The sequence below is a fragment of the Thermobia domestica genome, chromosome 11 (assembly GCF_964235325.1).
Source record: "Thermobia domestica chromosome 11, izTheDome1.hap1.1, whole genome shotgun sequence".
Classification (NCBI taxonomy): Eukaryota; Metazoa; Arthropoda; class Insecta; order Zygentoma; family Lepismatidae; genus Thermobia; species Thermobia domestica.
In genome coordinates, this window is record NC_137464.1 from 154,754,709 (window position 1) to 155,328,258 (window position 573,550).

The window sequence follows — 573,550 nt, forward strand, 5'->3', positions numbered from 1 at the left end:
ACGTAAATATCATAGGGCATATTGAATGGTGTGGTCCCTGTGATCCCAGTGGCCTCCCTGAAGGGGTCTTGGGGGTTAACTTCAAGATTTCAAATAGTAACATGAGTCGAGTGGTACCTCGTTCGATAAATCTTGCAAAATCAAACATCTTGCAGGAGAAAACGATTGAGGTGAAATGGCAGTGTTCTCAAATGGCCGCCGAAACATAGTATCAGTGTCAGAGAAAAGGTTTAGTATCCGTAGTATGAAAGCGATTGGAGATAAATCAACAGAAGAAAAACTGGAGTAGGTAACTGACGTAAGGCACATCGAGAGGTCTTGTCGGGGTGACTCCACTGAAAGGTATCCGGGGCCAACTTGAAAATTTCAAATAGCAACTTGAAGCGAGTAACATCATGTTACATAGACAAATGAATATCAAACAGCTTCTGTAAGAATATTTTCGACATGAGACACCGTTTTCAAAATGATCGCCAAGACATGGTGAATGTGTCTAAGAAAACGTCTAGTGCCCATAGTATGAATACGGGTAGAGATAAATGAAAATAACGAAAATTAAATAGGAAAACCACGGAGGCGAGAATGATACAACAGAGATAAAAATGTTAGAGTAAAATTGCCATAATGTATAGAGAGATATCCAAGTCCTGCAAAATAATCTTTACCTGTGCTCTGTATGTGAGTGGGGTGGAGAGTAACAGTGAAAGTTCAAATTCCCAAATTAAGGCTACCTTACAAATAGGTATGGTATGGTTGAAACATTTGTTTGTAAGGATGACGCTGCAGTGACTAAAAAAAGGTGAAATTTTATTTGAATGGTAACGCATATCTGTATGGCTAAGTATGATTTGATGCGAAAACAGAAGGAACGTTATACGAAAGAAGTTGTCGAATAATGCAGTTGCTGGAACTTACAAACGTGTGAATTTGCTAATCTCCGTCGCCACAGAAACTTTTATGCAATGCGTGCTGGTTATTCGGAAAGCATTTCAGGGATATACGTACACACTGTTTCGTCCCTCAAGCTCACAATATGACATGAGAGTGCTAATAGTTAATCAAAATGTAACTGTGGACAAGGGCGCCCATGTTGTGGTTTCCAAGGGAGGCAAGAAAAAGCGACATTTCAAATATAGTTTCAAATTTTGCTGTAGCTATTCTAAAAATTCTATTGAGTTTTCGATATTCTGAAGCACAATTTCCTCTAGGGGGGCGAGAGCCCCCCTTGCCCCCTTTATGGGCGCCCTTGACTGTGGCCATCCACATTAACTGAGTGCACTAATTCTCTATCCATGAAGTCTGCCTTCCAAACAGCATTGGGTAGGTCAAGCGCACGCCCGAACCGTTGTCCGGTCGGACATTGAAATTTTTAAGTTAGCTCACAAGATCCCTTCAGGGAAGCCGCTGGGATCGCAGGGGTCACATCATTCGATATGCCCTATGATATTTACGTATTTCAATTTTGTTCCATTCATTTACCTCCCATGGTTTTCATACTACGGCTACTGGAGTTTCCGAACTATATCATGGCGGCCATTTTGAAACTGGTGCTCCGTATGAAACAAATTTTGGTACAGCGTTACTTAGTTTTCCAAGACCTTTCGAACGAGGTATTACTCGACCCATGTTCCCATTTGACATTTCAAAGTTACCCCCATTTCCGGGGGGTGGGGAGGGGTACTTTTGGCGGAAATGGTTTTCCCCCTTAGCAATATATAACGTGTACTTCAAACATTTCTTCTATGTTTTATCATTTTTCAGATATTTCCGTGGATTAATTAAAATGGCCCACCCTGTATATATATATATATATATATATATATATATATATATATATATATATATATATATATATATATATATATATATATATATATGTGTGTGTGTGTGTGTGTGTGTGTGTGTGTGTGTTGTGTGTCACATAACTCTGTAACACTTGTTTGCGTGAAAAATGCTGAACTACGAAAACATGACGTATGCCTTGTCGCAGCAGACGAGTTTCTCCACTTAAGCCTACGAGTAACGAAATCACCTACAGCAAAACAGCTGCAATTCATTCATTAGTCATGGCTAATCGTGGTCAGAATGTTCGCGAGCAGCTTACTGCTCTTGTTGAATACGGTAGTATGAGTGTGAGACAAGCTAGCGAACGTCTTGGTGTTCCCTGTTCTACAGAATATACTTGGTAAAGAAAAATTACTCAAAAACAGGTCACGTGTCTAGAAACCCTGGCACTGGCCTTCAAAGGGTTTCAACCCCACAACAAGATCGGGCCCTAGTTGTTGTAAGCTGTCGCAATCCTTCCATGTCATCCTGGCAGTTAGTGATAGCGTCTCGTTTTCCTGGCTCCTTCCTCACCGCTCGGCGACGCCTTAAAGATGCAGCGCTTCACGCATATCGAGCCGCGTGTAAGGAGCAATTGACGGATAGTCATAAAGTTGATCGACTAGCATTTGCTGAGGCAAATATTGGTCGTAACTGGGATCATGTAATCTTCACAGACGAAAAGATATTCTCTTCAGCAAATGATGGTCCTCGACTTGTGTATAGACCTACAGGAAAACGTTACGATCCACAGTACAAGCACAGAACGCATCCAATGGGGCATGTTACTACTCACTGCTGGGGATGGCTGTGTAAGGATACAGTTGGTGAATTACACCGTATAGAAGGCCGATTGAACAGCCAGACGTATCTGGATATTGTGCAGTATGGCTTGCTCCCCGCTGCGAGAAATTTATTTGAAGACGGCATTGTAGAAGTTCAACAAGATCATAGCTCAATACATGATTCCCATCTAATTCAAGCCTAGTTTCAAGAGGAACCCAATGTTGAGTTAGTCGACTGGGTTCGAAGAGGATCTGACTTGAACCCAATGGAAAATCTATGGGCGGAAGTTACAAGAACTCTACAAGAAAATTGGCCTGATCCCCCACCAAGGACAGCAGACGCACTTTGGGAGCTAGTTTCTGACGCGTGGGAAGAAATAGCACAGGGACATCAATATGTCGCTAGCTTGGTTAACTCATTACCAAGAAGATTAAGATGTGTCATCGAAGCTAACGGCGATTATACGAGATATTAATACCTGAATAAAGATTTGTCTTCATATAGATAGATTTGTCTTCATATAGATTTGTCTAGATTTGCCTCACTCTATAGGCAGCCACTTGCTCACAAAGGGAAGTTGCCCCCGTGTGCGGTTTCTTTTCATACTGTCCTGTTTGGTTTTCCTCTCTCTTGAAAACCGACTGACGGGCAATAAACTGAACCCAAACTATTGCCAAATTTTTGTTAATGATCCTTTTTCTTTCATTCTTTCTGTTAAAAGGTAAACAGTTTGAGATACGCTCTCGAGTTAAATGCTTTCATTTTGAAAGGGAATAGCAATAGATTTGTGTAATCGACATCTTCAATTGCTAAATATAGGAAGTGAGAATAAATAGTTCGTTAGTGTGTAGTCTTACTGGCAGTCGTAATAATTAGTGTTAGTTATTTTGGATGTTACTGAGTTTATTTGTGACCTTTTGAGTGTGGTTTATAAACATGTGGAGACCTTGGCAAGACGAGAAATCCAGTGCAGAAAGAAACAATGAGTTCCGTGAGGAACCAGCTCTTCAAATGAATAACGAACCGTGGGGACAAGCGAGTCCTAATATTAATAAAGAAAATAGCGATGATAGTTGTGCGACACCTAGCACCAGTGGCAATTTCTCTCCTGTTAGTTTTACAAGAGCACTTTGCAAGCAGTGTCAAACATTAATATGCAATGCTCATGACTATAATGCTCATGCCTGTCGTTAAATATAAATTAGGTAAGGGATCAATTACCGAGACGGCGCGAGTTCTAAAACTAAATAGACAAACTGTACGTAAAATTGTCCAAAGAGGCCCTCCTACACCAAAGAAAAAGGGAAACAAGAAAGTTCATTTCGAAAAACTTGACCAGTTTCAATGCGAGTTAATCAGGAGAGAAATATATGTTTTCTATGAAAAAATTCAACCCCCAACTATTCGCGAGTTGCTTCCACGCTTACAAACGACTGCAGACTTTACATATCGAGAAACAAGGCTGAGACATATCGTAAAGTCTCTTGGATTTCGTTTCCGTACACTCAATAAAAGGCGAGTGATAATGGAATCTTCGAGGATCGTCCGAACAACGACTGTGTACATTCACAGATTTAACCAACTGCCGTAGAGTATTTATTATAACAATCACTCTACGCCAACTGCGAGCTGCTGGCTATGGTTTGGTATATTTGGACGAAACATGGTTTGACACGCATGATACAGTGAAGAAGGGATGGGACTATGGAACTTGCGGTTGTAGGTTTAATACACCAGTGTTACGTGGGAAAAGAATAATGGTTTTTCACGGCAGGTGGAGAGGAGGGGTGGGTGCCAAATTGTCTTTATCTTTCAGCAAAGAACATAGCGGATGCGAAAGCAGACTGTCATGATAAAATGAATTCAATTACTTTTGAAAATTGGTTCCAACATTCCCTCCTGAATAATCTCAGAAGTGATAGAAAATACGCTACAATTCTCGATAATGCTAGTTACCATTCCAGACAAGTTATTAAAATTCCTACACGAGCAACACCCAATCATAAAATCATAGAATTTATGAATGAATTTAATATCCCTATCCCCATCCAGTTCCAATCAAAATTGTCTTACTGGAACTTATTAAAGCAGCCAATATTAATAAACAGTTTGCAATCAATAAATTGGCTAAAGCTGCTGGGCATGAAGTATTAAGGCTCCCCCCTTATTATTGCGTATTAAACCCCATTGAAATGGTGTGGGCTCAATTAAAACACAAAGTGAGGAAAAGTAATATTATCCTTTCCCTTAGTTTGTGACGCTTTGCGGAAGTGTTCAGAAGAAATTAATAAAGAATTTTGAAGCAAGTGTGTGCGGAAAACAACGGAAGTAGAGGCGACGTATTATGCAGCATTAACAGATAATAAGGAGAGATTTGTCATTCATGTAGCGGACAACGACGACGACGATGATGATGATGATGACGATGATGGTGACAATTATGAACTCAGTAACGAAATCCAATAATGGTAAGTCATTACTAGTGTTGCCACGAGACGAGACAGGCTACTTGTCCCGTCTCGAAAACGAGACGAGACGGGATGTCTCTTGAAATGTCTCGTCTCGTGTCTCGAAAATGAAAACGCTGGCGGAAATGGCCAAGATTGAAATTGCCAATAGTCATATAGATTGCAAAAGGAGAAGACATGTTTGTGTGAAAACATGTTGAAAGCCTTCATAGAAAAGTGTCCTCTGTCTATTGAATGAAACAATCGTGATACATGAGCTTCCAGGAATATTATCCTTAATGTCTTGTCCCCAATTCCCCTTGCTGTAAACTGAGGAATTCTCATTTTTTTCATTTCTGGCTGGAATGATGACAAACAAAATCAAAGACAGGGAAGATTTTTACAAGGTCAAGAAACCGAACTACCACGACCATCTATTCAATTTGAAAACTGGATAAGGTCTACACTCATTACAGGCTGTAGTTGAAAGTTCTGGCTGAGGAAGAGAACAGAACACACTACACTTGTCTTTATTCTCTGGTGGCGGTATTCTTTTTGCTATATGAACCGAAAACGGCAATTGAAGTATGTCATCTTGCAACTAAAATTTTGTCTTCTCTCTCTCTCTCTCTCTCTCTCACACACACACACACACATACACATAAAAACACACTTTTACCATTTTACCAATCGCTCGCTTATTATACAGCAGTCATGTTGTAAAATTCACCTCTTTGGTTGCAAGGCGGTCGAAGGACAAAAAAAAAAAAAAAAAAAGCAAAGATATTATCGACGAACCCTTCAAATTGGTTCCTTTCGGCAAATTTATGATACTAACAATAACACTTTAAGTGAAGAGGTTTTACAGGGGGACCTTCGTTTTGTTACGCGGAAATGTTTCATCTGACCTCTGCGAAATTGTCCTCTGCTTCCATGTTCAGAGGAGGGGAATACTTCCCTTTCCTAGTGAATAATATTCATTAGGACCTAAACTATCTTCAGAAATGGTTTCTTACAGAGTGTAAAGAACATTTGGTATAATATTCATGGGACTCCGTTGAAAGCAGAAAATATCATGAGAATGATCAAAATTCGAACATTGAAGAACATAATTAACAGAAAAGAAATAGGATACCCATAATTTTAAACCTGCTATAAAATGTATTTTAATATATCCTATATTTTTACTAATTTCTTACTCCCATGAAAGTATTCTGGGGAGGATATTCTCTCCAATTTTTTCAGACTGAAATCCTTTTATCCCGTACGATTTCGCCCCCTGACACAATACGAAAAAACAAATGCTGTTAAAATCCATACTCATGACCCTTCCGGGACTCAACCCGGGGCCTTCAAGCCGATGGTCTATCGCCGCAGACCGCTCGGCTTGGTATGAAGATGTACGTTGTATGATTGCGAATAGATCATGACAATATAAGAAACTTTAATCCAAAATGCCCCCCCAAAAATCAACTACTTTTTTAGACCACTAGCTAATCTGGGTGTACTGTCATGACTTTGTTACACAAACGGGGCAACCACCATATAGTGGCACACACCCCGCGGTTATGGGAACAGATTTGTACCATGGAGGTGAAGACTGGCCCCAAGCATTCTTTGGCCCGATGTGTCTTTCAGCTACCATTACTATGGCACTTTAAGTAGAGCTTACTGTGCAGTAACATATAACATTTCAATCAAATACTTTCCATTACTCAATAAAATTATTTGGTTCCGAGCTTTTTTTTTTTTAAAAAAAAAAGAATAATTGCAACAAATCTAAATATGCTAAAATGGAAAGTAGTTTTTGGATTGGTATGGAAATCTAAAGGCTGGAATATATGAAATCAAAGTGTACACATATATCTATCTCTCTATTTATCTATGTATCTTTCCATCTCTCTCTCTCTCTCTCTCTCTCTCTCTCTCTCTCTATATATATATATATATATATATATATATATATATATATATATATATATATATATATATATATATATATATATATATATATACAGACACTATAAAGCAAGTGGGCTGCACTATACGATAATGTCGGGGATGGTGACACCTTTACATCGAACTTTGCTTGTCGTGTAAACATTATTTGACATTAGTGTCTTCATCTTCGACGTACCTATGAGCAATTTACTGTATTCGTGTATTGAAACTGGTGAAACAAATTACAATGTTTCAGAATGTTAAAAAAAAAGCCAGGGTCGAGAAGCCTCAGACAACTAACAGCAGAGATATATTATCTTGTAAACTATTTTTCCTTGCCTCGTGAGCTTATTTGAATTTATTTTTAGGACCTTTAGGCAACTTTGGCCCACCCCGAATGGATGTTGATGGGAAAATTAGTGGAATGAAGAAAGTGGTAGGATACTACAGAACTTCGAGAACACACACACATACGAAAAATGAAATGAAATGAAATGAAATTTTTGAGTTTTACGTCCCATGGTTATGCCGGTTAGGCTAAAGCAGACGGTGATGATGAATAATGAATGAAATGGTGGAATGAAGAAAGTGGGAGGAAACGGGAGAACCCCGAGAAAACCCACGCACACGGTGTTTGTCCACCACAAAGTTCACTTGGCGGGGGCTGGGATCGAACCCGAGACTCCAAGCACCAGAGGTGAACGCTCTACCACTGACCTACCGCGGCCCCCACACACATTCGACGTTTGTCCATCACAAAGCTCACATGGCACTAACCGAGATCGAACCGACTACCACATACACCAGAGCCAGGCTTCACGGTGTAGCTACCGTGACATTTCTTGTCTTGTGTGTTCTGGATAATACTTGTAACTTAGTTGTATCTTGATTAGCATGGTGCAGTCTGCTACATTTTACTTTCGTTCCCATGGTATGCTGCTATATTTTTTACGAGACCAGACGAGACAAAACGAGACGAGACGGGACAGAACCTCTCGAGACGAGACACGAGACGGGACGAGCACATTTTTTCGAGACGAGACACGCTTTACACGAGACGAGACGAGACAGCCCAAAGTCTCGTCTCGTCTCGTCTCGTGTCAACACTAGTCATTACTCAAATTTTATTATGATTAAACAAATTATTTCTTTATTATTTTTTGTTGTTTTATATTATTTTAGCCCTTGGCTAGCTGGGAGCCCCGCCCGCAGACCCCGTGTTTGCTTGGCCTACGTTCTCGCTTCTCTTATGTATCAACCTTTGCATGAACAGTAAATTTCGTGCATTTGCTGTTCATATTTCCTGAACTTGACCAGCTGGGAGCTTCGCCCCCACGGCTCGCCTTTAATCGGCCTACGGCCTCGCACCTCTTAAACCCACAATTCTACCGAATTTCAGGTTTCTTTTCCTATTTCGACTACATAAAAGATAAGATTTTGTATCACCCCCCAAAAACGCCTATTTAAATAACATGGGGATTTCTTCATCGCTCCTTTACACCCCTTAAAAATTAAAACTATTCGCTTTTGGCAATTTTCCTGTGAGTCAGTCCCGGAAAACTACAATCATGCCAAATTTAATCATTCTAATCCTGCAGGAAGTGCCTAAACATTTTGAGGTGTAGATGATGTCCCATATAAATAAAATGGGAAAGATTTTCCAATTGCCCAGAAAACCACTCTAAAGTTTGAAATTTTTATTATTGGTGATTCACTTAGACACTAACGAAAACGTACAAACATACCGAATTTCAAGTTTTTGTTCTAATTCCAAGTACCTGAAATATGACATTATAGGTTACAAAAAACGCCCATTTAAATAATATGGGGAAATCCCGACTAATATCCCCGCTTTAGGCCACCTAAAACTTAAAAGTATTAACTTTTGGCAATTTTCCTTTCGGTTAGTCCCGAAAAGCTAGATCATGTGAAATTTCAACTTTCCACGTCAACCGGAAGTACCCCTTTAATTTGTCAGTATATTAGTTTTATATACAGTTAAAATAGGATAGAGAAAGGCAGGCACACAAACACACGCTTCACACTGGATGGAAAGAGTGAAGAGAGAAAAGAGGGCAAGGGAAAGGAAGGCACTAGGTATGGCAACGTTTAGCTTTTTCTTCTTTCAAAGGGACCACAAACTTTATGACGGCTTCTTTGTGCTAAAATCAAAGTCTCCCGACTGGCTATCGACTGAGCACGCTTTTTATACCCAGGTGATCTTCGAGCTCTTTCAAGAGCTCACTAAGTTTTTCCATTTTTCCTTTAATATTGCTTTCATTGGGACGTTTGCGAATCGTCGGAATGTAAAATATATATTCATTTCTGCTCCTTTCTTTAACCTAAACAGATAGTTCAGTGGTTAGCACGTGTGCCTTTGATGTACGTGGTACCGGGTTCTATTCCCGCTGGGAGAGGCTTGTGTTTTTACCTATCTGTGATAATTCTGTGTTCGTGCCCCTCGGTACTGCTAAAACTATAAAACCGAGTAAAACAATAACAAATAAAAAAATCAGTTACTGAGGAACGTTCGGTAAGTTAGTTTTGTTTTAATATCTAATGCCTAGCGCGTTCGTTGTTGGGTCTTATAGTCGCGGGTTCAATTCCCGTTAAGGGTCCATTAAAATTTTACTTGAACTAGAATTTATTTGAATGAATCACCCGTCTTCTTTAGCATAAAGAACTTAAACGCAGAGAAAACTATATGGTAAAAATGAAATAAATAATAAGACAGTAATAATGCTATTAATTTGTATCTATCTACATAGGATATAAATGAAAAAGACGTCGTCTATCAGAACAAAAAATGGCTTAACCGTTTGAAATGATTTTTATTAGTTAACACTTTCACCTACCTCTGACTCATGGGCACCCGAAGGGGACAGAGTGGGCCGCCCTCTGACTCACGAAAAGTATACAAACAGAAATACCAAACATAATATATAGCAACCATGAAGATAGCCCCTCCTAGAACATTTTAGGGTGCCATGCGCGGACTGGCTTGTTGTCACGCCAGTTTTATTAAGATGCGTATCCTAACAGAGGAGAGGAGTTAAAAATTATGCCAAAAATAGAATATCTCACATCTCTGAGATGAAACTTGACCCCATGACGTTAACGTCGCCAATAGCTAGTGGCCCACTTGCCGGTAAATGTCGATCGTCGATATAGCGACGCATCGAAAGATTGCCGCTAGTGTGTCCCTGGCGGCAGGGTTTCGTCGAGTCGAAACAGACATCTAGAGTAGGGGTGTTGCAGTTACCACCACGTAGCGGCGATGACTTCTTTTTGGTCCGTCTTTCGATTCGTCGCGGAGAATCGGCGAAGGGACCGAAGGAAAAACGACTTATCCCCAGTCATGTGCATGCGTTTATTATTATATATTTGTTTTTCCTAACGAATGTTCCTAAAGTGAGCTCCGGAGTCAAGAGTAACCCATGCTTCTACATCACAAGGTTGCTGTTTCGCGCCATTCCGGGAGAACTTTATATATATATTGTAAGTACTTTTTAGACTCATCTCAATGTAAATAAATCATGCATATAGGCTATTTAACATATTTTGGTGGAGTAATTTTGTAATTCATTGGCATTTCGTCGCGTCTCTGCAACCGGTGGCCCACTGGTGGTATAATTTTTAAAACGGAAGTGGGGCCACCGCGGATCGTTGCAGTGGGGACATCAATTTTTGGCGAGAGGTCGCTAGTTACCTATCGATGGTCTACCGACGCTTACGGCACGGGGTAATTCTAAATTTAATTTAATTAGGAAATCACTATAGTTGCTATAAGAACTAGTTTTTGAACTTGGACTGTGTCATATTGGTCTTTTGAGGCAAACATTTCCTAAGTTCAACTTCGAGTATCTTCGGGAAACAGTAAACCTAAGATGATAGGTTTGAACCACAATCCAACGTTCACAATCGAAAACATTCTGTAAATCTGTATTTTCCTCTTTTAAGTGTAATAAGATATGTTGATCCGTTATTAACTGTACTGTAGAAACAATTCATCATTGTAATACTTAAGGATAAAGTATTTCGAAATTATGTATACATGGGAGCACATGGTAGTTGCCTCAATCCAACTATAATCAATGCCCTCAATTTCCTTCGTGCAGTTCAAACCGATTTTCCTGCAAGCTGTTACACAATGACAATTAGTCTAGTTGTCTACGTGTCGAACTGCTGAGCCAAAGGACGAGGGATCGAATCTCGGAGATGGACATGAAAATTCTTATTACTAGCAGAATTATACATTTCGCCCATAATAAAATGAGCATTAAAACAGTTTGTGTTTCCGTGGAAACGTAAGAATTTATTTCAAATTAAACTTGTGAGCAGTGAAGCAAAACGAATTGGGCTCATGGTTGTCCGAATACCTGACGATTTGAATAAATCATACGACACGCCTTTAGTATGGAGTTAAAGAGCTTTTTGATATGTATAAAGAAATCTCACGGACCTAAAATCCATTACGAAATAAGATCTACCAGAAGCTTCAACACCACGTCTGCGTCACTTCGGTGAACGCTGTATCGAAACTTCCTATATAAATTTCACTCACTTGACGTCTAGTCAGTCGACCGTACTTGGTTTGTTAGCTAACTATATTGAATGGGTATAGACGAACAATATGCAAAATCCATTTTTCAATTTTGTCAGGAAACGAAGAAAATGCGACGCTCTTATGTTTCAGAATGGTTGAACTTTTTTTTTTTTGGGGGGGGAGGGTAGATTTCACTCATCTGCTGTAAGTAGTGACTACTGCTGTTAACCATTGCTTCCTTTCATTTTTCATTTACGCATCCTATCCTCTTTCAAGTTCGGTTCCACATGCCATTCTAGTTAGTTTCATATATTCTGTTCGATTAAATACACATTCCTCAATCTCTTATAATATGTCCAAATTAACAAAACGGTTCTCTTGCTTTCTTTCTAATAATGATGATTTAGATTTCAAGAGAGTTAATTTTAAATAAACTTGCAACCAATTTGTTAATTACTACGACTGTCATTGTGTCATAATATATATTGTGTGTTAATATATATTCTTCAGTGTTTACATTCTAATAATAAATATTTATGCCACAATTAGATATAATTGCAGTATACGAAGGTTAAGTGAGTAATAAAGCAGTTCAAGCCAATATCCTACTTCAATCTGTATCGTAGATTACAATTATTGTTAAAAGAAATTGAATATTCGCATCCAAAATTGATTTTATCTAGGTAGGATGGATAGGGATGTGCACGAAACAAGATTTGAGGCCGTCTCGTCTCGACAATATGCTGTAAACGTGATGTCTCAACTCGACAAATGTATGTTTTTCTATTGGAAGAGCCGTGTCTCGACTCGAATTTTGTCAGGAAAATTCTGTCTCGACTCGACTCTGCGCATCCCTAATGGGGCGTTTACACTTAGTCGATTTGCGTTCGATTCAGTTGAATTGACGTCACTTTCAACTTAATCGACCGTGTAAGCAGGACTTCAACTTAATCGCTTGTTGATCGAAAGCGAATAATCGACTAGCAACTGAATTGAAAGACGTTCTATTTTCTGTGGTCGATTCTATTTTCTTCTGCTATAACACCGTAAATTGCAGTGGCGGCTGGTACTATATGTTGCATGGTTGTGCAACCGGATATTTTTTTAAATACTAAAAATATTTTTAAGTGTTAAAGTAGTGTATCAGTAAAAAATAAACCTTTGCTCTTGAGCGCAAAACAGTATTGATGCATTTCTGAAAAAAGTCAATTAAAAAACAAAAAGAAAGAGAGAGATTTACCTTTCCAGTGGCAGCGAACGTTGCCACTGGAAGCAGTAACATTGAGCATATGGCAGCGAGCTCCTATCTCTTAACATGGGGAAGGGGATTTATTCTTGCAACGCTCCTATCTTCCCGTATTGGTCCCTTACAGTTGCATTTTTTCCGCAACTGGTCAGCTTCTGTAATAGTTACGAATTCCTCCGCTTAGCAGCGCTTGACTCAGTTGATAGGGTGAGGAAGATACAGACGCGTGGAAGAAAGAAGTTATTCACAAAACATAAACTCGCAAAGAACAAATATAAGTCTGGTGGTAGCAGGGACGGATCCAGGCTGAAAGTTTGGGGGGCGGTCGTTCGAAGTCAATAGATTTTATTTAACATTTATAATACAAAGGTGAAAATTCTTGGGATAAGATTTATTTTTTAAAAAAATCCTATTCTGGGGGGGGTAGGGGGGTCAATCGAGTCTCCAAGAAGAAAATGTCTTACTACGGGTCTAATTCCTAGCTCTGTGTCCTTCGTGCACATGATTCCGTGTTCGATTTCCGGCGGAGAGCATAAATTAATATAAAATCATTCACTTCCAATACTCATCTGTCTTCTTTAGCCTAATTTGCTGGAATGTTAAACTATTTTTTTTTTTTAAATTTTCAAAGGAAAACATCTTAGATTTCATGCTTCTTTACAAACAAAAAAAAAAATACGTGGTTCCTGAAAATGGACTTTTTGTTCCGTATATTTATACAAAGAAATGCTAACAAAATGCGTATTGTCGGAGGAGAGAGGTGTTTCTGGACCCCAAAGAAAATAAAGCGGAAAATATTTGCGGTAGCGATGCTTTCTATTCAGAGAAACTTGGCGAGCAGCATTTCAGATTTCAATAAAGTCATAGAAAAATTTGAAGCCCGAAAATCGAAGAAAGACCTTCCATTCTAAAATAATGCATAGTTTATATAATTAAATAATTTTGTTTAACTGCGTGCATGCAATTTTCTTGCTTTTTTTCTTCTTTTCGGATTAACGCCATCATTCATGGCTTACAGCACATACTATATATTCGATTTATCTCGTGTCCAATAACATGAGTGTAGAGGTTTTGTATATAAATAGTGTATAAACGTACATTGATAGTGGTTGTTTGAAAAAAAGGAAATAGCTTATATATTAAATTAATATTCGAGAAATAATTTAATCAATAATATACAATTAGAGCTTAAAAGACTTTCCTCTTCATATTTCCTGAATATTTCTTGGATAGGACTCAAGAATGCTGGGGGAGGGGAACACTTGCGCGTACCTACATACCTTTGATATTGCAACATTGCAACCGGTGCTTGTACAGACTACGACCCGCTACTGGTAAATTGTACGAATTACTTTTTGCTTGGACATCTTTAAAATTGCCAGTCGATTTCGAATCGACCAGAGGAGAGCGAGGCGGCAAGCAGCATTCAATTTCGGTTGAAACAATTGAACACATCCATCGATCTGATTCGGCCTAGTTGCTTCGATTTAGTCGCAAATGCAGCGAGTCGATTTAGCCATGCGACTAAATCGACCAAGTGTAAACACCCCATAAGGATGGACAGTTTGAAGAGCCCAGTATTCCAAAGCTGGCGGGGTGACCAATTACACCATTACGCAACATCTATTTCAGATACAACCATTATTATACACTTCATTTTCACAAGCTTCTTCTTACAATAACTATATCGATTTCCTACTTAAATTCAATTATAGATAATTGTTTCTTATATAGCAGCTAATATTCATGCTATACAGTATAAAACACGTACACATTCAATTCAAATAAATACAAATGTAAGATATTACAGATTACTGGCATTGCGATTTAATCTGATTTTAAGCAGTACATATTTTCTAAATAATTGTTCAAATTGCTTTATAAGAATCCAGATTATGAGGTACCCTAAGTTTTTGTAATGCAAATAATAATAATAAAATACAAGTATATATATATATATATATATATATATATATATATATATATATATATATATATATATATATATATATACTGTATATGGAGAGAGAGACAGAGAGAGAGGTGTATTTTAGGGGACTTCCGGGCTTGATCCCACTCCCCCGAAATTTTATGTTTATTCAAATACAATATTGTAAAGTGAATGAAATATCTTGTAGAATGTTAACATTTCCAAGAATGAAGTTAGCAAAGCCACCCGAAATATATATATATATATATATATATAAACAATTTTCATGTTGGACGTGTGGTTTTAGGTATTAAACTGTGTTCACATTTCTCATTTTAGCGTTTTCGTGCATGACTTATGGACATGGCGGGCTAGTAAATGTGACAGGGATTTGAAAAGTGACAGTTCGTCGGATAATGTGTTTCCAATCACTTCACAGTAGAAATTTATATTTATAAAAAAGTTCTCATATATTTAAAAAAAAAGGGAGAAAAACTTTAACTTTCCCCACGGAGGCTCGAACCGTCGTCCTTCGTTTCAGAAATATCAGTAGCAGTACTAAACCCGCTTGACCACAGACGCAACTTTCAAGAGATTGTGTTATAATATTGATAATAGAATCGCTCCAAGCACATAGGTTCCTACTTGGAGGTTTAAATATCCATTTTCTGTCCTTTTCAGCAATTTCTACTTAATGGTTGATTTTGCATATTAGAACTGTGCATGAGGTGTGCAATCAATATTAATCTCAGAAATAAGTAGTTTGATTTTGTTTTTACATTTTCACATCGCTCGGATGACAGTACGGTTTGCAGCTATTGTCTATATAAAGAACGGCGGGAACATGTAATTCCCTGTGTATAGATCTGCGGGAACTGTGACAGATCTAGGCTCACTTTTTTGGACTTAATTTCTGAACGAGTTTCCAGCTTTTTGTGAACAGATGTGTACCTGTCGGTTGTGCACTGTACTGTAGCCAATAAATCTCTGTAAAGAAGATACTTATTCTCGTATATACCACATACCGACATGTACAGTCAGTAACTGAGTTGTATCAACTTGATATATACAAATTCATAGTTACGTAAAAAGTTTCCAATATATGTAAGTACAACTTACAAATTGTACCTATAGCACAAGTATGAAAATTCTCTTCTGAGACATCTAGTGAGTGAGACAGGAACAACTGCTAATTTAGCGTTTCGATATTTTCATACTTGTTTACGAAAATGGTTATGGTAAAAAAAAAATCGATTTACGTAAATTTCGAATAGAGCAAAGCTTTTGAACGATCTATTTAAATTAAATGAGGGCTATATGCCAAAACCTTTGTCCGTCATTCGTCATTAAAACATTTAATCAAATTCTACTGACATCTTGTTAACATTGTAAACAAAGATTGAAACGAAATATTTCAGTGTTACTTCCCACGGGTATGCTGGCTAGGAGACAATGATGAAGAGAAATAAAGGAAATGATGGAATGAAGAAAGTGGGAGGAAACGGGAGAAACCCGAGAAAACCCAAGCACACGGTGTTTGTCCACCACAAAGTCCACTTGACGCGAGCTGGAAAAGAACAAAGGACCATGCACCGGTTGGGAACCACTGTTATACAATTGATTGGTAAAGTATTTGCCCCTTGTTTTTGTAATTTCACAAGCATCATGAATAATAAGTGAAGTTATATAGTCTTCGCGTTCGTGAAGCTATTCCGATACCAGTCCTGAATCGTAACATAGTCTATCTGATATGTTCGGCCGTCTAATGGAAATTTCCATGTATATCTTCTTCTCTTGATTGAACTAAGTGTTCCCAATTACTAGTGAATTCTGTCTACAGAAATTCACCAGCCCCTCTCCCCTTTCATTTCTTTCGCCTAAACCATATTTGGCTACGATTTACCTTCCTGTTTTCCTCCCACAACTGCATTGAAATCTCCTATCACAATTACGCGTGTACTCCTCTTCACCCTGTCTATAATTTCTTCTATTTTCTCATAATTTCAGTTGGATGCGAAGTCGTCGGTGCGTATGTCTGTATTACCACTAGATCCTTCGTTTTCCCTTTAAGCCTTAACATCATAACTCTATCATCAATACATTCTTGTTTCACTACCTTCTCCTTTAAGCACTTTCCAAGAATTATTCCTACGCCATTATGGCCACCCTTTTTACTACCTGAGTAAAACATTCTATATCCTTCGCTGTTCAACACCCATTACCTTCCCACCTAACATCTCAAACTTCTACCAAATCTAGATTATTTTGTTTCATTTCTTCTATAATATTTTCTAATTTTCCTCCATGTAATAGTTAGGGTTGCCATATTTCAAAAATGAAAATCCGGGACGCTACTAAGTTACAAGAATCTTTGAAATGCTTAAAATGAAAAGAAGTGTTATCGACTATACTAGTTAACTTTCTTCCATTAGATACTGCTGTTCAAGTATTATGTAATTACACCTTAGTCATTTTAGTAGACCTTCTCCATAGTTAAGCAAACGTAAGCAGATGATTTATTTCCTCTCCTTTCGAATGTCCCTACCTGATAAGCTTCTATTTTTAAAAAAAATCTCCATCATTTTCCCATTATTGTCTGTTCAGCTTTATTAAATAAAACAATATATTTTTCTTCTTGAATGGTCAGCGGAAAATTACCAAAAATATCGGTCAGGTATTGATTAAAATATTTCAGAAGCAAGATGCAGATTGAAACAGAGTACTAAAAGTAACAATAAGATTGAGCAGTAAAACGTTTCGTCCCTAGCTCAACGAAACAAATGTTTCGTATCCTGTACCCCCCCCCCCCCCAAAAAAAAACTATAATATTCTCTTCTTTTCTTCGCTGACAGGGATATTTATTTAAGAGTCCCGAGAAATTTATTCGGGACGCCGATCTTGATTCCGTGATGGTCCCGGATTTTCCGGGACGAATGGCAACCCTTGTCCCTATCCTAAACCTTTGGTTCTCGCTTGTATTTCTTTTTGAGTCTGTCTTCCCCTCATTATTTTTTCGTCCAATAGTCCTTCCCAAGCCATCCCCTTCCCGGAGATCCGAATGGGTGGGATATTTTACCTCTGGAATTATATTTTCACCCGCGAAAGACCATTATATATATATATGTTTTCTTTTTGCTGCCAGCAAACTAGGGAAAAAGAGAGTGATGGTTTTCCGTTGTCTTTCACTTCGCAGTATTCCAGCCGTTAAAGTCACTCTGAACACGCCTGGGACTAATGTCCAAGTTGCCGTACCAATCACTATCATTTCCGCCAACTTGGCTACTGGAGAACTGCTGCCTTCTCCCAAAACACTCTTCGTGTGGCTACTCCATTTACTCCAACTCGCCCTTTTGGTAGTGAACTACCATCGACATAGCTCTAAATTTCATTGTAGCACCCAATCCTCCCCACCCGATACATAAGTGTCTTCGTAAAGGTGGTGTTTATCGGAGTGGATTGCATGCTAAAATCATGTCAGTATATATATCAATAAACCTCTCCTTTGATATGTAGTTTAAAATTACGTATTCTATGTCATAGGATTATGAATTATATTTCTTGGCTTTTCATATCTAGGGCCATTTTATCTCATCACGTACGAGGGATGATGTTTCTCGGTGAAAACATTATCCAGGGAATGTGGGAAGGTAGGAAGCTTCCTAGGCTGTCGTGTATGATGAAAATCCAAAAGAAGCCTCACTCAGGTTAGCTTGCATGAAAAAACTTTTGGTGTCGAAATTTAGATATGGGACCCATGTTTTATCAGTTGTTATTCGTTGCCCCAAGTTCACGTAACGATCTAACAGCTCTTGAGTCCTCTCTACTTACCTAGTGGCTAGCGCGTGCGTCTTTGGTCGACTACATACCTCTTCGATTCTCGCTGGAGGAGAATTACACGCCTTATGGAGTTCAGGTTTCAATTTAAAGTTTAAGTCCATGTCTCATATAACTTCACTGCCGAAAAGATGCGCTAAACTTCAACACACAAAAGAACGGCTCTCGTAAATGTCGGATCTGTGCAGTGTCTATTCCAGTACCAACAGACGGATATCTATAAACTGATTTTTTACTCGCAAATAATCTTGAGTCATACCATTGCTCATATTCGCACTAATTTCTCGAAAAATTATTTGTCTGCATTCCTGCAAGATGTTCTCCATAGCCAGTGGTGTATTTACGATTTTGTTTCGGGAGGGGCTTTGCTAACTTTCGGGGGGGGCTTTGCCTGGAAATGTGAAAATTCTGCAAGATATTTCATTTACTTTACTGTACTAAGTAAGATTTCGGGGGGGGCTTAAGCCCGGAAGCCACCCCCCTAAATACGCCACTGTCCATAGCAATAATTTAGCATTGTTTATAGCTGTGTTCGGACGTACACTACTATATATATCGTCTTTCCGAAATAGTTTGTCAGCTTTAAATCAGTCAGCTAATGATAAACCGTATCTTGATTACTACAGACTCGCCAAACACTTCTTGTAATCATTACATGATTTTAGATGGTTTAATACCCTCCTTCCACTGATCAACCATGTTTCTTATATTTTTAAAATTGACTCTTAAAAGATATACTCGACGAGAGACTAAATCATAGTTATAAAGTTGACTGATATTGTTTGATAAACAAGTCAATGTTTGTTGGTTCACTTATGTATTAGCTATCAGCCTGTATTATTTAATAATACAACAATTCTCACAACTCTGGAAACTTTCCACGGATTAAATTAGTGTACAAATAGTTATTATGAAACAAGCGCTCAACTCTTTTAGTTATAGAGCTTTGTATACTTTATATGTATAGAACTAAAAATGAAATGAAATGAAATCTTTGAGTTTTACGTCTCACGCTTATGTCGGTTAGGCTAAAGGAGACGGTGATGATGAGTAATGAATGAAATGGTGGAATGAAGAAAGTGGGAGGAAACGGGAGAACACCGAGAAAACCCACGCACACGGATGTATAGAACTAAATTTTAAGGATAATCAGGCTTTCATTGCTAGAGAAAATGTTTCACTCACATTAACATTATTAAAAACAAATCAGTAGAAACAATTTCATTTGTATTTCTGGATGTTTTGCTTAAAAAACGAAAGATATTTTTCTGGTTGGTAGTGATTCTGGATGATGCTGATCATTTAAGGTGGATCACTAGGTGTTCCCAGTGCTCTGCTAAACACTGCTTAAATAATATGGCGTTGCCAGATAGTGGCGAGTGTTTACTGATGCCAGATAATGAAAGAATTAATCATGGAATTCTGCTTGGATACTTACTAGAGGAATTAGTTCTAGACCCTTACCAGAATACCGCTTCTCGAACTGCAACGCTAGAATACAGGAATTTTCTTATTGTGACCTCTACAGTAAACGTACAAATTTGGCAACAACGCGTTATGGCGTTCTGCGCAAGCTTCGTCTCAAAAACCTATTTCCTTAAATGTAAATTAATATTTAAATAAAATATGAAACATAACACAAAAAAACGTTCAAACAACATATCTATTTCGTAATAAGATCGTTACTTTAAAATACTTTACACATACAAATAAACATTTCGTAAAACTGAACACTTCTAGTAAGATCTTACAACAAGTGCCATCTTGTGTGCTCATTGTAAAACGAATCAAATATTTTCTTTTATTTGTTCCATTTTTCGATATCAGGAGACACAACCAAATGAATCAGTGTCTTGTGCTGTAGCTGAAACATTACTCTATCTTATAGTGCAATATTTATAATATGTAACGTTTCATTGCGCAGTAGCTAAGGCAATGATCTAAAATATATACTGACTTCCGGGTGGTGATCCACCTTAATGAATTATTCGTTATCTTGGATACTCTATCACTCGTTGATCAATATCTTTTACGCTGAGTTTTCCTCAAACAGCGAATGGCTTACTGTGACAACGAAAAGTGTAAAATATAGAATAAGAGTACACGAGAACAGGGACAGAGGTTGTTAATATAGAGCATTTCTAAAGTCCATGAACTCTGACTTAAAAATTCATTGTTGAGCAAGGGTGCAATGTTTGTAGAAACTGTTGCTTGTGATTGTTTGTCGGCGTTGTTGGAACCTATAAATTAACACTAGGCGGCAATAAACAACGATGCATGTGCAATAAGCAGCAAGAATCAAAGCCAGACATCCAGTCGAAAACGCGCATGAATTCAGTTTACCGCAAGTCTTACACGGAAATAGTGGGTTGGTATTTTGGAAGCTTAATTTGAAGTTAAATCATACGAACACTGTTAAGAGATGTTTCATAGGATATATTATAAAGCTTCTTCACCTGGGAAAACAACAGTGTATAATTTAGTAAAAAGGTTTCACGAAACAGGAAATGTTGCAGGTAAGCCAAGGAGCGGACGGCTATAAATATTCACACAAGACAATATTCTTGTGGGTGTTGATCAAAAACTGAACTCCCTACGAAGTTTCTGAAGTAGCTTTCACAAAAGGTAGAGCAATCTTTGTCATTTTATCATAAAGCTGCAACACATCTGAAGTTCCAAACATTTAGGGTGCGGGTAGTTCAAGAGCTGCGCCTCCTGGATTTCCAGAAACGTTTAATTATTTTCTGGTTCAACAAATTCATGCGGAACAATGTGGTCAACAAACTGAAAAGATGTTTCAGTGATGAGAAGTCAGAATACTCGGATATGGGTTATGGAAAATTCTCATGCAATATATGAAGTTCCACTTCATGCTGAGAAAGTGGGAGTATGGTGCACCATTTCAAGGAGAATTGTAGTTCCATTTTTTTTTTATAAAGATGACTGTTGATTTAAAAGTATATAGTGACATTATCATTCAATTTATAGCTTTGTTTGAGGAAAACGAGCGTTACTGTTAGTTCCAACAGAATGGAGCAACGAGTCATACATCAAATGCTCAACAGAGAAGCTCAGATATTTCTTCATGCATCGATTGACGTCTAAAAGACTTGTGGCCGCCTCGCTTGCCAGACTTCAGCCCTTCACACTTTTATTTGTGGGCTATCTTAAAGACATAATGTACAAAAACAATCCAAAGGAAATCTAGGAGTTGCAGAATATAACCAGAGCAGTGAGAGACACCTCAGTCACAACACTGTACAAAAGGGCCTCCAATGTGTCGTCGCGTTAACTTGTGCACAGCAGCTGATGGTAAAATTTTCAACATTTTCTCTAAATGTTATACAGGGTGCCTTTTTTAAAACTCGCAGATTTCATTTGGGTCTAGAATTTCTAACTGAAATCTGATTTTTATGCGGTTTGTAGCAAATGATCAAGGAAGGATTGGAGATTTATGGGACTATGTTTACCTGTTTAAATTCATCCGGGATAATATCGATCACGCCTCGCAGTGTACCTTGCAGTTAGAATGAGGTTTTGTATTTTTGAAGCGAAATTACAGAAAGCAAATTAAGTGCTAGTGAGAATACAAATTAAGTGTTAGTGGTAACGCCCATAAAGCGCATGTTGAATAGCTATAGCCTGTTTCTTGCAACAAATGACGGAGAGATTTCTTGGGTGACCAAAGGAGTCGATAACTAAAATCTCTCACAACACCCGCCTGCGGGATCTGATGCTTCCCTGTCTCACTCAGAACCGATTCTGTTTCTTCCACTTTATTCACTAGCGACCACATTATGTTCCTGTCTAAGGAAGAATGTGAGGTAAATTTGTTTCTGAATGCCCTTTGTCTAGAAACAACGGATTCCTTCTCCACAGTTTTAAAGATAAATTTATGTTGTTCCAAAGAGTACACTATTCTCACTGTGCGCTGATCATTCTCACACAGTAGCACAGAATTGTACTGAACAATTCCCAATACACCCGGCCCAGTTTCGTGTTTCTTATTGAGCTTGACAAGGTTGACATCTAACGAAGAAAACTCAAATCTCCATACCACACCGCACTTCATTCCAATTGTAAGGTACACTGGCGAAAATTTTTAGCTTTTCTAGAGGCGTAATCGATATTATCCCGGGTGAATTTAAACCAGTAAACATAGTCCCATAAATCCCCCATCCTTTCTTAATCATTTGCCACAAACCGCATGAAAATCGGACTTCAGTTAGAAATTCTAGACCCAAATGAAATCCGGAGTTTTAAAAGAATCACCCGTACTTTGTCGGTCATCCTTATGTAAGAACAAACTGTTACATGTAGTCACAAGTTAATGTTTCCATGTTATAATAATTGAAATATGAAGCATTTACAATTGTTTATATATATATATATATATATATATATATATATATATATACCGGGTGCACCATTTATAATGTCCCACCTTTATAACAGAGGAACTAAGAGAGTGAGAGAAGCGAAAAGCAACTACAGGAAGGGGGACATCTATCCATGTATTGGCTAACATCACTAGGTGAACAGTGTTGCCAACCCAATATAAAGTTATGATTTTTTAAATGGAATGACCTAAATTTAATATCATAATTCGAATCAGCAATGAAAACAAAGACGAAAGAGATGACACTCGCAGATCGGTGTTGCATACTTTTTGAGAAATATTGTAAAATATATGTCAAATTTAAACGCCTTTTAACACACACAAGGAATGAAGTAGTAACTATTTGTGCACATTAAATGAAATACTGGGAAGAACTCTTTAAAATGACTTCAAGTTTAGAAGGATCAGTTAAACAGTGTTGCCACAACAGAAGAGAGAAAAATTGAGTTTGGAAATAGTGCAATAACTTGGAAAAGGTCCCTAGTACAGTATAGGTTTAAATGCATAGAGGAAATCAGTATGTCATAAGGATCATTGTCACGTTTATTTGAGATCGATAAGTCAAGTACTTACTAAGATATTCGGTACTCTGTAAAAGCTGAGAATTTTGTGCTGTACAAGATGGTAACGCTGTTTCAAAATTCCCTTTTTTCCCTCTGCCTTGGAGAAATATTAAAGTACTAATCTGTGACACAAGTTATATTCTGTGACATGCTGAATTAAAGCAAAATATTTAAAATAAGGAAACAGAATATTTTTTCTGTTTCATGAATTTTGTAATGTATGTTACAAATAATTGTTTCTTGATCATCATAAACATATATTTCTTTAATTTAATTTCTTTCTCCTGAATATAAGTTGGAAAAGATAATAAAACGTAGATATTAATAGTTGTAAAATTTGAATTGAAAATGCATAGGCTAAGTTCTGTTAAATGGTAGCGAAATTTTTCAGATCATCCAATATTTATAAGTACTGGCCAATTTTAGGGGACCATACACAAGTTATTTTGTATTTCATTCACCACGAAATTAACTACAAATAATGTATAAATTGCTTTTAAGAAGTGAGTTGCATTTATGGATTCATAGGTGCCGATTCCCTTATGAGGACCCAAACATTACCAGTAAAAGTAGAGCACGTAGAAATATGCCATAAAAGCTATAATGGAACAAACACCAAACAACCCCTGTTAGATGTCCATTAAAAACAGGAAATGTATCTGATCGGAAACGGAGAACCTGGTGGGTCCATGAACGGTTGGATCCGTAGTGAGTTGACGAGTAAACGAATAGAGTGTAAAAAAAAATCAAATCTATGCTGGATGGCCACAAAAAACAAGGTAGTAGTTAACCAAGTCAGAGCTGGGCCAAAGTAGTGGAAAATCAAGGTGTCTATAGTGGCCAGGCGCGTTAGCAAAGGTGGGTATGCTTGTAACCAAAATAGTGTAAACATACTGTGTAAAGAATATTCCATAGTTCTTCTGCAAATTATATACGACATCGTATTACTTAGCGCAGCGTAACTTTCTGTATAACGTCCCACGTTTATGCCATTTAGGCTAAGGGAGACAATGATTAAGGCAAATGACTGATGATAGAAGAATTAATGGGATGAGAATGTGAGAGAAAGCGAGAGACCCGACAACCTTATGGACATGATGTTATCCACCGGAAACTTACTGGATCGGAAATCGTATCAGGGACCCCACGCACCAGAGGTAAGTGCTGTACCACTGAGCAACAGTGCCCTCGCAGTTTAACTTTAAGAAGGCTTAACCACAGTATTTTCCTATTATAATTCAATGAAAATCTTTTGTTTTTTGTACAATGGTTCTCAATAATTGAATACAGAATTATGATATACTGCAAAATGATATGTCTGAAAACCAATTATTCTCGGAAAAATACGTACAAACCCATGCATGGTGGTCACTAGAAACTATCATTTCATCTATTTGAACTGAACGAAGTTGCAAACTCACACGGGCTTTTGTCCGTATGGAAAAGGCATTTCAGCGACAGTGTATATGCGCGTAAAGGAAGACAAGGGAGAGAGACAAGCACCATCCTGTGCCACGTGGTCATTATGATGTAACCTATTTTGGAGTTCAGGATAAGCAAACGTGGAACTGTGTCCGTAGAAAACAAACACGTCACCACGTGAAAGTAAAACCGAAATGCTTATTTTCGCTTTGTGTTGACGCAAACCGTTAGGTAATGAGAGGGTCCAGGTATAAGTACGAGGGTCATTTCAAAAGTCTTGCACACAGCCTATGCACGACCGTTTGAGTCACTTTTAGGTTTGTTGTGGGTCAGAGTTTGGGCTTTGATGATTGTTTCTGTGTTTTCTGGTTTGCTTAGCTGTGTTGTGAGAAATTCAGTGGTGAACCTGACTGAGGTTGGATTACACATGATGATAAGCGTTCCTATATCAACATCGAAACTCTATGTGGAAAGAATTCAACTGAAATTTACAATGTTTTGCGGGAGGTTTGTCAAAATAGTGTAGTGGATCATAGCACTGTATTTCGGTGCTCAGTTCGTTTCCGTGAAGGTCGTGTAATCATTGCGGACACCTCAAGATGTAAAAGACCATCAACTGCAACAGACTACACTCCTGAGATTATTGTGAATGACATTTTGAGAGAGGATCGACGAAAATATGTAAGAAAATTGCATATGACACCAAAATATCTGTCACTTCACTTTACAGAATTATTACTGAAAAGCTGAAAATGAAGACGAGATGGGTTCCGCATGATCTGAGTAAAGAGAGGAAAGCATGTTGCAAAAGAATCGCAGAAAAATTGCTTCAACGTTATCAAACAGAAGGAGATCAGCTTTTCAAACGACTGTTGCAATTGATGAAACCTGGATACGAGAGTTTGAACCAGAACTGAAGTTTCAGTCGTCACATTAAAACAGTTCAGACTCTTCACGCCCGAAGAAATTCTGCTAGCAACAATCAAACGTTTTACTCACGATGATCTCCGCGTATGATACGAATGGAGAGATGGCTACAATAGAGTGACATAGGGGACGTCTATACCAGGCGTATATTACAAGCTGTTTCTGCAAAATGTTTTGCGTCCGAAAAGTATTGAAAGAAATCCCGACATTCTTGCAGCTGGTGTATTCTGAACGATAATGCAAGGCCGCATACTGCTCTACAAGTAAGAGTGACACTTAACAAGTATGGATGGGAAATACTTTCTTTCCCAATATAGTCCTGATTTGAGCCCACCAGACTTTGAATTGTTTCCCAAATTAAAAGAACCACTCTGTGGAAAACGTTTTGATTCGATTGATGAAGCTTTCAGTGAGGTGACCCGAGTATTCAGACACCTCAACAATGAAGGTGCCCTATCCAGAATACAGAATTTGCCAAATGTTGGGAAGTTGTCATAAACAAGTATGAAGATTGTATTGAACGCCCGTAAAGGCATTTTGTACAATAAATTATTAGCTTGCATAACATCTTTCAGTGTGCAGAACTTTCGAAGTGACTGTCGTACAATATATTGCAAAAAATTTTCCGAACAGTTGCTAGGACATAATGTTGTACGTAGCGGTACATTTAAATACTAATTGCAAACATTAGAAGCTATTGGTACCATAACAAATAACAGTCTATGTGCCACGCTAAAGAACAGTATATGAGTCTAATTTCATAACAATGTTCGCAGAATTTGCGAATTGCAAACGAACGCAGAAACGATGCAATAATTATTATTATTGCATACCAATAATCGAGAAAAAGCCATATTTTAAATTTCGTTAACACAATTCACTGCAGAATGATGCCGTATAAAATATTGTAAGACATTCAGTAATTACGACCTAGCAATTGTGTATGTAAGAGAAAACTTGAACCAATGATTTTTGTGATATTAATGCAAAATTCACAAATTTTTACGTTTGCTGCAGTATAGAAGGAGTTTACTAAATGTATACTAAACTAAGCTAACCAAAGCCAACCTACGTATCCTAACTCATATTTTATGTTCAAGGACAAAAAGAAAAAAAAAAAAAAACCACCTAAGTAAAATTTTAGTGAATCCCATCAGCACTATATTACAAACATATCAAGCATTGTTGTGCGTGAGCCAGTGTATAGTACATTACGTCAGTCTTACTACTTGCTAGTACTTGCATTTTGGTCAATTTATTTACCTTTGAATTTATAGTAAATATGGTGCTTTTTTACTTTTGGCGCAACAAATTTTGAAAGATTTACAGGTAAAAGTCCGTATTTTGCATGAAAAGACATAAAGAACAATTTTCTGCAAGCGATAGAGTTAAATACAAAGTAATACACCTGTATTTTATGTTTACAAGTGTAGATTACTATAGTTCGCGTCCCTCGAATTGGCGTGTGGCATCAGCCAACAAGATCGCAGTGCGCTGTTACTATACCTTCAAGGAGGAACCTATTCATTCATAATTGTCCACAAATACGAACAAAATTAATTATGAATGATTTGATTCCTCCCTGAAGGTTTAGTAACAGTGCACTGTGAGTTTATTGGTTGATGCCACACGCCAATTCGGGTGGCGCGGAGTATAGTGTAAAATTCTTACGAGTACTTTACAAGGGATAAAATAAGTGAGTGCATACTTATAGTTGTATTAGAAACTATTTTCCACCGGTGCTGTATTTGTGCACAGTGTACATGAGTTGTATTTTATGTTTACAAGTGGAACGCTACAAGTATGAAACCGTGACAAGTATTATTGAAACGTATATCATTACCAAAATCCACTCATTTCACTATCCTTATTTTTGCATATAGCAACCTTCGCTCACGCACCTGCTCCCTTCGGACTCACCCCCTCTCTAGAGATGCCCTTCATTTTTGCCCTGCCGTGACTCGGTTAGATAGCATTCGTGCTTTTTAGTGGCCTATTAGCACAGGTTGTTTCTTGTTTTTTGCATTGCAGTTTTTATGCATACATCCGGACGCCGTATTTAAACGCAAATCCTAGAAGAATTTTAATTTTTCAACAATTGATTATGATGGTCCCCTTGAAATTTAACTATTCCATTTGACATGTTTCCATGTCGGCCAGCGCAAATCATTTAGTAAACAATAAGAAGGAATTTGTAAAGAATTGTAATTTTTGAACAATTATTTCGAGTTGTACGGCAAAAGTAAAGCTGCACGAGAAATCTTCCTAAAAATGTACTTAAAATATTATGTCGAGCTTCACATGAAAGGCAGTAGCGCGTTTCAAATTTATTCGATGTTTTGTAACTAAACATTCAATAATGAGCTGACAAATACAAAAGATAACGTGCAGTTTGAAAAGTTGGCGGCAAAGTAGAAATTTAAAAAATACACGAATTTTACGGTCATATAATTAGGTATTTCCAGAAAAAAAAAATGGCTTTTTCATTGGTGCATATAGGCTACAACTCATACAGCTAACCTTTGTAGCGATTTAAATATGGTAGAAAAATAATAATAAATAAAAAAATACTCAGTTAGGGCCAATTACTTTAGTGAGAGTTCATCTGTACAAAGTATACTACACAAAGAAATTTGGAAATTTGTTTCGTGACCTGATGGCTAATGCCAAAGACTTGGGGAACTATTCCGATATGGGTTACGTCAACGCAAAGCAATATTTAACATTTTGTTAGTGATCATCGGCATAGCAGTTATAATGACTTCTTGCATTTCTTGTATGAACAATTTCTTAAACAATGCTTCCGAATGATCCTCTTAGACGTACAAACGAAGAAAGTGAATAATTATCTTGATTACACCACTTGGCTACACCCAACAGCTACAATAGAGCCAAAGAAATTGTGCTCGCAAATCATCCTTTGTATTGCTTCGATTGGAACACTCTTACTTATTTCATTCATTCGTGTTTAAAAAATAAATAATAACAAGTCTGTAATATTTACAGATAATATTGAATTGTTTCGATATTACTCCCCTAAAGTTGCACGAGAATAAGTATATTCACTGCACGAAATAGCTATTAGGTAGGTCTCGTAAACGTATTTCTACCATCCTGTTAAAATTTGAATTGGTATTACTAACTCACGAACAATTTATATTCACATTACGTTTAATTAGTCCCTTCAAGGACTCAAATGGGTTTCATTTCATTGTATGTCCATTGATTAATGTTTTATTTCATTTTAATCATTTCTTCACGATTTCTCCAACGCTGAGGGAAAAAAGGGAATTTTGAAACAGCGTTACCATCTTGTACAGCACAAAATTCTCAGCTTTTACAGAGTACCGAATATCTTAGTAAGTACTTGACTTATCGATCTCAAATAAACGTGACAATGATCCTTATGACATACTGATTTCCTCTATGCATTTAAACCTATACTGTACTAGGGACCTTTTCCAAGTTATTGCACTATTTCCAAACTCAATTTTTCTCTCTTCTGTTGTAGCAACACTGTTTAACTGATCCTTCTAAACTTGAAGTCATTTTAAAGAGTTCTTCCCAGTATTTCATTTAATGTGCACAAATAGTTGCTACTTCATTCCTTGTGTGTGTTAAAAGGCGTTTAAATTTGACATATATTTTACAATATTTCTCAAAAAGTATGCAACACCGATCTGCGAGTGTCATCTCTTTCGTCTTTGTTTTCATTGCTGATTCGAATTATGATATTAAATTTAGGTCATTCCATTTAAAAAATCATAACTTTATATTGGGTTGGCAACACTGTTCACCTAGTGATGTTAGCCAATACATGGATAGATGTCCCCCTTCCTGTAGTTGCTTTTCGCTTCTCTCACTCTCTTAGTTCCTCTGTTATAAAGGTGGGACATTATAAATGGTGCACCCGGTATATATATATATATATATATATATATATATATATATATATATATATATATATTGTATTAGGGTGTCCCTTATTTTGGATAATTTCGTGTTGCGATACGCACACCCCCCAATTGTATTCTATGCGAACATAAACATTCATTAGTGAAATAACAGCTCTCTACGAGAAGGTTAACCCGTGCCGACTTGACGACAAAGTCATGAAATGGCGTTTCCATATTATAATATAATTTAGAATTTCCAACCGTGATAATGGAGAAACTAAAAGAGACAGAGAAACGAAACTTTGCACGAAGCAACTAGACAAAAGACGACATCTGGTCGTGTATTGACAAACAGCACCGGATGAACAGTGTTGCCAACCCAAGACAAAGTTGTGTTTTTGTAAATGGAATGACCTAAATTGAATATCATCATTGGAAGCAGCAATGAAAATAAAGATAAAAGAGATGATAAAGGCAGATCAGTGTTGCAAACTTTTTCGAGAAATAACGTGTAATATGTGTTGCCGCACACAGGGAGTGAGGTACTAACGTTTTGTACACTTTAAATCAGATATTGACAAGTATTGTTTGCGTTGACTCTAAGTCTAGAAGCATCCGCTGAACAGTGTAGCCATCAACAGAAGGGAGAAATTGAGTTTGAAAGGGATACAATAACTCGGAAAAGGTCACTAGTTCTGTATGCTTTAAAACCTATAATGCAAGGCGATAGAGCATGAGGAGTAGGGTTATGGTTATGGTATGGTTATGTGAGATCGATAACTGACCGTGCTATACGATATCTTGTAAAAGCTGATAAGTAAGGTTTGTGAAAGGTGGTAAAGCTGCACAGCGAGTTAGAATCCCAACAATCTGGTTAAAATATGAAAACAGCGTTTGATTTGCATGGGTTTATGTACTCGTGGGCTTTTGAGGACGCTGGTAACCATGATGAAATCAAGAGTAAAAAACCCGCTGCTGTGCAGTGCTGCCATCTTTTACAAACCTTAGTTCTCTACTTTAACAAGATACCGGATATATCTGTCAGTACGTGAGTTATCAATCTTACATAACCACGGCGTTACTCCTCATGCTCTTCTGCCTTGCATTATAGGTTTTAAATCATACAGCACTATTCTGATTTTCACGAAGCTTTTCACCCTTTGTAAACAATGCAGACTGCAGTGCAGAAATGTTGCAAACTAATTAAACAAAAACTGTTATATCTAATTTTGTGCTAAGAAATGAACAAACAAACTGAAGGGGAGGGGGGAACAATGACATTAAAAATAAAATGGCATGGGCTTGCGATAGGAGAATCAGGAACCATTTTGTCTCGTTTGCAGTGGCGTACGCACTGCTCTCTTGAATCTTCGAACTACTATGTAAACGCAAACACGCACCAGGAGGAAGAAGAGCAGAACGTTAAATTCCTTCTACCAGTGTAAATTACAACTAAAACTTACTATCCCCACTCCTAACGTTTCATCTAGCTGCGAATCTATCTAAGATGTTAGAATTCAGAGCCACTATTACACGATGACTTAGTGACCCTACTAACAAATCTATGGTTGGATGGATGGATTAAAGTTTATCGTCCCCTTCAACAACAAGGCTCTATGAGATGTGGACTTACAACCCAAACGAGCGATCCGAACTACATGAACTCCCTCCGGAAATCGAACGCGGGTCTCCCACCCGATGACGAGTACGCGAATCATATAGCCACAAATTAGTTAATTATCGGATCTAGAAGGATGTGCAGTTGTACTCACCACTTTTATTCAAAATTGGAGGTTTTATCCTCTTTAACTTCTCTCTATCCCCCCTCACTCTCTTTCTCTCTTTCTTTTTTTTAATTGACTACTTCCTTATCTATTATGAAAGATCAAACAATGATCTGAAATACTATAAGGAACTTAATATCTTCAATAAGAACAGCGAGTACACTTGGTTTCTTTTTCTTTTTCTTAGCTCATTTTCACGAACTGACAACTGTTTGACAAGGATTCTTTGTGAAAAACTGAAAAATAACGATGAGTTAGCAACACTGAAATTGAGACTAATAACAATTGATTCTTCCATAAGCAAATAGTACACAACAAATGCAATATATTATGGTAATTAATGTATTGTTAAGGCATAGTAAGAAAATTTAGGATCCAACTCAAAGCGTGGGATCGAAATCTTGAACCAAAATCGAATTTGTAAGAGAAAACTGTTACAACAAATGACAAAACACGCGAAGTGCGCACCACAATTTAAAGATGTTGCCCAAGGAAGCCAGCAGGTTACCTGCTGCTCCGAGTTATTCTGTTAAACATAAACAAGGCAAACCGGTAAGTGCAGAAGAAAAGCAAATAGTTTATCAAACGTTATCAACGTTGTTCAATTCACTGGAAGAAAATTATGACCTTAAGTAGCTAATTTTCATGTTCTCATAGAATAGTATATATAGATTCTTTATTTACTTATTTTGTAGTACTGAACATACTTATTTGTATGTTCGCATGCTATACAATGTAGGAATGCACATCAATAAATTGAACTTAAGAGGGAAAAGTACCATTTGTTTTCATGGATATGCGTAATGATTTAGGTAATAGATGAAAAACAAATAACCTCCAATAATGATAAATATGCTTGCAGTTACATATCACCCCATCTCTTTATCGTTCAGTTGATAATTTGACATAACGCATTGTAGTTTCATCTGTAATTACAATTTGGACAAAAATATCAATGTTCAGTTGCTCTTAAAGGAGAGGGGGATTATATAGTACTGGATATTTTGCCCCATATCACAGCGATGGTGTGAGAGTGAGACGAGTAATGCACATCGCAGTGGCAGAAATACATGCACGTGTTGCAGCAGAAATATTGCGGGAAACACACGAAACAATTTCCTCTTCACCAATCAGCAAATAGTCGTGTGCGCAGTAATACAACATCGAGTTACGCGGTTTGTTTTTGAAGGGTGCAAAGGACTGTGAAAAACGCTTTAGTGGCCTTTTCCGAGTTATTGTATCTCTTTCAAACTCAATTTCTCCCTTCTGTTGATGGCAACACTGTTCAGCGGATACTTCTAGGCTTAGAGTCAACGAAAAAAATTCTTGTCAATATCTGATTTTAAGTGTGTACAAAACGTTAGTACCTCACTCCCTGTGTGCGCTAACACATATTACACGTTATTTCTCGAAACGTTTGCAACATTGATCTGCCTTTACTATCTCTTTTATCTTTATTTTCATTGCTGCTTCCAATGATGATATTCAATTTAGGTCATTCCATTTACAAAAACACAACTTTGTCTTGGGTTGGCAACACTGTTCATCCGGTGCTGTTTGTCAATACACGACCAGATGTCGTCCTTTGTCTAGTTGCTTCGTGCAAAGTTTCGTTTCTCTGTCTCTTTTAGTTTCTCCGTTATCACGGTTGGAAATTCTAAATTATAATGTGGAAACGCCATTTCATGACTTCGTCGTCAAGTCGGCACGGGTTAACGTTCTCGTAGAGAGCTGTTATTTCACTAATGAATGTTTGTGGTCACATAGAATACGATTGGGGGGTGTGCGTATCGCAACACGAAATTATCCAAAATAAGGGACACCCTAATATATATATATCTATATCTATATATATATATCTATATCTATATCTATATCTATATATATATATATATATATATATATATATATATATATATATATATATATATATATATATATATATTTGTCTCCTGACATAGGCTAACTCTGTTATTAACGGAGTTACAACAAAATGCAAGAGGATAAACAGTCTCCAAATATGATGTTTTCAATCTAAAGTGAAGATTTTTTTTTAATCGGACGAGCCGTTTGGGCTGTACACTCTTTATGCGCCCAATGATAAATGAAAATTCAACGTTGTCATTTATCTGGACCCACAACATAAGAGAACGAAGTTACTATCTTTTACGTTAACGTGTCGATGGCCAGCCCCTATTTCAAATAGTAACTTCACTTACTTATGTTGTGGGCCCAGGTAAATGGCAAGGTTGCATTTTCATTTAACATTGGACTCATAAAAAGTGTACAGCCAAAACGGCTCGTTCGATTTTAAAAAAAATCATTCACTTTAGATTGAAAACATACTTAGAGACGGTTTCCCCTCTTACATTTTGTTGTAGCTCTGATAATAATAGAGTTAGCCTATGTCAGGGGACTTTTAAGCAGTTACTTTAGAAATGTACGGTACAACTAAAATATCTAAAATTCACCATGGATAGCAGTGTCAATATACAGGTTGAACTAAAGCATTTTCATATATTGGCCTTCTATTTGTACTTTCAGGAGCGATGGTAAATGTTCAGCTCTCGTCAAGGGTTACATCTCTGCATTCGGTTGTTTATTCAATGTAATAGAAAAGATTCATGAACTTGATTGACTTTCAATTTCAGAAGATAACTAGTAACCTGAGCTTTATCTGCTCTAACAGCAAACGGAAGGAAGTACGTAAAACAAACAAATAAAAAGAATGTAAAATAAAAGTAATTTATTCTTTCAGAAATAAAAAGTACAACAAATAACACAAATAATTTTTAAAAAATATCTAAATAACAAACAGTAGAAATAAATAAATAAATAAATAACAATGCACAGAGATCATGAAAAACACAATAAGGAAACATTTATTACAAAAGTTGAACTAATTATACAAATATTTAGTTTGATTTGATATTAAAATGGAAGCATGTCAGATGAGTCGTGGATGGACTGCCTATAGCAAATATCTTATTCTACTGGATATGCTATATGCTTCCATTTTTGAACTATTTCAAATAAAAATAAAGTACTTAACGTTGCTGTTAGTGCTTTTAATACTTGTGTGTTCTTTCTTCAAAGATTTATTTTTAGTGATCCCTAATCTCAACCCTCGAAAATCACTTTCTATCCGAAAATTGAGGATCGCGATAAACGAGTATTTTGTCAACCTCTAAAGATCGATGCTATACCATAATTACGCCACTTATTAAGTTGAAATTGGTAACGTAGTATATATCCTCAAGATTATTATTATGGCATTAGCAAAATGACCGTACACAGTATGGTTACTGATATAAGCCTAAAATTACCGTTAACTCGTAACTTTAAATTTTGTTTCCCTATAATATTGTTCAAAGATGAGACATACGCTTATTCATCGATAGGTTACACCAAGCTGAACAAAATCAAATGTTTGAGGGTAAATTCTCATGTTTAGCTTTGGAGAAAAAAATATATGGCACTAAAAAAATTGTCGTTCATTGCCAATAATACTTTGTTTATTCTGGTGGAAGAGATTATTAATTTACGTGCTGTATACGTAAAATACACTGTTAAGTAGTATAGTGTACCTACAAGCTTTTTCACGAAACTTTGCAGCCCTTGTAAATAATGCAGACTGCAGTGTGTAAATGTTGCCAACTAATAGACTAAAAAGTTTATAGAAAACCTCGAGCTAACAAATTAAGAAACACTAAAGAGCAGGAGATCGAAAATAAAATGGCATGGGCTTCCGATAGATTACCAAGATGCATTTTCTCTCTCCTGAATCTTTGAAATAGCATATAAACACGGACACAGAACATGAGGAAGCAAGACCACCCGCAGCGAGAGGAGGAGGAAAGGGGAATGTTGCCTCTCTGGGTTTTAAAAGGTTTCTTGAAGGGCATGTCAAGACATACTAATTTGCTTACTTAAATGTTATAACACATATTCATATTAAATACTATAGTATTATAGATTGTATACTGTAGTTAATACGGATACGCGCGTAAATAACTGTTGTTGTACATGATGTAGTATGTCCACTCGTGCATCAAAATGTTGTGAATTCGCGATTGAGTTTGTGTGTCGGTCTTTTGTCCCTCCTTGGAATCAGTCTTTTGCCCCCTTAGAAAAAATTCTATGGACGTCCATGCCTGGAAGCCGGGCACAATAATCTCTTAAATTTTCCCTGTCCCTGCAAATCATGACTAATCGTGGTTGACCATAAATCTTCGTCCTCTGTATATCAGAGAGTTTGCATTAATGGTTCAAAATATTTAGTCTACCACTACTAAAGTTTATTTAGCCTGTCCATAGCGTCAAGGGATAACATAGAAAATTAGAATCAGAGCTATTGGATCTTACTATGTTCCTCTAGTCTCTGCTGTCTTACTATGTTTATTAGCTTGACCAGCAGATCTACTAAAAACAAATGCTCTTTTACTCTCGTCCCCTTCAAGACTGTGTTTTGGATCACTACATGACTCTAATAGAGGTGAGAGAACGTATGGTTCAAACAATTGTTCATTAAAAAAAAAAAAGTTTATTTACTGAATAGATTAAATTCTATCCCTTGAAGATTTTTTCAGATATTTTGATAATCCTTAGACCAGACAATCATTCTTGCGACCCTTAAAATGTTCATTTAAAGCTGATCGTTTCTTTTAATCGATATGCGAATTATAACATACAGAATTCACATCAGACATTACGCTACTTCGAATCGGCGAAATAGCTTTTATATTTTTTTCTAACTTATTTTTAAAATAATACAACTTTTTAAATTTAATGAAAGGCCCTCCAATGATATAACGCATTTAATGTATTAAATAGAAATATAGTACAAGTGCTCAGTTTTTCTTTTGGGTGACGAAATGAACACTGCAGCCCAGTTCTTTGAAACTGATTAAACAATCGAACTACGATTCTTGAAAAAAACATAATCAGAAGTGAGCAACACTTACAATGAGCCGAACGACCATTATTCTTCCATAAGAAAATAGTCCACAATAGATTCCACTTGTTCTACCTAGGTAGCAATTATTGTATTTTTAAAATACACTAAGAACATTTTAGATTCAATTAAAAGCACATCTCTATATGTCGATTGACATCTTAAATAAAAATATTAAATTTAACAGAAAACAGTTACACCCACTGACAAATACGCATAGCGCGCGCTATATTTGAAGATGGCCATTCATGCAGGCAGGTTACCAGTGTCTTCAAGTTGTTAAAGAAAACATGAACAAGTTAAACCCTTAAGTGCAGGGGAAAAACAAATAGTTAAATGTATTTAGTAGTTTTTTGTGAGTGGTATCCAGACAAATCTGTGAAAGAAATAATAAATTTGGTTTCGAATGTTTCTGGTGTATCTAAAAGTGTCTTCAATATTATGAAAGAAAAGTGTGTTAGTGGTAATTTCATCTGTAATTATAGTATAACAATATTAACAATCTGTGCTTCGTCGCCTTTGGAAGAAGGCAGAACTAGTATCGGCTATTTTGCCTAATGTGAGGGTGTTGTGTGTTTGGGTGGAAAATAAAAAAGATTGTTCACGTTTTAACAGTGAAAGAGAACATGCACATGCAGAAGCAGAAATATTGCGGGAAACAGACGAAGCATTTTCTCCTGCACCAATCGCTGAATACTCGTGCGCGTAGTGATACAAATCGAGTTATGCGGTTTGAATTTGAAGGGTGCAAAGGTATATGAAAAAGCTTTTAGTGTTACTTGTCTTCTCCAAATGGCAACACAGATACTACTAACAGTGATGCACATAATTCCAACACTGATGTCTATGCGACTTATAATTGCCTCTACATAAAATATTATCAATAAAAACAGGGTGTTTCCGTGTCCTGGGTAAGATTTTGGGAGATAATAGATAAAGACGAAAGAAGCACTTTGAGATACGGAATTACTGACCGGAAATGCGTCGGTTCTTGATATAGCACACCAAAACTTGAGAAAAAAATACAAAAATGGCCATAACTGAAGAACAAATTGTCAAATCAAGATTTGGTTAAAGGAATTATTATATTACTAGAGCTGTAGGTTCCGTTAATGTAAAAGTGGATGGAAAGGACGGGTGGAACAAGGGCAGCCTCACAGGAAAGTAAGATATTCTGGTTGTCTTATACAAAAGTATGATGGGAAGGCATGCACCATAACCACTGTAATTCTTTCAAGTAGAAGCATGTACAATATCGTGAAAAAAAAAAAAAAAAAAAAGATAGAAAATATGGAGCTGAAACAGAATAAAAGTACTGAAGGCACAGTGACCTTGGGTAGGACATTCGTGGATCACGGACAATGACAGAAAAAGTTTACATTCGAAACTTTTAGTATGATCTCATTTAAGCACCACATCATGCAAATTGTGAAAAAAGTTATAAAGAATGTACAAATGGTAATGTGAATATATATTTGCTTAAGAACTCTTTTCAACACCACAAATTTAAGGACTCAAAAGTTATTGTTGCCACACTGCAGCGTTGTTTATCATCTACAGCCATACTTACTTAAAAATAAATGAATAACGATACGTACATTAAGTGGACAGAAATCTATCACACGAACATATGACGCAACAATTTCTAGATAATATATGATTGGCTAAAAGCGTGAGTGGTGCAACACTGTGATTATATTCATTGTTTACAACTTTTCTCTCCTTGATTTGTAAAGAGTTCAAATTTCAAGAAACTTAATACAAAATTTAAAATTACAAACCTCTTGTAAATTAAATAGTAGTTAGAATAGTAAAGGAAAATTAAAAATGCTGGATTTTGGGTACAATTTAAGTGGAAAAAATAAAGAATAAAACTCCACTCTTCAATCTTTCATTGGTTGTTTCTCGGTATAGTCCGCTTCATCTGAAGTGGCTACACACTAAAGAAAGAATAAAAATTCTGCCAGTTTATAATGTATGAGATCTTATTTGCAGATGTTCTTTTGATATGAATTTCAGTGCGTAGTTTGTTTAAATACGTTTTAGAATCAAGTTATTGAAATTTTGAAGTGACGATTACTTAAGTCAAAATCTTAAGTTCGCAGATTCAGGCAGATAGTAGTAACACCACGAAATGTACAATTATCCATGGCGTGTAGTAGCTTCTGTTATTAAGTTAAATGGAGTTTGTGCTTAATGAAAAACGAGTATATACATTTTCCCCAAAATCTTCCCCTCGGTTACGCTACATGTTTAACGTATATGTATTTAACATAATAATTTTGATATATTTATCAGTATATATAATCCTTTCATAAACATCTGGTAATGGTCATCTCTTGAATACTCATTTTCATAAAAAGAAGAGAACGGAAAATAAAATTACTTTCTATCTCCTTTTTGTTGTTTCTGATACATCACGCTTTGTCTCAGAGTGGTAGGCGGTCTATTTTTTATATACATATGGATTCACTTATATTCTTATTGTTGCCTGTCTATGAATTATTGCGGAAACCATTTTTAATATCTTTACTTTAATGTATGTTAATTTTGAACATAATAACTTCATTTGTATGTTATATTAGAATGCTAGTATCAAATTGCACTGGTCGGCAAAATGAAACATTTTTTGCTCCCACGAACGAAGATAGGTGATTCCTATAGGTTTCGAGCTCCTGAGTTCGAATCCGTAACCCGTTTTTCTTCAGGATGTACTAGTTTTCAGGGAGGAGGAGGGGTGTTTCAATATCCTCCCAAAAATGCTATTCTCCACCCATAATAATTTGCACGTCATAATTTAAATATCAATATAAATTATGCAGATAAAATTGCATAAAAAATCAAAGTTTAACCCTTACGTGTCACTTGGTTTTCTTACTCCTCTTGTAATTACTACAGAGTGTCTCGCGTGTCACATTCCAACAGAAGTCTGCCAACATATTCACACTCCATTTACCACTGTAGCGCCTCTCCATGGTAGCTATTTGCTGGTGAAACCTTTCCCCGTGTTCGTCAGAGACCTCCCCCAAGCTGTACATTTCAGGGAAGAAAAGCAGGTGTGTAGGAAGTGTAGCTTTAGGGACATATTACATCCCATGTTACGAAATGAAGTAATTAACCTGCCCACAATGTCTGGTGACTTATGATACCTTAGAAAGTTACTGCACACTTCTCAAAAGGCCTCCCAAGCCTCACTTTCCACTTCATTAAGCTTAGAGAAAAATGTAGTATCCTTAAAAACGTCTCTGATTTGAGGTCCTGTAAAAACACCTTCTTTCACCTTGGCCTCGCTGAGTCTTGGGATAGTTTTTTTCTGAGATGATTAAATGCTTCACCATCCCGGTTCAGGGCCTTGACGAAGACCTTCATGAGCCCTAATTTGATATGAAGGGGTATTGACTGCATTACATACATAGTGAGCCTATTCCATTAAAATACTTAAAGCAGGCCTTCTACTGTAGTTATGCAATAAGTGTGAATGTCAAACTTAGGAAGGAGAAAGGGAAGGAAGGAAGCAGCCTGGACCTATAAATTAGGTACCACCCCGGCATTTGCCTGGAGTGAAAGAGGGAAACCTCATTCAGGGTGGCTGGCCAGAAAGAGCGTGTTACACTATTTCGACCGAGTGCCCCCACAGGGAATCGAACCTGGGACCGCTCGCACCGAAGGCGAGAGTGTTAGCGACTACGCTGAAAACTTTTATTGGTAGTTCTTTATTGGACTTAAGGAAGAGAAGAGTTTGGCAAACGTAATACGAAAGATAACACATTATAATATTCATAAATATGTAATTATTAACTTTTTTTAAAAAATACAAAAATTAATATGTTTTAATTAACATTAAGAAAATTATTAACAATTCGTCTGATTCCTTCATTTCCTAGCTTTCTTATATAATACAAAAATTAGATCAACATTAGATCAGAAGTACAAGAATCGTGAACAAGCGAAAAATCAATCCATGACGAGGTTAGGCAACAAATGCCACAAACGCATTAAACTATTTAATTTAAATGAATAAATAAGATAGAGATAGAAAATATACAGATAAATGAGGTGAGATAAAGATAGAAGTAGGAAATGTATGTATATATATATATATATATATATATATCTTGATTCGCGCTTAGTTTTCAGTGCCTAGCTTACTTTATATGTCGTAGATTGTGATTTTTACTAAGTACCTCGCGCCCAAACGTTCTGTCCCGCTTCAGGAACGGTGACAATGGCCTACTTTGTCCCTTGAAAATCACTTCCCCACATATGTAGCAGAATTAATCTGTCGAATTGTTGCAAGTTCTCGGCATGTTCGTTTAACGCAAACGTCAATATTTCACGCAGAAATATTTTTCACCTACGGTATACACAGACACAGCGTAACACCACCTTCTAACACGAAGATCAACTCGAAACTGAAATATTTGTTTCACGCGACAACGTGGTGTATGTCTTGGCGCTTTTTTTTTCAACAATCTGTCTGTCGTCTAGACAAAAGGGAGCCGACGAATGATCGCAAGTTGATTACGAAACCTTTCTCCGTCAATAATGCCTAGGTTTTAGTGTATGCAGTGTGGAACGACAATAAATCTTTGCAACCCAAGGGGAGGGGGTACGTTTCCGGGGGGTCGTGAGGTAGAGAAAAGAATGTTCCTGGGATATAGCCTAGTAACAGTTCTTGGATTAAGATAAAAATTCAGAATTATGTACTCAAAACACGGAAAACACATATTAAATACGAAAATAAGATTTTTCTTTTAATTATGGAAACAGCACTCCGCAGAAAAAAAAAACTTACGTGCTGGAACTTTCTCGATGAGATATTCGTAATTAGCTTCTCGAAATCTATCCGGTACACCCTTTCACCCTCGTGGGAGGATTTTCATGCCGACCAGTGTTGTTCGAAGAAAAAATCTTTTCAGTTTTACGTCCCACGGTTATACCGGTTAGGCTAAAGGAGACGGTGATTATGAGAAATGAATGAAATGGTGGAATGAAGAAAGTGGGAGGAAACGGGAGAACTCCGAGAAAACCCACGAGCACGGTGTTTGTCCACCACAAAGTCCACACGGCGCAAGCTGGGATCGAACCAGGGACCCCACGCACCGGACGTGAACGCTCTACCACTGAGCCACCGCGCCCCCTTGTTCGAAGAATGGTGAATTAGGCGTAATATAATATCGAATTTCTGTTCGTGTATTGAAACTCATAATGAGAACATAGCAACCACCTGTAACCCAGCTTCCGATTTCTTTTTCTTCTACTAAACCTTCTTTCCAGTTAGCTGGAGTCGGCGTTTCGAATCGCTGTTCTCCACCTGTTTCTATCGTGCGTCTTATCCACTGTGACACCACACTATACTACTGTATATCTTCTTCACATAATCTCTCAACTTTTTTTTTCTCGGCCTCGCGCTTGTTTCTCATTTAGTTCTATAGCATCCACTTGATGAGCTACGTATTCCGAAGATCTTTTTCTTACATGCCCACCCCATCTCATTCTACTTTCTTGTAGCTTTTCCACTACTGGTCTCACCCTTACTGTCCCTCAGATCACTTCATTCTTAATTCTGTCCTTCCGCGTCACTCCACACATCCACCGCAGCATTCTCTCTCTTCCTCGTCGTCCAACATTTTGCTCCGTATAATATGGCACGTGTCACTACTGTTTTGTATACTCTTCCTTTAAGACGTACTGGTACCCCACGGTCACACAATACTCCTGCTGCTTCTCTCCATTTTGTCCATCCGCTGCTAATTTTGTTTGCATCGTCTTCTATTCCTCATTTTCCGGCACTATTGATCCCAAGTACTTGAATTCCTTCCTCATTACCACCTCTTCTTCGTCAAGTCGTATTCTTGTGTTGTCGATTAAATTTTTCCTGAAAGGACAATGCAAATATTCTGTTTTACTAATTCTAAGCCCTTTGTCCTTCAATGCTCCTCTCCAGGTACCTAATTTCTCTTGTAGAGTTGCCTTGGTCTCACTCACCAACACCATGTCGTCTGTAAAGGGCATATTCCAAGGTGCTAACTCTTGGATATCTTTTGAAAGTCGTCCATCACAACCGCAAAAAGGTATAGGCTAAGACTAAATTCCTGTTAAAGTCCAAGTTTAATCGTGAACTCTTCTGTTATTCCACACACGCTTTTCATTTCTGTCCTACATCCATCATACGTATCTTGAATTATACAGATGTATGAGTTCGGAAGACACTTATTTTTCAATGTCCACCAAATAAGATCTCGTGGCATTCTATCATATGCTTTCTCTATGTCGATGAAAGCCATATGAAGGTCCTTCTGGTATTCTCTGTATTTTTCCATTAGCATCCTAAATGCAAATATTGCATTTGTTGTCGACCGTATTGGGATGAAACCAAATTGGTTCTCTGTTATTTCGGTCTCTTCCTTCAATCTTGCTACCATCACTCTCTCTCAGAACTTCACTGCATGGATCATAAGTTTTATTCCCATGTAGTTGCCCCATTCTTGTATATCTCCTTTGGTTTTAAAAATCGGTACAACGCATCTGCTTCTCCTTTAGAAATATATTCCCTGTTTCCAATAACCTGTTAAAAAAGTCGAGTAAACCACTGCACGCCTTCCTTACCTAAACTCTTCCATGCTTTGATAGGAATATTATCCACTCCTGGAACTTTACTACTTTTCATCTTTTTCATGGTATATTCTACATCTATCATGGTCACATACCGAACCGTCTCTGATTCATGGTAGACTTTCGCAAGTTTTTCTTGGGTCTTCTTCATTGAGAAGTTTCTAGAAATACTCCTTCCAACTCTTCATTATCTTCTCTTCACCTGTCAGAACCTCGTTATTTCAATCCTTGAAGCAGCCATTATGCGAAATATTTTCCTTTTGCCCCTCTCTTACCTTCGAGAGCTTGTAAATATTTTTTCTTCAGGTTGTTGTACAACTCATCATAGGCTTTGACTTTTGCTGCACTAGCTGCCCTTTTGGTGTTCTTCTTCGTTTCCTTGCAACCCTTGAGGTCTTGCTGATTGCCAGAGTTCTGCCATTTTTTGCGTCGTTCCTTCTCTTTCACAACTGCTCGAACATTTTTATTTCACCACCACGTTTCCTTATCAATGAGAGCTCTTCCATTTGTTTATTACACAGCTTTTCTTGTTGTTTCCCTGAGTGCTACTGATACTCTGGTCCACTCCTTTTCCACGTGCATCTCTTCTCCCTTTATTTGCAGTACCTGTGATGGGTAATTTCCTTCCGAATTCTTTCAGCACTTGCCCCATCTAGTTTCCATCACTTCGTTCGAACAGGAATATTTTGTCGTTTCCTTTCTAGTTTTTCCTTCGTGCAGATATCGACTACTACGATGCGGTGTAGCTCCATTAGATTCTCATCTGGTATTACTTTGCAGTCCTTAAATATTCATGTATGTTATGGAAAATAACGAAAATATTAAAAAACGCTACAGTGCATAGAAAATTGAAATTTTAGATAAAAAAAAATGTCACATAAATGCGCACTGAAAATTAAAAATCACTATAAAAATGGACAATTATGAAAATAAAGACTTCGTAGGGAAGGGATACAGTAACCTAATTAATCTTCAGTCCTATGCTGGTACTATATTCTGTAAGTTAATTTCGTTCTACATGTTCATCTTGTAAATGTCATGAAGTTCACCGGCTACATTGTTTCAGATATAAGAAGCTAGGGCTCCTCCTTGAAGACATCATCCCGGTATTTACCTGTGTGACTACGGAAATCTGTAAGTGACCCTCGTCAAGATGGTCCTTCTATCTATAGCTTAGAACTTTCAAGAGATCACGTGATTTAATGGTAGATGCTCAATAGGTCTGTCTGGTACTCACAACGGAGTGGATTTGTCTTTCATATTAATTTATGAGATCAACAGTATCTGGACGCTGGTTCATATAAGTGAACTGAATGATGATGACGTAGTTGTCTCTTTAATCAATACAAAAGCAAACAGGAAGGAATTTGCTATTCATTGAGAACAAATAACTAAATACGCCAGCAGAAAAGTGCTTTTTAACGGGGTGTTGCAAGTGTGAAAAACTAGTACGGAAAATATTACTTTTTTTTAAAGTCTAGTTTGAACACTTTCAAATTTAATGTACATAACTATGAAGGGGCTCAATAAAGAGAACTGAAAATACAAGTTACCTAGTTGGTCTTTGCAATAATATAGACTAAAATTGTCAGTATAAAAATGTGATGTGTCCATACAATAAGATAACTATCGCAACTGTAATCAGTAAGCTTGAAAAGTTTGCCGGAAATACACGCAATATCATAAATGTCCGTAAAGAAATGTACGGAATGGTTTTTCATCTTTGATTACCAATTCGCGAAAAGCAAATGCATGTCTTTTAAGAAATCCGTTCAGCAGTAGACAGTTTAACAATAGATACTGTATGTTTGATAATTTTGATTAACTGAGTTAGAGAAATAAAAACTTTATCTGAAATACGTAACTTTTTCCAAATTGACAAACTACATAATACTGAACAAGTTTAGTTAATAAACTCTCGAGCGAGTTTCATTAAATATAAATAAAATGAAATTAAATATACCGTCCTCCTTGAAGCAGGCCCTCCTGAAGAAGGTGAGTTTTGAAGAAATAAAACATCCCATTCTCAACCAATTCTCCATTCCAATCTTGGCGTCTAGGCCTTTTAGCAGGTGAAAAGTTGAGAGGCAGTATTTCATTATCTGGAAGAAAAAAGTAGAATGTATAAATACTTTGCTGTGCAAGTGGTTAGAAAAAGAAAAGAAAAACTACACTTCGACAGATTAATAACGTTCTCCCAAGTTTTATTATAATGATGAATTAAACGACAGATTCTTTTGATAGTTCCTGCAAACATAGGGTTGCCAGACATTCCGGTTTTCAATGAAAGAATTGTCCCGAAAAAGGCTTTCGGGACGCCTGTTTGTCCCGGTTTTCGTTCTTCAGACTGAAAAAAATCAACTTGCAAGAATATGTCTCACTAAAAATGGAAGGTTTTTGGAAGATTTCTGTAGCTAAATAATTTTACTAAACAAACAAGGAGTTTGAAAATTACATCTATTCTTTCGTCGTATGGGGTTGTTTTGCTTTCAGAGAGAGAGAAAAAAAAAGATATTTTTAAAAATATTCAAGAAGAGCATATCTTATGGCAACAATTTCTCGAATATCACTTTCAATATAAATGAACGTCTTTTTCTCGGTAACGGGCTTTAACTACTAGTTATTTTATACTTTTTTTTTTTTTTTGCTAAATGCTAACATTATAGCATTATGGTAGTGTTTCTGACGCAGGTGCTGACGTAACAAAGAAAACAATATCTCTTTAATCATAAATGGTAGGGTGTGTTGTAACTGGCGCAATATTTAGGATCCGTTAAAAACAACAATTCGGAATAAGGAATGCCTACGTTATTTTTTCACATTCTTTATACATCTCTTGTGAGGCTTCATTTATGTTAACTGTGTATAAAATAAACTGGAAAATTGTCAGTAATAATGTGGAAAAGACGGGCACTTAATTAATTCTGACCAAATATGTAGGAACCCTCACCTTATATAAAGCCTGAGATTGGTGTTCCGGTTTTTCGTTTACAAAATCTGACAACCCTATGCAGCAGGGATATGACTTTTTAACTTTTTACAAAATTTTAATTTTCCTGATGTTGTATTTAATGAACTTTTGCCTATACGTTACTTCTCTGGTGTTATTTTCGTTCGGGGTTGGAAAAACGTCCCGCACCTAATTTATTGTCATATGCGAGGTAAGTGAAAAAAACGATATATGATAAGAATTTTTGATTCGCAAAACATGATAATAAAAAGAAGTCTGGCATCTAGGAAATGTTTAACAGACATTGGTATAATATAAATTGTGGTAATGTAATCTATTTATCGTATATTTACAACCAAAAGGGGCAGATCTTGGTCTGCACATCAACCCATCAGGCACGCAGAAATTCAAAGATTCCTATGTAAATAACACATTGTGTTTTGTTGTAAGTTATAAGTAAGCAACATAGATACAAGTTAACTAACTAACTAACTAACTCTATGGCCTATGGAACCCGGAGGTTCAGTGCTGCGTTCACAAAAGCTCTCCACTGACTTCTATCCTTAGCTAATTCCTTCCAGTTTCTACTTTGTATTCCTATCTCTGCGAGATCCATCTTAATATTGTCCTCCCATCTGCGCCTAGGTCTTCCTAATGGTCGTTTTCCTATGGGTCTACCAGTCAAGACTTTGAAAGCGTTTCTATTTTCTTCCATTCTAGCTACATGACCTGCCCACCTAAGCCTCCTAGACTTGACGACCCTAACAATGTTGGGTAAACCGTATAAACTATGTAGTTCCTCGTTATGAAGCTTCCACCATTCCCCATTCTCGTTCCTCTTGGGTCCGAATATTCTTCTCAGGATCCTGTTCTCAAATACTTTCAGTCTATGTTCTTCCCTCAGAGTAAGCGACCATGTTTCACAACCATACAGAACAACAGGCATGATTATCGTTTTATATATTTTAAGCTTCAAATTCCTCGACAGAATTCGCGACGACAAGAGATTTTGAACCGAATAGTAACACGAATTCCCTGCTTTTAGTCGACATTTAATTTCTTCGTGAATATGATTTTCATCTGTTAATATTGATCCTAAATATTTGAAAGTATCCACTTTATCAAAAGTATTATTTAATATTTTAACGCCTCCACAATTTGCCGTATTACGGTCCCGACGCACTTCCATGTATTTAGTTTTCTCTGCATTTACTTCTAAACCCATGTCCCTGCAAGCGTTTAATAAGATCTCTGCATTTATTTCTACTGTTCTCCTATCATCCCCTATTAAATTTACATCATCAGCATATGCCATAACCTGGTGAATGCCGTTCAACTCTAGGCCCTGGTTGCTATCTTTGATTTTCCTTATGGCGTATTCCAGCACAAAGTTAAATAATAATGGCGACAACGCATCTCCTTGTTTCAGGCCATTTTCGACGTGGAAGCTCGTGGACAAAAATTTTCCTACCCGGACTTTACTTTGGGATTCATTTAAACATATCTTAATTAATCTAATTAGCTTTCTCGGTATTCCAAGTTCTGTAAGAACGTTGTATAATGTTTCTCTCCTAACCGAGTCGTAAGCCTTTCTAAAATCAATAAATAGTTGATGTACCGGGGTATTGTATTCCCACTTCTTTTCGAGTATTTGGCGAATGGTAAATATTTGGTCGATAGTTGATCGATTTCGTCTAAATCCGCACTGATAATCTCCAATAATTTCATCTGCGTATGGGGTCAATCTTGCTAACAGAATATTTGAAAGGATTTTATAGGATGTTGACAGAAGAGAAATGCCTCGATAATTATTACAGTCAGTTTTGTCGCCTTTCTTGTGAATTGGAACAATGATTGATTCTTTCCACTCTTGTGGCAATTCTTCCTTGTTCCAGATAAGGAGAATGAGTTTGTGTATCTCGTTCCACAATTTTTCGCCTCCAGCTAAAATTAACTCAGCCGGAATTTCATCTACACCCGGAGATTTGTGTTTCTTCAATTTCTTTATAGCGGCTTCCACTTCTATTCGATTGGGGTCTGGAATATACGGTTCTGCGGTGTGTATCTCCCTTTCTCCACGCACATTAGTTTTTGGCTGCGTGTTCAGCAAATCGTCAAAGAAATCTTTCCATCTATTTAAGAGGCTATCCGTATCGGTGAGAACTGTTCCGTCAGATTTCTTTAATATATAAGCACGAGGTTGATAGCCTTTCTTAAATTCGCTGATCCCCTTATACATGTCCCGAGTGTTTTTATTTTTACTATTATCTTCAAGTTCCTTAATTTTAGCTTTCAAAAAATCCCGTTTCTTTGTTCTAAAAGTTTTGAAGGTTTCCCGCCTGATATCTGCGAAATTTTGTGTAGTTGTTTCATTCGGATTTTGTAGCCACCGTAATTTTGCCTGTTTTCTCTTCTCTGCTAGTTTAATGCATTCTTGGTCGAACCATGGTTTGTTCCTACGTATTTCCGCGTGTCCCAATTTTTCTATTGCTGAACTTTTAATGCTATCTCTAATTTCAATCCAAGTATCCTCAACACTAGTGCACTCCGAGTCTTCTAAAACCGCGAATCTATTCGAAACTTCAATCTGGTATTCCTCTCTTACCTGGCTCTCTTTTAATTTCTTTAAATTAAATCTCTCCGTTTTCGGACATTGAATATTACCTTTATTCAACGATAATCTCTCACGTATTATCGCTACTACCAGGTAGTGATCAGTGTCACAATCAGCCCCTCTAAACGACCGGACGTCAATTATGCTAGATTGTCTTCTTCTATCTGCTAAAACGTGATCTATTTGATTATGTGTTTTTCCGTCTGGTGATGTCCAAGTGTATTTATGAACGTCGCGATGTGGGAATTTTGTACTCTTCACGATTAGGTTTTTGGATGTTGCAAAGTTCACGAGTCTAACACCATTGTCATTACTTTTCTTATGCAAACTTTCGTTCCCTATAATCGGTTTGAAAATATCCTCTCGTCCTACCTTCGCATTGAAATCCCCTAATAGAATCTTCATATGGTATCGCGGGAGTTGGTCAAATATCTGTTCCACTTCTTTATAAAAACTATCTTTTATATCGTCACCCTTATCTTCAGTTGGAGCATGTACATTTAAAACAATAATATTACACCACCGTCCCTTAAGAGTAATAAAAGAAAGTCTGTCAGTAACAAATTCAACCCGTTTAATTGCTGGTAATATTCGTTTGTGAACGAAAAACCCTGTTCCTAACTGGTGATTTTTATTTCCTTCCCCGTAAAAGAACGTAAAATTTCCGGAATTCTCAGATCCATTTCCTTCCCACCTAACTTCCTGAACTCCTACTAAGTCCATCCTGTATTTCTCTAACTCACTCGTTACAGATTTTAACGCGCCTGCCCTATAAAGACTTCTAATATTCCATGTTCCAAATCTCATGTCCATTTTCTTTTGCTGATGTCGTGCCAAGTTATCAGTCCTTGTCCGAGGCTTTTGTGAATGTTTCTGAACAAGTACCTTTTTTTACAGGATGAGGGTGTTAGCCTTACCCAAACCCCCAAGCTGGAGGACCACTCCTAGTCGTCTGTCCGCGACTGCTTATTCAGTATATTCGCAGCTAACCTCTATATCTAGAGGCCTTCTCCTCGATCCGCAACCTGAGGACGCGCCATGCCGTGGTGACAGGAACCCACGTTACACGGACATAGATACAAGTTATTTTCCAAATTTTAATTTATACTATGCACATTAAACACTTTTGCAAATCAGTTTTATTGGTGTTACGATAATAGTAGGGTGATTTGCCGGTGATAAAACTTTAGTATTTTTTGCTTTTATACTTATTTGCAACAGTGCTTCCCTCAATTGTCTTTCTAATTGCGATCTCTTCTATTTTTAGATTAAAAATGTCATTCAAAACCAAAAGATCAAAATCAGCTGGAAAAAAAGTGGACACAGAACTTAGCGACATGTAGAAAACGCCGACCCAGCATACCAGAAATTAAAACGGACATAAGTGAAATGTGTAAAATACCTACAAACAGAGACATAGTTGGTAGATATTTGGGGTTGTGCGATGAACTGAAAGGGCAGTCGGATAGAATAAAGATAATCTCTTAAGAACTGTGTAGACTTTGGGGGAAGCTGAATTTTCCTTTGCTTACTATGCAGCAAATTTCAGCAAAAGTTGCCAAGCTGATACAGTTGTTCGTAAAATATAGAAAAAGGAGGAATGAGGTATTTGAAAAATCTCTCACTAGTGTCTTCGATATTACAAAAGAAAAAGGAAACTGGCTTTGCAGCGAAGACAAAGAATTGTATAGAAAACAACTTGAATCTGGTGGCACTACAGAGAAAGTTGCCTCTATATCAACGATCCATCCTTCAAAAAGGCGAAGCAGCTCAATTGATCCGTGTACAAGCCAAGTGGAACGTGTGAGTATCAGTGATACAGTGATGCTAAAGAAGGTAAGGTCAGCAGTGACTGAATTTTCAGAAGAACCTCCCCCTATGAAACGTAAGTATCAAGCAACAAAATCTACAGCCAAACTCGTGTCAAAACTGTCTCTGCCTACAAGAAAACCAGCGAAAGTTCTTCAGAACTTGGCTAAGAAGAAATAAATGTACCCACACCTTCACAATCGGGGATTTTGCATCGAGTGATCAAGGAAGCTGAAACAATGAAGAACCGGCTTAAAGAAATTTTCGGTGAACAGATATTCTGCTTGCATTTTGATGGGACGAGAATAGGAAGAAAAGATTATCAAGTGCAGAATTGTGAAAGAAGTCTCCGCCTTGGAGTTTTGGTTTGTGAAAGCAGATTCGCCGAGAACATCTATATCTTACTGCAAGCCTTGTTGGATGAGTATAATGCATGCAGGAGTATTAAAATGATCATTTCTGACATCACAGCATTGAATATAGGGCACAAAAGTGGTGTTGTTGTTAACTCCAGAGACATTTTAAACAAATGGGTTTCGATGAGACTCATTTTATAGGATGTCAGCACCATATTCTTGACCTGGTTCTGCGACACTGGATGGATTCAGAATTCCCAACAAAATCACGGTCATCCAGCTTCAACTATCAATTCATTGAAGATGTTTTGGTTCGGTATGAGGACTTACAAGAAAACTATTCTGGCACAGGAAAGGTACCACCACGTGAAAACCCAGGGTGGAGAAATGATTTCCGGTTTTTATTTGAACTTTGTGAAGGATATAATTTCTACCGGAAGGAGAACAATTGGCCTCAGTTGAACTGGCAGAAGCTACCTTCCCTCAACAATGGTAGGTGGAATTCACGTGCAATCTATGCATGGTTGCCTTTTTTCTCCTTCCAAAATGGAGAGATCAGCTGCAATGTACTTGCGACTTCATCCCAACTAGATGGACAGAGGTTTAATTTTCAATTTAGCACTATACAGAGGACACATACAATGAATTGCATCTGCTATCTCCGACCTAAAGTGTCCTAAAGCTTTAAAGTGTTTTTCCGCTCACTGGGTAAAAGAACGTTCTATGCTGGATGTGCCTCAAATATGGTGGCCGAGCGAGCTGGGAAAGTGATGCAAGAGCATCACAACACTTGCAAAAGTGACAAATATCTCAACAGCAAGTTCATTAACAGTAATTCACAAATATAAAACCATTTTACTAATGTACTGTATATAATATTCAGTGCCAAATGCAGACTGTGTAAGTAGACGAAGTTTCTTTTAATGCTAAAACAGCATCAATGTAGGTGCGGGAGCTTTTTTTACAATTAAACAAAATCAAAGACATTTTTGAGGTTTGCAGCCAAATGTTCACTGTTTGCCACCCCAGGCTTTTCAATTTGAAAAAAGTCATATACCTACTATGCAGTAGGGTGGTCCTTAGGTATATGGGAAAAAATAAATTTTCGAATTTCTTCCGCCGCACCCCCTATTTCTTTTCCTTTGGTAATAGAAACATCATACACAAAATTTCACAAAAATCCATCAACGTTAACCCGTGCCGCAAAGCAGTTGTTTTCTGTAAAAAGAAATCCATTTGAATTTCAATGGCACTTGATTTACTATTTGTCAATAAACGTATAATAATTATCACAAATGTAAATAGGACAATATAAAGCTTTCCTCTGTAATTCAGAATTGACTGAGTTTCAAATACAGTCGGTTGGTTATCAGGCAACAAGCTACAAGCATCATGATCATCGTCCATATATACAGTACTTATTTATGGTAATGCACAGTGTTATGAACCACTGTGGAAAAGATATTTGGATCTGTTTCTCATGTCACTTGCTTCGTTAGCAAAATTTACATGTGAGAAATCAATCAGCTAATAAATACAAGTAAAAAATTAATTGATAATGGCTGATATTCCAAAAAAAATGGAAAAAATATATATATTTGAATTGTAGATCGACTTAATGATAATTTAGTTTTTACGCAAGGTAGATTTTCCACATCCTGGAAACAAGTTTCTATAGTCTTTCACCACTTACAAAAGGAATTGTTTCTGTTCTTCATTTTTAGTTAGAACTGCATTGTGATTTTCCATTAACTTTACGCTCTTTCCGCAGTGTGATTTGTAACATGCAGCTTGTCAACTACTTTTTTCCCGAAAAGAAATTCATCATTTGTCGACCAACAAACCGGATCAAGATCTAGAAAACCTGTAGAAATCCGAAACCTTTCGAAGAACTTCTTGGTGTTTCCTATCACAAAATCAGCAATTTCTTTTTCTTCAATATCATCTATTTCATTAGCGCGCAGTTCAAATCGCTTCATCGTTTCATATGAACTGTCACTATGTTAAAATTTTTCTGCTATTTTGTGTTTTGTTCATTATTGATATTCTCGTCAAAAAATAAAAGTGCTCACACTCCTCTAAGAGGTACCAAAGATGTTAGGAAAACTTCAATAAAGCCACTCTCGAGACATCAGAGTTTATGAGTTTGTACGTTTGAAGGCTCTTCAAAAATTGTAAATCTTGATGTAGTGAACGAGATGCACTGGGACAAGAAAACCAAGTAAACCAAGCTTTTTAGAACAGGAAAAGTGCACACTTGACGCAGTCCTTCTTCTTCCCGCTCATTTAATTTAAACTGACTACTAAAGAAATATTTTTAAACATCATAAGGTTTTTCCCATCCACCTTGCCTGATGTACAGCTCCAGGGAAATGGAAAGAAATACATCCAGGAGGCTTACTTCTTAGAAAAATTACTGTAAGCTCCAAAAGTTCTCTGTAATCTCTGCATTTCCAAATTTTGAACAGTAAAAATTAGCTTATCTTTCTTCATATTGCAAAGAACTGAATTAACACTTCGATTAGAAATTCATGTAACAAAATTGTTGTGTTGAAATCTCGGCCACTCTTTCTGGAAACTTTTAAAAATTGTCACGTCTGGACCGGAAGAAACTAAAACACATTCTTCAAATACACACTTTAATATCAATTCAAAAATGTGATGCCTACACAGAAGATATAAAAGATCTTTTTCCAATTTTTGTTCAAGAAGAATACAAGGCCCATTGATACGTCCAGTATTAGAAGAAGTTATGTCCCAATGCCTCTGCTGTTGCGATTAATATGCGCATGGAGCTCTATCAGTCAATTTATAGTGATCAAAAGCCGCAACGAGTCATGGAGTAATTAAACGTACTTTCCCTCTTCTCGAAGATCCTGTTACTATCTCATCAGAATCTACTCCTTCCATTGGAATTGTATTTTCTGTGCTGTGGTGAATATCCTTGAACGGTATTCTTGCTTTAGACCAAAACACTTCTGTTTCACGAATTAGTAACCGAGCATTCTCTCTTAAAGGTAATTTCACATTCGTATCTTATAAAAGAATGTACCAAGTACTTGTCTGTTGGACAGTAACTTACAACCCAATATCTGTTCACTCATATTACCAACGAGGTAAATACCACTACGATAACTGATTTCACTAGACACCGAACATAATGATCACTTTGTTCATTTAATCACATGTAATGATACAAGACCCACAATGAAACTTCAATTCGCTAAAAATAACAATCATATCAAAAGATTTTAAACGCAAAACAGAAGAATTCAAATACATGTTACAAGTAGTCTAAAATTATTTTATTTGCAATAACAGTTGTAATTAAGAACAAAGGGGAGAACGATTTAGTTGTAAACGGTCATAAAAAGTAATTGTTTGACATTTATTTATTATTTCCAATTTAATTTTGTTCATAAATCTGCTCCAAATTACTTAAGAAATGGGATTAAATAGAATAATCTAAGTCTGTGCTTGTATTGCCATCTATTGAGCAACATAGGAAACTACTGTTTTCTAAATCTTATTCCTATAAAGATTAAAATGTCTTTGCGGCACCATTTATCGTTGTCACAACGAACTGAAATTTACAGATAACACTTTTCTCATTAAAAGGAAAAAGATTAAGGGGTGCGGTCTCAGATATACACAACTTGAGAAATAAGGACCACCCTACTATGCAGTCTATTCGGAAAGAATGCGTACAATACTAGATTAACTATTTCGCACTTAAGCCTCCGAAGGCTTAACAGTTTGGCCAAATTCGTATATGATAAACAAAATATAGCACTTTCCTTTGTATCATAAATGCAAGAATTTCAGTGCAGGATCATTAAAGGACATTAATCAGCAGTTGAAAAACCGCACAAATAAACTGAATTATTGCCTAATTTACAGAAAACTCAATGTACAGTGACAATCATTGGGAACTAGAAACTCCAACTTTTCATAACTATAAGCATGAATTAATCGTATTTATTAATTTGAGAAATACTAATACTCAAAAGACTTTCATGCATGGGATTCTGGGTTCGAGATTTAGTGGGAGAGTCTCGAAAAATTGTAACGGATTATATGGTTCGGATTCTACCTTAAAGTGTAGGTCCATGTCTCATAGCCTTGGTGCTGAAAGGGAAGCTAAACTCCAATCCAAACTCTCATACTTAAAAAGCTCATGTTAGACATACACTTAGAAGGTAATATCACAGTTTTTGTTAAAAATAGGAACCATTAGGTATGACTTATGGAACATTTTCTCACTTACGGCGTAATAAAATGGCTTTTCATCTCCTGGTCACAAATAATATTAATGGAAAACTATTGAAAACATTGGCTTCTGATGGCACAAAATCGTTAACGTTACCGCAGTTGCAGAACTCCTCCACCTCAAAGTGGTACAAAAACGATCTCTCCCAATGCAATCGCTACATTAAATTCTCTTCAATTTCTTCGCCCTTCAAGACTAGAAGTTACTAAACTTAGGCAAGTGAGTGAGTATGCATGTATTTTATTTACTAAATAGATATGCCGAATTTCTCAACTTTATGTCCAATGATTCAAAAGAAATAGATAAATGTAGCAACCTGCTATTATTCGAGACAACCGGCGTTGCCGTTTGTTTGTCTATTCCACGATAACTCTCGATCTCTGTTGGGTTTGATCTCCAGTGCAGACAGGATTTATCCTCCCGCTCTTCCCTCGTCCAAATGGGGCTCAGGAATTTGCTCAGCCTCTGTCAAGTAAGAGAAATCTGTGGTAAATAGGCAGGAGTGTAGTGTTAACATTTCCTCTAAGTGCTGAAGTTATGGAAGAGTCGAGAGATATCTTTACTTTTTTAAAGCTCAAAAGATACATATAATAATAATTCTCCCTTCTCTTACTCTTTTCAGATAGAATTTCCCAAAATTCGGGAAAATAAATCAATATTCCTATTTTTTAGTTAGAAAAACTCCCGTATAGTATTATCATATTTTAATATCTATAAGGTGTTCTTTACCTGCTGCGTCCAATATAGCGAATACATATCCATCTCTTTGATATTAGATTTCGAACGTTCGTGCAAGTTCAAGAATATGATATTCATATTCTGTGCAGCAAGGAATCTCCAAGTATCAAATTAGTTCGTTCATAGTCAACGATTCGGGAAAAATAAGTAATAGTGATTAAATCTCCCCTTCTCCGCCCTTCACAATAGAAGTGATAAAGCTTTTCAAACCATTAAACATCTGTGGCCAACTCTGGAGCTCATTCTCCATCCTCGCTAAATAACTGAGTGTTGAACGGCATGAGGAATAGTAAGCGTTCCTTTAGAATATATCAGTGGCAATTTCTCGATGTTGCCGCGTTCATAGGCGATAAATAAATAATTACAACAAAACTTACTGTGATAAGTTTCACTCTCTCAAAGTGATAAATTTCAATTTTAGATTTGGGCCTGGAAATGTTTCTTCCACGCTTCTCGACCTTCAGCTTCCTCTTTTAACTCCCAATATTTTCTTCTATTTCTCAAATCATCGATCAGCTGTCTTCTTCTTCTTCCTATTCCTCGCTTCGCTTCCATCTTTCCTTCTATGGTGGTGTGAAGAGGAGAATTTCTTCGCAAGATGTGTCCAATCAATTGGCCATCCTACGAAGGATACTTGCCAGAAGTGTCCTCTTTCCTCATATCCGGTTTAAAGTATCTTGGTTTGTTGCTCTCTCTGTCCATTTTATTTTCTCCATTTTCCTCCAACACCACATTTCGAAGCTCTCCAAATAAAGTCCAATATTGAGCCTGCTAGTTAAGAGTGATCTTTTCTTGTTCAATGCTTTTTTAGCTATGACAATTCTTGACCTGATTTCTTTGGTGCAGAAAGCGTCTATCGTCAAAATACTTCCCAGATACTTGAAATTATCGACTTTGCTGATACGGTAGTTTAATTTCGAAGGGAAGATGAGAACAAGTCGAAGTAATTGCTCTACGAAGTTCCATATCTCTCCATGGAAGAAACTTGCAGCAGGTTCAAAGAGACAGGGAAGGCTATGATTCAACACTTGCTAAGCGGGAAGAGAAGTGAAGCGATTTGAAAGCTCTGCGCGATATTGTGAAATACGAAGACCATGATTCTCAAAAGGAAATGTACTACGTAAATCGACTATCATTGGAGCAACTCTCAGAACAAACTGGAAAATACAGCGAGGCTTTTCCGGGCTAAAGGTGCTTACGGAAACTGATTTAATTATTCCGTTTTCCACAGCCACAGACAAAGCCACTTTTCGTCTATGATGGTATTCTTTTACCCTCAACGACACTCCATGAGATACCAACGTCAATTGGGTCTCGTTCCCTTGCCTTACAATAAAAACATTCTGCGTGCACTAGATCTATACCAGCTTGCAAATTGCTCAAGTAAACTCCTGTATGTTATGTAAGGAGTGCCTGGCAAATTGTGTGTTTCATCGTGAGTGATTTCTCAATTTTTTTTTTTTTTTTTTTTTTTATACGAATATCTCAAAATTTTCTTGTGATAACCGTCCTGTAAATCCCAAATATTTTAAATAAGAGTGTTACCAATTTTCTTTACAAAAATTACTTCTTCTTCTTATTCACATCAACCATAGGTTGGTGGGCAACATGAAAAATTTAAAACTTTTCTCTCGCTTGGTAGAGCTGTTTTATACTTTGATAAGGCCTCTTCTTCGTAAATGAACAAAAATTAATATTTCGTATATTTCTGTACTAACACACAGGAAAATATGCAACTGAATTGAGTTGTGTATATCTTTTTCTAATATTTGAATGTTAATGATTACCCTTCGTTGTTTTGGATTTGTGTACCGTAATATTTGTCATTATAGTATATCCTTTGTAAAAGGAGCTACAGATATGTTTCAAACTCCATAAATAATAAATAAATGAACAGTTTTGTCATGTTTCTTGACACTTTTGTCATTGTCCCCTCGAATTTCTGCTCCCTCTAAGAAGGAGCTATGAACCTGCAGGCATCCTACGAAATTCACAAATTTACGTAGGATAAAGTATCATTTCAAGCTAGTTTGAAATTTCTCTAATATGCCACATTTTTTATTGACAAATCCTCCTCTGAATTATTTTTCTGGATGCGGCACAATTTCAACCAACTTGTAAGATGCATTATCTATCTATTGAGTGTATCAGTAATTAACTCATTTTATGTATTTAATAAATATTGCAATGATAGTATTCATGTACGGATTATGAAATACCAAAATACAGAAATACCTTTCATAACGCGGTTTTGAACAACGGTTATTGTCTTAACGCAATTCTATTACTACATGTAAAGTGAAACCTCTCTAAAGCGGACAGCCGTGGGGAATCAAAAATTGTCCGCTATAGAGAGGTGTCCGCCTTAGAGAGGTTTCAATATTTTCTTACGTAAAGTAATAAACAAGGTAATATGGAATTGAAAAAAAAATATTTTTGCATGAATTACGTGTTTATGAATATTACCAAAATGTTACTGTACCTGCATTATCTTGCGCCATCCAATTCGAGGCACAACATGGGGATAAGATGTTATAGTTTTTGGTGTGTTGCTTTAATTTGTGAGTTAATTGCAGTCCAGCAATGACTTTTTTTAAAAGACAATATGCGTACCCGTGGTCAAAAATACCAAACTTGTATTCTGCTTGGTTAGAGATTCCAGCGGGACAATAGAATGATGTGTCATTCCAAACAGTGGGCAACTGGTCAATCACTTTTGTTTCTGAAGCAGGTTGGGTGGGAGTGGAATGCAAGCAAAGGATATGAGGGTGTTGTGAAACAGAGACCCTTCCTCTGGGTTGCTGAACGGACAGTTGACGAGGCAAAATGTTGTCACACCCACATTTTCTTCCTTGGTGACATACGTATGGATTACTAAAAGTGTATTTTTAGTGCACTTTCCAACTTGTTTCTAGAGAAAGTGTCCGTAATACGGAGGTAAATAATACCTATAAAAGACAAGAAAGACTGTCCGTGTCCGTACTAGAGAGTGTCCGCTTTAGAGAGGTTTGCCAATATGTTTTTTCCTATTACAGTGTTTGGGGATTACAAAATATGTCCGTTATGGGAGGTGTCCGCTTTATAGAGGTGTCCGTTAGTAGAGGTTTCACTGTATTTACAAATTGACAAAAAGTGTGCCAGTTCGAATTTTTAAACAATAAGCATATATATTTTTTATTGTTTATGATTCTAAACTTTTATGATAAATGAATTCAAATATAAACCATTGTAACTGGACCTTGAAAAACGTGGTTTTGCACAACGGAACCAGTTAGTGGCGTTATGCACGGTTTTAGAGTAGTGCTCTTGCACTCTATTAAAAAAATAAAAACAAAATAATTTCGATCAAAAAGGTGTGTAATGAACACACTCCAAACTGCTCTCAGATTTTCATGTCTTTTTCTCCCCTTGTTACTTCCCTTTATTTCTCTTTTTTTCTTTCTTTTCTGTTCACCAAATTCTTCACAATATATTGGCATAAAACAACACAGGCTGGTCTTATGATTGACATAAAGCAAAATTTCTGATTGAAGACAACTATAGAAATATACAGCGTAAGTGTCAGATATGGAAAATAATTCAGTCAGGTATTAAATTTACATACACCACAATATGGTTGATTTGATTTACCCTTACTCAGTAATCATAAATAGGACTTACGTGAAGTTTCTTTCCACCGCAGCTTATGTTCCCTGGTAACAGAAAACACAGAATCGTACCCTTTTTGGATCATATTGTAGGCAGTTTCTAAAAACTTCGGCTCAATAAATGGTGATGTACACTGAATCAAGGCAATAGCTAAAGCATCTGAAGTTAGAAGAGAAGAAAGCATAACTTTAATAAACGAACAGCTATTCGTTTACTTACACAATAATGGTCAGGAATAATAGCTTTTACATGCTTTGTTTCTGTTTGATCTGGTATGACTGCGTGTATTTAAAAAGCATTTTATAAATAATTTCATTTTTACGCATCAGGAAAATTTTAAAATATGAGAAAAAAAACAACAAAAAAAAACTGATCGCTAGACTGACGGGTACTCAAACTTCAACCTCTTGCCTGAAAGGCAAATCCCTGCCACTTTAGCTACCAACATGATCAATTAGTTTAAATGTATTTGTTGATTGTTTCTTACTTAATATAAACATTAAAAAACAAGAAGAAAAATCTTAGAGGAGCGGATTGACTCTACAAAACAATATTATAAACAGCAATTTGGTTGTGGAGATACTACAATCAGTGACATAGGCTAAAGTATGTTATTGACAGTTTTCATCAATTAGAATATCAACACAGGGTAAATAATGATTTGAAGCTTAAACTTTAACAGATTATGAAGAAAAAAGAAGTTTTTAAGCAACTAAATATTTGCAGTTTAAAACGTAGAATAGTAAATGCTTGTTAAGACTGCAGTATGTTCAATTAGCCACAGAATCATTACTGTGTCTCATTTTCTTCCTAGACAACATCACAGAACCTTACGAATATCCAACAGAACAGCAAAGAAGCCTGGCTGACATAAGAAAACTACGAAAGTGATATTTAGTAACTGCATAAAAAAAAAGTCAATGTTAGAAGTTTAAAATATGAAATAAGAAGAAACAACTACCAGCAGTTACTTAGAACGAAGTTTTCCATGGACAGGAATAACCAGGAGTAATATGGACAGGAAATCTTAACTTTTATTCCCTGATACTACACAACGATGGAGCACACTTCAATTGTAACGGTATCGTTAACTTCCACAATTAACATCAACAGGTCAATGGAAATCCATACCATAACACATCATCAACGGCAATTTAGTGACACATTTATGCGATACTATGAACTTCCTCTTCCTAACAGTCTTACGCGAAATGTACACATACTTTGTAGAACAATACACGCATCAGTTCTTCGATGATATGCCATCGAACAATCATTTGAAAGGAAACTTTATGCATCATGTGCTGTCACTAATTTTAATCGACTTGCCGATCGAATTGAGTTGGTAGATGTGAACCTAACCTGGTCGTCACGCTCATCAGATCTCAACTCCATGGCTCTATCTGCGGAACAACTTAAACTGATTGTTTTATGCGTCTCTGATACCTTATCTGGAAACTCCCTACAATGGAATGGTCGAAGATTGTAATACAATCCGGAAAAAAGCCAGAATTCGGCACAGTGTAAAGCTGTAACTGTCATATGTCGATATCCCTTTTTGTCTCAGAAACGAAGCTTTTCTCGGCGAATCTTCATACGGACTTTTCTGCTAGTCAACTTTAGACGACTGTACTCATGAATTTATATCTCATATTTTTTTGGTATATATATATATATTATACAGGGTGCACCATTTACTTTGAAATTCTATTGTAACTTTTAAACTAAACTAATAGATAAAACATGCTGAAATTTTGGGCAATGCAAATATTGACAGGGAGAAATTGTTTAAAATATCCCGTAGTATCATCAAATTAACGATGTTGCCAACCTAACATAGTTCTGTATCAGATTATTAAGTGTTTCAAACTTACACGTTAAGCGAAAAGTTACAATACCACATTTACTATTTAGTGTTACACAGTAAAGACGCTACAGTATAACAAACATCCAAATATTGGGACTCTCTACAACAGTGGTAACGCAAATACGTGACAGTGCACATCGAAAATACTTTAGTGATGAATACTATAATCTCATATGACGTATTTCGTATAAATAAAACAAAGTTACAAGGGACTGAAATTTGACTTTTTTGAAAAACCAGCTTAGATGAATATCATACTCAATCACGTAGATGGTTTTCAACAGATGTCAAGATCATAAAGCTGTTTACAGCATTGTATATTTCAAATCGTTTCGAAGATACGATAAAGATGTCCTATAACTATTCTATCAGGCCTTGTTTCCATATTGCCAAACTAAACACAACAATACATTGAGCACGGCTATGTGATAAAAATATGTATAAAAACACAAACACGTAATAGTTTCAACACACTAACTGACTTCCAGTTCTTTTTTGCTACTTCACGGAAGTCGGATGAAGACACAGTTGGTGTGTTGAAACTGTTATGTGTTTGTGTTTTTATATATATTTTTTATCACATACCCTTGTTCAGTGTATTGTTGTGTTTAGTATGATAAAAGATTCTTGAAGTTTGCAATACTGCTTGAAATTATGAATTGCTACAATTAAAACTATCAAAACTATTGCTGTGATGTTATAGAAGCAAAGGAAAGCAACAATATTTTTTTAAAAAAATTTCCACATATACATCATATTACGCAGAATAGCAATCTCTAACCTATTTTTTAAAATCTTATATCAATGCAAGGATAATTTTGTAGTAGAATGTTTAATGCATCTATACAATTTTGAGTATTATAACACAAACACAGAAAAAATTAATCCTAAAGACTTGTCACAGCTGTTGTTTCTACCATGGCGAAGTTGCACACCGAATTAAAAAAAAAAAAAAGTCACTGAAGTGAAGCAGGACAGATGTTAGAGCGGGTTTCACACAATAAAACGGGGAGGTGATAATAGCACAGCCCTGATGTGGAATATGTAATCAGCTGGTATAATCCTATTTGAAAAATAAACTTTATGTTAGGTTGACAGCATCATTTACACAGTAGTTCTACTTAATACTCTTCTTCGCTTTTTTCCCTCTCATATCATATACCACAGTAGTTCAGCATACAATACCTGAGTGTTTGGAGAAAAATTCTTGAACAGCAGCAAGAGAGGAAGCTGTGTCCGTAGCACTCTCTGCTGACCTTCGATGCACCAACGCACCGAAAGTAGTCGCCTCAGTCGCTATAAGATCACTGTCAGTGGAAACCCACACCTGAGAAAATTCTTTAAGGAAAAAAAAAATCAGTGTATAGTCAGATTCCATTGATTTTTGTCCTTCCATGTAATTTTAATCTGATAGCTGCATTCTGAAATAATAATAATAATAATAATAAAAACTTCATTTCTGGCCACTTCTAAATTTTTATTCGCAGCTAACGCGATATACATATTCTCTTCCCCTATTTTAACTGTCGCCTAGATTAACTATTTTATTGTACCTACAGTTGTCGCTTGCAATCGTATCCTCACTCTTCAGTTTATTTGGGATTGGAGGTGAATTTGGATAAATTACTGTATGGGTTTGCCAACGTCTTACACTCCACACGTACAAGTGAGATTCTCTCAATTCTATACTCGAAAACATTTTATATCTCACGGGGAATATAATTTAGTTATTGTTGCGCAGTTTTTTATTGATTTAATAAATTCCTGTCTATTATTAATATCAGTTAATGATATTTGTGTGTGTTGGATGAGACGGGGGAGAGGACGCTATTGTCGCAAATTGAATTACTGCGCCTTCAGACCACTGTGTTCTGTGAGCCTAATTTCACCCCTCCCAACATGAAAACCTGATTCACACACTAGCCCTCTCCGCTAGTGTACGCAGTGTGAATTGTAGTAAGTTGTTTATGATTAGAAAAGAGGAAGAGGTTGAAGAAGGAACAGAAGTGAATTACTTTAAATTGTAAAAAGCATGTCCTAGATTGTTTGTATTTATGTATATTGGGATATTGGGATCGTCAAATGGTGAGTGTGTTTAGGTGATAACCAATATTTTAAAAAGTTATTCCTCATTTCAGTGTTTTCTTTAGAGAGAAAGAGTTAAATAACATGGAAAAATCTTTATGAAGCTGAAGTTTTTCACTTAGTGTATAGCAGTCAAGGGCAACAGGATTGGTTTTCGAAATCATATCAGGAAATTAATAATCCGATTTGGATCCCCATAGAAGGAAACTTATCTATGCTGGCCACCATCAGTTCCACTGCAAAGTGACCCACTGACAGAAAACATAGTATTTTGTAACAAAAACTATTATACAGAAGGTCGGTCCACATTTATGGAAACGAAGTGGAACGTCCGCCAGAGGCGCTAGAATCGCACAAACAGTAAGCACAGCAGCAATCAGAAACCAGTTGTGTGGAGAATTCGGTAGCAGGAAGAGAAGTGCTCCGAGTGTAAAATGCCTCCAAAAGTAACCCCATTCTGGGAGGGGTACATCACTGCTCTTTCCGACATTTGATACACCTATGGTGTAATTGTGAAACAGTGTTCGTCCAAGGGTTTCACCGTTTCCAAGAAGGGTATTACCAATGTATTGAAACGCAACAAGAATGGACAGCCAGAGGAAGCGGGTGTGCGCACAGTGGCACGAAAACAACACCTCCGTCCCAAACATACAATGGACGTGGTTCGACAAGTGCAGAAGTTGGTGACCCAGGAGAATTCGCCGCCACAAAGAGACATTGCCAAAAGTGTTAGAAGATCCAAATCAACTGTGCAGAGGATAATCAGCCAGGATTTACGCCTGCAAGTGAAGCATAAGCCACGTGTTCACATACTCATAGCCAAACTCATCCGGGAACGCATGGTCCATTGCAAACGGCTCTATGAACGGTATTTAATGGGCGACAAATGGAAATATGTGGTCGCGTTAGACGAGGCCTGGATCTATTTGTCAAACTCCAAGTGGGTTCGAGCCATTTACTATCATCCAAAGGATGCCAGGGAAAATGCTAATTGGGTCCACACGTGCCGCGAAAGTTTTCCTCGTGGCTTCATGGTGGTTGCAGGTTTTTGCCATAAAGGAAATCTTCCCCTGCATAAAGTTACACGAAATGTGCAAATTAAAACAGCATACTATCAACAACACGTTTTGGAGCTATTATACCGGCAGCATATTTCGTCGTTGTATGGTGCTGAGGTGTCGAAAGTCTTCATTCATCAAGACAAACCAGCCAGCAACACGGCTCGAACAACAATTGTGGCACACATGGCCCCCAAAGCACGTGAAACTGGAATCCATGCTATCCCATATTCAGACATCCCTATCAAGTCTCCCGACGCTGCACCAATGGACTTTTGTTCTTTCGGGTGTTTGAAGCGAGCGATTTCCTTACGTCGCCCACGCACATTGACTATCTTGTGGAAAGTTTGCAAGGAGGAGTGGTCCAAACTTGATTAGATTTCTCTAAACAGAAGCCTACTCTAATGGAAACTTCGGTGGGTTTATAGTCAGGGTCGTTATATCGAGCACAACGGAAATCGAGCTGGTGGAAATACGGCTTTACACCCTTGCGTAGGGGACACAAAATAGCTTCCATAAATGTGAACCAACCTTCTGTAGATGGTAATAAGCTCTCTTCTCTCTACACTCAACCAAACAACACTTCTACCTGACCCCAGATATCAATATGACAGCCAACTGAAATTTCCTGTTATCATTCTCCCCTTTCATTTTTCTTTTATTGATACTGTTTTTCTTCCTGTTTGAAGCGCTGACAGTAGTGTTTTGGAAAACAAAGTATCGAAAATAGCCAAAACGAAAATGAATTCGAAAGTTGTTGCTAAATGCTTCATCAAGCAGGGAGGGAAAGAAGTACGAAGAAAAGGTACGAACTTCAGAAAAATTGTAATTTCAATTACAGTTTCATTTGTTACTTTCAAGTTGGGATGCATGGAGTTTAAGTAAATATATAAAGTCTAACTCAGCACAGAGCCGTAGCTACGGGGGGGGGGGGGGAGCGGGGCGGTTGACCCGGGCGCTGGTAGGAAGGGGGCGCCGAACGAGCAAGAAGAAAGAAAAGGTGTCAGAAAAAGTAAACGACGCGGCGCCCCGTAAAAGAATTGGCGCCCTATTAAATCAATATTTCTGTCAATTTACAAAGAAATACATTTGTTTAAAATTTTTTTGCTCGCACCGCTCGCAACCCAAAATTTTCAATGACAGTCACAAGTTTTTACTTATTACTTAAAGAAAGTTATTATATACGATTTGTTAATGACTATGTGATACACAAGGTATTGAGTAATGACAGTGTGCGCAAAAGCGGTTTCAAAATCGGAAGCAATCAAAGTCTGAAATACGTGTTCAGCGTTGTGATGGTGATGAGTAGAGACCGGATGTTAGGCAAAATGCCTATTCTTTAATATTAAAGATATGATCAAAAATAACGTTTTAAAGTTTATATAAGGGGTTATAGTTTCGATTTAAGCCAATTTTATTTTGCCTATTTTGCCTATTTCGACCTTTACTGCCTAAATAATTGCTTTAGTGCCTAATGTTGCCTATTCTATGCATTTTCTTCAAAATAAGCCTTCATTGGGAAATATATAATTTATATAACATAAATAATACATACATATATACGTATATTAGGTGTTTGTAAACACAAGCACGTGGTACGTTACAATATATACACAGGGTGAACTTCAAAGAGGTGCACATACTTCCTAGGTGATTAATGATATCAAAAGAAGACAAAAAGTTCTCTTGTAGTTTGTCGAATTCAGTGTCGTGTGCGAGTGATAATGATGCCAACTTGGAATCGAAAATCGAATATTGACAATTGGACTAGAAAAGATAGATGTGCACATACGTTCGGAGGTGATTCGTGACATGAAAAGAAGACAAAAAATCCTGTTGAATGTGGAATTCCGCGTCGTGTACGATTGACAGGGATGCAAACTTGGAATCGAAAATCGAATCCTGACCATTGGAACGGAACAGATAGATGTGCACATACGTTGGAAGGTGGTTCGTGACATGAAAAGAAGACAAAAAGTCCTCTTGAATTCACGAATCACCTCCCAAAGTATGTACACACTTTTATGTCTCGCTCCAATTGTCAGGATTCGATTTTCGATTCCAAGTTGGCCCCCCTGTCACTCGTATACGACACGGAATTCCACAACATGCAAGAGGACTTTTTGTATTCTTTTGATGTCACGAATCACCTCCCGAAGTATGTGCACATCTTCCAGGTTCACCCAGTATATATGGAATGCATAGCAAGCTTCGTTTTTATATGCAATAAAAGAAGACATTGACAAAGAAGTATGTTTCTATATTCTTTGAGCATTATTTATGACTTGAATCTATTTTTTAATGGTATTGAGTATTTAACTTCATTATTTCGAGCTACATTTTAGTGCCTATTTTACTGCCTATTTTTTAAATTTTTAATGCCTATTTTCTAGGTTTTTAGTGCCTAAACATCCGGTCTCTAGTGATGAGTTTGCTTAGTTAATCACACTTTTCTACCCAATCGAACTAATCACGATGGTGAGAATGAAGGTTTAAGAATGAGAGGAGTGAAGAAACACACGCAAGCTGCTGTTTGCGCTGAACTATTAAAAATGAAGGTAAACAATCGGAATAATAGCATATTCGAAATCTTAGAGTAGGGGCTAAAAGGGTCAAAGCTTAACCCAACGAATTTCGTCTTTCTCAAAGACTAATTACTAGCAGTGATTTTTTAAATTCCATTGATATGAAATGCTTCTAATTTAAAGGAATTTATTGGGATCATTTCTCCATGAACTAGTTGAAGCGCCAGGATATGTTTTCTGTGCATACGTATCAGTTGTTTTCTGTTTTATCTATCTACATACAGACATAATATAGACCTTCTGAATTTCCGTTATACATCACAAAATATTTTTTACCGTAAAAGAACTAACTCAGAGGTTCTATAGCCCCCTCTTGGATCCGCCACTGTATATATATCGAGTGTATCAAAAATCCGGGGCCATAGACCAACTTTGTTATACGTTATTAGTAAAGATATGAAAAATGGAAAATTGTTCAAATAGGAAATTTTTAATCTAAAATGCCGGATTTTTTTTTTTTTTTTTTTTTTCAATTGCACCAGTCGTTTGGGCTCCATACTGGAGAGGCGCTCTACGTTAAATAAAAACGCAACGTGTACAGTTGCAGTTCGAATGAAACGTACGAGCACGGAAAAATGACACGGGGAATGAGCACATTGCTGTGTTAGGGAAACTACAACACCTTGAACTCGTTTTCAAAGAATTTTGTATTGTTGATATGGTGAAGGTCTGAGAGAATAGTCTGCTGAATTGGCAATATTATTTTTCCATTCAATATTAGACGTCTTACCCAGTGTGGAGCTCAAATGGCTGATACGATTGGAAAAGTTTAACCATTCCAGATTCAAAAACAGCTATTTTCAACAACTTTCCTCTCTTCCCATTTTTTTTTTCTTATCTTTAGTCAACGAAGTTGGCCTATGGCACCGGACTTTTGACACATTCAGTATATATATATATATATATATATATATATATATATATATATATATATATACCAAGTTCGTGCGCTTTTTAACCATTCCCGCGTCCATTTGGCTGCTGCGGCGACACCTGTCGCCGTACCATTAAAGTTTTGACTGTTTGGGAAAGCTTATTCATTGACGCATCAGCCACGGTGAATACAACAACGCATTTGTTAGTGTGGTGTGTAAAAATCGCTCGTGATCATGTCAGTGTCAAATGAAGTTTTTAGAGCTTGTTTGCTTTACGAGTTTAAATTAGGGACAAATGGTGCAGAAGCAGCTAGAAAAATATGTGTTGCTTTCGGAGAGAGTGTAATAAGTAAACGTACAGCACAAAAAAGTTCCAGACCTTTTCAACTGGTGACGAGACCCTGCAAGATAGGCCTCGCTTTGGAAGGCTTAAATCAGTGGATATGGACCACATGAAGGCCGCTATTGAAGATGATTCCAGTCAAACATGTGAGGAACCTGCTCATCGATTCGAGGTAAGCAGGGAAACCATTCGGGTAAGTCTGCATCAGTTGGGGAAGACCTGGAAACTGAGTCAGTGGGTCCCTCACCAGCTGGCCGCTACGAGCCAAGTTCTAAGACTGAATATTTGTTCATCTTTGTTGACGAGACACAAAATCTGTCCAATTTTAGACCGTATATTAACTTGTGACGAGAAGTGGGTCATCTATGATAATAAAAAACGGTCATACCATTGGCTATCACCGAATGATCCGAAGCCTTTGACTGCAAAACCGAACATCCATCAACGCAAGGTTTTGCTCTGTGTTTGGTGGACTACAAACGGTATCGTGCACTACGAATTCTTGGAACTGGTAAGACAATTACCAAAGATGTGTACTCATCACAACTGAGAACGGTAGCCAACAAACTGACCCAGAAACAGCCAGCACTAGTGAACAGAAGAGGTGTGCTCTATCACCAGGACAACGCGCGCCCTCATACCGCAAAACAGACGCTGGAGGTAATCTTAGAACTTGGTTGGGAGCTTCTACCTCATCCTCCCTACTCCCCAGATGTCGCCCCCTTCGGATTACCATTTATTCTTGGCCATGGACAACTTTATGCGTGGCAGGCAGTTCAAGACTGAACAAGACGTCAAAAATGCAGTTGCTGAGTTTTTCGAGTCTCGGGAACAAATATTCTATAAAACTGGCATTTACAAGCTTGTTGAGCGCTGGGAGAAGGTTGTAGAAGCAAATGGAGGCTATTTTGCCGAATAAATAAACCGTTAAAACCCTGTAATTGAAAGTTTTCTTTCACAGTATAAAAGCGCACGAACTTTCTTGCTTCCCTGGTGTATATATATATATATATATATATATATATATATATATATATATATATATATATATATATATATATATATATTAGGGTGGAGCGAAAAGTTCAAATTTTCGAATATCGATTTCTAATCGGGGCTCAAAAGTTGCGTATTTGCATGCTCATCAACGAAATGATAACGAAAAATATCACACTTTGGATCTTCAGTTCGCGCAAACGGCCTAAAGTTTGAAAAAAAATGACACCCCCCCCCCCCAAAAAAAAAGAAAAAACACCAAATTTACCTTTACGCGAAAGAATTAGATTTTTAAGTATCGAATTCTAATAGGGCTCAAAAGTTGCGTATTTGTATGCTAATCAATGGAAAAATACATTGATAACAAAGAAAATCACACTTCGGATCCTTAGTTCGCGCATACAGCCTAAAGTTAGAAAAAAAATGACAGAAAAAACCAAAATTTACCTTTATGAAAAAAAATCACATTTTTGAGTATTGAATAGTAAAAGAGCTCAAAAGTTGCGTATTTATGTGCTAATCAATGGAAAAATAACGAAAATAATCACACACAGATCTTTATTTCGCGCAAACGGCCTAATTTGAAGAGAAAAAAAAAAAAAAACGAAAATTTACCTTTTCGCAAGGAATATACAGATTACTTTTTTTTTTCATTTCTTTATCGTCTAAGTACTTTATTTTAATTGTGTGAGGACATTTTTGTTAATAATTCGTTAATGTAAGTGATTTTATATATTTTATTTTCATAATGATTTTGCAGCTCTTCGCCCATTTGTCATCGTTTTCTTTCTTTCTTTTTTTCTTTTCTTTTTTTTTTTTTCATGAAATGGCCTAGAACTCATCACGAGGAGGTGGCTGCAATTCGAGTTCCACCCACATCCTGCTTAACTTTCCTACAAATGAGGGTGTGCTAAATTATGTTGATTTAGTCAAGATTGTTGTCTTAAATTCAGATTTTTTAATCAAATTTTGGCATTGTAAGTCTTGAGAACAAAGTTGCTCTAATGTAGCCATCTCTGTTTTCTTGTCCACACAATTTTCCTGCAAACTCCGTAACAAGTTTGAGACCTTTCGACTTCCTGAGGTCCTTAACTAAATCAACATAATTTAGCACACCCTCATTGGTAGGAGAGTTGAGTGGGTGGAACTCGAATTGCAGCCACCACCTCGTGATGAGTTCTGGGCCATTTCATGAAAAGAAAGAAAAAAACGTTGACAAATGGGCGAAGAGCTGCAAAATCATCATGTATAAAATGTATAAAATCACTCACAATAATGAATTATTAACAAACATGCCCTCACACAACTGAAATAAAGTACTTAGACGCTATAGAAATGAAAAAAAAAAAAAAAAGTCATCTGTATATTCCTTGCGTAAGGGTAAATTTTCAGTTTTTTTTTTTGGGTCATTTTTTAAAAAGCTTTAGACCGTTTGCGCGAACTGAAGATCTAAGTGTGATTATTTTCGTTATTTTTCCATTGATTAGCAAGCAAATACGCAACTTTTGAGCCCTTTTAGAATTTGATACTCAAAAATTTGATTTTTTCGCGTAAAGATAAATTTTGGTGTTTTCTGTCATTTTTTCAAACTTTTGGGCCGTTTGCGCGAACTGAAGGTCCGATGCGTGATTTTTTTTCGTTATTTTTCCATTGATTAGCATGCGAATACGCAACCTTTGAGCCCTATTAGAATTCGATACTCGAAAATTTGATTTTTTCGTTCCACCCTAAGTGCGTTTGCACATGGCAACGATAATATCGGTGGAAGCGCCGATAATGTCGGCGGTGGAATCGACTTCAATGTACTCAAATCGTAGCTTGCACACGCCACTGATATTATCGGCCGATTCTCCGACACGTAGATGCTGTCGGCCAAGCCCCCGATATTGTCGGCGACATCACCGTCACCGGTTTTGTCGGGGGCAATGTTTTCTTATGATTGGATGCACATGCGGCCGATAATGTCGGCCGGCTAGTGGTTTAGGTGAAGAGTGAGTGACAAAGCGCTGTGTATTCTTGTTTCTTTTCTTGTCTTTGGAATTTTGTTGTTTCCATTTTTTCTATTACAATTGTATATTATTATTATTATTGTTATTATTATTATTATTGTTATTATTATTATTATTTACAGTCTCTGTTTTGGAGTAGATAATTCCTTGTATTAAATAAAGTATAAAATATGGGAAGTGTGAAGAGTACTGGTTTCCCTCTAAATAGCTATTCTCAAATAGCATATAGGAAATTTAGAATTTAGATAACCAATTTCCCTTGATTATTCTACTCCCTTTTTATTTTTGTTCTCTCTCTCTGACACACTCTTTGATTGCATCTTTTTTAATGTAGTAATGCATTTAAATTTTATTACATTCTGGAAATTAATTTAAGCGTAATTTTCAAAGTTTGATACACTGTGAACATAAGCATATGGAAAAAATACTGATTATTACTACTTCCTTTTATTTTCATCAGAATTGTGTGCAGATCACTTTTCCCGGTCCCACTCAATAAGCAATGATTGAATAGAATATTTGTTGACAAGTTAAAGTAGAATTATTACTATTTTGAAACGAAACCAGCAAATCAAACACTTTTTGAAAAGCTCCGAAGGACAGGTGACTCAATTGGCATTTAATTCATTGTGATCTCAACAGGGATGTGACTCCATGCTTCACTTGTTGGAGATATTTTCTCTCACTTCCAAAAGTATCCCCTCCCTCCACTTTTTAAAAGAATTTGTGGCATGGCAATTGAAAACAAAGACCAAAGCTATCGGGGGATTTAGGAATTAGATTTATGAGCTGTCGGCAACTAAGGCCATTTAGCCCGTCACGTTTGAGGGATGACGTCCTTCGGCGAGCACACTATCCGGGGAAAGGAAAGGAAGAAAGGATTGGGAAAGGAAGGAAGCGGCCTGAGACCTGTAAGTTAGATACCACCCCGGCATTTGCCTGGTGTGAATGAGGAAAACCCAGAAAACCTCATTCAGGGTGGCTGGAATGAGTGGTGGCTGAGTTTTACACTTTTTCGACGAGTGCCCCCACCAGGAACTGAACCCAGGACCGCTCGGACTAAAGCTATGTATGCAAGTTTTCCGTCTCCCCTTTGTACCGGGATCGACCTCCTGATAAAGAGTTCTGCAGTTTAGCTACGGTGACTGGATGAAAAGGTTGTGTATTCATGCATTCTTACATTTCTAATAGTTTTGCTTAGAATTTTAGAGATGGCAAGAATGTTTCCATACGATATATTAACACTTATTGAACTTGTGGAATGTAGACCTTGCATATGGGATAAGATAACAGACTCTTTCAAGGACAAAATTGAAAAGCGAAAAGCATGGCGAGAAGTTTATGCAGCTCGGCCGACGATTTTGAGTTCATGGACAACAAGAAACGAGAAACGACAGGTATGTATGGAGCAATGTAAAACAAAATTACTAATTCGAATCTTATCATTTAATCTACTATGACATTAGTGTTAATTGCATGGAAAACAATATAATATACATACATACATACGATATGTAACAGTGTTTCAACAAAAATTAAAACTAATATAGTTTGCAATGTACCGCAGCATCAATTATCATCGAAACGAAAATAATATGTTTACGAAATCTATTTAAAACGCTCTGTTAAATCTAAACATGCTTAGGCATATTTTTTCTAAGTTTTGTACCGTCCTCCACACCTCTTCAGAGCAGTTTTTGTAATCCTTGTTTTAAAAAATAATTTTCCCGATTATTATTACTTTTATTTGTTTTCATATATGGAGAAGATTTTTAGAAACACAGTGATAATATATTGTGTGTATCGATTACTTGGCCCATCACCGGCAACGTATTGGCGACGTGTGCAAAGTACGCCGATACCGACATTATCGTGTGCAAACACGCTATTATATATATATATATATATATATATATATATATATATATATATATATATCCTGTCAATCCATATTTTATACTTACTTCCAAATTGAAGCATAGCTTTGAGAGCACGACCTAGTAATGTAACACCTCCAACTTCAGCAAGATTTTTATTCGGGATCCCTTTGCTGCCACCCCTTGCTAAAACTAAGCCTACTACTGGCATTTCATTTCTGGGGCATGCATAATCTAATTTACACTCTCCATAATGTTCATCTTCAGTTCCCCTGAGAAAGAAAAAGAGAAGAAAAATTACATTTGTTGGCATTATTATAATTCTCTTTTGTATTAATTTTTATTCATTTTTAAAATGTATTTGATTCTCTGGAGATTGTAGAATTAAGGTATTTTACAATATGTTCAACAGCTGCGCACTTACAAATCTTTTCACATTATAAGAATATAAAAGCTGTGAGTTGGTGAAAGAACCCCAGTTTTAGAGTTTTAGTAGTACAAAAATTGTGTTGACAGGACTATTTATTTTGAATACAATTAACAGTATAAATCATCCTTCGATAACAGAAATTTTATATTTGTTTTAAAAAAATCATCTTGGTCATATATAATCTGAAGTTATAACCACTTTCCGGGGTCTGTCGCCGTTGTCCCGCCAATGAGTATTTTCAGGAGACCTGGACTTACCTGGGTAAGACATTGAAGGACATCTTCAAAAAGGGACTACATAGGTCTAATTGTACTGTGCTTCACATACTCCAGCAGATATGCAAGAAGAATTAGGGAGTTCCACGATCTGATTGCTGTTAGTGTTGAGAAGATAGAGGTCTATCTTTAATAATTACCTTTTTCAAGTGAAGCATTCTCGATTTGTAATTAACTGACACATTGAGAAAGATATTTTACCTGTTTATATTAACACGCAACTATGTAACAAAAACAAAGTAAATGTAGCCGCATTACGTTTGATTCCATACTAGCTGAAGTGCCTGTTCTTTGCACGGGTTGAATTAGGTTCAAGGAAAATGTCTGAGCCTTCTCTTCCCTTAGGACACGCACATCAATGAAAGTGTAATAAGACATTCTATTTCTGAAATGAATTTTTAACCCCCTTCTATCTTAGGATACGCCCTTTAAAGAAAGTTATATGATATTATTCCAGCTTCAGGTAGGTACTATGTTCTAAAGCTCGTTTTAAATTGTTCAACCATTTTGGATGATGCGATTACAAACAGGCGTCGTCGATTTCAATGCGAAGAAAGAAATTACACGAAACACCATCTTTCTTACCTTAAAATTGAAATTTTTAAAAAACAGGAAGTGACGTGTCTCTTCGTTTTTAGTGAGGTGTTTATACACCGTATTTCATCGTTTTAACTTGACGTGCTCACGAGATACTGTAATTTTGGCTGAAATTTTGAAACCCCTTTACCTGCATTACGATGTGCCCTTTAATCAAAGTAACCAATAAATAAATAAATAAATAAATAACAATAATGAACTATGTTCCAAAATTCATTTCGAACTGTTCAACCGTTTCCCTGTAATGCGATCACAAACACCAAGCAACTTCGATTTCAATGGAAACAAAAAGAATTATGGAAAATCACCCCCTTCTTTTAAAAGGAAAATTTTCAAAAACGTTGCAACACATGCTAACTTTAACGAGTTTATATACCGGGCTTGTTGTTTCAGCTTTCTAACTTGGCGGCTTCATGACATACTGTATTTTATTTTACATGAATTTTGAACATCGCCTACTCTTTCTCCTAGGATGCGCCCTTGAATCAAAGTAATATAAAAATCCCAGTTCAGGATAATTTATACGATAATTTATCGTGATATACGTTAATTTTAGCCTTAATACGATATATGATAATGCCCTTGCGATAATAGGTGAATATACGATAATTTTAGAACGCACACTTTTTTGCAATTTTTGAATGTGGAAATAAATTGAAGGTTTGCATTACAGAATTATAAAACAGACTGAGGTTTCTAAATCGCTAAAATAAATCAATAAGATGAAAATACTGCAGAAAAATCAAAAATAACATATTTCTACTGCAAGGTGCAGCAGTTCCTTAAAGTTTGTTACTGTGAAATAAAAAAAAAAAAAAAAAAAACGGTAATACAGTGAAACCTCCCTAAAGCGGACAGCCGTGGGGAATCGAAAATTGTCCGCTATAGAGAGGTGTCCGCCTTAGAGAGGTTTCAATATTTCCTTACGTAAATTAATAAACAAGGTAATATGCAATTAGAAATTTTTTTATGAATCACGTATTTATGAATATTACCAAAATGCTACTGTACCTGCATTATCTTGCGCCATCCAATTCGAGGCACAATATGGGAATAAGATGTTATAGTTCTCTGCACTTTACAGTTATCGCTACTTACTACGTTTTCGGTGTGTTGCTTTAATTTGTGAGTTAATTGCAGTCCAGCAATGACTTTTTTAAAAGACAATATGCATACCCGTGGTCAAAAATACCAAGCTTGTCTTCTGTTTGGTTATATATTTCAGCGGGACAGTAGAATGATGTGTCATTCCAAACAGTGGGCAACTGTCAATCATTTTCGTTTGCAGCAGGTTGGGTGGGAGTGGAATGCAAGCAAAGGATATAAGGGTGTTCTGAAACAGAGACGCTTCCTCTGGGTTGTTGAACAGACAGTTGAGGAGGCAAAATGTTGTCACAACCACATGTTCTTCCTTGATGACATACGTATGAATTACTAAAAGTGTAATTTTACTGCACTTTCCAACTTGTTTCTAGAGAGAGTGTCCGTAATATGGAGATAAATAATACCTATAAAAGACCAGAAAGACTGTCCGTGTCCGTACTAGAGAGTGTCCGCTTTAGAGAGGTTTGCCAATATGTTTTTTCCTATTACAGTGTTTGGGGATTACAAAATATGTCCGTTATGGGAGGTGTCCGTTAGTAGAGGTTTCACTGTACTAGTAATTTTGGTAAGTTTACATTGGCTAACACCTGAAGTAGCATTATCAAGAAGTGCTGCAAGGTCATCAACATTTGTTCCGCAAATGAGAGCTGTACAGAGAGTTACCTCGAGAAACAATCATGATATGCAAGTGATAGACGATCAGTGAAGAGCACTAACTTACGCGGTGCTTCCGGAAAATCTGCGATCTAAGCAAGTGGACGATTTTTTTAATTTTTATATCAAAAATGCTAGTTTCTCATGGAAATCACGAATTTTTAGAATTGGGAAGGGTTGTATTAGATACGTTAGCTTTGCCACATACTAGTGCTAATTGTGAGCGTGTATTTTCTTAATAAAAACATCGTTAAGAAACAAATTTCAGTCAAGTACACTTAGTGATATAATGCCCGCTGCCCAGTGTATACAGAATTATGTCGAATTTGAAACCAATGAATTAATGATCGGGTCAATGAATAAGTCAAATATATAGGCGGTGCAAATAAGGATTAAAAAGGTGATAAAGATAGTGACACCGATTTGGCGTTCAAAACTGAAAATTACTAGGTAAGTTTATTATATTTTATTGCTTTATTAATTAGTATTATATTTGTTTCTACAATTATCACGTTCACACCGAACATACAATAATTTTGTGTAATACACGATAATTTTAAAGACAAAAATCGATAATTTTGTTCTCTGAGGTTGGCAACAGTGATCACTACGTACAATCGTTCAAATTCTACACCAGGAAATGTGCAGTCTAAGAAATAGTAACATGTATGCCAGTGGTACAGTTCAATTTCAGAACAACACGCCACATCAAGCTGAGCCCAGATGGAGTGACGTTGTGGAAGTAACCAGCCTACTATAGCTCGTCCAGAGTTAAGTCTGTTAAGTGATTGCTTATGGGCTTTTACTCCTGCGTACTTACCCCCTTAAACAGAACAGATTTCACTATTGTAGTTTATCTTAAAGAATGTTAAATATTTACCGACGATACAAAAATAATTTTCGTAACTTCTCTTTTCCTTATAAAGTATTTAATTAGCTTTTAATGGCTAGTTTTTGTTTTTTAAACTCGAAGGAGGAAGACACGATAAGCCTAACGGCTGCTAAAACGTTGCCGGTGCATTTTCACATGACTAAAACTGTCTGCTCAAAGATATCGTTGCCAACTGACGAGAAATTTTACCGTAGTGTCAACCTACATTCGTGCGCTCATTAGTACCTAGGTATTGTCACTTCCACTGATTTCAAGTACGGAAAAAGATAGCTAAAAAGGAATAAAAGTACGGCCAGAAAAAATTGAATGAAATCTTTCTGATTTTAAGAAAAAGTAAAATTTTACTTCCATCTCCTTTTTTTCTTTCTTTTTTCTATCTCAACCAAAGAAAAATATTTTAATCAAAAAAGGAAAGAGAGCGGAAATATTGCAGCTTAACGCGAGATTCGAACAACTTGTGTCCCCACCGGGAATCGAACCCAGGAACCTTTGATTACAAGGCGGCGAGCGTAACCACTCATCCTCGGGGCACTCTGAATAAAAAGGCAGTAATAGTTTCAGGGGATGGTCTGCGGGATGTTTTTTCAAGTACTTCAGTTTTATTAGGTCTATTATTATTATTATTATTCAACCAAGCTACAGCCATAATCCATATCTTTTCATAACTATTAACTTATTTGTATTAAATATAAACGCTAAGTGTAAAACTTCTTAGGCCAAACACTGATTCATGAAGTTTTTCTCGGAACATCTGAGTTCGATTATTAATTATATATAGGCCTATGTATTCCTCGTCGGGAAGGAAATTTCAGCGAGAATTGCTGCAGGACGCATTTCATATTTCTTTTGTCTTTCGTGCATTGAAATTTCTTTGGGAGTTCATAACTGACTGTGATTTCTGTTGGGTTTCATAATAGCATTGGTTTCAGAAACTACACCAGGAAATAAGGAGAGAGTTTGGTGCGGTGGGTGGGGCCAATAGTTTACCTACTGTATCGTCTATTGTCGCGCTAGATGACTCGTGTCAGATTCCAGACGAAATTCTTCTCTGTTGTGTCTTTGCTATTGTGAGTGTGTGGTCTCTGAACATTCGGCATTTTCTTGATTGTGTTCATTTACTTACTGTGGTGTTCTGGGAACAAAATCGCGCCGTCTGTGTGTGCATAGGTGCGTGAGTGTGTGTTAATATATCAAATTGGAAGAAATTACAGCCAGCACCTGTTTTAAGCGTAAGAGTGGTCAAGTGTTGAAGAGCAAAGAAAGGGCTATTGTTATGAACGTTTAATTATTTAAAGCAGAAAAACCCGGGTAAAAGCATAAGTTGGGTTGGGATGATGATGATGATATGGAAGGAATTGATTCTTTGGAGTGCGATTGATTCAATGTGGTAAGTTTATTATTATTATTATTTATTAATCGTTGTGGTGTGGATTTCTTTTTTTACTACGTGAGTTGGCAACATCAGTCGGCAGTATAATAGAAGCACGATTTGTTCTGCATTTGTTTTTAATGCTCAACTTGGCATCGCTGTTCCCATAAGACCAACAGTCCACTTTTAAGTCTGGATAAGCTATAACAGTGGTGTACAGAATGTGAAAACCATGCTCAAAACAAGTGTACGTAAATGCAAATCAAGAGAAATCAACTGTAAAAAATAATAATAGTTTTCCTGTTCATAACACAAAAGTGCAAGGGCCATTACCTTCTAAAATAAATAATAGGACAAAACGTGAAAATCATCCAGTGTGGTACTCAAATAGTGTGTCAACAGCGTATGAACAATTTCAGGTGAAAAAACCCAAAGAAACTGGAGCTCGGTGTAATTAGTATAAGTCAGTCAATAGAAAAGAACAAGACTAGAATGAAGTATGAGGCAACTTCAAAATCTACTCAATTATATTAACAAAGGAATATACGCGTGTCGGAATCAACACCAGAGCGAAACATTGAGTATAATAAGGTCAAAGAAAGGGCAGAAATTAACAAAATGGAAATTAAAAGTCAATGCGTGGCAGCGAGAAGAAAAAGAGTTATAGTCCTGGGGGACAGTTACAGTAGGGAATGTGCTGTATTGTTAGATAACTTGCTTAGTGAGAAATATCTAGTGTGGGGTTGTGTGAAACCAGGAGCAAAAACGAAAGAAATTTTGGAGACAAACATGGCAGAAATAAGGAAACTAGGTCCCGAAGAATATTTGGTAATTTGGTCGGGAGCAAATGATATTGCTAAGAATGAGGCAAGCAATGCTCAGCTCAATACTGGAAAGATACAAATGTAATAATAATGTCAGTACCAAAGAGACATGACCTTTTTGACATTTCACGTGTTAACAATAAAATTTTGTCAACAAATAGGAAACTTAGAAAAGTAGCTAGAATTCATAATATCACTGTCATAGATGTAGAGGAGAAAAGAGAGGGATTCACAAAACATGGTATGCACTTAAACAAAGTAGGGAAAAGGAAAATGGCTAGAGAAATAATGCAAATAGTTTTGAACAAAACAGAAGATTATTCCTCTTAGTTGGGTAGAGTATACAGTAAACGAGAAGGTTACTGATCAGCAAAATTGGATTCGTTCCGGCGGGGAATTCTGTGTAACAGAAACATCTACGAAAATTCCAATCACCGGAACAAACGAAAGTGATGTAAACAAAAGCGAAAATGAGGGCACTCAAGCAACACAGAACATTCGGAAATCGACCCGGTGTAAAAAACCGAATCACTTTAGTGAAGATTTTTTATGCTAAACGAACCTAGCACGGAGCTAGGTAAACTTCAACATAATGCTAAACAAAGGTGCATGAAAAACAATAGAAATTTGTTTACAGAGTCATACAATGATACAGCAAAAGAAATTGAGCTAATAGATAATAAATGAAGTTGGTCGAATTAAACAATCTAACTTAACTAGACTTCTTAATGTTAGAAACATAAATGATATAATTCTAGCACAAAGTAATTCTGGTCTGTTTTCAAACATGACAGGTGTTATAAATTGTGACTTTGAAAATACCTTGGAGTTCCACATTAACATACAATCAATAAGAAACAAATGAATAGAAATTGAAATTTTTCTTGACTCATGTCCGTGCCATATTCTTTGCGTTAATACACACTGGCTTAGAAATGAAGAAATACTTCTATACGTACCTAAAAATTATATCATGGCAGCAAGCTATTATAGAAGTAGAATTACCCATGGAGGAGTAGCAATTTATTTAAGAGATGGCTTCACCACTGACTATATTGTTATTAACGTAGATAAATTCTGCTATGAGGGGAAATTTGCAATTTTATTTCCTAGCGCGAAAACAATGAAGGGTAAGGGGGAAAAATAAGTAATGTCACAAAACTGAATTTTCGGGAAAACGGCGTTTTAATATTGAAAATCACATAAAAAGAATAGGGTTAGTTAAATCTTTTTCCCCTTTTTACAAAGACATTTTTACACCTACGCATATATGGCACATACAGTCAAATAGTACCAAGGGTCACCAACATATAGACAAAACACCCGAAAATGCACATACATGGACATGTTTTTTCCCTTTACCCTTCAATTGTGGTATCAATTTATCGAACACCAGATTCGGATGTCAATGTCTTTCTTGCACGCTGGGAAGACCTTACTAACTACTTAAGTAAGCATGATAAATATAAAATATAGTACGCGAGAAAACATAACCAATTTGTTCCTCGAAGATCAAGATCTAAGGGTTTACTTGTCCCTACTATAAATCCTTCATTGTAACTAGATTCCGGCGTTGCCTCTCCAACTCAGGTAGAACTGTATAAAGCTCTCAGTATGGCTAACCCCATTACGGTTATCATAGTAGCCCGAGCCCGTGCAGACCTCTAAACACATTACCCCACAGAAATGAGTGCCATAAGTCCAGGCCTTCTAAAGGCTGTTGCGCCAGGAATTTAGTTATCATTATAATTATTGCTAATAATAATATGTAATATTAGTAATAGGCTTAATAAAGATTCTGCCTGTTTATCTGCTCTGCTTGTAAGTATATTATTTCTAACTTTAAGATATAGTTATACAGGTCAATATATAATTGATCAGTTTCTTTCTAATGCCATTCGTCACGTGTATAAAAACTGGAGAAACTACAAATTAGGATACTATACACAGGAAATTAATAATGAAGGGGGAAAGGAGTAGGGAGTAGTGAAGAGGAAAAATGAAAAATGAGGGAGTAGGAACTAGTAGGGAATAGGAAAAATGAAGGGAGTAGTGCATTATTACTCAGATATTAACCTGCACACATATGAGGATTTAGGTACTTAATAGAATGCTTTTTAATCATTTCTTTTTTTTTTAAAGAAAATGTTTTAAATTGTTATTATAGACAGATGGCCTGTCGAATAATAATACTAATAATAACAATGTTTTCCCAAGACATTGAACAAAGTTATCGTGTCTTGCAAAATATTTTTGATGGAGACAAAGATCATGTTGTCATCGAGATAGATCAATCGTCCTCAGAAACTGAGGAAAACGAGAACGAGGACATGTTTTGAACTCTTGAAGTGTTAAGTTCCAATTGTTTATTTTATCTATTTATGTGAGAATTTTCAAAATAATGTTCAATCAGGTCTGATACAGTGCTTTATGAGATTGATTCTAAGTTGCATGAAGGGCATAAACAAATAATAATAATAACATTTATAAAAGACTAACATTAGTGCATCACGCTAAGTCCTAATAGTAAATCACGTTGATGCTCATTGCAATAATATAATGCAATAATTTAGATTTGAGCATTTATATTTATGTATCCGCAAGTTCGTTGGTCGACTAACTAAAAAAAAAAAAAAAAGAAAGAAAAAAGTGAATGCACACAATTAGAGCTCTTAAGCATTGACTTTAACCTATAATTAGTGCTTGAACTTTTCGGGTAAACTGTACCCGCCCGATACCCATTGCGTTTGGTTTACTCGATCCTTAGACCTGATAAACCCGTTTGGCCTGTTTGACCCGATAGACTCGTTATGAGTTCGCACATGATAATTAGAACAATTTGTTAGGATAAAGTGAAACAACACATCATTTACAATAATGACAGACTAAGCTTGTTTTCATAAAAACGGGATTATCAGGTCATCCCTATTCATACGGTTCAATCGGGCAAACCCGATTCATACGAGTAAAAATACAACATCGGTCCAACGGGCGGTCCAGGACCTATTCTATTTTCCGAGCATTACCGAAAATGCACAGTAGCCCGAAACGGCTCGGACGTAAAAACTATCATATTATTATTATTATATTAATAGGAGAGAAAATTACTTGTTGAATGGCCTGTACGTATTTTATCTCTATTTTAAATGTTTATTCTGGTTTTATGTATCTGCTTATTGGTTTGCACCACTCAGAAAGAATAGTTCGAGACTTCATTGTTTACTGTTTACCCAGCTTTTGTAATACTGGCAACATCCAACTGGTTGACAAACCGCACGTGGTCGCTACGAACCATATGACAGTTTTACTTGTGTAAGGCACATATAGCTAGGTTATTTGCATATCAATATTTAAATTAGTATATCATATTATATGTTTTGCATATCAAGGGATTAGTGGTGTGTTAAGTTTTTCGATTTATTTTTCAATTTATATCCTTTTTTTATTAACATAAGGAGATGACTGTTCAAAATTAGGTAGTATTTTAATTAGGTATGTGAATATATTGTGTTTGTTTGGATTCAATAATATTCTTGCATCGAAATAATGAAATACAGAGGAAATATCTACAACGCAGAAGAAGCAGAATCTAGCTTTAAAAAAAAAAAAAAAAAAGTTTCTGCACTCAAGTCGAGTGAGCGCAGATGTTTGTGCAGCAGTATTGCCACCCGAAAGACATTGGCATCTGGTGGAAAAGGAAAACTTTTTCTTATTTCTTCTTGAGAAACAACGAAGAAAATGAAAATAAGAATAAATTTTCAAGTTGACAACGATGTCATCTGACTCTGTACTGACGACAACCAGACTAGAGTTTCTTTGTAGTAAAAGCAATATAATTTTTCATACCTCCGTGCAAAAATATCAGTAACAATAGGTGTGAACCACGAAGGGTCAGTCCATGTCAATTCATCCAGGTCATGAAACCCATAGTCTCAGAATGGCATGAGGATTTTTTTGTTTACTCTACTTGCCACCCTTATTGATCACACCAAATTTTAATTTGATATCTTATATACTTTTTTAGTTAAATTTTTTTTTAGTTTGGTAAAATATACGTTTTTGTTGTTACCGAGGGTTAAAGAGATTACGACATTGATATACTAAAAAGATCATAACTTTGTTAATTCTCACCATATCACAATGATTTTTTCACTAAAATGATCACAATAAGATACAGAATAAGGTAAAAGTACATTCAGTTACTTGTACTTGAATTGTTGTAGTAAATATTAGCTCAAACCTGGATATTACGATTTTTTTAAAGAAAAAAACATAAAATTTTAAAATACAGTAAAAACTTAAAGGCACTACATAAACCAAAGTATTTTATATGCATTTATAAGCCTAAAGGCATGAGCTAATGTGTTCTGAAAGAAAAACTGTGGGTTTTTAACTGCAAATATTTTAAAACCATTTATCTTTAGAGTACGGCCAGGTATTTCAAGAAAATCGTAGACCTTCACGTTGGCAGCCCTGGCGTTGTCCCTAATTGTCACAGGGACATGAACCATATCTCGTTACAAAGCTTATGGAACACAAATTCCAACAAGGTAACTTGTGTGCGCCCTTGTTTCCAACCCACAGAAGAAGAAGAAGAAAAATTGCTTTTTTCAAAAAAAATATTTTGTCGGACTCTGGCAACACTGTTCATTGTCATACGCAGGGAAAAAAATATCGCATACACACCAGACATTGGGTGGAATCATAAAAATTTGATACCTCGTATATACTATGGTCAACCTGTATATATTTTACGAAGGAACTGTGGTCTACCCTCAGGTTGGCAACCCTGGCGACTTCCCTAATTGCCACAGAGACGCGAATGATACCTCGTTGCAAAGCTTACGGAATACTGGTTCCAATTAGGTAACTTTTGTGCCCCCCTTCCCCCGGTTCCCAACCCACAAAAGAAGAAGAAAATAGCTATTCACTATGAGTTTAATGAATTATACATATTCATCACATACAACAGATTGAATATAATCAGTGAACGAAAAAAGAATTTACCAAATCATCTTAAAGTCCTGAAGTGATTCATTTACTATTTACACCATAGAGGTCCTGAAGTGGAATTACAGAAAATGTTTAAATAAAACACTAGCAACATTTTATTTCTGGGCTTGCATTTGTTTCAACATCTTGTTGCACTGAAGATTGATTGAACCAATTTCCTTTTCGGAAAAATAATACATTCTTCCGGATGCTTTTGTGACTGGGGGGGGGGGGGGGGTTACACATGAAATTATGTTACTCATAGGAATCCAGCAAACATCATCTTTTGGGGGCCAGTGAAAAGATGGAGCAGGCCCATGGGGATGCTTAAATTTAACTTTGCCACCTTCATCTTCATGTTTTGACAAAACTAATCCATAATACCACCGATCATCATAAAGGCATGCAATGTAATTGTGCACACCCACAACAGGCATTTTCACCGAATAATTTTCTCCAGAAAAGTTGAATATTGTGCAGAAGTTGTCATCTAAACTTACTCGTTTTATTCCAGTGGAGTCTTCAGATTTGGGCTCAAAGTGATGAAGACTACGTGCTCCAGGTACTGTCCTGGCTTGAGTGAAACGCCCTTCTAAGTTTTTTCGTGCCTCTATCAAGGTTTCTTTTCTAATCATTGTGAACTTTATATTTTCCTTGCAAAAAAAAAAAAAAAAAAAAAAAAAAAAAAAAAAAAAAATCGGAATTATCAATAGCATTACCAGGACTACGTTGCAGACTTGCTTTTGTCACGATGCGCTTGACAGTGCCACCTATACCGTCACAAGGAGACTTCCCATGGCTGGTGGCAAAAAAAACACCATGTAGCTTTTAATCCAAAGTCTTTTTCATGAACTCATGTGGTTCGGATTCCACGTTAATCAATAGGTCCACGTCTCATATAGCCTCGCTGTTGAAAGGAACGCTAAGCTGAAATCAACTCAACTCAACTCTTTTTCATGAACCTGAGGGCTGTAGGATTCGCACTCCTCAAGATACCGAACGAAATTGCTACCTAAACTGATATAAGATTCCAACGAACTCTTTTGATTTGTGAAATACTTTGTGAAACAATCTTACTTTCTAAATACATTAAATATATTTTTAATATATTAAAAACTAAGACAGTTATCGCTTATGGTAAAAATAATAAAATTATATTTTGGTTATTTGATTTTAAAGTTTACTGTAAAAGCTTATGCGCAGTTGTATTAGTTCTAGAACATTGATAAATTTACTGCGGCTTAAATAATTTAACATCTTCAGCTTGATTAAAATGTCATAATTTCATTACGCCTTACATGTAAATCATTCAATGAGTTTTTCAGAAAGTAAAATGTGCACAAGTTTAACCCTTAGAAGATGCCTGGCTCATCCCTTTCTCTTAGTACCAGTACTTCAAACCTCTGTTGCTCGGCTCCTAATGAACCTAGACTGTGCCTCCTCATGCCGAATCCGTAGGAGAAAGTGATTTTTCTTTTATGACAAAGAACAGTGTTGCCAAAGTCCCACAAAAGTCAAAGATAAATTTCATCTTCTTTTGTGGGTTGGGAACCGAAGGGGGGGGGGGGGCACAAAAGTTACCTCATTGGAACCAGTGTTCCGTAAGCTTTGCAACGAGGTATCATTCGCGTCTCTGTGACAATTAGGGAAGTCGCCAGGGTTGCCAATCTGAAGGTAGACCACAGTTCCTTCGTAAAATATATACAGGTTGACCATAGTATATACGAGGTATCGAATTTTTATCTCGCAAGCTATTGCACCTAGGCCCTGTATTTTTTATATGATTCCACCCAATGTCTGGTGTGTATGCGATATTTTTTTCCCTGCGTATGACAATGAACAGTGTTGCCAGAGTCCGACAAAATATTTTTTTTGAAAAAAGCAATTTTTCTTCTTCTTCTTCCTCTGTGGGTTGGAAACAAGGGCGCACACAAGTTACCTTGTTGGAATTTGTGTTCCATAAGCTTTGTAACGAGATATGGTTCATGTCCCTGTGACAATTAGGGACAACGCCAGGGCTGCCAACGTGAAGGTCTACGATTTTCTTGAAATACCTGGCCGTACTCTAAAGATAAATGGTTTTAAAATATTTGCAGTTAAAAACCCACAGTTTTTCTTTCAGAACACATTAGCTCATGCCTTTAGGCTTATAAATGCATATAACATACTTTGGTTTATGTAGTGCCTTTAAGTTTTTACTGTATTTTAAAATTTTATGTTTTTTCTTTAAAAAAATCGTAATATCCAGGTTTGAGCTAATATTTACTACAACAATTCAAGTACAAGTAACTGAATGTACTTTTACCTTATTCTGTATCTTATTGTGATCATTTTAGTGAAAAAATCATTGTGATATGATGAGAATTAACAAAGTTATGATCCTTTTAGTATATCAATGTCGTAATCTCTTTAACCCTCGGCAACAACAAAAACGTATATTTTACCAAACTAAAAAAATTTTAACTAAAAAAGTATATAAGATATTTGGTGTGATTAATTAGGATGGCAAGTAGAGTAGACAGAAAATTTTTCATGCCATTCTGAGACTATGGGTTTCATTTGATATTTTAGCTGGATGATTTGAAATGGACTGACCCCGAAGTTTCTGGCCAGATTTAATGATATCTGCTGAGAGCGCGTCCAAAACATCTCAAGTAAAAACGAGCCTATAATTTTTCATTCAACTTCCTTGTATTTTCAAAATGCTGGAGCTAAGGACATTCCCTCCACCGACCTTCACCCCTTGTAAATAAACTAAAGAAAACAGTCATCTTCTTCTTAAGTTATTATGCATTCTTGAATGAGTAGAATATTCTAGTATTCCTTAGCCTTGCTTTTCCGTGTCTCAGTTTATTTACAAAACATAAATACAAAGCTTGTTTTGGTTTTATTTGTATCCTCACGTGATGTTGTGAAGGGGGGAACATGGTATGTAACAGCAGCAGCCAGGTGATTCCTCTCAAGCAGTAGAAAACAGGAAAAGTGTGTTTGTGTATAAATATTGATATGACATGCAATGACAATCACATATATATGCTTCAAATCAATAAGAAAGATGTATTTTAAGTGATATCAGTTCTAAATATAATTATTTGTGTTGTTATTTGTAAAAATTTCACAGCTAGCACGGACACAGGCTGAGTAGTGTTTTGAGAGTGGTTTGGATGTTCCGCCACCAGAGGTCAGTGACTCTCAGACCACTATGCGCCCTGTAAACATGTCTGCTAGAAAGTATATCTGTAAATAGTTAGAATGTTCAAATTAAAATTTAACATAGATCGAAGTAAGGAAACTCAGTATGATAGGTATCAATTTGAGGGTACAAGTTTACCATATTAGGTTACAATGTTAAAACAGAACATTAATCAAAAGTAAATTATTTATTAGCAAAAGAATAGGACAAGGTGTAGTCACTAGACTTGATGGCACCAAGATGTTTCCACCCTTCCGCACCATCCCCTTCATAAGAAAGAAGTGTGTTTAGAAGCGAGTCTCAGGGAAATAAAGAAATGGATAGTTTTATATATACGAAAAAGGGTGGAAGAGAGTTAGTTGAGTTTAGTTCGTTGATCGTGCGGATGAAATTTCGTTTAGAGTTCAGTTCGTGAAAGTTGACTCTCTTTACAAGAGAGTAGATAGAATATCACAATATATAGTAAAAGTGATTCTCCGGATCGGAGATGAACTTGTTTTGAATTGTACTCGTAATAGTTACTCGAGTGATTTTTTTTTTTTTTTTTTTTTTTTCGTTTCAACTGATAGTTGAAAAATGCTGATACTGGCTATATAGTTTTATACAAATTATGAATATCAACATACTTCCTTGAAGCTAGTGAAGGTCCAGCATATTGACATAAGCTTTCAGAACTGTGCTACGTGAAAGACTTCCATTGTAAATAATGCGTCGTGTCATCTTGTATGTATATAAACAGTGTTAGATTCGTGTGCATGAAGTTAATTTTATGCTAAAATCTAATCAGATCGTGGTAGACATGATCTACAGACGGTGCGACTGAAATACTTATACATCGTTCAGATAGTTGTAAATACAGTGAAATCGAGACACGATTCAAATTTCTCGAAGTACACCTAGTCATTCTCTACGAGAAGGACTTGTACATAGTAGGGATGACATACTAAGGTGTTTTGGGATCATCCACATGGACATAAGAAGAGCTCCAGCAAGTATTGCCGGAACGGAAGAGGCGATACCATCGGTGAAGGAGTAACAAGACAGTCCCGTAAACGGAAGAACGGGATCAGCGCCGAATTGGAAGGAACAATAACGCGTGTGCACAAACTGATAATTATCACAAATCTAATCAATATTACTCGGATACGTATTATCTACTCATTCAGTGTTCATTGGTGATTGTGATTTTTTTTTATTATTATTAAAAGTTTGTCATCTGAAAACGTATGGAATTTCTCTTCTACCTACACCTTGGGAGACATCACAGGTATGTGTTGGATTATTTGTTTTATGTTCTTTTCTTTACAGCATTACCAGAGGAGCAGATAATCAGCGAATTATAGCTTCTATCTGTCAGTGTATGATAGTTATATGTGACATTATTGGTATTTGCTTCAATGAAGTTAAAACCAAGGAAACACCCTGAGAAAAGCACTTCATTTTGTTTAGAATAATGAGATTTATCACTCGTAAATTCGGAGTATCCTTCTTTCAAAATTTAAATGTTCTCATTTTTCTTTAATTAAATAATAATTTGTTATTTATGCTCTACCGACATTTCCAGATTCATTTAGATTATTGCATATTAACTAACTTTAATTATTAAAATTAGTATGATCTTTCCCTCCACCTTACCCATTTTAATGTTTAGGGCAGTTCACTCCATGTCCTACATATACTGCTGATCAGGGTGGAAAAAAATCATGATTTTTTTTAAAAAAATCATTTTTGTTGATTTTTTTGATTTAAATCGATTTTTTTGATTTAAATCAAATCTTTCTCCTCGTAAATTACAAGTCGCGAACTGAAGAAAAAGCATTAGGAATTAGTATTAAATGCTAATTATGCCATTTAAGTGAAAGTATTGGGGTTGAATTTTGAATTAATCCCCAATTGTTAACCTCTGTTAATCCCAAACAATGTTTCTTAACCCTTTTAAATTATGGCTTTTTTAAAAAGGAAAATTATGAACTTTCAGTCAAGCAGCTATATCATCATCCCTATTTATCCTAGGATCACGGTTCATACCTCATTCTCTTCAGAATAGAAGAGCCTTTGAAATGGTAACATTTCCATTTCCCTATCATGTCCCTGAAGCGGGAAGTTTTGAGAGAAAATGCAATTTTTCTTATTTTTTTTTTCAAATTTTGATCCCCTCTGGACTCCCTTGTGTTAACGCACATATCTCAAAATCAACTGAGAAATATTAAGAGGTGTACTAAATGTGTGTATAAAATTTCAAGCTATCTTGAATAGTAAGGGCGGGGAAATATTTAACAATGAGCTAAGAACATCCCCACAATGTCCCAGATAACCCGCATGTAATATAAAAATTTCCTCAGATATCTCTATTTATCCTAGGGTCGTCATTTGTATATTATTCTCTTCAGAATAAAAAAAAAAGATTTTCAAATAGTATCATTCAAATGTCTCCATCGTGTATCTGGGGCGGAAAAATCATGAAAAAAGGTATTTTCTTTTAAAAATACCCTTTTTTACTTTCTACCCCTCTGGACCAACCCCGTGTTTTAAGGTAGAGATCTGAAATACTGAAAAATACTAAGGGGTACATTAAATAAATCTGCAAAATTTCAATCTTCTAGGTGCAAAAGTATGCCTGCGAAAATTAATATCCCCCCAAATACCCCAGATTCCCTTATAAAACAGTATCTCAGGTAACAGTTTCCTGAAACATACCTATTTATCCAAGGATCATGGTTCGTACGTCATTCTCTTCAGAATAGAACAGCCTTTCAAACGGTACCATTCATATGTCTCCATCTGAATCGTGGAAAAAGCTATTTTGTTAAAAATATATATATATATTTTTTTTACATTTTCTCTTCTGGATCCCCGTTTTCACGCAGATATCTGAAAACATCTAAAAAAAAAAAAAAAATACTAAGGGATGCACTGAACGAGTGTGCAAAATTTCAGTCTTTTGAATGTAAAATGTAAGCCTGCCAAAATGATGATGATTATAATAATAATAATAATAATAATAATAATAATAATAATAATAATAATAATAATAATAATAATAATAGGCATAACAAAAAATATCTTTTTAAATTTATGTCGTCATCACACACTATGTCTCGACGTAGAAAGGCGTGAAAGCATATGTAACATGTTCTACAATGCCTTAAGTCTTGGGGAAAAAAACGAAGTAACGAGGTTTATTGCTACTTTTTTTAATCGAATAATGAAGATTCGATTTTTAATAGAATAAAAACAGGTAATATAATTTAAAAGGTTAAGCATTAAGGAAAAAGTATAGCAACGTTTATCAAAATGTCACTTTTTTCACAAAAGTTACTGATATTTGGTAGGGGCATATTTTTAAAAAATTGGAACTACCTTGAGGCAGGAAATACATAAATTTCGCCTAAAGTTATAAATCTTTAAAAAAAAAAAATCTGAGAGGGGATAGGACCCCTCTATATATGCCCTATTATCCGGGAAAAAACAAGCAGACGCGCACGCGAATTCCCCGTTGGAATAGTTAACGATTTGAAAACCCAAACCCATTGTTACGAAGAGAAGAAAGCAGCATTGCTTCGTTACCCGTTCAAAACGGGATTTTCCCTAATCATCCAGTGCATGACACTTGTTTTCATACTATGCTGTACATACTGTACATTTGAGCCTCATTGTATTATGATTATTAACTTCCGTAACCGAAATAACAGAACAGAAACGGGATTTTACTTATTTTCACTTTAAATTATTTTATTTCGGAATTTTGATTTAAATCAGCGATTTTTATTAAAAAAATCAAGTGATTTAAATCGTGATTTAAATCAGACTGATTTAAATCAATCCACCCTGCTGCTGATAAGAAACTTGCTTTAGCTTTGAAAACCACTATATTATATCTGGGGGATGTAAATATCAATGTTTTAGTTGATACTCCTACCAAGTTATTTTTCTGATATACTTAGATCATATAACTTTTACTTTTTTAAATTATCAGCCAACAAGAAAGGAAGCTTGTTTAGATAACATTATTACAAATGTATTTAGAAATGATTTATCGTGTGGCGTAGAACATTGCTTATTGTCAGATCATGATGGCTTATGGGTGTTATACCTCTTTGTCAAACACAATAATACTACGGTGGTGACAAAGAGTTTTCGAGTACTTAGCTTAGATAATATCTGTAGTTTATTACAACATCATGTTGTTTAAGGACAATAAATAAATAATTCTTATTCTTATTCAAAAAATCATTTCAAAATTCACATTTCGTTTCCCCGTGTGATGTGATCAGAAACAACAGACAACATCGCTTTCAAATTATAGAAAATGCTCCTCTACCCCACATAAAATGGAAACTCAAAAACACTGGAACACGATTTCCCTTAGTTTTAATGGGAAGTTTGCATAAAAAATATTATATTCCTAACTTGCCAGAATCGTGAGATACTAAGATTTTCGCATGGATTTTGACCTTCTGCTCTCCCCATAACGCATTTTATTTAAAGTAACTCGATTAAAAACCTAGTTTCAGGTATGTGATAACTGCATCCAAAATTCATTCCCAACGGTTTAACCGTTTTTCCGTGTTGCGCGCACAAACAAGATTCGGTGCAGTTTTCCTATACGAATCCATAGATTGTAAAATGCAGGGGAAAATGTGGGGAAGTCTTTAATTTGCCATTTTATATCGAGAGCAGAACCCAGCGAACCCCTGCGGGGCTTCTAACCCGTTCCTACTCCTACTCCTACCTCTACTATTACTTATACGGTACTATGGATCCGTATAGTAAAACTGCACGCAAGATTCTTTTCAGTTTTACATAATAGATTACAGGTGAACAGTGTTACAGCGAATTTGATCTAGCGCAACAAAATCCATTATGAATGATTCCCAAACCTTTTTTGATTTCAAAGGTATTCTGTTCTGGTATAAATACATATTGTAAGCCGATTTTAATTATAATCATATTATTATTTCAATCCAAGTTTTTAAGTATATTTTTGAGGTAGGCTTTTTGGGTTTTATCCCAATAAAACCCACTAGGGAATTTTGGGCTGGGGAAAATTCCAACACCCTGGTTTCCAGAGAGCGGGTGGGTAAGCGACAGTAATGTGGATAAATGAGGATACTGCAAAAACACTGTATATGGCATAAAAACAGTAACTTTGCAAGTTGGATTGGCTAATGTTTACCAGTAGGAGTCCAGCAATTGTTTCTAAAGAGGTTACAATTTAGGTAATTTCTGTTCAATTTTAAGCTTAGGTAAGTTCACGTTACATTATGTTAGTGTAGGGGTACAGCATAATTTCCCAAAAAAATGATAGAATTTCGCGTATTTCTAATAATATTAGATTAGCTTAGGTTAGTTGAGCTTAGTTTAGGTTAGGTTACGTTAGTTTAGATTAGATTTGGTTACGTTATGTTAGGTCTAAGTACTTGCATTTTTCATTTTTTTCTGTAAATTTTACATTGTTTACGTGCTTCTGGACCCCTTCTGCTAAACATAACCCGTTGGATTATTTATTTGTACATGATTATGGACATTAGAGGTATAATCCAGATGTTTTCATTGCTTACAGATTGTTGTTATAAAAGAACATAAAACAATACCTACGTAAACTTCACAAATGGTGAATGTGGATTTCTTAACCCGTTTCGGTGCAGTTCTTCTATAAGAATCCACTGATTATAAAATGCATGGAAAGATTCGGGAAAGTCTTTAATTCGCTCATTTTATGTCGAGAACAGAATCCAACGAGTCCCTGCGGGACTTTTAACCCGCTGCTACTGCTACTCCTACCAGGGGCGGATCCACGGGGGGCGATCGCCCCCCCCCCCCCAGAAAAGGAAACTTTCTAATTTTATATATATAAATAAAACCCATCTCAAAGTCTGGAGCCCTTAAAAGTAGCAGTATGACAACCCACCGCCCCCCCCCCAGAAGTCGGTCCTGGATCCGCCCCTGACTCCTACTCTTACTACTATTCCGTCTCGTAAAACTGCACGGCCGTTCGTCCTCCTCCTTCTTCTTCTTCTAATGCTATGGACCCATATAGTAAAACTGCACGCAAATCTCTTTGGTAAATTTACAAATATGTGGATCCGGATTCTCAATTGGTACCTTATGGTTAACGTGTATCAACCGCAATTAGGGAAACACTGTTTAACACAGTTTTATGTTCCTCCGATCACAAGGGAGGGACTATCAGCAGAACCTTAGCCTTATACCCTTGTAAAGAGGCTGTACTTCTCGATGCCGAGCAGGAGCGTGTATCGTAAAGTGCACCCACAAAATTCCTCCACATTCTTACTCTAAACAAGATTTCCATTACTTTGTAATAGAACGTTACCGTAAGTGCACTTCTTCAATATTATACGTACATTCTTTCCCTCATTTCATTTTCAGAACAAAATGAGAAATATGCTCCAAAAACTAGATAAAACGTAAGCAACAGTTCTAATTTAAAAGCTATAACCGATGAAATAACCATGATAACTAATATTCTTGTTCTTGTTCACTTTCTTGCCCCGGCTTCTACCTATGGACAGTTTATAGAACTGATGAGTTTAAAGGTATAACTAATATTTCGAACTGAAAACACTAGAATACAGGCTGTTAACATTGACAGCTCACGCGCTTGCGCATTGTCGTGTTTTCGTTCGTCAAGTGTTTTATTAGCTAAGGAATATTTCATTTTTCCGTAACGTTCCTCTGACTTGTCCCACAATCCCCTGGTATAATGGCTACGATGCCGAAAGGTGGATGTGAAGTTGTAGAAGTTTGTAGTGTAAGTTAGTAGTTTTCAGTGTTGTAAATGTGTGTGTTGTTTGTTGAATTGTTATGATGTCGGAGAGGACCTCAGGAAAAATCATAAAGTCCTCATCAGAAGGTGAACTTCTCGATCGAGAAGAAACCAGATTAATAAACAACGATTGTAACTGCTTCGACCAAAGGCAATTTAACGGCTATGCAGAGAACAAACTAAAACGCACTTTCACATTGCCTCGTAATCCATTTGTCTCCAATAGAACGAATAAGAGGAAAGGAAAACATAAAGAAGGCAGAGATGGTGTTGTCAAGCATTCAAGTATACAAACAATATCGGATGTGCAATGTGATAACTTCAAGGCAAAAAAGAAGTTATTTCGAAGACCCTCCTTAAAAAAGTTTTTCAATAAAATGGTGCAGCATATGTCGTCTGTTAGTGTGCATAATAATAAGAACATTCATACGTTCGAGAGGAGGAAGGCAGATTTTTCATTATCAACAAACGACATTAGAGTTCCTCCTACTCGTCCAAATCATTTAAACTTCAGTGACAAAGTGCCCGGTGTTACTGGATTAAGAAATCATGGTAATACGTGTTTTATTAATGCAGTGTTACAGTGTTTGAGTCATACGGACATATTAGCAGAATATTTCGTACTGGATCAATATAAAGTAGATTTGTCTCGTAGGAATAAGTTAAATTCAAAAAAGTACGGTACCAAGGGCGAGGTTACGGAACAATTGGCTTTGCTACTTAAGTCTATTTGGTCATGTCAATATGATCCGGAAATTTCAAATCAATTTAAAAACATCGTTGACAAGTACTCGACGCAGTTTACAGGAAGCAATCAGCATGATGCGCAGGAATTCCTTATATGGCTTTTGGATAAAGTGCATGAGGATTTAAATACTGCTACGAAAAGGAAATACAAGACTATTAAGGTAAGATTTTTATACAGTTAATTACAATCATATTCTTACTAGATGAGATTTTGTTCTTTCTGTTCAGTTTACTCTTCTTCCGACTCATACGTTAAATGGCAAAGTGTAGACCGAGGTCGTTTTATGTCAAGTTAATAACGCTATTGTGTTAGTGTTTTCTGAGTATTGATATATTTTTTTAATGGTCAGTCGTTTCTTTGAGTAACTCTTTATATAATTGGCCGTTGTACCACAGAGTAGGTCCAGTATTTTCAGGTTTTGAAATCGTTAAAATTTTTTATTTATCAAGAAATTCACTGTCACTACCTTCGAAAGAGTTTCTCAAGAACTCCTCGGTGCACATTTATTGTGAGAGTATTGCACAGTTTTGTGTGTAAATACTGCCTCAGTAAATGCCCCGTAATAACTAGTGTAAAGACAACAAACCAACCTATGCTAGACGACCATCAAAAACGTGAATGTTATCTGACCAAGTGAGAGCAGGAGCGCAGCAGGTGAACCCGAGCGTAGCAAGAGATGCCTCCGCAGGGAGCAGGGTGTGCACATCAACGAAGATGTCGCAAAAACACTAGATTACGGTAGGTTAATTCACTTGTTAACACATTCACTGGCATTTGTTCCGAAGTTGGACATCCGCTTGCGCCACGGTTTTTCGCTGTCATCTCCTTTCCACATTTTCTGCAATTTGTTATTAGGTTCATTAATTCGTGCTCTTCGCAAACTTTTTAAAGATTTCGCTCGTTATCGACGTATTGCTTCATAAATGTTAAAACTATTAGTTCACAGCCCTTGTACATCCGCCATGTTGATAACATAAATGCTCGTTACTTTCCCACAATGCAACTGTTGGGTTACCTTGCAAACTTTTTTTTTTTTTTGTCAAAATAATTTGCTCTATGTATCTATATTGCGTATGGACAGAAATAAGTTTCTTTCGCCTTGGTGTTATTACGCAAAGGAGTTACGGTAGAAGGGATCACATAGGCTTAAAGCGGAAGTAAAACCGCTTCTCGGCTTACATCCGAGAAAAAATTGTTCTCCATTTCGACTCGAAACCGGGACTAACTGACCACAAATGCAATGAGTCTGACGACTCACACACGAAGGACTCCTGATAAATATATGTTGTACCGATCTTAACATACTTGTTAATATAATTGTCAAGAGTCATTTGAGAAGGACAAAAAGATACAGTTGCACAAGTGAAACCATTATGCAGAGTTACATATAAATCGGGGAACTCCCGCCTTAGCCATTGGGAAAATCCTGTTATTACTTTAAATGGAAAGCAAATCCCGTTAAGGTCAACGTATCATAATCAGTACGCTAAAACAGATATTAAATTACAAATTTGTTATATAGATATCATTCAATAAAATTAAAACAAAGTCCAATCCAAGCTGATGTTGGAAGTTACGTAGGCAATTTCTATCTATATACGTAGCATTTAAGCAATCTTGGCCTCTTTATAAAACAACAGGCATTCATGCAACAGAAATATACAATTTGGTTTCGTTTCGTATGTTTAAGCTTAATATCCTTATGTAATACCGAGGTTATCAAGTTGCTTAAAATGACATCCAAACCGCTATTTTGTTTATACGTGAAAGGAGGGTTGTGGTTCAATCGAGAATTGAACATGGGACGCCTTGATTGAAAGATGAAAAGGAGATCAAACAAATGCAGACTGTTTGATATGTGGAAACGTCACCATGAAGTTAATAAGATTTAAGGCATGTTTTCATTCTTTATCTTTTTTGGTTTAAGCATTCTTTTTTTTTCTTTCTTTTTTTTTAACCAGCTGGTTTATACCACCTTGATTTCAGGGTTGGCTGATTTAATCCAAGGTGGTTTAAACCATCTGTTTTTTTTTCAAAAAAACCAACTGGTTTAAACCAAAAAATGAAAAATGTTCGTAAAGGTGTAACTATTCGTAAAATCTTGATGAACACATATTTGTGGGTTATCACGTTTCACTCCCATATATTATTCGTACTAAATTCAGACATAAATTTCCCATTCTTTACTCAAAGAGATTATATTACAAAAGCAACTTTTTTTAAATGTAACTTTATGGATGTTTCTTTTGTGATTTTTTTATAGTTTGTTATTATTGTTATGCAACAAAAGGAAAATTCTAAACATTGTTTCGTTTTAATAATGTTTACAATTGATAAAATACATCGAAATGCTGTACTTTTTTGGGGAGGGGGGTCATACAAAACCCACTGGAGGCAGATATTGAAATAATAAGAATCTTTGGTAACTATTTATGTATAAATGGGTCAGAGCCAAAGTGGACTCAAATAATCCGTATCTTTAATCACTTTTCTTACTGATATGGAAAGTAAGTCGATATATTTCTTTAACTTGGACTAATAAAAGTCGTAGTGAACTGACTTGGACAAAATTAGTTCTTCTGTACTCTGTAGTACTTTGAAACTGTCCATATGTAATTCTGTATAATGGTTCTACTTGTGCAATTGTTTATCTTTGTGTCCTTCTGTCCTAATGGCTATTGACGATTATATTAACAAATATGTAAAGATCAGTCAACGTATCTATCAATATGTGATATAAATACATAGATCAAATTATTTAAACCAAAAAAACCTGGCTTTTTGTTTTTTTTCAATAAAAAACATGGTTTTTGCCAACCCTGCTCGATTTAAACCACCCAACCCTAATACTTACTTTCACGGTTTGTAGAGATCGGCCACGGCTTTTAAAAAGTTGTGCACTATATTTTCTTGATTTACTGAGCGTCTGAATAAATATTCGGCTAAATGTCCCTCCATTTTTTTTTCTTCTTTCTTTTTCTTTTCTTTTTTTTTCTTTCTTACTTCAAATACAGGAACAGAGTACTTTACCCAACGCCAGTTATGTTAGGGTGGTTTGGATTCCATAGGTTCGGATTTGGGGACACAGAATTCTTTGCTTAAAGTTCATACGTTCTTGCTCCGTTATTTATGGTTTAGGTTTATTCAGGTTAGGATAGGTTAGATTAGATTAGATTAGATTAGATTAGTACTTACCTTCACGGTTTGTAGGGGTCGGCCACGCCTTTTAAAAAGTTGTGCACTATATTTTCTTGTTTTACTGGACATCTGAATAGATATTCGGCCAAATATCCTTCCATGTGTTTATTCCTTTTTCCGAATACAGGAACAGAGTGCTTTGCCCAACGTCCCTCAATAGTTTGCGTGTGAACTACCGGTGATACTTTGTCATTTTTCATTAACTTTTTTCAAACAGCTGATCACTTTGTTCCGTACACACAAATTCATTCGAATGATTTACTTGAAGGTGTCTATAACTTCGTCATTTAGGCAGTTAGGGAAAGTAAGGTATGTTTGTGATAATTCACTATAAAGTTGATATTTCTACTAAAAGTTAAAATCTAAGCAAAAGGTAAGGCTGGATATAGATAGTGCGTATATTGCTTTATGCTATTTCACTGTAATGTTCACTCTACATACAATCTGTACTGTGTATGAAGTTAGTTTATAAAATAAAAATACATGCTCAGGTAATTTCGTAATAGGTAAGGAAAGTTCGTGATAGTAGGTTGGTATATTCGTGATGACGCTGTAATTGGTACAATGTGATAATGCTGATTAAACATATGAGCGAAATATCAACAGGAATGAAGCACCTTGCAGTTATAAAATCGTTTGGTGCACAAAATAAGCCAACTGTAGTTTACAGAACTACCTAGGCCCTATCCACTGTAACATGGAGGTTCTCGCCAATTCTTAATACCAAATCACACATAGAGAGTAGGTTCATCACAAACAAAAACGATGTTCTTTTGAACAAGTTCGTGGTGCCTTCAATTTCAATTCAAGCAAAAAAAAATTAAAAAAAATATAAATAAAAAAAGTAAATAAATAATAAATTTATACCATCACCAGGGTTTGCCCAAGTGGGCCCAGCCCAAAAAAAACGGGTTTTTTCGGGTTGGATCCACTTGAAAAAACCCACCTGGGTTTTTGAGCTTTTTATTAACCTTTTCATCACGGGCAAAGATTTCAAGAAAATCGTAGACCTTTACTTTGGCGGTCCTAGCACTCCTCCTAATTCTTCCATGGGTATGAATTATACCTTGTTGGAAAGCTTATGAAACAAAGATTCTAGTAAGATAACCTTTGAGGCTACTGTACCCAACCCGTAGAAGAAGAAGAAGAGAAAAAGTGAAAAATTTATTTTTTTCCTAAATTTGTGAGTCTGGCAACACTGTTTCTAGTCGTACGCTACAAAAAATATTCTGACCTGTAGGCCAGACATTGATAATAATTATACCAAAAAATGAAGGGCAAAGGTACAATAGCTAGGTAAAAACAAAAAAATCGGAAGATAGAATCTAGGTGAATCATCCTGTTCCTATTTTCCCGAGAAATTTTCGTCTACCCTTACGTTGGCAGGCTTGGCGACGCCCCTAAATGTCACACAAACAAACCATACCACGTTGGAAACCTTAAAGAACAGACATTTCAGCAAAGTAACTTTCGTGTCTCTCGGACCAAACTAGTAAAAGAAGAAGAAGACTAAAATCATTTTTTTAAAAATACATTTCTTCAGATTTTGTCAGACTGTGGAAACGCTGTTATATACCGTAGGCAAGCAAAGAAAAAAAACCTCAGATTTACGCCATACACTGGGGACAATGATATCAAGAAATGAAGGGTTTAGATTCAATAGGAATGGAGGGAAAAATTCTAAACACCGAACCTACGTGAATCATCCTGTATTTTTTCGATAGATTGTGGTATACGCTAACATTGGCAAGTCTGGTGATACCCCTAATTGTCACAAACAAATCAGTTATACCTCGTTGGAAACCTTATGAGACACCCATTTCAACAGGGTAACTTTCGTGTCTCTCGGGCCAAACTAGTAAAAGAAGACGACGAAAGTCAAAATTTTTGCGAAAAAATCTATTTTTTCCAAATTTGTCCGACTATGGCAACACTGGTATTTGTCGTACGCAAGGAAAGAAATTCTCGCATTTACGCCAGACATTGGGAACAGTGATATTAAAAAAAAAAAAAAGACGGGTTCAGGTACAGTAGGAATGGAGAAAAAAATTCGGAACATCCAACCTACGTGAATCATCCTGTATTTTGCTCGAGAGATTGTGGTATACGCTAACATTGGCAGGCTTGGCCACGCTCCTAATTGTCACAAACATATCAGTTATACCTCGTTGGAAAGCTTATGGAACAAACATTCCAACAAGGTAACTTTCGTGTCTGTCGGGCCAAACTAGTAAAAGAAAAAGAAGACGAAAATGAAAATTTTGGGGGGAAATCAAGTTTTTCGAAATTTGTCGGACTATGGCAACCTGTTGTTTGTCGTATGCAAGAAAAATAATTCTCACATTTATCCTCGTTATTGTGAACAATTGTGCAAAAAATAAACCGTGTAAGTGCAGTAGGAATGCAGAAAAATTCTGTCTTACTAACGGCAGAGAATAAACTCGCATTGGTTCACCTAACATTGTTCGTCGAAAGATCATTGCTTTTCTTTCCCTTTGCTTCGGCAGGAAGATTTTGGAGTTGAAAGAAATGTATTGCATATTTACGACCCTTAGGTTCAACTGATAACTATAGCTGACCTTGACCAGGCTAAAAATAGAACGGTGCGTTCTGAGGTGATAACTGTTTTCCTTTCGCTCTCTCTCTGTGTGTGTGTGTGTATGCTTGTTAGTTCAATAAGTTACCTTGTTGGAATATCTGTTCTATAAGCTTTCCAACGAGGTATAGCTGATATGTTTTTGACAATTAGGAGCGTGTCCATGTCTGCCAATGTTAGCTTATACCACAATCTCTCGAAAACATACAGGATAATTCACGTAGGGTCGGCGTTCCGAATATTTTTCTTCACTCCTATTCCACCTAAACCCTTCATTTTTCTACATAGTTGTTTCCAATGTCTGGCGCAGATGTGAGAATTATTTTCCTTGCGTACGACAAATAGCAGCGTCGCCATAGTCCGACAAATTTCGAAAGATTTCAATTTCCCCCCAAAATTTTCATTTTCGTCTTCTTTTTCTTTTACTAGTTTGGCCCGACAGACACGAAAGTTACCTTGTTGGAATGTCTGTTCCATAAGCTTTCCAACGAGGTATAGCTGATATGTTTGTGACAATTAGGAGCGTGGCCAAGCCTGCCAATGTTAGCGTATACCACAATCTCTCGAGCAAAATACAGGATGATTCACGTAGGTTGGATGTTCCGAATTTTTTCTCCATTCCTATTGTACCTAAACCCGTCATTTTTTTCCTTGCGTACGACAAATACCAGTGTTGCCATAGTCGGACAAATTTGGAAAAATTTGATTTTCCACCCAAAATTTTGACTTTCGTCTTCTTTTTCTTTTACTGGTTTGGCCCGAGACACACAAAAGTTACATTGTTAGAATGGCTGGTCTATAAGGTTTTCAACGAGGTATGGTTTGTGAGTCTGTGATAATTAGGAATGTCGCTAGGGCTGTCAACGTTAGAGTACATTACAGTGGATATTGAATAATATACAAGATGGGTCACGTAGGTGTGGGGTTCCGAATTTCTTTTTCCATTCGTATTGAACCGACGGGTTTGGCTTCTGTGTATCATTGTCCCAAATATCTGTCGTAAATGTGAGATTTTTTTTTCTTGCGTACGATGAATAACAATGTTGTCAGAGTTCCTCAGATTTGAAATTTTTTTTTTGTCTTGATAAAAAAATATACAATAAGAAAAAGGGTAAATTCAATACTCCTCCTATTCACCCCTCTCAAGCCCAAAAGTCATGGACTGGGTATGGCTAGTATGTTCATTTGTCTCTATGGATGCCATTTTTTATCCTTGTAGCTCCATCAGGGATGGTACCTCCCCCTTCACGGCGGGACCCACTACATGAATGATATACACAGGATTAGAAAGTTCCATCCTTTCTGAAGAGATACATACCAAAATCATATTTCTAGGTTAATTAGGAGCTGAGCTAGAGAGGTTTGAATTGCTGGCTCAAGGGTTGAGCCGTTCGTCCTGAAAAGGTTAATATATTATTGATACAACCAAGGTGATTACATTGAAAGTGATTTTTGTCAGATTTTGGACTTTCCTTGGGCGAATTGAATGCTTTCCCGTATACAACATTCAACATAAGACCTTTATAAGGTTCTGAATGAGTAAAAAACCTTACCTTAGCTTGAGATAATTAAGTAACAAATTAATGTATGGATTATGCTTATAGCCTATTTGAAGGGGAAAAAAATGCAATTTTATATTTTAGAAAATACTTTCTGTGAATGGTGTGCTCGCCAACTTGGCGACGTTGTCCCTCATACGTTTGACGCGTTTAAAGCCATAGATGCCGGTACTACCAGTAAACATGTAGTGCATTAGTAAAACTATTAGTATTATTTCTTACCTTTGATGGTAACATAAGTATTCTTCATTAAAATTTAGTTTTCCAACAACAACAGTTTAGTGCAGTTATTTGTAGGTACTCTTCAAATAAGCATTCTGTAGAATCAACACCAACAAAAGCGTAAATATTCGTCAAATTTAAGAAACTCGATGCTCAGAGTTCCGAAAACTACGTACCGCTTACTATTTCGAGTGCTGAATTCGAACTTTCGTACTAGTGGAAGTTTCGATGTACAGTAAAGGGAGCTGCGTTTTCGAGGGAGGGGAAAAAGAAAGTCCCGAAAGAAATTGAAACTGAATACTTCAACAATAAAACTATTTATTTTATGCTGGAAAATTTAATTTCATTTAAGACATTCTGAAACATCCTAACTATATACAAAACTACATGAGCTGACATAAATTATTGAGCACTTCCTGTAGGGTTACAATGATTAAATTTGGCATGATAGTAGCTTTCCGGGACTAACCGACACGAAAATTGCCAAAAGTTAATATTTTTAATTTTTAGGGGGTCTAAAGAGGGGATGAAAAATTTCCCAATGTTATTTAAATGGGCCTTTTTTTGGACCTATAATCTGATGTTTTAGGTACTTAGAATTGGAATAAAAACTTGAAGTTCGGTATCCTTGTACTTTTTCTTAGCAGTACCTAAGTGAATCAGTAAAAATTTAAAAATCCAACTTTAGAGTGGTTTTATAGGGAACTGAAATATCTTTCCCATGTTATTTATATGGAACACCTTTTACCAGGGTGGAAAAAAAATCATGATTTTTTTTAAAAAAAATCATTTTTTTTATTTAAATCGATTTCTTTGATTTAAATCAAATCTTTCTCCTCGTAAATTACAAGTCGCGAATTGAAGAAAAAGCATTAGGAATTAGTATTAAATGCTAATTATGCCATTTAAGTGAAAGTATTAGGGTTGAATTTTAAATTAATCCCCAATTGTTAACCTCTGTTAATCCCAAACAATGTTTCTTAACCCTTTTAAATTATGGCTTTTTTAAAAAGGAAAATTATGGACTTTCAGTCAAGCAGCTATATCATCATCCCTATTTATCCTAGGATTACGGTTCATACCTCATTCTCTTCAGAATAGAACAGCCTTTGAAACGGTAACATTCACATTTCCCTATCATGTCCCTGAAGCGGGAAGTTTTGAGAGAAAATGGAATTTTTCTGATTTTTTTTTTTTTTTTTTTAATTTTGATCCCCTCTGGACTCCCTTGTGTTAACGCACATATCTCAAAATCAACTGAGAAATACTAAGGAGTGTACTAAATGTGTGTATAAAATTTCAAGCTATCTTGAATAGTAAGGGCGGATAACCCGCATGTAATATAAAAATTTCCTCAGATATCTCTATTTATCCTAGGGTCGTCATTTGTATATTATTCTCTTCAGAATAAAAGAAGATTTTCAAATCGTATCATTCAAATGTCTCCATCGTGTATCTGGGGCGGAAAAATCACGAAAAAAGGGATTTTCTGTTAAAAATACCCTTTTTTACTTTCTACCCCTCTGGACCAACCCCGTGTTTTAAGGTAGAGATCTGAAACACTGAAAAATACTAAGGGGTACATTAAATAAATCTGCAAAATTTCAATCTTCTAGGTGCAAAAGTAAGCCCGCGAAAAATAATATCCCCCAAATACCCCAGATTCCCTTATAAAACAGTATCTCAGGTAACAGTTTCCTGAAACATCCCTATTTATCCTAGGATCATGGTTCGTACGTCATTCTCTTCAGAATAGAACAGCCTTTCAAACGGTACCATTCATATGTCTCCATCTGAATCGTGGAAAAAGCTATTTTGTTAAAAATATCTTTTTTTTACATTTTCCCTTCTGGACCCCCGTTTTCACGCAGAGATCTGAAAACATCTTTTAAAAATACTAAGAGATGCACTGAACGAGTGTGCAAAATTTCAGTCTTTTGAATGCAAAATGTAAGCCTGCCAAAATAATAATAATAATAATAGGCATAACAAAAAAAATCTTTTTAAATTTATGATATCATCACACACTATATCTCGACGCAGAAAGGCGTGAAAGCATATGTAACATGTTCTACAATGCCTTCAGTCTTAAAAAAAAAAAAAAAAAAAAAAAAAAAAAAAAAAAAAAAAAAAACGAAGTAAAGATGTTTATTGGTACTTTTTTAATCGAATAATGAAGATTCGATTTTTAATAGAATAAAAACAGGTAATATAATTTAAAAGGTTAAGCATTAAGGAAAAAGTATAGCAACGTTTATCAAAATATCACTTTTTTCACAAAAGTTACTGATATTTGGTAGGGGCATATTTAAAAAAAAAAAATGGAACTAACTTGAGGCAGGAAATACATAGATTTCGCTTAGTTATAAATCTTTAAAAAAAAAAAAAAAAAAAAAAAAAAAAAAATCTGAGAGGGGATAGGACCCCTCTATATATGCCCTATTATCCGGGAACAAACAAGCACGCGAAAGAATTTTCGTCTTAAATGTCGATGGTGATTTCCCCGTTGGAATAGTTAACGATTTGAAAACCCAAACCCATTGTTACGAAGAGAAGAAAGTAGCATTGCTTCGTTACCCGTTCAAAACGGGATTTTCTCTAATCATCCAGTGCATGACACTTGTTTTCATACTATGCTGTACATACTGTACATTTGATTATGATCATTGTATTATCATAATCATTGTATTATGATTATTAACTTCCGTAACCGAAATAACAGAACAGAAACGGGATTTTACTTATTTTTACTTTAAATTATTTTATTTCGGAATTTTGATTTAAATCAGCGATTTTTATTAAAAAAATCAAGTGATTTAAATCTTGATTTAAATCAGACTGATTTAAATCAATCCACCCTGCCTTTTACACACCCAAATTATTGAGCACTTCCTGTAGGGCTACAATGGTTAAATTTGACATCATTGTAGCTTTTCGGGACAAACCCACAGGAAAATTGCCAAAAGGGAATATTTTTAATTTTGAGGTGGTCTAAAGATTGGATGAAGAATTTCCTCATGTTATTTAAATGGGTCAAAAAAAAAAAAAACACTTATAATCTCATGTTTTAGGTACTTAGAATTGGGATAGTCTTGAAATTCAGTATGCTTGTACTTTACGTGAGCGTTACCTAAGTGAATCATCAGAAATAAAAATTTCCAATCGTAAAGTGTTTTTTTATGGGGAACTGAAAAATTTTTCCCGTGTTATTTATATGAGACGTCTTCTACACCCCAAAGTGTTTAGGCATGATTAGAATGATGAACTTTGGCATGATTATAGCATTCCAGAACTAACCGACAGGAAAATAGTCAAAAGTGAATATTTTAAATATTTTTAGGGGTCTGAAGGGTGATGAAGAAATTCCCTTGTTATTTAAATGGGCGTTTTCTTGGGATACAAAATCTTATCTTTTAAATAGTTGAAATACGAAAAGAAATTCCTCACATCGAAACTGCGATATAATCAAGACGATGTTGACAGATGCTCCGAATAAACAAAACACAACAACAGATAGTAACAATTACTTTTGTAAAATAAAAACATTATGTGTAATAAATATCTGAGTTAGCCGTTCTCTCTCCATGATTTCAATGTTGTATTCCTGCTAATGACATTTTTTTTTTTTTAAAATCTTCCACTTGCACCAATAGATACAGATAAACTCGACAGTCCCAAAAGAACATCATGCTGTTTTATCCCTGTTGCGTATTAGTTCTGGATACTTATATCATTTGCCATACCATACACACACACACTACTCTTCGTCATCTGTGTCGTGTGCCAAAATAAATATAGGCCCATGTAAATTATCCAAAGTTGAGGGCCTAGCTTTATCACAAATAGGACCCAAAGTAGGTCAGGCCTTTTTTTGTTGATGCTTCCTTTAAGTTCAAATTTCAGTCCCCTTTATTGCTTAACTCCATTTGTTCATCGCTCCAAAAATAAATGCCTGTAAAGAAATATTCCCAGGCCTATCTGACCCAGATCGATAATTCCTACTTACTAGGCCGCTGTGCCCTCGAAATTGTATTGCCTTTTGCTTTAGAGATTTAAAAAAAAATGTAAAATTGTGTATGTTACATGTACTTTTGCAAGTTGTTTCAGGGGAAAGGACACTGCTTTGGGATTCTAAACAATAAAGTTCGTATAAACATGGGTCCTATTTTGTATAATCCGTGCGAGGTACTTCTAAATTTCTAAGAACGCCTTATATACAGTATATATATATATATATATATATATGCAATCCACACCACTATGTTCTGCGGGTGTATATAACGGCACAGGATAAATACCCGTGCCAATCGAATAGGCATTCGCCGTCCTCTCCTTTTATTCAGAAATGAAATTAAATCTTTCAGTTTAACGTCTCACGATTATGCCCTTTAGGCTAAGGGAGACGGATGATTATGGTAAGTGATTCATGATGGAATAATTGATGAAGTGAGAATGGGGGAAATGGGTGCATCTCGACAAAACCCATGGACACGTTGTTTTGTCCACTCTGCCGGGGATTGAACCAAGGACCCCACATAACAGAGGTAACTTCTCTACCAGTGAGCCACCGTGTTTCCCTCCTTTTATCCAAGTTCTTAATTATTCAGGTCCAGTGATCGGCCAACCTTGGGTGCTTACACTACGTCAAATATAAATACAAAATCCATACATGGTTGGTTCTTTAATTATTTCAACTAGGTGAGATTTTTAGTTCATTGAATGTCTATAGAATTTCCGTATAGTCTTAGAATATATAAGTAGGCCTATTATTAAATATCGAATAACATATCTTAACCCTTTCAGCCCTGATTGTTTTGTTTACTCACCGATTTTATTTTTTATTTTATTTTATTTATTTATTTATTTATTTATTTATTTTTTTTTTTTTTTTTTTTTTTTTTGACCAAACAAATGAAATAGAACTGTCATTTTGTTTGCGGGTGTCATATTTAGAGAATTACGGACGTAAAAGTTCCGTCCGTAAAATTGAAAATACGTATGTAAAATACAAAAATGGCATTAATCGAAAACATCATTATGATCTTCATAGTTTAGAAACTCAAAACACATCACTAAAGCAGAAGGAGGATTTATTGCAAATAGTTTGTTTCTCCAAGAATAAAACTGCCTAAGTAGCTGAGCTTCGTCTCTCGTGATAGCCCTTGCAAGTACTCTACAAGAAATAAGCGTAGCTTCCTGATAACAGATGGAAGCACCAGGGAAATAGCAGAAAGTGATTAAGAAAGATTCAAAGAATACTGACACGAAACCCCAGCCATTTTGAATCCTCCAGAGTAATTATATTAATCTTAAAATATGATGTACACATATGTTACCGCCAGGGCCGAAAGGGTTAATTCGAAAAAATGTCTAATTCGCCTAAGTCCAAGATAATCTTTTAGAAAAAGTAAGATGAATCAGTTTGGTTAAACCAATAGTATACCCAATACTAAGAAAAAGCTCAAAGACCCAGATGGATTTTAAAGTATGTTTTTTCAAATGGCTCCGGGTTTCCTCGGGTTGGATCCACTTTGGCAGACTTTTTTTAAAAAAATTATTTATTTATTTATTGGTATAAAAACAGTGAATTGACGAGAAATACAGAGGCAGTTATTAAGGACAATCAAAAATCATAATTAAGTCACTGAAAAGATACTTTGCATTAATTGTTCTTTAAAGAAAGCAAAACACAATAGATTGTAGAAGTAAGGATTCAGTGATGCAGTAATAAAAATTGTGTTGATGACGTTCGCAGATAGGAAAGAAATATTCAGTTAAAAGTAGGGGCCGCGGTGGCTCAGTGGTAGAGCATTCACCTGTGGTGTATGGGGTCCCGGGTTCGATCCCAGCTCCCGCTAAGTGAACTTTGTGGTGGACAAACACCGTGTGCGTGGGTTTTCTCGGGGTTCTCCCGTTTCCTCCCACTTTCTTCATTCCACCATTTCATTCATTACTCATCATCACCGTCTCCTTTAGCCTAACCGGCATATACGTGGGACGTAAAACTCAAAAATTTCATTTCAGTTAAAAGTAATAAACACGGAGACGCAAACTGAGCCACTTCTCTTACGAATATGTGCCTGATAGCTTCTGCAAGGAGATGGAGTACGGTTACCTCAAGTTACGTTATATTGGTTGGCATACATACTATTCGCGTAGATTTATCCGAAATATGTGGCACGGATCAGATCAATTTATTCATGCAAAGAAATAAATCTTACCTTGATAGCCTCAGATGTTGTTGAATTTAACAGATATTAAAATTCAATACAAAGTAAGAGACCCATAATTTTTTTGTTTTGTTTTGCCCCCTCCCCCCCCCAAAAAAAAAACCTTGCCCAAGATAAAAACCCCGAAATGCCTATTCGATTGCAGTTTTTCATGCGCGATTTTCGGCAGAATATTAAAATGCTCTATTTCTGTGATATTCTGATATATTTTGTTACCTTTTGTTTTATTTGTAAGCTAATAATTTATTGATTCAAGTGATATCTTCTGTTTGGAAATATGTATCAAAGTTTCGTGCTTTAGCATTCTGAATTTTTTTTTAATTTAAAAGATATATCAATCCCAAAAATTTTTATTTTTTGTCTTACTCTTGATCAGTATATGTTTTTTCTTTCTTTCTGTTTAAACTTCGTGCAATTAAAGTTCACCAATTACTGTAAGTCCAGACAAGTGACATCTGAATTCCTTTCATACTGGTAGTTTGGTTGGACTCTCTTCTAATTTCTGCTGTTGAAGAATTTTTAGCATATTACCAAAAATGCATGTGCTGAATTATGTCCTGTGTCATCGGAACTGCAACAGTTGTGAGCAATATTAGAGGGAAGTATTAAACGTCACTGTTCAGCCTCTACACATATCTTCACTTCCATAATGCGTTGTTGTTGCAATTTCTTCAGATGTTGTTATATTACAGCTTTCTTCCTCGGTTTCCCAAATTCGTCAATGAAGATATCAGTCCCATGTTGCATATATACCCTCAGAAGATCATGTGTCTGAATCCGAGACCTCCTTTTCTAGGACAGTCACCACATTCCTGAAACAAATAATTCTCTCATTGTAAGATATGATTTGATTCATATTTGTATAATTAAAAAAAAAGAAAAAAAAATACACCAACTTACTGTGTCCAAATGTATTTAATTGCAGTGAAGCATTGTGTGTCTCCAGTAAATCTAGTAAACTCACATGAAACTTCCTTCGCTTCGTAGAATGTCATTTTGCACTTTTTTCGTGTGTTCAATTAAGAAATGATGAAATTTAGGCTCTTGATAATATATGAAGGTAACCAAGAAAGTTATGTCGCCTTTTGTGGAGGTCTGTTTTCAATTGACCCTCACACCGTGAGTTAAATGCGAATGGAGATCAGGCGAAAATCAGTTGTTGGTGTGGGTATATCCAACATACTACCTGGTTGTGGCAGTTCAGTTACACCGTGAAACTTACGTAAGGACAGTGAACATGGGACCTCCGCGGAGCATCATAAGGGCGTGTATGCGGTATTAGTTCAAACTGGGGTCAAAGACCACTGCAGCGGGCGAAATATCTGCCAGGTCTTTGGTAAGGATGTCGTGACTACTTGGACAGCGCAGCGGTGGTTTATTTAACAAGTTTAAGAACCGTGACTCGAAGACGCACTACGTGCCGGTAGACCAACACATGTACAAAATGATCTTTGAGGCGAACGTTGCCAGACATGGAGGAACTGGGCCTACAATTCAGTGAGAGTGGAGAAACCATTCGGCAGCACCTCCACCAACTTGGGAAGAAGCATTACAAGTTGGGTCGATGGGTCCCACATGATTTGACTCCGGAACAGAAGGGAACGCGAGTAGACACCTTTGTTTCCTTGCTGTCTCGTCTGAGGAAGGAGCCATTTCTGAACAGGGTATTGACATGTGATGAGAAGTGGGTCCTATACGAAGTTCCACGGCGCCGTCATCATTGGTTGGCATCCCATGAACCGGTTTCAAAACAGCTGAAACAAGCACTGCACCAGAAGAAGGTCCTCCTATGTCTTTGGTGGACTGCTCACGGCATCGTGCATCGGGGTGTTCAGGAAAAACTCAAAACTCTGGAGCCAACACTTCTGTATTACAAAAAGGTCCCCCTTTTACAGGACAACGCTAAGTCCCACGTGGCGATGGCGATCCGGGACACCATTCTCCGCCTTGGATGGGAAACACTATTGCATCTTCCATACTCCCCGGACATTGCACTCCCCGATTATCACCTGTTCCAATAACTTGGACAATCACCTTCGAGGACGCCAGTTCAAATCCCTAGTAGAGGTGCAAAATGCACTTGATACCTTGTTCGCTTCACGACCTACCAAGTTTTACCGTGATGGAATTCATGGCCTTCCAGAACGTTGGCAGAAGGTCGTCGATGCTGTTGGGGACTATTTTTAATTTTTCAGGTGCGTCTTAGGTGACATAGTGATGTTCAAAGGTGGTTTGTGATAAAGCAACAGTACTTTCTTGGTTACCTATAAATTCCTTGTACCCGAATAATTGTTCTGTAGAATGGTCCGCTTCTAGAAACACTTTGCTCTTACATTCAAAAACTTCGTAACGATATGTAGCTGTTGCTTAAGAGTTATTTCCAGTAGTTGAGAGATACGTTAAAAGAACATATGACCTTACGAGTTTATAATAACAAAAGCTTCTCACAAAGAAATGAATAAACTTTTCATGCGAGTTCCCCAGAGCTACTGAAGAAAGTGACGGATATACTGAAGTATATTTTGACGCTGTAAGATCTTGTATTTTTTGAGAATTAAGTTTTAGGTTCATAAAATTGGCGCATTCCCAGTTTGTCACAGTCCCAAAATTCGGAATATACTTTAGAAGCCTAAATGATTATTTTTCCCTTCTGTCTCGAAAAACACTTAACAAACTTTACACAAGCTGTTAACTGGTTGACTAAAGATGTTAGGTCATTTAGCGTAAGTTTCAGAATTTTCACACTTCTCCCACCCGAGATATTCAAGTGCAAACATTGGCAAAATTCCGGTTATGGCCATATTTGATGCCTTATGAAATCATCACTATTCATTCCTATTATCTGCTATTTCGCTGAGCTGTGCATTGTGTGGAGACAAATACAAAGTCCATATATGACATCTTTTTGCTGAACTCTACAGAATTTTCGGGTCTTAAAAATGGTAATTTAGTTTATGCTTATGACTTTGTGCCATTATTTGAAACGGTTAAAAGTGTTTGCAACTGAAATGGTAAAAAGTGTTTATCCCTTCACCGTATTGTCTCATATTGTACCCTTTTTCATTTCTGAGATATTGTATTTTGTGTGCATTCTGATTTTCTCATGATATGGGAAATATGGCCGCCGTGGACATACGGAGTGAAATCCGATATTTCTAATCACGAAACATGTAGGAATACGTGTGCAAATTATCAGAATTTTCAAAGGCATTCGTGCAACCATAATCGTGGTGAAGTGACCCAATGAAAGTATGGGAGACACGATGGATCAGTAAGTAGTAAAGCGCTCAGCTCTTTTGTAAAGGGTTTGTAGTTAGATTCCAGGCAAGTGAGTTTGTGGTGGACAATATGGTATCAGTGGGTTTTCTCGGTGTATTCCCGTTTTCTCTCCATTTTCATTCTACCAATCATTTAATAATCGGTCATTCGTCATCCGTCTCTTTGAGCCTAAAGAACATGTCCGTGGGATGTTAAACTAGAATTTCCATTTCATGTTCGCAACAAAAGCTTGACACGTCAGTATTTAGTGGTAACTCTAAGTAACATGTTGTAATTGCTTACTCTAAACGTATGTAAAGTATACGTATGGTAGTATATAACTTTAAACCAGTGCACATTCCTAGTTATTGTTTCATGTTTGACTTTATTCATATGAGCGTCATTGGTGTGGGTAACAATCCCCATCAGTAGTCTGCAAGCATATTTAGTTTCTATCGATAGTGGTGATGTTTCTCCATTGCTGATATTGTTTGATGAAACTGTTCACCGTGTTCATTACTTACACTTCCGACAATTGCCGGTCGAACTTACACTTCAACCATCCTGATTGGGGTTTTCCAGGGTTTCCCTCAATCCTACCAGGCAAATGCCGGGATGGTACCTACTAAAACAGCCCCTGGCCGATACCTTCCCAAATCTCCTCCATTCTTGTTGTTATTGTTATTGTTATATATCCAGTATAAAATGGTCTCAGAGCTGTATCTGGTAATTGTTAGATAGCTGTGAAGGAAATTCAGTTTTATGGAATTTTACCTCCATGCTTGTAATAATTATTCAGTAAATTGTTTGCCTAATCCAGTGTTTTGTAACTTTCAGCCTTTGCCTAATAAATCAGAGCATAGACTTTTGAATGAAGTAAATAAATAATCGAAATTGAATTTGTTGACCAGTGTAAACGGTCAGGGATAAATGATTGATTGTTGTATTTTAAAAGCAAAAATATTTTGAATACACAATTCAGTAAGTGGATTATAACTTTTCAAATTTCCGAAATTGAAGTTAAGAAATGTAGCGCAAATTAGTTTTATTTTTATACGACATGAAAAAGAAAGGGAGGGGAGTATGTACATTTCACACGGATCTTGTTTCTTTCTGCATAATAACTTAAGTTCTGCACATGAGAAAAAAAAAAAAATCGAAATAAGAGTTTTAGTAACAGAGCAGATCATTGGTCTAACATATTGACAGTACCGACTCAGCTTGTTGAAATAACACAAAAGGGATAGTATTTTCCCTTGGGATGGGAGCGAGTGCCCCATTCTATATCCGCCACGGGCCTAGCATAAGAAGGTGTACAATAATTCGAATCGTCATTCAATAGTAGACTCCTTTCTTCCAAGCTTCACAATTTTACAAAAGTAAAGCTTAATCAAATAGTATGCAGTCTCCCTGTACGAGAAAATCGGTGAGTGTGTACTCGTGTGGGAAGAAATGATGTGGGAACAAAATTGCTGTGGTGTTGCTTAATAAGACTAACATTGTTTGTGTTCATAAATTTCTGCTGATAATTTAAACTTGGCAGTGATTCTTCTGCAGCTGTACTGTTTCTCTATAGCATTTTTTTTTTTTCATTTTATTTTAAAAGATATAGAAGGTGGAAAGACTGCTCTATGAATGGGTGATGACTGCATATTGCTCCCAAGGAAGTTCTGTTCGTTCGGGCCTTTCCTACGTGATCAGTTGGTAAAATTTAAGTCGATAACTTTCTGCTTTGTAGGCAGTGTGCTGTCTTCAATAATTTACTATTTTGATCCAACTTCGCTTGCAAGGAAACTGCAGCCAAGCATTTTGCAGTACGGTCTCCCGTTTTTAGTTCATCTCCTGTCCCAACAGTTCTAAGTATTAGTTTCATCACTTAAAGTACTGTTAGAGTACTTAGTTAGAAACAGGCCTGTGCATAGCTTGATTTGTTTGAGGGGGATCGTGTGGGAGAGAAATAAATACTGAGAGGATAATGACAAAACATCAAGGAGCACCATAAAATTGTTATTGAATCTTTAACAGAGCTGTAGGTATTTGTATAAAGAATATATTATATTTACAAATATTATGGTACACAACTCAGAAACTATGAAGGTTCATCGTTAACGTACAAATATTTTTTAAAAAAAAAAAAAAAAAAGTACATGATTGTAGACTATTCGAATTCCGCTTTTGTGCGGATGTTGTCTTTAAGTTCAGTGCAATGTAGAAAGTTAACACTGAGAATAAATTCCTGAGTTAATTGTTCCAGCCCCAAACGTCTAGCGATAACGCGAAAGTAAATGTGAGAAGCTAATTTTCGTAGAACTTTGTACATATATTATTTTTGTTTCTACTTTCATTCTTGTATATGAATTGTTCTGATTCTGCGACTTATTTTAGATGAATTTTTAGTTGCATATACTCCCTTGCAACTTATTTTTGGATGAATTTGTATTTGCATATACTCACTTCTATGTCAATTGTTGCTTATTGAATCCCTTTTAAAATCATTGAATCAGCGTCTGATTTGTAACCAAATTGTCTTTTAACTTTTTTTTTTTTTTTTTTTTTGTCTTTTAGTTGAATTATAAGTGCTTTTCCGTCATCAGTTTTACTCATTAGGTCTCGTACTGCTGTTACGTGTGAAAAAATGACCTATCACCTTCCCTCTCTCCAAGTTACAGGTATGTTAGGTTCAAAAATTGTACTTGGTGTGAAAATTGTTCGTATCCTCATTCCAATTAACCGAACTTCACAGAGCTTTAGTCTATAACTTTTTGGGCGGAGATACTTTCGTGCAGTTATACCTAAACCTGGGCGCCCAAATTTAAGAGTTCAGAAAATGTTCCGAATTTATTGTTCGTGACTAAGAGCTTAAGTGATTTTTCAAAATGTCTCAGTATGGTTAAAAATGTTACTTCTTCATACCGACTAACCGTATATCAATGAGTTTCGGCAGATAGTCTAGGGAATGTATTTTTTTTTTTCTTCGCACAGGGAGCTAATTGTGGATCTTCGATAGTGGTGACTATACGTTAAGAAGGTCTTTTTGGGGAAAACTCCCGGGAATATTTTGCGTATTTTCTCCCGGATTTATGAATCCATGGTGTGCGTAGTATCATTCGAAAGACTGCTTTATGGTAATACAGTGACTTATCAACCATAAATCTAACGTAATAAGGGTACGAGTAATAGCCTTGTAAGTAATTTTCCAAAATGTGACATAGTCCAGAAATTTTAGGTCAGAATTAGGGGTTTTAAAAAATCATACACGCAAGAAACCTTGCACAGTTGTAGTACTTGACCTCCTTATCAACATATTGGAAGTCCCCTAAGATTGATCGTAAGCTTCGGCCGCCATATTGGAAAATGGCTGTCGATTTTCAATTTTTCGCCGAGAATTCCAGAATGAGCAGAGATAGCGTAAACTATAAAGAGTAATCATATGTAGAGAATGAAAAACCGCACATTTTGGTGTATAATACGTCTCTCTAGCTTTATTCGTTCAGGAGATATGAAGTTCTAAGTTACGGGAACTTTTATTTTGTGCAGATACTACGGTTTCTCTGGCAGAATTCGATCACTATAGATTGCATACTTACGCAAATTGTGCATTGAAATGAAGAGGATACAAATACAGATTTTGATGTATAATATGTTTCTTAGTAGCTTGTAAATCACACAATAATAATACTTGTAAATCAAGTGGCGATCCCTAAAATTTGCAATAAATGTAATTACTTTGTAGTAGGCATAAACATCTATTGAGCATAGTTTACTTGTCTTAACAAATCTTTGACCTATATTTCTGCAGTGTTTATATTATTTACAAAGACGTCACTACATTCTGATAAATATAAGAAATGTGTCCAAAACTAATGGTATTGGCAGTATCGGCATCTCCGGTATCGGTGAAAAAGTGGTAACGATACATCCTAAAAATAACTAATGCATTGATTGGTGTTTGAATTACAGAATGCCTTCTCCCATTCCTGTGTCAAAAGTAAAACCATAAAAGTGTCTGCTTCTTGAGGCGTGGTGTACACAGTGGAATGAAGACTTTTCTGAACAAAACTTCCAAAAGACGTCAATATACTAAAATTGAAACTTGCTGAGAATATCTCTGCTTTCATAAAGGTGTTAGATGTGGCTTTTAATGCGATATCAAATGTATCTTGAAACGCATTACTGTCCGTATAAAGTGTATGGACGCAAAATAAAGTTGTTTTTCTTGTTTACATCGATTCTTCTTCTGCTTCTTTATTCATCCAAACGTCACACCTGTGAAATACTTCACTATTTGGACATTTAAGAATGTACTGCGTAACATTTCTGGGCATTGTTCACTTTGTTATTTGAACATTCAACATTCCTTACTATGAGAAGACACTTTGTTATGTAGCTTGTTCAAAACTTACATATACATGATACTTTTATTTATGTAACAATGTATCAAAGTTATTTTAACTTAATACAGTATTATTTGCTTCATGGTGATATTTAATATCTCGCATAAGTATGAACTTGCTTCTGCTCTTTCACAATGTTTTCATTTTCGAATAAAATCAAACGTAAAATAATAATAAGTTGGTAAGATTCGAATTCTAGTGTAACACTTGGAAATTCAGTTCGCTAACACTAGACCACGGCGAGAACCGGTAAACACTGTTCATTTTAGGGATTTTCAAGTCTCTCTCTTCTGAATCTTTGGTTATTATTTTGTTGTTATTCAATATGATGTTTTGCGTCTTTACGCTTAGAAATATTTTGACATGAGAAATGTGTCACATTAGTTTGGAAACTGTTCCGCTCGGAATATTCTTTACAAAAGTGTTTTTTTATTTATTTATTTATTTATTTATTTATTTATTTATTTTTTTTTTAATATTTTGACAACACTCTTATTAAACAGTGTACATGTTTTAGAACTTGAAAGTGAAATACCGTCCTTTTTTTGTGGGGGTCATACAAATTCCACGAGAGGCATTTATTGAAGTCAGAAGTATCTTTGGTATGTATTTATGTATAAATGGGTCAGATCCAAACTAGACTCAGTTCTTATCTTTATTCACTTTTCTTACTGATATGCAAATTAAGTCGTTGTATTTCTTCAATTTGGACTAATAAAAGTCGTAGTGAACTAACTTGGACTTAATTAGTTCATCTGTACTCAGCAGTATTTTGAAATTGTCCATATGTAATTCTGTATAATGGTTTCACTTGTGCAACTGTTTATCTTTTTGTCCTTCTGAAATGATTCTTGACAATTATATTAACAAATATGTAAAGATCAGTACAACGTATTTTTATCAGAAGTCCTTCGTTAGTGAGTCGGTAGACATATCTCATTTGTGGCCAATTAGTTCCGGTTTCGAGTTCAAATGGAGGGCAGTTTGTTTGGGATGTAAGTTGAGCAACGGTTTGGACTCCGCTTTTAAGTTTTTATGTGACCCCTTCCAGCACAACCCGGTTGTTGCATAATAACACTAAGGTGAAACAAACTTATTTCTGTCCATATGTGATATAAATACATAGAGCAAATTATTTAAACCAAAAAAGCCTGGTTTAAACAAAAAAAAGTTTGTTTTTGTTTTTTCAATAAAAACCATAGTTTTTGCCAACCCCGGGGAAAAATAAATCCAGACATTTTTTTAAACAGCTGGTTTAAACCAAGGTTTAAACAATGGCTTAAACCACCATGGTTTAAACCATCCAACCCTGTTTTTCCCCAAATCTTCCTTGTGCCATATCATCTTTATTTATGCCCACTAACAGCTAAATGTGGGAAGCATTCTTGATCAGCATTTACAGTCCTTCGATCTTCTAAGGCTATGGTTACCAAATGTTCAGTGTAACCTAAGAAACAATCATTTGCTTGATAGCCTCGAACGAAAAGCGACAAACACCGTCTGCGTGGGTTTCCTCGGAGGTCTCCCGTTTACTCCCACTCTTCATTCCACCATTTCCTTCATTTCTCATCATCACCGTCTCCTTTAGCCTAACCGGCATAACCGTGGGACGTAAAATTCAAAGATTTCATTTCGAACAAAAAGCTTTTGATGGTTTTGACTTACTTTGAAAACCCAGAACAGTGAATTGCAGTTTAGTTTTGAGTTCATATGAATAGATCCAAATTTTGTCTCTTCTAACGATGTAATGTGACAAATTTGATTTACTTTGGGTGAATTATTTGAACATTTCTTTACACCAATTGACAAAACCTTGTTTTTGAGCTTTGGCCAAGTTGTGTGCGACAATGACTTGAAAGTCTTCATGCGTTCAGGTGACCATGGAAAATTGTATATATTGCTTTCATGTCAATGTTCAAGGATGTTTAAATCTCACGATATGTCACATATCTATCTCTCTCAATTATTTCATGCACAAAATTAACGTCACTGCCGGTAATAGAGGTGGATGGATGACCTTCACGAAATTCATTATGAAAAATATACGACCACGCTAGGATTTGGAAAATCAATTGTACGCGTCCTATTCGATGGAGCTTCATCCATATTATTATTATTATTATTATTATTATTATTATTATTATTATTATTATTATTATTATTATTATTATTATTATTATTACTTTACGGAGAACAAAGATAAAGAAGAAAAATCCATGATAGACCCTGGAGATAAAGTAAAGAAATATTGAGAAAGGCTCTATGGAAGCGACAAGCAATTAGAAAAATTAGAAAACACGAAGATAGTAGAAGGGGCAAGAGGAAACTTCATACTCGAATCAGAGTACGACAAAGCATTAGAAAATCTATAATGTGGAAAAGCTCCATGTGTAGATATTGATTAATTAACAACATTCATGAAGAAGGGCAGGTGCTTACAGACTTTCAGACCAGCAAAATAATGGCAATACCGAAAATAGTAGGTGCTAATACGTGCGAAAATCACAGAACGATAACCTTGCTCACGCATGCTTCAAAAATCTTGATACGGATACGGATATCATAGAAGATGGAATCCAAGATAGAAGTACTAGCAGATGACCTGTTCAGAATCTTTATTAAAAAAAAAAAAAAAAAAAAAGCAGGAAAGGGGAAGCAATACTTGCATTAAGAGAATTACTTGAAGAAAGAATTCAAGTGGAAAGAGCAACTTAAGTAGCATTTGTAAACTTGGAAAAAGCGTTAGATAATGTAGAATGGAACAAGTATTCAAAATTTTGAATGAAGCAGGAATAAACTATATGGAGCAAAGAATAATATATAACCTGTAAAAAAAAAAAAAAAAAAAAGTAACAATTGAAGTACGAGGAGAGAGAGAGAGAGGAGAAGGAGCTATTCAGAAAGAAGTTGACAAGTATGCTAATTGTCACCAAATTTGTTTGACCTCTGCTTTAAGAAGCATTACAATAAATCAAGGACATTCCTCGCGTAGAATTAACTGTTCATGAACAGAAAATATATACGGTGCCTTCCATTTCAATTCAGGCAGAGCATGTATGATCTGTCAGGAAAGTAAATGTACACCTATTTTTCGAGTCTGGCATTCCTGCGCTCCATCCGTGGAGAGTATGAGAATTAAATCAATCAAATGTTTACTGAGGGGCAAAAAGAAAAGCTTAATCTGAATAAGACATTGCAGAGGGGCACAAGCTGTGAATACGAATAGTGCATTGCGTAAATAAAGGACGACCCGAAAGAGAAAGCCAGAAACAGCTGTTAAACTTACAAAAAAAGAGTAAAAATTGTCGAAGTGGGAACATAAAACACAAATACAACAAATACGCCGACAACTAAACGATCACCATGCCATGTTCTTGGTGTAGTGGTTAAGGTGCTGGCTTACAAATGCAAAGGACGCAAGTTCGAATCCTCGACAAGGACAGTTTTAAAAATTTTTGTTAATAATACATACAACTCATGAGAGATGGTAAAAGAGGTCGTATTTAGTTTTTCGTAGCAATTATTATTGGTAATGTTTAGTACTGATAATACTTTTTGTCTTTGCGTATTGCTTTTGTTCTTGTCTTCATTTCGAAAGAGAAGAATATCCGAACAAATGCCACCAAAATTCCTCATATTTTGAATGTAAACGCCATTTGCAATTAGTAGAGAATAAAAATTGAACGTTCCTAAGTAGCTGCAAAAAGTAAAAGGAAAAACATGGAAGTCGACCATACTCATGGTTATTAAAAATACAATTTCTACATGCCTTACACCTCCCGACCACGTTTCTACGTTAGCAAGTAAGAGGTTTGTGTTTAGGTTAGGCTCGTCAATACGTTTTGCAAAGGGGCCCGGTTTAGCTCTGACGCACCACAGGTGCGAGAAGGGAGAAAAACACTTTTTCTCTCTCCCTCTGTGTGTCTATTTATCTATCTATTTGTGTATATATATATAACGCTATTTGTGAATGCCATAACCACCCTAATTTTCAGCGGATTGAGACGAAACTTGGCACAAACATTAATTGTTGAAATATCTTGATGAGTTCGTTAACCAGAATAATCAGATGAAAATGTTCAAAATGGTGGCCCTTCAAACTCTTAAAAAGTTCCAAGGGAACCAAATTTCGCCCATAAATAGGTATTCAGAAAATTTGAATAAATTTTCCTCTTTTACTGAAATATTTGTGTGGAGAAACTTAATGAAATATTGGACCAGATTAATCGCCTAAAGAAGGTTCACGCCCTTTCGCTACGGTCAGGGTTTTTTTTTTTTTTTTTTTTTTTTTTTTTTTTGCAGGAGGGGGTTATCTTCCTATTGGAACAAGATGATTGTTACTGATGATATGAAATTACACATTGAAAGTGAAGTAACTTGTGTAACGTGTTATTTGAAAGAATAATATAATAAATGTGCATTCCTCTAACACAGAGAACTCATGTATTTCGAGTTCGGGAGCCTGAATGGCGAGGAGTGTTATTTGATTTGCTTTTTAGTAACACATTGCATTGCAAATAAAGGTAGGCAACATTAGTGGTAAATAAAATAATAATAATAATAATAATAATAATAATAATAATAGGTGTTGTTTGTGGCAAGGCAATATCTTCCTCAGTTCTTCTTCAAACGTAATGATTGTAACGCCATATCTCCCTTACAAACAAAATATTAGCAATTTATATCGAGAGAACGGGAAACTGTAGAGCGATGGGACCAACGTTGGACAGTATGCACCCATAGTACTCAGAAAAATAAGCGATTTCAATGCAAAATGAACGAAGAGTCATTGTCATGGGTACTCATGGGGCCACGGCAGAGCCCTCTTTAGGCAAAATGTCGATAGCTTATATCGAGAAAACAGGAGGTGATACTGGGATGGGACCAACGTTGGACACCGTGGACCCATAAGGCGCATCGAAAAAATTAGGGAGGCGGGCGCCAGCCAGCCTTACTTATTTCCACATAATAATATAAAATTATATTGTCGAAATACACACACGAGTTAGCTACTAATATTTCATATTATTATTATTATTATTATTATTATTATTATTATTATTATTATTATTATTATTATTATTATTATTATCATCATCATCTACAGCGTCTTTTCATTACGTGAGCATGTTTGACATGAAACCAAAGAGAAAATCCATCCTGTAGCGAAAAGAAACAATACTTTCTCTCAAATGGATAAAATATCAAGCCGAGATTGATTCGAACTCGCATGAACGGCGCGAAAAGCCAGTGCTTTGTCCACTATTTTTTAACTGACTCACCGAACGCGTTTCAGTAACTTACTTATTGCTAATTTTACTTGCTTCACTCGTTTAACTTGCTTTTTCTAATAACTTATAACGACAGGGACACGAACACTGAAACATCGAGAACAGTTAAAAATGATAGATGCTCTCCCGCCGAGAATCGAACCCGAGACTCCATACACCCAAGGCTCACGTGCTAGCCTCTAGACCAGCGGCGATGGTAACGCTCACTTCCTGTGTCGTTAGGGATTACGACCACTGTATTGCCAGCTATCACTTCTGTGGGTTGTATACTATGATCACATGTTTCTTCTTTGGTGGAAGAGTAAAACCTACATTATATGTAATACATGAGGTATTTAGACCTACATGCTCTTCATATAATGTAATAAAAGGGTCATGGTGTCGGATTTTAATACATGACGTATTGCAGTATACAACATGGTTTGCATTACTTGTTTGTTTGTAGACAGCTACTAGCTTAGTGTTCTGAAAGGTTGTGTATAAACTAGGGATAGCCCGTTCCGGAATTATTAGTTTTCGGACTCCCGAAAGTAAAGCCGGACAAATTCCGGAATTCGGAAAATTCCAATTTTGTAATAATTTCGGAATTCGGAAAAATCCGGAATTTAGAAATTTCTGATTTCGTTAACATTCCGGAATTCGAAAAAACCGGATTTTTTCGGAAAGTCGGAGTTTTTCACAATTCCGGAATTTTCTAAATCCCGGATTCTTTCCGAGTTCCGAAATTCTTCTGAATTCCGGAGTATAACTGAATTCCATAATTTTGCGAAATCCGGAAAGTGAAAGTTCCGCTTCCGAAAAATGAATTTATTTTGGTTAATATGAATCGTGGCGGAAATAAGTCTTTGACCAGGTAATGGCGACTGCTTTGAAAGAAATGGGGAGTATGAGAATTCAATCTGTCATATTTGTAGTTTCGTGTGGAGAAAGAACGAACTTGTGAACCAGTGGTTTAAGAAAAACTCAAGTTATTAATATAAACTTTGCCGACTTCATACAAGAAATACGAAAGACATTTTGAATCGAAAAATATAACATACAAGTTTGCAAGCGGAGACAAAGAAACCTAACGTAACCAGACTAAAGACGGATCGTTTACCGCGTAGCGATCGCGGTTCAGTGGTCAAGGTGCTTCTGCGAATGCACGTTGCAATTTTTTTCTTACTTTAGAATTTTTGATGGCGATTGATCAGCGATAACATACGTTTTATTATATTCAGATATTTGAATACTCGGATGTTTCAATACTTGAACTATCAAATCTTCAGGATTAATAATAGTAATAATAATTATTATTATTATCTCGTAGAAGATTAAAATCTAGAAGCTAAATTATCGCTCAGGTCATACCGTTACAAGGAGAAACGTGACATTTGGAAAGAATATTTCGGTTTGGTTTAATGTTGCTCACGAGAAGAGGAGTTTGTCATCTCGTTTCTAAAACAAATAAAATAACATGAGAATTAACATTTTACATTCGAGACGGGTCAGGGCTAAATCAAAATTTTCGTCTCTCTTTGGAGATGAGAATCGAGACGAGACGAAAAGTATCGTAAACATTTCCCGTCTTGTCTCGATTCTCGAAATAGTGTATGTCCATTCTTTAAGTAACAATTGCTCTGTAGACTGAATCTCATAGGCTATTTCGTTACATTGTATTTCAGAGCTCATTGAATTATGCTCTGTGTAGGTATTTTTGTAGCAAAGCTTTTATATTTACCTCTGCATATTCTAAAAATTAGTTTATTATATGCCTTACTGTCGCGTGATATTCAGTTATATTTATTACAGTTATTTTCCTCAAAACATACTTTCTACATGCAACTTCAATAAAAGGTTCTAGTTTAAAATGTTGGTAGTTGCAGAGGTGTGTCTTGAAGGTACGGAACCCTTTCCCCGAAATCTCTAATTTTAAGTAAGTTTTGCCAAATTTCAGGGCAAGTTTAAAACTATTATTATTATTATTATTATTATTATTATTATTATTATTATTATTATTATTATTATTATTATTATTATTATTATTATTATTATTATTATATCAACTCCATGTATAATCTTTAAAAGATATACGGTTTGTATCTGAATAGTAAAAGCTAATTGACTGTCGATCTCGGTCGTCTGGAAGTCTTAAGGAGGCAAGGACATCGGTCACGTTCTGGGTTTGAGTTCCGAAGGGGCAAGTATTCGGGCTCGAGCAAAAAATTGTTAAAAGTTATAGGCTTCATCCAAACATATTCAAAACAGCTGGGACCGGGTTTGGGCTTCTCAACGGCTCGAGCGGCTCGGCTTACAGCTCATTCAATATCGAACCGAATCGAGAAGTGAGCCGAGCCAACAGCTCACCACACCGAGCCGATTTGAGCCATCGGCTTAGTTGAGCTGAGTCGAAACGTGCTGATGAACTAGTTTCAACTTAGCTGGCTCGAACCGGTTCACATGAGCCGAGTAGGTGACCCATCCCAACCGAGAAAGCTCGAGCCATCGGCTCAATTGAGCTGAGTCGATGGCTTGTTCCAACTAAGCGGGCTCGGGTCATCGGCTCATCCCAACCGAGCCGACTCGAGCTGTTCGCTCAGTTGATACGAGCCGAGCCGGTTGATATCACTACCCGAGTTGGTCTTCTGCTTGGGCTCAAGAATTCGACCGTGCAGATCTCAGCCTTGATTTTAAGAACTACAGTATATAATTATATTGGTGATTACGAGATTTGAGGCTGTCTCGTAATAAAAAAAACTCTTGTCTTCTCGTTATCTAGACGAGACGAGATACACTAAAATTGCCCCACGAGATGCACTAAAATTACGAGATGAGACGCACCTCTGTCGTGAGCAACACTAAAAGTATTCCACATTACTGCTTACATTTCTCATGGCTTTTGCTTTCCAGTCTGATCAGGCCAATATTTCAAAACGAGTTAAAACGAGCTGAACGAGTGAGAGAGCCATTATCAAACTCAACTCAACTCGAAACTAGACCTCGAAAACAGCGACTTGGCTCGGAACTCAATTCAAGAAAATTACCTTTGACTCGACTCAAATTGTACTCGAGTTGAATTGAATTTTGGCTCGACTTGTGCTCATCCCTATTCGTGTTTGTATTTTATGTTTCCACTTCAACAATGTCTACTCTTTTTTCTCCTTTTACCTGCTGTTTCTGGATTTCTCTTTCGGTGTCGTCCTTTATTTACACCGTGCACTATTCTTATTCCCAGCTTGTGACCCGCTTCAATGTCTTATTCAGTTTAGGCTTTTCTTCTTACATTGACTTGACATGTGATTGATTTAATTCTCACTTTCCGCGCACGACCGATGAAAATGTTTTATTATTATTATTATTATTATTATTATTATTATTATTATTATTATTATTATACTATTGAACTTGCACGGCGAAATTACTGTATAATACGATATCATTTCAGTAATTTTATTCCATTGTATGTTATTTAATTTATTAATGGGCACTAAATTGTCTCCAGATCAACGAATAAATTAACTACGGCATGCACTTTGGTGGAAATATCATTGCAATAAGATTATTGGTTCGTTCCAAACATGTTCATGTAATGATATAATATTTCCACCAAAGTGCATGCCGTAGTTAATTTATTCGTTGATCTGGAGACAATTTAGTGCCCATTAATAAATTAAATAACATACAATGGAATAAAATTACTGAAATGATATCGTATTATACAGTAATTTCGCCGTGCAAGTTCAATAGTATAATAATAATAATAATAATAATAATAATAATAATAATAATAATAATAATAATAATAATAATAATAATAATAATAAAACATTTTCATCGGTCGTGCGCGGAAAGTGAGAATTAAATCAATCACATGTCAAGTCAATGTAAGGAGAAAAGCCTAAACTGAATAAGACATTGAAGCGGGTTACAAGCTGGGAATAAGAATAGTGCATGGTGTTAATAAAGGACGACACCGACAGAGAAATCCAGAAACAATAGGTAAACGAAAAAAAAAGAGTAGAAGTTGTTGAAGTGGAAACAAAATACAAATACGAATAGGGATGAGCAGGAGTCGAGCCAAAATTCGACTCGACTCGAGTTCAATCCGAGTCGAGTCAAAGGTATTTTTCTTGTAGTACTTAAAATTATACTGTAGTTCTTAAAATTAAGGCTGAGACCTGCACGGTCGAATTCTTGAGCTCAAGCAGAAGACCAACTCGGGTAGTGATATCAACCGGCTCGGCTCGTATCAACTGAGCGAAGTTGTTGTATTACTATACATCTGCTTCCGCCCCTGTCAAATCTGGTCGATCTCGTTGACGCGACATATTTGCTTTTTTATACCCCTTTCTTCGTTTACTGAACAAAACAGTAACTATCAGTAGCGGCTCGTAGTCTGTACAAGCACCGGTTGCAATGTTGCAATATAAAGGTATGTAGGTACGCGCAAGTGTTCCCCTCCCCCAGCATTCTTGATTCTTATCCAAAAAATATTCAGGAAATATGAAGAGGAAAGTCTTTTAAGCTCTATTTGTATGTTATTGATTAAATTATTTCTCTAATATTGATTTAATATATAAGCTATTTCCTTTTTTTCAAACAACCACTATCAAAGTACGTTTATACACTATTTATATATAAAACCTCTATACTCATGTTATTTAACACGAGATAAATCGAATATATAGTATGTGCTATAAACCATGAATGATGGCGTTAATCCGAAAAAAAAAAAGCAAGAAAATTGCATGCACGCAGTTAAACAAAAGTATTTAATTATATAAACTATGCATTATTTTAGAATGAAAGGTCTTTCTTCCATCTTGTAGGCTTCAAATTTTTCTATGACTTTATTGAAATCTGAAATTCTGCTCGCCAAGTTTCTCTGAATAGAAAGCATCGCTACCGCAAATATTTTCCGCTTTATTTTCTTTAGGGTCCAGAAACAGCTCTCTCCTCCGACAATATGCATTTTGTTAGCATTTCTTTGTATAAATATACGGTACAAAAAGTCCATTTTCAGAAACCACGTATTTTTGTCTGTAAAGAAGCATGAAATCTAAGATGTTTTCCTTCGAAAATGCAATAATAATAATAATAATAATAATAATAATAATAATAATAATAAAGTAGTTTAACATTCCAGCAAATTAGGCTAAAGAAGACAGATGAGTATTGGAAGTGAATGATTTGATATTAATTTATGCTCTCCGCCGGAAATCGAACACAGAATCATGTGCACGAAAGACACAGAGCTAGGAATTAGACCAGTAGTAAGACATTTTCTTCTTCGAGACTCGATCGACCCCCCAGAATAGGATTTTTTTAAAAATAAATCTTATCCCAAGAATGTTCACCTTTGTATTATAAATGTTAAATAAAATCTATTGACTTCGAACGACCGCCCACCAAACTTTCAGCCTGGATCCGTCCCTGCTACCACCAGACTTATATTTGTTCTCTGCGAGTTTATGTTTTGTGAATGACTTCTTTCTTCCAGGCGTCTGTATCTCGCTCACCCTATCAATTGAGTCAAGCGCTGCTAGGCGGAGGAATTCGTAACTATTACAGAAGCTGACCAGTTGCGGAAAAAAGGCAACCGCATGAGACCAATACGGGAAGATAGGAGCGATGCAAGAATAAATCCACTTCCCCATGTTAAGAGATAGGAGCTCGCTGCCATATGCTCAATGTTACTGCTTCCAGTGGCAACGTTCGCTGCCACCGGAAATGTAAATCTCTCTCTTTCTTTCCGTTTTTTTAATTGACTTTTTTCAGAAATGCGTCAATACTGTTTTGCGCTCAAGAGCAGAGGTTTATTTTTTACTGATACACTACTTTAATACTTAAAAATAGTTTTAGTATTAAAAAATATCCGGTTGCACAACCATGCAACATATAGTACCAGCCGCCGCTGGTAACTATTCTGAAATATACTACTGCGCATGCCTCGTAGATAAATATTTCTGATACCAATAGTTTCCGTTTTGTCCAAGGAATGTTCTTTTTCTTATTCCCAGCATGACCCTTTTATTACATTATATGAAGAGCATGTAGGTCTAAATACCTCATGTATTACATATAATGTAGGTTTTACTCTTGCAGCAGAGAAGAAACATGTGATCATAGTATACAACCCACAGAAGTGATAGCTGGCAAGACAGTGGTCGTAATCCCTAACGACACAGGGAGAGAGTGGTGCCCTTCCCGCTGGTCTAGTTGCTAGCACGTGCGCCTTTGGTGTATGGAGTTCCGGGTTCGATTCCCGGCGGGAGAGCATCTATGATTTTTAACTGTTCTCGATGTTTCTGTGTTCGTGTCTCTGTCGTTATAAGTTATTAGAAAAAGCAAGTTAAACGAGTGAAGCAAGTAAAATTAGCAATAAGTAAGTTACTGAAACACGTTCAGTGAGTAAGTTAAAAAAAAAAGTGGACAAAGCACTTGCTTTTCGCGCCGTCCATGCGAGTTCGAATTAATCTCGGCTTGATTTTTTATCCATTTGAGAGAAAGTATTGTTTGTTTTCGCTACAGGTAGTCCACTCTTTTCGTATTTTTTGCTGTCGTTCACAGTTAAAATAACTGACTATTCTTTCTAGGAATGATGGATCTTCTCTTTGGCTTCATGTCAAACACGCACATGTAATGAAAAGACGCTGTCGATAATAATAATAATAATAATATGAAATATTAGTAGCTAACTCGTGTGTGTATTTCGACAACATAATTTTATATTATTATGTGGAAATAAGTAAGGCTGGCTGGCGCCCCCCCCCCTATTTTTTTCGATGCGCTTTATGGGTCCACGGTGTCCAAAGTTGGTCCCATCCCAGTATCACCTCTCGATATAAGTTATTGACACTTTGCCTAAAGAGGGCTCTGCCGTGGCCCCATGACTACCCATGACAATGACTCTTCGTTCCTTTTGCATTGAAATCGCTTACTTTTCTGAGTACTATGAGTGCATACTGTCCAACGTTGCTCCCATCGCTCTACAGTTTCTCGTTCTCTCGATATAAATTGCTAATATTTTGTTTGTAAGGGAGATATGGCGTTACAATCATTACGTTTGAAGAAGAATTGATTAAGATATCACCTTGCCACAAACAACACCTATTATTATTATTATTATTATTATTATTATTATTATTATTATTATTATTATTTTATTTACCACTAATGTTGCCTACCTTTATTTGCAATGCAATGTGTTACTAAAAAGCAAATCAAATAACACTCCTCGCCATTCAGGCTCCCGAACTCGAAATACATGAGTTATCTGTGTTAGAGGAATGCACATTTATTATATTATTCTTTCAAATAACACGTTACACAAGTTACTTCACTTTCAATGTGTAATTTCATATCATCACTAACAATCATCTTGTTCCGATAGGAAAATAACCCCCTTCTGAAAAAAAAAAAACCTGACCGTAGCGAAAGGGCGTGAACCTTCTTTAGGCGATTAATCGGGTCCAATATTTCAATAAGTTTCTGCACACAAATATTTCAGTAAAAGAGGAAAATTTATTCAAACTTTCTGAATACCTATTTATGGGCGAAATTTGGTTCCCTTGGAACTTTTTAAGAGTTTGAAGGGCCACCATTTTGAACATTTTCATCTGATTATTCTGGTTAACGAACTCATCAAGATATTTCAACAATTAATGTTTGTGCCAAGTTTCGTCTCAATTCGCTGAAAATTAGGGTGGTTATGGCATTCACAAATAGCGTTATACAGGGTTTTCATAAAGTCTGGACGGATTTAATTCGCTTATAATTTACATAAAAATGCTCATATTGAAATCAAATAAAGTGCAAACGGTAGCGGAAGGATTAAATGTTTACCTGTAATCTGCACCAGCTCAGTTCATTCACCGCCACACCTCCAACTGGGCGCCATTTACGTCTACACATTCGCGTAGGCGGCGCTGGAATCCACTCACAGCGTTACGCCGTGTTTGATCCGAAATGCCAGCCAAATCTTCATCATGCAGATGTTGGACTATGTTGATTTTGTAACCTTTGGTCTTGATCGTCTTCTTGGCTATCTTAAACACGGTTGTCTGTGGAATTCCGAGTTCCATGGACCGTCTAGGAATCGACTTCTGTGGGCTGTTGATGATGCTTTCCCTTACCCTGCTCACTGTTGCAGGCGATGTTGGCGGCTTCCCACTTCGAGGACGGTCCAGGACGCTTCCTGTCTTCAAGAACTTAGCATGCCACTTTCGGATTGCACTCTCAGTCGGTGCCGGCTTTTTGAACTCTTTGGTGAACTTTCGACACACCAGAATTGGTGATTTTAGCTCTGCGTACCACAGAACACATTGCGCTTTCTCTTTCACCGACGCCATCTTTGATACGGTAAAAAAAATAGTCTTCTCAGAGGAGTTTTTCATTTATTTATTTCTTTAAAAGACACACACACCAAGACAGCTTACAACTTACTTTTAACAGTCAACATTGAAACAACAACGAAAACAACAATGGATGGAATTTGGTAAGAAACTGACCCTTGCCCTCCCTCTCCCTCTCTCAACGTGTTCAGAGTTGCCACTTTTCTAACAGTGTTGCCAAGTAAAAATTTAATCCTTCCGCTACCGTTTGCACTTTATTTGATTTCATTATGAGCATTTTTATGAAAATTATAAACAAATTAAATCCGTCCAGACTTTATGAAAACCCTGTATATATATATACAAATAGATAGATAAGTAGCCACACAGAGGGAGAGAGAAAAAGTGTTTTTCTCCCTTCTCGCACCTGTGGTGCGTCAGAGCTAAACCGGGCCCCTTTGCAAAACGTATTGACGAACCTAACCTAAACACAAACCTCTTACTTGCTAACGTAGAAACGTGATCGGGAGGTGTAAGGCATGTAGAAATTGTATTTTTAATAAGCATGAGTATGGTCCACTTCCATGTTTTTCTTTTTACTTTTTGCAGCTACATCGGAACGTTCAATTTTTATTCTTCACTAATTGCAAATGGCGTTTACATTCAAAATATGAGGAATTTTGGTGGCATTTGTTCGGATATTCTTCTCTTTGGAAATGAAGAAAAGAATAAAAGCAATACGCAAAGACAAAAAGTATTATCAGTACTAAACATTACCAATAATAATTGCTACGAAAAACTAAATACGACCTCTTTTACCATCTCTCATGAGTTGTATGTATTATTAACAAAAATTTTTAAAAATGTCCTTGTCGAGGATTCGAACTTGCGTCCTTTGCATTTGTAAGCCAGCACCTTAACCACTACACCAAGATCATGGCATGGTGATAGTTTAGTTGTCGGTGTATTTGTTGTATTTGTGTTTTATGTTCCCACTTCGACAATTTTTACTCTTTTTTTTGTAAGTTTAACAGCTGTTTCTGGCTTTCTCTTTTGGTGTCGTCCTTTATTTACACAATGCACTATTCGTATTCACAGCTTGTGCCCCTCTGCAATGTCTTATTCAGATTAAGCTTTTCTTTTTGCCCCTCAGTAAACATTTGATTGATTTAATTCTCATACTCTCCATGGATGGAGCGCAGGAATGCCAGACTCGAAAAATAGGTGTACATTTACTTTCCTGACAGATCATACCATCACCATCTCAGATATTGTTGAAACTTTTTTTTATATAGCAACTATACATGTTTTTAAGAGACCCATATTTTTTTGTCTTGTCGAGAAAAATTTTCCCGCCAAGTAATGGGCCATCAAAGACGGGGAGTACAATTTATGAATTGTAGAAGACATGGAAATTATTCAACTTCGGAGCCTCACCATTCGGCTATGGAGACAGGTAGAGTTATAATTCTTGTTGTGGTATGTACATAGGGATATAAATAAACTATATTTTATTATAGTTTGGTTTGCGCATGTGTATCTTTTTGTACATAAATTAACAAATGAACGTCAATTTGTCTGAAAAGTCGAAGTTTGCGAATTTTTTTCGAGCACTTCCGGTTCGAATTTTAAAATTCTGTTTCCGCGGTTGGTAAGACCTAGCTACCCGCTTTCCGAAAATTTTTTTGTATCGCTTCTGTGTGCAACCGTTTTGTCGCAAAAAATTCGAGAAATTGTAAAATTTTCAAAAATCGCCATTTTTGGGCGCCATTTTCTCGAAAACACCATCTTTCAAAATTCTGAAATTTTGTCAGACGGTTCAACTTTACATGAATAATAAACACACCAAATACCATTCTCTGCTTCATGAATTAACTGCAGCCTTTTAAAGTTATCGAAGTTTCGTTAATTTTGATGTCACAGTTAGCAACACTGGGAACAATAAAAGTGCAATGATTTGATGATGTTTGTGGTTCACATTCATTAAATGAAGAATAAAAGGTTTTCTTCACTGTTTTTTTTTTTTTTTCATTATTTTGATCAAGAAGGCTCTCTGAAATAGTAAAATGAGCCTCCCGCTACTCCTCCGTTTTCTTAAACCGAAATAATCTGAGGTGGAAATTACGATTACGAAACATACAAATTTTAAGTTTACTTGAAATGACCATCCAATACATTCTGATGATCTACAAAAAGCCTGAACTATTACCTCAGTGATGATTTGGAATGCTCCTGACAAAGTCTTAATTAAGTGCGATGTCATTACAGTGATCGAAAAAGGACAAAAAGTTAATAAAATCGAAACGTTTTCTTACGCGTTCCAAGGAAATATACTGACTTTTTAAACAGAACAATCCAAACATAAGAATGGGTCACCCGGAATTTTACAGTATTCGACTAAAGTGGGTCAGTCCGCAACCTGCGAGGGACGTGTGTATGTGTATTGTGCAAATTTTAGCCGCTACTGCGTTGCTACAAATCAAAGGTGCAGCCTGTATTGAAGCTGTCATGAGTGACCTATTTCCTTTAGTAGTATGATCCGTAGAAAATGACTACTGTCTTCTTCAAGAATATGGTGAATGTCCTGGAGTGGAAGGAATAAGTGTGGAGTCTTTAATTATTGATCCTGATGAAAATGAAAGTGTTACGTATGCCATATGGAAAAACAATAATCTCGTTAAAAAACTGTGCCGCTTTCTGTTTTCGTATCGTACATTGCTGGTTTAACTGTAAGAATTGTAATTCATGACTACATCAAGAAAGTCCAAAGAGAATTAATTGCTACCGAAAAGCACACGTATAAAATTTCAAGATACAAGTTCTATTTTACTTCATGTGGACTTCGCTGAAAACTGGACTGTTATTCTGCAAAGTGAAATTCAGAGATGAAACAACTGACAGTTTTGTTGTAATAAACGACGATAAAACACACGGTTCGGCTCATGTACTCATAGCCATAGACAAAATTCTAAAAATACTCGAAGAAAAGCGAAAATATATTTTATAGAAAAAGGTTTGAATACGAGAAAATAAGTGTCTACAATTTCCCAAACCGTGTCAGTGATTTCTGATGGTGCTGCATCCCACTTTAAAAGTCGCTTTCAGATAATCGAGATGTAGACAGGTCCGATAAAGCAGTGGTTTTGCAGTGAAACCGGCCATGCAAGGGTCTCTGCGACGGTATTGAGGGGGGGGGGAGGTGTAAAGAATGTGGCAACGCGGCATAACATTAGGCAAAAACAGATACACAATATTAAAACCGCAGAAGAAGAAAAAATGAAATGAAATATTTCAGTTTTACGTCCCACGATTATGCCGGTCAGGCTAAAGGAGACGGTGATTATGAGAAATGGATGAAATGGTGGAATGCAGAAAGTGGGATGAAACGGGATAACCCCGAGAAAACCTACGAGCACGGTGTTTGTCCACCACAAAGCCCACACGGCGCGATCTGGAATCGAACCAGGGACTCCAAGCACCGGAGGTGAACGCTCTACCACTGAGCCACCGCGCCCCCACTAAAACCGCAGAAGAATTCGTGACTATAGTGCAAGTACAAACTCCGGGTATTACTCTCGTTTTGTTGCCTGGAACTGAATTCGACGACTTCCGGAAGAAAAAAAGGGAAAGTATGCGACCGGTAACTGGTATTCAACGAAGTCATCTTTGGCTTTCGGAAAATGGCGAAGTTTTTATGGCATGCTTCCCCCAAAATCGAATTTCTGCAATTCAAAGTGTAGATTTAAGAAATCTGCAAAAAGGAACTTTTGTTATATTGGTGCGTAGCAGAAATATTATGAATAGATCATGAATTACGTGAAGTTGAAGTGCTGTTTATGCTTCCACATGGACCTTCAGCATTTGTGACTATCGACAATGTGCTACGTAGGGGCGGATCCAGGACGGACTTCTGGAAAGGGGGGTGTAATACTGCTACTTAGAGCTACTTTTAAGAGCTCCAAACTCTGAGATCGGTTTTATTTATATATAAAATAAAAAAAGTTTCTTCCCCCTAGATCCACTCCTGGACGAGTTGTGAGTGAGACAACACCTATTGGAGCACCTGCACGGTTACATGCTATTAGCGAAGAAGACACCAACGAAGCAAATGATTGGTCCATGTAAATAAATAAATAAAAATAAATCAGTGAAATTTTGTTTCCGAAGACCATTTTAAGTAAGTGAACTTGAAATTTGTGCGTTTCGTAATCGTAATTTCCACTTCAGATTATTTCGGTTTAAGTAAACGGAGGAGTAGAGGAAGCTCATTTTACTATTTCAGAGAGCCTTCTTGATCAAGATAATGGAAAAAAAAAAAAAAACAGTGAAGAAAACCTTTTATTCTTCATTTAATGAATGTGAACCACAAACATCATCAAATCATTGCACTTTTATTGTTCCCAGTGTTGCTAACTGTGACATCAAAATTAACGAAACTTCGATAACTTTAAAAGGCTGCAGTTAATTCATGAAGCAGAGAATGGTATTTGGTGTGTTTATTATTCATGTAAAGTTGAACCGTCTGACAAAATTTCAGAATTTTGAAAGATGGTGTTTTCAAGAAAATGGCGCCCAAAAATGGCGATTTTTGAAAATTTTACAATTTCTCGAATTTTTTGCGACAAAACGGTTGCACACAGAAGCGATACAAAAAATTTTTCGGAAAGCGGGTAGCTAGGTCTTACCAACCGCGGAAACAGAATTTTAAAATTCGAACCGGAAGTGCTCGAAAAAAATTCGCAAACTTCGACTTTTCAGACAAATTGACGTTCATTTGTTAATTTATGTACAAAAAGATACACATGCGCAAACCAAACTATAATAAAATATAGTTTATTTATATCCCTATGTACATACCACAACAAGAATTATAACTCTACCTGTCTCCATAGCCGAATGGTGAGGCTCCGAAGTTGAATAATTTCCATGTCTTCTACAATTCGTAAATTGTACTCCCCGTCTTTGATGGCCCATTTCTTGGCGGAATTTTTTTTTTTTCGACAAAACAAAAAAATATGGGTCTCTTAAAAACATGTCTAGTTGCTATAAAAAAAAGTTTCAACAATATCTGAGATGGTGATGGTACAATTTTAAATTTTTTTGCCTGAGTTGAAATGGAAGGAAAAATACGCTTAGATGTCGTAATGTTGGCAAATAATAATAATAATAATAATAATAATAATAATAATAATAATAATAATAATAAAAAGATAGATTTAAACGGTATGACCAACAGGTACTTAGCAACAAATTTAACATGAAGATTAACAAGAATGAAACAAAAGTTATGAAATGCACTAGAAAACAAACAAACAGGAAAAATTATCAAAATACATCTCTTGATGGAAGAGATTCAGTTTCTACATTCTAGCTTTCTTGTTCTTTTGGAACTGTCAAACAGCGCCTTGTGGCGGAAGGCAGAAGCTCCACGTATATGGAATATGTCTTGGCTGCTTCTCCCCGCCCCTTCTTGAACGCAGCAGGGGTGCCCTTACAGGAGGAGTATCTACTAACCTTTGTTTCGGGGGTGAGCCATGACCCTCAAAAGAGAGAGAAGGCCGTGGGTGACCAGGAAGCTTCTTACACTGCGATGATGCGGAAAAAAACTTACTTGGGCTCGCTTTGGAAAGATGGCATATATTTTTTTTTTCCTGCTTTCGATTTGAACACAGAAGAGAATACGTATTTGTTTCGTTTTGCCAATTTCATGTTAGAAAATGAAAATAATAATAATTTTGAAATCCAATATCTCATTAATGGATTTCGCAATCAATTTATCTCGTTATCTTCAGGCATGTAAAAGCACATTACATTACATTTGAAAAGAAATGTCGCATGTCAATTATATGCCTCACTGACCAATTTGTTGACAGCTCGTGGAAAGCAAAAGTAATAAATCGTCAATTTCAAAGAGTTCCGCGTCAGTATTTCATATTTCTTATGTTCAGTACGTCACATCCAAACCAAAGAATAAACTACGTGCATTTATCCTTTTTTTCACTCATGTACAAAAGAGTAGCGAGAGCTCCTTCGTGGCTAAGAAGTTAGCATACGCGCATTTGGCGTGTGAGACTCGGGTTCGATTCCCGGTGGGAGCTCATGTGGTTCGGATTCCACGTTAATCAGTAGGTCCACGTCTCATATAGCCTCGCTGCTAAAGAGGATGTTAAGTTCAAAATCAACTCAAAAGAATGGCGATCCGTATTATTTCTACATATTTTAAGATTGAATTCATTCTCGTTGCCAGAATTTTTTCTTTTCGTTCATGTTGGTGCAACTATTTTTCTTTCAACAAATGCTGCTTCTCGTTTGAGATTGAACAGCAATTGAAAGACGTGATTCTTTCTTTTTCGAAACCATATATAGTTTTGGAATCCATTTTCGGAAGCCATATATAGTATGTTTGCACATTTATGAAGCTCTTATAACAGAAAATAGTCATTAAATTCATTTTTAATATGAGTTACCTTCATTTTTCTACATCTTTGCACTTCTAGAGGCGTTTTCACCTCCTACCCTTGTACGATTCTCTTCCCCAACAAACTTGACTTATACTTTGAACCATAATAAGCAATGTGTGAAAGTTTAATTCGAATCGGTACTCGTGTGCGGCAGTTATCGTAAGAACAAAAACGCAATTGCTGTGCAAGTCGACTATTTCGCTATACTCAGTGAAAAATAAATACTTAGTATTTTAATATTTTTTGTTCACTTGTACTAACGAAATGTAACTAAAACCAGGCTCTATGATTCTCACAACGAGCTACTCTGTAAGATCAAACTAAGGACTTCCAAGCACAAGCCGCGCGGGAAAATAAACAGCGTCTCAGCACTATATTTGATCATTACCTCGACGTTATATCCACGGATTGAGTCCGGAAACTCTCGCCTCCTTTCGACGTGTGTGGTCGCAGGTTTAAACCCTGCTGGAAGTTTAACGCTTCGGATGAATACCCAAGTAGTGGTTCGGTTCCACTTCAAACTGTAGGTCTCGTCTCTGTATAGCCTCGGATCAGGAGACCTATAAGCGCAAACGGCCGGGATTCTGATGCTTGCAAATCGTCACGGAAAGCCTGTTCTACTAAGCTGTTGTGTCAGGAAAAAACGTCAAGACCTAACCCAAAATTACATTATACCTAAGTATGTACACTCATGTCCAAAATATTGTCGCATATCTATAAATTTGTTGTTGATTGTTGAAGGAATATAGTTTGATAACGAATTCGCCCGGTATTTCTTATAATGTTAGTATGTATATAATCGGCAAAGACATGTATGTGGCGAATTTCATGTCACAAAAACAATAAAACAAAAATAAAACTTTCTTGTTCATTTAGCAACATTTTGTTTTACTCATTCTAATTATCGTATTTGTAATTCTTTTCCTATGAAATTTACCACAAATATACATTTCCCTCATACGCATAGCATCAGTATTAAAAGTAGCCTCCAAAATCATTATCAAATTTTATTCTTACAAGAAGACAGTTATAGATATGCGACAATCATTTTAGACATGAGTGTACCTAGCTTGAGGGTCCTGAATCTGAATTTTCCATTTTGGATATCTTGTTTTTCATCAATTTCATATACGTTTTTACATTCTTGTTGGAATCTCCCCCCCCCAAAAAAAAACATAATTCGGTAGCCATATTGATAAAATATTCCAGAAACATTATCATCACTTTTACAGGCGCCATCTTGAATTACTGAAAATGCTCAAGGTATACATTTGTATAACAAGCAAATTCCGATTCAGCACCCGCAATTTAGGAACTCAAGAAACATTGACACAGCAGCGCAAATCTGTCTTCAACATTCAGGGGGGAGGGTAAGACCGTTCCCATAACCTTTTTTGTTTGTTTGTTCTTTTAAGCGATTTTGAGGCTTATTGTGGGGGGACATCAGTTTCATCTCACTTTCCTTTGTGACGATCGGACACAAATTATCACATTTCTCCTCCAAAACCACATTTCAAATCGGATTATTGAGGCGACAGTCCCCCCCAGTTCCAAGATTGGAGGGGACATGCCCCCGGGATTTGCGCCAGTGATCTGACGTACTGATTTTTTTTTGTTTCGATGAATTTCCTCCAGACTATATATAACAACAAAGGGTTGGTAGAAGTGAAGTAGTATTCTGGCTTCGCAACGCGATGTTACTAAAATAAAGAAACACGTTCAAAGTTATTAAAATAACTTTTTGAATATGCTTTGAATTTCTGGACCGCGACCAAGATCGAACCGTTCCAGACTCCGAAACTAAAATCAGCACCTTGTTTCGTAACTCAAATTCGAACCTGTGCATCCTTACTTCAAATCCTGATCCATGTGGCTATCCTAATGTGCACGTTTTGTGTAATCACATATTATTTGCAAATCAATAGTAAGAGTAAACTGAAAATCACCCTTTGTTTTCTTCTCTTTATAGATCTGTTCCTCCATGTAAATGGATCACGAAACTAAATCGTAGGACTAAGGCGAATGTCAGACAAAACGAGAAAGCGCGTGATTGACAAAGACAAAGTGACAACTATGCCACTCTGGAGGTCTGGGACGTGCAACAGAGCGACAAATCATTTTAAAGATATGATTTCAGCCTGAAAAACAATATATATATATATATATATATATATATATATATATATATATATATATCATTACATATTTCCTTTTATGCCATTACAGATAAAACATTTAAAAAAAACACGGATTACTGAAGGTAGTTTGTGTATGTGTTCTTCTCAGTAACAAAATTTGAAGCTTGAAAAATAGCAACCAATCTACAACATCGCTCGCTCACTTTTTGTCTGACATGGACCTAAGAATGAGCTTAAAAGATGTTACAATTTACTTATTATCGTTTTCAAAATCTTTATTCTTGTGCTCCTTTTTACAAATTTTCACGTGATAATAAACTTATATATGAATTCGATTTACAGAATTGGTCCTCCATTATTACAAAGATTTAGATTTCATTAAATAGTTTAACTATTTTTTTCTCGTGCAAGTTCCAATTTAATGAGAGTATACAGTTATCATATTATTTACAACATGATATGAGTAATAAAAGCAAGATTACGGTGTCAACTACATTATATCAACCTTCATAACTTGAAATATTTCAACCACAAAACATTATGTTTTCTTACATAGAAACCCTATGTAGATAGTGAATTGAGAAAATACATTTAAAACATTTCTGTCTTGAACGGGTTTCGAACGACGTACCTTCTGATTATCGGTAATCAGGAGGTGGTGGGTCCAATCCCGCCCAATTTTCCTATGCATTTTCTCAATTCACAAAAGATTAGTTGGGAGGATCTACTTCTTTTTCTTTCTTTCCTTTTTCTTTCAGAAGAAAGTTATCTTCATTTTCATTCACCATCTAAAGTAACACAATAAAATATTCACATCTACAGCTAAAAATCTTTATGATACTGAAATCATCACATAAACCTTACTGAATGAAATGAGCAGCATCTTTTTTTTTAAGCAGCAAAGCCAATAAATTCCCTATTATTTGTATACATCACAATATTAACAGAACGAATAATTGGTAATCATACCGCATCTGTGAAATGACCATTTTCATTAAAAATTCATGTTATAAATAAGTATCCAAAGGCTTTTTTGTATAACCTATCCCAATATTGAATTTGGTATCTACTCTTATTTCGGATTTAATTTGTTAGTAATTTTGAGGTATTGCACACGTTAGCAAAACATGTAATATATAATGTTTAATGCAAAAAGGCAAACAAAATAGACTAAAAAATGCATCAAACGAACTTGTAAAGCAAGCAGCTTTTACTGTGTCAAATCTCACCACGTTATCTAAGAAAGCTCGTACCACCCAGCACTTATAGAAAATCAATATATAAATTACGAAAAACTCATTTCTGTTCCAAATAAATACAGTTACACAAAAGGAAATAATTAATACATGGCTACATTGTACAGTGGTGATCAAAAAATCTCATTTCTTATGCATAGTCCATAAGACAAGCGACATATTTTTGAATACCATGGTACATGCTGAGTGATAACACATGGTTTCAAAAAATACAGTACATATTTTTTAAAAAAATGAAGTATCTGAGAAACTGCAACAATAGAGAAAATACTGTATAGATCATCATCATCTGTATACTGTATAGTGCAATATATAAATAAAACATGCTTTATACAGGATTTTTTTTTTCAAATGTACAATTAAGGGATTGCCGGCAAAAACCCAAAACCTGAAGAAAAAAAAAACGCACGTAATTAGACTAGCGATTCTGTGAAAAAGCACCACAGGTCATGATGTATAAGCCTCTGAAAATACGGCGATCATTTTTAAACATCGTCGCCATTTTGAAACTACATCGGCTCGCCGCAGAAATTACACAGTAAATTTAGAGTACCTTGTGCTTCTGCCATCAAAATTTCATGTTAGAACACTGAATATTTTGTCCTGTATAGGCAAAAACCACACAATTCTAAAATGCTTTTTCTCATTTCCGCACACTTGTGTAGTTCCTAGTTTTGGAGGTTTTGCTGGCAACTCCTGAATTGTAATTGTAAAATGCTAAATAACATAAGCTTAGCGTTTGTATAGAGCAGGTTATACTTTACATCCTGCGGTAAATATTTATCCGTGTGTCAACACCTTACTTATAAAAGAAGGGAACTTTTTTTTTTTTTTTTTTTTTTTTTAATGATTTCTTGCAAGAAATTTACAAATGGAAGTTACTGTGCAACATAAAGTGCGGAATTTTAAGATGTAAAGTATAAGATGCTCTATATCTCAATTAGAAAATAAAATTTAAGAATTCCCTGGGAATTGAGAAATTAGACAAAATCATCACAAAGAGATAAAATTCTCATCCTAATAAAATGCCATATAAGAATGTGAATAGCTACTACCTTGCTACATAAATTTACAATTCACAAACCACAGATTTTCCACCGTCTTGAAATCAGTCTTGAGACGTTGATGTCTCTGTTTCTGATGATCTCTTACGACCCAACTGTTTTCTTTCCTGGGCTTCTAATATGTAAGAAGGGTCCCTAATTGGCATGGATCTACTATGGCGAGGATCTACTAATTCTGGAAGAAGGCAGTTCATATAAAAGCGCTCAAGATTAGGAAGCGTTTTCTTTCCAGAATGTGTTGTCTCGCTCAATAGTTTCATTTTTCAACCCGAGAGGGGTTCACATTATGTAGATGCAATAATCTCTTTGGGTAATATGCAATTGACCCTGAATTTGATAATAATGATTATGACTTTTTTTAATGCCACAAATTTGGCCATCTTTCGATACATTCCACATTGTACATTTTTTTGCACGAGTAGCTTCATCGGGTGTCAAGGAAGCTGCTGTTGAAGGGCTCTTGACTTCGACGATACTATTTTCTCCAATAAGGCCATCAGGGGTTGCACCAAGGAAAGGTACTGCAGCATCGATGAAGAGTCCACATTCAGCAATACTAACGTCCAACCTTCTTTCTAAATCCTTTTTCGCTCTTTCTTCATTTATTCTTCCATACGCCATAGCGTCACAGTCAAAATTAGAGTAGAGAATTTCTTTAACTAAAGACTTGCAACTCGTTGTGGGTAACATCTTACATACCCGACCGAAGTACGAAGCTGTAAGAAGTTTCCTACGTTGCTCCAGCCATTCGCCACTTTGATATTGAGCTACTGTTATCCTCTCTATTCTTTTCCGTTCATCATCTGACTTCCTAAGATTATCTAAGAATTTCCTGCATTCTCTCTCGAAATCTGCAGAAGGCAAATCAGGTTTTTGAGCTTGCGCACCATAATGTTCATCATGATCCTGTTTCTTTTCATGAAATAGAGACTTCGGACACTTTTTTTTCCACTGAATCAATCCTGGCTTCTATCTTCCTCTTTCTAGTGGTCTCGCACTTCTTTGAGGTTTCACTGGGGCTACTGTTATACATTTTCTTGTGAAGCTTAAGGCAAATCCAGTATTATGACGTACTACTGCACCAGCACATCTACCAGCATCCGAACGACCAGCAGAGTAATTAATTCGTTTTCCTCCAAGGAACTTTGCCACTGCAGAGTAGTAGTGCTCTACTGGGTTACTGTCGACATCTTGAATAAGGCTTCTGCTGTGTAAACTCAGCTGCCTTACTACATTATTAGTTTTTTCAAGTAGCCCACATTCTTTCAACTCAGGAACAATGCACTTTTCATTTGGGCATTGTTTTCTTGTGTAGAAGTAATCTGCACATTTCTCATGGCTGCCAAAAATATGCATTGGCGAATTGATAGTATCTTTCCTCAGATTTTTTTCTTTCATCTATGCTCTCTTGTTTTCGATGCTGTATTGCTATCTATCTATCTATCTGTCTATCTATATATCTATATCTATCTATCTATCTATCTATATAGATATATAGATCTAATATGAACTCAGGAACAGGTTCTTTCTTTGGTACTATTCCTCTATTACAACCAGTTGTAGATGTAACCGACTACTTCGAAGTTTGAGTATTGTATTCAGATGGTTTGGGAGTCTTCCGTAGTTTTAAAATTCACTTGTATTAATTTCATCTAGAAGTTATCAGAGTCCTTCAGCACAACGAGAGGTTCATGAAGGGAGTGATATAACATTCAAACCATATTTAACATTGAAGTATATGGTTTAATGGCTTGCGTATCTTTTTTTAAAAATGATAAATGTTCTACATTGTGTTAGTACAATCATTTGATCAATTTATGATTTTTATACTATGATTCATGTATCAATAAACAAAATTTGAGAACTAAGACTGGGATAAACTAGAGTTGCCTGCCAGACTCGTGAAATTTATTTCTCGTCTCGATTCTAGTGTCGAAAATGAGACGAGAATTGTCATTTTTCTAATCTCATCTCGAATTTACAAAATACTTACCACCTCGGAGGTAACCCTAATTTAATACTATACATACTAACGATAAATTACGCTTAATTTGCCCAAGTATAAATTAGAAATGAATATCTGCGTGAATTTGTTATTGTGTTTTTGTCATAATCATGATTTTTTGAGCTGCACAATTCCAATTGCTTGTTTCTTTAAATCATTACGGATTCAGTAGTTAATTTTTTAAAAAAAATCAAATATGCTCATTTAAAACATACTTAGGCAGTCTGTAGGACAAACGTAATACGTAAATAATGATAATAATTATTATTATCCCTTACTGATCACTTTTTTTCATATATTAGCAATTTTGCAATCGTTTCCTCGTATACAAAATTCTTAGGTATTATGTTTTAATACAGCGCTTTAAAAAAAAAAAGAACTTTAGAAATAACACAAAAAGAAAAATGTGGCAACTACAGATCTGTCACTCTCACCCACTTTCCTTCGACCAGCAATAAATAACCGCTCATACTGTGTTTGGTGACATCCTCCACCACCCGCAGTGTGTCGGCATCGGACAGCAATTGTAAATACCCGGTCACGGAAGACGAACGCAAGCCTGCTTCCTCCGGCTGCATTTTTGAACAGAGGCATCTAACGGGAAAATGCCGAACTTTTTAAACATTAATTACTAAGAGAATGTGCACTCTTTAATTTAATTAGCATTTTCTCTGTAGATAATAATTAATAAGAAATAAGAAAATTTTAGGTTTAATAAAGACGAATCAAAGATTATGAAGGTATGCATCTCAATTGCTAATTCTCATTACTTTCTCTAAAAAGCGGTATCGGGTTTAGTGGTAAATCTTGATTTCCTTATGGGGAATTAAAAAATGATATTAATAATTTTGAGCAAATTACACACACATACTTTATGAATACTTCATAAATTTGCATAATATTGTTAAATGTATAAACCTGCTTTACGATTTTCTCCAAATGAGCAGTGTAGGTCGTGATATCATGCAAAATTGAAAAAATCCTATGTTAAATGTATCCCATTTTTCACGGCATCCTCGCAAAGCTCCAGTCCACTCTTAAGAGTGTAAAATAACGATCGATAACAAGGGCAAACGAGATGTAAGATCCGGAATACCTCATACGAAAAAGATATTTCAAGAAAAACAGAAGCTTCTAATCGGAAGGATCTGTATCGAACTGAAGAAAATGCCGGTGAACGCGTGTGTGTTGAGTGTGGCATTCATTGTGTGTGGGTGTGAGACAAGTACACTAGAAGAAGAAAACCGGAGAATCTAAGCCATTGCAATGTGGAGCTATAAAAGAATGATGAAAATCAGATTGCCGGACAAGGTATCAAAAAGGAGTATAAGAAATGGTAGGAGAAACAGGAGTATATTGAAGAAATTCGAAAAGACGAAATAGGATGATTGGACACATTATGAGACATGCGGGGTTCACGTTAGTAGCTATGGAGGAAATTGCAAAAGGAAAAGTACCTAGAGGAAGGCCGCGATTGAAATATACGTACCATATAATACAAGATATAAGGAAGAAAAGCTACAAAGAAATGAAAAAGTCAGGCACAGGATAGGAAAGGGTGGAAATCTTCGTCAAACTAATCGAGAGATTGTTGACCTGAAATGATGCTGAGACTGAATCATACCGGGTTATTCCGGCCAGATCTGAGCCGTACCGTTCAGTGCGCAAACACCGTATAATGCAAGCAGTGGCATATATTGTAGGCTTCCTGGGATTTGATGTAGCTCTTCAATACTATAAGTGAATATTAATATAACACGTATAAGCCAATTTACATTATTAAGTTTATAAGTTATCTTAATTGTACAAATTCCTCTAAATTTTTCCCAAACGAGAATACGTACTACGATATAAACGTTATCAGGTTTGAATGTGATCTGCCTCACTTTCTTAACGAGATTCGATACGTTGCACCAGCTTGCGCCGTGTGGACTTTGTGGTGGACAAACACCGTGCTCGTGGGTTTTCTCGGGGTTCTCCCGTTTCCTCCCACATTATTCATTCTACCATTTCACTCATCTCTCATAATCACCGTCTCCTTTAGCCTAACCGGCATAACCATGGGACGTAAAACTTAAAAAAAGATTTTTCGATACGTTGCAACAATGTTGAAACCGATGGCACACGTCCGTTGCGAGAGTAGTATCACTTGTACGTATGAACTATTGCTCCTCGGTCGTCACAGTGTGCGTGCTGGCTGATAGGTCTAGTTCCTCCGAGCTAATCGGTTTTCATGGGTGTGGATTAACCTTTCCAGGACGAACGGCTCAACCCTTGAGCCAGCAATTCAAACCTCTCTAGCTCAGCTCCTAATTAACCTAGAAATATGATTTTGGTATGTATCTATTCAGAAAGGATGGAACTTTCTAATCCTGTGTATATCATTCATGTAATGGGTCCCGCCGCGAAGGGGGAGGGGGGCAAAGTTGGGTGTTTATAGCTTTCCCTCTCTCCCTTCAGAATTTGGGGGAGGTACCCCCCTGATGGAGCTACAAGGATAAAAAATGGCATTTATAGAGACAAATGAACATACTAGCCATACCCAGTCCATGACTTTTGGGCTTGAGAGGGGTGAATAGGAGGGGTATTAAATTTACCCTTTTTCTTATTGTATATTTTCTTATAAAGACAAAAAAAAAAAAAAATATCTCACATTGACGACAGATATTTGGGACAATGATACACAAAAGTCAAACCCGTCGGTTCAATACGAATGGAAAAAGAAATTCGGAACCCCACACCTACGTGACCCATCCTGTATATTATTCAATATCCACTGTAATGTACTCTCACGTTGACAGCCCTAGCGACATTCCTAATTATCACAGACTCACAAACCATACCTCGTTGAAAACTTTATAGATCAGCCATTCCAACAATGTAACTTTCGTATGTCTCGGGCCAAACCAGTAAAAGAAGAAGACGAAAGTCAAAATTTTGGGTGGAAAATCAAATTTTTCGAAATTTATCGGAGTATGGCAACGCTGTTATTTGTCGTATGCAAGGAAAAAAAAATCTCACATTTACGCCAGACATTGGGAACAACGATATAAATGAATGGTGTGGGTGCAATAGGAGTGAAGAATAAAATTCGGAACGCCGACCCTACGTGAATCATCCTGTATGTTTTCGAGAGATTGTGGTATAAGCTAACATTGGCAGACTTGGACACGCTCCTAATTGTCAAAAACATATCAGCTATACCTCGTTGGAAAGCTTATAGAACAGATATTCCAACAAGGTAACTTACTGAACAAACACACACACACACACACACACACAGAGAGAGAGAGAGAGAGAGAGAAAGAAAGAAAGAAAGAAAGAAAGAGAGAGCGAAAGGAAAACACTTATCATCTCAGAACGCACCGTTCTATTTTTAGCCTGGTCAAGGTCAGCTATAGTTATCAGTTGAACCTAAGGGTCGTAAATATGCAATACATTTCTTTCAACTCCAAAATCTTCCTGCCGAAGCAAAAGGAAAGAAAAGCAATGATCTTTCGACGAACAATGTTAGGTGAACCAATGCGAGTTTATTCTCTGCCGTTAGTAAGACAGAATTTTTCTGCATTCCTACTGCACTTACACGGTTTATTTTTTGCACAATTGTTCACAATAACGGGGATAAATGTGAGAATTATTTTTCTTGCATACGACAAACAACAGGTTGCCATAGTCCGACAAATTTCGAAAAACTTGATTTCCCCCCCCCCAAATTTTCATTTTCTTCTTTTTCTTTTACTAGTTTGGCCCGACAGACACGAAAGTTACCTTGTTGGAATGTTTGTTCCATAAGCTTTCCAACGAGGTATAGCTGATATGTTTGTGACAATTAGGGGCGTGGCCAAGCTGCCAATGTTAGCGTGTACCACAATGTCTCGAGCAAAATACAGGATGATTCACGTAGGTTGGATGTTCCGAATTTTTTTCTCCATTCCTATTGTACCTAAACCCATCATTTTTTTTATATCACTGTTCCCAATGTCTGGCGTAAATGTGAGAATTTTTTTCCTTGCGTACGACAAATACCAGTGTTGCCATAGTCGGACAAATTTGGAAAAAATAGATTTTCTCGCAAAAATTTTGACTTTCGTCTTCTTCTTCTTTTACTAGTTTGGCCCGAGAGACACGAAAGTTACCCTGTTGAAATGGGTGTCTCATAAGGTTTCCAACGAGGCATAACTGATATGTTTGTGACAATTAGGGGCATCACCAGACTTGCCAATGTTAGCGTATACCACAATCTATCGAAAAAATACAGGATGATTCACGTAGGTTCGGTGCTCAGAATTTTTCCCTCCATTCCTATTGAATCTAAACCCTTCATTTTTTGATATCATTGTCCGCAGTGTATGACGTAAATCTGAGTGTTTTTTTTTTTTTTTTTGCTTGCGTACGGTATATAACAGCGTTGCCACAGTCTGACAAAATCTGAAGAAATGTATTTAAAAAAATGATTTTCGTCTTCTTCTTCTTTTACTAGTTTGGTCCGAGAAGCACGAAAGCTACTTTGCTGAAATGTCTGTTCTTTAAAGTTTCCAACGAGGTATGGTTTGTTTATGTGTGACATTTAGGGGCGTCGCCAAGCCTGCCAACGTAAGGGTAGACGAAAATTTCTCGGGAAAATAGGAACAGGATGATTCACCTAGATCAGCGTTTTCCAACCGGTGTGCCGCGAGTGGGCCGTTGGTGTGCCGCGAGGAAATTGAAACAAAATGATTAATCCTATAGCAATCAAATTGCAAACATAGGGAAAATGTATATTTGTATTTCATATTACTATGAACCTCTACTATGAATCTACAATTTTAAGTATCATACTTGAATCACTTTTCTGTACATTTTTAACTTTGAAAAAAGTATTTGTTATCATTGTTATGATCATTATTGCTTCTTTATTGTTGCAGACAATTTCGTAACTTGAAATTTTAAAATATTCAATCCTTTCGACAAAGCAAACGTGTATAGAAATTACCTACATTTGTGTTTTAAAAGTAAGAGATTTGTTTGTTCGTTCATTATTTAGTGATCTTCCTTCTTTGTAAAAGGTTGGATACAGTTTTCGAAAAAGGAATTGTATTTTTAGAAACGTGAGTCCTGTATTTCATTGCAATTGTTGTCAAGTTTTAAATTAGAATGGAAAATATGCATAATGATTTATCACGGTGGAAAACCAGTGATCGAGGTTTCTTCTCTGTGAGGAGATCAATAATCACAGAGAAAAAAAATACCACTGTATTTTATATTTACAAATAATAATAATAATAATAATAATAATAATAATAATAATATCTATATGAGTGTGCCGCAAGAATTCAAGTTACACCTGTAGTGTGCCGCAAGTTGAAAAAGGTTGGGAAACGCTGACGTAGATTCTATCTTCCGATTTTTTTGTTTTTAACTAGCTATTGTACCTTTGCCCTTCATTTTTTGGTATAATTATTATCAATGTCTGGCCTACAGGTCAGAATATTTTTTTTTTAGCGTACGACTAGAAACAGTGTTGCCAGACTCACAATTTTCCGAAAAAATAAATTTTTCACTTTTTCTCTTCTTCTACGGGTTGGGTACAGTAGCGTCAGAGGTTATCTTACTAGAATCTTTGTTTCATAAGCTTTCCAACAAGGTATAATTCATACCCATGGAAGAATTAGGAGGGGTGCTAGGACCGCCAAAGTAAAGGTCTACGATTTTCTTGAAATCCCTGCCTGTCCTGAAAAGGTTAGGGTATTTCTCTTCTTTACTCGTCGGAAGTGGGTGTGAATGACAGTGTGCGTCTGATGTGGAATATTGTCTAGCGGGAGGGGAGTGATACTACGAAGAAGAGTGCCTTTTTATGTTTATTTTTGCGAGTATTTTTGTTATAGAATAAACTGATTATAGGTTTGTATGTAAGCCTAAAAGACAGGACAGTAAGTGTGAAAAAACAAAGGGTCTCATTCCGTATCAACCTTCTCACCGCAGCGTGGATCTTCAGCTTGACTTGGGATCTGAATATGTTCTTCCGTGGGTTTGATTCTTCCACCGAGAATCAAACCTAGGTCTCTTGCGCCAAAGATGCACACACCAACTGTATATCCATGAGGGAGCTTTTCTCTATATGGTTATGGTCTTGAGTGTGTGAAAGAAGTTGCAGAAGTTACAGCAAAACGTAAAATGTCCGGTACGGATATCATATCGCAAAATCATTGTGTGATACCAATGACTACAAGCTAAAACTTAAATTTTGCCTTGCGGTGCATATTATTACTGAATGAGGTCCAAAATCTGATGATTTTTAATTTTTTGTTTTCAGTATTACAATGTGATTAACGAAAAACTGCTGGTTTGTTTAACACGAGGAAGCCTTGCATGGTACGTCAACATAAAAGTAGCTCTAGAGGGAAGTAACGTTGGTTATATATCTTCACAAGTTAACTGCATAGAAGTATGATGGCGCTTCAGTTACGGCAATAAATATTAATTGTCTGCTCAGGGCCGTATTGACTTAGTGGTAGAGCGCTCACGTGTGTCGCGTAAGGTCCCTGGTCCGATTCCAGTCTCGCCAAATGAACTTTGTCGTAAATATACGCCGTGTGCGTACCATTTCCTCCAAGTTTCGTCATTCCACCATTATTATCCATATCATCATCACTGTCTGCCTTACCCGCAGTGTATAATTGTGGAGTGTTAAACTAAATAATAATATTGGTCTGAAAACGAAAGTTCAAGGAAAACTATTCCAACCACTAATTTTTCACTGTTACATATATTTTGTGTATTATTATTACTCTGCTATTAGTATTACTGCTGCTGCTGCTACTCCTCGTCCTACTTCTCCTCCTCCTCCTCCTACTACTAATAATATCAAAGTCCGTGGTAGCCCAAACTCTTAAACTAATATCCACCACTGCCTGTATGGTAAGCAACTAAACCTGTTTCCATTTTAATCCAATATAACTGGGTGGTAAGCTCGGACATAATTGTTGAATTGATGAAACTTTGCAAACGGAGTCCCTGAAATGTGTAACAATATATGTGTACTTTGATGTTTCTGCATTTTTTCTTGCTTGTTACATTTACAGAAAAAGTAATTATTGAGTTTCTATCCATTTTTGGTATAAAAGCAAATGTGAATTTCTTCCTGATCGAATCACGCGATAAGTACTGAACCAAATAAAATGGTACCTGGCATGATTATGAACTTCACGCCTGCCTAGGATTTTATGATATGAAATTAATTAAAACCCAGTCGTAAGGTGGAAGCAGGGGTCATAATTTATGGGGGGAAATGGAGTTCTGTCACGTAAAGAAATCGAAAACTCTTGATATTAGTAACCAGTTCAAAGATTTCGAGTTCGCTAAGATGGTCAGTGACACACCCAATGCTATTTTAATTCAAGTTCATCCCCTATCGTCGTGGAAATAAAGGACAGTTATAGAAATGGGGTAATATTAAAATAATCGAAAACTGCATATATTAGTGCCTAATCCATAGTTTTCACAGTCGCTGAGATGAATAATGACACTGAATGCTTTTAGGTGCAAATTCATCCTCGATCGTCGTGAAGAATGAGAGGTGGAAATACAACGTGGTGATACTCTGCATGTAAAAAATAATCGAAACCTACTGATTAGCGTCCGATCCATAGTTTTTCGGATGTTGAGATGAGTACAGACACTTCCAACATCGTTTAAATCCAAATGCATCCCCCATTGCCCTGGAAGTAAGGGGTATTAGTGGAAGGAAATGTAAATTTCTTTTTCATTTAGTTTTCCTTTTTAATGAAATTTTTAGAGGTGCATTAATATAGTTTCACGCAGAAATGCAAAGATTTATTGTTACTGAAACTCCACTTTAATACTTAAAAACATTATTTTCTGTTGAAAATATACCTGGTATCCCGGTATGTTCGGTTGAACAACCATGCAACCTATAGTACCAGCCGCCGCTGCGCAGAGGCATAGCCTAGTAAAGTAATATATGTTCATCCTCCTGTAAATAACTTTGATATTACTTACTTCTGGCATGCTTGTGAGATGTTGAAAATGATGTCATATATGTAATGTATGTCATATCGTCCCTTTGTTTGCAAAGTGTCGTATCTCAGTTTTTCTCATTTTTCAGGAGAGCGATTTTAAGTTTTGCACCTATTTCACTTTCCTCTTACCTCGTGTTTACCAACAAATATCTACCAATTTTTGACACAATGTAGGCAAAAAAATATTCGTTAATACCACATGTTCAAATTATATAATATTGTTATATTTAGCCATAAAAATATGTTATTTGAGATACGTCACTTAAAAAAAATGTTTTATGAATGAGTTACGTCACTGTGCATAGTTCTTAGGATATAAGAATAATACAAATTGAAGTGGGAAAATTGTAAATTTGTCCATTTGTGTACATCTAAGTTGCTGTATTCATCTTTAATATGGATAAGTTATGAAAGATATAAACAAACGATAGAACCAAAAGTCTTGTTTCTTTCATTAAAGCATGTTTATGAAATTAATAGTAAAAGAACAAACTAATAAGGCTGATGAAGTTTCACCAAAAAAGGAAACAATGTGGTATGAAATTAATACTACAAGTTAACACTATGAAGTGAATATAGGACAGGTCTAAATAATGAAATTAAAAATAAGCTATCGTAACTAAACTAGAGTATAACTTAAATGACTACAGTTAATAGCACTTCAATACAATACTAAAAATTACTGAACTATATCCATAAAGTATTTGTCAAAAAACAGTCCTGCTCTTAACAAAATTACAAAAAGAAAGAAACACGTTTTTGTTTGAAACCGCCCTAATGGTCGAGGTGCAAGTAAAATTGCTGGTGCTCAGACATTTGTATAACAGGGGTAGGTCCGTTGATCAAAGATATTGTGTCTCCGTATTTGTCTTGAGCGACTTTCAGCTTTCCGAAGTTAAACTTTCCGACCTTAAAATCGTTTACGTTCTTCTTGAGGCGCTTAACTTGAAGTTCCCTGTAGTCTAATTGTAGATTGCTGGTTTCGTAGAAAATAGTTGTCGGCAGTGATGTAACTAAGGGGGAGGGGAAAACGAGGCTTATGCCACGGCTGTCGGACTGGGGGGCCCAAAACTGGGCAAATATTTTATTTTCATTATAAGGCAAGGGAAGGAAATTTAGCAAACTAAAGTTTATTAAAAAAAAAAAAAAAAATCTCAGAAACTTAACAGGACAACAACGACTCTCCAAACTTAGGATCAAATCTATAGAGCGTAAATTAGCTTCAAAGCTATCTTTTAAGGACATTGTAAAACCTTCTGCATCCAAAAGAGTCCTTAAAGTTAAATTTTAGTTCCAGCATTTTGTGTTTCCATTTAACTTACATCGACTTAAGACATTTGCAAAATGTCCGAGCATAATACTTGATACAGCAGCTTGACTGTCATAATTAAATATTATGTTCTAAATCAACAGACTGCTGGTTCATTCTACACATATGCACATCCGGATATAATTCCAGAAACATTGTGCTTTGCAGTGATTATGATAAGACTAAGAATGTGTCAAGCATGCTACTCTTACATTATTTGCCAATCAACTACTAATTAGTTTGGTGTTTTATCTTGTACTAAAAATTAAATTGCAATTTTGAAATTAAGTTTTACCACTTGAAGAAAAAATGGAATAGGAGAATTACTGTGTGATGCCAATATCATGTGTAGTAGAGGAGTGTTTTAGTTTGGTTGGTCAGAGGGGGGGGGGGTACTAAGGCGAGTTCTTGTCCCTGGCGATAATTAGACTAGCTGCGCCGCTGGTTGTCGGTGACCTCTTCAAAACTCTTATTTCCATCATGTTCTTCCAGTTTATGTTTTTTGCATTACTTCCCTTTGATTCTGGAACTTGTAGAATTCTAAGTTCTTTGGAGAGCTGCTTGAAGTTGAGGTAGTCACTATGCTGTAGCTCCACTACCTCAGAAGGTTGCTTTCTACGAACTAGCTTGATCACAGGGACCAATTGTGAAGGCACATAAATATTTCCTGCTTGCTTAAACAATATATTAAAACATAATTACACATTAAAATTAGGGCAGTTCGAGAGAAATTTAATTCTCTACAATTGAGATACGAGGAACATCAAAGTGCTTATTCCACAGTTACATTTAGGAATCTAGATATGGCTATTAAAGAGAATTATAGAGCTCCTAAAGGGGAATTCGGGGCTGGTCTTAACTCAAAAATCGATTTTTTTTTAGATACGACACTTTGCAACAACAAAAAAAAAAAAAAAAAAGCGATATGTATAATGTGTTTATAAACTTCGTGGTTATTTGATTTTTCTATTAAGTATACGTACTAGGAAATGATTAATTTTACCTTGTTCGTAACATGATCTTTAATTGGTCATAGTACCAGGTACTTTCATTCGTTCATGTTTACGTATTTTTTTTCGCTCTGTTGCACGTGTGTGACTGCTTTTTGTTTCATTATTTGCAAAAAGACCTTGAAATTAAATTGGGGTATTTCCTCATTTACAAACACTTCTAGTGCACCAGCTACATTAGCGGACATTTACATTTTACGTTATAGTAGGCTTCCTCACAAACGACAAACCGTAAGATGGATTATCTCGGCATCGTATACTCGAAATGATTAGCACTGTACTCTTCTTTCTGTGTGTGTGTGTGTGTGTGTGTGTATGTATGTGTATGTGTGTGTAAATGAATATATAGCAGTTAGAATACTACAAATTCCAAGAAAAATGTTTAAACGACATGAAGGAAGTTGTATTTTGAATTGTATTTTGAAATCATTGCTACGCAATGTTGGCTTTATAGCATCGATTCGAAAGTGATAGGTGTTCTCCTCAGGTGGGTCCTGAGGGTCGGAATCCCACCCCGAAATTCCGACTTGTATATATCATATTTGAAGGCAAAGAAAAGAAACTAATTTGAGCACTTCAATAAAAAAAAATAAATAAATAAATAAAATAAAAAAATAATAAATAAAAAAAATAGGTGCAGCACCTAAGATAGAATAATTTGGGAAGTAGCTATTAACATCAGATAACCAATTATGGATATTTGATAATTGCATTAGTTTTCAAACAGTCGGTGTTAGTATTGATCATTTAATTGTTTTTGGCTGATAATGCTGCATCTGTTGTTAGGTTTTCTGAAGCGATGCCAGTCGCTGTTAGATGGTACACGTCGGTTTATGATGCTCTAGCATTGTGAAGCAAAATCTGTTTTTTGGCATTCGTCCGCTCCATGCAAGGCACGAAACTAAATTCGAAGCCAGTATTATGAGAGTGTAGATCGATTTGCCAAGAGCTAAACTATGAAGGGGGAAGAAACTAAAATATTGGCAACAGTCCATGTCGGTTTGTGCTGGAATATTTTTATTCAAAAACTCTGTGTGAACTTAATTATTTTTCATCGTACAATTCCGTTTCCACGTAGCTCTGTCACTTGTCTGTTTACAATATAAGATGCGAAAGTTTTATTTCGAAATTAAGATATGCAGAGAAGATACATATTTTAGGGAAATGAAAGAAGCAATCTTTTGCAGCAGTATACTCTGTCTAAACAAAAATAAATTATATGTATAACTCGACAATTTTCACTAGCCATGCACTTTTTGAATCGAAAATAAAACATATCCATCGAAAAGTAACTAACACACCCATATTAGTTCAGTTCATCTGCTGCTACGCCATGCAAAAATTCATCTATCGGACACTCGAGGCTCACTGGTAGAGGGATCTCATTTAGTGTTAATATACCAGGATCGATCCCAGACTATGCAAATTTATGGTGGACAATACTATATTAATACAACACTCCCGAAGTTTGTTCAAATAGTTTCTTACCACTCCCCCCCCCCTCTCTCTCTCTCTCTCTCTCTCTCTCTCTCTATATATATATATATATATATATATATATATATATATGATGATTATATTTAGTCTTAATAACTAAAATTTAGTAATTCTGCGCATTGTCGAAGTAAAGACGATGGGGAACTTCTGTAAAAGTCATTTAAAAATAATAGTGTATGTATGTACTGGGAGGGGGACAGTTAATGCACATAATTTACTGACCTTCAACTGCAAACATCGGAAATTGTGAGAGCCTTAAGAAAGATAGATATCATATATCGTATCAACATGAAATAACTATTACATAGGAAATTGCCATACTCACTTTTGACATCTGGTAAAGGTAGGCGAGAGGAGAAAAGTTGACCTCCGTTGTCGATTAAATCCAAATAGTGAATATGATTGTGAAGCCTCACAAAATATGCGCTATATTGCATTAAAACCTATTTTTCTGATAGTTATCGTGGAATTCATTTTTTTTACCGGAGAGGGTATTTACCCTACATCAGGGATGATTTACTAATTTCTAAAAAAAATTAATCCCAAACACCGAGGACTTAGGAAAGCCTCAAAGCAAATATTCACATATCTTAACAAATCGATTTTTTATATACAAAATTACAGTAATTTTTGCTAAATAAATCAAAGGAAGGGCTAATCCACACTTTGCTCTTCCATGATCTAATCTATCCAGAGAGGATAATTCGGAAGCCTGGATGAAAATATTCGACATATTGCATCAAAATCAAATACCTTTACAAAATAAAATTTACATGAATGTATTTCTTAAACTTTGAGAGAAGGGGAATTCACTCTTTCGTTACTGGCAGATTTTAATCCCAAGCTGTTGAGCCAATCAGAATTCCTTAAAAGCACCGAACAATACGTTTTATCGAAATCAAATATTTTTGGCGCAGATTATCCAGCAAAACTGTTTTGAATACAAATGATGACTTCCAATTGGGTTCATTTAATTCCCTTTGACCTTATTCTTCGTGTACAATCGCAAAATAAGAAGGTTATTTCTACGTGTTAAAGGAAAGCACATACAAAGTTTCACTAAAATAAAATATGTTTTACAAGAGTTCACGTGGATCAAACAGATGAAGAAATGAATATACATAAATGCCTACCGTGAAGGCTCAACAGCTTCGCCCTCTGGAACGGAATATCTAGAAATCATGCTCGTAGTGAACCCTAACTCAGGTTGGTAAGAGTTTTTCGAACGAATAATCTCTTTCAGGTTCTGCTTGTAACGTAAATAAATGAATAAATAAATAAATAATAAAAAAAAATAAGCCCCATCTCTTCGTTAGGATATTCAATTCCCAAAACTTCGCCTGAAGTGAAGGAGAATATTTCTACAAAATTTCAAGACATGCTCGGTAGTTTCGAAGAACTGCTAAATGATTCAGTCACTGGATTTACTCTTAAATATCTATTGAAGATTGCACTATTGAGAGTACACCAACACCATTTGTCACTGTTAATAATGAATGATCAAATGGTTTGATCGAGACTTTTGAAAGATATTACATATCTCATTTTCTCTGGTTTCGCTGAGTAACTTGCCTATCTGAGAATCCATAGGAGAGCATTTCCCGAACTTTCTGGTATCATACATTTCTTGTAGCAAACCTTCGCGGCTCTCACGAAATAAAATAAATAATATGTTTTACATATCATTAAAAGAGGGGATACGAAGGGTTAAGAGGCCTGATTCGTACCTCTGGTGCATAGAAATCTTAGTTCGATTCCTGGCCAAGTATGTTGTGGACACTATTGCGTCCGTGCATTTTTCAGAGTAATCCAATTTTCTCCCACATTATTATTCCACATATTTCATCATTTGCTTGCCTTAATCATCTGTGTTCCTTAGCCTAAATAGCATAATTGTGGATTCTTAAAGTTTCCATTTCACTAAGGTTCACATCAATGCACGCTTAGTTATAAGCTTTAATGCACACCCTGAAAGGACGGGGTAGACTATCCATGATCTGAAGTATAAAATCTCTCTTCACTTCCGTATTCTGACATCTCCCCCGTTGACTATCATATCTTTCAATATTCCAATCACTTCTTACCAGGAAAAAAGTTCCCTGATGACCGGACGGTGCAATGTGTGGTTCACTACTTCTTCGCATAGCAGACTCGACTTCTTTCGTTATGGAATCCAGTCATTGGTAATGACATGACAAAAATGTCTAGTCTTAAAACGAACCAAACCAAATTAATCGAACAAACGAAAACAGTGTTACGAAGATACACTTCGAAAATAGTGATGGTTCGAAAGAAGTGTATCACTTTCAAAAGTGAAAAAAAAAACAACCTTAAAACTACAGTACTGCGTTAGTTAATAGTATTAGACTAAATTAGTATTAGTCTAATACTATTAACTAACGTAGTACTGTAGTTTTAAGTTTTTTTTACTTTTGAAAGTGATACACTTCTTTCGAACCATCACTATTTTCAAAGTGTATCTTCGTAACAGTTTTCGTTTGTTCGATTGATTTTTCTTTTTTGCCCCGATGTGATATCTACATCTCTTCCACCATAAATCGAACCCTGGACCATGTGCTTTAGCCTCTTGGCCACAAAGAGGCACATGGGACTTTTCGTTTTAATTTGGTTAGTTATATTATGCATAATCATAAAATTTAAAAATATGTTTAAAGAAAGAATACACACCGACACATAAGTTTATAATCTGTAACCCATGAACTTGTATGAAATATGAATATGTTCTCACGCTGCAAAAGACAGGTTGCTGAGGCCTTTTCGTCATAAGTCTTTTAACTTCAGTATTTCACTCTCCTGTCTGTTTTAGAGTGCTATGTTTTTGGTTCATACTTATACTATGGTTTCGATCTTCTTGTATTTTACACACCTGAAGTTATAGAATTTATTTATTTAAAAAATCATCATTCACTCCAAAGCCAAACTTGTGGTTATGATCGCATTTCTTGCTTAGTGATTATGATCGCATGCATTAATTGCTAAAATGTTTGGAAGTTCATCTACAATAATCTGTCATCAGCTGGTTTGATAAGAAAAGCCTTTTCAATTCCATTCATGGTAGTAAGAATGCATGCTGTGAACGAAGAGGAAGGGCTTGGGGGGAGGGGGACAAGTATACAAGTAATATGCTTCTGAGTAGATATTGCAGATAAAAGAAAAACAAAAGTTACTTTCTTATGATATTGTTTGTTCTTAAAAATGTGAACATTTTAAAAGCGTCTCACTATTCTAAAATAAAGAAAAGAGTAATAATAAACTGAACAACTGAATAATAAACAACTGAAAAGTTCTTCCTTCAAAAGAATATTTTACAAGAAAATGAAGAAAGTGATGAAGTGAGAGAATTATGTCAGTAATAAAAAAAAAAATGACAAATGCAAGGGGATAGGCCTACTGGGGATACCATTTAAGAAGAAAAAAAAAAGACGGACAACACAGCAGGTTGTCGGATAACTTGTCTATATAAGTTCGATTATTGAAATACTTGATTTCTCCTACCTTTCATTCTATGTGCATTTTTAGGAAATAAAATATATTCCGATGCCGGAATAAAATTTCAGTGATATAATAGACGTCTAAATTAGAAATAGCAAATAGACATCTTAAAGTCACGGCAGCAAGCAGACAACAGCGCGACACCTATCCCGAGCGTGTGTCGAAGGTGACGTCGTTGCGCGAGTAGGACGCAAACGCGTTCGCTGATGAACTTGTCTTATTTCTACCATGGATTTAATAAGGATGAGTATAACTTAAAGTCTCGAGTTACGAGTGTCTAAGATGTTAAAATGCCTTCAAATAAGGACGAAACGAGAACCACATGTCTTTAAATTGTATATTAATTCAAATTAGGATTAATGAGAAGCAGTCTTTAAGGCTTAAAAAAAAAAAAAAAATATATTCCGAGACAGCCAGCCATTTTCTGGGGGTAGTAGTAAGTATTCCTGATCACTTAGTTTTTTTATGAAGAGCAGAAAATAACAAGTTGTTGAGAAGAGAGGACTGTCCTCAATAAAACTGACATTTTTACTGCCTCGTCAAGATCGGTGTTCAACTTGGACAACATACGGCGTGAATCTAGTCTAATTTATTAATACAGCGAATGAGTAGGCTGGATCAGGTACTACTTGCGAATTAATAACTTAAGTTCTTTACTTTGAGATGTGTTTTATATATACATACTATCTTTCAATCTTTGTTGGTAATTTTGTTATTTCTTCTTGTATCCTATTCTTCTCAATTGGTTAGAATATACATTACAAATATCTCATGTGTGAGAAAAGATAAGAGAAAGTTTGATTTTTTAAAAAATGTTCCGTGGACCTTTTTTAAATCTCTGTGGACCCCACAGGTCCGCGGACCACATATTGGGAAACACTGCGATAGGGTGTACTTTTAGTTTCATTTTGGCTCTATACTTCTGATTCATCCTGTAGATATATATGTGTGTTGGTGTATATCTGCTGTTGATCATGTTATCATATTTTACCCCCAAAAAAGTAAAAAGAAAGGACAGCAAAGTTAGCGTATGCATTATCAACTCAAGATATATACATTCGTCTTTCTAATGGAACAATGTGTCCAAAAATTCAGACAGACAAGCAGTAAGTTTTCGTTCAATAATGTAAAGATTTGTATTTTCGTATCTCCTTCTATAAATTTCCAGAGAACAATGTTTTTCTTCAGTATTCCGCATTCTTCAGAAGAAATGGATGTTTCCATTAAAAAAATTACGCGCATTTTTCCCCCATTCCTCTAAATATCTGGACCGAGACGATATAGAAAACATTTGTACGAACAATTGACCTTGGCGAATGTGCTTTTAAAGGACATAATAAACGACATGAAATGCTGCAATTTATTGATACAAATACTGCAAACCTGAGAAATGCTAGTACATTATTAAAGGCTGAAAACTGTGAGAGATTACTGTAGAATCGTGGTTCCCTAATTGTGCTTCTCAACAAGTCAGGAGCCAACAGCAAACGCAAAGGAAGCAACAGGCGGGCACCCAAAAATTTTTGTTGAGAGGGTGCACGCTTTTTTTGGGGGGAGGGGGTGACAATAGTACAAGCCACTGCATTTATGTACATTATTGAATGGGTATTATTCTGCACTCAAAAAGAAGATAAGTAATTGTAAAATACTTCCACGATATATATAATAAGCACCCCGGACAAAAAAATTAGTCACCCCCTAGGTACTAACGTTAATACCGTGTAGCTCCGCCTGGATGAGGTCGGGAAAGGAGTCCACAAGAGTCTGCAAGGCCGTCACATCCAGTTGAACCCACTCACGGAGGATAAGGTCACGCAATTCCACCAAACGTCGGGATGCTGATGACGTTTTACCCGCTGTTCCAACTGGTCCCACAGATGCTCAATTGGGCTGAGGTCCGGCGATTTTGTGGGCCATTCGAGGTGTGTTAGGTTACCTGAGTGTTCCTCAAACCAGTCACATATGGGTCCAGCTTTGTGAACCTGCTGTTGTTGTCTTGAAAAATGAGGGTGTGTATAGCAAAGTCATCGCGAAGAAAGTGACTGAAGGGCAACACCTGCTCGTCCAGGATGTTTAAATAAACGTGCTGGTTTATGTTCGTGGACACCTCAATGAGTGGGCCCATCCACTACCCTCGGAAGAGAGAAGGCCTTCGTCGTAGCGAGTGACGTCACACAAAGTAGGGACAGGCAGGCGCAGTGTGTCGGGCAGAGTTGGGCAACTCTACACGTGAGCTAAAAACAAGTTGTATTACAAAAATGATTTTTAAAGTATATATATATAGGGAGAGAGAGAGAGAGAGAGATAAAGTAATTTTAAGCGATACTCATTCAGTGCTAAGAAGAAATCCGAAGAGACAGAAAGACATAGAACTTCGATCATATTCAAATTAAGACTGTTATTATTGAGAGGATAATGGTAATAAGAAACTTATTATCAAGAAAATTATTCTTAAATATTATACTTCTGATATCGAAATTTTAACAGAATAATAGGTTAGAAACATTTAAAACTACAAATTTTTCCAAAATCTTTGTGTCATGTTAGAGCGCATAGAGGAAATGTCCATGAAAATCTTTCGAGAGCATATTTGGTAATTAGAAACACATTTAAATGTATTAGTGGCGTGCACGCATATGTTGTTTTGTTTTACTTTTTAGGTGTGGTTTGTGCTTGCTAGGGATTAGTTGCATTTGTTTTTAACTAACAATTATGAGCCTAGTCTAATGGAGGAGGTGATGATGATAATGAACGAAATGGTGGAGTAAAGAAAATGGGAGAACCCCAAGACACTCACCCATGCGATATTTGTTCACTATAAAGGTCACTTCGAGAGAGCTGGGATCGAACCAGAGACTCCATACCCCAGAGGTGAATGCTCTACCACTGGGGCACCATGAACCTGTTGCAAATTAATGTTGTTATACCAAGGAAATAAAACTCGCACTACTACTGCGACTAACTCTTCTTCCTCTTTATTATTATTATTATTATTATTATTATTATTATTATTATTATTATTATTCCCCGCTTTCCACGTCACCCAGGAGATACGGTGATCAAACGCGTTTACTACTTCAGCTTGTTATTATTAGCTATTTGCATTTAAGAAAATGTTTTTGGCGTATTGCAAGATACAGTCCTCGCGTTTGCGAGACGAAACAAAAAAAAAAAAAAAAAAAAAAAAGTTGATTAGGAAGAAATTATATTTAAAAGATAAGCTGAATTTAAGAAGTGACACGAAATGTGACTGAGAAATTCAGTAGTTGAAGAAGCTCAAGAGTAATGCCTCGATACAGAAATTTCTAGGAAACGAGACGAGAAGTGTATGTTCAAATTGGAGACGAGCCTACAAAAATGACAATTCTCGTCTCATCTTCGAGACAAAATATTTGGTCAAGTCTCGTGGGCAACACTGGTTTACTCAAGTCTTAGATCTCAGTGTTTTAGTATTACACGATTCATAGTAAAATTTCATAAATTATTACAGTGATTGTACGAACATACTGAAGAGCGTTCATCAACATTTGAAGATACGTAAGTGATTACATAATATACTTCAATAACCAATATGATTTGAATGTTGTTATATTACACTCTTCGTGGACCACGAGAGTAGAAAATCTTTCTCCATTTCTGTAGGATTCTCGTCTCGTCTCGATTTACGAAGAACTATTTCTCGTCTTGTCTAAATTCTTTAAAAAGATTTTCTCGTCTCGTCTCGTAAAGTAATTTCTGGTCTTGATACAGAAATAATCTGCTAAATTTTGTTGCTTAATGGTAATGGTTGAGAGATCTTCAAATCTGTTTTGAGAAAGCCTTCTGTAATTGATTATGTAACTGGGAGAGACACGAAACCAAATCAAACAAAACCATACTTTTTCAGCACCGAGTCTGTATGAGACGAGGACGGTAGATCTACAGTTGAGGGTGGAATTTAAATCCGAGACCTTATGCACAAAAGATTCACGCACTAGCCACTGAACCAACAGCTAGGGCGGAGATAATAACTGAAATCGGAGAAGTCAATAAAATTATATTCTGTAACCAATACTTAACAATTAACACGGACAATGCCAAATCATCAGAATCGAATTTGTGTGTAGGACTGAAAAATAAAAACTTTCCATTGGAATGCTTTGACAAAGATCACATATATGAACATTCGTAATTATTACATAATGTGGAATTATGTACACAAAGTTGACAGATCATAATAACCCTGGTTGCTTTTTGTCTTTCTTTAATGTTTGAGCCATTTTCTTCGTGAAATTTTGCGTACACCACTGACTTCCCATATCACTAGTTCACCCGTTAATTACATATAAATTACTGTAATTAATTTTCATACTACTGACAATTGTGTAATTTTATTCATTCCCCTACCCAGCCCCAATAACTTGCTAATGGGGTTAAACTAAAACTATTAAGTGAAGGTAAATTTCTTTCGTTCTCCCATCAGGATTTCGCATCCTGAATTTGTTCTACAAATGAAGTAGACCTATCGAAATAATCACATTCCACTCACTGACCCTCTTAACCATATAGGCTAAATTACTGAAGCTTGTTTCGAAGAAGATACAGGCTCCTTATTCATATTTGATGCTGTTACTTATTTTTATAATTAATGTATGATAAACAAATATTACTGCTGTCTGTCAATTGTGAATGCCCAAACATGAATATAAAATAAATTACCATTCTTTTTAAAAATACTTTTTTTTTTTAACAACCATAGGCATTGTTGATACTCGCAGATACATGTTTGGCGTTTTTGCCATTGATACAGTAAACAAATTCTATAATTAAACTATAATTACGTATGGTACTGATTTATTGATCTGGCACTTAAATATAATTATTATCATTGAATCTGAGGAATATGTCAATATATCGTACTGTTGCCTACTTCCAGAGAAGACTATATGATATTACTATATATATAGGTAGTTCCTGAATTATTGAATTTGCTCAAATTCTATCTATTTTAAGCACACAAAAAATCTGAGAGATCTTGTTTTTATGTAAATAATGCTGCAAAGAAGTAAGTTAATATCGTACTTAAAAACTAACTAAACAAATAAATAAAAATACAATTCTTTTAGATTATATCTTAAGAATCATTCTTATGAACTATCCTGAGAAAAAAATACAGCCTTACCCTGCTGGATTGGGTGACTTGAAGTCTTTTTGTACATTTTACGGAGCCATTTTTCTCGTAGATTGTCTTCAACTGGAAACATAGAAACTTTTGGACCGTTTCCGTAATTCCTTTACAATTCGGGACACAACAAGTAAAATGCACTTTTGCCTTCAAATTATAAACACTTAAAACAGTTAAATTAAATACAAATAAACACTTAAAATAAGAATTCACTTAACACCACCACATACACTTTCAAAAGACGCGCTCACTGTTTAACTAACCACGCAAGTGTCGTTCACCCTCGCAGAAATCTGTCGCCTTTGTTTGTACCTACTCGTTGTGACGTCACGGCTGAACCTAAATGTAGCCCCATGGCCTTGTGATTGAGAAGGTCGTGGCCCATCCCATAGTACGAAAAACACCCCCAGAACATGATAGACCCACTTCCGGCCTGCACCTGACCTTCCACACACTGCGGATGAAATGCTTCATGTGGCCGTCGGTGGACATGACGCCGGGCGTCATTCGAATACAGACAAAATCGTGATTTGTCAGACCATATGACACGGCGCCAGTCTGCTACTGTTCATGTTTGATGATGGCCCACAGCAGACGAGCGACTTTATGTGCATGTGTGAGCAGTGGCCTTTTGCGAGGTACCCGACTCCATATGTTCATTGCATGCAGTTCCCGTCGCAATGTTCTCTCGCTGACAGGTTGGACTGGGCCTGCATTCACGGACTGCAGTAATTCCTGGCGAGTTTGGAAGCGATTTCGATTGACAAGCCTGGCAACCCGTCTTCGGGCCCAATCTGTGAGCATCTTTTTCCGACCACAGTTCTGGCGTCGTGTTTCATGGCCACGTGTGTTACACCACTGCTTGTAGACACGTTGAATAGTCCGCCGCGAAACACCAACAAATCGGGCAACTTCCATCACTGTGTGGCCATGGGCACGGCCAAACACGATTACCGCTTTTTGCCACTCCGTTACGTCCGCGCTCTTCCCCATCTTGCCGCACACACACTGCTTCGATCGGTTCTGTGTCACTCCACAGTAATGCTCTCTGATCTCCTCGAGGCAGTGTAGGCACGTTTGGCCATGTGATTCGACCAATACGCCATTTGTACCTATTTGCCGACACAGCCTTGCTCTCGCGCGGGGGTGACTATTTTTCTCCGGGGTGCTTATATATATATATATATATATATATATATATATATATATATATATATATATATATATATATATATATGTTACACACGAGGGTCACTACGAAAGTTTTGAGATGTGAAATAACTTACATACTTAAAATCAATTTAACACTTACATTTTCTCAAAGTATTCACCATTACACTGTACACACTTTTGCGTCTTCGAAAACCACTTTTGGAAGCAGTGTTGCCTGTCTTTTTCTTCAAGTGTTGAAAGTTCATTCTCGTAAGCCACTACAGCTTCTTCAGGGTTGCAAAATCTCTTCCCACGTATGCGATCTTTGATCCTGGGGAACAGAAAAAAATCACACGGGGTCAGTTTAGGGCTATACGGCGGATGAGTCATAAATTTGACCTCCGCAGATTCTAAAAACTGAATTGTGATGTTGGTCGTGTGTGCGACGCGTTGTCATGATGAAGCAGAATCCCACGCAATCCAGTTCTTGGACGCCGTTCCGGAAGCTTCTGGAATACTTTTGTTAGGCAAACAGTGGTGTACCACTGAGCAGTAACAGTCCTTTGTTGTTCAAGTGGAACAGTTGCAACATGGCCAGATTTAGAGAAGGTTGCGACAATCTTCTTTCCCACACTTCGCGGTCGCTTCACTTTCGTGGGTGAATTTTCGTCTGGAAAGATCCAAACTGTAGACTGGCGTTTATTTTCAGGGTCAGATTGGTAGATGCAAGTGTCATTACCAGTAACATTGTCAGAGACGCGTCGAGAATTGCCTCCATCAAATCTTGCAAGCATTTCTTCACACCATTCCACATGCATGCGCTTCTGCTTTTCAGTCAAAGTGTGAGGCATCCAACGAGATGAAACCTTCGTGAGCCGAAGATGATTATGAAGAATTTTTGTTACTGTTGGCGATCCAATGTTCACTGTAGATTCAATGTCCTTGAAAGTTGTTCGAGGATTTTCTCGAATCATTTGTTCCACAGCGGCAATGTTTTCATCTGACACAGCTGTTGCGGGACGTCCAGCTATTTCATCTTTTTAGCGATGTCCGGCCTCAGAAGAGAATTCACTAAACCACCGAAAAATTGGAGCACGGGAAGGAGCAAGGTCCCCAAGTGCCCCCTGCAAACGGTCAGGGCTTTGTGTCTCGTTCAAACCACTTTTTCGGGCAATGATCCTTTACGATTTCAAATGTTCCATTTCGAGCTCCATTCTAGACAGCTGAATACCGCTCACATCAACAAACAAATGAAATATTGAATGAAATCGTGCACAGATATTGAAGACGTAAATTGAGGTAATTGGGTTTCGTATTTTCCTGGAAAAAAGCGGTTGAGTGGGGCACGGACCTTTTAAGCTGGTGATTACGAAATACCAAAAGTGCAAATAAGTATACGTCAGAAGTTCCTAAAGAGTATGGAGAATTGCAACGGAACTTCGTATAGGGACAATTTGCAAAACAGTGAATGAAACGTGTTTTAATTTGTGTGGAAAAACAGTGTTGGGGCCTAGGGCCCCTCCGAAAAAGAAGTAAATATTACCCTAAATGTGCAGGAAGAAGTGAACCGAAGCAAATGAAATTGCGTGTAGATATTGTATAGACTCTATGTAAGATAAGGACTTTCGTGTTTTTAATATGTTCCTATCCATTTTGGCACATCAGCAGCAAACAGGAAATTAATCGGCACATGTTTTTGTTTATGCGGAAAAACATTGTAAAGGTTAAAGGTGCCTCGTGAAATACTATAAAATACGCTATGCTCTTTGTGCTTGTTGATCTGCCAAATTTGAAGAAATCAGATGGAGACACTTGTGAAACACGAAAGGGCTTATTTTTCATATCCAATATCTACAGACAATTTCATTCGCTTCGGTTCACCCCTTCCGCCACTCAACGACTCGGTTCACTCAAGTTTTTTTTTTTTTTCCTCAGGAAAATACGAAACACGTATCCCCCCATCTTATCTGCAATATTTGTGAACAATTTCGTTCAGATCGGTCCATCTCTTCTTGCCTTTCGGGCGTCAAATCCCAAAATTCTGGGTGAAAGGTTTTGCCCCCCCTAAAACCATTTTTTTCGCAGGAAATAAAAAAAAAAAAAACGTATTTGTTTATTTTTTGCTTATTGCCCTTACACAAAGTTTTGTTCCAATTCTTTATGTAAATTTAGGCAGCTCTGACAGTGTTATTAGCACTTTTGATATTTCACGATCAAAGGTTTGGAGGAGTCCGTGCCCCACGTAACCGTTTTTTCCAGGAAAATGCGAAACCCTGATCCCCTCATTTTATGTCTACAATATCTGTGCACAATTTCATTCACTTTGGTTCATTTCTTGCCCTTCAGGCGTCAACTTTCAAAATTTTAGGTTGGGATTTTGCCCCTAGAATCGTTTTTCCGCAGAAAATTAAAAAAAAAGTATTAGTTTATTTTTTTGCTGATGGAAAGACTTTTTGTGTATTGTTCATACAAAAGTGTCGTTGCAATTCTTCATGTCCTTTACACACATCTGCCATATTGTTACTAGCACTTTTGATATTATATGATCAAAGGTTTGGAGGGGTCTGTGCCCCACCTAACCGTTTTTTCCAGGAAAATACAAAACACGTATTCCCTGATTTTACGTCTGCAATATCTGCACAGTTTCGTTCACTTTGGTCCACTTGTTTTTGCCTTTCGGGCGTCAACTTTCAAAATTTTGGGTGGGAGGTTTTGCCCCCCTAAAACCGTTTTTTCGCAACAGAATAAAATATTCGTTTATTTTATGTGTCCTGCCAAATTTTATCAAAATCGGAGTGTTACACTTCGGAAGTGTTACTTGTTAGAATTATAACAACAACGCATTACCCACAGTTCGGACACTGACTCAAAGTAATCTGATATAAAAGAACCTCAAAAGGGAAAAAGCAGGTTTATTAAAAAATACTTGAGAGTTTTGGAAAGGGACAGCTTCCAGGACCTCACGCTGGATACGTCTCTGATTCAATGCATTATATTTATTTCTTTCAAAACATGATTATTAGATGCGTAATATGTAAAATTATTAGCCCAGTCAATGAAGGTCGAAAACCATCAAAGTTCGGAAAAAAATTGGGTAAAGCTGATTTTCTCTCAAGTGATAGACCACTATGAGGGGAACATTTTCCCAAAAGTCCCCGCTCCTCCCCCTGGAGCTTCTTCCCCCACGCCCCCTCAAAGTTAAAAAATGGGCGTTTTAGAAACTAAATGAACATATTGACATGCTCCTTTTTTTCTCGTAATCTGTAAAATATGCTCTACAATTTCGTATTCCTTAAAGTTTTTCATAAGCCTAATGGTTTCTTGGCAATTTTAACCTAAAGAGTAAAAAATGAAAAAAATCGCCCGCGCCATTTTGTTTTTCCTCTTGTATTTCCTTAGTGAGTTGTGATATGGAAAAATGTTTCAAAGAAATCTTAAAGAGCATAAAATTATCTTTCCAACGGTGTATATATTGTGGGGGTTACTTTTAAAATTAGCCATGTAGCGAGGTAAGTTTGAAGACGAGCGGGCTCAAATTTTCGCCTCAAATATCAGTCACTATGTTTCATTTCGAAAAAAAAAAAAAAAAAGACAAAGCTTTTTGTTTTTCAAATAATAAACCACTGCATTGTTAGAAAAGCATTTTCGTGATATCTCTTCTCTCCTCTGGATCTCCCACCTTACCCCCTTCCCACCATCAAAAGAAGTTTTGTAGTTGTGTCATATGATTTTGGTATTAATAAGAAAATATTTAAAAAATGTGGTTTTAATGTGGTTAAATGACTAAAAGCATGACTAAATGAGCAGAAGTGGAGGTGAAGCGAACTCCGTTGGGAACATTTAATCCTGAAACTATTCGTATTCTTTCGTATGCCAAAAAAGTCACCGTAGTGGGCTCTCCAATATTTTTGTGGAAGATTTTAATGACTTGAAAGTTACCAGAGGAATTGAACGTCGAACGGTACACCCCATATTTCAATGAATGTTTTGTGGATTGCAGGAGCAGATATGCAGCCTGGGTGGAATGGATTCATGACCTCCGTAATGAGTAGAAGAGAAGATTGTGAGGATACATATATATTAGGAATTCCCTTTATAAACATGGATCCTAGCAATCCATCAACAATTTTCTCTGCTCTCAGTTATGCTGCAGAACAATGTCAGAAGCAATGCCGTGCCTGTATTGTTACGTTCGATCAACCATTGTTTTTAAAGGCGGCTGAAATTGTAGCGTCAGCAAATCCCAACAGTGAAGTGTCAAAAATTATTCTGAGGGTAGGAGGATTCCATCTACTAATGTCTTTTATGGGTGCTATTGGAAAGATAATGGAGGGGAGTGGTTTGGAAGACCTATGGGCTACAGTTTATGGTAAACTGACTGTCAACCACATGTTGAATGGTCACGCATACGTAAGAGCTGTCCGAGCATATAGCCTTACTGCTTGTGCGATTGTTAAAGTGATGAAGAGCAGTTTTCCTGAAATAAATGGCTCTCTTGCATATTTGGAAAATATTTCTAAAGATCTTCTTGAAAAGGGTTTTAATGAACAAGATGTTCTAGAAGAACCAGCTGTTAAAGAAGCTTTGAGCAAATTTAACGATTTCTTGCAGGAAATTAGAACTTTAAGCAGAACAATTAAGCTGTGGGTTAATCTCCTTAGGTGCATTGACCTTATAATGCTGTTTATCTTTGCAGAAAGATCAGGAAACTGGGATTTACATCTGAATACAACAATTCAAATGCTCCCATATTTTCATGCTGCCGGACATCTCCCCTATGCTAAATCCGCCCACTTGTATGCACAAGAGATGTGCAAACTTGAATCAAAACTCACAAATCAAGAACTAGTTCTTTTTAAGGAGAAAGGATTCTTCACTATTAAGCGGAAAGGCAAGTACTGGTCAGGAACGTGGTCTGATATGTACATAGAACAAGATTTGATGCGACCCATGAAATCTGTTGGAGGACTGACACATGGCCGTGGCATTACCGACTCTTTCAAAATGGGTACTTGGAACGCCATTCTTTCTCAAAGTCCATGAGGCTGTAGAAGATTTTTTTCGGAACAGCAATGCAGTTTAGCGAACAGCACGTTGAACTGCGAGAATCCAGAAAGAAGAAAGACTTGTCAGACTTACAGAACTTTACAGCTTGGTTACAAGAACACAATCCTTTTACAAAGTTGTCTGGTGAACTGGTCTCTTTGGCCACTGGGTTTGTTTGTGATGATTCAATAAACTGTGATCAAGCATACGATGTCGGTTTGTCTACCATAAACAAAATTAAAGGTAAAAATTTCCAAGAACTCAAACTGCACAGAAAAGATATGGTGAAGACACAGGCAGCACAGAAGTCAGCAAGAGTAAGATCAAAAGAGGTCAATATCAATTCTCAACAGCTTTTTAATCGGATATTGTGTGTCTGTGATAGCGCCAGCAAATTAAAGACATATTTCGAATATGAATTGGCAGTACGCCCACCAGCTCTGTTTGTCGAAGTTTCTCTTCGAGAAGGTACAAAATCATCCTTGATGAAAGTTTTTGAAGAAGGAATCATCGAAGAACTAGATGTAAAGGATGCAACATATATTGTAGACGGAGAGTTTCTTCTTCACCATCTGCCATGGCCAAAAAATTGTACCTTTGGAGCTGTCTTAGAGAACTATTGTACACATGTTCTTAATAAATATGGTCAAAAATCTATCGTTGTTTTTGATGGTTACCCTAGTGAGCCTACCACGAAAAATGAAGAACAAAACAGGAGAGCGGTGAAAAAATCTTCACAAGACATAATTTTTTTGTCAAAACACAGTCTGTGCCACAGGAAAAGATGAGTTCTTAGGTAATAGAAACAATAAGAAGAGATTATTGTTGGCTCTGGGGTCTGAACTCGTGAAACGAGATTGACTGTAATTACAGCAGAGGAAGACACAGGTGTTGACATTGTAATGACGGCCATTCAACAGTTGAAAACTACTACAAAAGTTATCGTTGTAGGATCTGATACTGACCTGGTAGTCTTACTTACTACTTTGTCTTATGAGAAAGAAAGTGCTTCTGTTTACTTCTGTAAAGAGAAAGGTGGTGTGACTCCGAACGTACTGTACTTCAGGATCGAAACATTGATTGAAAAGTTTGGAGATTGCCGGCAACTACTTTTGTTCTGTCATGCGTTTACAGGATGTGATACGACATCGTGTTTTTATGATATGGGCAAATTAAAAGTAATAGATATGCTCAAATCACCGAAATTTCAAAACTGGGCTAGTGTTTTTTTTTTTTTTTTTTTTTTTTGATATTTCAAAATCTAAAGGAGAAATATTATCTAAGGTGAAAAATTAGTTTTGGCTTTGTATGGTTTGGGAAAATACTCAAATTTGAATGAAGCCCGATACCACAGATTTTTGTCTTTGACAAAGAAAAGTTCACTAAGATCTAACTTTGACCTGGCCAAACTACCTCCAGCTTCTGAAGCGTGTAATGAACATTCGCTCAGAGTATTTTTGCAAGTACAGAAATGGTTAGGAAATAAACTTCCTGGCACAGAATGGGGTTGGAGGATAGAATTAATTAAAGAAAACGGACGCTCCAAAAAGACATTGAAACCTATTCCTACATCCAAGCCATTTGAACCAGACGAGCTTCTGTACATAATATCATGTTCGTGTAGGCAAGGATGTGGCCAATACTGTAAATGTAAAATAACTAAATAGATTGCTCTGCAATGTGTGAGCACTGTAGTGGGCTGTCTTGCCTAAATTCGCATTTCTATTCCGAGGAAGAAATTGTAGAATCATCATCCGAAAATTAAATAGTATACTGTATAGCTACGGAAGATTAAGTTGAAAATACTGCAGTAAGCATAGGGGTCATGTTCAAAATTAAGATGTAAACATAATAAAAAATGTTATAGATATAATTTCATATCCTAATTGACTGAGGAGATCCAAGGCAAAAAATAGGGAAAGGAAGAGCAAACAAAATATTTCAAATTTTTATAGTTTATTTGTTTATCTAGAAATTATTACATTTATAAAAAAACTAGCAGCGTTCACCCCGCTTCGCTGCGGTCACCCCGGAACGCAATAAACTTTGTTACTTAGATAATTTTTACTTTTTCGCTTTCAAATTGCAGTAAATTTTAAAATTATAGCGCCTGTCATTTATGTTAACCCGCCGAGTCACATGGTCATGCGGGTTGCATATAAATACGTTTATTTTTACCTATGATGAACTAATAACAAAGGATTTGTACGTATGGACACTTGAATGGTCAATTATCTCAAGACACTGGTAATTAAAAATTAAAGTGATATGATAAAAACCATCTAGGGTCCAAATCCTAATAACCCCCCAAAAATGAAAGAAATTGGTTCAGCCGTATTAGCGTGATGAGTTCACAAAGGATTTGTGCGTTCTCTTTTATATATATAGATAGAAAATAAAATAAAATAATTTTATCACTTTTTAAGAATAAAACAGAATGTGAAAATTATCAGTGTGTTGAATAGTTTTGTAGATAATACCTTTTGTCAGAAACTCTTATTTTTAAATTTGCAATGGTAATGGGGATAGAGTAAGGGTTAAAGCTTCACAGGGGAGGCAGGACTAAACAAAAATGCTTTTCTAACAATGCAGTGGTTTATTATCTGAAAAAAACTTGTAAACATAAAAAAGTAAAGAAACTACTGCAGCATTAAATTCAGAAAATATTTCCTTATGCCCGGAAAGTTAATACATTCATTTAATTGATAGAGAGAGGTCATACCGCCTTTGTGGAGTCCATGGATATAACTGTCTTGCAATATGTTGTGTGTATTTGATAACCGAGAATAGCAGAGCCATCTAAACGGCACCTAGCCTTCTGTTCAGGGGCCCCGCGAGCAGAATGGCATGTATTATTAGGAGCAAAATTTACTCATAGGGACCTCAACACACTTGTTTGCTCTGGGGCCTAATATGCTGTTAAAACGGCACTGGAGAGTAGATTAGACTTGAGAGTGGAGTAGACGGCACTAGCGTGCCCCCCTTTACGCGCGGGGCCCGATTGGGAGCAATCGGTCCAATCGGCTTAAGGCCGGCCCTGCGCAAGAGAGGAGAGAGGACAGCGGGACAAACCAGGTTGGACCTTTTTTCATCTTTCATAAGATCTCTGATGGGTTGAGCGTTGAGGTAGGAAATTGAAATTTTGCTTAAGCGTTGTTCTCACACTCTAGGCCAGCGTTTCCCAATTTTTTCAACTCGTGGCACACTACGGATGTAATTTCAATTCTTGCGGCACACTCATTTGTAAATATAAAATACCGTTTTTTTTTTCCTCCTGTGATTACTGATCTCCTTCTCACAAAAAGAAAGCTCGATCACTGGTTTTCCCCGTGGTAAATCATTATGCTTATTATTTCATTATAATTTAAAAATAGAAAATAATTAATAGGATTCAGGTTTTCAAAAATACACTTTATTTTTCGAAAACTAGATCCAACCTTCCACTAAGAAGGAAGATCACTAAATAACGAACGAACAAACAAATCTCTTGTACTTTTAAAGTATAAATGTAGGTAATTTGTATGCAATGTTTAGGCCTACTTTGTCGAAAGGATTGAATGATAGGCCCTATTTTAAAATTTCAAGATACGAAATAGTTTGAAACAGTAAAGAAGCAATAATGGTTATAACAATGATAAGTACATTTTTCGACATTAAAAATGTACATAAAAGTAACACAGTATGAAACTTATAATTTATTAACACGGTTAGTGTACGTTACAATTTTTAAATATTACACAAAGGTTAGAATTGTTCATTAATATTTTCTAATATATGAAGATTACAATTTTTCAAAAATAAGGAAAACAGGTTGGTACACGAAGCAAAATTAATGTGCAACTTGAGTACAATATTCTTTCATAATCTTCTTCAATTGTGTATGGATAAACACATCCTCATATCGTGTTCCGGAGTTAACAGTTGTGACCTGTTCTTACACTTGATTGTGTTCATTACAGAAAATCCTGCTTCACTGAAGTAGGATGTAGAAAAGGGGATGACAACTTTCACAGCCATTGTAGAAATAGCTGTAGAAATGTGTAAGATGCTGCGGCAAATAAAATTCTGTTTTCGAAATACTACCTGCTACAGAGTAATGTATGCACAATAATATATTACAATTCAGTATTTTTTTCATTGTAGATGATCATAGTAATGTGAAATACAAATATATATTTTCCTATTTCTTGCAATTTGGTTGCTATAGAATTCATAATTTTGTTTCGATTTCCTCGCGGCACACCAGCGGCCCGTTTGCGGCACACCGGTTGGGAAACGCTGCTCTAGGGTATGAATAAGACGGGATAATGTGATATACGTATAGTGCGTTAACTTAAATCTTGACCTTGTGTGTTACATCTTACTTAACGGTAATATTTTTATTATAAATATTTGTTATAATTTAATTACAGAAAATGTCTAATCGAAAATGTGCTAGTAGAAAATTTATAAAAGCGAAACTGATATGAATGAGGTAGACACCATATGAATTTCTGTATTCTTTAGTCTGGATGTAAAGAAAGCATACGTTGCATGCTTGTGTGAGACAATAAGTGTATTGTGTTGTATGCCATCAGTTTCTCTTCTGATCATAGTCCTTGCAATGCTTTCTTTTTCCAGCCATAGGCTCAGCCAACTTTCTCCCAGCCTCCCTTTTCTTGGCTTATTTCCCACGGTCTTTTGTAAGCCTTTGAGGATTTGTGAATATGTATGTACGTGTTACGCAGTCATTCTCCCTCGTGTTGATTGTTACATTCTTCACTAACACGCAACACTTCTTACAGTTTGACCTGTGTTGTAATGAGAAACGCATTAAGAGGATAGGCAACGTATGTTGAGGTATTATGATATCAGGGCGGCTCTTAAGGGAAATCAGTCATGTCGGTAAAAACAAGTAGCAGTACAACGTGTACATCACGCGAATGAGTTGATTTGTATGTCATAATATTTTTTCAATTAACATTGAAGCCGTTCTTCCACTTCTGGTTTCAGTAGAGATAGAGTAAAAATGGAATGCACTCTTAGAACGCTTAATTGATTGCAGAAAACAGCTTCTTTGTATCTGTTGGCGTTTTTACTCTATAACAATCTCTGTTAAAAGTGGAAATGGTTGATTTATGCCACTTTAAAGTTTAGTAGAGTTATGGATGGGGATGAAATGTATTCTTGGAACGGGTAATCGGTTGTAGAAAATCACTTCTCGCTATTTGTCACTATTTTTGCTCTTTAGTGGTCAACGTAAAAATCGCAAGTGATTTAATTCTACCAAATCCGGATTGGATATCGCCTTCATCAACGAGCTCGATTCTTTACTTTTGACCCTCTACATCAGCGTTTCCCAACCGGTGTGCCGTGAATGGGCCACTGGTGTGCCGCGAGGAATCGAACCAAAATTATTAATTTTATAGCAATCAAATTGCAAAATGTATTGAAAATTGTATATTTGTATATGAATCTACTATTTTAAGTTTCACACCGTGTTACTGTTCTGTACATTTCTAATGTGAAAAAAAAAGTATTTGTTATCATTGTTATGACCATTATTGCTTCTTTATTGTTGCAGACTATTTCGTAACTTGAAAATTTAAAATATCATTCAATCCTTTCGACAAATTACCCATATTTGTTTTAAAAGTAAAAGAGATTTGTTTGTTTGTTCGTTCGTTATTTAGTGATCTTCCTTCTTAGTAAAAGGTTGGATACAGTTTTTAAAAAGAAAGCGTATTTTTAAAAACCTGAGTCCAATATTTCATTGCAATTGTTTTCTATTTTTAAATTAGAATAAAAAATAAGCATAAAAACAGTGATCGAGCTTTTCCTCTGTGAGAAGATGAATAATCACAGAAAAAATACCACTGTGTTTAAATTTTTTCAAAAAAATTATATCTATAAGTGTGCCGCGAGAATCCAAGTAACATCCGTAGTGGGCCGCAAGTTGAAAAAGGTTGGGAAACGCTGCCGTAGACACTAAGCATTGTTAGCTAACCATGTTGCAGATAGAGATGTATCTTGAAAACTGTTTAGTTAAAAAATGTCATTTGCTTCTTGTAGGCTAGTCACTGCTCTTTTCTATGAGTTGTATTGTATTTGTCAGAGTATTTCTTCTAGCTTATGATCTGAGAACTGTTTATTATTATGGAAATGATAGTGACCAAAAAATACTGAAATTGTGAATTTTACAAAGTTTTGAATTTGTGAATTTGGATCTTAGAATAGTGTATAGTGTGTTTAACCTCAGTTATTCTTGGAAATTAAGAAATGTTCAAATACTTCACTTGAATTTCTGTTGGTTTAGTTATACGCACATTGATGTACAGAATTTCGTTCAGTAATTGCTGTTATAATAAGAATATATCTAACTCTGCTTGTAATTTACTTCATGCACAAATCCTGCGGAGAATGGGTTGTTTGTTAGAAAATTAAATTAGCTTCTTCAATCTGATATTTTAGTTGTTTTAAACATATCCAACTACCATTAAACAAAAACACGTTTAAAACAATTTGTTTAAAACGTTTAAAACAAACTGAATAAAACAACAGCCCTCGTTTAAAACATGTTTTAAGCACTTGTTTTAAACATTTTGTTTTAAACATATCAACCCTGGCTATCGCAGTGGCAATAACACTAGCGCTCACTTCAGCGGGTAACCGCCAGGCTAACTTTAGCGGGTATCGGCCGTCTGTTAGATCTGCCACCAGTGGCGGCGTCTTCTACTTCATTTTTGGTTTGGCGCGCAATCGCATGTAGCTGTGCAGTATTATTCTGTTCTTCGACGTTCAGTTATTTTTTACATACAATTCATCATGTGTTGAATATCCGGAGGGGGACTCCAACACCGATTGTTCCTTCCTGATTCTTTCTTTAGAAATGTTGGCAACCCTGATTAATCCTTTCTGCGTGGAAATTATTGCGCTCATTTTTTTTTTTTTTTTTTCAGATGTCATATCGTTCTTCGGAACTTTCTTTCTTTTTGGTCCATGTGCACATAGTGCTCAGAAACAAATTTCTTGATTTTGTGATAAAACTTCTTTACTACTATTGATTAATTTAATTAGTGTAAGACTAAATCATAGCCTTCTTCTTCTGTACTAAAACCAAAGTAAATCGGTGAATTATTTTGTAAGTTATTGGGAAATGATAATGGGGAATATATTTTTAAACGTATTCTTCTGAATAAACCGTTGCTTGTGGTTCTTTTGTATGAATTATGTAGTTGTTGAAATACTATTTAGCGATATTTAACACTTCTTGTTCACTGGGCAAATATATGCTTTTTATGTTGTCTGTTTACAGCCTTTATTTCATTTGCACAACTTCCGCATTTTGGTGAGGTGATTTTATGCTTTTGTTTATATGTTCAACGTATATGTGTGGGAAAGAGAGTGTATATATTCAATATATTTACCTGTGGAAAAAGAGACGTACAGACAAAAAAAAAAAAAAAAAAAAGTGGAATGTATAAATCATGTGAATATTTTAACGTTAAAAACTTGCATGACAAGAGGGATTTACAGTTTATTTTCTTCTGTTTGTTTCTTCTGCAGAAATTTACTATAATTGGAAAGACACGCACATATTATTTTCTGATCCTGCTTAAAAAAAAAGGAAAATTACTTGCATGTGTATAGGAGCCGCGGTGGCTCAGTGGTAGAGCGTTCGCCTCTGGTGCATGGGGTCCCGGCTTCAAACCCTGTTCCCGCCAAGTAAACTTTGTGGTGGACAAACACCGTGTGTGTGGTTTTCTTCGGGGTTCTCACGTTTCCTCCCACTTTCTTCATTGCAACATTCATTCGTTTCTCATCATCACCGTCTCCTTTAGCCTAGCCAGCATAACCGTGGGACGTAAAACTCAAAAATTTCATTTCAGATAAACCTTGTTTCTCACACAGCTGTTTTCTTGCTGAAATGTGTCATTACAGATAAAATTTCATAGACACCCACGAATCACTTCAAATATTTGCATAGTGCTATGCATTGTTTTTTTTTTTTTTTTTTTGAATGGTTAATTACTGTAGCACAGTTGCATTAAGAAAATTACTTTAACTAGCGTGCAGTATTCAGAGATATTGGAAGTTCATTTGAGACTAAGATTATCAGAATGTATGAAATGTCTTTAGTTGTGCAACGAGGAAGCTAAAATTTGAATCGGGTGTGCTTTTCCAAATTCAGTAGTCATTTTGTATGTATGTATTAATGTGTATGTGAAAACAGAGAGAGACTCTACTAAGATATTCGAAAAATGTATATGAGCTTCGCAGTAAATTATTTTTATATGGTGTGCCCTTTCAATTTATATTCTCTGTAGTAGTATATGTAGGCGCTAGACTTTGGTACTGTAAATAGGCGCTACATTCTGACAAATAACACTATGTGACAGCCATTTTGTAACTGCGGTACCAATATATGTTCTTTACTAATTCCGATGCGCTGAATCCAAATTCGTAACGCAAAATTTTCCAACACGTACCATTTTCGAGTTACGCGTGATGTCACTTCCGGTGCTACGTTGCGGCCGAAAAATATATATTGCTGGCAACACTGCTGAACTAAAGAAAAACATGTGACGTATATCGGGTGTTGCAAAATAAGTGTTACAACTCTTGGGAGGTGAATCCTACCACTGAGACAAGAAAAAAAGTTCTCTTGAACTTTCGGCTATCGGACATAGTTTCAGATCTACAAGGTGCCGAAAGCGTGGGAAAATGACTTTCGGACGCCAATAGTTCGAAAACTATCCAACATAAAGAGGGCGGGTAAAAAATTCACTGAAGAAGTCATACGTGCTCTATTGAATTTTGCATGTTTCACAATCCTACCATGCACGCGCAAGGGATTCCCCAAAGGAACGTAGTGAATCCAGAATAATCTGCACAATGAAAATTGGTCTAAATCGATATGAATTGATAGGCTTTCTACCAGGTAATAATTATTCGTTTGTATTAAGTCGATATCTGGAACAAATACAAAATGGTGGACACCTTCATGCCCGTTGTGTGTGGTTGCATAATCGCCAGGTACGAATGCTGGCCAACAGTGAAGTTCTGAGTATTAAGTGTAGCGAATTTGTACTCAAATGCTCTACAAAGACATCTGGAGTGTCGATAGAGCATAACAGATGATGCAGGGTGATTCACGTGTGTGGTAACACTTAACGAAAAATGCCCAGAAATGCACTCATACTCAGTAAACGGGAGTTCAAAGCGTCGGAAATGTAAGGATTAGCATCAAGAACATGAAAGCCATTGCCAATTCACCAATAATATTCCTTCAAATCGATGCAATATGACGTGCACGGTTGCGTACCAATAAGGATGCAACAACTGAGACCAAGTTGAAATTGTTCAATTGGACTCACTAAGAAACTGGGTAAACTAAAGGAATGTCACTAGTGGGATCGCATGATCGATATTGAAATGTGGCCAATGCGTGTGTTGATATCAACATATAGCTAATGGACAAATGTCAACATGTCACACTACTGCTGGGACACCGTCCCACGTGCGAAAAATAGGAAAATAACTACTCGGGTATTGAATCTGAGGCCGTGGTTTCCCGGTAGGATTGGAAACTGCGACCACGCGAGCAAAAGCAAGTGCTCTAGCAGTGAGGTTCGAAGGAGCCTCACTTTCTCTGTATTCATTTCTTTGAGGAGTACCCACTTTGTTTGGCAAGCGCCCTTGTACAGCCTCCCGGCATGCTCGTGTGTTTCATTTTGTTACTCTACTGCACAGTTGTAAACAATCACAGCTTTAAGACGTTTCTTCCTGTTTCTCATGTCGTTTTATTTTCCATATGTATGGTGTTCCAGCTGTAGTGTTACATCTGCCAAAATGGTTCATTTTCGTCTTTGTGTTGGCATGTGCACTGTGTGTAAGATACGATTTTCTGCAGGTATTTTCCTATATTTCGAGTACGTCATATGTCCCAGAAGACGTGGGACATGATACAAGTTTGTTATTTTCACGCTCTAACAGAATTTGAACCATGCATTAAGAGATTTCTTTTCATACGTGTTGACTGTGGGACAATGTCCCAAACAAAGAGGGACATTGATACAATCGTGTTCTATTTACGTTCTACCAAAAGGTGCACCAGATAAAATAGCAGAATATACAACGTTAATTTCCTAGTTTTCGCACGTGAGACGGTATCCCAGCAGTAGTGTGACATGTTGACATTTGTCCATTAGCTACATGTTGATATCAACACACACATTGGCCACATTTCAATATCGATCATGCGATCCCACTAGTGACATTCCTTTAGTTTACCCAGTTTCTTAGTGAGTCCAATTGCATAATTTCAACTTGGTCTCAGTTGTTGCATCCTTATTGGTATGCAACTGTGCACATCATATTGCATCGATTTGAAGGAATATTATTGGTGAATTGGCAATGGCTTTCATGTTCTTGATGCTAATCCTTACATTTCCGACGCTTTGAATTCCCGTTTACTGAGTATGAGTGCATTTCTGGGCATTTTTCGTTACGTGTTTCCACACATGTGAATCACCCTGCTTCATCTGTTGTGCTCTACCGACACTCCAGATGTCTTTCTAGAGGATTTGAATACAAATTCCCCTACACTTAATACTCAGAGCGTCACTGTTGGCCAGCATCCGTACCTGGCGATTATGCAACCACACACAACGGGCATGAAGGTGTCCGCCATTTTGTATTTGGTGTAGATATCGACTTAATACAAACGAATTATTGTTACCTGGTAGAAAGCCTATCAATTCATATCCATTTAGACCAATTTTCATTGTGCAGATTATTCTGGATTCACTACGTTCCTTTGGGGAATCCCTTGCGCGTGCATGGTAGGATTGTGAAACATGCAAAATTCAATAGAGCACGTATGACTTCTTCAGTGAATTTTTTACCCGCCCTCTTTATGTTGGATAGTTTTCGAACTATTGGCGTCCGAAAGTCATTTTCCCACGCTTTCGGCACCTTGTAGATCTGAAACTATGTCCGATAGCCGAAAGTTCAAGAGAACTTTTTTTCTTGTCTCAGTGGCAGGATTCACCTCCCAAGAGTTGTAACACTTATTTTGCAACACCCGATATCTGTCGGCTAGATCTTTACCCGTGATAAATAAACCGGTGGGAGTTTCTCCTGATTGTTGGGTTATTTGTCTTTTATAGAGATGCAAGGGCTCGGAAAAAACCGGCTTTTTTGAAAAAAAAAAACTCGTTTTTTTTCTGCTTCGCTTTTTTGCTTGGGAAATTTTAGGCTTTTTTCAAAATTCTGCTTGAAATTGATAAACGAGATTTTGTTTCGCTTCTGTATAACACAAAAAGTCATTTAATTAGTGATTGATGTCCATAATAATATAAAACCTCGAAAATAAACCATGAATTTCGAAAAGATATTTCAAACAGTGTTACTTCTCAACATATTTACATTATGAATTTCAAAGGATTAACCAATGTATATAATAAGATGTTTTTTAACTTCCTACATACAAACGTAAGCTGGGTTGGCAAGAACCGTGGTTGTTTTTGAAAATGGTAAAACCCCGTTTTGCTTGGGAGTTTAAACTAGGTTTTTTTGGTTTAAACCAGGCTTTTTTGGGTTTAGATATTTTGCTTTATGTATTTATATTACATATTGACAGAAATAAGTTTGTTTCAACTTGGTGTTATTATGCAACAATGGGGTTGTGCTGGAAGAGGTCACATAAGCTTAAATAAGTCCGGTCAGTAAATTTCTTAAATTGGGAAACTCCCGCCCTAGCCATCGGGAAAATCCCGTCATGTCTAAATGTAAAACAATAACGAAAAAATCCTGTTATTGCTTTGCATGTAAAATTTAAAGATCAACATATCATAATCAGTACGCTAAAACTGAGGTATTAAATTACAAATTTAGTACGTACATATCATTGAAAGTCCAATCTAAGCTAATGTTGGAAGCTACATAGGCAATCAATAAATTTTGCCAATTTCTATCAATATATTTAAGTAACCTTGGCTTCTTTATAAAACAACAGGAATTCAGGCATGCAGAAATATACAATTTGGTTTCGTTTCATATGTTCAGGCTTAACATCCTTACGTAATACCGAAGTTATCAAGAAGAAGACTTTCGCTTAAAGTGACATCCGAACCGCTACTTTGTTTACGCATGAAAGAAAGGTTGTGGTTCGACCGAGAATTGAACATGGAACACCTTGATTAAAAGGTGAAAAGGAAATAAAACTAATGCAGATGGTTTGATATGTGGAAACGTCACCATGAACTTCACACGATTCGCATTTTTCGTTCTTTTTATTTTTTTGGTTTAAACCAGTTGTTTATTTAAAAAAGAAAAAAACAGCTGGTGTAAACCAGCCAACCCTAAAAGTAAATACTTATTTTTTAAAAAATACGCAAATAACTAGCAAAATTCTATGTAGTATTTTTACTTCAAAATATTCCATACTCTCTTTATGGAACAAAATAAAATTAAAATAAAACATAAGAAAAATACTTAGATTTATATGATACACTTAAAGGGTGCACATCTAGAGCTTTTGGTTTTGTATATTTTTGAAATTCTACACTTTTATGTAACCACCATCACGGTTTACTCAGTCCTCAAGTTTTCTGAATTTTTAACAAGAGGGATTCAACATATGAAGGGTATGAGACAAGAACATGGTAACCCACAATTTTACTATTTTAAGAAATTAGAAATTTTCTGCTGCACAATCCATTTTGAAAGTCGGAAAGCTAATTTTTCACATAAAACTATACATGAAGGATTAAACGAAGCGGTATGCGTTGCTGTCTGTCTGGTGCTGCATAACACAGCAATTGAAAATTTGTTAGCTATCATGTTATTGGCTCACATCCTTCATATCAGATCATTATGGAACTCTCCTCACCCCACCACCACCCCAAAAAAAAAGGACTACGAAATATATTTAACTTAAGATAAATACAACTGCACAACAAACATGACTGAGTGGAACTTTTGCGCTTCTATCGGGAAGCCCGGGATTTAACTCAGCATTCGATCATTCTGACAAAGCTTTTCTTCATTCCATCTGTGAAGTAGAAATGGTGCGTGTACTGTGAGTTGGGCAAGTTGGCCGACTTCCTTTCTTATTGTTTTTAAATTGTCATTATTACTAATTACCAGCAGTGACAGTTTTGCGAAGGTTAGAGGGGCGGTCTTTTGGACTGAAGCCTGTTCTCCAAAGTTGCAGAATGTCTAAAACAAACGAAATATCTATTAGTCATGCCTTTACTCAAACTTTAACCTGCCGTCAAATAAAAATTACGAATGTTTAGAAAAACTAAACATAGTAAGAAAAAAACCTCCCAAAATACTTTTCTAAATCCGCCACTGATTCTCAGTATAAAATATCTTCAATGAGGTTGTATCCGGAAGATTATCGCTAAATATATAAACGAAACGAAATATTAGTTATGCCTGTACTCATAAACTTCATGTTGCTCCCAAATAAAATTAGGACATTTTAGAAAACGAAACAATCAGAGAAATCCCCCCGAAAGTACTTTTCTAAATCCGCTACTGATTATTTGTATAAATTAGTATTCAAGGTTGTACCCGGAAAATTATTGCTAAATCGTTGCACAGCTACAGTATAACAAATTTGGAAGTACGGTTTGACGGATATATTGAAAAACATACGCTTTGACGGATATATAGAAAAACGTAAGTTTAACTTTTGCGCTAGAAGCTAGAGTACTAAGCTCTTAGAAATGAAATACGGATGACAAACTGAAATGATCCCGAGAAGAAAAAAATGTCGATAACTCAAAAGTTAAAATAAAGTTAAATAGCCTCTAAAATTGCCCTCAAATACTACATTCTTCACGTTAGCTTTAATTCGTAAAACATGTGCTCCATCCATCTTGCTGGTGAATTTTAGAGCGAAATATGGCATTTAGGTCATGGAATTCTTATCTAACTATAGAATATACTATAAGAAAGCTATTCAGATAGAAAAATCATGAAAATGAAAAAAGCCAAAATTTCCAAAATTCTCGTTTTTTTCCCCAAAAAAGCCGCCTTTTTATGTGAAAAAAAAACCATCGATTCAAAAAAGCCGGCTTTTTTGCATCTCTAGTCTTTTATCGTGGTGGAAGCAAGGATCTTATAAAATGGGTGGAAGTATAGTTGCTGCAGTTCATCCGCTTTACGTAGTTGTATTGAACAGCGTGTTGTGAATAGAATATTTAATGAGTACATTTGTGAAGGCTCTGGACAAGGAGAGCGTAACTTTCAAGTACTTAAGGAGAAAATTTCCCAACTTAAGTGAAGCAAAGGTTGCATCAGGGATTTTTACCGGCCCTCAGATAAGGAAATTATTTCATGACCCAGGTTTTGGAATGCATTTGCTGCGTTATGTGACGGTTACCTAGGGAAATACAGGAGTCCTCACTATGTACAGTTGGTCGATGATTGGATAGCAACCTATCAAGTTCTAGGCTGTCGCATGTCATTGAAGCTACATTTCCTTGATTCTCGCTTGGACTTTTTCCCTCCAAACTTGTGTGACATGAGTGATGAACACGAAGAGCGATTCCACCAAGAAATTTCCCAAATGGAACGCCGGTACCAAGGCAGATGGGATGCTTGAATGATGGGCGACTTCTGTTTGTTTTTTTACAGGGAGTCCGACATTAAATCATACAAAAGATCATCAGGGATTTATTTCCAGCAGTAACAAGTAAGTGCCTCGTAAAACTAATTTCTCTAGTGTGTCTTCGCAGTTTCGGTGCAGAAAAGAATGATTTACTACTTTACTATCCCAATACATAATGCGCTGTATACAGTGAGCCTATATGGGATATGGAAACTGGCTATATTCTGTAACTCAGAAATGTGACATGATAGAAAATTTCTAAATACACCATTGAATTCAGCGACCCCAAATTAGTAAAGAACACGTACTTTCATTCCTGTTACAAAAAAAAAAAGTTTCAATTTGTTGCCTAGTGTAATAGGCAAGGGCGCTGATCCTGGGGGGCCCGGGTCCCCCAAAGCTCATGTGGGCATCCATGTATTTTTATTGTTGTTGTATGTATTTTTTAATGAATGCCTCGCGGCACCGTTGATAATAGGCATATAAGGTTGTCTAAAAGTATTGAGCCTTTAAAGACCAAAATTGAGAATACATTTATTGTGATTAGAAAACGACATTATGAAATCACGTATTCACCGTTTTGTTTGATGACCTGCCATTTTTCAGGCAACATAATAATCCTGTTGCTACATAACTTTTATTGTTTCAAGTAAAAAAAAAAGTAAATAAATAAAAAAAAATGACATGTGATTTTCACAGGCCTTATTTGAAACTCTCAACGCCATCCAGAGAGTTCTGCAGAGACCGAAACAAATGAGTGTAACGACACTAAGGCCGAGCTATACAGCAAATGCATTAGAACTTCCCAAGTTCTGTCAATTTGTGACGGATCGCTGAAAATGTATGGTGATCTCGAGTTGTCAGTATGGTATACGACACTGTTTCTGTTGACCGGTTTTGACTGTTTGTTTTGAAGTGCTAGGTGCACTCACGCTAATTGTCGACAGAACAGGTCCGAGTCAATTGTTGTGCCCGGCTTCAGTAACTCGTGATGCCTTTCCAGTCTCACCAGATGCACAGCATAACCTTCGTAAGTGTCAGTGTGAACTTTGCCATATACTATAGAGTTCCTCTTTGCTTTGAACATGATCTTTGTCGCATATTATAGTTATAGGTTATCCACTTTTTATCACTCGGGATCAGTCGCTTCAGAAATGGCACACGTTCCTTACATTGCAGAAGATTTTCGCAGATAAAAATACAATTGAATAAATATTTTTGAGCCAGATCTTACGGCATCCAAACGTCGAGGTTTTTGCAGATAGTTAACACGTTTGGTGATGTTTAGATCATTGTCGATGTCGTGACTACTTACATGGTGGTCTTGCTCGGTTTTTGCGAGAATATCATCCTCTTTTGCTGTGATTGGTCGCCCACTGCAAGGACCATATTGGACATGGGGATTTCCAGTACGAAACCAAGTAAATCATCTTTTGCCTAATGGTTTCGATAACACATCTTGTCCATAAACAGCTCAAATTGCTTTACTGGCCCGCTTATCATTTGCATCTTTATCGAAATACGAGGTGCATTCAAGTTATAACACCCATTTCTTTTTCTCTTCTCAGGACTGGTAACTTAAAAACGTACTGTTTCTTTTAAAATACACAAACACTCATTGTCAATGCGTGATCAGTGTTGCCAACCGTAGCGGAATTCCGCTACGCGTAGCGACTTTTCGTTACCCTGGTGACAAAGCGGCGACGGACGAAAAATACGGAAAATGTAGCGACTTTTAAAAACCTGTCTTGAAAGAAGTGAAAAATTAGGTACAAACATTTATTTCTTTCCATCTGCTTAATATAGTTTTGGAAACGGAAAATACACAATTTAAATAAACGGAATTGTCGCGTTTTCGAGAACGCTGTATGTAGGAGGAGGGGAGAATTGCACAAGTGTTCATGTCTTCTCCTGATGCTGTTGACTTGATTCAAAATAGGAATTGCAATTGTGTCATAAGATGCACCTTTTGTTACTGTAACTGGCAGCCAGCATCTACAAGAAGGGGTAAACTAAAGTTCTTTATAGTTTGCTAATTTAAACCATAAGTTATTTAAGTAAAATGTCATAATTTTGAAGTATCGGAAAGCACTGTACAAACAGGTACGTACGAAGGGGTGAGAGTATGAAGACGAGAGATGACCTGGAATTCCTACTTCTATGTAAATTTGAAATAGCTTCATGAGTATTTTACAGAGTTAATATACAATTCATATTCAGGCTGAATTTAGACTCTGAAAAAACTTAGGGATCACTCCCAATAAAATTCCAGGATACGTGCCTGTACGGGAATGACGATATTTCGCAACCTATATTATTTACATTTAAATCCATAAAATAGTTTTCCAAAAGTGTACATGTATTTGAGGAAAAAGTACTAACATTTGTTTCCAAGAAATGTGCTTCTTAAAATAAAATTATATGTTGAGAAGTGTATTGATAACAGGTTCGTAGCCATGCTTTTAAGAGTTGTCTTTAGGTTAACTGCATTTATGAGATATCTCTAATAATTATCAAAGATTCTACTTAGATTAAATCCAATAAACATTTCTCGTCATGGAAAATGTTAGGACTAATCATAAAATTTCACCATATCTCATTGATTACTAAGGGCTAATCCTAAAATGCCCTCATATCTCTCTGATTCCTGAAGACTAGTCTTATAATGTCCTGATATGCTGGTCGCCTTTAAACCAAGGGATCCCGTGTTCCCGGTGTGGGCACAGGAAGTATTTTGCAGTCTTGTTAACAACGTTTTTTGTACCATTTAACTTTAATTTTATAATGTAGCGGAAAATGGCGGAATTTCAGTAAGGGTAGCGGAATATGGAGGCATTTTGACGGCACAGTAGCGACTTTTCGAGCTGGGGACCTGGCAACACTGTGCGTGATAGAGATATCAACACCGTACGGCACACAGAACTCTAGCGGCAGCGGTGAGAATGATGATTGTTTTTGATACTTAACGATACTCGTAAAATGGCGACGTTTTCATTACAGGAAAAGCGTGTAATCATTCGTTTTCTCCATTTGCGTAGTGTGATACCGCTTGAAATTCATCTTCAGTTGAGTGAGACATGTGATGATGATATCATGGATGTGTGTAATGTGGGTTCGTTGGTGCGACAGTTCAAAGAAGGCATAACGTCGTGTTATAACAAACCAAAGACAATCTCGGCCTCACACAAACCGATCTGACGACAGTGTGCTCAGACCCCACTGAAATACGAACTTTGCAGATGTGTTCCACACTCATTCGGCGATCCCCAAAAATAACTTTCTCCACTCGTTCTATCATGTCGTCAGACCGGCTTGTGCGAGGCCGTGATTGTCTTGGTTTGTTGTCACGCGACTTCCTGCCTTCTTTGAACTGTCTCACCTATGAACTCACATTAGACACATCGATGATACCATCATCACATGCCTCTCTGAACTGAAGATGAATTTCAAGTGGTGTTAACATCAAGAGAAAACGATGAGTTTCGTAAGTATCAAAAAACGACATCACTCTCACCGCCATCGATAGTTCTGTGTGCCATACGGAGTTGTCATCTCCATCCTACATTGACGAGTGCTCGTATATTTTAAAACAAACAGTACATTTCTATCCGTTACCAGTGCTGAGAAATATTGGATGTGTTACAACGTGAATGCATTTCATAAAATTGTAAAATGTAATGCAGTGTCACTGATCTTGATTACTCACCTTACGTTATAAGAATTCCACTACTTTCTGCACATCTACAAACTTCAACTGTCAGATGTCAAAGGACGTTAATCCTGGCCCGCTACGACTTGAGGTTTGGGAGAGTAACGCCATTACGTGCGGAATAGGATCAATAAATTTAAGGAAATTTGATGTTACTAGTTTTGGTTTGTACTGTGGCTTGCAGTTTAATGGGAACTATTTGTCCCTTGTACTGTTATGTTGGTGTCGTTATGTTCTATAGACTTAAGCTTGAAAACGTGCGATTGTTTGAATAAACTTTCTATGGGGGAAAAATAATGTTAAGAAAACTTTCTTTTTTATATAATATAAGAATTGATTGCTAAAAAAGTTTCTTAGAATAGTCACATTATTATTATTATTAATTATTCTAAACAAGAATGTAATTTTAGTCTTGATCTTTGTTCAAAACATTGCACATACGTAGATATTAATAGCAGTTGCAGTAATTACCAGCCATTTGTTCAACAGCATCGTCTTTGTGCATGTATTTATATATGTATATTTGTGGGGAGAAGAGGGAACATAGCGTGAGCTGCGAGCAGTCTCGTGATATCCCAGGGATCTCAAACACGCAGAAACGCGACTCCAGGTGATTGAACTGCTTGTGACAGGCCATGCTGTATCAACGTCACTTGCAACTAACTACCTATGGCGAAAGGTTAAGTAGAAAGTTGGCGGCATAAAGTTTCTTTTTCTTTTTGTTATAAGTAGCATCCACATTTGAACAGTTCTCATGTTGCACATTTGGAAGAAACAACAGTATACTAGAGCAAAATTGTATGAACTGTGTGAATATGACTGTTATCTGCTAATGAACATGCCACAATGTTTTAAAACTCAGTGTGTGTATTCATGTGTATATCAGCGTTTTTTATTTCCTTTTTTGCATAGCAATTTGTTAAACAGATTAAAAAAAAATGAAATCTTTGAGTTTTACGTCCCACGGTAAACAGATTTAAATTTGCATCGCAATTTATAAATTTTATACCGCATTTTTGGCCAGTGGAATGAAAATTATTAATTTTACTGATTTTACGTGAAAATGAAATACAAACACGTGAAAATGAAAAGCAAAATAGAAAAATGAAATGAAATGTTTGAGTTTTACGTCCCACGGTTATGCTGATTAGGCTAAAGGAGACGGTGATGATGAATAATGAATGAAATGGTGGAATGAAGAAAGTGGGAGGAAACGGGAGAACTCCGAGAAAACCCAACCCACGCACACGGTGTTTGTCCACCACAAAGTTCACTTGGCGGGGGCTGGGATCGAACCCGGGACCCCAAGCACCAGAGGTGAACGCTTTACCACTGAGCCACCGCGGCCCCCAAAAGCAAAATAGTGTGTGTATATATACATATATATACAGGGTGGGTCATAAGTCCCTTACCACCCCTTGTAAAATCCGTGTTCGTGGAAAATAGTGAACATTAACCATGTAGTAACATAGTAGGCCGGGGGGAAGTCGGATTGTGATGGTGACCAAGATGGCGGCCATCTTGAAAACCGCCATCTTCAATTCACAAGATTTTTAAATGGGAACATGGTCATGCGGCACGTCATTTTAGGCTAGAATTTAAAGACAAACACAATGGTGAAATCGGTTCGTTGATATCTTAATTTGTTCAAACGTTACAGGCATTTCAAATTGCTAATTTTACCTGTCACGCATGGCGGAGCACGTGCTTTACGTGGCCTCCATCCCGAGTTATACTCAAGGTAAGTTGTTCAACTCAATTGTCCATGACCCTCAAAAGAGTTTCTGGTAAAATATCGGCACAGGCTGCAAATATGCGTCCTTCCAGGTGTTCAAGATTCCGGATCTTTTCGGCGTATACCTTTGCCTTCAGATGACCCCACAGATAAAAATCCAAGGGCGTCAGATCTGGTGATCGTGATGGCCATTCAATGGGACCACGGCGCCCAATCCAACGTCCAGGAAATTGTTCATCCAGATAGGTACGGACCTGTAATCCGAAATGCGGAGGGGCACCATCCTGCTGGAAAAAGAGTGGAAATGTGCCGTCTTCGGACAATATGGAAACGAGGATGAGATCCCGCAACATATCCAAATACCGTTCAGCAATGGGGGTACCAGGAATGGTGAATGGAACAATTAATTTGGTGCCCCATAGACCACACCACACCATTAATTTGCCTGGACCTACCATTTTGCAAGGGTCAACTCACTGAGGATTTGTCGGGGACCAATAGCGACAGTTTTGCTTATTCGCTTTCCCAGTGACACAAAAATTGGCCTCATCGAAAAATAAAATTTGTGTGGGGAATGTGGGATCCGTTTGCAACTGTGCAAGGGCCCAGTCGCAAAATTCCACACGATCAGGGTCATCTTCAGATAGATTGATGTTGAAGTTGTAATTTGTACGGATGCCACTTGCTTTTCTGTAAGATACGTCTGATGAATGTACGGCTGACCACATTCCATGGACAGACGACGAGTACTGCGGTATGATGATGTAACAAATGATGCCAGCACTGCTACTGATGTGGCTTCATCTGTTTCGGTCGTGGGTCTTCCAAACCTGGGTTCATCTGCCATGGAACCAGTATCCATGAACTTCTGGAAGAGTTGGGCAACACTAACATGGGACACAGGATGTCGATCTGGGTGCCTGGCATTGAATTCAGTTGCTACAGCCCTTGCACTCCTTCCTCCCCATGCCCTGATCAACTCCTTCCCCTCTGCTGTCGTTAGCGGTATAATTATTCACCTGCAACAACAGAAACAGTACGGTAAAATTAGCAATTTGAAATGCCTGTAACTTTTGAACAAATTAAGATATCAACAAACCGATTTCACCATTGAGTTTGTCTTTAAATTCTATCCTAAAATGATGTGCCGCATGACAATGTTCCCATTTAAAAATCTTGACGTGAATTCAAGATGGCGGCTTTCAAGATGACCGCCATCTTGGTCACATCACAATCCGACTTCTCCCCCCGGCCTACTATGTTACTACATGGGTGTATTCACTATTTTCCACGAACACGGATTTTACAAGGGGTGGTAAGGGACTTATGGGCCACCCTGTAAAATCATATTGAGGGTGAATTATAATAGATACTTATCATGATACGCCTTGTAACGTATAAACTAATAGAAAAAAAAACTGAAATTTTGTACCATTCAAATAGCCTATCGAGACGGAGGAGGATATTCTTTGACATAATCTGCAATGCAACGAGATCAACAGTGTTGCGAACCCAATATGAAGTTTTTTTTTCAAAGGGTACTACGTCAGGCTATTACATATTTCAGATCTGTATTTAAAATGAAAACTTCAAGTACCACACTTATGCAGTGTTGCAAAGTAAGAATGCTCCAGTATCACAGAGAAAGAGAAAAAGAAAGAATTTCGAAGTATTCTGGAACAGTATAAAGCAAGTGAGACGTACGGGATGATGCACGTTTGATATATTTCAGTGTCAGATACTACGATTATAATATGGCTTATTTCGAGCACGTAGGGAGAAAGTTTCAAGAAATAGAAACTTTGTAACATTTTTCAAAGAACTTTATTTCTAGAAAGTGTTTAGATAAGTATCACATCCAATTCCGTAGATGATTTTCGAAGGACATAAAGATCATAATACTGTTTGTAGCAATTTGATATCTCAACCATTCCGGATATATATAATATAGTTAAATTTTGGTTAAATTTGATATATTGCTTAAAATGATACGTTAGCTGAAACTTTTTAAAAACCTTTTTTAGTTTAGTGTGCTGTTATAACATTACAACAAACTTGTTTGGTAAGTATAACTACAAACTCAATGAACTACGTAATTCTAAGCAGTGTTGCGATCTTTACCAATTGCTGTAAACGCCATTACGATATTAACATGTATTGAAGGCTGTCTATGGAATTAAATGAAGTCATATCTTAGTAGTTGAAATAGAGACTTTAAAAAATCAATCCCTTGTATCTTTGTTTCTTTTCATTGAAAATCCGTGATTCTGGTGCGTGGGATTCGTGGTTCGAGCCCAGCTCAAGCCAATTGGGCTCTGTGGTGAACAGATACCGAGTGCGTGAGTTTTCTAGGGTTCTTTCGTTTCTTCCCACTTCCTTCACTCCACCATTCAATTTATTTCTCATCACTGTCTCCTTTAGCCTACATAGCATAACCGGGACGTAAAACTGAAAGCTTTCATTTTTGAGATGGGCATGAGCGAGTTTTCTTTGAAACTCGACTCAAAACAGATATCGACTCAAGAACTCGACTCGAAAAGTCTCCAACTCGATTCAAGTCAAAACGAGCCAAATCGAGCTAAATCCTGTGTGTAATTTGAAGTATTCTCTTCAAGTATCCTACATAGACAATATAGTACAATTATTATCAGTGATACTACTACTACAACAATTTATTATTATTTTATTATAACAACACCGTATATAAACATGAAAGATAGGCGATTTGTATTTGAATACTAAAAAGTAGTTGGTTGTCGACCTCAGTAGTCATGAAATCTAGTAGGCAAATGATATCGTTCACGAGGTTCCAGGCTTGAGTTCCGGAGGAGGAAGTATTCAGGGTCGTGCCAAAAATTGTTAAAAGTTATAGGACGCGGCCAAACGTGTTCAAAACTGGTCTGCTCAGGTTTAGGACTGTCAATGACTCGAGCGGCTCGGCTCACAGCTCACTCACTGGCGAGTCGAATCGAGAAGTGAGCGTAGCCAACAGCTCAACCAATCGAGCTGGCTCAAGGCGGTGCCTCACCTGAGCCGTGTCGAACCGAGTCGGTGGCTCATCCCAACCGAGCCGAGCCGATTGACCACTATCCGGGTTGGACTTCTATTTGGGCTCATAAATTCGACCGTGCAGGTCTCAGCCTTGATGGTAAGAACTACTATCTATATATATATATATATATATATATATATATATATATATATATATATACACTAATATAGTCTAATTATTACTCTGGTCGGCATGAAAATCCTCCCACGAGGGTGAAAGGGTGTACCGGATAGATTTCGAGACGCTGATTACGAATATCTCATCGAGAAAGTTCGAGCACGTGAGGTTTTTTTTTGGGGGGGGGGGTGCTGTTTCCATAAATGACAGAAAAATCGTATTTAATATGTATTTTCCGTGTTTGGAGTGCATAATTCTGAATTTTTACGAGGGTGAAAGTGTATACCGGATAGATATCGAGAAGCTGATTACGAATATCTCATCGAGAAAGCTCCAGCACGTAAGGCTTTTTTTTTTTTTTTTTTTTTTTTGCGGGGCACTGTTTCCATAATTGACAGAAAAATCGTGTTTTTCGTATTTAATATGTGTTTTCCGTGTTTGGAGTGCATAATTCTGAATTTTTATCTTAATCCAAGAACTGTTACTAGGCTATATTCCAGGAACATTCTTTTCTCTAGCTCACGACCCTTCGGAAACGTACCCCCTCCCCTTGGGTTGCAAAGATTTTTTTGTCGTTCCACACTGCATACACTAAAGCCTAGGCGTTATTGACGGAGAAAGGTTTCGTAATCAACTTGCGATCATTCGTCGGCTCCCTTTTGTCTAGACGACAGACAGATTTTTGAAAAAAAGGCGCCAAGACATACACCACGTTGTCGCGTGAAACAAATATTTCAGTTTCGAGTTGATCTTCGTGTTAGCAGGTGGTGTTACGCTGTGTCTGTGTATACCGTAGGTGAAAAATATTTCTGCGTGAAATATTGACGTTTGTGTTAAACGAACATGCCGAGAACTTGCAGCAATTCGACAGATTCATTCTGCTACATATGTGGGGAAGTGATTTTCAAGGGACAAAGTAGGCCATTGTCACCGTTCCTTAAGACAGCCTATTATCTGTACTTCGGGTGTAAAATCGGCGACCAGGATCGCGTTTGGGCTCCGAAACAAAGTTGTAACTCGTGTGCTCGTACTCTCACAGGATGGTTGAAAGGTACACGTAAATCGATGCCGTTCACCGTACCTATGGTTTGGCTCGAACTCCGTGATCAAGTTTCAGACTGTTACTTCTGCCTGACTAATATAAAAGGTTTCCCAAAAAACATGAAGCATAAAATACAGTATCCTAACTTGGATTCCGCGAGGAGACCTGTGAAACATGATGTTTGTCTGTCTGTACCCGTACCACCAGACTCATACACCCTGTGCAGTGTTTCATCCGATGAAGAACCTGCTGCTTGTGAGAAAGAATGTTGCACAATCTTCGAGTACACAGTCAGATCCCAATTACGCTACGTGTGGAGACACTAATAAACCACATGTGATAAGTCAGGAAGAGCTGAATGATCTGATCAGAGACTTAAACCTTCCCAACTCTAAGGTCCTGTTGTTTGACTCACGACTTCAACAATGGAATCTACTAAACCAAGATGTGAATATATCGATGTATAGGAAAAGAGAAGTGAGCCTAGTTCCTAATTTTATAAAGGATGGTGATTTGGTGTATTGCAGTGATATTCCATCGCTTATGGGACAACTGAAGTTGAACTACAACACTGAAGATTGGTGGCTATTCGTAGATTCCTCTAGGATAAGCCTCAAGGCAGTGTTACTACGCAATGGCAATGAAAAGCCAGCCACCCCTATTGCTCATGCTGTACATATGAAAGAAACATACGAGAACATGCGAAACCTATTGCAGAAAATAAAGTACGAACAGTTCCAGTGGTCTGTATGCGCTGACCTTAAGGTTATTGCCATCCTTACCGGCTTACAAGGAGGTCACACAAAGCACTGCTGCGTCTTGTGTCATTGGGATAGTCGAGCCAAAGATCAGTACATCATCACAAAATGGCCGCCAAGGAAGCTACTGGTCCCAGGGGAGATGAACGTGGCTAATGAACGTCTTGTGGATCCGGAGAAAATATTCTTACCACCCCTTCAAATCAAATTAGAGCTCATGAAGGTCTTGGTCAAGGCCCTGAACCGGGATGATGAAGCATTTAATCATCTCAGGAAACTATACCCAAGACTCAGCGAGGCCAAGGTGAAAGAAGGTGTTTTTACGGGACCTCAAATGAGAGACGTTTTTAAGGATACTACATTTTCCTCTAAGCTTAATGAAGTGGAAAGTGAGACTTGGGAGGTTTTTCGAGAAGTGTGCAGCAACTTTCTAGGGAATCAAAAGTCACCTGATTACAAAGACATTGTGGGCAGGTTAATTACTTCATTTCGAAACATGGGATGTAATATGTCCCTAAAGTTACACTTCCTGCATTGCCACCTGGACTTCTTCCCTGAAATGTACAGCTTGGGGGAGGTATCTGACGAACACGGGAAAGGTTTCACCAGCAAATAGCTACCACGGAGCGGCGGTATAGTGGTAAATGCAGTGTGAATATGTTGGCAGACTTCTGTTGGAATGTGACACGCGAGACAACCTGTAGTAATTACAAGAGGTGTAGGGAAACCAAGTGACACGGAAGTGTTAAACTTTATGCAATTTTATCTGCATAATTTACATTGATATTTAAATTTTAACGTGCAAATTATTATGGGTGGAGAATAGCATCTTTGGGCGGATATTGAAACACCCCCTCCTCCCTGAAAACTGGTATGCCCTAGAGAAAAACGGGTTACGGATTCGAACACAAGAGCTCGAAATCTATAGGAATCACCTATTTTCGTTCGTGGGAACGAAAAAAAGTTTCATTTTGCCGACCAGTGTTACCAGTGATACTACTTCAACTTATTATTTTATTATAACAACACCATATATAAACAAGAAAGATAGGCGATTGTTCTTTGAATACTAAAAACCGGCTGCAGACATCAGTAGTCATGAAATCTAGGAATATATATTGGTGCTCACGACATTTGAGTTTGTCTCGTTATCGAGACGAGACGAGATGCGAACATGATCCCCTCTCGTGAACAACACTAAAAGCATTCCATATTATTGGTTACATTTCTCTTGGCTTTCGCTTTCCAGTGTAATCAGGCTATGATTTCAAAACGAGCTGAATGAGCGATCCATTTTTCAAACTCGACTCGACTCGAAACTCGACATCAAAAACAGTGAATCGACTCGAGAAAATTACCTTTGACTCGACTGGAAACTCGAATGAATTCGAGTCGAGTTTTAGCTCGATTCGTGCCCATCCCTATTCATTTTTTTCATTCATTTCGATGTCCGTGATATCATGACTATAGGTAGTACGTTCGTTTCACTTGCGTTATTACTGCTGTAGATGGTGTATTGTGGCATCTTTAGTTTGTAATACTGAATAACAAATAATGTAAGTTTTCGTTTGGTATGTATGTTTGAAATATGTAAGAAGCTGATGTCATGATTGGGGATGGCGATTTTTTCGTTTCTCCCTGCTCGTCGGCTTCTGTTCTCGATCGGTGAATATTGAAATTTGAACACATTATGGTAATTGGAATTCCACCTCAAACTGTAGGCTGACGTCTCATACAGCTACAATGCTAAAAAGAGACGCTAAACTTATATAAATAAATTAAAAAACACTTTCTCTTCTAAATTCACTTTTTAGTTCCGTCACCTTTACCCACCGCCGCTAGAAGCTTTGGGAGTGGGAACTCAGAGCGATCCGCAACGCAAGCGGAGCGGGTATGAGGTATACTCATGCCCAAAATTATTGTCGTATATCTATAATTATGTTATTGTAGGAATATAATTCGATAACGAATTCATCTGGTATTTTTATAATGTTAGTATGTGTATAATCGGCAAAGACATGCATGTAACAAATTTGCTGTCAAAAGAGCAGTAAATAAAAACAATAAAACGAAAATAAAACTTTCTTGTCCATTTAGCAACATTTATTTTATTCATTCTAATTTTCCTGTTTATAATTCTTTTCCTATGAAATTTACCACAAATATACATTTGTCGATTTTACACATAGTATCAGTATTAAAAGTACCCTGCAAAATGATTATTAGATTATATTCTTACAAGAAAACAGTTATAGATATGCGACAATAATTTTGCAGATGAGTGTACATCCAAATGTTGTCTGGATGACCATTCCGGACTTAATCATCGTGCTAATCTTAGAGAAGCTTAGTGAAGTGATGTTAGACTTACTGTAATTTGAATTCGGTTTTAGCGATTCGATATATTGAAATTTGATCTGCTGCACTGTTCGATTGCTTGGCATTCGTTGAATGGTTCGAGTCTGATGGTACGAACTTACAAATAGTCGACAAGATGAGTGACAAGGGCACTAGTACTAGCTTTAACCCTAGACATGGATGAGAACCGCACGATTTTGTGTGAAAATATTTCGAATAGTGCGGTAGGAGAATCAAAATTCCTGATTGAAAATGACAAGTATATAAAAATGGGTCGTTGTTCTTATTACTTTTATGTTATTTTGCATTCTGTACATTTTAAACAGGTTCCTGATTGTGGATATGGTGAACCTTTTTTTTTTCCTTTTTTATTCATTTGAGAGAGAGGTAAACACTGAAGAAAACGAGAAAAACATTTTTTAATGGTATGATCCTTAGTGTACCTATGGTTAGAAGTGTAGAAAAATTGGTCTGTATTTACGCGCAAGAAGAATGCTTGATATAACTACTATCGAAACGTATTACAACAAATCGTCTTGAGTGAAGGCACTGTGAAACGTGGTTAGTTGAATAGAAGTTTAAGAGTCACTTTCAGCACTGAGGCTATATGAGACGTGGGCCTATGGCTTGATGTGGGATCCGATCCATATTAGCTCCTCACAGGTTAGCGTGTTCAAATGTCATATTTCTTAGCTACATGCAGTAGTGTGTTTCGGAATATGTTGTGATCAGTTTTAGTATTGGTTATGCGCAGTTATTTCAAATATTGTCAGAGGTTTTGACCCCCGTTTGATCATGTTGGGATGCGAATGCTGCTGTTCTGTTGTGGTCGAAATGGATCCCTGAACTATTCATTCCACGGTGAGATTTCTGGCAATGGAAATGTGTAACGATGAAGTGAGGCAACTACGAGAATCGTGTTCCAGTTGGAGACGTCTGTGAAGTTGTCCCTCACACCTAATGAATTTTTCATTTTTTTTATCTACATCGTTAGTTTACGTTAGTTTTGCTAAAATTATCGTTAGTTTTGCAAAAATAACGATTTTATTCGAGAAATAAATGGGCATGCCAACTTCACGGTTCCCCGCCCACAAACGAATTTCAAAAGTTTTTCATATCACATCGTTAGTTTATCGTTAGTTTACGTTAGTTTTGCTAAAACTATCGTTAGTTTCGCAAAAATAACGATTTTATTCAAGAAATAAACTTTCCCGCCAACTGTGAATTAGCCCGCCCATATTGAATTCTCATAAAATTCCAACTCACATCATTAGTTTATCGTTAGTTTACTTTAGTTTTACTAAAACTATCGTTAGTTTTGCAAAAATAACGATTTTATTCGGGAAATAAATGGGCAGGTCAACCTCACGGTTCCCCGCCCACAAACGAATTTCAAAAAGTTTTTCATATCACATCGTTAGTTTACGTTAGTTTTGCTAAAACTAACGTTAGTTTCGCAAAAATAACGATTTTATTCGAGAAATAAAGTTCCCACCAACTGTGAATTAGCCCGCCCATATTGAATTCTCATAAAATTCCAACTCATATCGTTAGTTTATCGTTAGTTTACGTTAGTTTTGCTAAAACTATCGTTAGTTTCGCAAAAATAACGATTTTATTCGAGAAATAGTTTCCTGCCAACTGTGAATTAGCCCGCCCATATTGAATTCCCGTAAAATTCCAACTCATACCGTTAGTTTATCGTTAGTTTACGATAGTTTTGCTAAAACTATCGTTAGTTTCGCAAAAATAACGATTTTATTCGAGAAATAGTTTCCCGCGAACTGTGAATTAGCCCGCCCATATTGAATTCTCATAAAATGCCAACTCATATCGTTAGTTTATCGTTAGTTTTGCTAAAACTATCGTTAGTTTCGCAAAAATAATTTTATTCGAGAAATAAAGTTTCCCGCCAACTGTGAATTAGCCCGCCCATATTGAATTCTCATAAAATTCCAACTCATATCGTTAGTTTATCGTTAGTTTACGTTAGTTTTGCTAAAACTATCGTTAGTTTCGCAAAAATAACGATTTTATTCAAGAAATAAAGTTTTCCGCCAACTGTGAATTAGCCCGCCCATATTGAATTCTCATAAAATTCCAACTCATATCGTTAGTTTATCGTAAGTTTACGTTAGTTTTGTTAAAACTATCGTTAGTTTCGCAAAAATAACGATTTTATTCGAGAAATAAAGTTTCCCGCCAACTGAGAAGTAGCCGCGCATATTGAATTCTCATAAAATTCAAACTCATATCGTTAGTTTACGTTAGTTTTGCTAAAACTATCGTTAGTTTCGCAAAAATAACGATTTTATTCGAGAAATAAAGTTTCCCACCAACTGTGAATTAGCCCGCCCATATTGAATTCTCATAAAATTCCAACTCACATCGTTAGTTTATCTTTAGTTTACGTTAGTTTTACCAAAACTATCGTTAGTTTCGCAAAATAACGATTTTATTCGAAAAATAATTGGGCAGGCCAACTTCACGGCTCCCCACCCGCAAATTAATTTCAAAACTTTTTTCTATCACATCGTTAGTTTATCGTTAGTTTACGTTAGTTTTGCTAAAACTATCGTTAATTTCGCAAAAATAATGATTTTATTCGAGAAAAAAAGTTCCCGCCAAATGTAAACACAATTACATAGCAGGCATACGCCTATCATGTTCCCTCAGGCACAGTACATGAGAATGTGTCCAGTATGTGCCTTATATACTTCTTACGTATGCCTGTTATGTAAATGTGCTGTTAGGGTTTACATTTGGCGGGAACTTTTATTTGTCGAATAAAATCGTTATTTTTCCAAAACAAACGTTAATTTTAGCAAAACAAACGTAAACTATCGTTAAACTAACGATATGATTATTAAGTTTAAAGGAATTCAATATGGATTGGCTAATTCACAGTTGGCAGGAAACTTTATTTCTCGAATAAAATCATTATTTTTGCGAAACTAACGATAGTTTTAGCAAAACTAACGTAAACTAAACGATGTAGATGAAAAAAAGAAAAATTCGTTAGGTGGGCGGGACAACTTCACAGACGTCAGTTGGAGCGCTAATAAGGTGGAAATGCCACCACCACGAATCTTCGCCACACTGAAACGCCCCGCAAATCAGTGAATGATTTGTCTACCGCATCATCCAGCCTTACAGTGAAACTGGAAATGGCCGTCACCGTAGTATCAGAAATGACGACAAATTTAACAAAATGTCATATAAACTTTTTTTTGTTTTCATGTATAGATTCTTCTTCCAAGCGTTATAAACGAAATTTTGGAACACCCTGTGTATATATAATCCTAATCTTCTTTGTCCACGAGCTTTCAGGTTGAGAATGGCCTTAAACAGGGAGATGCGTTGTCGCCATTATTATTCAACTTTGCCGCGGAACACAGTACAAGGAAAATCAAAGATAGCAACCAGGGCCTAGAGTTGATTGATATTCACCAGGTTAGGGCGTATGCTGATGATGTAAATTTAATAGGTGATGATAGGAGAACAATAGAAAGAAATGTATAGGTCTTATTAAACACTTGCAAGGACATGGGTTTAGAAGTAAATGCAGAGAAAACTAAATACATGGAAGTTCGTCGGGATCATAATACGGCAAATTATGGATGCGTTAAAATATCAAATAATACTTTTGATAAAGTGGATACTTTCAAATATCTAGGATAAATATTAACAGACGAAAACCAATTAACGAAGAAATTAAATGCCTACTAAAAGCAGGGAATTCGTGTTATTATTCAGATCAAAATCTCTTGTCGCGGAATTTCAAGTTTAAAATATATAAAACGATAATCATACCTGTTGTTCTCTGTGGGTGCGAAACATGGTCGCTTACTCTGAGGGAAGAGCATAGACTGAAAATGTTTGAGAACAAGATCCTGACACGAATATTCGGACCCAAGAGGAACGAGTATGGGGAATGGTGGAAACTTCATAAAAAGGAACTACATAATTTATACAGTTTACCAAACATTGTTAGGGTCATCAAGTCAAGGAGGCTCAGGTGGACAGGTTATTTAGTTAAGATAGAAGAAAGTAGGAACGCTTTCAAAGTCTTAATTGGAAGATCAAGCGGAAAACGACCATTAAGAAGGCCTAAGCGCAGATGGGAGGACAATATTAAGTTGGGTCTCACAGAAATAAGAATAGAAAGTAGAAACAGGATCCAGTTGGCTAAAGACAGAAGTCAGTGGAGAGCTTTGTGAACGCGGCATTGAACCTCCGGGTTCCATAGGGCATAGAGTTAGTTACTGTCCCGACTTTTGAGGGTGGCTGTACTTCCGCTCGTATAAGCGAGCGACGCCAAGAGCGGTATCGCGAAGCGTGAATCATTGCTGGATGAACTGAAAAAGTGTAAAGGTGTCAGTTGTAGGTTTAAGATGGAATGGAGCGAGTATGGAAATCGTGTGGCCGTGATAGCATTGTACAAGGTAAGCAAATCACCAGGGGAGATTTTCAAAACCCTGCAGAAGCTGCAGATCATTGAAAAAAAATCGTTTACCGCACTATCGAGCGCTTTGTTGAGACTGCAGCTGTGAAGGGTGGCCCGCGGCAAGAAAGATCACGCACAATACGAACACCGGAGCTTGTGAAAGCAGTGGCGCCGCGTGTCCGACGATATCCAATTAGGAGACAGTCAGTTATGTCTCGCGAGCTCAAGTTAGCGAAAATGTCTGTCTCGCATGTTAAGCAGTAACCTGGAACTCCATGCTTACAAACAATGAAAAGGACATGTCCTGACAAATGAACTGAAGCGCCAGAGGCTCCTAAAAGCAAAACGCTTACTTAAGCATTATGCAGGAAAATGGCACCGTCGAATCTTTTTCAGTGATTAAAAGATTTTCGGTGTTTAGGAGATTTTCAATGCCCAAAATGACAGGGTATATACCACATCCTCTAGAGAAGCTGGTGAAAAGGCTCCAAGGATCTAAAGAGGTCAACATTCTGCATCAGTCATGGTGTAGTGGAGTGTGAGCTATGAAGGCTAGGCACAATTTCATTTCTGTGAAAAGGGGATCAAAACGCGAGCCAAAATGTACCAGGAGACAGTGCTTGAGAAACTAGTCAAGAATCTCACCAACACTCTCTTTCATGGACAGAACTGGAGCTTCCAGCATGACAGCTCCAGCACACAAGATACGGGTAATTCACCAGTGTCTGGAGGCAAATGTTCCGGACTTCATTACTACTTTAGATTGGTCTTCTGCAAGTCCGGACTTAAACCCTTTAGACTACAAATTGTGATCCAAACTTCAGGAGATGGCTTGCAAGAAGAAACATCCAGTATTGAAAGTTTATAGCGGTCTCTTCAGAAGGCAGCTGCAGATTTTCTAATAGATGCGTTGCGTAATGCAATTGATGAGTGATCAAAAGATCCATGCGTGACTCTGTGCATGGTAATAATGACCATTTTGAACAATAGTTTGTGATTTTGGTTCATAATGCATCCATGTAACTCATGTTGTTATTATATTAAAGTATCTAACCGTTTTGTGTCAGTGTACTTAAAATCGGTGCGGGAGTGCCCGTATCCCTGCGTTATATAATTCTTTAGGACGATCTTTCAGCCATTTCAGCACCGACATTATGACTTCTTCGTCTTGATGAAATTATTTTCCTCGCAAGTTCCTCATGAGGGGACTAAAAAGATGGAAGTCGCAAGACGACGGATCAGGGCTGTACGGGGGATAGTCTAGGATCTCCCAACCAAGTTTGGTGATAGATGTGGCCGTGATCTGGGCCGTATGAAGACACGATTTGTCATGCAAGTTGACGCCATTCTTCACCATCTCTGTGGCCGTTTTCTTCGTAAAGCCTCTTTGACTTCGGTCCGGAGGACGTTGCTGTCGTGCGACACATTGATTGTGTCCCCGCGTGCCAGGAAATCAATGAGTCAACCTGTCTTTGTCCTAGAATACCGTCAGCATCACTTTGTCAACGGAAGCTTGTGCCTTGAATTTTTTCGGTGGTGGCGAGTCTGGATGCCTCCACTCCATGCTGAAGCATTTTGACTCTGGAGTGTAAGATGCTCCCGTCGCAGATGATTATCTTTGCAAGGAAGCTCTTTCCTTCTCTCTGAAATCGCTGCATATGATGAGACGAGACTTTTTCCTTACACTGCTTCTGGTCGAACGTTAGCATTTTTATGACCCATCTGTGATTTTCCGAAAGTGTAGTTGTTCGTAGATAGTCGTTTCCACACTTCCCGCGCTTTGTTTTCGCACCCAAATCTCATACAGATGCGTCGACTACTCAGAATGACCTGCCCTACCTGACGAATGTTGGTTTCGTTGACTGTAGTAGCTCGGCGTGCAGTACGGGCCACGTTGAGAAGGCATTTTCTTCCTGCCTTGAATTTTCAGCTCCACTCGTACACCTCGGACGGAGTGAGAGTTTCTTCGCCATATTGCGCACTTAATCTTCTCAAGATTTCAGCAATTTCCACGCCTTCCTTCAGGAGGAACTTGATGATGCAGCGCTGCTCCACAGGGGCCGTTAGCTCCAGACTGCCAGGCTTGTTGCAATGGTCCATCGCCGCTCTGAGACTCTATGTCCTCAACTGTCCGTTGTCGTAGAAAAGTGTCAAGACTACCTTATCACAGGATGGGACACGGACACCAAGCTGCACAGCAACACCTTAAAAAAAAAAAAAAAAAAAAAAAAAAAAAAAAAAAAAAAAAAAAAAAAAACTTGCGTGACGAACTTTAACTAGTTGTATACCTGATCTAGGCTTCATATTGTGTATTTATTAAGACATGTTTTATGCAAGTAACTACATATTCCATTACATTGTATTTCCCATTGTAACAATATATTTAAAAAAAATATTACATCGATACTTGACAAAGTATTACGTGAGAAGGGCGCGTTGCAAGAAGTACAGCACATCGCGACTCTTCCACGTCTCACAGCATATTACGCACTAATGAGATCATGTAAGTTGGCGCCACTATAGTAGTGGATGGAGGAGGGTTGCCTTATAGAATAGGTAAAGGAAGGAGTCTTCTTTCTTTTGACATCTGTAAATTAAGCAGAAAAAAATTTATTGGTGTACTTTTTACACCAGCATTCGTCTCGGAAGGTTAAGTACATTTTTAAAAAATTCTGTCCGTATCAAAAGTATTTCACCATGATTCTCAAAACATGGTACGGTTATCTTTAAAGAAAATCATGTGGGTAACTTCATGCGGGTGTGCTTTGTTCAATGAGTACAGAGAATAGCTTCCTGCATACCTTGACACAGTAACTGTTTCCCGAGGTGCCGTGCGCAAGGTCGTTAAGAAGATAATTACAACGTTCCGATGCTGACGTTTTCGTATTATGCATAGTGATATAACTAACGATGATGTTAGAATTTTAATGTGGCTCATTCAAACATATCAGTGTTAGGGTGAAAAGTTTGCTATGAGAAAACAGATTTTTTTAAAATTATTAATTCAAGTCCTATTATCTTTATGTTAGAGTAAGAATGCTGAGGAGGTATGACTCTCGCTAACAGCAACTTCCAACACTCCGAAGAGAAAGTAGACAGTATATCTATGAAAAAGAAATGGACATTTAATAATTTTTTTATCTTTCATTTTTTAAAGGAGAACATTTTTCGTATATCTACATATTTTCCTCATTTCTCTTATGCAGTCTTGGCTACTGTGGCCATATCTGAATTTCTAACTTCAAGCTCTCAGATTTGAAGCTCAGTATGATAATACGTCATCTGAAGGAAGCATAACCATACCAACAGATATAATTGAGATGATAATTTTAAATACTAAGTAGTTCCGAGGTTAGTTTTGCGAAAATTAGGTAATACAGCACTGTTTTTCTTGGTTAAGTACTGTAAACTTCCATTGTGGCAATAGTCCAAAATTTAATAAATTACCGAAAATCTGAAATGTTCTCTGATATTTAAAATCCCATTTTCCTTTAAAAGTGCGTTGATATCCTGTCACAAAAGTTTATCTTGAGCTCTGAAAAAGTTTTTTTCTGGGGTGAATGTAGTAATGTTGCATGCAGTTACCAGTAGGAACTGTACAAGTGTTGGGGAAGGGGGTTATTTTATAAATGTTGTAGAACTAGCGCAGTAATTGTACTCACTAATCATACTACAGTCTTTAGTGCAGAATTAGCAGTTCAGTCTTCCCGGTGGGGTCACTCGGTCGAAAAAGTGTAACAGCTTTTTCAGGCCAGCCACCCTGAATGAGGTTTTCCTGGGTTTTCCTCATTCACACCAGGCAAATGCCGGGGTGGTACCTAACTTATAGGTCCCAGGCCGCTTCCTTCCTTTCCCAATCCTTTCTTCCTTCCCTTTCCCCGGATTGTGTGCTCGCCGAGGGACGTCATCCCTCAAATCGTGAAGGGCTACATGGCCTTAGATGCCGAAAGCCCAGAAATCCAAATCCTAAATCCTAGCAGTTCAGTCTGTTCCTCTGAATGAACTCTTCCTCATTGTTCCAATCATATTGTAGATTGCTGTTTCAATATTGAAGTGCAGCCAATAGCCCGACATGCTGTTAGTACTGATGAGCGCAAGAGTCTTGTTTTTGCAAGAGTCATGCATGCAAGACCAAGACCAAGACCAAGGGGTGCAAGACCAAAACCAAGACCAAGACCAATACCATACCTGCAAGACCAAGACCAAGAGTCTTGTACAAGTACTGGTACTACTTGAATTTTTTATAGAATGTAAAAAAGGAGAAAAATCATTACGTCCTTTACTTGAACTTTTTGGCTTCAGTAAAAATGCCACTGGAGTGAATGTGTTCCCAGTAGTTTTATGTAATCCGTGTCAGTCGATCTGCCCCTGTAGCATATGGCTACAGTATATCGTTTCCTGAATTGGTTGTTCGCGTTTTCTGTAGATATTGCTCATTTTCAAGCTACACAGGTGTTATCTTGCGTCATGTAAGCTATTTTGGTGGACAAACATCGTGTGCGAGGGTTTTCTCAGGTTTTTTCCGTTTCCTTCTACTTTCTTCCAGTCATTTTTCATCATCATCGTCTCCTTTAGCCTTGGTGCATAAGTGTGGGACGTTAAATTAGATACTTCATTTCATTTCAATGCATACTAGTGGTGGTGTTCTTCCAAAACTGAAGAGAAATGTAGTATTGAGGTACTGACTACCTGGGTATGGCCTTGGCTCCGAGACTCAAGCATCCGTTGGAAATTTTTAATGTGTGCTCATAAAATTAATATCGAAGTAACATTTTCATGACATTGACAAAAACTTACAGTTAGTGCATCTGACCGCAAGTTTGGTTTCATGGTCGGATGCTTATATGTTAAATAATTGTTTAGCAATATAACTTTTAGCTTCCTTAGGTATACGACACATTGAGGATTGGGCGATATAACATTATACTACAACAGTAAATCTATATTAGAAAATTGAAAGTGACTATGTTTGTGACTCCTAATCTCTTGAACTACCCGCTAGAGATCAATCAAATTTTCAATATAGATCAGATTTGGGGCTGGAATGTTATTTGTGTTCAGTTTGAAGGAGCAACGTATGGGAGAAGGAGGAGGGGGAGGTATAAAACAATCAAAATAAATAAAAATGAAAGTGACTAAGTTTGTGACTTAATAATTCTTGAACCACCAGACCGATCTTAATCAAATTTTTAACATGTATGAGGTTCGGAACTGGCAAGCTTTCTATAGTTTCACTTTGATGGTAGAATCTAGGGGAGGGGGAGGTATATATAAAAATAAATAAAACTTAACTCTTGAAACACCCGACCGATCTCGATCAAATTCTCAACATAGTTGAAGCTCAGGCCTGGCACGATTTTTATCATTTTACTTTGACGGTGCAACGTATGTGAAGGGGGAAAGGGAGATATATATGTAAACAATAAAAGTATAAGTGACTGTCATTGTGACTCCATCACTCTTGAACCAGACAATCGATCTTAATGAAATTTTCAACATAGATGAGGTTCGGACTTGGGGTGTTTTCTATCATATCACTTTGACGGTAGAACTAAGGGGCGGAGGAGGGAGGGGAAGTGTGCAAAAATAAATAAAACTTAATAACTCTTGAAACACCCAACCGATCTCGATCACATTTTCAACATAGATGAGGTTCGGACCTGAGATGGTTTCTGTCATATCACTTTGACGGTGGAGCTTAGGGGACTGGGAGAGGAGAGATATTTAAAAATGATCGAAAATGACCGATATTAGAGTGGAGTCTATAGTTTTGGGGGTCGCTGAGATAAACAGTGACACTTTTAATGCTGTTTAAATCCAAATTCAACCCCGCAGCTTGGCGGTGGGAAGCGAGATATCTAAAAATGATCGAAAATTAATATTAGTGTCGAATTCATAGTTTTTGGGGTCGCTAAAATGGACAGTGATACTTCCGATCTCATTTAAATGCAAATTCAGCACCGCAACTTGGGAAGAAGGATATATATATACACAGTGAAACCTCTCTAAAGCGGACAGCCGTGGGGAATCAAAAATTGTCCGCTATAGAGAAGTGTCCGCCTTACAGAGGTTTCAATATTTTCTTACGTAAATTAATAAACAAGGTAATATGCAATTAGAAAAAAATACTTTTGCATGAATCACGTATTTAAGAATATTACTCAAATGTTACTGTACCTGCATTATCTTGCGTCATCCAATTCCCTATGTTCGAGGCACAACGTGGGAATAAAATGTTATAGTTCTCTGCACTGTACATTTGTCGCTACTTAGTACGTTTTCGGTGTGTTACTTTAATCTGTGAGTTAATTACAGTCCAGTAATGACTTTTTAAAAAGACAATATGCGTACCGTGGTCAAAAATACCAAACTTGTCTTCTGCTTGGTTAGAGATTCCAGCGGGACAGTAGAATGATGTGTCATCCCAAACAGTGGGCAATTGTCAATCACTTTTGTTTCTGAAACAGGTTGGGTGGGAGTGGAATGCAAGCAAAGGACATAAGGGTGTTGTGAAACAGAGACCCTTCCTCAGAGTTGCTGAACAGACAGTTGAGGAGGCAAAATGTTGTAACACGCTCATGTTCTTCCTTGGTGACATAATATGAATTACTAAAAGTGTATTTTTACTGTACTTTTTAACTTGATTTTAGAGAAAGTGCCCGTAATAGGAGGTGAATAATACCTATAAAAGACAAGAAAGACTGTCCGTGTCCGTACTAGAGAGTGTCCGTTTTAGAGAGGTTTGCCAATATGTTTTTTTCATATTACGGTTTTTGGGGATTACAAAATATGTCCGTTATGGGAGGTGTCCGCTTTATAGAGGTGTCCGTTAGTAGAGGTTTCACTGTATATATATATATATATATAAGGTGATTTGGGGCAACTCCGACAGGCTAAGGATATTTCACAAAATAAATGCATAATGAAGCAGCTAATGTCAAATTCAAAATATATATTTTGAAGTTAGTTTAATGAAGAACATAATACAACACACTCATCCAAATTCAACATTCATAAGTACATGAATTCTGCGTTTGATCACAGATATACAAAGTGTCGAAGTTTCCCCACTTATTTGGGGAACATCGACATTTACTTGGGGAACTCCGACAAGAAATATAATACCCAGTTAATCCATTTAATGTAATCTAAAACACTTTTAACGGACAGTACATTAGCGTCTGTTACTAACCTGTAATAGATTTATGCTAATAATATAAGGAAATGGCAATAACACTGCAAGATACAGCCAATTACTCGAAAACCACAGAGAAGTGCTACATAGTAACATCACAACAAAACACAAAAATAATATTGGACAAAGATATCTCTATTGATTAATGTTTCTAAACATCTGAAAGTCTTAATCAGTATCAGAACAAACAGAACACACAAACAAAAGAATCAGTACCACCATCCACACACAGTTCGTGATACCAAGTTTTACATTATGTGCATTGTACCCAATATCCATAATCAGGACTGTCATTATATTTGCGATTGCAAATAGGACATAACATGATTTGTACATAGAGCGACCGCGAGTTGTTCTGGATCTCTTAGTTGTAGGAGAAAGAACCCTCTTACCACGTGTTTTGTGTTCGAAAAGGCGTTTCTTAGTCTTGAGTGCACCCATGTACATAGGAGGTGTTAGAACTATTCCTCCCTGCTGATACTTACGGCTATTTCTTTGTCTGGTAGTTGCAGAAGATCCAGATGGTTTCTGCGGCGTTTGTGCAGTCATGGAAGGTAACATGGGTGTCTAATGTTAATCCTGTAGGCGTGGATGTGGCTTCTGTCCGAGTACTTTCAACTGTTTGCGAATTGCTGGAACGGCTGCAAGTTGGCTGATCTTGTATATGTAAATTTGAGGTTGAATGATCATCCTCTTTTCTTCAGATTACATACTGGCACTGGATGAATGAATTGAGAATGGTAGAATTGCGTGATCTGTAATTTTGGATGGATCAAAGGGAAATATTCCTGTTGACCGAAATCCACTATATCTGCAGATGTAGATGCTGCTTTCATCCATGCTTGATTAAAGATATGACCAAATTGTGCCTTCGACAATGTATTCCCAGGATTTGCTCGTAGAAACAACCTGCAAGCTTCATTGTAATAATGCTTTAGCGGTTTGAAAAATGAAATGTCAAGAGATTGTAACATATGTGTAGAATGGGGTGGTAAGCACAATATGTTAATATCTAATTTTAAAAGCGTGTTCCAAAACCTTTAGATCCTTAGAATGTAACGAGTGTCCATCGAGAATAAGTAAAATTGGACCTGCGGGTTTGTATGTTGCGAGATGATCAAGGTATTTTAAAAACACGTCCCCTGTCAGCACGTCAGAAAGGTCATTCCAGCTTTTACAGTGTCCACAGATGCGCTCATAGTTTCTACAATCCAGCTACATTTTAAGCTTTTTCGGACATAATTGCGCACTAAATTTAATCTGAAAAGTACAGGATAAATTCTCGTAAGTCTCTTTACTAGATGTGTTGTGTAGTTTATTGAATTGATAAAATAAAACTGACAGTCAGTTCATGTCGAAGTTCCCCAACTTTTCGATGTCGGAGTTACCCAACACTGTACAGTTTCATTTATCACCTTTTATCTACATATGGCAACACTGTGCATCATCCCTCAACACATGTGCATGCAGGCTAATGACACCCGACCACCATACACCATGTATTATTGTAAAGCTTTATGTACCCTTGTGCTCAGGTCTTAATCATGAAACATATAATCTTACATCCCTACTGTATTTCAATGTATTCACACTCACCTCTATGTCAATTTTACTTTGTTCTGTCCTTTTCCTCCAAGCAACCAGGTCAAAAGCACTATGTCAACTTCTGTACACTACTACAATCTCAACATGATTGGCGCGAGCTCTTTATTTGTTTACCATTCTGAGTTACAGTGTTGCAAACTACCAAATGTCGAAGTTCCCCAAGTGTCGGAGTTGCCCCAAACTACCATATATATATATATATATATATATATATATATATATATATATATATATATATATATATATATATATATGTATATATATATATGTATAATACCGAAAATGACCATTATTATCAATGTCAAATTCATGGTTTTCGAGGTCATTGAGATGAACAGTGGCACTTCCGATGCCGTGCCTTGCAACATGGGGCAGAAGGAGATATATATATATAAATTTATTGAAAATGACCGATATTAGTGCCGAATCCATAGTTTTCGGTGTCTCTAATATGAACAGTGACGTTTTTGATGCCGTTTAAACCCAAATTCAGCCCCGCAACTTGGGGAGAAGAAGGGGAGAGAAATATAAAAATAATCGAAAATGACCGATATCAGAAAGCGCTTTAGTAATAATAAAAAGTGACTGATTAACGAAACATATTTTTTAAAAAATTCAACCCAACTAAGTGGGTAATTGACAGGGTTTGCCCAAGTGTGTCCAGCCCGAAAAAACCCACCTGGGTTTTTGAGCTTTTCGTTAGTATATTATTGGTACAACTAAGGTGATCACATTGAAAGTGATTTTTTTTATCAGATTTTGGACTTTTCTTGAGCGAATTAGGTGCTTTGACGTTAAGGTATACAACATTCAACGTAAGACCTTTATAAAGTTCTGAATGCACTGAATGCATTAAAAAAAAAACCGTACCTTAGATTGAGATAATTATAGAACAAATTAATGTATGGATTGTTCTTTTATAGCCTATTTGAAGTAAAATATGCAATTTTATATTTTAGAAAATACTTTCCGTGAATAGTGTGCTCTCCCACTCGGCGACGCCGAAGGACGTTCTCTCTCATACGTCTGATGAGTTTAGGGACCAGGTGCTGGTACTACTAGTAAATATGTAGTGTATTAATAAAACTATTAGTATAATTTTTTATTACCTTTGATGGTAACACAAGTATTCTTCAGTAAAGTTAGGTTTTCCAACAACAGTTTAGTTCAGTCATTTGTTGATACTTTTCAAATAAGCATTTTGTAGGATCAACAGCAGCAGTAGCGTAACTTGAAATTTCTTGTCAAATTTAAGAAGCTTAATGCTCGGAGTTTCGAACAGTATGTAACGCTTACTATTTCAAGTGCTGAATTCAAACTTCCGTACTAGTGGAAGTTTCGATGTACAGTAAAGAAAACTTGCATTTTCGAAAGAAAAATAATAATAAAATAAACATTCGTTGCGAAAGAAGTGCTCGGGGAAATTCCCGCAATTGAACGCACAAAGTATCGGAACTGAATACTTGAACAATAAAACTATTTGAAAAAAATGAAATGAAATCTTTCAGTTTTACGTCCCAAAGTTATGCCGGTTAGGCTAGAGACGGTCATTATGAGGAATGAATGAAATAGTGGAATGAAGAAAGCGGGAGGAAACGGGAGAACCCCGAAATAACCCACGAGCACAATATTTGTCCACCACAAAGTCTACGCGGCGCGAGCTGGGATCGAACCAGGGACCCCAAGAACCGGAGGTGAACGCTCTACCACTGAGCCACCGCGCCCCTAATAAAACTTTTTATTTTACGCTGTAAGATATTTAAGACATATTGAAACATTTACTTTATGAAATATGAATTATACAGGGTGTTTCAAAACAACACCGACAACGTTTGGGGGATGATTCCTGACACCAAGATAAGACAAAAAAAAAAAGTATAGACCAACCTGGGTGCACAAATGCTTCCTTTCGGGGTTATAGGCTGCCGAAAATATGAACTTTAAAGGTCTATAGCGCCAAAACTATGGGACTTACCGGAGTCGGGTGAAGACTTCACTTAGGAACTAAGATGTGCACTATCCAAAAATACATGTTTCAGAATCCTGCAGTACTCACGCAACATTTTTATAGAGGGAGTTTTGCTACGGGCATACAATATGAAGTACTCACCAACTACCTCTATAAAAATTGTTGCGGAAGTACCGCAGGATTCAGAAACATGTATTTTTAGATAGCGCACATATTAGTTTCTCAGTGAATTCCTAACCCGACTTTGGTAAGTTCCATAGTTGTGGAGCTATGGACCTTTAAAGTTCATTTTTTCATGTTTTCGGCAGCCTATAACTCCGAATGGAAGCATTTGTTTACCTAGGTTGATCTATACTTTTTGTCTTATCTTGGTGTCAAAACGTTGTCGGTGTTGTTTTGAAACACCCTGCATATTTGTTAATTGTTTTAAATTAATTTTCTGGGAGAACGGTTTTGCAACAAGTGCTCGGGAAATTCCCATAGGGGAAGTCAGTTTAATATGAGCAGTCCGAAAATATGAGCAGCACGAAGCTTAAACTCACACAGCGCACACATACCTTGCGCAAGAGGAAAACAACGAAGTTGGTAGCATTGTTTGGTGTTTCATGAATTTGCAGACAGGAGCCCAAGTTCGTTCGTTGCAGTTATTGTGAAATAAAAGACAATTTTACAGGTACCTAGAATAAAAACATGTAGCTTTTTGGAGCTATAGTTAAATCAGGGTAATGGATAATAAGCTAAAACTTGGCATCTATGTGTTGTATATACGTAATTTGTCACTGGTTTTATAGTCAGTTCTGTCTAGGAACTCAACGCCAGTCTTCTGTTCACTTCTTTCCTATAAACAGAGTTGCCAACTACAACATGTGAAAGTATCATTAGCAGTCGGTGAAATATGAGCTTTTGAATTCAGTTTAATATGAGCACACATATTTGTTTAAACTAATGAGACAAATGAACATAATGAGCTTTTCCAGATGTTAACTAAAGTGGATATTTCGTAATTACATAATTTGTAATAACATGGATGATATGAATTCTACGGTACGTGACGTTTGGGCGCCGCCGTTTGGGCGCAGACGTTTGGGCCCCGCCGTTTGGGCACTGGACGTTTGGGCGCGAAGCCATTTGGGCGCCAGACGTTTGGGCGCGAGTTAAAAAGTCGTTATGTTAGGCGCTGAGTACTAAGTTCGAATCAAGATATCACAAGGTGTCTACTGTAGTGGAAGTCCTTGAATTATACTGGATTTTGTTTTACATACTAGAAATACTGGAATTTCAAAATTATAAAAACTGAATTAACAATTAAATTTTGTAAATTTAAGTTTCAACGAAAGTTAAGTGTGCTTTTTATTTGATAACTTTTCAAGCCAAATGTAAGTCGACCAGACTACATATGATTGACTGCATTACATACATAGTGAGCCTATTCCATTAAAAAACTTAAAGCAGGCCTTCTGCTGTAGTTACGCAATAAGTGTGAATGTCAAACACATTTCTAGTGGCTAAATGACCAATATATGTACACTTAACTATTATTTTTCACTTTGAAATCGTTCTTTTTTTCCTTTCGCCACTTCCTTTAATGCAGATTAAATGCTTACAATGGGACGAAAAAAATGTGTGTTAAGTTTTGATTTTTATATTGGAATGTTAATAAAAAAAAGTGATACCAGAAATACGGCATACTACAGTTCCTAAACTCAATGTGTTTGACATCCTGTATGCAAAATATGTCTTAGACACCATGTATGCAAAATATCTTTCCCTCAACTCGATTAGGATATAGGATTTTTAGATTTCTGGGCTCTCGGCATCTAAGGCCATTTAGCCCGTCACGTTTGAGGGAGCACACTATCCGGGGAAAGGGAAGGAAGGAAGCTGCCTGGACCTATAAATTAGGTACCACCCCGGCATTTGCCTGGTGTGAATGAAGAAAACCCAGGAAATGTGGGAATAGGGTGGCTGGCCTGAAAGAGCGTGTTACACTTTTTCGACCGAGTGCCCCCACCGGGAATCGAACCCGGAACCGATCGCACCGAAGGCGAGTGTTAGCGACTACGCTGCAATCTTTTATTGGTAGTTCTTTATTGGACTTAAGGAAGAGAAGAGTTTGGCAAACGTAATACGAAAGAAAACAAATTTTAATATTCATAAATATGTAATTATTAACTTTCTTTAAAAAAATACAAAAATTAAATCAATATGTTTTAATTAACATTAAGAAAATTAACAGCTCGTCTGATTCCTTTATTTCCTAGCTTTCTTATATAATACAAAAATTAGATCAGAAGTACAAGAATCGTGAACAAGCGAAAAATCAATCCATGACGAGGTTAGGCAACAAATGCCACAAACGCATTAAACTATTTAATTTAGATAAATAAATAAGATAGAGATAGAAAATATACAGATAAATGAGGTGAGATAAGGATAGAAGTGTAGGAAATGTATATATCTTGATTGGCGCTTAGTTTTCAGTGCCTAGCTTACTTTATATGTCGTAAATTGTGATTTTTACTATGTACCTCGCGCCCAAACGTCTGGCGCCTAAACGGCTTTGCGCCCAAACGTCCGGCGCCCAAACGGCAGCGCCAAAACGTCCGCGCCCAAATGGCGGCGCCCAAACGTCCTGTCCTGTGAATTCTACAATCTTCAAGTTCATAACAGCAATGTATTTACCAAATTAGAATTTGCTGAAATGATCACGAAAGCATGAAATACTAATGCTACTGTTGAAATTGCTTCAAGTGCGTTTAAAGCAACTGGACTGTGGCCAGTAGATGTATATGCTATTCCTGGTAACGCTTATGTTGCAGAGAATTATTCTTTCGATGTTTCTCAAGAGTCATCTGCTGGTAATAATGTCCCAAGAAGCTCTTCTACACTACCTAATATTGCTATAGTGCACACATCACCAACCAATACATCTACAGGTCAAGGACTCCCTTCTTTTGCAAACACTGAACTTCAACCTGGACCATCAAACGCCTCAGGAAACACTATCAACCAAGTTTCTCAAACACCTCGGAAAATTGTCAGATTACTTTTTTTCTCTGCCTACTATTCAGAGCTAAAGCAACAGAAAAGGAAGACATAGAGGAAAAGCACGAGAACTTACATAAAGGCAATTGATAATACAGCTTCAGTCCAAATGCATTTCAAATGGAAGACTTCTTGTAAAAGTGAAGAAACAGACACCCATAAATAAATCTAAAGCACAAGTGGATACTAATAGTTTTATTGAAGGAAGCGCCAGAAATGCTACGTTAGGAAAGAGGACAGGCTCATCCATACAGTGTGAGGAAACATAGTATTTGCCATATTTGTGAAGGAAAGTTTAGTGAAGACTCCAAAAGGGAAGAATGAATCAAGTGTGATATGTGCCAAGACTGGTATCATGTTCTTTGGGTGAACGTTCAGTGCTCTGAGTTCATTGTGTGTGATTATTGTAGAAGATTTAGTGCCTAGTTATTTACGTCAAACCAATAGACAGGACTCCTGAAATGAACTGTTTTACTGCATGTGCAACTACCTTCTGCTCGTTATTGTAATCATCTACGTTTTACTTCTTCTTTTGTACATTTTTTGTATCTGCTTTATATTTTATGTGAAAATATTAAAAAAGAAATGCTGCTTATATTTGCCCTATGAAGTGCTCATATTACCCTTGTACTACGGAAAATATGAGCACTGCGCACTTACTTTACTAACCTGTTTATAACTCACGAACAAAAGTATGTATAACCTTGTACTTTTTAGGGTTTGTAGACGAAAGATCAGGCTTTCTTTTGGTGATACTTTTTACTTTCTGTAATTCATCATTTTTGAGATATATTAGTATTTTCATTAACTATGCTCATATTCAACTGACTTCCCCTAATTGAACGCACAAAGTATCGGAAGTGAACTTCAACAATAAAACCATTTATTTTACGCTAGAAAATATTTAATTTTATTTAAGACATTTTGAAACATTTATTTTAATTTGGTGTTCATATTTGGCAGGTTGCTTGCTGCAACTGAGAAACCTCGATGTACGGTGTAATACCTTCCTTCAACAACTCCTTTGCTCCCTCTCTCTCTTTCCTTTCACCATACCCTCTAGCATGTCCCCCACAGCCAATATCCCAACCAGTTCCTCTTTCTCCTCTTATCCATATCTAAAATTCTTTTTTCTCCTATTGCTAATATTTCTAACACCTTCTCATTCGTTTTCCGTTCAACACAGTTAATTCTCTCCTTTTTTCTCCATGCCCGGGTTTTTAGTCAGCAATTTTTTCCATCGCTTTTGCGTAATGCCCATGTTTCTGCCCCAATGGAATCAGTAAAACAAAATCTCAATATTTAATTATAAGTTTGTTTAATACAAGGATTAGCTAATCGTGGTTGAAAAGAAAAATCTGACGCCTTTAAAGTGTAAAAATAATTTTGCAGTTCATGGTATTTCAATAATCTGTACCGTTTTGATTTTCTTTCATTCGTTTCAGGGGTAGCCTCCCCAGTTTGGGAACCAGTGGAGTGTTGGATCTGTTAAAATATATATAAAGGTTACGAAACGTCGTGATTTAATTTACAAGTAGCAAAGCGTTGGTACCCCATAGAAAAAAATAAGTCATCACTTTTGTACACTGTCATCATTCTTACACGAAGATAAACTTTGTTACATTTAGAAACATACATTGTATTTCCGTTACTATTGGAGCATTGTAGAATTTATTATCCCTTATATCCAGAGTAAAATTTACCTATGAAAAGCTTGAGATTTCTTTAATGCAAAACTTGCAAGACTCTTGTAAGCAAGACCAAGACCAAAACCACCCCGGTCTTGGTCTTGGTCTTGCATTTGCTCATCACTAGCTGTTAGTAATTTGTAGTAATTACAAAGCTAGAAAAGAAAAAAGAAAACTAGTGCATTGTGAGGGAACTTTATTTGCGTTTTTTTTTTTTTTTTTTTAAACTGGAATGTAATGGTAGAGTTGATATTGTAATATGCTGCTTTGAAGTGGATATCGTTTTTGGAAAATACCTCATCGAAAAAGAAAAAGCTAGTTTTTTCTCAAAAAAAAAAAAAAAAAAAATCGAAAAACTGAAAACTTAAAATCGAGAATCTGAAATATATTTGTAAAACTAAAAATTAAAGTCATTTGAGTTGGTATACTTTCGAACTATACTATGCATAAGTACATGAAGTCTTATAAAACGAGTATGTTCGTCTGTCTGTTTGTCCGTCTGTCGACAGGTATCAGCGGGAAGAAATTGCGAGAAGCAGTTTTGGAATCGGTACAGCGTCCCATGAATAAGTTCCATCTAATGCATTGACATTTAATCCGGAAGTGGTAGAAATTAACCACTTTCTGTTACAGCGTTGATTACAATAGAACAGAAACAGTAATAGATAGCAATAATAAGTTTGTTTTAATTGATTAAGAATTACAACAAAAGATACCGTTTCTACTAAAACCGGAAGTGATAGGAATCCACTACCAATTCACTTCCTTGCTGAATATTCATTTCATAGAGCAAAAAATGGCTTCAAAACCTCAATGCTGAGTGACAATTTAACCTTTATCGCGTGTAAAAGTGGTGGAAACCAACCAATGAAGGTTTCAACATTGATCACTATCCATAGAGCAAAACGGTAATATGTAGCGAAATGCGGTTTTCCGAAATCAATCCAGTGTCCCGAGGTTCCTTGCTGAATATTCATTTCATAGAGCAAAATTGGTGAGAGCAAAAAATGGCTTCAGGCCTCAATGCTGAGTGACATTTTAACCTTTATCGCATGTAAAAGTGGTGGAAACCAACCAATCAAGGTTTCAACATTGATCACTATCCATAGAACAAAAATGGTAATATGTAGCGAAACGCGGTTTTCCGAAATCAATCCATTGTCCCGAGGTTATATTCAGTCTCAATTTTTCTCTCTCGACTAAAATAAGAAATGGTAGAAATGTAGTACCACTTCTGGTTTCAATATTGCTCATCATAGAGCAAACACAGTAATAGCAAGAAGCAGGTTCCTAAAATAAATTTAGTATGTTAGACTCTATCTCCAAGTTTTACAGGGGGCTACTACGGTGGGTCAGTGTTGAGATGGAGTGGATCAATTAGTCGTGGGTCACCATGATCCACCGACCTACTCTCATCCACTTTAATCCACCAATCATCACGATCCACTTGTTTCATTTGTTTCTGAAAAAGCCAGACCCTACAAACACATTTTGTAATGTGTATAATTTTAAAACAAAAATTTGCTTGGTTTGTTAGCATAGTAATCTTTATTTCATTCGTGTCTATTGTTTTAGATTCTTTTCTAAGCAAAGCCGCAACTAAATGAAAAAGAAGACCTCGGGGCCGAGTTGGCCACGTCAATAGAATGAGTAATCAGTTGCAAGTTGAAATATTAAGAAAATTAATATAACACAACTTGTAAAAGATATCGATGTTTGACATCGTAAGAAATTTTAATTCCTTTGTTGCAAAGAATATTAATCGACGCCTGCAGTGATTTTTTTAAATGATACTGTAATCACATAGTTAGTAAAAATATCCTCCAAACATTGCCAATTTATATTTTAATATCGAAATTTGATTCCACTTTATTATGAATAATTTTCTTTGAGGTTTAACTATGTTGTGTGTGGTTATATAACTCCTAAAAATAATATAGATAAACGGGAAAAGTGATATTGGTCATTTTCAATTACTGAGATGTGAAGTGATTTTTAAACGGCATCTACATGAATTGTTATTTATGCTTAATCAGTACTTAAAAGATTGCTTAATTTTGTACCCGAACTTCCTCTGTAAATCTCGATGGCCTTTAGCGCAGGATTCTGAAACGTAGATATCTAGATAGAGCGTATACTAGTTCCCCTATAATTTCTTGACCCGATTACGATAAGTGGCATAGTTCTCGAGCTATGGAGCTTTTTCCCGTCTTTTTCGAAAGCTTATAACATCGGAAGGACGCATTTTCCGTCGTAGGTTTACTAGACGTTTCTTTGTTTCAAGATTTTCTATAAGATAATTCTCTCCGTTATGGCTGTTATTTCAGCACCAAATATAGGGTCTATACTAAATACTGTACGGTCCATAACCATACTAATATTGATTGTGATCGCATACGTTTAGTCGTTAGTACGTGATATGCAATACCCTTTCATCAAATCCATACCCAGATTTGATAGGCAATAACTCGGGAACCAAAGGCCTGCACATCATAATATTCTGTATGGCTACGAAACTTGTGAAGATCAGTCGCCATGGCGATTTTGGTCAAGATCAGATGAGTTTCATCAGATGCGTACGATATCGATATACTATTCTTATAATTAAAAAAAAATAAAACTCAAATAGAAGACAATGATTGATTTTCTTACACAAAGGCCAAATGAAGGGCGAAAACATATTTTAAAAATGTATTTTTTTTTTTTCGAGAAATGGGAGAAGAAAAATATCGAAAAACGAAAAATCAAAAAAATAAAATTTCCTAAAATCGAAAAATAGAGTTTTCGAAAAAGGCCATTCCTATTTTGAAGTAAGCACTGTTTCCATTAAATTTGACGAAAATAAATAGTAAATACTGTCTTATTTTTCTTTTGTAGGTAAGACATGAAAACATGCAGATCAGATTTTGAGACATATAGCAGTTGGTGAGTATTAAGAAATTAGCTGCGTAAGTTAGATTCGTTATTCACTGCCATTTAATGAAAATGTCTGTTCTAAAGGTTGATCGCATTTGTTGGGTTCAGATAATATGATTAAGACTGAATGTCTAGTATTTTCATTTAATCAGCATTGTTGAACAGATGCAGTCCGTGTGAGATAGGTTTTCCTCTTTGTGCCATTGAAGCACGAGTCAGAAATACTGCACAAAGTGTATAAATAGAAAGAGTAGTAATGAAAATACTTTATAAAGCTCATCAGAATCCAGTGGAGTTGCATGTGGGTTGTTAATGAATATTGGTCTTCCATTAATTATGAAATACACATACGTTCATGATTAAAGTGGCAAATGGAAATACCGAAATAATGGACACATTGTAGATGAAAAAATGCCAATACTATTGGGGATATATTAATACGTGTTTTGAGGGGATCAAAACCCATCCCTTTGTGTTAACATGAGTTAGCGACTGTAGGTACTTTATTACTTATGATTCCACTGCCATTCCCGTCCCGTTTGAATTTCTTCGCATTGACTGTCGAGCACTTACGGCGGACACTATCATCCGTATTCCAAGTAGGGTAATAGGGTACAGTGGGCCACAGAAATTCTTGATGTAAAAAGTCCGTGACTTAGGCAAGCCAAATAATGCCCGCTCAAAGATTAATTCTGCCGTGTCGTGACAAAACGCTGTAACTTTGGCGGTGCAGTTTTGCGAAAAAGAGCCGTAAAGTTTTCATCCGAAAATGTGATCTGTATCGTGTAGAACCAGTGTAACTAGGCAATAATGGTCAACCAATCAATTTTCATCAAATTTAATCACACAACATGCATTTACGTAACATTACATGTAACCACGTGTTTCCAAATTCAAGATACACTGGTTCTACACAATAAAGATCACATTTTCGGATGAAAACTTTACGGCTCTTTTTCGCAAAACTGCTCCGCCAAAGTTACAGCGTTTTGTCACGACACGGCAGAATTACGCCTGGTAGTAGCTAGCACAGCACTGTGAAGTTGCCCCCACCTGTTAAAAGCAGGGGGCGCGGTAGCTCAGTGGTAGAGCGTTCACCTCTGCTGCTTGGGGTCCCGGGTTCGATCCCAGCCCCCGCCAAGTGAACTTTGTGGTGGACAAACACCGTGCTCGTAGGTTTTCTCGGGGTTCTCCCGTTTCCTCCCTTTCTTCATTCCATCATTTCACTCATCTCTCATCATCACCGTCTCCTTTAGCCTAACCGGCATAAAAGTGGGACGTAAAACTCAAAGATTTCATTTCATTTCATTTTCTGTTAAAAGCACAAATCGTAGAGTATTTTTGTGCAGAAGTGGAGCGAAACGCTGGCTGACGAAATGACAAAAAGGAGTCTTTGAATGTTTGTACTCACAGTAAAAAGCACTCAACCAGAAAAAATATACGGACACTAGAGGCGGCGATGAGAAGATAACAGTCAGGGGACTTAAATAATCTTATAATTAACTCAAGTGAGGAATTATATAAACAAGTTAACTTACTTCAAATCAGGAGCGTCATTTCATATTTTGCTTGGGGGGGGGCAAGGCCCCTTGATATAAGTAAAATTTCGCGTGTTTCACTGATTTACTATTATTTTATTGATAAAATCTATATACATCTCAAACTCCCCTGCCCCCCCTAAATGATGCCCCTGCTTCAAATGACTATACATATATGCGTATCAAATAATGTACGGATAGATTATGTGGTATATTTATTAGGTTATTCTTTTAAGTAAATACAAAGCCTTGCGCTGAGTTTTGGGACTATTAACAGTATATGTGGTATATGTATTAGGTTATTCTTTTAAGTAAATACAAAGCCTTGCGCTGAGTTTTGGGACTATTAACAGTAGTCCTGCGTGCAAATCAAAGTATGAATGGATCATTCAAGGGAAGAACCCAGCCTCTAATGAAAATTTTGGGTCTCTTAACAGGGCCTGAGCTCTTTGGTTCCAGGCGCCACGGATTGATACGTAATATTTCTTCGAAAGAAGGACTTGTTTGATTTCATTATTCGTTAAATGACTTTTGAAACTGCCAAATATTGGTATGCAGTAATTTATTTGTAAATATTAAAAATGCAAAATTCGATAACACTGAAACGAGTTGGAGAACCTATCCGTACTAAGCGCATTTTCCATTCGGTTGTAAATATAATTGAAACTTCTTGATTTGAATAACAAACACATTGAGACACAACGAGAAAAAAGGAGAATATAGTGCCAATAAACAGCAATTTAAAAATGCACGAAATTTACGGTTAATATCAAATATAGAACCATTAACAGAATTGACTCTGTAACTCGTTTTCTCCATTCATTTTCTTCCTTTATTTTCAGGATTATATCATCACTGAATTTCTGCACTGGAGATTATCTTTCATTCAGCAGCATCCAACTGGAGCTCAGCCTTGTAAATGAAACATTTTTAAAAGTTGTAAATAGCGAGGTAGAGACTCGAACTAGGATCATCGGTTTAGAAAACCACAATGCTAACCACTCACCTAAAGCATTACTTATTTGGGCGCAATTAAATAAAGAGCCTTTTATGTTCGCTCAAAACAGTAGCTTGTTAATAGTCAAATTCAAAACACAGAAATATGTAATTGAGAACTCGGAGGGTATTATATCACTGTATTCACTAAAATAATTAACATTTGAGATTTTTTAAAAACAAAATACAGAACTCCTTTATTTTGAACGAAATACGGCACGTATATTATACTCGTAAACAAACTAAAGACGAATGAATTACTGTGAAGAAATTGTGGTTCAATGGTCAAGGCGCTTGACCAGTAATCTGAAGGTAATGAACTCGGATCCTCGAACGACCAATACATTTTTCTTTTACTTGAGAATTTTCGGTGGTGATTGATCAGCGATGACACCCCTAACAGCACAATTACATAGCAGGCATATGCCTATCATGTTCCCTCAGGTACATGGGAATATGTCCAGTACGTGGCTTATATACTTCTCAGAAAGAAATCACATGGATGGCAAGTGATAGTCAGTCTCTGTCCACCCCTAGGCACATGCCTCACATGTACCTGGTGAACTTGCCTAGTATGTTCTAGGTATGTTCCAATGCCCAAAACTACTCCCACAAAATATATTAAATCGCCTATATGCGTAATCTGTTTATATTAAGATGAGTCTAAACAACACTCTAAACAAAAAAAAAAAAAAAAAAAAAAAAAAAAAATGTAGGGCGGGCGCGAACCACCAACATTTCGATTACTAGCTGCGTGCTACTCCGACTTGGCCACAGAGGCGACAAAGAGATCATCGCTTGTAGAGGCATAAATTATTGAGGTCTTTTACATTCGGATAATCAGAGTGCTCCTTTAACCGCATATATTCGACTATAACAGTTTGGGATCAGATAAAATCTGTTCGCCAAGTAATTTTATAACAAATTGACGAGTGTCTATTTATTTTATTTCATGGTTCTCCCATATTCACTTTCAAATGATTGGCGACAGTTGTCATATAATAAAGTTGATACGCTTATTGCTTCTAGTACACAATAGCTTAGAAAAAGAAGCAACAAATACATCAAATGTGGAACATAAACTTAGAAGACCTAAATGGCAAATGCCTAGCACATATTGTGCTGTTAGGGACATATTCTATTATCTTCAGATATTTGAATACTCGGATGTTTCAATATTGAACTATAAATCTTTAGGAGAAACAAAAGTATTATTAATAATAAACTAATAATTATTATTATTATCTCATAGAAGATTAAAAGTTAGGAGCTTATAATCACTCAGGGCATAACATTACAACCAGAAACGTGATATTTGGCAAGAATATTTCAGTTTTGTTTAGTGTTACCCACGGGAAGGGGAATTTCTCATCTCGTTTGTAAAACAAAACAAAGAAAATTGAGACGAGAATTAACATTTTACATTCGAGACGGGACAAGGATAACTCAAATTATCGTCTCGCTTTGGAGATGAGAGTTAAGACGAGACGAAAAGTATCGTAAACATTTCTCGTTTTATCTCGATTCTCGAAATAATGTATGTCCATTCTTTAAGTAACAATTGCTTTCTAGACTGAATCTTATACGTTATTTTGTTACTTTGTATTTCGGAGCTCGTAGAATTTATCATGTTCTGTGTAGGTATTTTTGTAGCAAAGCTTTTATAATTACTTCTGTATATCCTAAAAGGTAGTTTATTATATGCCTTACTGTTCAGTGATATTCAGTTATTTTTATTGCAGTTATTTTCCTTAAAACGTACAGTAGAATACTTTATACATGAAACTATAGTGGAACGCCTTCGCTTAAAATTTTCGAAGTTGCAGAGGTATGTCCTGGATGTCCGCACAAGCTCCCGAAATCCCTACTTATCTGTAAGTTTTGTCTAATTTTAGGGCAACTTTAAAAATGTTTATTATTATTATTATTATTATTATTATTATTATTATTATTATTATTATTATTATTATTATTACTGAAGATTTAAGACCTCAATAGTATGTCCTATTACAATGTAAACAAGCATACTGAAGTTGATAGGAAAAGGAAAAGAAAGGATAAGAGATACTTTCGACTGATATGTTTCCGAAAGGAAACGAGGGGGCAGAAGAAGGTGTCAGCTCCTGGGCAATATTAATATCGAAACTTCAGATCCTTAAACAGAAACTAAGTAGGATTTGTCTTCATCACGATACATAGTAAAACGCTTTCTTTGGATAAAAGACTTTGGATTATGTATGCGTTATATTGATATTTTAACAAAATATACATACGAATATAAAAAAGAATAGTTCCAATTTACAAATTTTGGTTGAGCGGATATATGGAACGCGTTGGAAATGGCGAACGAAAATATTATTATTTCTAGCAGTAGGAGTAATAGTGGAAGACGTTTGGGATAACTGTTAGGAAACAACATCGTTTCAGACACATTTATGACCCATACTAGGCCCTAAGCATGGTCCTTATGTATTCATGAATTGTTTGCTAACCACGTTACGTTCTCCTATAATACGAATCAAGATTGGAGACGTACATGTGACGTCATATTGCTAGTACAGTATTTCCTGTGCGAAGAAAGCCGTTTCCACTCTAACTTGTAAGCCCGAAAGAAATTGAGTATTTTTCATTTTATTACACATCAAAAGTATGAATATTGTAGTTTGGTAAGTACTACTTACCCCAGCGGGAATCGAACTTGAGACCCCTGCATTACGAAACGAATGCACATGCCACTACGCTAAGACTGATCTGCTAAGAAAGAGTCAAAAAACATTCGTGTATATAGCAAATTGCAGACGTTTACGATAACAACAAAACACACTGATTTCGGTCATGATAAAATACTATAGTAGAGAGACTTTAAATTTAAATTAGAAAACAAAAATAGACATACAAACACGCAAGGACATGAAGGAGAAACTGTTTTTACGAGTAATTCGACCCCTTAACTGGAATCTGATGCCTCAGACTATTTTCTTTTCTGATTCACCGAAAGTATCTCCGTAACTTGTGTCTATTATACTTAGTAATACTAGTTTTACACTTATTTTCAGTAACCTTGAACGACAGGGACACGAACACAGATACATCGAGGACATACAATTTCAAAGGATAAAACATCGGGAATCGAACACGGGACCGCGAGCACTGAACTATCTGAGGCAGTGATGACGTGGGTCAATGAACAACTTGATCCACCACCCATCGTTACACACAACTCACCGTGAACCACTCTGACCCACCACCCAACATGACCGACTCTGACCCAGCACGACCCACCAGTAATCGTGACCTACTTTGACCCACCACCAACCATGACCCACTCTGACCCACTGCCTCTTCTTTACTGACTAAAGAGTTTATACTTGTAATAAAATCATGTTAAAATCTTAACTAATTAGAGTTTGAATTTGAGTTTGAATTGAGCTATTTTTACAAACCAACCCAATATCAATTTTGCAGATATAGAAAGTGCCACCCCCAACATAAAGAAGAATTTTAAAAGATGCTTTGTGACGTTCTGTTCATTTTCAATAGAGTTAATATACTGAATTTCAACTCTGTAAGTTTAACGACTTGTGAGATACTCAATTTGTTTTGCAAAAATTCGGATCCCCACTACCCCTTAAGATATTATTATTAGGGATGGCCACATTTTTTCGAAAAATACTTTTTCGAAAAATGGATTTTTCGAAAACGAAAAACGAAAAACGAAAAATTTTTCGAAAAACGAAAAACGAAAAATTTTTCGAAAAACGAAAAACGAAAAATTTTTCGAGAATCGAAAAACGAAAAATTTTTCGAAAAACGAAAAACGAAAAATTTTTCGGAAAACGAAAAACGAAAAAAATCGAAACAGAAGGAGATGGAACACGAAGGAACGAAACGAAACTGAAGCGAAATGTGAAGTTGCGAAAGAGCAACATTTCCTTCCCTGCCTGGTTTGATTTAAGTTATAAACAAAAGAAAAGAAACGCATCATTACATACAGATATGCTTTACTCCCTGACTGAAATTGAATAGTATCTTATTTCGCTGATGCGGCGTGTTTTAATCGTAATAGCTATTTGAGACTGCTTTTAGCTAGCTATCTCGTACTCGCCTTTGCTGATACGGTAGGTGGTTTCGTATTCGCTGTGACTGAATATTTTGGTAACAATAAAAGATTGTTTTTAGAGAAAGGACACGTGTCCTACGATATCAACACTTCTGATATGTTTATTGGCCTAGTGGGAGAAGCATTAGTTCGTTATGAGGAATACCCAACCGAGTTCATTATATCAGTTACCAACGCAGAGCTTGTTTCGAACTATATAAAAGAACTGCAAGAAGAGATATTTTCGGGAAGTATTTACAATGGGAAAGTCCAATATATGGGAACATTTCACTCGTGAAAATGATGGTGTTTCTTCAAAATGCAATTACTGTCGAAGTATTATCCACAATCGAAATTCAACGACTGGCTTGTGGTACCATTTAAGATCAGGACACGTTGGTGTTATACAGGAAACATCAAGATAGCAGTCACTGGAAGAGATTATTGAGGCCGAGGGTGATCCAGAGATGGAGCCACAAAAGAAACAGAGGTAAGTGATTGTACATTGGTGTCATTTGAGTCTTCTAGCCCCCTCCCCGAGTGGGGTACATAAGATTTATTTAGAGGACACTCGTGTTTGACACTCTTAGAGTAAAAATAAAAAAATAACGTGACACGAACACACTTAGTGGACTATTTATCATTACACTCTTGTAACTTTTAGAATAATATAAAAAAGGCTGAAATTTTGCTACAAACTACGGATGCTACAGTATCACAAACATCCACAAAGATCCAGGCCCGTGCTGGCTTACTAATGAGGGCGGTTGACAAGTCTACCAAGAGGGCGCTCATACAAACGTGATTAATATATATATATATATATATATATATATATGTGTGTGTGTGTGTGTGTGTGTGTGTGTCTGTCTGTCTGTCTTTTGGAAGATTTAATTCCTGTCTCCAAGATAAAAATAAAAGTATAGACCAACCTGGGTATAGAAATGCCTCGGAGCGATGACCACTCGAAAATTTTCGGAAAAATGCAAAAACAGCCATACTCTAGAACAAAATGTCGGATTGAAATTGGGCAAAAGTGAATGTCCATTATTTTTAGTCATAGATTCCATTAGTGTACAATCGGATAAAGTGCAGTGGCGGTGCAAGGGTGGCTCCCAAAGAAACTGGGGGAGCACAGTTGTCTTCAATATTGGGAGACGGGCAGATTTAAGGCTTTTTTTGGTGGCGAAGGGGCAGATGAGACTCAGATGAATCTGCTTTCTGAGGTGAACATGTTGTATATTATATATCAGGCGATGTAGATGAAATAGTGGTACATATCAGTATTACAAATCAGTGCCATGAACTTATTCTGAAATCTGAATACATGCATATTTGTAATTGGTATGCTTCTACTTAGACTGCATTAAATTTTAGGACACTTATTTTATAATAACTTAAATAATAACTTTCCCAAAACTATGAAGAAAGAAAATCAATTATGTATGACGCAAGAATACTATTATTTGAGGAAAATGATGATGATCTCAATAGCATTATAGGAATCGTTACAGGAATTTAATAAATAGACTAACAATAATTAAAGACGAATTTAATGTATTGAAATTGGGAGGCAGGCCCCCCCCATTTCCTCGGGATTTGTGCCCTATCTACAGCTGAGACAATTTTCCAGCATGAGGAGAGGCACATATCCTTTTCTGACACTTATTGCAATTTGTGTCCAAGTAACGGGAGCTGAATTAATACAGATTGATGTGACGTAAATACGCCAGGATACGAAGTTCAGTTTGAAATATGAAAGAATACGATTCTTTTTTTAAAAATGAAACAAGCCAAGAAACATCAATTTCATCTCACTTTCCTTTGTTGCAGTCGGACACAAATCATCACATTTCTCCCCCAAAAACACATTTCAAATCGAATTATTGAGGGGACAGTCCCCCGTAGTTCCAAGGTTGGGGACATGTCCCCCTCATCCTCTCGGGATTTGCGCCAATGACTATATGAATTTACTATATAGAACTGATATACAGAAGGACAATTAAAACCACTTCCCTCTAACGTGGTGTTTCGCAGGGTGCTCTATGCGCGGGACGCACTGCACCCTTCACGGGTTCTTCACCCACAGTAACACCTTGTATTCATTTTATAGAACTAAGCCGTACAGAAAAATAAATAAAACCGTTTATCTTTGATGTTGTTTTGCAAGGGTGCCTTGACGGGTTCTTTTCCAACGATAACAGTATGTATATTGTATAGAACTGTGCCATACAGAAGCACTAGCGGATCCAGAGGTATCGTTTGAAGGTGCGGTTCGCTTTCTGGAAGATGAGGTAGCCTAAAACTGACCAGAATTTTAATTTGCAAAAATGGGACACATATGAATCCGGGGCTGGAGAGGAGGGGGGGCGTAAACCTGATTCTCAGATTATATTTTGTGACTTTTTTTTTCTTTCTTTTTTTTTGATGAAAGTATATTCTTTCTCTAGAGTTAAATTAAATACGAACTTCCGTTTCGGAGGTGTGGCGGTATCATAATTCACTTCACACTTAGTCACCACAATATATCAGATGCACTGTCTTGCACAGTACTTACACAAAGTACTATATTGACGATGGCATTATATGTCATCTGTTATCTACCACGAAGCCTCTCCCATATCTCCTCTGTGTATATAAATATAGCTTCCCTTTGTTTCACTAAAGTGATCGCAAGAAAACATGAAGTTTGACATAACTATCAATTTCATTATCCAATAGAATGTCTTGACGTTCGTCGACCCCTATCCATGACATTTTTTTTCACTGTCTCTCTGATCTGATCTTTGATCTATGGCGCTATGAAAAGAACATTTCCTGAGGGCAAGATGTTGGATTTCCGTTACGTTTCGTTTTGCTAAACTCAATATTTCACCATGATTTCAGTTTATCAACATTATTGACATTTTCTTAAGTGCGCGTTAAGATAGCGGCTACATAAGTCGTACCAAAATCTTCTGATGTATCAAAAGTGAAGAAAACATTTCTATGATTGGTATAGAACCCAGGATTCACGAGGAGTTGGGGAGTCATTGATAAGCCTTGACGTTATGTGTGCATGGAATAGTTCATATCTCAAGAAAAGCTCCCAACTGTACTCAATTGATGCATTTAAAGATGAATGTGTAAGGAATTCAATTTCTGGTACATTCAGGAATTTTTAACTTAAGCAGGAGAGAGCAAGAAGACAAATATAGGACACTATTACAAAAGTGTAGACAACTATACATAGGGTATTTTGATTTGTTGCTTGAGATTAACGTTCCATGGTAGTGACATGACGGCTAAAGGAGATGTGCACTTATTGATTGTAATGGAATCCGAACCACATTTTTCGTTGAAATGTACCCTCACCGGGAATCAAACTGGGGACTATAAACACCATATAGGGTATTTTGTCCGAATACTCTGCTTTTGCAGTGGTATAATTGAGTTTTTTTTTTTTTAAAGCATTAGACCAGACGAGGAAGAGGATGTTGGAAATTGGCTCTATTAATTAATTTCTTAAAAGCAGCAGCCTACAACAATAAAATTATATTATAGTAGCCTTTACCTAGGTGGGATTTCGCTCCCAGACCCCAATTTGTTCGGAATACGGCCCTGTACAATGTAGAAAATGCTTCTACGTGTACTGTGGCACAATATTTCGCGTTCTCCCTTCTGTGTCTTTCATATACATATAATTGAATCGAGCTAAAACGCTGTCACGAAATTCAAACACCTCGCAAGGCATTTTAGTCAACCCTCACCTATTTTTTTTTTTTTGCCTTTCTACTGTAGGTTAAGTGGCAAAAAAAATCCTCAAATACATGTTTCATTATTTTAAATGAATAATCAAATTAGCAACTTTCATGTCTCTAGCCGTAAGGAATCCCGAAATATAGGCATCTTAATAATAATAATAATAATAATAATAATAATAATAATAATAATAATAATAATAATAATAATAATACAAAACGCTGAAATATATATTGAATTGTTTTAAGTGAGGAGTCCATGTTTCTAACCTTCAAAGATTCTTAGATATTGATATCTTATTAGGATAATTGCAATCCCCCGCCCCCTTTTTTTACACCTCTTTTCCCCATTTTACTGAAGTATCAAAAAATGTTGAAACGCATTATTTTAAATGAGAAATCAAAATCCAAATTTCAGTTTTCTAACCTTAAGGGATTCGGAGAGATGATCATCTTATTAAAATAATTCCCACCCCATTCCCCCTTCCTTTCTTTGAATTTCCCAAAAATCCTTCCTTAGTGATACCTTAGATCGAAAATCTTATCTACTGTCCGAATTTCAAGTTTCTATCTTAAGCGGTTTGGCCTGTGCGAAGATCAGGACGACTTCTTTATATATGATTACAATAACAGCTTGTATTATTTCCTAAGAAAAGATGAAATGCCATTAAAAGTCACAATGAATGTTTCCGTGTTGAACCCCAAACGTCACAGTTCTTTGTTGATGTAGTAGCTAGCGGACGTACCTTTGATAATTGATGCATGAGGTTCTGTGGTTTGATACAAGGTAAGTGAACATAGAACGCACTGCAGTGGTTCAGATCCAACTTTAAACTCTAGTTCTCGTTCTGTAAAGCATCGCTTTTGACAAACGACATAAATACATATCAATCAATCAACCAACCGAAAAGTCTCCTCTTAGATTCAGAGAGCTTTTCGGTAAGGAGCGCTGAATATTCTATATTTCTCTTTATTCAAGGTAAACGTAATTGAAGATTCGGGTTTTGAATCACACATCATTTTTTTTCTAGGATATAGTTTTAAAATATACATTTTTAGTTCAAAGAGTGATCCATCTTTCCTTCTTCCTACAGCTGTTCGTTCAACGAATAAATCGTTCTCGCTCGTTTGCGGCTTATGGTGACAGTCTCAAGGAACTAGGGACAGAAGTATTCACAATTCAAATATGTCTGTATTAAGTACCATACATTTTGATTAGACTCTGCTAGCCTTGTCACACAGATTGGATCGGCCACATTGAAAAGGCAATATTTTTATTTCCGAAAGTAAACTGGAAGTAAAAGACCTTTGGGGGAGCGGTCGCCCCCTCCGCCCCCACGTGGTCGTGGATCCACCAATATACAGAAGAATAAATTAAACTTTTATCTTTGATGTTGTTTTACAAGGGTGCCTTACGTAAAAGGCGCACTGTACTCTTCACGGTTTCTTTACCTACAGTAACAGTAGGTATTTATTGTATAGAACTGTGTCATACCGAAGAATAAATTAAACCGTTTATCTTTGATTTGGTTTCACAAGGGCGCCTTACATAAAGGGCGCATTGTACCTTTCACGGGTTCTTTACCAACAGTAATAGTATGCATTCATTGTACAGAAGTATGCCATACAGAAGAATAAATAAAACCGTTTATCTTTGGTGAGGTTCCGCAAGGGCGCCTTATATAGAGGGCGCACTGTAACCTTCATGGTTTTTTTTTTTTTACCAACAGTAACAGTATGTATTCATTGTACAAAATTGTGCCTTACATAAGAATAAATAAAACTGTTTATTTTTTATGTAGTTCGCGAGGGCGTCTTATGTAAAGAACGCGCTGTATTCACCACCAGTTCTTTAGCAATAATAAATGTAAGAATTTATTAGATCTATATATATAAAAAAGTTTTACCTTTATTTATAATGAGATGTTTCGGAGGGCGCACCGGGACATGTCCCGGTGTCCCGGTGGGCCAGCACGGGCCTTCAAAGATCCAAATGTTTTAGGCTTCTATAATAGTAATAAATAATAACTTGGACGGGGCATGCACATCCACAGTACATTAGTGTTACATACTATGATCATGATATGATTTATTTCAAATAAATAGGTACAAAGTTGTCATCATAGGTATTCTGCCATTATTGGCAAGTCACTTGCCGCAACTAAGAAACTTCCATGCTCCTTAGTCTTCACGTAAGGGATTGAAAATTTGACTTTTTTTCCAGAAATATTTTATTTCGATAACTGCTTGGATGAGTATCATATCCAACAACATAGAAGGTTTTCAACGGACGTAAAGATCATAATGCAGTTTACAGCAATTTGATATCTCAAACTGATCTGGAGATGTGATACACATTGGTAAAGTTTGCAACACTGGTTAAAATTATGTAATTGCAAGAATTTATTGTAATTACAAGTACCAAAATCTGTTTCTGTAATGTTATAAAAGCAAAGAGAATCAAGATACATTACGAACAATCCCCAAATACGTCATTTTTAGGAGTGTCACTATCAGTATTCACGTTTTCCATATCTCCTGAACGATTTGAGATATCAAATTGCTGTAACGGCTCCGAGAAGTTTACGTCTTTTGAGAATTACCTACGTGATTAGACGTTCTGTTTATGTAAGAAATTTTTCGAAAAAAGTCTAATTTTCAATGTCTTTTATTCATTCGAAATAAGCCATGGTCATAGTATTCGACACTACGGTATTTCGGGTTTGCATTTCACTGTCCGTCTCACTTCTATTCATGGACAGATCCAGGGGGGGAAAGGTTATTCACCTCCCTAAGTTTCACAATCACCAGTGCTGCAAAAGTCGGTGAGAGAGAAAACATAATCTTTCACTACCTTCTTTCCTCACCGCTGAGTTCGTCCTGAATCCGCCTCTGCTTTTATTAATACTATTATCAGGTTTCTGAAGTTTAGATGCTTGTCATATTGCAGCGTCCTTAATTTGCAACACTAAATAACAAATTTGTGTTGTAAGGTTTCGTTTAATATTTAGATTTTAGATATGTAATAACATGGCATAGTGGCGTTAAAAATATAACTTTATATTATGTTGGCAACACGATTAATTTGTTGGTACTGCAGAGTTTATTAGACAGAGTTCCCTTGTCGTTATTTGCATCTTACAAAATTCCAGCCATTTTTATCAATTAGTTTCAAAATTACATGGGCGTATCAAGATAAATGGCCCATCTCAAATTTTTATACTATAAAGTGGAGAAGTTCCATATAATATAAGCCTAATTAATCATGTTTTTCTTTCTTTAAAATCTCAAATGATTGTTGTGTTTTCTTCTTTTAAAGAGACTCAAAATATTTTTCAAGTGAAAAGAAAACATATAAATAGAAGATTCGCAATCTAGTTTTTATTTTAAGCTTAACACCTTGCAAATGTGTTCCGATGATGATGAGGATATTGGTTTTAGTTTAGCGTCCTACTCAGCTATAGAGACGTGAACTCAGCATAACATGAGATACAAACCACTTAAGCTCCAGGCTGGAATCGAACCCGGTCTCCCGAGCCGAAAACGCATACGCTAAACATATAGTCACGAGGGACCTCGAATGGGGCTGCGTAACTAAGGGAGATGCTAATGAGCAAAATAATGGATGAAATGGTGCAACGCTACGAAATGAGGAAACGGGAGAACCCCGAGAAAACCCACGAGCACGGTGTTTGTCCACCACAAGGTCCACACGGTGCGAGCTGGGATCGAACCAGGGACTCCAAGCACCGGAGGTGAACGCTCTACCACTGAGCCACCGCGCCCCCATAGGAAATTGTTCAAGGTTATGTACATACAAAGCTCAAGCGACTGAGACATTTTCTCAGGTCAACATGTTCTCTCAAATTATGAAGTATTGACTGTATCCTATCGTCAACTTTCATATACATGGCTTTCCGTTCTTTTGAGTAATGCTCAGCATTTCCATTCTTCTGAAAACATGATTACATATAGAATCTTCCCTCAATAGTCTTCACAAGACTGGAAATGTGCAGGGGTTCTGGATAATATTTTGTTTAAGTATTTGTGTCAGTCTTCTACTGCTTTATTTGTTCGATTCCTGTGACTGCTACAATTCCAACTTTCCGGAGAAAAATTTGGATTTTCCAGCCATTGCTCCTAATCATTGAAGACTTCGACTCTTCGTCTAATCGGACAGCCTCCATGTTGATCAATAAACCATCAGAAATATACTCTACGGGCACTAGTGCCAATGTTGCACACATCCGGACGTGACTGCGAATCTCTTTAATCTTGAGATTAGGGATGGCCACATTTTTTCGAAAAATACTTTTTCGAAAAATGGCTTTTTCGAAAACGAAAAACGAAATTTTATTCGAAAAACTAAAAATTTCTCGAAAAACGAAAAATTTTTCGAAAAAACGAAATTTTTTTCGAAAAACGAAAAACGAAAAATTTCTCGAAAAACGAAAAACGAAAAATTTTTCGAAAAAACGAAAAACGAAAAATTTTTCGAAAAAACGAAAAACGAAAATTTTTTCGAAAAACGAAAAACGAAAAATTTTTCGAAAAACGAAAAACGAAAAATTTTTCGAAAAACGAAAAATTTTTCGAAAAAACGAAAAACGAAAAATTTTTCGAAAAAGCGAAAAACGAAAAAACGAAAAATGAAATTTCCGAAAATCGAAAAACAGATTTTTCGAAAAAGGCCATCCCTAATTATTATAATAAAACTGATACGATAACATCTCATTTTGGATTAAGGCCTAACCATATACCAAAAGTCATTCCATTTAACTTTGCACTTTGGCCGTGGTGATCAGGCACACATAGTTACATCCATTTTTTTATATATATATATGTACTATAGTGATTCAAAATTTTATTTTTTCAGTAGTTAGGTCCTCTGAAAACTCACAGGCTTTGTGTCTTGAAAGTCAAGTAGTAGTATAAATCGTATTTCTATCATTGCAATTACAAATATCAATATTCAGAAAATGCCTACAGTTCTTTTTTCACAGATACTCATCTGAGGTAATAAACAGAAACAAATGAAAACGGAAGGGTTATGGAGGCCTTGAAAGTAAAACGTAGACAAATTCACCAGTGTTCAGAAGGATATTTTTAAATCACGCTTGACCCTACTCATACGAGCTAAATACGCGGTTCTGGTTAGTTATCCGTTTTCGGCACGTAGCAGAAATATAGCAGAAATCCAGGCGCGGTCACTGGCGGTCTTCGTGGTCAAGTGTACTAGCGCAGTGGGCTAGTAATTATAATTGCTTTTGGTGAATGTTCAATCCCGGGCCAAGGAATTTCTTTTATTTTTATATTTTATTTTTTGAATTTTTATAACACTTTTCATTAAAATAAGATGAATAATACTCAAAAAGTGATTTACTTACGTTACGCGTGCAGTTTTGCTACACGAGTCCATAGTGTAGGCAGTAGTAGTAGTAGTAAGAGTAGTATCTGTAGTGGTAGTAGGAGCGGGTTAGAAGCCCCGCAGGGCTCGTTTTGTTCCATCTTGACTGCCATGATATTAATTTAACCGTAGCTGCTTCTTTAATTTATAAAAAGTGACAATTTTCTTCTATTACTATAATACACAGTACATACGCCAGAAGGTTTGGACAATCGCAAACTGCAAAAAATCAGAAACTTGTATTTAGTTCCTATGGCTAGAGTCGAGGACGAAAAAATATACTGTTCAGAAGATACTGTCTACAGTGCAGTAAGACGAGTGGGTCGGGATCAGAGTGGGTCATGGTGGATTCTGGGTCAGTGGGTCACATGCTATTGACCCATGACCCACTGACCCACTCCAATTGTGATCTGATGGTGGGATACTTGGTTCGTTCCCAAGCCAGGTAAGCTTGAGGTGGACCTCGTGCTCGTGGGTTTTCTCGGGACCTCCAGCTTTTTCCCACTTTCTCCTTCCATTAATTCGTCCATCATAATTGATTTGCTTTAATCATGGTCTCACTTAATCTAACATACATAATCGTGGAACATTAAACGCAAAGATCACGAAATATCAAATGTGTTAATAACAGTATGTCAGAAGTGCCTAATGACATGAAGAGTTGAAACTAAACTTTGTGTGGGGATAATACTCAAAAAAACAATGGAATACGTGTTTTTTCGGAAAAATCTGTTTTAGGGGGAAAAACACCCAAAAGTTTGATATTTGACAGCCGAAAATCAAAAAAGGACCGAAGGGAACGAAACTGTGCACAGATATTCTAGGCCCGAAATAAGGGAATATGTGTTTCATATTTTCCTGGAAAAAGCGGTTGGGTGGGCACGGACTCCGCAAAACCTTTGATCATCAAATATCAAAATTGCTAATAACAGTATGTCAAAAGCGCTTAACCCTTTTAAGTTTTTTCGGTCGTTTTCGACCGATATTGTAGTGTCTTAAAGATTCGACTAAAAGAGAACTAAGAATGCTATTTAGTTCCGTTTTTTTTTTTTTTTAATTTTCCAAGAGAGGAGGCATTCAAGAAAGCCTTGGAAGGGTCTATACGCTTCCGAGCGTCAGAACATAGGGGGTATGACGTCATCAATTTACAAATTCCCTTTTTTTTACTGAAGTCTAACTTGAACATTTTTTGGTGAGCTTTTCTTTAATCCTAGAATCCTAACATTTTCCATAAGCAATCAGTGGACTCATTAGTTTTTATGAGAATTTTTTCGGATCTCTTCGTCAACATAGAAGGGGGGGTTCAGAGGGATAAAAAGGTAAAAAAGGGATATTTTTGGACCAAAAATCCCACTTTCGCGATTCTTGCTCCGCTCGGCTACATGATAGGGACATTTGAGTGATACTTTCTGAAAACCTACTCGATTCTGAAGAGAACGACGTATGAATCATCATCCTACGATAATTAGGGACGTGTCAGGAAATTTTTAAAGTTTGTATAGTATCCTTGCGAAATTTCGGAAATATTCGCAAAAGAGGAACATATTTTCCCCGCCCTTAGTATTGAAGATAAGAGATTGGTATTTGGCACAAGCAATTAGCACACTACCTAGTATTTTTGAAAGTGATTTTTGGATCTCTATGTTTACCCAGGGCCGCGCCAGAGGGCTCCAAACCGGGGAAAAGGATTTTTTCAGCAAAAATCCCCATTTTCCTCACTTTTTCCTTCCTTAGGGATGTCCGAGGGACATGCGGATGATACGATCTGAAAGGCTACTCCATTATGAACAAAACGAGGTATGAACCATAATTTTACGATCATTAGGGACGTGTCAGAATTTTTTTAATTTGTAGGGTTATTTTAGGGAATTTTTGGGCGTTTTTTGATGCTCTCTCAACATGGGTAAAAAATGTTCCCGTCCTTACTATTCAAGACAGGAAATTCTAATTTGTCACAAGTAATTAGTACACTACGTAGTATTTTTCCAAATTTTTGGAGGTTTGTGCGCAGACCCGGTAGAGCCTCAGGGGGCCCCAAACTTTGAAGAAGTTTTTTTGAGCAAAAAACCCCGATTTTCCCACAAATAATTCCCTTGTGGTACATCATAGGGACATATAAGTGGTGCCGTTTGAAAGGCTGTTCCATTCTGAGAAAAACAGGATATGAACCATGATCCTAGGATAAATAGGGATGACACTGTCGCTGCTTATCTGAGACTCAAGAAAAACGCCGAAAAAGGCAAGAATTTAAAAGGGTTATAGGTCATGAAGAGTTGCAACAAAACTTCGTGTAGAGCCAATACGCAAATAGGAAACGAATGTTTCTTTTTTCATTTTCTGCGGCAAAAGTTTTGCGAAAGCCTCCACCAAAAAATGTGCAAGTTGACGCCCTAAAGGCAAGAAGAAGTGGACTGGAGTGAATGTAATTGTGCACAAATATTGTATACGTAAAATGAGGGAATATGTTTTTCGTATTTTCCTTAAAAAACAGTTGGGTGGGGCGCAAACCTTCGAATTAGCAAAAGGGCTAATAAGCATACGTCAGAAGTACGTAAAGGATATGGAGAATTGCAACAAACCTTTTTAGAGGCAATACGCAAAAAGTAAGCGAACACGTATTTTTAGTTTGTGTGGAGAAGCAGTGTTGCGGCCAAGACCTCGTCCGAAAAAAGCAAGCATTATCGTTGAAGTGCAGGAAGGAGGGATCGAAGCGAATAAAATTGTGTGTAGATATTGTATATGTAAAATTAATGCAATTCGTGTTTACCAATTGTCCCTATCCGATTGGCTTCAAATTTGGCACATCAAAAGTAAACAAAAATAAATCGACACGTTTTTTTCTTTATGTGGCAATTGCTCGTTTGTCCTGTTTGTACAATCCGCTGCAAAAAACCTGCAACATGAGGATGTAAGTTTATTGTGAAACTACGCCTAACAGCACAGGGAATGAACATAACGTCTAAGTGGAACGAATCACGCCAGCATAAACCTCGGCCTCCTCCCGTGCACACTTACTTTGGAACAAAATACTTCGTCATTTAACAATAAACTTATATGCTCATGTTGCAGGTTTTTTGCCGCGCATTGTACCACGCTAGAGTGCGCAATGTTCAGTCTTCGAACTTGAACTTTTAAGGGTTGAAGCAGGACACACGCGAAATTCACTGTATAGATTCTATCGGTTACAGGGTGGCCACTCACCTGGAAAACCTGGAAAACCGGGAAAAGTCAGGGAAATTTTTAATTCTGGAAAAGTCAGGGAATTTTGATGAAAAACCGGGAATTTTTACTCGGGGGAAAATTTACGTTCTGCTGTATTCCTAGCCATTTAGGCGGTTTATTTATATACAAAATAGCTTTGGTCGCTGGGGGCTTCGCCCCCAGATCTCTCATTCGTTCCAGGTTTCGTTTATCTAGCTCTGCTGGTTTGGGCTGTGTATACTTTCTTCATGTTCTTTTGTCATTTAGTGCTGCCCATGAATTGATCTGGAGCGAAATCGAGATCATTTTGTAATTAACACACTTGTTTTGTTCGATGGCTGCTCGATTTTCAGAATTCGCTCGGGGCTGCGCCCCTGCATCCCGTGATTAATATAAAGGCTGAACGGTAGTTGAGTTCTGCCGGAAGAGTTCCGAATTTGTTTCGGATTTCACAAAATGTGTGGAATTTTGGTTAATGCGTGTATTTCTATGTGGAATCAAAAACTGTGGATTCCACATGCATTTGTACTCAGTGGCGGCAGTACTTTCTGCGACACACGATTAATTGGCTATGCTTTTTACAGATATTTGACCTTTTGACCACCAATTTGAGGTAATGGCATTCCCCTCCCCCCTAGTTTTTACACCCAATTCCGCTACTGCATGTACTACTGTTCTTTAAAAAAAAAAAGCTACAAACAAAATTTTCTGATTTCTTAAAAGCACATTTTATTAAAGCTCATTTACTTCAGTCCCGTTGTTTTGTTACACAATATTTCCTATCTATGTCGACCTGTTCCCCGGTTGCATAACCACCGCACGTCATTGCTGACACGACAAAACCTTTGGGACCCGGGCCTACCTGAAGTTGTTAATGCCGGCTTTCTAGACCGAAGTCCGCTACTTCTTAATAGAGGTAGCTCCATAATTCTCCTCTCCATACTCTCTGTGGAAACGGGCTATTATTAGCCACATGGAAGGCAAAAAACACACTGCAGCTGTGAAGAACTCTCTAGTAACTCGGCCGATAACAACTTTTTGTCAGCAAAAGAATGCAGTGGAATGTAGTGGTCAGAGTCCAGGTCCTTCTTGTCCCGCTGAAGAACTGGTTGTAAGTAAAGAGATGCTGGTGGCTTCCGAAGAATCTATTAAAAATAAACATGCTAATGTTATGGAGTCGTTTCTAGTGTCTGAGTCAGTAACTAAAGCTGAAGTTCTGTGGTGTTTGCAGGCAGTAATGGAACACTTGTCATTCCGATCTGCTTTCCGACTGGCAACAAATTTCAAGCTCATGTTCCCTGATAGAGAAATTTGTAGTAAGATGCAATTGCAACGTACCAGATTAGCTTATACTATCGTTCATGGTCTTGGACGACTTTTTAAAGGTGATCTTCTCAAAGAAATAGAAGCTTGCAAGCATTATGTTATTGGGTTTGATGAAAGCCTTAACAAAGTCTCGCAAAAGCAGCAAATAGACCTTACGATTCGGTTTTGGAACAATGAAAGAAACAAAGTGCCAGCAAGATATTTAAATTCAGTGTTCCTCGGACATTCAACGTCAGCAGACATTCAAGTTAGTTTCAAGAATGGTATCTTAGGTTTGAACCTCAAGAAAATTGTTCAAGTTTCGATAGATGGCCCACATGTTAACTTCAAATTTTTAAGTGACCTGCAGAAAGATCTTGCAAGTTCACCTTCAGATCCAATTCTTCTTGATATTGAAAGTTGTTGGCTGCATACTATGAATTGTGCTTTTAAAGCTGCAATGCAAGCAACAGGTTGGAAATTAGAAGAATTCCGAAGGTATTTTAGGTCATTCATCTATTGGTAAAAGTTCACTATTTTAACACTAACCGTTTCCTACCTATGGCGTATTTTATAGTATTTCAGGGGGCGCCTTTAACCCTTACAATATTTCTCCCCATAAAGAAAAACACGTGTCGATTTCTGTTTACTCTTGGTGTGCCAAATTTGAAGCAAATCGGAAGGGGACAATTGGGGAACACAAATTGTCTTATTTTACATATACAATATCTAAACAATTTCATTCGCTGCGATTCACTCCTTCCTGTACTTCTACGATTATATTTACTTTTTTTAGAGGAGGTCTTGGCTCCAACACTGCTTCACACAAAATAAAATACATGTTCGCTTACTTTTTGCGTATTGTCCCTCCAAACGTTTCTTTGCAGTTCTCTATATCCTTTAGGCACTTCTTACGTATAGTGATAAGCACTTTTCATAATTCGTACTCAAAGCTTTGGAAGGGTTTGTACCCCACCCAACTTTTTTAAAAAGAAAAATACGAAACACATATTCCCTCGTCTTACTTATACAGTATCTGTACACAGTTACATTCACTTCAGTCCACCTCTTCTTGTCTTTAGGGCATTAACTTTCACAAATTTTGGTGGGGGCTTTTGCACTCTAAAACAGTTTTTCCGCGGAAAACGAAAAGAAAAAGAAATATTCGTTTCCCTTTTGCGTATAGGAACTAAATACACGTTTCTGATTTTTTGCAGTTTGCGATTGTCCAAACCTTCTGGTGTATGTATTGTGTATTATAGTAATAGAAGAAAATTGTCACTTTGTTGGAATTTAAGAAAACTGAAGAAGCTGCTGAGGTTACATTAATATCATGACAGTAGAGGTGGAACAAAACGCGCCCTGCGGGGCTTTTAACCCGCTCCTACTACTACTACTACTACTACCACTTCTCTTACTTCTACTGCCTATACTATGGATTCGTGTAGCAAAACTGCACGCGTAACGTAAGTAAATAACTTTTTTGAGTATTATTTATCGTATTTTAATGAAAAAAGCGTTATGAAAATTTAAAGAATAAAATATAAAAGCAAAAAAAAATTCCTTGGCTAGGGTTTGAACCTTCATCAAAAGCAATTATAATTACTAGCCCATTGCGCTGGTACACTCGACCACGAAGACCGCCAGTAACAGCCTCTGGATTTCTGCTACGTGCCGAAAACGGATAACTAACCAGAACCGCGTATTTAGCTCCTATGAGTAGGGTCGAGCATGATTTCAAAATATTCTTTTGAACACTGGTGAATTTGTATACGTTTCTACTTTCAAGCCTCCATTACCCTTCCTTTTTCTTCTCTTGTGTTTACTTACCGCAGATGAGTATCTCTAAGTGAAGAAAGAACTGTAGGCATTTTCTGAATATTGATATTTGTAATTGCGATAATAGCAATAGGATTTATATACCACTTGTCTTTCAAGCAGGCACAGGACTTCCCGCTTCGAGACTAGAAATGAAAAAAATTAAGGAAGGATGAAACACAATAAAATGAAAAATGAAGGATCAGCGTTAAAAATTAAGAAAAAAAATACAAGAAGCTTTTGGTTACTCTTTCTTATGAGGAGATTTGTACTACTTGCAATACATGGTGGCGAGGTGAGCGAAATATCCTGGAAAAGTCAGGGTATTTGAAATTTCTAGAAAAGTTACGGAATTCTCAGAATTTCTGCTACTAGTCAGGGAGATTTCAAGCTTCCGAAAGGATAGTGCCTTTGTGTAACAGCTTGAACATTTTTTTTTATCATAATTTTTCGTCATCGCATTGTTGCAGTATCAAACATGTTATTTTAAAGCCAATTTTCTACTGCTCTTTTCACCTGTCATTTGGAACAGACAGTAGTTGACGGAATATTAAAGACAACAATTTATGTGGAAAGAAATTTATGTTAACATTTGATTCAACAGAGGGAAGAACAGTGTAAAATTTTTACAAGATATTATTGAGTATGTACACTCATGTCCAAAATGATTGTCGCATATCTATAACTGTCTTCTTGTAAGAATATAATTTGATAATGATTTTGTGGGGTACTTTTAATACTGATACTACGTGTATAACCGGGAAATGTATATTTGTGGTAAACTTCATAGAAAATGAATTATAAATGTGAAAATTAGAATGAGTAACACAAAATGTTGCTAAATGGACACGAAAGTTTTATGTCCGTTTTATTGTTCTTATTTACTACTCTTTCGACACAAAATTTTCCATACATGTCTTTGCCGATTATACACCTACTAACATTATAAGAAATGCCGGGCGAATTCGTTATCAAATTATATTTCTACAACAACATATTTATAGACATGCGACGATAATTTTGGACATGAGTGTACATTTTGTAATAGTGAATTTGTAGTTTTTATAATAGTTGAGGTCTTAATGAAAGGAAAATTGTTATATTTGAATGAACAGAGGAAGAACGTAAATATTGTAAAATCTTACTTTTTTTATTACTTTACTCATTTCTTCATAATTTCTGATTAAAATACTTATTAACATATCCTCATTTAATTGTCCTAACAAACTAATGTATGTTGATAGTAAAGTAGTTTAGATTCATAGAGCTCCTGGTCCTTCAGAATTTCATGTTACGACCCCTCCCCCGTTACGATATCCTGGTTAAACGAACCAATATTTGTTCCAGTAGAACAGTGTAGAATGATCGAGCCTCTGGTGTGATGACCGTAGTATTTCGTGTCACGGATCCCCCCTTCACGAAATCCTGGCTACGTGCCTGTTTCAAAACACACAGCCTATTAGGTTTTAGAGGAGCTAACTACTGAAATACATTTTTTATCAATATAATATAAATATTATTATATAAGAAATGGATGTAACTCTGTGTGCCTGATCATCACGGCCAAATTGCAAAGTCAAATGAAATGACTTTTGGTATATAGTTAGGCCTTAATCCAAAGTGAGATGTTATCAGTTTTATTATAATAAAATCTTAAGGGGTAGTGGGGATCCAAATTTTTGCGAAACAAATTGAGTATCTCACAAGCCGTTAAACGTACAGAGGTGAAATTCAGTATATTAACTCTATTGAAAATGAACAGAACGCCACAAAGCATCTTTTAAAATTCTTCTTTATGATGGGGGTGGCACTTTCTATATATGCAAAATTGATAGTGAAAAAATTGATTGGTTTGTAAAAATAATTCAAACTCTTGATTATTCAGAATTTAACATGATTTTATTACAAGTATAAACTCTTTAGTCAGTAAAGAATAGGCCGTGGATCATGTGTCAGAGTTGATGACGATGTGTTTTGGTGGGTGGTGGGTCAGAGTGGGTCATGTTGGGTGGTGGGTCAGAGTGGTTCACGGTGAGTTGTGGGTAACGATGGGTGGTGGATCAAGTTGTTCATTGACCCACGTTATCACTGCCTCAGATAATTCAGTGCTCACGGTCCCGTGTTCGATTCCCGGTGTCTTATCCTTTGAAATTGTATGTCCTCGATGTATCTGTGTTCGTGTCCCTGTCGTTCAAGGTTACTGAAAATAAGTGTAAAACTAGTATTACTAAGTATAATAGACACAAGTTACGGAGATACTTTCGGTGAATCAGAAAAGAAAATAGTCTGAGGCATCAGATTCCAGTTAAGGGGTCGAATTACTCGTAAAAACAGTTTCTCCTTCATGTCCTTGCGTGTTTGTATGTCTATTTTTGTTTTTTAATTTAAATTTAAAGTCTCTCTTCTATAGTATTTTATCATGACCGAAATCAGTGTGTTTTGTCGTTATCGTAAAAGTCTGCAATTCGCTACATACACGAATGTTTTTTGACTTACTTAACAGATCAGTCTTAGCGTAGTGGCGTGAGCATTCGTTTCGTAATGCAGGGGTCCCGGGAACGATTCCCGCTCTGGTAAATAGTTTTTACCGAACTACAATATTCATACTTTTGATGTGTAATAAAATGAAAAATACTCAATTTCTTTCGGTCTTACAAGTTAGAGTGGAAACGGCTTTCTTCGCACAGGAAATATTGTACTAGCAATATGACGTCACATGTCTGTCTACAACCTTGATTCGTTCTGTAGGAGAACGTAACGTGGTTAGCAAACAATTCATGCATCCATAAGGACCATGCTTAGAGCCTAGTATGGGGTCATAAATGTGTCTGAAACGATGTTGTTTCCTGGCAGTTATTCCAAACACCTTCCACTATTACTCCTACTGCTAGAAATAATAATATTTTCGTTCGCCATTTCCAACACGTTCCATATATCCGCTCAACCAAAATTTGTAAATTGGAACTATTCTTTTTTATATTCATATGTATATTTTGTTAAAATATCAATATAACGCATACATAATCCAAAGTCTTTTATCCAAAGAAAGCATCTTACTATGTATTGTAACGAAGACAAATCCTACTTAGTTTCTGTTTAAGCATCTGTAGTTTCGATATTAATATTGCCCAGGAGCTGACACCTTCTTCTGCCCCCTCGTTTCCTTTCGGAAACATATCAGTCGAAAGTATCTCTTATCCTTTCTTTTTCTTTTCCTATCAACTTCAGTATGCTTGTTTACATTGCAATAGGACATACTATTGAGGTCTTAAATCTTTAGTAGTAATAATAATAATTAACGTTTTTAAAGTTGCCCTAAAATTAGACAAAACTTACAGATAAGTAGGGATTTCGGGAGTTTGTTCGGACATCCAGGACATACCTCTGCAACTTCGAAAATTTTAAGCGAAAGCGTTCCACTACAGTTTCATGTAGAAAGTATTCTACTGTAGGTTTTAAGGAAAATAACTGCAATAAAAATAACTGAATATCACTGAACAGTAAGGCATATAATAAACTACCTTTTAGGATATACAGAAGTAATTATAAAAGCTTTGCTACAAAAATACCTACACAGAACATGATAAATTCTACGAGCTCCGAAATACAAAGTAACAAAATAACGTATAAGATTCAGTCTAGAAAGCAATTGTTACTTAAAGAATGGATGTACATTATTTCGAGAATCGAGATAAAACGAGAAATGTTTACGATACTTTTCGTCTCGTCTCAACTCTCATCTCCAAAGCGAGACGATTATTTGAGTTATCCTTGTCCCGTCTCGAACGTAAAATGTTAGTTCTCGTCTCAATTTTCTTTGTTTTGTTTTACAAACGAGATGAGAAATTCCTCTTCTCGTGGGTAACACTAAACAAAACTGAAATATTCTTGCCAAATATCACGTTTCTGGTTGTAATGTTATGCCCTGAGTTATAATAAGCTCCTAACTTTTAATTTTCTATTAGATAATAATAATTATTATTAGTTTATTATTATTAATACTTTTGTTACTCGTTCGATCCCAGCTCGCGCCGTGTGGACTTTGTGGTGGACAAATACCGTGCTCGTGGGTTTTCTCGGGGTTCTCCCGTTTCCTCCCACTTTCTTCATTCCACCATTTCATTCATTTCTCATAATCACCGTCTCCTTTAGCCTAACCGGCATAAGCGTGGGACATAAAATCTAAAGATTTCATTTCATTTTTTTCATTTCACTTTTCTATCTCCTAAAGATTTGATAGTTCAAGTATTGAAACTAGTGCTGTCGAAATCGGTTTTTGAAAAAACCGAAAACCGGTTTTTGAAAAAAGTGAAATTTCATAAAACCGAAATGTCGGTTTTGAAAACCGCTTTTGCGGTTTCGGTTTTTAAAACCGCTTTTGCGGTTTCGGTTTTCAAAACCGCATTTGCGGTTTCGGTTTTGAAAACCGTTTTTGCGGTTTCGGTTTTGAAAACCGCTTTTGCTGTTTCGGTTTTGAAAACCGCATTTGCGGTTTCGGTTTTCAAAACCGCATTTGCGGTTTCGGTTTTCAAAACCGTTTTTGCGGTTTCGGTTTTCAGAAAACCGGTTTTCTCAAAAAACGAAAACTGCAAAAGTCTCAAAAATTCGACAGCACTAATGTCAAGTAATGACGAGAAAACAGCAAAGAATCTTTTCCATCTTCGACTCACAGTTGCCAGATGGAGGAAAAAAATGCTCAAAATTTGCAGAGGGGAAAGAAGATATTTTTTCTTAAAATGTCTTAATGTGTAGGGAAATTCTTGTTTAGTATACTTTTACAATTGGCAGAATAAAAAAAATAAGTTGCAGTTTCTCACAAAGAGGCGCGGCTATCGTTATTGGGAAGTAAAATGATATACAGTAGAATAAAATATGATCGGCGTTCCCTTCACGTATGAACTATTGCAGGTGTCTGGGACTTGCAATAAGAAACCAGTCAACACATGCAAAACCACATTCTCATTTATCGGAGTGGCAACAAATCAACAATAAAATTGTGTATTGCGATCTATTTTTTTTTCTTTTCTTTTTTTTTAAGAAATGGAGGTGGTGTTTTTTGTTAACATAAGAAAGAGTGGCAGTAGTATTTAAAAACAAGGTGAAAGAGTAATGATAATATATAAGATCTCAGTCTAAGTGGATGAGATTTCAAGTTGGATTTCATGAGTTGCAGGTGTAGTGATCTTAAATAGGGATATACCTTATTTTCTATTTAGCTTAGTGTTGTCATATTACCCGATTTTTGCGGGTACCACCCGATTTTCAGGTTCTGTATTCGTCCCTCGCTTAAACGTATCTTAATCACGAAAAACCACCCGCATTTTGGGATTGAAGAAAAATCTAAGACGACTTAATGGATAAAGTCTTGGCACATTCAACGTAAACCGCTACAACTCTGACAATCTTAACCGCTACACCTCTGATTTTTATATATTTCGTAAACTAGATCACAAGGAACACGAATCTGAAGGATTTTTGACATTCCGACTTCCGGAACTCGAGATATTAAAACTTTAATATAGATATATTCTCTATACGAAAAATATTATGTCCTGTGAGATATATAAAGGTAACCAAGAAAGTTCTGTCGCTTTTTGTGGAGTGTGAACGGGAGGAAGGAAAATTGCATAATATGAATAAAATTAACAAAATAATTAATATGTTAGAATGGAAATGTGGGAGGAGACTTTATATGTACTCTGAAAATTACTTTAATTAATGCAACCTCCAGTCACAAAGATAATTTACTAAATTTAGTTCAGTCGGTAGAGTCTTAAGTGGAATTAAATTAAAATTTTGAAAAGTAAAACAAGATATTCTTTAGCATGAAACTCTAATTTTCAGGTAATCTGTGGTTTTAACACCCATCCTGCATGTGAAAGATACCCAAAATACGCACATCGCTTTCATGATTCATTCACGAACCCAGCTTCTGGCCTGAAAAGGAAACAAATAGACAAAAGGGTAACACATACCTTACGGCCATACTGTAGACAAGAAAGAAGTTCAAATTTCCATTGGTAATCCTTTTTAATGCACCACTTCAATATTTCAGATGCACAGAATATTGTGTTTTACAGTAGCACACGCGCGCGCACAGTCTCGCAATGAGACCAGAAAAAAAATAATTTTACTAAAAATATTTCTCTTTGAAAATTTTATCAAACTTTCTGAGCTCTCATTTTTAATTGTTCGTGCACGGTTTTGTACTTGCGCCGATATCTTCTCACTTGCAGTGTCTCTGCATCTCACTACGGTATACACTTCCCTGTAGTATTTCTTCCGTTTTCGGCGACCATTCTCCGTCTTCTCCTGTCGTGCTGCTAGGCTCTTCCACCAGTCGTACTCCCTCTAACTTTGGAGTTCTGCTGCATTAGCGGCGGTTCTATGGGTAGACCTCTGTGTGATGGGACTAGTGAATAGCTGTATATATGCTGAAAGTTCACACTAGCCTGTCATATTGCTAAAACCTTAAAAATAGGTTTGCAATCTACCTCAAACGTGACCGGTTTTGTGACGTAAAAGGCAGTTAGAAACTAAAACACTGACATGTTCAACACATATCTGAACACAACGAATATCGATTATAAAGTTTCAAGTAACTGGCGGTAAAAATAATAACTCCGACTTTCGTGTCCGATGTACACGATTCACGATCCAAGAAGCAACTGTCCTCCTGGTTGTGTCCCGTAATGTTATATTCACCTCCAGGTTCATTGTTTGCTCCAACTTTGGGTCGGGCCAAACCACTATAGCCCGCTTCACCCGAAATAGGTGTGGGAGGTACATCCCTCACCTGTAGGCTTCCAATGACCTAGATATTTCGGTAGTCAACACTTTTTCAAATTCTTTTGCCATTTATAGCTCACTTCAATTACATCGTTTACAGTCACTATGCGTGTTGGATAGCTTATTTGTCAATCTTTCATTTAGTGTATGACACTCACTAACACTGTGCTGTATATAATAGAAAAATTAAAATAAACACCAAAATTATTCACACTTGATCACTTGACAGGTTTACGTACACAACTTGACAAGTGGTACCACCTAGTGGCGACACCGGTAACTGTTTGTCCAAGTGACATTGAATATTGCAAATTTCTGAAACTGATGCATTGAAGGATTTGGCTTATTATTTGATTACTCATGTTAATTATACAATTTAAATGAGCTACACAAAATGCTAACATATAAATTGAACCCTAAACAAGGCTGTCGTAGCCTGACACATCAAAATAAGCATAGTAAAACTATTTGAGAGTTCTCCTCTCTTGCAACAGTAGTGCATTTCGTCTGGGTTTAAAAATAAAAAAAAAACAAAAACTGAGGTGTGTGTTCGTCTTTTGAATACTTCCCACAACCATCAACTAGGTCCGTACTGCTATTAGTACAAGCCATTTGTAGTAATCAAAATATATATCGAGCTAAATATATCTAAAACTACGGAAACACCCAGAAAGTTTATTTACATAACCAAAATACATAACATCACACATACTAGTATAACAAATCATGTATTAGCGGAGCAGACGAAATAATCTTTTAACAGAGACATCTTGCGGATGTCACTGTACTACTACAAACAGAGTTCTAGACGACTACCACTATGACCCAAGTGGACTCGTCCACAATTTTGAATTTGTCAACTTCCCTTTCTCTGACGGTAGTTCGTTGACCAAGCGACGCTTCTAGAGACAAACATGCTAAAAGTAGGTGTGTCTTAAAAAACTAGCACCTCTTTGTATCCTGGATTCTCTCATAGATACGCTAAAAATTTTGATTTTGAAAGCATTGTATTTGTGGACTCAGTGTCGCTGTAGTGGCAGTGTATGCTCCTACCTACAACTACCCTAGGAATTGAGACTAGCTATCCATATATGTGAAAACTGGAGCTCATAGATATTCTACCCATATAAAGATGGTTACCTTGATTCCTATATCTTCCACGACGTGGGAGACCAAGGCTCCGTTAGGAACACAGGCTTTCTTTAAGTTTTTTTTGTAAGTCCTTCGCTGCTTCTCTGCCAGCAAAATAGCGTATCTAATCTATAGAATGTTCTGTCTTCTTCGAAGTCAATATTATATTAAAATATCATTGCTCCAATCTGATGTCCCGTCCTGATGTTAGTCAATGTTCAAATTACATATTCAAAATAACACTATATATACATAAAAATACCAATAAGATACATGCTCCCACTGATACGTATGCAAATTCTAATAAACTTCATATGCAAATCCCTAATTAAATGGTAAAAATATTCATACATTGACGCAAAATTTAAATATGTAAATCTAATCAAAACACAGTTCATGTGTCGTTCACATTATTCCCCTCCTAAGGAAATGCAACCGTTAATTCCTTAATCGTTGCATTTTCTCAGAAGAGGTTCCAATACACTTTACATATATAACATACATATTCCGTATCTGCAATACTTTAAACAAAATTTCCCTAATTACACATGAATATATCCTAACACTAATAACATATAACATAATCACTAACATGTCATAATCACATCATAAATTGTCACACTATGCTAAAATTCTCTCTCTGCATTATTTAACAGTATTTCTCTGCAATATTATCACTCAGCGCAACAACTCTCTTGTTTGGCAGAAGTAAGGAGGTGCGTCTGTGAGTGTAAACATCTTCAGCTTTCCTTCCTGCATGACGTGCTGTGTTTACTTCCTTCTTCCCCTACGTCATCTGGTCAGCTGGGTCCTGAGGAGGCGTGACTTCACGCGGTACGTATTTCTTCAGGTGAAACACGTTTCTTTTCATTAACACTTCTCTCGTCTCAGGATCACCGAGAGTGCACACATTATTCTGCGCAGTGGAGAGGGTGATGTAAGGTCCCGTGTATAGGAGAAGCATTTTTTTTGTTATGCCAGAGAAAGCGTCAGACTTGGGAAAAGCTCTCACCAGTACCAAATCTCCAACCTCGAAACGCGCTGGCTCGCGACGTTTATCGAAGGCCTTCTTTCTTCGCTGTGCTGACTTCTTCAGATTTCTTGCTTGTAGCTCGACATAATACTGTAACGACTTGTGTCTCTCAACTTCTGGGATCTCGAATAATCTCACCAATTCTCTAGATGGTGATTCTCCCAGGTGAACTTGATATGGACTTAAACCAGTCGACAGATGTACGCTTGAGTTGAGAGACTTTTCGATTTTCTCCAGATGTTTGGGCCATTCCTTCTGCTTGTCATGGCACAATTTTCGTAACATTCTCACTGTCGATTTCACACCCACCTCAGCCATATTTCCTTGGGGATAGTACGGAGTACTATAGATGGGCTTAAGGTTTAAGTCCGAGAGTTCCTTCTTCCACTTGGCACTTGAAAACTGTGTCCCATTGTCTGTCAATATGATCTCGGCAGACGGACACAGTTTCAGGAACTCCTTCAGCTTCTTCAACGCTGTGTCTGTGGTGGCCCTTCTGCACGCATACAGTCCTATCAACTTCGAGAAAGCATCCACGCATACAAGGATGTACGACACGTTGCCTACCCCCACAGGGAGAGGCCCCAACCAGTCCAAGCAAATCATGTACCCAGGACGACGCACTGAAACAGGGTTCAGTGGTCCCGAACGATACATGTGAGGGGGGGATGCTTTCTGGCACAAACCACAGGAAGCTGAGAACTTCTTTATGGCACTCCTCATCTTCGGCCATACAAAATATTCGGTCAACATCGGTACGAGTTTGCTAGCAGACAGATGCCCTCGCTCATTGTGGTTATATTCCAACAATGGCTGCACAAGCACTTCCGGTATGCAAATCCGTAAACCAGAGCGGTCACGTTTGCATAGCCGTCCATTTGAGAGCAAGTACTGGTGGTTCTCGCTGGCGGTTTTCCCTGAGTTTTCCTGGTTCTGCAGCTTTCTCTTGACGTCGCCAAATACAGGGTCAGAAGTTTGCAGCTCTGGCAACACTGCAATCAGTTCCCTCAACTGACTCGGAATGTCTGTCAGTATAGTCATAAGTGATTCATTCAACACTAGTTTCTTAGCTTTATCAAATTGAACCCCTGTATTTGGTGGGTACCTGGAGTGGTAATCACTTAAGTTGTCCTTAGACTTCACATACTCGAACTCAAATGAAAGCATGTTCAAAGTTAGTACCCAACGCATCAAACGCTGTGACGTAAGCCTACATAACAGCAGAAAACGTATTGATTGATGGTCGCTGCGAATTTTGAAGTGGTTGCCTACCAAATAGTGCTTAAACTTGCACACGCCATCAATTACACCTGCCATCTCTTTCTCTGAAATCCCATAATTACGTTCTGCTGCATTGAAGATGCGTGACGTCATCCCTATTACACGGACCTCGCCATTGTCTTCCAGTTGATAAAGATGCGACGAACAACTTACGTCGGAAGCGTCGCATTCCAAAATAAGTTGTCTGTCAGGGAGCGGCTTCTTCAGCACTACTTTTTCTCTGAAGACTTCACGTATCTTTTGAAACGCTACGTCATGACATGGCAACCATTGAAATTTCACTCCCTTCTTTAACAACTGAAACAATGGATACAATATTTCTGAATACTGCGTACTGAATATTCTGTAGAATTGACAGTACCCAATAAAACTCCTTACTTCTTTCACATTTCTGGGTTTACGAAATTCCATAACCTTCTCCAGTTTCTCCTGCGACTTTTCAATTCCAGCAGGCGAGAGGTCATAGCCAAGAATTGAAATTCTCCGGCGTGCAAATTGACACTTTTTCAGTCTTAGGGTGAGGCCTCCTACTTTTAACTTTCCTAAGACAATATCAAGATGACGCAAGTGTTCTTCGAAAGAAAAGGACGATATTGTTACGTCATCAACATAATGGCCACAAAATTCACGACACTCATCTCCGAGAATGGAATTGATCGCACGCACACATGAAGCTAAACTCTGCTTGGTCCCAAATGGTAGCTTCTTAAATACATACGTTATTCCGTCGTGAAGGAAACCTAAATATTTCTGGCTGTTTTCTTCCACAAGAATTTGTTGAAATGAATCCACTGCATCCAAACTTGAAAACCAACGTTTTTCACATAAATCTTGTAATGTACACAGTGCAGGGATTGGCTGGTCGAATTCTGAGCGCGTAATGGCCCCGAGCTTACGCGCATCCAGGCAAGTTCTTAAGGTCCCATTCTTCTTTGGAACAATCACCAGTGGGCTAAGATAAGTGGGATGCTTCTTTATTATACCCCAAGCCAACCAACGATTAATGGTATTAGTTACAGCCGTTCTGTGTCGAAGAGGGTAAGGATACATCCTTGTCTTCATGGGTCGGTCATCGGTCACTTCAATGGAATGGTAGTAGTCCCTAATGGTACCGGGCTTCTCATCAAATATGCGTCGATGTTTGTAGAGCACGTCGTACAACTTTTGCTTCTCCTCCCCACTCAAATCCGTATACTTTTCGACATGATCTCTGATATCGTCGGGTGTAGCCTGGGTTCGAACCTTCGCCCATTCCTGTGGCGAGTAAACAACATTCGCAAGTTCGGCTGCAGTTGGGAACTTCCCATCATCCAACTGGCTGCGCAGGGTAGCCAACTCTTGCTGGTGGCCTCCACGTGCTGACGCTCGCTCGAACTGCTCCGTAGTCAGCGGTCCTCTCCTCGACACGCACATACTACTAGCTGTGGGATTCTCACAATCAACCACATCCTCTTCGAACTCCCAGGATAATTTTCTTATGAATAGATCTTCTTCCTCTACTTCAATGTCTCGAAAAGAAACTTCTATATGGTGGGGGTGATTAAGCAAAAGGACGTTTTTCTCATAATCTAAAATCGCCCTACTATCTACAAAGAACTGTGAACCCAAAATGAGTTTACGGTTGAGCCCTTTCACTATTATTGCCGAAGTATAGTACTCCTTATCTGCAATAATAAGTTCTAACAATACTTGGCCGATAATCGACGCCACGGAGCGACCGAACGCTGAACTAACTCTAATGTTTGAAGATTTGATGAACGCTGGTGGGGGGTCTCGCTGACGTATTACTTCCCAACATTGCAATGAAATAGCTGATATGCTAGCTCCACTATCCAATAATGCCAGAATTTTACTATTAAATAAACCTACTTCTACCTCGGGAAGTGTTACCAAATTGTTATTGGGTAGTTTTTCGGTTGAACTGTCTAAAAGGTTTCTAAAGATCGCATTCGTCTCGTCAAACAATTTCCTGTTTATTTTAATTTTGTTCCCATTTCTCTGTAACAACATAATTTCAGGATGACGAATGTCGTTGTTTCCTTCACGATCGAAATGTGTGGTGCTAATTATGCGTCTACAAGTTTCGCAATCCCCATTCTCAAGTGTCTCTATAGTCTTTACATGCGTCTCTCTACTTTCTTCTTTTTCTTCTTCTAAATCAGTGTTATACTCTATAACATAATTACGCATATTCTCAGAAATAGATTTCGCCGGTTGAACCTGAATATCCAGTACGCAAGTATTCAAGTCACCGCTCTGAGAACATGCGGACAGTTCTCAGTGGCGTTGACTAGTTCCTGGGCTGTTCGCACGCGAGTTGCCTCGAGACGAGACTTGTCTCGAGGACTGTTCAGTCCTTTCGTCATGAATTCGGAGCTGACTAACCTCCGCCGCATAGTCATTGTTACGATTGTTATCGCGTGGCTGCGTGTTACCACGACCCCTATTCCTTCCACGTCTTTGCCCCCGATTGTTCTGATTTCCTGTTCGAGAACCTCCAGTGTCACGAGACTGACCACTGGAATTTCTCGAACGCCAATTGCCATTATTATTATTATTTCTATTGCTATTGCCTCTTCTCGTACCCCTATTGTGATAAGGCCCATTGTCCCTGTGGAACCTTCTGTCTCTAGTGGGGTTACTCGGCCTACTGTTTCGTGGGGGGGAAGGTCGTCCAGTTTCTTCTTCTTCTTCCTCTACTGTAAGTGCGTTTATTCCCCTCCTATTATTGTTACTTGGTGGCTGGTACGTGGACTGTAGCTCACCAACAATACTTAATAACTCTTCTATAGTGCGAGGTTTCGATGAAACGATGCATCTATAGATAGAGAATGGCAATTGTCGTGGCAAAACTCTCAAAAGTACCTGGGGAGGCAAAGGGGGGTCGAGAATACTGTTGGTGTGTAGCAACTCCAACAAGTATTCAGTCGGTTTCTTATTTCCCCGTGTCTCAAAACGTGACGTCAAAATGGAGGCGCGGAGATTAGCAAGTTTTTCTTCGCTGAGATAGGCGTCCTTGAAATGCCTAACAAGATCCTGATACGTGTTGCATTTCTTCAGCGTGACTTGTAACCACTGACGTGAGATGCCACGAAAGCAGTGGGAAGAAAATGCCAGCCGTCTCTCCTCTGGAACACCCGTTAGATCGAAATAATTCTCCAGCTCTACTAGAAAATTGTGGGCCTGAACCTCCGATTCGCCTCCCGTAAACACAGGAAGAGACAGATCTCTGTGTAGTAGTCCTAATGCCGACGCTACCTGGCAAGTAGCCACGCTACCATTACTACTGTTGTTGTTGATGTTTTGAGGGGGAGGGGCAGCCTGCTCATCTGAGTGCTCACACCTGGGGAGCTCAGGGAACTGTCTCGCATGGCTCGGTCCAGCGACCGGCGTGTCGACTCTCTCATGCGAGACAGAGGCTGTATTTTGACATATGGAACCGTTTTCTCTCACCGACTCCTTTAACAGTTCTAGCTGTTCCTCCCATCTCAGTTCTGCTCTACGTAGTTTTGATTGCAAATGACCCACTGAACTATCTACGGTGGCCTTCACACGATCAGTAGAAACGGCGGCTACATTTTCCCCCACTCTCTCCATGTCACCACGTAAATGGCTGACATCCCGAGAGACCTGAGCGAGGTCTGAACCAAGGACCTCAGAAATCTCGCCTATCTTATTTTCAGTGTGTACCTCCAATTCACTGATCCTATTTTCGGTTGCCTCTACTGACGTCTTTAGTTCTTGGCAGGATGCTGCGATCTTGGATTCCAGAGCTTCCGCTGAGGAATCAATTCTGGCCTCTAGCTCTGTCACATTCTGAAGCATTTCATGCCGGAAACTGGCAGTGATCTGCTTCTCGACAGCCTCTAACCTCTCTAGCATCGCTCTACTAGAGTTCTCCTGCCTACTTGCTAACTCCTCTAACGTTCTCTCATGTGTCTTTTCTATATTTTTCTCCTGTTTCTCTAATTTCTCTGAAATTTCTAGGAGGGACTTTTCTTGCTTCTTTTCTTGATTTTCTTGCTTCTTTTCCTGTTTTTCGAGCTTATCAGAAATCTCCCTTAACATGTGAAAAAGTGACGCGAGACACGGGTCAGTTACAGATGTGACTTGCGCTGAGGTGCTAGGAATCGGTTCCCTAACCTGCTCCGATTCATTAGCCCTTTCACTAACGGTGCTTTCTCCAGGCGGAACTACTTCCTGGAGAGAGGTGTTTACGTTGCCTACAGAATCGCTCACGGTGTCCTGAGACTCCGATGGAAACTCCATTAGTTGCGCAAATTGTTCGTTAATTACACTGTCGCCTGCAGAGCCTTCCATCACCTTATCTTGCCTACGCGTTATTACCATAAATGTGATTATGAGTTCTAGTAAACAAATATGTGCTCTAAAATGCCTAACTGGTTTCTCTAATTAGTATTCCCCTCCAAAAAGGTTTAGAAATTTTCAACACACTTCAAAATAATAAATGCATATGACACACAAAAATAACACACACATAAATGGTAAACTTTCTGGATGGCAGCGCGACAACCTGAAAGAAAAACATCTACTGACATCCGCGTCTGGCTTGTACTAAATTATCGTGAAAACGTTGGGTACCTTTCATGTTTGTGGCAACAAATTCGAATGAACAGAAAAATGAAAAACAAGACTTTAATTTAATTCTCTTGCCACAACATTTAATACTAAAACAAAATTTTGAAAAGGGACATTACTATAAAACATGCATCCAGGATGGTGTGTGTGCCGAGCCCCACGCGCACGGCAGCCAAGTTCTTTGTGAACGGGAGGAAGGAAGATTGCATAATATGAATAAAATTAACAAAATAATTAATATGTTAGAATGGAAATGTGGGAGGAGACTTTATATGTACTCTGAAAATTACTTTAATTAATGCAACCTCCAGTCACAAAGATAATTTACTAAATTTAGTTCAGTCGGTAGAGTCTTAAGTGGAATTAAATTAAAATTTTGAAAAGTAAAACAAGATATTCTTTAGCATGAAACTCTAATTTTCAGGTAATCTGTGGTTTTAACACCCATCCTGCATGTGAAAGATACCCAAAATACGCACATCGCTTTCATGATTCATTCACGAACCCAGCTTCTGGCCTGAAAAGGAAACAAATAGACAAAAGGGTAACACATACCTTACGGCCATACTGTAGACAAGAAAGAAGTTCAAATTTCCATTGGTAATCCTTTTTAATGCACCACTTCAATATTTCAGATGCACAGAATATTGTGTTTTACAGTAGCACACGCGCGCGCACAGTCTCGCAATGAGACCAGAAAAAAAATAATTTTACTAAAAATATTTCTCTTTGAAAATTTTATCAAACTTTCTGAGCTCTCATTTTTAATTGTTCGTGCACGGTTTTGTACTTGCGCCGATATCTTCTCACTTGCAGTGTCTCTGCATCTCACTACGGTATACACTTCCCTGTAGTATTTCTTCCGTTTTCGGCGACCATTCTCCGTCTTCTGTCGTGCTGCTAGGCTCTTCCACCAGTCGTACTCCCTCTAACTTTGGAGTTCTGCTGCATTAGCGGCGGTTCTATGGGTAGACCTCTGTGTGATGGGACTAGTGAATAGCTGTATATATGCTGAAAGTTCACACTAGCCTGTCATTATATGGTGCACTGAAATTATATTGCACTAAACGCGCCTAAGTTATACAAGCGTAAAGGCTCAGTCTCTTGTATTAAACGGCATTTAAATACACTGCACGGTATTTTAGTATTGGTGATTGCCTAAAGAGTCAGGCGTAGAGTTTGTTTTTACCAATACTGTGCCTAACTGCAAACAAAATTAACATGTGATACGGCGTATGACATAATACTGCCAACGTTACTACTTGAGCGAAGCACTTCACAAAATATACGTGGAAGCATTGTCTCTTCACACTAGTAACACTTAGTAAATGTTTTAATTAATATAAAATCACTTTGCAGACATTTCCGCAAACCGCACTTTGGTAAATGTTAGTAGTACCTCCTACGCTCTCATTCTACCAAAAGAATATGAGTTCAGCGTTAACGAAGATAAACTAGCGGTAAATTAGTGCTTAGTGCACATTTAATATAACACACGCACTATGTATATGGTTTGAAACTAAAACACTGACATGTTCAACACATATCTGAACACAACGAATGTCGATTATAAAGTTTCAAGTAACTGGCGGTAAAAATAATAACTCCGACTTTCGTGTCCGATGTACACGATTCACGATCCAAGAAGCAACTGTCCTCCTGGTTGTGTCCCGTAATGTTATATTCACCTCCAGGTTCATTGTTTGCTCCAACTTTGGGTCGGGCCAAACCACTATAGCCCGCTTCACCCGAAATAGGTGTGGGAGGTACATCCCTCACCTGTAGGCTTCCAATGACCTAGATATTTCGGTACTCAACACTTTTTCAAATTCTTTTGCCATTTATAGCTCACTTCAATTACATCGTTTACAGTCACTATGCGTGTTGGATAGCTTATTTGTCAATCTTTCATTTAGTGTATGACACTCACTAACACTGTGCTGTATATAATAGAAAAATTAAAATAAACACCAAAATTATTCACACTTGATCACTTGACAGGTTTACGTACACAACTTGACAAGTGGTACCACCTAGTGGCGACACCGGTAACTGTTTGTCCAAGTGACATTGAATATTGCAAATTTCTGAAACTGATGCATTGAAGGATTTGGCTTATTATTTGATTACTCATGTTAATTATACAATTTAAATGAGCTACACAAAATGCTAACATATAAATTGAACCCTAAACAAGGCTGTCGTAGCCTGACACATCAAAATAAGCATAGTAAAACTATTTGAGAGTTCTCTTCTCTCTTGCAACAGTAGTGCATTTCGTCTGGGTTTAAAAATAAAAAAAAACAAAAACTGAGGTGTGTGTTCGTCTTTTGAATACTTCCCACAACCATCAACTAGGCCCGTACTGCTATTAGTACAAGCCATTTGTAGTAATCAAAATATATATCGAGCTAAATATATCTAAAACTACGGAAACACCCAGAAAGTTTATTTACATAACCAAAATACATAACATCACACATACTAGTATAACAAATCATGTATCAGCGGAGCAGACGAAATAATCTTTTAACAGAGACATCTTGCGGATGTCACTGTACTACTACAAACAGAGTTCTAGACGACTACCACTATGACCCAAGTGGACTCGTCCACAATTTTGAATTTGTCAACTTCCCTTTCTCTGACGGTAGTTCGTTGACCAAGCGACGCTTCTAGAGACAAACATGCTAAAAGTAGGTGTGTCTTAAAAAACTAGCACCTCTTTGTATCCTGGATTCTCTCATAGATACGCTAAAAATTTTATGATTTTGAAAGCATTGTATTTGTGGACTCAGTGTCGCTGTAGTGGCAGTGTATGCTCCTACCTACAACTACCCTAGGAATTGAGACTAGCTATCCATATATGTGAAAACTGGAGCTCATAGATATTCTACCCATATAAAGATGGTTACCTTGATTCCTATATCTTCCACGACGTGGGAGACCAAGGCTCCGTTAGGAACACAGGCTTTCTTTAAGTTTTTTTTTGTAAGTCCTTCGCTGCTTCTCTGCCAGCAAAATAGCGTATCTAATCTATAGAATGTTCTGTCTTCTTCGAAGTCAATATTATATTAAAATATCATTGTTCCAATCTGATGTCCCGTCCTGATGTTAGTCAATGTTCAAATTACATATTCAAAATAACACTATATATACATAAAAATACCAATAAAAGATACATGCTCCCACTGATACGTATGCAAATTCTAATAAACTTCATATGCAAATCCCTAATTAAATGGTAAAAATATTCATACATTGACGCAAAATTTAAATATGTAAATCTAATCAAAACACAGTTCATGTGTCGTTCACAGGAGGTTTGTGTTCAATCACACCGTGAGTTGAATGCGAATTGAGAAAAGGCGAAGGTCAGATGTTGGTGTGGGTATATCCAACACTATCTGCTTGTGGCAGTTCAGTTGCAACGTGAACTTGTGTAAGGACAGAGTGAATATGGAACCTCCACAGAGCGTCATAAGGGCGTGTATGCTGTACGAGTTCAAACTTGGGTCAAACGCCACTGCAGCGGGGCGAAAGATATCTCAGGCCTTTCGTGAGGGTGTCGTGATTACGCAGACACTGCAAGGGTGATTTAGAAAGTTTAAGGACGGTGACAAAACACTCACGAAAGACGCACCACGTGCCGGAAGACCAACACATGTACAAAATGAAAATCTTCAGGTAGCAATTGAGGCGAACAGCGGAGGGACCTGTGAGAAACTGGGGCTAACATTCAATGTGAGTGGAGAAACCATCCGGCAGCACTTCCATCAACTTGGGAAGCAGTACAATTTGAGTCTATTAGTCCCACATGAATTAACTCTGGGCCAGAAGGCTACGCGAGCAGACACCTGTGTTTCTTTGCTGTCTCGTCTGAGAAAGGAGCCATTTCTGGACAGGATGTTGACATGTGATGAGAAGCTCCATGGCGTCGTCACCACTGGTTAAAATCCCATGAACTGGTTCCAAAACAGCTGAAACCAGTAATGCAGCAGAAAGTCCTGCTGTGTGTTTAGTGGATTGCTCGCGACATCGTGCATCGGGAACTGTTACCGGCTAGTCAGAGCAGAACATTAATGCAACTGTTTACTGTCAGCAGTTGAGACGTGTTCAAGAAAAACTCAAAACCCTGGAGCCAGCACTTCTCAATCGCTAAGGGGTTCTCTCGTTACGGGACAACGCTAAGCCCCACATGGCTAGATTGACCCGGGACACCATCCTACGCCTTATGGGAAACACTATTGCAACCGCCATACTCCCCGGACATTGCACCGTCCGAATATCACCTGTTCCATTCTTTGCACACTCACCTTAGAGAACTCCAGTTCAACTCCGTAGTAAAAGTCCAAAATACACTTGATACCTTCTTCGCTTCACTGTAAACCAAGTTCTACCGCGAAGGAATCCATGCCCACCCCGAACGTTGGGAGAAGGTCGTTGATACTGATGGGTACTATTTTTGATCTTCCAGGTACGTCTTAGGCAGGGATGTAGCCACGTGAGGGGGGGGGGTGCATCGGGGCAAGCCCCCCCCAAATGATTTCCTGGCACTCCTAATGGCCAGATGTTAAAACATCATCGTGAGATTACTTCGCTTCAGTCATTTAAAAATAACAAAGTTTACATATAATTAATAATTTACGGTAAAATAGTATGGAAAAATAGTATTTTACCATACCGATCACAAAATAGTATGGTATTTCTTCGTTATAGCCATCCGAAAATAGTATGGTATACTTTTTGTGACAGCAGATTACACAATTTACGGCGATTTGTATTTGACAGTTTGAAGACAAACGTTTTGACAAGGTACTATAAATTCTATCATAAAACAATGGTACTAAATCGTAAGTACATTATATTATTTATATGCTGTAATTAGTGTTTTAAGAAAACTTTTTATCAGATAGAAAATTTGGTGAAAAGCAACGTTTTTATTCAGTTTTTCAGTTTGGTATTCATTCCCTTTTTTAAATGCTATTTCGTGTAAAACAGTAAGTGAGATATAGCTGTTAATAAAATAATTATGTCTTTTTCGTCACGAATAATAAATAACATTTTTGTCAGAAAATCTTAAATAAATTAAGTGCAATTTCAAAGAAAATCAATCTTATGTATAAAAGTAACCAAGAAAGTTCTGTCGCTTTTTGTGGAGGTCTGCGATAATTGGCCCTCACTGGCGGCAGGGTTTCGTCGAGTCGAAACATATATCTCGTGTCGGGGTGTTGAAGTTACCACCGCGTAGCAGCGACCAGCGAGAACTTTGTTTTGGTCCGCACTTCTTAGATTCTTTGCGGAGAATCGTGAAGGAACCAACACGAACTATCGACAGTCATGTGCATGCGGTTATTATTATATATTATTTTTTCCTGGAGAATTGTTCCTAAAGTGAGGTCCGGGGGTCAAGAATAACCTCTGCCTCAACATCATGAAGTGAAAAATCTTGAGATAAGTGCGATAATCGCATGAATTTAGATGGTAACTGTCGTCGATCATTAGAAAGTGAGTATACGAGAACTATGAAATAAAGTAAATAGACACGCGTGATTTTGTTACAAAATTACACACATTTTATCTAATTCCAAACAGTTATCGTCGAATATACACGGTTAAAGGAGCACTCTGATTGACCCAATTAAAAAGATCTTAACGATTTATCCCTTTACAAGCGACGTTTCCTTCATCGCCTTCGTAGCGAAGTAGAAAGAACACTTGCCTAATAATCATAAGGTTGGTGGTTTGAGTCCCCTGCGGGGTAATTTTTTGATACTTTTTAAAGTGTTTTTTAGACTCACCTTAATATAACTAAATCACACATATAGCCGATTTAACATTTAACGTTTGGGGGAGTAAGTTTGTGGTTCGTTGGCGCTTTGTCGCGTCTCTGCCGCTGGTGGTATAATTTTCAAAACGGTAGAGGGGCCACCGGGAATCGTCGCTGCGGCGCCGTCAATGTTTGGCGAGATGTCGCTAATTGCCCATTTGTGGTCCACCGACGCTTACGGCATGGGGACAATTCAGTGTGAGTGGCGAAACCATTCAACAGCACCTTCATCAACTGAGAAAACACTAGAAGTTGGGTCGATGGGTCCCACATAACTTGATTCCGGGTCAAAAGGCAACGCAAGCAGACACCTGTGTTTCTTTGCTGTCTCGTCTGAGGAAGGAGCCATTTCTGGACAAGGTGTTGCCATGTGATGAGAAATGGGTCCTGTACGAAGTTCCACGGCACCGTCATAATTGGTTAGCATCCCATGAACGGTTCCAAGACAGCCGAAACCAGCACTACACCAGAAGAAAGTCCTCCTGTGTGTTTATGAACTGCTCGCGGCATCGTGCATCGGGAACTGCTACCAGCTGGTCATCGCATCAATCAACTGTGTACTGTTAGCAGTTGAGCAGTGTTCAAGAGAAACTCAAAACTCTGGAGCCAGCACTTCTGAATCCCAAAGGGGTCCTTATGTTACAGGACAACGCTAAGCTCCTCGTGGCTAGGATGACCCGGGACACCATTTTACGCCTTGGATAGGAAACACTATTGTATACGCCATACTCACTGGACATTGCACCGTCCGATTATCATCTGTTCCCTTCCTTGGACAATCACCTTTAAAGGATGCCAACTCAAATCCCAAGTAGAGGTGCAAAATGCACTTGATACCTCCTAGGCTTCACGGAACACCAACCTCTACCGCGATGGAATAAATGGCCTTCCAGAACGTTTGCAGAAGGTTATCGATGTATTCTTAATCTTCCAGATACGTGTTAGGTGACATATGAATGGTGGTGGGTGAGAAAGCGATAGAACTTTCCTGTTTACCTTCATAGATCGGTTCTGTGTATTGAAATAGTTATGAACAAAGGTATAATGTTTGGTCGGGGACAGTAGTTCTTGGTTAAACATAATACAAACTATCTGTAATATAATTTATGAAATTATTATTATTATTATTTTGTTATTAATAATAATAGTAAGAAGAAGAAGAAGCAGCAGCTGAAAACAGTTTTTTTAGTTTTCTGGAAGAAAACCAAAATTTTCCAGGTTTTTTCAGGCTTCAAAAGCACTAGCTGCAACATATCTTTTTTTTTTTTAGATTTTAGCTCGCCCCCCTTCAAAAACGACGAGCCCCTCCTACAGAAACCTGCTGGCTACACCCCTGGTCTTAGGTGACATATCGATGCTCTAAGGCAGCGTTTCCCAACCTTTTTCAACTTGCGGCACACTACAGGTGTAACTTGAATTCTCGCGGCACACCCATATATTTATATATATATATATATATATATATATATAATTACCGTGGTATTTTAATGCGATTACTAATTTCCTTCTTACAGAGAAAAAAGCTCGATCACTGATTTTCCCCCGTGCTAAATCATTATACTTATTTTTCATTCTAATTTTAAAATAGAAAACAATAGCAATGAAATATAGGACTCGGGTTTTTAAAAATCCACTTTCTCTTTCGAAAACTGTATCTAACCTCTAACTAAAAGGGAAGATCACTAAATAACGAACAAATAAACAAATCTCCTATACTTTTAAAACACAAATGTAGGTAATTTGTATGCATGCTTGCTTTGTTGAATTTATTGAATGATATGTTAAAATTTCAAGTTACGAAATAGTCTGCAACAACAAAGAAGTAATAATGGTCATGACAATGATAAATACGTTTTTCAACATTAAAAATGCACAGAAAAGTAACACAGTATGAAATTTAAAATTGTAGATTTATAGTAGAGGTTCATAGTAATGTGAAATATAAATATACATTTTCCCCTGTCTTGCAATTTGGTTCGTATAGAATTAATAATTTGTTTCGATTTTTTCGCGGCACACCAGTGGCCCATTCGCGGCACACCAGTGTGCCGCGGCACACCGGTTGGGAAACGCTGCTCTAAGGTGATAGGTCAAAAAGCGACATAACTTTCTTCGTTAATTTTATACATACTATGTAAAACTACTGTATAAGTTCTAGTATCTCGAGTTCGGGAAGTCGGAATGTCAAAATTCCTTCAGATTCGTGTTCCTCGTGGTCTAGTTTACAAAATATATAAAAATTAGTTTTGGTCCAGTTTGCTTCCGTGGTCACTTTATGTTCGAATATCTCGAGTTCCGAAATTCGGAATGTCAAAATTCCTTCAGATTCGTGTTCCTCGTGGTCTAATTTACAAAATATATGAAAATCAGGTGGGGTCCAGTTTGCTTCCCTGCAGCCGAAAAGTACATTGGAAGTGTCATCAAAGAAGTAACTTAAAAAAAAAAAAAGTGCGAAGGATCCAAGGTCAGTATTTGTAACACACAAGTTCACATCAGTACTTACGGTTTAGAACTCCCCACTTTTCTGACTTTAAAATATTGCAACCCTAATTTAGCTGTGACTTGTACAACCATCGAACAATCCCTTTCGCACAGTGCTGCATATATTACCATAATAGTCTTGGAGCAAATAAAAAGAGTTAAAACACAGACATAAGTCAATACAATTGTCTCGATCGATAAATGCTTTCACAATTGTTAAAAGGTGTAATTAAAAACATCAAACATTGTTTCTGCTTTGAAAAGGACAAACAAGGTTTCGTTCATAAAACCGCAAACACGGTTTCGGGCGGCTTTCGTTTTCAAAAAGAGCTTCTGCGGTTTCGGTTTTGAAAACTGCATTTGCGGTTTCGGTTTTGAAAACCGCATTTGCGGTTTTCGGTTTTCAGAAATCCGGTTTTCTAGAAAACCGAAAACCGCAAATGTCACAAAAATTCAACAGCACTAATTGAAACATCCGAGTGTTAAAATATCTGAAGATAATAGAAGATGTGTCATCGCTGATCAGTTGCCACCGAAAATTCTCAAGTAAAAGAAAAATGTTCAGGTCGTTCGCGGAGCCGCGCGGATTTCCTTCAGATTACTGGTGAAGTGCATAACCACTGAACCACAGTTACTTCACAGTAATTGATTGCTCTTTTGTTTGTTTACGAGTATAATATACGCGCCGTATTTCATTCAAAATAAAGGAGTTTTGTATTTTGTTTTTTAAAAATCTGAAATGTTAATTATTTTAGTGAATACAGTGATATAATACCCTCCGAGTTCTCAATTTCCTATTTCTGTTTTAAATTTGCCTTTTAACAAGCTACTGTTTTGAGCGAACAGAGAAGGCTCTTTATTTAATTGCGCCCAAATAAGTAATGCTTTAGGTGAGTGGTTAGCATTGTGGTTTTCTAAACCGGTGATCCTAGTTCGAGTCTCTACCTCGCCATTTACAACTTTTAAAAATGTTTCATTTACAAGGCTGAGCTCCAGTTGGATGCTGCTGAATGAAAGATAATCTCCAGTGGAGAAATTTAGTGATGATGTGATCCTGAAAAAAAGGAAGAAAAATGAATGGAGAAAACAAGTTACAGTGTTAGTTCTGTTAATGGTTCTGTATTTGATATTAACCGTAAATTTCGTGCATTTTTAACTTTTTTTTCATTGACATTACGTATGTTGTGCGTTTTTCTCGTTGTCTCAATGTGTAAATTTTCACAAATATTATTCAAATCAAGAACCTTCAGTTATATTTGCAACCTAAAGACGGATAAGTTCTCCAACTCTTTTGAGTGTTATCGAATTTTGCATATTTATTATTTACACATAAATTACTACATACCAATAGTTGGCAATTTCAAAAGCCATTTAACGAATAATGAAATCGGACAAGTTCTTGTTTCGAAGTAATATTACGTATCAATCAGTGGCGCCGGAACCTAGGAGCTCAGGCCCTGTTATACACTCAAAATTTTTATTGGAGGCTGGGCTCTTCTCCCGAATGGTCAACCCATATTTTAATTGATTTGCAGGTAGGACTATTGTTAATAGTTCAAAACTCAGCGCAAGGCTTTGTGTAATAAAAAAAAAAAAAAAAAAAAAAAAAAAAAAGCGTACTACATATGCCCCATAATCTATCCGTATATTATTTGATACGCATATATGAATAGTCATTTGAAGTAAGTTAACTTGTTTATAATCCCTCATTTGAGTTAATTATAAGATTATTTAAGTTCCCCGACTGTTATCTTCTCATCGGCGCCTCTGGTGTCCGTATATTTTTTCTGGTATTCTGCTGTTTAGTGTGAGTACAAGTATCCAAAAACTCCCTCTTGTCATTTTGTACATCAAGAATTTCTGTGGCCCACTGTACACCTATTGCGCGATAGACCAAAGCTTGTACACTAGGTGGAAGATATTTACTAGTGAAGAGAACTCTCGTAGCGAGTAGGAGTCTACTGACATCTCCAAGTTTCGGCGTCGGAGCGTCAAAACATGCCTACGTTCCGCTGTCAGCATCCGAGGGTAAGAACTCCTTCCGGGGGCCCCTGGGAACCACGGGGTAGCTTACAGTCCCAGCCCTACCTACCTCAGTTTTACGTTCATATATAGTACGGGATACAATGGCACGTCCTAGTCCCCCATGTGGGAGTTCGATCTCAGCTCGCGCCGCGTGGACTTTGTGGTGGACAAACACCGTGCTCGTGGGTTTTCTCGGGGTTCTTCCGTTTCCTCCCACTTTCTTCATTCCACCATTTCACTCATGTCTCATCATCACCGTCTCCTTTAGCCTAATCAGCATAACCGTGGGACGTAAAACTTAAGATTTCATTTCATTTTCCCCCATTTGGGAGACGGGACAAGCCTCTTCTCCACTGGCGTCTCTGGCATGTAAAATTTGGGGGGGGGGACATCAAAGAAAGTGATTTAAATGGTACTACCTAGACCAACCTGTTTATTAACTCCGATTCCATTTGTTTCCTTTCTGCTTACCTACACGGACCTCCTAAGGTATATCAAGAACTCGATTACAATCGTTTCACAGCCTGAATATTATATTCCAAACAAATATTATTATTATTTATATGATATTCTGTCGTTAGTAAATACATTAAATTAAAATAAAATATTGAATATGTTGTACTTCAAAATATTAGAGGGACGCTTCCCCCTCGTCCCCCCGCCAGAGACGCCCGTGCTCTTCTCCCCTAATACGACGTTTCTTTACAATGGGGTGAAGTTTCGAACTCTTACACAAGAGACAGAGTGCAGAGTTTTTAATCTTTTCCGACGGGGAATCCACAGGCCATACAGAGTCGAAATATCCGGTCAGTTTGTTCCCCCGTGCCTTCTCAACACCGGCTTGGGACCGTTATGGTAAGGTTACGGAGATAGCAAATACGCAACATCGTGTATGTATACACGCCGTGTGATCATATTGCTCGATGTCATGAAGTAACTCGTACAAATTACCTATCAACACCACAGGCAAGCAATGCGCAGAATGCTGCGGCCGTATCTTGGCAGCTGGATTTCAGTGAATCTGTACTTTGGATTTGTGTCATGGTCATCGCCAATGTCTGGACGATGCATTGTGCTGAACAGAAGTAGCCAAGCCACCGAAGTGACAAGGTGATTGAATGTTCCGACAAGTATTGTCTAGTAAACGACAAATTTCAGAAGACGAGACGATAAGGAAGGAGTACCAATGAAATACAACATACATAGATGATGGTTATTTAACATTAAAGAAAGCCAGTAGTATGTATCTTTGTCTCCATAGACAGGGGCAATAGAGAGTCGCAAAACCGTGCGGAATTGACTGTAGAACAGTGAACAACATAGTTACTGTTCAGTGATGAATCGCGGTTCAGTTTGCAGAGCGATTCTCGACGAATGTACTCTTTCGTTAAAAATAGAAAGCATATACTTAGTACTTGAGTTTCCACATTCGTTACATTTTTGATTAGACAGTGATTGTTAAGTGGAGATGATAGAAAACATTTCCTTTATGAAAATGTTCCTCAAAAATATGGAAAAAGAAAAAAAAAATGATCGTAAGCAAAAAAAAAAAATATATATATATATATATATATATATATATATATATATATATATATATATATATATATATATATATATATATAAGCTTGATTGAGTGTATTCTGGTTTCACCTTTCATGTTTTCGAGATATTTTTGTAGTGGAAGAACATCTGCACGAAGGGAAATTGGCAATCTCCAATAAATGAGCTAAATATGGAGTGCAAGTGAAATAAAATGTTGAATTATTGGTTGAAACCTAGTGTGTATATTGTCTACCAAGCGTGCAGTATATTCGCCTCTGTAATAAGATTCCTTACGCAGATTTAAGAAAATGAAAATAGTGGAAAAAGCCTTCTCTTAAGGCTTAAAGGGACTCTCTATGACTAGAAAAGTTAAAATACATTGTATAAAGTAAGGAAACTATTTCAACAGTCATTATGTATAGATAAATACAGTGAAAGACTAAAAATCCACATATTTTGACACCGGATGGAACCTATTTGCTTTTCTTTTTCTTTTTTGTTTTTAAAAATAAAATACAATGAAGCCTGTCTATGTTAGCCACCATCGGTTCTGCTACAACGTGAACTACTTAGACAGGTGGCCAGCTTACAGAAAGTATTTTTGAAACAAAGTAGTATACATCATAGTAAACACTTTTAAAACATCTAATAATTATTATCTTTGTGTTAGTTTGTATTTTATTAATAATACATGGTAAACTTCATTTTTACAATATGAATATATTCTATGAAATAAGTATCTATCAACATACTAATTAAGTCCAAAACGTATAACTAGAGAGAGGCAAGATATGAATTTTCATATTTTAAACCATAGCTGGTGCGGCAATGGGAACAAGAATGTTGTTTCATGGCATGGTGAGTCAGAATAGCGTTTTAATTTTTCATATTTCATAATTTTTGTCAAAATTTTAATATTTCGCAAAATTATTTCTTCATACCCTGTATATGTCGTACGCCTGATTTGATCTCTTAGTTTTACCGAGTGACCTTGCATCACTTTAAACAATATATGCATTTCATCTCCTCCATTCAGAAGAGGAAGTTCCTCCATCTCTTACTCATATCTACTGATGGAGGGAACTTCCATAACGAATAGGAGTCGACCAGCATCAACAGTGTTGGCGGAGAAGCGTTTTAGGGTGAGCCACATTCCCCTTTTGATGGCAGGAGTTCTTCCGACACCGGTACATACCAACATCCACGGTATGATCACAAACTGGCAGAGTCCAACCCAATGATCCGAGAATGCTTCAAAATAGGCTGTAATCCCAGCCTTGCCTACCTCAGATTAAAGACCTAAATGCCACATTTCGCTCTGCAATTCACCATCATGATGGATGGAGTACATGGCTTATGAATTAAAGTAAACATAAAGTACGTAGTATTTGAGGGCAATTTTAGAAGCTATTTAACTTTAACTTTTGAATTATCGACAATTTTTCTTCTTTAGATCATTTCTTTTTAGTCATCCGTGTTTAACTTCTAAGAGCTTAGTACTCAGCTTCTAGCACACAATAAAACTTATATTTTTCAATATATCCATCAGAGCGTACGTTTTTCAATATATCTGTCAGAGCGTACTTCCACATTTCCATTATACTGTAGCTATGCAATGATTTAACAATAATCTTCCGGACACAACCTTGAATACCATTTGATAGAAATAATCAGTATCGGATTTAGAAAAATATTTGGGAGGGGTTTTTCTGAATAATGTTTGGTTTTTCAAAAAAATCCTAACTTTATTTAAGAGGAGGTTAAGTTTATGAGTACAGGCATAACAAATATTTCGTTTCATTTGTATATCAGCTATAGTCTTCCAGATACAACCTTTGAGACGGCTTTACTAGCTTTGTGAATGAGTGTTTTTGCATTTTGTAACAAATACAACTCATTTGCCCCAAAACCTTTACGAATAATTATTGCAGAAAACTGCTTCCAAAATTTAACATTGACTCTCCCATAAGGGAAATGAACTTTTGTGTTTGCACCCGTAAAAGGGCGGCTATTCTCTTATCTCCTTTAGAAATTGGAAAAATTCAGGTATTTCTCAATAAGAGTGCCAAATTTTACATTAATAGTGTGAAAACTTCATCTACTCCCAGTGCTGTAGAAAATTACACAAATTATGGAGCAGTCTATCTATCTATCCATATATATATAGTTTTCCAAAGAAAACAGAACGCAGAACGAAGAAAATTATATTCCACCTTCCGAATCTGTTATCCTTTCAACATATTGCGTTCTATGTTTTAAGATTGTAACAAATTAACATTTATAAACTAAACTTTAAAAAAAAGGTTGTATTTTTAGTTGGTATTTTCGGTGTAACGTATATTGTTCGAGAATCTGCTTTCACGTATGAACGAAAGCCCGTTCGCCTTACTTGAGAGAGAGAATATTCTAACTGCGTCTCATCCTTGACTCCTCTGTGATGACCTACCTTTCCTCATCCAAGGGCCGAATACTTTATCAGCTGGACCGGAACAACCGCGCCCATAGCGGAAGTGACATACACATTATTATATCTGTGGTAGTGAAAACGCTGCCTTGATTGCTGGAGTGATTTGCCTGTTGCACATCATTCGGGTGTGGTTGAGCTTGAACAGCAACAAGAGACACACCCCTTTAATTGTAAATGTCCGAAGAAAACATTGGAACATTTATTTTGGTTATTATTATTTTATTTATTCGCATGTACAACAATACTGCACACTTGCGTAATATTTACATAATGTTATCCGTACTTCAGAAACTGTGCGCGTATTATAGGGTCAGTTTCAAATGTGGGCAAATTAATCAACTATAGAAAATTGTAAAGTTTTTAAACTGCAGGTTCGAGGATGAAAAATTTCGATCCATGGTGGTTGATTTTTTTCCCCTCGTATCGTGAAAGTTGTAATGTACGAACAGACGTCTAGCAAACATCACATTAGGGTGGTCCTTAAGTATATGGGAAAAAATAAATTTTCGAATTTCTTCCGCCGCACCCCCTCTTTCTTTTCATTTGGTAATAGAAACATCATACACAAAATTTCACAAAAATCCATCAACGTTAACCCGTGCCGCAAAGCAGTTGAATTCTGTAAGAAGAAATCCATTTGAATTTCAATGACACTCGATTTACTATTTGTCAATAAACGTATAATAATTATCACAAATGTAAATAGGACAATATAAAGCTTTCCTCTGTAATTCAAAATTGACTGGGTTTCAAATATAGTCGGTTGGTTATCAGGCAACAAGCTACAAGCATTATGATCTTCGTCCGTATATATAGTACTTATGGTAATGCACAGTGTTATGAACCACTGTGGAAAAGATATTTTGGAAAAGATATTTTTCTGTTTCTCATGCCACTTGCTTCGTTAGTAAAATTTACATGAGTTAGAAATCAATCAGAGTAAAAAAAATTAATGATAATTTCTGATATTCCAAAAAATGGACATAAAATATATTTGAATTGTAGATCGACTTAATGATAACTTTTACTTTTTACGCAAGGTAGCTTTTCCACATCCTGGAAACAAGTTTCTATAGTCTTTCACCACTTACAAAAGGAATTGTTTCTGTTCTTCATTTTTAGTTAGAACTGCATTGTGATTTTCCATTTACTTTACGCTCTTTCCGCTGCGTCATTTGTAACATGCAGCTTATCAACTACTTCTTTCCCGAAAAGAAATTCATCATTTGTCGACCAACAAACCGGATCAAGGTCTAGAAAACCTGTAGAAATCCGAAACCTTTCGAAGAACTTCTTCGTGTTTCCTATCACAAAATCAGCAATTTCTTTTTCTTCAATATCATCTATTTCACTAGCGTGCAGTTCAAATCACTTCATCGTTTCATATGAACTGTCACTATTTTTAATTTTTTCTGCTATTTTGTGTTTTGTTCATTATTGATATTCTCGTCAAAAATAAAAGTGCTCACACTCCTCTGAGAGGTACCAAAGATGTTAGGAAAACTTCAATAAAGTCACTCTCGAGACATCAGAGTTTATGAGTTTGTACGTTTGAAGGCTCTTAAAAAATTATAAATCTTTATGTGGTGAACGAGATGCACTGGGACAAGAAAACCAAGTAAATCAAGCTTTTTAGAACATTAAAAGTGCACACCTGACGCAGTCCTTCATCTTCCCGCTCATTTAATTTAAACTGATTACTAAAAAGAAATATTTTAAAACATCATAAGGTTTTCCCCATCCACCTTGCCTGATGTACAGCTCCAGGAAAACGGAAAGAAATACCTTCAGGAGGCGTACTTCCTAGAAAAATTACTGTAAGCTCCAAAAGTTCTCTGTAATCTTCTCTGCATTTCCAAATTTTGAACAGCAAAAACTAGCTTATCTTTCTTCATATTGCAAAGAACTGAATTAACACTTCGATTAGAAATTCATGTAACAAAATTGTTGTGTTGAAATCTCGGCCACTCTTTCTGGAAACTTTTAAAAATTGGCACCTCTGGACCGGAAGAAACTGAAACACATTCTTCAAATACACACTTTAATATCAATTCAAAAATGTGATGCCTACACTGAAGATATAAAAGATCTTTTTCCAATTTTTGTTCAAGAAGAATACAAGCTCCATTGATACGTCCAGTATTAGAAGACGTTATGTCCCAATGCCTCTGCTGTTGTGATTAATATGCGCATGGAGCTCTATCAATCAATTTATAGTGATCAAAAGCCACAACGAGTCGTGGAGTAATAAAACGTACTTTCCCTCTTCTTCTCGAAGATCCTGTCACTATCTCATCAGAATCTACTCCTTCCATTGGAATTGTAGTTGCTGTGCTGTGGTGAGTATCCTTGATCGGTATTCTTGCTTTAGACCAAAACATTTCTGTTTCACGAATTGCTAACCAAGCATTCTCTCTTAAAGGTAATTTGACATTCGTATGTTATAAAAAAATGCACCAAGTATTTGTCTGTTGGACAGTAACTTACAACCCAATATCTGTTCACTCATATTACCAACGAGGTAAATACCACTACGATAACTGATTTCACTAGACACCGAACACATAATGATCACTTTGTTCATTTAATCACATGTAATGATACAAAACCCACAATGAAACTTCAATTCCCTAAAAATAGCAATCATATCAATAGATTATAAATGCAAAACGAAAGAACTCAAATACATTTTACAAGTAGTCTAAAATTATTTTATTTACAATAACAGTTGTAATTAAGAACAAAGGGGAGAATGATTTAGTTGTAAACGGTCGTAAAAAATAATTGTTTGACATTCATTTATTATTTCCAATTTAATTTTGTTCATAAATCTGCTCCAACTTATTTAAGAAATGCAATTAAATAGAATAATCTAAGTTGTGAATGTATTGCCATCTATTGAGCAACATAGGAAACTACTGTTATCTCAATCTTATTCCTATAAAGATTAAAATGTCTTTGCGGCACCATTTATCGTTGTCATAACGAACTGAAATTTACAGGTAACACTTTTCTCATTAAAAGGAAAAAGATTAAGGGGTGCGGTCTCAGATATACACAACTTGAGAAATAAGGACCACCCTAACATCACATACAATGGTTTCTGTTAATTACACTTTTCGTTTTCGTCAGCTTTTCCCACTTTTCGTATATCTCTGCTTTTAATGAGTTCCTTCTAGGTCGGCCTGTGTTCATAACATTTTACGTCTAGATTATTCTTTGTTTAGAGTATGTTATTAAATTCATTAGAGCTCTTTGGTGGCTAAGCGGTTAGCATACGCGCCTTTGACGTGAGAAACCTGGGTTCGATTTTCGGCGGGAGCTCATATGTTTCGGATCTCGCGTTAAGCTGTAGGTCATATAGCTTCGCTGCTGAAAGGGACGTAAATCAACTCAACAACTAAATTCGTTAGGTTGACTTAATGAATGGAGTAGAAGGGGGGAATTGGATGGAGGGGGAATTAAACGGAAAACTTTAAAAATGTATAATTTGCATTTCAGTATATTTTTATGGAACTTAATTACATCCAAATGTTGACTGGGTAGATGTTGATCAGAAAAAAAAATGATGAATTTTGAGAGGGTGTAAGAATGACAATAAAAACAAAAACTGAATTCATTGAGAAATGACATATTTGTAACCGAGTTTCAGGTTTGTGTGTGTTTTGGTTTCAGTCACAATAAATCGCGCATCTATTAATGTTTTGATCCTGATTTCTTACTGCTGCTTAAAAACATCATAAAAATGGTGCCGTGAAGAACAGCAATCTTGAATCCTCATTGTGAAGCAGTTAAAATTTTGAAAAAAAAAAAAACTTGGGGGTAATTGGGCGCATGACGTGGGGTGGTGGAATGCCTTAAGTGAACAGTTTTTAGTTAGAATTCATTTAAATACAGTGCTATCTTTGTGTTTTGTGGTGTACACTTTTGTTTCATAGTGCATTGTCCTTATTAAGCTATTTTATTCAACTTAGGCCTCCCTTATCAATCCAGAGTTCCAATACATGTTGTATTGTAAGGTTCCGCATGTCTACACGTCATGCAATAACCACGTGTGAACTACATGTGTTAATCGTAAATAATAAAAAACAGACGACGGTCCCGAAGAGGAATCGCCCACCATCGCCAACAGTCGGAAGGACGAGGATCACCGAAGGAAGCCGACACTATAGGATAAAAGGGAGCTGCACGCCTCGACCAACATCAATCTCCACAGGTTGATCAAACCACCTAAAGCCCTAAGGCGCCCGGCCATTGGGTTACCCTACCCTCTCACGACGCTTGGTCAATTGAGAGACACCTAATCCTAAAGCTCTAAGACGCACGGTCATTTGGGTTCCTTCTCTCTCTCACGACGCCCGGTCACCGAGAGAGACACCTAAATCACACAAAACTTAACCCCTCACGACGCCTGGTCAAAGAGAGTTACCTCACCTCAAAATCCATGACGCTTGGTCATCAGGTTGAATAGAAAGGTGATGGGAAAAGTCCAAATTCCGAATACTATATTTGCTCTACCCAAGAAATTTTACATGGTAGATGCGCGGCGTCTATTTTTAGACATTAAAGGGACTTTCCTACGGGACGCTCTTTTTATTAACAGAAAAACGGACTTAAAACTTTTAAAGTGCATGCTATTAGATGGCTTACCGAAACGCATAACCAATTTTGCTGATGACATCGTGATCGATTCGTATACATGGGAACAACAACTCTCAGATTTGGAGCTTTTATTCCAAAAATTACGGAAACACGATTTCCGAGCCAATCCCAAGAAGACGAAACTGCTACATAGAGAATTCCCAGTACTAGGATTCCTTGCATCCGGAAAGAAGATAAACATCTCACCAAAAATAGCAAAGATCAAGAATTTTAAAAAGCCGACTACTAAACGCATACTTAATAGCTTTATAGGCCTATGCTGTTATCTACGAAGTCATATTAAGGACTTCACGACCAAGATAGAACCTTTCCAGCAGCTCCTTACTAAAAATGCCAAATTTAAATGAACCGAAAAACACGAATTATTTAAGAAGCTGAAAGAAGATATTTTGAATGCCCCATCTCTGTACCATTTCGACGGAAAGTTAGAGATAAGGCTGTACACAGGCGCAAGCTCTCACCAGTTAGTGGGGTCCTGGCTTGTTACGACCCCAAAACAAACGAAGAAAGAATCGTTTCCTATTGTAGCAGACGTCTCACAAAAACATACCAAGAGCTATGTCTGGCAAAAAGAACTATAAGCTATTATTTATGCTCGGCGTAAATTTAGACATTTCTTACTTAATCGTAAATTTAAATTGTTTTCAGACTCAAAATGTCTAACTTTGCGTATACACCCGGACAGGGTAGGAAAATACACTCGCTATAGACTTCTTAGCTGACTATAATTTCGATATCTGCCACATTGAAGGGAAGAAATATCCGGCTGATATGAGCCGCTTAGAGCAAAATAGCAATACCCATGGACCCACATCAGACAAACGAAGATTTACATGCATACAGATCCAATTCCCTAGAGGAACCCATTCTTCAAATACAATACTCAGGATCTTTCAAAAACTTACGGGAAGAGCAGTATAAGGATGGCGCATACGCTGATATAATAGCAGTTTTGGAAGGGGGAGAACCGGCAAAAAGTTCTACCATGAGAGCAGCTAAGTATTTTCGATTAAAAGACAACATATTGTACCGTACACAAAACATCCAGAACTTGGGCTACGTCATCTTTTGTGTATTCCGAAAAGTTTGGCAGGGCCATGGTGCGAATCTATACATAAATACCCGTCAGCGCCCCATTTTTGGTTTTCAAAGCCATATAAGACTGTCCTCAACAAATACTATATGCCAAACATGACATCAGACTTAGCATTCAGAATCAAGAACTAAGGAGTGCCAACTCTTGAAAAAACTCCCGAAAAAGCCACAAGGAGAACTTCTCCTTCAGCCGATAGGTCATATGCATGCGCGAGCGTTTACAATAACATACTAGAAACCTAGTATGTTTCACAGTCTAATTATGCCCGCCAACACTGTAGACTTCATGCGAAAATCTGGAGTATTTGCATTGGTTGGCAACACTGCCAAACTGGTGTGCTTGGGAGAAAGGGACATTCACCCTATGTTTTCCATTCTCCAATGTTGCTTCTGTCACATTTGTTATATATTCGTTCAATGGCACGCACGCCATTCACAACATTGTGATGTTTAAAATAGGTTGGCAACACTGACAACCTAGACTGGTTGGGAGACGGTCCAACTCAAAATCTTTTCGCTATAGTATCATGTGATATTTCTGCCCGTCTCATCGTACGGAACCTGTTTGACAACTTCTCATTTTAAAAATTGGTTGGCAACACTGACAAACTGGGATCCTTGGGAGAGGAATACGCCTACAGTATAATTTCTCTAGTGACGAATGATGTTTATGCCACGTTTCATGGATATACATCCAGTGGTATAGAAACCATATGCCATATTGTATTTACAATTCGTTGGCAACACTGACCAAATGGGTACATCTGGGTGCAAAGTAATATTGTTAAACCCTTGCCCGATTCACCTTCTAGGAATGAGCCAAAAAGGAACGTGAAGAGTTCAGGCGTTTATGCGTGATGCATCGTAACATTGTTGTTATTGTAATGTGTTCACTGTGAGCCATGTCACAAAATTCCGCGCACAAAATCTCCCAGGCATAAAAAGTTATCCCTATTTGCGTGTCCATATGGACACGCTGGGAAGTTATGGGTTAACAAACTTTGGGGTGAATTTTAAAATGTTATATGTAAGATGAGGAGTTGAAAAACAACGGGATAAATATACGAATCGAATTCATAAAGAATATAGGAGACAGTGGCAAGAAAGAATTGTTCCTACTCGTGTCATCTCTGTGTAGGACAAATCTTGATTGAAAGACTTATTAACGCCTAGGCCGGATTTCTTAAACTACGACCTTGAAATTTGAGCTGTAATCCAACATGGGAGTTCTGACGTAAGTACTACAAAGAAAGAGTTTTGGAAATTTGACGTGGAGGAGGAAGGAAGAATTGGAACTGCAATTATTATAATAAGGAGTCCATATCTCTGAATCTTTGAGGTTAGAAACATGCATTTTGGTATTTAGATATTTGATACAAAAATAATTATACACTTGTTTCGGTTTTCTGATAATTGACGTAGAAGGGAAGAAAACTAAGTAGGGTGTTTAAGCGATTGTTGATATCTGACCTAGATAAGTTAAACACATGCTCAATTACTTTAAACAAAAAGTCGAATTTCCAAAGGACCCCGCACTTTTCTTATGGAAAGTGGCTTTCGGCTAATGTTGTTGAAACTTCGCTGGTTGATAGTTCTTAACATGTGGATCAAAAGTCTCAATGGGCACAAAGACCGAAATCCACTCCTTCCCCCCCAAAAAACGCCTCCAATTAGCTGCGGGGAATTGAACTGATTTCAGCATGTAAAACAATTTGTTGTTTTAATCAACTCAACAAGGACCCCAAACAACCACATGTTAGACTATCAAACTACCCCACTTGACACCGCCCTTTGCCCCACATATCTTTCCCGCGAATTACCTTACGGATGTTCCATATTACTGTAGTTTATAGTTGCGCGTATGTGTTGAAATACCTACAGTTTTGGTCTCACCGACGATATAATGGGTTCTATGTATCGCTGATTACGAATCTGAGGTGAGAGTTCTAGAATTCAAGATGGAGGATCAATATGGCGGATCAAAAACACGAAACTCCTGAATGTAGCCACAAATAGCTGTTTACTAGGGTATTTTGGGTCGTTGGTTACGAATCTGAGGTCAAAATTCTTGAATTCAAGATTGCAGATCCAATATGGTGGATAAAAACGTCGAAGCCACAAACCGTAGTAGACTAGAGTGTTCTTAGATCGCTGTTTAAGTACGCAACATTCCTTTATACTTCAGCCACCATGTAGAATTATTCTGCACCCTTGCCCTTTACCAAAACCCACCACAGATATCTTAATGCTGAACGGTGTTAAAATAATTCATCAATTATCTGTTCATTATTTTCATCATTTCGGTTTGCAGCATGTAATGTGGTACTTAGCAATGAGTCATCGGGATATCTAATATTCTGTAAATGTCGTGCATGGCCTAAATACCACAAGACACTTGCAACGTGCGCACATGTACCTAATGTACGAGCACCGCTTTGACAAGTACAGTAGTAACCTTGAATAACATTTTGATCATAATCCTGGTCATATTCATCATTGGCTACATATGCTATGAAAACTTGATGCTTAGTTGCATTGCGGAACCTTGAGTAGAGACGTATGCGCAGGAATCCCGGTTCAGTTACGTTTTCGTCAAGCTGGAATTGCTCATCCTTATCTCGTATTAGTTTATCTTGGACGTAAGAGGATGAGAGATCTACTTGATATGTGCCTACAGTCAAATCTCGTAAGTAGTTTAAGTTAAGTACAGAGAAATCAATTAGGCCTTGATCATTCAGCGGTACCCATTGACCGTTCCTTCTAATAAGATTATCTACCTCCACTCTTGCTTTAACAACGTTCGGCATGATTGATCTATTTCTCATTTCTCTAGCTAATTCAATTGTTGCATCTTGCATGAAAATAACGGGATGGTATCTGTTCAAAATAGCTCCAGCTATGGGATAGAAACTATTCAGTTTCTTTGCATGTTGCAGATTCAACGTTTGTGCTAGAAACTTAAAAACAGATCTTAGATGCCCGTTTCTTGCCTCGACTATCCATCGACTTTTAGTAACTAGTCGAGAAGTATTCGCGTCTTCTGTTGATAGTTGTCTTTCACGTGGTAGTAGGAGTGCGGGCATTCTATGATCAATTCCTAAATATTCCAGTAAAGGAATTGCATCGCGATATCCTCTATCTACTAACACAATGACCAGGATTATGATCAAAATGTTATTCAAGGTTACTACTGTACATGTCAAAGCGGTGCTCGTACATTAGGTACATGTGCGCACGTTGCAAGTGTCTTGTGGTATTTAGGCCATGCACGACATTTACAGAATATTAGATATCCCGATGACTCATTGCTAAGTACCACATTACATGCTGCAAACCGAAATGATGAAAATAATGAACAGATAATTGATGAATTATTTTAACACCGTTCAGCATTAAGATATCTGTGGTGGGTTTTGGTAAAGGGCAAGGGTGCAGAATAATTCTACATGGTGGCTGAAGTATCAAGAAATGTTGCGTACTTAAACAGCGATCTAAAAACACTCTTAGTCTACTACGATTTGTGGCTTCGATGTTTTTATCCACCATATTGGATCTGCAATCTTGAATTCAAGAATTTTGACCTCAGATTCGTAACTAACGACCCAAAATACCCTAGTAAACAGCTATTTGTGGCTACATTCAGGAGTTTCGTGTTTTTGATCCGCCATATTGATCCTCCATCTTGAATTCTAGAACTCTCACCTCAGATTCGTAATCAGCGATACGTGAAACCCATTATATCGTCGGTGAGACCAAAACTGTAGGTATTTCAACACATACGCGCAACTATAAACTACAGTAATATGGAACATCCGTAAGGTAATTCGCGGGGGGGATATGTGGGGGCAAAGGGCGGTGTCAAGTTGGGTAGTTTGATAGTCTAACATGTGGTGGTTTGGGGTCCTTGTTGAGTTGATTAAAACAACAAATTGTTTTACATGCTGAAATCAGTTCAATTCCCCCCAGCTAATTGGAGGCGCTTTTTGGGGGGGGAAGGAGTGGATTTCGGTCTTTGTGCCCATTGAGACTTTTGATCCACATGTTAGGAACTATCAACCAGCGAAGTTTCAACAACATTAGCCGAAAGCCACTTTCCATAAGAAAAGTGCGGGGTCCTTTGATGTCTAAACTTAAAGATTGTGAGATAAGGACATTATTGGAAATTCGATTTGGAAGATGAAATAGGAGGTACTATGATATTATTATAAGATGATGTCCATATCTCTTAATTCCTTTAATTTAAAGACATAAAAGTTTTGCATTTAAGCTTCTCATTTAAAACAGTTAAATATGGTTTTCAATCTTTTCTAATATATCAGAAAAAGGAGAGATGCGTTGTTTCATAAATATTTCCATTCTCTTAATTCATTTGGTTTAGAGACATGAAATTTAGTATATGATTTTTGTTTTAAAGTACTTAAAAACGTGTTTATGCGTTATATATAAATATATATATATATTGGACCTAGAAGGGGAAAAAGAAGAAAGAAAAGGGATGGGATAATTTACACACATAGGCGAAATATCAAAATATGCTAAAAAAAACTGATTATTCGCTTGAAATTTTTATTCTCGTATCAGAAACATCAGTACATACAGATTTTTATAATATTCTGGGAAGGATTGCGTGCTATAGTGAAATTTAGAGCTTTGTCGGCGTTAGTTCACTACTAGAACGACCTTTCCTACCGAATTAGTCTAAATGGAGTAGCCAAACGAAAGAGTTCTGGGAGAAGGCAGCAGTTCTCCATAGCCAAGTTGGTGGAAGTCATAGTGATTGGTACGGCAACTTAGACATTAGTCCCAGGGTTAAAGTGACTGACGGTTGATATACTGCGGGGTGGAAGAGAACATACGTATATACGACTCCAAAAGTGCATTCCCACCTGCAATTCTCATTTTCCTGCAATAGCAGGCAACCCAAAAAACTCGGTGGTTGGGTTGGTTGCGAATTAGAAAGGCGTTGGATCAAACCTCAATTTTGTTACAAATACATCAGTGTGGCAAACTGCAAATAAGAGAATAAAACAAATTAAGAATGACAATTGTATTATCTTGACTGAGTTGGATGACATCAAAAGTTACAAAATGATCTTACTTAAGCAGTTTAAAAAAGATGAATTGCAAGAAACATATACCAAAGGAAAGTATTTCCCTTCTTTCCCCCAGAAAAAAAGAATCTCAAAAAAGAAAAATGTTACATAATGTAAAGTTTTAATATAAAAACCCCACCCAAAATTTTGCAAGTTGACACCCGAAAGGCAAGAACAACTGAACCGCAGTGAATGAAATTGTGCACAGAAAAAATCAGACGTAAAATGAGGGAATACGGGTTTCGAATTTTCCTGGAAAAAACCGCTGGGTGGGGCACGGACCCCTCCAAACCTTTGATCACGAAATATCAAAAGTGCTATTAACAGTATGCCAGATGTTTGTAAAGGACATGAAGAATTGCCACGAAACTTTTTGTATGGACAATACGCAAAAAATAAAGGAATACGGTTTTCTTAACAGATTTAAGGGGCAAAAGCCCCCACCCAAAATTTTTAAGTTGACGCCCGAAAGGGAAGAAGTGAACCGAAGTGAATGAAATTGTCCACAGATATTGCAGACGTATAATGAGATTACGAGTTTCGTATTTTCCTGAAAAAAAAAACGATTGGGTGGGGCACGAACCCCTTCCCAACCTTTGATCACGAAAAATCAAAAGTGCTGGTAACAGTATGTCAGATGTGTGTAAAGAACATGAATTGCGAAGGAACTTTTTGTGGTCAATACGCAAAAAATAAAGGGAAACGTTTTTATAATTTTCTCCGGAAAAACGGTTCTACGGGGCAAAAGCTCAAACCCAAAATTTTGAGAATTGACGCCCGAAAGGCTAAAAGAAGTGAACCGAAATTAATGAAATTGTGCACACATATTGTAGATATAAAATCAGGGAATCCTGGTTTCGTACTTTCCTGGAAAAAAGGGTTGGGTGGGGCACGGGTCCAAAGGAAAAAAACGGGTTCCTGGAAAAAAGGGTCCAAACATTTGACCACGAAATATCAGAAGTGCTAGTAACAGCATTTCAGATGTGTATAAAGGACGTGAAAAATTGCAAGGAGACTTTGTATGGGAGTGATTCCATTTCAAATCTCCACACGACTATCTCAGATTTAGCTTCTTTTTTAAAAATAAGAAACTACATACAAAATTACTAGATCATATTTTTTTTTTTCTTCTTGCTGAAAAAATTTTTTTCTTCGATATACAGCCTTCCAAAATGACTGCCCTCCTCTCGGATTGCTCGAAAAACTGATGAACATGTCAAATTAAAAATTTCATTGTAGAGAAACGAGTGTACTTAGTAACATAATCGCAATAGCAGGAAGAGTATAAAGTTGTGTTTCGTTGGAGGGTCAAAATTCGTGTTTAACATAAGACGCGAAATTTGAAATAATACTTTGAACTTTAGTCACAGCTCATAGTCTAAGATCTTTGGCGTGGTTGATTTGCCCTTGAGCTTTACAAATCTGATAGCTAACCTTATTGAATCTTATAGTTTAAAGGCAATACATCCTACAACACTGAAATTTAGTTACAAGGTGATGTAATCTAACACTGGCAAAGTTATTGTTGATGCAATTTGATTGGTTGATCACTATCTTTCACGCAGTCTGATTGGTTGATGATTTTCAAATCTTTGCTGCATTTAGTTTTAAGTCTTGTGTAACATTTATCGATTACTGTTTAAAAATCTTGGTTTGATTTTGTTCATTTTGCACTCACTCATAAATATTATCAAAACCGTTTATTTGTTAATCGAATAGTTAAAAACTGGATAAAATTTGACGGTTAACCGTGAAACATAAAATTATTTGTTTAAATTTTTTTTGTTTAAAATTTTTCGTTTCAAAATTTTTTGAAATTTTTCATTTTTTTCGTTTCAAAATTTTTGAACATTTTTTGTTTGAAAATTTTGTTTGGAAATTTTTTTGTTTCACTTTTTTTTCCAAATTTTCAGTTTAAAAAATTTTGTTTGAATTTTTTGTTTAAAATTTTGTTTCAAAATTTTTGTTTAAACTTTTTGTTTGGAAAATTTTGGTTTCAAATTTTTATTTTTGTGCACTCATTAATAAAGAACCGGAACTGTTTAGAATAAAAAAAAAGTCTTCTAATCCATGGCAACGTCCTCCCACACACAGCGGCTCGTACTGTTGAGACAGTGCAAACATCTTGATAAGAACTATTCAGTCATCCCTCGTACATCCCCGATCTTGCTTCACCGATTTCTTTCTTTTTCTTCATTTGAAAAAGTGGCTTGCGTCGAAGCATTTCAACAACAGTGAAATGCTCAAGACCTCAGTTCTGGACTGGCTGCACTCTCAGGCGGCAGATTTTTTTTAATACAAAAAAATCGCCACGTTACCGAAAATGTCTGTAGCTTCCCCCAAAATTAAAGTACTGTGGGGTATTGAGGTGTTGTTCTTAGTTCTATTTCTTGCCTTTATATAACTTAATTTTTCTCGCACAGTGAAATGCAGATGCATTTTCAGGACGTAGCTTCGCGTGCGAAGGTATGAGGCAACGCCCTGAGTGAAGCGATAAAAAAAATCTGCTGGGTCATCACAGAAACAGCAAGGAGGGAAGTTAATAATGTTATTTATTTATTTATTTTTATTGTAATATGAAGTGACAAGAATAGCTGATTCTGTTCCAGGGCAGTCGCAGTAGAAATAGCCAGTAAACAACAACAACACACATACACACACACACACATTATATATATATATATATATATATATGGTTCGGATTCCACGTTAATCAATATGTGCACGTCTCATATAGCCTGGCAGCTGAACGGGACGTTAAACTCAAAATCAACTCATATATATATATAAATGGTAGGTCCCATAGTTTTGGATCTATGGACCTTTAAAGTTTTTTTCATGTTTTCGGCAGCTGGTAACTCCGAAAAGAAGCATTTGTGCACCCATATTGGTCTATACCTTTTGTCTTATCTTGGTGTCAGGAATCATCTGCCAAACGTCAGTTTATATATATATAAAGAGAGAGTGTGTTTAAGAAAGTGAAACTGCATTTCGGAGAAACTTTTCCTCTCCAAACAAAATCCTGAAATGACGCTTAAAAAAAATACAGTGGCAGAAATCCCTGTGATGTTTGTCAAATAGCCATCATACTTAAAAAAAATATATAGAGCCGTACGTTCATTGTAAAGAAAGAAAAAGAGAAGAAACGTCTTATAAGCAGTACAAGTGATAATTTCAGGATGTGGCCCGGGCAGCACTTTCTCAGTACTACTTTAATCCTTCGTGTATTTAATGTCTTCCCAGGATATAGATTAAATATTTTTCCATCGATATGCAACAAAAAACTGGGCTTCAGGTATCTTTACAAGGAAAAAGGATAGACATAAGGTGAGGTGACGACTTTTTCTTTAAGTGATTGATGCTACGCTAGGGCAACTACTTTTTTCCTTTACATTGGCTCCTTAAAATGTTATTACACAAGTCCATATATTTATAAGAAAAAAGTTCCAAATAACTTCCCTACCTATACTGGCAAACATTCCGGTAGCCAGCCCAAAATTGAAGGAGGGTGGCCGGATGAAGTTAGGGGGCCCGATCCAACCATATAATTCATCATGACGTTATAGAAATTCGAGCCTTATAATATTAGGTGTTTGATGTCCAGATGTGAGAAATATTCAAGATAGAGCAATTCCTTAAAATGAGGAAAATATTTATTTAAATTTAGCTTGTAGGGACGTACTTGAGATATGGTAGCAGGAAAGAGAGAAAGGGGACGAAGGAGACTACAATTAATGAACGATATCAAAACAGAAAAGTCGTACATGAAGTTTGCGGAACACCGTGGAACATGGAAGCTTTTCATCTGCGGCAAGTAACCTGCCACTAATGGCGGAATACCTATGATGATATGATTATACAAACAAACTTATCAGTATTATAAAAAGAGTATAATTTATACAAGGGATAGTCATAAGTCTTGCAATATTCTAGTACACAGCTTACTTGTATTCATTACAGTACAATGAAAGCAGGTTAACGTTCTAAGTATAACACCTCGTGTTGGACTATCTGCAGTAATTTTCTTACCAGTTCCGAGGTTCCAGTCCATGCCAGATTTTGTCCTTAGAAGCATAGAAGTCAGTCACTGCTGTTTCCACCTCCTACTGGTTGGTGAAGCATTGTGATTTCAGGAAGTACTACAGGGACTGAAATAGTTATCCGACAGGACAAGATCAAGATTGTATGTCCGGTTTGGCATCAGTTTGATGCCATCAAGTTCCTGAATCTTTTGTTCTATTTATCGAGACGAGTGTGGTTTTATATTATCCTGTTGCAGTAGGGTGCGCTTTTGGTTCACCAATGCAAAATATTTTTGGCGTAGTGCAGCATACATCCGTTTCAACTGTTGGGGATAAAGGTCGACATTTAGGGCTCGGTCTGTAGGAACGAACTCCAAGTGAAATACCACTCGTAGTTTCACCACATACACAGCATGACTGTGTGCTCAAAACAGCTGTTTGACGACCGGTTATGGAAGTTAGCCTTTGCTCAACTACTCTTTCTATACATTCGGATTTTGAAAAAAAAAAAAAAAACTTTTCAGATCTGAGGTCAACTCATGTGATACCATACGGCAGCTCTTGATGACTTTCCCGAGTGCGTAAAGGTGTCGCAATACAGTACACTGGGACATGCCGAGGTGGTTTGACAGTCGTCGTGTGCTGGTGGGTTAGTTTTTCTCAATGGTGTGTCGTAAGACCTCAAATTTCGTTCCCCTGGGGCGGCAAAGCATCGGCCGATCTGTCGACGTATTTACAATCTGTATGAAACTCTGGATCCACCGAGTTCTGCGCTGTAGTTTACTGTACTTTCCCTTTTCGCATAACAAATGTTTTAGGTTGCTACCATAGTGTTATGCCTGAGTTCAAACCAGGAGCGGATCCAGGGCGGACTTCTGGGGGGCGGTGGGTTGTAATACTGCTATTTAGAGCTACTTTTAAGAGCTCCAAACTCTGGGTTTAATTTATACATAAAATAAAAAAAAAAAACTTTCCTCATCTGGGAGGTGATCGGTCCGCCACTGGTCCGGCCTTCCCCTGGATCCGCCAGTGGTTCAAACTCCTAAAGTAAGAATTCACTTAGACGTTGTTGATGACTCATCGTCACTGACGTTGAAAACTGGGTGTCCCGACAAAACGTACAACTTGAATTTTCGCGACAAAACGTACCACTTTTGACGACCTGTCATAAATGACAACCTATCATGGATTAATTAAAGCATTTCTGATATTTATTCCACGACAAAACGTACCACTTAAATTACAACTTGTCATGGACTAATTAAAACATTTCGGATATTTAATCCGCGACAAAACGTACTACTTCATGTTAAGAAACTACTTTCTCATGAGCAGGTAAAACAACGGCAGTATAAGGAATGTATCGAGTTGTCAAAGTGCAAAAGCTTATTTGTGAAAGAGGGCTCATTTACACAGGAAATGGAGCAGCCTATAAACTGAAAGAGACAGCTATAGATCATGGACACTTTCTGGATATTATTCCTTTCTTAAGCAAATTTGATCTTCCGCTTAAAAGTACTTTAGGTAAGGTCACCGAGAAGAGTCATATACGAGGAAATAAGAATAGTGGTGGCATAACTTTTACTAAACACGGTGAATTATGTTTTGAATGCTATCAGCACACTTATCAGAGAAGATATTTCGAAAGAAGTCTCTCAATCTTCAATATTTTCTGTTCTATTAGACACTACTCAAGATATAGTAGTATCAGGCCAGTGCTCTGTTGTTTTACGTTATGTTGTTAAAATAGTTGTTAAACAAAGTATTGTTGTCATTGTAAAATGCATATCTACCACAGGCCAGTGTCTTTGCGGTTTACTGCTGGAAATTCTGCAGAAGTTGGACCTTGATATTAAGAAGTGTATTTGAAATTCAACCGATGGCTCAAGTAACCGATACTATAATCGTATCCGATACTATAAATGTATTCTCTTGGACTTTTGAAGGATGTGGATATACGTGAAAGTCAGTCTTGATGACGAGCACAACCGAGGAAAAATGACTGTGCTGATGGTGCAAGTGATTCAGAATTGGGAGAAAATACATTTGTTTACAAGGAAAGCGAATGCAAAACGTATTGCAAAATTGTCCAATGTGTTGCTTTTTAATTTTGTAGAATTGTAATTTGTGCAGTAATACTTATCCAGGTTTCCAGCACACAAATTTTTATTGACTTTGCCCGTAACTCAGGTAACATGTAAAAGAAATTTTTCAAAATTGAAATTAACTGGAATACATTAAAAATAGGCTAACGAGTACCATGTCTCAAGAACATTTGAAAACATTTATGTTAAAGTCTATTGAAAAAGATTTATTAAAAATATTTCGAATGCAAAAGTATAGATACAGTAGCATCAAAAACTAGTACACTAAAACATCTGCTAATTTTGTAATATAGTATACGTTCTCCTTGAACTTCATATAATATTTTGAACAATTCAGAATAATATACTGATGAAACAATATCAGGTTTTAATTGTCAATTGTTAATACTATTGACTTACTGTAGAAAGAAAACTGTGCAATTGATTTGTGACATTGAGATGCTGGTGGCCCTTGTGGGAGAAAGCGCCCGCGCCCCTCTAATAATACCTATCCGTCTCTGGTCCAAAGCCTGGATAATGTGTGATGGAAATCAGCAAATATTCAAATATTGCATATGCAAGATTCTTGCTGGTCTTGGTCTGGCGAGAATCTTGCAGGTATGGTCTTGGTGTTGCGAGAATCTTGTAGGCATGGTCTTAGTCTTAGCCTTAGCCTTAGTCTAGTCTTGGTCTTGCATCGGTAATTTTCTCAGCACCAATATGTTTAACTTTTAACCTTATTTTGACCGATATATATATATATATATATATATATATATATATATATATATATATATATATATATATATATATATATATACAGTCCTATCAAGTGGTACGTTATGTCGCCTGACATTTTTTGATGCCTGATTGGAAGACTCTTCGCAAGTAGCCCTCCAGGCAAGTGGTACGTTTTGTCCTTGTCATTATTTAAAGTGTTTTTAGAAAACACTTCACAAGCAGCCCTTAGGGTAAGTGGTACGTTTTGTCGCGTATTCTGAAAACTGATTGAAGATACTAACGGAGTGGCGGCCTTCGTATTAAATTGTCCGTTTGACACACTACTTTTTGGCCAGTTTGACTTTGTACTTACGGTGATCACAGTGTATACACGTACCTGCTGTTTGGGTTGTGGAAACACTACAAGAGCTACGACTCACTCAGGAATAGAAATTCTAAAATTTGAAATAATGAATGGTTGTTTTGACACAAGAATCGTGTTTCTAAGTGCAATAGTTCAAATTCTACAATGTTTTTCTTTGGGATATTGGTGAAAAGTATGATTAAGACATACACCACTTTTATATTTTGTATAACTGTAATACAGAAACTGCGCAAAATGTACTAGAAATATTTATGTGATGTTCACAGTTTGAGGTAATAAAAATGTTCACCAAATTTGAAGAATATCTGGATATAGTCCCGATCAACTCAGACATAAAAAGAAATTTGATAGTCACATATTATTGAATTGAACAGATGTTAAAATTCAAAACAAAGTAAGACACACGTATATTTTCGTTTTGTCCCTAATCATGGCCTGAAACAGAACGCCAAAGATAGCGCCGTTTCTTATGTGCGAATTTAGGCAAAATAGTAGAATTCTCTGTCTCAGGAACGGTCCAAGATATTTTGTTAGTTTCCTAGTAATGATATAGCTTAGTTTTGTGTGTATTGTAGACTAAAAAAATGCAAGGGCTCGGAGAACACTTTTTAAACCGAAGTTTTTTCCCCGGCTTTTTTGCCTGGGATTTTCGTTAGCATTTCAACTTGAACGAAGAAATAGCAATAAGTTCCACCTTTCTTTTCTCATTATAACTCGGAACTTAAGAAGAAAATATGAGAAGTTCAATAATCGAGACTAATTGTTAGTCTCTTGATAGGAAAGGAAAAGGGCAGATTAGTGGAAGCAATGGGTTTTCTAGTTCGAACGAACTGTGTATAATATATTTCGACAAAAGTGTTTTAGTGAAAATATGATAGTCCTAGCAAAACTATGATTTAGAATTTCTATATACACTACAACTTCAGGTGTTTTTTAGCTAATGAGACCTTTTATGCAGGAGGTTAAGCGGAACAAGTGTGTTTGTTACATAGCATTTATTGACGTTAAAATTCCCATGGATGAAGGTTAAAAACCTATGCCAAAGTTCTCTATTCCAAATGTATTGATACGATGTAAAGAAAAAAAGAACAAATTCTGTAACTAATGAACTTTTTATTACCGTTAAACTGAAGTCATGCTCAAAATGGCCGTTTATGATTTTAATTTTGTAAACTGGTTCTAATAAAGTGTATAACAGAAGCCTGGGGGGAAAAAAATCATGTTTGATTCTAACTGAATATTTGAAGCTCACAATAAAATACTTCACTAACAGCGAACAAGATGTAAATGAAACTCTATTTCAAAACAATATGAGTTTGTATTTGTTTTTTGGTTTATGATACCTTTCCCTTGTCTGCTATTTTGAATTTGGACATCCGGTGCAACACGCATGACAAGATGTGTAACGTTCGGGAAATTGATAAGATGTTTAGGCAACAAACTTGACCGTTATGGTATGTTGAGTTGTATAACTTAGCTTGCTGGCCACCAGTGAAATACTTGTTCGAAAACTAGCTGGTCTCGAACTGAATACACTATTCATAAGCAATAAATGTTGTAAAGATACTTTTCTTTTATTTGTAGAATCCGCTACAGGAAAACAAAGGTAATAAATAAAACCATGAAAAATCAGAAAGCTCGAACTTTCGGCTTTTTTGCGTCTCTGTTAAGGACTGAAGAAGGAGGCCTCTGAAATCCTCGTCCGACTAAATTATAAACAGACAGGAAAAAACTTAAATAAATGTTTAAATCTTTAACACGCTTTTAAAAGCATAAGCAGTGTCTACTAGTGATGAGCGCAAGAGTCTTGGTCTTGCAGTTTTTGCAAGAGTCTTGCATGCAAGACCAAGATCAAGACCAGGAATCCCAATGCAAGACCCAAGACCAAGACCTTACCTGCAAAATCAAGAGTCTTGCACAAGTACCGGTACTACCTGAATTTTTTTTATAGAATGTGAAAAGGAAGGGGAAAAATCATTACACCTTCTACTTGAATTTCTTGGCTTCAATAAAAATGCCGCTGGAGTGAATGTGTTCCCAGTAGTTTATGCAATCCGTGTGAGTCGCTCTGTCCCTGTAGCATATAGGTACAGTATTTCGTTTCCCGAATTGGTTCGCGTTTTCTGTAGTTATTACTCGTTTTCAAGCCACACAGGTGTTATCTTGCTCCATGTAAGCATTTTTTGGTGGACAAACACCGGGTGCGTCGGTTTTTTTTTTTTTTTTAGGGTTTTCCTGTTTCTTTCTACTTTCTTCATTCCACCACTTCATTCATTTCTCATCATCACCGTCTCCCTTAGCCTCGGTGCATATTCGTGGGACGTTAAACTAGATATTTCATTTCATTTCAGAACATATTAGTGGTGGTGTTCTTCTATTCCCTGTTCAGCGTAAGCTCTAAACTCCGATAAACAAAATATTTGTATCCTTCCGCTTATCACAAATATAATTGGCTAGTGATGTATCATTCCCACTCCCCACGGGGAGGAGCAACTATACACGTGCATTTTGACAATATTGTGTCGTGTTGTCCAGATACTTACAGCAGCAGCAGAAAAGAAAAAAAAACTCGAGATTAAAAAATAATATATTTGAATTTCGCTGGTAAACAATTGTTGCTTAGTGAATAAAGGTTTACCTTATTGATGTTTCATCATAACACTCGCTGAACCGGGATTCATGTCAGCCATCTTTCAGACTTAAAAGCAGAATACGCCTTCACAGTTGAATTGGCGCCATAATTACTGCGCATGCTTTGTGTTTATTTGTATTGTTTTATTAACCACACTTAATTACAGTATTGTTAGATAATCCGTATTATATTTTTGTCATTTATAGTGAAAGTAATAATCAAATCATATGAACTATTTTGCGGAGGAGTACAAGCGTCGGTAGGCCAACAGCAAATCAGCGAGATTTAGTTTCACTTGGCTTTGTTTATCGCAGTTTAGAGCTTACGCCGAACAGGGTTTAGGTATACGGCACATCGAGGATTGAGCAATATAACATTATACAATAATAAATAATCCATATTCACAAGAGAGAGTGATTTTGTGCAGTTATTTCAAATAACTTGGAGTTTGATGCCGTTATTTTATATTTCTAATATAGGTCAAAAGTATTTGTGTAAATTGAGTTTACACAAAAGACATAGACAGTTGAGTCGTTTTCAGTTTCCACTCAAATTATTCTTAAATATCAACAGGTTTGATTATAATCATTATTATTAAAATTTTCCTTTCTCTTGTTTGACCAATATTGCTAAACGTATCATCATCATAATCATCATAGCTATTTTGACATTATTTTCAGGTCACTTCCTGCAACTGAGAAGCTTCGATGTACGGTGGTCCTCAGCTAGTCTCTTTGTCTTGACATAGCAATTTTTTGTTTTAATTACTTCCTTCAACTACAGTCTCCTTCGCCCTCTCCTTATCTTTCCTTCCACCATACTCTCTAGAATGCCATTATAATACAGTTCCTCTTCACCCGATGTCCCAACCTGTTCCTCTTCCTCCCCTTAATTACATCTAAAATGTTTATTTTCACCTCTTCTGCTACTATTTCTAAAACTTCATTCTTTTTCCGCTCAATTCAGCTAATTCTTTTTTTCTCCTGTCCATGTATCGAAGGCTTCCAATTTTTTTTCATGCTTTTTGCTTAATCAGTAAGAAAAAATCTCAATATTTAATTGGAAGCTTGTTCATTACAAAGATGAGCTTATCGTGGTTGAAAAAAATCTGATGCCTTTAGAGAGTAAAAATACTTTTGCAATTCATGGCATTTCAGTAATTTGTTCCGTCTTAATTTTGTTTGATGCGTCTCAGGGGTAGCCTCCGCAGTTTTGAAACCAGTGGTGTATTGGACCTGTTAAAAATATAAAAAGATTACGAAACGTTGCGATTTATCTTATAAGTAGTGAAAAGTGGGCACCCATTAAAAAATAGTCATCGCCTATGTTGACACTATCATCATACTTACACGAAGGTAAACTATATTACATTTAGAAACATACATTGTATTTCCGTTATTATTGGCGCATTGTAGAATTTATTATCCCTTATATCCAGAATAAAATTTGCCTGTGAAAAACATAAGATTTCTTAAAAGCAAGACTTGCAAGACTCTTGCAAGCAAAACCAAGACTACCCAGGTCTTGGTCTTGCATTTCCTCATCACTAGTGTCTACATTTTGAATTGAGGAATAACTAAGTGGGTATTATTGTCGTATAATTTGAAGTCAGTGTGCATGCGTGATTAAATTTCACAAAAGTAGACAAGAATCAGTCCATGAAATAATAATAATAATAATAATTCTCAATTGGAATTTATTTATTGAACCGTTCCTTGTACGTAGTAGCCTCCAGACTCAAAACATTGTATTATCGGTTATCACGCTATTAAATCGACCTCGAGAGCACGCGGTAATCAATGTTTGCATGATCCTTCTTTTCTTATTTTCTTCTATTCAGCCACCGAGTTCTCCTCTACCACAAGCCGAGAATCGTCCTTTACCTACATATAAACAAGTGTGGGAATGATGATCGTATCAAGAGCACTTCTGCATGTAATGCGAACAAATGGGACAAATATTGCAGCTTCCATTGGTGGAAAGAACTTCGTTCGGTTTTAAAACCTCTTGAATGGATATATAAATTTAACATACCGTAAACGCGGGCTACTTGGACCCAATTTTGCAATAAATTCGTTCTTTCGGCCTGTTTTCATCCACGAAAACTCGAAAGTTATTGTCATAACCCATATTAAGTGGAACTACAGGCTTTATTGCACATATCGAAGACAGTTTTAGTTACATATATTGAAAACAAAACACAGGCGATTATTGTAAAAAATGGGTCCAAGTAAGACTCGCGTTCGGGCTACTTGAACCCACCCCCATATTTTCCTACAGAAAACCACTGAAATCTGCTCTGAGACTAAGTAGGACGTAGGTGTTCCAAGAACAACACTTTTTATTTACTGCAAACCACAAAGAGAACATATTAAGAGGTACTCTCAAATATAATGACTGTAATAGCTGATTACGTTTTCTTCTACAGCTGCACGAGCCCTATCTATATTAGCAGCGAATCTAGTCGTTGACTGGAGGTGCAGTTTCTAAAATAACTTCACCCAATCTTGACTGGGAAGATTGTCTTAGAAAGCAATGACAGTTCTCCCATGCATGGCTAAATAGGACTTCACAATAAATCTGAAATCAAGTTAATTAACGAGGAATCCGAAATCACAAACTTTATCAAGATGACTAGCGAAGGCTAATTCTTCTTCTTCAGTGAACACTTTCAGATGGTCCGGATTCTGCCTTGACCTATTCTTTAATCTTCTTTCTATGGTGGAATGACTTATCTTGAAGTGAGCTTCTGTTTCTTTTCGCGACATTTTCACCGACTGAATTGCTGGTAAACATTCTTCAAGCTGTTGTGAAAAATCAGCATATTTTCGACCTGCAGGCAATCTTTTATATTGATGTACCATTTTGTACCGGTATCCTTAAGGAAACAATGAAAAGTCCTTACTTGTGTGACACATGACAACAGACCTTTATTTTTCATTGATAAAGATAACAAAGGATGGGGTGGGATAAAGATAACAAAAGATGTGGGACAAAATATCCGTGTTCTTCAGGTCATATGTACACACTTCATATACTGTATAATGCAATTACGCACACATCTTATTGTATATGAGAAAGTTTACCATGTCAGTTTCATTAACCTATATGTAGCTACTAATGTGTTTACTTAGCATTGGTTCCACTTCCTTGCAAATAGTGTCCACACATAAAAGTTTGGCGCTCAATAAATACACTCTTTTCGTCAACGACCTTTCTCACCAATGCTGCTCAATCGTAGCCTACCACAGAACTAGTTTCAATGTGTGTACGCCTGCATTATGATCCCATCTAACGGATCTAACTCTGAACTCACTCATTATTGCAGTGCATATGGGACTTTAAACGTTTTTTTGGTATGGGTCCAAGTAGCCCCTTAAGGGTCCAAGTAGCCCGCAATTACGGTACATGTAATTTCTTGTTGGAAGTTCTAAAAATGATAGGGTTGGGATGGAAAGATCAAAGACTTATGAGAAACTTGTATATGAACCAATAAGTAAGTGTTAGAATAGGGGAGGAAATGACAGAGGAGAGTGCAATTGGAAGAGGAGTTCGACAGGGATTCTGTTTCTCGGCAACATTATTTTATCTAGAAGAGGTAGTGAAAAAGAGCCTACGTAATGAAGACGGCATTTCGGTAGGAGGTAGCTACGTAATGAAGACGGCATTTCGGTAGGAGGTAGAATGATTAGATGTATACGGTTTGCAGATAATGTGGTACTTGTTGCAGAATCTGAAAACAAAACCAAATATGTTAGAAAACTTAAGGAAGGGTTGTGAAGAATATGGAATGAAAATAAATGTTAGAAAGACAAAAGCCTTGCGTATCGGTGATCGGAAAGAAGCTGTCGGTGTCAAATATAGAAATAGAAGGATAGAACAGGTGACTAGTTTTTGATACCTGGGTAGTATTATTAGTGATGATATGAAGTGCGAACGTGAAATAAAAGCAAGGATGGGAATGGCGAAAGAAGCCTTTAGGAGGAAGAAACAAGTTTTGTGGAACCTATATGGGTCAGAAACATGGACATTACGCAACAATAATTAAAAAAAAAAAAAAGACTGGAAACTTTCGAAGTGTAGGTATGGAGAATAATGTAGATAATTAATTGGGTCGATAGGAAAGCGAATGAGAGGATGTTACGAATGGTGGGGGAGAAAAGAACAGTTTTAAATATAGTATAAAGAGAAAGAGAAACTTGGAATATTGGCTAAGAAGAAAATGTATCATGAGGGACGTGCTAGAGGGTATGGTGGCATGAAAGAGAGGGAGGGGCAGAAGGAGGCTACAATTAATGGACGATATTAAAACAGAAAATTCGTAAATTATAACGAAGAGATTAGCGAAGACGGTGGAAAATTGAAGCTTCTCAGTTGCGGCAAGTGACCTGCCAATAAGGGCAGAATACCTGTGATGATGGTGATGATGATGCATAAGCTATGTCCATATTTTAGAACTAAGAATGACTAAATTAGTGTTACCGTTACGTGTAATTCGAAACCATTGCGCATGTGTAATTAAACTTCACTGAAATGAGAGAGAAAAATAAGTTCATTAATTGTAAGAAGGAGCTTTTACAGATGCTACGTAATAATATTTCCTCCATGTTCTATTTTTCGACATGTGTTCGACGGTGAATATGTAACATTCTGGCTTACAGCATAGACGGAGAAAGAGTGAATTCAGTCAGTGTGTTTGTAGGTTTCGTATCCAAAGTTACTTTTCAGATAACATTTACATCGGTAATGATCTGTAGTGCTGTTTTAAAATAGAAAATTAGCAAGATCTTAATAGTTAGCTAGCTTGTAATATGATGTTCAGCTATTAAGTATGCATACAGTACCAATAAAGTAATAAAAACTTCGTAGAAAATTTGGTGTTAAGGGCATACATAATAAACATACCTTTCAAATGATGATAATCCATTAGTTTACCCAGTTTTCTTCAAATTTTGGAAGAAATTTTGTTAAAAGTGCTGTTCAAAATATTTCAGAAATTAAAAGCAAATATCATGCTTCTGTAGATAATTGTGATAATCTGATAAACATGTTGAATGTATGTATCTCCAGTAGATGTCAACCACTGGAGAATATTTGCAGCCATGTAACGACAATATGTGTAACTTCTACTACCTTCGTTTCGGTAGTGGAAAATGATATATGGAACGCAACCGTTAAGTCACCTATATCGGTGAAGATGTTTCCGGATTCACACAGTTAACGAATTCGGCCCTAATCACTCCAGCTATCTGTTGCAAATAAAAAAATCGTTTTTTGTCAAAAGATATCATGTGGAGGAAGGGATGAACGTAAGTCGCTGTTGTCCCTTAATATATTAAGGGATTGACTCCATTAACGAACAGAGGCAAGATAATGAAGTTAGCGATTAATTACAAAAAATTAATTTTGAAAAATCGCTTTTGTCCGAGTTATCGTGTAGAGTAACGAACGGACGTAAGTTACCTTTACTCGTTAAGATTATATACAGGGTGTTTCAGATAAAACGTCCAGTGCTTATAAATCCGAAACGGTTGAGAATAAAAAGATGAAACAAAAACTGAGATAGGAAAATGTCATAGGCCGCATCACATGGTGTTGTTGTGGTGACCCACAGGGCCCTCCTTCAAGGGGGCCCAGGGGCCAACTTCAAATTTTCAAATAGGAACATGTATTGAATCATACCTCATTCAATAGTACTTGGAAAACGAAACAACTTTTGTAGGAAACAATTTTCGATTTGGGCCACCGTTTCTAAATGGCCGCAAAAAGTAGGTCCTATATCAGATAAAACGTCCAGTGCTTATAAATCCGAAATGGCTGAGAATAAAAAGATGAAACAAAAACTGAGATAGGAAAATGTCATAGGGCGCATCACATGGTGTTGTCGTAGTGACCCACAGGGCCCTCATTCAAGGGGGCCCACGGGCCAACTTCAAATTTTCAAATGGGAACATGTATTGAATCATACCTCATTCAATAGTTATTGAAATATGAAACAACTTTTGTAGGAAACAATTTTCGATTTGGGGCACCGTTTTCAAAATGGCCGCAAAAAGTCCTGTATCAGTTTGAAGTTGACACCTGTGCCCCCTTCACGGAGATTCTTGAGGGCCACCACAACAACACCACTTGATATGCTTTATCATCGTTTCTATCTCAGTTTTTGTTTTATCTCTCTATTCTCAGCCGTTTCTGATTTAGGCCTATAAGCACTGGACGTTTTATCTGATACAGGACACTTTTTGCCGCCATTTTGAAAACGGTGGCCCAGATCGAAAATTGTTTCCTACAAAAGTTGTTTCGTTTTTCAAGTGCTATTGAATGAGCTTTGATTCAATACGTGTTCCCATTTGAAAATTTGAAGTTGGCCCCTGGACCCCCTTAAAGGAGGGCCCTGTGGGTCTCCACAACAACACCATGTGATGTGCCCTATGACATTTTCCTATCTCAGTTTTTGTTTCATCTTTTTATTCTCAGCCATTTCGGATTTATAAGCACTGGACGTTTTATCTGATATAGGACTCACTTTTTGCGGCCATTTAAAAACGGTGGCCCAAATCGAAAATTGTTTCCTACAAAAGTTGTTTCGTTTTCCAAGTACTATTGAATGAGGTATGATTCAATACATGTTCCTATTTGAAAATTTGAAGTTGGCCCCTGGGCCCCTTTGAAGGAGGGCCCTGTGGGTCACCACAACAACACCATGTGATGCGGCCTATGACATTTTCCTATCTCAGTTTTTGTTTCATCTTTTTATTCTCAGCCATTTCGGATTTATAAGCACTGGACGTTTTATCTGAAACACCCTGTATATATATATATATATATATATATATATATATATATATATATATATATATATATATATATATATATATATATATATATATATATATATATATATGATATACTGGTTAACTCCATTAACGAATTCGGCGGAGATCATCTCTCTAGCTACGTATTGCGGAAGATAATTCTAAAATTCCCTTCCGTATAAATAGTACTGTGTGAAGTAGTGGACGTACGGACATACGAACATAGTGTAAGTCCAACTTGCGTAATCCGCGAATAGTCGAGCTCCATGTTAAAAATGACCCTTGTTCTCCGTACGGGTCCAATGGCTATCACGCGTAGCTTTGGTGCACGGGAATTCGGATTGGATTCGCGGTGGGAAATTTGAACATATTATGGTGATTCTGCCAACTTAAACTGTAGGTCAGCGTCTCATATAACCTTGGTGTTGAAAGAGATGCAAATCTCCAATCTAACCAGCCACATAAAAATTACTCTTTTCTGCCATAATTTTCTCTAAGGTGTTGCTAATTCTTAAAGACAGTGAAAGACAAATATTTTAGAAAATAAGCCAGATAATATCTGCAAAACTCTGTCAAGTTTACTAATAATTGTTCTCAAGATCTATCATATATTGCAGAAACTTGAGTGTTCGACAGTTATGGTGTCATAATCTATATAGGCCAGAAACATAAGCCAGATTTCTGTCCCGTAAGGAAAGGTCTGAGTCAGTTATTATCGTATTTAATAGCATTTTAGAAAAAAAAAAAACACGGTGTTCCTAAATAAGTTTCGGGATTTTATTATTTTAATTTTATTTATTTATTTATTTATTTTGTCACAAGTTACAAGTATTCAATGTGGGATATCTTTCTTCCTATACAGAAGCTAGCATGTGTGCTTTAACAGACCCCACTGCTGCAACAATCCTGTGTCGCAATTCAGGGAGGAGCGGTGGCACGTAAATACGATTCTTTATATGTCCCACAAAAAGAAATTGTAGAGAATGAGGCCGGGAAATCTTGGAGACATTGCAGAAGAGTCACGTCACCTCATAGTGAGGACCGATTTATCGTTGAGGAGAAACAGCATTCAACCAATTTCCTACTTCATGATGGAAGTGAAAGTGTACGGCTTGTTGCCAAATATATTTTCCCTTATGATCTGTTTGAGGGTAGAACCATTGCTGGAGCATGTCCAAATATGCAATACCAGTAATAGTGTATTTATAAAAGAAGAAAAAGAGAAAGAAAGAAAGGGTCCATCCACTTGTTCTTTGGATATTGCAGAAGAGACTTGCGAATCCCTCATGTTTTGGTCTGTTTCTTGTGGATTTTCAGACCCCCAAATACACATATTATACATATTCACTTGTTCCACTAAGATTAAATGAAGTTTATCACCAAAGATGATATGACTAAGAAAATCTTGCATATCCAGCACTTTTTCGCAAAATTTGGCAGAGGTCATACTATTTTCAGCCTTTGTGGCCTCTAACAGTTGCAGATTGTAGGACCTCACTTGCAGTCTCCTGAGTAATACCCTTCAAACAGTCGTGGTCAGAATTGAGAGCTCTTGATTCATCCGCCTTATAAATTTTCTGGGACTTCTAACGAAATTTGCTCTGACTTGTTCCACTTGCTCATCTGATACAAAAGATCTTCCGGAGCTCTTCCCTTTCCACAGACATCTAGTGTTCTTACAGGGTCCATCCTTAAAGTAATAGGACTGAGTCAATTAAAAATAAGATATTGACAGAAATAACACTTACGGTTAATATTCTTCGAAATATGATCCTCCTACATCCACACACCGCTGCCAGCGGGATTTCCAGTTTTCATATGCTTCCTGGAAGGCGGAAACTGGAATGCTGTTCAGCTGCCTCGTCACGGCCTGTTGTAAGGCTTCCACCGAGCCGTGATGATGCCCTTTCAGGGTGGTTTTGAGGCGGGGGAAGAGGAAAAAGTCTGGTGGGGCAAGGTCGGGACTGTAGGGTGGCTGAGGCAAGGTTGCAATGTTATGTTGGGCCAGATACGCCACCACGCGGAAGTCCTTTTGCGAACGTCCTTTTGCTCGCCTGTCAGCACTCGCGGCACCAACTTTGCACAAATTTTCCTCATTTGCAATTGTTCGTGCACAATTTCGTGAACTTGGGTTTTAGCAATGCCAAGTTCATCGGCAATCATGCAAACAGTTAATCTTCGGTCACTGTCCAGCAAATTCTTCACTCTTGCAACATTTTCCTCCGTTTTGGAGCTCGAAGGTCGTCCTGGCCGTGCAGCGTCTTCAACTTCTTCTCTCCCCTCCCTAAACAGCTTGTGCCACTCAAACACACTCGATCTTCCAATGGCGTTATCACCGTACGCCGTCTTGATCATTTCATGAGTATCTTTCCCAGTTTTACCGAGCTTCACGCAAAATTTGATGGCGTAACGCTATTCCAAAAGATTGGCCATGACGCAGCGTGACGAGGGTCACTCGCAGAGGTTACGATGACGAGCGATCTTTACCCTGCTACGGCTGGCAGCCGACTGGCGCTTCTTCCTGTCTTTCCTTAGACCCACCTCAACCAACAACAGGTGGAGTAACCGCCGACAGCCTGTAAAATGAAAAGAAAAATAAATCAGTCCTACTACTTTAAGGATGGACCTTGTAAATTGCTTGTAACGCCTTTGGATGATGTTACCCGATAGAGGATCATATCCATGTTCCCACGAAAAAGCACATGGGACTGCAATTGCAGAGTTGACATCTTGCGAACTCCAAGACAATGTTTTACACTCGGATGTCGTCGCCATCTTTATAATGGCGGAGGTATGAAACACAACCTCCAAACTAGAAAGAAAAAGTATATGAAGGAGAATATATATATAATATGAAAGAGAAAATACATTTAATTAAAACCAATATAATCGTTTAGATACACTCTGTACTATCAAGCTCATGTCTTAAATGTTTGATGTTCTTTCTTGTCTTCAGATTATTCACTAACGTTAAAAAAAAAAAAAATAAATAAATAAAAGTTTGGAAAGTGTAAGTGGAAAGAAATTGTCGGGAACAATATTTAAAAGTAACAGCGTTGACCTTGTGGGGCAGAGAAAAAATCCTGCACTCTTAGAAGTTCAGGTGTTTCACAGAAAAATCACGGTAAAATTTACAGATCTTTTATCAGAACATATACGAGTGTATTAGGTAAACTTTCACCAGTGTCCAGCATTGGACATTTTTTTTTAAATAGATATTTGAAATTTTAAATGCATTACTAATAATTAAATGCCTGTTAAGTTATACCAAAGAAAATAACTTTTAAAAATATTGTTTATTATTTCTTCTAGATTTATCATGAAACAGTTTGATGAGTTATGAAGTTTACATCTAATGGTTACAAACTCAGTGTTAAGATACTTAGTGATGAGCAAATGCAAAACCAAAACGAAGACCCGGGTGGTCTTGGTCTTGGTCTTACATTGGAATCCTTGGACTTGGTATTGATCTTGGTCTTGGTCTTGCTTGCAAGAGTCTTGCAGGTCTTGCAAATCTTGTTTTTAAGAAAGCTTATGCTTTACGTGGGTAAATTTTACTCTGGATATAAGGGTTAATAAATTCTACAATACACCAATGGTAACGGAAATACAATGTATGTTTCTAAATTTAACACGTTAGCCGCCAAGCCAAATTTTGGGGGTATTTTGGACCACACTATTTGTGCATCAAAATTATGCACATGGCGGCCAACGTGTTTTAATATAGTTTACCTTCCTGTAAATGTGATAATAGTGTGCAACATAGGCGGTGGCCTTAATTTTTCTTAATGGGTGCCCACTTCACTTCTTATGACAAAAATCGCAACATTTCGTTATATTTTTATATTTTTTTAACAGATCCCATACTCCATTGCTTCCCCAAAGTGGGGAGGCTACCCCTGAGACGCATGAAAAAAAAATCAAGACGGCACAGATTACGGAATATGGTATACCGTGAATTGCAAAATTATTTTTACACTCTAAAGGAGTCAGATCTTTTATCTTTTCAACCACTATTAAATAATCTTTGTATTGAACAAACTTCCAATTAAATATCGAGATTTTGTTTGTGCTCTACGGGCACAAACATGGACATGACGCAAAAGTGATGAAAAAAGTTGGAGGCTTTCGGAACGTGGACATGGAGGGAAAAGGAGAGAATTAGCTGTGTTGAACGGAAAACGAATGAGGTGTTAGAAATAGTAGCAGTAGGCTAGGGGAGAAAAAAATTAGGTGTAGGGCTTAATTAAGAGGAGGAAGAGGAACTGATTGAGACATTGGGCGAGGAGGAATTGTATTATGAGGGAAGTGCTAGAGGATATGGTAAAAGGAAAGAGAGGGAGGGGACGAAGGAGACTAGTTGAAGGAAGGCATTAAAACAGAAAATTGCTGTCAAGACGAAGAAAGTAGCTGAGGACCACCGTACATCGAACCTTCTCAGTTGCAGTAAGTGACCTGCCTATGATGGCAGAATAGCTATGTTGATGATGATATGTTAAGCAATATTGGCCAAAAAAGAGAGAAAAATTAAAATAATAATGATTATAATCAAACCTCTGAATAATTTAGAATAATTTGAGTGAAAACTGAAAACGACTTAACTGTCTATGTCTTTTGTGTAAACTCAATTTAAATAAATACTTTTGATCTATACTACAAATACAAAATAACGGCATCAAACTCCAAGTTATTTAAAATAGCTGTACAAAATCACTTTCACTTGTGAATATGGATTATTTATCGTTGTATAATGTTATATCGTTCAATCCTCGATGTGCCTTATACCTAAGGAGGCTAAAAGTTATGTTGATAAACAATTATTCAACGTATAAGCATCCGCCCATGCAATCAAGCTTGCGGTCGCATGCACTAAATTTTTGTAAATGTCATGAAAATGTTTAATTTTTAATGTATGCTAATAAAATTTCCAATGGATGCTTGAGCCAAGATCAAACCCATGTAGTCGGTACCTGTGGTGTACGAAATTACCGATGTTCAATGCCACAATTCTCATTAGTTTTGAAAAAAAAACACTAATATGTTTTAAAATGAAATGAAATATCTAGTTTAACGTCCGACAATTATGCACGGCTAAGGGAGACGGTGATGATAAGAAACGAATGAAGCGGTAGAATGAAGAAAGTAGGAGGAAACAGAAAAACCCTGAGATAACCTACGCACACAGTGTTTGCCACCCAAAAAGCTCACATGGCGCAAGCTGGGATCGACCCAAGGACCCACTCCTTGTTCTACCACTGAGCCGGTACTTGTGCAAGACTCTTGCGCAAGAGTCTTGGTCTTGGTCTTGCATGCAAGACTCTTGCACAAACTGCAAGAACAAGATTCTTGCGCTCATCACTAGATACTATTTTTAGAACGTAAGTATAAGGAACGACAATCCATTTCGCGCCAGTTATTCAATCATAGTGTGTGTTTTTATACAAATAAATTGTTCTACATTTTCCGGTGAAAATGTGGCATTCCGGATTGCCAGATATTTCACCAGAAGCATTCCCGTATTTTGTTTAAGTGTGTGGGAAACTCAGTCAGCATGACTAGCTGCTTGTCATTTAGAAAGATGGGTAAAGAGTATTTCGTTGCAACTAACCACTACGTTTGCTACATTTAAGAAACATTTTAGTTATCGAAGACAGACGACTACTAATTTCATTGGAATGTTAAGTAAAATGACAGTTGGGAGGTTACATATTGGTAATGATCCAGACATTCATGAGAGCGAGTGCTAGAGATGCTAGATAACTGCCCTCTTGCTTTGCTAACCAGAGTGAGAGGCGTTTAGGTGTTCTGTGTCGCGTTTAATGTGTTCTTCAGAATGTTGCTCTGAATAATTGAATTCGAAATCGATCCTTTGGTATCGTGCAGTGAAACATTGCGGTGGATACTCGAGTTTCGCAATGTTTAGTCACTTAAAGGACATTGCTCCTACACAGGCGAGAAGTTTATGATTACTTTGAAAACTGACTTAAGTTCCCAGGAGCTACATTTTGAACGTGCAAGAAACTCGGTAAGAGTCTTCTGAAAACATCGTCATATTCTTTTCATCTGAACACGATTGAGTAGACTCGAACAGAACAGAAGAATATTCATATATGCGGTAATAATGTGAATACTACGTCAACACAGTAAGCCGTATTGTTTGCGTAAGTCTTCGAGAGTATTTGGATGTAAATAATAATAATAATAATAATAATAATAATAATAATAATAATAATATAATAAGCGTAGTGTTGGCCTTTGTGAATATTGCTTGCAGCAAATACGCGTATTTAGCAGCTGACTATACTACTAATCATAGAACCGGTTGTTGAATGATTTGAATCACTATTCAGTGTGCAAGGTTATTGATACCGATGGAGAGGATAAAATGAGTCCCAACAGGACACGCAAATCTGAAGGTACAATAATTAAAAATAAGAGTGATACCCTGCTTTCCGCTAGGGATGAACATGAAACGGGGCTAGACGAGATTCAGATTCAAGGCTCTCTCGTCTCGAGAAAATACTAGCTCGTCCCGAAAATGAGAAATAGGTACTCCTTGGTTTCAGGTAGATTTGAGTACCTAAATAATTCCGTCCTAGGCCGAACGCGGCTTAGGATAATTTCTAATAGAGAGAGTATATAAACTTTCTCTGCTTCTACTAGTGAGGTAATACAGTAGGTTATTTGTTCACGAATCCAATGTATTGGGTTCCATTTCATGGAAGTAGTCTCATGAAAGAGAGTACGGGTAACTTATTGTATAGAACTTATATCGTATATAAGGAAGAGTTCATTCATGTTAACCTCACCTATTGGATCAATGTAAGGATCCTTCGCTATATAAAGCGAAACCTCTTACGTGACCTAACCTAACCTTTTTAAATTTCTTAGCTAGATTTTATTTGTAAGTGCTTCTTCGGATATAAGGAAGACACTGGATAGGATTAGGCCAGGATTTTGATGTAATGATCCAAATTCTTTAAAAATTTAAGGATGAGCGGGAGCGCCTTTAGTGAGAGCCAATTCGCCTATCTTCCACACGCCACTCGTTTTAGAGAATTTTAGAAAATCTTACGGAACAAAACAAAACAAAACATGGAGACTCTCTTAACTAATTAGAGATGAGGGTACCCAGTTTGTACCTCTCAAGAAAATTTCTCTAGAGAAATATTACATTAGATTCTGAGTTTCTTTGAATAAATGATTTTAAGAGGTGAATTACATGATTTTATATATTGTTATGAACCTGAAGTTTTCACAAAACGTATAGATTCAGGTATTTCTGTTGTTAAGATACTAAGTAATTACCGTAGACGTTACTTATTCTTAGGCGAATAATTATTACAATTACTCAATACGAGCTTGAATATGTAATTATTATATATATTCAAATTTTATTAAATGCGAGTTGAATCCTTTATTATTGTGAGTCAAATCATTTTTATCGCACAAACTGAGAGTTACGAGGGCTATCCAGAAAGTAGATTACGTTTTCGTCTGTGTCCGCTAGGGGCGGGGCTAGCGCGGCCATCTTGGGGTCAGAGCGTTGCGCAGCTCAGTCGGCATCTAGCCGTGCTAGTGAGAGGTTCGTGCTGTGCTCCGTTAAGATACTGTGACGGTTTGAAATGTCTGCGTTAATTGAAAATCCCGCGAGCTGCGAGGTGCGTGCAGTAATAAGGTTTCTGACAGCAAAAAACTGTAAACCGATAGAAATCTATCGGCAGCTGTGTGAAGTGTATGGGGACAACATTATCACTGAAGGTGGAGTGCGACAGTGGGTCATAAGATTTAAAAATGGCCGAACCAATGTTCACGACGAAGATCGAAGTGGGAGACCCAGCAAAGTGACTGCCGAACTTGTCGAAAAAGTCGATGTTAAAGTCCGTGAAAATCGAAAGTTCACAATAACGGAACTTTCTTTGAGTTTTCCACAAATTTCGCGAAGTTTGTTGCACGAAATCATCAGCGAAAAGCTTGGTTACCACAAGTTTTGTGCAAGATGGATTCCAAAAATCTTGACAGAGGACCACAAAAATCAGCGAATGGCTGCAGCGTTGCACTTTTTGGACGCCTACAATAAGGATGGTGACTCTTTACTCGATCGCATCGTTACTGGTGACGAAACATGGGTGAAACACGTGAACTGTGAAACGAAATTGCAATCAATGCAGTGGGGGCACACAGGTTCTCCCCAAAAACCCAAGAAATGCATGCAAACAATGTCGGCAAGGAAGATGATGGCGACTGTTTTTTGGGACAGAAAAGGTGTGATTTTGGTGGACTTCCTGGAAAGAGGCACTACAATAAACGCTCAAAGGTATTGCCAAACTCTGCAAAACCTCAGAAGAGCAATTCAAAACAAGCGCAGAGGAATGTTGAGCTCTAAGATCTTGTTGATTCACGACAACGCCCGGCCCCACACGGCAAATGTCACGCGTGAAGTTCTTGAATCTTTTCAGTGGGAGTTGTTTCCTCATCCGCCGTACAGTCCCGACCTGGCACCGAGCGACTTCCACCTATTCCCAGCAATGAAGAAGTGGCTGGCTATGCAGCGTTTTGATGACGACGAACAGCTGCAAGAAGAGGTAACGAAGTGGTTGAAGTCGCAGGCGGCCGAATTTTTCGACGAAGGAATTTCCAAGCTCGTACATCGCTACGATAAATGCCTTAATTTGAATGGTGACTATGTCGAAAAGTAGTATTTGTGTGTGGCTTTCATCTGTATATAATAAAATTTGTTTCCTATACTTTGTTGATTTTTTATTCCAAAACGTAATCTACTTTCTGGATAGCCCTCGTATTACCAGTACATACCTACAATCCGTCTGATAGAGAGGAAAATAAGAATAAGACAAGCATATGATAGTTCTCGTCTGGGATATAAAAATTCTGGAGAGTAATAAGATAAAGTTGCCGACACGCACCACATTTAATGAAAAAAAAAAAACGTAGAAAAGGCATCATTAATAAGTAGGAAATATTGTGTACAGGCACGAGGTATGTCTCATTAGTCTAACGTTTTTTTGAAAATATCTTAGTTTTCTTTATATTGTAAACAATTCCACACGCAGTGATGTAGTGTGTAAACAATTCCACACGCCAGTGTTTACAAACATCATCACGTGGTTTAGCAAGAGGATTCCACATACCAGAGGGATCTGCTATCACCTGCAGACGACGGGCTTCTGACCCCCTCCCCCCCACGGAGCAGACGATATCAACGGAGTAGCAGCGCCACCGCCACTCAAGGACTTCTATAAATTGGCTGGACATCGGCAATTCTGTACTAGTTTTCTGGTGTCTCTTCTATTGTTTACTTTGGAACATTAGGAGTAACCTAACCCCAGGGCCTCTGCTTCGGGACTACGCCTATCCTATCTCCTGGCTTAGCCTGCTTCGGGGCTCTGTAGAGATCCTGTCTGCGACCTTACGGTCAAAGACTACCTATAACTCACCTTGCATACTTAGAGAGATTATTTGTACAGTATTTTGTAAAAAATACTTTTATAATAAAAGCCGGTAGTGGGAGTCGATTTTTGAGTTCAGAGATTGTTTATTTTACTGTAAATCCACATTATATATATATACTGATAATCCGACCTTTTTTGCGTTCCGAACATACTCCCAAAGGTAACGGATTAGAGGGGTTCTACTGTATGTTTCTAATCTACAAAATCATGTTCTTAAGAGCATAAAGAAGAGACATTATTTTTTAAACGATAACAGCAGTTGCCCACACTCTGCTTGAGTTGAATGTATTACGAATGTTTACATCAAGCAACGGAAAGTGTCGTTTTCAAAGACTTGTTTGGTTCAAGACTGGCGTCATGAAATAACCATGTGTTTCGTTTTACCCGCGTATTCTCTCATCTCCGATACTTAGCTGATTTTGTGTTTGTCGATGAATATTTCGTAAGTTGTATAAGATTGCTCCATTATATAATGAAAACCAAAATTTCTACCTTAATGAGGACTCGAACCTACATCCGTGAGATTGCAAGCATTATGCCTTGAACCTCTCCGCCATTCTGTTTACCTATCAACATTTCACATAAACGGTGAAGTATTGGACAGTTCTTTTACCTTGTCGTGGGAAATCATTTGATAATGCGGATAATTTACTCTCGTTGCTCTCAATACTTGATTGAATGTGAAATGTGTTCATACACAATAAATAATTTCCTAACTAGTAAATAATGCTTTCATGTTTTAATTGTTTCTTTGTTTTCTGTATTTATTTTTCTTTTCCCTAATACGTTTATTTCTTTTCCCCAATACATTTATTTCTGTTTTTTGAATTTACCGTATGACTTAATAACATCGAATGTTCACAGAAGCAGAACCTCTAGTGAAACGTATTCTAGTTGGTACTTTGGAATGATTATACTTCATCCCCTCATGATATGCAGTATATTCTTATGTTCTCTTCTGTCAGTTTCTTTAGGGATACGCACGAGACAAGATTTGAGACTGTCTCGTCTCGAAAATGTGCTGTAAAAGCGATGTCTCGACTCGAATTTTGTCAGGAAAATTCTGTCTCGACTCATCTCGTGCGCATCCCTAGTTTCTTCAAAGAGGAAAGCGAAATGTCTTTTCCCTATGAATCCTGGCAGAGTAGTTCGACGAAAGATCTTTAGCGCGGAATACTCGGGTTCGATTTCTGCCGCGGATTTCTCGGGTCAATGTTCAGATTCGACGTTAAACTGTAGAGCCACGACTCACATAGCTTCGCTGCTGAATGGAATGCTAAACTTAAATTCAATCTAATCCAAACATATATAATATGGGATTTTGCTTTTGAAATTGACAAAAAATTTAACTACCCATAACTCCGGAATCGCAAGAAGCCTGTATATAGAGGTGAGAACAATCATTGCTTAGCAGTGTTATCAAACACTGGCAGAAGCTGTTCCAGGAAGCCGCCTGATCTTCTCATATCTGGCGTTCTCCTTTTGGACAACAGTGCAAGACCACACTCGGCGGAACCAAAACGCCAAATCAACTTGCCACTCCCAACATCAAGCCCACCGACTTCTGTTTCTTTCCGACATTGAAGAAGGCACTTTGGAACCATTGACGAAGTGAGGCAGCTGTGAAGGTGTTTTCAGTTTGCAAGAACACATTTTTTCTAAAAGGTTTTTTTTTTTTTTTTAAACCTTATAAAGTAATATAACAAATGGATCACCGTCCTTGGTTCTCATGTAGAGAAATAATGTAAGCATTCTTTTTTCTTTCACAGTATATTATTTGTCTCTAATAAATACCACTTCTGTCTATACTGCCAGAGGAAACATTTTCAGACCTACTCTCATAGATTCACTTCAATAAATATATTGTCTGATGATTAGAATATAAATGTAAGAAATACACAGTTTCATTTAAAATGAAATCTCACTAGTAGGCTGGTATACACACACTTTTATTATTATCTTTTGTATTATTATTATTATTATTATTATTATTATTATTATTATTATTATTATTATTATTATTATTATTATTATACATAATTAATATCTTGTAACTATGCTATGTTACTAGGTCACATATCAGCAACTGATGAATAACATAGTGGCTTAGAATAACATAAAATGAACTATTCGGTCTTCGGAGCAGAAAGAGAGGGTAAGAACCCTTTTTGTCAGTAGTCAGAATTTGCACTGAGAAAAATGTAACACCATTTTGCTTCAGAGGAGTTATACAATCTTCAATAAATATACGCTTCGATGCGAGATAGGTAAAAGTGGTTTATGGGCGGTATGAAAATGAGGTTCCATCTTGTGATCTCAGCACATAGAAAAGATGATGCAGTCAGTAGCACAGTCAGACTATCTTTACCCTCAGGCTGATAGAGGCAGGGTGAATGAATCCTTTTAATCCCATTATAGGATAGGATCAGGGGCGCCCGAAGAAAATTTTCTAGGGAGGTTCATTTCTATGGTCACTATATTACATATACATTTCCGTGAGCCAGGGAGGCCCGGACCCCACCCTCCTCCCCTCTTCGGGCGCCCATGGATTGGATGGAGCCAGAATATATCCCCTCTATCGAGGATCGAATCCTGGCCAACCAAAAATACATGGACGCTTTACCTATTGTGCCATTGCAGCTCTACTTCTTCTAGTATGCACATGTTATATGACAAATATCATGTACTTAATAGTGTTTGTTCTGTTTTGATTTTTAAATTATAATTCGTATATTTTTTGTTTACATTTTTTTAAAAATGGTTGTATTCAATGCGATTGTTATATAGATGAGTGCAGTAGAGGAGTGCATTTTCATTTACTTGATGACTATACTCTGATGGGGTAAGAGAAAAGGAGAGAAATTAGGTTGTAAGATGAGCTAAAGTGTGGTTGCTTAATTGGAGATAGTTCCACACGCTTTTCTCCCTCCGGGATTCAAAAGAGAAGAGCTGAACGTAATGTCAAGCGAAACAGTAATTTGCGTCGTGGTTGGGAAGGCCAATTTCTAAAGGTCTTACTAATGGATCTTTGACGACCGTTGTTGTTTACAGCATGGTAAGTATTGTGTGGTTACCTGGTCATGCTCAGTAAGTGAATACATTATGCATGTTGAATTAACGTTTTATTAAATACAGACTAAAGCACGTAATAGAAACGAGGCATTATTGATGGATCCAGTGAGAGTAAAAATAGCTGCCGGGTGTTATTTTTGGGTGATTGTTTAGAGCTTTTCGAATTCATTCGGAAGTTACTGAAATACGAGGTTAAGTCAATAAGTATCTGCATCCATTTTTTAAAATTATTTATTACCACAAGCGTACAATGTTTTTGCTTATATTATTTTTCAACATAGTCACCTGCTTTTCAGTGCACCTGGTCCATCGTTGCATAAGCTTTGCGATATCCTAGTTAAAAAGGTTTTTGGCTGCGCAGCAAGCAACGGATGCACCGCATCCTTCACCTGTTGATCGGAGCTGCATCAACGGTCGAGTGTTGATTTGTGGCGCGAACGGTCGACAGGTGAGTGCGGCGGCCACCTTCAAAATAATCGTGTTCATAGCCGTTTGACTTGTATACGGAAATTATTTTGAACACTTCCAACAAATACTGACAGTGTGTTCCTCTCAGATTGGAACTTCGCAAGTAGCACATCGATAGTTGTTCTTCTGTTTTTCCGCAAGATTCAGCTGAATCTGCTCTTCAATGTTGCCCATAATCTCGAAAAAATCACTCGTGCCGTCGGTTGAGAAGTGAGCGGGACGTTCACAAATTGTGCATAGTCACATACACAACACCAGTTCTACTCCAACTGAAAAGAATGAAATGTTCACGCCTGACTTCCACACAAGACACATCAAGAGACAGCTAGACGGCGCGGTAGGTGTGTGACCTCACGAGAGCGGCTGTCACACGAAAACATAAACAAGGGTGAGCGCTGCGATTACCTGTCGACCGTTCCCGGGCTAAGTGGACCAAACAGATGATAATCCAACGGACCAAGATCGGGACTGTATGTAGGATGCTCCAACACCTCGAAGCAAAGCGTCTGAGGAGTTTGAGAGGTGTGGGCGGCGGTTGTGGATGCGCATTGTCATGCAACACAAGAACGCCTTCCGACAATCGACCTCTGTGTTTATTACAAATTGTAGGCTTCAACGACTTTCCAATATGTGTATAGCAGTTTCCTTAGAAACAGAAAGAACTTTCTCTCCAAAGGTCATGATTGAAGAATTTCGTTATTCAGAGAAAGTACAGGACACGCCTTTGCGCCTTCTGATGAGAGAATGACACATGCTGACTTTGCAACGAGGATACTATTTCACATTGACACTCATGCGTGTTAAATATCGCCCTCTTTGACAGTTTTAATGCTAATAAGAAAAGTTGGTTTAATTTGTATAGAAAGTTGATCGTATTACGTCTGACCAATTTGGCAGCGCTATTTCTCTGTATGTAATTGCGACAGAAACATGAAATCAGTGTACTGTGTCAACTTGCATGTGCCGGAGTGTCCCATTGATGCTGGTGAAATTCCGCTGACAGTGAACTGTTATTGGGAAGGGTACATCATATCTCTTTTCCACGCAGATTTTCGTAAAACCGAATAGTGAAACAGTGTCGGGAAAATATTAAACCATCGGAGTGACCACAGCGAAATACATCGTGGCTAGGCAAACATAAAAGAGCCTTATGCAGAAACTAGCCAACAAAAGGATTTCGGTTTTGGCAGCGGAAGTATCGCCTGGGGTACTTCGTGGACTAACCACGTCATTTGTCGTTTTGACATGCAGTGTACACATGAGGGCCGGGATCTACCGTGTTACATTGTACTAAACATACGACAAACTGGCGTGAACTGTGTAAAGGACACTTGGTGGGGTAAAAATAAAATACGATGGTCACATTAAATTAGACCTACATTTATCTAAAATGTGATGATCGAATCCGGGCAATTAATCCGTGACACCTTTTATCCCACGTTTCCAAATTCAGTGGGTTTGCTTATCCAGTCTCCTACCTACGAAAATATTTACAATCTTTTCAGTTTTACCTATAAGAAACTTAAAAACACTAATGAAATTGTTAATGTTTTATAGAAGCACTAACGAATGACACTATTTTTTCGTTAGTACTTAAAATGCGGATACGAAGTTCATGCTGCTCAGCAAATGTTTTTCTTGTAACTCCTACACTTATGAAGCACTAACGTTAGGTGTTTGTGCTCTAAGAAGCACTTACGATGCACTAAATATAACAATTGCACTAAGAGAGGTAATTAATGCTTTTGAATGTGATGGGAATTTGACGCAATGAATAATTCCCCATGTATTTCCTATGGGAGTTTCGTGACTTATAATAGGACTTATCTACACTAATGGTGAAGCACTAACGAAACTTTGTGTCTTCTAGAAGTACTAACAATGCGCTAACGAATAACACTAATTTTTCGTTTGTGCTTATAGTGGGAGCTAAGTTCACACTATTTCCCAGTTTTTTTACTCTTAGCATCTACATTAATGAAGCACGAACGTTAGGTGTTGGTGCACTAAGAAGCACTAACGATGCGCTAATGAGTGGCACTATTTTTCATTAGTGCTTGAAGTGGCTGTGACAGCGTAAACTTGCATCCGATAAAGATTTTACTTGCGGCACCAACACTAATGAAGCACTAACGATGTCCGTGAACTTGCCCCCCCACGACGCACTAATGATAAATTTAGTGTCAGTTGTTAGTGCATCGTTAGTGCATAACGCCTAACGTTAGTGCTTCATTAGTATAGACCGACGTTTCCCAACCGGTGTGCCGCGAATGGGTCGCTGGTGTGCCGCGAGGAAATCGAAACAAAATTATTAATTCTATAGCAATCAAATTGCCAGACATAGAGAAAAAGGTATACCGTAAATACGCGCGTAATTTTCGCATCCCAATTTTGAAGGGCATTTTCTGTATATTATTTTCCTCGCGTAATTTGCGCACGCGGAAACTTTTTGTGAAACAGCATTTTTCCAGGAATCAATTATGGTAGCTAATGAACAATTGGCAACGCAGCAAAGCCATTATAGTAAGATAAGAAACCACACGACTTCTTAATTAATTTTTTAATGTTATTTTTCTACAAATTAAGAATTAGTTCTTTGTTGTCAATTCTTGCTACAAAGAAAATGTGTACCGGTATTTTCGTGTTATTTTAACTGGGGAAAAAAAGTAGATGATGTTCACTGATGTGGCTAATTTTTTTCCCCGCATAATTTACGCACCCTTATTTCAAAACAACTTTTTTCGTCTAAAAAAGTGCGAAAATTACGCGAGTAAATACGGTATTTGTATTTCACATTACTACTATGAATCTAAAATTTAAAGTTTCATACTGTGTTACTTTTCTGTAGAACATTTTTCTGTAAATTTCTAATTTTGAAAAAAGTATTCGTTATCATTGTTATGACCATTATTGCTTCTTTATTGTTGCAGACTATTTCGTATTTTAAAATATTAATATTTTATTGATATTTTAAAATATTATTCAATCCTTCCGGTAAATGTAAACATGCATACGAATTACCTATATTTGTGTTTTAAAAGTAAAAGAGATTTGTTTGTTCGTTCGTTATTTAGTGATCCTCCTCCTCAATGAAAGGTTGGATACAGTTTTCGAAAAAGAAAGTGTATTTTTAACAACTTGAGTCCTATATCTGATTGCAATTGTTTTCTATTTTAAAATTAAAGTGAAAAATAACCACAATGATTTACCACGGGGAAAAACCAGTGATCGAGCTTTCTTCTCTGTGAGAAGGATGTCAGTAATCAGAAAAAAATTACTACAGTAATAATAATAATAATAATAATAATAATAATAATAATAATAATAATAATAATAATAATAATAATAATAATAATAATAATGTGTGCCGCGAGAATTCAAGTTACCCTGAAGTGTGCCGCAAGTTGAAAAAGGTTGGGAAACGCTGGTATCTATAGACGCTACAAATAAAAACCTTTTGGGGGCCAAGCTCACGCTACCCCAGCCACTTCAAACACTAAGAAAAAATTAGTGTCATTCGTTGGTGCAAACGAGTGCACAACCACCTAACGTTAGTGCTTTATTAGTGTACGTGCTAGAAGTGAAACACCTTTGGGAGCCAGCGTAAACTTAGCTCCCACTTCAAGCACTCACGAACAATAAGTGCCATTCCTTAATGCATCGTTAGTGCACCTAGAAAACACTCAGAGTTTCGTTAATGTTTAAATATTGATGTAGATATGGCCAATTACATGTCACGAAACTCCCATAAGAAATTCATGGGGAATTTTTCATTGCGTCAAATTTCCGCTAAAATCAAAAGCAGTAATGATCTCTTCTAGTGCAATCGTTAGTGCTTCTTAGTGCACAAACACCTAACCTTAGTGCTTCGTTAATGTAGGTGCTACTAGTAAAAGCACGTTTGGGAGCCAGCGTGAACTTGGCGCCCCCACTTCAAGCAATAACGAAAAACTTAGTGCCGCATGTTAGTGCTTCTAGAAAACTAACAGTTTGTACGGAATTTGATATTTCTGAAGTTGGCCCTTACCAAAAGTTTTGAATAAATTCCAAAATGTGGTAACACTAAAGTTAGTACTTAATGTTTTCAAGTGCACTAACGATGTACTAAGGATTGCCGTTAACCCCATGTTTCTACGTCAATTTGTGTGGAATTTGATTTTTCTGAAGTTGGCCCCGCACCAAAAATCTTGAATAAATTCCAAAATGTGGTAGCACTAACGATAGTGCTTAGTGTGTCTAACTACACTAACGATGCACTATTGCCGTTAACCACATGTTTTACGTCAATTTATATAGATTTTGATATTTCTGAAGTTACCCCCCCCCCCACCAAAAATCTTCAGTAGTTTGTAAACTCTGATAGCACTAACGTTAATTCTTAGTGCACTAACGATGTGCAACGTTTGGTGTAATTTGAGAGAGGTGAGGGGCCAACTTCAGGCACGTGATTGGTGACATTGCTCAATATCTGTCATTGTTTGACCTGTCACTACCCTTGAATCCTTTGTTGTATTGATATGGGATGCGAGCTTTCTAATACCATCCAATTTGACATACATTCTTATTTGAAATTTTTGAATTGGTCCCCGGCTCCTAGGGGTCACCTACTTCTCACCAGTGCTGGGCAAAATAGGTAAGCAAACCTATTTGAAATACAAAATAGTATTACAAAGTATATTTAAAATACTAAATAGTTTTCAGAAGTGTATTTAAAATACAAACTACAAAATAGGTATCACTAATTTTATACTAGTCTGCAAAATATTTGTATTGACTATGGTTCGTATAATACTTTAGACATCAAACACAATCATTTTCTTTGCACTAATCAACATCAAACACTTCAATTAAGCCTACATCAAACACGATTCTTTCATTTAAGGTAATGTTTATTCGCTTTCAGCAACAATTGTTTCCCGAACATTTTGTCACTCATGCTCATTCTGTGGAGTCTCACATTGAGGACCTTAAATGAGAAAAGTCACTCAACAGCCGCTGAACTCGGCACACACGTATTGAACTTTTTTAAATAATTGAAGAACAAAAGGATACTTCTCCAGTACTCACAGTGAAGTATCTGAATCCTGAAGGTACTGGAGACACTGCAACTGAGAATCATTCGAGGACGCACAGATATTTTCCTCGTGATCGCTGGTGCCCAATTCGAACAAATAATATTGTTCATCATTAAGATAATCTGCTTTCTCATTTGATGGCACAGTCTTATTAGTTGAGTGTTCATGGCGAATCTCTTCCATAAATGCATCTTTCACAAATGATCTGTTTTCCTTGGGAACCCATCTAAAAAAACGAATGAGTGACAGAAGCAAGGAAAACATCATTTACTGATGACTTCAAGGTTAAATATTCATGGAATCTTTTGCCCATGTCCTTTTAACAATGCCTTTACTAGCGGATTACAGTACGTTAATGAACGTAATTCCAGTTTTTCCAGGACTTTCTTCATGCGTATAAGTTCTGGGATGAGCTCACCATAAAAGAAAGAGTCAGACGATTGGAGTCGATCAAGTCCTTGTGAGATGTTCTCCATACAGTCCATACATACAATTTAAGTATTCGTCGGAGCCGTAGCTAGATATTTTAGCATCCGGGGCGAAGTGGAATTCGGCGCCTCTCTTCACTCACCTTACCAAGCGTTTCCTTCCCCCCCTTTTTTTAATAACATATAAGAGAAACAGCTTTTGTGGTTACACTATGATGAATTTTTATCAAGCTTCTTGGACAGACCATTGTAACAGTCAGAAGCGATCATTATATATTTCTTTAAGAGGCTTATTTTGGACTTTTTGTTAAACTTGACGAAACTACTTTTGGTTGTATACAAATTCACTTGGAGAACAGTTATGGAAATTTACAACTTTTACAACGTTTCACACTATCGATAAGAAATGAAATTTCAATACATCAGAAACTATGTTCAAAATGAGTGACAGCATTAATTTCCAGTAAGAATTGTTATCTTTTGCAATTTTATTCTGTTTGTGACCTCACAAGTAACATTTTAATTTCGATTCTTTTACGGTAAAGAAATATTTTGTGAAATGTAAAAGAAATTCAGAGAAAGCCTTCTTTGTGAATTTCTTAATATTGACTGATAGAGGTGAAGAGTATGTTTAATGTTCGTATTTAAAATCCGAAATATAGTTTGGCTACTTACATAAGCTTGAAATTATAGAGATTACTTATTATTAATTTAATTAACGCTTTAAAAATTCGTTAACACCCCTATTATATATATATATATATATATATATATATATGTAATACGTGTATATATTTTCTATATAAAAATATCACACAACTAGATACGTGCGCACAAAAGTATCCTGGCAATACAAGTAGTTGATGGAGAAATGATCCCAATAAATTCATATTCAAATTGGAAGCATTTCATGTCAATGATTTTTTTTTTTTTTTAACGCTTCTAGTGATCAGTCTTTGAAAAAGACGAAATTCGTTGGGTTAAATTCTGACCCTTAAGCCTCTGTTCTACAACTGACTGAATTTCGAAAATATTATTCCCCTTGTTTACCTCCATATTTAATATTCCCGCGCAAACAGCAGCTTGTGTGTGTGCCTTCACTCTTCTCATTTCCATACCTTCATTCTCAACGTTGTGATAAATCCGATTGGGTAGAAAAACGTGATCGACTAAGCAAACTCATCACCATCAAACGCCGAACATGTATTTCAGAGTTTTACCGCTTTTGACTTTGAAAACGATCCTACATACACTGTAAGTCATTATTCTGTACCTTGTAATGTATATTACATAGTTATTAACAAATTATATATATAAATTTTCTTTAACCCTTTTGGGATCTTGTGTTTTTGGACTATTTTTTTAGACTTTCAGTCAAGCAGCTACTGCATCGTCTCTATTTATGCTAGGATCATGGTTCATACCTCATTCTCTTCTGAATAGAGCTGGCTTTCAAATGGTACCACTTGCATGCTCATACCATATACCAGAAGCGGGAAAAAATGTCAAAGTGAAAATTTCGGAGGAAATTTTTTTTTTCTCGAACTTTGGACCCCCCTGTGTGAACGTAGCCATCTAAAAAAAATCTGAGAAATAGTACTTGGTATACTGAATGTGTGTGCCAAATTTCAAGTTTCTATCTTGAATACCAAGGACGAGAGAAATGTTATCAGTAATTCCCACCATGCCCCAAATTACCGTAAAACACCATGATCTCAGGTAAAAAATTTCCTGAGACATCCCTAATTAACCTAGGGTCATGTTTCGCCCATCATTCTCTTCAGCTTAGAACTGCCTTTCAGGCGGTATGACTCACGTGTCTCCATCATGTATCTAAGGCGGGAAAGTGAGGGAAAACGGGATTTTTTGGGTCTAAATATCCTTTTTTCAACTTTTAGCCCCCCTGGACCCCCCTGTTTTAACACAGAGATCTGAAAAAATCTGGTAAATACTGCTCGGTGGGCTGAATGTTTATGCACAATTCCAATTTTCCAGATGCAAAAGTAAGCCCGCCAAAAAAAAAAAAAAAATACCGACAATGTCCCATATTCCCGTATACAGAGGGAAATTTTTAAACATTCCCTGAGACATCCCTAATTACCCTAGGGTCATGTCTCGCCCACCATTCTCTTCAGAATAAACTGCCTTTCAGGCAATACCATTCACTTGTCCCCATCATGTATCTAAGGCGGGAAAATCCCGTTAAAAGGATTTTTTGGTAAAAATTTCCTTTTTTCAAGGTTTAGCCCCTCTGTACCCCCCTGTTTTAACGCAGAAATCTGATAAAAAAAATCTGGTAGATACTACTCTGTGGACTGAATGTTTGTGCACAATTTCAATCTTCTACGTGCAAAAATAAGCCCGCAAAAAATAACACCGAAAATGTCCAAAATTCCCCTATACAGAAGTATATTTTGGTAAAAATTCCCTGACACTTCCCTAATTACCCTAGGGCCATGTGTCGCACATCATTCTCTTCAGAATAGAACTGCCTTTCAGGCGGTACCATTCACTTGTCTCCATCATGTATCTAAGGCGGGAAAATGAGGAAAAACGGGATTTTTGGGTAAAAATATCCCTTTTTTCAACTTTTTGACCCTCTGGATCCCCCCCCCCTGTTTTAACGCAGAAATCTGAAAAAAAAATCTGGTAAATACTACTTGGTGGACTGCATGTTTGTGCAAAACTTCAATCTTCTACGCGCAAAAATAAGCCCGCCAAAAATACTTTACATAACCCCCCCAAAAAGTATTACACGAAAATATAAATTTTAGACTTATGACGTCATCACCTCCTATGTCTCGACGCAGGGAGGTGTGAAACCATACGTAATGTCTTCTACAATGCCTCTGGACTTGAAAAAAAGAAAAAAAAAACGGACGAAAAAGCTCAAATAGGAGAGTTATAACGCAATGTACTATGAAACACCCCGTATGGTACAAAAGTTACCATAAGATCCCCAAAGGGTTAAGTAAGAGTTAAAACTTATCAGTCTTACTGAAATGTCTAGGCTGCAAGCGGAGCAAGCAAGAAAATTTTTAACAACTATTTCTTTGCAAACTGGCAACAATATTGATTTAATAGGTCCCCAATGCTTTTTCGGAGCGACGCATGTTTACTCATTTCCAATACTTTTCCTTTCTTCTTGATCGTTCGGCGCACTCTTGCTATCAGCGCCCGGGGCAACCACTCCGCTGCCTCCCCGTAGCTATGGCTCTGATATTTGTCGAGGAATTCCAACTCGTTAACTTTAAAAGTGGGAATTCCTGGTGCAAGTCATGCATTTAACTTACTTGTTACATTTTGAAGCTTCATTAAACTAACAAAATAAGAATTCCACCTTGTACTACAAGGTACTTTGGGAGAGAGACCAACATTTTTTTTAAAACATGATTTCGGGGATTTCAACTGTAAGTTCCACAACAGCAGACAATCTACAATGGTGCCGCCAGGTAATGTTTAAAACTTAGTTTCTAGTATACTCTGTTCGGGTTCGTAAACTGCGTAATATTTTATTGCCAAGATCAGACATATTTTGTATTTTGCATATTATACAAAATAACAAAATACACTACAAAACCTATTTCAAACATAAAATACAAAATAGTTTTTGAAAAAAGATTTAAAATATAAAATACAAAATGGTATTTTGTATTTTAAATAGGTATTTGAAATACATTCATTTTAAATAGGTTCCAGCACTGCTTCTCACGAACACTTCGAAAAATGGGCCTCCATCGTGCATACACTACGTGTTAGTAGAAATCAACTTCGAACCGTTTCTGAGAAAATTACCCGGGGTCAGATTTTGTGGACATCATGTATAAAGGTAATTCCACTAACTGACTGAGTGAATCATTCATTAACACATCTAAAAACGAATAAGCGTAAAATTTTAAAATTTTAAGGGAATGTTCCCGCGTCTTAGTCTGTCTATATATATATATATATATATATATATATAATTGTGTGTGTACAGTGGCGGATCCAAGGGTGACTATAGGGACTATAAGCCCCCCCCCCCTTGACGCTCAGGTATACACTGGATAAAATAGACTTCAATCCTGCTTTTCACTGGATAAAACGGCAAAATATGGTTTAGCTCCTCCCTTAATCATATCCTGGATCCGCTCCTGTATATGTATGTATGTATGTATTTCGCATATTTATTATTTGCTTGTATTTAAGGGTCTTCACTACACTGAAATTAAACTACCGCTAATTTTAGAGTTTTTCTGTAATATCTTCAAAACAAATAAAAATATTCGAAAATCAGAAACTTATTGAACTAGACAATACGATTTTGCATGTGATATCGTTATCACAACTCATCTATCTGCTTTCGATTTGCAACTGTAGATAGATTTAGCATTTTTTTTTTTTTTTTTTTTTGCGGGTTCTGTAAATAGCGGTATATCAAAAGCAGATACGTGAATTGTGGTAAAGATATCACATGCGAAATCGTATTGTCTAGTTCACTACGTTTATGCTTTTCGAATATTTTAATTTGTTTTGAAGATATTACAGAAAAACTCTAAAATTAGCGATAGTTTAATTTCGCTGTAGTGAAAGCCCTTAAAGTCAAAGCGAAGAGGAATGGAACGCAGGAAGAGAAAGGAATGAAAAATAATAGTCTGTAGTAACACGTGAGGTATATACGTTAGTATACTACATTTTAGTGAGTCGTGAATTTCGCCGAAGAAAAAAATAACAAAAATTAGAAGTTATGTATTTGAGATGAAAAAGAACGTCTAATGACGTCTGAAGTATATATTTAATCAGAAACATGACGAATGAAAATGTTGATAAAAGTGCCATTGTTTCCTTTCATCTCCAGAGTAATGTTTCTTTCTATTTTTAGAATGAGAATACTTGTTAAGGTGTTAGATTTTTGTGTTTGTGCGGGCGGGGGAGTTTATTGACCAGATGACGTCGGTAAGCTAGCATGTGCTGTGTGTGAAGGGTAAGAGATCTGTTGTCGAGGATTGACTGCAGACGAAGTACCGCATTTCAGCTAAATCTGTCGCAGTGTCTTTGTTTTGGCTAGCCATAGTTAGTAAGTCTTGATATTTTCTGAGAGTAGAGACCGGATATATAGGCATGGAAAATAAGCAGGCAAAGAGGCACTTGTAATTCAACAGATAGTCACTAAAGTTAACTAGAAATAATTAACATAAACATTCAGTGACATACATTTAGAAACTGAAATTAATTTATAAATAGTGTTCAGATAATCTAGAAACATATGCTATTTGTTTCTAGAGAACGTCTTTCATGTATATTGAATAAGTAAGTTATTTACATCTTACCACTTCATACAGCAGTCCAAAGATTTTGAGCACTTGTTACACAGCAGTCCGAAGGAATCATTTATGCTAAGATAATCAGAAATAATACTGTTATAATAAGAATCCCGTATGTTATTAGTAAAGTTTCCTTTTCCATAGCTCAAAAATCACTGTTTGAATATTCTCTTTTCGTGTCAAACGAGTTTCTAACAAAATAAAAGACTCGATATTTACGGAAAGTTTTATTATTATTATTATTTTATATTTGTTATAATAGAGATCAGTAAATAAATGTGCTCTATAATTTAGTAGGGATCAAGTATTTAAGAATAATTCAAAATAATTTGAGAACTTTCGTATTTTTTCTTTCCATTCAGAACCTTTTCGTTTTAATCTGTTCTAACTGTTAATTCATTTCTATTCACAGTTAAAACTAATTGAATATGATAACCGGTCCAGTGATTTTAGCAGTTACCAATTTGTCACAAATTGGAATCTTTCATCACAGTGGACAAATCGTATCCACCCGTCTCAGAGTTAATAGCTAAGAGTTAATAGCTAAACGAACAATAAGTAACTTCGTCAGAAACTGGAATATAGGCCTACCAAAATTTATATCACTTTAATCATCCTTGTGCTCGCAAATAATACGAGGGCGGGGTGAAAAGTTCTCGGCCTGACAATGAAAGACTGCAAATTTCAGTTCAAAAATGATTTTATTTTTCGACATAATCTCCCTTAACCTCAATACACTTCGTCCAGCGTTTCTCCAACATCAGTATTCCTTCCCGGAAGTGAGAGTCTGGAAGGTTGTGAAAATAGCCATCCACGACCCTCTCAACTTCTTCATTCGATGTGAAGCGCTTCCCAGAAAAAAAATCTTTAGGTTTGGGAACAGATAGAAGTCCGATGGTGCCAGATCAGGAGAATATGGGGATGGCCGAACAAATCGTATCCCAAATCTCGCAGTTTTCCCATCGCCAACGCACCCTTGTACACAGGTGCGTTGTCTTGGTGAAAGATGATTTTCTTCTTTCAAACCAGTCCTCTTCTCGCGAATTTGGCATCCAGCTGGTCAAGAAGGTAGGAGTAATATTCGTTTTTAATTGTTCTCCCTTTTGCAAGGTAATCAATTAACAGGATCGCTTTCGCAACCCAAAACACACTGGCCGATACGATCGTCTTCGCTTTCTTCGGCGCTGCACCACCGGCTTCCACCTACTGCTTGCACTGCTGTTTCACTGGCGTGTAGTGGTGAACCTATGTCTCATCCATTGTCACAAATCGCCGCACACAATCGGTCGGATCCCTTCTGAATCGGTCTAAAGGTTGCTGCGAAAATCGTTTTCGCGTTTGCTTTTGGTCGGCAATCATCAAATGCAGCACCCATCTTGCGCAGAGCTTTCGCATCCCTAGTTCTTTGTGCAAGATGTTTCGCACTCGTTCCTCCGATATCCCCACACTCTTAGCTATCTCACTCACCTTCACTCGGCTGTCGTCCAACACGATATCATCCACTTTCTCGATTGTTTCCCGTATGGTTGAGGTTTTCGGCCTTCCTTCATCGACGGATGTGCGACCCCGTTTAAATTCAGCTGCCCACTTTTTAACGGTTGACATGGAAGGAACAGAGTCGCCTTAAACTTTTGTCAACTTCGGATGAATTTCCGTAGGGGTTAGTCCATTCAAAACGAAAAATTTGATTACCGCACGACATTCAAGTTTATCCATTTTCCCAACTAACACGCAAGGCGTCTAACTGCAACAATGCCAGCACAAACTACTTGAGAGAACAAGTTGACACTTGTTATAAGAACAACTGAAAAGCGCCCCCCAGGCAAGAACAAAATTTTGCTGAGTGGAGTGCCATCTCTGGGTCAGGGCGAGAACTTTTCACCCCGCCCTCGTATTTTTAGTTTTGGTTCTGTTACAGTGGATCTCCTTATTTCTTCATCCATAGATCAGAGTCCATAGAAAACTCATGACTAGTGCTCCCAGTTATGGTTTATGGTTGCGGTTCAGACCTTATTAAGAGAACAATACCCTCGTTAAACAACCGGGGGCCGCGGTGGCTCAGTGGTAGAGCGTTTACATCTGTTGCATGGGATCCTTAGTCCGATCCCAGCTCGCGCCAAGTGAACCTTGTGGGCAAACACCATGTACGTGGATTTTCTTGGGGTTCTCCCGTTTCCTCCCACTTCATTCCACCATTTCATTCATTTCTCATCATCACCGTCTCCTTTAGCCTAGCCGGTATAATTGTGGGACGTAAAACTTAAAAGATATCATTTCATTTCATTTTTTTTTCGTTAAAAAAACGAATAGTTACTTGGATTCCACTTTAATAGCAGGTTCCTCTTTCATAAGTTCGATCCCCATGTGCAAAGTGCCGCTATCATCGGTCCGCTGTCGCCTTTTGGCGGATAGCCTCCGAAGTGAAGGATAAATGACAGTTCGAAGGGAAAATCCACCGAAGCGGCTGCCGTCGTCGTAATGTTAGATGATAGTTGTCGTTTTTTCGCCAGATGGTGTTATAGAGAATTTTCGACGAATGACCGCTGAATGGTTGTGAGAACTCACTAACGTTTGCTGAGCTAGGATATAAGATCAACAGGTAGCAGCACTGTACTCATGTAACAACTGTCAGACAGTTCGTAGGCGTACAAAACTTTTCGTGACCGATTACAGCAGAACATGTTACGTTATTTGTTACGTAGCAAATATGTCAAATATACTGAGTAAAGCTTTGATAAAGTATTAGTACATAAAAGCATTTGATAAAGTATTAGTACATATTAGAAGATTCAAATATCTTCTGGAGCCATGATCAACAGGAACAAGAAAGAGACGTCTTATAGTCTTTTCAAGAACTGGATTCATTTTCCATAATTGTGTTATTTCGTCTTAAAGAACAGTGTTACAATCCTGCATTTTATTATTTTATTTTATATCCATTTTCCATAATATACCTTAGCTATGATTTTAAACACATCACTTACATCAGTAGTTAACAGTTACACTCGGCCGATTTCGTTCTTCATTGTCGCGTACGCACTCACTCTAAATGGTGTTCTTAACACTCCGTTTTCACCTACCGTAAATTTGATCTTAACCTTGAAGGTTTTTCAAGTTACAAGGCTTTCGCTGACTTCGAAAACGAAGCAATTCACAACTAGACGATAAAATGAAAGCTTAATTAGAAGGTGTTACGCAAGAAGAAATACATCTATTCTTTATTCACTGTCATTAAGTGGTGCTAATATTGTAAACTCGATCCTTCCTTGTGCAGTTTGTAATGAGTGAGAGGAGTGGTTTAAAAAAATCGTTTCTTTTTCGTGACCCGTCTTTATCAAGGAACTGAATCACCATTTTTCATATATATATATATATAGTGAAACCTCTGAATAACGGACACCAGTGGGACATGAATTTTTGTCCGTTATTGAGAGGTGTCCGTTACAGAGAGGTTACAGAAATTTAATTTCTCACAATGCTAGGTCTAATTGTATTCAGTAATATACAGTAAAAGCATTATGTATGAGCATAGATACGTACAATTTAATATGAAAATACTCTATTTAGTGCGTATTTTAATTGCTGGGAGGGATGAAGGAGAAATTCATTTCTCTTAAATAATATTATTACTGGGAGATTGTGTTAATATATTCTTTCTTTGGTGGAATGGATGAAAAGGCAAGTTATTGGGAGTGCATATGTCTATTGACCCAGTCCAAATCACACAGAATGTCCTCTTAGTGACAGTGAAAAGGAAGCTGGAAAAACTCCAACTCAGAATTGTTCAATTGTTCCAGTTTCATAAGTAAAAGAAAAATTTTGCTTTTCAAAAAAAAAAAAAAAAAAAGTAAGAGGAAACATTGCTCGTTGAAAATGTTATTGTAAAACAATGTTTTGTTATCAATGAAATTGTCGGGAAAGATCCAAGGACCAGATGAAAAAGGACTAAAATTTGTTAGGGAAGAGAAGATCTTCTGCATAGAATTCTTGGCTACACGACTGACCCTGCACGAGTGTTATTGCTTATTGAAGGTTTTCTAGGACTTCCACCAGAAAGCAGTTTATTGGGGATAGAAAAAAGAAGAATTTCAAGTTTAGCTTGAAGCTGTTCTGTTTGATGGTTCACCAGGTCTAGACTCATGATAGATACACTTGTGGGGAAGACTTTTCTGTCTTTTGTAATATATCGCAGAACCGAGAATAATTTCTGTCCGTTATGAAGAGGTTATTGAAACGTTTGTGGAGAAAAAGGATTGTCCGCGTCCGTATCTGAGAGTGTCCGTAAAAGGGAGGGTTTTGTTCCGTAAGAGACCATATATTTTTGCCGGGGCAAAAAAAAATTGTCCGTATTATAGAGGTGTCCGTTATTGAGAGGTGTCCGTTAAGGGAGGTTTCACTGTATATATATATATATATATATATATATATATATATATATATATATATATAGTTGAACATAAAGTATTGGAGATATCAAATTGTAAAGAAAGTTCTTGCGGTTTTCAACCTTCAATTTCAGAAAAGCATATCTCAGTTCAAACCTTTATTAATCGAAATAAAAACCATGACAATCAATACACTTTTGCCAACGAGAAACAAATGTGTTAATGCCGGCAGCATAGAATTCTGGACGCGAAGAAGTCATTGAAGGTCGCTTCGGCATCGTCTCGGCTTTTGAAGCCTTTCTCGCGGAGGAAGTTGTCAAGATGCTTCAAAAAGTGGTAGTCGGTGGGCGAGAGGTCCGGCGAGTATAGTGGATGAGGCAGAGTTTCGTAGCCCAATGCGTTCAACTTTTGCAGCGTCTGTTGTGCAACATGCGGACGAGCGTTGTCGTGGAACATGATTGGTCCCTTTCTGTTGATCAATGCCGGGCACATACGTCGAAGCTTCTGGTGCATTTCGTCGATTTGTTGGTAGTACTTCTCCGCCGTAATCGTTTCCGCCTAATCCCCGAATTCAGGAAGCAGTGGTGGATGAGACTGACTGCAGACCACTAAATAGTCACCATGATCTTTTGTGGGTGGGGTTTCGGCTTCGGAAACTGATGGGGAGCTTCACCGACGTCCAACCACTGCGCCGAACGTCGCCGATCGTCGTAAAGAATCAACTTCTCATCACACGTCACAATCCTGTCGAGAAACGGGTCGTTCTTGTTCCGCAGAAGAAAAGACGACACCTCAAAACGACGATTTCGATTATTTTCGGTCAATTCTTGGGGCAGCGGTGGCTCAGTGGTAGAGCATTCACCTGTGGTGTATGGGGTCCCGGGTACGATTCCGGCTCCCCGAAGTGAACTTTGTGGTGAACAAACACCGTGTGCGTGGGTTTTCTCGGGGTTCTCCCGTTTCCTCCCACTTTCTTCATTCCACCATTTCATTCATTTCTCATCATCACCGTCTCCTTTAGCCTAGCCGGCATAAACGTGGGACGTAAAACTTAAAGATTTCATTTTATTTCGATCAATTCGTGCGGCACCCATTTATATCGTGTTTTTTGACTTCCCAATCTCTTGCAGGTGGTTGGAAATTGTCATAGGTGTTACACCCAAGTCTTCAGCAAGCTCTTGAACAGTTGTGCGTGGATTAGCTTCGACTACGGCTCTCAGTTGGTCGTTGTCAACAGCGGATGGCCGACCACGTCGCTCAGGCTCTCGTCACTGCTGCGGAATTTCTTGAACCGCCATTGTGCTGTACGTTCATTAGTGGTTCCTGGGCCAAACGCATCGTTGGTATCACGAGCTGTCTGGGCAGCTTATCGGCCTAGCTTGAACTGGAACAAGAAAAGCGTTCCAATTTGCCTCTTGTCCATGCTATCTTTGAAGTCCTAAAAAAAAAAAAAAAAAAAAAAGCGAAAAAAACTATTTTAAAACAAAACCAATACAACGAATAGATAGAGCGAAAAACGCGCTTTAAACTTATAGGCGCAATATTATAACGACACTTGAATTGAAAATACAACATTGAAAATAGAAGTAACAAAAACCGCAAGAACTTTCTTTACAACCTGTAATATTTTGTGTATATTTGCAAGGCTATATGAGACGTGGACCTACTGATTAACGTGGAATCCGAACCACATGAGCTCCCGCCGGGAATCGAACCCGGGTCTCCCGCGCCAAAGGCGCTGTAATATTTTGATACCATGTTCTTAACATTGATATTCAATAGAGTGAGAATAGGTTACAAACACAGCTTTCTATTGAATGACTTCAGAACTGAATAATCTACGTTATAATGAATACTTAATGTTAGATGTTGAACAGAAGGTTTCATTTGAAAGTTCCTTCGTTCTGAAAGCCTAACAAGGAAATAAAGTCAAGGGAAAACTTTTCTTTTTATTCCTTAGTGCGCCATATTTATGAGGGTAAGTTGATAAGTAACTAATATTTTTCTGTTTGTTTTCAGGTTGGCTTTTACGGCATTGTGTACTCACCAGATCCTAGATACCACCATTGGCTTCGCCTGTGGTAGGTTGTAGCGTTATCACATTAGTCCGTTTTGCGCTGTTCCGAGGCAAAGATGTGTGCACCAAAGAACAGCGTTGTCAACTCTTTTCTTTTAAGTCTGAAGGTGTACCTGAAGCGAAATTCATAGAAGACTTTCAGCACAATACGAGGACAATGTATGGCCACAGCGAAGTGCTTACCAATTTATTAAATAGTTCAAAGTGGTCGAACGAACGTGAAGGATGAGGAAAAAGTAGGGCGTGTAGCTACAGCAACAACTGATGATATTATTGAACGAGTCCGTGCCTTGATTCTGAATAACAGGCGAGTGACTGTTGATGAACTGGCAACCCGAATGCAGATTAGTCATGATTCTGCATATGACATCCTGCATATAACAGGTTCAGTTTTCACAAAATCTGTGCTGGATGAGTTCCTAAAAAGTCGATGAAAAGCACAAGCGAAAGTGTATGAGAATCTGTCCGCAGCTACTGGACTGTTATGCTAACGAAGATTAAGCGTTTCTTAGGCGAATTATCACTGGAGATAAAACGTGGATTTATCACTTTGAACGAGAGAACAAACGCCAAACATGGAATGGAAGCATCCTGGATCTCCCATCAAGAAGAAATTCAAGAGTCAACCTTTTGCAGGGAAAGTGATGTACTCAGTGTTTTGGGGTTCAGATGGGCAAATCCTGGAACATTACCTGGAAAAGGAGTCAACAATAAGCAGTAAAAGGTACTAAGTTGCTACTAAGTAAAAGGTATTAAGCAAGTTGAAGCCTGCAATTCGTAAGAAACTCAGAGGTCGATTGTCGGAAGGCGTTCTTGTGTTGCATAACAAAGCGCGTCCACAAACCTCCAATCATACCGCTCAAACTCTTTAGACTTTGCGTCTCGTTGTTGGATCATCCTGCATACACTCCCGTCGGATTACCATCTGTTTGGTGCACTTAAAGATGCTTACAGAGGTTGTCGTTTCAGCTCCGATCAACTGGTGAAGAAAGCGATGCATTCGTGACCTGCTGCGCAACTTTTTTTTTTTTTTCCAGGGGATATCGGAAAGCTTGTGCATTGAAAAGCAGGACGACTACGTTGAAAAATAATATGAATAAAAACACTGTACTCTTGCGGTAAATCATAATAAAAATTGGTTGCACTTATTGACTTACCTTCGTATTTTGCCACTTTTCTTCTTTTTCACGATAGACATTCCAGAATTTCTTGAAGTAAATATGATTTTGTTTTACTGTATATCAGTAATTTCTCTTAAGGTTGTGTGCCTGTCCTATGAGTTGTTTTTTTTTTTTTTTTAATATCTCTTTTACTTCTACATTCGCCATATTGAATTCATCCAAATGGATGCTATATACATATTCTGTGTCAAAAGTTTGCGTATACAAAAATACTGTGTTCAATAGTGGAAAAACCTACTTTTTTTTTTTTTTTCGTGTATTATTCTATCTTTTGTGCAAGTGGTGACTTCCATGGAGCCAAAGCGTGCGAAAATGGAACGGGTCACAAGTTTCGTGGTCCGGAAGCAGTGAGACTTGCCACCCACCAGAACAAGCCTCACAGACAGACCTATGACCCAATGACGAAGAAATATTGTCACACTTGTGGAGAATATGTATGAAACTGATAATGCATTTCTAACAAACACAAGTATCTTCTGTTTATTTCTCTTCACTTCTCACTAAATCGTTAATTCTGTTTCTTATGTACGTCTATGTAAATTATTGCACTGAAAGTTAATTGCAGTGTCTATCAGACTATAAACTCACGATAATCCAGAAAAGTAGAGTTATATGTTTGTCTTATGAGGAATCGTCAAAATGTTATCGAACGAACCCCTAAACCTTGTATAGATGTGAGAGATACCACTCAACCTACAGTGTTTTGCTTATTCTTTTTATGTAGTCTGTGTTCAAAAGCACTGCATTATTAGGAAGACGAATAAACATGAAATTATATTTGAGATAGTAAAGGTATGTTACTTTGATTAAGAAATGTCACAATAGAAATCAAACACTTGAATATTCGAGACTTCATAGTGATATTTCGGCTGCTTCTGGATCATGGAATTTGTCTGGTTACCCCTAGGTCTGTTCAGATTAAAGTCTGAGAAGCGAGACCCTGATCTATGGCGTCATTCAAAGCTTAAAGTTGTATATGGGAACTGACCAGTAGCACAACAGGTACAAGATGTGTGCGAAAAACTTACAAAGTGGCCCTAAATACTAAAGTTTTTGTATGGGTTGAAGAAAAAATGTTAAATTTCTCATCACGAAGCATAACTTTTCTTGCTGATCAATTACCTGTAAAAGTAGTATTACTTGTCTCTTTTCAAATGACAGCCAAGAACTCACATTTGATTGGTTTATATTCCCATGAGCGGATCCAGAACGAACTCTGACGGGGTAAGATTCTCAATTTTCTTCTCACACCAAACTTTTACTGCACTCTGGCTGTGCCGATAGTGGGTAGAGGGAGAACGACCCTTATGAATCCGCCTCTGTATATCGTGTATGGATAAGACAGAGAGGGTATGGGTGATCAGGATTTAAAATAATAATGTACGTATATTTTGTTTTTCTTTGTCCTAAGCTGAACATCTTCGTAACCTCAGAGAAATTTTCTTGCAAAGATGTTATTTTAAGAAAACTTCATCTCGGTTCTTTTTTGTGAAACGAAAATACAATATCGGTCCCGATGCAGTGATGAATTACTGGTTTTCAGCCTTATTAAACGAACTGAATGCCAAAGCTGACATCGAAAATAGTACCACCTGTTATTTTCTTTAGATTTGCATATAATTAACTTGTATTTGGCCACACACAAATAATCTCAATAGCGTACAAGATCTGGAAAAGGGAATATAAGCATTGAATAATTGAATGTAAATGTCATTAAAAACTTGAATGATTTTCTTTGGAGCTTCCACTCTTCTTTCAAACACATTTATTATTATTTCTCATTATCAAGGACATTTATAAGTTTCATTTATGCCAAACTTCAAAGAGTTGCTAATGTAATAACTACTAAGACATTCACATACTCGGTTACATTCTGTGGTGTTGAATTTGCCTAATTGTTAGAATTTTTGTGTCTAAATATGGATGAGAAGGAAAGGTGAAGATAACAGGATAAAATTCGTTATTTTGGACATTCTGGATAAATAGGTACTGCTTGTCATTGACTGTTAGACTCCAGCTTCTTTTAGCTAAGAAGTGAGAAAATGTGATAATAGTAGGATACCACTTTCCATATTCCACCCTGGTTTTCTAATTATCCTACGCAGAAACGTTTGTTTAAATCCTGGGTGTGAACCTCACTAGTACAATTTAATTCTCACGGTGGTTACGTGATGTCAGTTTTTCTTTAGTTATCACTCTCCTCTTCTCGCAAACATTACGTAATGTTCGACCTTCATGCCACCACCAACACCCCCTACTGAATAGAACATTTAACTTCTATTTTAAAAATCTATACTAGCTGTTAAACAGTGATTTCCAAGTAGTTAACACGAGCATGGATATATTTATACTGTATAAGATCCATTTACAGTGGGGAAAGTCCAAATAAAGAAATAAATCTAATTAATGTTATACTAATTTAGTCATACAGAAATTATCAGGTCCGTATCCAAGATATTCTTTAGCGGGAATAAGTTCTAAGATCTGTTATTGTTACTATTTATTAGTGATACTGCGCATTGTTAAAGCAAGGGATCTTCATTAATTTCTACCCAAATTATAGGAATAAGTCCCTAATCTCCACAAAAACACATACTAGGTTATATCGCAGAAAAGTTTGTTCTTTTACCGTGAATATAAAGTCATAAGTATTCGTACACCGACCGCAAGCTATGATTAAATGCTTGTAGCTCCGACTTTGTTGGAGATAGAGCATTGAAACAAACGGCACTACATTTTCTATTAATTTCTTTATTATGTACAAAACAAACGTTCCGTGAATGCGAAAATAGACACATAATGGCAAAAGAAACCAAAATGAACAAGGTTTTGATGTGTCTAAAGTATTCGTACACTGAAATTAAAAGACAAAAGCGTCCAGCTTTCGAGCTATTGTTCACGCCCTTTGGTGGTCTGCAAAGCTAAACTTAACCACAAACCAGCGAAACATCATTCAAGTTCAAAGATTGATTCAAGACGGAAGACATAATGGGTCGTACAGGGGCAGAGACAACAGAAGCAGTAAGAAAAATGATTATAAGGCTTCGTAACGACTGCAAATCCGTACGGGAGATATCAGACATTATCGGGAGACCACGTTCGACCGTGCAGTAAATCATAGATCGATACTGCAAAACAAATATAGTCAAAAAACATGCCGCGAAGTGGAGGTCCACGGAAGATCTTTGGACGATATGAGCGTATACTGCTGAACGGAATTAAGGACCCAAGAATCAGTGATCCGTAGATGGTAGCAGAAGGGGGACGCGGCAGAAGTCCTAAATGGCAGAAGTCCTAAAATGCAGAAGTCCTAAACGGCATTAGACCTAAAATGCACAAGTCCTAAAAATTATTTCGTGGCACAAGTCCTAAATGGCAGAAGTCCTAAAGTGCAGAAGTCCTAAAGTGCAGAAGTCCTAAAGTGCAGAAGTCCTAAAATGCAGAAGTCCTAAAAGGCAGAAGTCCTAAAAATCATACCGAGGCAGAAGTCCTAAAGTGCAGAAGTCCTAAAATGCAGAAGTCCTAAAGTGCAGAAGTCCTAAAAATCTCTTGTGGCGCTACCATCGCGTCCGTAAGAAGAATACTGTCAATCTGTTAGTCAAGTTTTAGATATACTGTTTCATATTACAGAGCCTTAGTTCTTACAAGTTATTTGTATAAATACATATTCTATCGTTCTGAAATAATAAATAAATAAATAAATAAATGAAGCCTATTGTCCTTTCTTACTCTTTCCATGATATATTTCTATGTTGACAAAATTTTTAACTTTCTACCAAATGTGATTCCCAGATCTTTCATAATGTCTGTTTTTCTCTATTTCCACACCATTGACTTCATATTAGTAACATAATATTGTGTTTTAGTTATATACGTCATAAATTTTGCTTTCCTTGTGTTGTTTTGAAGTAAATTATTTTTACACATATATTTCTTGTACAGAAGTCTTTCTGTAGCAAATAATTGTCATACTCGTAATTAACTACTCCTGGGATACGGCTGTTTCGGTGTAGGACGTTTTGGTGCAGGGCGTTTCGGTGTACGGATTGCTCGGTGTAAGGACGTTTAGGTGTGAGGCTGGTTCGGTGTAAAAGTTCTAATGTTTACACCGAAACGTCCACTCTTCAAAATGAAAATTATTCGTTAGGGAGAAATAAATTCACGAAGTAGAATATATAAATTAATAAATAAAATAAAAATTAAATGTTTCTGTAATTGGCAAGGGTTACTTATTTATAGTGAGTCCCCTCGCTTCACTCTATGTCAGAACTTCTTATATCCTCAAATGTTATAATTATTAATTGATTGGGAAAACGTTTTACGGTAATGATATATAGTAAAAAAGTGTGTGATGCATAAACATTGTGTACACCACACACACCTTATTACGGCAATAACTGTGCACAAATCGCAAAATGCTGCACAATCTTTGAAAGAAAATTTTCAAACACGGATGGTTTTTCTTCCAATAACCGCTTTTATATCATGCATGCCCAATAAGATTAGCAAATCTAGGAAAAGAAAACTGATTATGAATCAGTGATGAGATCTTAATTATATTATTACGGAGATGTAAATTCATGTTATAGTTGTAGAGAAGGACAGTGTCAGAAAAATGTCTCAAGAAAATTTTTAACGGCCTAAAGAACACAACAAGAGGCTGAATCCTACCAGTTGTTCCTGCAGAAATTGTTTCTATTATGAGTTACTCTTTTGTTCTTAAAATAGGTCAAAGTTGAATTGTGACCACTCCACGAAACTAATAACAAAATGGACTTTGCATTAGACGCTTGAAGAAAAATCTCTTGGAACCATGATCTCACAAGACTTGATGTTAATTTTTCCGGATTTGATGCTTTTACAAAGATATCTTCAAATTTAAAGAGGTTGTGTTGGACTATAAGACCAAATGTTCCATTGTTTTCCTACAAAACAATTAAAAGTGGTGATAACAAAACACTATTTGCAGAAATTGAAGGCTGTATGATGTAGCTACGAGTCATAGAATTTACTGACTGTACCACCCTTTCTACTGTTTGTGTCCCTGTAAACACTAGAGTACGTCCCGTCTGCATTTAAAAATTAAACCTATTGATCAGAGTTATAAATATTTAATTTTCCAATATGTGTTGCTTCACATTCGCGACAAGTGCATTGGCATTGGCTTCTAGCTTTTTGGCTATAGATTTAATCAAACGTCCTGTTAAAATAAGTACAAAAAGGGGTTTCAAATTAATCTGCACCTTCTCTCAGTAGCCCCTGCCAATTATAATTGTTCTTGGCTAAATGCAGAACATTTCAAACCAGAAGACTTTGTAATTGTAATCATCATATTGGATCCGCCAATTTGAATTTTGTAATTTCAACGTCAGGTTCTGAATCACCTGTCCTAAAACCTCCTTGACAGTAAGCTGGTCGTATCATTTAATCTTCTATTTTAATGATTGCTTTCTGTTTATGCTTGGAGGCCACCTCTAACGTTCAAAGAGTGGTTTCTACCCTTAAACCCGCACCATTGCCAAAAATAAAATTAAAAAAAAAGTGACGATTATTTTTTGATATTCTACAAGTATGCAAAGTTTCATTCAAATCAGTAAATTACACTTCCATATGCAGGGGCGGACTGGCAACCATAAGGCCCACCCTGCTAAACTGAAATGAGGGCCCACTGTATAAAAATGTAAAAAAATGTACTTGGCATTCTTCATATGTATTACATATAAAAGTCTATCTTCGAACCCATAAATAGTATCCCATATATTCATACAAAAGCAAAACATTAATTACATAAAATCTGAAGTAGGAACATTTTAATAGTAACTCATACAGTGTGTAATTAGCATTATCATTTTTTATTGTAAACACACACAATACCAGAATTGGTGCTTTCAGTCATTTATATAGTGCTATCGTTTTTATGTAATGAATTTAAACCATTTATTTAAACAAACGAATGTCATGTTTTAGAAAACCCAAAATATATGCATGTGCAATAATTAAAAACTAATCTCAAGTCAACTTTGAAACACTAAATAATTAAAGCACTGGCAGAAATAATGTAAGTTTATTTCCTCATAAATCAGTTCTAATATCAAATTGGTTGAAATTTTCTACTGAATTGCATACTGTAACCTAATATAATATAATATTAATATGAATGCCAGAAATGTATCCTAATATTAATATCTTCATTATGCCCCAGTTACACTCACAACTTCAAATATCTACCTAATTCTTTGGTAATAGATAAAAGATCTTCAATCACTTTGTCGTAAAATCAAACGTATATGATCTTTCTATGTATAAAAAATAAAGTCTTCCAACAAATCTTGTCCAAGCGATAAACGCAACCGATTTTTGATCACTTTCATAATCGAAAAACGGCGCATAAGAAAGTTGACCCCAGCCGACCCGTGGCTAGAGGAGCCCTGACCCTAGCGTAGGTGACCTGACCCGACCCGTGTCTCAAGCAGGTTTGACTCGACCCCTGACCCATGAAAGCCTGATCTGACCCATTTGAAAGTACTACGCGGCAGCAAACAGTTCAGTTAATTTCGTGTTCGCCTGTTAAAGTTGTGTAATTTCAAGTAAAAATAGCCATAAAAGACTACAATTGACTGAAATCATCCAAAGACGTGGTGTATACATTATAATTTATAAACACCTTAGACAGAAAAACAAAAAAATACCTGGCAACTGTCCTGCAGTACTCGAATGAGTCACATCACGCTCATTTGTTTCTTGGGGCTTCACAGATTCAAATAGCCTACGTTGTTTTCGGTCAGATGCAGCTTTTTGTAAATCACATCTTCGTTTGTGTTCTCGCTTTTTAGCACCACTTTTATATTTTTTTCTTTACAGTAATCTTACAATCACTCCTGCCATCCATACTGACACAACCACATCTGTCTTCCACGACAAACGACACGTAACTGGTGTTCCAATAATTGAATTGCTGCTATCGGATTTGCTCTTCGATGTAATATGCAAATAAAACGCGAGCCGAGGGCAGCAACTTCATAGAAATTGTTTGAGGTTTGTATAAAACAATCGTTGATAGTGGCGACTAATTTCTTTTCGCTTTACCGCACTGAAAAGAACAAACTAACAACGAAGCCTGATCCGATTTCTTTCTTCGAAGCTTGGTCTGAGGACAATGCATTTCAAAAGCGTTCCGGTTCCACCTCCACTTTCCACAATAACAATATCTACGAAACTATTGTTTCTTTAAAACGTCGCCACTCACCGGATTGTAAAAGGACCGGAGTAGGCAATTGTATCCAAATCCAATAAGAGCCTGAAATCTACTGTGTTTCTTATATTTAAAAATGTAGTAGTTAACGTCCTCGTTTTTAACAGCTGCTGTATCACAAAGCCCGCAATGTTTCAGGGCCTGATTGTCTCATAGACGGAACCTTTTCAAGTCGATAAATGAAGAAGAATAAGATTTGTTCATGAAAATTTAACTTTACGTCTTTTTTATGCAAAACACAAGTTTGCGGGAGTTACCCTGCCATATTTTTGATGCTGGTAGGTTTAATTGAGCACATCTTTTTAAAATTGGCGGAGGGGGCCCACCTGTTTGGGGGGCCCACCCTGCATTTGCAGGGTAGCAGGGTGGGCCAGTTCGCCCTGTCCATATGTCTCCTTGTTAGTGCTGTTCAAATGGAAAAAATAAGTTAATTGGCGGATATGAAGTCAGAACAAAGAAAAAATACGCCGGTGTTACGAAGAGACTGAACAACGTTTGTGAAAATTACAAATCTGACGATGTGATTACAGTCTTAAAAGGAATTGTGTACAATTTTAGATTCTTAGTTGAGTGATTCTATGTAATTATATTTTTTTTCAACAAAATTCCTTTGAGTTGAGATGAGTTGATTCTGAGTTTAACGTCCCGTTCAGGAGTGAGGCTATATGAGACGTCCACATACTGATTAACGTGGAATCCGAACCACATGAGCTCTCACCGGAAATCGAACCCGGGTCTCCCACGCCAAAAATTCCTTTGAGGTATTATTCAGTTTGTATATATTATTACTGTGTCTCAGGAACTTTGTACAATATATTTATTTCAATTTAGAAATAATGCTGAATATTTTGCAGTAAATTTGATTATTATTCTATAAAACTCGCCTATGGAGATCTCTGAATAGAAATTATTGTTGCGAATGGATTGGTGTTGTATTATCATCCTGTCTCAATAACAATGAGACTCAATAACAATGTTAATCAGTTTACACTATTCCAGAGTGGCTACACTATGACACTTCATGCCTGTTCATTACAAGCATATGATTAATGGAATCAAATATTAGGCTATACACCGAAACGTCCTTTACAGCAAGTGTCCTTACACCAAACCGTCCTTACATCGTAGCTTCCGTACACCGAAACATCCGTACACCGAAACGTCCTACACCGAAACGTCCTACACCGAAACATCCTACACCGAAACGTCCTACACCGAAATATCCTAAACTCTTACTCGTTATCATTATTAATAATAATTTTAGTGTTACTAACATAGTTGTTACCGTTGGAATTAAATACGTTCATATTGGTATTGTGGCAACTACTTAGTACTGAAATGCTTTATCGAATATTTAAGTCTGTAGTTTGTAGCAGGGTGGCCATAGAAGTTAATGGCTTATAGTCCATATTGCCTCACTGAAATTTTAGAGGATCTTTGAAAAGCAACTTAATTGAAATTAATGAGAAATATATATTTAAAATACATTTATTTAATACAAGAACATTACGTTTAATCAATCCCGCAACCATGGTTGAGGAAGGGATGTCTTAAAGTACGAACCATTGAAATAGTGCAGAAGCAATAGCTGAGTTTTTTATAAACATATATATAAATGAAAGTATACTAGAATGTAACTAACTAGTCTGGAAACGAAAGAATGTAACTCTCTCTCTCTCTCTCTCTCTCTCTCTCTCTCTATATATATATATATATATATATATATATATATATATAGGCTATATATAAAATGAAAGTAACCATATTTGTAACTTAACAACACTTGAACCACCAGATTGATCTCGACAAAAACTTTCAACATAGATGAGGTTCGGGCCTGAGATGGTTTTATCATTTCACTTTGAAGGTGCAACTTGGAGGAAGGAAGTGCGGATATATATTAAAAATTATCGATCTTAGTGTCGAGCCCATAGTTTTCGGGGTTGCTGAGATGAACACTGACATCTCCGATGAAGCTTAAATTCTAATTCAGCACTGCAACTTGGAGGAAGGAGAGGAAGATGTATAAAATGATCGAAAATGACCGCTATAAGTGTCGAATCCATAGTTTTTGGGGTCGCTGAGGTGAACAGTTACAATTTCGATGCCGTTTAAATTCAAATTTACTCCCGCAAATTGAGGGAGGTATATAAAAATGATGCAAAATAATTGATAGTGTGAATCCATAGTTTTCGAGGTCGCTGAGGTGAACAGTGACACTTTCGATGCTGTTTAAAAAAAATTAATTTGTCCCCGCAAATTGAGGGAGGGGGTGGTATATTAAAATGTTGGAAAATAATCGATATTAGTGTGAATCCATAGTTTTCGAGGTCGCTGAGGTGAACAGTGACACTTTCGATGCTGTTTAAAAAAAATTAATTTGTCCCCGCAAATTGAGGGAGGGGGTGGTATATTAAAATGTTGGAAAATAATCGATATTAGTGTGAATCCATAGTTTTCAGGGCCACTGAGATAAATAGTAACATTTCCGATGCAGTTTAAATCCAAGTTCAACGCCGAAACTTTAGGGAGGGGGAAGGGGTGATATATAAAAAAATGATCAAAAATGACTGATATTAGTGTTGAATCTATAGTTTTTGGAATTGCTGAGATGAGCAGTGACACTTGTAATGCCGTTTAAACCCAAATTAAGCGCCGTGACCTGGGGACAGAGGAGAGGGTTATATATATGAAATAGTATATATATATATATATATATATATATATATATATATATATATATATATATATATAAGTGTGTGTGTGTGTGTGTGTGTGACTGATATTATAGTCGAATACATCGTTTTTGGGGTTGCTTTGATGAACAGTAACACTTCCGATGCACTTTAAATCCAAATGCATCCCCGCAACTTGGAGGCGGATATATATATGATCCAAAATGATCTATACTAGTGTTGAATTCATGGTTTTTGGGGTTCTGAGATGAATAGTGACACTTCCGATGACATTTAAATCCAAATTCAGCACCGCAACTTGTGGCGGGAGAAGATGTGGGTATATAAAAATGGTCGAAAATTGTCGATATCAGTGTCGAATCCATATTTTTCTGGGTGGCTGAGATGAACAGTGACACTTCCGATGCCGTTTAAATCCAAATTCAGCCCCCATTATTACTCCTAAAGGGAGAGGATGACATGTAATAGTAAGTGAAAATGACTGATACTAGTGTCAAACTCATAGTTTTGGGGTCCCTAAGTTCACTGGTGACAGTATTGATGCTCCTTATACCGAAAATGAAACTATTTTCCCCGTATGAAGAACGGTTAATCTGCTGGTCTTTAAGAATAACGAACGGAAGTTTCACATGTTATATTCTTTAATATATTTGTCGCTGCTCAAATTTACGCACTTATGCGGTGTATGTGTGTATATGTAAAGAAAATCGTTTCTCTTTTTGAGTTCTTCGAAAAGTATACAAATAATAAAGAGGTATTTTTTATCAGAAAACTAAAAAGTAAAATTAAAAGATGTTGCTTTAACTATTTTTCCTGCTAGCGAAATACGTTGTATGTATAGATGCTGCAGACACATTGCAGCAAATAAGATTAGCATCAGGCGAATAAATAATTTTTAAATTACATTATCCGGGTTTTGCCAATATTTCCGAACAAAAGATTTTTTCCAATGGGTTCAAAATTTACAAAAAATTACACAGCACAAGGAAGATTGAATTTTTGGCGGGCTTATTTTTGCACGTAGAAGATTGAAATTTTGCACAAACATGCAGTCCACCGAGTAGTATTTACCAGATTTTTTCTTCAGATTTCTGCGTTAAAACAGGGGGGGGGGGCGGAATCCAGAGGGTCAAAAAGTTGAAAAAAAAAAGCATATTTTTACCCAAAAATCCCGTTTTCCCTCATTTTCCCGCCTTAGATACATGATGGAGACAAGTGAATGGTACCGCCTTAAGGCAGTTCTATTCTGAAGAGAATCATGTGCGACACATGGCCCTAGGGTAATTAGGAAAGTGTCAGGGAATTTTTACCAAAATATACTTCTGTATAGGGGAATTTTGGACATTTTCAGTATTATTTTTTGCGGGCTTATTTTTGCACGTAGAAGATTGAAATTGTGCACAAACATTCAGTTCACCGAGTAGTATCTACCAGATTTTTTAAAATCAGATTTCTGCGTTAAAACAGTGGGGTACAGAGGGGCTAAACCTTGAAAAAGGGAAATTTTTACCAAAAAATCACTTTCACGAGATTTTCCCGCCTTAGATATACGGTATAATGGGGACAAGTGGATGGCACCGCCTGAAAGGCAGTTCTATTCTGAAGAGAATGATGGGCGAAACATGACGCTAGGGTAATTAGGGATGTATCAGGGAATGTTTAAAAATTTCCCTCTGTATACGGGAATATGGGACATTGTCGGTATATTTTTTTTGGCAGGCTTACTTTTGCACCTGGAAAATTGGATTGTGCATAAACATTCAGCCTACCGAGTAGTATTTACCAGATTTTTTTCAGATCTCTGCGTTAAAACAGGGGGGGTCCAGGTGGAGCTAAAATTTGAAAAAAGGATATTTAGACCCAAAAATATCCCGTTTTTCCTCATTTTCCCGCCTTAGATACATGATGGAGACACGTGAGTCATACCGCCTGAAAGGCAGTTCTATTCTGAAGAGAATGATGGGCGAAACATGACCCTAGGCTAATTAGGGATATCTCAGGAAATTTTTTACCTGAGATTATGGTGTTTTACGGTAATTTGGGGCATGGTGGGAATTCCTGATAAAATTTCTCTCGTCCTTGGTATTCAAGATAGAAACTTGAAATTTGGCACACACATTCAGTATACCAGGTACTATTTCTCAGATTTTTTTAGATGGCTACGTTCACACAGGGGGGTCCAGGGGGGCCCAAAGTTCGAGAAAAAAATTTCCCTCCGAAATTTTTACTTTGACATTTTTTCCCGCTTCTGGTATATGGTATGAGCATGTAAGTGGTACCATTTGAAAGCCAGCTCTATTCTGAAGAGAATGAGGTATGAACCATGATCCTAGCATAAATAGTGACGAAGCAGTAGCTGCTTGACTGAAAGTCTAAAAAATAGCCCAAAAACACAAGATCCCAAAAGGGTTAATGGTCACCTGGCAATACATTCGGTCGCAGACAAAACCCACCCAAAAGCTTTAATGTCTAGAACAAAAGTCTACTAGATACATATTTTATGATTAAACATTAAATACACACTCTATGTACGAAAACGATGTATACATTAAAAGCTCAATAAATTTAAAATTGAAAGGACAATTAAGTTATTCAGTATAATTACTAGTTGATATGTAAAAGCGTAAAAATGAAATGAAATCTTTGAGTTTGACGTCCCAAGGTTATGCCGGATAGGCTAAAGGAGACGGTGATGATGAGAAATTAAGAAAATGAAGTAAGTGGGGGAAAACAGAAGAACCCCGAGGAAACCCACGCACACGGTGTTTGTCCACCACAAAGTTCACGTGGCAGGAGTCGAGATCGAACCCGGGCCCAATGCACCAGAGGTGAACTCTCTATCACTGAGCCGCCGAAGCCCGATGTATAAGCGGAAAAAATAAACATATTGTCGCGGCCACGAACGGTCTCAAGGGGATATCTTAGACCTTCGTGGTGGACTGGTAGGATTCTCAGTGTTAGAAAGTTGTAAACACCGATTCTATCATTTGCATTTAAAGAACAACGAATAGTTTGTTCACGCTCCCAAGTAAGCTCTGGTAGAAGTCAAAATATAGGTTTTATATACACGAGCGCTTAACTAATTTATGGGCGTACTGACAGGGTGTGAAGACACCGATATAGAGAACGATAGCCAAGACAAACAAGTATTTATATACCGCCAAAGGATAATTATATCACAACAAGAATAATTCATGTAAGGGCCACTATTTATGTGGGCCAGGGTTCGAATCTCAATGTAGCCGCCAATTTATGTCAGCGGGTACATATCCCAACGATTCAGTTATCAAATTATGTGCGTGACGCGAGGTATCGCAATGTCACAGGCCGACAACAATTATGTCGCGCGTGCACATTCCACCAATCTGTCACCAAAGTATGTCTGGGTGGAGGAGGTTGTTATTAGTACAATAATAATGAACAATAGCGAGAGGTAGCCTTGAAAAAGGCTGTTTATATAGGGACTTCAAATTAGTCCGTGTCAAAGAAGAGCTATGCAGCTCGGATGATAGATGGTCAAATAACAGACAATTTCAATAACAACCGAGTGAAGGCGCAAAGGCGCAGATGTCCATCTCAAGCAAACAGGCTATCGAATGACCACTCGTCAAGGGGACGGCTTTAGGGTCCCGGAACAATACAGATAACAAAAGCAAGGCGGTTTTTGGTCAGAATGAGGACGAGTGAGGTCAGTACGCAAAAGAACAATAATTACGAGTATTACGATATTAGCGAGAAGGCGTCAGCGAGTTGGAATACCACTGCTATCAGCCAGTTCAGAATACTTAGTAAATTAGCATATCAAAGACATATTATATCATTATAACTAGACACGAGATTGCTGCTCGAATTGAAAGAGATCTAGGAAATCAAAAGTAATTAGCAATTCACACAAACGATATTTAAGCAACAAAAGGTTTCAAAGTAATTTTGAAACTACTTGGGAGGTGATCCCCTTTACAGTTAAGCGACTTTATGAAAAGATAATGCAAATGACAGTTACATGAAAACATTAAATAAACAGTGATAACCCACCTGAGGTCCGTGGTCCTACCTCCAGGCACTCTAAGTCGAGATGGGAAGACTCCGGGGCTATCTTCGACGCAGCTGTAGCCGTTTCGTACGCACCAGGTAGCACAATCACTTAAAAGCACTGAAAACACTATTACGAGAAACTTACTTGTACTTCGAGCGGCTGAAATACAAGAACAGGATAGACGGACGATGATCAGGACTTCATGTAAGACGATGTCGTCACTGAGCTTCGTACGGGATTAGAAGTCTTCGGAATGTTTGGGACTTCGCACAGGCTGGTCTTCTCCTGGATGGATGATGGAATAGAGGTGAGACGAATGGTGAATGCAGTTCCCAGATTCGAACTACGTCCAACAGGATTTCATTCCACAGGTCATCTGCCTTCTCCAGTAGACTACAACATGGGCACGTCGATACGAGGCGTTAATATAGATATTGAGAAAGAATTACGAAACGTTCACCAAAAGGGAAGTATTGAGAATGTTTTTGGAATGACGTAAACAATGCAAGTTCGAGTTAGGAAGAATTTTATTGGCTGGCTCGAATAAGTCCGTAGACTGAATACATTACAGGGTGACTTTCCTACATGAGGTCTTCTACGTAACTCAGCGTTAGCACAGGTTAACGAATATGGTGTTAGGAAGCATTTAGGTACACAAAAGTGGAATTACTGAGAGATCTTAAAGAGATCCTTGTAGAGCCAATGTTCAGATTAGGTAAGCAGAATCTGAATAGTAATAACTAAGTTTGTAGGTTGACTGTATACTCACAGTGAGAACAGAGGTACTGTCCAGTTGAGCACTTAAGATGGAATTAGTGATAACACACACTGCTCGTCTCCAATGATGGATCTTTATGAAATGTCCGTGGTGGAAGGAATACCGTCCTTACGCCGTATGATGGAAGTTAACAGTCACTGCTGACACAATAGCACAAGTCGGTGAGGGATGTAACAAAGTTTCTCCCGACCGAAGAACGGGCTATAACAAGAGTGTCATCGTTCCGGCGTAGTTCCAAGTTAGACTGTGGACGATAAGTCCATGTCGTGGAGTTTGATGGAACTTTACCCGAAGGAAGCAACAAGCGGGAACTTGTGCCACTTCTAAAGGTGATCGGAATTCCCCCGAAGGGGGCAACGGGCGGAGGCCCGCGCCTCTTCGAAAACTCGATGATGATCCCCCGAATTGACGAATTGACTAATTCTACTCCCTCAAGAGAGATGTACTCACTTTTTGTTTGACCTTATCATTTTCACACGGCACTAGGGTAGGGACGTGTGAAGGCAGGGGTAAGTCAGGGTTTTACCTGATTGGATTTCGAATTATTTATTAAACGAATTTAAGTTTCTGCGACTGCGTAAGCAGGCGGAGGGCGTATCCTAAAAGCTTCCTGTACATGGAAAAATTTACTGATACAAAAACCCTGATAACCTGAGAAGGTTAACATTTGACCTCATGTGTACAAAGAGTCAATTTTAGTTACAGATAGTACAATTTACTGAGACAATTTTAATTACACCGTGACTCTCCAGACACATTATATTTTCAATAAAATTTCAAGAGTTCAAAAGTTCAAACTTTGCAAGTGTGCTTTAAAAATTAACGACTTAGGTCTGTGACAATTTATATTACTAAAACGTCCAAAACAGAGTGAATAATCAAATTTATAATCGAACACTTGTGGTCGTATTACGGGAAGATGAGACTCTGTGTCATAGTTATTGAATATATGGTTGACTAACAAAATAACCTTTTTAACCTTTAAGTTAACTAAACGAATTTCATATTAATTCTGTCGTTTCTATTTATTTAAGATTTTGATAACCAAAAAGTAGGAATCTATTACTTTCCTGTATAAGAAAAATATTATCTTCTCTAGACGAGAAAGGTTATAGTTTAACTGATTCCTGAGCAGACAGTCAGCTGGCTGGGAGGGATGAAGCAGACATAATCTTTCATCCAACAAAAAAAATAAAGACAGCTGGAAGGAACTTGAATGCGCGAAGAGAATGACTAACATTTCTCTGCTCTCTCGTTCTTCCTTGTTTTAAGATTTAAGAAAAAAAATAAACTTGTCTACGCAATTAGAAAAATAATTGTCGTTAATTGTTTGAGTAATTGTGGAGTGTGGCAAAAATTTTGGCGCCAATTGAGATGGCGCGTGTGGCACACTACAATATGTAACGATCACCTACGATCAGGACAGTATACAATGTGAGAATGAAAAAAAAATCCAATATTAAACAAAATAACGCTGTGTTTTCCTACAAGTTAACAAGAAACCGTTGGAAAAGTTTCCGTGGCTGCATTAAGACATGGAACACAAGCTAAAAATTAACTTCCCAAGTAAAATTTAGTTACAGAAAGTAGTTCGTGACCTGAAAAACCAAGAACAGTAAGGAGTATTTAAACTTCGGGTTTTGAGGTCACGGAGGTCTTTCTCGGAGGGTCCTACTGCACGTTTGCCGAGGAGTTCTTGAATAACAAGCTGCCTCGATTTCGGAAGAGAGAGGCCCAGAGTTCAATTCAGTTTTATTCAACTCCATAAGCCACGCAAAGAGTTTGCTGTGGGCTGTGACTGTTGCCTACCTCAGAGGTCCTGAGATCCATACCGTTCTATATAGCTACGCAAAGAGGTTTGCTGTGGACTACCACTGATGCTCTCTTTAGAGGGTAAAAGTTCGATCCCGACTACGTAGCCACACAAAGAGGTTTGTAGTGGGCTCAAACCTGATCACTACTCTAGGCTTGGAAGAGAAAGACGTGATGCATCTAGTGAATTGTAGTGCCTATAATTAGTATGCAATTAAAACAGTTATCGTGGGATATAAAAAGAACACGAGAAGCTGACTTCCAATACGAGGCCGAAACGTGTAAGTAGCCAGTAATGAAATTTAATGCATAAATGATAGATTCACTCTTAAAACAGTTCTAAGCGATATAGCCCAAGGCTTATCTTATGCCTGGCGTGTTATTTCAAATCATTTTGCTAATATGATAATCTTTGTAAGTCAAACAAAATATATATTATTTTAAACTCTGTTAAACTAACTTTTGTGACACACAGAGTTTGACCCTGGTTTAGCAGATACGCAGTAGTGACCAACAGATTCCCTTTTGTTGTATGTATATCTTATGTAAATAAACAATCATCATCATTATATATTTTCTCCCTTATTCCATTTTGCAATTGTTAAATAAGATTAACAAAAGTTTGTAAGAACTAATAGCGTTATATTAACAAAGGTTCACCAAGTAGTTTATAAAATAATTTCGTCCTTATTTGATGGAATTGCAGGGGCTTATCGCCCATCCTTGTTAGGAAGAAGAAGCATATACAGTTTATTGCATTGCAGATAGCATACCCTACAGGGAAATTAAATTATAGGTCACACTCTATCACTGTACTACAACACCAAACTAGTAATATTCCAAGACAAGAACCATTGTTTTGTTCTACAAATAACACTAGACTAGCAAGTGATAACACAATACGTGTACAGAAACCAATACATAGTCATTCAGGGAGTAACCAGCAAGTTATTCTAGAAGGCCTTGATTTTTACAAACTAAAAACCAATCTAAAGTTTCTTTCAAGATTATGAAACAATTAATAACGCATAGATACATACGTATTTCAGAAGTGCATATTATTATTATTATTATTATTAGTAGTAGTAGTAGTAGTAGTAGTAGTAGTAGTAGTAGTAGTAGTAGTAGTATATTTCATATATGCTACATTTCTGAAACTTGAGTCTTGAGAGTACGTGAAGTTAAAATCTAAGGTTTTGTTACGGACGGCAAATGATGCCTTAACACCAAAAACACATTCCTGGCCGGGTCCGGGGGTTAGTCTGTTTTATGTTTACTAAACGTGTTTAATAATTACAGCAAATGAAGGATGTTTATAATAGAATGTGAAAGAATACAGTTTTAAAAGAATTAAACTACGTCAACATGTTAAAATAATTAAAAGAACCTAATTAATTAGCCACTTTGTACTCTCATTCGCTTAACTGGAATAACCGAGGCCTAAAGGAAAAGAGTGTTCTGTCCAAATCTTATAAGCAGTGGGATATTTTAATATTATAGAAATTGACCCTCCTTCCCCTTAGAAGTGTAATTTTCAAGATACTGAAACATATAGTATTTTATTACTTTTAGTTAAAAGTTCAAATACCGAGTTTCACGCATCTATCTTAAACAAATCCTTCCTTAATTTATTTACATATTTTCTGAGTAAGTAATGGGGAATTCGAACATAAAAAAAGTGCTCTCTTTGCTCTTTCCTTTTTATGCGTTCAATTTTCAGTTTTTTTTTAACAGGAAAGATTATATGCCAAGTTTCATTTTACTAGCTTCAGAAACTTGCGAGATACACTACCCTTTAAAAAAATCTTGCCCCACCCGTTTTACGATACTTATTTCCAAAAATTCTTTCTTATGTCCTGCTTTCATAAGAAAATTAAATTTTATAATTAAAATTTAACGAATCTACTTGTAGTAGTATGCCCAAAAAATCACTCATCTTTACTCTTTTATATAAGAGTACAGAAGATAAATACAGTCAAACAAATGGATTTCCATGAACAGTTTCCGATTTCTTGTAACTACCTGATTCGTACATTTCCCACAAGCTGTGATTTTAAATTTACGCTCTGTCAAGGTCCAGGTTTCAAAAAGGAACTAACTGGAAATATAATAATATTATGTATTTGTGTACATGTGTAATATGTATAAATTTATTGTCTTATTGAAGCTTTCGTAATCTGGAAATAAACTTTTGATTTGCTTTTAATATATAAAAATCATGCTCCCCTAGAAAAATTTGCAGGCTACACCCCTAAATGACTATGTAGTAATTTCTGCAAAAATGGCACAGGACCTAAAATTTAGGTCTAATGCCTATATTTTTAGGACTTGTGCCATTTAAGACTTATTAATGTCACCCACTGTATTGCATAATAAATGTTCTTTGCTCAATTTTAAATTTACTGCGTTCTTTATGTATACAGTTGGTATTTAATGTTCACTCGTGAAATGTCTAGTGAGCTTTTGTCCTAATTAAGTAAACTTTGGTGGATTTTTGTCCTACTCTTAATAAAATACGCTCCGCACAGTATATATTGCAGTTCTGAATGTTTGCTTGGTTTCAGAAGTCTGGTAAAATATGCTTTTTAAACATTTTTTTATTATTTATTTATTTATTTATTTTTGTTTTAGGAATTTGTCTTGGGATTCTCGTATCTCCATTCGAAAGAAACGAATTTCTTAACAAATTATGTAATTAATTCTTAGAATGAAATAGGTTGTATTATGTAATTCGTGTATAAGTGCAGAACAGATAGTGATAATAAAAATCTTAGTAGTACAAATATAGCTGTTACTGTTGGAATTAGATACGTTCGTAACATTATTGCCAACTAGTTGTTGCATCGTCCCAATTTCGTGTGGTGGTGGCGAATTTCAGAACTAAAGCAAGTGAATGATAAAGGCACAAGTCCTAAATGGCAGAAGTCCTAAAAGGCAGAAGTCCTAAAAGGCACAAGTCCTAAAAATCATATCGCGGCAGAAGTCCTAAACGGCAGAAGTCCTAAAATGCAGAAGTCCTAAAGTGCAGAAGTCCTAAAATGCAGAAGTCCTAAAATGCAGAAGTCCTAAAGTGCAGAAGTCCTAAAATGCAGAAGTCCTAAAGTGCAGAAGTCCTAAAATTTAGGTCTAGTGCCCATATTTTTAGGACTTCTGCATTTTAGGACTTCTGGATGTCACCCAGCAGAAGTACCCAAATCAGGTACAATATGTCAGTTTCGGAAAGCACTGTGCGTCGTGCTTTCAACAAACAAGGCTATAAGGGGCGTGTTGCTGGAAAGATTTTTTTTTTATTATTATTATTTCCAAAGTGAATGGGAAGAAGCGGCTCCAGTTTGCAAAAGCTTACGTGAATAAAGATGTGGCTTTCTGGGACAAAGTGATATTCTCAGACGAGAGTAAATTTAATGTGTTTGGTTCCGACGGTAGACAAATGGTGTGGCTCAAGGCAAATGAAGAGATGGACACGAAAAATCTGCGGCCAACTGTCAAGGGTGGAGGTGGGGGAGTGCTAGTTTGGGGGTGCATGAGTGTATTGGGAGTGGGAAAGCTGACAATTATCGACGATACTATGGATCGGCATATGTACATTGACATCTTGAAGAAACATTTACGTCCTAGTGCTGATCAAATGGGCCTGCAAGAAAACTATACTTCGACAGGACAATAATCCCAAACATACGGCACATAATACAAAGCTCTAGTTACTCTACAGTGTGCCAAAGCAACTGGCCACTCCTCCTCAATCGCCTGACCTCAATCCGATTGAGTATTTATGGTACTTAGTCGAAAAGAAACTCCGCAAGCGCAGCATTACGAGTAAACGTTCTTTCCAAACTGTACTCGAAGAGGAGTGGGCTTCTATAACAGTCGAAGATACGCGACGTTTGGTGCACTCGATGCCGAAGCGACTTCTAGCTGTAGTTAGGGTCACAGGGAACCCGACCAAGTATTGAATCATGCACAGTCATTTTCTTTCTGGACGTTTCATAAATGTACGAATACTTTTGACACATGAAAACCATTTTTTATTTATTTATTTTTTGCCATTATTTGTCTATGTTTCCGCATCACGGAACGTTTGTTTTGTAAACAATAAAGAACTTAATGGAAAATGCAGTGCCGTTTGTTTCAGTGCTCTCTCTCCAACAAAGTCGGAGCTACATGCATTTAATCATAGCTTGCAGTCGGTATACGAATACTTGTGACTTTCACTGTATTTTCATTGAAAATATGGAAAATCGCTGAGAGCAGTTACTCATTATTGATCCATTTCAACTCCTTGCAATTGAAACGACTTGAAATTTACGAAACTTGCCATAGAATATATTTTGGATTATTGGGGTTGGGGGAGTTAAATGATTCCTGAAAGTTGACAGACTTCAATTAGTGGGAATTATGTGAAAACCTCAATAAACATGTACGAAAGTCCTTGCTATTCTAGAGCAGTGATAAACAAAGAGCAATACAGTGTACAATACGTACCTTTTAGGTTTCAAAGTAATCTCCATCAGCATCCAACAACTTTTGTCAACGTTCATGGAGCTGTACAATACCCTAGTGATTAAACTCGGCGGTGGTAGATGCAAAGAAGTCCGTGAGTGCATTCCGTAGGCCTCCCTCGTTTGCGAAGAATCTCCCACGGAGGTAGTTGTAGAGGGATTGGAACAGGTGGTAATATGTTGGCGCAAGGTCCGGTTAATATGGTGCACGACAGTGTGTTTCCCATCCTAGTTGTTGAAGGGTCTTCTGGGTTCTCTGCTACATGTGGCTCGGCATTGTCGTGCAGGAACTGTACACCCTTGCGATTCACCAATACCGTATTTTTCTGCCGCAGTGCACGGTGCATCCTTCGCAACTGCTGAAAGCAGAGGTCATCAGTGATGGTCTGACCAAGTGGAAGGAGCTCGTAATGTACAGTTGCCAACAAATACACCATACAGAGAGAGCATAACCTTTCGTGGGTGCAGATGTGGTCGTGAGTTGAGGCACAGGGTCACGTGAGAACAACCAATTTCTCGTACATTTGGGAATGTCACAGAGGACCCACTTTGCGTCTCCAGTGAGCAAGCAATCAAAGATGGATATGCTCAGGTGCAAAATGAGCAAGGACAAACAGGCTATCACACGTTGTTCCTTGTTAGCTGTCGACAATGAGTGGGATATCCACTTGCTTAACTTGTATGACTTCCCTATCCCATACAGGTGCAGTCTGATTGTTTCAGCGGGAATATAGAACTTTTCTGCAAGCTCACCACACGTTAGACCGATGTCCTCCATGATAGTACTTTCAGAGCCTCGTCATCCAATAACTTATTGTCCATTGCAAGGTTCATCCGAAAGACTCGCATCTCCCTAACAGGTTTCTGGAACCAATACCTGGCAGTGCGTTCGTTATGGTATTCACCCCAAATGCTTGGTATATATGCGGCAGTCGACAGCTTATCACCGACCTCAAGCCCATTTATCGCATTTAAGGAAAATGGAAACGACAATGCTAATTTTGAACTTAATTGACCAACCCTCGTACATGAGGGAAACGTCTCAAAGCTTTTTCTTATCAGTTTGGTATGTTATGCGTCTGTGTTAGTGGACTTGGTTCCAATCCTGTGGCCATATATGGTTGAACGGCAGAGAAACTGATCACGTGATTGCTGCATTTCTGGTAACTCTCTCTCTATATTTGATTTTCGGAACTCTCACCTGTCGTCCACGCACTGTTATAGTTAAGTGTTGATTAGACAATGATTGTGGTCCCAATGTTACGAGTGAAAATCGGGATTTTCTCGGCTGACCATATACAAGCCATAGTTAACTAAAAGTACCGTCAGTGCTGTGCACGATCTCTCTTGGGCGCGAGACCCGTTGCGGTCGTCGTTCTGATAAGCACCCACGAAGGTACGTGGGGTGCATTGTTCTAAAGTTGGCATACGTTGTTTCTCCATATACGCTCCCTTGTACGGATGGAGCTTCTCAAGTTAAATTGCTATTTTGTATACGTAAGAGCGAACTTTTCAGGTTAGTATCAGTGACTGTGTGATACTTACAAACGTTTTGGTGTTATTTCGTATTGTCATATTTTGAATAACAGTGTGCAAACGAGAATTCCTTGAAGTCAGACCTGAATTGCTGAGTAGGAGAATAGGAACATTTCAGTGGAGAGAAATCTAAATCATCGTTTACGGAACCCGACAACAGACTTTTGTTATTGCCCAATCTGCGGTACAGGAACTTTTCTGTGAACCCCCTGCTTCTAACTAGGACTCGACACCAGGACCACTATCATTCCGAACAGATTGACCGGTCGAAGATCACAAAGAGTGGGATAATGTGTTTCAATGTTGCCACCAACGGTTGGAAACAAATAGTCGTAAACGTCATAATTAGGGATCTGTTAGGTTGTATGTTTAATGTCATTTTGTATGTATCATAATCCGTATTAAGTGTCATTACACGTAATATATATCATAAATTGAATTTTTCTTTAGTTGCTCATAGGATTGGTTTTGAACTTGTTGTTTACGTTTGATTTAAGCTCACGTATATATTTCAATATTCAATCGTTTCACATTTTTACGGTACTTATCTTTTATCCCCCCGCTTCCCAGCTCCGGGTGCGATAAAATATAAGTATTGAATAAATCGCGTTTCGTCCTGGTATAGCTGGGAAGACGAGAGAAAAAAAAGAAAGGAAGACAAGTGATGATATGTTTGTATTCGTAGGAAATTCTAACCACACGAAAACATCGATTACAAGCTCACTTTAAGGTCAATACATCAAACACACGCGAACAGACTGTTTCGATACCTCCATGTTTCTTCAACACTGGACCAGCTATGACTGCTGTATGTGCGCAACGTGCCCGTATTACTGAAAGTCAGACTAACTCATTCGATGCTAAGTCTGACGAAGGCAGGCACGTGCGTCATTTCGTTTCCTTTCTGTGAGCGCATGATTGATGGGACGTCAAAACTGCAAGAACTTTCTTGATTACCTTGTGAATAGCAAGATGTATTAGAGCGGATTGGCGGTATGCCTTGCGCTTAAACTGCCGCCTGCAGTGGGTATTTAGTAAACTAACCAAAATTCTTAGTCGATTTTAACAGCAAACTTCTTTGCAAAAAATAGAGTTATTATTCGAGCAGCAAAATCACACTTGATATCGAAACACAGTTTAATTGATCTGGAAGATAACTTAGTGTACAGGGTAGATGACACTTGGTCAATACTGAACTTCTAGAGAACTGAAAGTTGTTTTCCTGACAGACTAGATTGTCACCAACTTAACATTTTTTAGTTCAGATGATCAATCATTATCTTCCAATATAGTCTGCTGTTAATATTTGTTCAAGAAAGATTACACAATCTACGATTTGGTTGAACATTGGAAAAAGTCTATGAATTACATATGTAGTGTTTAAGAACGTAACGTTTTTTCGGAACTCTAATGAGGCGTCTACCAGCATCGATTTTCTTGTTTTTAGCCCAGAGTAACTCTGGGGCTCTGCTGCTATTCTGGAGTGTTAGCTAAACTGGAAGAGCCTTAGGCCCGTTACACAGTCAAGCAGAGCTCCGCGCTCCGTTTTCCGCCCTCCGCGTGTGTGACAGTCATCCGTAGCTACGCGCTACGTGATTATATACAGGATTCTTCTCAGTCAGTGTTGCGAGTCAACATAAAAAGTTCGAAAGGATAATAGTGCCATCTTAATATTTCTGTAAGAAGAGAAAACGAAGAAAACAGAAAAATAAATGTTCCAAGATCCATCCCTTAGTTTCTCAAAGAAGTCTGAAGGGAGTTGAGTTGATTTTGAATTTAACGTCCCGTTCAGCAGCGAGGCTATATGAGACGTGGACCTACTGATTAACGTGGAATCCGAACCACATGAGCTCCCGCCGGGAATCGAACCCGGGCCTCCCACGCCAAAGGCGCGTACGCTAACCGCTTAGCCACGGAGGAGCTCGAAGTCTGAAGGGAGCTTTTGTGTCTGTGTATATAGATTTGCGAGGAGACGAGAAGTACTTCAATGATTTCCGTAAGTCAATTCAGTCGTTCGATGACCTAATTGAAAAAATTCCATCGAAATTATAAAAATGCAGTTTAAATAGGATCCATATGCACGCTCTTAAAATACAGCACTTTTCTTTAAAGAAAAGAAACTGTTTTTTTCCAAAAAACAAAAAAAACAGTGTTAAAAACTTAACAAATACTGTTTTTTAACAAATGAAAATAACGAATGTTTGTACAGCGGTGGACACTTCTAAATGGTACAGCCATATGGAGATTTACGGCTAAGGTGTACCATTTAGAAGTGTCCACCGCTGTACATTTGGTTAGAACTTCACATCCAATCACTTTTCATCCACATCCAATCAACTATTTAATAATACAGATAAATTATTTGCCTCAATTTATCTTTTTTCATTGTCCATACCTTCATTTTTACAAAAAAAAAAAAAAAAAAAATCTTTTGCATATCTCGTTCCATACCTGTTCACGAATGCCACGCTTTTTGTGTTCCTCTTAAGAGGGATCCCATTAACACGGTGTTAATTTAACCTCCGTGATAATTGAAACTGAAACTGAAATTTAAAATTTGTTGAAAGAAAGTCGAAAAATTACAATAGTCACGTACAAATGAAAATAACGAATGTTTGTACAGCGGTGGACACTTCTAAATGGTACAGCCATATGGAGATTTACGGCTAAGGTGTACCATTTAGAAGTGTCCACCGCTGTACATTTGGTTAGAACTTCACATCCAATCACTTTTCATCCACATCCAATCAACTATTTAATAATACAGATAAATTATTTGCCTCAATTTATCTTTTTTCATTGTCCATACCTTCATTTTTACAAAAAAAAAAAAAATCTTTTGCATATCTCGTTCCATACCTGTTCACGAATGCCACGCTTTTTGTGTTCCTCTTAAGAGGGATCCCATTAACACGGTGTTAATTTAACCTCCGTGATAATTGAAACTGAAACTGAAATTTAAAATTTGTTGAAAGAAAGTCGAAAAATTACAATAGTCACGTACTGTTAACAGTGGTGCAGTAGAGGCACCACATGTACAGTTCCAATTAAGCAAAGACATTAATTGGAAGTTCCAATTAAACGAAGACATTATAGCTAAATTAAAAATAACACTAAAAAAATATGAAAATAGTATTATAGAACAGTATAAAATATTATTTAGCAATTCACTATCAAAAATAAGAAAAGAAATCTGGATCAATTTTCATTTTGCTTTTGCTGCCATGCACGTTTCTTTTTAAGTTTTAAAGAGAAGTGGCTGCTCCGCGCGCGGAGTTCCGCTTGACTATGTAAGCACCCATTTGCTCAATGGCCTTATCTGCCTCGCGGAGCGCGGATAGGGCCGCGCGGAGGCCTCCGCGTGACTATGTATGCACCCATAAGAATCAATAAAACAATCTTGCCACGCGGGACTTCGCGCGCGGAGCTCCGTGTGACTGTGTAACGGGCCTTAGGGATCGTCCACATGTTACGTAACACGGCATAGGGGGGAGGGGGTTCGGCCTTGCGTTACGAAGTGTGACAAGGGGTAGGAGAGGGTTTGCGTCTTCGCTGCGTAACACGTTTTTCTTCTGTAATTTTTATTTTCGTTCTCAGGTTCATATGCAACCTTTTAAACAAATAATTTTATTCAGTTCTTTTCTTTTTCATAAATAAATATTTCTATTGTTTTGGAAAATTGTGAATGTATAGCCTATAAGCATTGAACCATGCAGAAGGGTTTCGAAGACGCTACTAGACACCAGAATTGCTGGTGACGAACCCCGCATCTATTACAATACAATACAACTACGTTTTGTGGCTATAGTAGCATTGTGTTTACAGCACACGCTTTTCTGGAGCTAGTTTTAGTGATCGTAACCAGCGTATGAAAATGCCCTCGCGTTTCCACTCGTATCTTTTTTGTGAAACAATATTTTCCGCGACTGAAGGATCCGCGACTTGTAGAGCAAAAGAAGATATTATTGAAAACCTGATTCGTCTGATATTCATCTCGTACTGTTTTTATTATTATTATTATTTGAATATTTCTGGAGAAATCGAGTTTATTCGCATTCTGGGACTGATTTAGGACAAGAAGAAATTGAAAAAGGGTAAACTGAAGTCCAAAAAAGATGCTCGTAAGTTATTTCACAAACGAGATGTCCCTGCTCCTTCCTGTGTGCAACCATTTCGAATCTGAATCTGTGGTCGAAGAGAAAGAAAACTTCTACTGGCAAACTTCAAATACACGAAGCATCCTGGATCCCGAAAAGAAAAAAAGTCGATGTGGTTCTTTAGATCCTGTTTCACCTGAAGCTTCCGGCAGTATTTCCTCCTTGCCAATCATCGGTGACCTAAAAGGATGGGTGCGATCTCCTTAGGAAAGACACATTATGCAATTTCGAAGAATTGGTTAATTGAACAACCTTATAGGGTTAAAATATTATAGGGTTAAACGATACAGCCATTTTCTAATACTTTGATTTGTTGGCGAAGAAACACCACAAATATATTCAGAATACAAGAAATTGTAATAAAAAATTCTACCATTAAAAATAGTTTTTTTTTATAGTAATAACTCCCAAAATACGCAAAATTAGCCCAAAAATCAAAAAGTGTTACGTAACAAAGGGGGAGGGGTTCGGCCTTGCGTTACGAAGTGTGACAAGGGAGAGCGAAGGGGTAAAAATTGGTCAAGAATAGCGTTACGTAATATGTAGACGGCTTCTTAAGCAGGTTCCAATTTAAGGTTGGTGCATGAAATATATAGAGTAGCAAATTAGCGTAGGCTGGCGTTTTAACAGACTGGATCAACCAGGGGCTACTCGTACAAAAGCGGCTCATGGAAGCTACCCAAAAGGTGTGGTCTTAACATTTTAAAAGGTTATGCCAACCGGAGGTTAACCGTTCAGAAGGATGACTTCTGAACTGTTAAATAAACACAGTTTGACATTTTAACAGGTTCTGCTAATCAGAGCCAACTCGTCTAGAAACAGACGTGAGCAACTTGAACTGGAATTCCAGAACTTAAAGCTCGAGTAGCGGTCAGAATGTAAAATTGCACATGATACACTACGCGAAGTAGAAATTTTAGTACCGTACACCCGTGCGGTGTATTTGTTACAGGGTATGAAGATGGTAACGGGTTTGGAATATATACAAGAAGTTTTAATTGATACACGTTAGAGGGGGCTTCGAGGTCATGCTCAAATAGCAAAATGTTTGTTTGTTCAAGTTTAGCATCCCTTTTCAACACCAAAGCTAAATGAGATAGGATCCTACAGTTTAAACTGATCCAAACCACTGTAATGCGTTCAAATTATATCCCGTTAGTACAGTAAATGAAGGTAAACATTTGGGCGAACCCGGAAAAAAAATCATACAAGCAAGAAACTTTGCGGAAAGTTTCCTTATGATGTCCTAATCAATATACTAAAAGTTTCCGAAAATCCATGCTGTGCTCTGGCCGCCATCTTGGAAAATGACGCATTTTCTTAATATTTATAAAATACGCCATAACTTCCTTGCTAAATGACGTCTTGAAACTTCCATTAAATTAAAGATAAGTAAATAAGAAATGTAAAAATAATAGCATTATTCGTATATTTTGTTTTAGTAACTGAAAAAAATTAAATAATTAAGATTTTGAAACGTACAATAGCATATTTTGGGAAATAGCACAAAGGTGTAAAAATACCCGGATTTAGTACAAAAATAGGTACAAAATTGTTCTTTCATTTGGAGCAATTTTGGTTACATTACGACTACGGGTTGCATAACCACATACAAAACTTGAGTTGTTAAATCTTAGTATAATTGATTTTTTTTTTAAAGGAGAAACTTAACTAATCCCATTAGTTTCACACAGAAAACTAACATTTAAACTTCACATTATTTGTCCTTTTTGTCTTATGTAAATAACGTCAATTTCTCAATCATGTGTAACCACATCATATATAATAGTTCGAAATCCGTACTTAATTTAGTATAGAGGATAAAGGTACGTAGAGAATATACCTTTACGTACCTTTCCTCAGTTATATTTTCTGCAAAATATTGAAGTATAAAAAATAAGTAATACATGAAAGGACATATTAAGATTTAAGATCTTCATGTCACCAGCACTGAATCAAAATACCTCGCCTTCATCCTCATACAATTCGTTGACATCATTACAGTTTTCATACGATATTCCTTGCCAGTTACTACACATTGCTGAAGAGTGAAGACCTTTTCTAGTACATACACATTTTTTCAGCAAGACAACTTGCATGAACATAAGTTTCAAAAGAGTAACTAACTGGTGCTGGTTCCAGAGATGTGGTAACGGGATTCAGTGAACCATCAATATAACTCCATCCCCATTCGGTAGGATTTAATGTATCTCCCAGCCATTGTTGTACTTGCAAATAGACTCTGAAAGTATGTTGAGCGGCAGCAGCACCTGTTGGTGGTAATACTCTTAATTCCAACTTAAAAAATAGCTGCTGTTTTCCAACGATACGATTGTAGTAGAAATACCCATATTCATCTAATGACATTCAACGGCCAGATCCATATAATGCAAGAAGTAATTTTTCTCCAGCATTTTATATTTTTTCTTTGCTTAACTCTCTACAGCTAAACACTCCCATTTCGAAGGCTTTCGTTCTGTTCCAATAAACGCAAAACTTTTACATTCCCTTTCCGAAAAAGCGCCAAAGTAGTGTCACAACCACTTATTGCATGAGCAAATAATAAAACCTCGCAAACGTCTTTGTGAGCAGATTTTTGCTTCCAGATGTTAAAAACTACAGTTTCCTTTTTGTTAGCATGTTTTGTTCCAGGCTTGAGGAACCAAATTTTATTTTCAGGTGTAGATAAAGCAGTGAGTAAAACTAACAAGTCACTATCCCAACATACAACAACCACCTCACTCCCCATAGCAGCTTCTCGTAGCGCGACTGATACAATGAGAACGTCTGCGTCAGCTTCGGCTTCTTCAATTGAAGGGGTAATTTGGATAAGGGCGTATCGACCTATTTCCGGTAAAATGAGATATTTATATTTTCTGCAAGTTTGAGTATGTCCGTATGTGTCTAGGTGGTGTTTAGGTAATATCTTTGCTCCGTAGCGAACGCCTGTCTCCAAAAGTAGTGTGTGAATACGTTGGTTAATTGGATAAGGGCGTTTGTTTTTCTGCTCTCCTGAAAAATTGAAGAATTGCTAGTTACGACCTTATCCAAGTTTACCTGGTTTCCTCTAACCTGGGTTTGAAAAGATTTACGAAACATCGTTTGTTGTTTTCATTTGCAAGAAACTCCTCTTGAGTAGTTGTTGTAATCATAGAGTCCTCCACTTATCAGCTGATATCCTTCTACTTGCTCATCGCTTCTGTTCTTGTGTTTTAGTGGTAGGATTGTCTGGGTAACCGTCAAAAACTACGATGCAAGTTTTACCATAGTGAGAAATGATATATGACACATACATGCTTGCATTGGTTTCGTAAGTTGAAGGCCTAGGCCAGTGACATGAATGCAAAATATGTCCACCATCTATAACAAACTTGCAAATCGATGGTAACGTTTCATGCGTTAGTGTTTCTGGTTTAAACAGTTGAATGATTGATGATTTTTTCAATTTTCGCATTGATAGGTCGTCGAATAATGACAGTTTCGGTGCTAATTCAAATTTGAAGCAATGTTTGAGCTCACTTTCAGTTTTTACGGCGCACACGATTCGATTAAAGATTTGTTGCTGATGAATGACTAAAGTATTATTCTTAATTTTCACTCCTGAGCTAACTGCAGCTAGAGGTATTACTCTGTCTTTTCTCCATAAGGAAGCAGTAAATACACCCTTGCCTTCAAATGCTTCCATTGATGCTCTTCCCTTCGTGAGTGCCTCATCACAAGTTACATCAGATCCTCGACAAGTCCGCTTGACAGACAAATAAGGGCCCTGATTTCTGCTTAAAGGAATTGTGTTGTGTTAGCCACTGTATTAAAATATTTGTAGCAGACGCATCCTTGCTCTTTCGGCTCTCTAAGTTGTACCAGATCTGTTGACAAAGGAATAAGTCTAGCTAACTCTCAACAGCATGAACAACTTCGATACGCGTATCCACGTCATTAAAGTATTATCAGTAATACCACATCCACGTGTTAATCCGCGTTGATTTAAGGTTCTTCATTCAAGATTGTTCTATAATCATATCGCTCCACGTTCCTGACCAGTAAAAGTTACTTCTTCTGATTCTAAAGTATCCTTCCACGGTGGACTTTCGGTAATTTTCAGGAAATGGGCGAAATTCCATTTCATTCGATCTACTATGCAACATGTTTTTAATATGGCGAAACTATAGTTTTAAGTAATATAAAAAGTATTGAAGATTATATTTAAATTTCCCTGAGTATTTCTGATTGGATTGGTGAAACTTTCATTGCTACATTTAAATTATAAGAGTGTTATTACAAATTTTAAGAACTCAAGTTTATGGCATAAAGCAATGGCATAATGGGCATATGGCATAAACCCATCAAGCAATGTTCATTTATGTTTAGAAAAAGAATCATATCTTCCTTATAGTTTGCCATAATGTAACCAAAATTGCGCCAAATGAAAGTAATTTTGTACCTATTTTTTATGTACGGAATCCGAGTATTTTGCACACTTTTAGAGCTATTTCTCAAAATATGTTTTTGTATGTATCAAAATCTTAATTGTTTAATTATTTTTCAGTTACTAAAACAAAATATACAAATAATGCTATTATTTTTAGATTTCCTATTTACTTCTCTTTAATTTAGTGGAAGTTCCATAACAATACGTCAGTTAGCAAGGAACTTACGATGTATTTTGTAAATATTAAGAAAATCCGCAATTTTCCAAGATGGCGGCCTGGGCACAGCATAAATTTTCGGGGACTTTTAGTATACATATTAGGACATCATAAGGAAACTTTCCGCAAAGTTTCTTGCTTGAATGATTTTTTCCCGGATTCAGACCTTTATTTACTGTACTACGTGTACAAGAAGGACGTTGTATTTATATGTGTGAATAAGCGTGTGTGTAATCACCCGTATTTGAGAATGTAATAACATTCCATTTTACAGTGCTGCTTACAATAAGGCATTCTACGTACAAATATGTATCATTGCGTAAAGCACAGTTGATTATTAAATATCACCTTTTATGTATGCAGATACTTGCTTATAAATAGGAAACATCTACTGTAAAATTTATGTCAAAACCCATGATAAAATCCCAACATTACTTGCCCTTTTAAAGATTCTATAGTACTATGGTTAAAAGAACCGATTCCTGCTAACTAAACATTTAAAAATCGTTTTAAAGAATTCGACCATTAATTACAATATCGATTTAATTGGTATTGTAATCCTTTTTTATACACGTGTGGATATTAATTCAAAATTTACCACTTTACTTTTAGAGGAAATGAGATATATGTATATCGGTTATTGTAGAAGCCAATCTTGATTCAAGTATCTTCGGTAATCAATTTCATTTTGAAAAGAGGAGAATTTTTCCAGACAAAAGCGTGTAATGTGCTTCTAAGATTCTTATGTTACATTAAAATAAAATTTAATATCAGGAATGTAGCTTAGTATTATTTGCACGCAAAATACTGGAGAAAATTCGCGATACTACAATATGCAAGATACTAGATCAGATCACTAGATTTAAAAATATACTGCTTAAATATTAGTGCTTCTTCATGTTAGTAAGTTAAACTTGTATTTTCGTTCTCTTACAGAATACGTACGGGAAACCAGATGAAATTGTAGCGGCAGAAACGATGTCCAATTACCTTCGCTGCAACAACAGTTTTGTGCATGACTTGTTCCAAGCGCAATTTCGTTCTTCCTTGATTTGCCCCAAGTGCCACAGACAGAGTAACACTTTCGACCCTTTCCTCTGCGTATCGATGCCCGTACCACAGAAACAGAAACGGCCTTTGTTTGTTACTGTAGTCTACCTCTCTCAGCAGCCCAGGCAGGTAAGAAACATTAGAAAATAAAAAATACCGCGAGTAAACTTTTAGTTTTGCGTTAAATATGAGAAAAGGTTTATTGGGTTTTGGAATACATGAACAGTTTCGTTACAAGATACTTTATTGAAATATACCTTAGCAGTAGTTTCAAGAATGATTATACAGTACATTTTTACGGTAGGTTATAATTAGGTATTGTTATTCAGAGACTAGATTTATGTCATAATGTGGTTAATTTTACTCTTAGGTTGTGTATTGGGCCATGGAGAACAGAGAATTTCGAGTGATTTTTCTCTACAGATTCTAACTGGGACGTCTTTCACATTTAACGCGAAAAACATCAGTAGGAAATCTGGGCCAAGAGTGGTGATCGAACGCATCATTCGTCATTGGTTTGTGAACCTTCGTACCGGTGACACAACATCGTGAAATAAGCCATGCTGCTGTCGACCAATAGCATGTTCTGATAAGCTCCTCAGGAACGCCATGGAAGCGAACATCATGTCTTTCTCTGTCTACGTAAAACCATCAATATAGATTATTGCAGTGCTGAACATCAAGAAATGCACCATCGTGTCCGCCGGCATCCACCAATGGTCAGTAGACATGGTATTCGTTGCATGAAAAAACGCACATGCCGCTCAGAAGACACTGTACTGTCCATAAGTTGCAACTTCCTTATCCTGTACATTCTCCTGACATCTTTACTGCCGTCTTCCTTTATTTTGATCACATCTTGGGGAGAGAAGAATTTCCTTCATATTTGGCGGTGCAATGTGCGAATGAGAATTTCTTATTGTTTCCAGATCTCTTCATGGAATCCATTCGTTGGTTGAGCAATGGCAAACTTGTGTTTGCTGAAGCCGGAGACTATTATGACTAACTAAGTATTGGAGGTTTCCTTTTCTGTATGTGTTACTTGGAAGTCCATGGGCATACAGTAAATGAAAATGCCTAATGTGTTGATCTATCAAAGCAACTGCCTTGTGTCTACAAGGAATGATCTGAACACAAAACGGCGTCAGAACTGTGATCGCCAAAGTATCGCAACCCAGAGGTACTGCCGACCAGTATTATGTCTGATCAAAGAAGACAGTTGTGATATCCGACACAATTACTTCAGTTCTTGAATCCGAGTAGAGTTAAGTGAGACGTGTTATGTGCGATGTATTAACTGATTAATGTTGGATTATGAAATGCGTGATGGAAAAGAAGAGCAAATATGTGCTAAAATTTGTTTTAAACAAAATAATGGACACAGTCCCGTATTAAATGTTGCCAGTGGCATTCAGTGCTAAATCAGTGAGTCGCACAATGACCTTTCAGTGGTCTGCACATTTCTGAATTTGAAATTGTGCTTGAAAGATAATTCTCGTCCATGGACCATAGTAAGAAAATTGTCCAGACCAGTGCACTTCCGAAATCCGATCGTCGACTGAGTGTTCGTGAATCTACGACTAAGGTCAACATGTCTATCGGCTCATGTCACCAAATTCTTCACTAAGACCTAGGGATGCAGTGCGTATTGGTGAAGTTCGTGCCGAGGATTCTCACATAGGACCAGAAGGACACTTACGTTACTATCAGCATGAAGCTAGAGGAAGCAACCGCTAACGATCCGACATTCCTGGCCAGTATCATCAGAAGATGAATTAATGGTTTTACGGGCTCGAGCGCGAAACCAAAATAATACCTTCGCAATGGAAGTTACCTGGTTCCCCAAGATCTCCCCCTACCCCCAAACAAAAGTGAAAGTGTGTCTGATTGTGTTTATTGACATGTTTATGACAATGCTCCGTATCACACTTAAGGAATAGTGTCCACTTCCTTGATCAGAAACATCCTCCTACTTGTCGAATCTATCTCTATATACTTTTCCTGTCTCCTACAAGGGAAACAGTTTGACAATATCCAGGGTAACATGACAAGAGAACTCGATGCATTCCAAGGCTGTTTCCAGCAATTGCAGTAACGTTGAAATGGCTGTGTAGATACAATAGGAAAGTATTTTGAAAGAAGCAGGTACAAATAGGTGGCAAGTCGTCCCTATGGTTCTTTTACAGTGCCAGTTTCTGAGTTGAATGAACAGTAGGGTGGAGCGAGTTTTTTTTTTTTTTTCGAAATTCGAATTTCGATAGGGGGAAAAAGTTGCATCATATCGTAGTACTTTAAAATGGAAAATTTCAATTAACTAAAATATTTTTTGCCGGGGCGCAAGGGGCCTTAAATTTGAGATTTTGCAAATCAGTTTCCATTTACTATGTAACTATTTGGCAAATCTTCGCTGAAAGTAGATTGAAATTCGTATTGTGGATAGAGGGGAAAAGATGCATCCTGTATCAGTAGATAACAAGGATTTTTAATTTTCTAAAATTATTTTTAGCCGGAGCGCAATGGCCCTCAAATTTGGGAATAATAAGACGAAAAGTGATCAACTATTTGTCATAAAGAAGCTTTTTGCTATTTAATAACATTCTTCTTCTGATATCCTATAATGAACTTGTTGGCAGTGTTGTCACTAGTATAGTAGAGTGGTGGGTAGTTAACAGTGACGTAACTAAGGAGGGGGGGCAAACGGGCTTGTGCCCCAGGCGCCGAATTGGGGGCGAAAACTTTGCAAATGTTTGTTTTCACTATAAGGCAAGGAAATGACTTTTAGCAAACTAAAAATCAATTTTAAAAAAATACCTCAGAAACAACAGGACAAGGACGACTCACTAACCTTAGGATCATATCCATAGAGCATAAGTTACATTGAAGGCTATCTTTTGTGAACATTGTAAAAGTCTTTGCTGCCAAAACAGCCCGCAAAGTTTAATTTATTTCAGCTTTTTGTGTTTTCATTTAGCTTCTTGATTTAAGAGACTTGCAAAATGTCCGAGTGTAATACTTGAGATAACAGCTTGACTACTTGTCACAATTAAACATTCTATTGTAAAGCAACAGACTGTTGATTTTACACATATACACATCCCGATATAATTTCAAAAACATTGTGAATTGCACTTATTATGATAAGGCTTGCTAATCTAAGATGATTTGGTAATGGAATAATCTATTATTATAAATTATGTACTGTAATTTGGAATCAAGCTTTACTACTTGAAGAAAAAATGTAGTACTACTTAGGAGAATTACTATGTGATGCCAATTCAGGTGTAGTCGGGGAGCGTTTTGGTGTGAGAGATTAGGGAGCGTTAGGACGAGTTCTTGCCCCGGGCGAAAACTAACCTAGTTGCGTCATTGGGTGGTGAGTAAAAAGTGGTAATCGGTATTATTGATGTTGCTTGAACAAAGATATTGAAGAAAAGAGAAGAAAGGAAAGCCAAAAAGCGATCTTACGGTGAAGCTTTCAACCAACCAATACCAGTTACATTATCGAATCTTCAGACTCCTCGTCATTTTCGAAAACAAAATAGGAAGGCAATAAAGAACACGCTGAAGCTGGAGGAGATCCTGATTTTAGTTTGAAACTAGCAGCGTTCACCCCGCTTCGCTGCGGTCACCCCCGAACGCAATAAACTTTGTTACTTAGATAATTTTTACTTTTTCGCTTTCAAGTGATATGATAAAAACCATTATAACGCCTGTCATGTATGTTAACCCGCCGAGTGACACGGTCATGCGGGTTGCATATAAATACGTTTATTTTTATACCTATGATGAACTAATAACAAAGGATTTGTACGTAATGGACACCTGAATGGTCAATTATCTCAAGACACTGGTAATTGAAAATTAAAGTGATATGATAAAAACCATCTAGGGTCCAAATCCTAATAACCCCCCAAAAATGAAAGAAATTGGTTCAGCCGTATTAGCGTGATGAGCTAACAAAGGATTTGTGCGTTCTCTTTTATATAATAGATATGATTGGCTAGTGATGTATCACTCCCACTCCCCACGGGGAGGAGCAGATACACACGTGCATTTTGACAATATTGTGTCGTGTTGTCCAGATACTTACAGCAGCAGCAGGAAAGAAAAAAAAACTCGAGATTAAAAAAGAATATATTTGAATTTCGCTGGTAACAATTGTTGCTTAGTGAATAAAGGTTTACCTTATTGATGTTTCATCATAACACTCGCTGAACCGGGATTCATGTCAGCCATCTTTCAGACTTAAAAGCAGAATACGCCTTCACAGTTGAATTGGCGCCATAATTACTGCGCATGCTTTGTGTTTATTTGTATTGTTTTATTAACCACACTCAATTACATTATTATTAGATAATCCGTATTATATTTTTGTCATTTATAGTGAAAGTAATAATCAAACCATATGAACTATTTTGCGGAGGACTACAAGCGTCGGTAGGCCAACAGCAAATCAGTGAGATTTAGTTTCACTTGGCTCGGCTATGCCTCTTTGACCGGATCAGCATCAGCAAAGAATATTGCTAGTTTCATCTGCCGCGAATTACAAGAAAATAATGTGGACGTATCAGATGTGGTAGCAATCGCCACTAATACTAATGTTGGCTCAAAATGAGGAGTGATGAGAGTGCTCGAAAGCCTTTTAGAGAGGCCATTGCAGTGGTGCATATGCTTATCTCGTCATTTACTAACTACCACTTCGTCATTTACTAAAAGAAATCGATGGCTAACTACTGGTCCGTACACTTTTTCTGGTCCTATTGGTAGATCATTTGTGAATTGTGAATCAAATCCAGTGTGCAGCTTCGAAGAGATTTCTTCAGAACTTCGTACATTCCTAAATGTGCGTGATCTCAGTTATGATCAAAGGTACTTGTATGAAATATTACAATCTGTCATACAAAGAGAATGTGATAAAAGCCTAGCAGATAAGAAACCTGGAAAACTTGCATATGCTTGCTGGTTAACATTGGCTTACAGACGTTTGCTTCTATATATATCAATGCCAAATCCATCAGAGGAGCTCAAAACTCTTGCAAAGTTCGTGGTAAAATCATATGCACCAGTGTGGTTCAACATCAAACTGAAACCTCTTGTCAAATACGGAGCTAAACATTTGTTCTTGACCATAAGACTTTCGCGATGTTTGTAAGAACCATACAAGATTTCTGTCAATAAAGCAATTCCTAGAAACACATTATATGCGAATCCTTAGAATACTCTCATTGCCATGATTGGTGACGACAAATCAGCTAAACGAATCCTTGCTGTCGATAAAATCCTCCAATCCAGGAAAAGTGTAAACCTTCTGAAATTCGTTTCTTCGAAACTAATATTAAACTTGGAGGCTAATTATTGCGTAGAAATGATAAACTGGAAGTAGTGTAACATAATGGAACCAATACTGACTTATATGACAGGTGACAAATGCAAAAAAATCGCTATTCAGAAATTACACATACTGATATCCCTGAGTTCCCATGTCATACACAAGCAGTGGAAAGATTAGTGAAAATAATTAGTGAAGCTTCTTTCAGTATGTGGGGCACAAAAATGAGATGTCTTTATTCGTTAGAAAATTGACTCGAGAATATGCGTGCGTACATTCGAGACAAAGTCGCAGTATTTTTCACGAAGACGTGAATGAAACTTATGAAACATTCAATGTAATGTCGGTGGGTGGGTGGGATTGAACTCGACGGCAGCCACCTCTGAGTGGTGAATTCTAGGTTGATTTAGCGTGTAACAAAAAATATGAATTTCGATAGCTTTAGAAATCCATCTGGACACGACAACGAATCTTAAAACTCTCAAATTACAGTTTACTTCAAGCGAAGAGCTGCCTAATAATTACACAAATACACAAAAAACATGTATTTGTTTACAAAATCTCTTAAACTTACGGCCCATTGACCCCAAAATAAAAAATATTTTAGAGAATTAAAATTTCCTATGGTAAAGTATTATGATATGATGCAACTTCTGTCCCATATCCACATTCGAATTTAAATAAATAAAAAATGGCCTCTTTTCATTTATTTACAAAATCTGTCAAACTTAAGGCCCTTTGCGCCCCGGCTAAAAATTATTTTAGAATTGAAATTTTCCATGATAAAGTACCACGGACGTGAAGCAACTTTGCCCCCTATTCAAAATCGAATTTCGGAAAAAAAAAAAAATGGCCTCTTTTCACTCCACGCTAATGAACAGCCCTTGTATGTAACAAGCTGACCCAGTATATTGGATTGAGGAATAAGTCCGTAGCGTTTTTATTAAAGGGTTTTATTGGAACAAAACTCAATAATTATAACAATACATTAATCAAGAATGTATTCGCCGTTGCTGTTTACGACTTGCTACTACCTCTTTACCAAATCGTTGATTCTGTTCTGCCAAAAATCGCCCGGCCTGGTGTCGAAGAAGTTGTTCAGTCAGTTTTTGAGGTCCTCTTCGTCATTGAAGGTAACGCCTCTAATTTGGTTCGACATTGAGCGGAACAGATGGTAATCGGTTGGCGCCAGATACGGAGAGTATGACGGATGTTGAATCTCCCACTCGAGCTCTTGGATTACGGCTTTGACGACTTGTGCAACATGAGGCTTGGCGTTCTCATGAAGGGGGATGGTGTGGCCTTGTCGATCGGATCTCTTCAGCTAAAGTGCCTCATTTACGCGGCGCAGTTGGGCAATATAAAGTTCCTTGTTGACCGTACTGTTCCTTCTCGAGCATCTCCCAATGCAACATACCCTGCCAGTCCCACCAAACGCAGATCATAGTTTTTTTTTTCTTTCTTTGGATGGGTGAAGGTTTTGCTTAACTGTCGGCTTTGGCGTATTACGTAAAGTCTCACATTCTTTTCTTTGTTTCAGATTAACGTATAGGCACCATTTCTCATCTCCCGTTACGATTCGGTACAAAAACTATTCCTTGTGTCCATGTGTTGCTCGGTGGCGGGCAAGATGAGAAGCAATCTGAAGGCGATTCTTTCTGTTCTGGGTCAGCTCGTGGGGCATTCAGGGTCCTAAAGAGGTAAACAATGATTAGCACAGTTTTGTAGAGCAGAAAGAGTGTTCTTTCGAATAAATATAAGCACTTCCTCAAACAGCAAACAAATCGTAGTAGGACAAAAAAAAACATAAAACACTACGAATATATTCCTCATCCCACTATTTCCCATATTATAACTATCAGTGCTAATACCGGTAACAAAATATTAAAATTCTTTTTGATCATTAATTCATTCATCCATTAAAGTTCACTATATGCTGTAGCAATAATAAATACGAGATGTGTTCAAAAATTATCGAACTTTATTTTTTCCCGTGTAAACCAAAGAAGCGCGGGAGACTTACTTCATTGTAGATGTAGAGGGGACACTCATGCGCAGGCGTGAATTTTTTCCCTCCCGCAGAAAGCGTCAGTCTCTGGTAGTGGCCAACGAGTGAAGACGTATAGCGAGCGGTCGTCGGATTTCAGTTTTTTGTAAAATAAGAGAAAAACTTGAATAGCGATATTGCATAAAATTTTGCCAAAAGTTTGACGATACTCAGGCGGAAACTATTCAATTGGATCGGTACATTCAATTTTGAACGATAATTTGGGCATAAGGAGAGTGTTCGCGAAATTTGATTCAAGGTTTCATCTACAAACACAACATTTCTGTGTTACGTCAGGCTACCTACTCACACGATATGGCTACGTGTGACTTTTGGTTATTTCCCAAACTGAAAATACCACTAAAAGGGACTCGATTTGAGTCAAGAGAAGACATCATGCGGAATGCGACGGTACGGTTGCTCACGATTCCAAAAACTGCGTTCCAGAAGTGTTTCCAACAATGACGGGAGCGCTGGGAGAAGTGTGTGCGTTACCAAGGAGACTACTTTGAAGGGGATTAGTGTTTCGAATTACCAAATCAATAAATGTATTTTTGCCAATCGAAGGATCGATCCTTTTTGAACACACCTTGTAGCTTTATATTGAAATGAAGAAAGTAATTTTGTTTTTTTCGGTCAGGTAAAATTGGGTTTATCTGTTCCTGTGCATGCTGAAACTCGTGAAGTGAGGGAAGCCTTAGCATCTGATACTGGAATAGCTGAACCTCAGATTCTTCTTACGGAAATAGATGATCTCGGGTTTCATCGTACTTTCTCAGGTAAGTTAATGGCATGTGTAGTGGTCTCAGGTTACTCTGCGTTCGGTATCCCGAATGAAGTAATCTTATAACTTCATTGCAAAAAAAAACCATTCTCTCTGTTCCAGTGTGGAGCGCATGTAATTCTCATCCTACATTAAACTGTAGGTTTATTGTGTAGTTATCTATTTTAATGTACTTTTAGTAATGTATGAGTGATATGACTTATATTAAAACTGTCAAATATTGGGGTCTTTTATTTTATTAATGTAGAGTATTACATTTTATTTTTTCTTAATATTTTATAACCGGTAATCATTAAATTATAGGAATGGAATAGAAATTAGATAAAGAAGTACTGAATACCTCTTTAGAAAATTAATGATTTTTAAAGCACAACTTAATGAGCTTGGTAACGTCAAAGGGGCCGCGGTGGCTCAATGGTAGACCGTTCACCTCTGGTGCGTGGGGTCCTCGGTTCGATCCCAGCTTGCACCAAGTGGACTTTGTGGTGGACAAACACCCTGTGCGTGGGTGTCCTCGGGGTTCTCCCGTTTCCTCCCACTTTCTTCATTCCATCATTTCATTCGTTTCTCATCATCATCGTCACCTTTAGCCTAGCCGGTATAACCCGTGGGACGTAAAACTTAAGATTTCATTTCATTTTTGGTAACGTCAATGAAACTTCGGAGTTTAGATAAAGTTCTTTTCGAATAAAGACCATGATTTAAAACAAAATAGAAAAAGAACTCAAATGTGTAATTAGAAGGTAATTACAGATATTCCTAAAGCAAATTTTCAAAACAAAAATTCCAAAATGGGGTAAGATATGTAAAAAATATTTTTTCTAAATAATTACGATGTTTCTAAAAAATGTGTGTATGTAAAACTTTGATATTAGATGGACTCAAGATCTATTTGGGCTTTTCTCACATACTCACTGTCAGTAGTACTCACTGAAATGCTCTTGTTGACCTAAGCATCGAATTACGAGTTATGACTGCCTGATATATTTTAAGCAGTCACAAAATTACGTGTGGCACATCATTCTCATAGGACTATTGTAGAGGCCATGTGTAGGTGAATCTTCACAGTGGCGCAAGCTTTTATTAATAATATTTTGACTACATATAATGCAACGTAATATTTTGAAGCCTGATAACATTAGAATCTGAATATGTGATGGGTGTTCATTTGATGTATTATTTCATATTTTATTCTGATAAAGAGTTTGAATTGAGTTTGAGATTGTTTTTCTTTTTAATATTTGCATTATCACTACTATATTTTAGGGATAGAAGATTACCATTATTAGCATCATCTCGAAATATCCACTGTCAATCCGACGTTTTGTTAAATTTACATTACACTATAGCGTAGATGTTGAATAGAATATTGAATTCCAGTCTAACCAACTGTTATTATATTTTTTTTTATTTTTTTCTATCATACTACTAAAGACTACTAATTGGTCACGTGAAACAACGTTCCTGCTTAATAGCTTATTTTGTGAAGAATTGTTTTTCCTTCTCACATAGATAAAAGTACATCTATGCTGTATCAGGTGATCTAAAATATGTTGAGCCTTATTGAGAATACGTTTGTTGTGATTAAGCCAAACATGCAAAGTTTTGTTCGATGACGTTCAGTCATTTTTCCAGCAAACTATATTCTCGTAGCTATAGAACTGTGGATGCAGTCAAAAAATTGTGATGCGTGGTTTTCGTAAGCCTACTTAAAACTACATCATTCAGGAAGTTCTGCAGAGACGGAAACAAATAATAGCCTGACAGTGTCTGGTGTTGGCTATATATTGGATGCATTAGAACCTCGCAGTCAAGTTCTCCCAATTTCTGACTGCTCGTTAAAGATGTATGCAGTCTGACGTTGTCAGCGTGGTATACATAATCTTTTCTGCTGACTAGTTCCGGCCGTTTTTTTTTTTTTTTTTTTTAAATAATTGCTATGTGCACTCGCGCTTATTGTCGACAGTACAGGTCTGAGTCGATCGTTCTGACCATCGGCAGCAGCTTGTGATGCACGATGCCCTTCAGTTTCACCAAACGCACAACATAACCTTCCTAGGCAAGTGTCGAATTTGCACAGACGGTGGAGCTCCTCGCTTCGACCGCAATCTTTATCCTACAGTGTTGTCATAGGTTATCCATTTTCATCATTAGACGCCAACTGCATCAGAAATGGCTCGAGTTCATGACGTTTCAGTAAAGATTCACAGATGGAAATTTAATCGAGTAAATGTTTTTGAGACAGATCATGTAGCACCCAAACGTGGAGCTTTTATCTTGTAGCCAACTTTTTCCAAATAGTTTAACACTGTTCGGTAATAGATGTTTAAGAGCCTGACTTACTAAAAATAATACAAAATTTATGATTTTTCTTTTGCTTGTTTATTCATAAGTGAAAGGAGATAATGAAATGCAACTTACCACAATCAGAGATAATGTTATTCTACAACAGAAAATATAAACCTGAAGAATGTTCAGTGTTGCCATCCATAGACATTAAGTGTTGCAGAATAACAACGCCCCTAAAATCTAAGTTAAGGCGGCGATTAGAGGAACGATCTCAGCTGCATTTGGTTACGTATCATGTTTTGGTTTCCTGTGAACTACTTTTTAAATAACATTGTTATTTAGTTTTTAGAACTGTATGTTAAAACTATCTTGTTTATTACAAACTAAATACAACTACTATTTAAAAAATAGTTAACAGGAAACCAAAACAACATGATACGTAACCAAATGCAGTTGAGATCGTTCCTCTGAACGCTGCCTTAACTTAGATTTTAGGGGTGGTGTTATTCTGGCAACTGTAATTTCTATGGATGGCAACACTGAACTTCAGATTTATATTTTCTGTTGTAAAATAACATTATCTATAACTGTTGTAAGTTGCATTTCATTATCTCCTTTCACTTACGAAAAACAAGCAAAAGAAAAATTGTAAATTTTGTATTATTTCTAGTAAGGCAGGTTCTTAAGTCAATGGCAATATCATAACTACTTACATGCGGTCTTCTCGTCCGACTTCTATCAGAATATCATTTCCTTTTGCTGTGAGTGGTCACACACTGCGAGGAGTATCTTAGACATCGAAATTGTCAGAACTAATTCAACTGTGATTCATCTTTTGGTTGTTGGTTTTGATCAAGTATCTTTCCCACAAAGAACAAAAATTTCTTCATGGGCCTGCGCAACATTTGCGCTTTTGTCGAATTAAAATTGTAAACTGCAGCCTTGTAATTAATCCGTTAAAAGTAAACGATTAAATTATTTAATCAGTCAAAATTTTTGTTAATTTTTAATTTAATTAAGTTAGTTTTCCTGGAGTTAATTTTCAATTGAGAATCGTTAAAATAAGTTCGTAACGATTAAAAAATTAATCATTATGTTTTTCTAAAAAAATCAAAAACTATGCGAAATGGATGTGGGTGTCCGGCGGGGTGCAGGGGAACGCGTCCCCCCCCCCCAAAAAAAAAATGTGTAGCGAAGTGGAGGAAAATTTGATACCAACTTGAACACAGATTCGGTGGTGTAGTCGGTACAGCCAAAGTTTCTGCGTTCTTTCAAGGTTCTTCCAATTCTTTCTGTATTCGCATTTTTACATCATTAACTCAGTAATTACTGTCTTGTTTGTGGTGCGATAAACTAATGGTTTAATGTGAGGTATAAAGAAATTAGTTTTCGTCTGTCAATATTCATATCGTGCTTTTGGGAATTGTGGAACTACGAATTTGCAGTGATTCACTTCTTTCACTCATGTAATAATGTTCTGGCCACAATTGTATTTTTCTCAAGAATAAGTTGTTTTCCGCTTGCTTTCTGGCGTGAGGATTTAGTTTACTTTCGCGATAGTATTCGGTGCTGGAAAATAGAATTTTGGAAATAACCCAAATGTGCAAACCTAATAGTTCGCAATACTATGTATTAAAGACATTATTACAAGAAATTCCAAATGAGTAAATAGGAACCTGAGAATTAATGTGTACGTTTTATTATCGTGTATTAGGCGCGCGATTGTTTTATTGTTTACATGTTCATTTCTTATCGTACAAATCTAAGAATGTTTAAACGCCTGGTCTCACTCGCTACTGATCTTAGAAACAAACAAAAATAGTAAAGCAGTCGGTACGTATAAACTGTCTATGCCCCAAAAAGGAAAAGAAATAGCAATTGCAAGTTGACTTATGCAGTGGACCGAGATCACTGATAATATGGGACGACAAGCGGTAGCAAGTCATATGAAGGGAAACAAACATATACCTATATAGATGGCCACGTAGGAATAGCTGTGATTTTGTAAATCAATCTTCTAGCGCCCCCTTCCTTCCAACTCTAAACACCTTGTATTAAGGACTAAAACAAATCTTAGGTTAAAAATATATTTTAAAAAGTTTAGATCATTTGTCATCTTTCTCCCTTTTATAATTTCTACTGATATTGTCCATATACGAGCTTGAAACCAATTACGAAGCGTATCCAAAAGCTAGAAAGTATTAAAAGTACATTGCAGAAGACATTTTCTCCTTTAATCGAAACACAAACCTATACATTATGCAATGTTCACGCTTTATTTATATTAAATATTTATGATATTTATTAAAACTTAGATTCTGAAACCGGTTCTTTTGTTCAAGCTCATTTATTTCGAAAATAAAATACTCTGTTATACTGAAAACTAAATTCTCAAGATTTTCTTCGTAAGAAATCCACAAGACATAGTTGTAGAAGATACAACTTTGTTATATACATCTTCGGGGACCTACTGTGAAATGCCCTACAGATTTTAACTCAAAATAACATTAGTGTTGTAAAAGAAGAAGAAGAAAAAAAGAAAACATACACAATTCAAACAAGCTATTTAGGTACATTTTTCTATAAATATGGACTCTTAGTTTGACAACCTGTAGCTTTCTCGTCTTCTGTTGGCTCAGGAAATTCTTCTTCATTGGCTTACTTTATGATTCCTACTGTGTGCCTATATTGGCATTTCAGTTGTATGCTTGGCTTCACTCTACGTGCGGGCCTTCCACCAATATGTAGATAATTGTGTATATTGATTTTTCTCATGTCGTATTGGCTCTTCTCATGTGTATAGTGGCTTTTCCTTGCATATGTATATTGGCTTCACTCTGTGTGTGGGCCTTCCACCTGTGTGTAGATAATTCTTCTAGTAATATATGCTTAAGCTTATGGTAAATAGTTATACACGTTTCACATACATTCATATGTAGCAATAAATACAGAGAACAAGTATTTCTACTAATGTACCTATTAATAACGATATTGTATGTGATTCCCTTTTGGTTTTGTAGCGTGCGCTCACAAAAGTACTTTTCTAGCTTTCTTTTCTGCAATATCCTCAATATTTTTTCATAAGAAATTGATTGAATGACATTGTTCTATATAGCTAATGTTGCCAAATCTGATAGCCTTTCCTGTCCCATGGTTAAACATGAGTGTGTTTTAATAAGTTGTAGTTTGTTCAGACTTCTTTCACAAGATGCTACACTGCACGGAAGAGTAAGAAGAATTGTAAGAGCCACTGAGGTGTTACTTTGAAGGTCATTTTCGGCGATCATGTCGAATATGTTCCGTGGGTCGGGCAAGAATACAACAGCTGGTCTCAATTTCTACACATATTTATACAGCATTCAAATTGTCGTGGTACTTCAAAGCGAGATCCGCGCACGATTTTTTCAGGTCTTTCAAAGACATTTCCCACAATGAGCTTCCTCTGAGGAAGTTGAGCTTCCTTACTTCTTTGAGCTTGTCCATTCTACTTGTTCTTCCCGTAAGAGGTTAAGAATTCTGAAGAAAGATTGTCTAAGGCGATCCTCTTCAGTAAAACGTCTCACTTCATCCTCTTCTAACATTCTCTTCTTCTGTGAGATACCCTTTTCTTTTAATTGATCTTCCACATCTATCAAATTAACAATAATCCTGGCTTCCGACAGTCATTTGTCAAACCCTTGATTCATGAACCTGGAGATTATGTGCAAATGACCTAATAACAAATCAAGAGACCTTTGCAAAGTCAAATCCTTATACTGTATTTCTTTGTTCACTCGATTTGTTTCATGCAAAACTGAGTCTCAAAATACAAAATTAATTACAAATTTCAGATATTTGATTGATTTCATTAACTTTTTGGCAACTGATTTGGCTTCCAAGTTAGAGGAAGTGGTTATAATTTCATCAAATGCTGCGAGAACAGTTTTCGGTTCAACTTCAGGGTTGTCACTGCTTCTGTGTTTGCATTCCATCTTCTGTCCGAAGTACCTTTGAGAGTGATTTTCACTTTTTTTTTTAAGATATCGTGCCTTATTGTCGGTGAAAATTATATTCTGGTTCTAATTTCGATGCATGTACTCCAAGATTCAAGGAATATGCTATGCATGGCACAAACAGCGCAAGGTTGTTTAATGATTGGATTTTTGCCTGAAGTCCACAATATCTTCCAGCCATAATAGCATCATTGTCGTAGGACTGTCCTCTACATTGTGCTAAATTGAGGTCATTTTTCTCTATCCTTTGTACAATATTTTCCGCCAAATCTTCGTCAGTTTTTTTCCGTGCGCTTTAATGAAATCAGTGAAGCTTTTTCTTACTTCACACTTCCCTCCTCCATTTTCTTGAAATGTGACATAGCGTAGAACCTGACTGATTTGCTCATTGTGAGATACATCTGGAGTACAATTAAACATTATTGAGTAGTATTTAGCCCTCCGCACTTCATTAAGAATTTCTTGCCGTACTCGATTAGCTATTAAGCCGATGAATTCATTTTGAATATCATGTGAAATGTACGAAATCTAGCCTCTTTTTAAACAGAGGTCACCTTTTCTCGTAAGGTAGGATTATGCTTTGAGAGAAGAATGAGGTTAAAATAGTTCCCATTCCCTAGGTCAAAAATTATCGGAGCAACACAACTTGCTGATAAAAACAACACCGCATCAATAATCATCCATAAACGTGCTTCTACTTCTCTTTTTCTGGTCTGATGCATTCTTGAAGTTCTTTTCCATTCCTTTGTCTAAATTGAGGGAGTTCAGTAGACACTTCCATTGCACAACAAACTTTTTATGAGAGATCGAATTTTCATGATTTGGTGTTCTTTCAGGTACTTTCTTCCAATCTTTAAATCCAGAACTTACTAATTTTGATATGGCACTAGAAGACGAAGATGTAATTTGTTTCCAGTCAGAAAATAACTTACAGGTAGCAAAAGAGACCATTTTCACTTTTTGAATAGACGAGAAAGGATCACTTGGTTTTCTCCTCGTTTGGAAGAACTTTGTACCAAATGTGGTGAGTTAATCGTCTCCCTTCTCTGGTTGTACAGGAGGAGTCTATGTTGTTTGGATTCAATAACGAAACTAGTAAATTTTGTACAAAATAACACATTTCTTTGTCTGATATTTCGCTTGGATAGGTAGCAAGACTATCCATGGCTTTGGATTGATTATTTTAACAAAAGAAACACTGACCAAAGCTTAAAACCCACTGTATTTTAAATTATAATAAGTAACGGTTTCTTATATGTAACATATCCTTCTTCAGACATTATCAAACATAAAAATATCGACATCATCACTACTACACGTGAAAAATACCAAGAAAAAAGTTGATATGGCATTGAGGATACTAGTACCTAACCAAAGCTTAAAACCCACTGTATTTTAAATTATAATAAGTAACGGTTTCGGATATGTAACATATCCTTCTTCAGACACTATCAAACATAAAATTTCGAATTTTTAGTGTTGCTCACGAGGTGAGACACTGATCGCATCTCGCCTCGTCTCGATTAACAAGACGACAATGGATTTTTATAACAAGACAGCCTCAAATGTCGTGAGCACTAACATAAGTATATACTGTAGTTCTCACCACCAAGGCTGACACTTCCACGGTCAAAGTTTTGAGCCGAAGCAAAAGCCCAACCCGTGTAGGGATGTTAACCGGCTTGGCTCGGTTCAACTAAGCGAACAGCTCGAGCCGGCTTGGTTGAGATGAGGTACCGATTCGACTCATGTGACCCATCGTCTAGAGCCGGCTCGGTTGGGGTGAGCCATCAGCTCCGTTTGTTTCGGCTCGTGACGGTTTGGGTGGGCGAGCTGTTGGCTCGGCTCGATAGGGAATGAGCTGTGAGCCGAGCCGCTCGAGCCGTTGGGAACCCTAAACCAAGTAGTTTTGAACATGTGTGGCCGGCGCCCTCTATAACTTTTAACAGTTTTTGGTTCGAGCCCGGATACTTGCTCCTCCGGAACTCAAACCCAGAACCTCGTGAACGATGTCTTTGCCTCCTAGACTTCACGACTACCGAGGTCAGCAGTCAACTAGTTTTTAGTATTCAGATACAAACCACCCATCTTTCATGTTTATACGCAATGTTGTTATAATAATAATAATAATGTTAGTAGTAATATCATTTATAATAATTATATTGTGTATATAGGATACTTGAAGAAAGTACTTGAAACTGCACACAGCACTTGGCTCGTTTTGGCTCGATTCGACTCGAAACCCGAGTCGAGTTGGATGAAATTTTTCGAGCCAAGTTCTCGAGTCCAACTCAGAGATGTCTGTTTCGAGTCGAGTCTCAATGAAAACTTGCTCGTGCCAATCTCTAAAAATACAGAACCTTTCCTTACCAAATTTGAAACTGATTCTCCGTTTAGTCCATTTCTTTACAAAACTTTATTTGACGTGATAAGAAATGTGATACAAAATAAGTTAATAGAACCAGAAGCTTTTAGTCCTTCGAGTTCGTTTATGCGAATTAATGCGGAAAGTGAGGAAAATCTTGTGCAGAACTTTGACATTGGTTTTGCTACACATACTGCCTTTAAGAAATGTTAAATAGAGGATTTGGACAGTTTGGATTCTCGCCAAAATTGCAGAAAGTGTCTACAGAAATATATTCTGAAACTTCTGAAGAAGTCTCCTTTAAATTATAAATTGACTAGAGCTCTTTCGTATTTAATCTTAATATTTCTGCAGGGTATGTGCAATGTTTCTGCAGTGAATCGCTTGAAATCTGTTTTAGCTAGACTCGTTGAAAATAATTGGTTAGATGACAGTAGGGCAGATAGCATACTGACTCACAATTGTTTTACGATTTTGATTCTAATAGAGGTCTCTAAACTGCCTCAGAACGCTCTGGTCAGCGTTTAGATAATTTTTTTGTTAAAGAATTTGGATGCTTTAGAGGAAAATCATTTAAAGATATTACTAAAATGATCCTGATTTTCTCTCATGAAAATCCAAATCTAGAAAAAAAATTTTCAATCAATCCGGAATTTGTAGCAAATAATTTAAAAGAACAGACTTCTGTAGCACTCAGATTTGTGCATAATTCAGTAGCTTCTCCGAGTGGCGTTGTGAAACTATCCATATGGAAATCGAGAGAAGAGGAAAAATAGCTGAAGGTGGGAAGATAAATATTATGAATACACTTAAAGCTAAGAAGACTAAAATAATGGAAAATACACAATATTGATGAGGAAATAAAGCATTTGGGAAAGTGAAATGAATTACATAACGCAATTATTATTATTATTATTATTATTATTATTATTATTATTATTTTAAGATATGTTCCTAACATATTGCAGACATTTTACGTACAGCACTCGTTTCGATGAGTGCGTCACTTTTTCTTTCATATATGACGGAACTTTCCACCATGTGATTCAAGTAGTGTTGTAAAAAAACGGTGTTTTTTTCTGTGAAGTTTTTTTTCAATAAAAAACATCGTTCTTTTTCATGTTTTTTTTTCAAATGTCTGTTTTTCTTCTGGCAACTATTATTTATTGATTTATGTTTCAGATTATTGAAATAATCAACAGAACTTGAATCGGAGCCCTCGTAACTTACAAATAGTTTGTTTCTTTGTACCTATACGAGCAAAGTTGATTATTCTTTTCGGACCCAGGTCATTTTTGGCGTTTTCCTACATTTTCAGTTAGTGACTTATTGCTCTAAAAACATTCATTCGATTGATATGGTTTAGGCCTTGTTTTTTAGAAAATGGATGTGGCTATTTTTTGGCGTAAGTTGCATTGCAGTGTTGCCAACGGGTGGGAAATTATTGAGGGAAATGTAGGGGTGAAAATTTACAAAAAATTCCCTAACCGAATTTCAATTTTTTTGTATCTAGTACATCTGCTGCTATATGGTTCAAGTCACCTAAAAAAATTCTTTGGTGTGTTGACAAGGTATAGTGAAATCCTGAAGTCGCTGGCTTCCATTCAAAGAGGGAAAGAAAAAATTCTCTGTCATCATACACATGAAATTTTGACACTTTTTATGCCTCAGAAGCAAAAATCAACAGATAGGCCGGGGCTACAGCTTCTCTAATTACCCTATTGAAACTTTTCATGGTGCGTTCTGTAGGGCAAAGAGGAAGCTTTCAGGTAGTGGTACGTTTGTTTCATGTAGCCTGCAAGACAATAAAAATAGAGGGAAAAAGAAACTTTCCGAATTTTTCACCTAAAATCGGGAATTAATTGTTTTGGTTGGAAACACTGCCATCAGACAGACGAAAACTATCCGAAAATAAACTTTAGTACTCCAATAATATATCCTACAATTATCATGGCGATATCTAACAAAATAAGCATTAAATTTTAAAAAAAAAATTCATTCTACCTCAGAAATTCACCATTTTCTTATCATTTACAGAACATGGTTTATTATAAACCTCAACTGTAGTTCAGCTAATTATTTCACTGAATCTTTTTATGGTGCGCTGTATAGGCTAAGGACGAGGCTTTTAGACACTGGTACGTTTGTTCGATGGTAGCCAACAAGAGGGAAATAATAGAGACAAAAAATGGAATTTTTCCCAAATTTCCTCCTAAAATCTGGAATTAAAATTTTCTGTAGCTGGCAACACTGCTATCAGACACACACATAAACTATCTTAAAATAAGTTTTGTTATCCCTCCAATATATCCTACAAGTATTGTGACGATATCTAATAAAGTAAGCATGTCAATAAAAAATATCTCATTCTACCTTTAAAAAAAATCAGTTATCTTTCCAATTAGAGAACAAGGTCTACTGTAAACCTCAACTGTACTTCCTCTAATTATCCTATTGAAACTTTCTATAGTGCGTTGTGTAGGGCAAAGACGAGACTTCCAGATACTGGTACGTTTGTTCTGATGTAGCCAACAAGAGGGAAATAAAAGAGACAAAACATAATTTTATCAAAATTTCCCTTTAAAATCTGGAATTATAATTGCTACCAGACAGACGCAAACTTGGCGATATTTAAGGAACAAAGCTCCTAATTACCAAAAATATATTACGGTAAACAGGAAAGTAAGGAAAAGCTAGAAAAATCAAGGGTTAGAACCTAAATATGAAATTTTCGTGCGCCCCCTAATTATCCCATTGTAACGATCTGTACTTGCGTTTGTTAAGTAAGGACAAATGTTCGATTGGCGTAAGTTGACTTGCACTCGGACGTATAAATACGGATTTATAAACAAAAATTTCGAAATTTTTGCCCAAATTTAGGGAAATTTTAATTTCCCTAATTGGCAACACTGCGCGCAAGCCCGTCCATGTCAACAGTTAAACCCTGTTCGGCGTAAGCTCTAAACTGCGATAAACAAAGCCACGTGAAACTAAATCTCGCTGATTTGCTGTTGGCCTACCGACGCTTGTACTCCTCCGCAAAATAGTTCATATGATTTGATTATTACTTTCACTATAAATGACAAAAATATAATACGGATTATCTAATAATACTGTAATTAAGTGTGGTTAATAAAACAATACAAATAAACACAAAGCATGCGCAGTAATTATGGCGCCAATTCAACTGTGAAGGCGTATTCTGCCTTTAAGTCTGAAAGATGGCTGACATGAATCCCGGTTCAGCGAGTGTTATGATGAAATATCAATAAGGTAAACCTTTATTCACTAAGCAACAATTGTTACCAGCGAAATTCAAATATATATATATTTTTAAACCTCGAGTACTTTTCTTTCTTTTCTGCTGCTGCTGTAAGTATCTGGACAACACGAGACAGTATTGTCAAAATGCACGTGTGTATTTGCTCCAGAGCCCTGCACGGGCCGGGCGCGCCCGGTTCGGCCCGGTGCCCGGCCCGGCCCGGCCCGACCCGTTTCAAGTAATATCAAACTGGACCGGGCCCTAACCGGGCCGGGCACATTCCGGGCCGAACCGGGCCGGGCACATTTCGGGTCGAATCGGGCCGAACCGGGCCGGGCACAATTCGGGCCGAATCGGGCCGGGCCGGCCCGGCTCGGCCCGGATACTCTGAATTACAGTTCGGAAACTAATGTTGTCAGCCTATTTGTTTTTTTAATGTCCTTCACTACCTCTACAGTGGACGAAAACGGGCTAATCCGAAAACTCCCACGCTCACGTTTGTTTGTCCACCACAAAGCTCACATAACACGAGGAGGGATCGATCCGATGACCTCTAGCACCAGATGTGAGTGCTTTACCTACTGAGCCACCGTTGTCCCTCGTCAAGCATCGGTTCGCATTCTACGCAGACCGGCTATAATAACTAGTATTTATTCGATTTTTTTCTGTACTTAGATTGTAAAGTATGTACCACTAGACATCAGGGGTGGATCCAGGGGGGGCGGTCGGGGCGATCGCCCCCCCCAGAAGAGGAAATTTTCTTATTTTATATATATAAATAAAACTCATCCCAAAGTTTGGAGCCCTTAAAAGTAGCAGTATGACAACCCACCGCCCCCTCCCCAGAAGTCGGTCCTGGATCCGCCCCGGCGGGTCAACTCTGACGCGAAGTCGTAGCAGTTGTAGTAGTAGAAGTAATAGTAGTAGTAACAATAGTAATAGCAGTAATAGTATTAGTAATAATAATAATAATAATAGCAGTAGCAGTAGTAGTAATAATAAGAGTAGTAGAATTACAGTACTTTACAGTCTTGAATAAAGAGTTAATTTCCCAAACACATTACGATTAACACAGGCTGCCAATATTAGTTTCCGATCCATCTTTCACAGTGTTCGGGCCGAGCCGGGCCGGCCCGGCTCGGCCCGGAATGTGCCCGGCCCGGTTCGGCCCGGTTAGAGCCCGGCCCGGCCCGACGGGCCGGGTCGAGCCGGGCACAGAATTCAGATCCATCCGGGCCGGGCCGGGCCGTCTTCGGGCCTGGGTTTGCAGGGCTCTGATTTGCTCCTCCCCGTGGGGAGTGAGAGTGATACATCACTAGCTACTCATATTTGTGATAAGCGGAAGGATACAAATATTTTGTTTATCGGAGTTTAGAGCTTACGCTGAACAGGGAATAGGTATCCATCCGAGGTATCTACTTGGCAAGTCTTAAGGAGGTCTTTCTACAACGAAGGAAGCTACAAGGAAAAAAGAAGTAAAGGAAATTCGAAATTAGAAAATTCTCGAATTTTTGACTGGGGTGTAATTTGAGAAGGAAATTCGACACCAGAAGAAAAAGAAATTAATATGATAAACTATGGTCCAACCATATTTGGCAAGAATAATAACCCGATACCTTAATCAGTGTCCATACAGGAGCGGATTAAAAAAGTGACACACCCGTGTGTGCCACTTTGGCCACCTGGATCCGAAAACGTTACGAGTGTACATTTGATTACATTTTTTTGACTACTAACCCGTGTTGTTGTTGTAGTTTTAGTCTCGACTAATAATAATATCGCTGTAAACAATAACTTTATAAGGAAAATTCTCTCTCCCTTTTACATCTTAGTTCCAACACTGTTGGTGAGAAATGCAGGGTGTTTCAAAATGAATATAGGGGATTTAAGTCTTCGTAGCACTTATTACATTTTACGTACAATTATAACCAATGCATCAAGTAAAAGACCACCCCAAACAGTCTTTGCTACAAGTGTTTGATGTGAGATTCATTCGTCACACGGCACACATCTAGTCAATAGGCGAGAAAGGCCCATAAACTTTCCGCCATACGGCACAAAACACATTTAATTTAAGGGAGTCTCGTTTCAACTGTACCATCATTTGAAGATTTTCTGACGGCCAGATGCAAACATTATGAGTGTTCACATTAGCTCTTAGTTGAAATGTCGATTTGTCACTGAAGACGACACGATCCAGAAAATCTTTATTGTTATGCAGCAATATTTCACTTGCGAAATTGGCACGTAAACCGTAGTCTGTAGGCTTTAGACCTGTAGCAACTGCAAACGATAAGGACGTATTTGCAAGCGTCTCCTTAATATTCTTCTCACAGACGGTTGCACTGTACAGCTTCAGTCTTCATTAAAACACAAAAAGCTTTCTGCTCACTAGTCTCCATCTTTGCTACTTGCTCTTTCTAACGGCAGACAGAAGAAACAATGCATGTACATGCGTGCGTACAAAACTGTTTGAGTTGCTCTTTCATTTGATATAATATTTGTAATTGTAAGTTAATTGTAATAGATACTACAAAGTTTCAAAACTTTAATATTAATTTTGGAACACCCTGCATTACTTCAAATTGTGTCATCCTATATTCATGTCTTGTATATACATATAATCAGGGCCGGCCCTAGGCAATTTGTTGCCTCGTGCAATGGCATAATTTGCCGCCTCCCCCTTTCTCCAGAAAGAACAAATCTTAAAAGTCATGATTTTAAGTATGTTACTCCAGCATGAACAACGAAGGGGAGGGTAAGTACAGTAGCACTCAGGAAGGCTTAAATACTTACTAAAAATGCAATCCTGTTGTGTCTTTTTTTTTTCTTTAAATATTAATCTATTATTTTAGTGAAAGATAAAGCAAACACACCTGCAGAGGAAAGATGGTAATCCTTTTTATAGAATTCAATATCGTGCTTCAATTCCAGTGCAACTAGCTTTTTTATCTCTATTTCTTGATTTTTCTTCTACATCTGTTATTTAAAAAAAAAAAACTTGTTTCTATCTTCAATGATAAGGAACTTGTTTCTGAGAAAAACAAGACTAGTTGTCATATCAAAACTGTGATAACTAACTAAATGGAATAGATATTCGCTGCTATTCGAGAATTGAATTCTTGCATTTGACAACAATCAAGCAATTTGTTGCTCGGATTTATTCGACCATTTGCTTTAGCATTGTCCGTGTGACCTTAAACTAATGCAACCTAAACATAATTTTTGAATGTAGTATTCAAATAGGTCAGCTTAGTAAATGTAAGTACCATCATCATGAAGTCTGTTTCCAACAAGAAATATTTAATTTAAATAGTATACTTATGACAAATTTTGCCGGACCCTCCAAACTTGCCGCTCCATGCAAATGCATGTGTTGCATATATGGTAGAGCCGGCTCTGCATATTATATATATCTAGTCGACAACTTATTTATATATGATATTTAGAAAAATGTTATTAGGCAAATTAGTATTAGTTTTTACCTTTAGACAAGTTATTTGAATTTTATACTGTTCGTGACATTATTTTCGTAATTATTAAAGGGCCTGCTTTCACGAAAAAACAAAGTTTCATTTCTACTTTTATTTCTTAGTTGATATTGATGGAAACTGCTGAAACCCGAATTGTTAATAGGTATGGTATTCATGTAAATTGTAAAATATTTGTAGCGTATCAGTATCTAGCGTTTAATTTATGTTGCATTTTACGGTGATTACACCTACATAAAAATATTTCGTACTTAAATAGATGTAAGGTGCATTACAAATGACTATTTGAAAAAAAACGAGAGGCAATGTTTTTTTTCTAAAAAAACGTACATTTCTGAAAAAATACGAACTTTTTTTTTTTTTATTGTTTACAACACTAGATTCAAGTTAAATACTAAAGTTTCAGGGAAGATGTTTGATTTCTTGTTTTATGCAGGAATTTTTATGAGGCAGATGTTTTGTAATTTCTTAATAAAATACGTTGTACTTGTTTTTATATCATTCTAGTTGATTAGGAAAAAATATTTTACTTATGAATCATCATTGTCATGTTTTCTTGGTTTTCTTTTTCTATCATGGAAAATGCCTATGCCTAATTTCGTATCTGGAAAACTGAAAAAGTCAGCGAATTCTTTCCCGCAATTTTTGTCACCTCCCTGTTTCTCTTCTAACAAAATAAATTATTACCCAAAGTTCAAGTTTAAAATGTTCTTGTATCTTTATTGTCTGTCTAGATTTGTATTTAGTTACATTGTCATTGTGTTATTTTCACTTACAATGATTCTTGGGAGTTCAAATGTTCTTTACGTGCTTAGGTAGGGGTAATATTTATTGATTAGTAAAGTAGTGTTGTGTGTTATAATAAATAAAAACGTTGCGAGGACGCATTTACACCTAACCTTTTTATGTGGTTAATTTGTAAACAAGGAAAAATACGTCTTTGCATGATACACACTAATGAAGTCCTTGAGATTTTCTTTGAGCTGTGAAGCCTTCAGGAATTTCTCTTAAGTTAATTACTTAATGAATTATTACCTACACACAAAAAGAACTAAAGAACTTCAATTTCTTTCCAAACGCGGAAAAACATAATGTAATGAACGGTAAAGTTGTGTTCAAGACAATTGATGCGTATTATATTGAACACTAATAAATACGCAAATAATTATAGCGGAATTATGAACGGGAAATTACACAGTACATATTGAGCTGAGAGAGCGAAGCTCTTTATGGTAGAGGTTAAACGGTGACTCAGACGTAGTCCGCTCTCCTCTTTTACAAAGAGTTCCTGGTTCGATACCAGACCATGTGAGTTGTGTTGGGCAAATCATTTCCGTGTATGTTTTTCGAAGGTTTCAGGTTACCTCCAACATCCTCATTCCACTAGTTGTTTCATAATCATCTTCATTAATCTCTCTTTCTAACCTACAGGGTATAATTGTGGCGCGTAAAACTGAAAGGTTTTATCTCTTTATGGTATACTGTTACTTATTTAAACCCAAAAGAAGTCGTAGGCTATTTAAGCAACTGCCACCAAATTTTGCATAGCTGTTGAGGTTACCAAGGAAAACATTATTACGACTACTTCTTATTTCGTCATTGAGAAATACTAATCAAAAGGAGCTGTCACAAGTACTTTACATTGGAATATATGCATTGCTATCTTTATCAGACATATGAGTTAAATGTTTGTCACAAGAAGACAGTCTGTTTGCACTACCTTTCCACTGAATTATGTATCAGTTGTTACCATTAACGAAGTCAAGTAACAGTGGACAGGTTAAGTATGACGTATTTTCGCTAGTAGGCCCCTGCTTGTTCATTTGTTTCCGATGGGTTCCAAAGACGCGAGTTACATGTGGAACTTACAATAGTTATGTTTTGCATTGACTTATAAATATTACAATGAAAGAGAAAAGTGAAATTTTTAAGTTTCTGAAAAAAAGGGACTTTAAAGAGCAAATAGAGCAAAGATAAGTAAGGGAAGAAAACATATTTACATGAAAATAAAGTGGAACGTACACCGGCCTATGCTTCTTTAGCCTAGCAGACATATTGTTTAGAACCGAAACTGAGTTTTAGGTCCTTGTACTTACTTGTTAGGTTGAGAACGGAAGTGATGAAATCATTTAACTCATCCATTTTAACCATTACGCGTCGTTTGTACGTAATAGTTGATTAATAAAGTATATAGTATATTTATGTATTTGTAAAAGACGGTATATTCGACGTGGGAACGTCCAAATGTTTCCTGTCGAATGTACCGTCAGCATGAGACAATGTGGGATACCCAGGGACTTTTTTAAATTTTTTTTTTAGAACTGGAATGCGGAAATGCTTTATATATATAGGTTAGGCCCATAATAATAATCTTACCTGAATTATTTATATATTGTTATAAATTAATTCCAAGCGCAGTTTTTCTTCTCGGCAAACACGTCTATTACTTTCTCCTTAAAAGCTGGATCCCTGGCTAATGTCCTTAACAGCTTCTTTTCTATAGCGATTGAAGACGACCCACTAAGTCTATCGTTTTTCATTGTATCCCTCAGGAATGTTTTAATTCTCTTGAGGGCACTCATGCTTCTCTCACATGATGCTTTGCTGACTGGAATACTCAAGCACAAATGTAACAAACAAAGACATTCCGTATACACTTCTTGCAGCTCATTTAATATGATATACTGAAGTAGATTAAGAGGTTTGAGGTATTTATTTTCGTCGGAGTAGATGACTGTCAGCTCATTCCGCAGCTGCTCTGCGTCAAAGAAGGGATAGAGTTTAAGAAAATAATCTAGTTTCTTCCCAGAAAAATCACTTTTGTAACCCTTAAACTGTTCACAATCAAACAGTTCTATAAAGAGGACAAATCACGAAAACGCATTTCCATCTGAACCGCAAGCGTGTACAAAATTTCGTACGAGGAGTACTTTTAAGGTTTGCTTTTCCTTGTCGCCGAACTGATATCTTGACTTTCCATAATGCATTCATGCACAGTCTCTTTCGAACGCAATTTTTTGAATGCAATGTTCGTATGACTTTTTTTGCAGCACAGTGTGACATCGAAAGTACACTTTTTTTTTTTTTTTTTTTTTTTTGCAAAATAAGAAACAGATTTTCCGTAAACACAAATATGTTGCAGTACAAACACACACACACACACACACACACACACACACACAAAATTATGAATTTAAGCGTAACTGTAGACCACCGGCAGCGCTTATTGAATCCCAATTTTCGTCATCAGATTCGCGTATGTGAGTCATGGCTGATTTTAATTTGCCGTAATGACATTTAATTGTTTCAACTGCGCGCGAGTGATAATTCCACCGTGGAATTCGGGTGGGGAAGATGGAAATCCCGTTCTCTTAATAGCTCAGTTCTCTTCGTTGATCTTGAGAAAAACGAATGGAACGCAGTCAAGTCGCAAACAAACAATTTTACACGTTTTATGGTCTTTGCACCGTGTAGTAACACCAAATTCAACCTGTGGGCGTAACAGTGTATAAACAATGCATACGGACATACTTTTTCACATAATACTGCACACCTTCTTTCGAAGAAGCCTTACAGACCCACCGTCGTACGTTTGACACACAAGTTTTTTGTCTGCATTGAGTTCCTTCAGAACACAGAGAATGAATGACTTCTGACATTCCTTGTGCAGTCTTATTACGTGACACATCGAAGAACCCTACGAACCTCTTTTGTATTTGATCATTCAAACAATATCGCATGATCACACTCATTTGCGCTCTACAAGAAACATCTGTTGTTTCATCTACTTGCACTGAAACAAACTCTGCGCGTAAAATTTCATCTTTAATTATATCGTTCAAAACACACGACACACATTGAATCAAGTCATTTTATATATCACTTGATGTTCCTTTAAAAACAGTCAGACTCTAAATGCTTTCTCATAAGTTACTCTTCTTGTGCTAACAATTCCAACAACTCCAAATAATTCCCCTTGTTATCAGATTCAACGTTCTCAACATGACCTCTAAAAGATAATTCCTGCTTACCGAGAAAGCAAGCAACTTGAATTAAACGGCCTAACATTCTTCTATTAAAGCGACCTTTTCATTATGTTTTAGTATCTGTAGGCGAATAGCTTCGGACACAGTACGCTCAATTCTTTGCGTTCGGCCTAGTAAATAAAAGCTTTCACTGTTCTTTATGTGTTTTTCAGACCCTTGACGTTTCGTTGCTTTACGTGCGAAATTTTTCAAGGAGAGAATTCCTTCTTTTGTCCTTCACCACCAAATATAAGACAATAAAAACAATACATTCTGTCGTTGTATCCAGTCAGCCACTTTTATTTTTCATACCAATACATGCAGAACTTTCTTACCTTCTTACCGTCTGTTTGTTCTATTTTCAATATGGCGTTGGTCTTACTTCTTTAATAATACTCTTATTTTCATAAGAACACTGAGATAGGGAGGGGATTTTTAAATAACAAATCTATTAGGTTCATATTCTCCGACCACTCAGGCATTTTTTCTCGTTCACTTTTGCAAATGTAGTAAATAAATAAAATAAAAATCCACTCAGAAAAACACCCACACTTCCACTCAATTGTAATACACACCATGTGCTCTTGTTCTTCATTTGTTTATCACATCGAATCGAAGTCGAAGACAGTCGAAAGAGGATTCTGGACACATACGTAAAACGAAAGTCGACAAGTGCTGAGGCCGGTCTCCTTTGCAGGTTATCAGCAGCACGTTTTCTCGCGCGTTTTCCTCAACAGCTTGGCGGCCCTGAGACACTGCTTGCGGAGCCTCACAGCAGTGGTGGTAACCACGATTTCTTTATCTTGCAATAAAATATTTTTCGTCAACTTAGATTATCTAACATTCTGTGACAAGAAATAAGAATAAATTATGGATTGTAATTTCTGAAAGTAAATGGGTAGGCCGGGCCTCAGGGCCTCTTACCACCCATCGCCACTGTGTATAATATGAAATTTTCACTTGACAGTTTACATTCCTACAGTAGATTTTCCAATTAAAAGACTTCTGTAACATATTATAATCGTACTATACGTCAAATACTCCACCAGAATTAGGGAGTTTCCCGTTTTGATGTAACTCTTTTTCATCCTTCATGTGTAATTTTAAGTGTAGTATTGAGAAAACAGAGGTATACTGAAGTGTTTGTAGTGTCTTTAATATTGGTTGGGGTATATTTATTTTAAAGTCAGATTTATACATTTGTAATTATCATAAGAGAAGATTTTGTTTCCTTGTTAATGCAACTCTTTCTTGTTTGTATAGCCCCTATGTATAATTATCCAAATGTAATGTTGAGAAAATAAGAGGTACATTTTCAGTAATTTCCTTTTTCAAGTGTAGCGTTTTCCATTTGTATAATTAACTGACACATGAAGGAAGACTTTATTATTAGCTTGTACTAATACGCGAGTATGTACTACAAAAAAACAAAGGGAATATAGTCAGATTGCCGTTTGTTCCAGATTACAGTTTGAGCTTCGTTACTGCGAATTTGATCTCCCGCGAACAAAATTCGTTATGCATAATTCCCAAACATTTTTTAAAATGGTATTCTGCTTTAGAGATTTTCTCTTGATAAATACATGTTTTAAGCCAATTCTGAAACTACTCAAAAATACGGTTGAAGAAAGTAATTATTATTCAAGTTTTAATTAAATTTTTGACATTTTTTTAAAATTGTTGTTTTTTTTTAATGTGAATTTTACTTTTAAAAAATTGGTATTTTTGGCCAGGAAAATTCCAACAACCCTGGGGATATCAGAAACAGATAATGTGCACCCACATCAGGCGTAAAGTAAAGGGTACTTAGTTCTGTTGTTGTATCTTTATACGCCAAGACATCAAGGTTTGTCCGTGGTCTTGGTGAATGGCGGAGAGTCTTTCTCCAGCAGGTTCACATTAGGGAATTGAAAGTTGTGCCCACACTGCGGTAACGTCACATAGTTTTGTTGCTTATTTCAGATACCACTATTACCTAGTTTGCATTTAGTTAGGTTTCACTACTGGCAATGAAAATAATTCAGTCTTCATCATCTTTCAGGAAATAACCTTGGAATATATTAGAGTAATTCATAAGTTCGGGTGTGTGTCAAGAATGTAATCAATATTTTCTAGCACATGCTTATTGCAGAAACTTTTAGCTCCAAGCATAATTCATTGTGATCTGTTATCCTCCCTGGTCCTTCATTAACATTTAACATGACTTTTTTTGTACAAAGATATTATTCGACGTAATGAGAGATGTTAATATTGAGGGTTGCTTGATTTTTAACTTATTTCGTATAAGATCTCTCTAAGAGAATTTGAGCCTAAAGATAATCTCATTAATGTATTCAATACATGAATAACCGTAAGTTCAAAGTGCTGAATTTGTATTGACCAGTGATTACATTAACATTTCCAGAGATCAGATTCTTTGGAGAAAACTGGTGGCCATATTTCAGGATTGAGTTATTTAAGCTTCATTATTTACTACAGTCACATGTAAGAAATACTTTTATTGGAAGCATCAGAAAATGGAAATATTAGCATTCAAGTTTTGTTGAGGTCTTTAGAGTAGTAAGTTTTAAAATATTGAATACATATTTTCGCTTGTATAGTATTCTCGTTTAGTGTTTTAATGTAATGCTGTAATCCAATATATTTTCACATGCAATCAGTAGACTTTCCTTTTTTAATAATCATTAGTTAATCGTAATTGTTCCAGATAGTTAACATAAATATATTTAATAGGAGTTGCGCATTTTGTTAACATTGATTTTGATATAGCTTATAACGCGTTAGTGAAATCAGTAGATGCTGTCTAATTGTTATGGTTCTAAAATTAAAAGTTCCCAACTAGATACTGACGCTATGCAGTTAGTTTTATTTCTTTCTTTGAACATTGCCCTATTGTTGCATTAAAAGAAGCTTTAAGTACTGGGAATTAAAATGTTAATGCTAGAAAGTCTATTAGTTTAAAAAATTGAAACTGATACTGTTTTCTATTTACAATTTCAGATTCCCATTTAGTATCAGGCATAAAAGAAACCGATCCATTGTATTGCATAGAAATGCCACAACTGAAGGAACCTTCAGAAGAAAATGGTGCCTTCTTATTGTTATGTTGGGTTAATGTTTTAATTGTAGATGATCATTGTGCCAGGTATGTTGTTTCACTTGTTATTGAAAGTGCATGTATTATAATTCAGTAAATTCTATCTTATATATAGTTGTTAGCTTTAAAGTGCATGAATAGTAAACATTATCATCTTTGGTGCAACAACCTCTTTCAAGTGCATTTTCTAAAGAAGGTATCAAGTGCATTTTCCACCTCTACTAGGGATTTGAACTGGCGTCCTCTAAGGTGATTGTCCAAGAAATGGAACAGACAATAATCGGACGGTGCAATGTCCAGGGAGTATGGCGGATGCAATAGTGTTTCCGATCCAAGGTGTAGAATGGTGTCCTGGGTAATCCTAACCACGTGAGGCTTAGCATTTTCCTGTAACAGGAGGACCCCTTTGTGATTCAGAAGTGCTGGCCCCAGAGTTTTGAGTTTATCTAGAACACAACGCAACTGCTGATAGTACACAGTTGCATTGATGCTCTAACCAGCTAACAGTGCACAGTTGCATTGGTAACAGTTCCCGATGCACGATGCCGCGAGCAGTCCACTAAACACAGAAGAGGACTTTCTTCTTGTGCAGTGCTGGTTTCGGCTGTTTTGGAACCGATTCATGGGATGCTAATCAATCATGACGGCGCCGTGGAGAACCCACTTTTTATCACATGGCAATACTCTGTCCAGAAATGGCTCCTTCCTCAGACGAGACAGCAAAGAAAAACAGGAGTCTGCTTGCTTTGCCTTCTGGCCCGGAGTCAAATCATGTGGGACCCATCGACCCAACTTGTAGTGCTTCCCAAGTTGATGGAGGTGCTGCCGAATGGTTTCTCCGCTCTCACTGAATTGTAGTCCCAGTTCCTCACATGTCTGTTCACCTTAATTGCTGCCTGAAGATCTTCATTTTGTACATGTGGTGCGTCTTTGAGTGTTTCAGCACTGTCCTTAAACTTGTTATACCTCGCTGCATTGTCCGCGTAGTCACGACACCCTCACCAAAGGCCTGGCATATCTTCAGTCCCAGTTTGAACTCGTAAAGCATACACGCCCATATGACGCTCTGAGGAGATCCTATGTTCCTTCTGTCCTTGCGCAAGTTCACGGTGTAACTGAACTCCACAACCAAGTAGTATGTTGGATACACCCACACCAACAACTGATCTTCGCCTTACCTTCATTCGCATTCAACTCACGGTGTGAGGACCAATTGAACACAGACCTGCACAAAAAGCGACAGAACTTTCGTGGTTACTTTTATACATGGAAAGATAACAGTCTACTAGACAACTCATTGAGAAACTGGTTTGACTCTGGTACCACGAATTAGGTGTTAAATTGTGTGAAACACTTGTGAACAGTGTGCCTCGTTGGCTGGCAACAGTAAGAGCTCCCGTGGAGATTTCAACAAAATACTTGTGTGTCGTAACCATTGTGATTGGACAATTTTCTTTTTCTTTCTCTCTCTTTTTTTTCGTGTACTTCCAATAATTCCCCCACTGTTAAGTGATAAGCATTTCATAAGTCAGGGTGTCTATCGGTCACGAATGTCACGAAAAAGTCACGAAATCAGAAAACGGTCATGAAAGTCACAAAATTTAGCTTTTATTATTATTATTATTATTATTTATTTATTTATTTAACTGTGCAAATGTAAGTACAGATTGGAAAATTTTGTTCCGTAAACCGTCAACATTCACCACCAAAATGTTTATGGTCGACTTTAGACGCTACCAAATCGCAAGCAAAGTATGTTTCTATCACATGGATAAAAATTCGACCTAATTCGCTCTTGAAAATGTTAGGAAATTTTTTGATTGGGTAAAGCAAAGGTCACGGAAAAGTCACGAAATTTCATTTTAGAATTTTTGTAGACACCCTGTAAATAGTGCAAAGCAACAATATGCATTAAATTGTATTTTGGATTTTAGGGTCGCTTAACCTATATCTTACTAAATTATTTTTTCTTGAATTTTTGTAGTTTTTCGCTTTACTTGGTCTATTTCGAGTCCGAGTAACATCAAAAGAGTGACAATTTATTTTTCTGACCGTTTACCTGTACGCAGTAGACCGCCTCACAAATGGGGCACTGGGCACTGGGCGGTAGGTGACATGAAAAGTACCAGTAAAAGCTAGAGGCACTTTTAGTATATACGTACAAGCAAAGAAACAGAGTTAGTTTGAACATTTTGAACGTAATAATAGCAGCATTTAAAAATATAACAAGTTCCTTCAGAGTGGTGTATAATATAAAGGGTCATATAAAAAGTCTCCGCGGTTTTTTGGTACATTTTTGAAAAAAAATCTTTATTGAAATTCCATTTTAATCAAGTACATATTGACCATTATTATCTGACATTTTACCATTTTTCGGGTAACTTCGTAATTCCATTGGTGTAGAACTTCTGTGGTTTATCGTCGAAAAACTTGGCCAAGTGATTTTCAGCGACGCTTCGGCCGGGCAGTTTCTTTTGCCATCAAGAGAGTTTTGCATAGACCGAAACAAATGGTAGTCAGACGGTGCAAAGTCCGGGCTATACGGTGGATGCACCAAAACTTCTCAACTAAGTTTCGTCAATTTGTTCCGAGTCATCAAAAATGTATGTGGCCGCGCATTGTCATGATGGAAGACAATTCAGTAACTGGATTGTCGGCAAATCAAGTTATGTTGAGTATTTGGTGGGATTGGAAGGAAATTGTTCATTATGAGCTGCTGCAATCTGACGAAACCATCAATTAGGTCCTGTAGTGTGCACAACTCGACCGTTTGAACAAAGCAATCCAGAAAAACCGACCAGAAGTGGCCAACAGAAAGAGAGTTGTGTTCCATTATGACAATGCGCGGCCACAATCTTTGGTGACTCGGAACAAATTGAGGGGGCGGTGGCTCAGTTGTAGAGCGTTCATCTCCGGTGCTTGGGTCCCTGGTTCGATCCCAACTCGCGCCGTGTGGACTTTGTGGGGGACGAACACCGTGCTCGTGGGTTTTCTCGGGGTTCTCCCGTTTGCTCCCACTTTCTTAATTTCACTCATCTCTCATCATCACCGTCTCCTTTAGCCTAACCTGCATAACCGTGGAACGTAAAGCTTAAAGATTTAATTTCATTTTTTTGGAGCAAATTGACGGAACTTTTTTGGAAAGTTTTGATGCATCCACCGTATAGCCCGGACCTTGCACCGTCTAACTACCATTTGTTTTGGTCTCTGCAAAACTCTTTTGAAGGTAAAAAATAAACTGTCTGACCGAAGCGCCGCTGAAAATCACTTGGCCAGGTTTTTCGACGATAAACCACAGAAGTTCTACATCAATGGAATTACGAAGCTACCCAAAAATGGCAAAAAGTCATAGATAATAATTGTCAATACATACTTGATTAAAATAGAATTTCAATAAAGAAATTTTTTGTTCAAAAATGTACCAAAAATCGGCGTGTATATATATATATATATATATATATATATATATATATATAATACTAAAATAAACCCAATTTTAAATGTGAGAAAAAACTTAATATATAAAAAAAAAGATTCATAAGTATTTACATTTCTTCAAAACTGTTTTATTACAAACTTACTGATGCATATAAGAAGTATGTTATTGTAGCAGATAATCACACTGCATTTCAGTCTTCTCTCTTTCTAACTCTAAACACAGCGTACATTCAAACCGTTTTTGAAATCCCAGACAAGGAAGTCTAGCGATACCAGATCCCAGAGGGCAGGCCGCCCAAATTTTAGTCAAGGCATGATATTCGACGTTGCAGAAAAGTTCTGTTGCGGTTCTCCTGAACAAATAGGGCAAAATGAAACGGTTTAATGTCTTACTGAAACTCCACATCTTTAATCCTATCCTGTTTCAACTGCGGTTCCAAGAAGTTTTGCAGCGTATCAGGGTAATTAGCTATTCCCTAATATTGTTTGTTTCACAAACATTATTATTATTATTATTTTCGATTCATATTTACCTTAAAATTCCAGTTCACATTCTTGTGTGACATTTGACTGTTCTGTTCAAATCCTATAATTATGAGTATTGACGTGACCACGTGTATGAAACGTTCATTTATTGCTGAACGGCACGTTGTTGATGAGATTGTGTTTCAGGTGCATTTAACAAGTCGTAACGCACACGCATAGTCCTCCAGTTCAAGCTTATATTTTATCTGAATATGATAAACGTATTAACGCAGGGGACTCAATGTAATGGTAGTCTGTATGATTTGCACTGTTTCATATGGTGTCGCCGATCTCCTCAAACACTACTCAGTCACAGCACTTCCAGTTCTGAATATATTAATCAAAATTCTGATAGTCTGCCTACTAGGACCTGCTGTCATAAAGTTCCGCATGTGTATATTCATAGTGTTTCCTCGAAACAGCCACAAACTTCTTTCTTGTATACACTCATGTACAAAACAGATTTACTCATTAGCGATACCAATACAATTTCAGCAGAACTTTGAATCACAATGTTTAAAAAGTTAACGAAAAATCCTTAATTACAGTAGTAGTTTACATGTAGACTCGAATTTTAATACTAAATATTTGTATAAAAATATAAAGAAATATTTTTCTTTTTTCAGATTTGGAAGTCCGTATGTGATGCAAGTTGCAAGAGAAACTTCATACGAGGATCTTCAGAAGTTAATTTTAAAAGAAATGAATACTATGTTACATGATGATGTACTCGTAAATGCGCAAGATGTAAGTTTCAACTTTTAATGTGTTCATAAGGATAGTCATAAATATGGAAGATCGGTTTATACTGAGTTTAAGTTACGGAGCTTTGCATGTACTCTGTAACGATTCTAAATAATCGTAGAGCTACCAATATATTTACAGTGACTGATCGTTGGATTATAACCATCTACCTAATAGAGCACAGATTCTCCTTTCGTCTTCCGTACAGCGGTGATCCGGCGTGGCAGGAATGTATAGAGATGGTAGTTGTCCACTAGTGTGCGCAATTAAGCCTTGTGTAATTTCCTCTTCAATGTAAAGATGGGAGTGTCTCAAGAGACTAGATGTTTCACCCCATGTGTTTAATGGGCTGAGATCTGAGGAATTTACTAATCGTGGAAGATGCTGAAAGTCCACTCTATTTTCATCGAGGCATTCTTGCACAGAACGTGCCCAGTGGCTGTGAGAAATATCATTTTGGAAAATACACCATCACCATGATTTAAAAAAAAAAAAAAAAAAAAGTGTAATACAGTGAGATATACGTTATCTTCCAGGAGATTAGCGGTACCGAATTCCAGTTTTACGTCCATATACAACCAATAGGGGTCCTAGTTCTGCCAAGTAAACATGATTCACGTCACGTATTGTCCGTTTACTATAGCACGGCGCTGTGTTTTGACACAAAACCTGACTAGCGAATTTTAGCAGTCCTTCCCCTCCTTTCCCCTTATCGCAATGGTAACAGTGGCACTAACTCGTCAACTTTAGCACTAGTAGGATTTGGTATTTGCAAGTTGCGTAAATTTTGAAACAAACAGTTTACTTTTTCTCTAATGTGAATTTATTGGTACAGTTCTGCTAATAGTTAACTATATCAGGTTAGTCTCTTTAAACCTCGCGCCGTGGAGAGAAACACAGTCGTACAGGAGGATAGTATTCGGATTTTAAGAAGATTGGGAAAAGAGAGCGAGTGTGAGAAAGATGAGAAGAAAGAAAGAAAGAAACACTTCTACATTTACTTCATAACGAATTTAAGCACATACAAACGGAAAAAGGATATCGGAACCCACCACCATAATATTTGTGAAAGTGTTGTCAACATAATATTCTAGTGGAATATATCTCCCGCCAATTCTGGAGCCTCAGTGTCTGGCCCAATTCATCCCCACGCTCGATCTACCTATTGTTTCGTAGCTTTAAAATAGAGATATTTGTTTTAATTTGAATAATGATTGTAGGATATTGCCTATACTTAAATGTGAATTACCATTATTTTTGAATTAGAGAATTTTTAATAATATACATAGTTTATGAGAATAACTGAATAATTGGAATGGTTTTTAGTATCTTCGATAGAAAAACAAATATTAATTTAGATGCATTTTAATTATTATTAACACAAGTTATATTTAATTAAAGGAAGTTACAAATTTAGTAAATATAGAATTTATAAATTTAAAACAACTTAAGTTTGTTATGGAGGAAGACCTCCAGGCACGGAATTTTTTGTGTTGTTTTTTGGCATAATTAAATGAAGGTTATTTTCAGGATAGTTGTTTTGTATAAGCTGAGGTCCATCTTGACAAGGTTTTTAATTTAATGGTTGATTAATGTAACTATTGTGATGCTATTGACAATTCTGCCCATTCTGACCATTTGTTTATTTATTGTTTAGTTTAAATACCTTTGGTTTTGGCTTTCCACTTGTATAAGTTCTTTGTTTGGTTTTGTATTTTTGTTATTTTTACTTTTATTTTATTTATTTTTTTTTTTTTATTTCACTTCCTTGAAAGTGAACTTGTTTATGGAAACCCAGCTTGTATATTTTATTTTTAATTTTAAAAGTTTTTAATATACATTGGTGTTTTTAAAATTACATTACACTATTTTAATGCCTTTTTTATGTTGGATAGAGTCCTTGTAAGGGCACCCAGACAGTAAGGGCAAATCTGTACTGCTTAAAAACGTATACGTGTTAAAATTCGCTTTATACTATACTTTGAACTCGTAATTCAATGGATATTCTATTCTTCATACAGCAGCATCTTTATTTCCTAGTACTTTAAGTTCATGGTTGTTAGTAATTATAATTATTGCACCATAATCCTCCGTCTCAAAGCTCGTTCAATTATTATGAAATTCTAGACTTGGCAGTTTGCAACATTGCAAACCTTCACCAACAGGCAATATGTGGCGAGAATATTTCCACCCACACTCGCATCGAAATTCCCAGCCCCTGTTTACAATCAGTACAATACGTTTCTGTCTCCTTGTCATGAAAACAATGCTGTCCAGTGAACCTAACGGTCTTCGCTCTCTCTGTTTATTGTTTACAACACAAACTGCAACTTCCCAATATTGCCAGGAATACACTTTCGAATAAGAACACTTGTACAAAATTGTGTGTGTATTATGTAAGATTGTATTACATAATAACTAAATCGATTTGTCATAACGTTAATGTCTCAGTCATGTCAAAAAAGTAGCAATTTATGTAGTAATAATAATTGTTCCATGACGGTGCAGATGTAGGTACATTCATGTCCAAAATTATTGTCGCATGTCTATAAATATGTTGTTGTAGGAATATAATTTGATAACGAATTCATCTGGTATTTTTATAATGTTAGTATGTGTATAATCGGCAAAGACATGTATGTAACAAATTTGCTGTCAAAAGAGCAGTAAATAAAAACAATAAAACGAAAATAAAACTTTCTTGTCTATTTAGCAACATTTTATTTACTCATTCTAATTTTCGTATTTATAATGCTTTTCCTATGAAATTTACCACAAATATACATTTCCGGATTATACACATAGTATCAGTATTAAAAGTACTCTGCAAAATCATTATCAAATTATATTCTAACAAGAATACAGTTATAGATATGCGACAATCATTTTGGACATGAGTGTACATTCAGTTTGACGATTCATGTGCCTGGCAACCATGAATTAACCATGTAGGTTTGAGAAGCAAGGTTTTGACGCTCGCACTACAATTGTTGTTTGTAAACAATTTTCCTTTAGTAAACGGACAATACCCACTCCACTAACCTGCACTGTTGACGTAATGCCCGGTGGTTCCCAGCGTATCATTTGTTTTGCGCCAAACACGTACATGTGTATCTATCGAGTAGTGAAAATCGTAACCTAACAGATCTCTGTGACTTCTGTCGTCCAAGTCGCATGTTCGTTTCAGTAAACAAGTTTTTGGTATTGTGTTGCTCGGGTGAAGAATGTCCAATAATGTGTGTGTATGCATCACATGGATGTGGGAGATGTGTTTACGAGTTGAACACGGTTGTATTAAATAACCAGGTGCATCTACAAACCCATACCAATCGCTGAAGTGGACGCTCGCCACGACAGTAAACTTTGCACCGTCCTCCGCAGTTTTGGTGATGAGCAGTTCATTATTTGACCCCTGTTAACACAGTCTTGATTCTATCGGTAATCTTGAACATCCCATTAGTACAACTGTTTGCGCGATCGAGTCCAACTCTTTAGGATTCCATGATTTGACTTTTATTAAAGACCAATATAGATTTTTCCATTTACGCACCACACGCGAACTCGCACACTGACTGACTGCCTAGGCTGTTAGATATGCGCTACCAAAGTGAGTGCTGGGTCATCAAGACCGAATCCTCTTTCCAGAGATTTTGATATACATACATCAATGATCAGTCAGATATCATTTTGAGAAACAACATATATTATTACATTGAAAATATATATGTAATATAGAGGTTAATAATTACTGACAGATTCTTATAACTGTTTTAAGGTATACATAGATTTATTCCCATATTTCGACTTTCAAACTACGTTGTGTATATAGGTCAGCATAGAAGGACTTAACCATCAGTCCATCCGTCACTGTCGTCAGGTATGACTGAAAACGGTAGGAGAGCGAAAAATTATATATATATACAGGGTGCGGAAAAAGTCCCGGAACGGTCCAATATCTCGCGAAGTATAAAGATCAGCAAAACAAAAATAACATGTGTTAACTTGGTTTTAAAAATCTATCCAAGGATACCAAACGCAACCCCCTATCTCCACCCCCTTCGGAGGTACGGGGGGTAACTTTAAAATTTTAAATGGGAACACCTATTTCTTATTGCATATTTGAATTCTCCAGAAAAAGTGACAGTAATTTGATCCAAAATTGAAAATAGTGTCTTTGCAGATGGCGCTTGAATCGACACACAATAAAAGGTGGTGCAGCAAAACGTTATGAAAATGCGAACTGTCAGTACCGTGCTCTGTGGCCGTACGGTTAGCGTACTAGCTTACTGAGTCAGAGGTTGAGAGTTCGATCCGCGTTCAAGGCAATCTTCTTTCTTTTATTTCCCCAAATAAATTGCATATGTTTCCCCAAATTAATACTTTTTTGAAATTACATAGAATACAAATTTCGATGATTGTTTTGCAAACTAGATCTGTTGAAGTAGTTCTTAGTAATAGGGTTACTTACAACAAAAATAAACCATTTTTGTCGCCATTTGTATTTTCTTGCAAATATGGACAAATACATTTTTTTTTATCGAAGTTAAAACGTATGAATTCATTATTTGGGTGTAAAAAATCACATAAAAATGTTACTCTGCGCGGGAATCGAACTCAGGACCTCTGGTTCCACAGTCCAGTACGCTAACAGCATGGCCACAGAGTACGATGCCGAGATATCATATTTTCATAACGTTTTGCGTTCCTTTTTTGTGTGTGTGTCGATTCAAGTGCGATCCGTGAAGGCACAGTTTTCAATTTTGGGTCAAATCAATGTCACTTTTTCTGGGGAATCGAAATGTGCAATAAAAAATTGGGGTTTCCATTTAAAATTTTAAAGTTATCCCCCATACCCCCGAAGGGAATGGGGATAGGGGTTATGTTTAGTATCATTGGATAGCTTTTTCAAAACAATTTAACACGTTGTTTTTGTTTTGCTTATCTTTATACTTCGCGAGATATTGGACCGTTCCGGGACTTTTTCCGCACCCTATATATTCAGCGTCGCAAGAATAGATTACTTTACTCACACTGGATGTGGTAGAATAGTACTACTACTTCCGGTTTCAATATTGATACCCTAGAGCAGAGACGGTAATAGATATCGAGAAACTGTATTTTGGTATGGATTTAGCGTCTCAAGAATAGGTTTGATCTCTGCTTCATTCCTTCTGGTAATACCAGAAATAATAGAAATTTACTATTTGTGGTTTGAATATTGATTGCATAGACCAAAACTTAGTAGATAGCGACTAAGTATTTTTGATGTGGCTTGATGAGGTCCTAAGATATATATTAGATAGATATATAGATGGATTCAGTTACCTTTTTTAATATATATATATATATATATATATATATATATATATATATATATATATATATATCCGTTCTTGCTTTACAAGTCTGGTAAAATTACCGCAGTTTCGACGAAAAATTTGAACAAATTAAGGAAAAGCTGATTGTTAACGTACACAGTTGATATAAAGTTACCGGACACCCACCTAAAATTGCATTCCAGTTTACTCACGCTTTTATTGCACGCGAATAGCCACAGTGAGGGCAAGTATCATTGTGAGTCTGTGTTTGGTTCGAAGTCGGGTTCCAAATATCCCATAATTGTTCAATCGGGCTCAAACCTCAAATAAGTACTTTAAGCTGGTCGATCCATTACCAATACGGTGTTATGAAACCACTCCTCCACCGACAGTGTAGAACGAGTGCTCACTAATGTTGATGCAGTGCTGAACAGTTGTTGAACAGTTTCGCACAAATCTTACTTATATGTACCTTTATTTACTGAACTAGAATTATAGCATAGTTCCTTATTACTCTCAATTATTCTTTGGCAAATACAAAAAATGACATTATTAAAATTCTTTGAATTAAAAAAAAAAAGTGTTGGCTTTGTATGTAACCTAGATTAATAATTCTAGTTCGGTAGCATTACCAGCTAGAATAGGGTGCGTGATACAAAAATTAAACGAATCTCTTCAGTAGTTTCCAAGAAAAAGGTACAAACATTTTTAGAAATGTGCTAAAAACTTGAGCCCGTGCTATATGCGTGAAAGGCAAGACAGAGGGAAAAATTAGCACAGAGATGCTGAACTTCTATACACATCTACCGACCAAAAATTAAACTTCTGCAAACAATAGCAAACCATGGGTCGGTAAATTTCTCGTAAGCGGCCAAAACACGGACATTCCTCCTTATTTATCTAATTGTTTGGAACAAACTTGTAGTGAATTATCCCTTCATAATTGTACAAGACCCAAATAATCGGAACAACAAGGCCCCCATCGCACAAGAACGACTACTAAATTATGTAAATGGTTCCCCAATAATATATTTTTTTCCACTTCGAAACGATATAACAGACAAGAAAGTTAAGATTTTGTGTATTGTTCTTACGAAACGTCTACTAATTGTTGTTTCTATGTGTTTTGCGGATTCTGAAGATTTATGAAGTCAAGGGATCGAATGTATTTATCGGTTTGTGGATAGTTGGTCCGGATAATGTATTTACTGCAGTATGTCACGTACTAATTAATGTTAATGATAAACAGATATCTGTTATTAATAATATATACAGATTAGTGCCTCATACGACTATAGCGTTCATAACTTTGTCGCGTGAACCTACCAGTATTCTGTTTTGATCTCTGGTAATATAGTTACGCTCGTTTTAAATATCATCTCTTTGAGATGTTACATAGCATCTGAGACGCTATCGTTATCTTTCTCCACACATTCGCTCAATTCTTAATCTGTCCTGAACCGACGATGAGAAACATGACTTGATTATTCTCCACAGTGAGTTATCTGGTGTTGTAAGGTCCGGACTTCGTGAAGGCCATTTCAGAGGGAATGGAGATGTGTGAGAACCACGCCGAATCCACCGGCCTGGAAATAATGCACCTGAAGAGCAGAATGGTCTGGAGCCCCATCGTGCTACACCATACACAATCCATGATTCCCTTCTCTTGTAGCTGAGGTACTAACTACGTTTGCAACATGTGTAAATAAGAATCTCCATTCACATATATTTTTAACATATTCATATATATGGCCCGAACAGGTATCGTGATATCATTCCGGTCCATATCGTAACCTGAAGCGGATGTTGTTCGAACTCTTGCACATAATGAGGGCTTCCTTTAGCGCAGAAAACTAGATTCATCCTGTGTGATCTGCGACATCGCACATTCATCTGAAAATAACAGTCGTGAGCGAGGCATAGCATTTGAAAAATGTCAACAAATGTGGTCGTGCATTGTTGAACGCAGTATATTTAGTTCAGCCGCTCTTTTGCGAAACTATTTAGTTGGAGATTTCGCAGTTGATCAAGCGACGGCAGCACATATTTTTTCACTCGGTCCTTTTACGTCCAGTATGCGTCCTGAAGCAAACGCACATTTCTCCCAATTAAACAGAGCTGCTTTACAAGGTGGACTCTGGCAAACTGATCCCTAAATGCAGTCATTACCCATATCATTGTTTGCCTTGTGTGTGGTCGTTCGTGCATCCATACCTACATATCCATAATCATTCCTTAGCTATGTAACAGTAACCAGTAATTACCATGACTTCACAGCTATTCATATTTGTCATGACTTCTCAACTGAAATGTTCCACATGATCTTGAACACAGTGGTACCGGACAGTGTTTGAAGGCAGAGGTAACTGACAGAGCTTGAAAGCATTGATACCAGACAATGCTTTCTGTGTTCATGAAAGCAGTATTACCAATGTCACAATTAAAATTACATTGACGTCGTTCTGTGATATTCAACCCAGGATTACAGGGACTTCTCAGACATCCTGTACACACCCCAATCGATGCAAATGTGTCAATATTGAAAGAAAAAAAACTATTATTATTATTACGCTTGGGAAGAAAGAAGAAAAAAAAGAACATGATTTTCGTTTTCAGACGGTAACAAATAATTATCGACCAACTGTAAACGTGTCATTATTTAGGTTTAAATATTTAGTGAAACTTATAATTAATGAAGTTATCAGTATCGACAGAAATTGAAAATAAGTCTTAGAAGGATGTTATTGGTCATCCACTTATCTATATAAAATTACAATTTTCATTTTCCTTTTTATTAAATGTAAGGTAGAATACAATATTTGTACTTCCGCAAAAATGTGAATAAATATACAATGAAAATATTCTCTTTACATGTTGCGAAGAAAACTATCATGTCGTGAATTATTCTAAAATGATAGTTTTTTAAATCTATTTGGAACTCATTAGAATTAAGTTCTCTTTTCTTTCTTGCATTTACAGATTCCATTATTTCGTATGCGCATCGTTGATGACCTGGGTTCACCAACGTATCTAGATCCCACTCTGGATCATCCGCTGTATATGGAAGCAGTTGATCAGGCGTTGTCTCTTTGTGAGGAAGATGCAGGCCCACAACATCTGAGGCTGATCTTAGAGTGGGACCTCCAGGCAAAAGAAAGGTTGGTAAATACATTGTACAGTTCTGCTGAAACAAGTAGAAGATAAAACAATTACACACGGAAATCGCTTCCTCCCACTACCAATTTTACTACAAAACTTCCAGGTATAACACAGTATGATACAGTTTCACTAAAATAAGGATAAAAGTTCTCTAATGATTAGGATAAGTTGGCCAAGACCATATGGCCAAGGAAAGTGTTTCTCACAAAGCACCGCAGTAAACTCAGAGAGAGGTAAGAATCCCGCAGATCTCCACGGAAGGGTAGGCGGGAAAAGGAGAACCACAACGCTCTGCTGCAATCTAGGTGGTTTTGTCGTTAAGGATCTCTCAAAGTTCCACTGCAAGCTAGGAGAGGGGACTTGACCAGCCAAAGAGTGACTGATACCCGTTATGTTGATCCTCTGAATTTTAGCTGCTCCTGTGTGGCGGTGGCACATGTTCCTTCTCTATCACGTGATGAGTGGTGGCGCTGCTTCTCGTAGTGGCTTGTAGTAACTGCACTTGGTATTGTTTGTAAATAGGAGCACATCTTAATGTTTACAAATGGAACCATGTGCGAGATATTACAATATACAGCGATAGAACTTTTTTTTTTTAATGTTTTTAAATGACACATTTTAAAAGGTTTCTACCTGCTCTGCGTAATGGTCCTCCAACACTCAGTAGCATATTTGTGATTTTTATCTTTAGGCGAAACAGGAATTCGTGATCTACCTTGCTCATTCTGCCTAATTTTCGCAAAAAGGGATATTTAGATTTGAGAGAAATTATTAGTAATTATTTTCCTGCTTATTTCTCTTGATTTTTACATATAATTCCAAAACTCCTCAAATTCAATAAGCAATCGTGGACCACCATTATATTATTAATAGTATATTTACTGATGTGTGCTCGCCGTCTGCCACCTCACGATGTCTGTTACTCTTATGTTTATACAGCTTCAGTGTTCTGCGTAATTGTTTTCTGTATAATGGATTTATCGAAAGAAATTATACATACAAACAAGGCATGAAAGACATAATTTTTATTTCCAACTGTTTCTTTTCCTTCCCATCTAACTTCGTCAGCTCTCACCAAGTCTATCCCGAATTTTTCTAACTTGCTTCTTATCGATATTACTGGCCCTGCTGTATTAAGACTCGCTACATTCCCGTTCCAAATCTAATGTCCATTGAGTTGTCCCAAATTATCAGTCTTGTTCTGAGGCTTCTCTGAACTTTTTTGAACGACTGATTTTTGCAGTATGAGGTTGTTAGCCTCGTACCAAAACCCCAAGCTAGAGGACCATCATGAGCTTCTATATTTTCTGTATTTCAGCTTTCTATGTGAAAGTGTTTACTGAATTGGCTAAATGTCAAAAGTTTTTTCAATATAGATATTCTCATTGTATAGATTTTTCACATCAGAGAGAGTACATCCACGTTTTCATGAGGGCAGGTATATGTTCTCAACTATGTTACTGGTTAGTTGCACGCTCGCTCGCAAGTAGAAGGATCAGAGCCCCCGAAAATTCTCTCTCTCTCTATCAAATATGTTGAGAGCCATTTCCCCATCTCCCCGTACTTTACAAATTGCAAGTTTATTCTGTGTCAAAGTTTTGTGCCGCCAACCCCGAGTTTTGTGCTGTGTCCGTTTCCTAGTTATCCCCCTACCAAATATGCTGGAATGGGAATAATGTTCCCAGCCCTCTCCAATTTACAAATTGATTTTTTTGTGCCTCTTCAGTTTCCCAAATATCCCTCTAGCAGATGTGCTGGAGACCGCTTCCAATATATCAATTTATCAAATATGCTGGGAGTCATATTTCCATCCATCCCCAATTTACAAGTGATGTTTTCGTAAATTGATTTTTTTTTCTACCATAATAATACGTACGCATCTATAGTAAGTGAGAGTCTACCACCATTCCAAGTTCGATACTAATTTGATGAATTTCGTTGATGATTTTGTTGTTGTTGAAAATTTGACCGCCATTATTCGTTAAAAATAATAATAATAAATTCACATGTTTATAAAGCAGGACAAAATGTACTGCCATGACACGTTTGATTTTGGTCGGATGAGTACGGTGTATTGTCATTTGTTTTCGAAAATATAATGCAAAATTGGTCCGTCCATATCTCAAAATTTGAAAGGCTGCACATTATTATTTTGCACTCTTATAGGGCAGATCAAAATATATCATCATGCCCAATTTGATTCCGATCGGATGTTCGGTGGGTGTATAGGTTTATGTTTTCGAAAATTTGACGTAAAATGCGGATGCTGAGGACAAGGATCTGTTGTGCCGAATCATTCGACCTACTTTACGCTGTTGGTTAAGATCCTAATTAATTAAAAGCTTATTAATTAGTTAGCGTTTTAATTAATTAATTGTTTACCTTTAACAAATGTATAATTATTTATCTATTTCTTGAGTTTACGTACCAACCGATATGCGGCTACACAAATATTAATACTCAAATCTAAATATGGTTACGTCCCTTGTCCTAATAATAAACAGCAAAGCGCATTCTTATTCAGTATCATTACTGTCCATTTTGAAATAATTAAGTTGAATGAACTTCCTTACCACTATATAGTTAGCGTACGCATCTTCGGCGCGGGACATCCAGATTTGATTCCCAGTGGGAGCTCATGGGTTCTAATTCCTCGTTTAGCTGCAGGCCCACGTCTAGTATAGCCTCAATGCTGAAAGGAACTTTAAACCTTAATTCAACCAATTAAATTGGAACAATAGAGTTTAAGCATCCAATTAAATCGTCACAATAGTTCTAAGTTGATAAACTTCGACGATTCTAACGACTTCTATTGGCGTCAGTCAGACAAGTGATAGCACAGTAATAGATAGGGGCAAGGCCGTCGCGTGGGTCGTCAGCGTCCGAGGCGAGAATTCCCAGGCGCCCCCGTCCAGTGTGTTATGAAAAACAAGCAGAGTTTATTCTGTACTAGATTTAAATATGGAATTTAAGTTAAAAGAAGTTGATATGTCATTTTTTTTTAAAACTGAATGGCTTTTGTAGTTAAAACATATAAAGGTTAATGAAAACAGAATTTGAATTATCGAAATCGAGTGCTTTTTTACTTTATACACATCAATATAATAATAGCATAGAATATACAAATAACGATACAAATATTAAATCCCAATGTGTAAGTAATAACAAACTTTGAAATTTTCTGACTTTCGCTAAAAACTAACAAAACAAACTTTTCTTTCATTGCGATTAACACACAAATTTTTCAGTAAATTTATCATTGCGTTAGAATACTAAAGTAAGTTTTTCAGGTGATGTATTATTTGTATTGGCTTCAATTCAATCCTACAATTATAATTTATGTTCAAAATCAAAATGTATGGTTTGTTAATGTTTGTTCTACAAAGCGATGTTAACGATACGTTGTTCCGAAACATTAAAGATCATATAGTGATAACATAAAAATACTAATAAATTAAAATAGAAGTGAGCAAAATCAACTGCATGATGACATATACATTGTTTGTTCAAACACTAAATACTGTAGCATTCTCCTGAATTTTCTGTGAGCAAATATAGACAATATCTCTTTGAAATCTAACTTTCGTGTTTCATCATTTTCAATAGCTACTATATCCTGTAATGGGCTATTAATTAAATCTGTAATGGGCTATTATTGAGCGTAAATACGTCTTTATCAACTTTAACTTACTAAAAAGTCAGTGGGACAAGCACAGTAATAGTATACGTAAATATAAAAAATATAAATTGTTTTAAAAATAGATGTTTGTTGGACACGATAACGATTTCTGTTGTTGACAATGTAATAGTTGACAGTGACCCAGCCAGGATTTCGATTTGGGGACACCGGGAAAGAGTGTCTGGGAATTCCCCCTTCCCCGAATACACGAAATCTTTTGATAGTACCTTTCGAAACTTTTTGTAATACTTAAGCCTTAAAATTGCATTGTAATGGCTTTTTAAATTCCGTTTTCAGTTTAGACCAATATAAGATAGCCTAAATCTGAATTTTATTAAGATTTCTTTTTCCATTTTAGTGGGGGGGCCTTGAGCCCTCTTTATGGCTACGTTCCTAATAGTTAATAAATACAGGTGTTGTATGAGGTTAGTACAGAAGTGAAGGACTGCAAAGATATTTATTCTGTTATTGGAGCATTTCGTGGACATAATAGGAATAAAGAAATGTTATTGAATTCTATTGAAGTTTCTTCAGTTTGTACCAAACTGTCATATGGATAAGAAGTAAGTAGTAGCAGATCTTGGCCAGTTTTCCAAGATAAAATCTCATCTCACAGAGAGCTGGACAGAGTTCCCGTTGAATAATCCTAGACGATGTTTTACATTATCGGTAATTTTACTTAGCCGTGGCCTGATCATTATGAAAGTGTCAGAATTAACAGTATTTAAAAAAAAAGTCATTTACCAACATAATCTGAATTCCTTGAACTTTGTTGATTTGTCGTCCCGGTCGCCCCGCCCACGCGACGGCCCTGGATAGAGCCATCTATTACCGCGAATGCTTACTGTTAGAAATCAGCTTGGCGGACTAAGACTTGTATCGTTTATAAATATGATATTTTCTATAACTGAATTCTGTATAATTTTGTATGTACTGATATCAATATATGCCATATAGATTTTTAGTAAATTTACAGATAGTCACGTGTAGAAATGCTTTTGTGATAAGTTTATGAGAATCACTGTCAAATAAACGAGTATGAATAAAGATTACGAAGAGTTACTGACAAATTTCATCCCAGGAAGAGTACGAAGTATCAATAGTAAATTTCATACTGTAGAAGAATACAGTGAATCACTAGAAAACCACGACAATCGTTGGCAAATTCTGACATGAAAAAAATATTAATGAATAACAGTGTGTTTACATGTAGGAATTGTAATATCATAATGAAACACTGGTAAAAATGTTGGCATTAGAAAATTTAAAATGCCATATCCTTAAATCGGAGACAGCACGAAACCGGGTTTGCGGCATGAAATTTCAGCATTGAAAAAAATTTTCAATTTATAAAGTGCGGGCAGAAGACGTTGTCTTAAGAATACTTGATATGGCACTTGAAAAACAGGGGCAACTAAAATTTTGGGTTTGCGGCACGAAGCTTGGACATAGAAAGAATTTTCAATTTCTAAAGTGGAAAGAGGGGACTGAGGACGTGGCTCCGAGTGTATTTGATAGTGTATATCTTGAAAATGGGGCCAACACAAAACTCAGAGTTCTCGTCACAAAACTTTTGCATAGAGAGAACTTTCAATTTCTGATTGGGGGCGGGGCGGGGGAGGGGGGTCGATTTGCATGTATCCAAGCTCTGCAAATTTATTTCTACTAAAAAGTGGTTATCAGTAAACGGCGGAAAGCTTTGACATAGAAAAAACTTTCGATTTAAGAAGTGGAGTAGGGTTATGGACGTTTCATCCAATACGGCAAGAAACTGAAGTGAAATATGTTCCAAATAAACTAACCAAATTGAGTGTTTTATTAATGAAAATTATATGCTACCTACGAACCGGATAAAACATAATATTACTTGATGTTGCACTATTATTTAAAGTTAGAATTATTGTATTTACGTTCTTTCTTGTCCAATTTATTGTATTATAAATGGTTAGAGTCGTAGCAGTGATAGTGTAGTCGACTATATCACTAAGATTGTTATAATACTAAAATTGTTTGAAACATAAAGTAGTTGTAACAGTTACAGCATATAGTGTGACCAAAATGGAACAGATTATGTATGTCCATATTGCCTCTGGGTCAATCCATAAGAAGTGATCCATAGGTGGTTGCTCGACCATCTCCGAAAATTGTAAAACTTTGAGTGTGACGAACTTTGTGTGTGAGAAGATCAATAACACTATTCTTGTTGTCTTATGTACAAGTGTTCCTGAATGGCGGCCATCTTTGTTGTCGATGGAGTGCCATTCTTTGCATTTGCAAGCGCTTACGAAAACTACAGTTGCTCAGGACATACGTATCAGACGAACTTTAAACAAAGACAAATGTTTAGAAGAGAGACTGAGGTACACGGAGAACATATATTCTTGCTTCTAAATATGAGGTTTGCAAACCAATACATGAAATCACTAGAAAAAGTACAGAAAATTACACTTTTAAATGGGCTGTAATTTAGAATAGCATAAAGTGGGGAAGTTCATAAGTTGAACATTTCCATTCACTTTCCCATAGTGAGCCATTGGAGGAACTCGGCTTTGAACACCCTGTATCTCGGAAACGAAGCAGTATCGGATCCATGTTTATAGGAACATTTTTACTTATTTGGATGTCCGCAATCACCTCGTCACTTTTGGGCATGCATTAATGTTACACCCTGTATAAAGCGACAGCGCTTGTGTTTAACTGCATTTTCCAGTATAAACTAGAAGTAAATCTAACAGATTTATGAAAGAAATTATGTATATGGAAAAGTGCGTTATATAATAATAATAATAATGATGATAATAATACACTAAAATATAAGTAGACAAGATGGACATATGATAAGTAACAAGGTTTTAAATTCGCATTTAATTCAATTTGTATATTTTAAAACAATTTTTACTTTAGACTGGTTATGATTTCTATATTGCATAATGCAATTGAAACATTTTCACTACTATTAACAATATTTAATTATAACAATTCAATAGTCTAAACCAGCGTTTCCCAACCGGTGTGCCGCGAGGAAATCGAAACAAAATTATTAATTCTATAGCAACCAAATTAAAAGACAGGAAAAAATGTATATATTTGTATTTCACATTACTATGAATTTCTACCATGGAAAAATATACTGTAATTGTAATACATTATTCTACATCTATTGTTGTCTAGCAGACAGTATTTTGGCTCGTACACATTTCCACGGTTAGCTGCTATGTTACGCTTCAATTGAGAGTCATACTAACACCGAGAAATGGAAGCACTTGTACGGTACGCGTCAAGTGAACTTTCGTAGAACACTCATTCGCACGTGGATGACAGAACAACACTTTGCTCAACAGCTGTGTTTTGACTTCGACGCATCGCAAGCTGTGTGATTGCAATAATAAGCACCGGTTTTGGTTAAAACAGCAAAGTTAAAAGTACAAGACATTTGTTTGTTCGTTCGTTATTTAGTGATCTTTGTTCTTACTGAAAGGTTGGATACAGTTTTCAAAAAAGAAAGCGTATTTTTTTTTTTTAATCTGAGTCCTATATTTCACTGCAATTGTTTTCTATTTTAAAATTAGAATAAAAAATAAGCATAATGAATTAGCATAGCGGAAAACCAGTGATCGAGCTTTCATCTCTGTGAGAAGGAGATCAGTAATCACAGAAAAAAATTACCATGGCATTTTATATTTGCAAATAATAATAATAATAATAATAATAATAATAATAATAATAATAATAATAATAATATCTATGTGTGTGCCGCGAAAATTCAAGTTACACCCATAGTGTGCCGCAAGTTGAAAAAGGTTGGGAAACGCTGGTCTAAACATTTCAAGAGGGGTAAATCCATCTGAAGTGGTCCAAAGATGGGGAAAATGGTTGCTCGACCATCTCCGAAAATTATAGAAGTTGGATGAACCTTGTGTATGAGAAGGTCAATAACATCATTCATGTTGGATGTACTAGTGTTCCTGAATGACGGCCATCTTTGTTGTCGGTGGAGTGCCATTTTTTGCATTTGCAAGCGTTTACGAAAACTACAGTTGCTCAGGACGTACGTATCAGACGAACTTCAAACAAAAACGAATGTTTAGAGGAGGGACTGAGGTACACGAAGAACATATACTCTTGCTTTTAAATAAATGAGGGTTACAAATCAATACATGAAATCACTAGAAAAAGTACAAAAAATTACACTTTTAAAGGGGCTGTAATTTGGAATAGCATAAAGTGGGGGATTCATAAATTTTGTGCTGAATACTATTGCATGTAGAAAGTCTGTAGAAATACCCACAGCTACGATACTACTGGCACCATAGATTTATGGGGATCCGAAAGTTGAAGTTTGTGATTTTGATGGCATGTTTGGGGCGTAATATCTCAGGACGACAAAGTACTAAAAATTGCTGCTTAGGCCACAAAGAAATTCTGTATGTGAATAAACTATATGATATTTCTCTTAGCATTTTTTCGAAATAAATGCTTCCAAAAAATATTTTTCAAGCCCTGGTAACTTCGTCCCTATTAATTCGAAACAAGTCATACCATGACCATGGTATCCAATACTAGAGTACTTTCGATGTGCATTATCCTATGCATCTCCGTTAAGCTGCATTTGCGTTACAGGCCTTCGAACTTTGGATGTTTGTGATACTATAACATTCTTAGTTTGCCACACTGAATAATAAAAGTGATATTTTAAGTTTACGTTTGACACGTTGATTTTAAATATTTAATAATCTGACGTAATGCCATTTGAAAAAATATAACTTTATATTTGGTTGGCAACATTGTTGAGTCTTTCCGTTTATTATATACAAAAATGCCCCCTTCTTATAGTTGCTTCGTGCAAAGTTTCACTTTTCTCTCTTTAGGTTTGTCCGTTATAGCGGATAAATTGTAAACTCTGTAGACGTGGCAATGATCATGAAGCTAGAAAGATGGAACAAATGCAACTCGCAAGCTTTTGCACAACTGAACACAAACAAAAGCGGGCCTAATTGCTGCACCATGCATAGTTTTTGAGATCTAGCATGAAACATATCAAAACATTTAAATTTTTTCGGGCTACGACCATTGTCACGAGCTTGCTTTCTTCACGTTTTTACCATGTACTAACTTTTTTCTTCATGTAATATCAGTCATTTTTTTTTTCCAATAGTTTATTCACATTCAGAATTTCCTTGGAGCATAAGCAGCAGGAATAATACAATCAAGTAGAATTATGACAATGCAAATACATTTACACTAACATAGAGAATGAAACTGATCAACATTTAAGGTTATTGGGTTGTCAGTGTTGCCAACCCGGTACAAAGTATTACGTTTTTAATAGCACTAGACGTCCACACGTTAGCATATTGTTGCTGACATCAAAACGTTCCTAAACATGGGGCAGATCCCGCTTCATTTTCTAAAGACAAGGCGTCCAAGTGTGAAGTCAATTAACGGCCCACAATAGGAAACAACGGTTCATAGATCAAAACTCATGCATGAAAGTGTTATTATGTCGTTCTCGTCACTTTTGGACATGATGTAATGTTACACCCTGTGTACAGTTAACAAACACCAGGTAAAGTTGTAGACGGTCAGTAGATATCACGTAAATATACTCGTAATAAAATAATAGTAATTTATGATTGCTAAATTAATTTCAGAAACAATGAAATAATGTACGAAAGTCAAGGGCCTCTGAAGGCAAATACAATCGTCGGGAAAATAATTACTGTTAAATCTTCCTGTTCTGTCAAAAGGTAAGATCTAAAACATGCTACATGTGCTGGAGGCTCGTTAGGCAGAACAGGAGGCTGCATTTTAACAAAAGTACGTAACATGTAATTTCCTATTCAGTTTCAGTAGGAAATCTTACTAACTTAAATAATTGTTCTATAGCTTTAAACCATATTGTGTAATGCAACGTGGATCTGTATGTTTGTAAGTTTTATATGTTTTATCCTTTTTATTTTTAGTACGATAGCTGATGATACAGATCAAGTGGAAGAGCACGCAAGTGTTAAACAACTTAAGAATTCTCCTCAGGAAGCAAGTGCTGTGACTTTAGAAGAATGTTTTGAGGTAACACAATATTAAGTTACAAAATACAGTAATTTTTGAAACTCTTAACTTGAGAAGTATCAACAAATGCAATTCCATTTTACATATTTATTTATTTAATTATTTATTTATTTGTTAATGATTCAGTCATAGCGTCACAATTTTGCTCTTTATATTCTAAGCTGTTAGGTAGAACCATGAAATAAAATATCAAGTTAACGCTATTTGGTATTGTCAAGCATCTAATGGAGATATTCTTTTATATTCAACGCTTTGAAATACGGATCGAAATAATGCTGTTCTTACATTTTACAATATTTTTTGGAGGAAAAGCGAATAATTGGTACTGAAATAGCGCAAAAGCTTTTACTTTTATATTTTTCAAGATAACAGTCATCTCAGTTTCTTACAAAATGAAATAGTTCCGACGTATCTTCAAGATATTGTTAAGTAATTTATTTTCGTATGATAACATTGACTAAAACTACATTTTTTCGTAATTGGTTACCATGAGTCCTTTCTTTCCGAATCAGTTTTTCAGATACTTATTCCACATTAACAACGAGTATTTTAATTTTCTTCAGACATTCTGACCGTCAAATTAGGCTCCACCTTATTGTATGATATTTCATCACTGTGATCTCAATAACAGCAGTAGTATCATATAAGCTCTTTGCGGGACACAATTATGGAAGTCTCTTCGAAATCATCGACATTGCACCATATGCCGTAATCCTTTTAAGAAAAGTAATGTGATATTGAACCATCCTATATTTTATATGCTCCTGCTTCCAATAGGCTAGTGGCTCGTGTTTTATATTAGTAGCGACATCTTGATTGTGGCTCTAGCTTCCAGTCGCTTTTTGGGTTACTCTTTAATTGAATTGCTACTGTCCTCATAATGCCTGCCACAAAGATTATACTTGTATTTGTTTCGTCAGAATGTTCTAAGAACTGGAAAACAAATAATGATGTATCATCAACAGACCCTACAGTCATGGAAAGTTTTCCATTGTCGCGAAAGAGAATTAATCTAAGTCTATTGATCACTGTAGGCTGTATTTCAGTAAGTTTTATGTGTACTACATCAATTTCACAACAGCAATCTTGTGATCAGCAATCATGTCGTTTCGAGCTTCATATATGAACAGTGAGTGATGGATCTTTGTCTTTCAGACTGTTACAGCGTCTCAGTCTTTAACGATACATAGATATCTTCGGCTTGCCTTGGGTATTGGCTGTGATTAGTCCTGCTCTGATTGCTGTCTACTGTACATAATCAACTTCGCAGAAGTTTTTTCTTCAAACAGAATCCTTTTTCATTTTGCATGTAGAACAAACTTGTAAATCATTTTTTGTAGAACACAAATAAAGCAATAGTAAGCTTTTTTAGTATTTAAACTTCTCATTCAAACTTTTGGGTAAATCTAAATAAACAAATGCATCGGATTTACACTGTTTATGTTTATATCCTAATGAAAATATGTGAAAGTTACCTAACATTAGTATTCAATTTTCGATCAGAAATGTGTGTTATTTTATTACAATTTGAATCTTTAAATAACACTATGGCTCATGAACCATACTACATTACAGCGTATGTATACATACATATACATGATAAATATACTATTGGACTCCAGCTGTCAGATGATAATTAGATTCCAGTGGTAAATGAATATTTATTAGCTTCTAGATATAAATCTAGAAGAAAATATAGGGACTAATTAAAATTCTTTTATTTGTTCGTTTGTTGTAATGTGATTTTAAAAAATGTCACAGAATTATTTTCTATGTAAAGGAGAATAAATTGATATCGACTTTTTTTTTTCAGTTGTATACCAAAGCTGAGATATTAGGCGCAGAAGATGCATGGCATTGTCCGTACTGTAATCGTAAGCAAGAAGTAGTGAAGAAGCTTGGTTTGTGGTCACTACCTGATATCTTGGTCATTCACCTGAAGAGATTTCGGCAGGTAAAGCAGATCTTATAAAGTAATTAGAATTGTCAGGCGTTATAACTGAATCACTCCATAGTTCTAGGAAACTCAAAGGTTAATAACCATAAAAACAAAAGCCCATTCGCAGTCCACAAATGTGTTATCCTACCCCATACCAGATATTTATTAATGCTTCAGTATTGCGTAATTAAACTAAAACTATACAACATAATACTAATGAACTAGAAATCCAATTAAACGGGAGAATGACTCTTTACTATCGACGTATGGAGTACATAGCATAGACGAAAAATCTACTCATGAAAAGTTACGAACTTGTAGAATTTTTGCGAAAACCACAATAAAGTGTTAGAATTTTTGAATATTTAAGGAGTTTGGTTTACCGACCAGAACTCCTTTAGATATTTACCCTATCCGTCCGTGTGCCTGTCTACCCGATATCGGTCTCTAGCCGAGTCACTACAATTTCTGAGAAGAATGAAGTTGTTTGTATATGGTTTTTAAATTGTGAAATGTTATGAATTCCAAAACCTATAATTTCTGTGTTGATTGTCAGCCACACTTTTGTTATCGTACTTGTCTAATATACTTCTTCGTAATTTCTTCCTATCTTTTCGGTTTTCCCAATTTTTTTCGAAGGTTGCCTACCTAAAATTATTTGCACTCCTCGCATATGTCTCACGCTTCCTATATATTCCATGCATAGGACTGGATAAGAAGGGATGATAATTCTACTCTAATTCATACCTGGCTTTAGTGGCAGAATAAATAGCAGTGACGTTACTTTAGTGTATGCTCCCTCTCTGTCTGCAATCTCCTTCCACATGTGGAAGACATAGTATATCATCAATACGTCCATCTTGGTCGATGTTTCTTACGGATCGTCCTGGAGACCGATGATGATTTCTCTCAAAGCCTTTCTTTTATTCTTCCAGAGGGATCGTAATCGTATGGATTCATGGTTGGCGAATGTTCAGATAGCTGTCCTCACCACTTACGCAAGTCGTGCACAACGTTAGTTGTATGACATCTAACATTGTTGTGCAAGATGATGTGCATCGTAGTGCCTTGCTTTTCCTTGCGAGTGCGGTACAAAGATTATGTTGCAAGACGTTACAGTAAGGTGCATCGAGCCTCTACTATCCCATGACGTACAAAACACTATGGGGTCAATCCCTGAATGTCATATGTCACAATAAACACCACCTTGCGCAAGATGCACTGTCTTTGGACGATGAAATCCATGATAATTCTACACACTACCGCTTCGAACGTGATTCATACGAGCGATCACAAATTTTGGCCGTGGTAACAATCCGTCTAAGAAGTTGTCATCTATCTCGTAGTGGTGCAACAAGTCCTGAGCAGTTGCATAACGTTGTCGTTTCTGCACCTCGGTGATTTAATGGTGTATTCACTGCGCTGCAATTTCGCGGTATCTAAGAATTCGTTGTAGGATGTGAGGCACAGTTTTGTGGTATATGTCTACATAAACAGGTAACCAGTGGGTACTCATCGGCGATTCAACTCCACTATGGACGGTTTTGTGACATGTTTATATCTGCAGCTAACTAGCGGCGGCCCATTGGCGATTCACCTCCACCTTGGAAGAAAGTAATTGTGTGATTTCAGTATGAGGTTGTATTGATTGAATTTGTCACCGACTATCGAGGTTTCTCTATTCAAGCGATAAAGTAACTTCCAATCATACACACTCCCCTTCCAGTTGACTGGGATAAATCAACAAGAAGTTGAATGTTTACCGTAAAGAAAAGGAAATAATACATTGTATGAAATAGAAATAATTACTGGTTAAAATATGTAGTACTGTACTAATGTTATGTCACGGGCAAATGAGTTATTGAAATTAAACATAACAAATTTTTTGTTATAATAAGTATATTATAACCTTTTGTTAGTAATATAAAAACAGCAATAAACTACAACATTATATATAGTGTTAAACAACAATAAACTTTTAACGCACACATGCTCAGGTTCTTTGGTATAGGATGTATTTGTAAGATCGTCCACTACAGCGAAACTACCAATTCACGGTATTAACTGAGGCGCAAAATGGCACATGCTTAACCCTTAGTCGGTAATATCCGTCTTCCAGGCGGATGTACGATACTTTTTTCTTTAGAGTTGGTACTCATATTGGAGGTATGATCTGATACTTCACCTATGCTTCAGTTGTGGGTTGACTGTGCAGTTTTTAGCAGGTGGTTGCGTGTCTACCTCATGGTTGCAAACTTCGAAGTGTATAAAGTTATTCCACCCCGTCTCGCAAGCGGATATTACTGTAAAGGAAATATATTTTATCCGTCTAAGGGACGGATATTACTTTATACTGACAACTATTAATATTTGGTTGTTTCTTTCGTTTCGAAAATTGAATATTTTAAGATGTCAAATAGTAAAGGTATACCACAAAGGAGTAAGGCTATACCACAAATGGCTATAGATCAGAAACTGATTATGATTACGGATCCGATGACTCGTATGTTCCTGAACAAGATCATTTATCCAAAAGTTCATAAAAGCAATCCAGAAATAAATTTTAATAATGCCAATAACATATCTGATAAGGGATACAGCAATGAACAGAAAAGTGATCAGAATAATACGGAAGTACAACAGAAACTGATAGTGTTTATTGCAAAAAATAGTTCAATCAGATAGAGTTGCAAGAAGCCAAATTTGGGTACTAAAACACCTAAGTAAAACGTGATAAAAAAATAAATTGTCATCATGGGTAGGACCCGCAAATTAGTTATAGAATTTTCTAAATCCAGAGGGCATCTGGCATTTATTCCTTACTGATGACACTTTGAACGAAACTGTGAACTGCATTAGTGTACAATTGAAGTGATGAGAAGAAAGTTACATAACTCCTTCTCAAGTTATAAGAATACTGATAAGACTAAAATTGAAGGGCTTATTGGTTTGATGAATTTGTGATCCATTTTCAAGTCGGGGCGTGAGAGCTTGGTGTCACTTTTATCAACTGACTGCAGTGGAATTCATGCTTTTCATGCAACCATGTCTCAAAAGGTGTGAAATTTTGGTTTAATGATTCATATATTCGTGAACGAAGGAATAGAAAGAATCCTCCAGCAGAAGTGTCCAATGTTTTCAATAAGTTCATTTCTAATTACCAAACGGCATATTCTATTGGGGTGCATATACGTGTTGATAAAACTCTACAAGGTATATATTTAGAAATTAATTCTTAGCGCGAAGCATGTTGCATTGAACTCATGGGTACATTTACAAGTGAACTACGATGTGCTTCTTATCCAGTTTATTAATTTTGATACGTAGAATCAATTCTCTGGGTGTAACTAAACCTTATTGAAAACTTACTTACACCACTTTGGCTTCAAGCGTCTCAATTGTGCGTGTCCGTCTCTCAGGCGGATGTTACTGTTATAGCTTATTTTTTGGATGTTACCAACTAAGGGTTAAGATAAGCACGCGTTACAGCTTTGGCATTTTAACAAAAAGAACCCACTATTACGGCTGAAGAACTGCACTATTGACGATTAATATTCGCTCTTCGTGCTTGCGTTTATGAAACTAGACCACTGCACGTATTGTATCAAGCAACAAAACTTTTGCGAGAATACTGCTGTGAAAATCGTGAAATGCCTTGTGTATATTTCTGAAATTATATGCTGTTATAAACTATCAGCCGATATACTGAAATTATATACTACATATGTTAACCACTTGCTCCAAAACTTGTGGCCTCCGTGCCACACTTAAAAAAAAAAAAAAAAATGAAACAGAAATTGCCAGGAGTCGGTTATTTATATAACTGAAACTATGTAGCTGGGAGCTAGCAGTTGATACGTGCACTTGCTTCGGAAATTGAAGCCGCATGCAGTATTAAAAACAAAGCTTCCGTCGCCAACAAAGTTGCGATTGAACTAATGGACTGAAACCTGAGCATCAAGCAACAACAAAGAGTGGTTTGCTCTGACTGGCCGGATTACACATGTGGATAATATTGTATCACAAAATTGTCCAATGAAGTTGGTTCCCAGGGGTACTGCCAAGCCAAAGTCAAAAATATAGGAACATGAATCTGGCTAAAACATTGAATGCAATGCCTTTTGTTGTGAGTAAGATGCACTGAGCTTATCAAACAGTTCGGCGCCAAGAGTATGGCCGTCTATGAGTTAACTGTTCACATTGAAAAGCTAAAATGAATGTTTTATCCACAAAAGAATATAATTTTGAATATAACTTTGAATAAAATTTTATAAGTTTTCTGCTGTAGAAAATGTTGAGCTTTTGGGTGGTATTAAATTTCTTTCCAAAGGACGTATACAGGATGTTGTTAAATGTATGTATTTCCAGCGTTCTATGATTACCGTCTCTACTTGCAATCATTGCATTTTATCTACATTCACTTCCAGTTTGTTTTCCTTCCTCGCAATCAGTTACTAATTTTCCTAATCAGGCATTCTAAACCAAAGTTAGATAGTAATTGCTCTTCAGGTTGTGACTGTTGGGAGGAAGCAGACACTTTTTTGTTTTCCTATTCGGTCTGTACTTTTTTGTTTTAGTAAGCCATGCTTTTGCCAAACTTACAATATCCGTAATTCGAGGGTTTTTGAAAATCTGTGTATATGGTGAACGATACATTATATTCAGTTATTCGCTCCCTATTTTCTAACGCATATAGAGGCTGTTCCGCTCCAAGGAGCGAAGTTCAAGTGATCGATGTGTCTCGCCTGGTTACGAACAATGTCCTGGCACCGTAGTTTCCGATGCAGAAATCTCTGCTGGAGAACTACGAGAGAGATCTTGTTTCATCCTCTTTCACAGTTTTCCAGAATCCACTCACTGCGTGACACGCCTCTTGCCCACATTGCCTTTTAAGCAATCCAAATCCACAAAAGTCAATTGAGACTTCACAAGTATCTCTTTGAATGGCATACTCTGTACCTCCTTTCTATCCTGGATAGTCTTGAATGTATGATGATTTGTCTTGATGAATGCAAACTATGTTGATGTCATTTCCGTACATTTCTTGTGCTCCTGCTCGTTGATCGATCTCAGGATTTCTCCTCGTAGTACTGCGAATTGGTTTTACAGTTCTTCACCCAGCAAATCTTCAATTTGCCTCGATGACAGTAGCCGGCACCCACCATGATCCCGTTGGGAAAGTCTCTTTGCATACTTGGACCACTTTGTGAAGTACTTTACGCCTTTGTGTAAATAATGGCTCTTGGTTTGTCGCAGTCAGAAAGGCGCAGACGTGTCGCCACTTCTAGCCTGTCAAATTCTGCGTGTGCATATTTCGAGCGTTACATTTGCGTTCCCATTGGTAAGGGGATGACCGCGTGCATTGAACACCTTTTTTTGAAGGTTCAATCATTGATACAAGATGCGGGTGTCAGCTCGAAAGACACATTTAGATGATTCATCACGTGTCTTTGGGTCGGCGGGTTCTCTTGCATAGCTATTCTGCGAAGTTTCACCTACATGTTGGTGGTGGCTTATGTGCACAGCTGGAGAGAACCGAGCGCTAGGTTCACAGAATCATTATACTTGCTGGTCACATTTTTTGATTAAAGTCAAGTTGATGTCACAACCCTTACTTTGTATCATAAAGAAAGAAAAAAATCCCCAAAGGACCTCAATTTTGGCGACATTTTTGGCAAATTGAGAAAACACAAACATTGGGAAAAGTTATACAAAACACTCCTTCTAAAAGCAGCGCGATTTCGGCGGGATTTTCGTTCCAGCAAGAGAAACATCCTCACACTATATTGACAAACGCATCTGACCGAGGTCGGGCAAGTTCATTTTGAAAGGAATTGCTTCTGATCAAACATACTTGAAAACAACCTTCTGTAACTGATCGGTAAACTCATTTTACCGATGGTGTGTGGAACCATACTGATCTTCAAGTATTTCATCTAAGAAGAGGTTAACATATTACAAGAACGTTAAAATGAGATCTTGTGGCAGATTGAGTGTAAGGATGTTCCTTAATTATCACTGTGAACGCTTGTTCCCTTCTCTTAAATATCTGTAATTGACTCTTTTCATTTTGTAACAAGTTCTTTTTACAATATTAAGAATGATCCTCAGTTTCTTCCTAAATATTGCAGAAATCAAAAACTAATACTAAAATTTCTGGTTCTAGTTACGTAGTAAAGTGAAAACTGTATATTGTCCACCATCGGTTCCATTGAAAAGTTCCCAACCTAGACCAGTGGTCAACTCACAGAAAATATCTGAGTTTCGAAGCATAAACCATTATAGATTGTAAGATAATATTTCTGATTCACTAATTATTAGCTACCTGTTAGTTTGTATCTTATTAAAGATATATCATCATCATCATAGGTATTCTGCCTTGTTAGCAGATTACTTGCCGCATGTGAAAAGCTTCCATACACTATGATCTTCAGCTAACCTCTTCGTCTTGTATGATTTTTTGTTTTGATACCGTGCACCAGCTGTAGCCTCTCTTCGCCCCTTCCCTCTTCTTCCTAAAATTAAATTCGCCCCTGTAGCACGTTACTCATGATACAGTTCCTTCTTAGCCAATGTTCCAAACAGTTTCTCTTCCTCTTTTAATTACATCTAAAATTGTTCCTTTCCCTCCCACACATACACCATTCTACCACACCCTCATTAGTTTTACACTTTACCCAGCTAATTTTTCTCTACACCTTCATTTCGAAAGCTTCCGGTTTTTAAATCACTTTTCAGTAATGCCCATATTTCTTCCCCATACAGTACAATACTCCATGCAGTGGCGGCTCTAGAGTACTACAGCAGGGAAGTCACATTGTCAAAAGCGTGAAATTGGCTTTTCACCCCGTTCCTCGTCGCAAAATCATCCTCGGCTTTGAAGTCTCTAGTGATGTTTTACGGGGGGTTAAATAATTCTTTAAATTCTAATATTAGGTACATATATTACAGGAAAAAATTGCCATTGTATAATCGTATATCCAGAATATCTTATATACAGAATTATTTAATTTTATGTACTTTACTCGGCACAAACAATTTAAGAAGTGTAAAACTGCTGATCTTGCCAATACCACTTCATTTATATCTTCAGTTGAATGTTCTCAGTTTGTTCTGTAAATGAAATGGAATGTCTAGTTTTACATTCTATGATACTGCCATTTAGGCTAAAGGAGACGAATGAGTTAACGAAAGTGAATTATAAAATAATTGGTGGAATGGGAGAACCCACGGACATAATGTTGTGCACTGCGAACTCACGTGGACGGGATCAAACTAGAGAGACTTCGTATTAGAGATGAGCGCTCTATCACTGAGCCACCATGCTCCCCTGTCAATCGATTTTTTAAAATCATTCGGTCATATTAACGTACATACTTAAGCGGGTAATTTAAAACGAATACAAAAACTAAGTAATAGTAAAAAGTCAACTAGTTTCGTTTCTCGTATGTTTATAATATGATAGTAAGTTCTGAAATAGAGATACGATAATATTTTCATGATACATTAAACCAAGAATGCATTCAATTTCAATCGTTTCTGAAGCAAATAAGTAATTCGTTCGACCATTCATTTTCTCCACCAAGACATACACCGACTATTTAACGTACACTGTAACTCACCTGTTTTCTTATCAAGAATCGACTCTGGTATCCCCCTGCCGGTGACGTGTTTACAAACCATATAACGACGAGAAAGCTTCAGAATATGCCTGAAGTTCCACAAGTCTACCGGGAATCAAACCTACTGAACCCTCATAAGTGTTATCCGCCTTAAACCTAACCTACATAACATAACAGTTGACTATTCTCTGCTTATTTTATAATTAATTATTTGAATACAAGTGTAACATGTGCATTGTCTGTGGTTTCGCGTGTTTGCTCCTCACATTAACATTTCAGTGGTAAATCAATTTAAAGTGTAGTTCAAGAATATTAATTCGTTCACTAAAACCTTGCGGGAAAAAAAACGTAAATATACATAATGTATTATTAAATTTCGAATTTGTAATATATACTAAGAAACTGTTCTTATTTTGTTCTTTAACAATAATTTGAAACTAATGAGCGTCGTAAACAATGATTCGACATTCTGCTATAGATTCCTCTCGTTGATACATCATCATTCTTTAGTGTGTATATTTGTGAGATCGTAACTTACATTATGTTGCCAAATCTATCATAGACATCAATCAGTGTTGGAAACTCCATGTTAAAATATCAAATTTTTATCGGTCACTCCTCATTCGTATACAGGAATAAATGAGCATTTTTTTTTTTTTTTTTTTCAATCTTGGTATTAATTGGGAAGGCATGTGACTACGTTATAGGGCTGTTCCTGACTCCATATGATGCATTTTATGAGTCTTTATCTTAACTCTTTATTCAAGAGTCCACAAAATATACTTTTCTTCCTCCCAAAATGCTTCTTTCGCCATTCCTGTCCTTGCGTTTATCTCAGGTTCGGAGTTCAGGGAAATTTAAAGCTATCTTGGCGGTAGTTCACTATCAGACTTAATAATGCACATATGCAAGCATATTGATGCTGTAGAAGTTTAGAAAGTGCAGTGAACTCAATTAATTCGATGTAATAATACTTTTCTAAAATAGTGCAATTGACTTGTATAGTAATTGGTGTCCCTTTTGTGCTGTGAAATATTGCATGTAGATCAGTTAGCACAGATAAGAGATTTTTAAAAAATGTTCGTATTGTGATTTGATGGATTAAGATAAAATTGCAGGTAAGAAAATCCGTGATAACAACTGCTACTGCTTATTTGTTTATAATAATAATAATATTTTCTGAGAACAGTTCCAAGGCTGAGGTCAAACTTTAAAAGTTACATCTTTGTAATGTCAAAAATATTAAACATAAAAGTGTAAAATTCATTTGAAAGTTTAAGAGCAGTTAAGATATAAATCCAGCAGGATATTACCATATGATACTGTACAGAAAATTGTATTTGTAGGGTGAAGATGTGAAATTTGTGAAATCACAAATAAATGTAAATAATTACTAAAGACGAAATTTTCGTTTCGTGGTCTACATACAATTAGCTGTGTCATAGCGAATAGAAGGAAAAGTGCGCTTTCTCTGCCTTTTAACAATTGGAAGCGGTGAATTCACGCAATAATGGCGCTGCGATCGATGTGGCTTCAAATCGTAGCAAATGTCTAGGAACTAACATTGTGAAAGTTTGAGAAGTAGCGGGTTTATTTGTTTTGCATTACTTCCAGTGCTATTTGTTTCTAGTGAATGTGTGTGTTTAAGTGCTTATTATTGATCTTCAGTGTGTGGTGCTTTTTTAGTTTTAATTGTATAATTTGCAAAATATGCCTAAGTGTTTTGTTCCTGGTTGCCAGTCAGGCTATCGTGGCGACAACGAATCTGAACACTTCTTTACACCTCCCAGGGACGAGGGATTCTTTGATAAGTGGGTCAGTGCAGTCCCACGAAAAGACAGGAAACTAACCTGTAGCAGTATTGGTCTGTGATTTACATTTCGCGGGAGAACTTATTCTTTCGTAATAAGTTGAACTCCCGAGTAAAAGGTGGAAATTAAAACCTGGCGCGGTCCCACATATATTTTTCAATCTTTCCAAATATTTAACCATCTCTATCAAATGTCGGAAGCCCCCTACAAAATATGGTAAAGAAGACCAAAGTTAGGAAATCAGACCTAGTGGGTTATAGTTCACCTCAAAATTCACCTGTTTCCTTCGATAAAAACTTTAACGCTTCAGACGCTCGTAAGACAATTGTGTCTCGCAAAAGAGAAATGAAAAATCTAAAGCAAAAATTAGCTACAGCAAAACGTAACTTATCCCCCTAGAGCAAGGATTAATTCTTTAGAAAGGTGTCTTAGCAATGTCAAAGCGAAAGGAACATCTGAAAAACATTTAAGCAAAAAGCAAAAGTTAATAATAGATGCGATGTTTAAAAAAAAAAAAAAAAAAAAAAAAATCAGGTTTAAATTCCAGAGGGATGAGGTAAGCAATGAATTCATACTGGAAGAAAATAGAGTTGAAAATTTGGAATCATCCTGAATATCAATTGTAAATGAATTTTAACACTATAAAAGACATTTCTACTTGTTTCAAAATTTTATTATCTTTAACGCATGGTCGTATCAAGTGACTGGAGATCTAGACATGATCATAACAGTGAAGGAGAGCTCAAGCGAGAAGAGTGAGAACTCTTCTTCAAATATTGAAAAAAAAAATCAGCTTTTACCTCGGAAACAAAACCTTTATTGACTGACGTGAGCTGAAATTCAGTGGTGCCATTCGGAGCATCAGCACTCGAATCAAACTTTTTTTTCCTTCAAACTTACCTTGCTGCACGGCTACTTTTGAAAGTAAACATAACAATATTGGTACCGTTGGAAAGATAGTTTAATGCTCTACAAATGTAATTAGGAATGTTCTTTCCATATCTCAACTCATTAGGGAGATACAGAACAAAAAAGAAAATATGAAGGACAAAATATGCCAGTTTTTAATGTTTAAGGTAAATTTTCCGAAAACCTGTTGGGTCTATCCAAAGCATGAATAGACAAAATCGTAAAGCACACCTTACAGATAAAACCGGGAAAAGAAATTCATTAATATCTTGATTAGTTTCGGAGATATGGCCTTTTATTTGAAATGCTCATTTTTTAGCTTCAGTAGAGGGGGAGGGGTGTATGACCGCTCTCATCAAGCAACCGGCGGTCTAGAAATGATCAGGATAGTGGACTTGATGATTTAGGACCACCGGTTGCTTTTACTCTCTCGGGTTGATCCAACTTCTTATTTTGGAGACTTTTCCAGATTCTGCCTCCCGACTATATAACTTAGTTGGCTATATTATTAAAAACTTCAAAATTCAACTCGTGCATACTTTGCAACAGATCCCTCCGCAGCGAAACTCCACCAACAAAACTTGATTCATCTTTTACTAGGATAAAAGACAGCGGGTCTTACAACGACCCACTTTTAACTTATCCTTCAGAAAGTATCTATCGTAATTTCCTACAACTAGCAAATAAAATTCAGGAGAAGTTGCGTGCTGCTGATGCTCTTTGGCGTGACATTTTTTACGAGTGCCTTGATAACATAAACATTTTTTGTAGAAAATACTACAGGATTGGAATGTTGTCTTGACCACAGTGTGGACATATTGCCTAAATTGTTGTTCCATTATATGAAGTGTAGAATCTTGTTTCGCACAAAAGAAATTCGGAAAGAACTAAAAAAGTCGAAGTTTTGTGAAGTCTAGTCAGAAACTTTCTAAGGTGGCTGGAAGTGGTAAGTCACTTTTATTTATCATTGTTATTAATTACTAGATTTAGGTTTGTTTGTCTTTATAATTGTTTATTATTCCTACCTTGTTAATATAAAATTATATGTATTATGCAAGTAGATTATTGAAGCTTGCTGTTACTTGATGAGTAAATTAAAAAGAAAGAAGTTATTTCCTTCTACTACATATGGGTTCGACGGCTACATTGAGGCCACAGCTATGCTAGTGTCATTTTAGCAACGGCCCACTGAACTACGGGGAGTGATCACACTTCTTCTTCTATTCGCTAACCTAGATACTTCAACAATGTGTTTTAAACTTATTCTTGATACCATATTTCTGTTTGTTGCTGCACATATTACTGTTTTAATTGCTATATAGTTTATGAACTTTTAAACTTCTTTTCTATTGATGTCTATTTCTATTCTATTCATCTCCCTCGCGGGAGATTTTATAATTAAAAGTCACAGCACTAAGGCCAAGTTGACTGCTTCACTAGAATTGTTTTAAATATTTTTGTTGTTATTATAATTGTAGAAGATGGCCCGTTCCAAAATGGACGAATTGGCCTGTTTCAAATAGTTCTGTTTCCACACTAGTTTGTGAATTAAAAAGGAAGGCAGAAGCGTAGAACATACAAAAAATTATGTAAATCACTATAAAAATTGTAATGCACTAAATTATGTCCAAAATTGATATTGTTGTTAAAAATGAAATTGAAATAATTGAAGAGCATGACGCTCCATTGTGTAGAACATTCTACGCCATCTTGCCAACCCCTATTGATGTCTGTGATACAGTGTGATCTAAATTCTGAATCAAATGTTATAAATAAATGAGTAATAATACTGGTTTATTTGATGTGGACAGTGCAAACAAAAATACTTTTTATTTGAACATGAAGCCCACACAGACTTTCCGTAACTTATGTAGCTTGAAATTGTACGATGTTGCGTAGTTTTATTTTATCTGTTGATAGAAAATTTGTAGAGATAACTTGTAACATTTTTATCAATAGGATAGGCATATTTTTATGGATTGTTGAGGTGTGGCAGCATCTGCGGTCAGACTCTGAAACAAAATTAAACTTTTAGTATAGATCAGTCCGTAGAAGCATTTTCTGTTACTACAAGTAAATATTTCCACTGATTTACCTGTGCATATCTTTCAAGAATTTTCATAACACCAGTAATATTGATAAGTGGCTTGTTTTCTTTTGTAGTCATCTAAACAACGGTATACTGCAAAATTAGCGACATTAGTTGACTTCCCTTTGTATGGTTTCGACATGACGCCTCATGTAGCTAATAGGTTACCGGTAGACGGAACACTGCCACCAGGGACCCAAGGAGTGCTTGGAGGGCTTGGATGGTCCCCTTGGAAGCGACCACGGAGAAATGCTCACCGGCACGACGATAATGTTTACGATCTATATGCTATTTGCAATCACCATGGTCGAGACTTGGAGGGAGGACATTACACAGGTATGTGTAATCTGTTAGTTTGCTTTCTATTTATGAAATACTGAAAGTCTACAATGCAATAAGTGTTTTTTTTTTTTGTTGTTGTTGTTGTTGTTGTTGTTGTAACATTTCTAATTTTACAGCAGAGGATTTATACGTAACATTGGTGTAATTAGAGTTAGCATTCTTAAAAACATACACAGTTCAACTAAATGTTGCTTTCAGAAAGTTTTTAATCTGTAAAGCCATTTCATACTGTTTTGCAGTACTTTTTTTCGCACATATTAAAACTAGTGTCGTGGACTTAAATTTTCTCATATATATATATATATATATATTAAATCTATACTGATGTCTGATCCATACTTATAAAATTATCACGTCTTTCCTTTACTACTGCCCCCATCCCATACAAAAAATTGAAATATTTTCCTTACTGTGATACGTTCTTCGATGTTCGTGATCTTTAAAGCATGTTTTGTTTGTGACATCCTGTTCTGAAACTCCTCGTTTTTCAATTTTTTTAATTTTATTTTTTGCGAGAAAGTAAAAGAAGCTACGAAAAGCGTATGCGTTAGAAAGTCAATGAAACTTGTAGTATGGACTCCTTTTGGTGCCAGGAGTTTAAACAAAATGTTAACTAATACTGATTGGTTTTACAAAAGTTGTAGTACTCTTTTCGGATAACACTATAGTACATTCTGTACGCATTCCTACAAGATTTCGCAGTAATTCAGTGAATATACATCATAGACCCTCTTTGTCCGTAAATCTAAATAAGTGTATGATAGTTGGTACTAATTTCTTGTTCAAAAGTTGTAAGCACTTTCGTCGATCGATTTCTTCTTCTTGTACTATTAGTGTTTCGTGTGTGTTTCAACAAGAATTCGCGGAAATTCAACGCAATGTAGACTCTGGTGCTCTAAATCCAAAAAAATATATATCTGGTGTAGTAAAAAGTAATCCATTATTTTGGCATGACATTGAAGGCTTGACTTACCATAGTTAGAATGATCCGATTTAGGTCACATATGCGCCGTTTTGTTCGATAACGTGTTGCCATTTGCCTCTCCCATGGAAGCCCTTGTCCCTAGTGGCAAAAAATTGAGACAGTCGATTTTCACAAGCCTCTCTTGAAGCGACTTTTTCACCAGCAAACGTGTTCGCCATGGACGGGAACAGATGGTAATCACTCGGTGCCAGGTCCGGACTATAAGGTGGATGCATAAGAACCTCCCAACCAAGCTCCCAGAGCTTCTGGCGAGTCACTATCGATGCGTGTGGCCTGGCGTTGTCCTGGTGGAATACAATGCCTCTCCTATTGGCCAAAGCTGGCCGCTTCTGGGCGATTGCTGCCTTCAGACGGTCAAATTTATGACAGTACAGTTCCGAGTTAAGGGTTTGGCCGTAGGGGAGCAGCTCATAGTAGATAATTCCCTGTCAATCCCACCAAACACACAGCAAAACCTTCCTGGCCGTCAATCCTGACTTGGGCACCATTTGCGCCGGCTCATCGCGCTTCGACCACGACCGTTTTCGCGTGACGTTGTCGTAAGTGATCCACTTTTCATCGCCAGTCACCAACCACTTCAGAAATGGGTCGATTTTGTTGGGATTCAGCAGCGATTCGCAGATGGAAATTCGGTCCATGGGGTTTTTTCTGCGTTAACTCGTGTGGCACCCATACACCAAGCTTCTTTTTGGCTTCTCCCACCAAGCAAATTGTTCCACACTTTTTTTTTTTTTTTTTTTTTTTTTTTTTTTTTTTTTTTTTTTAATGTTTAGCTCTTAGGTAATAAATACAGTGCTTACATGAAGGTCGGACGCGACAATGTCCATGATTTTATCGACATTTTCGACATTTGGCCTTCCAGTGCGTGGTGCATCTTTGATGTCAAAATTACCGGAACGGAATCGACGAAACCAAAATTGCGCGTGATTGGCTGTTACAGTATCAGGACCATAAACACTATTCACATTTGCAGCCGCCTGGCTTGCGTTTTCGCCTTTATCGAAGAAAAACTGTAAAATATTGCGTATTTTCTCTTTGCTAGCGTCCATTTTGACTCGCGCTCACATAACACTGAGTCAACTCATCACAACTATCTGAACAGTGTCTGTAGTACGCAATCTCATCGTTTGAACGCCATCTCGTTGAACCCGATCGGACTTATACACTTATACAACGCGAGATACAGATCACTGAAGCCAACCATTGGCAAAATAATGGATTACTTTTTACTACATCAGATATATATATATATATCTGTTGTTATTTGGTTGTTCATAGCTTAGTTTTCTGTAATTTATAGAAACCTTTAGGTAGACAGTAAAACTTTCTGTTTAACACTTTCATACTGTAAATTTATTAATAATACTCATCATATTTAAATCAGAAAATAGCAAATCTTGAAGAGCGCATTGTATGAAAGTTTCTGCCATGTCATTTTGGAAATAAGTAACATAGTAGACTTTCTAATCCGACCATGTTCTACTCCGGCCCACATAATAATCCGGTGTTCTCTGGCGGACTTGACTCCAGTGATTTCGTTAGTCCGGTACAACCTAGTCTGATACCTGTCTGGTTAATGAGTCTACTGTATTCGTGACAAATGCCAAGATGGGGATGTCAGTTTTCGTTTTGAAAGGAGTCCATCAAATTATCAAATTTAAACTCAGAGCTTTTTCCCTTTCACCCTCCTTTAGAATTTTAAAATGCAGTGTGGGTCATTTGAAACCGTTTAGTTATCTTTCAAAACTATAATTAATTTAAAATTGAAGTTTCAGATAAATCGTACTTTGAATACTTTATGATTGACTATTCCCTTTATGTTGAACCTCTAAATGGATCCATTATAGCTAGGTGAACATGTAGTGTTTAAGATATTTCAAGTTCATAATAATAATAATAATAATAATAATAAAAAGAAAAAGAAAGAATTTCAGTACTTTTCACAAAATCACCGTTTTTTTCTTCTTCTTCTTTCTTAAATAATCGAGGTGAAAACTTTGTTTCTTCACTCAGTGAGTTACATCTCAAAGTCTTTATAGCACCATTTCCCCCAAAGGTGCTTGTCGAACTTCAAAGAAACCAATAGTTTCAGGAATAGAAGACATGTTACTTTATATAGGATGTCCCATAAAGAGGTTTACACTGAACTCTAATAACTTGAACCAAAATAAACAAAAAAAAAAAATTTAAGTCACAAAGAGGATCAAAACATCAATAATGTTGTTCTAATATGAAATATGTTGAAAATGTCTTCCATTGGCGGCAGTTCATTTTTGGCAGCGCTGTGAAACAAACCGACAAACTTGTGACATGGTTTCTATTGAATGAATTCATAGGCAGTCTCAGTCGCCTCTCTCTGGCATCCAGCGTACATGGTTTTGTAGCGTAGACACAGATTTTCAAATTTTCTGACACAAAGAAGTTTAATGGAGTTAGAGTGAGAGATCTGGGTGTTTACTCGACACTTCCTCGTCGGCCTACCTACCTTTCAACAAATGTTTTATCCAGGGATTGTTGCACGTCTCAATGGGAAAATGGCGATGCACCATCTTGTTTAAAATAAAATCTTCGTCTGGGTACAATTAATGAACAGCTGGCACATGTTTTAACTTCAACATGCTAAAGTACTTTGCCCTGTCACTGTTTTTCAAAAGAGAATGGCCCGACAAGTCCTCTGACTGACATACCAAACCACGCTGATAATCCAGGAAGATTAATAGCTCATTCTTCCATAACATTGGGACTATCCCTTGCCCAACACAGACAGTTGTGGCGATTGATGGCTCCATTCAATTTAAGTCGCCTCATCAGACCAAACAATGAAACCATTCAATTATCGTAAATCCATTCACAACATTGGAGTCTCTTATCCGTCTCGTCCTCATTAATTACATGACCCAACATGGAAATGTAGCAAAGCTTGCCGTATGGACTTCTGAGGGGATCTTGTGAAAGTTTGAACACTTTTCACCTCATTTTTGTCTGCTACTGATTTTTTTTCCTGCCACACCGTCGCTTCTTCAGATCACACACAGTTCTTTCCCTCTCAAACTTGTCACGTACTTGTGCAATTGTTACACGTGACGATGGTGCAGGATCAAATTCTGTTTGCCATCGTCTCTGCACTTCCGTCATGTTCTCACATTTCCAGACACACTTTGAAATCCACTTTCGTTGCTCAAAGGAAGAGTTCTCAGCCATTTTGTGAATAACTTGTCGCTGTTTGTAACTTAACTAAAATAAAAGAAAAACAAAACAAATGAATGGATACCCGCACTCTAGTCATGAGAGCGCTAAATAATAAGTTGGTCAGGTTATCTTTAATACATTCTCTATTATTAACATTCAAACAGTATAAAATCTTTTGTGGGATACACTGTATACAGGGTGCTTTCGAACTATGAGGACAAAATCTAAGAGATGATTCTACAAAGTAAAAACAAGATTTAAAGAAAGTCCCCATTAACTATTTGTAAATGAGTAGTTTTCTTATTACAGGCCTCCAAAATCTCGGAAAATGAACTTTCGAGCTAAATATTTTCAGGATGATTGTGCATTGTAAACTTGTAACCGTTTTATGTACAGACACACGTCTCAATATCCAGGGGCAGCGCATATTTTCATAAATATTCTTGTAATCTGGGAAGTAAACGTGGGCGTAAAGGATCATGTATGAGAATACTGATCATTAACGAATGGGAATTCGTTTGCGAAGTGTCGATGTTCACCGCACTTCTTTGAGCCGCTCGCTACTGTGGACGTATGTAATCGGACTTCCGGCGGAAAAGTGACGTGAGCAGCCGAGTAAGTTGATAACTTTAACTACTGGTGGACCAACGCAGGTTGTGAAGACTTTCCCAGCTTGTGGTCATGTGGCAGGAATAGACGGCTTTGTGTTATCCGCAATACATATGGCTGATTCGTCCAAGATGAGTGTATTTTGCACCATATCCCATTCTGCCCTTTTTTGGTGAGAAAACGATTATGGGGTTTCATACTTGGACATATTACAGGCATGGTTAGACTGCCGCTGGTGCAACAGGACATCCCATATTTCTTCTTCCAACAAACTTTCCAGGAAGATAGAAAAAGTGATCGCAGTTGGCGACTGCCAAGTTAATGGATGACTGTGCTGGTCGTGCCTTCTTCCTTGGCCTCTACGTTTCCCGGAGCTAGCTGGAATGATTCAGTACTTAACAAAATGTTCCGTGTGGACACATTTCAAAACCGGCCACCAGCTGAGATAAGTTGTAGAATGTTAAAGATGGTGCATTTGTAGGATATATAATTGGCTTGTTTCCTCGTTATCACAAGTGTTCCATTTGAGATAGGGCCTAGACAAAAATTGTTTATTTTTTGTTATGTTGCAAGTAAAACAACAAAATTATTACTATTTTCCGTCGCTGCCAAGAGTGGGATACGAAACTTTTAAATAGCTACACAGATTAAATTTTGTATGGAAATTTGGTACAAAAAAAAAAAAAAAAAAAAAAAAAAAAAAACGAGAGAGAGAGAGAGAGGTCTAAATTTTAAAGTTAAAATAAACGTTTAGTAACGATTTTTGGAAAATTCATTTTGGAGTTAAGAATTTGAGTAATTATTTCCATTAGCGGGGAGAATCTTTCGATTTGTGGTTAAGAAAGCAGTTTAACTTGATCTGAACTTTGACAAAATATATTATGGACCTATCAAAATAAAAATGAATTTCGAAGTGATCTGGATCGACTAAAGATATTGCCTAACGTTTTGTGTAAATTAAGTGAAACCATTGATTCGGATTATGAGAAAATGATTTGACTCAATCTTGACGTTCTGAAAATTTATTTAGGAATGGTTGTCGGAGAATTTACGTAGCTCCAGTAAACTTAAATAAGCATCAACAAGTATCTTGAAAAACAGAAAAATATTTGTACATACATTTTCAAATATTTTTCGAAAGCCTTGTTTTCCCGTGAGAAGAGCGGCTGTTATATTAGTACGCTAATGTTTATTAATGTTTGATTGAGATCGAACCTCTAAAAATAGCGAGCACGTTGCTTGCATACGGAATTGTGCGAAATATTTACTACATTTCAACCTGAGATGTATGGAAAGACCTGCGGTTAGGCAAAGAAAGAGTAATGGTAATTTGAAGACTGATCTTAGGGAAGCAGAAACAACAATTTTAACTTGATTGTTTTGGCAGATAAAAGTATCTAATGATCTTTTTATGGAGATGAATCTTCCGGTTTCTTAACACATGCAATGCAATTAACTTTATTAAGGTACATAGATCAAAAGTAGTCGGAAAGTAATAGATAAAATCAGAAATAGCTTTTTAACATTGCCCTACCTCAATCTTCATTACATTCTTTGATGCAAGTGTTTAGAACTGAAGTTGCTAACTGGCGTGCATTACATGATAATTGGCACTACTATCCACATACTATAGTTGAATTTTGGTAAATCGATAGTGTCAAGTGGTGAGCCTTACAAGAAGTAACTCTTTAAAAATGTTATTTATTTATTTATTTATTTTACTAGAGAGCTCTTCATATATAGTTCATACATCATCTATCTTGTGTATTTAAAATTGTATAGTATATTGTCAGTTTCGTATCCGGGTTTTTAGCGGAAGTATACATTGAAATACGAATAGCTAAAATCATTAAGCACTTACAAAAAAATCATCATTAATCATTTAAAAAATATATAAAATCAAGAATTAATATATGTTTTACAGTTTCTGTTTTCATTCTTTGTAGCGTGCTGCCGGAATCCTTATGATGGTCAGTGGTATCGTTTTGATGATACGCGTGTAGAGTGTGTATCAGATACAACATTGGTGACTCCAGCAGCATATATCTTGTTCTACCAGCGGCGCAGTTTGAGCAGCAGCTACGCAAGCTCGGCATCGAGTAGCAGCTCTGGTTCAATGGAACATTGGGTGTATCGCATGCCGTCGTTCAACTACAACCCACCGAAAGGTAGCAAGTCCCAGGAGGAACTAAGTCACAAGGGTAGGACACGATGCCACTCTGAGAGAATTGTGTCACCTCTATGACACCTGTGGATGTGATGCATGAAAATTGTCGGGAGTGGTCTCGTGCTTCTGTGTTGGTTTTGTGTGTTATGGCACAGGTTTTGGTGTAATCAGGGATCAATCCAAGTAAACTTCATATTATAGCGGAATGAAATTAGACTCAAATATAAAGATTTTCTTGTATTCAGAATCATTGTATATGTATCTTCAAGTTTCTGTTCCGCAGTATGTGTATCGATGAGCTTACTTACTATCGAAATATGTCTGCCCTGATTTGAACTGTCAAGGCTGACAGCTAATTTCAGATTTTTTGTAACGTTTTAATGCACTCATATATAATTTTATATATATATATATATGACAAATTAATTGAAAAAAAATCGAAATGTTGAATGAAAAAGCGGTGTAATTGCAGATTTTCTGTGTTCCTGGTATCGGTTAACTCAAACTTTGTATTAATAGCACAGGCCTGCATTTTGAACGTCATGTCTGGGCTTGGAAAATGATAGATGGTAGTTACTAATTCGACCGCATTGAGTTAAAAGGAAACACCTCTCCATCACAGAAGGTTTCCTCACAATCATCACCATACCATAACCATAACCATAATCACTGAGCTCCGTGGCCATATGGTTAGCGTACGCGTCTTCGACACGAAAGACCCGATTCCCGGCGGGAGCTCATATGGTTCGGATCCCACGTTATGCTGTAGGTCCCCGTCTCATGTAGCCTTGGTGCTGAAAGTGACACTAAATTCTAATCCAACCAAACCGACCGATCACGAAATTAAAACTACAGGTACTTTCAGTACATGCGGAATCCCTTACAAGAGCAATAAAGACATAGGTATCATTCAGAAAACTACATTTATTTGCTAGAAGAATGGGTCATTACAGTAGTTATAGTCCCCATTATCATGATTACTATACCTGTTCTCGTTCGCAATTTTAACGTAAGCAAATTTTGCAAACGGTTTCCAGTTGAAGTTAAAAGTTCCTTTCACGGAAAAGTATATGGTTGAATAAGTTGGAATGTTGCTTCGAAAATAACATAATAATACAAGGTCGTTTAAACCAGAGATAGACACTGCTAATTATAAAACGCATTACATGACAGTATAGTCTTACAGCATTACATTTAATGGGAACACCTAGCACCTAGAATGGGAAACAAGTTAGTTGTCTGCGTTGACAACAGTTAGGTGACTGGTAGTGATATGTTAGTTACGGTAAATTTCATACTACGTGAGGAACATTAGAACGATAATGTGCAGTGAACGGAGCAGATGGTGATCGTGTCTTTCCAAGTAGGGCTAATTGATGTCACTCGGTTATGTGGTGCAAGAGTGACGAAAGTGGAAGTGTTGACTGTGTCGCCAAAGACAGCGTCGAAGGTGATGATACCTCACAAAACCCATGGCGAAGAGGGATGGTTGTCGGGTGGACCCTGAGTGACACGTCCTTCCAAGCATTAAAGTAGATTGTCACTTACATTAGACCCATTGTGCAACTGCGGTGCAAGCGACGGATACTCAACCAACACATTCCACAGCCTGTGTCGACACAGCCCGCCAGAAGTTACATGGCAAGCACATACAGGGTCGGGTGGCACGGGCGAAACCGTTGATAAGGGACCATAACGCTTCAACAAACGCCAATGGCGCCGCAAACATGCAACTTGGACCGCTGATCACAAGAAACATGTGACATGGTCATATTAGTCATCGTCCGTCTTACTTCAATCGACAGACCATATTTGTGTGTGGCGGACGCCCAAGAAGTGTATGATCCGCAGTGTCTCTGCCCAACCGTGGAACACAGCGGCTTTGAATTAGTGTGGGCCGCAATTTCCTAATTTTCATTCAGTCTTATGGGACGCTTACCGGTCGCGTCACTGTCCGTGATTATGTCACCATTTTAAGGGACCATGTGAATCCTATTGTCCAGATGTTATTTCCGGGCAATGAGACCATATTCCAGGATGATAATCTGGCGCCCATTTACACATCTGGAGCTGTTGCGGCGTGATTTGAGGAACATCGAGATTAAGTTGAACACCATGATAACTGGGGACCATAACTGTTGGTGAAAGAATAAAATGAGTGTCATTTTTTTGTTGAATATCGTGAGTATAAAGTAAATAGAAGAGAACTACCATTACCTCTCAAACCTTTGAAAGACACAGCCCTGTGTGATTGGCACTTCTTCATATAATATTTATTTACTGATGAATACTATAGGACAGTAGTTCTCAAAGTGGAGTTCGTGGACCCCTGGGGCTCCGCGAGACCTAGTAGGGGGTCCGCAACATCTATAATTTTAAATATGTTGTAATAAAATGGAACTCGCAGCTGTTACGCAAGAAGTATTTTTTTTTTCAGTTACTAAAAAGAAAGTAATTAGAAATTACGTTTGTAAATTGAAATGTTTTTCTATTTTACTAAATTTCTGCTCTGAAACCGGTCAATCGTTATATAGGACTACTTCAAGTGAAAGAAATTCCTTGTTTGTTAGGACACTTTTTCAATAGTAGTTGTACATTAACTGCACGACGCCTCGGAGTTTAATGGATTTCATCTTCAAGTGGCAGAAAGCTCCCATCACTACCATCAATTCCTGATTTTTTTTTTTTTTTTTTTTTAAGTAAATGTTAGTCATTCCTATGCTTATAAACCTCAAGCCTGTCCTTCAATTCTGGGATTTCTAAAAAAACGATGAGAAAACCCCCCTCAAAACATGTTCAAAGAAAGTGACTTCGTAGCTTTGAGTTGTATGTGCGCTGTGAGTATGAAGAGTTGTCTAAAAAGGCATTGCAACATTTGATGTCTTTCAGGGCCGAAACCAGCCACAGAAGTTTGGGGGAGCCGTGAATATATTAGGGGGAACAAGTCATTAAAAATGCTCTTACAAATGTCTAAATTATGATTTTTGTATTAATAATAGCATTTTGTATTGAGGCCTGGAGGAGCCACGGAAAGTTTAGGGGCCAGGCCCCCCTAGTCCCCCTCTGGGTGCCCTGATGCCTTTCCCTACCACTTACTTATGTGAGCAAACCTTTTCTGCTCTTTGCAGTATTAAAACTTTAAAGCGAAATGGTCTTAATATGGAATCGAATCTAAGATTGATGGTGACAAAACTTTCTCCAAATTTCAATGCAATTACGGAAAAACAGATTTTCAATTGAAATTTCGTTCACTAAGAAAGAGTAATGTATCTTTAGAATAAATTACTTATTGTATTATTTTTCTTGATCATTATCATGTCAGTGTATTAATTCTAATTATTATATATTTTTTTAATACCATGTGAAATATTAGATAGCATTGTAAGGGGATCCGCAGATCACTTTTCTAATGAACAAGGGATCCGCGTTATCGAAAAGTTTGAAAACCACTGCTATAGAATACATATTATTTAAAGGAATTTATTAATTTGTTTAATTTCATTTGATTAATTTTTTAATTTGATTTTTCTGGAAGAAAATTCCTTTATGATGTACCAATTTAAATATTTATTAATTCATTTATCACTTCATATTTCATGTAATTACTTAGCTTCGAAAGTCGTGTTAAAAGTCTAACTGAATATACTGTTTACGCTATCGATCTGAACTAATACCAGATAAATATCAAAGGAAGATTTATCTCAATAAGGAAAATTTTAATAAGAATTCCTTTAGAAGTTACTATTGATACTTATTCCATAATATTGGATTGTTAATACAATTTAACTTCGATTTATATATTTAGATTTTTTCCCTCAATCAAAATTTATTATATCAAGAATTCATAATCTTGTAACTGATCTATTTAATTCAAATGAAACTCTAGTATTAGTGAACTAGTTCTGATCGACATATTGTTCCGAAATCCTCGGTGAAAGAGGACATGGGTTATTTGTCTAACAGTAAGTGGTTCATGTATTGTAGCACAAAAGTGGTATTACTGAAGAAAAGTTACTGGGTCATCTCATAAACCTAATTTTTTTCACGACCATGGGGACAACATGCAACGAGCGAATGAAGAATTGAGTAACGAACGTAAGTCTATCACTGTGTAAGTCAGTTCGTTATGTATTAGTATGCGGAAAAAGAATGGTCTGCAGTAAGCTGTATGGCAGATGTTTGAACGTAGCAGTGTAAGAAATGTATATGATGACGAGTATATCCGCAATGTCCAAAATTATGCCGAAATTTCCAGTCTGGAATACCAGCCTCACTACCTTGCATGACAAAAGTGAGGATCTTGACAGTAACATTTTACTAGTAAACTTAGAGGAGTCACGTTAAATAGTGAAAGACTTGCAACTACATTCTATACAACCATTTGAATCGTTATCTTTAGGACCCTGGTTGCGTTCAATCTGAGGTAATGAGTACTTCATATGTTAACACCACAATAGAAGCAGCAGCATGTGGATATATGTAGTTTCCAATTTACTCTTAGAGAATAGTCATTCTTGGGCACATTGAAGAGGGATTTTTATTTAAAACCAGAACATTAAACAAAAATAGTAATGAGTACCTAAAGCAGATGTGGTTAAAACAGCAGTGAAACAAGAATTTCACGTAAATGAAGTGTTAATGTGTGTTTTGGGGATATGTGTGGTATCGTTCATTTTTAATTGCTGCCGGCGAATCATAGAGTTACAGCAAATGTGTACTGTTCGCAGTTGAAATGAGTGCAGGTTGCATTACTGGAAAACGTCCTGCGATGGTCCATCATAAGAATGTGCTCTTCTACAGAGGTTGGTTTGGAAGTAAATTTCCCATCTGTCTTTTTTGTAAGATTTTGTGCCTACAAATATTAGTCTATTTCGCAGACTTCAAAATCGTCTGATGGAAAGACTGCGACGAACAATGGCCGTGTTTTTCCCCTCTTAAAATCCAGAGATTTTTTCCTACTTAGTATTCAAGAACTCGTCACTAGATAGCAGAATTATGTACATTAAAATGTTAACTAAAAATTGTTCCAGGTATGTTGTTCATTTCTTCGTTGTGCCTGGAAACCCTATTTATCAGATGACTTAATAATTCGTGTGAAATATCATTGGTTTGCGTTAGAGAATATTTTGTCCTTCCTTCAACATGGAGCTCATGCACATATTCATTCCTGAATAACAAATTACTGGATTTATCCCTGAGTAACTTAATCTGTTAATGATTAATTGTTTAGGTCATATGCATGTGTATAAAATAAAAAGGACCGAATGAAAATAATTTGTTGAAGACAGAAAACTCTCTTCCCACTTATTATCTGAATATTTTCTGTTTAGGAATTGTACATATAAGAGAACTTTATTTGTATAAAAAGTAGAATTGTAGCATCTTACATTGAAATTTGATTAAATTGTAAAATCCATCAATTTTTCTCATAATCAAGAAAGTTTGGTGTGCAAATAAACTATACAAAGATTTGAAAAATGTCACGCAATTTTTTCTATAGGTGATATGGTTTTGCATATCTTTCACAATTCTTCCCTGTAAACTCATAACTCATTACTGAATTGTGGTGTCGTGGCTTTAAACAACAATATACATACCAGATTAAAAATAAAAGCAAAAGTCTAATTCAGTTTATTTAAGATGTGCTTTTCCAGTTTTACTTGCAGGTATTGAATCGTATAGTATATGCGCGCTTTCGTAAGGATATTAAATCATTTCGTTCAGTGCACATCGACCAGAATCGAACCTGAGGTCAAGTGCACAGAAAACGCGCGCAATAGCTGTTTGACCATTCGAGAGCGAGTACTATTGCTTGCTGTGGTGTGCATGTTGTTATTCTTTCTATTGTATTTGTAAGAGTTATCTCCTTAGCAACTTTTATAAATCACATTGTAAATTTTTCACTGCTAACTTAACACCAAAGTAAGTTTGTATTTACTTCTCACGTTGCACTTCATTCGTTTTCCGCACAAGTATTTCAGTTGGAATGTTACGTTGTTTTTTTGTGTAACATGTAAATTGTAGTTTATACTAGTTTTTGAATTTGCATTGGAGTATTTTTTCTTTGTTGTTTTTTTTTTTCTTTCTTTCTAATGTGGTGGGGTAGAATCAGATAGCTTATAAAATTTTAGAAGCAAATTAATTTTAACTCCAACAAATCGTATACGTACAAAATACAAGAAAAAGCCAGACTTAAACTATTGTTATAATATTAATTCTTTGTTTTGTAAGTGAGGTCGTATGACACTCTGTTCATTAATAAAGACAAGAAACGTGAAAATAGCTCAGATATATAGCAGGTATTTCAGTTAGTTTTATATTAATCTCAATTTTGGCCAGTGTTTATTTAATTTTAATTAAAAAAAAAAAAACTGTTATTTCTGAGGTTGTTGATATAGTGTGTCATTCAAAATAATGTTTTCTACAGTAACTTCAAACAGCTGTAATGGTGGACCTATAATGCAACTTAAATTTTCATATTCAGTTCCAGCGAACATATAGTTCTTATTTTTATAACTGCATGTCAAGTCTTAATTAAATTAAAAACTAATAGTTTTTCAAAATTACTGTAGTTTTTATTACTCGTAGGGTAGTACGAGTAGAGTGAAAGTGCAGTGTCTAAAATAGTGTTTATACTATTTTCTATAGAATACTAATAATAGTATTTTTCCCACATATCTTAAACGTATTTTCAAAATAACCATTGTTAAGTCATACATCGTCTACAACTTCATAGAACAGATCGGCAATCAACTGATACGATGTTCATGGGAAGGGCTATACAGTCCCACGCATCCAGTACTTGTGGCTTTGTTGGGTAGACACTGTTTTTCACAGTTCTTCAGAGAATTGTGTTTAATCGAAAGGTCTTAATCTATGTTTTAACTCGCTCTCCTGCCTGTCCACCCTCCAGGACATGTTTTATCCAGGAATGTATATGATCGTAATACGGCAGTGACCTGTTTTGCTGTACAAAGTAATCTTAATCTGGACAAGCTGGTATGGTCCTTCCTTGCTACATTGTGAGGTAGTTTTCTTCTTTCATTGTTTCTTCGAAGAAAAAAAATGTTACGAATATTCTGACCCAATATATACAATTGTAACGATTGACAGTCCCCTTATGAGACGATAAAGTCAGATCAGTAAAATGTTCATTAGTGTCGCACATGTTCACGAAATTTAAAACGCGTATTCATAGCATGAAGCAACCTGAAATACATTTTACACGAAAATGCAGTGGACTTGCAGGACTTGTTTCATTTTCGACTGACTCACACGAAGCTTCCGTATGAACTTCATCTCCTCTTTACAACTTCCTTGCTTCATTTCACACACAGTTCCTTCTGCCTCAAACTTGTCACGTACTCTTAATTATACCACGTGGCGTTTGTAGAATGTCAAATTGTGTTCTAGCATATCGTGAAACTTCAGATATAGCGTATTTTCAGTTTTCCAATAACACTTCAAAGTCTACTTACGTTACTCGAAAGAATGTTTACTTCTGTAGTTTCGAATACACTGTCTGCGACCTGCAGAACGTGATAGAACTAAAAACAACAGAATGCTACACGCCTCAAACACACTCAACATAGATATTGCAGCTTCAAATACAACAGATGAATCAAGTCATCTGTAACCGTTTCTCTCTTATTAAAGTTCAAAGAGTGTAAATGCTGTTGTGCATAATGTAATCTCGACTGCCATTCTTATTTCGATGATGCAGGCCTATTTGAAAGAGAATGCGATAGAAAGAAGGACAAGCAAGATGAATATTTTAATTACGTTTTTAATTTTATTTCATAATTTAATTAAAATAAATTAATTGTGTTTAATTACGTATCTAATCATTAAAGGACAAACTGATATTCGTCTAACTATTTATAAGATAGAATTAACAGCCTATTACTCTGCATTAGTTAAGATAGAATTAACAGCCTATTACTCTGCATTAGTTTCCAATAAGCAGTTTGACAATTAAAGCTACTTTCAATTCCACTTTAAACTTGAATAGCTTTTGTAACGAATTGAAGCAATAGAACTCTGTAATATATGTACAGTATTTTTTGTAAAGTTGCAACTTCAAAATTCACCATAATCATATTAATTGTTAAAACTCTAAAATATAATGGCCACAGTAAAAATCATGGATGTTACATGTCATCAAATAACTTCTCTAACTTTAAAAAGTGTCACAAAAATTAAGTACATGTCTCATGTAGGAATTTGAACACACAGGGTACAGTTTAAAATTCATACATACTTAATTTAGCATGTTTACAATGATCCTAATACATGTAGATGTTGTTTGTTTCGAGTATCTAGTACCATTGTTGTATGTTTTAGGTTCAGCGGACGAACCAGGGTCAAAAAACTTTTCAAGAGGGACTCGTGAGTACGCAACTTTGCAGCCAACCACGAAGAAATCGATAGCAACAGACACTGGTGAATTGGATCGATATTCAGATGATGATGCACCTTTGGCAGCATCCAGAGAATGGGTAAGCATTGTACCTCCGTGTGTTTAGTCATCAGCCAGACTACACACTTTTTCCTACATGTTCTCTTGTCAATAATTTCGGGACAATATAATGGGGTTTCTTTGTTCTAGAACGTAGTTCTGAGTTAACTTGCGGAAGCTATACCTACTTTAACAAGGAAAGGTATAGAAGCAAGGTGCCCCCTTTTTTTTCTGGTAAGTATCATTATTTGCTTGGAAACGTTACAAACTTCATACTTCAGTTATCTACGTACAGGACTTGACTTTCTGTTTACTTATCCTCAATTATGCATGTTGAATGCGGATAACACAGTTTTCGACACCTAAAACTAATTATGGTTATTTACAGGGTGTTTACTAGTCTGGAAAACCTGGAAAAGTCAGGGAATTTTATAACTTCTGGAAGAGTCATGGAATTTTCTGTGTATTCTGGAAATTTTTGGTAAAGTTAGTTTATTTCATTGCTTTTACATTTTATCTGCACAATGTTTGGAAAACAGCTTTTCGCTACAGCAGAAGTCATCATACGATGAAAGACTTCTGAAAGGAGTTGACAACTCTTGCGTCTGGAGCTCATGATTTCTTGTGTCCACGTTAAAAAATGATCCTCATGTCCAGGGATGTAGCTAAGCTATTGCAACCGGTGACCTCCAATAAAGTCCTAAATAACACTTGTTCTTATCTTGTTGATTTTAATGTAGCGATAAGTTAGAGCCTAACTATGCACGCTTAACTCGTAATTTATAATATAATATGTACCTACATTAGTTAGATATAAAACTCGTGTTCCATTTCCTCCATATTCTATTTTCAGTGCAGTTTGGCGTTCCGAGTGTCTTTTGTGATATTTATTATTTTGCAGATAATTTCTGTGAATATTTTTGGTATGCTTGTAATTTTTTAATAAGATATTTTTTCTAGCGAGTGGTCGTTGTTTTATTGAAAACGTGAATGTAATAGACAGAGTTCAGTGATTAATACCACACTTGAACAAGTATATCGATTCAGTTTCAGGTAGTAATCGAGAACCTGTTGTGACAACTTTAAAATTGTTAAATCATGTCTGAAAGATTGTTTTGCTTGGAGCTAAATTACCTTTCTTCCAAACCATTGCTGGAGACATTCAACCTTTTCTTATGAAATTTCAGTCAGACACATCAATGTTTCCTGTTCTTTCTGGTGAAATACTTAAACTTCTGAAGACTCTTATGATTAGATTTGTTAAAAAGTCCATTGTGATTGAATCAGCAAGTTCTGAAGATCTGATGAAAGTTTGTCTAGAAGATGGTAGTAAGGATCTGTGTTCGGCTAAGCAGGTTGATGTCGGATTTGCAACACGTACAGCGTTAAAATCCGAGAAGTTATCTGAACTGGATATCCTTCGTTTTCGGGCGGATTGTTTGCATATTTTAACTGGTTTTTGTAAGAAAATTATCTGTATATTGCCATTGAAATACAGACTTACTTATAGAGCTGTATGACTTTCTTCCGATTCAGTTTTAAACAAGACACTTGGGGAGAAAAAAATACCTTTAGCATTGGAAGTGCTTCTAGAGAATCATCATGTCTGGCCCTGCTATTCATGAAGTAAAACGACTCTACAATGAAATTTTGTTCTCAAGATTCAGTTATCACAAGAATGAAGAATTTTGACGTGACTAAGGATCGTTTAGATCACTTGTGGTTCTTCATTCTTGACAATGCTAACACCAACAACAACGTTTCAGCGTTCGTTAAAAAAAAATTCTAATGTTATCACATGGAAATGCTTCCGTTGAACGCAGTTTCTTATTGAATAAGAGTTTATTGTGGATAATCTATACAAAGAGTCTTTAGTTTCGCAGAGAATAGTACATGACGCTATCACGTTCCACGGAGGCAATGCCAATCTCATAACAATTAATTCATAAAGCAAGAAATGCAAATGCCAAATGAAAAGAAGCTTTCAGAAGGGAGCAGACAACAACTGAGGCAGAGAAAAATCGTTCGAAAGAAAGAAAGAGAGCAGCTGCAAAGTTGAAAGAACTGAAGAAGGAAAAAAAAAAAATTCTTGAAGGCAGCAAATCAACGAAGTTAATGAGCATATAAAAAGTCTTAGAAAATCCAGTAGCGTGATAATAATTGGAAATCTCATGTAGATTTTAGTGTTCTAGATTATTAAAAATATTCTGTATCTAGTATTCTACATAAAAATACTCAATATAGAATGCTTTTGTAATCTAGAATACTAAAATCCACAATGTTTGTCAGTATTTATATCTCGCAACATTCTTGTTAGTATCCATATATCTGTGTGTATTGTTGTGTATGGACTAGCCCTACTTCATGTCCTGGAATCATAAAAAATCTAATAGAAGTAAATTATTTGAATAGTCCAGTTCATGTAACTGAGTGTATCTCACAAGTACGTGGTATGAAATGTAAAATCTTTATACGCATATACATAAGTATATATATATATATATATATATATATATATATATATATATATATATATATATATATATATTATATAGGAACAAGGAGCGGAGAGAGGAGGCTATAAGGGGAGATGGGAGGCCTTCAAACAATACATTGTATTTAACAATATTGTTCTTGCCAGGAATAAATAGTACTGACTTAAGCGTTGTTCATATTTTTATAATAGCTGTCACAACTTAGAGGAAAGATATAAAACTACAAGTGTTTACAGAATAGCGGTTACTTAACTTCACTAAAATATAGTCTGGAAAACCTGGAAAAGTCAGGGAATTTTATTTGTCTGAAATAGTAGACACCCTGATTTAGCTTCTATATACAAAAATAAACCGTTTTTAATTTAACGAAGACGGTAAGAGAGAAAAATATCCGTAAAATCTCTTGCAGAATAACTGTGCGTAGAGTGAAATACCACTTACGAGCCAAGTTACAAGTTCGTTATGCATGTTGTCATGCACAAAATCATGACTGATCTGCATATGGGTTGCCACTTCATCAACAGTTACTCGTCTGTTATTCAGAATCAAGGTACGGACTCATTCAATAATGTTATCAGCTGTTGATGTAGCTGGACGTCGAGATCTTTCCTCATCCTTCACGCTCGTTCGACCACTTCTGAACTGTTCAATCCACTGGTAAACACTTCGCTGTGATCACACATTGTCTCTGTATTGCGCTGAAAGTCTTCTATCAATTTCCATCCCAGGTACACTTTCAGACCCAAAAAAAAAAAAAAAAAAAAAAAAAAAAAAAAAAAAAAAAAAAAAAAAAAAAAATGACAGAACGCTGTTCTTTATTGGTGCACACAGAATGTGGTGAGGCCATCTTCACTTCGCAACAGCGCAAAGCGGACTGATGTAATAACGCTGCAACCTACCACAGGCGAAGCCAACAGTGACACCTAGCGTCTGGTGTACACACAATGCCATAGAGCCAACCTGAAAAGAAATAGAAAAATATTCCAATTACTTATTGACTTACCCTCGTATGTCACCCCCATCACTCCTTCTCCCTCCTCTTGGCGATACTAAAAACCTAAGTTAGACCAGGGTTTACTTATGTGCGAAAATTATCAAAATCGATATGATACTTTAGAAGGAGTTAACCGTCGAACATAATTTTATATGTTACTCCTTGCCGAAAATGTGCTAAATAGCGAAGTTAGGGTCCATTCAAATACCAACTAACTCACTCTATGGCCTATGGAACTCGGAGGTTCAATGCCGCGTTCACAGAAGCTCTCCACTGACTTCTATCCTTAGCTAACTGCATCCAGTTTTTACTTTGTATTCCAATCTCTACGAGATCCATCTTAATATTATTCTCCCATCTGCGCCTAGGTCTTCCTAATGGTCGTTTTCCGATTGGTCTTCCAGTCAAGACTTTGAAAGCGTCTCTACTTTCTCCCATTCTAGCTACATGACCCGCCCACCTAAGCCTCCTAGACTTCACGACCCTAACAATGTTGGGTAGACCGTATAAATTATGTAGTTTCCGCCATTCCCCATTCCCGTTCCTCTTGGGTCCGAATATTCGTCTCACGATCTTATTCTCAAATACTTTCAGTCTATGTTCTTCCCTCAGAGTAAGCGACCATGTTTCGCAACCATACAGAACAACAGGCATGATTATCGTTTTGTATATTTTAAGGTTCAAATTCCTCGACAGAATTCGCAACAACAAGAGATTTTGAACCGAATAGTAACAGGAATTCCGTGCTTTTAGTCGACATTTAATTTCTTCGTGAATATGATTTTCCTCTGTTAATATTGATCCTAGATATTTGAAACTATCCACTTTATCAAAAGTATTATTTAATATTTTAACGCATCCATAATTTGCTGTATTACAGTCCCGACGCACTTCCATGTATTTAGTTTTCTCTGTATTCAAATACCAAAAACTATCAAAATCGGTGTAGGAGTGAGCAAGCAAATATTGTACATTCATTAGATTGTATATGTCTAATTTCTAGAAAAATAGAGAGAGAGGACGGCATGCTGTGGATCTCTTACAGCCTAATGGCATGTATTATCTACAGTTCCAGAAAATTAAAACATTTTATCGTAATAAATGGGTATGTACACTGTATGGTAGTAGGTAAGACATACCTGAAAACTAACAATTTGAGAAATTCCGTGCGAAATAACGGGGACAACAAAATCGGCATCGGGTGTACTCGGGTTTCCTTCCATATTTTTCGTCGGGTTTCCTCCCATTTCAGTGTAATTTTAGCATTGAAATTTTTAACATTGATTTGCAGTTTTTCGTCTCTTTCCTTTCAAGAATCAGGATATTGAAAGGGAGAAAAAGACGGAAAGTTCCCATTCATAACAGTGGGTGAACTACATAGATAACCATAGTCAAGGATACTATTTATACAATTTGTCCATAAAGTCTAGGTACATAGGAAAAAGCACATTTTAGTCAATTTAATTTTAATGAATAATATTTTCAATATGATTCCAATGTTGCTCAAAGCATAATTTGATGTGCTTTGCAAGATTAAGGTTAACTCGATGGAATAAGTCTGAATTGCCTTCGATTTCAGCACTGACTGGTAATGCGTTCTGTCAGGTGGTTTAAATTTCTAATCTTCATCGAGTAAACTTTCTCTTTCAGCATACCCCAGAAAAGAAATCAAGGGGAAAAAGGTCTGGCGAACGAGGGGACCACTCCACATGACCTCTTCTCCCAATTCAGTGAGGAAAATTGTCCTTCAACCAATCTCTAACAGCTGCAGCAAAATGGACAGGAGCCCCATTCTGCTGAAACCAGTCTGGAAGTCCCTCACCCAAACACTCAATTTGAGGCATCAATTTGTCTCTCAGAATGTTCAGATAAGTCTCACCCGTTACATGTTCATCAAAGAAGGAAGGTCCTAGCACATGAGCTTTCCACAAACCTTACCACACCATCACTTTTCGGCAGTCCTGCTGTTTGGATGAACTCATCCAATGTGGATTGCCTTGAGACCAATATCGAAAATTTTGTCTGTTTACTTCACCATTGACATAAGAGACAGCTTCATCACTGAACAACACAGTCTGTAGTAAAATTGATATTTTCTTCCAGTTTATCAGCAAATTATTCATACATCTGCATGCATCTGTCGGTCATCTACATTTAAGTGATGTAATATTTGTAACTTGTACGGATGAAACTTCTCATATGCCAGGATTTTGTGGATGATTGACCTTGGAACACCCAACGGATCGGGTTTGTCCAAAACATTGCCTGTTTCTTTTAACTTGGTGATTAATTTCCCAACGGCAACAAAACAAATAGGTTGACGATGAGGGTATCGAAGGTTAAATTCTTCCTCAATTTTGCGGGTCCACTTAAGACTACCAACTCGACTCGTTCTTCTTTAGACAGGGCCATTATTCAATCTGGAAAAACAAATTATTAGAATTCCCTATGTACCCAGACTTTATGGACACACTGTATTGTTGACTACGGTTATCAACACACGAAGCACATACACACACACATACACCAAAAAGAAAAACCATCGTAACAAAAATTTGATACAGTATGACCAAAAGATTTGAAAAATGCAAATGTACCATGCGTGCACTAAAAAATAATAAAACGATTTAAAATTAGCAATATTGTACATAGGTTCCTTTTATCATATTTCATGGCAAACTTTGTGTGTGTGAGAGAGAGAGACCGTAACGATTTTTAATACCATAAACAAATATTTTATGTCAGCTTTGCTCTCACGTTGATCGGTCGATTTGTTATGCAAGGCGGAATGTTCAAGAGTTTCCAATAGCGATGTTTATGAAACTCTGTGCTATCTTTTTAATGTTATTATTTTAATTACCGTAGAGATAGTGAAGAGATCAATTTATCTGATTTCTAACAGTTACTGTTCAATAATACACTAAAAGTTTTAATAAACAAGCTAATTTCTAACTAAATAATTCTTTGAGTTATGAAAGCTGAAAATTCATTCGCGGAATCAAAACCTTTCGTCTATGCCAAGCAAATCATCAGAATTACTGATCTTGCCTTAGATTATCTCTACCACTGAGTCTTTGCAGATCTAGAATAAAAGATAGTCTCTTCTTAAGTAATGGTCTTACTACGACCTATTGAAAACAGGTCTCTAGTTGCATAATAGCCATACAAGCAGTTTCTGTATTGGTACTTTTTTTTTTTTTTAAATATATATGTATATCCGCACCAATACAGAAACAAGAGACTTCCTGTACTCTAGGTATCTGAGAAAAATATGCTGATAATTTCCTAGATGCTTCTTGAAAAACTACTTCAGGTAGACGAAACGTCAGTAGGAATGTAACGTTTATTTTCCTAAGAAACAAGATTGTTTATGCATTGTTGGGAGATGCAAAGATGAAATGTTATTAACACGATATTATTGGCTAACTTGCACAAAATAGGTCATAGTGAACGAAGTAGTATGTTATATTACCTATATATCATTGAAGTTTATTGTTCTTATATTCTACAGTTTTTGAGGTAGAAATTATTGTACTTTACGTGGAGAGTTATGTTGTTTTTAGAAAGATAGTGATTTTGAATTAGAGGTAATGGGGAATGAGTAGATTGTTTTGCTTTACACAGTTATGCGACACCGAGTTTAAGGAGGATGGGTCCTAATATTTACTCAGGCACTTAAATGTAGTCCAGTTGGCAAGTGCACAAGCCTCATACAAGATTACTTTGTATAGAGCAGGCCTTTTGCCACCACACTATCTCGTCCCCCAGGAGAGGTGGATTACACGGCTACACTACAGGCCTCGGAATGAATATAAATCTTTGTATTGATAATCGTAGTCGAAGGTATAAATATTATCCTTGACTACGGTTCCAGAACTTGCTCTCTTACATAATATTTTCTGAATTAAATCCAGCTTTATTTTCCAAATTAATGTAACTTTTCTTTTTAAAGTAATATCCAACTTAGTCTTCTACCTTGGTTACTACAAATTGTTACGTCTCTATCAATACAAAGTCCGTTATTTTTCTTAGTTTCAGTATTGATTCTTTCATGAGTTTTAAATATGAAACCTTGATTTTGGATTGAGAAGATTGGTATTATGTAAATGTTTGTGTTTCAGTATGTGACTTAAAACTCAAGAACAATTTCTGTTATTATAGGCATTTACAGAAGCTGTAAAAGTCTCGGAGTCTGTCAGAAAGTCAAATTCAGTGCCACGCGAAATAAACAGTGAGGAAGTTGAGGAAGATGTAACCGTAAGTCAGAAGTCAAGCAGTGAAGTTATTTGTACTCCAAGTCCTCCAATCATCACAGAATCCAGTGTGTAGAGAATAATAACAGAACCATCAAACGCTTTAAAGAAATTAATGATTTATTGGATGTTAAATATTTTCGAATATACATATATATATATATTGCATATATTGTGATAACAGCTCAAATTAAATACTTTTTCAGTGTTCCGAATTTCTCTCGCTCCTTTCTTATAAAATGAATTCAGATTGTTATGCAAGAAAGAAAAAAGAGTAATGTAAATTTACTACTAAATATCAGTACAAGTATTTTTTAGAGTGCAGAAATAATGTAGGTATTACAATGTGTATAATTATGTGTAAATTTTTTTAATTGTGATCTGTGTGGATACTTGTACATATTTGCAGTATCGTATATTTAAAAAAAATAAGAAAATAATGTGTTTGCGATCGTGTATATGGGTAAATAGTTTGTCTACTTATGTTAAAAGACCTCTGTCTTTTTTTACAAGCAAGAAACGACTTTTGTTTAGGATTACGTGTATGTGATATTGAATTTCTGATACACATTTTTTTTTTCGATAAGTAAAACAAATTATTTGTGTTTGTTGTATATAAATGTATAATACTTCATGTGCATTCATAGTTGTGGGTGCACCGAACCCAGGAATTCCTTAAAGAGATGCCTTAAGCCATCATTGGACTCTTCCTATTGAAATCATTATTTCATGAATGTGAGCTACCATCACTGGATCATTCCAACTACAGCTAGTCATTGAAGCATGCGGGACATTCCAAAGGGTTATTCCTTTAAAAATGAATAAATAAATAAATAAATAAAATTCGTAAGGCAACTAGTGCTAAATACAGAATAACAATGAAACTATGAGCACATCCTATGAACATATGCCTTATTATTTATACCACGAGAATGCAAGTGAAACAGAAATCAAATATATATATATATATTAGAAAATATATGCTTTTTTGGCATTTTTTCTAACGTTGCTACATTGCAAGTGTATCTTTATTTCGTCTTCAACTTCTAAAACTCAGTTAATTGAAGATTACTTGTGTCTGATAAAAGTAGCATGCCTTTAAAACTTCAGTTGAATAATTATGCAAAGGAAATTTGTCTGATGAAATAACGTGTGTCTTATGAACTTTCATAAGAATGTTTCGATCTGTTGCATTTTACATGCTAGTGGCATAACATTGTACTTTTGTTAACTATTGATGAGTTACTCGAAAGTAATTTAATGTCATCTCTTAACATTTATGTTAATCTTTAATTGTGTGATTTAAGATAACTTATTATATATTCCTTTCGTTATAGTTAGTATTTATTTAAAGCATTTATTTATGTGTTGGAGTGGAATAGTTAAATTTATATCTATCTTTTCTTGAAATATTATGTCTGTGTAAGTGTTCGCTACATTATTACATTCTTTAAACTATATATTAGAAGCAGAAGGAATCAGAAGTTTAGAATAATACAAATACATGAATAATTGATACAGTAGGAAGATAGTAGAGTAGTAAAATGTTAGATTACAATCTTGTGACATTAGATATCATGTTTGAACCTGTACAAGTCGTATTATGATAAGACAGCTTCAAAGAAGTTAACTTGATGGAATCGATGTGTACTCAGAGAAAATATAATGTCTAGGTGGCACCAATTAGCGGAACAGTGAAGCCCTTTGGCATTGACTGCTTTCTTCTTTCACTTTTAACCCTATATCTTTTCACACAGCGATATTCCTGCTTAACAGTATTTATACTGGTTCGTTAGTATCGTAGTGTTTTTAGTTATTAATTTTTATTCTTCGTAAACTGTGTGTCTAATTAACATTGATTTAATGATATTATTCCAATGTAATAATGGGGATTTGTACGGTTATTCAAATCCATACTTAAGTTTATTTCACGGATAGCTTTTAGTTAGTTTCTGGCTATAAGAGTAAATAATAATATTTCATTTTGTATGTTTTTCAAAGAATATTTTCATGCGTTAGCGTTTGTCTAATTTCCTGTGTAGTAAACACATGAAATGTGTATCGCACAATTAGAAGTAACTTCTCTTGATATAATGTATAAGATTAGTGTGATTTTTCTTGGTGTACGCAACTACATTTAGACCACGCTCTCATTTCGGAAACTGGTAAGCTTAACTTTAATTTCATGGAATTAACATGTGTCGTAGGTACAATAACGTACATTTCATTTCATACGGAACTAATAAACCTGAAAAATTACGAAGTTTGTATAAGAGAAGCTTTATTAATTACATACGTTAAAGCTTATATGAATTTCTTAGAAAGATCTGGAAGTTTCAAATTTAGTTACTTACTTCTTTACATGTTGTTTGAAATATCGATCGAGTTCTTCATTCAAATTATATTGCAATGTCCGTGCAGAAATTTGAAAATTTAGTTTACCTTTAGTATGGATAAATGTGAAGTTAATTCGATTTGATATTTCCTAACAACCATAAATATGACTGAATGGCCTGATGGTTGGAAATGCCATCTGTGTAATTATGCAAAGCACTAATAAATTAGTAGTCCAATTAATACCCTGTCGATTATAAGAATTTGACTCAAGGACATACTTGTATCGATCATGATTGCTTTCAAAGATTTGACTTCCAAGCTATAACAATTTCGTATGTTATAATTTCGTTGCCCCTTTCTGCTACAGGAAAAGGATTAATTTCATTTGGTCAAACTCGAAGTTTGACTGAGTATTTGCAAGTTAACTTTCTGTTTTATTAATGCCACAAAACTGTTAAGTTCATGTATGCAAAGTTCCGTTGTATCTTAAAGCACGCATGGAAATAAAATCAAAGCATAAAAAAGAACCAAATACCATGAGTTGATGTATAAATTTGGATGTAATGCGTGAATTACTTAATTATATATTTTTAATCACAATACTAAGTGCCTTAGTAAACTAAATGACTAACTTCATTTAGTCAGGGTGTTTGACTAACTTTGAACACAAGTCCGTAAATATAGGCGTTCCAAGTTCCAATATGTTTTAATTTAACGCAGTTTTTAGTTCTATTAATCCTGAAAGAAAAAGTTCATTTACTTATAAAATGATATACTTATCTACGAAGTGTAATAAAGAAAATGAAGCTGTATAGTTTTGAGTAGGTAGAAAGCGAGGAAGATAATCTATGATATATATTGGATTCAGTCGTGATTTTATAAAAATTTATAAGAACTAGTTTGTAAATAGATGTACCGAAGCTCACGGATGTCCCTTACAGGCTCAAATGCATTCAGTTGTTGGCATGTGTTAAAAGCAGTGATTGTTTCAAATGATTTCTCCCCGTAGGGAACTTCCAATACACAGATGAGAGTAATACTGCGAAAATATTGGTAACTCTCCGCGAACACTATGGGAAATGTACTCCGAGAGAGAAAGTCCGTCCCTTTCCTCATTGAACCACACCGTGAAACCATCACTTGTTAAAAGCATTGGTGACAATCTGGGCTGAAGACTATCTGTTCTTCCGTAAAATGGAAATTATACAAATTTCATTCTGTCATTCATTGTTATTTGATCTATAGTCTGAAGTTCGGATGATTTCTCCACTGGAATAAAGTATGAAGGCATAGATAGTTCAACTTTAAACAAGAAAGATTTTAATGATCCATATTCAACATATTAAATCCCAGTAAAAGAACCTGTCTTGTAATGAATTGATAAAAGAGAATGGGACAGAATGTGTTTAAAAGGCAGATAAAATGCATGAGAGAGAGAAAGAAATTGTGCTTGATGACTTTATATATATATATATATATATATATAAATATTTATTTATTTACTGAGATTTGTGGAAATTCCTTTCCTCTGAAGCTACTGTAATTTGGAATGTGAATCTAACACTTATTTAAAAAAAAAAAGCATAAATTTGCCTTGGTAAGGCTAAAGACAATATTGGGATGTTACTATATTCTGAACTATCATGGAAAAGCTTGCAAAACAAAAAGACAGAAGTTGAGTACTACAGATGATATGAAGTCATTTCATACCACGGCTATTTCAGTATGAAGAGCGATAACTTGATCGAAAAGTACTGCTTAAAGCGATAAAAGACTAGAGCAATATGTTATGTGAACGAATCCTTAAGTTCAGAGATAAGTCATTCTCCAAGGCAGGTTTGGAGTCCATTTGTCCTTTGGCAGGTCCTAGAATAATTGATACAAAAATTCGTTTCTCTGTCTAAGGAGTATTGGAAAGTTTCTTTCCAAGATACACCCATATAGTTTCAGCATCAATGTTCCTATCTTGAAACTACGTCAAACGTCAAACAGCAATTGAGAATATGTCTTCTGAAAAGTATGGTTCAGACTAGATACAAATAGAAGTCGATAAATTTAACTTTTATATAAATTAATGGGGATAACACAAAGGCAGAACATTCTATATGTCTTATGTAGTGTATAAATATTATCCAGTATATAAAATTTGCCCTGTTGATTGAAAATTGAGTGTCGGTGAAGAAAGTGAACCGTAAATCTGAAGATTGGATGTACGGTATGTCTTTCCCTGTTCCTACTTTAATGTCTCAGTATTAATAAATCATGTTGGAAATACTAAGTTATGTTGCTGACGCCACATGTTAAGTTTAATTCAACGAGAAAAAAATGATGACTCTACATTAAATATGATATTCTAGCATGATTTTACCGCACAGCGTAGCAATGTTGGATATTTTAGTTTTATTTGCCATTTATCCCAAGATGTTAAAAGAAAGTATCATGTGTCTTTTCCTTTAACCTCTTATGGACAAGAGGTGTTCATCAAACCTGTCAAGTATGCAATATGAGTTCAAAGTATACTTAATATTCAGTATAGTCATTTTTTTACAGCATTCTTGAAGACTCTATGTTAAAAGAGTAATAATAATAAACACTATACAAAATATTGTGACGCATTGAATTTACATAACGTAGAAATGTTTGAGATGTTCGATATCCCCTCTCCCTCCCCTTGCTGTGTAAAAGATGCAAATAACATGAGTAACATGAATTAATGTCATATTTGGTTTAGCGTGTTGATGACATGTTTTTGTTTTTAGAATGTAACAGTTTTAATATAAATTTGTGTAGTATTGATAAATTCAATGTATCATTACATAGACTGATTATTTTCTTCGCTTACGTGTAAGTGTGCCTCATATATTTAGAAGAACTGTTTAACCGTTTACTTGTCAATGTTACCATTTGGAGACAGTTTGCAAAATATGTTTCGGAAGCTAATACAATGAGTCAGTTTTTCTTTCATTTACGCTTTTTGAAAGTCTTAAGTCAATATTAAGAACATTCAATATACTGCAAACTGATAAATAATATTGCATTATACATTACCTAGATAGGATGAAAACTGTGTAACTTAGCTGAAATATTCTATAAAATTGTAACTGATAATATCAAATCTCTCTAAGACCTGTTACAATTTTATTTACAGTAGGATACACAATCATAGTCAACGTCTTGCGAATAAAGTCAGAAAAATAAACACACTGCTGAACAAGACTGCACTTATTTAATATAAAAACACATTTACACATGACGTTTCGATCTTCTATCCAAGATCCTCATCAGACGTACACTGACTGACGTTGAGTGTACGTCTGATGAGGATCTTGGATAGAAGATCGAAACGTCACGTGTAAATGTGTTTTTATATTAAATAAGTGCAGTCTTGTTCAGCAGTGTGTTTATTTTTCTTACAGTAGGATAGTAATAGAAAATACGGTGCATTGGCGCTTCATATAAATAATGAGAACATGCTTTGTAAAATAACTGATACAAAAGAAACACACAAATAGAATCTTCACTCATTGCATATTGTCAGTGACTACCACAGCATCTCAGGCAATGATATGTTAATCGACTGAAGTATATAAAGATATATTTCTACAATATGGATAATGCCAAGTTGAAGCAAGGAGATAAACTTGGGAAAGTTTCGCCACATTATGATGAACTAAATAATCTACTGCAGTTGATCATTCCGCTACTGTGGCCGCCGTATGATGATTCGTGTAAAGTATTATAAAGGAAAAAAACATTAATTTCGGATTCAAAAGCTGGACATTTTGTGCACGTGGTTGATTCCCATATGTTAGGAAAACCTATCAAAGGAAGCATACTAATGAATCTCTATTATTGGACTAAAGTGGTAACTACCTTATTGGATATTAAGACTAATTCTTTGCATAGGTATCCTTTAATAATTTCTTCACCTCGTAGCCATTACTGAAAGAACTGAAAATCAAGTGGTTCAAAGCATCTGATGCAGTGGTTTCCGCAAGTGAAATGGAAAAAAGAAAATAGAGTATGATTTCCGGTATAATGGTAATATTTACATGCCCAAATGGAATGACAGCTCCATAGTCACCTTCAGGTAAAACTACCAGACCACTTACAAATGGGGAGAAAAAAGACAATATTTTTGTAAGTCAAAGGAGAGGATCCATGTCCCTGAACCTCACGTAGCATGTAAGTAAACAATAGGATAGGTGTCATTCATTGGATCCTATCCAGTTAGAAACTTTATCTCATAGAAAGAAATGGTGTTGGAATTTAATATTTAATGATTTGAATCTGGCAATTGTTGAAACTTGGAAAATACACAAAGAGCTTCATGGAAAGGGTGCAAAAAACACTTGTATTTGGAAGAGTAATATCTACTGTAGCTGTTTACCAAAATTCAAGGCTAGGATTTCTAGTTTTTATCAAAAAAAGTTTTATGCTGTTACTATCCCAGGGAACAGTGTAATTTCAATTCCTATGAAATGCCAGTGTTACCAGTTGGGAAAATACCAATTCACATACGTACATAATAAATTATAATAATAATAATAACTTCGCATAAATCTCTTAATAATATACCTAATGACTAATTTGATAAAATAGTATCCCGGTTTTAAGCTGGAAAGTAATTCGGCGGGTAAAGCCTAATATATTGTATTAAATTGCCTGTATGCACATACAAATTCTCATGTTCGTATGGTATAGATAAGACCTTTGTAATATCTTTCAACATTTTTACTTTTGTAGTTTTTGTTATCGACATTTATTGTGTTTTATTGACTTGACAGCGAATCTGCCAATCTGAGTTAACAGTATAGTGACACAACTCTGTACTATATCAAAAACTATATGCAAATTAGTTAATCGTTCCGAAGCTATTGGTAAAATAGTGCATTAGGTTTGTAACTGGAAATTACGTTTGTTGCAAAGCAGGATTAAGTAGTCAATACTTGTTAGAAAATGTACTTTTTAAAAACTGGTTCATTGTCAGTTCTAGAAGAATATTGAAGTAAATTTTGAGAAACGGATATTCATTCTCGTTCTGTTGAAGAAGTTACTGAAGATGTTTTCCATGTTTCAAACTCATTGTTTCATGTGTAGATGATCGTTGTAGCTTTCTCTCTTCATTATGCTATTAACAATTTCCTTTCCCTGTTGATTTCACTTTGATCATGATTTTTTAATATCCGTGCAGTTAAATTCGATTGAAAATAATGCCCTGCTTCAATATGTTGTTTGTGTATTGTCTTGAATCAGGAAAGAAAATTGGTGACAAAATAGTATGTGCAAATTTATAAAATTCAGTGCGGGTTAATCATTTACTATTGCTTTCGAATAGAGTGGTTTTATACAACACCATTATCACTGCCAAACTGCACAGAACTATTAGTGTCCAAATAATGTGTTCATATCAGACAGTGTCTTACATGTTCGACAGAATATTGACTCTTAAAAGATGAACGCAGTTTCCTGATGCATAAAATACCAATGAATTTATTTTCAGTATACGTCAAAATATCTGTTTGAGGTCCGGGAGATAAAAACCGATCTTAAATGATTGGTCAGAGGACAGTACAATAGTAATGGTGTAAGGTTAAAGTAAAGTTGACGTACTTTTTAGTTGTTGATTGTCGATGTCATGCTGTAAGGAACTCCATATCATCTATCATAGATATCTTGGTGCAAATCAGTGTTCTTTCATTATAGACGCATATCATACCTACTCTGTAACAATGCTTTACATAGTTCATATATGTCTGCCTTCATTATTATGCAACATGAACAGATATTTCAGCGGTAAGCAAGAGCATATGTCTTTCGAATGAGCATTGATCTTCACTTTTAATCCTAAGGATATTTGTGTAATAATTTTAATAAGTTTTCGCACTGCTTATGATTTGTTTCTCTAAGACATTTATAGCTATATTTATACTAAGCGATTACGAAGTAGCCATAATGAGAAGTTAATTACTAAATCATCATCTTAGAAAAAATGCTTATGTCAGTAACGATTAAATTTAAGCCTCCCTTTCCATTTGTATGCTCCTCGGAAATTACTCGAGTATAACTTACTGGTAAGAAATACAGAAACAGTAATTTTTGGTTAGTGGAGTGTTGTTTGTGTACATGGTATTCTAACATCATCTGTTGTTTGTTTCATTCGTAGCTACGAATTAGTACTAACGCAGACATAGCATTTGAACGAATACCCCTACCTTGATACAGTTCTCTTCATTCGTGACCATTGCCTTCTAAAATTTTTCACCCCATATTTTTCACAAGAGGATGATTATGATATGGTAGAGCCACTGAATACACGTTATCCGATTGTTGTAGAGCTTCATTCTCTTACGTTGCCAAATTCGTTCCCAAAAATGCCCCATAATGCCGCGCTCCTGTGAATTCCAGCCTACTGTACTATGACAAGATTGCAAGCCTCAGCGGTTGTCTATTATGTATATTCCTTTATACTTTCTGTCTGTAATAATTAAACTTATAATTAGAGAGTTAACAATTTTAAGACCTTGTCTGTGTCTTGCCTGGTTTTGTATTGAGATTTTTTTAAATGTATTCCTTAAATGGTATTAAAAGTTTTGTTTCATATATATATATATATATATATATATATATATATAAATACTCATACATAATGAGTGAAATTCATTTGGTACGTAATGAAAGTTTACAGAAGGAAGCTGTAAAGTTTTTTTCCAGACCTGAGTTACACAATATTGAGTGAATACTTTGTCGCTGTATGTATAACATTCTCTCACGTCACAAGTAACCAACTTAATCAAAGCCAAAACGTTTAATTAATGAGTTTTAAGACAATGCCACTAGCAAAATATTCTGTTTTTTAAATTAATATTGTATGGCACATTTGTAGCTAATTAGACCTTTTTCTAGATCATCGATTTCGTAATCTTAGATTTCTTTTCATCAGACAAACACGTAAATGGAAGTATTTGCTTTCTCTGATTATATATTCGAAAGAAAGTGCGGTTTGTGTGTGTGTGTATATATGTAGTATATAAAGGCATTACAAAATGATTTTTGAATAAATATATATCTTGAATAATTTTTCAAAGCAACAAAGTGCCCTGAGGCTAAGTAGCAAAAATAAAAAAATAAGCCTCTCTGTGATAGGTAAATAATGTAAATAAAAGAAACAACCACCAATTATCATTTGTAAACAAATATATAATTATAAATATATGTTTGTTTCTTTTTCCTTCTTTCAATCATAAGCTCATAAAAGATTGTAGAATTTTTTTCGAGAGTTATGTAGCTAATTGTATTAAACTTTTGAAATTCTTAGAGTTTCTTAAAGAAAAAAGAAACAAAGAAAATTTTAATTTGTTTTTATTTTGTGCAGTTGTTTTTTGTTAATTGTATTTCCTAAACTTAGTATATAAGGAGATGATAAGATAAGATTATCATTCTTCATATAAAGAACTAGAATCCTGGTATACTTACAATCAAGATCCTCAGGTCATGCTGTAAAATCTACTTAAAATAATAATTACTCTACTAAAGCAGTCTTTCATGTGTCTTATAATTAAGTGCTAGATTTCTCATCAGTTTTTTAACAGTGTACGAAGAAAGTAAAATCTCACATCTTCTCCTTATATAACAACTAGGTGTGTTTCCTTTTCATTATTTTGGTTCAAGACCGATGGTAGTTATTTGATTTGGATTTCTGGACTTTAGGCATCTATGGCCATTTAGCCCGTCACGTATGAGGGATAACGTCCCTTGGCGAGCACACTATCCGGGAAAAGGGAAGGAAGGAAGCGACCTGGGACCTTTAAGACGTCATTCAGGATGACTGTCCTGAAAAAGTTTTTTTACACTTTTTCGACCGAGTTCCCCCACCGGGAATCGAACCCGGGACCGCTCGCACCAGTGGTGGAGCCAAGGGAGGGCTTGGGAGGCCAGGCCCCCTTGCTCAAATTCTTCCCCTCCCCCCCCCCCACACACAGAGATACTGCTATAGATCGACATACGGTGAGTTGATAGTGGCCACAAGTGAAACTACTGCCGAGACATCTCTCAACAACAGTTACCAACTACAGAATACCGTATATTGCAATAGTCTGCGTTCCAAGTAAAAAACTCCAGGGTCGTTTTTGTTTGTAGTACAGCAAGATCTAATTCATCGAAATCTATAAGGTGCATGCATTGACTTCACCATCTGAACATTCCTTTTAACCTCTGTCCTTTATCTGGATATCTTCTTTGTTTTCGACAAAGAACCAGAAAAAAAAAAGCAAAATCAGTCGACATTCTCATTCGCTTCGATGTTAAAAGTCATACTAAAATAAGAGATGCTTACTTACAAATAACATACACTGCGGTAGAACATTAGACTTGGTTGAACGGTTTATTATTTATGTCATTCTCTCTGTTGTTTGTATCTCAATCGTTCGAGTAAATTAAGATACTAAATACTACCAACACCTACTACTTGCTATTTATACTGGTTCTCCTTCTCGACTACCTTCTGGTCATGTCTCTAGTATGTCTAGTATCCTAAGGCACTTGACCATTGGCAACTCTGTAGAAATCTACTGCGATGTTAACAAGCGATACTAGATCTCCAAGGAAATCGAAGTCAGCGCTTGGTGGACCTATACTACTAACTAAAGCGTGTGGAACTGAGGCTAACAAAAATCAATGTTCCTTTATAAATAAATCGTTCAGAAGTATTTTCTTTTAAACGGTTTTAACTAGCTTAATCCCAAAACTGCCACTACTAGAGAAATCCGAAGTTTATCACAGAGCCAGTGCTACAATCTCCTGATTACTAACCATCAGGTAAGATACCGAGATGATACAACTTGGTCTCGGCAGTAATACTATTTTGTGTAAAAGTGGTAATTACTCCCGTGACCAGGTTGTATCATCAAGTTATCTGATAGTAAGACTATTCATGGCTTTGGATTGATTATTTTAACAAAAGATACACTGACCAAAGCTTAAAACCCACTTTATTTTAAATTATAATTTGTAACTGTTTCGGATATCTAGCATATCCTTTTTCAGACACTATCGAAAATAAATGAAAATACAGATATATATATAAATATTGTTATGACTAAGTTTAAATTATTTAACCGTCATATATATAGCAAGGTGTCTATCGGTCACGAAAGTCATGTAAAAGTCACGAAATTTAGCTTTTGGGTCACGAACTTATTTTATCTGTACAAATATAAGTACAGACTAGAAAAATTTATTCTATAAAACGTCAAAATTCACCACCAAAAATGTCTATAACCGGCTTTAGACGCTACCAAATCGCAGACAAAGCATGCTCCTATCGCATGCATGAAAATTCGGCCTAATTCGTACCCAAATTTGGTCTTGAGAGTGGTACGAAATGTTATGGTTTAGTAAAGAAAAGGTCATGAAATTTCATTTTGGAATTCTAGTAGACACCCTGTATAGTCATTATTATGAAAAAGTTTAAATTCTTTTAACAAACATATGTATAGTTATTGTTGTACTTTTTTATTTTTTATTTATTTATTTATATTTTTTTAATTTTTATTATTATTATTGTTTTTTTTTCTTCCTATTTACTGAGGCCTTCAGCCAATCCCATAAGTCTTCGTTTTCACTTTTCAACTAATCACGTTCCTTCATTTTTGGTTCTTATAAGGGTCTTTTTTTTATTTATTTTCTTTTTCTCTATGCTATTCAAACTTCCTTGCCATAATTCATTAATAGGTAAGCCCCCTGTCCAGTTCATCAGTTTATCTCTTCCTACCTTCTTTATCCAATCTGCTTCTTTCCACTTCCTTATTATCATTCTTTTCTCCATCTCCAATACTTCCGTCTTATCCTAATTAATTCCGTGATTCGTGTCCTTAACATGTTTGTATATGGCATTGGTATCTTTCTTCCTCCTAACATCATCTTCATGTTGTTTTATCCTTTCTTTCATTCTCTTTCCTGTCTCTCCTATATATCACAGTCCTCACACCATACCCTATAGATGACTCCTTCTTCCTCTTCATTAATCTTTTTAGTTCCTTTTCTATTCTTCTTCTTCTTTATTGATTTTAATAAAGTTTCTCCACTCTTTCTATAAGTTCTGACCCCTCCTTTCTTCAATAAATTCTTTAGTTTCTCCGTTTCTTCTCCCATACTTTCTATGCCATGCCATTTTCCACTCTCATCCTCTTCATTCTTCTTTCTCCCTCTCTTCTTCTTCCTGCGTTCTTCTTCCTTCTCTAACTCTTTCTTGCTGTAACCGTTCTTCTCTAACTGTCTGTAGAATTTCTGTATGCTCTCCTTCCTTCCTTCCTCTTCGTCCTCCAGCATTTCTATTCTTCTTATCATATTTGTTATGAAATTTCTCTTTGTACTTCTATCCACGTCGCTCCTCTCATGGCAGTACACTCCCGCTGAGCACTCTTAAAGTTATCTGATGTTTAATAATCAGAGATATATCAGGAGTTTGTGGGACTGGTCCACAGATATTCCGTTCAGTCAGTGAATACCCATTTTTATTATAGATTTATATTTGTTCTTTGTCAAAATATGCATTTCTGAGAAAATTAAGCACTAAGTATTGAGAAAATTACAATGTAGGAATTATGCAGAATAGGAAATCAGTGGTGACATAAATTTTCAACAGGATATACTAATTAATGCCCCTTCTTCAAATCTAATCTCAAAACTAACAATATTAATTTAGCATCGACTACAGGATAGTAGCTTTAAGTTATTTCAACTACATTTGAATTTATTTTAAGACTTTGAAACATCCGAGACTCAGAGGATAGAAATGAGGGAAATGATTCAATAGGGCTATAAAAATTTCTCAATAACACCGTGGAAGAACCTTGGTAAACTCCTCAGTCGAAATATTCATCCACGAGAGATCGACCATACCATCTTCCGAATCTGAAGTCGATGTTCTACCGCTGAGCTTTGGCCATTTGGTGTGGGTGTGAAGTATTTGTGTATTTGAATTCACGTCAAATTCTAAAAACTAGTAAAGGTAAACAAACGAAAGAAAGAAAAAGGCCACGTATACTTCTTTTGCTGTAAGGAGTCCCGATTGAAATGTCTATTTTAACACTGTTTGATATTAGGGAAAGAAAAACACGTTTCCTCATTTTGCTTCAAAGAGTGTTCACGTCATCATTTTAATAAAGTAAAGGCAAATGCATTACACAGTTTTAGAGCTCAAGGATAAAAGTAACCAATGTTGTTGAATTTTCTTCTATGTTTAGGGTGTTCGTTATTTTGACAAATGATATATAGGGTGGCGCAGTTAAAAGTAGCATGTATCCCATTTGAATGCGAATGCAATATGCAGTGTTAGAAAGTACCTAGGTATAAAACGCGTACCTAAAGCCCGTACCTAGGTACGATTTTCCTGTACCTACTTTTAGATACATTTTTACAAAATCAAGATTTTAGATCTACGGCGGATGTTTTTGAGTACATATGTAGCTCTTGTCTTCCAGTACCATGTCCAACAAGATGAAACTCTTCATTCGACTCGATTACAAAGATTGTTTCGATCAAAAGTCATCTAGGAGCGATTGAACATAGCAGGTTCAAAACATCTGACATTGATCTTTTGAGTTAATATATCAGTTATGAATCCTTTGGCGTCAGCGCTGGACAAACTGCAAGGCGACAACTGTTGTTTGGGATTTGTTTTATCTGTAGTGTATCAAGTGAAATCGAAACCACTCCTTCACACATTTGGAATTATGTTCTCCTCATGTAAGCTCTATCTTGGATGACTGAATCAAAAGCCTTCCTTAGACACCCTTTCATCGGCAGTAATAGCCTACAGTTAAAATGAAAGTACTGTCCTATTTGGAAGACAAAAGCAAAGATCTGTCAGCAGTACATTCGTTCCCAATTGTGAAACAGATCTTTTTGAAATATAATACTATTTTGCCCTCATATGCCCTAGTCGGGCGGCTTTTCAGCACTGGAGGACAAATTTTGACTGCGAGAAGCATCCGTCTGATTGACGATATGTTTGAAACTTTACTACTTTTAAAATCAAGTTACGCTAAGAAGAAGTGAAGAATTTGTTATTGGTGAAACTCGAACTGCTTCATTTAGCCTCGCAGTTTATTAGTAAAAGCTGCAAAACACAAGAGGGATAATTGTGTTTTTGAACAATAGAAAAAAAAACTGCTCACTTTTTAGGAATGTAAATTGCGTTTATTTTAGTCATTTTCAAATAATATAAAATAGATCGCTTCTCAAACGGCGGCCTAGTACAAATTATTTGTGTTTACTGTTCGCTATCAATGTTGTACTTAAGGTTTCAAGTGCACGGGAAATCCTGGAATAGAATTTCTGTTAAGGAAATACATTGAGCTTTCGAGAAAATTGTGTAGTCCGTGATTATGTGTACATTCCTTCGAGATTCTTCGTCATTTTTGAACTAGTTGGTAAGTACTCTGCAAAAATTGTATTCATTAAATGTTAGTATTTCATTTACATGTATTAACTGATAATTGTTGTTGTGAAAATAATATTTAGCAGTACAAAATCAAAGAAAAAATCCGGGAATTTCAGATATAAATGCGAAAAAGCAACTGGAGCAAAATGAAATGGATAAATTTTGCTCGGTTAGTGAGCATATTTGTGTTTTCTGGTTGATTTGCAACACTTTTGTTTGGATAAGGTTTGTTACAAACCTCAAGACACATTTTCCAAAGAAAATATTTTATATATCAAAAAAGTTTGAGAAATGAGCCAGAAAATACAAATATGTTCACTGAGCGCCAAAATGGATATGTACTCTTAATCTACAAAACTCAACTGTTCTTATCTAATGTACTACTATGAGCAAAATAAATGACGCGTCTCTTTATTTTGAAGTTTTCTGAAAAATCTCCGTTTTCCTTATATGTTCGAAATTTTGGAAGGTTTCCCCAGCAGGAAACAATAACAAACCCGTATTTAATATTTGTGTTAGATGTTAGCTTAAAATAAATAAATTAGAAGCGAAAAACATTAAATCGACCGAAATTACGAGAATTACCAACTCTGCTAAAGTGGGAAATTTTCAAGAACGCGAGGGAATTCTGCAGTTCAACACGAAGCAGCGACATCTATGTCATTGAGAGAAATGTGAATTAAATCTACAAACGAAACTTTTAACGAAACATTTGTAATGTGTCTTACTACGTGCATTATCTGCGAACTCCAAATATATGAATCTATACTAAGTATTAAGGTATCGATATAGCAAATAGTGGCAATTATCTATGGAAAAGGACGAATTGCTAGCACGATCGTAATGAAAAATCATCTTTACCGTAGAACAGGTTCGCTTCACATGAGAAAACAAATAGCTCAGTTTGTTAAAGCAGCGAGTCGCTATGCCGGAGGTAGCTGGTTCGAACCCCACAGGACCAAATGTCATTTTTATTACTGGTTATTTTATTTACTTTTTTATGTGGGAAAGAATCAAATTGTAACATATGTGTAGAACTCATGACGATACCAAAAAAAAAAAAAAAATGTCGCACTTGCATTAGTGTCCCTAATTTTGTTTGCAAACTGTTTCGTAATTATTTTCCCTGTGCTCACTGCTCACAATATGAGAGCTGGAGCATAATGAATGTTTTCCAGTAAATGTTAATTCTAATTTGGAGAATTTTATAAAGTTTCACAATGTTTATCACTAGATGGTCTTCTATCTACTTTTTTGGACACTTTGATAACAGATTTCCCTATTAAATGTTTCATTTCCCTAGATGTTTAATTATGGAAAAGTTTAACAATGTATTTGTTTTGAATTGAAATTGTTTTGAATTTACCACATGAGGTAAGTAGCCCGAAGGAGGGGAACTGAAGTAACTGATAATCTACGTAAAAGCAACCACTTTTAGATTGATGACACTTCTTGATCGGAATATCACGTAGCATTTTTATTCTACCGAAGATGGCCCTGTGCGGTTAGGAGTAGGCAACTAAAGAAATACCTAATATATAGCGCCCCTTGATTGTAATACGAGGGGGCTATATATTAGGTGTTACTGCTTCTTTATTTGTTCGAGGGAGCCCCTACACAACCAAGGGTGACAAAAAGAATAGGAGAAGTGTCTATTGATTCTAGTGGCGGATCCAGCACGGACTCCTGGGGAGAGGCAGTGAAGTGAAAGATTCTTGTGATGATGTGAAGCTGTCACAAATTACCACTTAACTAAATTAAACATAATAGTGGGGTGAACCAGAACCCACTTAGTTCAAATTGATGTAAAAGTTTAATTTTTGGCTTCATATTAAAGTTCTGGTTGCAAAGGAGAATTTCAGTCCGAGTGGTCAATGATCAAATCTCGGGGGCTCTTCGGTGTAGATGTTATGACCCCCGTATGGTAAAAAGCAAAAATATTAAAATTCTTAAAACTTTCAAAGTTTTCATCTATTTTAAAGGAATTTTTGGCTTCATATTAAAATGTTGGTTCCAAATGACAATTTCAGTCCGAGTAGACAATGATCAAATCTCGGGGGCTCTGCAATGTAGGAAAAATAATGACGTCTATATCGTGATCCTGTTGGTGACAGCACGAGTCATGGCCGAAATATAGCACAAAGTAAACGCTAGATACTGTGGGCTCTCGTAGTCGACTGAGCTAGCGCATCATGATAGTAACGAAAATTGGTTTCGGCGTGGGTTCAAATCCTGCCTAAAGAAAGCTATTATTATTTTTATAACACTTCTTTTGTTAAAATAAGATTAAAAATAATATTGAAAAAGTGATTTAACGATTATTTTTTAAAATTTTCATTAAGTTGTAATTTCCAAGTTTGAATCAAAAAATAGAAACATGTTACCTACTAAAATATTTTTGCTTCATTGTACTTTTTCAGAAATAAACACAGTTTCAATTGCAGCAAATATTAAGTAGCCCATTGTAAATTTTTGCACTTTCATCTTCCGAACTAAAGACTGAAAAATTTAATAATAGGTGGTTAAGGATTCAAATATTACGTATATTTTAGCACAAAAGGTCTTCTTAACAAATTCGTCGTTTATTTTTTGATCAGTTAGGACCATGTCTCATAAACCCTCGTTGCTGAAAAGTACAATAAAACTCAAAATCCATTCATGAATCCTTCAAAAATATCATAATTTCAAGTATATGAAAGAAAAAACATATGTCCTGTACAAAATGAATTTTCTTTACACTATATTTACTGATATAACTTCAATATGACCAGAAAATATAAAGTTATACATTTATGAATACTGTTAGGAAGGTTTTAAAAATTCAGAAGAAAGAAAACATTTTTTTCCCATCACCAATAAACAATTTATTTACAAAGTTTTATTTTCTTTCCAAAAACCCACTACTTCACCCCCTCTTCCTTCACATCGTCTTCCTTTTCTTCTTTTCTGTTTCTACCACTTTTTCTTTCCCCCGCCTGTCCAAATCCCAAGATATGTCCAAAATTTGCTTCACACGCATCTCTTCTTCTATCATTTCTTTCATTATTATGCCTTCCAATTCAAGATTTACACATATATCGCAGACATGCCATTTGTGACAGTCCTTGTTCCTCGGACATTCGTGTGAAAATCACGAATTAATTTAAATTCTCTAAATTCCCGATGATCAAAATAAAAGTCGCTGGCGGTGAACTCTACAAATTCATACTTCATTGTTCCTTCCTGCGCCATTTCTCCTGCAAAATAAAAAAATAAAACTGTTATTAGTACAAGATATTTTCACCAAAATAGTACAAATTATAATTATTGTTTTAATATACACAATATATACTTAATAAAAATAATACTACGTAAGAAAGATCAGTCACAAACTTCTGTTATTCTAACCATGTACAAGATTGAAATATCAGCGGACGGGAGGGCAAGGCAAGGCCAGGGACGGCATTAAGGGTAGGCGGGGATGGGTAACCGCCCACCCGATGAATAGCCTTGTCCACCCCAACAGAAGTAGAATAATGGTGACATCCTGTACTTCAAAAGCATTAGGTATTACTATTTATTGTAATGTAATAGATTTTAGGACCCTGTTTAACTCTGCAATGAACAATGATTTTAAGTGGGATAAGCAGTCTTCACCCTAAAAGTGAACACTTCCTCTCATTTGAGAAAATTGAACCACTTGCACGTCATTATGAATGTGATGTCGATAGTGTAGAGGTGGAACTGAAACTTCTGCCAAAAGTTTTGAAACGTTATGAGGAGGAAAAGAAACGCAAATTACCTCCGTTTCTCAGTTTACTGAAGAGATGGATCGTTTCAAAATTGCTTTTCATGAAATTCACAAATTAGCCGTAATTGCTGTCACCATTCCTGTATCTAATTCACCATGTGAACTTTCTTTCTCGTGTCTTAGACGTATTAAAACATATCTAAGAAATCGAATGGCAAACGGTCGCCTAAGCGATCTTTTTTTTTTTTTTTTTTCAATAGAAAGAAAACTTGTAATAAATATTGCTGTAGGAGGATGTGGTAAACGTATTCGATGCTGGACATAAAAATCGACACATTGCACTTTATTAAAGTGCAGGTATAAAAGTTAAATGTAAGCTTGTTCGTACCATGTGATCAGCCCTCCACATTTTAAAATAAACTGTTGTTTCTCTGGATCATAATGAAGTTTTGTTAATTGCTATTTACTTCTTTATCTAATTTATAATTGTTTTATTTTTTTTTTTCAACGTGAGTTTCAGTTTCAAAGATTTCTGTGTAATGTATCGTCAAACAATCATGCTGTCGAATTTCCCTATTCTTTTAGTGACATAGGTCTTTGCTGTTGCATATAGAGATCACGTCAAAAAAATCTAATGTGCACAAATTAAGAATATACGAGAGAAAATATAAATGATTAATATTTTTGTGTTTCTTGCTTCCTTGTAATAAATCCTTCAAAGGTAAGAATGTTTGCAGTAGCGTATTTTAACCTTGTTTTACTTTACCTACTTATTGTGCATTTTATGATATTAGCAAAAGGTAGAGTATCTGTTAGTCTGTGTTGTTTGAACCTTCTTTTATTTCTATGCATTCATGTGCATTCTTGGAGGGAGAGGAGGTAAAGCTGTCTTGAACTTCATCGACTACACAATACACACCGTTATTATTGTTTTTTTAAAAAAAACTGGAATTAGAGGTAGTGTGTCTGCCACGTGTTATTCGGTAGATCGAGCATATAGTCACGAACTCCGCAGCTCATCCTAAGTCCTGCACTTCTTCAGTCCCACCAGGCGAATGCTGTACCTTCTATAAGGCCAAGACAGCTGTTTTCCACATCCTTGTTCCTCCCCTTTTTCAGTCTGAGCTTTAGCTAACTAAAGAGTATAAAAATTGAACCTTAATTATTGTCCAAAAAAAAGTCTACATTGCCCAGTTCTTAGTTTCATTGTCCGCCCACCCTGCAAATAGGTCCGCGTCTTTCCGTCCACCCCATCAAACGTTTCTGGCGCCGTCCCTGCTCTAGGCATTGAAAACATTTAAACCCGTCACGTTCTGAGGGATGACGTCCCTCGGCGAGCACACTATCCGGGGAGAACGAAGGAAGGAAAGAAGCGGTCTGTGACCTATAAGTTAGGTACAGTCCGCGGCATAAAATTTGTTACAAAAATTCTAAGTCCAAATGAATAACATACTCTTGCCCAGTTTTCTTATGCATTCCCGCAATACATGTATCAATCGATTAGTTGCTTCTAGTATTTATTCCAACTCCTCCCCGTCCTCCACCTCTCCTTGTCTAAAGCAGTGTGTGTGACGTAGTACACTTTCCATTCAGCTGAAAAAGAAACAGGAATCAAGTTTACAACGTTATAGCTTTAAAACAGTCTTTTCCATTCGTTTGTTCTGAAATATTATTAAGAGTCTAAATTAAAGGAAAGTCACAATCTTCCCAGAGCTTCATAAATATCTTTAGTTTCATTCTTTTGTTTCTTTAAAGAGTGCAAGCTAGTAAGATGCTCTCTAAGAAATCTATGGAAATTGCCAAGAGCTCTAAAATATCTACGGACAGAAACGAGTTTTATTCAATGATTCATTGAATTTCTTTTCAGTAAGTGCAAGCAAATGTTTCAGGGGCGTCATTTGGGCAGGACAGGAAGGTGTAATTCCCCCTCTCTTGAGCTTCATAAATACGTATTTTTTGATCAAATGTATAGTAATACACTAATAAAAAGTGAAAATCTTATGTCGCCGGAGAATCTCTTCCTTCCTCCCCCCCCCCCCCCCGAATAAAGTCTAAAAGACACTGGTTTTAACAACAAACCTATAGAGCTACGATAGCACATTGCTAAAGAGCTTACATTTGGTTTCAAGAGTCGAAGGTTTGATCTCAAGCCATATGACTTCCTGGGTGACATTCAGAGAGAGAGAGGGATTCAAGTATGGAGACAGAGAGGGATGATTTGTATACACAGATTTAGAATTGGGGAAAAAATGATCGGACAGCATTCGTATTATGACGAAAATTCTGATTTTGCGAAAGATAAGAAGGGAAGTTTTCGAACTGCGAGGATCACATTAGGCAGTTGTCGAATTAATGTGGAGAACTCTTTTTAGAGCATCAGATGATTACGAAAGGAGAGAAAGATCTTCAGAACTGAGGAATTAAGATTTTAAAAAATCTGGTTTCGGCGACGGGTTTCGAACCACGAACCTTGTGGTCATCGAACCATGACTTTATCCATTCTGCTACGGAGAATTCTATTACTGGTTCACATACGTTTCCCTTAGCTGCGTTGAAAGCTACCTTAAGGGGATATTCCAAAAGTTGACTCGGTGGATGCGCCGTTCAGATAGGACGTAAACCTCTTGTAACTTAGTTACAATGTGCAAAATGAACTTCCTCTTCTTCAGGACACTTTTTAAAGCTTTAAAATTTGTTACTATTGTTTTAATAAGTGACATTTGATAGAACCATCTGATAAAGTAGTGCCAAGCCCTGTGCGTCATTGTCTGTTAGGTGAATGGTTAATGTAAGTTACTTTTACGTGGATGGTCCGAGCTTCCAATCAAGACCATTCTTATTGATTATTTGATTTGAGCTACGCTCATACTGTATATTCCACAAGTTCAAGTTTGAAGTAATGTAGTCACAGCTAGTTTAATTCGAAATAATTTTCCAATATTATATTTGTTACTAAATTTACATGGCACTCCTCACTGTTTGTAGCCCTGCATAAATGCAAAATTGTTTTAAAAGTATATTTTACTTTCAAGTTTTAATGTTTTTTTTAATTGTCCTTCAACTTTATTTTATAATTATTTTCTATTTCTTAATTATAACATATGTTCTATTTATATTGTATTCTATGTTACACGTTTATTATTTATATTTTATGTCTTACCTTTGAAGAGGAGCTTTTGACAATTCAGAGCAGCAGGGACATACACAGGATGCAGACCTTGGCAATCCAGAGCTTTTGCCCCCACGAAATCACTACTTTTTTGTTTGTATATATATATCTAATTTTATAGATGGTGATAGCAGGGGCGGATCCAGGGGAGTGTGTTTGGGGTGATCGCATCCCCCAGAATAGGGAACTTTTTATACTTTTTATTTTAAAAATAAAACATATCCTAAGTACTTTTCATCTTTGTATTATAAACGTAAATTAAAACCTAAAATAGATAGGCCTTACTTTCTTAAGAAATTTAATTCTACAGAAGAGCTCTTTCTCATTTTCTATTTTTTTCTTTTCTTTCTTTCTTTCTTTTTTCTTTTCTTTTTTGCAATTCGCTCTTACCTTGATTTGACTTCGAACGACCGCCCCTCCCAATCATCCTGGATCCGCCCCTGGATGATAGACATTTTAGTAAAATATGCCCTCAATCGCTGAAATAAATTCCTGTCAAGCTTTCGATCGCTGAAATAAATTTCTGTCTACGGCCCTGCAAAACAGTGACGATTTTAGGGAGTGATCAGTTAGTAATGCCTCCCTGGAGCAACGACACTTCCCCAGAAGTCATATCTCCGATAATTCAGAATGTGATTTGTGCATTATCACTTTTCACTCTCAGTGTCTTGAAACGCACCAAAAAGGAACTGTTCTGAAGTATTTACTGGTTCTCCCTATGACCCCATTTCAATATGGCCGACCTTGGACATATACACATCTGAAATATCACCTTTTATGTCAGTAATCCCGAAAACTATCCATTCGACACAAATATAGGATATTTTCGATTCTTTATTCCTGTCACCCTCCCATTGTCAACTCGAAGCCAACCAAGGCTTATTTTGGACTTACGCAGCATCCACAGTGTCACTTTTCATCTTTGCATATGAATTCGACACTAATTTCGTTCGTATTTGACTACTTTTACATGTCCCCTTCACCTCCTGGTAGGGATTTTTTCAGTATCTCGCCCCCACAACTATGGAGAAATTTCAACCAACTAAGTATAATTATAAATTATCATCTGAAACACAACAGTACGGGTGATCTTTTTCGCAGAGGAATTCGTTAACTACTGTTTCAATATCAATGTATTGGCTTTTTTTGCTGTCAATGCTGAAGATTGTCAAAGGGCTAAACTTCATCTGCACTATTGTGCAATGAATATAGGTTTTAGTGGTTTAATTTACTGAATACTCGCTTAGATGTTGCTCTCGTCACAGAAAAAGTGATATACAGTTATAAAAGAAAAATGAAATGAAATATCTAATTTTTACGTCCCACGATTATGCCGACTATGCTAATGGAGAGAGTAATGGTGAGAAATAAATGAAATCGTTTAATGAAAAAAGTGGGAGGAAACGGGACAAAGCCGAGGACACTCATGCACACGGTGTTTGTCCATAATAAAGTTCATTCGGCGTGAGCTGGGATCGAACCAAGGACCCCATGCACCATAGGTAAAGTTATAAAAGAATATGCGTCTACACAAATACGGAACACTACTATCAATGAGAGTTATATAAGATTAGATTTTTAGATCTTTCATTCTAAGTTAAAATTTCAATCAATCTTGTTCTTCATTACTGTTCGAAAACGTAAAGTTGTTGCTGCAAGGACGTGATAAATCTTTTCAGTAGACGTCGCAGTCCCTTCCACAGCTTCTTTTTCATGTAAGGCTAAAGTAGTCTCATTTTAGACATCGAGGAAAAATAGTGGAATTACGAATTTTCAATGGGCCCCGTTTTACTCTGGGCACTGCCGTTAGTTACGTCACTGTTCAGGATGCATGATGCAGCTTCTGCTTTTAGGAATACTTTCTAAGGCAGTACGAGTTCTTTTTAACTGCTGTGTGAATTAAGTTGTATTTGCTAGAAGTGTCGGTACAAGGAAAATAAAGATCCTACACTCAAACACAAATAATCTCTTTCGAAACTCTAATGGAAAACGAAACGAATCGTCCTAAACATGTTACGCTTTTGAAGAGAAAAAGAGCAAAGCAGTAGTTGCACATACGCTTAATGGTGTTTCTAGGATACAAATTTATAGATGATAATTTATTTACAAAAGTCATGTTCACGTCATGATTTGATAGATGAAGAGTTAGTAAAAGGAATTCTTACGCTGGTGGTCGTGGGTTCGAATCTCTGCTCTTCTTGTTACTTTTTTCTCTTAGCTACACTTAGTTTGTGCATTCCAAATTTCGAAGTTTGGTTTGGATTATTTATGAAAGCAGGTAGAGAATTAATTGTAGTCGAAATTAGTTTCAAATATGAGATTTTAATTACATATTTTGTCTTTAACTTATTACGTATCAATTTTTATATCAAATTTTCCAGTCTTTATTTAATTCATCTTCCGGTGTAATACAATGAACATTTGCAGAGCGACGTCAGTCGGACGAAAGTACTATATTCCATTGTTACTCTAATATACCTAGGTATTTGTTCATATATTTATAAATTGTTTACTAAGTAAAAACTTATGGCGGTCCACATTATGTGTCATATAATAGACCGTACGAAGGCGGACATAGCAGAAGGCGTATTGCAAATATCCCTGGTGATAAAAAGTACGGTCTTCTTCACTAGATTCGAACCACTGTTACAGGCGGTTTTGGTTTACATAGCAAGCATAATGCCACTCGGCCACCAAGTCTCGCACGTTAGCCTCTTTATTAATGCAGAACATACCGAGACACTTACATTCACTGGTGTCGCGTAATGTATTTCATAAAATTTTGTTAATAAGTGGATCGAATTAGGTAGCCCTCGAGAGGGCTGATGGTGTTGTGGGCGAGCATTTATTAATAGTGTGTATAGTCCACTTGGGACTCGATTACAGCTGCCATACGCCGTGGCATTGAATCCACCAGGCGAGAGATATAGCGTTGGGTGCAACAGATCGACCACGCATCTTCAACACGCTCCCAAAGATCATTAGATGTTCGTGGAGGATTGTTCGGCCAGGTTTCCCGCAATGTTCTTGCAACAGAGGCCCACATATTTTCAATAGGGTTCAGATCTGCTCCATGAGGAACCCAGTCAACTATTTCGACATCAGGTTGCCTCTGCAACCATGTCTGAACCACATTTGAATTATGTATCGAGCTATTGTCCTGTTGCAAATATAATATGCCGTCACCTACATGAGCTTTTATTTCCGGAAGCGTTTCATCCAGATGTTCCACATACTTGTGAGCGTTTAGGCGACCAGGAATCCTGTAGATTCCTCCGAAATTTGCAGCCTTGCATATCCATGCCCAACAGTGGACAGTTACATGTCCCATTCGACCAGAACGGGAAACATATTCAGAGGCATACCTTTTTCCAGGGGGGCGGTAAACACGCTTCGGCCCGAAGTTTGCACTGGAAAATTATTTTTTCGTCTGTGAAAACGACCTCGTCCCACACACGTGCAATATTTAACTGTGCAAACGCCAGACGGTCAACCGTGTGGTCTTCTGTTAGTCGCTCCTTAACAGCTGCCCTGTATGATCTCAAACCAAAGGATTTGAGTCTACGACGCACAGTCGTAACATCGCCTGGGAAATTGGTTTCCTCTCGTAACTGTCGGGCAGACATGAAAGGATGCTCACGGCATTGGGCAATTACACTCTGGTCTTCTTCGGCAGAGGAAACTCTTTGTCGCCCACTTCCTCTTTTACGTCTTACATCTCCTGTTTCCTCATATCTCCTCCACCACCTCCGTGCTGTAGCACGGTTAACGCCATATCTCGCGCCTGCCTCGCTATAGTTCATGCCCGCATGCTCAATTAAACCAATCACGCTGCTTTTAACAGAAGCTTCGTAGTGATCCATTTTCACACCAGAAGCAAAATGATAGCTTTGCTTAGGTGTTTGAACGGAACGTGCTTCATGTGACGTCACGTAACAAGGCGGAGTTTCCTCTCATTTCTGTAGACGATATCGTACGCCCTCTGCTGGGTGTTTCGTGACGGAAAAATTGCTTTTAAGCAGTTCATGGCGACCGCTTTGAAATCAAATGTAAAGTATGAGAATTAAATTTGTCATATCTGTAGTTTGGTGTAGAGACAAAACAAAATTGGAAACCAAAGGTTTAAGAACAACTCAGATTATTAATATAAAACAAGTCAAAGATTATTAACTTGTATTATCATACAAGAAATGCGAGAATTTTGAAACAAAGAAAAATAACTTAGAAATTTGCAACTGAAGTAAAAAAAAACTAACTTAAACACACTAAAGGGTATGAGTAGGGGGATTAATGGGGACGTCAGCAATGAGGCTATATGTCCCCGTCTCGATTAACGCGAGGGATGGATTTTACCATTTCACTTTGACGGAATAACGTAGAGGATGGAGAGGAGGGGAAAGATACATAACAGCTATAAATATAAAAATAAAAGTGACAATGTTCGGTGGTGAATAACTCTTGAACTACCCGATCGTTCTCAATCACATTTTGAACATAGATGAAATTCGAACCTGGGAAGCTTTTTGTTATTTCATTTTGATATTAGAACCTGCGGAAGAGGAGGGGAGGGTAAATATATGAAAATGAATAAAACTTAATAACTCTTGAACAATCCGACTGATCCCAATCAATCAAACATTCAATATAGATAAGGTTCGGACCTGGGATGTTTTCATTTTTTGCCTTGACGGCACAATGTAGGGGAGGGGAAGGGGGACTATGTAAAAAAAATAAAAATAAAAATGCTGTCTTGGTGACTTCATCACGCTTAAACCACCGAACTGATCTTAATCAAATTATCAACATAGATGAGGTTCGGACCTAGGGTGGTTTTTATCATATCCCTTTGATGGTAGAACGTAGGGTAGGAGGAGGGGAGGGGAGATATCTATAAAAATGAATAAAACTTAACAACTCTTAAATCACCTGACCTATCTCGATCTAATTTTCAACATAGCCTCTTCAGTCCCCTTGTCGAGCCCGCTGAACAAATTTCAAGGTCACGTTGTATTATTGCAAACGGGACAAATGCACTCAAGTTCCGTCATCGAGCTCGTTGAACATTGTACTTTATCTGTATGTGTGAGTAGTGCAAGTTTCGCTTTTCTTTTGTTTGTGTTGTGTTCGGAAGTATGGCTGAACGTCCAGAGAAGCGGGAAGCTGCATCGTGGTTTCACAAAGGTACGTCTATTCATTATAAAACATATTTTAGGGAATACATTTCGCTTCTTTCTTATCAAGAAATGTCTGGTGTGTATTATTAGTAAGAAATTTCATTGATATGATCTAAAGTCTGTAAATATAAGACGTCATTGTTGGCGTGTTCAGCCGGCTGAACAATCGTACGCAACTCATAAAATTCTGGCTAATCCTTGTACTACTGCATCGTATTTGACTTTTATTGTTTCTTCCTAGAAATATTGAATAATTGTTTGTATTATTGTTTAGGTTTGTAGCCAGGGTTGGATGCTTAGCTAGCTGGAATTGTTGCTGTATTTATTTAATTGTATGAATTATTTTAAATGTTAATTTGGTGTTTTTTAAGCTAATTTTCTCTAGAACTTTAACAATTCTGGTTAATTAAAGAGGAAACTTGTTTCGATTTCCATTTCAGGTCGAGGCCTTGACCAGGATGATGTACTTCAAATGATTAATGAAAGCGATATTGACGCTTATGAAAGTGATGGATCGAGAACTAAACAGTATTCCAGTATTAAGCTCGAAAGATAATGTTGCTCCACATTTTTTTAATTTTTGAATTTAGGCTGCATTCATTGAGGGGAACAGTGTACCCAGCTTTCTAATATTTCTATTTTACCAGTTTAGTAATATGTATGTATGACTGAGTTGGGGAGGGGGGGCGAATGGAGGCGTCAGCATTGAGGCCATGTGTCCGTATCACGACCGACACGGCTGCTCGCACAAGCACTGCATCAATAGAAGAGCAAGGAAAAGCTAAAACGAATATATCAAAAACAAAAAGTGCTGCAAAATTAAAAACAATAATAATGATAAAAGAATAAATATATGTAATAAAAATAGATAACAAGAACAATATAGATAAAACAATAAAAGATAAAACAATAGCTAAAAGCGTAGCAGCAATTAAAAGAATAAAGAGACTAGAAAGCACAGAGAATGTGAGCAACCTCAGAAGCATGAAGAAACTGAAGTACCAAGCTAACAATACCATCATCATCCACCAAAGCGCGGGTTAAAGGTACAAGGCAATCCATGACGTTCTCTGAGATCTGACTATTCCGGACACTCCACAAGAATGTGCTGAATACTCAGAGGGACAATACAATCCTCACAATATGGACGGCCCAAACCATGCAGCAAATACTCATGTGACAGGTGAGAGTGTCCGATACGAAAACGCGTCAGAAGACACTTCATCTCGATGACTAGAGCGAGAAGATGTATGTTACTTTCCGAGGAGCGGCTTATCTGCGTTCGTTTTCATTAGGCTGATCCCAAACTCCTTGCCAATGAGTGCGTATCAAGGTGGAAAAATGAGTAAAGATCGCAGTAAGGAAGAATATGCTCCAATACAACTTCAGCCAAGGCGGCGTTCTTGGCGATGGTGGCAGCACGTTCGTTTCTCCTGATGCCAACATGACCCGGCACCCAACAGACAACGATGACACAGTCCTGGTGTTAGAGCTGATGGCTGTATCTCAGAAGAATGTCTTCAACGAGGGCGTGCTTAGTCAAGACTTCTGGAGATCCCTAACTACGTTCTGAGCAGCGACACAAACCAGCACACGACGGAACGAGAGTGTGAGAGGATGTTCTAGGCCAAGCGTAATGGCAGCAAATTCAGCAGTATATACGGAACAGAGGCGATGTAAGCTATATTCTGAGTTGCTCTCATCAATGACAAAGGCACAGCCAACAGAATTTTCCTCTTTAAACCGTCCGTATAAAACACATTAAAATTAGGGGACTGTTCTAAGAGTGCGGCAAACTGTTGCTGGTACACCTAGGAATTAGTATGCTGCTTGGGGTGTGAAGACAAGCGTAAATCAAACCGTGGTGATCGAAGAAGCCTTGGCGGGACAACAAAAAATTTAAGCAACGAAAGAGAGAGCCACACAAATTCGTCAGAAAGGAGACTCTCACACACATGGATATACCATGGACGTGTACAGCGATGACGTACAGCATAGAGGTCGTAAACCGGGCCATCACACAAAAAATCTACAGAGGTGATTAGAAATACAGAACACATGTGCAGAATAATTAAGGAGAAGCCTCCTACGACGGTACATTAATAAACGTTCATTGGCTTCAACATAAAGGCTGGCAACAGGACTAGTACTAAGCGCGCCAGTAGCTAGTCGAATGTCCAGGTAAAGAACTGTTTCTATTTTCACCGGAGAAGAGCGAACAGACACATAAAAAATAAACCAGGGTGTTCAATATCAACAGATTCCAAATGTATCTAGTGCAGTATTCTTCTGCATTCAGGAAAACAGAAACTGCTTCTATGATTTCTATGGAAAGTGAACCGGATAATGGAATGGAGAAAGGGAAAGGAATTGGAAAGAACACAAGTTCACAAATTATCAATATAAACACATTATAAATATTGTACACATGCTATATTAGTTTAACATAGTCAACATACATAATTGAAAGTACGGTAAATATTGAAATAAATGTACACAAAATTTAAGAAGGTGAATCTCACTGTTCTTCCAAAAATAAGTATCCGATTACGGACAGAAATATAGTGCCTTGTTACAAATGTTCAGCCGGCTGAACAGGCCCCCCACCCCATCCCGTCAACCGTACCTCAACAAAACTGTCATTTATGTATGTCATAGTACCCCAATTTCATAATATATAAAACTCCTATCTCTGCGATTCCAACTAACAGCTTGGGACTGAAGAGGATATACGACTTCGGGCCTAGAAACTTTTGTTTTAATATTTTCACTTTGACGGTAGAACATAGGAGAGAATAAGAGAAGGGGAGATTAATATATAAAAATAAATAGAACAACTCTTGAACCATCCAACAGATTTCGATCAAATTTTCAACGTACATGACATTCGGGCCTGGGATAATTTTTGTCATACCGTGCCCCCAACATGGAGAGGGGAGAGGGATACATAAAATCATCGAAAATGACCAATATCAAAGAGTGCTTTAGTAATAGTAAAACCGTAACATATTACTATTTTTCTTTAATTTAGCCCAGCGAAATCGGGGTGCGACTTAGATACGAGGACGTCTTAAGTTCGAGTAGTTATCGAGAAATAATTAAAGATATTAACGTGTTATTGAATTACTTTGCTAATAATAATAATAATAATAATAATAATAATAATAATAATAATAACTATTATTATTATTATTATTATTAGTAGTAGTAGTAGTAGTAGTAGTAGTAATAGTAGTATTGAAGATTTGATCATTCAAATATTGAAAGATCAAAATATTCAAATACCTTAAGACAATTAAACGTGTGTCATCGCCGACTAATGATCACCAAAAATTCTAAATTTAAACAAAATATTCACACATGGTTCCGACTTGAGAACCTCCAGATTATTAGCTAGCGCCTTGAGCACAGATCCACGCTCTATATGCGCTAAATGGTATGTTTTAGTATGTTTAAATTAGATTTCCTTGCCTCCAGTTACAAAATTCTAAGTTAGTATTATTCGTTCTTTCAAAATTTCTTTCGATTTTTTAAATCATATAAGTCAATAATCTTTGGCATAGTTTATATTAATAACGTGGTTGTTTTTAAACCTTTCGTTCGCTATTTGGTTTCTTCTCCACACCAAACTACAGATATGATACTTTAATTCTCATACTTGTCATTTGGTTTCAAAGCAGTTACCATTATTTGGTAAAGCAATTTTGTTCGCCACGATTCATGAGTTTTGTAACAAAACACGTCAAGAAATGAGTTAAATGAAGGCTGCAAGAGTTTATATCAAAGTTGAGTATTGTGAGCTAGTGACAAGCATGTAATAACGTCTCGTATTTGAAAATAATGTTAGCTACTTTTAATTCACTAACTGGTATTAGATTTAATTCAAGCTTAAAGAATTGGAATGAACAAACTCAGTGTAGCTTAAAGAAACAAAACGTAAGAAGAACGGACGAGATTCGAACCCTGGACCACCAATACAAAAATCCTGTTCACTAACCCCTCACCTAACAAGCCATCAACTTCTATAAGTTTTAAATTTGCAAGCAAATGATACCATTATATGTTTGTGCAATCAATGTTTTGCTGTTTTCCTCTTCAAGAACGTAACATGTTTACGACGATTCGTTTCATTTTCCATTAGATCTTCTAGAGAGATGATTTGTGTTTGAGTATAGGATCTTTTGTTTCCTTTAACCGACAGTTCTAGCAAATACAACTCAATTGAAACAGCTGTAAAAAAACAAAAAAAACTAGTACAGTCTTAGAAAGTATTCCTAAAAGGGAGAAACTCCATCGTGCACCCTGAACAGTGACGGGAGTGCGTTGAGCGAGGCCAACAGCAAAATGGGGTCCATTGAAGATTCGTAACTCCACTTTGAAGGGTTTTAATTAATTTCACACTTTTTCCTCAATGTCTAAAATGTAACTACTTAGCCTTCGATGAAAAGGAAGTTGTGAAGGAGCTATAGACTGTGAAGTCTACCGAAAAGATTTATCACGTCCTTGCAGCAACTATTTCCAGCAAAAAGGAATAAGTACATCAGACCTAAGTTTTCAGAAACGCTAAAAAACCTTCCCGAGGCGTATTTGTATTTGTTTCAACACGTGTATAACTGATTAATAGTAGCAAAAGAACTGACAAACTCTAAGACAAGAAGAAGAATCTTGTATTGTAGCACTGCAATTGGTGAGAAAAGCTTAAAAGTGGAAAAAAATATTTTTATGTACTTATTCCCTTTTTCCAATCAGTGGTTCAATTATGAGCCTATATTTTTGAGGTGTTAAAAATAATAATAAAAAGAAAAAACTTATTAGGTTACGCTGGACTCAATTGTGTATATGGAATAATGGAACGTGGGGTTATACAGAGGATTTTGGATTTCTGTTGGCGATCAATTAATCTTTACCCTAGTAGGGAATACTGGTTGGTCCGGATTTCTAACAGTAATGAAGATCAAGATTGATTGAAATTTCAACTTAGAATGAAATAAATAAAAATCTAATCTTATACAACTCTCATTGATAGTAGTGTTCCGTATTTGTTTAGACGCATATTCTTTTATAACTACCTATGGTGCATGGAGTTGTTGGTTAGATCCCAGCTCGCGCTGAATGAACTGTATTATGGACAAACACCGTGTGCATGAGGTTTCTCGGGTTTCTCCAGTTTCCTCCCACTTTCTTCATTAAACGATTTCATTCGTTTCTCACCATCACTGTCTCCATTAGCGTAGTCGCCATAACGTGGGACGTAAAACTTAAATATTTCATTTCATTTTTCTTTTATAACTGTATATCACTTTTTCTGTGACGAGAGCAACATCTAAGCGAGTATTCAGTAAATTAAACCACTAAAACCTATATTCATTGCACAATAGTGCAGATGAAGTTTAGCCCTTTGACAATCTTCAGCATTGACAGCAAAAAAAGCCAATACATTGATATTGAAACAGTAGTTAACGAATTCCTCTGCGAAAAAGATCACCCGTACTGTTGTGTTTCAGACGATAATTTATAATTATACTTAGTTGGTTGAAATTTCTCCATAGTTGTGGGGGCGAGATACTGAAAAAATCCCTACCAGGAGGTGAAGGGGACATGTAAAAGTAGTCAAATACGAACGAAATTAGTGTCGAATTCATATGCAAAGATGAAAAGTGACACTGTGGATGCTGCGTAAGTCCAATATAAGCCTTGGTTGGCTTCGAGTTGACAATGGGAGGGTGACAGGAATAAAGAATCGAAAATATCCTATATTTGTGTCGAATGGATAGTTTTCGGGATTACTGACATAAAAGGTGATATTTCAGATGTGTATATGTCCAAGGTTGGCCATATTGAAATGGGGTCATAGGGAGAACCAGTAAATACTTCAGAACAGTTCCTTTTTGGTGCGTTTCAAGACACTGAGAGTGAAAAGTGATAATGCACAAATCACATTCTGAATTATCGGAGATATGACTTCTGGGGAAGTGTCGTTGCTCCAGGGAGGCATTACTAACTGATCACTCCCTAAAATCGTCACTGTTTTGCAGGGCCGTAGACAGAAATTTATTTCAGCGATCGAAAGCTTGACAGGAATTTATTTCAGCGATTGAGGGCATATTTTTACTAAAATGTCTATCATCCAGGGGCGGATCCAGGATGATTGGGAGGGGCGGTCGTTCGAAGTCAAATCAAGGTAAGAGCGAATTGCAAAAAAGAAAAGAAAAAGAAAGAAAGAAAGAAAAGAAAGAAAAGAAAAAATAGAAAATGAGAAAGAGCTCTTCTGTAGAATTAAATTTCTTAAGAAAGTAAGGCCTATCTATTTTAGGTTTTAATTTACGTTTATAATACAAAGATGAAAAGTACTTAGGATATGTTTTATTTTTAAAATAAAAAGTATAAAAAGTTCCCTATTCTGGGGGATGCGATCACCCCAAACACACTCCCCTGGATCCGCCCCTGCTATCACCATCTATAAAATTAGATATATATATATATATACAAACAAAAAAGTAGTGATTTCGTGGGGGCAAAAGCTCTGGATTGCCAAGGCCTGCATCCTGTGTATGTCCCTGCTGCTCTGAATTGTCAAAAGCTCCTCTTCAAAGGTAAGACATAAAATATAAATAATAAACGTGTAACATAGAATACAATATAAATAGAACATATGTTATAATTAAGAAATAGAAAATAATTATAAAATAAAGTTGAAGGACAATTTAAAAAAAAACATTAAAACTTGAAAGTAAAATATACTTTTAAAACAATTTTGCATTTATGCAGGGCTACAAACAGTGAGGAGTGCCAAGTAAATTTAGTAACAAATATAATATTGGAAAATTATTTCGAATTAAACTAGCTGTGACTACATTACTTCAAACTTGAACTTGTGGAATATACAGTATGAGCGTAGCTCAAATCAAATAATCAATAAGAATGGTCTTGATTGGAAGCTCGGACCATCCACGTAAAAGTAACTTACATTAACCATTCACCTAACAGACAATGACGCACAGGGCTTGGCACTACTTTATCAGATGGTTCTATCAAATGTCACTTATTAAAACAATAGTAACAAATTTTAAAGCTTTAAAAAGTGTCCTGAAGAAGAGGAAGTTCATTTTGCACATTGTAACTAAGTTACAAGAGGTTTACGTCCTATCTGAACGGCGCATCCACCGAGTCAACTTTTGGAATATCCCCTTAAGGTAGCTTTCAACGCAGCTAAGGGAAACGTATGTGAACCAGTAATAGAATTCTCCGTAGCAGAATGGATAAAGTCATGGTTCGATGACCACAAGGTTCGTGGTTCGAAACCCGTCGCCGAAACCAGATTTTTTAAAATCTTAATTCCTCAGTTCTGAAGATCTTTCTCTCCTTTCGTAATCATCTGATGCTCTAAAAAGAGTTCTCCACATTAATTCGACAACTGCCTAATGTGATCCTCGCAGTTCGAAAACTTCCCTTCTTATCTTTCGCAAAATCAGAATTTTCGTCATAATACGAATGCTGTCCGATCATTTTTTCCCCAATTCTAAATCTGTGTATACAAATCATCCCTCTCTGTCTCCATACTTGAATCCCTCTCTCTCTCTGAATGTCACCCAGGAAGTCATATGGCTTGAGATCAAACCTTCGACTCTTGAAACCAAATGTAAGCTCTTTAGCAATGTGCTATCGTAGCTCTATAGGTTTGTTGTTAAAACCAGTGTCTTTTAGACTTTATTCGGGGGGCGGGGGGAGGAAGGAAGAGATTCTCCGGCGACATAAGATTTTCATTTTTTATTAGTGTATTACTATACATTTGATCAAAAAAATACGTATTTATGAAGCTCAAGAGAGGGGGAATTACACCTTCCTGTCCTGCCCAAATGACGCCCCTGAAACATTTGCTTGCACTTACTGAAAAGAAATTCAATGAATCATTGAATAAAACTCGTTTCTGTCCGTAGATATTTTAGAGCTCTTGGCAATTTCCATAGATTTCTTAGAGAGCATCTTACTAGCTTGCACTCTTTAAAGAAACAAAAGAATGAAACTAAAGATATTTATGAAGCTCTGGGAAGATTGTGTGACTTTCCTTTAATTTAGGCTCTTAATAATATTTCAGAACAAACGAATAGAAAAGACTGTTTTAAAGCTATAACGTTGTAAACTTGATTCCTGTTTCTTTTTCAGCTGAATGGAAAGAGTGTACTACGTCACACACACTGCTTTAGACAAGGAGAGGTGGAGGACGGGGAGGAGTTGGAATAAATACTAGAAGCAACTAATCGATTGATACATGTATTGCGGGAATGCATAAGAAAACTGGGCAAGAGTTTGTTATTCATTTGGACTTAGAATTTTTGTAACAAATTTTATGCCGCGGACTGTACCACTCAAGTCATTTGACCGGTGTGAATGAGAAAAACCTCATTCAGGGTGGGTGGGCTGAAATCGTTTTTACACTTTTTCATCCGAGTGCCCCACCGCTAATCGAACCCGGGACCGTTCGCACCGCAGCCATTGCCGGGAATCGAACACGGGACCGTTCGCACTGTAGCCCCTACCGGGAATTGAACTGGGACTGTTTGCAAAGAACGTGAGAGTGTTAGCGAGTACGCTACGCGGGACCACTAGTCTCCCACCGGGAATGCAACCCGGGACCGTTCGCACTCAAGGCGAGATTGTTAGCGACTACGCTATGCGGGACCACTTGAGTTTATTTTGAGTTTAACGTTCTGTTTAGCAGCGATATTTCTTGTAGATTCTCATAAAACGGGCAAATCGAATTATATGAACATTTTATTGAGAATTAGGTATGGTCTCAGACAACAGGCTTACTTTGCTCGTGCGGATTTATTGAAAATCCTAAATAAGTCTTGCAAACTAAAGATATTTTATAGGTTTTATACGTTAAAAGAAACTGATATTTCAATCTCGTACATGGTTAGAATAACAGAAGTTTGTGACTGATCTTTCTTACGTAGTATTATTTTTATTAAGTATATATTGTGTATATTAAAACAATAATTATAATTTGTACTATTTTGGTGAAAATATCTTGTACTATTAACAGTTTTATTTTTTTATTTTGCAGGAGAAATGGCGCAGGAAGGAACAATGAAGTATGAATTTGTAGAGTTCACCGCCAGCGACTTTTATTTTGACCATCGGGAATTTAGAGAATTTAAATTAATTCGTGATTTTCACACGAATGTCCGAGGAACAAGGACTGTCACAAATGGCATGTCTGCGATATATGTGTAAATCTTGAATTGGAAGGCATAATAATGAAAGAAATGATAGAAGAAGAGATGCGTGTGAAGCAAATTTTGGGCATATCTTGGGATTTGGACAGGCGGGGGAAAGAAAAAGTGGTAGAAACAGAAAAGAAGAAAAGGAAGACGATGTGAAGGAAGAGGGGGTGAAGTAGTGGGTTTTTGGAAAGAAAATAAAACTTTGTAAATAAATTGTTTATTGGTGATGGGAAAAAAATGTTTTCTTTCTTCTGAATTTTTAAAACCTTCCTAACAGTATTCATAAATGTATAACTTTATATTTTCTGGTCATATTGAAGTTATATCAGTAAATATAGTGTAAAGAAAATTCATTTTGTACAGGACATATGTTTTTTCTTTCATATACTTGAAATTATATTATTTTTGAAGGATTCATGAATGGATTTTGAGTTTTATTGTACTTTTCAGCGACATGCTCCTAACTGATTAACATAGAATCCGAGCCATGTGACCTTCCAGTGGGAATGGAACCCTCCTTACCTAAGGCCAAAGGTTGGTGCACTAACCACTTAGCCAAAGGCATGAGCACTAACCACTTAGCCATGAAAGAACTTGGTAAATATTTTTTGAAAAATGGAATCCTTTTTCTTCTTGTTTCACAGATCTTACATGATTCAACAGTAGAAAACAAACTATGATTTTTAAAAATCGAGGCTATATGAAACAAATACCTTCAATGAGAATTGTAGTAGTATTTGCTAAATGCTTAATTGATTTTTCAACAGTAATATTTCTTCTCTTGTATTAAACTAGTCAGAGTTTTCAAGTAATGATATGAATTTAACTTAATGCTGGTTGTTTAGTGCTGGTAAAGTGAAATGAAATCTTCGAATTTTACGTCCTGGTTAGGCTAAAGGTGACAGTAATTATGAGAAATGAATGAATGAATGAATGAAATGCTGGAATGTAGAAAAGTTGATTGAAACGGGAAAACTCCAAGAAAGTTCATGGACACGATGTTGTTCACCACAAAGTCTAACTGGTGGAAGCAGGGACCCCAGCAGCGGGGAAAACTACCACTGAGCCACTGCTGTGCTATATTGAAATTTGAGATCAGGTTCTTCATTAGGTGAATAAATAATTAGCTATTTCCTTTGGCTTTGAAGTTCTGGATTCGATTCCACCTGGCTATTTATTAAAATGAAATGAAATCTTTGAATTTTACGTCCCACACTTATGCCTGCTACATTAAAGTTGAAAAGTATTTGAAGATGAAAGTGGGAGGAGGAAACGGAAGAATCCCCAAGAATACCAGTAGACACGATATTCTCCACCACAAATTTATAAGGCCAAGGATTGAATCCGGGATCCCAACCAGCTAAGGTGAAGTATAGTTGAACAACTACTTTGAAATATGTATTCGTGGAAACGGAGGGAGGAAAAGTAGGCTATAAGTTGTGTTAAATCTCATTCTAACATTTAATTGGTGATAACGTACCTTGGTTTTGAACTTGTAACCAGTTGCACGTAAGGTGAAAACGATCTTATTTTATTTGACATACTAGAGGAGACTACATACTAGATATCTATTTGACTTTGCATTTGCGTGGTAGGATTAAGGAAAACTTCAGTTAAGATAGTCTATGATAGTGGTTATGTTTGGAGTTTAGCGCCCTGTTCACCATTAAGGCTATTTTTGTAGTCCTTACACAGTAAACTGTTAGACTTTGAAGCTTTTTTACAGCTTCCACCAGGATATGAGCTTGTACCGGGAATGGAACCTTCTTATTTGACTTGTATTAGTTATTAACACATTCGCTTGCCGTAGGGAGCTCAGAACAAATTTATTTGTGATCGAATGAAGAAGTCGGTTAACTTATTTGTTCTCTCGCGTATTTATTTTTATTGGATCATTTGCTTTTGCGATTTGTATTTTGACGGATCGATTTCAATGAAATCTCATAGAGAAACTTGTTTCGAAAATACGAAAAATGTGTGAACATAATAAGAGCTACTTGTTAATAGGGATGCGCACGAATCGAGATTCGACTCGAGACACACTTTGTAAAATTCGAGACGAGTCGATTCAAACGTATTTCTCGACTCGAATTTTCGAGTCGAGTCGAGATAGCTGGTAAAAATCTCAACTCGACTCGAATGTCTCGAAAATTTTTCTATAATTTTTAATATTAATTTGAAGAAATACTCACTCAGAAACACTCGGCACGAGAATTTCGGAATCTGCAGGATTTGTCAGGTGTTCGATGAGTGCTGTGATTGTCTTCAACAAGTGGCGAAACCAAGGGGAAAAGACGTCCAAATGTCGAGGGGTTGGGCGCCCCCACCTCATTACAGATGTCGGACGTCGTATGCTGGGCAGACTGATAAAACAGGACACGCAACGAACTGCGTCGGAACTAAGATCAGAGTTTAATGCTGAGCAAAGTAAAAGTGTGTGTGAACTAGTGTTGTCAAATTTCCAGAAATTTTGAACCTGTTTTTAAAAAACCGTTTTTTTTATTTCTTTCCAAAAAAATTGAAAAAAATAAAAATGTTTGTATTAGGTTAATTTTACTAGTAATGATATCTCTTTTTTCAAACACGTGAAAAATGTAAGTTCAAAATTTTCAATATTGCGAATATTAAAAAATAGCACTCGAAAATAAAACTATTCCAATTATTATCTATATATTAAAATACTAGATTTAAGCGTATATGTGTCTTCTCACCGAAAAGTTTATATGTTTGTCTCCAATCCTTTCAACAATAAGATCTCGAACCCACAAGTGCTAGAAACGTACCGTTTTCATTTGTCGATTCCAAATTTTGTGTAAAATGTCCAGTTCTAATGGAATATTAAAAAAAACATGGCCATTAGTTCTTTATTACATTTTTAGGGGTACACTAGAAGTACTGAAATTTTTGTAAAAGTAAAGCATCATACCCTACGAGTTACATATTCCAACATCACATAGTTGTATATAGGGGTTGTATATCTGTCAGGCGTTTGTTTCATGGCCAAATGATAATGAAAACGAAGCATAAACATTTCTCCAGTCTAAGATTAATCTTCATTGTTTGGAGAGTTTTTTTTACCAATAAATACCGTATATCACTGACATAATTAATTGTGTGTGTAATTTATTTACTTATTAAATAATGCATGCATACACGATATGGGCATTCAGTAAATGGATACTTGAAAATTTGAATTCAATTACCCATACAAGCCGGCTACGAGTCTTTTGTTTTGGCCACGAACCCTTTCCTACTACCAATTTTACAATTTGGATTGAGCTTCTTACCGGATGTGTAGCCTACCAAAGGATCACACAGATGTTATCGAAACTATTGTGCTATAGTTTCTTTGTATGCTTTGGCAGAAACTTCTGTAGATATCGAAGCCCGCCACTGAAGCCATATCTAGCATCTTGGCAAAATCTAGCATTAATTCATTCTTCCCTCTGGAGAACGGAAAAAGAACGAAAATTTAGATGGTTCACTGACCGTAGTTGAAGCGATGGTTGGAGTAATAAAACCAGTTGTATTTCCGCTGTTGTATTGTTGAATTCACAGAAATGTTGAAAAATAAGCAAAACGTGACTCTGCACAAGATGTTTACTTACCCATAGTTTCATTATTGTCAACTGAACCCTGAGTGTGGGGTTATGTGGGATGTTTCTGTCCCTTCTCATTTTACAATTTGAGAGGGGAGGGGGTATGATCGTCAGGGGACCACTAGTAATACACCGCTAAAAGAAATGCTTCAGTTCTGCGTCGGAAGCGGCATGTTTTGTATATTTCTTAAAATGTTATCCATTCATAAAATATAAATTCCCCCTTCCTCCCCTGATTCTCTTTCCAATACAGAGAACCGACTCTTTAAATGAAAAAGAACTTTTCCGAAAGTGCTAAAATGAATGATGCGCTCAAATAACAAATCTGTGGATGAGTCAAATAATGCAGATACATGAGAAGATGATGACGAAGGTAACAGTGCTTGATGCAGCGCAGTCCACCACATGTAAATAGATTTGAAGTGTTCTCATATTTGTGTATGTGTACGTGTGTATTTGCTTGTTTCTGAGTATTTATATGTGAGTGTGTCTTGTAGTTGTTATATTAATATCTACTGGATTAAGTGAAAGTATAAAATGGATTTGATGACTGCCAAATTGACGTCACCTGGGTAAGTCATTATTTTTTAATATTTAGTAATATTAAATTAGATTATAGTTTAGCGTCGCTTTCAGGAGCAAATCCCTACAAGACGTGAAGCTACAGTTTAACGTCAGATTTGAAACACATGAGCTACTACCATGAATCAAAAATTGTTCGAGAAAGGCGCATACGCTAACTACATAGCAACGGGGAGCTCAACATTTAGTAATATGTATATTAAGTTGTAAAATTATATTCGTTTAATTTTCACTAATATAATCTTCACAATGTAAAGCCGTCGCTTGGCACGTTATCTTGTTTAAAAACAAAAAGCCTATCTCTTATGTTTCCGTCTCGGGGTTGGACTGCAGGATGATAGAGATCCGAAAGAGATGTTTTTATTATATTTTGTACAGTAGATCTGCTCCTTCATAATCTCCGTGTTTGATAAGAATGAACCTCCCTGGCTCACGAAAATGTATACGTAATATAGCAAACCATCCACATTAAATGCCAGACTAATATAGCAAACATTGAAGATGCCCCCCTACAAAATTTTCTTCGGCCGCCCATGTCTGGAGGTACACAATTTCGCAACTCAGTGGATACGATGTGGATGTATTCAAAGTCTACTGATTTACCCATCAAATTTAAATTTTATAAAAATATTCTCAGTGAATACTAACCTGAGGATAACTATTTTTTAATTCATCGCTAAAGGAGTTTTTTTTTTTTTTTTTTGGTTCACCAGGTCTCTGTAATCGTCCGTCACGAAAACTGAAGTTTCTACAAGTGTTTTCCCAGGCTGTTAACAAAGCAAATTTTTTGAGAAAGGGGTCCTCCAGGAGCGTTATTTAGGGGTAATTCCTGCCTTTGTTATATACATATATAGATATAGATAGATATAAATATAGATATACTGTATATATATAAAGATAAGTAGGAGCGGATCTTGGAAATTAGTTCAGAAAGATATGAAAATTGGCATAATTTGCAAGAATCTATCTAATCTAATATAAATAAAATAAAAAGTTTGTGTTTTGTCTGTCTGTGTGCGGCCTGGGGACCAGATGAGTGGACCGAGAGTTACTAAATTTTGGTCAGGGGTACCTTGACCCAAGCCCCAGATCAAGACGTAGCGTATTTTTCAAATTTCGAACCAGGGAGTCCCAGGGCGGGCGTTTACGGGACAGGTCTGGAGTCTAGGCTGAGAGCTACCAAATTTTGGTCACGGGTACCTTGGTCCAGGCCCCAGGCCAAGACGAATCATTTTTTAAATTCGAACCAGGGGGTCTCAGGGGGGGCGTTTACAAGGAGATGTAAAAGTGGTAGAAAATGGCCGATATTACTGTCGAATTCATAGTTTTCGCGGTCGCTGAAATCAATGGTGAAACTCTGATCGCATTAACTTCCAAATTCATCCTATTCGGGCCGGGAGACCCGGGGGGGGGGGCGGATACCGAGAAAAGTAAAAGTAATTCAATATGATCGATATTAGTGTCAAATCCATAGTTTTCGCAGTCGCTGAAATCAATGTGACAATTTCATTAACGGGGATATGCAAATTCAGCTACAATTGCATGCGGGACAGGAGTCAGCGGGGGGGGGATACCGAGACATGTAAAAGTAATCAAAAATGACCGATATTAGTGTCAAATTCATAGTTTTCGCAGTCGCTGAAATCAATGTGACAATTTCATTAACGGGGATATGCAAATTCAGCTACAATTGCATGCGGGACAGGAGTCAGCGGGGGGGGGGGATACCGAGACATGTAAAAGTAATCCAAAATGACCGATATTAGTGTCAAATCAGTAGTTTTCGCGGTCGCTAAGATGAATGGTGACACTTTCATTAGTGATCACTTGCAAATTCAGCTACAATTACATGTGGGCCGGGAGTGAACGGGGGGATACCGAAACATGTAAAAGTAATACAAAATGACCGATATTACTGTCAAATCCATAGTTTTCGCGGTCGCTGAGATGAATGGTGACACTTTCATTAGTGATCACTTGCAAATTCAGCTACCATTGCATGTGGGCCGGGAGTCAGCGGGGGGGGGGGGATACCGAGACATGTAAAAGTAATCCAAAATGATCGATATTAGTGTCCGATCCATAGTTTTCGCGGTCGCCGAAATGAGGGTAATACTTCCACAGGCGTTGACTTCCAAATACTGCCCACATGCGAAGAATGCGTATATTCAGCTAATATATATACAGTGGCGGATCCAGGATATGATCAGGGGGGCTATAGCCCCTTAGCCCTCCTTGGATCCGCCCTTGTATGTATATATATATATATATATATATATATATATATATATATATATATATATATATACTGGTCAAAAGATTAGGGGATCAGATGAAAACTCATGTAAAACTTCTTACGAATAATGTGACAACACTGTATCTTGTCCAGTTCAGATTAAAATCGACTAGCACGAAGGCACAACGTGAAAACGAACCGTTTGAAACATCTGTGCACGTGATCGGTGACGTGGCGCTACCAGAGATCATTTTGTAGTGCGGCGCTGCCAACACATTCCAGCTTTAGGATACCTTTGTTCTCATTGTGTTTAGTGCGTCACAAATCCACGTAGTGAAATTGCGCAACAACGAGATTTGCCAGAATCGCTGGCATGGCGAGCTGTCGACAGGTTGGAAGCTGGTTAGTCACAGCGGGAGGTGGCACATGCCATAGGAGTGGCACAAAGTGTGATTTCCCAATCGTGGAATCGATTTCAAACAACTGGAACTGTTCGAAGAAGACAAGGACAGAGCCGTCCACTAGCAACCAAAGCCAGAGACGATCGTTATCTCTTGTTAACAGCGCGTCGAAACCGGTATCAGAACTCTGCTCCCTCGAGCCTTCCGAACAGCAACAGGACGCACAATATCCACTCAAACGGTCCGCAATCGCCTTCGAGAAGGTGGCCTCTACGCACGTAGGCCTATGGTATGTGTCCCATTAACTGCACGACACCGTGTTGGCCGAAGAGCGTAGGCGGAGGAACATCGTGGGTGGGGACGCAACGAATGGGGCAATGTTTTGTTCTCTGACGAGTCTCGATTCAGTGTGGAGCCTGATAATCGACGTGTTTTCATCTGGAGAGAGTGTGGTACACGACACAATCCCATGTTTGTACGACAAAGATCCCAGTATCATGGAGGTGGACCGATGGTGTGGGCAGGAATCAGCATTGGTGGGCGTACTGATCTCCACATCATCCGAAATGGCTCTTTGACGGCTCTCAGGTATAGGGATGAGATCCTGAAAACTCTTGTTCTTCCTTATGCTGGTGCCATTGGTGATTCGTTCCCTTTCATTTATGACAATGCTCGTCCTCACAGAGCTCGGTTAGTGGATAAGATGCTGGAAGCTGAGGGTATCGCTCGGATGAAGTGACCAGCATGCTCTCCGGATCTCACCCCAATTGAGCATGTCTGGGGCATGCTTGGAAGACGAATTGCCGCAAGGTCAGTTTCTCCAACAACCATTCCAGAGCTGGAAGTCGCTCTTCTGGATGAATGGCACAACATCCCCCAAGAACTCTGATTGAATCCATGCCACGCAAGTGCGAGGCAATGTTGGCTATTTGAAGTGATCATATGACATATTAAGGAATAATCAGTGTTGTTGCCTTGCCTGTTTGTGAGTAGTTCGAGAGGTGTACACATAACCGTCTTGTTTCATGAGCCACGTGAACCAGGTTTTCCGTGTTCCAACACCAGTATGTGCCCCGTATCTTAAAGCATTTCTTCTTGTATGACATATATGGGTCAAACACAAGCTTATCCATACACTATCTTAAGGTCTTGTGATATTTCAGCTGATCCCCTAATTTTTTGAGCATTATATATATATATATATATATATATATATATATATATATATATATATATATATATATATATATATATATAGATAGATAGATAGATAGATAGATAGATATAGATAGATAGATAGATAGATAGATAGATAGATAGATAGATAGATAGATAGATAGATAGATAGATAGATAGATAGATAGATAAATAGATGGATTTAGATATATACATGATCGAAAATGGCCTTGAATCCATACTCGCTGAGATGAACAGAAGATGCCGTTTAAATCCACAAATTCAGCCCCATTATTACTCTAAGGGAGATGATGACATGTAAAGATAATTAAAAATTGTCGATATTAATGTAATATTCATAGTTTTGGGGCTCCATAAGTTCATTGGTGACAGTTTTGGTGCCCTTTGTGTTCAAAATGAAACTATTCTCCCCGTGCGAAGAACGGGTATTCTGCTAGTCTGCAATAATAACTAACGGAAGTTTCACATACTCAACCCTTTAATATATTTCTCACTGCTCAAATTTACTCACTTGTGCGGTATATGTGTGTAAAGTAGAATTAAAACCTGTTGCTTTAACCCTTTGGGGATCCTGGCTTTTTGGGCTATTTTTTAGACTTTCAGTCAAGCAGCTACTGTATCGTCACTATTTATCCTAGGATCATGGTTCATACCTCATTCTCTTCAGAATAGAGCTGGCTTTCAAATGATACTACTTACGTGCTCATACCATATACCAGAAGCGGGAAAAAATGTCAAAGTGAAAATTTCGGAGGGAAAAATTTTTTTCTCGAACTTTGGCCCCCCCTGGACCCCCCCCTGTGTGATCGTAGCCATCTAAAAAAATCTGAGAAATAGTACTTAGTATACTGAATGTGTGGGCCAAATTTCAAGTTTCTATCTTGAATAGTAAGGGCGGGAGAATTTTTATCAAAAATTCCCACAGTGCCCCAAAATACCATAAAACACTATGATCTCAGGGAAAAAAATTTCTGAGACATCCCTAATTACCCTAGGACTATAATCCGCCAATCATTCTCTTCAGAATAGAATTGTCTTTCAGGCGGTACCATTCATATGTCTCCATCATGTATCTAAGGCGGGAAATTCCTGACAAAAGGGATTTTTGGGGGCAAAATTTCCCTTTTTTTCAACTTTTGTCCCTCTGGACCCCCCCCTGTTTTTACGCAGAAATCGGAAAAAAACTTCTGGTAAATACTACTCGGTGGACTGAATGTTTGTGCAAAATTTCAATCTTCTACGTGAAAAAATAGGCCTGTCAGAGAAAATGTCCCTACTTTGCCCCACTTTTACCCTATACAGAAGTATATTTGGATAAAAATTCACTGAGACGGCCCTAATTACCCTAGAATAATAATTCGACCGTCGTTCTCTTCAGAATGGAACGGCCTTTCAGACGGTATGACTCACGTGGTCCTATCATGTATTTTTTGGCGGGAAAATGACGAAAAACGGGATTTTTGGGTAAAAAATCCCTATTTTTACCCCTTTGCCCCTCTGGTTCCCCCCCTGTTTTAGCACTGACATCGGAACAAAAAATCTGGTAAATAGTACTCGGTAGACTGAATGTTTGTGCAAAATTTCAATCTTCTACGTTCAAAAATAAGCCCGCCAAAAAATATATATACCGACAATGTCCCATATTTCCCTATATAGAAGTAAATTTTTCAAAAAATCCCTGACACATCCCTAATTACCCTAGAATAATAATTCGACCGTCATTCTCTTCAGAATAGAACGGCCTTTCAGACGGTATCACGTGGTCCTATCTTGTATGTGAGGCGGGAAAATGACGAGAAACGGGATTTTGGGGGTAAAAAAATCCCTATTTTTACCCCTTTTCCCCTCTGGTTCCCCCCTGTTTTGGCACTCACATCAGAACAAAAAATCTGGTAAATACTACTCGGTGAACTGAATGTTTGTGCAAAATTTCAATCTTCTACGTAGAAAAATAAGCCCGCCAAAAAATATTGAACATAGGCTTAGAAAATGAGAAAATAAATTTTTGACTTATGACGTCATCACCTCCTATGTCTGGACGCAGGACGGTCTGAAACCATACGTAATGTCTTCTACAAGGCCTCTAGACTTGGAAAACAAAAAAAACCCGGACGAAAAAGCTCAAATAGAAGAGAAATAACGCAATGTACCATGAAAAGTGCATATGGTACAAATTGTACCATAGGATCCCCAAAGGGTTAAGTATTTTTTCCTTTAGCGAAATACATTGTATATACAGTAGGACGTCGATAATCCTAACGTAAAAAAATCGAACGCGGTCCCTAGAAGCTTTTTACATTTTGTCTTAACGCTAGCGATAAACAAACAATAGCGTGTTGTTCGACGTTATGTGAAGTCAGTGTTTTTACAAAAGTTAATTTACATGTAATTGTTTGTCATATATATTTTTATTTTTATTTTTTCTTATTCCTATAAGTTTTAAGTGTGACTTACAAGATCAATGTTATTTAGAGAACAAGCAGGTTCTTCAGAAACATTAACTGTAAGTAGCCTTACGTATGGTATTGTAATTACTGTATGTACTGAATAACCACTGTATCGATAGAACAACATACCGTACAGTCAGTGGCATATTTAGGGGGGTGGCTTCCGGGCTTAAGCCCCCCCGAAATCTTACTTAGTAAAGTACATGAAATATCTTGCAGACTTTTCACATTTCCAGGCAAAGCCCCCCCCGAAAGTTAGCAAAGCCCTCCAGAAACAAAATCGTAAATACGCCACTGCGTACAGTATATGTATGCCTAAATGGCATTTTCTTGGTCATTTATGAAAATCCGAACAATTTGAAAATCCGAACTACCTGTGGTCCCAATTAGTTCGGATTTTCGACTTCCCACTGTATATGTTGCAGACATGTTACAGCAAGTAAGATTACTAGCATCAGGCCAAGAAATAGTTTTTAAAATATATTTTCCTGTTTTTGCCAATACATCCGAACAAATGATTTTTTTCTAATGGTTTCAAAATTTCCGAAATTTTACATAGAACAAGGAAGATATCTCTATGAAATATGTTTGGTTTAACATATTAACTAAAATGATTAACTAAAATGATGATTCTGATAATACCTAAAATTTCCAGTTTTTTCCTAGCTCGGGAAAACCAAAAAAAAAACTGTTTTTTTACCCAAAATTTCCGTGTTTTTCATAGGCCTTCACATCACTAGTCTGAACACACAGTGCACCGAACACTCCTAACGATGGGCCTCCGCAGCCGACGACCCATTCATGTGCGAATGTAACACCACGACATCGACAACTACGACTGAAATGAACACGTGGCCATTGCCACTGGACCTTGGCACAATGGCAGAGCGTTACATTGTCTGATGAATCCCGATATCTTCTTCGTCATGACGATGGGAGGGTGCGAATTCGTCGTGTTCCAAGGGAACAGCTCCTTGACATCTGTACTGCGGGACAGAGACAAGCTGGCTGCGGCTTAATTATTATCCGGGGAACATTCAGGTGAGCATCCATGTGTTTAGTGGAGCTCGAGCAAGGCACCATGACGGCCGAGGCGTATCGCACGCTGGTTGCAGACTACGTACACCCCTTCATGACGACCATGTTTCCCATCGGTAGTGGCAGTTTTCGACAAGATAATGCACCATGTCACAAGGCCAGGAGTGTAATGCAGTGGTTCGAGGAACACAGGAGCGAGTTCCAAGTGATGTGCTGGCCACCAAACTCTCCGTAACTGAACCCAATCGATCACATCTGGGATGTGATTGAACGTGACGTGAGGGCGCATCACCCCCTCCCCGGAATTTACGGGAATTAGATGACCGGTGTGTGCATATGTGGTGCTAACTCTCTCCAGCGCCTCCACCGAGGAACATTGCGACCATGCCAAGACGCTTCCCCGTTGTTATCTGTGCCAAAAGGTGGACATACTAACAATTAGCTAGGTCGTCATAATGGTCTGGCTGATGTGTGTGTATATATATATATATTTTAACTCGTATATTTGTCTCGACTCGAATTTTGAGACGTCTTGACTCGAATTCGAGTCGATTCGAGACAGAAACATATTTTCGAGTCGAGACAAAATTTTCTCGAGACAAGCTTAAATCTCGACTCGACTTGACTCATGCGCATCCCTACTTGTTAAAAAAATGGAAAGTGACATTAGAAAATGTTTGTACGAATAAAAATTAGATGTCAAAGGCGCGTGCGCCAACCGGTTAACCATGACGTAACTCTTTCATCCCGTCTCATAGGCAGGTCTCACATTAAAGAGCGAAGAAAAAAACTATTATTATTACTTTTAGTAGTGAGGTTATATGAGACGTGGACCTTCAGATTAACCATCGTTGGAATTGTTTTTTTACACTAAGGACCCGGGCGCTAATAGCTTAATTTTGTTTTTAAAAAGTTTGACTTGATTCGCGTACTTTTAGCAGCTAGGCCATGTGAGACGTGGACCTAAAGTGGAATCTAAACTTTTGCCGGAAACTGGCATGGGTTTCTTATACTAAAAGCACGTACGGTAACCGCTTAGCTACGGAGGAACTCTGATGGTGTTTTGGAATTATCCTGAGTGCTCTACCAGTTAACTTACATTGCTCATTCTGTTTAACGCCCCACTGCTTATGTTCTTTAAGCTAAGAGAGATGGATAATGCTGACAAATGAATGCCAATCAAAACAATATGCACAAGAGATGTATACTTTATCACTTTGCCATTGAAGTGATAAAAAGTTTGAATTCAATAAACTCCATGGTTTTTGCGAAACATGTCGCTATCTCTCTTTACAACAATTTGATACTTCTCATTGTAATTTTTAGTATTGAAAACAATTTTAACAAGGAGTATGCTGTGCATACGAACCCTAAAAAATAATACGGAAAATAAAAGATAGGAATTGAATTCCTCAAAAGCAATACTGAGCTATGGTTAACCTGATGAAAGATTTGTCAACAATTCTTTGGAAAACTATTAAGATCAATTCCAAATTTTGTCTATCTTTTCTGTTTTGAACACTAAATATCTGATAAGTAAGCACTTTGCTATACTGCTGAAACTTATACTAGCTATACTGCTATTACTTTTACTATTAAAATAACTACTTCCAAACTAAGGTACTCTTTATTTACGGACACGGGTACATGCACACAAACTTCAAAAGTACTTTACTAAATTTTATCCCCATGCTACTAAATAATATTCTTCACAGTACTTCTAACAAGCCCACTTGCATACTCCAACTTCATTCTTGCTCCCACGAACTCTTTGACTCATGCCAAAGCCGGTCATCCTCATGCTCATCATAGACTATTGACAGTAGTGTCACACTCTTCACAGACTATTTGCTATACCACATTCTCCACAGATTACTCACTATTTAACTCTTCCACATTCTTCACAGATTATTCACTATTACACTCTTCCACATTCTTCACAGACTATTCACTATTACACTCTCACATTCTTCACAGATTATTTGCTATTACACTCTTCCCCCCCCCTTTTTTTACAATGACAATCTATTAGGTGGTCTCCTGATCCTTCCGGATCTTCCTGGTAGCTGCCAATCTTGCTGCTCTGCTGATGTTTTGCCATCTCCTGGATATCTTGTTGGTAGCTGCCTATCTGGGTCTCGTACTGGTGTTCTGCCATCTTCTGCGTGTTGTCTTGGTAGGTGTTGATCTTGCTCTCTGACTGATGTTCTGTCACTTTCTGAATTTATGTTTGGACTTCTAGGTAGTTGTACGTGTTGTATATCTTCCACTGCTGCGTTTGTGAGCGGGTTTTTCCGGCAAAGAAACCATATATCCTCCTGACATTTTCTTGGCATGTTATCTTCTTGGTCTCCCTTTGCTTGCGGAAAAATTATTTGATGTCGATGGCACTTCCGTATTTTTCCTTGTATTCTTACCAAAAACACGACTGGACTCATCTGCCTGACCAGTTCGGCTTTGATAAACTTAGGAAAACGATCGCGATAGTTCTTCACCCAGACCACTTTATTCTTTTTTTGTTGCTCCACTTCTTTCCTGTCTTTCTTGCCGCGTTCAAACACTCCCTTCTGTACAACATTAAACATTGTGCGTGGTTGGAAATTTAACATCAATTCCGCTGGTGGTTTCCCTGTTGCCTTACTCGGTGTGAATCGAAGCATATATAATATTTCTTTCAGCTTATGCTCTCTTAATCTACGGTTCCATGCATATTTATTGTCTAAAAACTGTTTTCTTAAAAGCTGCTTTACTGTCTGCACGGCTTTTTCAGCGATTCCATTGCTTTCTGGGTTGTATGGTGGAGTTAGCACTGCCTTGATGTCTCTTTCCTTTAGGTATGTCGTGAACTCAAATGATGTGAAAGGAGGTCCGTTATCTGATACTAAAGTCTTTGGATACCCGAAAATTTGAAAAAACTCGTCTAACTTTTGTATAGTTTCAGATGCTGTCGTTGAATTTACATTCCACACTTGGATCCATTTTGAATAACTGTCCACTAACAGCAAAAATTTAGATCCCACACAATCAAAGTGATCTACATGCACTCTTCCCATCGGTTGTGCTTCTGCTTTCCAACTACTATATTGATTTTTCGAGTTATTCCTATGCATGCTATTACACGTTTCACAAAATTCGCTCATTTTTTTGATATCACGGTCTAAACCTGGCCACCAAACTGCTTCCTTAGCTACAGCCAGCATTCTCCAAGCACCTAGGTGATTCCTGTGTAACTGTTCCAGATACTTCTTCCTTAACTTATGTGGGAGTACAGTTTTGCCTTCCATAATCACACATTTGTTCACAACTGAAAGTCTTTGCTTGTTGTTAAAGAATGTTCTTAACTCTGTAGTATTATGTTCTTCCTTCAACTTCCTGGGCCAGCCTTTTATTATCCATTCTCTCACCTGACATAATAGTCGGTCTTCTTCCGATGCCTCCATGACTTCTTGGAGCGTTAATGGTGCCAACATTATTTGGCTTATGAACTCTTTTTCGTCTATTTTTACATCCACTGGTGCCTCATTAATCGGTAGTCTGGATAGGAAATCTGCTACTTCCACTTGCTTACTATAAAGGATTTTGAAGTCGTACGAAGACAAGAACAACATCCATCGTTGGAGTCTTGGTGAAGCTGCGTCTGGAATAGCCTTTTCTCCGAATATGATCTTGACTGGCATAGAATCTGTAATAATTGTAAAACGTCTACCGAACAAATATTTATGAAATTTCTTTACTCCGTGTATTATCGCTAATGCTTCTCTTTCGAACTGGGCATAGTTACGTTCTGCATTGCTCAATGTTGCTGACATACACGCTACCGTCTTCAACTTGTTATTCACTTTGTTACACAGCATAGCGCCGATTCCATCCTGTGATGCATCCGTAACGAGTACCACCTCTTCCTTCTCATCAAATGGGTGTAGTATTTCCGCCTTTTTCAGCAGTTCTTTCGCTTGTGTAAATTCTTGTGCATGTCGTTCATCCCAACACCATATGGCTCCTTTTCTTAGTAATGCATACAACGACGGAATTTTTGACGCTAAGCCAGGTAGTTGTCTATGGTAAAATGAAAGCATGCCTAGGAAGGCCTTCAGTTGCGTTACATTCGTCGGTTCGGGACATTTCATGATCGCTTCCACCTTATCTTCCATTGGTTTAATTCCTTCTGGACTAATATGATGTCCCAAATACTCTATTTCCTGTTTGAAGAAAACACACTTGTCTCCCCGCAGTCTGATATTCAGATCCTTGAACTTTTGTAGGAGTATCCGTGTCTTTTGGTAACAATCATACGTATCTTTTCCCCATATTATCACATCATCCAAGAAACATGCAGCCCACGGTAAATCTTGTAACACTGACTCCATAAACTTTTGAAAAATTTGTGCTGCACAGCTCAACCCAAATGCTAGTCTTTTGTGTTGGTACAAACCCCAAGGTGTGTTCAGCGTCATGTATTTTAATGAATTTTCATGGATCAACAATTGTTGGTACGCCTGCTTTAAATCACACAATACGAAACAATGGGTACCCTTCAACTTGTTCATTAAGTCTTCAATGCGTGGTAGTGGGTACGATACTTTTTCCAGAACTTTGTTTACCGTCACGCGAAAGTCCCAGCATAACCTGATGCTTCCATCTTTTTTTCTCGCTAATACCAATGGCGTCGCCCAATCGGAATAATCCACTTGCGTCAAAATTCCTTGTTGCACTAACTTGTCTAACTCATCTTTCACTTGTGGTTTCAAACTTACCGGTATTTCGTATGCCTTCTTGAAAATTGGTACCGCTTCTTCTTTCACTGGTAATACCACTTTGTACCCTTTAACTGGTGTGTTTAAGTCTCCCTCAAACACTTCTTTGAACTCATCTTTGATTTTACTTGCTAAGTTGTCAGCTACAGTTGCGTCATCTGTTCCTATCGAAGCAATATTACTACTAAACTGTTCTTTCCAACAAGGCCAAAGTATATTGATCCATGAACGTCCCACAATTGGTTGGTTTAGTTTAGCATCCAGTACATATAATGGTAACTGCCACTTACTGCTTTTCCACTGCACTTCCACCATTATTTTACCTTTAGTGTCTAACGGTCTACCATCGGCATTGCATAATTTAATGGCATCCGATACTACTGGTTTGTTGGGGAAATGTTCGTTGCATGCATCTCTACTGATTACTGACACTGCGGCACCGGTATCTAGTTCAAAAAACACTGTCTTACCGTCACATTTTAGCGGTATGTTACATAAGTCCTTGCGTTTACCGTCTGGTACGTCCATTGCCAATAATTCAACGATCTTATCTAAGTTTTCTTCCTGCATTACTGACGTTTCTGGGGTAGTCACTTTAATTTCTTTCAATTTTTCTGTTACTTCCTCTGCGTCAACAGTCCCTTGTGCTTCGTGTCTTTTAAAACACATTTTCTGAAAATGGCCTTGTACACCACAAAAATTACACTTCACATATTTCGCAGGACAGGAGTATTTGTTATGTTGTTTCCCGCACTTACCACACACAAATTTACCCTTGTACCGTTCTGCTTTATTACTATTTCCACTGTTACTGCTGTACCTTACTTGTGTTTGATTTTGCTTATTTGGCTTACCTTGACAATGACTCAACACATTCACCTGACCAACGTCTTCGAATTCTTTCTTTCTCATGATTGCCATGTCGTTACCAATAGTTTCCGCTTGCACTGCCATTTGAACAGCTACTGTGAAGGTCATATTGTCTTCTGCTAACAATCTCTTACGCACATTGTCGTCGTTGATGCCATATATAAACTGATCCCGTAATGCTTCTTCTAAAAATGTGCCGAATTTACACAATGCTGCTTGCTGTCTCAACGTGGCTACAAATTCGGTAACGGACTGACCTTGTGACTGTTGAATAAATGTGAATTTGTACCGTTCTGTAATTGTGTTGAGTTTTGGTCGGAAGTGTAACACTAACTTGTCTTTGATTTTTGCGTAGGTCAGATCTTGTATCTTTTCCGGTTCACAAATGTCTCTCAATAGTTTGTATGTTTTTGCACCGATAGACGCGATCAATGTAGGCACTTTCTTTGCGGCCGGTAACTCCATGGCTATGCAGAATTGATCAAACCTGTCCAAATAATCACTTATTTCCTGGTCTTCCACCTCAAATGCTTCAAAAAGTTTGGAACCTGCCATATTGTAAATCCTTTTACCTCGTCGCCACTGCTATACTGCTGAAACTTATACTAGCTATACTGCTATTACTTTTACTATTAAAATAACTACTTCCAAACTAAGGTACTCTTTATTTACGGACACGGGTACATGCACACAAACTTCAAAAGTACTTTACTAAATTTTATCCCCATGCTACTAAATAATATTCTTCACAGTACTTCTAACAAGCCCACTTGCATACTCCAACTTCATTCTTGCTCCCACGAACTCTTTGACTCATGCCAAAGCCGGCCATCCTCATGCTCATCACAGACTATTGACAGTAGTGTCACACTCTTCACAGACTATTTGCTATACCACATTCTCCACAGATTACTCACTATTTGACTCTTCTCATTCTTCACAGATTATTCACTATTACACTCTTCCACATTCTTCACAGACTATTCACTATTACACTCTTTCACATTCTTCACAGATTATTTGCTATTACACACTTTAAAAGTTACACGTGATACGTATACATTGTACATCATATACTAAACCTATTGAATACCAACAAGATGAATGGTCTCAAGAAAGTCTCTTGAAGTCAAAAAGTATGCTTGAACTGAAATCTTTGTTTCTAACAGTTATGAAGAACTCCTCTTAGGACAAGTGGATGAATCAATTGAAGTAATACATGACTGTAGGGGATCGAATCAGAAACCATCACATCAGAGATGTGTAACCTATTACATATACATATAAAGGTATTTGTATAACGTGGGTTCCTGTCACCACGGCATGGCGCGTCCTTAGGTTGCGGATCGAGGAGAAGGCCTCTAGATATAGAGGTTAGCTGCGAATATACTGAATAAGCAGTCGCGGACAACCGACTAGGAGTGGTCCTCCAGCTTGGGCGTTTGGGTAGGGCTAACAACCTCATCCTGTGAAAAAAAAGCACTTGTTCAGAAATATTCACAAAAGCCCCGGACAAGGACTGATAACTTGGCACGACCTCAGCAAAAGAAAATGGACATGAGATTTGGAACATGGAATGTTAGGAGTCTTTATAGGGCAGGCGCGTTAAAATCCGTAACGAGTGAGTTAGAGAAATACAGGATGGACGTAGTAGGAGTTCAGGAAGTTAGGTGGGAAGGAAATGGATCTGAGAATTCCGGAAATTTTACGTTCTTTTACGGGAAAGGAAATAAAAATCACCTGTTAGGAACAGGGTTTATCGTTCATAAACATATATTACCAGCAATTAAAAGGGTTGAATTTGTGACTGACAGACTTTCTTTTATTACTCTTATGGGATGGTGGTGTGATATTATTGTTTTAAATGTATACACGACTCCAAAAGTGCATTACCACCTGCAATTCTCCTTTTCCTGCAATAGCAGGCAACCCAAAAAGCTCGGCGGTTCGGTTGGTTACGAATTCGAAAGGCGTTGGACGAAACCTCAATTTTCTCACAAATATATCAGTGTGGCAAACTGCAATTAAGGGAATAAAACAAATTGTTAAGAAGGACAATTTTATTATTGTGACGGAGTTGGATGACATCAAAAGTTACAAAATGACTTAGTTAAGCAGTTCAACAAGATGAATGGTAAGAAACAGATATCAGAAGGAAGCATTTCTCTCTTTCCCCCTCACCCCACCCCAAAAGAGAAACTCATAAAAAGAAAAAGTTACATAACATAAAAGTTTCATATAAAAGCCTAACAGCACAAAAACAAATATCTACGCGAAACGAAAAAGAGACAAACACAGAATAGGGGACACCAGTGGCGTAGCAGACTTGCGGCCCTCGCATGCAAGATAAAGAGACGGGACCCTAGTTGTAAACCCCATTGTTATAATAATAATAATAATAATAATAATAATAATAATAATAATAATAATAATAATAATTATTATTATTATTATTATTATTATTATTATTATTATTATTAAAAAGTCGTTTCCTTTTCTAAATCTCTGACTCTGCCTCAGAGCATGAATGCATATAGCGATCATATGTGCACCTTTTGTCAATTAGTAGTCCCAAAGGCCAAAAGGGATGGAAATCTCCAAGAGAGAGAAACAAAAATCTTTCTTATGGTAAATTCTAGTTCAAAGTTCAAAGTACTTGCTTTTGCACGTAATTTTTTGTTTCTTTTTTCAGGGAAAAAAGTTCTGGCGCCTAAGAAATTACATCATATAATATTGCAAATTTGCAAGTGGATGTATTTACATTGCAATGTTTGTTAATAAAGATATTATGATTAGAAAACAATATTGGAAAAATTAAGTTTAATTTCTTCATCCATCACAAGTCTTAGGGGACCTTTATACCTCGCCTCCCCACTCCTCGAATATCGATATCGAAAATTTAGAATGATATATTCATGTCCATATATTTGCGATATCGAATGTTGATATATGATAATATAGATATCGATGATAGCGATATATCGACATATCACAGGCCCAGATTCCGAGAAGTGATGCTTGAAGTATACTGGAATCAACAATCAAATTCTAAATAAGTTTTCCATTTCCGTATCCAATGTTGAGGGGGAAGGGTGGGAGTCTACTTAGCTACACAGGCCATATCAATTGTGTTCTTAAATCAGACATTATACCCGCTATTATCAAAGTGTTAAGTCAGTCACTGTCTGCGAGTTACCCCAGTTCCATTTGAAGTTTGAATTGAAGACCTGAATTGCAAAACAAGTGCACTCTTTTTCTTCGTATTTTTCGTTTTCTGTTTTTTATGTTAGCATCTATGTTTAAGGCTATTCACTTGCATAATACGTAAGTCCAAATCAAAACTTAAAAAAAAAAATTCAAAATAGTTTCAGCTAAACAGAATAGCATTCCAAGTATAATCTTCTTGTCTTTCTTCTAAAAACAAAAAAAGTACTCCGGTGGACTTCGGATGTTCTGAAATTCAGATCTTCAATTTTATTTACGGTCTTTAACCATCTTTAACTCGCAGGCTCCTTGCTTTCATAAAAACCATTTGCTGTGTAGATTAAAATCAAAAATGAATTAATCTATATTCTTGGGAACTTACTGTTGCACCACACACATATATACAGAGTGTAACAAAAAGGTACGGCAAAATTTCAGGGGTGGATTCCTTATGGGTAGAGAAGCAAAATCGTTCATATGACCATATATCGGGAAATGCATCATTACAGAGTTACGGCCATTGAGCCGCCTAATGATGGAAATAGTCATATTCTTGTCGCTTCTTAATGTGACTTAATTTAAACCTCAATAACTCAGACCCTAATTAATCTAGGAAGATATTTTTGGTATCTGTGTATTTCTAAAGAACGATGCTTTCCGCCTATATATATATAGGGTGAGTCAAAAGTCTTTCGACACCTGCATAAGTTTTAAAATCGACGGAAAAAGTAAAAAGTGATGATGGGAAAAGAGGTTTGATGAGGTGCTGCAATTTTTGGAGTGTATGTCATTCATGGCCGCCATCTCGAAATCCGCCATTTTGGATCCAAGTCATTTTTTAAATGGGAAGAGGGTGTATGTCACATCAAATAACACTAGATTGAGCTCAGAAATTTAGTGGTGTAATTTGTTTTTTTTTCTATCTTGTACACTTTAGAAGTTATTAATGTTCAAATGTGGGAAATTACATTGATACTGACCCAGTTCTCTCTGTTCCAGGTGATCTAAAATAGGTCTGACACGTGAACAGAAGATTGAAATCATCCTTATATCAGTGGAACGCAGCTACCGAACAATAGCAGCTGACTACAACAGACGGCACTCAAACAGAGAACCGGTATTGCACAGCACGGTGTCTCACGTGATCACCAAATTCCGAGAGACTTGCTCTGTTCAAGATAGGGCACGTAGTGGGCGACTAAAGACTGCCACCAATGAGGAAATTGCAACGGCGGTTGTTGCGTCGTTTGTGAAAAGTCCTAAACGAAGTACCCGTCGTGTGTCCCTAGCATGTGCAATAAGCCAATCCTCCGTTGTCCGGATATTGCACGCCAATCAGTGGCATCCTTACAAGTTACACATGCAACATAAACTGAACGAGGATGACCCTGATCGCCGGTTGGAGTTCTGCATGTGGGCTACTGAACAACATGAATTGGATCCTGCGTTTGCCAAGGGCATACTGTTCAGCGACAAGGCGTATTTCACTTTGAACGGGGAGGTTAATCGACATAATTGTCGATACTGGTGTGACGGAAATCCGAACTGGGTTGATCCGAGTCGAGAACATAGTCCAGCGAAGGTGATGGTGTGGTGTGGCATATGGGACATCCGCATCATTGGGCCATTTTTCATTTACAACACCTTAACTGCACCACAGTATCTGATGCTGTTGCAGGACTTTGTGTTCCCTGCCACACTGAAAGGTGACGGCATTTTCCCATCTTATTTTCAGCACGATGGAACCCCTCCACACTATAGACTTGGTGTCCGTCAATGGCTGGATGAACAACTTCCACAGAAGTGAATTGGTCGCCGTGGTCCCGTGGAGTGGCCGCCCAGATCCCCTGACTTAACGCCCCTTGATTTTTATCTATGGGGACATCTTAAGCAAATAGTGTATGCTGAGACAATCCATGATTTGAGACATCTGGAGGAACGCATCCAACAAGCCTGTGACCAAATTTCAGGAGACATCTCCTCCGTGTGCAGTCAGAGGGGTTGCGGCGACTACAGTTGTGCATTGCACGGGATGGACAACACGTAGAACATGTGTTGTACCATTCAGTATCAACGTAATTTCCCACCTTTGAACATTAATAACTTCTTAACTGTATTAGATAGGAAAAACAAATTACACCGCTAAATTCCTGAGCTCAAGCTACTGTTATTTGATATGTCATACACCCCCTTCCCATTTTAAAAAATGACTTGAATCCAAAATGGCGGATTTCAAGATGGCGGCCATAAATGACATACACTTCAAAAGTTGCGACCTCTCATCAAACCTCTGTTCCCATCATCACTTTTTACTTTTCCCGTCGATTTTTAAACTTATGCAGGTGTCCAAGGACTTTTGACTCACCCTGTATATTTTATGTATGTGTGTTTGAGTACCACGGTGGACATGGGAGAGTAATTACTTGTTTTTTGTTTGTTTTTTGCATCAGCATTTTGGAGATGGCATTCCTTGGGGATACACTCATAAAATGCATATCAGCGGAAAGCTTAATTTTTGCAGAACACATTGCTACTAAAATTATCTTCCTATCTTAATAAAAGTTTGATATATTGAGGTTTAAATTGAGACACATTCAGGAGCGTCCAGAATGTGACTATTTCACACCATTAGTCGGCTCAAAGGCCGTAACTCTGGAACGATGCATTTCCCGACATATGGTCATCTGAACTTTTTTGCTTGTCTACCCATAAGGAATCCACCCATGAAGTTTTGCCGTACCTTTTAGTTATATCCTCTATATACAAGATCCGTTTTGTAGATTTACGAAACCACTCTTTTTTCCTCAATCAATTTACAAAACGGGTCTTGGATGAGGTGGTCGCACTAATAATGACATCCCGTAGCGTCGTTACGTAATACACACAGTATAAATAAAGCTTCGAAACCACAAATTGCAAGTTCTGCCGCAGATAATTCGGTAAGGTGTCTGCTTGTTGAGTGGGCAACCCAAATTCATATCACGGCTGGTATGGTTGTTTTTTTTTTCTTTCAAAATACATTTCTATATGTTTATATTTCTTCTTAATAATTACTTTCTTGCAATCTTAAATTAGTCGGGGTTAAGTAGTCAGAAGATTGAAACACATGTATGACTACTTTATCAGTGTATGTGTACTCATATATGTATCTTTACATATTTGTTTCTTACTTGGGGCCGCGGTGGCTCAGTGGTAGAGCGTTCAACTGTGGTGCTTGGGGTCCCGGGTTCAATCCCAGTCCCCGACAAGCGAACTTTGTGGTGGACAAACACGTGTGCGTGGGTTTTCTCGGGGTTCTCCCACTTTGTTCATTCCACCATTTCATTCATTACTCATCATCACCGTCTCCTTTAGCCTAACCGGCATAAACGTGGGACGTAAAACTCAAAGATTTCATTTGTTTCTTTCTTTCAACTAGTTTCTTTCTTTCAACAACCAGAGGTTTTGAAAAAATGATTTCAGAATAAGTGGGGATGGCATGCATTTCGACTGTACCGACGATATTGACAAATATTCCTGTCGTAATAGTTCATTACTGGAAACCATTGGCGCCCAAAGAAATTTTTAAGGGGGTCATCTCCTTGATTGCTATATTACGCCTGGTATTTAATATACGTAGTTTGCTATTTTACGCATACATTTTCGTGAGCAAGGGGGACCGGGACCCTTCCCCCTCCCTTCGGGCGCCCGTAGTCGAAACTAAGTAGTTGTTGTTTTAAGCAGTGTTTCTTCCAGACATGTTTTTGGGGTGCTGCCCCCTGGAACTCTGAGAGTGCCCCCCACGGGGAGACAAAAATAATACATCTATAATAGAATAATACCAGCAGTACCCCCCGGAACCCTAAATATACCCCCAGAAACATTTTTTTCTGAAAGAAACACTGATTGGAAGATTGTAATCATGTTGTGTGTGCTGTGCTGATAACCAAACGAAAGTGGTTAAAAGCTGTAATTTTAACCACTTTGTATAACAGCTCCTTTTTGTGGGCTTCATCCGCTCTAGTGTTGCCACGAAACGAGACATTTCTCGTGTCTTGTCTCGCGAGACGAGATATGTGACGAGACAAGACAGCTTGAAGTCTTCTCTCGTCTCATCTCGTGGAAACACTACTTTCGACCATGTGGGTTACTGCCCCGATCTTGGAAATGTCCTCGAAGGGATTGTGCTACGAATAACAGATTTTATTCGAACTAATTGACTGACTCCGATGCAACATTGTTCCAATTTCGCCTATTCGCAATGTAATGAAATAGACAAATATACGTTTATATGGTTACGTGAAGGCGGTCCCGTGTTCGATTCCTGGTGAGGGCACTCGGTCGAAAAATTTAAGTTTTTCAGGCTAGTCACCCTGAATGAGATTTTCCTTGGTTTTCCACATTCACACCAGGGGGATACCTTAGGTTTCAGATCACTTCCTTTCTTCCCCAATCCTTTCTTTCTTCCCTTTCCCCGGAAAGTGTGTTCGCCTAGAGACGTCATCCCTCGAACGTGACGGGCTAAATGGTCTCAGATGCCGAAAGCCCAGAAATCTAAATCCTAAATTTACAAGGTTACCTCTGGGGAACATTGTTCTTTCAAAATATATTTCTATATGTTGATATTTATTTTTATTAATTGCTTTCTTGCATCTTTCCTACATTATTCTAGATTAGTTACCATCGGTTAGTTTAGTCAGATTATGTATAGTTGAATATGGTTATGTATGTTTACCGTTTCTTTTCTTTTTTTTTCAAAATACATTCCTGTCTGATCACATGTATTGTTAATAATTTATTTGTTGCATTTTTTAATAATTTATTTCATACACACAACAGATAAAACAACTCATACATTTTAACTACACAGCACATAGTTCTTTGACATGGAGGAAAATCTCTTTTGGTTATAGGAACATATAGTATTACCAATGGGGATTTCCCTCATCCCCCTTGTAATTCGCACACCGTCAACAGATATAGAACATTGTTGAACATTTCTCGAACCACTTCATCACACTCCTGGCCTTGTGACATGGTGCATTATTTTGTCGAAAAATGCCACTACCGTTGGGAAACATGGTCGTCATCAAGGGGTGTACGTAGTCTGCAAGCAGTGTGCGATACGCGTCGGCCGTCATTGTGCCTTGCTCGAGCTATACTAGATACATGCTCATGTGTATGTCCCCCAAAGAATTATTATTATTATTATTATTATTATTATTATTATTATTATTATTATTATTATTATTATTATTATTATTATTATTAGACTATTATTATGATTATTATATTTGAAGTACAATGAAATATCACGACATTAATTATTAGTTTTAATTAACTGAATTGACCTGAAAATTAAATTTTGATTTCGAAAGATTAACCATTAAGTTTGTGCGTTCGGTGCCTTTCTAAAGTAATAAATGCTGGAATTGGTTTCAAGGCTGTTTCTGACTGAATACTTTCTTCAAAATAATATTAAAAATTATAGAAAGATTTTCGAGACATTCGAGTCGAGTCGAGATTTTTACGAAAATTAGAGTCGAGAAATAAGTTTGTCTTGACTCGTCTCGAATTTTACAAAGTGTGCCTGAACTCGAATTCCAGTCCAGATTCGAGACGTGTCTCGACTCGTGCGCATCCCTAAATATTCATATTTTAAATGTGCAATACTACCTCGCGAAAAATGATCCCGAAGTTAATTTACCAATGTCTACTTTCTTCTTGTTAGATTAGTGATCGTGATTTAGGATAGATTATGTAAAGTCAGACATGGTTATGTATGTTTACACTTTCGTTTCTTTCTTTCAAAATGTGTTCCTATCTTTTCCCATTTATTATTAATAATTTATTTCTTGCATTTATTAATAATTATCAGAAAAACCCATTATTCGCATGGTGGCTGTATTTGCAAGTCAACGCCTGTATTAGTAGTATCAACGTTGATTTCAGCGAGTGAGAAACTATGGATTTGATATTAATATCGGCCATTTTGGATTATTTTTACATGTTAGGTATCCCCTCCGGTACCCCGGCCCGCAACTAAGTGGGGTTAATTTGGAAGTTAATGCAATCAGAGTTTCACCATTGATCTCAGCGACCGCCAAAACTTTGAATTCGACACTAATATCGGTTATCTTCTACTTTTACATGTGCCTGTAAACGTCTCCTGAGACCCCCCTGGTTCGATTTTAAAAAAAAACGCTTCGTCTTGATCTGGAACCTGGGCCAAGGTACCCAAGATCAAAACTTGGTAACTCTCGGTCCTCTAGTCTGGTCTCCAGGCAGCACACAGATACATACGTACATACAGACAGACACACAAACAAACTTTTTATTTTATTTATATTAGATTAGGTATATTTCAAACAGTGTTTCTTCCAGAATTGTTTTTAGGGGGTACTGCCCGCCCGGAGCTCTGAGAGTGCCCCCGAAAGAGACCAAAATAATACATCTATAATAAAAAATAGAAAGTTATCAATAGTGCCCCCCCGGAACATAGTTTCTGAAAGAAACACTGATTTCAAACACAACAGATAGAACAACTTTCCAAAATGTATGTGGGTGCATATAAATGGCGGGACGTGTTATATGTTTTCAGGGGAGTCTCGATTTTTTTTCTTTTTAGTTAAAATCTTTTATGAACACTGTCATAAAGGGCTGTGCTGTGATAAAGTAAAATATACCGGTAATATAAGGATAAGTTGGGACTGTCCTTGCTCAGTCGGTAACACGGCTGACTTAAACGTAAAGAAACAGGTTTAAACCCGGGTTCAAGTTTAATTACTGTAATGCATATTCTCAACATATATAATCGTGGTATTTAGTGTATATTTTCAACAACTTACATGATGCACAATGAGTGGAAGAGGCAGTGATATTATCAAACGTTAATAAAAGAAAATACTACATTCATACGAATTAAAATGAAAACATCATCATAAAAGAAAATAATTTTAATGGTATTGCAAAAAGAACTTGCAAGGATTTTGTTTTGGACATAAAGTATAAAGTGACTAACTTAGTGTGTTCCTTGGTTGCCTTTGCACAAACACATTTGAAACAAACAATTATGTTTTAGAGGTGTTTGTTATGTTTTGAAATTAAAAATCTTGCCTGCAGCGCCCTGACGAGATTATTTGTGTGAGTGCTGGAACCAGGGAACACCAAGGAGGCGGCGCGCATGGACAGAACAACCCCTAGCATTTCTTACACAGTACAACGTTGTTTGGCATATAACGTTGCTACTATACTAGCGAGTTCCAGCTAGTTAAGCCTTTTATTAACAGCCGGAGGCAGCATTCTGTTATATCGTTGTAGTGAGTAGCGTGTTAAAATACTCCTAGTATAAGTTTTTTCATTGTTAGATTGACCTTGAAGGACCAACAAATGCCTTTCGAGGAATACAAGTTCCCTTTAATTCATGAAGTTAATATAGAAATGACCTTCAAACCTATGCTGTGCATAAATGCTGGAAGTCTTATAGAACGGTTTTATCCGTGTGTCTGTAGACCAGAGCCCTGCAAAGCCAGGTCCGAAGACAGCCCGGATGGATCTGTATTCTGTGTCCCACAGTTATGCCGGCTAGACTAAAGGAGACGGTGATGATGAGAAATAAATGAAATGGTGGAATTAATAAAGTATGAGGAAACGGGAGAACCCCTACACACGGTGTTTGTCCACCACAAATTTCATTTGGCCAGACCTGGGATCGAACCAGGGACCCCATCCACCACAGGTGAACGCTCAATCACTGAGCCACCGTTCCGGGAACACCTAATCGACCCTGGCGTCTTGGTGATTTATTTCATCATAATATTTTGTTATATTTGTAGTATCATACGAGGATATAAAGAATACAGGAACATATAACATCATTTGGTATTTGGCTTGCTAATTGAACATAACTACAAACTGCAGTGATCTTATGAGCACGCCAGTTCACGGCTTTGGCCCCCTGGTCTAAAGGTAGCGTACCAAATTCTACTTAGTAGGTCAACTACTTGACTTTGTCATACGTTCTTGAGATAACTACGGCTCAGGCCGTATGGATGATGATGGGATGAATTGGTGGAATGAAAACAGTGGGGGGAGGAAGTGGGACCACCCCGGAAACCCCCACGCACACGGTATTTGTCCACCACAAAGCTCACATAGCATCTGGGTGGTAGTTCTGTACGGATCCAATGGACTACGGAATAACGTAGCAGAAACTCCCTACTTTATAAATAGCCCTATATACTGCTAATATACGTAAGTTTCAAGCTTGTAAAAGAACGTAGCTGTTTTGTCTTTCTATTAAGGTTTACGATATTTCTATCGTATCTTGTCTGAGCTGCAAAACGAGAGGTAATACATTTATCGATTTATGGTTATGGATTGGTCCTTTAAAACATTTAATTAAATCGAGAGGTGATAGAAAGATACTATCCCGCGAAAAACGTGAATTTTCTTTTGTGACAGATGATAACACTACTTCAAGTTTCACTATTGAATTCATATAGTTTGGAAATCTTCGTTTCACACTGTGAAACGATACTCACTTCTTTTATTTTGGTATTGATACTGGTAACTCGTCTAATATATGCAACATGTTGACACTCTTTGTCATAGATTAGAAACTTGTAGCAATACACGTTGAAACCGAACTTGGCTAACTTCAGCTACTTCAGGTTTGAATAAGAATTGGTGGAAAATATTCTTGGGATGCTGAATTTTGGAGGAATATTTTCTTACGACCCTGAGTTGATTTTAAAAAGCCGTATCTTGATATCTCCTATTGTTTTGATTCCTGGAAACAAGAATTGAAATAGGAAATGATAGTTAATTTGAACTACTTCCTGTTGATCGTAAAAAAAAAATAAAAAAAAGCCGTACCGTGATATCTCCTATTGTTTTAATCTATGGAAAAAAGAATTGAAATAGGAAGTAATAGTTAATTTGAACCACTTTCTGTTCCGGTAGGGTGTTGACAATAATTATGGTATGTTGCCTAGAGACGGTAAATCGTTTGGACAAAAATGTTCTATCTGTTACTGTTTTTGCTCTATGGCGAGGAACGTTCAAACAGAATATGGTTAATTTTAACAAATTCTGTTTTGATCAAAGCTGCCACGGAGATGGAGGAGGCTGTTCTTGAGACGATGAATCGATTACAAAAAGCCACTTTTTAATATCTTTTACCATTTTTGCTCTACGGAAATCAGTATTGGAACAGGAAATACTAGTAAATTTGAACAATTCCCAGTTTTAGTAGAGTTATATGGATAGTAACGATATGTTTGTTGAAGGCTGAATCGTTTGCTTAAAACTGTTTCTAGCTATCTGCTGCCGTCTTCATTCTATAGCGATAAACGTTGAAACCGTTATTGAAACCAGAAGTTATAATAAATTCTAACTACAGCCGAATTTAGTATTGTAGATATTTGTCTTTAGACTCTAAATCGTTTGTAGAAACCACTTCTCACTATCCGTTATCATTTTCTTTATATATCGACAAACGTTGAAATCGGAAATGGCTAATTTGAAGCAATTCCGCTTTGAGTAGAAGGTTAACGGAGGAAATAAAATATATTCTTTGGATACTGAATTAATTGCAAAAGACCACATCTTGAAGCATTTACTATTTCTATTAGGCGGAAATTGGAAATTGAAAACGGAAGTAATAGTAAATTTCAACCATTTATAATTTCGGTAGAATATTTTGTGTACCCATGATGTTGTATCTAGATGGTAACTCGTTTTCAAAAATCAGTTCTCGCTATGTTACCGTTTTATGCTATGACGATAAAAGTTGAAACTGTTGTTGAAACCGGAAGTAATAATAACTTTAAACCATTTTCAATTTTATTAGAGATAGTTAATGACCATGATATGTTGCCTATACACGCGCAATCGTTTACAAAAAAAAAAGTCTTCATGTATGTTACCGTTTTCATCTATGGGTTAAATGTTAGAACCGGAAATTGCTAATTTGAACCACTTCTAGGTTCAATATAGAGTTAACGGATGAGATGGAACCTATTCTATTCATTGGATGAAGAATCAATAGCAGAAAACCATTTCTCTATATCACTTTCTGTTTTTGCTCTGATATCTGTCAACAGACACACGGATGAAACCACTGTATAAGATTTCCGACTTTTATGCACAGCACATTTTGGAAGTTTAAAACCTCTCTTAGGTTCCATAAAAATTATTAACACTAACATATCAATGATACTCTTGTGTATGATTCAAAAAGTTGGCCGTGAAATTTAATCTAGATTGGAAAGTAGTTGTGGAAAGGCCTCTTGCTATAACAGATTTGTGGGTGTTCAGATAAAACCAACATAATCTTGCTATTTCACAACGGGTGAGTAATGCATAGGTCAGTTCTACTGTATATCAACTTCACGGACCAAAGCGACTTGTGACTTCATGAGAAACCATTTGTTAGTTCTTCAAGGTCAATAACAACAAAATTGCTAATACTAGGACTACACGCGACCCATTACTTCGATAGAAGATTCAACAGACGTGTTTACGTATAAAAGAAGCCCTCCAGCACTTAGGCTGGGTGGAAGCAACAACATTATATGCGGAAGAACGCTGTTTGTTCTATCTGTTCGAGTTTGCTTGTGTGTCTGTCTGTGTGCGGCCTGGGGATCAGACGAGTTGACAAAAAGTTCCTAAATTTTAATAACGGATACTTTTGTTCAGGCCCCAGACCAGGACCAAGTGTTTTTTATTTTAAAAAATCGAACCAGGGGTCTCAAGGGAAGGGGACGTTTACCGAGACATGTAATAATATTAGAAAATGGCCGATATTTGTGTCCAATCCATAGTTTTCACGGTCACTGAGATCAATGGTGACACTTCAATTAGCGATGACTTTCAAAATCAGCTACCATTGCGTGCGGGCCGGGGTCACCGGGGGGGGGGGGGGAGATGTACCGAAACACGTAAAAATCCAAAATGACCTATATTAGTGTCAAATCCTTAGTTTTCACGGTCGCTGAGATGAATGGTGATTCTTCTAGAGGCTTTGTCTTCTAAATACAGCTCCCATCGCTTGAGAGCCAGAGGCGTTCTTTTTAAATTTTGAACCAGGGGGTCTCAAGGGGCGTTTCCCGCGATATGTAAAAGTAGTAGAAAATTACCGATATATTTTGGTTTCGTTGTTCAGTTTGTTTACATATATATTTTATCTGACCCATGCGAAAAGTGGTTATTTTCAGCTAGTTATTATTAAATGCAAGAAATAAATTATTAATAATATACAGGGTGGCCCAAAAGTACGTATACAGTACCGTACTGATCAGCTCATTGCATTTTATATAATTTCTTATTTTTATCCATCAGGTAGACGTAGTTTCTTTATTATTTGTTCTTAATATGTTTTTACTTACCTCTTAAGCTCAGAAGAGCCAAAGCAAATAAACTCATAAACTAGAATGTTATAGTTGATCAATACAGAGGTGTATGCCTACGTTTGGACTACGTGAACGGATAGGAGTGCATTTTGAAAGAAAGAAACGAAAGTGTAAACATACATAACCGTATTTGACTTTACATAATCTATCCTAAACCGCGGTCACTAATCTAAGATAATGTAGGAAAAAATGCAAGAAAGTATTTAATAATAATAATAATAATAAATATGAACATATAAAAATATATTTTGAAAGAAAAAGTTCCCCTGGCAGAACTTGTTTACTCCAGACGCCGAAGCGTTAACCAGAGTTGGAGTGGGTCAGTGCGTCAGTGGGTCGGTGGGTCAAGTGGTCGAGTTTTCTGAGTGGGACGTGGGTCAACAGCATGTGACCACCACCCACAGTGACCCACTGCGACCCATCACCCACCATGACCCACTCTGCTCACTGCATTGTAAACAGCATCTTCTGAACAGCATATTTTTTTCACCCTCGACTCTAGAAACTAAAAACTAAAAAGAAGAAGAACATTGAAGAAGCAGTTGAAGTTAAATTTATATCATGGCAGTCAAGGTGCTTCATATCAAGGATTGCCTAATATCAATATTAGGCAGTCGACTAATATCAATCGTTTTCGATTATTTTTAGAAATCAATCCTATATATAAAAAATGCCCCCCCCCCAACAAAAGGGAGTTTTAAAAAAATGATATTGAGATTAGGGCCTAACTATGTATATGCCAAATGTCATTTCAGTTAACTTTGCAACTTGATCATGATGATCACACATACATAGTTATACTCAATTTTTATATAATAATTCATACATTATAGGCGATTCAAAAAAAAATGCCAGTAGTTAGCTCCTCTAAAAACTCTTAGGGTGTGTCTGAAAAGTCAAGAAGTAAGTCCTATTGCTATTATTACAATTGCAAATATCATTTTCCTGAAGTTCTGCAAGTTCTTTCTTCAATAGAAACAAATGAAAAAAGAAGAAAAAAGAAGGCCTTGAAAGTAAAACGTAGACAAATTCATCAGTGCTCAGAAGAAGCTGTCTACAATGGACTGAGCAGAATGGCTTGGTAAGTCAGAATGGTTCGGTGGGTCAGAGTGGGTCACGGTGGGTTGTGTGTCGCAGTGAGTCATATCCTGTTGACCCACAAACCACTTAAAAATCTTAATCCAATTGACCCACTGACTCACTCCATCATTTCAGTCATTTTTACCGAAATTCAGAACATCAACATTTTCGATTACCTTCCAAAATTGGCCCTGTAGTGGCGAAACGGTCAGTGATTAGTGGTTGTGCCTATTAAATCCTTTTCTCAGAATCACAATATCTACAACATATTACAGTTTCAGTCATTTTTACCGAAATCCAAGCCATCGATATTTTCAGTTATTTTAAGAAAGCGGCCTGGTTGTAGCCAATGGTCAGTGATTAGTGGTTGTGCCTATTAAGACCTTCCCTCAGAATCAGCCATCTACAACATATCACAGTTTCAGTAATTTTTATCGAAATTCAGGACATCAACATTTTCGGTTACTTTCAAAAAAGAGGCCTGTAATGGCCAAACGGAAAGTGAGTAGTGTGTGTGCTCATTGAGACCTTTTCTCGGAATCACAACATCAACAACATCACAGTTTCAGTCATTTCTATCGAAATCCAGAACATCGACATGTTCCGTTACTTTCAAGAAAGTGGCCCGCTAGTGGCCAAACGGTCAGCAATTATTGGTTGTGCCCATTAGGACATTTTCGCAGAATCACAATATCTACAACATATCACAGTTTCAGTCATTTTTACCGAAAACCAGAATATCACTATCTTTGGTTACTATCAAGTGGCCTGGTTGTGGCCAAACGGCCAGTAATTATTGGTTGTACCCATTAGGACATTTTCTCAGAATCACAATATCTATAACATCTCACAGTTTCAGTCATTTTTACCTAAATCCAGAACATCACCATTTTGGCATACTTTCAAAAAAGTGGTCTCGTAGTGTCCAAACGGCCAGTGATTATTGGCTGTGCCCATTAAGACTTTCTCTCAGAATCACAATATCTACAACATATCACAGCTTAAGTCATTTTTACCGAAATCCAGGCCATCAATATTTTCAGTTCTTTTAAGAAAGCGGCCTGGTTGTAGCCAATGGTCAGTGATTAGTGGTTGTGCCTATTAAGACCTTCACTCAGAATCAGCCATCTACAACATATCACAGTTTCAGTCACCTTTACCGAAATTCAGGACATCAACATTTTCGGTTACTTTCAAGAAAGTGGCCTGTAATGGCCAAACGGAAAGTGAGTAGTGTGTGTGCTCATTGAGACCTTTTCTCGGAATCACAAGATCTACAACATATAACAGTTTCAGTCATTTCTATCGAAATCCAGAACATCACCATCTTCGGTTACTTTCAAGAAAGTGGCCCGGTAGTGGCCAAACGGTCAGTAATTATTGGCTGTGCCCATTAGGACATTTTCTCAGAATCACAATATCTACAACATATCATAGTTTCATTTCTTTCGAAATCCAGAACATCACCATCTTCGGTTACTTTCAAGAAAATGGCCTGGTTGTGGCCAAAGATCAGTGATTAGTTTGTGTGCCCATGGAGACCTTTTCGTGGAATCACAAGATCTGCAACATATCACAGTTTCAGTCATTTTTACCTAAATCCAGGACATCACCATGTTCCGTTACTTTAAAAAAAGTGGCCCTGTAATGGCCAAACGGTCAGTGATTAGTGGTGTGCCCATTCATAACTTTTCTAGGAATCACAAGATCTACAACATATCACAGTTTCAGTCATTTCTATCGAAATCCAGAACATTACTATGTTTCGTTACTTTCAAGAAAGTGGCCCGGTAGTGGCCAAACGGTCAGTAATTATTGGTTGTGCCCATTAGGACATTTTCTCAGAATCACAATATCTACAACATATCATAGCTTCAGTAATTTTTAACGAAATCCAGAAAACCAACATTTTCGATTACTTTCTAAAAAGTGGCCCTGTTGTGGCCAAACGGTCATTGATTAGTGGTTGTGCCCTTTTCTCAGAATCACAAGATCTACAAGATATCACAGTTTCATTTCTTTCGAAATCCAGAACATCACCATCTTCGGTTACTTTCAAGAAATTGGCCAGGTAGTGGCCAAACGGTCAGATATTAGTGGGTGTGCCCATTCAGACCTTTTCTCGGAATCACAAGATCTACAACATATCACAGTTTCAGTCATTTTTACCTAAATCCAGAACATCACCATGTTCCGTTACTTTCAAGAAAATGGCCCTGTAGTGGCCAAACGGTCACTAATTATTGGTTGTGCCCATTAGGACATTTTCTCAGAATCACAATAACTACAACATATCACAGTTTCAGTCATTTTTATCGAAATCCAGAATATCACCATTTTCGCTTACTTTCCAAAAAGTGGCCTCGTAGTGTCCAAACGGCCAGTGATTATTGGCTGTGCCCATTAAGACTTTTTGTCGTAATCACAATATCTACAACATATCAGTTTCAGTCATTTTTACCGAAATCCAGGCCATCAATATTTTCGGTTACTTTCAAAAAAGTGGCCTCGTTGTGGATAAACAGTCATTGATTAGTGTTTGTGCCCATTAAGACCTTTTCTCAGAATTACAATATCTACAACATATCACAGTGTCAGTCATTTTGCCGAAATCCAGAACATGGCCATGTTCGGTTACTTTCCAAAAAGTGGCCTGGTTGTGGCCAAACGGTCATTGATTAGTGTTTGTGTCCATTAAGACCTTTTCGCAGAATCACAATATCTACAACATATCACAGTTTTTGTCATTTTTACCGAAATCAAGAACAAGGCCATCTTCGGTTACTTTCTAAACAGTGGTCTCGTGGTGGCCAAACGATCAGTGATTAGTGGTTGTGCTCATTAAAACCTTTTCTCAGAATCACAATATCTACAAAATATCACAGTTTCAGTCATTTTACCGAAATCCAGAACATGGCCATCTTCGGTTACTTTCATGAAAGTGGCCTCGTTGTGGCCAAACGGTCATTGATTAGTGTTTGTGCTCATTAAGACCTTTTCTCAGAATCTCAATATCTACAACATATCACAGTTTTAGTTATTTTTATCGAAATCAAGAACATCGCCATCTTCGGGTACTTTCAAAACAGTGGCCTCGTAGTGACCAAACGATCAGTGATTAGTGGTTGTGCTCATTAAGACCTTTTTTCTCAGAATCTCAATATCTACAACACATCACAGTTTTACGGATTTTCATTGAAATCCAGAATATCACTATGTTTGGCTGTTTTAAAAAAAGTGGCCCTGTAGTGGCCAAATATCAGTGATTGGTGGTTATGGCCATTAAGACTTTTTCGGAATCACAACATCTACAACATCACGGTTTTAGTCATTTTGTCCAAAATCTCTAATGTCGTTTTCTTCGGCTTTTTTTTTTTTTAAGAAAGTGGCCTCGCGGTGGCCAAACGGCTAATGATTTTTGGTTGTGCCCATTGAGACTTTTTCTTAGGAACATCATATCTACAACATAACGGTTTCAAGCTATTTCACCGAGATCCAATTTCCATAAAGATTGTTCGGGGTCCTTTCTCATTTCGAAGGAGCATTGCCTCTGCAAAACTTCTCTCTGAAAAACTTCAAAACCCGTGTTTTGTACTTTGAAGCCATCTTTGCATCGGCAGAGTTTCGTTTCTTTAATTTGGTCCTTTTAAATCAAAGGTACCTTTTTTTTTAAAAGGACGCTTTGCCTCCTTTAACCTGTTCTCCGAAAGAAACAAAAAAAAAAAAAAAAAACATGTGTGCATTTATTTTCGGTCTAGTATATATGTGCCAAGTTTGAAGAAAATCAGATGAAGAGAAATCCTTGTGAAGCTATCTCCTTTATACTTTCACTTTTTGGACTTGACAGGTCGTTTGCCCTGATGTCTTTAATTTCTTTATTACCTCAAATTGCATTGTAAATAAATGCACTTGCAAATTTGCAATATTATATACTGTAATTTCTTAGCCGATACAATTTTCTGTCCCCGAGAAACAAGAAAGCACCCGTCAAAAGCAATTCTTCGAACTTTCTCCTAGAGTTTATCATAAGAAAGTTTTCTGTTCCTCTCTCTCAGAGATTTGCATCCCTTTTGACCTTTACGGCCACTCATTGAAAAAAGGTACTCACATGACTGCTATATGCAGACATGCTCTTAGGTACGGTCCGAGATTGGGAAAGTAGACGATTTCTTAATAATAATAATAATAATAATAACCTCTTCCTGCATTTGGCATCAATTGATGCCACATCTTTCGGCGGGAAAAAATGTACACCTTGTCTCAAAAAGGTTGAGCGCATTCTTTATTGGTGTTTTGAGGCAAAAATTTTCTAAGTCCAGCTTCGGGTATCTTCGGGAAAAAGTAAGCCAGGTTCGAACCTCCAAGCCAGCCTTTGCAAAAGGGTAAAAGTTTGCAGATGTGTTTTTCTTCTTTTAAATATAATAAGACTTGTTACCAAGTGTTTAAAAAAGCAACATTGATTGAAATACTAAATGATACAATATTTCGAAACGTTTTTATTAATGTGAGCACATGCTTGTTTGTCATTTAGCTCTCTATACGTAATGGAACATTTAAATACGTTAAAGAATCTTTCCATATGTAAAAGAATGCTCAAAATTAAGAAATAGAACATAATTATCGCCTGAGTACTAAAATAAAAGTCAAAGTAGAACAGAAACTGCGTTTGTAATGGATATGAATGTCATAATTATCATGAGATCCGTTATACATCGCTAGAAGCTTAGTTCTAGAAGTCCTTGTGTTAGCTCATTGGTAAGCTGACGGATTTCAAATCATATGGTTGAGAGTTCGATTCTCGTCTGGGCCAATACTTTTTTTTAAAATTATATTTTCCGCAATGCATGAAAAATTATATAAAATAATTACATTAAAATATATAAGTTGTTTATATATAACATAATAATTGCAGAACATAGTAAGTATTATGTTTAAAATATAACATCTGAGATAATTTTCACAGTAGGTCGGTATTATATGAGAATGTTAAATACAAGTTAGGAAAATCGTTGAATAGCAATAAATAAGTTATGTAGTGTATTTATTTGCAGCTATTTGTCATACAGATTTAACTTCTCAATATTCTCATTACAGTATGTTATTTATATTCGTGAAATACAGTATATTCCTACGGATATAGAAAGTGTATAAACAGAGTATCCAAAGTCGTATCCTGCTTCAAGACACATAACTTTTCCCGATCCCCTTAACGTCACGGGAAGAAACACAAATTCTCTTTAGAACGGAATGTCGTTACTTAGAGTCTCATTCGAATACGTTGAATATGCTTTTGTGTATTCATCTCTCTCTCTCTCTCTCTCTCTCTCTCTCTCTCTTTCGCTTTGTTTATGTGTGTGTGTGTGTTGCGGAATATCCCAAGTTGAATACAACATTTGCAAAGTATATGAGCATCATTGTCATCGAATACCAGAAATTGAAAATCGTGTTTCTTCAGGTTAGGTTTGCGTGTTCATGTTAGTTCACTGGTAGAGTACGGACTTGCCACTGAAGAGGTCTTGAGTTCAAAGCCTACAGCTAATTATCATTCTTTTGCTAGTAGGATTGCATAGAAATGGGATACAAGGAGTGGTTTGCTTCTAGAAATATTTTCAGAGGCGTTTAGGTAGCCCTGAAAAGGGCTTTTTTCGGGAGTTAAGGCGGGGACATTAATATTGTGTCCAAGACCCTTCTGAATTTATTACACGCCCCATTCTTCTGGGCATGAAATCTATTACATGGGTGACAAATCTATCTCCTTCCCCTACCTCCAGCCATGCTTCGGAAACAAAATGCCACAGGTCATCCTGAGTTCTTGGTGGATCTGCCTCAGGCCAACTTTCCCTTAGAGTACGCTTCACTTCTGCCCACATATTTTCCATGAGATTGAGGTCTGCTCCACGAGGCGACCAGTCGATTAAATCAATCTCAGGGTGCCCTGCGAACCATTCATGAACCACACGGGAAGTATGTATTGGCGACTGGTATTGCTGGAACTGAATTACACCATCAGGCTGAAATACTCGTACAGATGGCACCATGATATTACTGATAATGTCTAAGTACTGAGCATTGTCCAGATGTCCTTCAATTCTATGAAGCTGTCCTGCTCCGCGACTGGAAATCCAACCCCAACATAAAATAGATACATGGCCACTGCGATTGCAAGCAGCCACATATCCATGGTCATATCGGATGCCTCTCGGACGATACACAAAACGGCGTCCCTCCTTTGATGTTGTGAATATGGATTCATCTGAGAAAACTACGTTTTCCCAATTGAGACCCACATTCGCCTGTGCAAACGCGAGACGGTAAATTTTGTGGTCGTCTGAGAGTTTTTCCTTCACGGCAGCAACACGGCCACGTAACCCAGCATGACGAAGCCTTCGCAGAGCTGTATGCTTACTACCAGGAAAGAGAGAAGCTTCCCTTAGCTGTCCAGACGTCCTTAGTGGGTCTAACCGGGCTTCGTTTACTAATCCCGCATCTTGGGCTTCGGTTGACACATGCGGACGACCAGGAGATCGTAAATTACCAGTCTGACCTGTAGCACCATATTTCCGAATCCATCGCCTTCCTGTAGAGGCCGGGACACCTACTCGCCTGCTAGCTGCAGTTGCAGAATAACCTTCCAACTCCCATAAAGTAATTACTGCTGTACGTCTATCCATAGTTACCAATGTTCTGAGCTGTGAGAAGGAAGCAATAGGTAAAAGCTAGTACCTGGCGTGTGATTGGTTACTTGCACGACACGCCTATTGTGGGGAACAGCGTTGCCAGATCTAGCATAATGATGCTAGATCTAGCATAATTTGCATGTCTCTAGCATCTAGCATCTTGCTTTTAGCATCCTGCCCAAATCTAGCACAATTTCAGCAAGTTATCAAAAAGCCGTAAAACCTGGAGAAGTTGGTCGTGGGAAGAAAAAGAACGGCAGAAATGTATCCTCTTCCATTGATTCATACACTCGGTAAACCATACAGGCAGTCTTATTTTCCGAAGTAAGTTCGGAACGGCTTTAAGCTTTTTTTTGTGGCTCCACCCAGGGTTTTCTAATCCTTTAACTCCGAGGCATGGGCGGAGCTGTGGGGGCCATTCTCCCCCCAACTTTTTGGCAACTTCACCATCTTTATTTCTGACTTCATGATCATATTTATTCCTGAAATGACAGCTCCGAGACCGACCAAAAATCTGCCCCCCCCCCCAGCAGACGATTCCCAACTCCGCTTATGCTGCGAAGTAATTTTCTTTCAAAATATGTAAACAAAAACTTTGCATTCATTTATACGATATATACGCCATTGAGTCTGACAACGACTGCAGTAATTTAGTTGAGTTAAAATTTTGGTGCGTGAAGTATTGAGTTCTATCCATGCATTCTTGCTCTCTGTGTATTTTAAGTTACGTTATCGTATCTCAACTTCCTTTTTTTAAAACTCCTGAATTAGTAATTATCAGGATCTAGCATAATTTGACCGAATCTAGCATAAGTTCGATCAGGTTTTGGAATAATTCCGAGCTGTGAGTCTGGCAACGCTGGTGGCGAACGACTTGATCAACGACTCGCGAAAGAAATCTGAAAATGGTGCGCCGTAATAATAATATTAAAAACAGTTTTTATAAAGAAATATTAATACATACGAAAAGCTGTTTAAAGAATGAATTGTTATACTGACTTTACACGTATAAAAACATATACCATATACCAAACAGATTGAGCGATATCATGATAGCTGTTTTGAGACGAACACTTTCGAAGTCCAACTTCGGGTATCTTCGGAAAACAGTAAACTAAAGCTGCTGGTTCGAACCTCCAAAGCCAACCTTAGTAATCGGGAAAAGATGTACAGATATGTTTTTCCTTCTGTTAAATATAATAAGACATGTTGAAATGGTATTAAGTGTAGAAAAAAGTAACATTGATTGAAATACTTAATGATACAATATTTCGAGACTATGTATTCACACTCTCGTTTCGTCATTGTGATTTCCATACGGAAAAGAGCATTTACGTATGAGCTCAGTTATATTTCAGAAGCAGATTCCGAAAAGCGGTCATGTTAGCTCAGTGGTACACCACCGAGTGTTTAAATCGTGAGTTCGATACCCGTTCAGGTGAGATTCTTTTATGATATTCTACTTTCCTCAATGCATGAAAATTATGTAAAATAGTTACATTACAATTCATCAGTTGTATATATATTTTCATACCATCAGTTGTATATATGAGTTGAATATATATATTCATATCATTTCACGACATAAGTAATTCTTATCTTTAAAATATAACATCTGAGGTATTCACAGAACGTCGGTGTGTTATGTGTGAATATTGAATACAAATTTAAAAAATCGTGTAATAGCAATAAATAAGTTATGTAATGTATTTATTTGCAGCTACTTTCATCGCAGATAACTTCTCAATATTCGCATTACAGCATTTAGGTCGAGCATATCGAAAATCGGATCGTGGTTCAAGACAAAAAAACTAGCTAGCCCCAAACTGTCACGTAAGAAATTCACGAATCGCAAAAGTAAAGTGAAGAGATTGAGAGCGGTAATTCCTTAATCGCTCTCTCTCAACTCTCTCTTATCTGCATTTATACATATAAAAGTGTATGTATGTATGTTCCATCATAACTCATGTGTGCCTAGAGCAGGGTTTCTCAACCTGGGAGTCGCGGCTCCTAGGGGATCGCGAAGATAGGCGGAAGAGATAAATATAGTTAGAATCTAATACCAGAAATTATTTTTAAATATTATTTTTAATTTTGTTCTGATAGGCATACTTTTATTTTTTATACACACTGTAAAGAACAATAAAAAATAAGCCTACTGAACATTTTCAAAGGGTGTAGAATTCGTGTTACTATTCGGTTCAAAGTCTCTTGTCGTCGCGAATTCTGTCGAGAAATTTGAAGCTTAAAATATACAAAACGATAATCATGCCTGCTGTTCTGTATGGTTGCGAAACATGGTCACTTACTCTGAGGGAAGAACATAGACTGAAAGTATTTGAGAACAAGATCCTTAGACGAATATTCGGACCCAAGAGGAACGGGAATGGGGAATGGCGGAAACTTCATAACGAGGAACTACATAATTTATACGGTTACCCAACATTGTTAGGGTCGTCAAGTCTAGGAGGCTTAGGTGGGCAGGTCATGTAGCTAGAATGGAAGAAAGTAGAAACGCTTTCAAAGTCTTGACAGGAAGACCAAACGGAAAACGACCATTAGAAAGACCTAGGCGCAGATGGGAGTAGAATATTAAGATGGATCTCGCTGAGATAAGAATACAAATTAGAAACTGGATCCAATTGGCTAAGGATAGAAGTCAGTGTAGAGCTTTTGTGAACGCGGCATTGAACCTCCGGGTTCCATAGGCCATAGAGTTAGTTAGTTAGTAGAGTTGTTTAAAAATGAATTTAAATCAAAGAGGTATGATATAAAACTAATGAGAACTGTATATAGAAATACTAGAAAAATACACATGAAACAAAACCTGCACATTGAAATACAATTAAAATTAAAACCTAATGAGATACCTAAGCATGGTGTAATTTCACTAGTGCAGCAATGCCCGGTTCAATCTTCATGACGAACATTATCAAGCCATTTTCAACTGATAAGCGATTTCTTATCTTTGTTTTAATGTTTACCATAAAAAAAAAAAACACTTTCGCACAAGTACGATATAGCAAATGGAATTATTACTTTTAAAGCAGCAATCACCAGACCAGGATATTCTTCTCTCCTCATCAAGCAGAACTTGTCCAAGTCTTCGTTACAGAAAACCAGTTGCAAAGACTTGTCGCATGATCATTCTATTATTTGGTCAAGAAGTTGTGGGCTTAGATCGGATAGGTTAATGGCCTCTTCAATGAAGGAGTTTAACATCCATCTTGAACCAGCACCTTCGTCGTTGGGAATATAGATATTACAGTTACTGTATCCACTGTCAGTGCCGGACGCCTAAAAAAGGGGCCACACATTTCGGAGGAAGTGTGTTACTCATGTTAGGAAAGTGCATGTGCACATGTGTAAAATAGAAGGAAAACGTAATAAAATGTGCTCAAAATTAAGGAAAGGTAGGGTTTATTTTGAAAATGTTATTGAGCTTCGTGCCAACCATGGTGGCGCTTCGTAGCTAGTCTGTCGACGTCACTCATATATACGGTGACATCGTACTATACTCTCGCCCCGGGCAATGATTTTCCATGGCACTGTTCACTATAAACAAAAAAATGGATTCTACTATTATAGAAATAGGTATGTTAAAAATCCCACACAAGCTTATTATAAAACAAATTATAAAAGGGTCGCTGGCAAGAGCGTGTGATAAAAGTGGATCGTGATAGGAATTAGATTGAGAACCACTGGCCTAGAGTAATTTTAACCACATTTCTTATAGTTTCAAAAAGAGTGCTGTCGGGTTACCTATGGTGAATGGGAGGGGGATACATATAAAAGATTGCTAGAAAATGATCGATATTAGATTCATAGTTTTCGGGGTCGCTTAGATAAATAGTGAGACTTTCAATTTCGCTTAACTCCGATTAAGCTCTCATTAGTAGGGATGGGCACGAACGACTTCTCTTTGAAACTCGACTCGACTCGAAACAGACATCTTTGAGGTCTACTCTTGGACTCGGCGCGAAAAATATCTTCCAACTCGACTCGGATTAGAGTCAAGTCGAACCAAAACGAGCCAAATCCTGTGTGTAGTCCTACTAGACAATACATAGACAATAATTATTCTATCATCAATTATACTACTGTTACTACAAATAATAATAATAATAATAATAATAATAATAATAATAATAATAATAATAATAATAATAATAATAATAATAATTATTATTATTATGACAACACCGTGTACAAACATGAACGATAGATGGTTAATAAAGGAATACTAAAAGCTAGTTGACTGCCGACGTCGGTAGTCATGAAGTCTACAAGGCAAGGACATCGTTCATTACCCTAAGCTGTAAGCGTCGGTGGAGTACAGATCGTCAACTATTAACCTCTCGCCAGAAATTGGTGGCCCCGCAGCGACGATCCGTGATGGCCCAAGTTCAATTTTGAAAACTTTACTACCAGCGGCAGAGACGCGATGAAACGCCAACGAACCACAAAAATTACTCTCCCAAAATATGTTAAAATGCCTATATGTGTGATTTGTTTATATTTAGGTGAATCAAAAAAACACAAAACAAATACGCCGGGGTGGACGCGAACTATCAATATTACGATTACTAGGCACGTGTTCTTCTGACTTCCCCACGGAAACGATCATAAAAAGCTTGGTTGTTGAAGGATAAATCATTGACGTCTTAATTTAGCCAATCAGACAAACCCCTACATCTCGAGTTCTAGGAGGTGATACCGTGAACCGTTTCAGATTTATTGCTTTCTGGTGGAGTACTATCCATGCGCAAAATTTGAGCATAATAGCCGACATGCATCTTCGGTGCCTCTTATCTTTAGTACAATTTTAACCAGAGATGGTGTGGGTCAATGAAAATTTGATCCACGACCCACCATGACCCACTATCACCCACCACCCAAATGACACATTGGCCCACTCTGACCCATCAACCATCGTGATCCACTCTGACCCACCACCAACTATGAACCACTCTGAACCATTGCGACCAACTCCGACCCACCAAAACCCATCGACATGAACTCTGACCGATGACCCACGTCCTCCTCTCCATTGACTAAAGAGATTACACTTGTAATAAAACAAGACTGTGAAATTATCACTTATCGGAGTTTGAATTTCTACCGTCATTGGCTCAAGCACCTCTTTGTTACAATACTGGTGGGTCTGACCTTTACGATATATAATGGCAAAGTGTTTCTCATTTTCCGAATTAAAATGAATTTAAATTTATCATATGTAATTATTTCTTTGTTGCCTTACAGACACATTCAGTAGAAAATAGGGTGAAATTTAAAAGTTTCGAATCAAGGAAAAGTAGACCAACGTAAAAAAAAAAAAAAAAAAAAAAAAAAAATTGAAAATGCCCATGTAATTACGTTTAGAATACAAATTTTATGGCCATTTTCTCTAACTTTATGGCTTGATTGCCTTATGCTCGGAACGCTCCATATATTAAACACCAGCTTCACGATCCACTTTTATCACACGCTCTTGCCAGCGACCCTTTTATAATTTGTTTTATAATAAGCTTGTGTGGGATTTTTAACATACCTATTTCTATAATAGTAAAATCCATTTTTTTGTTTATAGTGAACAGTGCCATGGAAAATCATTGCCCGGGGCGAGAGTATAGTACGATGTCACCGTATATATGAGTGACGTCGACAGACTAGCTACGAAGCGCCACCATGGTTGTCACGAAGCTCAATAACATTTTCAAAATAAACCCTACCTTTCCTTAATTTTGAGCACATTTTATTACGTTTTCCTTCTATTTTACACATGTGCACATGCACTTTCCTATCAATTTTTTATGATACATATCCTTATTTCATATGTTACAGATGATTCAAAAATATTTTTTCAAGCAGTTAGCTCCTCTAGAATCTCACAGGCTGCATCCCAAAATCCAACTCCTACTATCCTATGACAATCCAAAAGTGACTGAACTTTTTTTATTAGGAACAAATGACAAAAGAGAAATGGAGATCTTGAAAGTAAAATGAAGAAAAGCTCGGTGCCGCCAATAACTACATATTTCTCCGCCCCTTCATTCCGAACTTAAAAATAAAACTTAATTCGAATATGGTTAATTAGTGAATTTATTACAGTTAAATTCCACTCACTACATGCTATAGCTACAACTATGTAACAAAAAATAACAACTGTGAAACATGTTCTGAATTACTATTACATTTCTTACGCAATTATTAAACATATTAGAATAGTAAAAGAGGATTGTTCGTGAAACAGTATATTTGCTCATGATTTTTAACTTTTTCATACGGAAAAAATTAAAATATTATTCAAGTTTTAAAATTTGCACTCTGCAAATATGTTGCCCTCTAGGCAATGGGACTAATGTGGACTAATGGGAAATGCTACACTGTTAGCGGCGCTGAAAACTTACGATTCGATTCTAATATCGGTTGATTTCGATATCTTTATGTCGCTACGTAACCACCCTGGGTGCTAATGGGAGCTTAATTGGACTTGAATTGAAAGTAGAGCTATTCACCTAAGCGACCACGAAACTATGGATTCGATACTAATATCGACCCGTTTCTAGCATTTTTGATATGTATCCCGACAGTACTCTTTTTCCAGACTGTAAGAAATATAGTTAAAATTGCTCTAGATATATTAGAATTATGTTGAAACACACACATAAATCCACTTTTATATTTTGTATAAATAGAGAGTGAGCGAGCGAGCGAGCGAGAGAGGGCGACTCAAGGCATCACCACTTCCACATTGCAAAAGCATATATCAGGAATTGAATTGAAAATCTATGAAAAAACTTTCTGCTGTGGCATGCTTCATAAGCACAATTCCAGTCTGCTCACGTGACCATTGGGGTTCATGAATTTTTTTGCGAGCGTTCCGACTTTGGATTCTCTGTTTATACCCTCTGTTTATGCATCGAATAACTTTTCAAGAACATAAATGACATTCTGTATTATGAATGTTGAGAATTACTCTCTATATGACAAATAGCTGCAAATAAATACACTACATGATTTATTTATTGCTATTGAACGAGTTTCTTAACTTGTATTTACATCCTCATATATAATACCGACCTACTGTGAAAATTATCTCAGATGTTATATTTTAAACATAATAATTACTATGTTCTGCAATTATTGTGTTATATATAAACAACTTATGTATTTTAATGTAATTATTTTATATAATTTTTCATGCATTGCGGAAAATGTAATTTTAAAAAAAGTATTGGCCCAGACGAGAATCGAACTTTCAACCATATGATTTGAAATCCGACAGCTTACCAATGAGCTAACACAAGGACTTCTAGAACTAAGCTTCTAGCAACGTATAACAGATCTCAAGATGATTATGACATTCATATCCATTACAAACGCAGTTTCTGTTCTACTTTGACTTTTATTTTAGTACTCAGGCGATAATTATGTTCTATTTCTTAATTTTGAGCATTCTTTTACATATGGAAAGATTCTTTAACGTATTTAAATGTTCCATTACGTATAGAGAGCTAAATGACAAACAAGCATGTGCTCACATTAATAAAAACGTTTCGAAATATTGTATCATTTAGTATTTCAATCAATGTTGCTTTTTTAAACACTTGGCAACAAGTCTTATTATATTTAAAAGAAGAAAAACACATCTGCAAACTTTTACCCTTTTGCAAAGGCTGGCTTGGAGGTTCGAACCTGGCTTACTTTTTCCCGAAGATACCCGAAGCTGGACTTAGAAAATTTTTGCCTCAAAACACCAATAAAGAATGCGCTCAACCTTTTTGAGACAAGGTGTACTTTATTGCATTGAAGTAGTATCTATCGCTGCTCGTTGGCAACGCTTGTTGCCCGGATGATATTTTGACGCGCCAATAGATGGCTGGAGCAACTAAAACCAGTAGAAAATTTTGGTGGGCTTCAGAGAACTGTTTGTTTTGCCACAATGTGTGTCGCTCCGTTTTGTATTGTTTTTCATCAGGAAGAGTCGGAACTGGAGGTAAGTAAAAATCATATTCTGAGACAATGGTATCCCTTTTTTCATATTATTATGTGTGTATTGTAATATGTCGTTCCTTTCGAAAATTATGAGCCAATTAAGTGATGGCATCAAATGATTCCTCTGTGCAGATACGGTTCTGATAAGTCGCATATACTTGATAACCGCTTTGAAATATAAAATAGTATCTAAATATTATTTCTTGCCTACATTGTGTAACAATAGATATTTGAAACAATAGCAGAGCCACATAAAACGTTTTTTCAGTGTCGTAGTCTGAACTTGTAACACGAGGGTCGCCAATAAATCACAATAAAATGCTACCTTCTTATGTGCTGACGGCATTTCTCTACAATAAACACGTAGAAACGTGAGACTGAGGAGAGTACGGAAACGAGGAAGTGTTTTGGGGCTTCGTACCAGCAAAACCTAAACTTTATTAATAAATTGTGCGTAGTTTTAGATTTAATTGTACATAGAATTTTCTCTGATATTGAAATTGTCTTGCACGAATCCTTGCCGTAGCACTTGGTTCACGATTGTTCATTGCAAAACTAGACAATAGCAGATATTTCAAGCAATAAAAGTCAAGATTGTAGATTACTGACCCCCGTGTAGTGCACCTATATAATATTTAATATTTTCCAAGTACAAAGGTCAATATATTATCAACTAATATTCCTAATAATATAAATAATTATGTTTGATTATTTCTAAAACAAATCAACCTAAATTTCGTAACCTAAAGCCAATTACGGGTATGGGAGGGTCAGGGTCAGATATCTACTTACTTCCCAAACAGATTATTTATTTTTGGCAGCTTCATTCTACACAAGTTTTAGAATTAAAATGCTCAGTGGCGGATCTAGCCCGGGACCGGGGGTTCTAGGCCTCCCCTGTTTTTTGGGCTACAAAATTAAATGAGGTTAAAATACTTATAATAACCATAATTTTGAAATCTTGCAGTAGCATATAGGTGATGATGGGTCACATTCTGAAAGCATCTGCAAGACCTCGTAGTTATGAGCTTCTAGATCCGCTACTGAAATTGCTATACATTTGTTAGTAGCTACAATGATCATATGTTTACCTACTTGTACTGAATATTTATTATTTTTACAGCCTCTCTATGGCTCAAGGATTGAGGCAGGAAGAAATTGCCAGCCTTCTGTGGTCAGAAGTCCCATCAGACTCTGAAGCCAGCTTCTGCAGTAGTGATGAAGATGAATTCCCGCCCAACAATCAGCGTCATGCTCCTTTTGAAGAAGATTTTGCTGAAACATGTGAAGATGACAGCGGTCCTAATGTCCCTGAAGTGAGTGCTTCTCAAAGCGATCAATCACAAATTACGATAGTAAATGCTCCTGAAAATCAGGTGCCTTCGGCGACATCCCTAAGTAGCTCTGATGAGAATTCACGCCCCACATCACAAGATAATTCAATTTTTAGTGTGAGAGTGCCTACTAATTCTTAAAAACGTTCTTTGATTTGGTTTGCTGGTAAAGACAATGATTACACAAATAATGCCCCTCCTTTCAGCGGACAGCGTAATATCAATATTCACGGAAACGACCCATATGATTACTTTGTACAGTTGTTCCCTGAGACATTGATGGAACACATTGTGACAGAAACCCAACGGTATGCTTTGCAACAAGGTAAACATTCATTCAAGATCACTCTGATGAACTAAAAACATTCTTAGGGATTGATATAATGATGACATATATAAAATATCCAGACAGACGTACGTATTAGTTCAGAAATGTGAAAAAATATAGCTAGTAAATGTTTATGTGAGGAACTTTCAAGCGAGACAATGGAAGAAACAAACATGCTATTCATGAACATTTTGCAGTGGACTTGTGTGCCTTTTTAGTGAAATAACTTTTTATATACACAGATTATGTTATTTGTCAACTTTTATGTAGCAAGCTGTTTAAAATTGTAATACCTTTATTACATGTACTTTTACTAATGTAAATATTTTATAATTTATGAGAGTCAATTCTGAGGATGTCATCACTTTCATCTCATGGAAGGAATGACAAACCACTATGGACTCACCTTGCTCAGGTACCTTCGGATATAATGTGCCTTTAGGAAGATCACCACATCATCGTCGTCATCAACGATGAAGATTGCAACTTATTTGTCAGTTTGTCTCAGGGTGCTGGCATCGGTTGATGCCAAGTCAAATATTCCTCAATTGCATGCTGGCAACAACTGATGCCAGGTCCCTGGGACCCAATGGGACCCTGAGAGAGCAAAATTGATAGTTTTTCCGACTTATACGTCTAAATATTAGTCTGAATACAACATGTCGATTTTTTTTCAACGCTGGAACACATAGCATGCAGGAAGAGGATAATAATAATAATAATAATAATAATAATAATTATATTATTATTATAAAAATTAGGTTTACAACTAGGGTCCCATCTCTTTATCTTGTATGAGAGGCCCGCTAGTCAGCTAAGCCATTGGTGTTCCTTATTCTGTGTTTCTTTCTCTTTCTATGTCGTGTGAATTTTTCTTTTGGGGTTGTTAGGCTTTTATATTAAACCTTTACATTATATAATCTTTTTCTTTTTTACGAGATTTTCTTTTGGAAGAAGGAAAGAAACTGCTTTCCTCTTATGTCTGTTTCTTACCATTCACCTTGTTTGAACTGCTTAGGTGAGATGATTTTGTAACTTTTATGTCATCCATTGCTATCACGATAATAAAATGGTAAGTCTTAACAATTTATTTTATTCTCTTATTTGCAGTTTGCAACACTGATATATTTGTAACAAAATTGAGGTTTGGTCCATCGCCTTTCGAATTCGCAACCAACCCAACCGCTGAGCTTTTTGGGTTGCCTACTATTGCAGGAAAGGGAGAATTGCAGGTGGTAATGCACTTTTGGAGTCGTGTATACATGCCCCAACTGAAGATAAGGATGACGATATAAAAGACAATTTTTACGAAGAAGTGGAACGGATATTTGACCAACTCCCGCGATATCATATGAAAATTCTATTAGAGGATTTTAATGCGAAGGTAGGGCGAGAGGATATTTTCAAACCGATTATAGGGAACGATAGTCTGCATAAGGAAAGTAATGATAACGGTGTTAGACTCGTGAATTTTGCAACATCCAAAAACCTAATCGTGAAGAGTACAAAATTCCCACATCGCGACATTCATAAATACACTTGGACATCACCAGACGGGAAAACACATAATCAAATTGATCACGTTTTAGTAGGTAGAAGAAGGCAATCTAGCATAATTGATGTACGGTCGTTTAGAGGGGCTGATTGTGATACTGACCACTACCTGGTAGCAGCGATAATACGAGAGAGGTTATCGTTGAATAAAGGTAATATTCATTGTCCGAAAACGGAGAGATTCAATTTAAAGAAATTAGAAGAGAGCCAGGTAAGAGAGAAATACCAGATTGAAGTTTCGAATAGATTCTCGGCTTTAGAAGATTCGGAGTGCACTAGTGTTGAGGATACCTGAATTGAAATTAGAGATAGCATTAAAATTTCAGCAAAAGAAAAATTGGGACATGCGAAAATACGTAGGAACAAACCATGGTTCGACCAGGAATGCATAAAACTAACAGAGAAGAGAAAACAGGCAAAATTACGCTGGCTACAAAATCCGAATGAAATAACTACGCAAAATTTCGCAGATATCAGGCGGGAAACTTCCAAAACTTTTAGAACAAAGAAACGCGATTTTCTGAAAGCTAAAATTAAGGAACTTGAAGATAACAATAAAAATAAAAACATCCGGGACATGTATAAGGGAATCAACGAATTTAAGAAAGGCTATCAACCTCGTGCTTATATATTAAAGAAATCTGATGGTACAGTTCTCACTGACACGGATAGCATCTTAAATAGATGGAAAGATTTCTTTGACGATTTGCTTAACACGCAACCGAAAACTAGTGTGCGTGGAGAAGAGGAGATACACACCGCAGAACTGTATATTCCAGAACCCAACCGAATAGAAGTAGAAACTGCTATAAAGAAATTAAAGAAACACAAGTCTCCGGGTGTAGATGAAATTCCGGCTGAGTTAATTCTAGCTGGAGGCGAATAATTGTGGAACAAGATACACAAACTCATTCTCCTTATCTGGCACAAGGAAGAATTGCCACAAGAGTGGAAAGAATCAATCATTGTTCCAATTCACAAGAAAGGCGACAAAACTGACTGTAATAATTATCGAGGCATTTCTCTTCTGTCAACATCCTATAAAATCCTTTCAAATATTCTATTAGCAAGACTGACTCCATACGCAGATGAAATTATTGGAGATTATCAATGCGGATTTAGACGGAATCGATCAACTATCGACCAAATATTTACCATTCGCCAAATACTCGAAAAAAAGTGGGAATACAATACCCCGGTACATCAACTATTTATTGATTTTAGAAAGGCGTACGACTCGGTTAGGAGAGAAACATTATACAACGTTCTTACAGAACTTGGAATACCGAGAAAGCTAATTAGATTAATTAAGATATGTTTAAATGAATCCCAAAGTAAAGTCCGGGTAGGAAAATTTTTGTCCACGAGCTTTCACGTCGAAAATGGTCTTAAACAAGGAGATGCGTTGTCGCCATTATTATTTAACTTCGTTCTGGAATACGCTATAAGGAAAATCAAAGATAGCAACTAGGACCTAGAGTTGAACGGTATTCGCCAGGTTATGGCATATGCTGATGATGTAAATTTAATAGGTGATGATAGGAGAACAATAGAAAGAAATGCAGAGATCTTATTAAACGCTTGCTGGGACATGGGTTTAGAAGTAAATGCAGATAAAACTAAATACATGGAAGTGCGTCGGGACCGGAATACAGCAAATTATGGATGCGTTAAAATATTAAATAATACTTTTGATAAAGTGGATAGTTTTAAATATTTAGTATCAATATTAACAGAGGAAAATCATATTCACGAAGAAATTAAATGTCGACTAAAAGCAGGGAATTCGTGTTGCTATTCGGTTCAAAATCTCTTGTCGTCGCGAATTCTGTCGAGGAATTTGAAGCTTAAAATATACAAAACGGTAATCATGCCTGTTGTTTTGTATGGCTGCGAAACATGGTCCCTCACTCTGAGGGAAGAACATAGACTGAAAGTATTTGAGAACAAGATCCTGAGACGAATATTCGGACCCAAGACGAACGGGAATGGGGAATGGCGGAAACTTCATAAGGAGGAGCTACATAATTTATATGGTTTACCCAACATTGTTAGGGTCGTGAAGTCTAATAGGCTTAGGTGGGCGGGTCATGTAGCTAGAATGGAAGAAAGTAGAAACGCTTTCAAAGTCTTGACTGGAAGACCAATCGGAAAACGACCATTAGGAAGACCTAGGCGCAGATGGGAGGACAATATTAAGATGGATCTCGCAGAGATTGGAATACAATGTAGACACTGGATGCAGTTAGCTAAGGATAGAAGTCAGTGGAGAGCTTTTGTGAGCGCGGCATTGAACCTCCGGGTTCCATAGGCCATAGAGTTAGTTAGTTATAAAGGTATTTGAATATGTTCTTTGAATGTACAACATAGGCCTATATGTTCGAGAAAACAGATAAATAGGAGATATACTACATTTTATCCGCAAAAATAAATCCAATTTCATGAAACAATTATTCGGACGTGAGAAAGAGGAGGGAAGGGTGATGTTGAAAATTTTATAATTGCACAGTTTACTAAAATATTGTCAGGATTTTTTTTTCTTTGAGTTTACAAGCATTTAAGGATATGTTAGCTATGAAGGTTTCAGTATCTATCTATCGATAAAAAATGTACTGTGCTGGAATTAATATAAGTATTCGGAGATATAGCAAGTGAACATAAGAATTTGCATGTGTTGTATCAAAGGCAAAATAGATGGTTTGAACACCAACTGTAACATATATTTTCAACCTACACCATGTAATGCCAACCAACATTGTTGTGCTCCTATTGTTACCATTTAATTATGCCTATTGCGTTTGAACAGTATTCTTTTCAGGTATTGTTCGTTGAAGTTATCTGTGTATATACTTTTCTGCGATAGTAGTACAGCTATTGCCTCCTGGTGACAACTCCGCTGAATTTTACGCGGGAAATAGTGTATATATATATATATATATATATATATATATATATATATATAGATAGATAGATAGATAGATAGATAGATAGATAGATAGATAGATAGATAGATAGATAGATAGATAGATAGATAGATAGATAGATAGATAGATTGTTTTGGAAGCAATACCAAAAGCAAACAGAAAAGGGAATAAACCGCTAAGGGTTAAATGTAAGATGCTCAAAGTAGAAAAATGACTATTAGGATAGGATGAGCGTGGTCAAAGTAGGAAACAGCATTAGAGAGACCTAAGCATGGTCAAAAGTAAGAAAATGATGAATAGGTGCAGCTTAGAATAATCAAAGTGGGAAACTGACAAATGGAAAGACCTAAGTATAGGAGAATCTAGTAGACAAGAATTAGAAAGGTATCTCCTTTAACTTTTAAATGTTTTATACTCCACTATATGCGGGATGCTCTATTAAAACGAAAACAAATTAAAATGTAATATTATTGGTTCAGCATGTAATGTGAATTCAACCTGTGAGCACATATACATTGAAAAAATAATTAGGTGAATACAGTGAACAGTTTTGAAATTTGTGAAAGGGAAAATGTGAGTATTCTGTTGCGAAAATGTTTCATTGAAATTAGAAAAGTAGTCTTAATCTAAACATAAGAATACAAGTACACTCCGTAATCATGAAAGAATGTAGCCTATTGGTAATACAAAATAGAAACTGAAGTTTTAGGGTCATTTACCGTGTTATGCTTGTTCAAACCTGTTTTAAATGAGCTTTTCAAATAAAACAAAAGATCCGGTGAAAGGTCTACAATGAGGTCACTAAAAAAGCTATAAATACCTCAGTTAAGAAAGGATAAATCTATGCGTGAGTGTATTTCATGCACTGTGTTCATCTCTCTTCGTACTGTTTTACATATATACATAAAAAGACAATATTTTCAAAAGTGTTTGAATTGAGGGATCTTCTATTTCTTCTTTTTTGTGGATGCTGAACATTAGAAGTCAAAATGTCTAATGAAAATAGTAGTGAAGATGTGTGCGTATGTTTCTGCAATAACATTCACATAAGCATTTAATGTTTAATAAACACGTTTCAAATGTGGGAATCTAAAAGAAGTTTGTTTCTTTGCAGTGGATGTACAAGAGGATTAAAAGACAAAATAAACCATGACTGCATTCTGTTAGATAAAAATATATTGAAGACAAATGTGATAAGTATTATTATGAATATGGGATTATTAAGATGCATGACCGTCCTTTTAATGAATTAGAACATATTTTCATATAGATGAGGAAGCAATTCATAATGATACATTTCTTAAATAACTGATAGAAATATTCTTGCAGTAAGATTTTAAGAAGTTCTTAATTCACAACAGAAACCACTGTGATTAAAACTATGAATTGTGTTCGTGATTGATAGAACTGTGTTTCATTGAATGATCTAGTCGATGTTCTGTAGGTATATTACACATACAAAATGTAAAAGGATTAGTATGACCTGATTTTTTTTTCTGTGAGCGTAAAACTGATAACAAATGAATCTTACTGTTGTAATTGTTTAAGAAAGTTGAAATTAGTTACTGTGTAGTGCAGTGCAGTGCAATAATTTTAAACATTTCTTTTGATAATGAGGCGGGGAAGTGGTAAATGTTGCAGAAGAAAACTGATTAACGCAATTACAAAATTAAAACTATACAAACCAATTCAAAATATTGATACTCCTTTGGTACAATTATTATTATATCAAATGAGTCTTGAGGGGATGTTGCTGGGTCTTAAAACTTTCACAATGTAAAAATGAATTAACAATTTTAATAAATAAGTGATAGTAAGATGTTCATTAAAAATAATAATAATAAATTTCAGAGTTATTATTCTCCTACAAACAATGATCACAAAAGCCATCGGTTCCCAAAAGTTTACGGACACTAGTTATCAATTGGTAATAGTTGTCCTCATACAAGATGTAAATTTGTTTACCAGCTTTAATTCCCGGATATATTATATTATACTCCCGACTCATTTTGTTCTTCTCATAGATAATGATCTGGTATTCAGGGGTTAGTTTGTTTTGAAACTTTTTCTCATCGGCAATAGTACAACCATTTTGATGTTCAATGGTAACATCAGTATCATCACACAAATCCTTAGCCTGCTTCAATAATCGCTCAGGATGATTTTTCAACTTGTACACTTGTCTATAATTTTGATCGGTCCTAGCCTTACCGAGGATGGGTCTTGGGAAGACAATAGATATTTGTTCAATTGGGATGGTATAGTACGTCCGCTATTCTGGTATACAGTTGCTGCCCGATGCCGATACACCGCGGATGGTGTAGGATGTCACTAAACTCAGTATGGGAGCTTATTTATGGCTGGTCGAAGGAAAGTCAGTGAGGGTGACAGATCTGTTGTTGCTATATTTTCCCATTTCTAGAGGTCATTTTTCTTTTTAAAAAAAAACTACATTAAAAAATAATACCTAAGAATTTTGTATACGAGGAAACGGTTGCAAAACTGCTAATATATAGAGAAGTGGTTAGCAATTGATAATAATAATTATTATCCATATTTAAATATTACGTTTGGCCTACAGATTTCCTAAGTAAGTTTTAAATGAGCACATATGATTCTTTTATTAACTAGTGAATCCGTAATGACTTTAAGAAACAAACAATTGGAATTGTGCAGACCAGGAAATAAACCTTCATAATTATAACAAAAGCACCATAACATGAATTCACCCCATACAGCATGTTTGCTTACCGCAAGCTTGCCTGTCGCTTTTATTTGATTTTATTTCGCTTTGGCTTATACGCAAAAGCTTATTTCTGCTTAGCGCAAGCTGTAGTGCGGGCAACCCACGCTTCACTTGTGAGACGCTTTTCTTTAGATTGAAGTAAAAAGCCAGCGCGCGTTCGATTTTCAATTGTTCTCAAAAACCACGTGACGCTGACCTCTTAACTTTTGGCGACAAGGTAGTGTTCGCGTTGTTAACGTCTTGTTAGCATTCAGCTTGAATAAAGGACAAACTTAATTATTTTTTTTAATTGTGCCGTCTAGTACTCTAGTCCCACGTACCTATAATGTCGCTCTTTATTTCCTCATATTTCGGTAACCATGAGGCATAACGAATTATAGTATTTATGTATAAAGCATAAATGTGAACATAGATGGCAGCAGATTTGAGCCTACTTATGTCGCGAAAGAATACAGAACTGTTGTAGATATTTTAATATAAACTTCAAGTTTAACTTACAGTATAAACTTTATCTGGACGCTGTGTTTAAAGTATAAACATTTTTTTCGTTTTTATATAAAAAGGTAGAAATTTCAAGTACTCGCGGCTAATATAAGAACGTATTAGATATTTGTAAGAAGCAACGGCGCGTTGCTTGTCACAACTAAACCGTAACAATTATGCTTATTTTGATGTTTTGTAGAAGTAGAGACTTGGGTGTTTTCACGGTTGTGCATTTGCTTCAATAATTGGGAAGGCGAGGAGAAAATATATTATAGCATAGATTTAGTCAGACGGTTAAATTATACTGATTTCCTACTGTTTTATCTAAATTCGCTTACTGCAAGCTTCCATATAACTTGCATGTTTGGCGTGTTTTTGCTTGCAATAAGCTTAATAAAGCTTGCCATTGATGAGAATACGCTTATACTTGGCTTGCGTTTGAGATAATTTGACTTGTGTTGAACTTGTGAAGACAAGCTTGCCGCAAGCCTTGTCCAGATGTAACTAACTAGCTTGCCACAAGCTTGCAGCAAGCTAATTGGCTTGCATAGTATAGCTTGCGGCAAGCTAATTGACCTTGCAACAGCAAGTTTGTGGCAACTTGCAGCAAGCTTAAATTGCTGTCTGGGACACAGATGTTCATTTCTAATTTATATTTCAGTCAAATTCTACTGGAACTTTTTTATTTTATATTTTTTCACTAGTTCCTAGAGTTTTCCTAGTGTTGCTTTAATTCTACGTCTTTCCTATACGGCTAGTTTATTGTTAGGATATATAGTATTAGCTTAATGTTGCTTCCGAGATCGGAAGTATCTTTTAAATTCGAGACGAGATTAGAAAAAATGACAATTCTTGTCTCATTTTCAAAACTAGAAAAGAGACGAGACTACAAATTTCACGAGTCTGGCGAGCAACTCTAGTTTATTCCAGACTTAGTTCTCAAACTTTGTTTTATCGATACATGAATCATAGCATAAAATCATAAATTGATAAAAGGATTCTACGAACACAATGAAGAACATTTATCATTTTATTAAGGATACGCAAGTCGTTACACCATATACTCCAATGATAAATATGGTTTGAGTGTTATATCATTCCTTTCATGAACCTCTCGTTACGCTTAAGGATTCTGATAACTTCCAGATGAAATTAAGACAAGTGAATGTTGTTTCACAGTTGAAACTAAAAATGTTATGTAATACTTCCAAACAATCCGAGTACAATTCTTAAAACTTCAAAGTAGTCGGCTACATCTACAACTACTGGATGTAATAGAGGAATAATATCAAAGAAAGAAGCTTTCCTGAGTCCATATATATAAAACATTTCTCGCTATTCCTTACTGTTTTTGTTTTGCGGCGAAAGGTTGAAACCAAAAATCGTTAATTTGGATCATTTCAGTTTGAATAGAGGATTAAGGGAGGGTATAGAATCTATTCTTGGGACGCTAAATAGATTGCATAAGAAGTGCTTCTCAATATCTTTTCCAGTTCTTACTCTATATAAATCAGTATTGAAACTAGAAGTACTATAGATTGAACTACTTCCGGTTTCGATAGTGTTGCAGGTTGTGATTATATATATAATAATCCTGAGACCATGAATCGATTGCAGAAAAACGTTCCTCGCTGTCTATTACTATTTTTGTTCCATGGCGATAAATATTGAAACCCGAAATAATTATTTTTAATTACTTCTGGCTTGAATAGAGGGTTAATGGAGAAGACAGGGCTGTTTCTGGGGTGCTAAATCGATTGCAAAATCCGCATCTCGATATCTCCTATTGTTTTGGCTGTGATAACTGACGACAGACGAACGGACGGACAAACCAGTTCTCTAAGACTTCCGACACTTATGCATAGCATAGTTTGGAAATCTAAAAAAACAGGTCATAAATTTTGTGTATGATTTTACAAAATGAAACGAGACGAGGACATTTTTTTCGATAGTCGAAACTAGAGAAAAAATTCTTCGAGAAGAGTAACTTACAAAATTTAGATAAGAAAACCCTATTTCTCGTGTCGACTCGTGTACACCACTATATCAGACGTATTTCTTATTATATTGGTAATACTATTCGAACTGTGTTACACAATAGGCTGAGTGTTTATCAAAATTACAGTACGTTCCTTAGGTTTTGCTACAGTCAATAGTTACTATTTATATAACGCTTATATTCTATTGCTATAGTATTTAATCACTGTTCAAGGGAGACGTTTATGCTTATTGTGTTACATTGCTCTAGTTTCCAGGAAAATGTTTACTTTATCTGAGTTACGGAAAAGTAAAAGAAAAAAGTGTGTTGTGAATTTTAAAACAAATGACCGAAAAAAAGGAAAAAAGGAAGAAGGAAAAATAGTTACTGACCATCCCTTTCTTGACAATTTGAAAAGAAATAAGGCAACGTCGTACAAGCATTGATGGATCGGCTTTGCCAGCGGGAGAGTTGTCCGCTGACGTTATTTGAGTGTTGTTTTGCGGTTTTGGGGGAAAAGGGACCATGCCTTTGAGTTTCTGAAACTGTATAAGAGGATAGTGGACAGAGTATACACTTTTCCAAATCCTCATACTCGGTCAATCCACGGGTTCGATTCCTAACTCTTCCCTTTCAGAGATGAACACTATGCACCTTAAACGTGACGACACCTCCGATGAGGAACGTCTCACTACTGTTGAGGGTGTTTTCTACTACGAAAAAGAACTCTGAGTTCAACTCCGATTTGGGTCTCCATGAGACATATAGAGGGTTGTTCAGCTATGAAGTTGGGCTCTCAATTGTTATTCCTACAACAGTGTTCTTAACAACATCACTTAGCACTTGTTTCATTACAAATCAAATAGTGCCTGGATATAGGATTCAGGATTTTTTATTTCATTTTCACTCGAGCACTTAATACTTATTTCTTTTCCCTTTAGCACACTGTACGTATAATTACAAAATGTTGTCTTTACTATTTCAAATTATACCAGACAATGTATTTAATCTGTCTTAATCTTGTTAAGATCATACCTAGCAATATCAATTGATTGAACTTTTACAAATCTACTTCTTTATCTTACCAATCTTACCAACATCACGATAAAGATCAGTGATATCAAATACTAATTTACATTCTGCTAAAATAATAATAATAATAATAATAATAATAATAATAATAATAATAATAATAATTTCCTTTCCACCTTTAAACTGTGTCTATAGCTTGATGAACAAATATTGATATTTTTCGTTAGGTACACGTATCCCCTTGGAATGGTAATTTTCAACTATTCTTGTCCGTGTACAGTGCAGTAGGTTAGGGAGAACATAACCAAATTAATGAGCTCATCAGCTTCTTTGACCAATTCCATGCGTGACAATTGCAGTAACGAAATTATATTTTTGTAATGAAACGATAACATATCACCCTACTTGAACTTCACTAGTTAGTTAGTTCTCCTAAGTAAAAGCCCAATTGTAAGTTTGAACTTTGCTTAAATATAATATTGTCCTTGTAATATTGCATTAAGTCCAACTGTTGTCAATACGTTATAAACCTTTAGCATTAACAATGTCTTTACCATTTTCTTTCAAACTGTAACGAATTATTTTCCTTTTCGATATCTTTGTATATAATAATGAGATGTCGTTCGCCAATGTGTGACACTGTTTGCACCTCATATTGTGCTGACAGTAAATAAGTTAAAATTTTGTCTGCAGTAAGTCTGACCGTTGTGTCCATTTTCTGTACATTGAATTGTAAAATGTTTTTGCAATATACCTCAGACCAGGATTCATCCTAATGTTATCGTAATTCAATTCTATGCCGTCATGTGCATGATACTCTTCAATATATTTTTGCCTGTCTCCTTCCGTTTTACACCATGCAGAAAATCCTAAAGATCCCTGCTTTATTTGCAGGAATGAATTCACGTAGTCGCAGAACAAACTACGCGCATTACGATCCTCCGAGCCGAAAAGTTCGAATTCCCATACTTCAATAATTTGCAAAATTTTATATACATTTTGTAGCGCTCTATGAAGTTCTGGAGTACAGAACGTTCCAGTAATGGCACAATCATTTTTACTATGCACACACTCGCTGACACTTTCTTGCTCCATGCATGTGCGGCATAAGCCAAACATAGGTCGACCGTTACACGTATATGGCAGAATTATTCTTTTGATATTTCTTTACTTTGTGTATATGTATTGTACTACGAAACATTACCCATGGATATAGTGCTCTAACATCGAAATACTGAATTGTCAACTAATTACATATGTATGAATAAAAATTTGTTTTCTCACAGTATATTTTCATATGATCATGTATATAATTAATGTAATTCTTAAATTATTATATTCAATCAGAATAAAAAATAAAAGAAGTTATTCTGAGGTATCGAATTAAATATTTTTGTTATTTAAAATACGTGGAATGTAATTCAATACGTAAACCAGTATTGCAATGGAAAAACTTTTAATATATTCATACTTATTTTCTGTGCATTTGTTTTCGCGCAGCCCCTACCCTTGCACTATAAATCCGCGAGTGCGTGTACTTGTACTAGCACAAATAAAGTGAGCGATATGGTGTTAAGATGTACAGTCAAAAGCTAGCTGTTTCAGCGGTTGCAAAGCGAAAAATAAATATAAAGACTTGCATAATGTTAAACATGTAAGAACACATTCTTCTAAAAATAAGAAAAGGAAAGCTGAAATTGAAACCAATCTTTTCTTATTGCAAAATAAACACATAAAGTTTAAGCATATTTCACCACGTAAAAGACGTTTTGAACTTGAAAAACAAAAGAAAATTATTCTTGTACATCCAATTGATCCTGACATTCCTGAAGAAGAAGCTGAAGCATATAAGATTATTTTTGCCACACAAGATACAATACGTGATGCTGTGTATAGACGAGGTTTCAGATACCCAAATGAAATATCCTTTGAAGAGGAAGTAGTAGATCAAAATACAATTTCTAATGACATTCTGATATTCAATGATGTGAAGTGTGGTTGTACTCCTAATGAAGTAAGTGAAGTTTGTGTAAAACAGTTACTAGAAAAATATAAAATTTCTGAACCATTACTTAGGGAAAGTTGTGCAATTCGTAGTGAGAAAGAAACTGTGCGTAAATGCATAACTAAAAGTGATGAAGAATTAAATACTATTGTGTGGAATTTCCTAATTAAGAAATCAACACATGAAGAAATATTATACCAATATCTAAAAATCCATGTGAAATATGTAGATGCAAACATTATTCCACATCTTATAAACAAATTTAATTATACATATGAGGAGATTACATTTAATGTTTAACCATATTTCTGATTTAAGAGAAGAATATCTTAAACAGGATAAGCACGTGTTCCAACAATCGTCAGCGTGAGTATCAATGTGTTTCCCTAAATGTGTACGACCATTGCGAATATCAGTTTACTTCTTTTTCTGTGAATGAACAATGTGTGTTACTGTGTATTGCACAATGGAAACCACAGCGTAAACTTTTGTGTTACGGTTGTTTTTAAAATGACAGTGTTTTAGATAAACATGTGTGTATTACTTTAGATTATGATAAGATATGCTATAGTGCATGGCGTGCTATGGTTAATGTGCAAAATTTTGATAACTTATATGAAGAATTTGTATCAGTGCATAGTGATATTGAAATTCATAATTGGATATTTACATGTGCATTATATAACATATTGATAAACAAAGATAATATTCAGTTAATTACAGAGTTATTCTTAAAAAAGATTTACAATATAATATGCAATTTTAAACTTTAAAATAATAATAATGAAAAATGAAAACCTTTCTGTTAATCAATTACAAAATAATAAAAATAAAGTGTGTAAATTAACGAAAAGAAGTGATAAAAGACTTTCACCATTAAATTGGCCAACATGTAATTGTACTTATATTATAAAGATTGGTTGTATTAAGCAATATTTTAAGGAATGTTAACATTTTAAAATCACAATTGTATTTGTAAGTAAAATATATCATTGAAATTTGTAAATAAAATTTTTGTCACTTTATATTACTTGTTTTTATTATTATTTCCTTACATATATATTTTTAAAATTTTTCTTGTGTAATTACGTTTTACATTATCGTACTTAAAGATTCTGTGAAAAAACATTTCTTGCAATTAAAAACTTTAACATACATATATATATATATATATATATATATATATATAAATAACTTTCTGCATTTTATAATAAGTGTGTACGAAAAAGTAAGTTTCGGCATTTTATGATTCACGTTTACAAATACACTTTCTGTATTTTATAAAGCATATGTGAAAAACTTTTTGCATTTTTATAGCGTGAAAAAATCTGCATTTTATGATTCGCGTATGTAAAATCTGTTTCTGCATTTTTATAATGTGAAAAAATCAGCATTTTATATTACACGGATGTGAAAAATAAGTTTCTGCATTTTGTGATTCGCGTATGCAAAAAATAAGTTTGTACATTTTATATCGCATGCATACATGTGAAACACTTTTTGCATTTTTATAACGTAAAAAAATTTCCATTTTATGATTCACGTATGTAAAATCAGTTTTGGCATTTTATAACGCACGTATGTGAAAAAACTTTTTGCATTTTTATAACGAAAAAATTCTGCATTTTATGATTCGCGTATGTAAAATCAGTTTCTGCATTTTATAACGCATGTATGTGAAAAAAACTTTTTGCATTTTTATAACGTGAAAAAATTCTGCATTTTATCATTCGCCTATGTAAAATCAATTTCTGCATTTTATAACGCACGTATGTGAAAAACTTTTTGCACTTTTATAACGCACGTATGTAAAGAAAACTTTTTGCATTTTTATAACGTGAATTTTTTTCATTTTATGTTACATAAGTGTGAAAAATAAGTTTCTGCATTTTATATTACATGCATGTGAAAAATTGCATGTTATAAGGTAAGTATATAAGATAAAAACACTATAACATTACAGACTTTTAAAATTAACTATTAGATCAGTTTCTATCTTTTATATTCTCCTTTCCCAATGGAAAGTCGGTGTTAAGTTTTTGATTGGGAATATTTTATTATTTCGTATACAATAATACAAACATAGTTGTGCACTTTTAAATAATTAATACGTAAAGTCCTAAGAACACTTACAGTGTGACTATTTCATTCGTTCGTTTGCTGTGCAAACTCATAGCTACATAGTTGCGAAAATATTAAAATTCTTGTAGAAACTCAGTTTATGTTTTCTTTCGTTTGGAAAGTCATTCTTATTTATTTATATGCTTCGTTCGTTACACGAACTCTTCTTAGTCAATGATACGTTTGTTGCACAAACTCGTAGTTAACTTTAGTTCGTACGATTCCTGTTGGAACCTCATCAAAACACTTAGTGTCAACTTCCAAAAATTCGATTTCATTTATGAAACCTGCAAGCGCAAATTTCGTTTGCGAACTTGTAAATAATTCAATGTAAAATTTTCAAGACAGTAAAAACTACCCATCAAACTTTTAAAGTAATAGTAAAAATTACTTCAAAGTAATAGTAAAAATATTTCAAGAAAAATAAAAAACACTCATCACATATCAATTTTTTAAACAAGTTACCAAAAGGAAACGATAGAATAAGTTTCACCTTGTAAAATACTGATGATACTTTTATTTAGGAAGTTTTTTATTAAATAAAAATTAAGGAATGATATTTGTATATATATTTATTTCAATCTAAAAACATAATATATAAGCAAAGATACAAAAGAATAATATATATATATATATATATATATACAAAATAAAACACACCTAAATATTAAAAATCATACAAGCATAATAATATGTACATAACTATAGAGAAATATATACATATATACAAAAAAGAAATAACAATCCATCGTTTTTGTCCTTTTCTAGTAAAATGTCTACTAATATTTCAATATATTCTGTTTTTAATACGTCGTTATATTTTTTCACAAACAATTGTTCTTTTATTTCGCTATTAAGATGTCGTCTCACATAAACATCATACACTTCGACTCTCACAGTTATACTAGTCATAATTTTTCAGGCTTCTGCCTCAAATGTTAATTTATTTGTAAAGAGACACCTATGGCCAAATTGATTGAAGTAATTTAACTTACACCCTTTGCAAAGTAAAGCATTTTTGGGTTCCCAATTTAGACCACTGTTTTTATGAAGTTTTCATCTATAAAGTCACACTTGCACTCGGACTCACACTTTTCTTCTTTGCACCGCACTGATAAATCTAGTGGATATTTTTGAGCTGAACATACAAAATCCACTGGTGAAAAACTTGGTGGTGGTATGTCCGGTTTGCAATCGTCTAGCTCATTAAATAAATTACAAAATTCTTCCTCCTCTTCTTCGGTAAATAGGTCTGGAGATGGTGATCTTTTTTTCCACTAAAGTCCATCTGATTGAACGAACTAAAGTCCATCTGAATTTTTAATACTGATGATACTGCTGATGGCAATGCTGCATCAAGTGAAGTCTGCGGTGACCCATCTGAAGATGCTACTGGTAATATTGGATCTACTGCCAATAATGATGGACATTCCACTGAAGATGTAGTAATTAAAACTGGATCTTTTCCTAAATCAATAATTTCTTCCTCTATAATGACATCTGGAGATCCCGGGTTCGTCCTCGATAAATAAGTCCGGAGATTCTCTTATGGGCTTAAACTTTTCTTGGGGGATTCAACAAACTCAAACGATGAGTCCCAGTCTACTCCTTTGCAGAGCTCAATTTCTTCCTGTAGCTGATTGTCAAACGTCTCGATGATGATACGTACTATGCCAGTCTTCTCTTCATACTCCATATATAAGGAATACGTTGTAAGGACGAGTCTTCGCCCTTGCTGTATATATTAATATTAAATTAATAGTGGAGTATAATTATGTTGTTTAAATGTTTATAAAGGTAAGTCTGGCCAGACGTATATATTCTATAGTATAATTAATAATTATATTCAATATATATACATGTTGATAGGATAAAATATTATTTTAATGCTTATTCTTGTAATTGTATATATGCTGCGTTGTGTTTTCTTTTAGTCTTTTCTAGTTGCTTAAAGTTATTCGTTTAAGTTATTTTATATAGTTTTTATAGTAGGCAATGGAAAATTCCAGAGGGTAAAAACGGTTGGAAAAGATTTTCAAACATTTTTTGCGGATTCTTTTTAGCGAAAATAAGAAACAGCATAAAAAAGGATATGTTCGCTCGATGATATATAAGCGAAGGGCGCCATTGCATTGTGCGGGAGTTGGGAATGGAAACTCGGCTGTTAGAAGCCTCCCGTCGTTGTCTTGGAAATTGCCTCGCCTGGGAATTTTTTTAAACTTTCCTATTTGTTAGAGATCAGTTTGAGTGATAACCGAATGACGGAGAATTAAGTTCTCTGGGGCCAGTGTGATAGCTGTATATTTTTCTTATTTTTTTTTTAAAAAAATAGGCTTTCTAGAGAGATTAACCTGAATGATGGTTAAAGCAAGGGAGAAATTCCATGGGTCAGAGTAATGACCGTAGCTAGTATGAAAATTTAGTTTCAGATAAAAATAAGCTTGAGTGATAGCTTATCGGGATGAATGATTCCCGTAATCTTCTAGCTAGGAGAAAATAAAGACTTGGGAAACTAAAAACCTCTGAGGCAAACTTCATTAAGGTACTTTTTAGAATTTTTTGTTAGGCCAGAGAAACCTAAATGATGGTTTTCTCTTTGAGATGAATAGCCGTCTTTGGACTGAGTGATGTCCTTTGACATTTCTGGTTATTCTTAATTTTTTTATTGGCGGAAGGTTGGAGTCAGGCCTTCGTGATAAAATTAGGGTAGGACTGAGCTGTGAGGGATATGACTGATCAGTGAAGTCTAAATAGAGACTAATAAAATGTTGTTTTGCTTGAGCTTCAAACTTAAGAGACAGGGCTCCGAAGCTATAGAGACCTGAAAGATTTTCTCGCTATTTGGAGAATTCAATTTTTAAAATTTATTCTGATTTAATTACTGAATAAAGATTGTTCTTACCCTGAATCTGGTTACAAGTTTTATTGAGAGATATTCACCTGAGTGGGTTGGAATTTTTTAAATTATTATTTGTGTTAGTGTTCCTAATTGTTAAGATCTCCTAGAGGAGCCTGAAAAGACGTTAGAAAGAGACAAGCGATAGAAGTTAAAATTTAAAGATTGGAAGGTTACACTACAACTTTACCTACGACGTCATATCACGTGGTACTTTAAAACCATTTTTTAAACACTCCCCCTACAACAATTAAAACATTTTACATGTACTTTCCCAATTCTCTATACAATTTTCATAGCTATAGGGGCGCATAAAACATGTACTTTTAATTTTTTATTCTCATATATCATTCACCTTATCAAAACATTCTTTTGAAACATCATTAATGTTATTTACAATGTGCCACGATCATTCACATCTTACAGCGGTATTCCTTCAATAATGTTATTCATATCCCGTAATAATCAGTTGTCATCTACGTACAAAGAAGAGATTTACATGGTCCGTGTGCAAGTAGTTTACATGTTTTTAAAAAGAAAATCTATGTTATTCATATGGTCATTTATATCTTCTATTACAACATTCCATCATTATTTTTATTCGGGTGAACACAACATCTACCAAGCAATCACATATCTACGTAAAATAAAAGGATTACAACTAATATTCTATTATCAATACCCTTCATACTATCAAACTTCTTTTGTATTCGCATTCGCTATCACATCAATGTGAAAATCTTCTTCTGTATTCACATTCAGTACCGCTTCATATTTCAACAGAATCAACAGTTCTTTTGTATTCGCGTTCAGTGTCGCGTCATGTTCCACCATTGATGGTGCCAAACTTATTTTGTATTTTCCGACAATATCTTTTTTTCATCTGCTACACCATCAAACTTGTTTTTATTACTCTGTCGACATTCTGTGATGTTTATCTACCGCGACCTCAATCTTCTTTTGTATTCTCCGTCGACAATGTCTTATTTTTATCTGCTACACCATCAAACCTGTTTTTATTACTGTGTCGGTATTCTGTATGTTTATCTACCGCGACATCAATCTTCCTTTGTATTCTACGCCGACAATGTCTTATGTTCACCTACCGCGGCACCAAACTTGTTTTTATTACTCTGTCGGCTTTCTGTGATGTATACCCGAAACTTCGTCGGTTTTCTTTTGTATTTGCCTTCATGATTTAACACGTTCCTGTAAGATCATTACCCGACAACGCCATCTTTCAATTCCGCCCAACCGGTTTCCAAAATGCACGCGAAAAGTTCAGTTCGTGTCTTGAATTCACCAGCGAAAGACGTACGAAAACCATGCTCTGTACACGCACTCCGTACACGACGTCTTTTTGACGGAGAATCTACAATGTGTCCCGCATGAATAAAGTTTATTGCCTCCCCCATCTTTAATATATTCACAGCATAGCTGTTCTATGGAAAAATGAAATAAACTCTTTGAATTTTACGTCCCACGGTTATGCCGATTAGGCTAAAGGGGACGGTGATGATGAGAGATGGATGAAATGGTGGAATGAAGAAAGTGGGAAGAAACGGGAGAACCCCGAGAAAACCAACGCACACGGTGTTTGTCCACCACAAAGTTCACTTGGCGGAGGCTGGAATCGAACCCGGGACTCCAAGCATCAGAGGTGAACGCTCTACCACTGAGCCACCGCGGCCCCCCTGTTCTATGGAGTATGTATAACATACGATTTGGGAAAAATAATATGATCATATCATAGCTGTTCTACAGAGAATGCTTTAGCATATGATCGAAATAAAATAATACCGTACGTTCCAATTAAAAATGTTATTATGTAATTAAATAATTGCTCCGATTAATAATTTGGGTTCGAGATTTAATTTTATTTTTAATATGATCACAGCATAGCTGTTCTACAGAGTATGCTTTAGCATACAATCCAACATATATGTTGAGTTTTCTTTAATGAAAACGAAGGAATAAAAACATACGAGCGAATTAATTAATATAATCACATAATAGCTGTTATAATAGGCTTCATATTGAAGCGAAAGAATCAGTAATTTCACAAGAGTATGTTATGCATATTTTAACAAGCTTTTCAGAATTATGAACTGAGTTGTTAATATTTTTATTGAGAGTAACGGATGGGACACATATTGGACATGGTTCGCAACTGTCAAATAGGTAGTATGTATTATTTTCTGTTATTGTTAGTATAAATTGTGAAGAAGTTTGCAAATATTAAGTATAGTGCAAGGCGTCTTGATCTTTCAACTACTGCCACACAAGATACTGTGTCAATTTAGATTTTTAGACATGAGTTCTACTTGATTGAAAAAACATAGTGAAGCGAATGGACGGGACATTTTGTCCTATGTCTCAAAACCTATATTTTATATATACTACGTTATATTTTGTAATACGTTTTACACTATGCATGATAAGAAGATAGTTTTTTATGTAACGTTATTTGAGTTGAGTTGAGTTGATTTTAGTTTAGCGTCCCGTTCAGCAGAGGCTATATGAGACGTGGACCTACTGATTAACGTGGAATCCGAACCACATGAGCTCCTGCCGGGAATCGAACCCGGGTCTGTAACGTTATTTGAAAGTAATAGGATTGTCTATTATACAACAATTTTGGCAACATAAAGACCATAGACATAGGTCATCGTCAGAGTATACATCAGAAAAAAAAACAGTTTCTGTTCTACTGCTTCTTGTGCATTAAACATACTCAAATCCAAATCAACTACTGCTACTACTACTATCGCAATGGTCTAACACTGTATATGCATAGAGTTCTGATAAAGCTCTTCGTCCAGCTACCACCTGAGATGGATTGATGACCCTAAAGAAATGTTTAGTTTGAATGTGTGGTATAGCTCTTCACACATGATACTTAACCTATGCAACACATGTGAAAATTGTAGCTTCATCATGATTCCAATGAGCATTTTGTATTTCATCTTGTGTTAGAATAATATAGTTTTCTGCGAAGTCCACTTGCAACACTGCTTCACATTCTTCCACATTTTTTATATTCATTTTTTTTTTACAAAATAACGAGACTTGAAATTTGTCAGTTGAATCTGAAGTTCATTTATAGCATCAGCTATGGACCCCTCGACAAATACTTGCTTCAGGCGACCATCAATATCCTTCTATTGTTTCCATTTTACCCTGTCACCTAAGTTATAGTCATCGGGTTCGGGCAAGAAGGAAATGATTTCCTTACAGCTTTTAAATAATCCTGTTATGCACATTTCGGATCCCACATCGCAGCATATTTCTTGCATAAGGTCACTGCTGGTGGTGGGAAAGCAATGTGACTTCTTCGCCAAAGCTTCAATAATGAAGGTAAAATTTGAATGATATTTACATATACAAATATTATGAGGTATTTCCGGTGACAGTAATACAAACTTCGGTCGTAGTTCATAAAATTGGTTGAGTTTAATCTTAACAGCAGGGTTATCAATTGTAAACAGACGGTAAGCTTCTTTAATTATCATCATCATGTGACGTTTCTGTAACTTCATTCTACCACCATCACTGCACTTAACACTTTTGAGATCTTTTTCCCCAGGGGACTGACGATTTACATTATATCTGCAGTAAAAGGATTCAACCTTACGTACTTCTTCAGTAGAAAGTTTTTTCCCAGGTGGTTTTGTAGCTTTAGTCAACGAATTCACGGATGAGTCGCTATTTCGAAGAGTATCTGAAAGCAGTTTCGTGAAAACAGTTCTTTTCTTTCGTAGGCTTTGTGGCAGAGCCTTCCTAACACATCAGATTGCCTTTCCAAGAAGTTGTGGACACGATAAGGAACCTAGGTCACTTAACACACTAATATGTTCTTTCTTTAAATTTTCCTTCTGTCTTGCTCTGTATTTCTGTTTTCTTGCCCTTTGCATAGACCTCTTTACATTCAATAGTCTGTTATTTCCTATTATTCTCGCTTTCTCCTTAGCACGGGCTTCTCTCTTTCTCTGAGCTTCTTTCCTTAAGATGCGTTTGCCATTCTTGTCAGTTTGTCTTCAGCTTCTCCCTGTGTTTTCTCATTCTTAATCTAGCCTTCTCAGCTTCTTTTTTATCCATTTTTACCTGGAAAAGAATACTGGGAAGTTGTAGTGACAATCTTCCATGAAATTCTTTAATACACATCATGTAAAGCAAAGGAATTATAAATAAATAAAACAACAAATTAAATTACATTTATTCTCTCCCCACTTCCCTCTCGCTCTTTGGAACCTGTGAATGAGTAAAGAATAGTTGACCCTAAAGCACAGTTGAAAAAGAAACATATGACATATGACATAAACATATGACACCGAAAACAAAAGTTGATAAATATCAAGAATTTTTTGCAAAAATCGAGCAGGTTAAGGATATTCAACACAATAACTTATTAATTTTCGGTGATTTCAATATTCCAGAAATTACCGATTCTGATTATGACTTGTTGCAAGGTAGTCTGATTTGTGTTTCGTTGGCCAACTTCTTGTCATTAGTTAATTTACAATCATTTAATAGAGTGAGAAATAGTAATGGAAAAACTTTGGATTTAGTTCTTTCTAACATTGAAGGAGGTTTAAATGTATCTAAGTGTATATTTCCTTTATTACCTGAAGATTATCACCATCCCTCTTTAACCTGTCAACTTTATATTAAGAGTTCTAAGTTTACTATTAAACCAAGTCCTATTATTGTATATGATTATAGTAAAGCTGACTTTTTCAATTTATATAAATCATTACAGAAACAAAATTGGAACGAAGTAACTAACTCCAATAACGTTGATAAGGCCGTGGATATTTTCTATGAAGTAGTTAATGGTGTTATTGATAGATACGTACCAAAGAAAAGATTATTTAAGAAACGTACTTACCCTTGTTGGTTTACACATGAAATTATTACTATTCTCAAGCAAAAGGATTATTATAGAAAACACAAAACTCAATCGGAGTATAATTATAATAAATTTATTGAACTTCGTAGACAGCTAAAACGTATGTAGACAGCACTGCGTACAAGATTTATATATTACAAACTGAAAATACTCTAAATAAGAATTCTAAACGTTTTTGGAATTTTACTAAATCCAAGAAAAATAATAATTTTGTAAATAAATGTATGTTTTACAATAATCAAAAGTTGAACTCTGACAGAGATATAGCAGACAGTTTTGCGCTGTATTTCCGAAGTGTATATAGTTCAGATTCTTTTTACGTTATTCCTGATATAAGTACTATGGAAGTTTCTCAGAATTTAACAATTGATTTTATAACTGAACTTGAAATTAAAGACTCCATCAAAAAACTAAAGCCGTCTAAGGCAAGTGGCCCAGACTCTATTCCAAGCTATATGTTCAAAGGTTGTGGTGATATTTTAATTTCCCCTTTGTATTATATCTTTAATTTAATATTGAAAACGGCAACATTTCCTAAATTGTGGAAAGTCAGTAAAGTTTGTCCTATTCTGAAAAAAGGTAATACAAATTTAATTGAAAATTATAGGCCGATATCACTTATATCAACTCCGGCTAAAATATTTGAGCACATAATTTTTAATAGAATTTTTAATCATGTTAAATCATACATATCCATATATCAACACGGATTTTATCCAGGACGTTCAACTGTGACCAACTTAATTACATTTATCCAAAACATCTCAGATTCCATAAATAATAATTTTATGGTTGATACCATATATACGGATTTTGAAAAAGCTTTCGACAGACTCAATCATGATATGTTACTGCGAAAATTATCTTTCTTTGGATTTTCATACAAATTATTGACATTAGTGGTATCGTATCTTAAACATCGCGTACAGTATGTATTATATAATCAGTTAAGTTCGTCACAGTATAGAGTCTTATCGGGTGTACCACAAGGCTCAAATCTTGGACCATTACTTTTTCTGTTGTTTATCAATGATTTTCCTCGAGTTATAAAATACTCCAAATGTTTGTTGTATGCAGACGACATGAAATTGTATAAAGAAATAAAGAACAACGATGATGTAATCAAGTTACAAATGGATTTAGATAGCTGTTACAGATGGAGTATTGACAATAAATTGCCTTTTAATATAAATAAATGTTCGGTAATAACGTTCTCGAGAAAGGTAACCCTACCTAATTCCAATTACTCTATGAATAACATTATAATACAAAGAGTTAGACATGTAAATGATTTAGGCGTCCTTATAGATTCTAAACTATGCTTTAATCAGCATATACATAAAATGATTAATGAGGCATACAAATCTTTAGGATTTTTAATTAGAAATACAAATTAATTTACTAACATAAGAGCTTGTACGGTTTTCTTTAATAGCTTAGTACGTAGCAAGTTAGAGTATGCGTCAATAGTATGGACTCCTTACTATAAACAACAGGAAAGAAATATTGAAAAAATACAAAAGAAGTTTTTACGATATTTGTATTTTAAAATGTACAGGGTGAATTCCTATGACATAAGAGTTTCTTACAGCAAATTATTAGACATTTTTTTAAATATTCGCCATTAACTACACGAAGAGAAATATCTCAATTGATTTTCTTATTTAAATTGGTGAATGGCATTATAGATAATCATGAATGCATAAGTATATTAAGTTTTAATACTGCCAAAATGAACTTACAGACTAGAGCGTTATTTTATACTTTAAAATCTAGAACTTCTATGCATATGAATTCCCCCCTAATTCGAATTTGTCGAAATTATAATAATGTATCTAAGAAAATTCCAGAGATTGATCTTTCTTTTCCATATCCTTTATATTTGAAATTATTAAAACAAACATTAGATAAGAGGTGTGTCAGATGATTATTAAAATATTGTATATATTGTATAATTTTTCTCTATTATATCCTTTATATTTGCAATTGTTGAAACAAATATCAGACAATTAATGCGTCAGATGATTATTCGAACATTGTATACATAGTTCTTGTTTTCTGTTACGTTATAGATGTAACATTGTTTTTGTTTTTCTTTACACCAATTCCAATCAAACGTATATCCTTCTTTATTTTATTTTATTTTATTTTATTTTATTTTATTTTATTTTATTTTATTTTTTTATTTACTCGTCTTTCTTTCTATTTTTCCTCTCTTTTAGTTTTATTTTATTTTTATTTTATTTTTTTACTCTTATTATTGTACATGTATATAAGTATTTGAATATACTTTAATTCTTGTAAGCCTATTGTAATTGGGACAGCAGTTCTGTTATAGGTGACAAATAAATAAATAAATAAATAAATACTTTTCAAGATGGTCAGCTAGAAGAGCCATTACATGGTTGGACTTGGCGTGATTTACTAACCTTACTAATGCATAATGAAATAATGTTTATTCCTCCTCACGTTCAGAAATGTAGGCGTTGGTTTAATTCTATTTCTCTCTCTCTCTCTCTCTCTCTCTCTCTCTCTCTCTCTGTCTCTATCGCACTCTATATTCATCAGTCTAGTAAACATTAAATGAAATGCTGATATTGTTTCCCTTCTCTTCAAGCACTTATAATACAACTTGCATTAATGTAAACCAAGAATAACGTTGACTTTACATCTGTACGAAAGGAAACAATGATAATGCACTCACAGTGTGAAACCCGTAACGGACGGGACATTTTTTTAAAAATAAAAGATATGTGAACTTTAATAATATACGATCATACAACAGCTACTAATTTATAACTTACTACCTGAATTTTCTTCAATACCAGCAGCACAAATATTAATTTCACGAACGTCAACATAATAATAAACTTTCTTACCTTTCAGCGTAACGGACGGGACACAACACCATCGATATTTCATTCGCACTTTCCCAACAGCTGCAATGATGTGTATGGCTCGAACAAGGCCACAACACTCTACCTTCCCGCCTTCTTTCCTCATTAACAAACAATTAAGAAACGCGTGAACACATTGATTGATGTAGGGGTGCAAACATTAGACTATTCTCATTCTGTAGTTGCCCTCATGCGGACCCTTGATTTCAGCGAAGCCAGATGACGTAATTGTATTTCACCGCGAAAAAATGTTCTCGTATCATTACTTGGAGACTTTCTCCCGCTTGACTACGTACTGAATGTATTTTTATATCGATGTTTGTAAAATGGTACCCAGGCTCAGTTCGACGTGGAATGACCCTGCATGGCAAAAGGTAGCAACAGTTGGATTACCAGTAAATGGCTTTCGTGCTTGTGGCATTTATCTCATGAATATCTACGCAATACTAGCAAGTGCTTTTTATACGGAAACTGAAACAGGAGCCTTACCTGTGGCTATTTTGTTTTTCCACTTTTTTGTAATTTCATATCTCTGTGGTGTAGGTCTCAATTCCAAGGGCGCCGATCCTTGGGGGCCCGGGCCTCTACATGGCTCATGTGGACCCCTATTGTATTTATGAATATACAATATTTGTCATAATTTGAATGCAATTTGTCTTAAAATCCTCATATATATACCTTCTGTATTTGAATGGGCCCCCCAAAGTTACAGAGAAATAGGCGCCCTTGCTCAATTCTGTGCATTTAGTCTTTACAAACATTTTCTCTACTACAGCACGTTGTAGTTCGAAACGTTATAGTATTTCGAAAAACCCTTCTTCTTATTTTACAATTACTTGTACCAAATATACGTGGATACCACATGTTCAATCTATAATTTGCTACATGTGTTCATATTATACATATTACCCCAATATTGGGTGGAAATGCTCAGTTTGTAGACTTCAGTTTAAGCTGTACTAACATCGTCACTTGAAACATTATCACTGTGTTACTTATACACAACAATAAAGGAAAGTCTACTCTATGTTGTCTGAACGTTTCACGTTGAATGACCCTTTACGCTTGGTAATACATGGTCAAAAAGCTTAATGTGTTCATGTTCCCCCGAATGACTATATTTAGAAATCAATATGGTTGCTGTAAGAACAAGTTTATGAAAATAATGACGGTTATATTTGAAATAGAGTTTGAATAGTAATGGTATAAGTATTTTCACCTTCACCCTTGTAATAGTGGGCAGTTAAAGCTGTTAATCCCACCATTTTACTGATTTCGCTTCAATGTTCATGAAATTTAGTATAAAATTATGAAACATTCATCAATTGACCTGTGATTAGAAGTCAAATTTAACATATTTAGTAAGATTACCTTGAAGCTTTTCTTCGCGGCACAGTAGATTCCGAGCTCGCTTCCCAATGAAACAACTTTGAACGCATTATGAATGGTTTTGAATTTTCTTCAAAACGAAAACCTACTTACCACATTGTCTTGATGTTCAAGGACGGTAACCCCTAAAGTAACTATTAGCTCAGCCAAGTTTGATTTTGGAATTAAACGTCCCAATTTGATTCTCGACTTCCTCGTTTAAACTGTTAACTTTCGTGAACCACCTAATAAAACTCAACGGATAAATATATTTTATTAATTTAATTTAATTATCTCTTCATGTCAAATTATGCGCGATAAAATCAGTTTTGGAGTATGAATATTCCATTTCTTTTTATGCTAATTGTAATCTAGGATACAGATTGAAGTAATAATATTGGCTTGAACTGCATTATTACCCATTTAATGTTTCTATGCTGCAATTATATCTAATTTGAACTTAAATATTGATTATGATTAGAGTGTAAAAGCTTACTATCTTCGACTGACATATTGCATCCTTTTCGGAAAGCACTGTCAAACAAATATATTTAATGAGAAAGATCTCATTGCTCGTAATAATTAACAGACTGGTTGCAGGTTTATTTAAAATGAACTATCCTGAAATCTTACTCATCTTTATCAGAAAGATCTGTCTTGGTGGTTTGGACTGGAGTCTGAATTATCTGGAATATCTGGAAATAAAGTCCTTAGTGGCCACGCGGAAGAATGGCGAATTAATCTTAGGTTAGATTAACGATTAGAATGTGTGAGCTATCGATAAAACTCAGGTCGAAACTATAGCAGTTATTGGTGAATGTATCAAACAATTTAGTTCATGTTCATATATACGCAGTTATATTGTTATAATATTCTTAATTTTGATTCAGAATTAATTGATAGTAAATTTTCTCATTTTAACATAGGATAAAGCCGTGGTGATGATAAACCAACCTGCCCCTGTAGTATGTTAGTTGTCTCTCGAAAGTTCAAGATATGTCAATTCGTGCGACTCTTACCCTGCATAAGAGGTTCACTGTCGAACATAGAATGGTCTAGTGGAGTGGTAGTGAGTGGTTGTGTTTTTCTCTTGCTTCTGAGTGCAGTGAACCGTGATGGGTGTTGAGCTTGGAATTTATAGGGCCAGAATAGGCTTATTCAGAATTGCTGTGAAAGAATCATCATGTTCTGTGTTAGTGAATACACCAGGTTATACGAAAGCGTTTCTGCCTACGGATTAATAATATTTATTTTATTAATCATCGGGGGTGTAGAGCAGCATCCTGGGCCTCCTAGCACTCAACGCACTGGCATTGCTGAAATTAAAGATATATTATCTTCTCTTCGCGCGTCCAATGAAAAAGTAGTGGTTGAAGTGGCATCCCTTTGTGGAGCTAATGAACGCTTAACAACTGAAATCAAAACATTAAGGGAAACAGTAACAAAACTGGTTGACAGAGTAGATACCATCGAAACGAAATTATTGGAAGTGACAAGTGAAGTAAGTGAGCTACATCGCTATACTACGTTCTTAGAACAAAAAATTGACGATCTCGAGAACAGGTCCCGAAGACAAAATTTAGTGTTTTATGGGGTGAAGGAGGAAGGGAATGAAGACTGGGCAACTACAGAGAAAAAAGTGTGTGATTTGCTAAACGACCGACTGCAAATGGAAACTGATGACCAACTTATACAGAGGGCTCACCGTGTTGGAAGAAAGTGTCAGGGCAGAACAAGACCCATAGTATGTAAATTTTAAGTGATAAAAAGGAACACGTATTAAAAAATAGAAATAAACTTCGGGGTACAAACATTTATGTGGACCAAGATTACTCTAGTTCGGTAAGACAGGAACGTAAACAGTACAATATTATTTAATGAAAGCGCGCAAAGAAGGAAAATATGCAAATATAAATTTCCGATATTTGTATATTGAAGGGAAAAGATTCACGCTTGCCGCACCGCAGAACAGTGAAGACAGGTATTTCCAAGAAACTGACCAGGCCGAGGGACTTTACAATCAGCCACCTGAATCGCCTAAAGCACCTGTCAATCAAGAACAAGGAAAACCTCGACAGCATCTGCGACAAGAAAACCAAGCATCCGCTCCCTCCCCCAGCCCTCTATCTGGACATTCCAAGGCAGGCAGAAAGATATCAGCATGAGGGGGGTGCACCAAGGACACTTCCGTAAGTATAAAAACATTCGAAGTGAGAGGTGAAAGTGACAATATAGTTAAGGGGAAAGATGGCTATTTTAACATATATATTCAAAACGTAAGGGGAACTCGTACCAAATTAAGGACGCTGACCGAAAATGTATTAAGTAACAATTATCAGGCAATTGCATTAACTGAATCTTGGCTTACTAACAGTCATAATGACTCTGAACTCTTTGATTCGTGGTATGTCGTGGTAAGAGCTGACAGAAATATTGTTACTTCTGGTAAGAAATTGGGTGGTGGTGTTGTATTAGCTGTAAATAAAAAATATCGTGTGCAGAAAATTCCTTCTCCAAACATTCCTGGTGTTGATTGTATTACAGTAAAAGTTTTTGTAGATACGGTTAATTGTATATATATTGGTCTTGTATATATTGCACCTGGGTCAAATCAATCAACATATAGAGAATATTTTGAATACATATTTAGTGTACTACAACCAAAGAGTAACATTCTTCTGACAGGCGACTATAATCTCTCGCAGGTCACGGGAACTGATTTCAATTTTTTAACATCTACTGGAACCTGTCAAGAATTATTTCACTTAATGAATTTTTATAATTTACAAACCTGCAATAATATTAAAAACTCGTATGGCAAAACGCTTGACCTAATACTCTCGAATCTTACCAGCGTAGAGGTCATACACGAACACCCTCCCCTTTCACGAACTTAGGTAATTTCGTCACCGGAAATTTCGCCACCGGAATTTTCGTCACGGTAATTTCGTCACCGGAATTTTCGTCACCAAAATATTAGCATGTAGGTAATTTCGTCACCGAAAATTTTGACGTAGTAAATTTGCCACCGGTAATTTTGTCACCGAAAATGACCAGTATCTTATTGAACATGACACAATGAATAAACTTGAAAAAGTTTTTGAAATTGCTTAGATTATTGAATAAATAGTTGCATATTATTTTAAATATTATGTCTGAGATAAGAGAGAAAATTTTCGGTAATTCTATCACAGAAATATTAAGTAGCATGGAAATTTTGTCACGGTTACGCTTTTCATCTTTCTTGAACTAAGTAGAGACAAACTAAGTGACCAGAAAACTTACCTGATCTTAATCAAACTTGGAAAGCAATTCAGTTGGTATTGTACTCTGCAAAATCGAAGTTTCAGATACTCGACGCAAGAACAAACACCAATAGAAGATCATAATGCCAGCTTCAGTAAATGTTAAAAGCACAGGCAAAATGGGCCCCTAATGAGTTTGTATTTTACTATTTACAAATTTTATGTTTTGCCAATATCAAAATTTCCAAACAAAAAATAGTAAAGAAAATGTAAGTCATTATAATACCATAAGCGTTTTACATGTTCATTTTCTACTGTGCATCACATTAAATGAAACACCGAGCAAAAAATCTGTCAAACTTTTAGTTCCAGCGTTGTACACTAAACACAAAGACTGGAGCCGTTTCTGCAAAGTCTGAAACGCTCTTTTAGTTTTCTTTTTTGGTGGTTGGCCCACAGCATCTTGATGAAGTATAGTTGAAACTGTTGCTTCATCTTGTTGAATTCCACGAATAAACCTCCAAATAGTTGGGTGGGATATTCCTACCAGTTGATGAAACTTCTGGTTCCACGATTCACAAATATTATTTGTCCTAGGATTGTTGTTCAGGGTGGCTTGATGAACATTCCAGGTGTCTGGAGGATATAGAGGGGGCACATTGCGTAAACGAATATTTCCAGATCGAGTTTTAACACGGCGATATGTGCCGGACACGTAAGTACTATCAAAATAGTCTAGAAGTTCCAGCTCTTCCTCCGAAGCCTCCTCCCTTAGTATTTGTATTCCTCGATGCACATCCGCTATAGGGAGAAATGCTAATCCGTTCATTTTCCCGCAAAACAGACGAAAATTTTCATCGTTCTTGTATCGTTCTGTGAGTCCAAATTCTTGAACCTTCCTCCACTTTGCCTGAGTCAAGTGAAAAAAACAACCTTGTATACGAGTTGAATGTCCAAAAGTGGCTTTCACAGCCTGCATTGCCGCTATCTCGAAATCCATTACCACAGTTGCAGGATCCGGATATTCCCCATACTCACTGCACTGATGCACCACCGCACGAAACAGTTCTTCATACGAACTTTGTGTTTTGCTCTTCATTAGGGCGTACACCGTAGTAACGGAAGTCTCACCTATCGGTATACGAATAACGTAAACTTGAAGGAAATTTTTAGGAGCCATTGAAAAGTTGCCGTTCATCATCCATATTTCACTTCTTGATGGCTCCATAAGGCACTCTCTTGTTCCAAATATAATTAATCTTGATCCCGATTCTGGACCGTTGTCATAAAAGAGAAATGACTTTGGATCTCTTCCTGTAGTCAACGCCCATTCTCCTGCAAACAATAAAGTCAATATAAGCGTATGTATAAACAATCATCTTGAATTTGTTAAACACTTCCAACATTTCATAACCGGCCATGTAACTCCAAAAGCATAACAAGATACTGTAAATAGGATTTAAAAACTCTAATTTCCATCAATGGCATTACGAGGGTATTTTGTTTCGAGTGGCTGATGACCGTTTTAGGGGACAGACAGCAGGCTAACAACTCTAAAATTGAATTTAGTGTTTTAGATCTATCTCTAATCAACAATATAGTAAAATTTGTTTGCTTTTGAGGACAAAGAATATGGTTGCTTTTTGCTTGTACATTCTTGACATCATAGTCATATTTATTGTTACGAAAATGCACATTCTAATATTTCAGACTCACTAAGATACAAACATGCTAATTAGAAAAAAAAACATATTTTCAGTGTGAATTTGGGTGCTTTGAAGAAATTTGGACGGGCTCGAGCCTCCCAAATAAGACCTAGTAACGCCATTGATTTTCATTATTTCTATCAGTATAGTAATCTCTTATTAGGCATTATGGTATGTATGAAACATATAAGTTAAGTGCACTGGACTGTTATTAACAAATACATGCATTTCAAACAAAATAAAACATTTTTTTAAAGCTAAAATTTCAAAACTTAGATAAGCGAAGAAAAATACAGATCCTCAACTAACCTTCGATAACCAAGTTAGAAAGATCTGAAGGTTCTGCTGGGAAAATCTTGCTCCTGTGGCTTCTAATAGTTATCTTACATACGTCCTCGTTTGGTAACATCGCTCTTGCAGAAACGGGTAACTGAAACAACTGCAGCAAAAATTTGTCCAGGTTTAGAATCACTTGCAAGGCACCTTTCCTTCATTTCTTGTCGGCTAATCGCAACCTTCACTAAATCTTCGCTACCACTGTGATTATGCTCACGAATCAACACACCATCACCATTGCTTAAAGTAGTGTTTAAAATACCAGGGCACTGTAAGCTATCTACTTTACAACATCTCCACCGAATATGATGCTTCGCAATTTTATGTTTCGTGTACATATGACCATCAAAGCACAATTTTTCTCCTCCTCGTGTAGTAGATATAATCTCCATGCCTCACAATAACTTCAATCTAATAAAATGATCACAATAAACTACACTCTCTATAGAACTTCACTCTACACTGTGAGCATTTCTGTGCTTAAATAGCAAGCAGAGCAAACACACCTGAAAGATGTAAACAACTGCTTGTTTGTAATTGGCTAAAACTGGGAAACGTAAACAAATCCTTGTCTCTGATTGGTCGAACACCTGTCCACGCTATTTAAAGGAAACTTCCAGATATATGTGTTTTTTTTCCTTCCTTTATATAAATTTGTTTTCTTAACAGATTTCCAATAACTATTTACCAATTTTTACTCATAGTAGAAATATAATATTCTTTCAATGACCTCTTTTCACCTGACGTAGTCAACATGGAGGAAGGTCCAAGACCTTAGACTCACAGAACAATACAAGAACGACGAATTTTTTCGTAAAATTCTGATATTGACAAATCCTAATATTTGTAATGATATACAAACCCATTATAGGCCCATTTTGCCTGTGTTTTTAACATTTGCTGAAGCTGACTTTATGTTCTTCTACTGACGAAATTACTGTGTAAAAATTTCCGTGACGAAATTACCTACATGCTAATATTTTGGTGACGAAATTACCGGTGACGAAATTACCGTGACGAAACTTCCGGTGACGAAATCTCCGGTGACGAAATTACCGCCGCCCCCCTTTCACCGGAGGATGCTCATCACCCAGCCCTCCTAGCTGAATATAAATGTATTAATTCAAGAAATGCTAAGTGTACAAACAAAAGCGAAGTAAGAGACTATAATTTTTTTAAAGCTGACTTTGATAAACTGTATCGCGAAATATCACTAACAAATTGGGAACCTATCACAGATAGTTTGACTGTAGATGATTCTGTGGATTTTTTCTATAATATACTCTATTCTATTTTTAATCGATGCATCCCGAGAAAAAGAGCTAAATTCAATTATCCTACTTGGTTTTCAAGTGACATAATTAGATTAATTAAAAGCAAATCATATCACCATAAGAAATGGAAGCAGGGTTCTCGGGACGCACTTTATCACTATAATAAATTTAAAGAATTGAGAGCTCTTTCTAAAAAAAGAAATTTCTAATGCATACAATATATATTTAAACAACTGTGAGGCCAATATTATAAATAATCCTAAGACTTTCTGGGCGTATGTTAAGAATAAAAAGAGTAATTCGGGAAGTAATATCTTTCATTATGATGGTCAAACTTTGAGTGACGATGCTGATATTGCAAACGCGTTTATGACAAATTTTCAAGTGACACACAATAAATCGAGCTACAATCTTATTCCTATGGAGCAACACAATAATTCGGAAATCCTGGACAAATTAAACATTAACTTTATAGATATCGAAGATGTGGAGAATGCTATTAAAAAAACTTAAACCACGGTCATCTTGTGGACCAGACAAAACACCACCATATATCATTAAAGGCTGCTCAGAAATACTGAAACATCCCCTACAAGTTACTTTTAACAAGTCAATAGCTTCTTCTACATTTCCTACGAAATGGAAGATTGGCGACGTCTGTCCCATTCCAAAAA

General features: G+C 36.7%; 2 protein-coding genes across 3 annotated transcripts; one reads left to right on the forward strand and one right to left on the reverse strand.

The window, feature by feature from the left end:
* Positions 1-34,288: 34,288 nt before the first annotated feature.
* On the reverse strand, positions 34,289-94,133 carry Csas (CMP-sialic acid synthase). Its single transcript, XM_081731236.1, has 7 exons — positions 93,890-94,133; positions 73,282-73,466; positions 62,552-62,704; positions 59,512-59,658; positions 45,078-45,216; positions 41,727-43,896; positions 34,289-40,732 (listed from the first exon to the last, which is right to left on the reverse strand). Exons 1-6 carry the CDS (start codon positions 93,997-93,999, stop codon positions 43,884-43,886), a joined length of 747 nt encoding a protein of 248 aa, XP_081587362.1. The 5' UTR covers positions 94,000-94,133; the 3' UTR covers positions 34,289-40,732; positions 41,727-43,883.
* A 78-nt stretch (positions 94,134-94,211) lies between these two features.
* LOC145664507 (ubiquitin carboxyl-terminal hydrolase 31-like) lies at positions 94,212-458,107 on the forward strand. Of its 2 annotated transcripts, none has more exons than XM_081731230.1 (12): positions 94,212-95,219; positions 362,594-362,836; positions 370,724-370,862; positions 393,292-393,436; positions 397,978-398,098; positions 406,393-406,571; positions 416,215-416,320; positions 418,134-418,274; positions 430,765-431,026; positions 437,762-438,016; positions 446,326-446,480; positions 454,091-458,107. In XM_081731230.1, exons 1-12 carry the CDS (start codon positions 94,350-94,352, stop codon positions 454,256-454,258), a joined length of 2,784 nt encoding a protein of 927 aa, XP_081587356.1. In that variant the 5' UTR covers positions 94,212-94,349; the 3' UTR covers positions 454,259-458,107. The 2 variants fall into 2 exon arrangements, with proteins under 2 accessions (XP_081587356.1, XP_081587357.1); XM_081731231.1 differs by having other exon boundaries at positions 437,762-437,983.
* The last annotated feature ends 115,443 nt before the right edge of the window (positions 458,108-573,550 follow it).

What these genes read in the sequence shown, in the direction of transcription:
- Csas (XM_081731236.1), bottom strand. Translation starts at nt 93,999, where the DNA reads ATGGTTATTTCATCGGTTATAGCTTTTAAATTAGAACTGTTGCTTACG. An exon ending in AATGAAATGAGGGAAAGAAT is followed by an intron (nt 73,467 to 93,889) that starts GTACGTATAATA and finishes TTTCTTTCTCAG; the next exon opens with GGGAACTGAAGATGAACATT. An exon ending in ATTTTTCTCCAAACACTCAG is followed by an intron (nt 59,659 to 62,551) that starts GTATTGTATGCT and finishes TTCTAACTTCAG; the next exon opens with ATGCTTTAGCTATTGCCTTG.
- LOC145664507 (XM_081731230.1), top strand. Translation starts at nt 94,350, where the DNA reads ATGATGTCGGAGAGGACCTCAGGAAAAATCATAAAGTCCTCATCAGAA. An exon ending in CTTTAGAAGAATGTTTTGAG is followed by an intron (nt 416,321 to 418,133) that starts GTAACACAATAT and finishes TTTTTTTTTCAG; the next exon opens with TTGTATACCAAAGCTGAGAT. An exon ending in ACCTGAAGAGATTTCGGCAG is followed by an intron (nt 418,275 to 430,764) that starts GTAAAGCAGATC and finishes TTTCTTTTGTAG; the next exon opens with TCATCTAAACAACGGTATAC.